A 576,716-nucleotide genomic window follows, 5' to 3' on the forward strand; every position below is an offset into this window, starting at 1 on the left:
GATTTACCCTAACTAGGGAACTTCCCTTTGAATAATAAATTGTCGGGGCACCTCGGTGACTCAGTGGCTGAGCATCTGCCTTTGGCTCAGGTTGTGATCTTGGGATGGAGTCCTGCATCGGGCCCCCCACAGGGAGCCTGCTTCTCTCTCTGCCTATGTGTCTGCCTCTCTCTCTCTCTCATGAATAAATAAATAAAAATCTTTATAAATAAATAAATATATATATAAATAAATAGTTGATAGGTGATGAGTGAAAATGACATGAAAGTATTTGAAAGCATGTGTTGTCCAGCAATCAGCTCTTTATTCATGTCATACTCACCTTACCTTGCCTAAGCTGCTAAGGGCATCTCTACTCCCTTTTGTAGATAGCTATTTTAACTTGTGCATGGTTGTTCTAGAAGCCAGGTGTGAAGTAAAAGTGAAAATGGCCCAGAGCAGCAGTGTAATGTGAGTGACAAATGATCCAAAGGTCTTGGCGACTTTGGTGCATTTCTCATGGCAGCATGTAGACCAATGGAGCTTCACATCCTCCGGGGCCTCGGGTTAACCTTTCTTCAGGGTTTGAAAGGATATTGGTAGTTCCCTAAAGGGTTCTAAATAAAATTCTTGGGAGAATCTCTGTTCCTGAGTAATTTAAATATTTGCATTAAAATGTTTATAATAAAAGCCTCATACTTCACCATCAGTTCCAATTAAATAAACTCTGGCAATTGGATATATATCATTTTTCATTTGGTTTTAATATGTACATATTTCCATGTAAATTCTCATCTTAATGCACACAACATATTTGCATGTACTATCACATGCCTGCATTATTGATAATGAGTGAGGGCTACTTCCATTAAAGGCAGATAGCAGTTGGGGGTTGATTTGAGACTTGCTTATTAGAAGATGTTATCACATCCTCTAGATTTCAATCCCTCTCCATTCGTCAGGTTCTGTCCCCTGAAGTATGATGATTCTGAAAATGTCTGAAATGATGTAAGTTCTGATTCTGTTGTCAGGGTTGCGAGAAGTACAACTCACTCTGATTTCTCTATTGCAGACATTTTGCTGGAAATGGCTCAAACTGTTTCTTTTCCATACTTGTCCTAACATTTAAAAACATATATATATATATATATATATATATATATATATATATATATATATGACACCAGAACACATTCGTATTGAAAGGCACAAAGTCATTTTCTTTTTTGTCTTGTTTGTTTCATTTTTATGGTTATTCTAGTTTACAAGCATTATTAGATCAGGAGCAAAGGTCTTTCTAAGTGTCTCTATAGTTCTTTAAGTCGTGGGCATTATTCTGACTATTCAGGGCATTTATTTTCATTCCCACTTCTGTCCTCTGGACCAGCATTATCTAAATTGGTAGCCAGTAGCCAACTAAGGCTATTGAGCACTTGAATGTGGTCAGTCCAGGCTGACATGTCCCGTGAATGTAAGATACTCACTGGATTTCAAAGTCTTAGTACAAAACAAATGAGAAAAGAATGTGAATTCTCTCTTTAATGATTTTCATATTGATTACATGTTGGAATGATAATATTTTGGATATACTGGGTGAAATAAAATATATTATTAGAATTGATTTTAACTGTTTCTTTTTGCTTTTCTAATGTGGCTACCAGAGACTTTTAAATTACATATGTGGCTTATGTCCTATCTCTAGTGAACAGCAATGCCTAGACACCTAATTTTCTCATCTATAAAATGGGGCTAATGATATTCATCCTCCAGAGTTAATGTGAAAATAAAAATGAGCTAATGAACATGAACTTACTGTAAACTATAGGAAGAGTCTAAAGTGCTAATGACTATGGTGGTGGTATTTTCAATCTCCAGTTCTACATTTCCAGATTTTTCTGGAAATTTTCAGCCAGGGGTCTTATCCAATCTTCCTCTAAAAACACTCGAGGACAACGAATGCAAGGCTTTTAATGTTTTTCATAAAGCATATGGCCTGAACATGAAGCTTACATTAGCAACAATGTCAACAAGGAGAATACTAATGGTGATTTAAAAACATAATAGTAATAGCAACGACACAGTGAATCTTTACTGAAAGCCTGGAGCTGGGTACTGTGTTAAGTATTTTTACCATGTTTATTCTAAATAATATGCTACATTTCTATTAATGTAGCTTATGAGCACATTGTTGACCTCTATTTTTCTTTCCATACACTTAATTGCTTCTCATAAGCTATGTATGCAGATAATGAATTGAAGGCGACAAAGTGTGGCAATCCAGTGGACAAAGGCAAAACGTGAGTCTACAATGTGCATGTGGGTTGCGTAAGATAGATACCACACCATACTGGGAATTTCTGTAATTAGAAGTGTTGAATCTTTCATTCAAGTTTTACCTGCTTAAACGTTGATTTTCATGAGCTAGCACCTCTGTGATCCCTCCATTCAATAGTCCTTCAAAATAACTGCTCATTCCGCAGCCTTGGACTCAAAACCCACCTTCACGTTGTCCTGGCACACCTCTCCAACCCAGGAGGCCTGCAAACACCCAGCACATTACCATCTTCTTGACTTTAGTTAGTTAGGTCTTTTGAAAAACCTGGAATGCCTTTCAACTTTCTTCACCCATGAAAATCCCACTGCAAGTCAAGCTCCACCTCTCTAAGAAATCTCGGCAAATCATCCCCACGGCCTCTACTCTTGCTTAATGGTCTGACTCATCACTTAGCTCTGATTTATACCATGATTTATGTGTTATCTCTCCTAGCAGGTATAGACACACATACACAGGAGACTCTGGTTTAATAGGGTCCTATGCGTTCATTCACAAATATTTATTGGGCACCTATCATGTACCAGGTGCTGATCTGGATGACCGAGACAACGAATAAATTTGATTGTGTGCCCCTCTCATCATATGTAAGTAATGCAATTTAAGTAAACTATTCCATAATATAAATAAGAAGAACTGAAACAAATGGAATACCCGAAGAGAAAACGCTAAGTACACTAAGGATTTGCAGGTTGCATCTCCTTTGAAAAACATTCGAGGAGTCTTCCCAATTAAAACTTGTGATGTAGGCTTCTGAAAAAGCAAGCAGTGCTTTAGGTGTGATCAATGTATCCCAAGTTACGGTTCTAATTTCAGAGTTTGACACACAGATCCTTGTCTTAAGATAGGAACATCTGTACTTCTCGGTCTTTGTCACACTTTGCCTTTGAACAAATTGTCCTAGACTTGAGCATGCATCAGAACCACCTGGAGGGCTTCAGGCGAACAGTTTGCCCGGAACACACCCCAAGAGTTTCTGACTCGGGACGTCGGGGCTAGAGCCTGAGGATTTGAAGGGTAACAAGTGCCATGTGAAGTTGGTACCTCTGCTCGAGACCCATCGGCTTAAGCTAATTAGAAACTTCACTACAATTTACCAAGAAGCTCACAGGACTTTATCCAACTCCCCTTCCCTGAGGCTCGGTTACCTCACATTAAAGCAGGCATCTTGAGGCTCACACCCCACAGGGCTATGACGAGAATTAATTGACACCATGTCCATGAAACTGCTTAATCTGAGGTTCACACTCAGGAAATGTGAGTTGAAGCTGCACATTTTCAATGTCACCATAAAATAGAGGCAAAGCATTTCTTCCACCAGATTCTCCCACTCATGCATTTCTAGCTAGCTATGAGGAACTCTGGTCTCTAAATTCAACTAATTCCACTGACAAAATGACAAAATAATAGGATCTCACAGTGGACAAAGACCTTAGAGATTTTCTGGAGCAAGCAGTTAAATGTTGTGAACCAGGTAAATTGTCAAAGCTTTTTTGTTTACTTTCTTGATTCAATAAAGCAATCAAAACAATTGAACTGGTTGCATGTATCATTCCTCAACTTGAATATCTGGTTTTTCCAAAATTGAATTATTTGACTGAAACAAGCCACATCCGGGCAAAAAGAAAAATAGAAATAAGATTCTCATTTTTTTCCTGTCAGGTCATGGGCCTAGCTTCCACGCGGACGCTCTGAGGCCCTGTGAAGTCCCGCTTCATGGAAGCCCTGATCCTCCTAACTCCAGCTTGTCCACGAACTCACTCTGGGCCTTCAGTCTGTGATGTTTTTCTGCCCCCTAGAAAGGATCAGGGGGCTGTTAATGCGAGGAATCAATGATCAAAAATTAATTTTAAAGCCCCTGGTAAGAGCACATTAACATAAACGGTGCAGCTTGCCTCGCAGAGTCAGAGCAGCATAGCCAAGATCTTTCAAAGGATTTGAGAACAAAATTTTGCAGATAGAATGTATCTTGAGAATAATGATGCATATCGCTAATAACCTAGTGCTAACTTAGAAGCCTAAATTGGAGACTTTGCAGAGGAATACACAGCCTCCATAATTTCCAGTTTGGTGTAATAATATGGAAATGGCTTTTGGTGCCAGGATTGGATCAGTCTAAATGAGCTGGAATTGATAGCTGCCTGTAATACGAGGGGCAGGAGAGAGTGATCACGTCTGTGTCCTTGCTGACTTATCTAGGGCTCTCCAGACGTGACAGTTTTAAGGAGTGAGCCCTTAAATATGTTATGGAAACGCACTACAATATCCTGCAGCACAGAGCAAGGTGCTTCTAAAATTGTCTCAACAAGAATGCAGGATGGGGGAGTCTCCTTTTTAGGGAGGGAAGGGGCTTTTGTTCCAATGAAAAGTAAAAGGCAATGGTAAGTACGGGGTGGAAAGAAGGTGATAGAGGTGGTCTGAGAGCACAGAGAATTAGCTGTCCCCTTGGGAGATCCCCAACCTCAGTCTGCTCTCTCCCCCTGGAGATGACAGTATTCCAGAAGGCAGGCACCTATGCGTTTCCTTTTGGGGGACAACAAAATGGACTCTCGAGGACAAGACAATAACACTCATGATTAACATGGTATAACAGCAAAATCAAAACTTCTGGTCAATGACTTAGGAAATAAAGGCTTCTTTAGTGGCTTTAGTGGCTTTACAGATACATCTGCACCTCAAGTGTTATGCAACGGGTAACAAGTCATCACTGCATCAGGAATTGTGGAACAGTGGCAAATTTAGAGTTGATGCGATCAAGCACCGCGAGGGCTTTGCAAGGCATGTAAGACTTCCTCTTACCTGGTGTCTGTGTCACATCAGCCTCATCTTCTGGCCAGCCTGTATTCCAACTGAGTACCAGTGGTGGCCACTCCCCAGACAACAGACTTGAATGTTCTGTGTGCCTTTGCATATGTTATCCCTTCTGCCTGGCGTGTGTGTGCTTCCCATGGTGTCCATCTGGTGAGCTCATCCCTTAAGACCTGGTCCAAGTGCCTTCTTGTGGATGCCCTGCTCCAGTTACTTCTCTTGCTGCATAATCAGCCCAAAACTTAGTGGAGTAGAGCAAGACAAGTGAGGACGGCTTGCCTCTTCTCCAAAATGTCTGGCATGTCACTTGGGGGTGATTCAAATGATGGAGGGCTGGCAACTAGCACTAGATGATCCACTCCCAAATGGCCTCTTCACTTTGATGTCTAGCATACTTTTTGGGGTTGTTGAAGGCTGAGCCTCAGCTGGGACCATCAAGCAGTCTGCTCATGGCCCCTCTGGCACAACAGCCATAGGGTAACCAAACATCCTATGTAAAGGTTTAGTATTCCAGCGAACAAGATGGAAGCCACAGGTCTTTTTTTATGACCTTTTATGACCTAACTTCAGAATACACATAGCATCACTTTTGTCACATTCTATCATTTAACACAGTTACAAGCTAGCCCAGATTCATGGGGAGAGGACACAGATTCTGTCTCACATTAGGAGAAGTGTCAAAGAATTTGGGACCTTGTTCCTTTTTTGACCCTTCCCAGACAGGGCAGTACTTTCTTCTTTGCCCACCGCTGCACCTTGAGGTCTCTAGGCTTCAGGCTTCAGGCTGTGCTGTGTGGCTGCCTAGCCCCACTGGCTTCCACACCAGGCCCGACCTCTTAGCGTCACTGTGTCCGTGAGGCTTAGCAACACTCGTGTAACACAGTAGATAGAAAGTGCTTACTGAGACCATCCTGAGCATTGCTCAGTGTGTTTTAAGTCCGCACTCTAAGCAGGAACTCCTCTCTCAAAGGATACGTAACCCTGCCCGTAGCATAGCCCCACTGCGCCCGGTGGGAGGGCGCTGCTTGTGGGCAGGGAGCGCAGTGCCTGAGAGAGTAGACTCAGGTCCCTCGGTGAGAGAGGTAGCCCATAACCTTCCCGCCGTGAGTGACCCAAGACAAATGCCAGCGGCGGCGAAGCCAACCAAAGGCTCCGGGCAAAGAGCAGACTTCCAAGTGCAGAGGCAGCAGTGGGCAGAGGTGACGTGGGCCCAGGGGAGAGGCTTTGTGCCGGCCGGGCACGTGGCACTCCCCCGTCAGCTGCAGTCATGCCTGGCTTCAGCACGAAGGAAGGGAAATAGGAGAAGCACTGTTCTAGAAGAGTAATCTCATCGGACAGGCCAGGAGGAGTGTGTCATTTCAGCAGCAGTATATTCCCATCTCTCATGGACTGAACTGGGCTTCCTCGAGATTCATATTTTGAAGCCCTAACCCCCAAATGACTGATTTGGGATATAAGGCTTTTAAAAGCTAAATGAGGTCATAAGGGTGGGGTCCTAATCCTATAGGATCAGTATCCTAATTCAGTTGGCCTGGTGTGTCCTTACAAGAAAGGGAAGTGACGCCAGGAATGCATGCACCCGGTCCTCACTGGCCCCGCCCCGTCCTCAATGGCCCCGCCCCACCCCGTCCTCACTGGCCCCGCCCCGCCCCGTCCTCACTGGCCCTGCCCCGCCACGTCCTCAGTGGCCCCACCACGTCCTCAGTGGCCCCACCAAGTCCTCACTGGCCCCACCACGTCCTCACAGGCCCCGCCCCACCCCGTCCTCACTGGCCCCGCCCCACCACGTCCTCAATGGTCCCGCCCCACCCCGTCCTCACAGGCCCCGCCCCACCCCGTCCTCACTGGCCCCGCCCCGCCCCGTCCTCACAGGCCCCGCCCCGCCCCGTCCTCACTGGCCCTGCCCCACCACGTCCTCAGTGGCCCCACCACGTCCTCAGTGGCCCCACCAAGTCCTCACTGGCCCCGCCCCGCCCCGTCCTCAATGGCCCCGCCCCACCCCGTCCTCACTGGCCCCGCCCCGCCCCGTCCTCACTGGCCCTGCCCCGCCACGTCCTCAGTGGCCCCACCACGTCCTCAGTGGCCCCACCAAGTCCTCACTGGCCCCACCACGTCCTCACAGGCCCCGCCCCGCCCCGTCCTCACAGGCCCCGCCCCACCCCGTCCTCACTGGCCCCGCCCCACCCCGCCCCGTCCTCACTGGCCCCGCCCCGCCCCGCCCCGTCCTCACTGGCCCCGCCCCGCCCCGTCCTCACTGGCCCTGCCCCACCACGTCCTCAGTGGCCCCACCATGTCCTCAACGGCCCCGCCCCACCCAGTCCTCCCCGGCCCCGCCCCACCCGCGCGGCGCTCAGGTCCCGTGCACTCCGCCTCGCCTCGGCCTCTGCACCTGCACCGCCCGCGGCCTGGAGTCTTCTTTCCCGGCTGCTCCGCACAGTGGCTCAGGACTGCGTCGAGGGCGACCTCAGGAGCCAGGCGCTCGTGTCCCCGCCCCATGTCCCCACCTCGTGTCCCGCCTCGTGTCCCTGCCCCCTATACCCACCTCGTGTCCCCGCCTCATGCCGCCGCCTCCTGTCCCTGCCCCGTGTCCCCGCCCCGTGACCCCATCTCGGGCCCCGCTGCCTCGTGTACCCGCCGACTCATGTCCCCGCCTCGTGTCCCCTCCTCGTGTTCCCGCCACCTCGTGCCCCGCCGCCTAGTGCTCCGCCGCCTCGTACCCCCGCTGCCTCCTGTCCCTGCCCCGTGTCCCTGCCTCATGTCCCCACCTCGTGTCCACCTCATGTCCCCCACTCGTGTCTCCACCTCGTGTCCGCGCCTTGTGTCCCCGCCATGCCTCATGCCCCCACCACCTCGTGTCCTGGCCTGTGTCCCCGCCCCGTGACCCCATCTCCTGTCCCCGCCCCGTGTCCCCACCACGTGTCCCCGCCGCTTCGTGTACCTGCCGCCTCGTGTCCCCGCTTCGTGTCTCAGCCTCCTGTCCCCTCCTCGTGTTCCCTCCGCCTCGTGTCCCCGCCTCATGACTCCGCCACCTCGTGTCCCTGCCCGGTATCCCCGCCACCCTGTAACCCGCTGCCTCGTGTCCCCGCCCCGTGCCCCCGCCGCCCCGTGTCCCCGCCGCCCCGTGCTCCCTCTACCTTGTGCCCCCGCCGCCCCGTGTCACCGCTGCGCCGTGCCCCCGCCACCTCGTGCCCCCGCCACCTCGTGTCCCCGCCACCTCGTGTCCCCGCCACCTCGTGTCCCCGCCCCGTGCCCCCGCCGCATCGTGCCCCCCCCGCCCCGTGCCCCCGCCGCCCCGTGCCCCCTCCGCCCCATGCCCCCGCCGCCCCATGCCCCCGCCGCCCCGTGCCCCTGCCCCGTGCCCCCGCCGCCCCGTGCCCCCGCCGCCCCGTGCCCCCACCACCACCTGGTGCCCCCGCCGCCCCCGCCCGTGGGCAGCCCCGCCCGCCTCCTCCGCCACGATGGGGCGTGTGCGCTGCAGCCTCGCGCGGGCCCAGGAGGCGGCGGGCGCACAGGGCACGCGGTGCACACGTGTGGCCTGGGGGCTCGGGGCGCGACGACAGGGCTGCCACCCGCGGACCCCGGGAGGCCCGGGCCACCTGCCGCCACCGCGGACGCGGCTGCTCTGGGTCCGTTCAGGTGCGAGGGCGGCGCGGCGGGTCCCAGCCTAACCCGGCTCGGGGATGGGCGCGGTCGGCGCGGCGGGCGCAGCTCGGAGCAGAACAAGGCCGCGCGCGCTCCGGCGGGCGGCTCAGCCCGGGTCCCCGCCGGCGACACGGCGCCCACCCGAGTCCGCAGCCACTGCGCTGTCCCCGCACCGCGGGCCTGCGGGGTCCCCGCCCCCGGGAGGGAGGAGCAGGTGCCCGGCGCGGGGTGTCGGGGTCCTCGCCTTCCCGCCCGGCCGCCTCGCGGGGGACTGGCCGCAGGTGGCCCCAGCCCACCTCTACCTGGGACCTAAGGAAGGTGGCGTCTCTGTCCCCGCTTGACGTAACTGTGGAGGGAATTATTGTTCGAGGCGGTGAGGAGACATTTGACATTTGACGTTTCCTGTCTTCGCAGGTCAGCGCCCCGTGGCCCAGGTGGCCGATGGCTCAGCAGGTCCCACGGCGGCCGGCAGGGCGCGGGTGATGGCTCTCAACAGGGACAAGGTGAGGCAGGAGGTGCTGCTTCGTGTTTGCAGACGCTCCTTTAAGCCCAGGCTCTCCAAGCACCGCATGAACATTAAGGGAAATTATTTCCCCCATTTTACATAAAGAGGAGAAACATTTGATTTCTTTAGTAATAGGCTCTTAGAACAGTTTCCAAATGTAATTACATTAGTTGGAAATGCCAATTGGCGCAATCAGATTATCAGCGCGTAACACGAGGCAAATAAAAGGAAACAATGCTTCCCAGGACACACCGGTCCAAGGAGTTTGCCCTCCCTGTAGCCGGGGCCAAGGCACTGCCTTGATGGGCGCGTCCTACTCACCACCTGGGGCCAAGCCTGAATGTGGCAACATTGTCGTCTGAACACACCCGAGCCCGGAGGCTCCCCCCTGGGCAAGAGGGACAGGCTGCCCCCTGCCCGGCAGCCCATGCTCGGAGTGATGTCATGAACAGATCAGATCCACTTCTAGTGAGCACTGGCCGCACAGCCGGCAGGGCGCTAGGTGCATTCACCACCCACCTTCTGTCCACCTGACAGTTCATCGCACCATTGAGGGAACCGTGGCTCAGAGAGGTGCTGGGAGCTCAGCCCTGGACTCCAGGCTTGGTGCTTTCCGTCACCCAGAGCGGCCATCCTCTCAGCCCCTGCAATTCCTCTCTCTCCCGTGCCCGTCCAGTTCCACGCACGCTCCCTGCCCAGCAGCCTGGCTGCGGGGGGGAAGGGGGCTCAGAGCCCAGTGGCCTGGGCTAGAAGCCCAGCTCCTCCGTTCATAAGCCGTGCAGTCTTGGACACCGACTCAGCCTTAGTGTGCCTCAGTGTTTTCACTGCTGAACGGGTTTAAAATTAGATCTACCTCACATTGTTGTTATAGGAGTTGAATGGATCGCTATATATTTTAAGCTCAGAACATAATAACCCTTAAATATTTGATATTATCATTATTCTTTCCACTACCACTTTACTTCTGCCAAATGTCTGTGTCCTTCCAAAATTTAAATGTCAACTTTGGGAGACAATTCACTCGGGAGGGTGGAGCCCTCGTGAATGGAATTTTAGGGACCTTATAAGAAAAAACACAAGAAAGATGATGTCTCTCTCTATCATGTGACAATACAGGAGGAAGGCCAGCCACCTACAAACCAAGGAGAGCTCTCGCCAGGAACCAAATCAGCCCGCACTTTGATCTTGGGCTTCCAGCCACCAGAACTGGGAGAAATAAATCTCTGCTGTTTGAATACAAAAACACTAATTGGAAAAGGTATGTGCACTCCTATGTTGATACCAGCATTATCTGCAGTAGCCAAATTATGGAAGCAACCCGTATGTCCATTGAGGGATGAATGCATAAAGAAAGATGTGGTGTATATGGTCGATAGAGTATTACTCAGCCATAAAAAAGAATGAAATCTTGCCATTTGCAACAACATGGGTGGGGCCAAGCATGCTAAGCGAGATAAATCACTCAGAGAAAGACCAATACCTGAGGTTTTACTCATAGGTGGAATTCAAGAAACAAAATAAATGAACAAAAGAAAAAGAGAGAGAGAGAGAGAAGGGCAACCCAAGAAACAGACTCTTAACTAGAGAGAACAAGCTGATGGTTTCCACAGGGGAGGTGGTGTGGTGAGGAAGTAGGTGAAGGGGATTAAGAAGAATGCACTCACCACAATGAGCACTGGGTGATTTGGGGGGAGTGTTGAATCACTACATTGTACACCTGCAACTAATACAAAGTGTATGTTAATAACTGGAAATACAATTCAAATTTTTTCTGCTGTCTGAGGCACCTAGCCTGTGCTATTTTGTTCAAGTAGCCCAAGGTAATTAAGGCAATTACTATTGCATTTCTTTAGTGGTGTCGTCTTCGCTCACTATTATGACCTCCACTTTCACATGGGCCCTCCTCAAGCTCTCTCTCTATTTGGTCCTCCCCTAGAGTGGCCAGAACCGATCTGATTGAAATGGGATCCGGCAGCCTGAACTGGAGCCTGCAGAAATGAAGTCCGGCAGGATGGCCCCAACATCATCTTCAGCACAAACGTCCAAAAAATATTCACCAAATTTGTCATATGGAGTTCTGAAGGATCAAAGCTGGCACTGAGAATCTTCTGTACCCGCCCCTGGGACCAGCTCACCCTACTCCCTGCTGCTGGCAGAAGGGGCGGCGGGGGCAGTGAAAGCTGAATAAAACGGATGCAGAATTCCAATTCTGCCTTTCAAACCAAATCCTTACAGATCCTTTTCTTAGTTATAAAATCCATGTGCCTTACTTCTTCCTCCTGTCCACTAGCAAAGCTGACTACTCGCTGTCCTCAGACCATATGTACCCTGTGCTTTCACTAAAGACCTACTAATTGAGCACTCTCTCTGTTCTACACCATTGCAGGAACTGCTAGGGACACAAAAATGAATACTTGGTCCTTGTGCACCAGGTCACAGAATAGCAGGAGGGATCAGCAGGGACCAACAGCAGTAAAGTGTGTCAGGAAAAGGCGGACAGGATCCGTGTATCTGGTTGGCAGTGTTCGTGTAGAGGGGACTTCTCACTGAAAATGCTGTCAGTGTTGAGTTATATTATTAATTGTTGAGTCACTTTTGTTTATTTTTTTAAAGATTTTATTTATTTATTTGAGAGAGAGAGGGCACACATGAGGTGAGGGGCAGAGGGAGAAGCAGACTCCCTGCCAAGCAGGGATCCCTATGTGGGGCTCGATCCCAGGACTCCAGGATCATGACCTGAGCTGAAGGCAGACACTTAACTGACTGAGCCACCCAGACACCCCTAAGTCACTTTTGTTTAATGAAAAAATCTGAAAGAGAATGGCAAGCACCTGGGTCAGATGCAGGAAGAAAAAGAGAATGGCACTGTGGCCACACCTGACCCTCCTTCAGTAGTCAGGACCAGTGGGGGCTCCATGGCAGGCCTGGGCACATTCTTCAATATTCTTTCAAAATTCTGTGACAAACTCAAAACCTGAGCAGGGCATGCATCATCAGCCCACTGGAAGCCCGTCTAAGCTTCCCCCATGGAGTAAGAAAAGCCAAGATCCGGAGCTTTCACATCCAGGTGGTGCTGTACCACCTCTAAGGAGTTGTGCGTCTTTGGGCCAGCGACACAAATTCTTTGAGCCTCAGTCTGTTCCTCTGAAAACTGAGATAACAATTCTTACCCCATGGAGCACTGTGACATTCATGTACGTAGAACGCATCTGCCATTATAGGAGGGCTATTAAATCAGGAAAACAGAATCAAACCAATGACCAGGAGAGGGTTTCTGACACGACCTTAATTTCCCAATTACAGGAAGAATTCAACATTCTAAATAAAGTCAGAAGCAATGACACCCAGGGTCCTTCCAAGCCTCCTCCTCTTTTTACCAAGACCTGTCTCTCCTTGATACAGCTGCCTACAGATAACACCCCACTCATTCTCTTCCAACCCTGGCCCACTCCTTGTCTCTGTGAGATGGGAAATTCTCTGAAGATAGAAACGCACTCTGTAAGTGCAGGTACACATTCTCATCCCCTTTGGCAACAAAAACTTGAGGGGAAAAAGAGTGTTTTCCAAGATGCAGTCATAAGACTATTGGGTAGGACCTTATAATCTCAGACCCAAGAGCAAAAAAAAAAAAAAAAAATAGCACAAAAAGGGAAATTTCGAACAATGTTACAGAACCACAGCAGTAAAGAAGCTGTTTCCTGAACAACATAATCGCTAAGCCACGTGACCCTTGCTGCCATGTGAAGAGCGAGAAATTCTCTAAATTAAATCAGTCAGAATGGCAAACCTGAGAGGCACCTCCAGACTGAACCTTCCGGCAGCAGGGCAGAGGGCCGGTCTGGGAAATCAAGGAGAATTGAAGTTCCCTTGAGAGAGCAGTTAAGAGCAGAATGGGTAGGTGTTTATAAGTTTTTGCCCAGGCTTCCCTTGCTGACAGACTGTTCCTTCTCGACTGAGTATTGCACTGGTGTTTTCTGTTTCAGCTTCTGTACCGTGGCCTTGCAAAGGCCATAATGGGATGACAGCATGTGTGGGTTCTCTGAACCTGCACCCAGAAGGTGCCTCCCAGCTACGCATGCCTGCTAGGATTAAACACAGTCTCAGAGCCTCCTGATGCTCTAACGCACTTCTTCTGAAATAGGGGAAATAGGGCATTTGAACTGAGCAGATCCGGGCCTGAGGTCTATCTAGGGATAAGAGTAGGGGACTACTCCCTGACCCTTTTTGTATCTGGCCAAGCTGGAGCTCAGATGCAATTCACAGAGGGTGCTAGGGGGCACCTTTCTCCAATCAGCCAGGAGGGTTTGGGGCTCAGATGCTACTAAGAAGTGGAATAAGGCAAAGTCCTCCATCCTTGTCCCTCCCCACCCCCATGTACCTATTTGAGTCTCTAGTTTTTTCAGAACGCTGACTTGGATCAAATTTCAAGAAAGGGCAGAAGGTGCCACAAGAGGAAAATAACTTTAGAGTCAATGCCACAGCCTAAGACACAGAGAAGAGGCTTGATTCCAACCCGGTCGTCCTCCGACATGGGAGTGCCTTGGGGAAACGGCTCTGGGTGCAGTCAAGCTGCCAGCAGGAACGGATGGCACCCTCAAAGGGGGAAATTAAGGAGAACTTAATGAAGGGACGATGTTTGAAGATGTGGAAAGAGTTAAGGGAAAAGGAATGGTAAAGTATCGGGCTGGGGAAGCAGCTCCTCTCCCCAGGCCTGACAGGTGAAGCGAGTGAGCCCTCCCGACAGCCGGAAGAGCCTGGCAGCGTTGGCAGAGGGAGGCGTGGACCTGAGCAGGGGAGCCAGACTCTGCCCATCTGCAACCTGTAAGGGACGGTCCTGGGGAATAAACCTGCTCTTCTTCTCTGTCCTCGAGTCTCCTGCCAGTGTCTCCCATTGGCCGAACCCAACAGGAATCAAGAGCGAAAGGAGCCTACTCGTGTGATCCCGGAAGGAATCATAAAGGATTACCCCAGGCACGAAGCAGGTGGAGTAGAATGGAGGGTGGCAGATGAGGAACATGCAGCATCATTTTTGTCTGTCCCCAAGATCCTGGCAGATTGGGGCAGTCAGAGAAGTTTCGCTCAGGCCAGCCCAAGTGATTTGATTAGGGACATCCCCAAGAGGCTCTCTGGTCCTGTTCCATTTTGGCAGCCTCCGGGAAGTTTGACAAGTTTCTGGTTCTACCATTAACAACTAGGACATTTTTTTAAAAGATTTTATTTATTCATTTGTTCATGAGACACACACAGAGAGAGAGAGAGAGGGAGAGGGAGAGAGAGAGAGACAGGCAGAGGGAGAAGCAGGCTCCATGCAGGGAGCCGATGCAGGGAGCCGATGCAGGACTCGATCCCGGGACCCCAGGATCACGCCCTGGGCTGAAGGCAGGTGCTAAACTGCTGAACCACCCAGGGATCCCCACAACTAGGACATTTTGCGACGTAGGAGCCAGCGCAGAGGAGGCAGTGACGCTATGGCATCAAGGCCACCAAGGCCAGCGGCACTGGATGACCCTGTTGAAGTGGCACTTCTGTAGGATGTTTGGAGGCCAGCAGCTCCCGAGGCTACCCTCAAAGGGCACATGCAAAATCCCGGTTCCACAAAGGACATCCTCAGGGCAATGACCGAGACTGACATGTGAGCACCCTGGGGGGACCGCAGACATTCTGGGGGCATGGGAATAGAGCTCAGCAAACTCCTCTGTGAAGGGCCAAGTTGGGAATATTTTTGGCTTTGTGGGCTAGAGGTTTTCTGTTACAGCCACTCGATTCTGTTGTTGCAGCAGCCGCAGACAAGTAAACAAATGGGCATGGCTGTGTTCCAGTAACATTCACACAGGTAGGTGGCAGACTGGATCTGACCTCTGGGCAGTAGTTTGCCAGCTGCTGGCTTAGAACACTGAGGTTTAGGGTACTTGTACAATTCTGCCCTCATTCGTACCCGCAAGATGGCAGGGTCGCGGTCATCGCTATTGCACGTACTGACGTTCCTGATTTACACTAGATGGTAAGGCATGTGAAAACAGGGGCCAAGCCTTATTGTCCTGGGCACCCTTAATCCTCAGAATTACAGGAATGAATGAATGAATGAATGAATGATGAGCGAATGACAGTCCACAGGAGGGTTACTATAATTTGTAGTATCATTTGCAGTTCCTACTAAGATAAACCTGCCCTGCTCATGTGCTTAAAAATATCAAATGATCAGAAGATATGTAGAGATAGAAAGTCTGGATGAGTCCTAAATTTCTTCTGATCATTTGATAGTGCATGAAAATGTGCACTAACTGGTGCTGCTTTATTCTAATGAAGGTAGAATAGATTAGCTCAAACAAACAATTGTTGACAGTAGCAAAGTAAACAGGTTCCTAATTAATGTGTTTGCTAATGAGACTCCCTGGTTGGGGGTTTAACCATACACGTGAATTTAGGTATTTATTCCTAACATAAGCTCAACTTATAGGGTTGGGTATTCAGGGCGTTATTTATCATACATGGCCTTCAAAACTCCAGGAAAAAAAAAAAACACCCGAGAACCTCACAATGCTATTTTATCATTTTGCAGGAGTTGCCTTTCTATCGTTCCTCCCTCCTACCCCCAGAGTATTTGTGATGCACCTGCTATCATTAGCACTCTCATGAAAGGTAACTGGATTTGGTCTTATTTTGCTTTGATTTTTTCTTGTCTATGTAAGTAGTCTCTACACCTAATATGGGGCTCGAACTCATGACCCTGGGACCAAGAGTCACATGCTCTTCCAGCTGAGCCAGCCGGGCACCCCTCATGAAAGATAACTTTGGAACTGCCTGTGAGACACTAGTCTTAGCACCCAAGAACTAATGCAGATCCAAAGATTCAAGGACCGTAAATGTCCATTTGCAGTGAGGCAGAGAGAGCTGGAGGAGAGAATACAAAACAGTTTGTGTAATACAACATTTGACCACCACCCCCTTTCCAAGTGAAAAGCAAAAGCAAGGGGAAAAGGTAGCTCTGCCTTCCATATAGTCTGATTTTTCTTTATAATGAATGGAATATAGCCAACAAAGAATGGGAAGAGTGGTTCTGCTTTTTCCTTAAGTAAACAGTAGTTTGAATCATTTGACCATAAAATCTTGAAATAAGGGAGTTCCTAGCTTTCCCCAGCAAACTTTTAGTGATGGTGGAGTTTTGGGGGCACAAGGACTCTAGCAAATGTGTTTCAGCTTGAGTGGCTGGGAATATCTATGAACAGGCATCAAAAAAGAGATATGACCTCCCTTTCTGGGTCGCTGAATTCATTCAATAAATATTTATTGAGCATTCACCAGTACCCAGCAGACATGAATCCAAATCTGGATGCTACTACTTCACCTGTCCTTTGTTGAGCCTCCATACAAACTATTTTACAAGCTTTTTAGAAGGTATATATTTGATACTTGCTGTATAGTCATCATGAAATCAGAAACAAAGTCCCTGGACACTGACACTCTTCTGTTTGTGTTTGTGCCATGTTTTGCCATGCCTCACCTCAACACAGCTAACCAAGAGAATGGAAAAAAAAAAAAAAACCCCACAAGATTTTGTAGTTTACTGACAGACAATGGATAAACAACTGTTCTTATTTTTTGGTGAAAGCAAAAAAAAAAAAAAATTGTTGAGTTTATTTCAAAGTTAAATGTGAATTTCATATTTTTATTTTTTAAAAGAGCAATTCTTAGTTCTTCATAAAATCTGTGCTCCAAGTATTCCTATTTTGATAAATTATAAAATGACTTCCTCTCCTCTGGCCTTTTCCTGCTGAGACCTGGCTCATCCCAGGTCTTGGCTTTCTGCCCTGGCAACCTCTGGCATATGTCTATTACTCAGAGCACCAAGTCGAGGTCAACAAGTTACTGCAAAAGACTAGGCAATGGAAAGAAATCTTTACTGCCTCTTAATAAGCATAGGCCTAAAAGCACAGTGATTGATTTCATACTGTGGGACAATTTCTTGTATGTCACCCTGTGTATGGGCACTACATAGAATAAATGAGCCAGACTATAGAAATGTTGTTTGCACGCAAGTATATTTAAACCTCTACCATACAAAAAGATGTAATCCTCATTCTTCCATCCAAGACATTCTGCTAAAACGAAATCTTGTGAACAGTAGGACAAGAATATAGATCCTAAAAAATACTGGAATTTTAGAATAAATAATTAGTGTAACTGAAGTGCATAGATTAAATCAGGCACTTTCATGATATTTCTGAATTTCCATTTACATTGAAAACTAATTATTTCTAAAAAAGCTGTAAATTAAAATAGCAGAAGATGTATCCAGCTATAGATCTTGAGCCACCAATGGACAGCATCACTGACACCACGAGCCAGTGAATTAAGAGCTCTGTGAGTAGGTAAAGGGCCTATTTTTAATTCAGATTGACACTATTCAAGATACAGGCATAACTGACATCTCTTCACTGATACTGCACTAAGATATATCACAGGATCTGGGAAAGTGTCTGATACTTACAAGCATTGAGTCAAACACGAGGGAAAAAACGCGTTCAACTGTCACAGATGTTCCCAGCAAAAGTGTGTAGGATGTTCAGTTGATGGAAAATTGGACATGAAGGGATTGCTTAATGAGTTAAATTATGTTCTTAAGAAAAAAAAAATACAAGCTAGCCAGGTTTCTGTGTGGTGTGATTCTTTGTTTTGGATTTGGTAATAGGAGATGAGACATCAATTTGAATCCTCATTCAGCTATTACATCTCATCCTTAAAAGAATCGTGTGGGACAGGAGAGATTTTTTTAGATCCTATTTTAAACTCTCTTTGGGGAAATGAGGCAGTGGGCTAAAGAAATGGATTTGACAAAAGTGTTGGAGAAGTAGAGAGCTCAAAATCTGATTCCGTGGTTTCCATGAAAGCATTCTAGTCTGAGCATGTGGTAGAAACAGAACTACTTCACGACCAGTCGTGATGTGGAGGAGGAAGAGCCACCTGCAAGATGGACACGAGCGACAGGCTGCACTGTGAACCCGGGCACTCCGCGCCGACGCCACCGGCCTTGCGGGTCTCTGAGGGGACCCCCCCAATCGGACTGCCAAATTCTCCGGTTTGCCCTGGGATATTATAGCAAATTATTTGTATGATTAATGAAAATAAAACACACCTCGTGGCAAAAAAAAAAAAAAAAAAAAAAAAAAAGAAACAGAACTACTGAATAACAGAGTCACACGGCCCAGAAATTGCTTGATACACTAAAACACAGACCAGTAGTTAGGTGATCACTCAAGGGGCAAAGATTGCAGAAGCAAACTCAGCACGTGGAATGTGATGTCTACTCACCAAAGAGAATTTCAAAACAGTGAATTAGCAACAGTAGCAGCTGAAAGAATATCAGTTGGATATCCCCTCCAGCCCCCTTACCTAGCTCTGTTATTTTACTGTTATTTTACAGATTAAGAGACCAAGGTCCAAAAAGGGAGATCAATTCTTTTGGTCATATTTTTTATTCATTCATTCATTCACTCACTCAAGAAGGGTCTAAGGAACACCTATGACGAGCCAGGTGCCATGCTAAATAGTAGGCAGAAATAAATTCCAGCTCTGTGGATCCTGCAGCTTATATAAATTTAAGAAAAGAATGTAAGGTTAGATAAAAAAATGAAGCTTATATAGAATAATAGAAAAACACAAATAAAAAAATGTTAAAGGCAACAATCATTACAAACGTTATGAAACCCAGAAAAATAGGGCAACATTTTTATTAACTACCTATCACACCTCTATACTTTCTTTTCTGAACACTTTTGGGTGCACATTCCTCCATCACCTTTTCAATGACAATGATCTTAAAATATCATTGTCTGTAGACAGAAAGGGAAAATACATTAGTCTTTTCTTCAGTATCATTGATCAAAATCTGTTTCTGATAATCAGCAATTTGACGTGGCTTTTTTTCTTTCAGCTTCACAACTAATTATAAACAATGTAATATAAAATTTCAGAATTGCCAGCAAATTTGGAAAAAGGTTCTCAAGGAGAAAATTTCTTTTGATTTGGTTCCAGCAACGAGAACCAAACCCTTATGATTTTATATAGCTGATGAATGGAAGACTTTTTCATAGACTAACTTCTAGTACCACATAGTTCAAACCTTGTTTCTCTTCTACTAACCCTATGCCTCCCCTGCTTGGAGCCATGAATGCACTCATTTCCAAGCACAACCTCTAGCCCTTCGTTGCTACATCCCAGCACCCGATCAGTTAGCACAGGAGGCAGTGGGGTTCTATCTGGAAGCTGTTCTTGGATCAGCAAGCAATAACTCAGCCATACAAAAAAAGTGAATGTGAGCCACATAATTATATCTTATTAAACAAAAATCATATATATATATGCAACTCCATCCTCTCTCAGCCGAATCCCAAAATCACTGCTGGCCACATCAACACAACTCAACATGAAGAGAGGGTACGACAGAGAAGTCAGGGGGAAAGACTTGCAAGTTTAACTGACTCTGGGTAACATATATTTTTTTAATTTAAATTCAATTAATTAACATATAATGTGTTATTCATTTCAGAGGGAGAGGTCAGTGATTCATCAGTCTTTTTTTTTTTTAAATCTTTTTTTTTTTAATTTTTATTTATTTATGATAGTCACACAGAGAGAGCGAGAGAGGCAGAGACACAGGCAGAGGGAGAAGCAGGCTCCATGCACCGGGAGCCCGATGTGGGATTCGATCCCGGGTCTCCAGGATCCCGCCCTGGGCCAAAGGCAGGTGCCAAACCGCTGCGCCACCCAGGGATCCCTGATTCATCAGTCTTATGTAACACCCAGTGCTCATTATGTCCCGTGCCCTCCTTAATGTCCATCATCCAGTTACCCCTTCCCCCAATCCCGCCACCCCCTCCAGCGACCCTCAGTTTGTTTCCTATGTTAAAGAGTCTCTTATGGTTTGTCTCCCTCTCTGATTTCATCTTGTTTTATTTTTTCCTCTCTTCCCTATGACCTCTGTTTCGTTTCTTAAATTCCACATATGTATGAGGTCATAGGATAATTGTCTTTCTCCGATTGACTCATTTCGCTTAACATAATATCCTCTAGTTCCATCTATGTCATTACAAGTGGCAAGATTTCATTTTTTGATGGCGGAGTAATATTCCATCATACATATATGCGGTTGAACTAGCTTACTTATGCACATGTTTACCAAAATTAAATGGTCATGTGAACTTTTGTAAAAGGACTCCCTCACTTCCTCCCCCCAAGTAAAGGCACAATGCAAACCAAGAACCAGAAGCCTAGATTATACTAGCTTTATGGTGAATGCATAAAGGGATTCGACAATGAAAATCGAGCAGCCTTTGGAAACCCATCCAGTGGCTTTCAGTCTAAATCAGTAAACCAGCAGTTACCATCCAGTGTGTTGTTTTCTGACATGGAGAATAAACATAAGGCCTACTTGTGAAAACGCAAAGAAGACATATCCCTCTCATTCCTCTCAGGGAATAAGAGAAACTGTGTTATAATTGAAAGTAGAACCTAGTCCCAGATTACTGTAGCCAGCAGTCTAGGACCAGATAAAAAATCCTTTCCAAAAACTGTATGTTATGCAGCTCAGCATTTTATTTCATGACCCAGATGAAGGCTAGTAACCAAGCTGACGGTGAAACTACTTGGTAAAGGAGTCTTGCTCGATTTTTAAGAAGTAATGAACTAGAAAGAGCAGCCCCCCAAATTATTTCTCATCTGCCAAGTAAATTTTCCAAGTATTATAAATTAAAGATGAGCCTCTTGTCCCTAAAACAACTTCGTACCCGCTGGAACCCTGTAAGCCTATCTGTAAGACACCTGTAATCACCTGTATTGATTGCTTACCATCACCAGGCCCTGGGCTAAGGGCCTTCCGTGGTGTGTGCATTTCATCCGCTTGACAGCTTTCGTGTTTGGGATCCTTCGTACCTGTCCAGGTAAGGAATCTGACACTTAAGGAGCTTAAATGCTTTGCCCAGGACACACAGATATGAAGTAGTGAGGTGATACTTGTAGCAAAGACTTTGACTCCCAGCTTTCTTTTTCCAAACTCCAGACCTTCTTGCTTCTGCTTTGGACTTACTACGCGTCGGGCAGGATTACCATCGTTTGAGATACAGAGGTGAAGTTAACACCGTTCCTGTCCTCGTAGAAGAAAGACAATAAGGAACAAGCAAACCCCAAGCCTCCTGTCAGGTCTCCTGGGTAAGTGTGGTCAGAAACTCTATTCATCCCCAGCTACCCCTCCCCCCGCCACCGCAAGCTCATGCAGCTCTGGCACCTGTGCTCCTTGTTCCTCAAATGTTCATACCTCAGGGCTTTTGCATTTTCTCCCAGTTCTCCATAAAATATATCCCTCACCTCACTGAGGTCTCTGCTCAGATATCTGCTTGACCAGATGGCACCCCCTTTCCATCCTCTTCCTCCTCTGTTTTATTTCTCTTCCTGTCACTTGGCACTACCTGTATGCATGAACACTCACGTACACAGACTCATTCATCTACCACTGACTCCCCAGTTAGAATTTCAACTTCATGTGACTGGGGCTTTGTTTTATGGTCTCCTTTATGTCCAGTGCATTGTAGGTGACCAGCAAATATTTGTGAATGAATGGATGTGTCTCTTGCGTGGCCTGGTATCACAAGTGGTCCACAAGATAGGCTGTCCCTGAAAAGCAAAAGCAAAATACAAGTCCCTATACACTTGTTTTGCCACGAAAGGTCTGGATCTATACTCTTGAGTTGTTAGGTTCCCAAAGAAGCCTCCTGCTTCTATAAGACAACATCCCTTTTCTTTGTCAGATAAACTCCTCTCTCTGTGAGAAGACCAGGTTTTAGACCAAAATTGGGATTCTGAACATTCAGTCCTCACACAGACTTTTTCATTCTCTGCCATGAGTCACATGTGTCTCCCCTTGTCTGCAGGTCTGACTCTTTAGATATACTTACTGTGTTTCTCTGGAAAGCTGTTTGTGATATTTAGAGCATAGCTTTATCTGCTTTGCTATGAGGTGATATAGATACGTGCTATGTAAAAATGGCTAAAGTCATTCACATATGCCTAGCAAGTAGGACCGTGGATTTACGTAGCTGAAAAGCTGACTCTGAGGCTATTGTTCTTTGGGCCCTATAATGACATCCTCCTGGTAGTATCTCTTTTATTCCAGTGAAGTCCTTAAATTCAATAATTTATCAGAGAAGTAATGACCTAGAAAGTCCCAGAGGTGAGGTGCTCTAGCTTTGGCAACTAGTAAGTTGCTTCTATTTCCCCAAACTTCCTAAGAACAGAATAGATTCAGAGGCTGGGGTGTATAGAGGTTTCATTGCAGCTCCATGCTCCAGGGTAGGCCCCACCCTGATCCCTGCAGCTAGAGTTGCCAAGAATTTGTGTCATTTCAAAACCAAAATGAAAACAAGAATCTTTACCTTTTAGAATGATGATATACTTCATAGGTACTGGATGCTCCTGAAATCTTTCTTTTTTTTTTTTTTTTTTTTAACAGAAAAGCTATCTTTTTTCTGTTTTTTTTTTTTTAATTTTTATTTATTTATGATAGTCACACAGAGAGAGAGAGAGAGGCAGACACACAGGCAGAGGGAGAAGCAGGCTCCATGCACCGGGAGCACGGTGTGGGATTCAATCCCGGGTCTCCAGGATCGCGCCCTGGGCCAAAGGCAGGCGCTAAACCACTGCGCCACCCAGGGATCCCTCCTGAAATCTTTCTTGATAAGATCTCATCTCTTGCCATTTGGTCCAATTCCAGATACACAGCATGATGGGAAAATGCATTCACACTCCAGAGACATAGATATTGACTTAAAGGCTTAATATCAGGTAAGTGTTGCCACGACCCGATGCCAACACAGAAGCCCCTCCATGCCCTGCCAGGCACTGCCTGTACGTGCCCCTTTTGAGCGTGCACCACAGCACCACATCTTGTCAAAATCATGGGACAGCCTTACCTGTGCTCACCCTATTCCCACGGCCAGGCAAGGACCTACATTCTCCCTAGCCAAACCCATTCTTGAGATAAATTCCCGGCATCTTCGGATGCTGCCTTATCCACCATCATCTCAAAATGTAGACATCAATTGGAATTGAATCTTCAGCAAGTTCTTTGAAGATCAGAAATTCTCTAAGCCCACTCCAAACCCTGGTCAGAGGATTTTTGCATCCAAAGGGCTGTAAATACTTCTTATTTATTGTGTCCACATAATAAATGTGTTAGTGTGGTGGGAGTATTGTAAGCAAAGGGTAGGGAGGTAGCAGGCGAGGTCAACACAGGTAGATAGGGGCCAGATCAAGACAACACTTATTGAGAAGGATTTGGGACCCCTGGAAAGTCTTCTTTCAACAGGTCACACTACTTGTTATTGACAAAGCTGGATTCAAATCCAGGCCTATCTGACCCCTGATGTTGCCCTGATCCCATTCATTACCATTATAAGTCAACTTTCTATAGAAATTTCCATTTTATATTTATATTTAACTTTTTTCTGGTCTAACTTCCCATATATTTTTTTAAAGATTTTATTCATTTATTCATGAGAGACACAGAGGCAGAGATACAGGCAGAGGGAGAAGCAGGCTCCCATTTGATCCCAGGACCCCAGGATCACAACCTAAGAGTAAGGCAGACGCTCAACCACTGAGCCACCTAGGTGCTCCTAACTTCCCATTTCTTAAATCCCTTTACTGGCAAATTTCTTAAAATACCCAATTTCTTAAAATACCCATCTATACCCATTGCTTCCCAATTCCCAGTGCCCCTCCCCCTTCTTTCTGTTTTGTAAAATCTGTTGTGCACTCTGAGCTCTTTCAGTAAAACCCTTCCTCACAGAGTTCCAGTGTGGCTACTGAGCCTCAGCTCTAATGGATTTTGTCAGTCCTTATTTCTCTCAATGTCTCCACAGCATTTAATACGTTTTCCTTCCAGAAAATCTCTTCTCCTTTAGCTTCTATGACAACAAAACAACTTCCTATACTCCTTTTACTGCTCACTCTTCCTTTCCTGTCCTCTACATACGTGATTGGGCTGCTGTCCTCAACCCTATTCTCTAGGTAGTCATTTTCTTCAGGTCGGCTTCACTCTAGAAGCATGCAATTCCTAAGCGCTAAACTCTGTCCTGAATTCATCAACTGTAATTGGCTCCTGGACTGAATTCTTCCTTTGTCCCTGATTCATTTCTCCTATTACGTTTATTTCTCTTTCTCCTTTTTTACTTCTTTCTTCTTTCTCTCTTTCTTTCTTTCTTTCTTCTTTCTTTCTTTCTTTCGGTAATAGTTTATTCACTAATTCAGAAATACTTCTCCATTTGTACTTTGGCAGTCATAACATTCCTTTAAAAATGTCTCTGCCTCTCCTTTATCTATTTTCTTTTTTTAAATTTAAATTCAGTTAATTAACTTACAGTATATTATTAGTTTCAGAGGGAGAGGTCAGTGATTCCTCAGTCGTATATAACACCCAGTGCTCATTACATCACGTGCCCTCCTTAATGCCCTCCCCCAGTTACCCCATCTGCCTCACAGCGACCCTCAGGCTGTTTCCTATGATTAAGAGTCTCTTAAGGGTTGTCTCCCTCTCTGATTTTATCTTGTTTTATTTTTCCCTCTCTTCCCCTATGATCCTGTTTTGTTTCTTACATTTCACATATGAGTGAGATGATATAATTTTCTTTCTCTGATTGACTTATTTATCTTAACATAATACCCTCTAGTTCCATCCATGTTGCAAATGGCAAGATTTCATATTTTTAATGGCCTATTGTGTGTGAATATATATTCTTTATCCATTCATCTGTCAAAGAATATCTAGCTGTTTCCATAGTTTGGTTATTGTGGACATTGCTGCTATAAACTTTCTTTTAAAGGTGACTTAATTCTTCTGCTACCTGAGGCTAGAAAACCTAGTCATCCTAGACCCTTCGCTCACCTCTCACAGCTTACACCTTTCAACAAATCATGTAGATTCTGTCAATGACAATATTTCTCCTACACACCACCTCTTCTATTCCACTGCCATATCCTCAACCTCACCCTCATTATCTCATACCTTGATTACTGAACATACATTTCTGCTTCTCTATAAATTGACATGAGAGTAGTCTTTCAGAAATTTAAGCTATGAACACATATGCCACTGACCTACTATTTAAAAAATTTCCAATAATTAGTCCTCGTGCTCTCATAATAAAATCTGTACTCTTAACTATGACTTGTGTATCAATCAGGACAGGCTAGGATTTGCTAAACCAGCTCTAATGTCTCCATACCTGAATGATGCGTTTCTTTTACTTTTCCTCTTTTATTTTCATTAAGGTAGAATAGAATTAACATATAACATATTAGTTTCAAGTATACAGCATAATGATTTGATATTTGTATACACTGTGAAATGATCACCACAAAGTCTAGTTACCAATCGTCACCATACAAAGTTACAAAAATTTTTTTTTCTTATGATGAGAACTTTTAGGACTAACTCTCTTGGCAACTTCTGAGTATGCTCTAAAATATTATTAACTATAGTCGTCATGCCATGCATTACATCCCCATGTCTCATTTATTTCCTAATTGTAAGTTTGTGCCTCTTGATCCCCTTCACCTTTTTTTCATCCAGGCACAAATCCCCTCCCCACTAGCAACCATCATTCTGTTCCTTGTATCTATGAATTTTGTTTTGCTGTGTTTTGTTTCAATTGTTTTTTTTTTTTTTTGGATTCTACATGTAAGTGAAATTATACACTATTTGTCTTACACAGTCTGACTTACTTCATTTAGCATAATTCTAAAGTTTCACCCATTTTGTCATAAATGGCAAGATTTCATTTTTTTAATGGCTGAGTAGTATTTTATCTATATGGCTGTATATAATGGATATATATATATATATATATATCTTCATTCATCCATCAATAGGACATGTAGGTTGTTTCCATATCTTAGCTATTGTAAATAATGCTGCAATCACATAGAAGTGCATATATCTTTTTGAATTAGTGTTTTCGTTTTCTGAATACCTAGTAGTAGGATTCCTTAATCAATCATATGGCAGTTCTACTTTTAATTTTTTGAGGAAACTCCATACTGTTTTCCACAGTGACTGCACCAATTAATATTCTCAAAACATTACCAGAAACAGTGCTAAGGACTCCCTTTTCTCTATGTCTTCACCAACATTTGTTATTTCTCATCTTTTTTATAATAACCATTCTAACAGGTGTGAGGTGATATCTCATTATAGTTTTGATTTACATTTTCCTGGTGATTAGTGAATTGAACATCTTTCATATACCTGTTGGCCATCTATATGTCTTCTTTGTGAAAATGTCAATTCAGAGCCTCTGCCCATATTTAATCAGATTATTTGTTTTACTATTGAGTTGTGAGTTGTATGAATTCTTTATATGTTTTAGATATTAACACCTTATCATATATATAATTTGCAAATATATTTTCCCATTCAATAGATTGCTTTTTAATTTTGTTGATGATTCCCTTTGCTGTGCAGAAGCTTTTTATTTTGATGTAGTCCCTTTTGTTAATTTTAGCTTTTGTTGTCTTTGCTTTTGTTGTCAAATCCACAAAATCACCGCCAAGATCAATGTCAAAGAGGTTACTACCTGTGTTTTCTTCTAGAAGTTTTATGGATTCAGGTATTACATTCAAGTCATTAATCCATTTTGAGTTAATTTTTTGTAAGATAGTGGTCTATTTCATTCTTTTGTATGTGACTGTCCAGTTTTCCTTACATCCCTGGAATAAATCTCCCACTCATGATGATGTAAGATCCTTGTAATGTAATGTTGAACTTGGCTTGTTCAAATTTTGTTGAGAATTTTTGCATCTTTATTAATCAGGGATACTGGCCTGCAATTCTGTGAGTGTGTGTCCTCGTCTTGTTTTGGTAGCAGGATAATGTTAGCCTCATAAAATAAGTTAGAGGTTTATTTCCCCTTCCCTTCAATTTTTTGTAAGAGTTTGAGAGGGATACATATTAAACCTTCTTTGAATGTTTGGCAGAATTCACCAACGAAGTTGTCTGGTCCTGGACTTTTGCTTGTTGGGAGATTTTTTATTACTGTTTCAATCTCCTTATTAGTAATTGGTCTATTCAGATTTATTATCTCTTCCTAATTCATTCTTGGAAGATTGCATGTTTCTAGGAATTTATCCATTTCTTCTAGGTGGCCGACTTTTTAGCATATAATTGTTCTTAATAGTCTCTTATGATCCTTTGTATTCCTGTGGTATCCATTGTAACTTCTCTTTCATTTCTGATTTAATTTATCTGAGCCTTCTTTTTTCTTGGTGAGTCTAGCTAAAAAGGCTTGTCAATTTTATCTTTCCAAAGAACCAGGTCTTAATTTCAGTTATCTTTTCTGTTATCTTTTTAGTCTCTATTTATTTCCTCTCTGACCTTTGTCCTTTCCTTCTCCTAATTTTGTGTTGTTTGTTCTACTGTCCCTAGTTCCTTTAGGTGTAAAGTTAGATTATTCAAGATTTTTCTTGTTTCTTGATGTAGACCTTTATCACTATGAACTTCCCTCTAAAAACTACTTTTGCCGCAGCCTATAGATTTTGGTATGTTGTAATTCCATTTCCATTTGTCTCAAGCCATTTTATTCCAACTTCAATTTCTTCATTGGACCATTCGTGGTTCAAGAGTATGTTGTTTAATCTCCACATATTTGTAATTTTTCCAGTTTTCTTCTCGTGATTTCTAGTTTCCAAGTATCGCGGTCAGAAAAGATGCTGAATGTGATGTCAGTCCTCTTAAATTCATTGAGACTTATTCTGCGGCTTAATATATGATCTATCTTATAGAATGTTCTATGTCCTCTTGAATATGTGTTCTTCCATTTTTGTTTTGTTTTGTTTTGTTTTTTTTTATTGGTGTTCAATTTACTAACATACAGAATAACACCCAGTGCCCGTCACCCATTCACTCCCACCCCCCGCCCTCCTCCCCTTCTACCACCCCTAGTTCGTTTCCCAGAGTTAGCAGTCTTTACGTTCTGTCTCCCTTTCTGATATTTCCCACACATTTCTTCTCCCTTCCCTTATATTCCCTTTCACTATTATTTATATTCCCCAAATGAATGAGAACATATAATGTTTGTCCTTCTCCGACTGACTTACTTCACTCAGCATAATACCCATTTTTGGATGGAATGTTCCATACATCTTTATTGACACCATATGACCTAGTGTGCCATTCAAGGCCAATATTTCCCTATTTATTTTTTGTCTGGATACTCTACCCATTGATATAAGTGGGGTATTAAAGTCCCCTACTATTATTGTATTTCTGTCATTTTCTCCCTTTAGGTTAGTTAATAATTGTTTTATATACTTAGGCGCTCCTATGTTAGGTGCACATATATTTACAAATGTTATATGTCTTGTTGGATTGACCTCTTTATATTATGTAATGCTTTTCTTTGTCTTTTATCACAGTCTTTGTTTTAAAGCCTACTTTATCTGGTACTTTGTCCAGCTTTCTTTCGGTTTCTATTTGAATAGAACATACTTTTCCATCCCTTCACTTTCAATCCATTGTGTCCTTACATCCAAAGTGAGTCTCTTGAAGGCAGTATATGGATGGGTCTCAGTTTTTTTAATACACTCATCCATTTTATGTCTTCTGATGGGAGAATATAGTCTATCTACATTTAAATTAATTATTGATAGGTATATGCTCAGTGTCATTTTGTGAATTGATTTCTGGTTGTTTTGTAGTTCCTCTCTGTTCCCTTCTTCTCTTGCTCCCTTCCCTTGTGTTTAGATTCCTATATTCCCTGAGAGCTACTCCATAACCTCTAGATGTATGACAAACCTGAAGCTCCAGGACAGGTTAATAGGCCTTTTTCACAAAAAGACTGAGCAGGTATTTCAGCCGGCTGTCTGTGCAGTGCTCTGGGGGGTGATGGTCTGCCAAGAACTGACTCTCCGATTGTTGTAGACTCAGGAATGCAAGTCCTCCCTGACCACTAAAATCAGGCAATCAAGGAGAGTCCCCCTGTACTCTGTACATGCCCACCTGCTTTAGCAGGGCAGTGGATGAGCACAGGAATCATGCACCCCTGCTGGTGTTAGCAGGGCAGTGGGACAACACATTTATTTCTCATTCACACAAAGTCTGATGGGTTCAAAGGAACCTGATATTACTCTTCAAGGACTCAGTCCTCCACATCATGGCTCAGTGTTACACTTCCATATCAACACATGTTTTATAATCTCATGACAACACAACCAGATAGAGAGTTGAATACCAGTAATTAAATGTCTCTTCCAAAACACATTCCATTAGACACAGGAAATCAGATAGCCATGCCTAATTTCAAGGGGTATAGAAGTATAGTCCTCTCATGTGCCCAGAAAAAGAAGGCAACAAGACTTCAGTGAACAGTAGAAAGATTTGCCACAGCTTGCATGTGTTTGAATGGTCTGTTCCCTGCTTCTCTAGCTAAGTTCATCTTTGGCTATTCTCATCCCCCTTTCACAATCTAAGTCCCAGCCTTCCTGAGATAATTCCAGTTTTCCCAAATACAGTATCACTTTCTTCCATATATTCTTGTTTAAATTCCCAGGATTCAGAGTTAAGGTCATCTATACAAAAAAACTTCCCTGACCCCCAAGGATATATTAGTTGTCCTGGTTATGTGTCCGCAATAGCCCCATTTGTTGTATTAACATAGATTTTTCATTTTGTCCTGAAATTAGTTTTTTTTTTTTTTCACTGTGATTTTACCCCAGAAAACTGAAATCTCTGAAAGTAAGTAGCGTATCTTCTTCATAGTGAGTTAGGGACAAACAGGGCTAGGCAGGGCTAGGTAGGGCTAGGTAGGGGGCCACGGAAGCAGGCTCACAAAAATCCCAAAAATTGGTGTAAGGAAACCAGAGACAAAGGAAAAGCCAGACCACCCTGCCCTAGGTGTGGGTGGGGAGGGTGTCTTTTTATGATAGTCATCTGTGATCAACAAAGAATAACCAGAACCCAAAGAAGAAGTAAGCCATTAAAGATGTTACCACTAGTCTTTACTAAGTGGTGATGTCAGCAGATAATGCTAAAAGTATTTAGGTTCTCTGATTAGGCTCTCAATAAAAGACCAACCTTACCAGCCCTCTGTGGCAACCATGCTGGGACCTCTCTCACTCCTGAGAGCTTTCTCTGGATCTTTACTTAATAAACTTCTATCCCGGGGATACCTAGGTGGCTCAGTGGTTTAATGCCTGCCTTCAGCCCAGGGCGTAATCCCACTCCGGGATCGAGTCCCGCATCGGGCTCCCTGCATGGAGCCTGCTTCTCCCTCTGCCTGTGTCTCTGCCTCTCTCTCTCTCGCTCTCTCTGTGTGTCTCTCATGAATAAATAAATAAAACCTTTAAAAATAAATAAATAAATAAACTTCCATCCCTTTACTCACTCTCCTATGTCCGTGAGATTCATTCTTCAACTTCTTGAGACAAGAACCAAACTCTCCCATATCAATAGGGACACCCACCTAATCGGTGCTCAGGAAAAATTGGTTCAATAAACAGCATCGTCTACCACATAAAGTCCAAGTTGTTTGGCTTAACCATAATCTGGTCCCTACAGTTTTGCAGCATTAGCTCCATTATGTGCCTTCATAAGCCATATTTTATCACACTAATTACTTACTTTTCCTATTACATGCCCCACATTTTCTCATCCTTGTGTCTTTGCTCATACTATTTCTTTATCCTGAAAGCTTTCCTGGCCACATTTTTGTATTTTCAGGTCCCACAGATATTTCAAAGACGAGTTCTAAAGACAATTCTCTTTCCAGTCTGAAATAATGTCTCCCTCTTCTGAATGCCCATCCAATTTTACCCATGGCCTATAATAGTACTTTATCAAACAAAGTGCTCAATAAAGGCTTGTGAGATGAATGTTGAATCTTTTACACATCCCCTCCCCTCTGCGGAAACAAGAAGTGGACATCAAAAATCTATGAAATATTCAACACCCTATCCAGTCCCTATTAACAAGCTGCTGGAACAATGACCCTGGAGTGCAGAAACATCTGTGCAACTTTAAATGACTTATCAACAATCAACATTTTGCCAAGGAAAACCAATAGGTATGTCTTATTTGTGGTTTTTCCTTATTCTTTCTTCCTGTTAGATTTATTAATGCCCATATCATCAGAGCTATAATAAGCCCTAAAATTAATGCCCAATGTCTTTTGTAGCTTAAGACTTAATTTATTGCCCAAGCCTTAGACTCTGGCAAAATTAGGTTTTGATACACGTACATTTCTGCTTACTCGGGACTTAGTAGGAAAGGACTCCACATTTTGAATGGCCTCATAAATATATATTGAATTTAATTTTCTAACATGCAAAACCCATTTTCCTGTTGTTTGAAGGGTTTTTTTCAGGCCGAGGGTAGATCAAGTTTCTATTAAGTATTTTTGTTGTGTGCCATTAATTAGTTCATAAATCACCATGTCTCAGAATTGCACAGATTACCCAAAAGCCAATACACTTAGCATCACAACATACAACAGCATTCTTCAATCTCACCTACATCTTGCAAAGGTTTTGTTCCAAGCAATTAAGATTGCCGGGGTCACTTGGACATTAATAAGAAATTAGTCATACTTCACCAGTTTTTACTGCATTTCTTTAAAAAAAAGTTACTGTATTTAATTTCACAATTACATAGTTTAAAAAAATATCAATGGAGAAAAAAGAGAAAATACTGGTGAACTAGAGGATTAAAAAGTTAACCTAAAGTCTCCCAAGATGCCCCCCTAGCCATAAACAACCACAGTTAATATGCATGTTTTTATTTCATTCCATCCCTAAACCTTTACTGATTTCTTAAAAACTTCTCATTTCTGGTCAAAATGCCTTATGTGCTTTATTGCCCACGTTTACTATTGGTCATGATGCATTTCTTTTCTTTTTGATGAGACTATGAAATTGTGAATTCTCTCAGTGGGACAACAGAGGGAAATAGTAGCAAGAAAGATAAGAGCTCTCTTACATGGGATACTCTCCCATTGCCTATGATTTCAGCTAAGTGATACATGGGTGTGGCTCCCTTACATCCCTCTTGGCGCAGCCACTCTGCCCTTGCCTGGGCACAGACAAGGAATATGCATGGATGCCATGCACCTCTACCTTTCCCAACTTCATGTTCTTCTAACTTTAGGAGGAGTAAATCAAATGAGGAAGCAAAGCCACTTACTGAAGGAAAATACAAAAGATTTAGATGTGACTTTGGCTGAAAGTAGAAGGGCCTGGAGACAGATTCATTTCTTTTTCTTCACCTCTAGCTCCCACACTCCAGAAGATTTAAATAGACCAAAATGATCATCACTGATAATGCTTCAGGACATGATCCAGGTACTGAATCTGGTCAACTACTCCAACTCCCACCTCACCCTGGAGTAGGATTGCACACACAGAATCTTTACATGGGACTGAAAAGCTCAATAATTCATCCCCTTTGTGCACCTGGGTGGCTCAGAAGGTTGGGTATCTGCCTTAGGCTCAGGTCATGGTCTCAGGAGTCCTGGGATCCAACCTCTATCCCATCGGGCTCCCTGCCCAGTGAGGAGCCTGCTTCTTCCTCTCTGTCTGCCTGCAGCAACTCCTGCTTGTGCGCTTGCACACACACACTCTCTCTCTCTCTCTCTGTCAAATAAATAAATAAAATATTTTTAAAAAATAATAATTCACCACTGATTTAATTGAAACATGGAAGATTAGGCCCATTTTCATTCCAGGACATCTCAAAAATATAGTCTCAAACTTCTGGATATCTGGACCTGCATCAGCCTCACTTTCTAATTATAGGGTAGATTTTAAAACTTACAATATTTATTCTTTTCTCAGAGATGGTAAGACTGATTTTTTTTTCTTCAATAATCCACTAAAATAGGTTCAAGTATTCTCATTAAGAATTAAAAGTAAAAGAAGGCAGGGGATCCCTGGGTGGCTCAGTGGTTTAATGCCGCCTTCAGCCCAGGGCATGATCCTGGAGACCCGGGATCGAGTCCCAGGTCGGGCTCCCTGCATGGAGCCTGCTTCTCCCTCTGCCTGTGTTTCTGCCTCTCCCTGTGTGTCTCATGAATAAATAAATAAAATCTTTTTTAAAAAATTAAATAAATAAAAGTAAAAGAAGGCAGAAAACACTAATATTTGAAAGGAAGATTTACCAAGGTATGAGCCAACAGAAACTTCATGAGACACACAAGGAGGGGAAGTAGAAGAGATAAAACTGCATCACTGCACAGAGGAAGGGAGAATGGAAAAGAACCGTGGTGGAACAGAGCAAGAGATGGAGGTATTCAGACATAACAGATACAGGCATCTACAGGCTGAACAAAACAAGGTGGCGCACCCCAGGAAGGGCAAACACGTGGATGATTAAAAGAGGAGAAAGAAGGTGAAGAAGAGGCAGAGTGAAGTGGGGAGGCCGAAGAGGAGGAAGTGAACACAAGAAGGAAGTAGATAGGGTGAGGTGAATCTCCCAGGCACCCTGAGTACTTCTGCTCGTGGAGCAAGGCACTCAGATGCTGCCTCTCACATTGTCCCCATGGCTCCTGTGACCTTCACTGAGGGGCTGCTTATTACATATTATTACATAAAAAAAAAAGACAAAATAAAAATAAATTTAGAAAAATAATTAAACTTCACTGAGAGAGAAAAACACTGGCCATGTCTTCAGGTCGACATGAAGTCCATTTTTCAATGTGGCCTGGAGCGAAGTGAATGAATGGCACAGACGCTATAATGTCTCCTTTTACATTTTTTCATATATTCAGCATCTTTTTCTTTTATAATTCTTACTCTCCAAGTAAAAAAATAATTTCCTGAGCCACAGAGGCCTTCTTAAGTGACAAAGGCATGTCCGACAAAAATAAACAAAAACTATGACCCGCGGAGGATCACAAACATTGATTCATCCATCCATCCACGCCACCATTCTCCTTTACCTGTTCGTTTATTGTCTGTTCATTATTTCTTTGTCAATTCCTATGTATTCTCTCTATTCCATAAAGCCACTGTTATTAGTCATGAATAGATCAATAAAATGAAGATTTTATCTTCAAGGAGTTTACTCCCTGTGATACAATCACCATTTCCATCCTGGCAAAAACACACAAGAAATTCCTTGTTTTTGTCTTAATCCTGGGTTTCCTAGGTTTGGATCCTAGTCTCCAAGACAAAAAAAACCCTCTTCAGAGCAATAGCCTAATCATGTTTATCAGTTTAAGGGGGAGAAAAACCTTCTATTTGTGTCATATCCCTCAGTATTCAACGGATTTTCTTTTAAGAGGAGAAATAAACCCTGTCCTGCTCCACTTGCTCCCCAGTGGCTCACGGATCACTTTCCTTCCTCTTCCCAGGTTGAGACTGGTCACATCCTCTCACCACGTGAGGGAAGCTGAATGGGGTTTAATCACTCTCACTAACATATGAATAATAGCCTAAGACTAGCTTTGCCGACAGTTGGCAGTTCCATGACCTCTGACCCCTAATCCAGTATTCTTTTCACCTGACACTTACCCACCTGTTGGTAGGACAAATACCGCGAAGACGTTGAAATGCCGAAGAAAAAGCCCATTTGGCTTTGAGCAGTTGGAAGCTGCTGCACCACAGGGATTTTTCTGACCCGCTTGGAGATGAGGACCCCGCTCAGCTCACACACACCCTGGTCTCTACAGCATACTGGGTCTTCTAATGCGGTAGCAGCGAGAGCTTTGCTTGGCTGGCCTCTCAGAAATCCTGTCGGGTGGAAAGCAGGCAGCCTCCCCTGAGGACCCCTGCCACTCCCTCCTTATGCCATCAGAATAAAGGCCAAAGTTCTCATAATGGGCCCGAGGCAAGATGCCATCAAGCTCCCCATCTGCCATTCAGCACCCTTACTCTGCTTTGCGGCCACCCAGGCCCCCTTGCTGACTCAGAACACGCCAGGCCTGCTCCTACCTCAGGCCTTCACTCTGCTGTTGCCTTGGCCCCGAACATCCTCTTCCCAGATACCCTCAAAGGCTTCAAGTCCTTGCTGTCGTAGCACCTTTCCATAAGGTGGTCCTGCCTCCCAAACTTAACCGGTCAACTACCTCCCCCTTGCCACACCCCTACTCTTTTTTTCTGTTTTTTGTTTTGTTTTGTTTTTTCAGAGCACTTATCATCTTCTAAAATATGTTTTATTCAATATAGTGATTTTTATCATCTGTTCCTGCCACCTTCGCCTATCTTATCCAAAGACCTATCTTGGGCAGCACATGGGAAATGTTTGTCAAGACTTTGTGGAATGAAGGAACGAACGCATCCCTAGACAGAAGTCGGGAGTTGATTAACATGGACGCAGAGTAGATATCATTCCTATACTGAACTTCATGGGAGGAATTAAATCTTTCAGACTGTTATCTTCTAGAACATTCGAGTTGCTTAAATATCTTCTGTTTTATTTTCTTTCCCTCATGGAAATAATCCCCAAAGGGATCCTGGGTTCCCTTACTCCCGCCCGGTCTCCTGGCGGAGCCGCTTCCCCCAGAGCTACCTGAGCTACCTGCATCCAGCAGTGAGGGCCTCACGGAGCTCCTTCCTGCCCTGCCCGACGCAACCCCCCATCTGAAGGCAGGCCACCTGGCAGCCGCCCCTCTGCACCCCCTCAAGGCTGCGGGCACCTGAGCTTGCCTTGCGGGCTGCGCATTGTCCGGTGTAGCCCACGTTCACACTTGGGTGCAGGTTCTCCTAACTGGCATCCATTCCTTCCGCTCAGCCTTGTCCCCCCATCCTGCCTCTGTCTTCTTTTTTCTCATAGAAACATTATTTATTTATAACATATCGTAACAGACAGCTGTACAGCCAAGAGGAAAGCGTACCTTTTCCTAACAATACCCACACAAGATCCGAAGGGTGATTTTCCCCCCCTTTTGCAAGATAAAGGCTAGGAAAGTGACAGAGGCTTAACAGGAGCCTGAGCTGACCATGGGCATGAAGATCTGGGGAGCCCCCATCAGGGCAGGTTGGCTAAACCATCCCCTCAGGAGTCTGCTCAGGGCGCATAGGCCCCCAGAAGCCCTCCCTGAGCCTTCTCCTCAGCTGACCCTGATGGATATTTGGAAGTGGAAAGCCCTGACCTCTCCCATTTGTTCCACTGGGCCATACACCACAGAATGCGTCCTGCAAGGAGAAGGAGCAAGGAGAGCTTTTAATTTTCCTTAATTTGTTGCGGTTTTCATTTCCATTTGAATGGTATGTGTCTGAAGACCTCTGTGCGGTGAAATGTCTTACCCTTGTCATCATTTCCTCTCTACAGCCTGCCTCCTGCCCATGAGCGACACCCCGGAGTCACTTCTGGCTGGAACCCATCCCTTCTTGAACTGCCTGGATGTCACTCCTAGTCCGCCTTGGTCGCATCATAACAAGTGTTACATGTGATCATTTTTAGGGTATGGAGCAAGTGCTTTCAGGACAGTGCTTGGCTAGGCGTACAATAAATAATTATTGACCAACTGCTTAACCACCTAAGTAGGACATTTGTAATCTTGCCATCATGCTGTACAATGTCTGGGAGGCCACACGAGCCATTCCCCAGAGAGAATCCACTCTTACTCTAGCTCATCACAAACATGCTTAGGCCAGAGCGTGGCACAAATCGTATCTGTGCTGCTCTCCTCGGGTCCAGAGGGTGGCCTGCCGCTCCTTCTCTCTCCTTTCTCCTTTAGGTCTCTCTGCCCCCCTCCCCCCAGGGTCCTGCCTCCACCTAGTTGTGGCTTCCATGGTACAAGTCTGAGGGACTCTGGGTAGATAATCACATTATTGACCATAAAGCGTCTGAAAGACAGACTCTCATCTGCTAACATGTCATCTCTCAAGCTTAATATTAGGCGTTAAAGACCTATCTCTGTCCCAGACATTGTGCTAAGCACCTTACATGTATTGTGTCATTTAAAGTTCATGAAACCTATGAATTAAATACCATCATTTTTCTGATGATGTCATAGACTAGGAAGGTGAGCCATGGAAAGCCAAACGGCTAAATAGTAGACAATTTGGAACCCAGACACAAGCTAATCCTAGAGCAGCGTGCAGGAGAATATCGAGCAGTGTAAAGGGATTAAAGGAGCCGAGACATGCAAAGCACATAAACCCCTGCCTGGCACGTGGGGAGACGCCATGCAAAGCCGTGCTTCCCTCCAGGGATGAGCATGGGATGGAACCAAGTGTGAGGAGGGAGAGAGGAGGCAAGTGTTGCCACACACTCATATTTGGAAAGTATATATAAAGAGCAAAGGTTAAAAAAAAAAAAAAGGTAGCATTGGGAAGCTTTCTTTCCCTTATCAAATATCTATAGAATGACTGGTTACTAAGGGCCAGGCCCTGTGCTAGGTGGAAAGACTCAACCTCATTGTTGCCTCAAAACAAAACAAAACCAAAAAACCAGAGGAAGAGACTTATAAATGGATAAAAGTGTTATAGGCCTTCTTAGAGCAAAACTAAGAGAGAAAAGGGAGCAGCTGTTTCCTGCGGGGTGGGGTTCGGGGTGGGGAGGATTTCTAGGAGCGTTATTGGCCAGAACGAGGACCTCCAATTTGTGATACAACTGCCATAACAACCAGGGGCCTTGGAATCAACATTTTCCTGAATTCCATCTGCTAAGCCTGGCAGCTTCCAGAAGCTGCTCACAGACGTCTGAAGGATATTTCTGGTCACATGCCCCCCTCATCAGTACAGTAGGAAGCAGACATTGTTCACTACCGTATGCTTAATGAAGTGTAGAGATTAAATCCAAACACACAGTCACATAAACTTGCTTTAGCTGCAATGACTAAATCACCTCTTTCCTTTGTTCCAGAAAGGTCATGTTTGCCCTAGATATAACGAAGGTGTTAGGCAGGGAACCTGGGTTTACACTCCAGTTTTGTTTGTTTTTATAGCCCTCAGATCCTAATAATTTTCTGCTACACCTGTATTACCACATTTCCCCGCTGTCATTACTCTAAGCTAAATTGCCTTTCTTCCCTGTCCAAATTTTATACTTAGAGTTAGAATAAACCCAGGAAAATGTAGAGTGGAAAGGATCCCGGGCCTGGAGTTTGCCAATTTGGTATCTAACTCCTACTCTTTCATTTACCAGCATCGCTGTAGCTCGGATTGCTCGCCTGTAAAATGGGTTCCATAACAGATACAGAGTGAGTTGCTACTCTGGAGCTTGGGGGGAAATAAGATGGACTTTTGAGAACTCAACCCATGGAATTCCACAGAATGAGTGCGACATGCCTCTGTGCGGTAGCAGCTAAAAGGTTCTCTGTGACTTGTAGCTTTAGAAACATCTCCAATTCCAATCATGTTGGTCTAACAGCAAACTCAGGGTGGGTAAACTTAAACATAATTAAGATTTAGTAGGGAAAAAGATCAATAATATTGAATCCTCCTTCAAGAAAGATTTTGTGAATTAAGAGAGAAGAATCTAAGATAGGCAGTGGGGTCAGTCTATCCAAATCCAGCTTACTGCCTGTTTTTGTGAATAAAGTTTTATTGGAACATTTGTTCACCTATTGTCTATGGCTGCGTGTTTGTGTGTGTGTGTGCCAAAATTACAAAATTGAGTAGTTATGACACAAGTCATATGGCCCTCACTACTTAAAATATGTATTATCCTATGCTTTACAGAAAAAGCTTGCTAATCCTTAATGTAGAAGATGAGCCTATGATTTCTCAGTCTTCGATGTCTTCTGACACAACTCCAAAATAAAATATATTCCCATTAGTCCCCACCTTGGGGCTGAGGGGCCCGGGTTCTTACCAGAGTCTCCGTGTGGGGGCTGTAATTAGTGTGACTATAGTGATGGAAACTCCAGGGTCTCCTTCCATCTCTTCGGACGAGATGCCTGAAGAGTCCAGCCCGAGAAGTTAATGCTCCTGATAGACCCAATCCCACCTTGCGGATGAATGCATCAAGCTACCAGAACTGAACACCCCTTAATACTCCAATATAGAATTCCCCTGTTCTACTCCACACCCTTCTAATAATTTGACTTCCGGTGCAGAATGTGCCCCAGAGAGCTGGTCAAGTTGACATTTGTCTGCTTGCCAGTTGCACTGCTATTACAGGTAACTAAAGTGGAGTTCTGACTTTTCTGGGTCTATCTCTGTGCACTTATGTGCCTCGGTCCCTGAGAGGCAGATATACCCTCAATGTACCAGCACATTCAGGGCGCTGAGCCTTCAAGGTCGTCGTGATAATGACATGAGTAAAGAACATGGACCCAACTGGGTAAAGCAAAGACCCACTCTGCTCCTTTGATTTCTAGGCATTGAATAAAAGTGGGGGGATGGGGACAGGGGTGGGACTGTTCTCTGGGGAAGAGGCTTTGCCATTGGCAGAAATACTGTCTGTCTGATTTGTTAACATTTTTTAATTTACTTATCAGCCAGTTTTAGTTCAAATTCTTGCTTAAGCGTCTCTTTACTCTACCATCCCCCTCAGCCCTCCCTGCCCCTGAGTGAAGCCCTAGCCCTGTCTGACGTGGACCTACAACCAACCACTGCCTGCCTCCAGGCTAGCCATACCAGAGGAAGCAGAGGAAAGTAGAGCGATCTACCCCAAGCACAATGTCAGCACATAGGTCTCATTAAAATGTTTTTATGTAGGGACACCTGGGTGGCTCAGTGGTTGAGCGACTGCTTTTGGCTCAGGTCGTGATCCTGGGAAGGAATCCTACATCGGGCTCCCCAAAGGGAGCCTGCTTCTCCCTCTGCCGGTGTCTCTGCCTCTCATTCTGTGTCTCTCATGAATAAATAAACACATTCAAAAAAATTAAAAATAAAATGTTTTCATGGAGTTTTCAAACTCCTCCATGCCCTGGCCCCACCCCCCTAGCCGCATTACCAGCCACACCAGCCATAATCCAGCTACACTTCGCCATAGACAGATCCTGCCACACAGCATTCCCTTTATGACCCGTTGGAGGCTACTGGTTGCTCCCCACAGCCTAGTCTTCCCCTATTCACCTTATTAAAACTATATTACCCTGCTGCTCCTCCCACCTACACCACCATTCCTCTGAAGCTAGATTTGGCCATGTGTCTGTTCTCAAAGCCAGTGGAATGTAGAAGGAAGAGAAGTGTGCAACTGCTGCCTCACTTGACTAAAATGAACTTGCTTACCCTGGACCTCTTCTCTCTTTCCTCCCTATGACTGGAACTGTTCCTGGCAGCAAGCCAGCTGATGCTCTGTCAATCCTGGGGGGCCCAAGTTGGAGGGACGTTAGTCCCTGAATGACCTGGCAGGGCAAAGCTGCCCTGTCCCACTGACTTCTCACCTTCAGACTGTTGGGTGAGAGACTTCAGTGACAGACTCCTTCCAAGACGCTATGTTGTAGAGCACTTTCATACAGCACTTAGCCTTGGCACTAACACGCTTGCCTTCATGTGTTCTAAGCCTTCAGGCTGCCCCATCTTGCTTACATGGTGAGCTCCAGCTCATCATTTTTGTGAACAGCCACGACATTCTCAGGAACAAGCAGAATTAATCCTTTCTAGCCCGTGCACTCCACGGGCGTCTACTTGGTCGCATCACTAACATCAGACCACTGTAATTTGATTTTTGGCTTGTCTGTTCCATGACCATACTTTTTTATTAGATAGGTGAGCACCATTTTTTAAAAAGATTTATTTATTTATCTTAGAGAGAGAGAGAGCATGAACGGGAGGGGCAGAGGCAGAGAGAATCTCAAGCTGACTCCATGCTGAGAGTAGAGCCTGACTCAGGGAGACCATGACCTGAGCAGAAACCAAGAACCGGACACTTAACTGACTGAGCCACCCAGGTGCCCTCAGGTGAGCACCATTTAAAATGTATCTTGGAATTCTCAGGCCACAGTTTAGCACATCATAGAAAGCAAATATCATTTCAAAGGTAAATGAATAATGGCTCATCTCCTTATCTTCTTGCTTAACAGTAAGTAGCATTTGATGGGTTAAGAAGCAGAAGCCTGAGAGAAAGGAAATAAATGAGGAGGATAGAAGCAAGGGTGAAGCATAGACCATGCCCTCAAGGTCTTCTGCATCCTCACCATTACCTGGCCGTCTGCAGGAACTCAATAACTGCATATTGATTGGACCCAACCTTTACTTGTCATGATTGCTTTCTTCGGATCCCAAGGAAGCTGCTACAGGTAGTCATTCAGGAGACTAAAAGGCACATGTCTAAGCATGTGCTTATTTTAAATTTAATATATTCCAGTTTATAAAGTGTCTCATGATTATATGAAAGTTATTAAAACCCATTTCTTCATTTTCTCAGATTTTTCAAACAGAAACTTTCAAAGGAGATCACTTCTCTAGCTAATCCTATTTCTTTCCTGTAGTCACCTCTGCCCATGGTACTCTGTAAATACAGCACATGTTGCTCATGGTAACACACACTAGAGAAAGATCTGGGAAACTCAATGGCCTTTAATTATTCAGGATTTAATCGTGCAAGCATGTACAATCAATATTTGTTCATCTTAATCTGATTACCAGCTCGTGGTGTTCAGCACCTCCATCAACAGGATAACGATATGACACATTTCATAGACTTTCCCTATACTCTTCCAACAAGCTTATTGGAAGGATATTAATCAGCTAATGAACTCATCAATGGCATTTTCAGGAGCCACGGCACCTTCCCGCACCTACATCCCACGACCATATTTGCCTGACATCTTGTGGCCACGAGGAACATGACAGTCTATAAAGCCAACATCTGTACACCGCGAGAACCACATCTTTGAATGCTAATGTCAGCATCACAGTTAGGGCAAATACAAAACTGCTTAGGAGATGTGTGACATGTAATTAGTTCATCTAATTAAAACGGAAACTAGCCTTTTCTTTTTATATTAAAAGGCAAGCTGGAACATGTGATTCAATTCTTCTAAGGAAAGGAACAGGGCCTCTATCCGCGCTGAACAACATCTGGCTTAGTGTCAACTACTGTGGCCACAGAACACTTCTCCTGTGAAGGATCCACCAAACCAGAATGTGGCTCACTGGCCTGAGCATAGAAAGAGGACCTGCGGTCAGCTCCTCTGGGAAAGAGGATTTCAAGCTGAGATTGCTGCAGCAAAGGGGGAAAAATCCTCTGGCTGCTAAAGAGAGGACTGATAAAAGGTTTCATTTTCAACACATATGGTATAGTGTTGTGGCTCACAAACTTTGTTTTTCAGCACCAGGAACATTTTGTTCAAAACCAAATTTAGTGTGGAATTCTATAAATATAAAACAGAAAACATTTTTAAAAGATGCTTTGATTGAAGCAGGTGATCTGAGCTCCCCTGGCTTTAGCTGCCCTTGTTCCCCTGAGATCCTGCCCCAAACCCAGAGCTTGGAGGAAACGGCTTGAAAACCATTAGAAAGATGGAAATTATTAGATTTGAAATCAGAACTCCTAGTTTTGTATTCCAACTCTCCCTCTTGCTAGCTGAGCATCATCTAATAAGCCATTAACCTTTCAAAACCTCAGGTTCTTCATCTATAAAATAGGGGAAATAATATTTATTCCACGGGGTTATTGGCAACATTAAAAGAGGCAGTAAAATGAAAGTGCTGTGTAATTGCTAGACAAATGATTGTGTTGTCATCATCAGACAGCTGTAATGGGTAGTCACGCAACCAAGAGGAACAAGCTCCAGACAATGCCTTGCATTGCCTTCTTGACCAGCTCCCAGGAAATCTGGAGGAATCCATTGGAAGCTTCATTTGACAAATATGACTCTGAGTAAGTTAGAAGAGTTAAGACGTAGTGGAAGGCTCTGAACACTAGAATATCGGGTCTTCAAAGTCAGTTCATTTTTGTCACCTTGCTTTCACAGCACTGGTACCCACTCCCACCTTATGAGATAACCACATCAGAAGATGTGCTTCTTAAAAGAAGGTACAGACACAGAGGCACAGAGAGGTTGTAGTTTGTCTCTGAGCACACAGCAAGCTCGTGACGGACCTAGAACTAGATTCCATTTGTCTCATCTCTCTGTGATCATCTACCTGCCTAGGACAGCCTGCCTTACATAGGACCCCAGTCTACGTCTGTGAAGGGAGGAAGGACAACCAGGGCTGCACTGAAGAAATCCAATGAAAATAACAGTAAGGCAATTCCAGAATCATTTCTGGAAGCTGGGAGGTGCCTGGGATCGGCAGGAAGAAAGGGAGCATTTGCTTCCCTTGGGGATGGAATATGTTCTCTCTGCTAGGAATAGAATCAGGAGATGTTTCTAGGTATTACCAACGGAGGAATAATCTGGACCAACCACAATAATCTTGATTGACCATCCCATGACTGGGTGGGTACCCAGAGCCCGAAGAGAGTGTGCTACTGAGTGAGGAGGTGAAGCCAGAGGCATCGCCGTGACAGCCAGCTGGATGTGATCCATGAGCTAGGATGCAGACAAACACAGAAGCCCTGGCTTATCCCACAGCACATGTTTAACTAGAATAACTTCTGAGGAAAAGACATATCATTTCCAGGGGAGAACTTCAAGAATGAGTTATGTGATGCATGATTCTGACCCAAAAAAGAGGATATAAGAAGGATCATATATCCTACCAAACCCTCTCCTTAGGCTGAAAATTATATGGTTGTATTGTATCATTAAAGATAATTCAAAAGAAAATGGATATTTAATTTAAAGACCCTTTCTGGCTATTATATAAACCACCAAAATCTGAACCACAGGCAATCTTGTCTATTAATGGCCCAGGCATTTGTGCTTTTTCTCTCATGCTCTTTAATATTTGCTGTTTCCTTTATTTGAACCAAAAGGAGAAAAAGCTCAGTTGCAGAAATAGAACATGTCACACTTGAATTCAGTAGAGTTTTTAAAAAAGAGAGTCTTCTGAGGCAAGATGATAAATGGCTAATAAGAAACAGGGGTGCCTGGGGGCCGGCAAGGAGGGGCTAGCCACGCTTGGGAGAATTCAGGATTCAGTGATAGGTAGCTGCTGTTTCTATCTTCAAAGAAAGAGCTATCGATTCACTTTTAAGGAAAACTAGTTGGATCCTGGGGACTGCTGTAGGTGGGGCAGCGGCTTCTCGAGCCCGCCACCCAGGGTGACCTTGGCATGGGGCCACAGAAAGAACAATGGAGAAGCAACGCTCTTAAATTAGTCACTGGGGCCGTTTGATTTGCTCCTGGGCCAGATGTTCCATCACTGATCCCTGCCTGGCCCATATGTCCTCCGCGAACGAGAGAGCGAGCCGGGCCAGCGGCCGCCACTTCAGAGACGGTCCCCCCCATGCGGGCCAAGGGAGGCCTTGGCAGGAACCTGCGCCTGGTTGGTTCCTCGCCGGTGCTCCTAGAGCTCGGGGGCGCTGTGCAGACAGCACACCTGGCCGCTCCCAGGGCCAGGCTGGACGTCTCGGTGGCCTTGACCCCACTGAGCCCTGGTGAGCTCCACAGAGCCCCTCAGCCATGTCCCTGGCCCTCTCCCTCTGCTCATTCCCTCCGTATGAAGCCTCCTGGGATTCAGCAAACAGCCACTGCCCCGTTCAAAGTGGGGCCCGACCTGGCCAGCAGGTTTCCCGTCCCCTCCGGCAACATGCATCTGCTGTGCACCGAGCTGAGGGGCCTCTGCCGTCCGAGGGAACGGTGGAGGCAGGATCACCATTTTAAGTGGCAGGTGGGGACGAAAGGCTTGAGGGCCTGTCCAGGGAGGGAACCGGCTAGTTGTGTCCTCTCGTATCTACAAGAACCGCACTGTGGGTGCGCACGGCCCGGGCATCGTCCCCGGCTTCTGGTGAGGCCTACAAGCGACGCACAATTCTTTCATCTGCTCACAATATCTCCTCCTTCTGGAAACTGCCTCCCCCTGCTTTGGGCTACCTTTCTCATGCTGGCCAGAGAATTCCTCTGAAATTTTCAGACCCAAACTGGGCGGAAGGTCAGTCCACGGCAGGCATGGGAGCCCCGGGATGCGAGGCTGGGCTGACAGCAGCTGTGGGCCAGGCGCCCCCCTTGGGGACCTGCTGCAGCTCCGGCCTCCCCTTTGGCTGTTGGATTCTTGCTCCCATTACGTAGCACGCTCCCATATTCTTCCGGTAAATTTTTGCCAATGCCATTTTGAGTTTCTGTCCTTGAATCTAAAAGAGCCCTGACTTCTGCCTTCAGCTCAGGGAGTGACCCCGGGGTCCTGGGACCAAGTCCCACGTCGGACTCCCCACAGGGAGCCTGCTTCTCCCTCTGCCTGTGTCTCTGCCTCTCTCTCTCTCTCTGTGTCTCTCATGACTAAATAAATAAAATCTTTAAAAAAAAAAAAAAGAGCCCTGACAAATAAATGAATCAAATCAAATGGAAGTAGGCAGCCCCCTGAAATCCCCGCATTTCTGAAAGCCACCTGTCTGATTAACCAATCTGCCCAAACTGCAATGCCTCGAATCCTCTATCGGCTGATCAACCTCATCGCACACCTGAGGCCTTCCCCCATGCTTTGGTCTTGCCATGGCTTCTCCAAGGCTGTTGCTTTAGCATTTTAGCTGCCATGTCAGTCAGACTCTTCTAAGTTGAACGTCAGCTTCCCGTGGATTTCATGTCTTGAGCGCCCAGGATCTTTCCAAGGGTAGAAGTTTTATATGCAAATAGATTGGGTTTCCCTTAAACACATGCCTCTTGCCGCCCTTCTGATTTGAGATCTCATACCCCTGCTTCTGCCTCTATCTTCTTGTCGTGTCCTGCTCCTGCCTTGTGCCCTGTCTTTGCCCATGCCCACAAAATGGCCATGACGAACTGGTCTAGATCCAGTTAAAGAATGTATCAGACCAACTTTAGTAATTTGACTGTTTAACAAATTTGTCTTCAAGTAGATTGTAAATAACTGACTTTCAACGACTTGACCAAGACCCCAAACGCTTCACCCAACAGGAATGGGTTGGATAAATGAAATCCAAGAAGAACTTGCAAAGTTTAGTCTTTATCACTGTTCCTCCTTTCCCCCTTGGTAAGTTAGCCCACTTACCCCACCAGTGGGTCTCCCCCACCCACAAGATGAATTCTAAGTCCCCGAAATGAAGCGTCGGTACTGTTATCCCTCTTGGGCTGCACCACACTAAGCTCTGGCTGGTTGTGTTACCCCCATCCTGATAGCCGAATACCTCCTTCACAGCACATCTATCACTTGCATTAACTAATTTTTAGTTACAGTTATTTGTTTATTGTGTCCTTTTTTCATGAAACTGTAAGTTCTAGACTGCAGGAACCACTTCAGTCTGGTGTCATCACTGTGTGCCAGGTGCCCAGCCAATCAGCAACGCCTTTTGGGACCCGTCTAATCTCTGGCCTCCCACAATGACTCTGCAGCAGCTTTACTTGAACCTTCTGAGTATTTGGCAGCCTGAGGACCAGGCCCCGGTCATCTGTGCCTTCTCTGGCCATGTGGCTGGGAAAGTCTGGTCCCACCTGCTGCACAAGCCCAGCCCAGCTTTCTGCTTTCAATTGACCTCAGGAACTATGTCCTTCTGGTCTCTGTGTCTGGATAAACCTTCGCCACCTCTGTGGTCTGCCCAGGAAAGGAAGATGAAACACCTGATGCTCATCCTTGGTCATGCTAGGAGAAGGGGGCTCAGTGGGATGCTGCAGAAAAAGCAGACATATTGGGACCACACAGAGCAGTGACTACGTGGTTGGCCACACAGGTATTATCCGTTCTTTGCCGTGTGATATGTTGTAAAGAAGAATTAACAATAATACACACTAATATGAGGAACAAGAAGCCACTCAGAATTTGAAAACAAAATTGAGATGAGTTCAAAGGTTGCAGTTCTGGGGATCCCTGGGTGGCGCAGCGGTTTGGCGCCTGCCTTTGGCCCAGGGCGCGATCCTGAAGACCCGGGATCGAATCCCACGTCGGGCTCCCGGTGCATGGAGCCTGCTTCTCCCTCTGCCTGTGTCTCTGCCTCTCTCTCTCTCTCTGTGACTATCATAAATAAATAAAAATTAAAAAAAAAAAAAAGGTTGCAGTTCTGACAGGCCAGTTGTAAGGACAGCTGAATTGGAAAGCTGTCAGCAGTGTCTCTCTGTCTGTCCCTCTCCTTCTCTGCCTCTCTCGTCCACGTTTTCCCACTTTAGCTGCACTTTCAACGGCACGCACCCATGGGTTTGGCTGTCTGAAAGGACAAACCCATCTTCTGAGTCCAAATGACCTTCTAACTTTTCTTCCCACAATTAAAAGGCTCAGCCTCGGTGTCTCATTCCAAGGCTTCAGAAGACTTTCCTGTTGTCTCAGTTTAGATAATAAGATTTGCCTGGAAACTAGAGCAGCCAAGTCCCGGCTTTGGATATGTGCGTGGAGGGATGGGGGTGGAGGAGAGAGAGGCAGATCCTGAAAAGGGCTGGGTGCTGGAGAGCTAGTAGGCACTGCCACCCCCCTGTGTGACAGTGGCTGTTGTGAAAATAAATACAGAAGCAAATAGAAAATGCCTGGCCCTGAGCAGGTGCTCATTGCCTTCTTCTCCCCTCTGCCCCATCGGCCGCACTGACCAACTAGCTACGGAGGATTCACATTTAGAGTCTCTATCTGAAGTCACACCCTCGGCCCCTAGGATTCCCTATCTTTCTCTTGCTTTCAAAAAAAAAAAAAAGTTCTGGAAAAATGTGAAATGTTTTTAATTACCGTTGGGTTCATAACTCGGTCCAAAGTCTCCCTGTACATAGCATACAGCTTTCCACTGGACCCGGTGGAAGCAGGTCTCCCAACACCCCCACTGGCCGCAGGGGCTCCAAGGAGCAAGCCTGCCTCCTAAGCAGAACCCTTGGGTGCCACGTGGCCCGCCCCCACGAGGCTGCTGCCCACCTGCTCAATCGGACCTGGGCCTCCAGAATTTAGGGCTGCCAAATTTAGCAAATAAAACCAACCAACCAACCAAACCAATCCCCCCCCCCAAAAAAAAAAAAACAAAAACAAAAACAAAAAAACCAGCACATCCTGTTAAATTTCAGAGAACAACACATACTTTTTTTAGCGTAGGACCGTCCCAAACATTCATTGTATACCTGGAATTTGAATTTAGCCGCCTCCTGTATGCTTATCTGGCAACATTCCTTGGCTTGTCTCATTCCCTGAAGGGGCTCGTTAACCACACAGGCCCCAAGCACACACGCCTCCAACCCCAGCGGCTCATGGGATTGCTCAGTAAAGTGAATCGTCTCCCCCCCCTCACCTGTCTGCCTCTTCAGGAGTCTCTAAGCACCGTCCTGCCCGTTCCTGTCTGACCAACTTCAGCCTCGGCTCGACACGCCTGCTCGTGTATGCTGGACGCGAGCCCAGCCCAGGCCCGAAGCAAGCCGAGGCCTCAGTTCCACACCTGCTCCGTCTGTAGCCAAAATGGGCACCGACTCTGCTCATGAACTAAAATGTAGGCATAAAAAGTGAGCCCCTCCAACTCTCCTCTTGGCCATTTTGTGGGCATGGGCATTTCCTCTAAAAGAGTGATCATCCCTCCAGCAAGCAAGGGCTCAGTCACCCTCATGCACTATCTCATTTCCCCCTCTTTTCTGGGCACCAGTGACATATTCCAGAAAGCCTCCCTGGCCCTCATTTCCTCCCTCTGCTGAACTCTTTGTACTGCCCTCTCAAGGTGGTGGTGGTGGTGTTTCAGCTCGTGTCCCAGCAGCTTTATATTCCAGAGGGTGTCACTGAGGGGAGAAGGAGGAGGAGCAGACTGTATGTGGAATTCTCCAGGTGGAGGACTGATTAGTCTCGGATGGTACCCCTGAGGAATGCCAAGGTGGGTAGTGTATCCGAAACCATTTCATTTGACTTGATGACTTCCAGAAGCCACAGATTTTCATCTGAGGCTAAAAGAGCTACAGCTCAAATTGTCAAAGATCCCAAAGCAACACCGAAGCAAGCCCCAGGCCTTATAACCTCAAGATTCTGAGGGGTAAAGGGTAAGAAGAGATCAGAAAACTCTGAGCCAGTGTGGCCTGCCAGCTGTCAGAGGGAAAGAAACACCTGCTCGAGCCACTCTTGAAGACCAAACAAAACATCTCTCAAATTAGAGAAAGGAAAACCCTTCTCATCACAAATAAAATGTTTGGCAATTGAATAAACTTGCATCAACTCATTTTGGTGGTGGTGACAAATACAAGCATCAAAAGAGTTTTTCAGAAAGCCCAAGAGAGAGCAGATGTTAATTAGAATAAAATTGTAGCCAGGCAGGCTGAATTTCGTTTTGTCCTGGTGTTGCATTGTTAGTTCTCCACATCCACCTAGACTGCTACCTGTGCGGAAAATAATCTGCGTAAATAAGTCGGTCTATAGAAGTCATGCTCCACGTGGGGTCCGGGGCCAAAAGTATCAGCGTGACATAGGAACTTGTTAGAAATGCAACTTCTTGGGTCCTACTGCAGGCCTCCCGAATCAGACTCTGGCACTGGAGCCCAGAACATCTGTTAACAAGCCCTGCGGGGGGTTCTGATGTACAGCAACTTCTCAGGCCCCCCGCATGGTCCTTGGGGATTACCCTGAAGGTCAGCCACTCTAAGGCTTTAGACAAGAGAAATGGCTACCTTTTTTTTTTTTTGTCTAATGTGTCAGGAGTCTAATGTGGTCCTAAAGGTCCTTAAAACTTTACTTGGCATCAACATGAATGTCAAATGTGGTGTTAATTCTGGGCACAGAGAGTTATTCATGTAGTTACCCACAAACCTCTCCAATAACAAAGGCACTGTTTCTTGTTCCTCACCCTTGTCTGGAGTTCTGAAGAGGAGGAACCAAGGAGGAAGTGAGAGTAGAAGAGGAAAGGGAGAGAGAGAGAGAGAGAGAGATCTAAATTTTTGCTGGTCAACATGGAGCAACAGTCCAAGAAAACAAGTCTCTCAGGGGTTGTAATATTGTCTTTTCCCCGACCCTCAAAACAACTGATGTATCAGTCACTTTACTTAAGAAAATCAAGAGAGAGACAGTGGAAGGACGGCCCTACCAGTCACACTGTGAGGGCAACAGAACTCCAGGCTCCTCTTGGGACTGACATTCACATAAATTTGATAAAATGCTTATACCTTCCATGCCATTTAATTTTTGCTTACACTTTTCACTACAATAGTCACTCTTTCACTCTTCATTTTAGAAAAAAAAAGATTTAAATTATGAATCTTTCAAAGACGTGGCATTTATGAAATGAGTCCTAATTGTTAGCAGCTGGGCTGCCCCTGCTCCCCAGGTGCGGGCTCCTAAAATGATGAGGAAAGCATTCGCAATTTCTTTCAGTTGGTGAAAGTCAAACATTCTTGAATGAGATTTCAGCTGGCATTCTAGAATGTCTAAATGTCTCAGTTCTCACCATAGAAGACTTGTGGCTTTGGTCTCTGCCTCAGTCCTGCTTGGAAACTAGGGGACTGCTTGTTGCCCCTGACTAGAATCCCATCTCAGTATACACAGCCTTAATCTCCATTATTTTTGCCTTGGTATATGGTTATAAATTAAAAATTCATATTTTTAAAAAATGTATTTAAATTTCAGTTAACATACAGTATAATATTAGTTGTAGGTGTGCAGTATAGTGACTCAACACTTCCATACACCGCTCAGTGCTCATCACAGCAAGTACTTTCCTCAATCCCCAATCACCTGTTTCACCCATCCCCAACCCACCTCCCCTCTGAAACCATCAGTGTGTCCTCTAGAATTGAGAGTCTCTGTCTTGGTTTCACTCTTGTTTTTCCCCTTTGCTCATGTGTCTTATTTCTTAAATTCCACATATGAGTGAAACCATATGGTATTTGTCTTTCTTTGACTGACTTATTTCGCTTAGCATTATACTACTGTCTAGCTCCATCTATGTGATTGCAAATGGCAAGATTCCATTCTTTTTGGTGGCTGAGTAATACTCAATTGGGTACATGTACCGCATCTTCCTTAGCCGTTCATCAGTGAGGGGACATCTGGGCTGTTTCCAGAATTGAGGTATTGTTGATAATGCTGCTATAAAGGTCAGGGTGCATGTATCGCTTTGAATGAGTATTTTTGTATTCTTTGGGCAATTGCTGGATCTTAGAGTAGCTCTATTTTTAACTTTTTGAGGGACGTCTATACTGTTTTCCAGAGGGGCTGCACCAGTTTGCATTCTTGCCAACAATGCATGAGGGTTCCCCTTTCTTCATATTCTCTCTATACCTGTTGTTTCTTGTTTTGTCGATTTTGGCCATTCTGACAGGTAGGAGGGGATACCTTATTGTAACTTTGATTTGTATTTCCCTTGTGATCAGTGATGTTGAGCATCTTTTTATGGGTCTGTTGGCCATCTGTATGTCTTCTTTGGAAAAATGTCTATTCATGTCTTCTGCTGATTTTTTAATTGTTTTATTCCTTTTTGGGGCATTGAGCCCATGTATTTTTAAACCTCTGGTAATTGTATTGATCTTAGGCATTCATTTTTGTTAGGGGCTAGACAATGAATGAATCATGTCATACTCTGCGGTCTTTGCATTAAAGTATGTTCGCAATGTCATTAATTTAAGAAATCAGTTACCAAATAGCAAACACACACATTGTACACACATGCACACACACACACACACACACACACACACACAGTGATTGGTAAGATTTGGGTTTTGTGAGACTGATGAGGTTTAAATCATTTGCTTTACATTTTGTGATCAGAAAAAAAAAGAAAATTTAATCTTAAAATAATAAACAAATAGTTTGACTTCAGAGTAAACCCCTAAAATGTATATTAATTACTGTGGTGGTCTTAGCATAGTACATAAATTTTTTGATACTCCCCTCTCCTTCTTCCTGAGCGTAAGCTGGACTTATTGTCTCTTTCAAAGGAGTACAGAAAGGAAAGAATAGTAACTTTACAATGGAAGGACCCGAAAGCTCCATCCTAACCAAGTCAAGATTAACATCACCAGCATAAGTCATGGTGACATTATGTTGATATCTTGATAAGAAGGGCACTACACCTCAGTGGCATTCTTCCCCAAAATTCATAACCCCAGTTTAATCATGAGAAAACATCAAACACAAATTGAAGAATATTCTACAAAACACCTGACCGATGTTCTTCAAAACTCAAGCCCTTCCTTGAAAAACAAGGAGAGACTGAGAAATTATCATAGTCGGGAAAAGACCAAGGAGGCCGGACAAGTGAATACGGAGTGGCATTCTGAATTGGATCCTGGAACAGAAAAAGGACATTAGTGGAAACTGTATTGAAATGTGAATAAAATCTGTACCAATGTGAATGTCTATGTGTTGAAAAATGTACCACAGCTTTTATACAATGCTAACATTCAAGGAAGGGTATGTGGCGCTCTTTCTACTATCTTTGTGATTCTTCTGTAACTCAAGTGATTTCAAAACAAAAAGTTAAAAACATAATAAGGCTATTGAACATTTATAACCACACAAAGCCATCTTCTTGCCAATTGTAAATCATACCCAGGCAGCTATTACACGATGGCATTGCTCTCAATCCTAACAGACACAAGAGCTCACAAAACTTCCCACGGGAACAGCACAGCCTAGGGACACGTGAGGTGGCCCCTGCCTGGGACAGAGAGCAGCTGGAAGGGGAAGTCACTGCCTCAGTGTCCTGCCTGGCTCCACTGTTAAGCTCTCCTCTCTCACCTGACCACCCCCAGTGGGATTTACTGCAACTTTCTTGTTGGCTGCCCTAGAGAGGAAAAGGAGCATCTGAATATTCAGGCATTTTATCTCTTCCAAGGGAACTAACCCAGCCAATCTCTTTAATTCCCCATTTGTCATAAACACAAGACAAGGACATTTTAAATCCGTTTTTGGTTGGTTTTGTTTTCTCCTCCCAGAATGAAAAGAGCTCTTTTACCTCTGAGGGTTTATGTTTCATTATTTCATTGGCATTGATTTCTTTGCCACAGAGCCCAGCTTATTTCAAAAGCGTGAAACCTGTCCTTACTATACATTGCCACTGGAGTTCATTTTCTATCCTAGTTCCCAGGCAGAGCTGCTTTTTTTTTTGAGAAACAAAGGATCCTGTCAGTACCACCATCTTGCTCACAGCCTATTTCAGGATAACACCTCCACGCAGGAGTTCTGCGTTCTGGCTCTGCTGTTGCGGGTACTGTCATCGAAGAGTCCCCTGTGGGCCAAGACCCTCACATCCCTGGTGGACTGCAAAGGGCATAATTGAATGAGAGAAGAACTGTAACCATGGGCATCCAGTATCTTCACAGCACTTCACCTCTGGAAATCGTTGGCATGTTGTCTACATGGTCATTTGCAAATATTCACTGTGGGGCTTTCGATGAAGAAGATAAGAAAACCAAATGAGAACTTGTCTCAGACGTTTGATCATTAATTCTTACTAGGTCCCTGAGGCAAATCAGGAACAGAGAAAAAGAAAGAGATCAATCATGTGTTAAGTTCCTCACTCTCCTGAGATTGGAAAACCATTGGGAAGAAGATCTGGACCTAAAGGATTGAATCCACAGGATCCCAGGGGAGACTCACACGTGCTCCAGGGAGTGGTGACTCCTTTTTTGTTGCAAAAACAAGGACATGCTCAGATGAGATTCCTGAGTGATTGTGGGGAGACCCAGGAGGCAAGATCCTTGTGGTTAAAACCCACCACTCCACATGCAACTACGGAATTCCATGTCCTCAACCCAGCAAGATATCTAGTGCCTAGGATCACCAAAGTTGGAAACCCTTTTGCCTCAAAGCCAAAACAAAACAAGGTCAAAACCATATTTATCTTGTTTAGCATGTTTAATTTACAGACAACACTTTAACAGATTTTTTAAAAATCACCATAATTCCATCTCTTGGTGAGTCAATTCTTTGTTTATTCAAGTGGCCTTCTGGTTGTCCATGTGTGATCATTTCCACAAAATTAGAATCATACCATAAATAGAATTGTGACAAAGCATTTTTCTCAGCTGCTATAATATATCCATGATGACTGGTTTTTTTTTATAACTATACAATATTCTGTTTTGTTGGTATACTATAATTTATTTAACTAGCTCCTTTGGTTGGATATGAACACATTTCTAATTTTTTGCTCTTATAAGCCATAATTCAATGCATATGGTATTTCTCTTTTTCTGGTTAATTTATTTGGAATGATTTCCCAGACGTTGAATTTGGAGGTTAAAGGATACATTTTAGCCTCCATTTTTACAACTCATAAAGCAATTTTCCAAAGCCATTGTCTACAATATGAGTCTTCACATAATTCTTAACTTCAAACAAGTTGAGAAACTAGAGATAAAAGTAGAATAGATAAGCAGCCTTGTTTCTGGGAAGCAGCAGACCCATATATCAAAACGTTAATTGGACATCCCTATTTGGATATTCCATAAGTATTTTAAGTTCTACCCTTGTCACGTTCTTCCCAACTCCCCAGACCTGCTCCTCTCCTCTGTGCCCTGAGTCAGTGGGAACATCACCATCCACCCCACTGCATCAACCAGAAGCCGAGGGACCATCCCGGATTCATTCTCTGCTCTCACCTCTCCCTCTGTCTAATCAATCACGAAGTGCTGCAGGTCCTGTTTCTCGGTGTCTGCACATTTCTCTAAACATCGCGGCTCCTGCCCTAGTCCAAGCACCTGTTGGCTTTCACCTGGGTGACAGCACCAGTCACCTAACTGGCCCCCATGCCTCTGGCCTTACACCTTTCTGATCAATCTTGCTGCACACAGATCGTTCTAAGGCATTCCATTCCCATGCTTAGAATCCTTAGTTTTCCTGTCTCCCTCTGGAGCATGTGAAATTTCTCATCGTGATTCACAGGATTATCTGGGATCTGATCTTTCTCAATCTCTCCGATTCTATTATGTGCCACTCCCCTCCCCATTTTCTCTGCACCAGCCATTCCTACCTAAGTTCCTAAAATGTTCCCTGCTCCCTCTTGCCTTCTGGCCTATGCCTGCGCCTTCCTCACTTTTACCCCCATCCCTGCCCACCCCCACTTCCATGTGTCCCCATCCTCCCCACCTTCTACAGGGTACCTGAATTGTCTGTTCCTCAGAAAGGGCTCTTGCATCACTCACTGCCACCATCTTGGACTATCATAGTGGAGCCACATGCCCTCTGTGGGTCCTCTCTGGTAACACTGGTCTCACTCATTCACTTATTAAACACCTACCCTCACCCCCAAATAATAAGCCCTATGAAGGCAAAGACTTTGTTCACCACTGTGTCCTCAGTGTCTAGCATGCATTAGAGATGTAATAGGTACTCGATATTTATTTGTTCAATGAATGAATAAATGAATGACCTAACTGTATTCTCAGGCCCTTTTTAAAGATGTTTTCTATAATATTAAGCAGGATATTCCAAGAATCCTACTCCCAAAGATCTTGCTGACGACTGACATGATTTTATACTAAATGTGCACAAAATTGCAAGAGGGCTATTTTCTTCCCCCAAGTGATAGATCGCTTGGTACCACAGCAGACCAGTGACTAGGGTTAAGACTAATCCTACATATTTTGTCCTCTTTCCTGCCTCTCACACTTGTCCTTTTGGAGAGGAGTGATAAAACAGATGGATTTAGTTTTTATGTCAGTCATCATCTGCCTAGTGGAAGTTTTTGTGTGAAAGAAAAGGATAGTATTAAATTGATTGATGGTTCATTTTTCCTATTTGTTCCTTGGTCATTGCGGTGACACCGAGAGGGCTCTCTAGTTAGAGGCGTGTGGAACAATGGCTGTGACAAAGGCTATTACGGACATGGAACTCATGGCTCGTAATTGATCCCTGGAAATGAGCATAGTCACCCATCATCACCAGTAAACTGGCGCACTGTAGTGCTCAGGAAAATCTAGCCTGCACGACCTCAGGAGCTACGAGACATTAACATTAGCATATGATCTCATGAGGAATATTTGCAATTGTATTTTTCTAACTTTTATTACAAATGGGCATGACAAGTCATTCCTAGTTATATTCATAATTCCACCCTTGAGTTTTCTTCATTTCTGGTCACATAAACCGGTCCTGTAAGAGACGCAGATGCGTGGTTTCCATGCACTGTCATGGTTGGATGGGGCACAGGTGTGGCATCCCATCAGCCCTCAGGTTTAAATCCTATTGTTCTTATCATTTCTCTTATTAAACATCCAAGGTTTTTGCCCTGGAAGGTGAGGCTCCAGGTGGGAAGAAATGTTTCCCCAAGTGGATCCAATATTGTCTGCCAGGGTTTACCTTCCCCCTGGGACTTGCTCACAGGACATTCCTCTGCCACCAGCCTGCCCCCAGAAATGGCTGCGCCCCCTTACATGCTCTGGCACAAGTGAGAACTAAATCTTCTGTCTTTGGCTACCCTCAGCACAGTGAAGCCTGGCTAGGCTTGCCAAAAAAAAAAAAAAAAAGAAAAAAAGAATCAAAATACAGAAAGGAGCATGAAAAAGGGATAAACACAAAGAAGGCAAGAATCACAAAGTACAGAGCCTGCCCTGGCCATCTAGCTCTGGTTGCTCAAGGGCCCTTCTCTTTCTACAGTTTTCTCCTGAAGATGTCATACTTTAAGCTGAAAAGGGGGTAATGTACCCGACTTCCTGGCTTCCCAACAATGGTGTCGCAAATCATAGGCAGGCCTCCATCCAGAGTGTACAGAAGCTGCCCCGTTGTTCATCCCATGCAGAGAAAACCAAAGCACCTCATCCTTCTCTGCAGGAAAAGGGAGCCTATGAATAAGGGCAACCTTGTGTTGGATTCTGTTTCTTAGGGTAAGGGGCAGGGGTAGACATTAGTGGGGAGGTTCCCATTAGTGGGGAAAGAGCAAGTTCATGAGAAATACACGATTACATGGGGGTCATTGGCAACCAGGTACCCCCTCTCCTGTTCTTCTCTTTTTCTCTCTCTCCCCCCACCCCACTTTCTCTCTCTCTCTCTCCCTGGTACTGCTAATGGGAATGGATACAGACACCAATGTGGCAGTTAGCTTACGCCATACCTACTGGACTGCTGCTGGTTTGCAACACACTCTAGACCCGCGCGGCCCCATGGAGCAGCCTGGGATGATGGGGATAGTCTGTATCTACCAGTGCTGCTCAACACAGGAGCTGCTAAGCACACGTGGCTACAGAGCACTTGAAATGTGGCTAAGTCACCTTGAAATGTGTGACTAAGAAAGTGAATTTTAATTTTATTTTATTTAAGTAAAGTTAAACAGGCACACATGGCTGGTGGCTACCATATGGGACAGTGTAGCTCAAGAGCTTAGTGTGGTAGGAACCCAGTGGAAACCAGGCCCAGCATCTCTGCCACAGAAGCCAAGTCCCACACCCACCAACCTGCTTGGCAAGCCATCAAACCCAACGAAAGACACCCTTCAGGAGTCCCAGTTTATATCATGAGACTTGCTTATGCTCAGTGATGCACTCTCACAAAGTCCTGTAATTTCTCCTTTGGGGTACTCTTTTGCAACCGTGATTTCGATATCACTTGTGCAGTTGACTCATTATTTATTTTATATAACAAACAAATATTTTTGAGCATCTACTCTGCATGTCCCAGGCACTGTTTCAGGCATTGGAAATAGACCTGTGAGCAAAACAGGAGAATTCCCTGCTCTTGCAAAGGAGCTTGCATCCTAGTTGGCAGAGTCAGACCCTAAACAAGAAATAAACATGCAACATAATAGGAAGTGATAAGAGCTCAGTAGGAAAAAATAAGGCAATGTCAGGGCCTGGAGGGTAGCAGAGATGCTATCTTAGATAGGCAAGCTGGGGAAAGGCTTCTACGAGAAAGCGGCCTTAGAGCAGAGACCTGAATGAAACCAGAAAAATGGGGCATGAGAAAATCAGTTGGGAGAGCATTCTAGACAGAGGTCTCAGCAAGCGCCAAGCACACTTGGCATTCATAAACAACCAGGGAGGGGCCAGAATGACTGGCATAGGGTAAACGGGGAAAGGGGTACGAGACAGAGTCTGAGGGCTTTGCTCTTTGCTTGTTTAGCTCCTCTGCCAAATCTAAAGACCGGAGTGAGGACAGAGGCCCTGCCTGCCCAATTCACTATTTAATGGGCTGCTTTCTGCTCCCCACACTTCTAACACGGAATGTGGGGGTTTCCACACCAAGCAGTTCTCCAATTCTCTGCAGACACTAACTGGAGATCCTACAAGTCAATTCAGTTCTGACACTAACTACCCGGAGCTAGTGCAGACCCCACAGGTCAAAGGCTCCGTCCCACAAGACCACCCCCCAGCCCTTTCAGCTGCCAATCCAAAGCAGGGGGTTATCAGGCTACCTGCAGCTTCTGTCGGACTCGGCTACAAATCAGGGTTCCCGTAACCCCTTCCTCAATTTTGATAATTTGCTTTAATAGCTCACAGATCGCAGAGGAACACATTGCCTATTATTATTTGATTATTACAGCAGACACAGATGGACAGCCAGATAAAGAAGCATATAGGGTGGGCACCTGGGGGGCTCAGTCAGCCAGGCATCTGCCTTCAGCTCAGATCATCATCCCGGGGTCCTGGGATCGAGCCCGCGTCAGGCTCCCTGCTCAGCCAGAGTCTGCTTCTCCCTCTGCCCACCCCCACTCATGCTCATGCTCTTGCTCTCTTGCTCTCAAATAAATAAACACAACCTTTTTTTTTTTTTTTTAAAAAGGTACCTAGGGTAAGGTCTGCAAGGAGTGCAGTTTGGGGTGTGTCACTCTACCGGCACACGGATATGTTCACCAACCCAGAGGCCCCACCAACCTTTCCACTTAGGGTTTTTATGGAAGTTCCGCAGCGTAAGGCATCATTGACTAAACCTCTGGCCATGGGTGATTAACAGAATTCCCCAGCTCCTCTCCCTTCTTGGAGGTCAGGGGATGAAACTAAAAATTCCAACCCTCTCATCATATCTGACAACCGTCCCCCCTGAAGCTCTCTAGGGGCTTCCAGGCACCAGTCAGCCCAGTAACATAAACCCAGGTATGGCTGAAAGGGTTGCATCATGGATAACAAAAGATGCCCCTATCACCTCTCTCATTCTAGAAATTCCAAGGGTTTTGTGAATTCTGTGCCAAGGACCACAACATCCCATCATTCTATTCTCATCACTTACCATTCAGGACGTGCTCAACAAACACCTGTGGGATCTGTGGGTTCGCAGGTGAGGGGAGGCTTGCAAGAAAGTCGCCTTTGCCGCTGGCCCAGCAGCTCCTGCCCTGAGTGGGTGGTGAGCGAGGGCCTCTGCAGGCCCCGGGGGAGGTGCCGGAGTGAGGTCACCGGCGTGGGTGCCCCTTGGCCGGCACCCCCAGACCCCCCTCCCTAACTGGCCCTGCAGCTAACTGCCAACTGGAACCGCCGCCGAGGGAGCGGGTGGGGGCACAGCGCAGGGAGGGGTCTCGGCGCAGGCGGCTGAGCTGCGGGGGGCGCTGGGCGCTGGGCGCTGGGGGGCGGGGGTGGGGGGTGCGGGGTGGGGGGTGAGGCCCGGGAGCCTGTCAGCGCGGAGCTTGCTCTTCATTTCTGGCGCGCGCGGGCAGGACGCCGGGTCCCCTCCTCCCGCCTCCCTCTCAGGCCTTCTTTCGGGCAACACGTGTCCCCAAGGTGCCTGGCTCTGGACGGCACGCGGCCAGGCCTCCGTGGGCGAGGCTCCGGGGGGCGAGGATGTCCTCTGGCTCGGGGCGACGTGGGGGCTCCCTTTCCTAGGAGCCTGAGGACAGTCCAGGACAGCGAGGGCCGCGCCGGCAGGTGCCCCCCGCCTCTCGCCCACACCCCGCCGGCGCCCCGGGCCCGCCAGCTCCAGCTCCCTTGCACCTGCTCCCAGGTGCCGAAACCCGGATGTAGGTGTAGACGCGGCACGTTTAGAGCCGGACAGGCCCGAGCGCGTCCTCACCCAGCCTGGAGGCCCAGGGTCCACCCGGTCACCGGCAGCGGCTGCGGGCTGCGGGCTGCGGCTGGGCCTCGGGTCCCCTCGCGGCCCCTGCCCCGGGCGGCCCCTTCCTGCCTGCTTGCCTGCTTGCTTTTTTTCTTCTTTCTTTTTCTTTCTTTCTTTCTTTCTTTCTTTCTTTCTTTCTTTCTTTCTCTCTCTTTCTTTCTTCTTCTTCTTCTTTTTTTTTTTTTTTTAGAGAGGGAGAGGGCAGGTAGGTGAAGGCAGAAAGAGAATCGCAGGCAGAGCCCACCCCGCACGGACGCCAAGGCGACCTTGACCCCGCAGCCCCGAGATCACGGCGGGGGACAGCGAAGGCTCCAGAAGCCTAAGGGCGCACCGGGTCCCGGGCACCCCCTGGGTGCTGGGTGCTGGGTGCTGGGCGCCTGGGGGCGGCGCCGGGCCGACAGGCGGGGGCTGGGACTCCGGGGAGACCCGGTGCCGAGGCCCTCACTGCCCAGCCGCAGCCCCCCGCCCCGGAGCACCTGGAGCACGGAGGGCACCTTCCCGAGGGGCCAAGGTGGACTTGAGACGCCGGAGCCCGGAAGGAGCCCTGGGGAAGAGCCGCCAGGACCTGGCTGCAGGCTGGGCCCTGGAGGAGTGGAGGGGGTGGAGAGCCCCCCGGGACCCGGGGGCGGGGGGGGGGGGCGGGCAGCGGCGAGCCTGGAGGGGGAGCTGCGCGTCACAGGCCCCCCGGGCGTCCCGCCGGGAGGTCTCCTTCTCAGGACTCCCAGGGAAAACCCAGAAAAGGGCAACGTTGGAAACACCCCCTGTTCCTAGGGGTCTGGCCCGCCTCAAGCCTGCAGCCGCCCCCAACTCACCCCATTTCTGCCCTCCACCTTGTGGCCCCTGCACTTGGCGCCTACAGCCCAATTCCTTAACACGCAGGACTTTGGGGCCCCAAAGGGAGGCTCGCCTTGCACTTCACCCGCGCTCCTGGGTCTCGCGGCGACGCGGCGAAGGCAAGAGCAGTACCCCAAGCCTGGGTGGACTAGATGGAGGGGTGCAGCTCTAGGAACAGAGCTCGGGGCCCCCCTGGAGCGGGCCCACAGCCGCAGGTGTGAAGAAGGAACGTGGTGGGAGGTACACCGCGCCTCTGGGTCCGCGCAGCCGTGGCCTTTCCTCAAACCCGACCTGGGCCGCCCTCCGCCCCCACCCTCCGAGATCCAGTCCCCCATGTTAAGCCCCACATGGTAAAGCATGAACTTGGGGAAGGAAAGGGTCCAAGGAGAAGCTGGGAGAGGAGAAAGACTCGGCCCCATTAGCACATCCAGGCCAGGGCCTCACCCCTCCTGGGATGAAGGGATGAAAGACAGGGACCTACAGGCAGGGAGGGGAAGCCAGCCCAAGGACCCCTCAGGGGAAATCAGAGCCAAGTCTTCTGTAACAGAATCCCCTGGGAAACACAACAAAATTAGTAACAGGAATGAGCCCTCCTTCAGAGGACAGAAGAATTGTTGGGTTGAAAATAACCGCAAGGTCATCTAATCCAGCTGCCACTGTTTGCCTGAGTTTCTCCAACATGTTTTGGGACCAGCAGTCATCCAGCCTCATTTCAGAGCTCAGTGTCCCCTGCGGCAGCCACCTCAGATGGGGAGCAGCACTTGCAATCCCCCCGGGGAGCCAGGGCTTCCCGGGACAGGTGCACAGTGGGCAGAGGGTAGTACATTGGGGCTTGTGTCCAGAACGTTCTTCTGTCAGGGAGGTGTGTTTATATGACTTTGATCTACAGCAGACTCTTGGTGAGATCAAGGTTTCTTCAGGCTGTTTATGGGGCTGTTTTAGTGATGCAGCCTTTAAACATTCCCCAGAGGAAGGCAATTCTTTGTTGGGTTTGGTTCTCATTCCTGCAAAAGAGAGGCTGCAGCCTTCGTAGCTCAGGGGGCGGAGGGGGGGGCGGTTTGCTGCCTCAAAGTCCCCTCATCAGGGTGCCCAGTGGCCTCACTTTTCAGTCCCCGTGTTACCCGATCCGCTGTAGCACTGGTCCCTGTGGACTCTCTCCTTGCTCTCCAAACCCTCCTCCTTTGGTCTTTGTAACACCCTTCCCAGTTTCATTCACCTTCTTTTCAACCTTCTTGGTTGGACATTCTTCTGCCTATGGCACGTCCTGACCATCAGCACAGGTGTTCCCTACAGCATGTCCCGACCTTGTCTCTCTACTCACTCTACATATTTTTTCTCTTGGTTCCAATCACCATGAATATATGGATAATTTATAAATATCCATCCTTGACCCACAGCTCTTTTCCCAGCTAGTAGGCTGTACTCCAGAGTCACAGACCCAACTATTTACGGATCCTCTTCTCTTGGTGTCTCATACACATCTTGACTGAACATGTTAATAAATGGAATTCATTATCCACTCCCCCGGCCCAGCTCCGTTCCTATATTCCCTACCTCTTGGCTACCTATCTCTAACCATCATTGCCCACAAACCCGAGTTATCACAGACTTCTCTATTTCCTTAATTCCAACTTCTATTTTGTGCACGCCACGAAGGAATGATGGAAGGTTTACAGAGAACGATTGCATCAAGGTTGGGTAAGATAGCCTCGTCTCCCAACCTTTAGAGATGTCAGGAGTGAGATTAAGAATAGAGTCTTCTGAGAAGGTCAGCAGACAGAGCTGTGCCCTCGTGGGAGGGACATGACTTCGATGCCCCGCCAGCCCCCCATCCATTGCCTCCTTCTGTATTTACCTCCTACTGACCCAGCTCAGATCCAGTGGGTCTCCTTTTCAACTACTCTCTTTCAAATAGTTGCAATCACTTATCCAGTCATCACCACACCTGGAAAATTCCAACTACCTGTCTTCTCCATGCCTGTAGCTGGCCCACCAGTTGCTGATGAAGGATGTTTTCCAACCAGGCACATTAGCACCACCATTCACTCCAAGTCATGCAGATCAGCCTTGTCCTCAGCACTGCCCTTACCATTGCTCTGTTTCTGTGGGGTGTTCGTTCTTGGCTCCACAGCGAACAAAGCCTCTCTCTGCAGGTTTCTTACACGAACATCAAGGTTTCTTTGGGTTGTTTATGGGGCTGCTTTAGTGAAGCAGCCTTTAAACATTCCCCAGGGGAAGGCAATTCTTTGTTGGGCTTGGTTCTCATTCCTATGAAAGAGCGGTTTTTAACGCTACCCTCACTCCCACCTTTACTTGCCAATCTACAGAGAAAGTAGAGACCATTGGACAGGAATGTTCTCGAAAAGTTGCCACAAATTGGCAAGCACTCTTTCTTTCTTTCTTTCTTTCTTCTCTCCTGCCAAAATGAAAGAGATGTGAGAGAGACGTCATTTTTTCCTGCCTAAAACCAATCACGAGTGTTCAGTCACTCAACGGCTAATTGCTGCGTGACCAGTGTGTGCCAGGGTTATGAAGGCAGCCACCACCTGTGATAAGGTGGTGTCCCAGGATTCTTCCTAAAAATGTTGACACCCTGTTAAATCTGACTCACGTGTCTTGGCCACTAGGGAGTCATCGGTACAAACCGGACACAACTTTCTATTCTCAGGGAGCTTTCATTTCAGTGGAGGAGACGAGAATAAACAAAATGCAGTAAACTGGTATGTCGCACACCATGTAGATGCCGCTCTGTTGGAGGCATTGAAAATTTGGATCTGGTATCCAGGGAAGGCCTCTCGGAAAGGTGACATTTAAGTGAAGGTCTGTCTAAGGTGGGGGAGAGGACCTTATGGGATCCCCAGGGGAAGAGCATCCCAGGCAGAGGGAACAGCAGCTTCAAAGCCCCAGAGACAGGAGCTGAGCTGACAAGTGTGGCCGGAAGGGAGGGAGTGGGAGAGGGGTGGGCGATGGGGCAGTCTACACTGGGCTTCATGAGTCAGGGTGCGGACCTTCCACGACTCCGTCAATGCCATGCGCTTTCGGGAGACAAGGGACACCATCTCAAGTTCCACCCTCTCAGGGATGTGGGATACTGTCTCCCCCTCTACCCTCTCCAGGTGACGCCTACTTCTTCTCTTGTCTCTTTCTGAAGGTGCCCAGTGAGAGCCTGTGAGCCCGGGGTGCAGGGTGGCGCCACCACGCTGAGCACATCGGGGTGCAGGGTGGCGAGGAACCTGCTCTCCCTCACCCGCAGCGCCATCCAGGTGAGCCCGGGTGGTACCTCCCCCGCTGCAGCTGGGCCCCCACCTCAGGTCACACCGAGGATTAAATACAAACTCCTGGGAATCCCCGGGTGGCCCAGCGGTTTGGGCCTGCCTTTGGCCCAGGGTGCGATCTTGGAGACCCGGGATCCAGTCCATGTCAGGCTCCCTGCAGGGAGCCTGCTTCTCCCTCTGCCTGTGTCTCTGCCCCTCCACCACCCGTGCCCTCTCTATCATGAATAAATAAATAAAATCTTTAAAAATAAATAAATAAATACATGCATACATACAAACTCTTGGGCACGGCTGGCAAGTCGCTGGGAGCAGCCTAAGGGCGGGCTCTCCAGCCCTCCCACTCGTGGCTCTGAGCCCTGCCCCCAGTCCCCGCGCTGAGCCCTCGCCCCCGTCCATCCCCCCAACACCCCCACCTCCCCACCCCCACCCACCGCGAGCTTGGCCCGGCAGGTCTCCTTGCCTTCAGAGCAGGGAGCGCACTTGGGGCCCAGCGCCCCCCCCCCCCGCTCCCCTCCACTCCCCTGCCCCCCCTCCTCTCCCCTGCCCCCGCTGCTCCCCCCCCCCTCGCCGCTCCCCTGCCCCCGCCCCCGCCCTCCGCTGCCCAAGCGCTCTCCATGGTGCTGCCGCACCGCCACCCGCAGGCGCAGCCCCTCTGCGCGACCTCTTGACCCTGGTGTTTGCCCAGCCAGGTGCTCCTCCGTACATTTCTCCCGCCCGCCTTCCTTGACGCAGCGTCCTCCCCCATCTCCATGGCACTCCATGGCAGCCTCTGCCCGGCGAAGCGCAATCACGTGGCATTCTGGCCCGGAGCTCCTTCCTTACTCATCTTAACTCTTTCCTTGTGATCCCACCTGCCCCAGCGTCTTGGGTCAGCACCTAACTATAAACTAGGGACCCCTTAATCCGCTGCTCCTGCTCACACTTGTTCCTAAGCAGGGATGTCACCACGGGGGTCGCATGTGTTCTATGTCAGAAGCGACTCACCATCTTTTCCCCATTCCCACTGACCGCTGGGCACCACCAACCCCATCCACTGCAGTGTGCTTCCGGAAATGGCAGAAGCGGGGGCTCACCGTTGACCCTTCTACTCCCTAACCACTCACATCCACCCAAGCCCTATTCAAACTGGTACTAGGCTCCTGCCCACCTACTGCTGACTATCCGGGTCTGTGGCCGTCACCTTCCACCTGTACTATGGCAATGACCTCTCACCGCGTCCCCCTGAATGCAGTTGACCTCTTCCAATCCACACCCACGCTGTCGCTAAAGAGGACTTTACAAAGCACACGTAGGACCATGTCACTCACCTGTTTAAAAGCCTTCAATGGCTTCTCCTGGCTGAGGTCACACCCCAAACCCAATAACTTGATTTCTGCCTCACAGTGTCATTTCTAAAACCATACTCTGCAGCCTCATTCAGCATTTTCCAGTTCTTCAAGTTCTTAAAATGCTTCCACTCTCGTTTTTGTGTCTAGTTGTTAAATGATCATTTTTCCTGCCTATTCGACTTTAAGGTCCATAAGGTCATGAATCATCATCTGTTTTGTTCACCTCTGTATGTCTAGCAATTAGCATAATGCCTGACACATATTTAGGAAATATATGATTCATTATTCAAAAAATATTTTTGGAGCACCTACTCTGTCAAGCTCTTGGTGCTGGTAATACAGAAATAATACTTTTTTAAAATGGGGACAAACTCCCTGCCCTTAAAAAATACATATTCTAGTAAAGGAAGACAGAAAAAATAAAATGAGAAAAATTTATAGTATATTTGATGGTGATAAATATCCTAAAAAAAAATTAAGTGGAAAATGGGAAGAAGGAGGGGAAGGGCAGAATAAGCTGGATATTTGTGGGAAGAATGCTTCCAAAAAGTGGAGAGCAGGGCCTAGATGGGTGTATGGGCCAGAGTTCATGGGCCAGAAAGGTGGCCAGTGTGCCTTGAGCACAATGAGCCAGGAAGAGCAATGAGCAATCACTGCAGACCCAGGGGGCTCCATCATGCAAAGCCTTGCAGGAGCTTTCACAATGTGTGCAATGGGAAGCCACTGGAGTGTTTCCAATGGAGAAGTGACATGTCGGGACATAGATTTTGGCAGTCTTACTCAAAGTCCTCTGCAGGGAATAGGTTAATAAAACTGGGGGCCTGAGTGCATGGTAGGAGGCACCTGCAATAATCCAGTTGCTAGCTAATGGCAGCTCCAACCAGGGTGATAACAAGAATTTGAATGGGATACATCCTTTGAAGGTACAGCTGAAAAGAAACAGCCAGACGAACTGGCTATTGCCTATGAGAGAAAAAGGAATCAAGAAGGATTCTAATGGTTTTTGGCTTGAGCAAATAGAAAGATGGAGGTGCCATGAACTGAGATGGGGAAGACTGTGGAAGGCACAGGCTTGAACATAGTAATTCTGAGCAGCCTACTAGATATGCAAGATGTTGCATGCTGATCAGAGTCGCATCTTTTAAATTAAAATATCATTTGTCAAAATGCCGGAGATCCTTTAGGATTAGCCTCATTCCTTTCAGGCCCAAGGCATTGGCCCTATCTCAAACTTTATAGATGTTGTAAAGTTGGATTAGGGGATACATTAGTTTGGTACTGTCTGTGGTGCCAGACTTCCAGAACTGCTGTTGTCTAGATATTTGCTTGAGCATCGTTTTAAAAATCTCATAAGCAAAACATTCCTGGTTGTGCAAAAGGCTTGGAGCTACTCTTCGTTCTAAAGCTTCCCAAACTCAAAGGTATTAGATGAGGTTTTCTTGGCCAAACCATATGCCAGGTCCTCTGATAAACCATCTGCTAGGAATCTGTCCTTTTCTAACACTGAGCCAAGCACTCCAGATGGGGCCATGAAAGGACTCCAGTCTGGATAAAGAAGGCAAAGGGATAACCATGGGCACATTTTCAAATCATTGCTCTGGGGCCACCAAGGACACCACTAGATAAAATGTCCTTTCAGGCCTCGTTACAGTAGGAAAATCATTACTGACTTAAGGATAGGATACCCAAACCCAGTGAGTCCCTAGGAGAACATTTGTGGGTAAATTAGGGACAGATGTTACCCCGTGAGTAAATTGAAAAAAAAAATCACAAAACCCCAAACCTGCTGTTGAAAGACAAAGTTTTACCTCAAATTTATAACATTAAAAGAGTGAGTGCATTTTCTTTTCTTAAAATAACTTGCTTGCTAAGGAAAAAGATGTGCAAATTTCTCAGACTCAAAAGTGCATCCAAGGAAAATAGCCAAGTTCTACAGACAGTCCATCATCTACCTACAGGTTCTGATGACAGACCCCGGGGTGATTAAAATTTTATTGTCTCCATTTGGAATGAGTGGTCCCCTCTTGAAGGACTCATAGAGCAAGGGCTCCAGGTAACATTCCCCCATGTTTGGGACTGACGGGTCCACCTAACAGCCACCCTGGTTTCACTGTGAATCAGCAGAGAAGACCAATCACCAAACCCTTCAGGGGAAAAGGCAGCAGCAGGAAATGTTGCCAGAGGTCTTCAAAGTGGGGCTTGGAAGACAATAGCATGCAGTTCAATGTAGAATCACTATAGGTCTACTGATTAAAAGTCCTTTCATGTAGAATACATAGATAAGTAATGTACTAGGTAAATAAGAATCGGAGTAATTTTATTGGTAAATTTATCAAATAATATGATACTCTTTTATCCATCTAAATCTTGGAAAACAATCAAAATAGTTGAAGTAGATTCATTTCTTCATCAATATCCAGGGTAGGGGTTCAAATGGTGGAGGTCCCTAGAGCGATGCATGAGAACCTCAGAGAGAAAACCCTTGTAGAAAACACACCTGCTTCCCCCAACCTGGAAATCGTGACCTGCTGCAGGGATAGGACCCATAACTCCATCCCCACACAGATACACGTGGAGCACATGGGTTCACCAGCTACACTGGAACAAACACATATTGGGAACGAGTACATTCTTACTCATTGTAAGGTACATTTGTAAACTTGTCTGTGATTATGGGTGGCAGACACTTGTCCTGAGAATCACCCTGAAACTGCTCCTGTGATACTGACATTCTAATGAGTTGTGTGGAAGCCCAACCAGAGAGACAACAGAACCTGAGGTTATAGAGGCTGAGGTCCTGGCTGGGCCACTTGCTAGTGGTGGGATCTTGAGCATGTAAGGAAAACTTTATATGCCTCCATATTTCATCTGTAAAGTGGGTCATAATAGTACAGCTATTGCAGGAAATTAAAGATGAAACGATTTAACTCGCATGAAACATTTCAACTGGTGCCTGGCACATAAGAAGTGCTATATAGTGTTTGCTATTCTATTATTATAAGCATTGTTGACATAGACACAGGTCCTATGGCCACTCTGCCAAAGAATTGGATTAAAAGGAGCTAAGCAAACAAGTTGCCCATAGTAACCCATAATTTTTAATGACTGCCACCCTTAGGGTGCCCGGGAAACCAGGACAGACAGGATGTCAGAACACAGGTCAGGTGTGTTTTAGACTCTGCTCTGGAGGGGGGAATTAACCGGAGAGCTTTCTGGCTAGAGGATAGGAAGCAGTTCAGATATTTTTTGTCTTTTACAGAAATTGGAATATAGCAGTATCATTTTCTCTTCCACCATCCCAATCCCACACCAAGAAAAAAAAAAAAAAGAAAAGAAAAGAAAAGAAAAGAAAAGAAAAGAAAAGAAAAGAAAAGAAAAGAAAAGAAAGATTTTTGGAATAGATGTGTAAAATCAGAGAAAAACATAAAATCCTCAGCTTTTTCCTAATCTGTTGATGTTCAGGACAAACACAACACATTTAAAAATTTTGCATTTTAATAATTTTAGTAGATCAAGTCACATAAAATTGCTGATATATTGGTCAAATAAAATAAACTATTGGCAATTTTCATAGGGGTCAATTTATAATATGCCCTGGACTTTGCTATTCTGTGCAATACACTTTGTTATTTTTTTTATGCTTTGTACTATAGGGCAAATTCATTAAAGGGCATGTTTAAAAAGATGTTTATGAAATAAAAACATCTCAGAGCTGACCTTTGGTTGCATAAAGATTGAGTTTACATAAAAACTTCCAATCATTCTGTCTCATTAATACATGGAGCTTCTAAAATTGGAAGGGACTTTAGCAAACACCTCTTCTAAACCATTCTTTCTTCTGGTGAAGAAACTGAGGTTTTGAGGGGTAAATGCATTTGGTGAAGGTCCCAATTAGAAAGTTATCAGGGCCAAGATCACCTCTCAGTTCCTGAGTTCCTGTTTGGTTTCTCTTGTGGGAAAATCAAATCTCTATTGTCTGGAAGTTTATCAGATGGGTGCAGGCTGTGTTCATGAAGAAGCCACATTCATGGTGTGGCCAATGTGGGTCTGAGCAGATCTGCTCTGATCTGAATGTCAAGACCCACTGCTCAGGTCCTTAGGGTGGCTCCTGGCCCTGGGTACAAGAAGGCTTGAAAAAAACAGACATCTGTACCCGAGAGTACTTGGCCACTCAGTTGAGCAACACCACGGTCACAGAAATAAATATTGAAAAAGAGGCTATAAGGGCATTTACCACATTTTCATGCAAGGTACCCAATGTTACCCCTTCTTTACAGGTAAGGAAACAGTTCAGAGTAGCTGGCAATTGCAAGCACTCACCTCTGTCCACATTATCACAGAAAATTAGGGCCCCCTTCTGCCAGTTTCTAAATCTCGTGGGAATATATTCAATTGCAAGACTTCTTGGGAGAAACCTGATTACAAGGAGTTTTGAACATGCAGTGTTTAGCCTTCCAGCCTCCCAAACTGAAAAAGCACAAAATACAGGTAAAGCCAAACCTAGGAGGACATACTATAGGAAATCCCTTGTGCTGGTTGGTTTGGGCCTTTCTCCGAACTAGTAACTATCATGCAAGAAACAGGCATGGCCTGATGGGCTTAACCAAACTGGGTTTATTTCTCGGGCTGAGGGTTTGGTCATCTCCTGAACTATATGGGCTGGATGCACAGGAGGTAGGATGAATTCCTTAACAAAATCTGAATATTATTAGGACAGGAAAAGGGAAGTGGGTGTGCTGGGCAATCAGCCAATGTATCCAGGGTACGGGAGCCCACATTTGGATATACAATAGTTTATCCAACAGATTCACTACTGTTGTACATACTTGTTCTTTGTTCTTGATTTTTCAGTCACGTAAGTTGTTCCTGTAACACGCACCTCTGTAACTCTCTCTTTGTATGCGTCTGTGATTGATTTCTTAGGACAAATTCCCAATGTTGAATTGCTCGGTCAAAATATACAAATGTTTGACTTGTCTTGATAAATTTTCTTCCAGAAAGTTTCTTTCCCACTAGTCAAAAACCCTCATGACCCTGGGAGTTGTATGCATGCATATGTGTGTGTTTAATTTTTGCAAATGTGGTAGGTAAGGATTTGTGCTTCTCATGTAATATTGCACAGTGGTGTGGAGGGGTATGTGAGGCCATGGAAAAATGCATCACATGGAACTTCTTGGAACTTCAATTCTTTCAGATTTGTAGAAACTATTATTTTTATGTTCAATGATATCATGACATACAGTGAAAAATCCATACAAATTTTATCCATAAGGCATGAATTTGCAAAGGAATTTCCTGTTTATAATGGGATGCATCCAACTTCTCCCTCGTCCCAAGCTTGTCCCAAATCCTAGAAATGCAAATTCACTTTCCTTTTTATTAAGAAACCTTGGTAGAAATTGCAAGAAATAATTGCTTTTTAAAAAATATTTTATTTATTCATGAGAGACACACAGAGAGAGGCAGAGACACAGGCAGAGGGAGAAGAAGGCTCCCTGTGGTGAGCCTGATGCGGGACTCTATCCCAGGACCCCGGGATCATGACCTGAGCCAAAGGCAGACACTCAACCACTGAGCCACCTGGGTGCCCCAAAACAATTGCTCTTTCCCAGGATTTTCCTTTATAATCATTCATCAGACAAAGCTGTGAGATGCAAGGAGATAATGAGAGCCTTGGATATAAATATCTTAGCAGAGGCATGAAGCAGGAGAAAGATCAAATGGACAAAAGATGTGAAAACCTGACGTAGGGGGACAGTAACCAAGTAGTTTCATCAAGGACAGAGAAATTACTCCAGAGCTTTAATGGCAGAGCCGCGGTCTACCATTTCCAGTGACAGCGCTCCCACCTCCTGCCGCAGGAAATCCCAGCCTGCGATAGTCAGCAGATGGGTAGGGACATGAGGCCTGGTTGCTGCAAGGCCCACCGTCACAGGGAAACCCTTGTTAATTTTCAGCACAAGCCAATCCAAAGACTTTTTGTGGTTATTGAATGCCATTTACCTGATTAAAATGGCTTGGTTGTGCTCATTAGAATCACTTGGTATTTGCAATGCAGTAACATTCAATTAAAACTCCGGTGGTGAATAAAGAAAAGGCAATAGTCAATTAAATTCTTTTACGAATACCAAAGGTCACTGTGAAGACAGCATGGATAAGTTTTGTGCTTAACTAAATTTTCTAATAATAATAAAATTACTATGTTTTCTTCTGGGCCATTCAAATGTAGGAGTCCCAAAACAGGCCAGTCGGTTTTGATGCACAGCACACAGCAGCTAAATTAAAAATCTATGCCCTCGTGGCTCTTCAAAATAGACAAAATCCAAAAGAGACTTCAAAACAAAACCACCGAGTAGTTTTCACTTGAATGAATACTTACGATCTTGCTAACCTTGATGGGCAACCCATAAGGAGCTTACTGGCCTCCCACCCATACTACCGAATGTAGAGTGCCCTTTCAGGCAATGTCCATGGCAGGAAATTATCCCCAGTAACATGTAACAGCATGATGGTTACATCTGGAATAGGAGGATTGGTTTTTCCCATATAAATATAGTTGCAATAGCCTGCGTGGACATTATCTGTTTGCCCGTAGATCTGCTCCTTATCCTGCCATATGCCGTAGGAGGCTGATCTTTATGGTCTGCACCAACCAGAGTCCCTTGACCTCTGGCTTATGCTTGAGTTTGGCCAGTGGGAGGCCTTGGCAAGGCTGGGTGGGTGGGAGACATTGAAACAAAGATATTTATTCCCCAGCCTCACTGTTGGGCTGAGGGTGAAGCGGTGACCAGTCCCAGCCTCCTCTAGTTCTCCAGGTTTTCAAAACCACTTGTTCCTCTGGCTCCTTTGGGTCTAGGCCCTGGTTCTCCACTGCTGCTAGGCCAGGGATGCTTCACTAAGCTTCACTGGTTTCCTTCTGACCCTGCCCTGGGAGCTGTAAATACTCTCTCCATTAAAGTCTCCATGGCTCATGTGACATGTGTTTCTTGCTGGGACTATGGCAAATGCAGCTCTTGTGGATTCTCTCAAACAGCATGAGATGTAATTCCAAAAAATACACAGAAAAAGCACTCAATTCTCCATAACCCACACTCCAAATAGAAATGAGCACTTGACCAGCCAATAATTTATTTGAGTTTTTGGAAATGTTTTCACTGTCTTTCAGAGATGGCTCCTTTTTATAAAATGTCATTTGGTTTATGATTTGGTGTCCTTTCCAGTTATACCCCAAAGGAACTGATAAGTAGCACTTGATACATAAGTTTACTCTCCTCTGAGGCCAAGGATATTGGTATTTTGTGGGGGAAGTACCTACTATTCAGGAAAAAAATAATACATCATTCAAGAACAAATAAGTCACTCTAACAATACACATCGCACATTTTATAAGGAACAGTTAGTGCCACTAGCAAGAATATTTGCTTTAGTTTTTGACTTTTCATAATAACTGTATTGGGTGGATTAAGAGAGCTCTCTGGCACTTTTCTCTATTGTCTGACAAAACATTAGATGTCTATCCTCCCAAGGCCTAGCAACTTAACATGAAAAGTCCAAAATTATATGGAGTTTCTCTAACAGAGAGTATATGCATTCCTCACTCTTCTCCTTGTAACCAGTCTCAAGAAAGCAAGCAAAATGCTTTCAGATCCTCCTCATATGAGAACAGCTATGGCTACTATGAGAACACAGGAATATTCAGGGCATCGGATGTTGGACAGAGTGAACATTTTTCATGGAGAATTTTGAACAGTCAGTGAGTGTCAGCCATGGAAATAGAGTGCTATGAGAGAAGGGATTTATCATAGGAACTAGATTTCATACAATAACAGAAGTAAAAGTCTGGCAAAGCTAACTGAAGGATAAGAAATCAATTACTAATTAACCCCCTTGAAGCACTGGTGGGAGTGGATAGGCAAGAGTTTGTAGGAATATCTGAGAAGCCAAGCCCATCCTGCTAGCCATTGAACCACCAGAAGGAAGCTTATAGAGATGTCTATGAGAATCTGTTGTCTCTGTGTAACTGCCACCTGTGTGGATCCACAGTCAAGCATCCAGTATAGATCTGGCACTACTGTTGGGCAATAGGGCCAGCCAACAGGAGGAAGAGCCACAATCTGATTGAAAGAGTCAGGAAAGCTGGAGCTTGCCAGGCTCCCTGTCCACGACCAATTATCTGACCTTGAAACCTTGTGTGTGTAATGGCCACTACTTCCTTTCCATCTTCCAGATTTCTTCTAAGTTTTTTGGTTGGCTCCCACCTGGAGCTGCAAGTAAGGGCATTCTGGGAAATGTATTTTCCAGATTAACCAAGTCAGCACATGATAATCCAGCAGCTCGTTCTTTGTCAACTTGGCATCAATACACTCCCCTTGAAGTAGACTTAATTTCTAAATAAAGATGATAATGAAATCATGCTTCTATCTAGCATGGTACATACTGAAAGAAGACACACAAAGTCTCCTATGTCCCTTTATTTCCCTCTTGACAACATTCATTCCTCTTCTAACCCAGTCACACTCCTACTTTGATAGCATGTAACTCAAATACGGAGATGTAAGGTTAATCTTTATGAACAAATCTTATGTTAGATAGTAGGAGAAGAGACAAAAATTTGGCAAAATACCTTCATTCTTCTTTTTCCTTCTGGCTGCCTCCTGCTTTCCTTCCTTCTTTCCTTCCTTATCTATCTATCTATCTATCTATCTATCTATCTATCTATCTATCCATCCATCCAAATGCATTTATATTAAAGAAAGGAGGAAAGATTTATCCTATCACATTCCTCCTTTCTGCAACTGGTCATGTGATTATAACTGTTATTCTAACTTTCTTCTTCCACTATTTATTTCATATTCCTTTTTTCCTCAGCTGGTCATAGTTTCTTATTGGGTGGAGGTCTCCAAATTTCATATGCAAAGGGTTTCAACATTAATGGCCTTTACTGGCCCGGTTTGTTATACCTTTCCATTAATTTTTATCACAAGTTATGAGAATACTATTAGGCACCCCCAGAGGAGCTCTGATCCTAGATATACACTTTCCTGACACGGTGTAATAGTGACTTAATTTCCCCTTGGTAGGTTCAGCTACCCCAGTAGAGTAACCTCCATTTTGGCCTGTTGGTTCTGTGTCTTGAAGAGCTCAAGGTGACCAGGCAGCAGTCTCCCTTTCCAACTTAATGGAGCTGTTGAATCCTCTAGGAGAAGTATTACTGCCTTGGGAACTAAAGATCCTAAAACAGTATAGCCTAAAACTACAGGGATGACAAGCAAAATTTTACTAAGGGGCACTAAGGAAAGAGCTGTGAAAGGACCCACTCACATATCTATCATTTGATTCTCAGACCTGAAGATCTTGGCTACAGGAAAAATAACAACCCATCTTGGTTCCTGATCCAGGGTATACACTATATCCTGGAGTACTGCGTACATATATTACCCCAGTGTTGCCAGCCAGCTGGAACCATGACTGAATCTTTAGTTTTGTCAGGTTAGCCGCTTCAGTGTTAGGGGAAATATAGTAATACTAATAAATTCTGGGAACACAAAACCATTGTTGCACTTAATTTGCTACCAAATGAATTTCCTCGTCAGCAGCAATAGACTATAGAATAATGAGCGATCCATAGATATAAATCGATAGATGATGATTTTGGCAGAAGCACTCTGGGCAAAGAAGGTTAATCCATGTCCAGAGTTAAGTGTTTATTCCAGGGAGAACAAAGCACTGCCCTTCCATGATGGAGGTGGTCCAAAGTAATCAGATGGCTGGCTGGTTCCCCTGGGGACTGGTGCCATAGTCAACACTTAGGCTGGTCCCTGCGGCTGGTAGGTTGAGCACTCAGCACAGACTATGGTCAGATTGGCCTTGAAGAGTGGAATTCCATGTGGCTGAGCCCTTGGATAATAATACCAACAACCAATAAAAAACCAACTAAATACCAAAGTTTAAGCAGATAGTTAGACCCATTATGACTGTTATTGGATAAGAGACTTATTACAGGATAAGATCTTACACAATTGCGGCAAATATTAGGGAAGTTACATCCAGAAAGGAGAGTTGGAGGAACCAACATGGCATCACTATCTAGCCCTCTTGAGGCACTTGTGCAAGGCAAACAAGTCCAGGCTTGCAGAGAATCTAAGAGACCCTACTGGGGCTACCAAAGGGAAGAGTTTGGATAGGCTTGTAGGAAGCTGTGGCCACTGTGTGGTTCCACCTCAATCGATCAGCGGCCAGACATTGGTTTTGAACCCAGGAGTCAGGTCTAGTAGCCAGAAAGGAGAGCTAGTGGAAGAATGGAGAAAAGAAATGATGAACAGAAGCTCCTGGGCACTTCTGAAACTATTCTTCTCTACAGATGTGACTGCAGGAGCTTCCAAGAGTAGAAACTCTTGTTTTACTTCGGCTTTTCAAATTTTGCACAAGTTCTTGTTTTGTGAACACTGCTCTGGAGACGTAAGGGCAACGGGATTCTGGGAAATGTAGTTCCATACTCCCCAAGCTGGCAGGGCACAATCCTTCCCAGCCCCAGAGAGCGCGAGCTCACCAGTCGTTCATTCATTCATCCATTCATTCACACAAGCAACAAAGACATGTGCCAGCTACATCCTAGGCACTTATCCTGCGGAGCTTAAAGCAGTCTTAATGGAACTTAAAGAATAGCGGGATGGTGAGACAGACCTAACCACATTCCAAACACTCAAATATCTACTTTATAAACATCACAGTATAGTAATGGAAAGAAGATGGGCCTGTGGGAGAAATGACAGAGGAAGAGCAATTCAGATTAGGTGGTCAGAGAATACTTTCCCGAGAAATGACATCTCAGCTGAGATCTGAAAAATGAGATGTGCAAGGATATGTTTTAGAGGAAAGAAAGACGAAGACACCTCCAAAAGTCTTGAAAGCAGCAGAGAGTGCTTGGTACCACCTCTTCCTCAACCTGCACTTCCATCTGGAATCTGCTCCAAACAATCTCATTTTACTCCTTCACTAAAACTCATCTTAGGATTAGCACCAGACCCCCAACTGCCAAGTCCAGCAATATATCTGCAGTCCTCATGTTACTCAATCTCTCACCATCACTGGTGCAGCTGATCCCCCCTTCCTTCTTGAAGTATTGTCTTTACCTGGCTTCCAGAACATCACTGTCCATCTCTACCTACTAGAACATGCTATGATCCATGACACAAGGGCTTTGGCTTCTTCACTGCTCTATCTCTAGTGGCAAGAACAACGTAGGTACACCGTAGGCACTAGTACCTCGTGAATGGATTCAAGTTTGGAAAGAAACAGCCAGTGAGGTAGGAAAGGAAAGAAGAAAGAATGGTATTCTAGAAGGTATGTAAAACAATTACCTCAAGAAGAAAGTTGTGGTCAGTAATTTAAATGCTGCTAAGAGTTGACTTTTGGATTTGGCATCGTGGAATTTTTTGGAGGAGGTTTTGGTGGAGTCTTGAGGTCAAAAGTGAGATTGAAGTAGATTCAAGAAAGACTAGAATACGAATGAATGTTAGTAACTTTAGCCAGCTGTTCCTCCACAGGAGGAACATCCTCTAGAGATCATAACATGGGCAGTAGCCAGAGAGGAATACGGGGGAAATAGAACTTTTCCTTTTTATTTTTAAAAGAAGGTTATTTTAATCCTGATGGGAAAGGTCTGGTAAAGAAATAAAGTCTGAATTTGCAGCATGGGAAGGGGATGATCACTGAAATGATGTTCTTGAGGACAGGAGAAGGAATGTGGTTCCATGCATCGGTGAATTGGTGGCTTTGGACAGGAGTATGGGCAGCTCATGTAACAAGAAGGAAGAATGTTGGTGCAAATGTACCTAGATTGGTAGGTGTGGTGGGGGAAAGTTTGTAGATGGTCTTCTGTGATTTATCTCCTTGCTGGAGTGTCCTCCACCCAAACTGCAAACCCTGGAGTGCCCCAGGCCTCAGTCATCGGCTCGCTTCTCCTACACTCATTTGCTAAAATGATCTCATTTGGTCCCATGATTTCAAATATGCTGCTCATGTGCAAATCCTGCCCCAACCTCTCCTCTAACTACAGAATCATACCCAATTGCCTACCTAACATTTGTGCCTACGTGGCTAAGAGGCATCTTAAGCTTAGTACACACCCAGACCCAGGTGATTTATTGCTCTTTTCCCAAATCAGCTGCTCACCCTTTACCATGCAAGTATAACACCACACACATGCTTAAACTCTATTTCAGCCCAAAATGTTGGCATCAGCCTTAATGATTCTCTTTTTCTCATCATTCCACATTCAAGCCATAGGCAAGGCTTCTAGAAAGAATAGAATCAGTGGTTTAGGAATAAATCTGAAACCCCAATAACTTCTCACACATCCTGTGATATCATTCCAGTATAAGCCACCATCGTTGCTTTTATGGTATCTCTGCTTCTACTCTTGTCTCCTTTTGGTAAAACTTCTACCAATAAGCCAGAATGATCCTTTGGGGGAAAAAAAAAATCTGATCATATTACTTCCCTGCTCAAAACTTTCTACTGGTTTTCCAAAAAATAAAATCTAAAATCCTTACCATTACCCACAAGGCCCTAGGTGATTTGGTCCAAGGTTAGTGAACTTATCACCTTCTAACTTTCCCTTGTACACTCTCCTCTAGAGATGCAGATCCACATGCTGTTCTTTGAAGTTCCATGCCAAGCCCACCCCACCCCATGACTCTGCCCTGGCCCTTCCCTCTGCCTACAGTGCATTACCCTGATATTTAGATGGCTCCTTCCCTCGTTTCTTCAGGTCTCTGTTCAAATATTCCCCAGATATGCCTTCCATGGCTGCCATGTCTTAAGTAGTACTTTCCTCTTACTATCTCCTTCCTCTGCTTTGATTTTCTTCATTGTATTTATCACTTCCTGGTATTATGTCATGTGTATTTGTCTACTGTCTGCCTGCCTGTTCCTGCCAATATAATGTAGGTTCTAGCAGAGTTGTCTGTTTTGTTCACCACATGTCTCCAGCATCCATGCACACAGATCTGCACTCAACACATGCCCTGAACAAAAGGGAGCTAGTGAAGAGTTTTCAAAAAGGAAACGATGGGGCACCTGGGTAGCTCTGCGGGTCAGTTGAGCATCACACTCTTGATTTCAGTTTCGTCGTGATCTTGGGATCATGGGATCATGGGATCAAGCCCCATGTCAGGCTCCACGCTCGGCGCAAAGTCGGCTTGCCCCTCTCCTCCGCCTCCACATCCCCACCCTCCACTGCTCTCACTCTCTCTCTAAAATAAACAAATTCTTAAAAGAAAAAGGAAATGAAACGATATAATCAAAAGATTGGGTGGGGGCAAGCAGGGATGACAGATGGAGGCTCTTAAAATTGTCTTGGTGAAATGAAGTTAGCATGGAATGAGGTGGAGGGAATGAAAATAAGAAGAAACGGACTCAAGTCTCCACCCTTTAAAGCCATCCATCCCAATTTTGTTTGTGCCTCAGCTTTCTGTCCCATTTACAGATCTGATTCCCTGGACAAATAGTCATTGACTGTCTTGATGCAGAGTGAATAGAACGGGAAGACCAGAAGGAGACACAACGATGATCAAATTTGATGCCTTCCTCATCTAGAGAAGGAAACTGAGCCTCAGAAAGATTAAAGGTTCCACTCAGACTTTCTTGGCTTATTAGTGGAAGGAGGCAAGAACTAAAACCTGCTTTGCCGTACCCTCACTCCTGGGCTCTTTCCACCCCCATCCCCACCCCATTAGTTGCATTACAGAATTATCTTGGAAAAAAATGTATGTAACTTTAACATCTTAAGAACTTTGAAAGTGCTAATTGTTTTAAAAATAACTTACACGATTACAAGTCCAAGGTGGACATTTTGCACAATTTTAATTTTATTTTGGGCCTGTGCTGAGAGGTCTCCGGAGAGCACACCAGATTGTCGTTCGGGTCTTTCTGCTCAGCGGCTTTGAATGGACGGTGCAGCAGCCAAAGCATTGCTCCAGGGGTGTTCATTTAGGGTTTATGCCTCTGCTCCTTCCTTTGTGCCTCTCTTACAGTGTCAGCTTTGAGGCAGGACCTTAAAAACATGGGGTTGTGTAATAAATCGTGTCGTACCAGTAGACCAGGCGGACTGAGTAAAGGTGAGGAAAACAATTTCTTTTACACTAATGTAGATTCATGTCATCACATATCATTAATGTAAATTCTCTCCTTCAAACCACCCAGGCAACAATATCTCATCATTAAGTATAATAAACACCAAGGGCATTTCCCACCTCTCTGCAAAACCGCGCCACACTTTTCCTCCCTTCTTCATATCATGCAGGTTTAATTTGCACAAAATTCAGGAGCGTTTCATTAACTCATTTAAATAGGTTGCTTGTTCCTAATGAGCTCATCGCACAAAAGTGCTTAGGAGCCTTCCTCTCCTGGAGAGAAGATGTGTGATCCCGACACGGAGGGTGAGAAAAAAGAAGGGGTGGGGGGGAGGTAATTCACTTGGGGCTGAACACTGAGAAGCTGAAAAATATATGGGTAAGAGTGGTATTGTCTCTATCGGCAACTACTTCAATTTCTACCAAAACCTGTCCTTCTTTTACCCCCACTAGGCTGAGCAGCACAGCGCCTGGTGCAGCCGGTGGAGCAGTGGGCGCCCACCTCTCTCTGGCACAGTCCCCTCCTCCCATGATGCACCTGCTCCCTACTAACCTCTGCTGAAGCTTTTATATTTTTTAGGAATCTCTCTAATATTCTGAGAATCTAAGAAAGAGATTCTGGGTTGAACTGCGCCTACCGCCCCCCGGAGTCACGTGCTGTGGTCCTAACCCCACTGCCACAAAATGTGACCTTACTTGTCGCAGATGTGATTAACTGAGATGAAGTCACCTTGGACAAGAGTGGGGCCCTAGCCCAATATGACTGCTATCTCTACAAAAAGGGGAAATTCGGACACACACAGGTGAAGATTAGCATTATCTGGCACAAACCAAGGAACTACCAGAAGCTCGGAGAGAAGAATCCCGGAACAGAGTCCTTCCTACCGCCTTCTGAATGGGTCTGGCCCTGCTGGTCCCTTGATCTTCAACTCGCGGCCTCCAGAACTTAGGACAGTAGATTGCTGTGGTCTAAGCCAGGGAGTTTCCGGTACTTCGTCACAGCAGCACTAGCAAGCTAGCATAGGAGCCACTTGGAGGAAATATGGCAAACAGGGTGGACTTCACAGGTTCGGCTCTACCTCAGTCCACAGCCTTGAGTGTTCGCTTTCTGAGATGGAAATGGGATCGTGTCATTCCCCTGCTCCAAGGCCTCCAGTGGCTTCCACTGCCCTCTCACCACCCTGCAGGACTTGCCCCATCTCCTCCTCTGACCTCATCTCCTGTCCCTCCTTCCTCGAAACTCTCTCCAACCACCCTTGCACCTTGCTGCTGTTCTCCGGCCACCAAGCACCCAGATACCCACATATTTTTATCCTCTCATTTATTTTTTTTTCTTTTTTTTTTCCTTTTTTTTCTTTTTTCCCCCCTCTCATTTAAATTTGGTTTTTACTCAAAATCATTACCTCGACCACCCTCATAGACTAAAACTCTCTTCACTTATTGTGCTTTCCACCCCTCAGTAACACTTATCATACTTTCCACCCCTCAGTAACACTTATCATACTTCATTCTATGTATCTGTTTATTGCTTGTCACCACCTGTGCGCAGGTTGGCTCCTCAAGTGTAAGAATTGTGTCAGGTTCATTGCTGTCTCCTGAAACACTAGAATGGTGAAGTCCGTCTGGGGAGCTCAATACATACCTGTTGAATGAATGAACAAATGATTTGCCAGACTCCTGGGGATTTTAGAATTCTAAATTTTCAACAGCTTCTTCCAAGGCATACCTAGCTGCTGCTTCCAGTTTTCCGTTTCTGTGAGATTGAGCCCATTTCTTATGCATCTGAAACCCCCCACCCCCCATCTCCTTTCCCTCTCAACACTTTGAGTCTCAGGAAGGGCATTTCCTAAACAAGAAAAGATAAGGACGATGAACTCTGAACTCGTCTAAGGAGACTTCACTCTGTTATGCACCCCTGTATTCTCTGCGGAACCTGAAATACAGTGAATATTGATTTTAAGAAATTATCATGAAATTGTTTTTTTATAAAGAACACAATTTGGGGCAGCCCTGGTGGCTCAGCAGTTTAGCGCCGCCTTCAGCCCAGGGCCGGATCCTGGAGATTCAGGATCGAGTCCCACGTCGGGCTCCCTGCATGGAGCCTGCTTCTCCCTCTGCCTGTGTCTCTGCCTCTCTCTCTCTCTCTCTCTGTGTCTCTCATGAATAAGTAAATAAAATCGTTAAATAAAAAACAAAACAAAAAAACTCCACAATTTTAGTCAATGTTCTCTACACTAACCCAGGCCCTTTAGACAAACTGTATACTTGGCTTAAATAATCTCTCAATTTACCCAACTCTGGTAAGCAGCGACTAGGATGGCCCCAATGATCCCTTCATCCTGGTATTTATGCCTTGTGCAATCCCCTCCCCTTGAGTGTAAACTGGATTTAGTAACTCACTTTTTTTTTAAGATTATTTATTTATTTATTTATTTATTTATTTATTATAAACATAGAGAGAGAGAGGCAGACACAGGCAGAGGGAGAGGCAGGCTCCATGCCAGGAGCCCAACACAGAACTCTATCCTGGGACCCCAGGATCACGCCCTGGGCCAAACGCAGGCACCAAACCGCTGAGCCACCCAGGGATCCCCTAGTAACTCAGTTCTAAAGAACAGAGTAGAACATAGTGATGGGCTGTTATTTCTGAGATTAAGTTGTAGAGAGATGAGTTTCACCTCAAGTGCTCTTGGTCTCCCACTTTTGGCTGGCTCATTCTGGGAGAAGCCAGCTGCCTGTTGTGAGGCAGCCATGTGGAGAGGCCCCCATGAGCCAGCTTAGAAGCAGATTCTACCCCAGTGGAACCATGAGATGACTGCAACTGGCACCTTGATAGAAGCCTCATGGGAGATCCTGAGCCAGAAATACCCGACGAATCTACGCTGCTTCCTGACCCACAGAAAACATAGGAAAATAAAGGTCTGTTGTCCTTGGCTGCTACTTGTTGGAATAGTTATGTAGCAGTAGGTAACTAATACCCCATGTACCATGTTCAATTTGGGCTCCTGACACATCATTCTTAGAGCATAACTAATGTGAGAAATTAACTCAAGATGCTTCTTCCAAAGGCCAATATACATACAAAAGAAGTTTGGTTTTTCATGTCTGAGTTAGCTTTTAAAATCTGTAACATTTATTTTTATATGTTACATTAAAAATTTAATTAAAAATGGTGGCCTAGATGCAAATTTACTGTCTTCTTTATGCATATTATTTCATTTACCCTCATAAAAAACCCTTTGAAATACGACGCTATCGTCACCCCATTCTTAATGATAGAGAAACAAGTAGCATAAGCTTCTTGCCCAACGTCAGGAGGCTACGACGTGGCAGAGCCAGATGGTCTGGTTCTAAGGCCTCAGGAGTCCCTATTGCTTCTTAGACAAAAAGGTTAAATACAACAGTGAAGCAGGGCGAGGTGTTAATAAGCAGCCTTGTTTCGAAGCCTCGCTCAGCCGGGCTAGAGCTCTCATGATTAAGACGGGATAGTCCCAGTGTTTGACGAAGTCTTAGAAGGGTTAAATGAGAAAAATTAGATCATATATGCTAAACGCCTAGGATACAGCCTACACATAGGAGTACAAATAGAATATCTAAATGGGAAAAGAAGACAGATCTTAAATTATCTCTGAAAACAAATCAAAACAACAACAAAAACCCTTTCCTTTCTGAGGAGAGACCATTCAAATCACTGGAAAACTCAAAAACATTCTCTGATCACTCTTGGGTCATTATCAGAGTGACACGTTTCAGGGGCACCTGGCTGGCTCAGCCGGCGGAGCACGCCAATCTTGATCTTGGGGTTGGGGGTTTGAACCTCACAGTGGGTGTATAGATTGTTTAAAAATAAAATCTTAAAAAAAAAAATTTTGACACATTTCAATCACGACCGTACACGCGGACAGCAGGAGTGCAAGGGTTGTGACCCCGCCACATTCCCACCTGACCTGGCATCTCAGCAGCTGCCCACAGCACAGAGAGGCTCCCTGGACGATTCCAGAAGACAGGCCCTAGCAATTGTAGAAATTGAAAACTCGGAGGCTCCCACGCAATGCTCTATCACAGATGAGAGTAAAGGGGGGTTACTTGCCTTGGGGCCAGGACACTCGGGGTGGAGTCTTGGCCGTGAGGCTCCGTCTGCGGCTTCCATCCGTCTGGCCCTGCCCGCCTCGGTCCCCTCGTGTCGGCCAGGCACAGAGCACAGGCCCGCGCACCTGCTCTCCAGCTGCTGCCCCAACCTGCCGGGCTCGGGTCCGTGAGGACCTGGCGGGCTGCACACGGAGGGAGGGCGCTGCTGGCGCGGAGGCTGGCGGGGGAGCCCCACGGACCGCGGCCACCGCGACCGACTGCTGCTCTGGCCCAGGCGCTGGGGCCGCTCCGGAGGGGGAGGTGGCGTCGTGTCACCGGCCTGGCAGGGCCCGTCGCGGCCACCGCGAGCGGCTGTGGTTTCTGAGGCTCGGGAGTCGGCATCCACACGGACGGAGCCCAACCACCAGAGTCGAAGCTCCAGGTGCGCTGCGCGACTGGGCCGCAGAGCCTGGAGACGGTGCCCAGGGGGCCCCACAGGCACCCACTCCCCGGGGAGGCCCTGGCACCCGGGTAAGGCCCACCCACGGAGCTGCCCCGGGCCACGTCCCGCCACCAAATGGTAATGCAATTCCTGGACAATACAACCGGATTTTTTTGACTTGCATGGTTAGTGTTGGTATATTTTAGAACCTGAACATTTTGATGAAGTCTTTGAATTTCTTTACTCTGAACCATGAAAAAAAACAACAACAACAACAATAGAGTTTCACACAACTATAAAGCTAAAATGGAACAGAATTCAACCGGTTAACCTTTTCATTTTCCGAGGCGGAGAGCTTGCGCGCCTTGCCCAGGCTGTGCCAGCAGATGACGGGTTGGCACATCAGTCATTCTGGAGTTCACTTTCCTCCGGCTCAGGGCTCAACACGGACCTGGGCTCTGTTAAAGCACAGGGCACGAGGAGGCTTCCATGGACGTTCTGCTTCTGCTCGGAGGCCTCTCAACATCTGCGTTACTAGCTGCATCGTGCCTAGAAACTCTGGAACTTTCGGACAGAACCAGAGTCTACAAGACTAAAATTTCTGTATGTCTTCTATCACTATTTCCCCACGCCTGCCTAATTGATGGCATCGAAGTAGGGACAGGATCCCTTTTTTCACCTTCTCTCTGGGACTTGTCCATTACTTACAACCAGTGCCTTCCAAAGTCTGCCAGATGCGAGTACAGAATGTTCCTAATCAGAGTCCACCCAATCCCAGAAGACTAGTTTCAGTGAAAAATGAAGTGACTAATGGACTGAATCTAAATGATTATGAGCTGGGTGAAAATTCCATTTTCCTAGTGAAAATAACGTGGAGCTGTTAAACTCAACTTGAGATTGTTTGTGAGTTTGCACATTACTATTCCTGAATGCACACCTATAATGTGAATGCTCAAAATTAAACCATGTCTAAGAAACAAATCATTAGCTCTAGTATTCAAAATAAGAGCTTCAAGTTTATAGTCTGATTCTGGAGTATTTTATAGCTCACAAAGGAAAGGAGAGCAACACTTCTTGAGCACCCACCATGTGCCAGGCTCCTTGCTGGGTGTCTTTTTCATGTTATGGTTTATCCTTCATACAGCCCCTCAGACACTTACAATTATCCCTTTATTATAGAAAATTGATTTCACGAAAGTCAATGGCAGAGCTGGGGTTTGAACCCAGATCTGATGGCTGCTAAAACTCACTCTTCCTGTGCCATCAAATGGCTGAATTTCCTTCCTAGAGGGACTAATTTAAGATCTGCGGAGTTCCACTCCTTAATGTAATACGAGCCTGAATTATGTTAAAGGAATTCAAAGATTAAAATGGCAACTACCCCAATTCACCAGCAAATCCATCTAACAACAGTGATGATGATGATGATGGTGATAATGATGACAAAAATGGTTCAGGATAAGTCAGGCACACTGTCACTGTATAGGGACAAACTCAGTTGGGTCTCACAACCATCCTAGGAAGCAGGGGCCTTTGTAATACTGATTGGCTGAGGCCTTGTGTAGCTTGGATGGGACGCGGACCCAGCTGTGCAGTCTGATGTCTGAGGCCAAGGTCTTACCACTCCTCTATACTGCTGTCCGACCCAGAGACTAATTATCCACATATTTTACTTCAATTACCAGATGGAAAACAAACTATATAGGAATGTTATAAAGCATATGTTTCCATGTTAACTAATAACAAAGCAGGAATCCTCAGTGGTGGTGAGGATAGTGATGATTTGATAGGAGGTCTAAAAGTCACATAAATGTTAAATGTCAAAGAGAAGGAATAAAACAGAGACCCCAAAGTCTTAGGCTCTTTGAGAAAAGGGAGTAGGACTGAATAACCCACTGCACCATCACAGGGGGATTTTGTACTTCTGAGCGCAGTCGTGCTGGTGACGTCACACAGAAACCACTACTGTGTACTCCTGTGGAATAAGGCTTTCCCAGCCCTTAGAGGCACCAGGCTCCCAACCCTCTCATGAGCTAGGCTCCCCCCACCACTGTGGCCAATCTTCAGGCCTGCTCTGCCAAAGGAAACTTGCCTCCTGGTCTTTCTGGTTTAGCAGTCATTTTCTGTCCAAGTTTTAATCAAGACAAAAAAAAGTTAAATCTCTGATACAGTCTCTCTAGGATGTTTGAGGTTTTCCTCTGCGAGGCAAGAGGCAAATATTCTTGAATTGTGTTCAATTGTTTGAACCACTATTTTGCATCAACCAGCTCCTTCTTGGCTATGTAGAAATACATCTAATCTCTCTTTTGCCGCAGCAAGTGTGGCACTACAAGGTGGTGGTGGCTATTCGTAGGCTCTGAAGCCAGACTGCCCATGTCAGAACCCCAGTCCTGGCACTTCCCCGCTGTCTGACCTGGGCTGAGCTGCAACCCAGATCACTGCATTATGGAGATAATACAGGGCTCTACCTTCTAGAGTGGTTTTAACTTAGTCCACAGGAAGCTTTTAGAACAGTGTGAGATGCACAGTAAACCTGTCAGTGGATATTATCGGCAACCACTGAGCATATCTTACAGGTCACCGTCCATAACTGAGGCAGCAATCCTGAGCTAAATCTAACTAAATCAGGGCTTCTGTTCCCATGTTTATTATGAGGTTGGTATATGTTAAATTATGGAAGTGTTCATAGAAAGACTCAACTCTCAAGAAATCAATTTAATGCAAGTAGTAACTATTTTATTGTATTGACATATTTACAAAATATTACAAAGTGAAATACACTCTAAATCACCGTATTACACAACGGCTGCATACAGGCAAGACAAAGCATATGGAAAAAAACATTTACTTCTGTCTTTGGTATTAGAAATCTACACAAATCCGCATTTAAAATTTCCAATACAAAGTATTAAACATAGACAAAGATGTAATCGGTAAGGTCATGAAAAGGGGCTCTAATGTCCTCTGCTAGGGAATCCCCAGGTCCATGAAATGCAACAAGAAGACCAAACACCATTTGTAAGGGAGGGGCTCTATTGGCTAAAATAACAATAAAAGAAACAATACAAGCTACAGTATTGTACACAGGAGTGTTCCGATTTGTGGGACGCGACTTTCTCCGTAATGACACTTGGCTGGCGGTAACAGACACAACATTCCCGAGACACAGAACTGCAGATAAGACTTCATAGGAAAGAATCCACTCCAAGAGTACACCTCGAGGGTACAACTTCACTGTACAGAACATTTTATAAAATTCATTTTTGTGATCATTTACACATATACAAAAACTTAACTGGTTTTAGCAAACAATAATTTTTCTAAAACACAATCACAGTTTACATAATTCTGAGGTAAAGGTCCTGAATCTATCTTTTGAGAAGTCCTAGCTCACGAGGGTCCCCGGAGAGGCAGGTGTCTACTGACCATCCAACTGTGGCCTGACAGTGGGTTGGGGAGACGGCAGGCACACCGCCTCACTTCAGAGATGATCTCAAATTTCAGAATCGAATGTTCCTAGTTTGGCTCTATTAAGTTAATGCTCCTAATGTTTTTGTTTTGTCATCTTCAAACATGAAACACTCTCTGAATCGTGTCAGAACAAGACTTCTGCTCTGGAGAAAATATTTCATCAGGAAAGGGCCAAGTTAGTGTCTTAACTTGACTGTCTTGACTGAGGACTCTGTATATATCCCAGGAAAAACATACTTAAAAAACTTCTCATATGAGAAGTGAAAGCTTGGTCAAATAAATGCACCCCACACCTATCTTCCTACCAGTTAGCAAGCACCCCAAAAGCGCCTACAGATGGCCTCCTGTCCCAGAAATGCATAAAGGACCCAGCCGTGCTTCCTTTACAAGATCCTCAGCCGAGTTATCTGTGCTACTGTAAATAGTCCAGGAAAATGTGAGATTCGGCAAATATGCAGCAGGGCTTTTTGGGGGTGGGGGCGGGAAGGCCTCTATGTTTAGAGATGTCGCTTCTAGAAGATGACTATCCATCGTAGCCCTTGATCTGCTTCTGTGAAAATGTCAGGTACCCAGGTTCCCTGAATGACCCAGGACACACCCAGCGCAGATTCCTTCACGAAGTACACATGTCCACAAGGCCTCTACGAAATCAGGAAGGCTGTGAAAATTTAATATGAAGACACTCGCTTTTATGTACTTTTTTTTTTTATAAAGAAGTCTGCAAATATAATCAGAACATCAAATGAATAATTAAAACCCCTCTGGGATAGATCCCTAATGAAGCAAACCTGAGCATTTGTCTCTTCTAGTTTATTGTGAGTAGCATCTACGGGCAGGCGCGTCTGCCAGCCAGTGAGTCACCCTGTGAGGCCACTGAGGACAAGCAGTGCTGGACCCTTCCCAGAAGCCGCCCACATGGCCAAACTCAAATTTTTCCTCATGCTGGGAAGAGCAAAATTAAATTTCTGCTTCTTTGTACCATCGAACATTCTGGCAAATGGCACGTGAGAAGAAAGGAAATCCGGGTTCAGCATTTAGCAAGGCAGGCTCCACAGGGTGCGGCCTCGCGCAGCATTGGCAGGACTGTCAGGTCGAGGCGCTTTCGGGGCGCCGGGCCACCTGCAGGCAAGCCGCCCGCTGCCCACGAGCCTGCAGACACCCACCGAGGCCGGGGGGCGCAGGTGCCTCGAGGGTTGGGGCGCCGGTCACTCGTCCTCCTCCACATACGTGGACGGAAACCAGCCCACCTGGAAGAGAAGAGCAGCCAGCCTAGCAACACACCTGGCCCCGCATCCCAAAGGGCCCCACGCCCCGAGCGCCTGGTTCTCTAGCAGCGGGCACGCTGCGGCCGCGGGGCGAGGCGCGAGGGCGACCCGGGCACCTGCCACGGCCACGGGACCCAGCGGAGCCTCCCCCCTCCTCTAACCTCGCGCACAGCCGCTGCTCAGGAAGCTACCGGGGCGCTACCCCGAACGCCCGCCTCTGCCACGGACCGGACACAGGGGGGCGGCCAATCCCCCCACCTGCGGCCGCTGCGCCCACGGATGCCCCAGGACACGGGGGTGAGGCCCGATCCTCCCACCTGCGGTGCTGCGCCCAGGACGCCCTGCAGTCGCCGCAGGTGCACTGAGGCCTCGGGAGCACAGAATGGGAAGGGCCCGCCGTCCTCTAACTGGCCCAGGTGAACTTCACTTATGCCCCGATCCGATTCTTCAACCTCCTTTTCTCAAGTGCCTGTTTTCAGCGAGGACGGCCGCTCCAGGGCCGGCTCCGTGGGGCGCAGGCTGGTCCCCAGGCCCACGGTGGGTGCCAGTGACTGCCCAGTCCCCCCGCCCCTCGGGTGCCGACTCACCCTGCCATTGACCTCTCCCCTCCACCAGCCGTTCGCACTCATCTTCGTGTAAATCTTCACCACGTCTCCCTTGAGCAAGGACAATTCTCGCATGTCTCTGGCACAGAAGTCATACCGAGCGATGGCGATGCCCAGCACTTTCGGACTTAGCACTGTGAAGGAAGGATGGGGGGTCAGAACTGCTCCTCCTTTAGCAACCATCAGCGCCTAATCTGATGAATGTTCTAGATGCTATCAAAACGCACAGCCATGATATTTCACTACAGACTAGTGATAATGGCAGAGGAGCTTGAAAGCAGCACAACTGCTGTTTCAATTCAATCGGGTATGGTCAGGTTCACTGCATAACATTTAAAGAGCCATTGTTCTGTTTCATTCTTCACAAGCACCTCAAAACAGGGACTAGTTTTCGTTAAAAAAAAAAAAAAGGAAAAAAGAAAAAAAAATTAGTATCTAAGTTACTATCCAAGGAGATAGAAGCTAAAATACCTAGCATTAATTTCCTATTGATATCTCCTCAATACTCCAATTCTAACAAGAACCTCTAAGGTAAGAGCTTTACATTTTGTACCTCATAATTTCTTCAACTAAGACTCAAAACAACCAAATGCTTTGCTCTGAAATTCTGCTATGGAATCCATGTCACTACTTCTAGTTAAATGGCTCTTCCTCCCCCCCAAAAAGGTTTTTTTTTTTTTAGTTAAAACTATTTGGGGACCAACTCAGTTGTTGTTTTACATAGAATTTCACTATGTGAAGCAGCTTAAATCAAGTTTCACTGGAAGGACACAAACACCATCAATTTGTTCTCTTTCTTTCAAATAAATACTGCAGGTATAGAAAACTCTGCTGAAGGAATGTACTCAAGAACAAGACGTCAGGGTGTTCGTTTTCTATATTCAAATTTGTTTAATGGGAAGAGAAGAGCTAAATTATTCCCCGTCCTAACTCGCCTGCCCCGAAAGAAAAAGTCTGTTCAAGCTGTACGTTTGTTCTTCTCTAGTGTTTTGTAACACATTTCATCCTAACTTCTCCACCTGTTGCTCCTTGGGGTTATAAAGTGTTTTCAATTATATGTGCAGTGATTCTGAGAATCACTCACCTGGGAATGGTGGGACTTTATAAACCTTAAATGGTAGCGGAACGTTAAGTTTAAGAAAAAGCATCAGACGGGAACTGCCATACATCTGTACTTGTGACAGTTCCCAGTGCCCAGGCGCCGTGGCTACGGCCGGCGTGACCCTGGAGGAGCCTGCCCACTTGGAGACACGGATCTCTAGCCTATTACTCAGGGCTCTGCAATGACAGAAATTTTTTTAGTCTCCAGGAGTCTATCGTAAGATAAGTGGATAGCAATGCTGTAGATTTCACAAGTGTAAAGGGAGTAAAAATAGGTCATTTTCTTTTACTGCTCGGACACAAACCACTTTAATAGTTTTCTTACTGAGAACCAACCCATTACTGGGGCGCTACTCTTAGCGTTGGTGCACATAAACACACTCCCGTGATGGAGAAACCAATCATCCACGTAACTGTGCGACCTTGCACAGGTCTCTTAACCCTTGAGGCCACACTTTTCTCACCTATAAAATGAAAGGTCTCTGCAGCTGACGCCTAAGGTCCTTCTAGTACTAAAGGTTATGATTTCACTGAGACTTACACGTTAATTTTTAAAAATCTGTAAGAAAACAAACTTGACCTAGCCATAACGTACTCCCCCTACATGTCACATAAACAGCCATTAAATTCTCAGGCTAATGACAGAAATAAAGAGCCAAATGCCTGTACATAAACTGATGGGCACAGTCATTCTGCCGAACAACGCGAACTTTACTCTCTGGAGACAGAGTTGGGGTTTGGGTTCTGTTTATTATCTCAATGGTACTATATGAACATTGACTTTCCTTAACTAAAATTTCTGATCCTCAGGAAAACTAATGGTCCTAATAAGTGGTTCATCCCCTACTTTCATACTTTCAGCCCTCAACCTTTCCAACCTTTCCCCAACAGATAAAATAAAAAATGTCTGACAGAAACACAGAACATGAGCACACACACAAAACCAGAGGAGTGAAATGACATGACAAACAATGGCTTTATGACAGAGAAGAGGAAACTACATAGTGGAAATGTGACTCTAGGGACTATTTGTGAGAAGATGCATCTATACGAGAAGCCATACATAAAAGTCAAAATATTTTATTTGCAAACAGAAGCAAGTTGAAAAGACATATAAAAGCAGTAAAGCAGTACCTGACCAGAAAGGAGTGGAAGAAGGGGGAACAAAGCTGTAGTCTGGAGGAGTTACAAAAGAAAACCCACAGAACAAAGAAGGGGCTTAGAGAAAGAAAGAAAAAGAGAGAAGCAAAAGAGCATTTAGGTAATGGCAAAAAATTATCTCAACACATCTATTTTGTTGTCTATAATCACAAGAAAACGGTCACATCAAAGTTGGAATATCAAGCTTGGCTTTCACCCACTTTTCTCCTATCACCATTTCTAAATATAGGACAAGCCAGAGTTTTACATTTTTATTGATGTAAGGTCTGAAATTTAGAGCCGTCTATCCCTCTCCAGGTGAACACAGCATACCCACTCCACGGTGCCATCTCTGAACCCCTTCCATCTGAGGATGGCCTTCTTTTCATGTGACGCACAATTCCCACTTTGTTACACCAGTGGAAAGGGGGAGCCTGTAAATTCTTAATGGAAAATATGCTTCACATCAAAACTGGTATTAAGAAGTAAGAGCCTAGAGAGTAGAGTTAACAAAAGCCCATAGGAAAGTCACTCACACATTTGTTAGGCACCACCCCCAACCAAGCATGCACATGCAAGCTTATTTCCACAAAGAAAATGTAAATCATTCCAAGTCTTAGCATATCTGGAAAAGTAAGTACATCCTCCAATTTTGAGAATGTATGGGAAAGTTCTATGCAAAAACTCGACCCTAAGAAATGTTTTACTTTTAAATAATAAAAGTGAACGGTTCTCAAGTGGTTCTGAAGTGTTAAATACCATGCTCCATGTTTTATATTCAGTATTTAATCATCACAACAATTCAAAGATGAGGCCACTAATACCGTTTCCCCTTGGTATCTTAGAACAGTCTAGATTTAAACATAAGGTAGCAGGATTTCTGGGTCTAGGCTCTTAACTGCTGCATTGCTGTGTCTACCACTCTGCTTCGGATGCCTTCCTAGGCAATTATCAAACTCTACCTGTAAATACCATAGTGCCACTGTAAAGGAAAAGAAAGTCATGGTTATAAAATTTCTCCTGATCTTTATTCTTCCCTTCATCCCTATAATAGGTTATTTGCCCCAAAGGCATACATTTCTGTCTTTCGCAGCTATTTAAGTTCTTGCCACTGGCATAGAAGCAAGGGTATTGTGAGGTAGCTGGCACAGGCATTTGCTTCTCTTTTTGGTTCTTTATTCTATCCTGCTGTGTAGAATGAGAAAGCTACTATTGGGTCCATGAGAAGAAAGGTCTCCTGCTTAAGGATGATAGCTCACAAGCTTGAGAGAAGCTGGCTTACCACAGACTTAATGGAAGAGATGACCTGACCTGCCCCACAACCAAGGACTGACCGCTTCTGGGTTTTTAGATGAAGAGAAATAAAGGTCTATCCTGTTTAAGCCAATGGTTTTTGGATTTCTGTTACTTGGACCTGGACCTAGTCTAAACTGCAACAAAAAATTTCTGTACAAGGATGATGTGAAAGTGAAAGTGAAAGTGGGCTAAACAAGCTGGAATGAGTCCATGTAATCTTGCAATATATTCTATCTCTTTCAGGCCACTGATCGATTTGAGAGCCACAGAATTCTCCTGAAGGTAATACTCTTGTCAGGAAGGGATTCTGGGATACCCATGAACAGCAGTAACTCATGAAGGGGATACACAAGCACCATGCAAGTAGATTTGGACAGTAGACTGGCCATGTGATTTGGGAGGTGATTCAGATGCTCTTGGAACCATGGGCTATGCTATGAATCCCTCATAAATGCATTGATGCATTCGTGATGCTTTCCTCAGGAATGGCCTTACATATTTACTTTTAATCTACCCTGAAGCATATCCTTGTTGATGATCAAGTTTCTTTCAAATCCATTGCATCTTCCAGATTACATTTTTTTAACTTTGAAATTCAGTGGTAGATGCCATTACAACTAATTTTACAATCTGCTCAATTCATTTATTGCCATTCAACATAACTGGTTTGTTTAAATTTCCTTGAGACCATGTTATACCCACTATTAGAGACAGGAGGGGATGCCATCTCTAATTTAATGAGGAAAAATGGCTCATACCTAACCGTATTATTGGCAGAATGTCTGGTGACAAGATTCCTACCCCATGTTCATGAGAACCTAAATTAGAATCCCCCAGTCTACACATTACTTCTGTCAAGTACTAGAATTTTCTCCTTAAACTGCTTTTTAAGTGTCCATCCTTGGTTATCTCTCTGGTACTATTTTATCCATAAAGCAATAAAAGAAGACGGTATTTCTTCAAAATTTCTAATGAAGGTAATTTAAACCAGCAGTCTGAAATATAACGAGATAAGTTAGCTCTAGAAGGAAGAAATAAGAAATCAATGAAGACACAATTAAATACAATTGAAATAATCTCAACTGGTAGATATTAGATCAGATAGCCTGTCTCTAATTTTAAAATATCTAACATTCCTGAAGTAATATGGATAATGCCTCACTATGCATAGTGAACCCGAATCTGTTTCAGATGCACAATGTGGGTGTGCTACTCTCTCTTATCTAACGCTAAAAGCTTTAGAAGCACTGGCATTCCTGTCAAGTAGCTACAATTAGAATCTTCTTCAATCTTATCTAAAATATTATCATCTTAGCTGAATGGTCGCTATTCCCCCATGGTTAGGCCTTGGCTCCTCTGCTGGCTTCCCTCGAGACTAATTTTGTTTTTCCCCCAATGAATGGAAAGATTCTAGGATATGTCCTGGGTCCTCACCTGGATTTCAGTCCGTGGTTGCAGATGTTTTATAGGACACTGCCATGAAGGACAACCATTATCCCTGATGCAAGCTGCCTCAAACCATCATCTTCCTCCCAGTAATCTAGCTCAACTTTCCACATTTTTGTCTTCTCAAGGACTTTTGTGTCCTTGGCAAACTAACCTTGCAAAAATCAGTATGCTTTTTGGTTCTTCCTATTCATTCTCTTCGTCCTCTGAAATATGAAGTTACTCCTTCCCTGAATTCTCAGTTCCACATCCCCACCCGGGTACTTACGCCATTTCTAAACTAAGACAACTGCCTCCTAATTGGTATTCTTGCTTTGAACTTTCTTTCCATTCTATTCTAAAAACTGCCTCCCAGCTACTCACAATAAACAGAGATTTCGTCATTCCTTCTCCCAGGTTATGAAATCCAAACTCTTGCCCTGAGTTCCGTGGCAATTCATCGTCTGGCTATTTCCTGCCTTTCTAACCAAATCTTCCATCATTTTGTCACATTGATTCTTTTCAGCCAGATCAGCTGGTGGGAATACCTGCCAAGGCCCTCAGCTTCGGTTCCAACTCAAAACTTCTGCTCCCTCTGGAATGCTGTTCCTCCACCTTGCCCCTCTGCTAACCTTAACCTTCTTGTCTCCAAAGCTCCCTGACCACCGAGCCAGACAACACTTGTCCCCCGCTTTCCTTGTTCTTTCTAGCCACCTGTAGGTACTTAGATCAGGGCACCCACTGGCTCTGCTGTTTAATTACTGCGTGTGCTCTTGTGTTGTAGCTCCAATTTATTGTTGATTCTGGAGAGCAGGGGCTAACCCTTAGACTGCTGCTGCACCCCCACAGGATCAGGCCCAGTGCTAAGCTACTGAAGCTACCAAATGGACAAGTATCTCAGCAGGGTATTTAATTTTGCAAGCTCCCTATGTCTCCTCCTCCTATGCATTTAGCTCATCTTCTGCACACTTAAGATTTCTGACAAAAGCCAGCGCAACACAAAGAATGTGAAGTATGTTCAAGGTTTTATTTCCCAGGATCCCTGAGAACCATAATCTATCAATGATATTCCTAAAATAACTGTAATTTTTTCCGAGATGCCGAACAGCTATTAGGTACCATGTGTCTCCCGGCATTAAGCATACTGTATGCCTGAAGAATCTTCTTAGGGGTAAAAGGTTAATCAGTTTCTCCTGCTACCCGGTGCATTGCTCTCAGCCAAATATTTTAAGGATTGGTAGGGACGCTTTCTAGTTTTCCACGCATTGCTGCATGACTTATTGTTGCTGTTCTTCCTTTATATTAATTTTTACTGCCTTTGGGTCCTTCATTCTCATAAACTGGCAAAATAGCATCTGAATGCCTGGCATTTATGGAGAAAAGAGTATAAAACAACATGTTTCCCTTGGAAAGTATGGATTTAAATCTAGATATAAATGATGTCAGAATAAGGTATTTAATAAAGGAAATTTTGCATAGTGGCTTAACCTGCAAAATATATTTACATCCTTACTGAGAACATATCCACCTACTTCTAGAGGCAGGTGCAAATACATGTTTTCTTCATCAAAATCCTACTATACCAAGATGCTGCTAATGTAAGAATTATTGGTAAGTGCTTGTCCTGGAACGGAATTAGAAATAGCCTAGTAACAGTGGCATTCAAATGAGAATGTCTGAGGTGAATGATTATCTCCCATTCCTTTCACTTCCTGGGCTAAAATTCACTTTGTCCCCTAATATTGTAGACTGTCTGTTAGTATATTCCATCATTTTGGGAAGCTTCTTGATAGAAAGAACTCTTTTATTCATATCTGTGTCCTCTGAGAATGGTAAGTCTATGTTAAGGCCCTTATTGCTGAAGTAATTATTTGCAAACTGCATGCTTTCATTAAGGGCCTAACTTTTCTCCTTCCTCAAACACTTTGAGCTCCTTACTAGCACAGATGGAGGAGAACCTTACTCAGAGAGACCAACACGTTCACTTAGGTGGTCTCTGCCTATGTTCACATGATACTTGGCACTCAACTGGGCTACCACTGTTGGGATATTAGGAAGTGAATGGTTCGTAGTTTAGTGACTTAATACTTCTCAGTAGGAACTATTAAGAAGTATTATTTATCAACTTTTCCAAGTTAAACAAACAAAACCTAAAGTACAGACATTCTCTAACTGAAACAGAAGTTACCTGTTAATAAATTTGGAGCAGAAGCTATCAGTGTAGCCATAATTCACTAGTGAACAGTATTCATTTCTGAGATTTAACTGAGAAAACTGCCACAGAACACAGAAGTATATCAATTAAGAAGAACACAGTGTTTACAGTAGAATAAAAAGGTAAAAAGGTGCTTGTGAATTGGTATTTAATGCCAATACTTTTGCTATCAAGGTTAACTAACTATCACTTTAAAGTTTTAGCTCTGCCTTGATTAGGCTATTCGATTTTTGTGAGCAAGTAAAAATCTACTCAATTTTCAATAATATTTGAAACTTATACATGGTAGAGAGCAAGCTCAATCAATACTCTTCCTTAAGGTACTGGTTATCAAATCACAAGGTATTTTTGAGCTGCCATTACATGTATAACTGAACATGACCCTAAGTATTTGCTAATTTTTCTCTGAGACAGACATTACCTGACACTCTGCTTTAAGTTATAACAACTACGTGTGTTCACACTCACTTATGTACCATAAGGTTGTTAGTAAAGATATCAGGCAATTGAGCCAATGGTACTACATTAATACGGTGTTCCCTGTGAGTTCGCTGCCCAGCAGTGGCCTCGAAGAGGAGAATGATGTTCCTATGTGGGACACTTTGATGAGCAATCCAGTAGATTCTTTTTACCAAGACTTTCTACAGATGGCCTAGCAGCAGAGAACATGCTGAGAATTTAATGAATGTTTAATTTAAATTTGTAATCCTTAACCTCATTTTATTTTAGAACTTAGCCATGTCTTAGGCATAATGTCAGAAATTTCTTCCTCCATTTCCCGCAAATGTTTAGTGTTTAGTGTATATTTTATATATTGTCACCAAAAAAGCTAAATAATTTAGATTGGTTTCATTTCATTGAATGCTGACATCTGGTAAATGGACCAATCTCCTTTAACCTGAAATTCAAAGTTGTAACAAGGAAAATTTATATCTAGAATTACTGGAAAAAACAAACAGCTACTTTGTATTCAACACTGCACAGTATAAGCAATATAAAGCCATTGACAAGAAAAAAAATGAGTGTAAGGCCTTTCCTATTGTTATGGAAAATTAGATCATTTGACATTTCTAGGAATTTCAGATTATTCAGACATCTATTTCATCAAGACATGAACTTAATTCTAAATCCTCACTCTTTAAAAATAATTGACAGATATTTATTAAGTAACTGCTTATGTGCCAAGTATTGTGCTAAGGGAATATTACAGATATAACAAGACAGAGCATTTGACATCAAAAGATCAGTGAAAAGACAGACATATACAGAAGTGATATAGAATGAAATTATTCATTTTGGATTGAGAACGCTATGACTAGACTTTAGGCCCCATCTGAGCCCCTCAAAAAATCTCCAATTTTCTACTTGCTCCGGTCAAAAGCCTTAGCCATTCTTGAATCTTCCCTTGCTATTCTGTTTCACATCTGATGTGAATATCCTGTTGGATCACTTTCAAAATACATTGCCTCTATGGCTACATGTTGTTCCAAGCTGTTATCACCTCTTAGCTGGGGCGCTGCATGAGCCTCCTCACTGGTCTTCCTGTTTCTACCTTGTCCTCTACTTCTCCCTGGTCTTTTTTCAACAAAGAAGCCAGAATAATCCTATTGATATATACATAAATCATGTCTTTTCTTTGCTTAAACCCATCAGTGGCTTCTCATTTTTTTCCAGAGTAAAGGCTGAAATCCTAAAAGGCACCACATGGTCTGGCCTCTCTTACTTCTCCTTCTGCTCTGGCCACATTGCATGGGTCAGAATATGCTCTACAGATTGACAGGGTGCTTAACTAAGCAAGTCTGTAATATCAGAAATGCCCTGTTACAGACTGAATGTTTGTGTTGCCCCAATCCCCAAATTCATATGTTGAAACCTAATGTCTACTGTGATGGTATCAGGAAGTGGGGCTTTTGGGCAGTGCTTAGGTCATGAGGCTAGAGCTCTCCTGAATGAGATTCATGTTCTTAGGAAAGAGGTCCCACCAAGTTCCCTCACCCCTTCCACCACATGACACGTGGTACCTTTTCTGAAATAGAAAAGCAGGCTCTCGGCAGATACTGAATCTGCTGACGCCTTGACCTTGGACTTCCCAGATTCCAGAACTGTGCGCAATACATTTCTGTTGCTCATAAGTCACTCAGGCTATGTTATTTTGTTATAGCAGTCCGAACAGACTAAGACATTGGTCATACACGTGGCCTACTAGAAAGGGGAGCTTCTGGAACCAGTGGCTGGTGTCAGCCTCTCCTACTGTTGAGAAAACTCAGAACTGCTGAACCAGCTTTCTGCTAAGCTACCAGAAGGAGGAAAAAATGAGCCCCTAGTTTTGTTCCTCACCCCCCTACCACCCCAGATAAAATAATAAACCATCTCTGGCACTCCTGAGTACCATCACCCTATTATATTATTTTTCCAGAGCACTCACCAACTTCTTATTTTTATCTATTATCTGTCTTCCCCACTAGCATGTAAGTTCCACAAAGGCAGAGATGTTTGTGTGGTTTTTTTTTTCAGTGCTGTGTATCTCCAGCAATTTGAACCATGCCCTCCCTGCAGTAGGCTTCCAATAATGAGCCACTGAATGAATGGATGTGGGTACCTATGGAGGGGGTTACTGGTAAGGAAAGAAGTTCTCAGATTCATCTAAATAGGAGAACAGTACCCTGTGAGGAGGAAGGAGAAAAGAAAGAGGGGAAATTAACTGGAGAAGACTGAACTTTGAATAGAAAGACTGAGCAAAATCTGAAACAGCAAGTCAGGCAATATAGGAATCTTTATGCTCAATTCTGAAAAATTTGAGGGCATCCCCATAGCAGGCTGGCCAGGATGGTAACAGATATGGCTGCTATGTATAGGAGGACAGATTGAATAATCTGAGGTAGTTTACGGAAAAGAAAAAGAAACACAATGTGGGGGGGGGGGTGGTGCGTGGAAGCACACCTAAAGAAATATAGTATATTTACTTTGAGTAGCTCTAATGAGACAAATTATTGTATGTAGGTACAGTAAGTCTCTAGAGTAAAGGAAGAAAAAAGTTTTTATCTTGTTCAAAAAGTAAACTGAGTGCTTTGTACTGTATTGGAAATGAAGTCACCTGAGTGTTAAGCAAAGCCTGAAGATGACCTCTCAGCAATGTCATGAAAGGTACTTGTTTGAAAAATTCTGGACCAGGTGAGGCACTGAGGTGCTTAGGTACAAGAATGCCCCCTGCATCCCTATCTATTGTTGAGACATTAAGCTAAATTGCATGCCACACTTAAGGGGTATGTGTGATACAATATGTGGTGCAAGCAGATGCTCAAAAACGTTGCATGCGTAAAGGAACGAATGAAAGGAAAACCTAGCCAGTTCTGTACTCAATTACTCATGCTATTAGGAGAGAAGAGAGTTGCAGAATGGAGACCTCCACCCTCATGCAGATTTGGAATTCAGTGGGGGAAGTTGATACTAGTGGCATGTATCAGGAAAAGAGAGCTCTCAGCATTGTTCCTCAAAGCTAGGAGCCTCATCCAAATTTCACGAAGGAAAAAAAGGAATTCTTCTCAATTTAGACCAACTTCTGTTTGTTTCATAGGAAAGAGAGACTAGAAAAACTAAAGCCTTGGCTCAGGGCTGTCATGTGAGGGTACTACAGTCAGTTAGGGAACAGTATACACATTGATCGAGACTCAGTTTTTAATTTAGAACATAAGGTCTATGGGAAAGGACAGTATGAAAAATGAAAAATATTAAAACATAAGGGCTGCTTTTTGAGCCTTTGAACATTAAAAAAGATGGCTTTGAATGAGGTTATCTGAATCTGTAGAAATTCCATCTGCAAGCTCTATTTCTGAAGGGACTCTGAGTACTGGTTACGAATTTTTTAAGCTATGAGGTTCAGGATAAAAATGCCTTATAGGAGCTAGTAGAACTCTTGAAGTAAGTAAATAAAAAAAGAAAGCCCAGCATGACCTGATCATGAAGATGTGCAACTGCAGTTGATCAGTTGCCCAAGAACAGTAAATTCTGTGGACCTCATAGACATGCTGAGGAAAAAGAATATAAAAATGTCAGCAATTTGTTTTAACTACCTTAGGCCACAGAAGAGTGTGGATACAGGGAGAGTATAGCTGAAGCACAGGAAATGGAAGTGTGAAACCAAAGTCTCACAGAGAAGGGCTTTATAAATACATTAGAATGTGTCAGAGAGGCTAATGTAACATTTCACGCTGGGTAACAGTACTGGAAGTGGTGGCAGGAGCAGCAGGAACAGTAAAACAGACAGCACTTCCCACATGCTAGACATTGTTCTAAGTACTTCACATACCCCGACTATTTTAAGGCTCATCAAACGAGCATTAAACATCATGAGCATGTGTTGCACCCAGAAGTAAACTCGGGGCAGTCTAGGAAAACTGGCACTTTCCTGTGTCATACAAGCAGCATGTGTGGCACATCTGTTTGGCCAAGGGAACGTTTCATGGCACTTCTTGTGGAGCCATTGGCTCAGAGAACCACTGGAGACATTAATCTAATGAATGTACGTAAAAGGGGTTTGAAAAACACAGTGTTCCATTAATCACCAAATTTTTAAATATCAGAATTATTAGGTTCTTATTATGTATCAGATTATTATATATGAAGTTTCAAGACATAAGTCTTGGAAACCCTCATTGGCTTAGAAGTGCTTTCTCTTAGGAACAAGTGCATTTTACTGCAGGAAGGTTAGGATTCATTTAAAACACTTCATTGCGTTAAGATAATGGCTTCCTTCTAACTTCCATCCACTGACTACCTATCTATCCTATTAATGCAAGTCCTCTTACCACTCTAACTTACAAACAATTTATAAACAACCAGTTATAAACAAAAAGGATGGAAAAATTTAGCCTCCCTTCTTTCTCTCCCGTTAGGCACCCCCTCTCCCTTCCAGGAGTCAGAAATCCATCTTTCAAGGCTCAGAACAGTCACATCCCACTCCTAGAAGGGGGAGAGGGCAGCCCCCAGATTCGTGACTTGGCCTCTGCCTCAGAAATAGAAGTTCATCCAAAGTGAACTTGCTCCCTATATAATTCGGTATTTGTGTCCATCTGTCGAGCTTAAAGGGGGGGGGGGCACGTGGATCTGTCAATCACTGCAGGGCCAACGCCTTAGATCAGAGTCATTTCCCTTCACCCCCACACCCCGCTGAGGCCAAGGGCCCTCTGGCAGGGCCCACATCAGTTCTACCTTTGGATGGTTCTACAAAAAAAAAAAAAAAGAAAGAAAGAAAAAAACGAGGGCACCCGAGGGCACGGGAAAAATTTAAATTTTTAAATTTAAAAATTTTAAATAGATACCATGAGCTTGTAATAGGTTGAATGGTAGACCTTGTTCCAAAAGAGGAGTCCACCTAGAATCTATGAATATGATCTTGCTGGGAAAACAGGTCTTTGCAGCTGTTAAGGATCTCAAGATGGTAGATGATGTCATTCCACATTCGGGGGCAGGGAGGGCTCTAACTGCACTAAAGTGGGCTCTGAATGCAATGACAAGTGTCTTTACAAGATTAAGGAAAGGGATAGGACACACAGAGGAGAAGGTACTGTGTATTTAAGGCAGAGATTGAAGTCATGTCTTTATAAACTTCAGGATGCCAGAAATTGCCAATGGCCACCCAGAAACTACAAAAAGGGCATGGAATGCATCCTCCCTCAGAGCCTCTACTAGAAACCAACACTGCCAATACTCTGATTTACAACTTCTAGCCTCCAGAACTGTGAGAGAGTAAATTTCTGTTGTTCTAAGCCACCCAGCTTATAGTAATTTTTATGACAGCCCAAAGAAACTACTACAATGGGTTTAAAACAAACATTTACATTATCAGAATAAAATGAAGTTACACCCAAATGCCAAGTGATCAAGGAAAAAATGACAAAAGACGAAGCATAAGCTAAGGGAATAAGAAAATAAGGGTCAGTGAAAATGGTTTGTTGACTTATAAGGGCAAGAAGGTAAAAACTAAATAAAGTGGATGTTTGAGATAATAAATTTATCCACTATTACAGTGTGATTAAACTAGTAAACAGTGGTTAAAGCATTGTCAGGCTGTTTCAGGAATTATCAGAAATATGAAAGCTGTATTATGCTATGTGGAGATAAATAAACGCAAATGATACAAATTCTCCAAGTTTCTAACACACTGCCTAACATGAAGCTCATGTCCCTGGTCAGATGGTTAGTAGAACAATGGGGACCCATGTGTGGAAGGAAAGAGGCCACATGGAGGAGAAGCCACTCTGTCTCTGGCTCTTTGTCCTGCAAGGTTATTTGTATGGTCCCAGGGACTAAACGAAGCCTTCGTTGATTTTTTGCAGAACCGCTATAGTATTTGTCATGACACCAAAAGGAGCATACTGATCTATATTTTATTTTCAAACTGTCCCATTTTCCCATGCTTTTTCAAATATCAACTACACATGGCCAACTACACATGGCACTTTCATACCTGCTATGTCTTCCATGGCGCTTATTTTCGGACTTCACTTATTTAGCCTTTTCTGAACACATGTTTCATGAAAGACACTGTGCAAAGGAAATGAGCAAAGGAATCTGGTTCCTAAGGCTTGAGGGAACATTATACCAGAAGAAATCACTAAACTTCTATAAAAATAATATTATATGCTCTATGTAAACTATGAAATGAAGGTGTTAATGATCCATAAAACTCTGTCTTCATCCCAGACCACTCTCTTTGGTGCCAACTGCCTACTGAGTTATTGAGTCTGCACAGGTACTAAAACTTTGTGCAAAACTGAATGTATTAACTTTTCCTCTATACCTGTTAAGATCGCTTCTGTTTCCTGGTCAGTCAATAGCTTCACCATTTGCCAGTCATCCAAGGCAAGTGCTTGTGTATCATGCTCGTACTCCTGCTACCTCGATTCCCCCTATCCAATCAATTCGACTTCCAGAAGATACTCAGATCTGCCATGATCCTGGCTCCACTCTGAACTCTTGGTCAAACCAGCATCATTCCTCCCTTGGACATCTGCAATAATAACTTCCTAACTTATTTCTGTTCCATCCATGCCTCCCTCCAGGCCACAATCACGGAGTAGACAGTGATCTTTAAAAACCGTGTAATCTAGTTTCCATAATTTTCTGCTTAATACATTCCCACTGTGGATACTAGAATGCGGTCCCTATGCTCCAAGCACGTGGACCTTCCAATTCCTTAAACATACCAGGTTATTTCCTGACTGAGGGCCTTCACACAAGCTACCTCTCCACTGTGGAGTTTCTCTACTTTCCACTATCTCACACCCTGACAATCCACACCACTCCTTTACATTTTACCTAGGTGTCACTTCTTCCGAATGTCCTTCCCTGACACTGCAAGTTACGTAGGCTCTCGTCATACCCTTTTCAAACTGTGCTTCTGCTTCACGGGACTTGTCAAAACTTGGGATTATTTATGCTGTCATTTTATGTTTGTCCCTGCCCACCAAACTGTCTGTCTTATTTACTATCTTAACTCTAGCATTTGGCACAGGGCCTGGCACAAGGCAACTGTTGTATGTTTGTTGAATAAAATAATGAATACATGAAAAAACAAATACCGTGAGGTCATCAGTAAGGAACAGATGGTTTCGAATATGACCCTACTCAGTACTCAACATACCCCCAAACCAGCGCACTGAGGTCCCCTCACACCTGTGGCAGGGGAGCAAACAGGATGCTGCCATTTTGTTTCCATCCCGTTGGATTTATATAGCTAACAGGATGGGATTATCTCCAAATTTTACTTCTGACATTGTAGCAAGAATAATACAAAGAGTTCCCATAAACTTTTCACTTCAGACTCCTCAAAGGCTAACAATTGACCATGTTTGTTTTACCAATCTCTATATTTTTCCTGAACCGTTTTAGGATATATTGCAGACACGTATCCTTTAAATACTTCAGTGTGTATCTTCTAAAACTAAAGACATTTTCTTCTTGCATACAGTCACAATACATTTATCAGCAAAAATTAATACTATTATTTAATCTAGAAACTTCAAAATTGGTCTCATGCATGTCCTGATCACAAAAATAAATAAATAAAAATTATTTTTCAGGCCCAAGATTCAATCCAGGACATGTTGCATTGTACTTGTCATGTTTCTTCAGTCTCCTTTTTAATCTGAAACAATTCCTCAGTCTTGGTCTTTCAGGACATTGACATTTTTGAAGCATACAGGCCAATTATTTGGTGGAATGTTCTTCAAATTGGGTTTGTCTGATGTTTCCTCATGATTAGGTTCAGATTATGCCTCATGGGGGCATGAATACCACCAAAGTGAGGCTGTGTCCTCCTTATAGCATCACATTAGGTACATATGATCTACTTGTTCTATTATTAGTGATGTTAACTTCAATAACTTGAATAAGGTGTCTGTTCTTCTTTATTAATGATCCTTGTGAGAAGATACTTTGAGATTATGTGACTATAATAATAACCAACGCTTTTTTTTTTTTTTTTTTTTTTAATCAGCCAACTCTACCCTATGGTCTACCTAATTCTCTGTAAGTAAGAACTTGTGAAAATGTTTAGAGTCCACTTCGGGTCATGAAATAGCTAAGCACGCAGCTTTCCCTCGTGTGAGGCCTATTAACATTCTACTTTACCCTTTTCCCTCATGCATACAAAGAAAGAAACCTACGATGCTATTTTTTAAAGAACATAAAAAATATCTAATCTCATTTGTCATTCATCAGATGAGAAAGCTGAATCCCAGACAGGCTAAGTGACTTGCCTAAGGTCAGACAGCTACTCAGTAGCAGACTTGAAAATAATTAAGTGCTCATTGTAGAGCAAGAAAGGCAAAGTCAGTTCAGCGCCCTTCAAATATATAAGGCCTACAGACACACCTGATGCAGTCTAAGGCAGATTGCTGGGCCAGTTTTGAGAAAGTAACGGGATTCTTACACAGATCCACAGGTCAGAGCAGAACATCTTCCACCACGGAGTCACTGCAGTTTCCCACAGAAGCCCATCAGCTCACTGCTAGGCCTGAGCTGTGTTTTTTTTTTTTTTTCTTCTTCTTCTTTTTTTTAATATTTTAAAATTTATTTGGCAGAGAGCGAGCGAGTGAGCACAAGTAGGGGGAGCAGGCAGGCAGAGGGGGAGGGAGAAGCAGGCTCTCCACTGAGCAGAGCCTGATATGAGACTGGACCCCAGGACCCTGAGATCATGACCTGAGCCAATTGCAGACGCTTAACCGTCTGAGCCACCAAGGCACCCCTGTGTTTTCTTTCGGTCTTTTTCTTCTCTCTTAGCAACACTCATAAGTCACTTCAGAGGCAAAAATAAAGTCTCGTAGCTCTGGGAAAGAGCATTGCCTACAATGGGATCCTAACCTAGAACTGGTATATGCTCCTTGCCCAATACGCTAGACTCCTGTTTAATTCTAACCATTATCTTTTTATGTGTTATTTTGCACTTGCATGACTTGCAGGCCTTGCAGACTTGCAGGTCGGCCATCATCTCATCATGTTTTACAAACTTGAAAAATAGTGGTAATTTACCCAAGAATATTCTAACCTAGACTAACATAGAAGCAAGCAGCCCCTTCTACAATGCACTGGAATTTTCTTTTCCAAGGTGACTACATTATCTAAGAAAAAACCCTAGTAGGTTTCAGCAGTTGAACTTCAATCTCAATCTCCACCCAGAATCCAGAGTGGACTTGGGCATTAGGGCATTAGCTTGCTTGCTCTGTTTCCTCCAAAACGTTTTAGAAGTAATGGAGATGTCAGTGCCCTGTCCAATCAAGTATCCTAAGTAATATTTCTTGGTAAAAATTACTTTTAGATAATATTTAGCAGCATACCTGAAACCATGAACAGAGGTAAGGACTATAAAGGCATCCTGCGCAATCCTCCTTACCACTTCTGAGAAGTACAATGTGCAGAAAAATAGAAGCAACGTTTTAATTATGGGTTAGTTAACTCTTAATCAGGATCTGGTATAAGATAAGGTATATTTGAAGAATCACTAAAGCAAAGATATTAATTTCTAGGAATTAAAATTAATAATTCAACTCAGAAATGTAGGAAAATGTTTGCTGTGTTAGGAGTTACTAGTAGTGGTGGTGGTAGTAGTAGCCACAGCAGTAGCAGTAGCATCAGTTGTAGCTGATATTTATTATCTACAATGTACCAGTGCTGTGCTGAATGCTTAAAGCTCCTCATTTAACCTTAAAAACCATCTTAGTGTTCTTATTTTATATAAAAGTCAGTACAAAGTACATGAAATACTGGGATAGCATTAAAAATTTGACCTAAGATTATAATCATGCTGCATGGCAATGACTGAATAATCTTGGGAGTCCAGATCATCACACAATTATTGCTGCCTGACATACTAACTCACTCCCTCATTTCTTTCTTGATACTTTATGAGATCTTCCATGATCCCCCTACATAAAAATAGCAAACTCTCATCCCACACCTGCTGAGTGGCCCCATTAAAATATAAGCTCTCTAAGGGCAGGGACTTGTCTTCTCAACTGCTATATCCCAGTCCCTACAGTGCCCTGTCTGCGTTGGTATTTAATGTATATCTGTTGAAGGAATGAATAATTGATAAATAAAATCAAACCCCAACACAGATTAATTTTAAATGACTGATTTGCTTTTACTTCTTGATTGTAAAAGGGTTCTGTGGCATGCTCACCAGAGTCTCTTAAAAAGACTGGGTGGGGATATTTGACCACATGATTCTGTTGAAAAATGCCCTGCAGCTCATACTGATGTTCAATTCAAAATCATTCCATCGCCTACACTTTTTGCTTAAAAAAAGGCAAAAGGCCTGTAACTCCATTCCTCATAGCTAAGTAAGTTTGAGCATTAAATATTAAGTTCAAAATGTGTTGAACATTAGAGACAAATTTTAGATTAGGCAACTCTGCTCATCGGTGGACAACATCCTCTGAACACCTCCATGTGCCAAGCATAGAGAAAGTGCTGGGAGTAACCATGCAGTGCGATATGATGGCTAATGACCTTCCACTAATATGGGACATCTGCTCTTGCTGATTGCCAACCTCTCCCACCTTGGCTTTCTAGAACTAAGTGAACTCAAACAAACAGGATTTTTAGTGTAACTGACCTCCTTGGCATCTTTTATCATCTCCTGCTGCTAGGAAGGCAAAGTAAAGGACAGTAGAAAATTATACTTTTCACTTGGGGAAAAAAGGTCGTAACTTTGGCAGACTTAAGAAATTCATAGGAAAGAAAAAAAAATATATTTGTAGGAAAATTGTTTTTCAAGGAAAAACTTCTGTTTTTAAATGAGGGAAAATTATGTTCTCAATGAGAATCTAAGATAATTGGGTACAACTGGGCTGAAAAGCAGAAAGATAACTTTTTTTTTTCCTTTTTAAAAGTAGGCCCAGCATAGAGCAGAATGCAGGGTCTGAACTCCCAACCCTGAGATCAAGACCTGAGCTGAAAAAAAAAAAAAAAAAAAACCTGAGCTGAGATCAAGAATTGGATGCTCAACCAACTGAGCCAGCCAAATGCCCCTAGAAAGATAACTTTTAATAGGTGTTAAAGTTTCAAAATAAAGTGTGCTCTGACTACTTTCATTACACAAGCTTAGTCATTTATTACTGATCCTTGTGAAGAAAACAGCTATTAAGTTATTCAAATAAAAAAATCTGTCAGTTGATGTGACAAATTACTTGTATATTTACTTATACACAAGAGTATGAAATTTTACTGATGTTGTTAGAGCCCTGAATGTTACCTGTTTCCCTTTCAGTTTCTGCTTTCAGGGGAAAAAAAAAAGTTAAAGTTATTTTACACAAAGCAAATTCTTTTTTCAAATACCCCTAGATATTCCTGTTTTGCTTAGACTAAAGATTCTAAGAGTAATAAAATTGTATTCATTTCTCCTCCGAAAGAATTTTACTTAAAAAAAATTGATATTAACATAAGGGAAGAAAATCACACTTTATTCATGGTGTTTTTCATCACAATGTTCTCTTTACTTGCCATCTCTACCTCCGGGAAGATTATATGATATTAAACAGTGATGAGAAAAAGTTTTGACTTGAACTCACACTCCAACTATCACATGCTTCTAGATGGTGTGCTAATCTTTTGTGATTAGCTGTGGCATGGTGCTCATTCTGCAGGAAGGTGACTGAGATATACTCGTAAACACTGGCCATCAGAGGAAACAGGCTTTAGCCATTTCAAAATTCTGAAACTAATCATTAAAATAGGATCATAGGCAGATTTGGGATACCAGGTGAGATGGGCTGGCTGCACACCAGCCTTGCTAAGATACCATTAACTCAAACAGCATTATGAGTACAAACAGGTATGAGTTAAAAAAGAGTTTGGCTACTATAAAAAAATCCATGAAAAGTACAAAACTTACATATTCACATACCCTTTACACTTCTGATGGATTTCTAAACACAAACACAACTTTTGATGAGGCACAAAGAACTATGTCTAGACACAGTCATAAACATTTCTGTTTGTCCATCTGATTTTGCTTAGCTCCACAAAAAGCCCTGGCTACACAGAGCAGCATATTAATGGGCTCTATTTCAAAATTTGGAATGAAGATGTTTCATGTTACTGTGCCTCCAACCCTTAAGTGGTAGCAAATTGCATTCTGAACTGCGGTACTCACAGCTGTTGCCTGCTCTATTACCCCTCTGCCCAGCTGAATGTTCGGGCTCCTTGTACGGAAACTGTAGGGTCGTATCCAAGGTTCTGAAACCTTCTTTCAGAGAATGATGCTTGTAGTACTCCACAAGTTCCTTTAGGATGAAAGAATTAAAGATTACTTTTGATAAGGATACTTTTATTCTCAAACACATGAACTCCTTGAACACATAATTATATACAAGGGGAGGATGTTGATATAATATGAAATTCTCCATAAGTATATGGACAGGTACATAAATGATAATCTCTGGATGTACCTGGCACCTAACAATCATCCTTGTGACTCGGGCTGGCCACTGATAATGTGAGTTACCTCCTACTGTTATTCACGGATAGAGAGCATCCTGTTAGTCTTCAGTCAGATGCAGCCAATGAAAAGAAACCATACTAAACTTTAATTGCAGATCAGTAATTATTGTTCTTATTTATGAAATACTTGCTTTTCTAAACAAAAATAAAGAGAACAGCTGTTTCCTGAATATATAGCAATTTCTCGTTTCCTGCATTTTCTTTCAACCTAACAGAAAAACAACCTTGATTCTAAAAGTTCTTTTTCATGGTGAACCAAAATTGATAAACCATAAATGCTACCTGACATTCTTTCTGGCTTACAGTGAAGTATTAGTGCCCCTCCATAGCTCTGCATAGCATCTGCTACTATACAGGTCAATAATGTAGTACTTTCCCTTCTCCCTTGTATCTAATTTGCCTTAAATGTATCCAAGCCTAATAGAATAACCATCTACCAGTCTTTCATGCTAAAATTTCAGGCAATTTCTCTTCAGATGTTGGTTTAATAGATTCTGCACAAATCTGAATCCTTCTATTTTAAGTAGAAAATAATAATTAATTCATAATGGAAAAATGCATATCATTATTGGATGAGTACTATAGGTATGATGTTTCTTAGAAATACCTGAAACGAAAGGCATTATCACTTTTAACCTATTTGGTACTTTTATTACTGTTTAAAACAAATAGTATAAAAGTAACTCATTTCTTCTAAAAAACCACACTGTCAACAACTCAGTGGTATTCAGTGGTTACGTTCAAAGTTTCCCAAACAAATCAACTGAGCCAAAAATCACCCGAAAGAAGCAAAAAGGAATTATCAATGATTTCTATTATTTATGATTTACATTATTTACAACTAAACTTGGATGAGTTGCAGAATGCATTGTGTGGGGAGTTCCAGGGGTCACAAAGATTATGAAGATAAAGCTATTGCCTTCTAGGACTGCTCACTCTTGAAGGGAAGTCAGGGGTTATGGGTGTTCAAAGGTGACTGAGAGAACTTCCTTTTGTGAGCCCCGTGGAGAGGATGAGGGAACAGTTCATAATGGCGGTAGCTTGTCTTAATTTGAAGAATAGGCAAAATTTCAGACGCCAGGAAGGAGGGAAGGATAGTCTTAAGTAGAGCAATCAAACTAGAAAGAGGGGACTGAGTAACGGCCATATTCATAAACAAAAAGCCAGCATGGTTTGGCTGACGCACTGGATGAAGCAAATGGAGATTCTTCAACTCCCATATCTGTAAAACAGGGATAATATATCATTTCACAGATGATAGTAAAGAATGTATTTAGAGTGCCTGGGACATGTGAATAATCATAATTATCACCAATCCCATGCGCCAGGACTATTACATGGCTTTGCACAATCTCCACACAATAAAAATAGGAGGCTTAGTCCTCACTGATATGCTAATCAACTTGTGCAAGGTTGAACAGCTGACGTCTGTCTCCAAGGCTTGTGCTCTTACATTGTACTATTAGCAAGTAATGTCTGGCAAATGTAAATACACAACAATGGAGGCAAAAGGGAAGGAGCATTTGCTAAGTTTCCACGATGCACCAAGAATTTTATTTTCCTAGATCTAAGATGCTACGGTTTTACATACTTTATAACTATCTCTCCCTATCTCTATTTCTTCTTTCTTTCTTTTTTGAGCCCAGATTATGGGGGTCTTTGATGAAGCAAAGGAATTTATAATCTGACCAACTTAAAAACAAAAGAAAAAGAATTAAAATATCATATAGAAGTTTCTATCCTCGAAATGGCTTCAATAAAAAGAATATGGCACTTGTATTATTGTGATTTTTAACATGGTTTGCAAAGGCAAGGCCTAGAATTAAATTCTACAGACTAATAAATTCTAGAGACTTATTTAATGCTTTAAAAAATAAAATTAAAAAATAAAAAGCAAAATTTTTTAAGGTCTCTGCAAGAACTGTACACATATATATGGTTGCTGATGCAAACGCAAATGATATCAAAGTGTTGTTCTTTTAGTCTTATTTAAACTAAGTAAAATGTGTTCTTTAGCAAAAATACAAAAACAAATCTGAAAGTAACTTATAAACCAGTAACTTTGAGCGTAAGTGTAATTTTGTTATAAATAGTATGAATTTTATGCATTATATTATAGATTAGTATGAATTAAGGTTTATGTGAAGTTGGCTAGAAACCAGAAAATTATCATACTGAAAAGGACTTGGTGATCATTTCATACCTACCCATCTCCAAATTTTATGGGAGAAAAAATGATTTTTCTAAGGCCTAAGGTCATGCAGCTTGGTAAGCTGCAAATACTCTTTTATCACTTCACTAAGCATGGAAGATATTTTAGTTCCATTTTTACAGTCTTATGAAGGTAAATCTTCCTTCATGTCTCTAACTGGGTAGAATTAAATTGTGCCACCATGGGTCTTTTCCAATTTATGCCTTTTCTGCTTTCTGTATTTTAGTCTAATCCACCCCTGCTTTAGCAGTCATTGACCTTCAGGTACTACAAGTAAATAAGAAGACTCTAAACAAAAGAAATCGCTAAGCTTTCCTTATCTCACACTGACACAGCAGTGTCAACAATTCAAGTCTCTCTGAAAAATAATGAGTGAGAGTCAGTCATTCCAATTACCAAGGAAACAGGCAATGGAGATGATTTATAAACAGCATTTGGACATGGATTGCCTGGCATACATGAAAATTAGAACAAAATTAATGCCTTGTAATCTGGATATAGAAATTCATTTAGAATTTGAATTTAATGACTAAGAAAAACAAAGATTTTGATTAGCTAAGCTATTGAAACCCAAGGGGAAAAGCTTAGGTCATAACCACCTAAGGTCAATCTTCTCTTTGAGAAACTGGCTAATTTAAAACAAGTTCTGGAGTTTGCTCCCATTTCACATGCTTTCAAAATTGAAATTTAATTCCAGGCCCTTATAATAAGTTTCATAGGAAGAAGCATATAATTTTACCACCCATAATGAGAGGACACAACTCAAATGCACAGACCATTAGGTACTTATATTGGAAACTGTGTTATTTGACACCAGCGTGATACAAGGTAACTCCTTGAAGTTGTAAAATCCTGATTTAAAGAAGCTCCTACATTGTCAGAGTGAAGTCAGAGGTGCCTATTAATTCTCTCTTCCCTTCCAAAGGGGCTGCTTACTAAAAGAGGAGCCACTCCTTCTGATCAAGTACCCAGGTGGCACTTCAGAGTTTAGGTTTAAAAGACAACACTACTGTGAAGTTCTTGCTACACATGGATTTACAAATTCGAAAGCTTCTTTAGAATAGTGGAGTCATTTTCAATTCTGCAAAAATATAATGGTTTCATATGGTAAGGACTCAATATCAATCTGTTCAACAAATGAACAGAAACAAAGAGGAGGGGCAGCTCCAGACTAGTTCCATGGTCTCTTTAGCAGTTTTTACAGTTATCTGTTAAAGCTGACAAAACTTTTTATCCAAGACAGAGTTATTTAGCTCCTTTTTTTCCACAATTATTGTATCATTTTGCTAATATTTTTTAGTTTCACTGTAGTTATGCTATTAATTCTAAATTCCCTCTGGGGCGCCTGCGTGGCTCAGAAGGCTGAGTGTGTGCCTTCGGCTCTGGTCATGATCCTGGGGTCCTGGGATGGAGACCCCATCAGGCTCCCTGCTCAGAGGGGAGCCTGCTTCTCCCTCTCCCTCTGCCCCTCCCCGGCTAGTGCTCTCTCTCTCTCTTAACGAATTAACAAAAAGAATCTTAAAAAGCATTCTGAATCTCTTCCATTTAACCTGCTGTGCTATGTGCTTCCTTACATAAGGTGCTTTTCTCCAGATATGAAGGGAAAAACATATGCCTGCATCTCTAGCAGTGGCATTTATGATATTTTATACATACGATACAAAAGGGGGAGCTTGTTTTAGCTCTGCGACAGTACTTTTAATTCCCTTTCGAGAACATCACTGCAGAAACTTTCACTGCTCTCTGTACACATTATTTAAGAATTCGGGGGCGGTGGGGGGGGGCTATGGCTTATGCTATAATCATAGCTTTATATGTAGATAGGAACTCGAGGACCTATATTCATTAATCCAGGTCGTAAAGTATTTACTGGCTTTTCACTTCTCAACTTAGCTTACTTTCTGGAGCTGAGCTAAGGGACACAAAGCTGAATTGATTGGCCCTTTCCAGTGACTATTCCTTTCATCCTCTTTGCTTGTCTCCTCGGATGGGAGTTCCTTTTGTTACTTTCAAAGTTGGCAAAGCTGGCAGTCATCTTTGGCCCTACAGCATTTTTTTTTTTAAGTCTCACATTCACTGTAATACCGTGGAACAGCCTCATTATCATCCATGGAGGTGAAAGCTCAAGCTGATATGTCTTGCAGCGATGGAGAGACCCCTTGTGCATGCTTTTATCAAGTCTCAGCTGGGGCTGTCATTCATTATTTGTGCATCCACTTGCCACCTCCCTCCTAGGTTTTCATTTTAGGAAAAACCTCCTCAGGTCCAGTTCTCTGTGCACAGCCTGCTTGTTCCAACAGAACGTAAGCCTCTTCCAGCAACATCCTGCCTAGATCCTGATTACTAATTTGACAGGGCTCACATTTTCTGGGACATGATTTTGCTGCCCATCCTAAACTCTTGAATTGGGAATGTGATATTTACGTTCAGAGAGGTTTTCTGACTTTCCTTTCAACTCAAGATGCTTATTTCTTTAAAACACTAATCCCTGTCTTGAAGCAGTTCTGAATTTTTAGATAAGGCTTTCAAGCTGGCCTATTTCGTAAGGCTCTCTTACATTCAGTTTTAACTTTAATGTTTAACATCTGCAAAGTGCTCTGAGATGTTTTCCAGAGGATGCAGTATGTATCATTTGATTGATGGCTCAATCAATGAGTGGTCCTTCCCAATGTTACTCAAAGTACTTAGAAGTATGCTTACAAATGTATCTTGTATCCTGTGTCCAAATTCTTCATTATCTCAAGAAACTCTCTAACTTGAGAAACAGACTTGAGACCACTTTTAAAGAAATATGAACTTTACTGTCAGCAATGCATACATAATGCCATATATGGCCTGTTTTTATGACATTCATAATACGATGAACTAATGAAGCTACTAAGTGGTAATTTTTTAATTGTAAGAATAAAATAATCTTGGTTTATTTGAAGCAACTTGGTAACAATGTACTATTTCAATTTAAATATAAAATTCTTATGAAATACCAACTATTTGGTAAAAACGTTACCCTGTTAATACTTAATTGTCCAAGGTAATGATGCAGAATCATACCACAGATGATTTAAAATAGCAGAAAATCCAAAAAGCTTTTCTGTTTGACTTTATATTGTATTTTGCATGAAATGAACCTAGTGAGAGGTATTTTACCAATTAGTTTTTCTGTTATTAAAAATACCTTCCTCTGTTGGAATGAGGAGTTAGAGGCAGAAGGAAGAAGGGAAAAGATGCATGTTAAAGATCTGCCCTGTCACTCAAACACAAGGCAAAACACAAATAACTGAGGGTTGACTAAATTTGCCTATTGTTCTAAGAATCATAAATAATGTGGAGTCTGAAGTATTATCTAAAACTTGCAAACTTAATTTACAGTGAAAAATAGGAGTAGGGCAATATAAAACTTAAATGGAATTCCTAGAATTATCAGGATTCTACTGCAAAATTACAGGATTCTCTTAAAAACAATTTTTCGATGCACAAAATTTCCAAGAAAACAATAGAATTAAACTGATCTTTCTAATAAGAGCAAAATAAGGACCACAGATTGAAAAGAACTAATCAATGCTTACCATTAAACTTTTAAATTTTCTATTTTCTGCAATGTGAAAAAAGCCATCTCTTGTTAAAATCTTGATGTGCTTTGCTTCATTATTGTACCTGTGGGCAACGAATAACGTATGAATATAAATGTGTTTTTAATCAGTAGAAATCAATAATTACCAGAGGGCATGCCCCAATAAAATTATAGGAATTAATTCCAAAGACAAAATATATACCTATGCCAATACACTGGTGACAGCTAATTAGCAAAATATATTTACTAGATTGGTTGAAGATACAACCAATATTTGAAGTGAGAAGGGGGGGTTAGATTTGACCAATCATTATGCCCAATTTATTGGGTAAGTTCAGTTTGAGAGTACAGAAAAACAAAATAAAATAAAACAAAATCTAGTAATATACATATTTAGAATTAACAAGGAGCATATACATATCAAATTACCAAAATACAATGTTATGAAAGAAATCTAATATGCCAATTAGCAGCCTATAACACTTAACACTGTTTTTCTAACAAATATTTTCAAGTATTAATGAACTGTCTGGATAGATGCATTATTTCTGCTGCAATTAGAACCTTGGTTTTTAACTTCAGTGTTATACATGTCAGATGGTCTATGCAATTATGAAAACAGGAAATCTATTTCTATAAAAGTACTTGTCCTACTTACTTAATGCTAATTGCATATTCTCCTGACTCTTTGGTCCTGTGCCTCACAAGGTAAGTACTATTTACCCTATTAATAAGTTCAGTCTCTGCCTGCAATCTTTCCATTGCTCCAGCATACCTGAAAGAAACAATGACATAGAAAATTTGGGTAATAAAAAAAAAAAAAAAAGAAAATTTGGGTAATACACCTGGAACACAACAGAAGCTAAAAATAAGTCTCTGTCAAGATTTTAATTTAGTGGCAGATTGAAGCTGTTTTTACTTCGATCCTAACTAATTACATGACTTCAAAAAATAATGCAGAAAAAAGTCCTGCTCTACTAAGCTAGCAACAGTGAAGTGAACAGTGCCTAACACTCAGTAAGCACCCAGTGAATATTTATCAAATAAATAAATGGGGCAAAGTGAGGAGTGAGCAGGCACTGGGTTAAGAGAGAAATCTACAGTGAGTTTAATAATAAAAAAGAAAAAGACTTGTAGGGAGGGACTATTGTGCACAGGACATACACACACACGTGTACACACACACCCTCTAAAATTTCACCTTTTCTATACATACTATGAAATGAAACCTACTTTGAGCATCTTTTTAAGATAATTCCAGTAACAATTTAAATTATTTTTAAATAATTATTTTGGGAGATACAGGATGAATTCTTACGATCCACAATTTTGTTAACCAATTTTCTTAAGAGCTTAGTAGTAGTTAAAATTTAATTTTAAAAGGTAGGTATTTTCAATAATAAAATTCAGTTCCTCCTAAACTATCTCCATCTTAAACATACCAAATTCCATAACAACAACAGCATTAATATGAGGCCCAACTCCAATGTTAAAATACTCTTTAGTGACCCTTTTCCATCATTTACAGGTTTTACATTTATTGGCAAAATATGATAGAGATTTTAGGCAATAAAAGTTAAAGGGAAAAATTTTATGTTTAGATTGGCTCTCTCAAAACATGAATTAATAGACCAGAAAATTCTCTAATTCACACATAGACTTAGGTAACTCCGTATGAATACCCCCACCTTTAATTTATAGTAAATGTTAGTTTAAAATACAAGTTTATTGAAGAAAGATATGAGAGATGTCCACCAAATATAGAAGGAGAGCTAAGGGCATTTTATGCAGATGGTACCTTGAGATAAAAGTACTTATGATAACCCATGAACTATTAGTACCTAGTATAATCACTCTTCCATCTTATCTCTCACTAGTTTCCAGCCTTCTTTCAGGTTCAGGAATTCACCAGCCTCTTTTTGATGTTAAGAATCTTCTCATAGATTCTTTTATTGCCTGGAAAACGCTCACCCAATCCTCACATTCCTTCTCATCACTCAAGCTTAGAGTGACCTTCTCTGACCATCCCAGCCAAACAATGTTGTCCTGTATCTCACACCTCACTCCATTATTCTTATTACAGTACCTTCATCTCTTTCATGGCACTTATCACAATTAATGTATAGCATATACATTTTTATCAAAGTAACACATGAACATAGTTTCTAAAAGTCAACTCCTACTGTAATAATGAAAAAGCAGCATTACCCCATCTAATCAGCTTTCTGTACCAAGTCCCATTTTAAGCATTTTATCTTTTTTATCTGTGCTTGCATATTTCTAAATAATATAATCAAACTACAATTTATTGATTTTAGGCATCAGGAAGGAAAATCATTTATTTTCTATTCATGCCCATTCCTTCATGGCTCATTCTTCTTTCCTTAACCTCTACAAAGCCAAGCTATCATCTGGCCTGGTTTTATCATGTTTTCATATTCAAAAAAGAACATCTGACATCCACAAAATAATTCAAGTTTTTGTTTGCTCAAGCCTGTCTTACAAATTCTCTCCAAATTCTCCAAGAGAATGATAAACCCCTCAATAATGTACTTTCTCAACACCATTTACTAAACCTGTCCATTTTGTTCTTTGGAGGCATTCATTTCTTCTGAGCCCTCTATCCTCCTGGTGTAGTCAATACTACTTGCTCTCTGAGCCTGATGAATTAATATAGTCCTGGGATATCCCTTTTTTTCTCATTTCCTGGATTCTGTATCTCCTTTGTTGGTTTATTAGCTCATCCTTCAGCTTCTAATAAATGGATACATGGGTTGTAATACTCAGTCTCACATCTAGAAAAATACTTTTATTTTACTTCATACTTAATTCAGAATTTGCCTGCGTATAGAATTCTAGGTGAGAAATTACTTTGCTTCTCAAATTTTGAAGCATTGCCCTATTGTCTTATCACTTGCAACTGAGTGCCATTCTGATTCTTTGTATGTGATCTGATTTCTTTTTCTCCCTGGAAGCTTTCAGACTGTTTTATCTATATTGTAAAATTTCATGAAAATGTGCCTTCCAGTTATATGCCATACGTTTCAGTTCCATATTGTCCTGGGCTCTCAGCAGCATCTTTGATTTAGAGCCATATATCCTTTGGTTCTAGGAAACTTTTGCCTTATTTCTTTGATAACTGCTACTCTGTTTTCTCTTTCTGGAACTCCCACTAAACAAATGCTGTACCTCCTGGATCAACTGTCTAATTTCCCTATCTCTTCTCCCATATTATCAAATTATTTCTTTGATTTTCTGGAGGATTTGCTCGACTTTGTTTTCCAACTCCACTACTTAGTACGTAATTTAGAAGAGCTCTTTCTTGTTTTCTGATTGTCCCTTTCATAAAATACCCAGCTCACTTCCATAGGTATATTGTCATATCTTAATTCTGAGAATATAAAGGCTTTAAAAATAAATCTTTCTTCTCCTTCTAATGTCTGTATTGTCCTCATTTGTTTTCCCCATTTATTCTGTTCTCTAGTTCACAGCTTTTCTCAAATGTCTGGTGGTTATTTGTTGTTTGTTTATATTTAGGAGAGAGGCATCTCTGCGGGGGTGGGGGCACCAAAGTAGACTCGATGGGTAGGAACATAATCATTTGGCAAGAACCTGATTCATGGGGCTGGATAATACCCAAATGTTAGGATTTTAGGTTGTTGTTTTTTCTTAAAAAAAAAAAAAAAAAAAAACTGAGTCTATTCAGTTCCTTGAGAGAAAAATCTTCCAGATTCCTGTCTGCATGCAATGAGAGGGTAGTCTGTGTGTATGAGACCCAGCTGTCACAGTATTGGAACTGAACTATACAAAGGGACAGGGGATCATCATCAGTCAGTATGCAGACTTTCCTTAATTTGACTACTCTGCAGTATAGCATCTTCCTCAATATCTGATGGGATTGCTCTTTCTCAGTGCAAGCCGCACATGGCTCAATTTTTCCACATAATATACCTTCTAACTCCAGTGTCTCCTGCTAAGGTAGGGGAAAGTAAATTGTCTGACTACTTGGAAAATGGGTTAGGAACCCTGGCATCTGCATCCCGTTCTTCATATGGTTTTCAGACAATTCCCCAGTTTTAGGCCCCATGCTTCATCCCTGCCTTCATGATACACACACTCTCAACCCTCCACACACCATCAGATTACACACAAAGAATCAGAAATCAGAATGGCCTCTTTCTGCCATCTTGGAAAGAGGACTCCTAAAGGGACAAATATGTCTGGAAGGCTGTGGTCCAAGGCCATCTTTTCTGTCTACAAGTAGGGTCTCCAGAACCAGAGGGAACACACAGCTCTCTTATAATTGAAGGTGTTTATGCTCAAGACGAAACTGAATTCTATCCAAGCAGAGATGTGCTTATGTACAAAGCCAAGAACAACACAGTGGTTCCTGGTGACAAACCGAACAAAACCAGAGTAATCTGGGGAAATGTAACTCATGCTCATGGAAACAGCGGCATGGTTTGTGCAAAATTCCAAAGCAATCTTCCTGCTAAAGCCATTGGCCATAGAATCTGTGTGATATTGTACCCTGAAAGGATTTAAACTTAATGAAAAGTAAATAAATAAAGGCGTGAATTTGTTCTTTGGAAAGAGAGAAAGGAAGAAGAAAGAAAGAAAGAAATCAGAATGGCATTGAGTTGGAAGTTAGAAGACAACAGAGCAATGCCTTAAAATCTAAGATGCAAAATAATTTCTTACCTAGAATTCTATACCCAGGCCAATGAAGATAATCATCTTGATTTTCTGTTTTATTTCATGGCCTACCCAAGAGGCAAAGTTTACCTTGCAAGAATAACTTGTTTTAAAATGGAGATGTAATGAACAGACAATGCAGTTAGTGGATAGGCAAATTCTCAATGACTTGAGAAACATGTCATCATTCAGCATCATTTTCTCTAAATAGTTCAGAATTTCCAAAACTGAAGTTTCCAGATTCTGACATACTTGACCATTTTGTTTCACAGAGAAAGCATTTCCCATGAAACTAAGTGTGAATAAATTGTTCAAGTTGCTTAAGAAAAAAAGTAACTTAACAATTTTACTATGAATTATCTTTATCTGTTCCCATATTCAAGGCTCTTCCCTGACCTGAACGCCTTGATTTTTTTTTTATCATGAGGAACAATACTATTCTAACTGGTCATATTTTAATTAGAATATCAGCAAGGGTGCATTTTAAAGTAGTATTAAAAAACTAATCTCCTGTGCCCTGAATGGTTCCCAGGTATTTTATTACTTTATTTCATAAAACCCACGTAGTTTGTGGCATTAGTATTTATCTCTAAAATCATTACCTTGTAACTATTATGCCTAGTTATGTAAAAAATAGTAAAAAGAATAGAAAAGGAAGCTAATCACCACACTCTCATGATTTTACAGTTCCTGATGTTGTTCACTTTGATTATTCATGCTATCAGCTCTATTCTCCAAATATAATTCCTGTCAGGATCATGGCTTTTTAATTCCATGTAGTTCTCTGACTTCAAATTTGTCTTAAATTAAGTAAAAATGTTACAAAGCTTCCCGGGTTCTATCACAAGCCTGCTACAATTTCTTCAGCAAGCTCAGGGAGGAGGTCGGAGAAAGCAGGTTAAATAGCTACAGAGGGCAGACGTGTGGCTGGGGATAGCAAGAGGACTGATGGGACAATCCCATACTTTGGACAATTTAGTCCTATAGCAATCAGGCATCTTCTATGCTTTGGTTATAGAATAGAAAATGATCAGAATATTTTAAAAATATCAGACAGTTCGGATGTTCTATCTACACCTGCAAACTGAACTAGTACTATACACTCTCAGAATCTTATTTATATACATATACTGATATCTAATTTGTATGCATATACTTCGTATCCAGAAAATAAAACAGATGCAGTAATTTTAAGAGAAGCTAAACATAAAATCCAGGGAAATAAATATAAATAAGTAAATAAGCCTGCGTTTTGTATTTTGAGAGGCAATATGGCAATGTACAGATGGCCTAACTTGGAATCCTAGCTCTACTGCTTACTACTTGTGTAACCTTAACCTTTGTTTCATCATCTGTAGTGATAATAACAACCTTCCTTATAGAGATGCTGGAAAACAAAAGAAAATAAAACATGTGAGGTACTAAACATATAGTTAAGTGCTTGGTATACACTAGTTATTATCATAGGATGATCATAACTATCCTTGATCCAAAATAGACTTTTTTCCGTTTGAACATATCACTTCTTCTTAAACTCATCAAGTCTAAAAAGTCATAATCACTATCCCCTTTGCTTCCTTGTTTCTATTAGTGATAATACTAGCCTCTTCTAAGTGGTAAGTGGGCTCCATGGAGACCCCAAACTTTAGACATGGATACATTCTGCTCCTTTCATATTACAATTTAGGATCTACTATCGTTTCTGGGCTTATTTTTAGTTTTAAACAATGGAATCATATATTTTTTTTCTCTGTTTCATGAAATCTACTCTTCCAAAATATAAGATACCGATTTACCTACATCCTATTCCTTTCTGTGGCTATTATAAGCTTTGAATTTAGAGTCAAATTTGTGCAAGCATACACACATGCATACACACACACCACTTTGATGAAGTTATGGAAAGGTCAGCAATATATAAATTCATTATGGTGTTTTGTTGTATCTGAAAACACCTTTAGCCAGGACAAATAGAAATGGACTGTAGTTTACTACCCTCACATTTAAGGCATCCTCGAGCTAAGGTTATGGTATTTCAACTTAGCTACATAAACATTTTTAATACTTACCAGGGTTGGCAAGAATAATCTACTGGCTTGGGCACCTAGGATATAAAAAGCCAAAAAATAGATTAAGTTTACTTAAGGGAAGCTTTTAGGAATCAATCATTAATTGAGTTTAGCTGACTCAGCTCTATAAAACCCTAAATAGTACAGTCCTGGAACTATCCATTGGCAATTTTATACAGAGTGAATCACAGTATATGTCAGATAAGTAGAAAATAATTCATTTCACTTTAATTCATTCTTTCATTCATTTTACCGCCACTGTACCTCCAAGTGGAGAGATAACAGGAAAAATATGAGTTGGAAGCTTTTGGGTTTTATTATCAAGGCAGTTTAATCCTATCATAGAAAATTAAAATGAAAATGTTAGGACAACCAACTAGACTCTGCTTTCCTAGAAAACAGGCAAAATAAACAATATATACTGGATATAGACTCTTAGTTTGTATCACAAATTCTAACCTCAAATTTTGAAATCTACCAACTGGCAAACCTTCTATTGATGGAAAGCCTTGGGAAATACTCATTTCCCCCTTTTCTCCTATGGAACTTTTGCACATGAGAAAAACGTTACACTTACTATGCAAAAAAAAGGCAGAAAAAGAAGAAAACTTCTAGCTGTTGATTATAACTAGAAAATGAACAAAGCCAAAGAAGGTATACTAATACTAATACTATACTATTATACTATACTAATACTCCAAGAATAACAAAACACATACTATTAGAAGAGAACAAAGTTTATAAATTCCTAAGGAAAGACAAGGAATATGGACAGTTTATTTCATATTTAGAAATTTTTCATGGATCACCTGAGTCTTGGATGCGTATATCCCATAGTATTCCTCGGCCTTTTCATATAAAGTGATTAAAAATATGGTTACCTTTAATTTGTAACACAGTTCTGATCGATGTAAAATTGTCTCAGCTTTGTCAGGTTTCATAATGGGTTGTTACTCTTTTGAACTTCCAGGTTAATGGTTAATAGTTATATATAATAAAATTATCTTTCTGGTCAGAGCATTTCCAAAGTTATCAGTATTTAAATATTTTTATTCTATGGAACACATGTTTAATTTCACCACCATGTAAAATCCTGATACACAGAAAATAACACTTCGAGTATATTACATCCATTCAAATCCTGAAAATATTTTTTACATCATTTTGTTCTCACAGTCATCAATCTTCAACAATTTCTCTTTAGAAGATACACATGCTTCTGAAATCTAATGGAAAAATATTCCTCCTTCCCTAACCTTTAAAAGCATGCTTATTCCTAAACCAATCTTTCTCCCTAGAGAGTGGAAACAAAAAAGCAAACACAAGAAAGGAAACAAAACCAACATAGAGGGGACAGAGAAGGGAAAAGAACTTCAACATATTCCATGGATTCCTTTGGCTAGGGAATGCTGCAGATTCACAAAAAAATGAAGAGTATATAACATTCTAAAGCAGAGCCAGTATCCCAGCCTGTTTCATCCTGATGTTCCTTTAGAGCTTTCTCGCTCTTAGGTGAGGGATATCTTTGGTGAGTGTGTTCTGACGGGTGAAGTTCTAGGACTATCTTCTCAGCACTGATCCCTATACTGAGGGTGGGATCCTATCTTTTTCCATCTGTCATGGGGCCCTCCCCACTTCTTTTTTTGGGCCCTTTTCTTATATAAGACAATAGATAATTTTCTTCTGTATAATTTCCTATCTTTGAATATATTCTCATCTTTGACCATTTTTCCCTAATGCCGTTTTCTACCTTCATCACAGGCTGTTTACATTGTTAAATTTTGGCTAGGGTCATACGGTTTTAAAAAATATCTGACTGGACATAAAGCATGTATGTAAAATAATACATATAAGATACATGCTTCCTGGGGCATCTGGGTGGGTGGTGGCTCAGTGGCTGAGTGTCTGCCTTTGGCTCAGGTCATAATCTTAGTTCCTGGGATCGAGTCCCACATCACGCTCTGCAAAGGGAGCCTGCTTCTGCTTCTCCCTCTGCCTATGTCTCTGTCTCTCTCTGTGTCTCTCATGAATAAATAAAATCGTTAAAAAAAAAAAAAAAGATATGTGCTTCTTCCTGAAGTGCATCTTATATGAGGTAGATGGGATAGTTAGAGGTGAACTTTCTGTGTTTGGCTAGGAATGTCATTACTTTATCCCTATGGAGGAAAGATAGATTCCTAAGTTGACTAATTTCCTTTCAAAACTTTGAACATATTCTTATTGCTTCAAATGTCAAAGTTTCACACTATAGAATCTCCATTTGGTTCTTTTTAGTAGTTGGTTCTATTTCTCTGTTGAGGTTTCCTGTGCATTTATTATGAACATACTTTCCTTTATGTCCTTGAGCACAGTTATCATAGCTACGTTAAAAACCTTTTCCTCCTAATTCTATAATTTGGGACATCTCACGGTTGTTCTCCTTTGACAGCTTTTTCTTTTGAGTATAATTTGTGTTTTTCTCTTTCTTTACATATTGAGTAGTTTGGGATAGTATCTTAGACAATTTGAATAATACGCCGTAGAAGCTCTGAATTCTGTGATGCTTCTACAAAGAGTGTGATTTTTCTTAAAGCAGGCAGTTAACTTGGTTGAACTCCAACTGCAAACTATCTCCCCTGTAGTGAGAGACAGATGAATTCTCAGTTTTGTTCTTTTAGCCTAAACTGAGCTACTTGGGAGTTGGCACTATGCAGCCAAACTGAGGCAAAGTTTATACACAGAACTTGAGGTTCCTCCCTCCCTGACACTTGCCTTTCTGAGATTTCCTGCCTCTCCTTCTACTTTGTGTTTCCTTCAAACTCTGCTTCTTCAAGCTAGTGATACTCTGCGGTTTCTATCTGAATTTTAGCTACCCTACATGGTGCAGCCCAGGATGCGGTCCTAAGCCAGCGACTAACCTAGCGCCACCCCTTCTCTTAGCTGGTGCTTTCATACCTCGCCCAGAATCTGTAATTGTTTTCTGTGGAGGCTTGATTCAATAGGGGCTACTTGACAATTACTGGAAATGAAAACTTTTGTTGCCTCCGTTACTCCTACTGTTAGCTATGAGTGAAATCATCAACGCTTTATAGGTAATCTGTATTCTTCTTAAAGTTGGTTTTAGTATTTTCTCCTTGTTTTTGATGTTCTGCCATTGAAATGAACTAAAATGTGTCTACGTGTTGATTAATTTTATATAGTCTTCTTGACTCTTGAGATTGGTTCTCCCAGAAGTTCTGGAAAATTCTTGGCCATTATTTATTTGAATATGGTCTTTTCACACTATCTCTATTTGCTCCTTAAATAACATGCATTTGAACTTTTATCACTCCATTCTCTGTTAGATTTCCATTTCTTAGACTCTCCAGATTAGTTACTGAGAAGTTTCTTCAGCTTTGTCTTCCAATTTTCTACCCAACTGTATCTAATATGTCAGGTAATGTTTCCATTAAAGTTTTCATTTCACTTACTCTGATTCTTTGTGAAATAGATGCAAGAAATTTGGACAGTGGTTTGTTCTGTTCTTAGACTTTTATTCTTTATTTCTTCAACCATATTAAATACAAAAATTTGACCTTGGCAACTGATAATTACACAATCTGCTGTCTTTGTGTATGTAATTATGAATTTTATTTTTTCTGAAGTTTGCTTAAGATGGTTTAATCATGAATTTGATGATCCCATACTGTGAACTTCTATTCCCTAGGACTTTAAGTCCATTAAGGACTTTGTGCAAAGAGGCTCCAATCCAGAGACAAACTGTATTTGTATTGTAAACACAATGTGGAATCATTATAAACGGTTTCTAGCTTAGACTTATTTCAGTCACAGAGTTGGTATGAACTCCAGCCCCACACCTGGGTGATTTTTGGATCTAAGGCTAGGAATTTTAGGGGAGACTGCTTTTTTTCTTCCTAACCCAGATCCAAGATGAAGATAGGCATATCTTCTTCTGTGGAATTGTTTTCTTCTTGTTCACCCACTGAGGACGCCTGAGTCACAGAGTTACCCAACTTTGCTCTGTGCTGTAGTTCCAGACTTTGTCTCCAGTTACCATACTACCAAAATGAAATGGTCTCATTTATATTCCTTCTGCATTTTCCTCAGTTCTAACTTTCTATCTGTGTATCTCAGAACTTTCAAAGAGACTGGCACAGCATATACTAAAGAATAATTTTTGAGCTCAGAATGGAATATTCTGCACAACTCATGGACCCCTGGTAAACAGTACACCCCAGGGGCAAGAGATACCATCTTCCAAACCCCTTCAACATATCCTCCCCTCCACTCTCTCCTACTTACCTTTATCTAGCTTATCCTAAACTAACAAATGCATCTATAATTTTAGTAAGTCACCACTAAAACTTTAATAACTATTTATGAACTTTGAGCTACAAAAGTCATTTTTAGTTAGTATTCCCACCCATAATTATGTGTTCCTCTATAATTCCTTAGAGCTTAAAATTCTGAACATACTTTTCCTTCTAGTAACTGAGTCACCAAATACCATTCAATAGAAGCTGATACAATTAGTACCTACTATTGTTAATTACTTAGGTTCGGCTAGGAACTTTCCTTGCTTCTTAACCCTTTAGTTCATTGATACAACAAAATGTATTAAATACCTGCTATGTGCCAGAATTTTCCTAAAAATAAAATTTCAAATGTTCATTTCATGCCATATTCAAGAGGCTGTAAAAAAGATAATAGAACTTTATACATAAAATGTTTGATATTCTTGATTTGATGTCTTTAGGTTCCCAAACAACCTAATGTTAGAATGTATAATCTCCTGCTTCCTGCCTACATATAAATATCGTTGCTTTAAGCATAGGAAGCCTGAATCTTGTTCATACAAATAAGAGAAAACTAACTAAAAACTCATTTTCCTTACATAATTAGAGTGGTATCAAAGTTCAACAATTTTCTAGGATTACTAGATAAAAACAGGTGATATTAGATCACAGAATGAACAGAATAGCAAATTCTTTTTTATTTGATTTGCTTTTGAAATTAACGAAGCTGCAATACATACAGTAAATTAATCTACAGACTACATTCTGAATCAAGGGTGGCTGACATTGCTATCAAAAAGAATGTCCAGGGCAACCCCAGTGGCGCAGCAGTTTGGCGCCACCTGTAGCGTGGGGTGTGATCCTGGAGACTCAGGAGTCCCACGTCAGGCTCCCTGCATAGAGCCTGCTTCTCCCTCTGCCTGTGTCTCTACCTCTCTCTCTCTCTCTCTCTCTCTCTCTGTCTCTCATGAATAAATAAAATCTTAAAAAAAAAAGAATGTCCAGTTTGTAAATCTAGGAAGGATTGAAATATAGCAATTAAGATAATATGAGGGCTTTTTTTTTAACCATCAACTCCATTATATTACTATAGGAATCTCATTTACTTTGAATCAAGAACTTCAAAAGTTTCATAGAAAAATCCACCCTAAACTCTAATTTATGATAAAATAATGTCACCTTAAACAGAAATTTATAAATTTAATATAACACCAAAAAGTACATCTTATGTTACACTCCTCCATAATATTTGAGTAAATGCTCATTCATTCTCCTTGTTTCTAGCTAATGTGTTTGATGTTTTCAGAAAATGCCATTATGACATTAAGTAAACAAAATGACAAATGAAAGCACAGAAAAATGTATTTAGAGATTTGATTGAAGAATCTGTGGACTTCATGCTATTATGCTTTCAAACACACTAGCTGAAGTGTAGTATCTCTCTATAACCCCAAATGACTAGGAATAGATGAGAGCCTACCATTCTCACCTCTATGGGAAAAGGGGAAAATGCATCTAATCTGTAGCTTTATTTTTTCTAACATCTTGTAGACCATTTTGTTAATTCTACTAAGTTCAATTTTCTCCTTGTATATATCATTTAAAAATATTTTCTGACAACGGAATCATGAGGGTTTTAGAATTTTAATAATATTGACCATATATTCAAACTTGAAATATAATCCCTCCAGAAAAAATTTAATAAAATTATGGACAAGACTATATCCTTTGTACATTCTTGCACAATTAATTAAAGCATCAAACCCAGAAAAAAATGTAAAGAAAATCCTCATACTTACACATGGGCAAGGTTTGACAGCATCACTTGGAAAAAATCCAACCTCTCCAGATGCTAAATTTCTACCCTAAATTAGGGGGAAAAAATAACAGATTTAAGAACCCATTTACTACAAATGATAATCTCGTAATGCTGTGTACATAGTGTCATTACTCAGAATCTTCAGAATAAGTTACGTTTTATCCAGTCCTAAACATGAAGTTATTTACTATGGCTCAGGAAAGAAAAGCAGAAGCAGAGAGGTTGTACAATTATTAAACTTTACATGTTGTTTGTTTCAGATGGTAATTATGAAATAAGAATTCAAGTTTGACTTTCTAAACTATGATTCAATCTTGTTAACTTTACATTCCTCAATCCAATATAGAGATAATCGCATATTTGATCTATTTTATATTCGCTAATACAAGAACATACACTGGTTTTGTGCAGGCTCACAATTAATTAGAAATGGGATTTAAATGGTTGCTATTGGTATCTTTAACAGAACTCTTAAGAACATTCCTCCAACAAGATAGGAGGCATTTCAAGACTTGTGGAAACATGATATGAAGTTTTAGGTGGTTTTCAGATTTAGGAGAAAGGATAGGATAGGTGACACTAGACAGTCAAGGTGTTGGAGGAAAGGACTGTAAGTTAAAATGACATTGTAAATGAGAAAAGAGGGAAGAAACAAGCAGAATAAGGAAAACTTAAGTGCCAAATAGACCAAAAAAAAAAAAAAAAAAAAAGCTTAAGAATTTATTCTTAAAAATCTTTGGTCAAATTCTCTTCTAAAAAACTTCATCAGGGAATGTAAATTGGTACAGCCACTGTGGAAAACAGTATTGAGTTTCCTCAAAAGATTAAAAAATACAAGTACCATATGATCCAGTTATTCCATTACTCATATTTACCCAAAGAAAACAAAAACACTACTTTGAAAAGACATATGCACTCCTGTGTTTACTGCAGCCTTATTTACCATAGCCAAGATACGAAAGCAAACCAATGTCTCTTGATAGATGAACAAAGAAGATGTGGTATATGCATACAATGAAATATTACTAAAGCATAAAAACTGGATGTGATCTTGCCATCTGTGACAACATGGGTGGGTCTGGAGGGTATTATGCTAAATGCAATGTCATACAGAGAAAGACAAATGCCATATGATTTCACTTATATGCAGAACCTAAAAAAAATGAATAAACAAAAAGCAGAACCCATAAATACAGAGAAGTGGTCATTTCCAGGGGAAAGAGGTTAGGGTTAGGGGCATGAGCAAAATGGGTGATGGTGAGTAGGAGAGAGAGGCTTCCAGTTATGGAATGAGTAAGTCACCAGAACAGAAGGTACAGCATAGGGAGTACAGTCAATGGTACTGTAACAGTGTTGTATGGTGGCAGATGGTAGCTACGCTTGTACACTTGCGGTGAGCACAGCAGAACATACAGACCTGTCAAAACACTATGTTGCACACCTGAAACAACGTAACATTCTGTTTTACTTCACACACACAAAATCAGATGACACTAAACCTACAATTGTTTCCCTTTTGCAGAAAGACCAACTATACTCAAACTGGAACTGGAGGGTATTATGCTGAGTAGAAGTAAGTCAATCGGAGAAGGACAAATATTATATGGTTTCACTTATATGGGGAATATAAAAAATAGGGAAAGAGATCATAGGGGAAAGAAGAGAAAATGAATGGAAAAAATCAGAAAGGGTGACAGAACATGAGAGACTCCTAACTCTGTGAAACAAACAAGTGGTAGTGGAAGGGGAGGTGGGCGGGGGGAATGGGGTGACAGGCACTGAGGGGGGCACTTGACGGGATGAGGACTGGGTGTTATACTAGACGTTGGCAAATCAAACTCAAAAAAAAAATACATTAAAAAAACCCACACTGCAACAATCACAACATGTAATTAAAAAGTTCTTGGGAGATTGTCTTCTTGCCCAAAAATTGGGCTTATTTTTATTTACTATTTAATAATTGCTTCTTCTCAGTAGTTGAGATGAGTAAATAGCATTATGACTGGATGTTACATGCTCAGTTATTTTTGACAAAGAAAAGTAACAAAAAACTATCAGCAAATATTTCCCTCTAGAAACAGTATCCTTTTGTGCCCAAGGCAAATTTCACAAAGTGAATTAAAGAATTAATTAAAGAAAAGGATGAAGAGGAGGAAGGAGAGAAAGAAAAAATGGGAAGGGGCAGCAGGGCAGTGGGAAAGAGGGAGGGGAAGTGTAGCAGGAAAGGGGGAAGGGCCAGAGGAAGGGAAATGACAGAAAAAAGAAGAGGAAGGGTGGGGTTCAATTAAATAACCAAGCAAAGAGAAGATGTTTGTTTGGGCAAGATTCTAAAACTATACTGTACTCACATATCAGAAAAAAGGTAAATGAACGAGTAGAATATGCATTCATTTATTCAACAAATACAGCATCTAATATTAATTTGGTTAGGCACTTAGGAAAATGCAAAAATTCATAAACCAGTTCCCGTTTCCCCCTATCTTTTTGGAGCAAAGACAGGTATGCACATAATTTTATACAAGATGGAAAAGACTAAATAAATACTGTTAGGTGCAGAGGAGAGGCTATGGAAATTGGAAGGGTGGTTTCAGTATTAGGGGTTTGCCTGAAAGCTACATGGAAAGGGGGGCACATGAATATAAAATGTGGGTTTGAACACACAGAGATGGAAATGGAGGGGAACATTCTGAAGACAAAATAAAGCATAAGAAAGGCATAGGGGCATGAAAGTGTAGGTTGTACATAGGAAACACAAGCAGAATCTAATAATGGCTTACACTTAGTGCACCCACCGCTCTGTGCATTTCATTATCCATACAGTGATCCTTTGCAGTACGCCCATCACAGTCCCCATTTTATAGGTGAGGAAGTTAAATGATCACGCCATGATCACAGAGCTAGCAATTGACAGAACCAGAGTTCAAATTCAGATGTTCCAACTTCAGAGCTTGGCACTGCCTTTCTACACAACATTAGACTCATAAGGAGGAAGGAGGGACATAGAGGTAAAAGGTGGCCCCTTTATCACTGGTGAGGGGATTTCAGTGAAGGGGGTATGTGCTTTAGAAGAAGTACACTGGCATCAGTGTGCAAGCTGGCTTGTAGGTGGGCAAGGCTTGGTAGGTGAGAGTATCATTAGAGAATTGTGTCATGGTAAGGGAGGAGGGGGGACCGATGTTGGGATGTTGGGAGACATTACGGCACTAGAGTCTAGGGGCTTGCCTGGGGAGTGGGTGAGGAAGAGAAGAGCATGGGAGTTGAAGAATAGGGGAAAGTCAAGGATGGGGGTGATCACATAGGCCATCCAAACACATAACCCAAATGCAGACAGCAATTATACAGAGGGGAAACTTCAAATCAATGGGACAAGGCGATCATAGAAGGAAATGTAGACAGAAAATGATAAAAGATAGAACTTACAGGAATAAGTCTAAGTAGGAGGCAGGAAGGAGGCACCAGGAGGAGAGTCAGAGACTAGAGGGTATTGAGAACACAGTGGTTATAAGGTAGGAATGCAGTGCTATTCTCATTCAACTGCATTGAGTGCTTTATGTCTTTTCAGCATGACACTGAGGTATAAGTAAATAGGTATGATATCTGGGGACTTTACACCTAGCCGGACCTTTCTGCAGAGACCAACTGCAAAGCTACTTGAGTACAACGTATATGGGTATGTGGGTGGGGACTGTACATGAAAGGAAGCTCAGAAGAGGAAGAGGTAAGGGTGATTGCTTTTAAAAACTAAGATAAGACCTCTGAGAGCACACTAAAGGAAGTCAGTCTATTTTGCAGGGGAGAGGCAACAAGTTGGAAAATTAAGAGCTGTTCTACGAATGGTGAACTGCCAATCCACATTCATCAGAAAAGAACAAATGGTCTTCATCTCTGGAAAGCAGAGTTCAAGAGAAGCAGTGGTGTTTCCTGGCAGCGCATGTTGGCCAACATAATAGCACCTGTTTCCCTAGAACAAAACCGACACGGGTCCCTCTTCTAGATTGATCCTTTCATTATTCGCCACCAGAGCGTGGTTCACACATTACTACCCCGTCATCTCTTCTGTAAATGCAAGTGCAGATTTAATCTCACTCTGTCCTGCGGCACCTCCACAGACTACTAGTAGCATGCTGCCACATGCAGGTCACTATTGCTCTAGATGGCCTTCTCCAGCACTAGGCCAAATTTTTAAAATCCGGAACAATGTCATTTTTTACAAGAGAATGCCAAATGCATAGGATTTAATGAATGTTTGTAATTTGGGGTACTTCTCAATCTCATAGTCACATGTCAGTGAGCAGCATGACCTTAAATTCCTCTTAATTGAAAAGAATAAAATATACCACCCTTTGTTTTCACACAGTCAAGCACTGAGAAAAGAATCGAACTGTTTCTATATAGGAGAATATTCTTACAGCGGCACTGCTTGGCCTATTGCTGACATTTTATAGAAGTAAGCAGTGCGCTGAAGAAGGTAATGCACAAAACAGGGAAAAGGACGTGGGAGGGCAGGCCGGGTGGCCCAGCGGTTTAGTGCCGCCTTCAGCCCAGGGCGTGATCCTGGAGTCCTGGGATCGAGTCCCACATCAGGCTCCCTGCATGGGGCCTGCCTCTCCCTCTGCCTGTGTCTCTACCTCTCTCTCTCTCTTTCTCTGTGTGTGTGTCTCTCATGAATAAATAAATGAAATCTTTAAAGAAAAAGAAAAGGAGGTGGGAACACAAAGAATGTGAGGTTAGAGACACATTAAGGAATTTTATAACTTCTGAAGGTGCACGGATGAGTCTACCTTCCCGGTTGTTTCTCCCTTATAGAACCAAGGGTTCTATCTTAACAGCATGAATGGGATCTGTAACTGTCTTAGACAGAAGAGGAAGAGGCATGGTTGTATGAGAAATGTCCTAAAGCTAGGGTAAACATTCAATTTTCTGTCCAAACCAGGATCTTTTCAGAGGAAAGGGTAGTGACTAATAATATGGCAGGACAAAAGGTATAAATTGGGGCTGTGGGAGGTAAACCAGGTCATATGGTTACTGTATCAAAAACCAGTCTGTTGGGACACCTGGGTGGCTCAGGGCGAGATCCTGGGGTCAAGTTCTCAGTCCCGCATCGGGCTCCCCTCCGGGAGCCTGCTTCTCCCTCTGCCTGTGTCTCTGCCTCTGTGTCTCTCGTGAATAAATAAAATCTTTAAAAACAAAACAAAAAAAAATCTTTTCTTTCTCACTACATTTCAAGAACACTATTGGGAGTTTTCTCAGGAGGGGGAAGTTTTCACTACAAACGTCATGCTGAATTGTTTTTTCCTTAATGAAATGCCTTAGCAGTGCAGGTTACATTTCTTTAATGGTCTTAGGCATCCCTTAGATGACAAAGAGGTGAGGGATAATCTAACATATCTTAAAGGATGAATAAAACTGCATTTCCTCACTTATTCCTATGAGATGTCAGTTTTTAGCTACGGGAGATAATATGTGCTGAATTCAATGATTTTCCACTTATTAAGGTAATAACCATCCTACAACATTTGGAAGATTAAAAAACAAAGTAATGTGTAGGAGGAGTGTCTTTGCTTCCCTGGTGGATGTGTGTGGGATGTACATTGATAATTCATTAATGCTAATGGGTGGAACAGCTGCCAATCCCCTATGCGTGGATGGAACAGCAGACTGTAGCTATGAAATAAACCATTTGCAAAGCCAATGATTCTGTGCACTTTATGTGATGATCTATCTATGAAATTTTTACTAACTTTGACGAGAGAGGCATGCAGCTGAATTTTCTTCTTTGCATTCCTGTGTGGGCATTGTATTCTGGGTCAGATAATCAATGTGTCATTCCTTGTAGGCCTCTTACAAATGCCAGAGATAGGAAATCTTTTAGTTATCCCCCGGCCTAATATTTGTTCTTGTGAGTCCCTTAACATCTTCAAGGTCAATCTGAAAACGTTCCTCTTTCATAGTTACATGTCATCTGATGTACCACACAGTACTATCTTTATATGCATTTATTCTGCAGGGCATTCTCTTTATTATGTGATGAGACTTTTGTAAATCTAACAGTACAGGTTGATTCATTCTTATGAAAATATTTTTTTTGGAAAGTATCTGAGTAAATAAGTTATGGGCTATATATGGTAAGAACAAATGTACCTTTATAATTTTCATTAAATAAAATCGAGCAGATACAAAGCAAAATAATATTAAATAATAATTCATAAAATAATGCCTTCTGTCCTGAAAAAAGTAAGTTGCTTCCTGGAGAAAAATCTATCAAACTAAAATTATTGATAACTTCACTGAAATTCTTGAACATCACAAATACAAATGCATACTCAGACACTTCCTTATTTCTGACTAGCCTTAGATTATAACTATTTTTCATTTTTCTCCAATAAAAATCCACAGTAAACCATAATGAATTAAAACAACATTAAATTTGCTGGTAGAAATGGTATTGACAATCTACCTATACAGAGAAAAACAATGCACGCTAGTATGGCAGAGCTAAAACTGCTTTTTTAAAACTCATAGACAAGGACGGCTTAAAATGACAGAGCATACCCTCCAAAAATCTTAATCATAAATTGCTTGGCTCCTGACTTTGCAAAAAAAAAAAAAATAAATAAAAATAAAAAGGAGAAGAATTGCTTTAAGAAGAATACAGTGTCTTTTCCCTGTGGCTCATTTATCCCCTTAATACCACCTGGATTGGAGCTTTAATGCACTCCTGCAATAGCACTGAACAATTTGAAACAGATGTGGAAAGCTGAATTTAAAAGGGGGAAGATTAATGGTTATTTATGAGGGATTGGAAATTTTCCCAAGTTACAATGCCCTAAACACTTTCAACGTATGCATGAAGGTGCTGTGGAGATTATTAAGCAATTCATCCCACATGGGGAATGGCCAGAGCACCTGTCACCTTACCCAGTCCTCTCTCATTGTCAGAAATGCACAGCCCGGGTATGTGGGGAAGACGACCTGCAGGGAAGCCATGAATTATGGGAATACAGGCAAATATACAAATTAGTTTATTGACCAGATGGATGAATGGATGATGGATAGCTTGCACCAAGCACTATTTTTAGAAGTATTCGGACAGGTGTGAGTAGATGCAATAGAACCAAAGGACAGGAAAAGGAGGGAAGACCAGGACAAAGACCCTGTCTGAAATCAACCTTTGGTAAGGAGCAGCTGCCACTATATTATAACCATTGTTATCAGTTAATTATACATCAGGGCTAGTTCTTGGAAAACACAGAAAATCGCTATGAGAGAAATCTATTTCTGGCTCTGCCATAAAACAAAAACAAAAACAAAAACAAAACAACAAAAACAAAAAAACCTGTGTAACCTTAGGCAAATTTCAATGGTAAAACAAATATGATGACAACATCTGCCAAACATGCCTTAAGGGGTAATAAAAGATTAAAGAATTAACATGTCTAAAAACATTTGATGATTGCTAAAAATAACTATTTTCTATTTTTTCCACAATACTGCTTTTTGATTCCTTCCAACCACTTTTATCACTTCTACTATTTTGTTGGCTATTCATGTATTATTAAAATAGAAATACCTAGCCCAGTCAATAATCTCACCATCCTCCTTATATTTAGACAAATTTGCTAAGCCACAAGAAACATACTCTCATATATAACTTTCACCTGAACAAGAAATAATACATTTATTTATTTATTTATAGATTTTTTTTAATTTATTCATGAGAGACACACACAGAGAGAGGCAGAGACACAGGCAGAGGGAGAAGCAGGCTCCATGCAAGGAGCCTAATGCGGGAATCGATCCCTGGATTCCAGGATCACGCCCTGAGCCAAAGGCAGACGCTCAACCGCTGAGCTACCCAGGCGTCCCGAAATACTATATTTAGATAGCATTTATCTCAAATATGTTAATGTTTTCTTGCAAGTACACATATTCTTTTGTCGCTAACTGCTTTGTATACAATGAGTAAGATGTGCATTTTTCAACCCATGAACAACTTGAAAATTTGTGAAGCATAACTGCATAGGATTATACTGAATGGTCATTACAATGAATTCCAAAATATTCATGCACATACACACAGAGAAGAATAAAACCACTTTTTTCATTTGCTAGTTAAAAGAGAATAGAATTTTTAACTTTTGTCCCATGCATAAACTCCTAGTTTTTCAAAAGCCTATATAAAATTCATATTCCTAACCTAGTTCATCTGTAGTTAAGTGGCTGTCATAGGCTTAGAATTCCAAACAACTTAAAAAAAACAAAACACACTTGTATCTTGGTCCAAGATCTGTGAAATTAAATTTAACTTTGATTTATAAGGGTTTATAACTGCAACAAGTTATCAAAACATATGACAAAAGCCTCAATTATAATTGATGGGTTTTCTGAATACACAAAAAATTGTTTGTTTACTACATCACTGAGATTTTGGCAGAAAGAAGTGTCAAAAACTAAAAAAAAAAAAATTAAAAATTGTGATGTACACTAAGAGAAAACCCACTAAAGAGCCATAAGCCATATTTCTATGCTTACTATGTGTGAGATGAATATAATAGCAGAATGAGATTTTTGCAGAACATTTTTCTTATTATCCAAAAAAATGTATTCTGTGGGGTTTCTGGATTTGTCTAGCAGGGAAGGGAGGAACAATCTAGTTTTGGGTGTCTTGAGGCTTTTCCACTAAGGTCTCACTAGGTAAGATATTGTACGTGATATAGTCCTGTATCAAAATTTTATAACTGTGTTTCTTGTGAAGTAAACAAGAGGATACTTTGGATGAAAGAAAAATTTAGCAAGCAAAAACCAATCTGAATGCAGGTAAATCTAATCCCAAGTGGTTACTTAATACAAAATCTGGAAAGAACAAGGATCTACTGCTCTTGGAAGAAATCCTCTTTGAGGAGAGGCCATATAACCCAAAAAGTAAACCAGCTTGACAAAGTTCCAAAATACAGATATTTGTTTTTCTAATCCTGGCAGGCATCTAATGGATGTTTTCTTACCCTTGGTGATTTTAATCTTATGTATCACAAAGGAGATATCCTGAGTAATAGCACCAAATACATCAAATGCTCGTGGCAGCATTATTTTTAAAGAATTCACTTTTCTACTAAGAACAAAATTAATGCTTTATTGAAAAGGATGCTGACTACTTGTTATGTATGAGGCATTATGCTATATACTTAGGAGATTAAGAATGACTAAACATGGTTATGATCTTCAAGGATCTCATTCAGATTATGTTGGTTCCTTAATTAGCTTTTGCTTTGGTTACTTTCATAGATTTTTGCAGAATTTTGGACTAAAGAAAAAAACTTAAGCGGTAATAATTTGATATGGATAGACAGGAGCCTGATGTTCTATTCCTACCCTTCTGATCCTTGAGTAAGTCATTTAACCTTTTATGGCTTCAATATTCTCACCAGTGAAATGATAGGATTTGGCCCCCAATTTTCTTTTTTGACCCAAGAATTTCTGAGGTCTCTTTTAACACCAGAGTTCTTTGCTTATAGTTCTCCAGTCAGTTATCACTACTGATCCACAAATTCTTAATTAGGGATATTATGTGTCAAGTAATTTACTCTGGTTGCACTTATTTATAGAAGATAAAGACATTTCAGGTCCTAAATGACTTTCAATTTACCTCGGTGTGAAGTCCTCTATTTTCCAGGGTACACAGATTGACTTGTTAGAAATTACATTCATTCATTCACTCTTCAGGAATTCTGGTTACCAAGAATAATTAAAATCCAATATACGTTATAATTTTATAAATTATTTGGATCAAAGTCTTGAGGGCCTATGCCTGTGCACACTCTACTGAAACCACTTGTGGTGTCAAACCAACAGTCCTATCAGATGTAATTGCAGATTGGTGGTCCACTGAAGGTATTCTGGATTGACACACATTTATAGTAACTACGGGAGAATGCAGCTTCTATGGTAATGAAACAACAGAAGACAATGTACCACACCAGAAGTCCTGAGAACTGTCCCCTTAATAATGTTGCTTTCTATTGGGAAATAGAACAGGGTGCTCCTTAGACAGCGGTGTCCTCCTCTAGGCACGTGATCACCTACATTTTGCCTTGTCCCAAACACAGGAAAAGCACAAGTGAAGAGCTGTTAACCAAAAATGCCCATCTTGAGAGTTAACAATTAGGACCTCACCGACTTTGTCAGGAGGCTTGCCAATTCCCACAATACAGTCTGTACACTTGGAAACATTCCTGCAAACTCAGTTTCTGATCTATTCAATCAAAGCCAGTTGGCAATCATCCAGGGAGAATGTTTCTTATGGGCCTTCACTAATGTCTATTATCGTCTATAATCATCTCTCCCGGGCCTTCCCTGTTCTATTATAGCCACGCTCTGCCGTTTCTTTTTCCCTGTAATTAGGCACCCTAATTTAACGCAATATTTTGAGGTAAACACCTGTCAAAATAAAGGTCTTATGATTGCATGACATACTACTTCCAAATAAGCTGTGCTACTTTCACATAGCTTTTTACCCCTGCACATCCACAATTTCAATTCTGCTGTGGCTGCTCCTGACTTTATAACAAGGGACAGGCAAGTGGTGAGAAGCAGTCAGACACAAAGCCAAGGTCAACTAAAGAACACCTTGAAACTATGCTCCAGCAATGCCTAAAAATGGTATCCCTGTGATGATAAAAACCAAGTTCAGGATTTCATAAGGAAATGCTCTGGGATAGGATTCTAGACGGGGAAAAACACAGTTCCCAGAGATTTTTATCCTATGGTTTATAATGCCAAAGCAATGAGCCTTTCAGTGTCAAGAATCAGTTTTCTTAACAAAAATTTGATTCTTTCAAAAACTTCTGGTTTGTGTTATTTGCCTCTGATTAGCCTGGCACCTGAATTTTAGATGAGGAGAAAAAAATAACATAGTTTCAGAAAATTCTATTGTAGCTAATATTCCTGTGTGGTCTAGAAGAAATTAGAAAAGTCTCTTAATGTAGAGCAAAGAAAAAGATTCCTTTGAAATGATTTGGCAGGGAGAGACGGCAGGAGAAAAGACCTGCAAAGTCTACTCCACTGTTCCTCCCTTCCCAGACCTCAGAGGTTTCTGGGCAGATCTTGTGTTACAGGAGAGACTGCTTAAGGCTTTCAACACAAAAGGTCAATAGTTCCTACAGTGGAGTCCACAAGCAAGCAAACCATTCGCTAAGCAAAGTTTGTTTTCTGCAAACCCCTGTCTCATTTTCCTTCCTATTCTTCACTCTGCTTGAGACATCTTAGGCCTTCCTCATTTAACTTGGCTCTGACAAAAGGGCTCATGATTTTACCCTGTTTATTTACATGAACTATTCCCTTCAGAATTTATCACTTGTGCTTTTATGTCTAATTAGAAGTAAAAAGTTTAATATCTGATTAAAGAAATTTCAAGAATTGGAATAGGAATTGGGAGGGCAGGGTGGTCTTCTATGAGCCTACATGTATTAGTGGGACTGTTCATATTAAACGTGGGTACGATGAAATTTTTAAAAACAATCATTTTCCCACTTCTGGAAAATGGAGCTTATCTTTCAGAATCATGAGCCATTATGCAGCAATATACTTGTCCTCCTTTTCAATTTTCTTTCAGGTTTACTTCCTATGATTTTTGTAATACCCTTGTCAGTCACTTAGGTATTAAAATCCCCATATCATAGATGAGGAAGTTGAGGACATAAGGTTAAATAGCTTTAAGACTATTCTGAGAGAATAAATTTAACTCTGACAAGATGAATGAATATTTTAATGGTCTTTAAGATAACACCATAAAGTATCATTTGAATTCATAAACAATGAATTTGAAAACTTGTAAATAACATATTACAGAAATAGCAGCTCTGAACAGAATTATTCATTCTATGCTAGGCTCTAGAGATAAAGAGATGTAAAGTATGGTTCTTATCTTGACTGCTCTACCTAAGCAGGGAGAAGAATGAACAGACCATGAGGATACACAAGTGTTATGATAGAAACTCTTCAGTTAAGAGAAGACATCAAATGAGGTTATCCCACCATCAAGGATTTAGCTAAGAGAACAGGAAGTAGAATGGAAAATTCAGACATAAGGTAAAATATGAATCAATAGCTAAAGGTATGAAAAAACATGTCCTCTATGAAAAAGCTTCTCCTCACATGAACCACTTTTTTTCTCCAGGTTAGAATGAAGAAATCTATTTAAAAAAATGTGCTGGGACCATCTGAATGGTCAATTATAAGCAGCAGAACTGTAATCAGTGTGCCAAAAATATATACTTTTATCCATAGTTGCCTCTGCTAAATATAGCAGGCATATGGGAAATAAAATTTCTTGACATGGTAAACTAAGACAAGGGTTCACCTATTGCGTGCAAACATTACAACTGTGCTTTAAGGCTAAGATGGTAGCAAAGGGAATTTTTTCAAAAATTTTTTTAAAAATTTAATTTAGTTAACATATAGAGTATTATTAGTTTCAAGGGTAGAATTTAATGATTCATCAGTTGCATATAACACCTAGTGCTCATTACATCAAGTGCCCTCCTTAATGCCCATCACTCAATTACATTATGCCCTACTCAGCTCCCCTCCAGTAACCCTCAGTTTGTTTCCTATAATTAAGGGTCTCTTATGGGAAGAATGAAACTGGACCATTGTCTATCACCATCCATAAAAATAGACTCAAAATAGATGAAATACCTAAATGTGAGATAGGAATCCTTCAAAATCCTAGAGGAGAACACAGGCAGTAAGCTATCTGACCTCAGCCACAGCGACTTCTTACTAGACAGGTCTCCAAAAGTAAGGGAAACAAAGGCAAAAATGAACTATTGGGACTTCATCAAGATAAAAAGCTTTTGTACAGCAAAAGAAACAGTCAACAAAACCAAAAGACAACCTACAGAATGGGAGAAGATATTTGCAAATGTCTTATCAGATATAGGGCTAGTATACAAAAATCTATAAAGAACTTATCAAACTCAACACGCAAAGAACAAGTAATCCAATCAAGAAATGGGCAGAAGACATAAACAGACATTTCTCCAAAGAAGACATACACATGGCCAACAGACCCATGAAAAAATGCTTCACATCACTTGGCATCAGGGAAATAGAAATCAAAACCACAATGAGATACTACCTCACACCAGTCAGAATGGTAAAATTATTAAGTCAGGAAACAACAGAATTTGGTGAGGATGCAGAGAAAGGAGAGCCTTCTTACACTGTTGGTGGGAATGCAAGCTCGTATAGCCACTCTGGAAAACAGTATGGAAGTTCCTCAAAAAGTTGAAAGTAGAGCTACCCTATAACCCAGCAATTGCACTACTGAATTTACTCCAAAGATACAAATGTAGTGATCTGAAGGGGCACCTGCACCCCAATGTTTATAGCAGCAATTTCCACAATTGCCAAACTATGGAAATAGCCCAGATGTCCATCAACAGATAAATGGATAAAGAAGAGGTGGTACATATGTATACACCACACACACACACACACACACACACACATGAAAATAGTGGAATACTACCCAGCCATCAAAAAAGAAATCTGGTCATTTGCAATGGTATGGGTAGAACTAGAGGATATTATGCTAAGCAAAATAAACCAATCAGAGAAAGACACTTATCCTATGATCTCACTTATATGTGGATTTTTTTTTATTTTTTAAAGATTATTTATTTATTCATAGAGACACACAGAGAGAGAGAGAGAGAGAGAGAGGCAGAGACACAGGCAGAGGAAGAAGCAGGCACCATGCAGAGAGCCTGATGTGGGACTCAATCCAGGGTCTCCAGGATCATGCCCTAGGCTGCAGGCCACACTAAACTGCTGCACCACAGGGGCTGCCCTTATATGTGGAATTTAAGAAAACAGACGATCATAGGGAAGAGAGGAAAAAAATAAAACAGGACAAAATCAGAGAGGGATACAAAACCATAAGAAATTCTTAATCATAGAAAATAAACTGAGGTTTGCTGGAAGGGAGATGGGTGGGGGGTGGGTAACTGGGTGACAGACATAAAGGAAGGCACATGATGTAATGAGCACTGGGTGTTATATAAGACTGATGAATCACTGACCTCTACCTCTGAAACCAATAATACACTGTATGTTAATTAACTGAATTTACATAAAAGTTTCATATGGTTTGCAAAGGGGAAGTTAACACCTTCTTGCACCTGGCCAAGTCAAGAGCCACCCCTCCCCTAGGCTCCTTGCCTCTGGGGGCATTGTGAATAGGAATGCCTTCCTCCAGAGAATCTGTCAAATTCTCTCCAAGCTCAACTTATTTTTTGACTTTTCAGTTTTTCCTTTAAGGCAGAGTTAAAAAAAAATTAAAGCAAAAACTTCTACATAAAGCAATGCAGTGTTTCCTGATTATTCTACAAAAGAACTAAACTGCCTTTTAAAACATGTTTTCTTTGGAGGTGTTAAAAATTATAAATGATTCTCCTAAAACAAAGGTAGGAGAGTCTAACGTATAGAACTAAGGCAGGAGATCAGAAGTCTGAAAAAAGAGTCTAATTTTAATTCTGCAAATGCCACCTTACATAGATGGATGATAAATCTGGCCCTTTAAAACCACAATTCTAATTTACCCTCTTTATGGAGATTTCTGTGAATTAATCAGAATGTGTGTAAAAACATTTTCACTCCTTAGAATAAAGATCATGTAGATGCATGATTTGTAAGTGTGAAGTATCACAACTATTTTCTAGGTTATTTAACTTTCATTGTGGATAAAAATATATATTTTTGGCACACTGATTACAGTTCCACTGCTTATAATTGCCTTTTGGTTCCAATTAGCTTACAGAATTCTCCCTGTGGAACATTTGGGGATTCATAAATGACAATGGAGCAAATAAAACCCCATGATATAGGACACAGGATCCTCATTGTTTCATAAGCTTTATTCTAAGAAAAAAAACACATAAAGCTCTCTACTGTAAAAAGAAAAAAAAAAAGACCCCATAGATGGCATGGTATAATTTTATATTTGCTTGATTCTTTCTCTTGCTCTCTCTCCCTCTCTGATAAGTATAATTTGTATCTCTTCTGGGTAAATAAAGTTTCTGATAGGAATAGTCTCTCTCAGCATGAAGAATGTTCTCCTTCATTACTAAGCCCTTATTATCACATACTGAAACAACTTTAAAGCAACAGGTTTATCATCAGTCCAATGACACGATCAGAATGGTTCCATATGTTACTCTCAGGAAAATCTATGCCTTACACCTGCATTAGGAAATGTACTCTAAATGGCCAATTTCCTCTTTTACATTCATTTCACTTGAAGACAATTTTATGGAACTTTCAAGGAAAGAGAAGACAACAGAGACGACAAGAAAAAGCTGCCAAAATGAATCCCTTCAATGCAAGGACTGAACAGAGAATATTTTTACAGCTCAATTGTCAACTCATTGTTTGAAAGAAGTTATAATGAAAATGCAGATACCCACTCACTTCGATAGCATTAGAAATTACTGTTGTTATAATAATAATACAGACTAGACTATAGTAGCTATTCATAGAAAGTTCCTGATAGAAAGTGGAGGATAATTTGTATTCTCTGGACACAGAGTATGTAGAAAACATGACAGTCTACAATAAAATCCAACTTTCTACACTAATGAATGAAGTGACTCACTTGAAAAAACAGAGGGGAAAACAGTTTAGTTTTAAAAGCATAATTTCTTGAAAATTTCCAAATAAGCCAAAGCACTTAACTAGTACAAAAATCATTTCTGAAATTCAAATGCAAAGCCACTGTGACATCACAATAATTAATCTATATTGTTATCCAATATAGATTAGCATTTAACTTTTACACATATTTGTAACAATATGATTATATAACACGATTAACTCAAAACTCAACATGGAAACCACTCATCCCCTATCCTGAGCATTGGTCATTCCTTAGGTCATTGAGACACAAGGTTAGAAACCAGCTGTCTTTTTTGTGATTGTCCCGGTACAAGACACAAAGTCAGACACAAAGTACTTGGACAGATGAATAATAGGTGTTACTATTTAATAAGCATTGGGGCCCTAGGCTTTTTCATATATCATTTATTTTATTCTGTATGCATTTTACAGATGATAAAACTGAGGCCTTTATAAAACATTTCACAGATGATAAAACAGAGTGATCTATGTAAGGTCATGATGCCAATAGATGGTAGAATCAGGAACTGATAGCAAAATGAGCTACAATTTCCTAAATAATAACACAGAAAAGAAAAACAATTTACTTTTCTGGTGCTAATTATGTGCAATCTCAAATGAGACCAAATCAATTGGGCAGGAACCAAAAAGGATGTGCCTAAAAACTATCTTCTCAGAACCAATTAGATACATACATACACACACGCACAAGAATATATGTGTGTGTATTTATAAGTGTGTGTGTTTGTGTGTGTGTATATTTATATATATATATCTCTCCCCAGTGCAGTCACACCCTTTAGGATGCAAATCATAAAGTACTTGTCTTCTTTGAATATGAATATCAACAAATGAATGTACATGGATCCACTGAACGCACACCTACAAACTCCTGTAACTTTAAAGGATCAAAACAGCAACATTCTTTACACATTTAGACTCAATACAGAGGAAAGATTTTTTTTTCAGAAATCTTTAAAACATGTCATCCTGAATCATGCCATTGAGTAAATATACAGAGCAAGTACACATTCAGACCAGTTTCCGACATATACCTTCCATACGTACAGTTTATAAAACAAAAGCAGATTTTATCATGATACCCATTGGAGAATTACAAGATGTGAACTACCTTTTGAATCAAAGAAAACATTTTTATCAAGTTCAGTATGAAGTTTATGGTGAGTATATTTTAATTGCACGTTAGTTCTTTGAAATATTCCATTTGGTAACTATCAGACACAAAGTATTGAGTTCATTGTAACACCTTATCTTGCAGCTACACTTAATAAGTTGGTTTGCTACAAATGACCAATGAGTAAGCTGGAAATAATGTCATAACTCCATGAAATCAATTGGATCACCCTAGTCAATGGCTTATATTACATTTATCTAGGGTTCTACTGAACCCAGACCAATTGTACCCTGATCTCTGGGAGTGGGGTTGTGTGTTGACATTATTGCAAGGCCCCCAGATAACTCAGAGTTATGAGCACAGCTCTGTTCCAGCCCCTGTCCTACTACAGATGAAGAAACTAAGCCACATATTGATTAAGTAACTTGACCCAAACCATACAGCTAGTAGGCTACAGACGCATGACTTGAATCAGGTTCTCTCATACTGCTACTGCTCCTTTCAATAAGGCTAGAATCTGATGCCTAAAAAAATCCTTTGACTGGCTAAGAAGTACCCATAAGATAATTCTGATACATGCTACATCCTAGTTGAAAACATTTGATGAACTTTAAATTATCTCTGAAAATTCAAACATATTGCTAGCTCCCAGGAAGCATGAATGGATCTCCTAAAGACAGGAGACAAAATGTCAAACCAATAATTGGAGTTGATAATTGAAATGTGAGTGGTGTCTGAGTAGTGGGTATAGAGCTGACACTCAATATATATTCGCTGATCTGAAATAAATGTGCTAATTGTTTTTTCTCTGTTCTAGATATTAGCCTTACTTGTTCCTATCAGCCATCATCCCCTCAACAGATATACACGTGCATTTTGTCATACAATAGTCTCATTTATCTTACAATTTTCCTGAGAATTTCCAAAGCCATTATAACATCATAGCAGAAAAGCTTCATGTTTCCAGGCTGTTGAGAGGAAATGACAAATAATAATGTCTTTCTTATCATCTAAAAAGAATTGGAGGCAATATAATTTAGTAAAAAGAACACTGAGCTTCCAGTTCTTCATGTAAAGAGCTTACAAGTCATCACTCTGCCTAACAAGTAAAACAATGAACAGATTGAAAAAAATCAACATCTCTTGGATCCATAAGAGAGGGGAGGACACAGGACAAACCTCAGCCCCCAGGATTAGACAGACTGGCAAATACAGGGAGTCACAGCTTACCAGAGCAGAGGCTCACCAGCAGAACTGCTGTGGGATCCAGTGTCAGTGCTGGGGTAGGAAAACCTCAACTTACATTGACAAATTGCTGAGGGTTCAGTGCTTACAACTCTGAGAGTTAAACACTCCAGGGGGAGCAGTCATAGGGGAACTCCACAATATTGTAAGACTATCCTTAGGAGCTGGGCCAGATTCATACAATAAATATGGAAGAAAAATCCCCAGCTCCTGACAGAGGGAGGGGAAAAGGCACTCTGCTCTTTTATTATTTTTTTAAGACTTGTTTGTTTATTTGAGGGCAGGATCGAGGGGCAGAGGGAGAGGAAGAAGGAAACCAGCATACTCCCTAATGAGCAGGGAGTCCCACACGTAGGGCTGGATCTCACAACCCTGAGATCATGCCCTGAGCTGAAATCAAGTCAGTTGCTCAACCCACGGAGCCACTCAGGTGTTCCCATTCTGCTCTTCTTAATAAGATATGCCCTCAGGAAAAACTAGTTAATGGAAGCCTGACCTGCTAGGGTATTATCAGAGTCTAACTTACCTGGGGAAAGGAAATACTCAACTCTAGCTCACTTTCCTCTTCTGGTCCCACCACTGCAGCAAGAAAACAAAACTGGCAAAAAGCACTTGTGAAGTTCATTGTCCAGAGGCATAGGCTCATTACTAGACTGAGACCTAATCATAGGGACCACAGAATGCTTCTCCTCTTCTGCATCTCACCATATCACTAAGCTCTCTATTCAGCAGCTCCTTTCACCCAGTACATCATGTCTGCCTATCAAGAAAAAAAAAAAAAAACTACAAGGAATACCCATAGGCAAAAAAACACAATTTGAAGAGACACAGAAAGAAAGCATCAGAAGCACATATGCAGGAATATTATAATTACCATACCAGTAATTTAAAACAAATGTAATTAATATGCTAAGGGCTCTAATGGAGAAAGTGGGCATCATCATGTAAGAATAGATGGGCAATGTGAGTAGAGAGGTATCAATTCTAACAGAGAACCAAAAATACTAGAGATAAAAAAAAAAACACTGTAACAGAAATGAAGAATGCTTCTTACAGTCTAATTAGTAGACTGGACATGGCCAAGAAAAGAGTCTCTGACCTTGAGATCATCTCAATAGTAACTGTCAAAGTGAAGAACTAAGAGGGGAAAAAAAAAAAAAAACCACAGAAATTCAAGACCTGGTGGAAAACTACACAAGATTAATATGCACCTAACAAGAATATCAGAAGAAGAAAGAGAATAAATACCCGAAGCAATAATGACCGAGATTTGCTCAAATTAATGCTAGACACTGAACCCAAGATTCAGGAAGCTCAGAGAAAAGAGAGCAAGATAAATACAAAAAACCCCACCTAAGTATATTCATTTCAAACTACAGAAACCCAAAGATAAAAAAAAAAAATCCTACAAGAAGCCAGTTAAACAATAACAAATGCACCTCACCTATAAAGGAACAAAGATGTATAGACTTTTCCTCAGAAACTATGCAAGCAAGAAGAGAGTGGAGTGAAATATTTATTTAAAGTGTTGAGAGGAAAAAGCTACCAACTTCAAATTCTCTGCCTAACAAAATTATTCAAAAGTGAAGAACAAATCAAGACCTCAGACAACAAAAATTACATGAATTTGTTGGCAAAGCAGATCTACCTTGCAAGAAACATTAAAGGACATCTTTAGAGAGAATGAAAATAATATTGGTCAGAAACCTGGATCTACTTGAAAAAAGGAAGAGTATCAAAGAAGAAATAAGTGAAGGTAAAATAAAAATTTTATTTTTATTCATAATTAATCTAACAGGGAACTGTTCAAAAGAATAACAGCAACAGTATATTCAATTATATATATGCTCATATCTATATATGCTTATATATATTATTTACATAATATGTACATAAATATATATGCTATGTATATTCATATATAAGTGACATGCATGAAGCGATGATACAAAGGACAGAGGAACTTGGACTATTCTGTTACCATAAGGCACACACATTACCGAGGAAGTGGTATAGTGTTATTTGAAGCTGGAGTTAGGTTAGTTGTAATTGTACACAGTAACCTCTAGGGAAACCGCTAATACTGGTTTAAGAAAAAAAAAAAAAGTACAACAGATATGCTAAAAAAAGAAAACAGAATCATATAAAATGATCAATTTAAACCACCAAAGGCAGAAAAAAGTGTGGAAGACAAAAAGAGACATAGATAACAAGGGCAACAAATAGAAAAAGGGTAATGAGTAAGGTTGGTGTTAATCCAGTATTTCAGTAACAACTTCAAATGTCAATGGTCTAAATGCACCAAAAGACAGAGATTGTGAATGAATCAAAAAAACAGGGCCCAGCCATAGGCTGTCTCCAAGAAATCCACATGCTTTGTGTTCTTCATCCTTCCTATGCACCCCTGCCGTTCTCTACAGCTTGGAGCCTCCTCTGTGTAACCTTCCTGCCCTATCTTCTTATTCCTATTTCCAGGCAGAATTGGAACCGAATTCCCCTTTATTATTCCTTTCTTGTGATAACAAGAATGACGACAATAACAACTAATGTTCCTTACACATTTTTTTTTATGTACAAGGTAGAGTTCTAGGCATGCTTTACATATATTAACACCTACAATACTAATGGAAAGTCTACAAAATGAATACTACTATTATCCCCATTTTATAGATGAGTGAACTGAGGCACTGTGACGTTAAATGCCTTGCCCAAAGTTGTGCAGCTAGTAACTTGGCAGAGCCAGAATCTGAACCCAGGAAATCTTGCCTGAATGCAAGTTCTTAAAAACTACACTTTACTGCTTTTCTTAAAGGCATGTTACGATTAAGCTGTGTTTATTCATAAATACCTCCATTCAGGCTCAGAAATGTGAATTCTGTGCGGTCAGAAGCAAGGGTAAGTGAATTCTGGAAGTGAAGAGATTAGTTAGGAAGTGATCTCAGATGCCATGTAACAGTTGCTTAAACTAGGCTGTGACAACAGAGACAGAGGAAGATATACACTGAGAGTGATTTAAAAGGTACAATGAGAAGCATTTGATGATAAAAGAGATGTGGAGAGAGATGAGAGAGGGGAAGGAGTGGAGAACATACAAAGATTGTAAACATTAATATAGGAGGGTGGTGAGGTAGATAGATGGTTATATCCTCAATAAATAAAGATACAGAACATTTGAACATTATCAACTACATTGACATAATTGGTATTTGTAGAATATCCTAACCTACCCACCACCCAAAAAAGCAAAAAAACAAAAACAAAAACAAAAGAAAACAACTCAAACCCATATTATTTTCAAGTGTACAAAGAACATCAATCAAGATATGCCATATTCTGGGCCATAAAATAATTCTTAATAAAGTTAAAATTATTCAAGTCATACAAACTATATTTTGTTATGATATGGAAATAAATTAAAAATTAAAAAAAGAAAAATATCTGGGAAATCCCTAAATATTTGGAAACTAAATAATGCACTTCTAAATAACCCATAAGAAAGTGAAAAAAAAAATACTAGAAAGTATTTCAAGACACACAAAAATGAAAATACAATCCATATCAAAAAATTTTTAGGAGGCAGCAAAAGTAGTACTTAGAAATTTATAGCACTAAATGCCTGAGAATTCTCAGACCAATGAGAACCTTAAGAAACTAGAAAAAGAACAAATTAAACCCCAAATAAGAAGGCAGTGATAAAGAACAGAGCAGAAATCAGTGATACATGAAAGAAAAAAATAGAACCAATGAAATAAAACCTCACATGAGATCAGTAAAATCCATAACCAACTAATTAGATTGATCAAGGAAAAAAAAAAAAAGCAAAGACAAATTACCTATATCAGAAACAAGAGATGACACTACTATAAAGTCTACTCCAAAATTATCAAAGTTCACTCAAAAAGAAATCGATAACCTGGACAGCCATACATACACTAAGGATACTGAACCTGTAATTAAAAGGAAAAAAATCTTCCTGCAAAGGATCTCCAAGCCTAGACAGATCCCCTAAACATTCTACAAAACACTTCAGGAAAAAATAATTCTGATTCTATAAAAACTTTCAGAAAAAGAAAGTTTCAGTTAAAAGAAACGAATAGTTCCCCATTCATTAAGTGTTAGACTATTACCAAACCTGGACAAAGACATAAAAAAAAAAAAAGACATTACAAGAAAATGAAACAACAATGTTTATTCATTGACAACATGATTGTCTATATTCTAAAAATCTGCTAGTATTGGGGTGCCTAGGTGACTCAGTTGGTTAAGTGTCCAACTCTTGATTTTGGCTCAGGTCATAATCTCAGAGTAGTGAGATCGAGCCCCGTGTCAGGCTCCGCCACTTGCATACCTTTTTCTCTAAAAAATAATTAGTTAAATTAGAATTATTCTAGCAGATTTTTAAAAGATTTAATTCCTATAAGTGAGTTTAACAAGGTTGCAGGATAAAAGATTAATTTATAAAAATCAATTATATTTCTTTTTTTCCCACAAATAAAAATCAATTATATTCCTATTTAGGAGCAATAAACAGAAATTGGTATTTTAAAACCACCACTTACAATATTATCAAATGAAATATGAAATATTTGAGGATACATTTGAGGATACATGACAAAAGATGTGTATGTCCTTCACTCTGACAACTATAAAACATTGCTGAGAAATTAAAAACCTAAATAAATGGAGAGATAAACCATGTTCAATGGTCAGTAGACTCAATACTGCTAAGATGTCAGTATTCTCATACCGATCTATAATCTAACACAATCTCAATAAAAATTGGTCAGACTAATAAGATGCTCCCAAAATTCACATGAAATGCAAAGCACCTAGAAGAGCCAAAACACCTGCGGAAAGAAAAAATTTGGAGGACCAACACTATGTATGTGATTGTAAGATACTATTTGCTTGCAATAATCAAAATAGTACTGTATTAAAGATGGAGAGAGATCAGTGGAACTGAACACAGAATCCAGAAATATACCAACACATACACACACAACTGATATTCCACAGAAGTGCAGAGGCAATCCAGTGGAGAAATGACGGTCTTTTCAACAAATGGTGCTAAAACACAAGGATATCTCTATGTGAAACAATGAACACCATACTTGAAAAAAATGAAAACATATTAAAAAATAACTCAAAATGGACTATAAACCTAAAGGTAAAGCCTAAAACCACAAAGACTTCTAGAAGAGAATGCAGGAAAATATCTTTGTATCCTTGGGGCGTAGGCAAATATTTCTGAAATATGATCATGTCCATATGCATGATCCTTAAAGTAACAAATTAACAAAATGGACTACATCAAAGTAAAAACTTCTGTTATATGTACAACATTATTAAGATAATAAAACGCCAGACAACAAGCTAGGAGAAAACAGAAATAATCTATTTATTTATTTTTCAATAAATTTATTTTTTATTGGTGTTCAATTTGCCAACATACAGAATAACACCCAGTGCTCATCCCGCAAGGGGGCACCTGGGTGGCTCAGTTAAGTGTCTGACTCTTGATTTTGCCTCAAGTCATGATCTCAGGGTCCTGAGATAGAACCCTGCGTCGGGCTCTGTGCACAGTGGAGTCTGCTTGGGATTCCTTCCCTTTCCTTCACCCTCTGGCCCTCCCCACTGTTCACATGTGTGCTCTTTCTCCCTCTAAAATAAATAAAGAAAAATCTTAAAAAGAATTTGTACCCAAAATATATAAGGAACTCTCAAAACTCAAAATAATAAGAAAACATACAGCCCATAAAAGAATTTTGACAAAATTTTTCAATAAGCACTTCATCAGTGAAGGTGTATGGACGGTAAATAAGCACATGGACAGATGCTCAGTATCATTAGTCATTAGAGAAATGCAAATCAAAACCACAATAAGGTACCATGGTACACTTGTTAGAATAGACAAAATTTAAAAGGTTGACCACACCCACTGTTGGTGAAGATATTATTGGAGCACTTCAGATTGTCAGATACGCCTGGTAGAAATTTAACAATAAAATGTTTTAGAAAAACAGTTTGGTAATCTCTCAAAAAGTTAAACGTATATCTACATATAATTCACCCATTCTCCTTTCAGTATTTACCTAAAAATGAAGCATATGTCCATGTAAAGACTTACATGTGAAAGTTCACAGAAGCTTCATCTTTAATAGTCCCAAACTGGTAATAACCTAAAAGTCCATCTAACAAGCTAAACGATAAATTGTGTCATACCCATACACGGAATAATAATAAGCAACAAAAAGAAAGAACTTTCTTTTAGCATAATGTCCTCCAAGTTCCTCTACACTTTTGCAAACGACAGGATTTCCTTCTTTTGGAAGTCTGAATACACACACACACACACACACACACACACACACACACACACTTTCTTTATCCATTAGTCCACTGAAGGACATTACATTACTTCTGTGCCTTGCTTATAGTTATGTGACGAATCTAAAAGAGTCAAAGTCAGAACTACAGAACAGAATTGTGGTTGCCAGGGGCTGGTGGAAGGGAGAAATGGGGCATATTAGTCCCAGGGTACAAAGCTCACATTGTGCAAGATGAGGAAGTCCTAGCCACCTACCGTACAGCACAGTCTGTATTTAATAATATTGTGTTATATATTTAAGAGCCTGCAAAGTGGCTAGATCTTAAATGTTATCACAAAAATAAGTAAGTAAGTAAGATGGGGGAAACTTTTGGAGATGAAAGGTTTATGGCATAAATTGTGGTGATGGCTTCAAGGATTTATACGTATCTCCAAGTCTGTCCAGCTGCATATGTTAAATGTATACAGCTTTTTGTGTGCCAATCACATAATCAGTAAAGTGGTTTTAAAAAAACAAGAACTATTTTACACAAAGCAACAAGATTTAGTCTCAAAATAACTATGTTAAGTAAAGAAGCCATGCAAAATCGCATATGTACTATATGATGAACTATATAAAATTCTGGACTGAAGAGTTCACAGAATTTCAGTCTGCCATCCTCTTCTGTTTTTGGAAAGGGTGAGGTCTGAGAGGGGTAATGTACTAAAAAGAAGAATAGTGAAGTTTGGAAAACTTCATTGGCCATGACACTGCCTATAGTGTTTGGAGATAAATGTTCAGTCTAGGGGCACTCATCTCTAAGAAGATGGCAGACCATAAATACTTCTAAGCAAACAAAATAACTATCATTTTATATGTGTACACAATGGATTATCATCCAATAGTTCTTCCCTGCTCTCTCCACCCCGAACCAAATTTCACTTATGTGCCAATCTTTCTGTTGAGCCTTTTCCATGTCCTTTTCCCTCAACACACAATAGATTTTTAACAAACTCTAACATTATGGGGAAATATTTCTAACATACACATGAAAATAAAGAATGCCTTAGTGAACAACAATGTCTACCATCCAGCTTTATCAAATCTTAACCCCATGCCGTATCGCTCACCGTTAACACAATCCTTAAACCAAATACAGGCTTACTGGACAAGAGAGACTTCATCACTAGCAAACATCAACACACTCACTCACTTTTCACATTTTGTACATCTCATGAATAATGCCCACAGCAGCTCTGAGAACTTCAGGTATTTCTGTGGGTAGGCACAAATCAAATATGGCCAGAAATGGCCGCTGGCAAGCTAATTAGGTAATTCCCCTGAATGAACTGTTAATATGTTAAAGCAATGCAAATTAGATCATACCCACAGGCGCTAGGTTTGGAAAAAATGCTTTGGCAAAGTATGAATTTTTAATAAAGATGGTAATTATGGTTCACAGCACCAATCCTATTCTTCTTTAGTGTTCTAATGTTCACTACCACTTTGGCATTGGTAAGTATGGGAAGGCTAATAAGAAATCTTTTCCCCCACCTCATTTAACCTTTCTGAAGATATGCAGTTTCTAAAGAAAGAGCTTTATTCTCCTAGCAGTAATAAGTCATTCATCAAATAAAAGAACAAACAAAACCACCATGATCTGGATAGTACCTGCCAAAACAGACTGTGTGCATCTCCTCTCAGAAGTTCAACTGTATCCCCTGCCTGGATATGTAATGCGGGTCCTTCGTGAAGACCTGGGGGCGGTGCTCCTGTATAGTTCTTAATGACCTGCATCTTTGGTAAACCTGGAAATAAGCACCACAACATTTAGAACTGAGAAAAGAATGATGTGTGAAGTCTGAATGTACTCTAAAATAAAAACAAGACCATTAATGTTAAAAAAAGTTTTAATAGCACCAAGGCCAAGTAAACATTTGAAGTAACCACAATGGAATGCTTTTCAACCTTATTATTTGAGAAGGTAATGGAATAAGACACACATTTATCCCCTGATCCCTTACATACTTTTCCTCTCCCTCACCATCAATCTCTTTTTAGATGAAAAAAATATTTCTTTCAGCTGATGCCCGCTTCATAAAAAACATATCACGTACAGTTTAATGGAAAAGAATCAATTTTCTCATCAACTCCATCCTTTCTGCCTATTACTTTCCTCTTGGGCATTGGCTGATTTCATCACTAAGGAGGCTCACCCTTTCTGTGTATGTATCACATTGCCCAGTATAAGGCTCATATCTTAAGGTTATCTTTGTAATTCAAAAGCAAACAGGTGATGGATGCGCCACTGCAATACTTAAGACATTTATATGGAGAAATTCTTCAGGCTCAAATTTAGGCTTACAAAACAGACCCAATAAAGGGAACATGTCTAAGCCAATACCATCACCAACACTTGAAATACAGATCCACCCTTTTTCTTTGTATTTTGTAGAATGTGCAATGAAGGCCTCAGTTCAATATTTAGTTTTTGAGAACAGCTTCAATTGCACCCATGCCTAACTACACCACTACTGAACAACCTGACAGTCACCTTTTTACACTCCTGTGAGAGAGCACTCATAAACATGGTATTCGGTGCACATTCAGGAACTCAAGCTATTGCTTATTACACTTCGAGACTTTTTATTCTAATAATTAACCACAGTGAAGCTGTAATTGGCTGGACCACAGAGTGGGAGCTGTGCCCCATAGAGTGGGAGCATGCATGATGGCCATTCAGTTCTAGATGTCCAAGTTACCTAGCAAACGTTGTCGAAGTTACACAGACCTCAATATTAACATGAAATGTGCCCACAAACAATTTAATAGAATCCTCATAATCCTTTTCCAACCACCACCCCAGATGGGAGAAATCAAGTGTAGCTATAAATTAAGCAGAACTGAAAAGCTTCAATCAACTCTTATCAACTTTCAATCAGAAGGCAGGAGGTCTGAGAACTGCTGGAATGGAATGGAATGAACTGGAGGAATGAGAACCCTCATTTACCTGCTATAACTGCTGAGGCATGTTACGAGTTGCTACATCTCCCCTTTGCTTCAGTTCTTGGGCCACAGAACCCCTGGAGGGATGACTTTCATCCCACATCTTTCATGGAGTGTTTCCCTACCAGGTGTTATAAGGTGGTGCCCTGACAGAAACAGCAGACTTTATTGTCTTTCCCAAAAACACTTGACAGAACTCTCCTCAGTCAAGTGTTTATCAGGCTTGCTCTTAACACACTACATATGCCTTGAGTACAGAAAGAGCTCATTTTATGCTTCCTATCAAGTTGCTGTTTATTAGAAATGAAACCTAAATATTTCCTGCACACAACTGATGTAGAAGTTCAAAAATTGGAAGAGGATGCACCTAACAGTTTTTTTTTTTTTTTTTAAGATTTTGTTTATTCATGAGAGACAGAGAGAGAGACATAGGCAGAGGGAGAAGAGCCTGATGCAGGACTTGATCCTAGGACACTGGGATCATGACTTGAGCCAAAGGCAGATGCTCAACCACTGAGCCACCCAGGCGCCCTGAAGCAGAATTTTTTAAGTAGAGTCTGGTCTGCATGATAATTATTCTGTGTTGGGGGGCCAGAGTTGTGGTTAGTCTCAGTTTTATTGAACATTTTTAGAGCAAGGAAAGCATTTCATTTAGGAGGGTCTCTTGATAATGTTGTTTTTATCTCAGTTTTAAAATAAAGGCTGAAGGCAAGAAACAAGAGTTTTTAAACCTGAAATAACTGATGTGGCCTTAAATACTGGGACCAGGGAAATGCTTGGAAGGACTCTGGCCTTCCTTGTAGTTGTCTCTGTGGCCAAGACCCACAAGGACAAAACAAAGTAGTGCCAGATGGAAACAACAGTTCTGTTATTGCCAGTATGACCAAGTTTAGCCCACTCTCAAGAAAAGATTGAAAATGCGTAAAGTATTTAGGGGAAAAAAATTTATGACATTTCACTGACTAAATATAAATTAGGGATTAACATGTGGCATGCCCAGGTGACAAAGAAGGCTGTGAAATGTAAAGCATGGAACAATGCTACCTTATTTATCTTTTCTGGTAGACTGGAATGCCCATTACACATAGCCTACTAAAATCATATTACATATTACATATACTGATACTCTGGTCAAGAAATGAGACCTCAGTAAGTATTAAAACTTACTTAAAACTAAACAGTCTTTGAAATGATAGACTTGGTTTTTATAATAGTCTTACTTATCGCTAATTTTTTTTCATTTACAGTATCTCATCTACTGTAACTTTCTTCTTGGTTATGAGTTTCATTTGGGAAGTTGATCTAGTAGCACACTAGCATAGGGTGTATTGCTGACCTCATTCCTAAAACAAGGTTGTGTGATCTTTGCCAAGAATTATGGTTGAGCCCAGGTAATAGCCAAAAGATATTGCTAGTAACTTGAATTCAGCCATAAGTGACTTTCAAAACGCAGCATTTATATTATATATATATATATATATATATATATATATATATATATATTTTTTTTTTTTTTTGTGGGATGAGTTAGGAGTTTATAATGGAATTTAGATTTTGTAGTCATTTGTTAGAATAATCTCTGGCTATTTTTTTCTGAGAGGTCAGCACTTCTCATTTCAGGACGATCTGTCATCTGGGCAACAGGGCTACAGAGATCAAAGAATAAAAGGGATAGAGCAAGGCCGCTGTGACATGATGAATTCTGACACCTTGCTCCTTGCCTCTCCTCTGATGCTTGCCTATAATAGGAGTTCTAGAATACTGGTGTTACGGATGGTTTATATCCCTTCCTTTTATAAAAAAAAAAAAAAAAAAAAAAAAAAAAGATGCAGTAACATTGCTAAGAAGGTGAACACAATCTCATTAATGAATAGATAAAAATGCAATTAAAATAAGAAGAGAGAGTGGGTTAAACTTCATGTCAGCACTCAACCATCAATATAATTGTTAACACAATCTATTGCCACAGCAGGCATCACACCTCATAAATGAGATCAAGAATGGAGAAGAAATTAGATTTACAGATACTCATATTTCAAATAGCCATTTAGTGTTGATTTAGTGCAGGTTTTCTTCTCTCCTTATGAAATATTCCTGACAGGCTTTAACCTCTCTTTAAAAATGTCCAGCACAGAACATTCACTACATGTCCTTATGACAACTCATTGCTGTATATAGTATATTAACAAGCTATATCTAAAATGTACTACAAAATCTCTGTGTAACTTCTGTCCATTGACCTGCCTCCTTCCATCTGGAGTTAGGCTGAAGGTGGCAAATCTCCCTTTTATTATGTTAGCCTTTCAACATTTGTTCAGGCTTAAAATCCCTAGTTACTCACATTTTCCTTTAGTTATACATACTTGAAGGAATTCTGAGATGCAAAACATTATAAATCTACAAAAGTAGATGATAGTTTCCCTCATTAACTCTGACCAATCAGAAATAAATAACCAAAAGTTATTCTGAAAGCTGATTTTAAAAATATAAATTCCATTATATTTATAAAATCACAACTCATCCCAGAAAGCTGCTTATTTCCTCTTGGGTAAACACAGACCCAAGAGTAGTTTAGTTTCTTTCTGCTCAGAACAGTATTTATAATGGGTAGATTGGTATAGTTACAGGGCTGCTCATAAAAGTCTGAAAATTTATCATGCAACTACCTTCAGATATTAAATGCAAAATAATCATATATAATTTCAACATACACAGTTAAGCAATGCAGGAAGTTCCCAAAACTTTATGTATTCAGTTATCTTTATCTAAAGAAATATAATTAAAATGGCTAAGACTAATTAGAGCTCCTGCCAAATGTTATTTTAGCTTGTTTTCATTCCTACAACAAATGCTTTGCTGTACAGCTAACTACATCCTTGATATGTAACTTCTGGACAGTTTTTCCCTTTACCTCTTGTTCACACTAGTCATCATACTTGGTCTTAAAATAAGACAAGGTCCCCAAATCATCGTATGCATGAAGAATTAACAAACGAAGAATCGGCAACATTAAAATTATGGTTATACTCCAGTAATAGACATTCAGTAATACTCCAGTTTAAAAAAACTGAAGCCAATGTAATTACGAAGCATGCTAGAATTTTCCAGAATACGTAAGTGAAAGGGGATCTGAAGCAGAACCTCCTTCCAAATTTGAAACCAATGCCGCTAAGAATGATACATGCCAAGAAATTTTTTTTTTAATTATTTTTTAGGGATGCCTGGGTGGCTCAATGGTTGAGCATCTGCCTTTGGCTCAGGTCATGATCCCAGGGTCCTGGGATCAAGTCCCACATCAGGGTCCCTGAGGGGAGCCTGCTTCTCCCTCTGCCTCTGTGTCTCTCATGAATAAATAAAATATTTTTTAAAATTATTTTTTAAAGTTAATTCTAAGCAGAATCCTATTTGAAAGTTTGTCAGATGTAAACTAACTCACTGACAATTCTCACATAAACCCTCAAACTTCAATGACCATCCTACTGCACCATTATCAACCACCTGGCTTTAAGAAGAGTGATGGTCACAATATAGATTAGTGTTTATACACAATGCTGGTATCACTGCCCTAATGTCATGGGCTTCCCTGGGGCAATAACTTAGAAAAGAGTGCTATGTACTAGATAAATGGGTGGTCAGTAATGTGCTGGCCTTTCACCTCTGAGGCCTAACTTAAAATTTAAATACAGCCACATTAAAAAATAATTAGTTCTACAAGATGTCAGAGAATGTAGCCCGTTTATCCCAGGGAGCTGATTACAAGCATTAACACATTCATTTATTCCTTCAATGTCGTGAGCGCTCCAGAAGTTCTGGGCTTAGTGGTCTGACAACAGACCAAGGACGTGCTTCCTGCCCTCAAAGAGCCTACAGTCTACTGAATGGGCAGGCGAACTCAAGTTTAATACAATCAGGCATGGGCTCTTGTCCAGTGGGAAAGTTTTCAAAATATGCCTATTGATAAATCTTTCAGGGAACGTTTTTTGTTACATCTTCAATAGAACCCTGAAATATATTTTTTATGTTTCTGTAAGTTTTCTAGGTGTGATTTCCAAATTGTAGCCAGGTTTGGGAATCCCACTTTGTGGTAGATGAGCAATTCACCATGACCAACAACCACGGGTGTCGAGCTAGCTTTTGAGAAAGCTACAGCAAAGCCAGTGTTGGCTGCACCTTGCCAGGTAATTCCTCTTTACGTTAATGTCTGGGCTCTTCCTGATCTAAGTTTACCATCTAATCATTGCATCTGAAGACCAGGCGGAGCAGAATGAGCAGCTGGCAAGTTTGGGAGATAGGATGCTGGGCTTCCCCTGCCCACCACATCTCCTAGGGCTCTTTCCAAGTAAGTGGTGGACTTGCAGTCACTTGGTCTTCACAGAGAAGGAAGAGGAGCCTCATAATGGAAACCATCTGTTCCAACAGAAACAGACAATTTGGTGGAAAACAAACTGGTCTAAGGAACTAATTGTTCACAAAGGGAACACTTTCCATCAATGATTTAAAAAATTTTCACCCAGAGAGGCTCTTTCCTTTTATAAACAATGGTGAGTCAGATGAAGGAAATAGCATTGCCACTGCTCATATGAAAACAAGAATGAGAGTTACGCTCCCCCAACTTTATAAACAGTCACTCTTTGGCACTATCTATAGGAGTATTAGTAAGTCAAGGGAGGAACATGTAACACCTTTTGTTAAGTTTCTCTCCATTTATTAAAAAGATTTTATAGGCTACCATATATAACCACTACAAAATGTCACATGTTATCTTAAAATCCATGCAGATATAAAATTCTGTTCCATCAAATATGTACATTTTAGTGAAAGGAAATGTTTCCCTAAAATCCCTAAATAAGATTACACTGCTACGAGAATGTGCCATGTATTTGTCAGATCCCTCAAAAATGACGACTGCCTACAGGTGTGAGGAGTCCAGTTGAAAAGCAGAGCCTGGGCTATCTGAACATCTTCTTTGAAAATAGAAAAAGAACACAATTACACAAAGAAAGAACATCACCACCTATTCCAACCACCTCATCTTCTACCTTATAAAACTAAGATTCAAAGTGGTAAATAAAAACATCTGAGGTCAAACAGCTGGCTAGAGAGAGAACTATAACTAGAACCCTAAACACCGATTGCTAGTTGAGTCCCCCTGGCAGCAGACTGGGCCATTCCCTGGAACCTGCAGGAACAGGACTGTGGCAGGGCAGAGGTCTCCTCTACGGACTGGTATTTTGGGGATCATGGGCATGATCCTGGATAGGCCCTGCTGGGCATCCAGCGTTCTCCCGGGGAGCAGAAAAGAGGAGACCAAGCTCCCCTTCAGGTAGTGAATAACTGTGAGCTCCCCAAGATTAGGTGGTTTCTAGTGGAGAGGTAAAAAGTCTTGCTGGTATATTCTAAGGACAGGGCCTCCTATCTCCTCAATGACAATGACAAAAGGCACTGTTCTCTCAGGTGTACATGCAGTTCCGGGGATCTATGGACAAGTAGCTACATGCAGTTCTTCCTTCAGAAAGTTTTAATCACTTAAACCACATCATTCTGCTATTATGACAACACCTGAGTGCATGAGGGAGGATGATTAAACCAAAAGTTGCCATAAATCTGAATATGTGAGGAGGCTTGAAAGAACACAGTCCAAAGGGGCAGTCCTCAGCGGAAGGTGAGAAATAGGACAGTCATATTTGCTTCTGCAGAACATGAAAGCAGGAGGCAGATCTATACATCGGCAGGGAACCATGGTTTCTGACTTCTGAGAAGAGGTGACTGGGATCACTAGTGTCCAGAACTGCTGGTCCTGAAAGAGTCCCAGAAAGCCTCCCATACTCCTCTCATTCATGGCAAGTACAGAGATCTGGAGTGATTACTGATAACATACCCTGGGCCATTTTCATACCCTTCTAGCAGAAACTCCTGGCCCCAAAGCAAAATGGCATGTTTTTTTCTTGAAACCACACTAACCCTTTAACAGTCCAGTCCTCAAGGATGATAAGGGATAAGATACAGTAAAAGCAAAAATATGATTAAGGGTTTTTTTTTTTTTTTTTTTTACAATCAATAACCTAGTTTTCATTCTTCATTCAATGAGCTCATTCATTTATTCAACAAATACTTACAAATCTTCCATGTGCAGGTACTGGCCTAGGTACTGGGAGTGTGGCTGTAAATAAGACAGACACGTTCCTCCCTCATAAAGTTTGTACTTTAGCAGAGACAACAGACAGCAAAACAAATGGACTGATGTGCTAATACCAGATGGACAAATTTATAAGGAATCATTTTTAAATAGGTACTAGATGAGAGAGTGACAAGGTTGTGTGTATGGCTCAAGGTGGGAGGTTTCTTTAGGAGAAGCAATCCTAAGACCCGAGGAGAAAGCAGTAATCATTTGGGAGGCGGAGGTGGGTATTTAACAGGCCAAAGCTGAACAAGAAACATGAAGACTGAAAGTGGAATGAGTTTGAAGTACCTGAAGGACAAAAAAATAGTGACACTGCATGAAAGCAATTAATGAAATTCAAAATTGATAGATGTAGTCTTCATGGTCTGCCTCTTTTCATATAAGTATCCTGTTGAATTTTTTGAGATTTATTGAATACACCAAAAGTGCTCATTGACATGCTCCATTTTCCTGGGATATTCTTGCTGCTGTACACCCAGCTCATGCCCCACCCAAGAGGGGAATACTCCTCTTGTTCTTTAAGGCTCAAATACCACTCCTGCCGAGAAACCTACAACCATTCTCTGAAGTGTGGGTTATAAACAGATGCTCCCTTAGATGTCCATGCTCGCTGCTCTGACATCGCTTATTGCATCAAAGTTATTTAGCTGATAGAAAGCATATATACTAGAGTAGCAGCATCTTTAATATGTATAGTTTTTGTAAAGTTTATGTATACTAGAGACTGTGACCACCTTGGTGGCAACAATTATGTTCTTTATCTCAATGAATTCTTTTGTAAAAAAAGAAAGAAAAATGGTTACATATTCATCTTTCCCAAGAGCCACCCTTTCAAACATGCATCACACACACTGGATCATACCTCCAAAATGGCTCTCTCATCAACCATTTCTTTTCATCTTTATTTCTACCTCTCAGTTCAAGCACTAGCTTTCAAATTGACCCAATCCACTCTTAAAATGCTCGATTATCCTTCACATAGCCACACGAATGACTTTTTAAAAATATAAATTACCTAATAGTATACCTATATTTAAAACTCTTCCCACCGCACTGAGAATTAAATCTGAGCTCCTGGACTAAGCCTACCAGACCATCTATTTCTTGGTCCCTGATAATGCTCCAATCATCTTGTTCCAATCTCACATCAGCACACTATTTTTCATCATAAAATAGTAGTTGCTTAAACACCCTGAGCAAGTGGACATATCCAAGGCAGTCTAAATTATACACCCTAATTTGTAATTCATGTAGTAATTTGTTTACCTTTTATGCCTCCTCTATATATTTGTACTGCCTAAGTCCACATAATAAACATTATCATAATCAAGTTTTGCTTTTAATAATAAAAAATATTCAGTTTTTGTTGGACAAACTACGACTTCATCACTAGTTTTGACTTCCTTTTAACTATATTCATTTGTACTTCTATCTATAACTATCAGTAGGCTACATATAATTGAAATTTTGCAGGAAATGAAATTTGTAATGTACAAAATTGTGAACTTATTTCTTAAAAGGCCTTAATAATGATTCTAAATAATTTATACTCATCCTAAATATTTTTTAAGTTATGTAACTTGCATCATTTTGAGAAAAAATACTTTTTTATTACTCTATGCTCAATTGTTTGACATAAAATAACACAAGTTCTAACACAGAAAATAGCATATACTTTCAAAAACAGTGTGTTCTAGTCTGATCCTTACATTCCCCTGCCCTTCTCTATTAATCTCTTTTGTCTCAACCTCCCTCCTTCCTCTGATACACCTGCTTGAGTGTGTGTGTGTGGGGTACACGTTTAGTTGTATTCCCAAAAGATTCAGATGTGTCCGGATATGGTTTATTGGTTTATAAGTTAAAATGAAGAGCATATGTAATTGGTATTACTGACTGGCCAAGTTTCAGAGAAAGCAAGTCTCTGGAGCATCATTTCAATATGACCTTTTTTTTTTTTTTTTTTTTTTTTTTTGAGGCCAGGGAGACCTTAGGTCAGAGACCAACAATCAACAAATCTACATAAAAATGCACATAGATCGCACAATCTCCTTACCCTTCTTATAAACATTCTTTTATAATAAACTTCTGAAATAGGACAACAGAAATGTAGAAGAGTCATATCCTCTTTATAAAATGGTACTATATGGAAATAATTAACTTGGAAGAATGCCCAATCTGCTAAGTCTTAATAAACTTGTACAGGTCCACTTTCAAACATGATCCACAGCCATCACAATAGCTGGCAGGTGGTTCTGAGGTTTAGTCTCTCTCCTGTTGTTTACCTTGATTTGTTTTTTCCTCCTTAAACTTTTGCTGAAATGAAAAAGTAATTCAAGTCAGATACCACTTAGTTATGATCCTATAAGTTTATATGTGACCAGACGGAGTATATAAAGGTATCAGTTTGAAATAAAATGAATGAATAACTATTACTTAAAACCAGTGACATTTCATAGGAGGAGGCTGGCTGTGTATCTTCATTTGAATGTAGTAAAATTTAAGTTTATATTCCTTTTCACTGGGGCCAAAGATCAACAACCAACATATTTCCGTTAGAATATACACACACTGAAAACACAATCCCCTTCTCAGGAACATTCCTTCCTAACACTATCTATGGTAAAGATGGGAATGACAACAGAAACCACTCTATGTTGTGTATTCTTTTGAAATAACAGTGTTCTGACAATGGAAACACTGCACACTAGCGTGACTAGTGACTCTATCAAAGAAAGCTCTTAGGATAATTTAGTCAAACATTTTCATTTACATATGAAACTATGTATATTTCCCACAAATCCACCACACCAAACTATCACCTAGTAAGGGTGTAATTCTGCATTGACGAGGAAAGATAAGGGATGGTTATGGAAAGGTTATACATGAGTGTGTCAGATCTTAATGATAAATCACTACCTTTCCCCATTGAAGCTGGGAAAATCAGATTCAAAATATTCCAATGGAAATGCTAGTAAACAACAGATCTTTCAAATTATTATAGGAAGTTAAGAGATTTCATTTCAAAACCTCTACAACCTTGGGATTATCATGCTGTGAGCATATATTTTATCTCCTTTCTATAAATTGATTGGGAATACTAAAAACCTAAGATATTGGCCTATAAGCTTTTGTCCTTTATCATCTTTAAGATATTAGGAAATGTAGGTAGAATATACTGACTCTAGGGATTGAGAGTGTGTGTGTGTGTGTGTGTGTGTGTGTGTGTGTGTGTATACTTTGCCCTTTCAAATATTCTTTTTTTTTTTTCTTTCTCCTATCAATTCAGAACTATTCTCTGCCTGGTTCTTCCCACTCCCATCGCACCCCCCGCCCCGTTCTTACTTTCCTTAAAGTTAGTCTCTTTTTGAATTTTTAGCTTCCTATCTTTTTTTTTTTTAACAAAAAGCTTCTTTCATCAACCTAAGGTATTAGAATTATGTTACGGTTTCAACTTGCTCAAGTTTAGCATAATAAGCTATTTAAATGGTTAGACATAGATTTGCTTCCAATCATTTGAAAAATAATAAAATGAAATGGAACCCACATCCTAAGGATATAATAAAAAATATAAGAGTAGTAATTATTAAAATGTAGAATGTGAACTACAAAGAAAACTACAAATGTTAAAATACTAATAAATTGTGCCAAGAAGTTATGAATCATGTAGAAGGCAGTCACACTGGTTAAAAAAGGATGATGCGCAGAAAACATACTAAAATAGAACTTTTAGTTCTACCTTCCTTCTCAATCTACCAGTGACAACACAAAGTTCACATGCAATTACAAGTTTACTAAAACACCTGAATATACACATATAATCTGCTAATAGGACACTTAATTCTAAAACCAAACCACTGATTTCTCACTAACTTTATACACCATGAAAAATGGCTGACCCTAAAAATGACCTCCTCCTGAGTTCTTGGGCAGAGTCTGATCATTTCACTTGTGTTTATCACTCCTTAAGACAAAATCCTCCAGACAATGAACAAAATTTCTCTTTCCTTGCCATTATCTCAGTGTTCATCTTGTCATAGAAGTGTGACATGTCCTCAGTTGAACCATAGGAACTGACTACTGTTGAGTGTTTTTGAGGTACAAAAGGCAATTTTCTGTGGGTGAACCTAATATGAGCCAAAATAATTTTTTCAAAATACATGCACTGAGTACCTAAAATTATAGAGCAAAGAGGTCTGATTGAGCTCAACTATGGCAAAAAGCAGGTATAAACCTATGAAGAAAAGAAATGTGTATATGGGCATTGGTTCTCTGGAGCAACATTAATCAGTAATTCTGTTCAATAAACTCAATAAACATTTATTGAGCTTCCATTTCCATCTCCCTGGGAGCTATAACTCTTTTGAAAAACCTAGTTATGGTATTTGCTTTCAGGTTCGAACAGTAAGGATATCCTAGTTTGCCCTTTGAAGCTAGGGAGTAGAATTTGTGACAAGAGAGTTCCTATTTTTTTCTGTAAAAATCTTTTATCTCTATGTAGAAAAATATATTTTATTCATTACAAAATCCCAAAGTAATTTTTTTTGTATTTAGAGTAGACACTATCTAAATCATTCATCTTTGTTTTATTGATTCCAAGCACAGTGCTTGGCATGTAGTTAAGTATGTGTATGTGTCTGTGTATAAACAAAATATATTTTGAAATATATATATTTGGAGTATATATAATTCCATATGTATGGAATATTATTGAGCCATCAAAAAATAGAAATCTGGCCATTTGCAACAATGTGGATGGAAGCAAAGTGTATTATGCTAAGTAAAATAAGTCAGTTGGAGAAAGACAAATACCATATGATCTCACTCATATGGAATTTAAGAAAGAAAATAGATGAACATATGGGAAAGGGCAGAAGAAAAAAAGAGAGGGAAACAAACCATAAACAATTCTTAAAGAATAAATTGAGGGTTGATGGAGAGAGGTAGATGGAGGATGGGCTACATACATGGGTGATGGGTATTAAAGAGGCACTTGTGAGGAGCACTGTATGTTGTATATAAGTGATGAGTCACTGAATTCTACTCCATAAATCAATATTATCCTGTAGGTTAGCTAAGAAAATTTAAATAAAAATAAATATGTGAAAAATAAATTGTTAATTATCTTCAAGGATTTAACAATTTATGATCTTTGTTCCTAAAAGCACTTTGATTTAACCACTAAGAAATACCTTATGGCAATAACTTCTGCTTTTTAGTCATCAAAGTTAATTAAACATCCAAGAGGTCATAGTAAACACAAAGTTAAAAAATCCAGTGTCCATGTAAGCAACAGAAATAGTACATTATAACAAATTCTAAGACTTCTGTAGGGGCTATTCCCTCAAACAGATAAACTCATAAACTACTTCTGGTATACCAGATATATCAAGCTTTCCATTGTCCTTCAAATTGCTTTCTCTTTTCCTGTCTGCTAAACAGAAAGATCCTTATAGAATGTACTTCTGTTTTAATAACATTTTACCAAGACCAAATATCATGATTTTTTCACAACACTGAGAAAATAAGTTTGAAAATGTTTTGAAATACTTTCCTATGAATACGTTATTCTGGAGTCTATGATGTTTAAAACATATTCATCTAGAAGTTTGGTTGGTTCCTTAACTTATTGTGCATTGTTTCATTTAGTCATGAAATATGAGAAGTATTAGGGATGCAATAATGAGTAAGAAATAAGGTCCCTTCCCATAAAGCACTCAGCATCTTGTAGGGACAGAGAAGGATGCATATACTTTTACATGGTTGGACGTTGCTGTGGTAGTGACAGACATGTTGCTTGGAAGTGCTCAGCAGAAGCACCTAAACCAGGAAGCTCAGAGAAGACTTCAGGGAGAAACAGACTCTCTAAACTTAAGCTGAAGTATAAGTAGGCTGATATAGGATGATATAGGATATAGGATGATATATAAATCTCTCCATATTTGAAAAGGCACAAATATTTGTGCTTGAATGTGCTTGTCCAGAGTTCTTCAGCAGGACTCTGCAATCCACCTAGATGAGTAAAGACAAATTGACTCAAACATAGGCAGAAGATGGTCTCACATGTTAGACCATGGAAATTAAGCTGATTAGTCAAGGGAGCAAACACAGGAGGGGACTGATGAATAAAAAGGTATCAGAGGGGTCAAGGAGCAGGAGGCTTCTAAGATTGGGGTGAGAGAATTAGATACTTGAATTTAATGTTTCAGAAATGGAATAATTCTGAGTGGGGATGTATGGCTGAAATGGAGAAGGAAGGAACAGAGGTCACTGGAGATGCAAAGTCAACGTCAGATGAATTGAGGCAGCTCAGGTTTGCTTGAGTCACCAACACTGTGAAGTCATCCAGGTTGAAGACAGTCATGTTCTTTTTGTGTGGGAGATTAAACTATGGAGAGGAGCCCACAAGACAACAAGCTTTGTGTCAAACAGGTTTAAGGCTGAACACTATTAACACTTCATTCCTATGTCTGGAAAATGGATATATTAACATGCTAGTAAGGTTTTTGTGAGATGATTATGTATGAAGCATTTAGCATGCTGACTGCCACATGATATAAGTCAATGGATGGATGGCCCTTAACTGGGTCTATGTAACCATTTTTCTGTAACAAATTATTTACATTACTAGTTTGCATAAGAAACTTAAGTCCAGTGTTCCTATGCCTCATAATGTTGCAAAAAATAAGAAAATATTTATATTTAGTATATCTGATAATCTCCGCACACAATACTTTCAATTTCAATGTAGTTACGAAAAAGTATAGTAATTAAAACTGTGTGGTATTAGAGTTGGGATAGAGAAATAGGCCAATGGAACAGATAAGAGAGCCTAGAACAAGTCACATATGCATTCATATGAAATGAAGATGCAATGTAAATAGCAAAACTGTAAAGCTTTTAGAAGACACTATATTTAACCATCCTTATGGTATTAAGTAGAGAAGGACTTCTTACACAAGAAACAAAAAGCACATAATAAAAATAGAGATCAATAAATTTGTCCCCATTAAAATTTAAAACTCTGAAAAGGAAACTATTAAAAAAGCAGATGCATACAATAGAGAGAACCAAAGGATCAGTAGCTCAAATATATAAAGGACTCCTAAAAATCAGAAGATATAAACAGCCCAATGGAAATGAATACGGATAGCTAAGTAAACAGAACAACTGGATGAATCTTAACAGATGTGAAAAGATGCTCATTGTCAGGTAGTTATTTTGGAGAGAGATATTAAAACAATGAAATGGCAATCTACACCCTCTATATTGGCAAAATACTGTAAATCAATAACAGTAAGCATTGGAAATAGGAGCTTTTTGAACAGGTCCTAACAACAAAATGTTACCATCTATTTACATGTTTCCTCAGATTGCATAAATCTTTCACCTTTGACTATTCTTAACAGTAAGCATATCTGCATCTATCATATGATTTCTGGTATGCTTGAAATGTTTTCCAGATGTATTTTTAAGTTTTATCTAAAGCTTCTTTATCTAACGATGTACTACTCTGAAGAGTTTTAAATGACTTTAATAAGTAGTTTATCCTGCATTATCATGAATGCTATAAGGAACACAGAATAAGCTGTATTTTCAGTGACTGTGAATTAGCAAACACAACTTGGTATGCACTGAAATAGTGCTGCTGCTGGTTTGAACCTTTATTTAGATCTTCATCATTTGATGATGTCTGGATTTGTTGAATGACAGGCAATGAATGCAAAAGTAAGTGCTGAGCTCTTTAACAAATGGGAGTTCCTATAATATAGGAATTAGTCTAGCTCCCTGTGCTGGCTGAAATGCCTTGTCTGCTGTGTCTCTGGCTAACCCGTGCCAGTCCTTCAATAATGCTCTCAGTAAGGGTCTCCAGAGAGAGGAAAACGAGTCCCCATCACTCCTGTGCACAAGCCTGACCTCAGCCTCAGCATAACCTATCATACACTTCTCAGGAAAGACCATCATTTCTATTCCTTGAATAAGTAAAGTAAGACTTCAGTTTATGAAACAAAACCATCTAACAAAGGTGAGGTCAATATGGTACAAAGGTGACATTTATGAGCAAAATCACATCTATAAAGTCATGGCCTAAAAATAAAAATCTTTTTTTTTTTTAAGCAGAATTTCAAATTTCATGACCTATGTCCTCTGTACTTTCCCTCTCTGGCTCTCTCAGGTAATAATGAGTGTTACAGAAGAGGGTGGCCAAGAAAGAATTGTTATACGCAGAAACTTAATCCTTCTTGACATTTTGTCCTGAGACTTGCCTCTAGGAATATATTCTCTTAGACACCGCAGTGGTTCATATAACCCTGAACATATTACTTTTGATCTCAGCATGACACTGCCATAGAGGTCATCTGAAGTTCCACACAGCTACAGGAGGCACAGCAAAACACATGATTCAATGCAAAGATTGTGACAGAATTTTTTTTGCGTTATTCATATAACACATCTTATGATGAAAGTGTAAGTATTAAGTATCAACATGAAAAAGCTAAAAATTAAGGCACAGTTTTTATACTTGTTATTCACTGATATTCTAGGAGCTTCACAGGTACTAATGAAAATGTACATCCAGCAATGTTAGTATTTATTAGTACTAGTTAGGTTTATTAGCACAACCACACCATAGAAATCGCTAACTGCTACTAGTACAGTCACACGGGAAACAGAACTAGAAAAGCTGAAGTTAGGATCCTAGTTTTCTTTTTGGCATAAAATTTATATGAGAATATAAGTGTTTCATTAAATGTCATTTTGCCTCAACTCTCCTACCGGGCAAAATACTTCCATATATCTTTTTAATGGAAAACATATTCCTCTTCAAATAAATGGCCCCAATAAAGTTACTAACATGTAAATACAGAAAATAACCATTATGAAACATATAGCTAGAGATTAAAAGCTTTGATTTGTTACTTCGCAAAGTTATACATAGGAAATAGGTTGGATGAATTCAAAGAAATTCACTTTTGTAAAGAAATGGCTAAAGAGGCTCCTATCAAAAAGAACCACTTACACTTCTAAGCATCCTACAGATTCCAGCTTTTCACAACACCCTTTAAAAAAACCCACAAAAAACAAAAAACCCAAACAGAACACCCCTTCCCCAAACCACCTGGGATTCAGAAGTTTCTTCTATCAGGAGTATTGACAATGCAGCTGCTTGAGGAAGCGCTTACATTTTTATGTAAATATAACTACATAGAAGTACATAGACACAAAAATATTTTGTTTTCACATAACATTCTGGGAATCTATAAATCTATCACAGTTTGATCATATTTGTTAAGGAAATCCTTACTAAGCAGCTATGGATCAGCTTCTATGGTTAGGTCTTAGGGACACAGGACTACCTGGTCTTTGTTTTCTGTTGAAGGGTTTCTTTTCACATATGAGTTTAAACATACAAAGAGTTTTCTGTAAAATTTATTGACCAATGAAGCCTCTAATGAGAAAAAACAAGAGTGGGGAGGGTTAACCAGACCTTTCTGATGGCCAGTCTTTACCATCTGAATGGACAAACAGCCAGAACACTAAATTTAAAAAGGAATACGTTGTTTTTCTTTTCCTGACCTCTACACAAAAGAAAGCTCCTAAAACATCCCTCTATAAGACGAAAAAACTCTCCTACAACTGAAGTTAAAATTCTTAGGCATCTACAAAGTATTCCAGTGGATAATCTAATTTATCATGAATTTCCCCCCTCCACGTTCTATCTTCCTGAGCTTGACTCTGTCTTGGTTTCAGGCAGGTCAAACTCTGCAATGCTTAGAAAGGGGAATTCCCTTCTTTGCAGCCCTTTTCCACAGAGCTATTCTTCACATCACAGCACCGATGGTGAACACCCCTTTCAAAGTGCTCAACTTGGAGATCCCTTTTTAACTGGGCTGAGTTGTAGAATTGTTATTTTCATGTTAATTATCACAGAAGGGAAGGCATTTTAAAGGTTAGCTCCCTTGGCTTTGAAACAAGGTAAACAGAAAAGAAATTAATTCATGTGTCAGTTTTTCTAGACATCTATCCAACTCTTCACAGAAAGACACAAAGACACATCAGGCCACCATGATGATGACCAGTGGCTTTACAGCGTCCCTTTCAAACACCAGGAAAGTTCTCACTTTACATCCTACCCCCCCCCCCACCCCATTATGAAACTCATCATTCTAGTGACAAAGCATAGGAGACCTAGGAGACCATTTATTTGTTGGTATGTTGAATTTCAGCTTGTTTGTTCATCTTTTTCTAAGATAACCATTTATCTCTGTATTTATTACTTAAAAAAAAATCTAAATTCTGACTTTGTGCTCAGAATGTAAGTAATAAACAAGTTAGGTGTGTCCTTGCCCTCACATAACTTGGAATCTGGCAGAGAAAAAGAAAATTATACAGGCAGTTATATAATAAAGTATTAGGAGTTTTACGGTAGAAAAACTACAAGTGCTATGAAATCACAAAGCAAGAAAACATCATCTCATCAATGGTTCAGACAAGAAAAATAGTACTACTAAAAAAAAGTTTGCTAACATGACTGTAGTTTCATGATGCGATGTGGATAAAATTTTTTTCTATAAGAAGTGGGACTTTATTTTTTTTTTTAAGAAGTGGGACTTTAAAGAGTACTCTTAGTAAATTTGTGGAATTTTAAGTAATAACAAAAAAGTTAATTTCAAAAACATAATTAGGATTATCTTTCAAACATTTGTTCCAATACAGTGTGTGATATGAAAAAAGTAAAAACAAAACAAAACAAAACAAGGAAAAAGTAAAAACAATCTAAATGAATAGCAATAGGAAATTGGTTAAATTAAATCTAGGATTTATCTTTATCACCGAATAACCAAGTTGAAATTTTAAAATATTGTTATAGAAGACTATTTAAAGATACAGAATTATATTCAAATAAGTTGGGGGGGGAGCATGTTACAAAATAGTATATACAATAAGACCTCATTTATGTTTAAAAAAAAGTACCCAGAGAAAAAAGTCTGTGAAGACACGTCTTGTTAACAGTAATTACATTAGGTTTGCAAAATTATGAGAACTTGTTGCTTATCTAAATGTTCTAAATTTTATATAGGTAGTAACACAGGTTTATTTTATAAGATTCTTTAATCAACGTTTTTGTTCTTGTTAAACAAAATCCTCATTAACACCCTGGTTGCCTACAAAATAAAGTCCCAAACTCCTTGTCCTGATCATAAACCCAAGCACAACTCAGTACTCCCCTACGTCACCAGCCCTCCAGGGTCGCCTCTAGTTGGTACTTTGTGTCTGACTTAGAATGAGCACCCCCACCACTCGGGTGAGCTTGGCAGGCAGATAGCAGTTGGTGCAAAGAAAAAGCTTCCTTCCTCTAGGAAGACCCTTTCTCATGCCAGGACCTGCAAGGCCCTGAAGAATGCTGCTTGGAGCTCCCTCTGCCAGTTCCCTTCACTGGGTATCACATGCTGCACCGCCCTTGCCATTCCCTATTATGCACCCAAAGTGCAGTCTACCTTCCACTGCTGAGTAGCCCATGTGCTCCCATAATGCAGGACTCTGCTATCCTACTAGGGTTTTTTTTTTTTTTTTTTTTAAGATTTTATTTATTAATTCATGAGAGACACAGAGAGAGAGGCAGAGACCCAGACAGAGGGAGAAGCAGGCTCCATGCAGGGAGCTGGATGTGGGACTCGATCCCAGAGTTGAAGGCAGACACTCAACTGCTGAGCTACCCAGGTGTCTGTCCCTGATCCTACCAGTTCTGAGAGCATTCTGTGATCACTCTGTCTTTCCTATGTGCCAACTCTAGAACCCTTTCCAACCTCCCCAGGCAGATATTCCCTCTTGTTCACTGTTGCCATTACTTTTTTTGTTTTTTTGTTTTTGTTTTTTGCCATTACCTTTTGAATTACTATTACAGAAATGACTGAATATAAATTGTGTATTATGTTTTCTCCCCACTTAAATATAAATTTCACAAAGTCAGAGACCACAAATTATTCCACTATCTAGTCTTAGTATGGTGAGTGGTACCTATCAGTCTTTCAATTAAATGCCTGTTGAATACATTAAAGTCTGTATGAATGTTCATCATTAAAAATAAATTTTAAAAATAATTAAATAAAAAAATTTAAGTATTTCTTGACTAATTCTGCTTGTACAACTGGGACCATTTTGTATGTACATATATATGTATTGCCAAATTCTCCATTTCAACTGAGGCATGGCTTTAGACTACAAAGCCTTAGAACACAGATCATGACAACTGTAGTCCTAGACTATACCTAACCTATGCTGGAACTCAGGAATAATCAATTTCTCCAACTGTATCTGCCAAGAAAAATAGAGTTGGCACTCCAGACTAGTTGGCAGTATTTTTCTCTCCTAAATGAATAGTAATCGGTTAGATTTTCAAGTCATTATATGCCTGTAAGCAAAAAATTAAACAGCTCTGAAAGCAAATGAAATTTTAATTAATAACATGAGTAACTACTTACATGGTATAGACCTGAAATTTTAAAGCCAGAGTACTGTATTTAAAGTGATTATATCATTTTAAAAAATGAATTGGTATGTTTCTTTCCAGCACTGAATTCACTTTATGAGATATCAACAAATTTATATTCCCATGAATTATCATTATGAATGCATCTAGTCCCTTCTTCAATTAAAATCATATTTTAAAACAATGATTTTTTTAAGTTATAGTTAAGGCTCAAAGTTTAGGGTATCTCAAAAATATGCACAGAAAAATAACTTCTCGATTCTTATTCTGCTCAATTTGGCTTTTTCCTTAAAGAATTTCTATAGGAAGAAAAAAGTATGTGCATGAAGTAGAGAAAGTGAGGTTGCTGTGGCCTAAGTTATCTCAGAGCTTTCTAGAGCCCAAAAGCTACTCAACGATCAATGTTTCAGAGGTCCAATAGTTATCTTTCCTACTTTAGTAAAAGCACTGAGAGTTGAACAGATTTATTCAAGGCCACTGGTCTTGGTTTCTTAAGTCCCAAATCCAACTAGACTGACAGGTTATATGACCAGGTTTTAGCAAGAATATTTACTAACCAAATGGAAGCTCTGTGATATACTATGCTTTAGAGAAAAATGCTAACAGAAGCATATTCTGTGTGTGCCTATAATGGGTAGAAAAAGACCTATTAGTTATATAAGTTATATAAGTAATGGGCAAGGAAATGGAGGTAAAAGTTTCAAACTCTAAACAACTACTGCTTAAAATACTGTCAGTTAAAAGCAGTTTCAGAATGGGGCAGATGTCAATCAGAAAGCAAGAATTCCCCAATACTGAGACTCTCACTATTTACAGCAATGATGTGCACATTGCTTCCTAGGCTACCAGGAAACTTCTTGCTGCAGTTTCCCTGGATTTTTCAATTATTGCTCTTTATAAACCTAATCACATTCTAAATATGCTGAGGAATTTGTGTTTTAAAGACATCTGTGGTAACTATTCTATGAACCAAGAAATACATTTGTAATTGAGATATACATTACTGCAGTTCATCCAGTTAGTTAGGATCCTTTGGAAACCCAATGCAAAGTTTATTCAATGACTTTAAAATATGCTATTTGTGAACATTCAAAATTCAATTTTAATATATGAACTTTTGTATTGTTCAACAGTCTTAGGTGAATCTGGGTTATCAAAAAACTTTTATAATAAAAAAGTTGAGAAATGCATTGTTTTAAATCAAGTCTTTCTGGTGGAAATAATTACTCTTACCAAAATAAACATGCATCATACTGCATTGAAAGGGCTTTGAAAAATATCTCTGGATATTTTGTTACCTTTCAAAGCTTAAACTCTCTAGATTTTTGAAATCCAGGTACATTTGTTTTTTTGTTTTTGTTTTTTTGAAATCTAGGTAAATTTGGATTGAAAAATAAGCAGAGTGAAAAAAAAAAAACAAAAAACATGACTGTATGAATTCCTCTTTCAGCCAAGATATTGAGGTTAGAGGAACGTGATGAGCAGAATCACATGCAACATGCTTCAAGATAATTGCCAATAAAGTGGTCAAAGCTTCAAAAAAATGCCAATTTACAAAATGAAGAGTTTGCTAGTATTTTACCTCTGCTGAAAAATTTGATTGTCTTGCCTTTCTGTACCAGCAAATTCCCCTCTATAATTCCAGCAAATGGTGTTACAGTCATATTCTACTGCCGCTATTATAGATCCTAAATGAAACTCCTATTGTTTCAATTTGGCTCTGAGTGGTTGATATTAGAGACAAATGATTTTCACTTGGAGACTCTTGCAAAACTATCAAAATATCACTTTAAAATTTTTTTTTTTAAATTTATTTGTGATAGGCACACAGTGAGAGAGAGAGAGGCAGAGACACAGGCAGAGGGAGAAGCAGGCTCCATGCACTGGGAGCCCGACGTGGGATTCGATCCAGGGTCTCCAGGATCGCGCCCTGGGCCAAAGGCAGGCGCCAAACCGCTGTGCCACCCAGGGATCCCAAAATATCACTTTATAAACATGTCTGTGTTCTATACGGCTGTGGGCTTAGAATATTTTATTCACTGTTCTTGTGGTCTGAAAAATAAATTAACAAAGTTAGTGTAGAATTACCAATATTCAAATATAACGCTTTTCATGGTTTATATACATTAGTTTGAAAAGCAAGCATTGAATAAAATTGGACAGCTGGCCTCAATAGCAAACCATCTTAACTTCCGTGTGTGTATGTGCACATAACATAAATATGTGCGCATATACATATTTTACATATGTATACATATATGTGTACATATGTATATATGTGTGTATACATATATAAAAGTATACATCGGCTTATCCTAGAAGTTAGGGAATTTGCACACCAGAAACCAATGTTCCCTCTGATAAAGTTGGACTTACAATTCAGTTCAATACATATTTACTGAGTACCTACTATGTTCCAACTACTATGGACATAGGTATGGAAAAGATGAGGTTCCAGCTGTTAACTAAGGATCTTGTGGAAATTTTTAGAAAGCAAACATGTATCCAGATCATTTCAAAAAACGAAAACAAAAAAATACTATGGCTTTGTTGTTTTGGGAGAGGAACTCATATAGCACACCACATATGAGGTGCTATAAGATCGGCTTCTTGGAAGAGGGAATTGAACTGAGTTTAGAGAGATTAATGATAGAAAGATGAATAGGAGTTAACCAGATAAAGAAGTAGGGTAAAGTTATTTTGGCCAGAGGCAAGAGCATGAGCCAAGGTACAGAGGCAAGAAAGAATTCAAGGCACGTGGAGAATTACCAGATCTCTGCTATGGCAGAAGAGAAGAATAGCAGGAACAAGTTTAGTATGAACAGATCTAGGGGGGCCTTATATATTTAATACCCTGTAGACTGGTTCTGATGATGGGCCGGAGTTTAAGCAGGGGAGGCCAGGCTCTTCTTTAGGTAAATAATTTTTCTGATAGTATGGAGGAGGCAAAGGAAGTTGGGATCAGAGGCAAGAGAAGCAGCGACCGTCATAATAGTCAATTAGTTGAATAATTTACTAAATACTCATGGGGTGTGTATGTGGGAAAGCTAGGGGATTGGGAGTGGTCCATACCAGGTCAGATAATAAGGAGTACATTGTCTGGGGAGTATTTTAAAACAATAATAAAATGGACTAGAAGTTGGTTTGATTTTTCTTATCACCATGGACCAACAATTCTAATGTCAGTGGTAAAATATTCCTCCCACCATTGCGTGAGCCACTTCCATTGCACCCATCCTCCTTGGTGCTTAACCACTAAACACTTTTGTGCAAGGGGTCCTGACCTGAAACTATCTGAGGACTCTAAAGATATTGACCACATGCCACCATTAAAGATGCTATGGGTCTAGCAGGGGAGGTAAGGCACAGACCTTTATAACAAGAGCTCACAAATACACTTTCTATAAATCTGTTCCTGGCCAGCCACATTATGAGATCAAGGGCAGGAGCTGAACTAATCTTATATACCCTGATTACACATGGCCATCGAGGGCAGAACCAGTCTTACAGGTCACTACTGGGACCCCTATATTCCAACCTAATCTAGATCCATGTCAAGTTTTGCTGCATATCTACCACATTCCTCCCTGCTGAAAACTCACAGAACCAAAAGTTCCTGGAAGCTTTTACTATCTGCTTTATACCCATGCTAGTGATGCATAAATACGAAAATAAAACGTAATAGATATTATCTCTAAATCAAAGTAGGGAAGGGAGGAGTATTTCTGAAGAAAGCTCCTAAGGTCATTCTATTTATACGTGGCACCACATGCCCTGCGAAAAACAGGCTTTTGTGCCAATGCTTTCTCCCCACACCATCCTCTTCCTTCCACCACCTCACCTTAACCCTTCCTCTGCATACTACAGAGAACAATCTTAGTATATTAAGAATACGCATTAAAAATAACTAAATGTAACCCACCAATTTTCAAGAGTAAAATAAAACTCATAAAGTTAAATGACTTACTAAAGTCACACAACTGGCTGCTGGCCATCAGGAATGCCAGAAAGTGTCTATTCTCAGGGGAGTAGAGAGAAGATTTAATGCCTTATTTCTCAAAAGCATAGACCCAACATGAGCTGAAGTAAGGCAGTGTCTAAAATTTGGAAAGTGGTGTGTGGGCCTCTAGGATTGTGATGGCCACATGTGAGGCTGGTAAAGTCCACCATGCCTGGATACATTCAAGATGCAGCACAGTGGTTGACCATGGCTCCTGACTTCTCAATTTTCTGTGCTTCGGTAGCAAGATCATTCACTGAAATACTCAGCGTAGGTGCTCCCCAGGATTTTCCTTGGCTCTCTCTTACAAGCAGGTAGCTGGGACTTTGTTTTATTGCCTTGGGGAACACTGCAGGGTAGAGACTCCAGGCTTTTAGAAATCACCAATTTTCCCTGGCTTCCAGGACACCTGATTTAGTGAAGAGAAGATGCCAGGTGGGTCCCAGAGGGGAGGGGAAAGAAGAGTCAACCTCTGACAAAAATCAGCTAGTAAAGAGCCCCATGTCCTCTGAAATAATCCAGCTATACATACCTGGCTTCTTACCCTAAAAATGGTGCACTAACTGCCCAGCACACTGTCAGCTCTCTTTAAATATTAAAATACGTGCTTTAAATATTACAATTACCTCTATGTAAAATACACTTCTACAATCACCTCAAAAGAATCAAAAAGATTTTACTTAAAGTAATACTAGCTAACACATAGCACTTATCACGTGCCAGGCTCTGCTCTAAGACTTTAATGTATATGGATTCCTTTAAGCTTCATGAGAATTCCATGAAGTAAGTCTTCATATAATCCTCATTTTAAAGAAGATAAAGTTAAAACACAGAAGGGTTGAGTGACCTGAGTAAGGTCAGAGAGCTGGCAAACAGTGGAATCTGTATTGAATTCCAGGCAGCCTCACTCTGGAATTCATGCACATTTTCACCAAAGCATTATAAGGAAGACAAGTGAGGGCTAGCAGCTTGTGCCGCTGCCTCTGCTGTAATGGGACAAGATGCTTAAAAGCAGAACAAACAAGAGCACAGCATTGCCACTGGCCTCAGGAGTCTAGAGGTTTCAGCTCTACAGGTTTCAGCTTGCCTGCCACACCTGCCTGGACCCAGGATCCTGAAGATGGTTGTGATAACAATAGCAATCATTTATTAAGTGCCCAGAAAGAGCCAGACACCATGCTAATCCTCTACAAATACATCATTTTCAGTTAATCTACAGCAGTTCTGGAAGGTAGATACCAATATTACCTCTATTCAACAGAAGGGAGACTGAGGCAAGAGAGGTGGGCGAGCTTCCGAACGGTGCAACTCCAAGTGGCAGAGTTACACAATGAGTCAGACAATGTCAACAACAATGCCTAATTTTTTAACCACTTATATCGTCTGGCCTCCCACACACTGCACTTAAGATTATGTCTGTTATGGGGCAACAAAGAAGGAAATAAAATCCAACAAGGTCTCCACGTCAGCCTGAAAGATAGATGCAATTTTCACATAAAATAGTGTCAAAAGATTTATTATAAGGAATACTACTACAATTGAGAATTGAGACCCTTGACTAATGGTAGTTTATGTTAGGATTATATCCACACAGACATGACCAACAAGATGGATTAACATAATCAACCTCTATAAATTATTTAAGATGCCAAAATCATGCTCAGGGATCCCTGGGTGGCGCAGCGGTTTAGTGTCTGCCTTTGGCCCAGGGTGTGATCCTGGAGTCCTGGGATCAAGTCCCCCGCCGGGCTCCCTGCACGGAGCCTGCTTCTCCCTTTGCCTGTGTCTCTGCCTCTCTCTGTGTCTCTCATGAATAAATAAATAAAATCCTTTAAAAAAATCATGCTCAAACCCTGTTTTCTACACAAATCCTAATAAAGATATTATAGAAAAAGACAGTATTTATAAAGAGTGAACAGAAGCAACATTTATTACATTTGTTTGGGGTCATTTCCTAATATTTTGCTATGATTTTATTACCTAATTATATTACAATCACAGCAAAGACATATTAACGAAAGATCTACAATCTAGGAAATGAGCTTCCTTTCTTTCCTGGAACTGCAGTGACCCAACGTGGGCAGGGACCTGAAGGGCCATCTCTGTGCCTCTCTGCCCCTCTCTACGCTTCTGAGGCCCTTCAGAAAAGCCCTCGTTGGGCTGTCCAAACACCTTGAGTAGTCCTCTCTCACCTGGGATGCAGACATTCATTCATGCAGTAGCAATTCTCCCCCAAGCCCCGGCTCTGAAGCCCTGACAACACGGTCACATTCCTCCCTCCTAAGATTAGTAATCAAGAATGCTTATCCTTCTTTATTCTGACCAGAATTATTTCCCTGTAGCCCACCTCAGTTCACTTCATCCCTCTCCTGGGCATCTGGCATGATCCATGCCTGAGACCACCCTGGCTACAACATAAATCTCTTGATAAAATACACTGGTTTAGTGAATAAACCCCCCACCCCCAGGCAAGACTCCTAAGTGATTTAAAGACATCTAATGCTTTTTACTAGTTATGGAAACATATATATACAATTTTTACTGTATTTTATACAAAATACGTAAAATTTTTATGTGAAATTGGACAACTTAACCTCTCAGGGCAGCTTCCTCATCTGTAAAACAAGCACAGTATCTCCTTCACATGTTTTGTTCTGAGAATTAAAAATAAAGTATACAAAAGTTCTGGTATATGAATAAATAACACTCTAACATTCATCCCATGGTTACTTCACCAACATGCTGATGAACCTATAAATCACATCGAAGAATTTAAAGTTGTAGCACACAATGAAACTTGTAGCATGATGGATAAGCAAACCATCACCTTTTCCCTCATTGTAGTGAGAGAAGGAAAAGCTTAGAGCAAGGTCCAGGGGTCTATGTGCAGATTGGAAAGGAATAAAGTAACAATTCTAGAAAAGATTTATTGTTTGGATGCCTCGCTGGCTCAGTGGTTGAGCATCTGCCTTTGGCTCAGGGTGTGATCCCAGTCTCAGGATTGAGTCCCACATCGGGCTCCCTGCATGGGGCCTGCTTCTCCCCGTCTGCGTCTCTGCCTATTTCTCTCATGAATAAATAAATATAATCTTTTTTTGTTTGTTTTTTGTTTTTAAGATTTTTTTTTTTTATTATTCATGAGAGACACAGAGCTAGAGAGAGAGGGGCAGAGACACAGGCAGAGGGAGAAGGAGGCCCCATGCAGGGAGCCCGATGTGGGACTCGATCCCGGGTCTCCAGGATCACACCCCGGGCTGCAGGCGGCACTAAACCGCTGCGCCACCAGGGCTGCCCATAATCTTTTTTTAAAGAAAAGATTTATTGCCAAAGAAATGTAAACAATTCAGTAGGAATTTCTAAGACTTAGTATTAACTTTGGGTGATATTTTTAAGTGAATCCTACAATGGGACTCGTACACAATACACTGAATTTAGCGGCCAGTGTCTTATTACAGAAGCATCCTGTAACAGTTAGTTCCCAAGCTCTTAGCAGAACACGTTTCTTTGAAATCTCAACTGTTTTGCAATAAGGGCGTGAGGCTCAAGATCTCTGATGAAGTCCATGCTGACTATGCAAGGAAAAGTCCCAACGGAGAAAGTCAAGAGCTGATAAGAAGGTCAAGAACAACACAGGAAAGAGACAGATGGGTTAGGCCAGTGTTCTTTAAAACTGAAGACAAAATAATTCTTGCCTACCCTTTAATTCTACTTCACCTTTACAGAAACCTCCTGCTGTTCTACTCTGTTCAACCTCTTCTTTCCCAACTGTTTTGACTTTAAAAATGAACCAAGCCTTGCTACATGTCCATATGATCTCCTCTTTATCCTCTACTGATTTAGGGAGGACAAAAGAAGTACCTGCTTTGTTGATGGACCCTACCTTAGCCTGTCTCCAGTGATCTTCCAAAGCCTCACAACTGCATCTTCAACAACAGCTTTAGAACTTTTTGTTCTTCTTTTGGTTTTTAATGATGCTTTTAACTGGGGCCAAAGAAATGAACAAGAAAGGGCATGTCTTCTAGTAAGGACAAGTAAAAAAATCAACACTTTTCCAAGGCACCTGAAAATTTCACCAGAGACCCTTTCTTATCACTAATACTTCATAGCCAACAGACTACATAAACAAAGCAGAACAAAGCTGAGAGAAGCCACCTTTTCTTGCACATCAGGATTTTTTTTCCTATTTATGATTGTTTGAATTTATGCATCTGTTTTCTCACATGCAGCCTATGATTCCTTTTTTTAAAATTTTTGATTAGCATTGCTTTCATCTATTGGCTTAAGTGTTGTAATATTCATGGATTTTTCTGATTTGTAGCTAATATTTTAAAATTTGGAGACAGGAAAACATATGTAAAGACACAGTTAAGTTATAAAAAAGGAGCAGTAAAATTTCCAGTAAATGGTAAATTTATAAAAAAAAAAACTATATAGAGCATGTAATAATTGCATGGCTGACCCTAAAATTCCATCAAAAACTACTAATCAAGCACATAACTCTTAACACTGTGAGGCTAAGATATATGGCAAGATATGAAGATTTCACAACTTGGCACTTATTTTTAATTTTTATTGTATTATATGGGTTTGTACATCATGACTAGGTTGTTTTCTATCTTGATCAGGCCACTATCTCTTTGGTGCTATAGGTAATCCTGTGCTGTAGGTAAGGTGACTATTTCCACTACAGATGAGAAAACTGAACCTATTAACTCGCCCAAAGATTTACACAGAAGTCTGGATTAAAAGCCGTGTTCTCAAACTTCTGGCCCCTTCCTACTAGTGAGAGTAAGAATTTCTGTCACTGCCACTTATTGGCCAATTACCCTGTGTCAAACACTGAGGCGCCAGAGTTTTACATGTTATGGTAACCACAAGACAGGAAGGTAAGAAAGCCAGCAATCTGCATCCAGATTTCCCTGATTCAGGGGTCTGAACTCAATCAATACCCTATATTGTTACATACCATGAATGCGCACTCTCAGAGCATGTTAAATTTACATAACATCATCATAAATTAAATAACAGCCAAATTAAAATCTTTTCAAATAAAGATAAAAAATAGGAAGATGAGGGGTTTTTTTTTTGCCTTTCAGAAATGTTATTGAAAAAAAATTGGCACGAGACAAGAAGTATGTTTGTTCTTGTGCTTCGATGATGATTAATGAACTCCTTTTTGGAGAGGGAAGATCTGCACTTGGCATTAATATCATAAACTTTTCTCATCCCAGTAGCTTCTCTTTAGGTGGGAAAAGTGGTTACATAAGGCAGTGATTAATGAGATGCCACAAATGTTGATTTAGTTCCAGATAGAGATTTTTTTTTCCTCTTTCTCAAATCTAAATGCTTCACCAAAATTAATTTTAAGTCACACTACAAATATGAGTAAAGTGCCGATTCAAGTTGAAAATATCTCATATGTTCAACGTGAGTCCATATGCTTTTTTCCAATTTCTTCCTGTTTTGCTAGAAAAAAACATCCTTGAACATTCTGAGATTCCAAGAAGGTGGTGCCATTTCATATTGTCAAAACCATTGGCCAGATTCTGTTCTTGGATACTGCTTGGATTTAAATGGAAGATATTTTAACTTTTTAAAAATGGGATCCCCAAAGCACAGCATTACATTTTTTAAACGGCAAGTTTCTTCCTTTAGGAGTTAAAAGCTATAATATCAACAATATAACAGGGGGTGGTAATGGAGAAATACATCAATATTTTTATTCTCATCCATTTAATCTGCCAATGTGCCCCAAACAAACTGCACTAAGAATTCTCCATCCCAAGAAGGAAAGTTCTGTCCTGACTTGAAGGCATCACATGATTCCTTTGGGCCATTTAAAAAGAGTAGGAAATTACAAGCAAAATTGTTGGTATCTGGACATCCAGATGCATGTTCCCTGAATAAATCATCAGAAGCAATATGCCAGGTAGGAAACCAAAGTCATTACTCTATTTGGTTACAGCTGGATTCTTCAAGAAAGACTATTTCTTAAACACCTAATGTTTTCATGTCAACATATAAAACTTTCTAAATTAGAGTTCTAAAATAGAGAATTTCCACATTGTTTTAAAATGAGGAATATTTACAGTATCTTTCAAATACAGTAGAAGTTGAATTTTTCATTACTTTAGGAAAAATTATGAAAACTAAAAGTCTTTTAAAATAATAAGCATAGTCTCAGGCCAAGGAGCAGCTGTGTAAGTTAATATGACAAGAGATCTGTAAAACTAAGAAGGACGTACATTTACAAGGGAAAAGAGGGCAATGTTAGGTGGCAGATACTCTGAACTCAAACAAAACACAAAATATTTTTTTCCTCCTGCTCCCAGAAAGGATGGGGTGAGGTCACCCGAGTTTGTCATAGTTTAAAAACAAAAAAGCCTGATTATCTCAGTATTACCTACTTGTATTTGTTTCACATACTATCTATCCCCTTACTATCTAGACAGAGAATGTACTGCGACATATTTTTCACAAGATAACTTATTATTTGAGCCAAACATCTATATGATAAAGCACAAAATGAAAAGTAAACAATGTAATATGGTTGCTAAGCAACATACAGAACAGGTAAATTTAAATTTTGTCTACTACTATAAATCCTTAAAATATTTTGATGTTCATTTTGGAACCGCCCACAGAACTTTCATCTGTTGCTTAAATAGGTTAAATGGCATGGGTTAAATGCTACATGAATTAAACAATAAGACTAGAAGTATTTAACAGAATTCAGAAGGGGAGAACATTCTCAGCACAAAAGCAGCAAAAATAAGTCCATAAGTATAAAAAAAAAGTCCGTTAAGTATCAATAATTTTAACCACATGGAAATGCAAAACTTTATATAGAAGCAAATAAACTGGAAAAATTTTTGGATAAATATAAGATTGATATCATTAATAAAGACAGATAGAGTCCTACAAATAATTTACAAAAGCAATAAACCCTAAATAGAAAAATGGATAAGGTATAAACAAATAATTCACAGAACAATACAGATAGCCAATAAACATTAAAAAGGATCTATATCACTAATAATGAAGTTCATACTAGGATATGAACTACTCTTATATAAATAGTAATATCCTATTCCTGCATAGAATAAGAGGTGGTCTTGTATGTCAGAAATGGTGGGGATATCATTCAACGTAAAATTTCTAAAAGACAATTTGGAAATATATATATTCTGGGTGCAATAATTCAGAAGTCTTGATCCAGAAGTTCTACTTTTATGACTCCATTCTTAAATAATAATCAGCCATATGAACAAATATATTCATGAAGATCTTCAAATAGTATTTATAATAATGAAATTAAAAAGACTATTGTCCAACAAGGAATAACTAAAACCACCTGATATTTTTTTAAGACTATGTAATGATTCATTATACCCATCACAGTACGGCTAGCACAATCTTTTAAACCAGTCTCAGAAGACTATATCCACTAGTTGAAAGGCTCACTCTGCTCATCGTACACAGCTCTCTCTCTCAAACCCAAGCCCTTCTATACTTTTTTCCAACCCAGTGCCTTTGCTGAAACTGTTGCTTCTTCCTGCAGCCTTCCTGTCTCCATTCATAGTCTGTCAATCCCCTATTCATAGCCTTTCAGTTTAGACATCATTTTTGGATGTCCACATATCTAAAATATGTGCCCCCTTAAGCATAGCCCCTGTATTACCCTGATCTCAAATCTTACCTTTGGCACCATGACACCTTTTTTTTTTGCTGCATTAGGGAAAACACCTCTTATTCATCCTTGTAAATTTAACATTGTGCCTGCATACTTATCAAGTGGTTGAATGAATAAGCGAATAAACAAATTTGCTCATGAGACAAAGTTAAGTGATAAAAGCAGAATATTGAATTGGAAATACAGGCCATTTATGGCCACAAAAAAAAAGTACTAGGAGAAAGGTACAACAAAATAACAACATAAAGGTGATTATCTGAGTGACAGAATTATAGGCAATTTGTCTAGGAAACTTTTCTATACTTCCTTATATTTTCTGAAATTTTGAGAACTAAGTCTTCAAAATGCAAAACTCTATGAAGATCAGTGTTCTTTTTTTAAAGTCATGCTGTCTCACCTTTAAACGCAGGAAAAAAATTAAAACATATGTAAAAACCAAGAAATATCATACATGACATGGAAAACACCTTGGCAACAAATGCCTATTGTATTTCTGTCATCAACTACAATTATCCAAAAGACAATACTCCAAAATAATGTAACGGCAGTTTTCCAGAAATGCATGATACTGAAAAGTTCTACATTCATTTAAATAATTAACTCCTTAAAATGGCTTTTTAAAAAAAGTCAACTGTGCTCAAGTTTAATATTGAGACTGCCAGAAATTATTCTTTCCATTTCAAAACTGTTAAGCAGAGTGAGTTCCACCCAGCATGTTTCAGTGCCAGTGTCTACAGTTGTTTGTTTCAGAACCTCTAATTAGCTGCCTTATCTTCTGCTAGAGATTCTTCTGGTGCTAAGTTTTAATCATCCAAATTAATTGAAATACTGTAGCAATTTCAGATTAACATTTTCAAAATTAACAATGCATAAAATAAAATCACCCATAAATCTGCTTTGTAACAGCAGTCACTAATGAACTCTGCAAAACAGACCCGATCACACTGCTAATTTTGCACTGTACTGTACAGCTGAACTCCAGGAAATAAGCTCTCCTCTGTGCAAAAGTTGGCATAAGTAGGGGACACAGAAGATCTCTACAAGAGCGAGGTCTCTGGAGCCAAACACTGCAATTAAGTCCTGGTACCAGCCAGGTGCTGTGTGACCTTGGGTGAATTACTTAAACCTCTCAGCTGAGGCTGCCACCACTGAGAAATGGTATCTCAGAGGTTGTGGCAGACAGAGTCTAAGATGGAACCCAATGATCCCTACTGAACCTGAATAATATCTCCTGGTGTTCACACACTTGTTAATCCCCCTCTGAATGTAGGCAGGACCTGTGATTTGCCTCTAGCCAATAAATAGGGGATGGGATGTTACTTCCATGATTGCTGTTATGGAAGATTGGAATGTCCATCTTGCTAGGAGACTCTATCGCCTTCTTGGTTTGCACATTTTGATGAAGTAAACAGCCATGATGGAGAGGTCCATGTGGCTAAGAACTGAGGACAGCCTCACATCTGGCCAAAAGTGAGCTAGGAATTTGAGGGCCTAACTCAATAGCCAAAAAGGAATGGAATCCTGCCAACAAGTATGTAAGCAAGCTGGGGAGTGGATCTTTTCCAATTGATCCTTCAGATGAGACACAGCACTAACATCCTGAGGTCTTGTGAGAAATCACGAAGCAGCGGACACAGCTAACTTATGCCCAGATTTCTGACTCACAGAAACCCTGATGAAATGAAGTGTGCTGTTTTAAGCTGCTTAAATTCATGGCAACTTGTTAGGCCTCAATGGAAATGCATACAGGAGTGTGTAAGTATTAGTAATAACCATCACCTCCATCATTTACAGATATGTACTAAGCCCCATTAATAAATGCTTTAAAAATAAAAAATAAATAAATGCTTTATCTAATAGTATCTTCACAGTGACAGTAGGAGGTCTGCTGCTAATGGCCCCACTTTAGATAGGATAAAACAGGTTGACTTGCTTAAGGTTGTATGACTAGTAAGTAGAGATGCAGGACACAGCCTACTGCAGGGCTCTGGGTCTAACCCAATGCATAGAGCTGCCTCTGATGACTAAAAACATTGCTGTGAGTGACCACCACAATAAAGCAAATATTGCAATAGAGTCCAATGAATTTCTGGCTTCCCAATGCATATAAAAGTTATGTTTATACTACACTGTGGAGTCTATTAAGTATGCAATAGCATATGTCTACACAAATCTACATATCTTAATTTTAAAATATTTTATTGCTAAAAAATGCTAACCATCATCTGAGCTCTCAGCAAATCATAATCTTTTTGCTGGTGGGGAGGGTCTTGCCTCAATGTTGATGGCTGCTCACTGTCAGGGTGGTAGCTGCTGAAGGGTGGAAGGGCTGTGGCAATTTCCTCAACTAAGACAACAATGCAGTTTGCCACATCAATTGATTCTTCCTTTCACAAACAATTTCTCTAGCTAGTGATGTTGTTTGATAGCATTTTACCTACAGCAACTTCTTTCAAAACTGGAGTCCGTCTTCTCAAACCCTTCTACTACTGCTTTATCAACTAAGTTTATGTGATATTCTAAATTCTTTGTTACCATTTCAACAGTCTTCATGTATCTTCACCAGGAATAGAGTAAATCTCAAGAAATCAGTTTCTTTAAGAAGCAACTCTTCATCTATTCATGTTTCACCGTGATTGCAGCGAATCAGTCCCATCTTTAGGCTCCTCTTCTAATTCTAGCTCTTTTGCTATTTCTACCATATCTGCAGTTACTTCCTCCACTGAAGTCTGGAATCCCTCAAAGTCAGCCATGAGGGCTTGATTAAACTCCTTCCAAACGTCTGTTGATATTTTGACCTCTTCCTATGACTCATGAAGGTTCTTAATAGCATCTAGAATGGTGATTCCTTTCCAGAAGGTTTTCAATTTACTTTGCCCAGATCCTTCAGAGGAATCACTATCACTATCCATGTACTTCTTAAATAGGCTTAAAACTCAAAAGGACTCCTTGATCTATGAACTACAGAATGGATGTTGTGTTGGCAGGCATGAAAACAACATTAATCTTGCTGCACATCTCCATTAGAACTCTTGGGTGATCAGGTGCACTATCAATGAGCAGTAATACGAAAGGGATACTTTTTTCTGAGCAGTAAGTCTCAACAGTTGGCTTAAAATACTCAGTAAACCATGTTGTAAAACAGATGTGCTATCATTCAGGCTTTGCTATTCTCCTATAGAGCACAGAGTTGATTTAGCCTAATTCCCAAGGGTTCTAGAATTTTTGGAACGGCAAATGAGCACTGGTTTCCATTTAAACTAATCAGCTGCCTTCTCTCCTAACAAATCAGCCTGTCCTTTCAAACTCTGAAGCGAGGCACTGACTTTTCCTCTCTAGTTATGAAGTCCTAGATGGCATCTTCTTCCAACAGAAGACTTTCTCCATCTACATTGAAAACTTGTCTATTGTATCCACTTTCATTAACTATCTTAGCTAGATCTTCTAGATAATTTGCTGCAGCTTCTACATCAGCACTTTCTACTTCACCTTTCACTTTAATATTATGGAAAGGACTTCTTTCCTTAAAACTTGTGAACTTCTGTTGGCTTCCAACTTTTCTTCCATAGCTTATTCAGCTCTCCTGGCCTTCAAAGAATTAGAGAGTTAGGGCCTTGTTCTGGATTAGGGAACATTGTGGCTGGTTTGATCTTCTAGCCAGACCACTAAAACTATCCATATCAGCAATAAGACCATTTCACAGTTTTATCTTTCAGGGGTTCACTGGAGTAGCACTTTTAATTTCCTAAAAGAACTTTTCCTTTGCATTCACAACTTGTCTAACTAGCACAAGAGGTCTACCTTTTGGCCTATCTGGGCTTTTGACACACCTTCCAATATTATCTTAATTAGTTCTAGCTTTTGATTTGAAGTGAGAGACATGCAAGTATTCCTTTCACTTGCACACTCAGAAGCCACCACAGGGTCATTAATTGGCCTAATTTCCATACTGTTGTGTCTCAGAGAAAAGGGACACCCAGGGAGAGGGGGAGGGAAGGAGGGAGAGAGAGAGATGGAGAAACAACTGGTCAGTGGAGCAGACAGAAACAGACACAACATTTATCAATTAAGCTTGCTGTCTTATAGGATCATGGTCTGTAGTACCCCAAAATAACTATAATAATGACATCAAAGATCATTGCTAACAGATCACCACCACAAATATAAGAATAATGGGAAAATTTTAAATATTTTAAGAATTACCAATATGTGTTCCAGAGACACAAAGTGAGCACATGCTGTTGTAAAAATTGTGTCGCTAGAATTGCTCAACACAGGGTTGCGACAAATGGTCGACTTATAAAAACCACTGTATCTGGGAAGACCAATAAAGCAAAGTGCAATAAAACAAGGTTTGCCTGGATACTAAGGCCTGCTCAAACTAACCTTCTATTCCTCTCCCCCATTCTTTGCAAACATAGCCCTTTTTTCTTTAATTTTTTTAATTTTTATTTATTTATGATAGTCACAGAGAGAGAGAGAGACAGGTAGAGACATAGGCAGAGGGAGAAGCAGGCTCCATGCCCCGGGAGCCCGACGTGGGATTCGATCCCGGGTCTCCAGGATCGCACCCTGGGCCAAAGGCAGGCGCCAAACGACTGCGCCACCCAGGGATCCCCCTTTTTTCTTATGAAAACAAATTTCATATGGAAATCATTTTTTCCTTTTACTTGTTTTCCTAATTTGAAATGGTTTTATGTCACTTGACAAAAGCATACTGAGTGCTAATGAACTGGGCTGACCCAAACCTAGTAAGACTGATAACTTTAAAACATCTACAGTTCAATGTAAATTTACTTTCACTGATGTGCTTCTCACATATTTTGTCTCCTTGTCCTGTGTCCTGTAGTCCATGTGAATTCTCCTTCATTTGCCTGGGTCAACTACACCATTTATAACCTACACCACACATTTTGGTGGTTCATCATACACTGCACAGTATTGCTGCTGGACATGTTATTTTTGCATGTCTAATCTCCCCAACAAAATTCCAAGTTTCTCAAGGAGTGGTGAGCTTCCATACATTTCTAGGATCTATATAGAAAAGAATGAATCTCAAAAAAATTACCTAGCTAACTAAAAAAATTAAGTAGCTAACATAAGCTCTTCTTTTCATTCAAATTAAAAATTTAAAAGTAAGCTTGATTTGAATATACTGAAAGATACAATTGCTAGTATGAGTCATTGCCAAATGAGTCATTTTGATAACAATTCCACAAAGTGACCTCCACTACTCTTTTTTTTTTTTTTTGAAATTTTATTTATTTATTCATGAGAGAGACACACACAGAGAGAGAGAGGGAGGCAGAGACACAGGCAGAGGGAGAAGCAGGCTTCCTGCAGGGAGGCCAATGTGGGACTCGATCCCGGGTCTCCAGGATCAGGCCCTGGGCTGAAGGCAGCACTAAATCTCTGAGCCACCCAGGTTGCCCCCACTACTCTAATTAACTTGTGAATCATTCTTCTTATTTTTATTTAGAATTACTATATACTATTTGTAGGCAATAGTTTTGACTCAACTGGTTCCTTTCATTTACCTTCAGACTAAAGCTCTGGAACATGGTCACTTGGTTGGTGGAGGACAATGACACCCCCCAAAAATTCTGAAGTTCTTTTGTGTACTTAGCCTTATATATCATACTCTTTTTCTTCTGAAATGTAATATTTAATTACCAGGGCCATAGATAGAGCAAAGGAAGCCCAGGCCATACTTGACTTGCCAAGTAAGGAGTGTTTTATTCAGTGATAAATGTTAAAGACGGCTCACCAGGTTTGAGAACTCCTTTTCAGAATATTTTTCTAAATATTTAATACATTACTTTCTAAAGATATTATTACTATAATAACAGAAATTTTAAGTTAGAAGTGCACAAATGATCCAGAGGTAGGTTCTAGATATAATATTCTAAGTGTTTTATTTCAGTAATCACATTATGGATACGGTTTCCCACCAAATGCATCCCTGTATAGATCTTCAAATATCTGCCTTGCCCTGGTTCCTATGCTGGAAGTACTGAGCAGTGGCAAAAAGTGGCTTAGCAAGGTGTGGACAAACCTGCCAGATGACAGCAATAGTGACCCTTTGTAAGCTTGGCAAGAGATTCTGAAGGAAAAAATAAATCTTCCCAAACCAAAAAAAGATGTGAGCACGGGACTATGATGTACATTTCAGAAATTTGTCATCAGTGTAAAGGGAATGAGAAAGGTAGTCCTGAAAATAACTACAAGGGGATCGATTGCCTTGGTGCTAAACTAGTCTTATCGTCTATAATTTAATAGAAGCTTGAGAACAAATCAACTATTTTAAAAACCAGAGCAGGCTCCTAGCACTCATTCTCAGCTAGGATTTCTCATTTCTGTGCAATGAATCTTAATCACTGGGTTCTATTGTCCCAGTTTTTTCAAGTTCGTTCTTTCAATGTGAAATATATTTTTACACATTTACAATTATGCTCCCAATATTTATATTAGTATTTATATTTGATGAGAAATTAGTTTTAGGGGTGACAGAAAAGACAGAAGTAGGTCTGACTGATTAATATGGAAATATCATAACCTATGGATACTTTATTATTTATTACAGACAAAAGCTCATTTACTAAGCTTTCAAGAATATACATTTGTCTTCCCCATAAAAAAGGGAAAAAATGTATTTAAAAAATTTATTTTTAGATCAGTGATTTTTAAAATACTGGGCTATTTTTCTCATCAATGTGTTGTATTTAGAAACTTAAAAATGTAAAATTTCTCTACTGAGCAAACTGACATTATGTTTAGAAGCAAATCTAAAAGAAATCAACAATTCTGTTCAGATTTGGAATGAATTCATCAATTGTTTGAAATTAAAACATTAGGGAAAACTGTATTAGATTGTGACACAATGCAATAAACCAGCATAACAAAATTTCTATTTACATAAATAAAAATATATACAGACAATCCAGCCTAAAAGCAGTATAAGCACACATGTGCTTCTCTCTTCCAATTCCATTTGCTTTTTTGCACGTACTACATAATCAGATTTTTTATGTTTATCAGACTATTCGCTGTGTTTATGACACTATGCCATAGCATAGTGAGTCAGTATATAAAATAGTAATATAATATTAAAATATTTTCATATGTATATCCATTACATGCATTTATGCAATTAAGACTTTGTGCCTGTGTCTACTCCTTCTTTAGGCAGAATATAAATTCCTTTTCAAAAAGGGCCATGTTTTATAATTAATGATATTGCTGGTGTTTATTGTGGTATACGAAGTTGGTAATGAAAGAAATCTTTCATTTCTTGAATTCCTTTCTTCATCCAAGAATAAATAGGAATGGCATTACACATCAATCCTATCCACCTGAAAGAGAAAGTGACCAGCTTTGAAGGTGTCTCTGCTAAGAAACTGTAAGCGAGTAAGAAAGACAATGTTTCCAAGCCACGTGTTTCTCTTTGTAATCAAAAGTTACAATAAGCATATGAAAAACAAGAGCTCTCAGAAAACTCTTTTATCATTTAACCATTATCTGTTCATTTACTATTCAAGGTTATCACGAATCACACGGGTAACTTAAGATCAGAAAGAAAATGAGCTACCTAAGTATTTGCCATCTACTCCATCTAATCTTTAGTCAGCACAGCACAGAACAACGGCCTGAATTTTTTAAAAGCTAGTGGCTGTGGACTTAAATGCAAGAGTTTATGAGGTACACAAATTTAAGACAAAAACACGGGCGTGATCAAAAGAATACATGTCCTGGTGTACAGATTTGCCACATGCAAACTAAAATAAATCTTTATATTTTATATGTAGAGGGAAGTTTTTAAAGCTCAGTATTAAAATTTAATTGGTAACTTTGACCTTGAGTGCCACTTCAGGTGATAAATATTACACCAGTTCTCAGATTTTCAGATTTATGATCTCATGTTCTTGAAAAAGGCCTAGCACCTCCATGTTCCTGAAATAATTGATCTGCCTCTTACAAGTGTTATTTTCCTGAAACCAACATCTGTCTTAGGAAGAAAAGTACAAACTGATGAAAGTACTCTGCTATATTTAAGATACCCAAAAGAGCTACCAGAATTTGCATCTAACACATTACTATATTTATAAAAGTAGTCAAGATCATAAATTGATAAATTTCTTAGCACACAATACACGACAAGAAAAAATAAACTGCAAAGCCATTTCTAAATATTTTCTATAAAGATTAACCACAATTATTAATAAAGACTGAATTTTTTTTTAATAGCATGGAGCTTGAACTTATGACCCTGAGATCAAGACCTGAGCTGAGGTCAAGAGCTAGATGCTTAAATTAAATGAGTGAGCCACCACCCAGGCACCCCAAGAGTGAATGTTTTAAATGTGCTAACAAGACACAATGCAAACCTACAGCTCACATGTTTTTCTTGTTTGAATAGAACCCCACAATATATGTTTTCAACTTGGGAGGCTTTGTTTCTTTAATGCAATCACAAATATTATTCTAATGTCACCAAAAAACACTTAACCCTACCACTGTCGATTGCTTCTCTTCTTAAAAATAGGCAAAACATCATGGAGACCTAAATTAGATAAGCAGGGAATAACTGCAAATCTGAAAACAACTATAATTATGTAATTTCTAGATTAAACGGAAAGTCAACATAAAATTCTGGGTCTGTTCACAAAGTCATACTGGCAAATATTATTGATTCTTCTACACATGACTAAATGTCCCCTATTAAGTTCAGTGCTCTACCATAAAATAATTATTAAAATAATTGCCAGTCCTTTGCATTCACTGCATACTTGATGTTGTTATAAGCGCTTTATACCTATTAACTCAAGTAATGCTCTCAACAACTTCGTAAGGTAGGTACTATTGTTAGTGTCCTTTTAATGAGGAAATTACAGCAAAAAGAGAGAAAGAAATTGCCACAGGTCAACGGCAAATAAGAACTTAAGTTGGATCCCCAGCCCAGGCAATGTGTCTCAGAGCCATGCGTCTTTCTTACCACTAGATTAATCAGTGCTCCATTACCACATCTACCACTTTGTCAGGAGGAGCAATTTAAAAAGCAAGAGAGCCAATGCATGCAGAAAATGCATACAGCTATTCATTAATTCCCTTACCAAGTACTTATTAGGCACCTACTACCCACAAAACTATGCATAAAGTTCCTTTCCAAAAAAAGTTTACAGTTAATCTTTTTTTTTTTTTTTTTCTACAAACCACCCTAAGTGAGACCCGAGGAAGCAGTGTGTTAGCACTTGGAGATATCAACTAAATTAGCTAGAAAAGATTAAAGAAATTTCCATGGTAAAAGCACTAACAGCAATAATGCCCCTTGGATGCAGTTTGTCCCTTGCTGAGGAAGCCTCAATTTTGCTGATTTCTTATTTAAGCATCTTGGAATGAATGTAAAAACTGTGAAAATATGCTAAGTGATAGTCACATCAGGACCAACTCAGCACAGGGCAGTGATCAAGCAAGGGTTAACTTTGAACAAAAAAGCTTTGCAATGTGCCAACTGAAAGAAGCAAAGATCCAAAAGACAACCAACTCTCAACACATAATTCAAGTCTAACATCAAAAGACACTGTCAGGGAGAAACAGTTGTTACCACATTAGCATCTACAACAGGCAAGATCATCAACTATTTGTTTTTGCTTTTTTTTTTTTTTTTTCACATGTGGAGAAGTGAGAAAACGCTCAGATATAACTACCATACCTAATGGAAGACTATATGATATACAATATTTATGTGTGTGTAGGGGTGTGTGTGTATGTTTTTCTCTTACAAACATAACATATAGGAACATGAAGTTCTAAAATCTTTGGACAATTAAGAATATCAGAACAGTTGTACCTATACAGAGCCATTAACTTGAGGATAAACTACCATATTACTGGTCCACTTTGTTATACTTACAATCTGTGAATTCACTACATCTCTCTTTAAATAATCTAAGGGCTCCTAAAAATTCTGGCTATAAAGCAAATTGTTACTTGTCAAATGTGTTCCTACTGACACACTATGGAAATGCATTTCCCCAGAAGAGAATGGATTAAATGAAAATGCCCATAAAAGAAAGAGAAAATACTTATTTGTAAAAGATCATTTTCTGAAATAAAAATACGACACACAAAATAAGAAAAAAAAGTATGCTGACAGTCATATACTCCCACTAAATAGAGGTCACTTCTAAATATTATTGCAGAATCCTCTGTAAAAGGTATTGTGTTGGGAAAGTTCGAACTATTAAAATAAACCAGAACCCCTATTTTTTTTAATGGGCTCAATTCTGTTCTGTAGTTAGAAGATTTAAACAGATCTCAGAACATAAGTGAGGCAATTTCTAGCCAGAGGCAACAAAGCTCCTATAAATCTTTTCAAACAGCTCATAAACTGGCATGGCTACCATGGGTGTGGTTTCAGTTAAAAGCTATAATGCTTTGAAAGCTCAATTTTACAACTAGGTGAACACTGTTTATGATGAGAAAAAAAACAAAACACATAATCCAGATTATTTTCCAGCAGGGTTACTTCATGCCTTACCTAATTTATTATCAAGTTCATATATTTGGAGTCCTTTAGCTATGTATACCCTTTACCCACAATATGACCATATACATAACAAATCTTTGATAATTAAACTGTGGAAGGCATTACTTAATGGATGAAAAATAATTATACTAAAATAATGACAGGGCAAATCTCATGATGTTAAATAGAAAATAACTGAATGCTCTCTGCAGACAAATAATTGGTCCCGAAGGAAGATACATGTTCACAAAGTCCTTAAATTCATTCTTCGAACTTTAAAATAGTACAGATAAAGGGTGAAGAAAACTATTTTCCCAAATGAGGAGGGTGTCAAGATTGTCTAGTTTATGAGCTCCCTCCACCTCCTTCGAAAAGTTAATTTTTAAGTACCAGCTTGTTGATTTTCTTTCCATATTTGGGAGCGAGAAGGTGGGGGAAGGATATATTAGCATTAACCCAGCAGCCTGCGGCTGTTTCAGTAAGAAAGTAACCAGTTCAACTGCTGGTTCTTGAAAGAGTGTGGTACTGGTGGTTACTCATCATGTGAGCCTGTCCCAGGAAGCATCGTCAGGTAAATGATTTACGCATTAGACCGGCGCCTCCTGGTCACACATCACATACCAAACTGCCAGGAACAAAGGCCAACAATCTGTCTGATTTCTAAAGCAAGTCCCATATACTTTCATAATCGCTTAACTGAAGTCACGATTATAAACATATAATCAGAAACACACCTGGATCCACCTGTCTGGGGTTTCTTCGGAGTCCATTGGTCCGTTTCTGTGCAGAGAGATAAAACAAAGCAAAACAAAGATTTCACATTATTAAATTGTATTAATATGTGATACTTTGGAAGGCCAATGTTCCATTTTCCATTTTAAAGTATGACTAAATTTGATCAAAAAATGTGGTTCTACAGTTTTTATAATTTAATTTTTCTGCTTCTCTAATAAGCCTTCCCCTTGTATTTGATGTTGATATTATATCATAGAAAAGAAACATCTTTTACCATCTCTGGATATTATGACTCAAAAAAAAAATTTTTTTTTGGAAGTTGTAATGACTATACGAATTATGAGAACAAAGCCGAAGTAGCTATTCTTGGTTAGAAAATGCTCCCAGCAAAGACATGTAATCTCCAAAACTCTAAGTCAGCTATTTCTGAGGGCTGACAGGTCAGACCCTGGAGAACCTCACAACGGAGATCTGAAGCTCTGACTTCACCAAACACTTAAATGAGAATAGTGTTTTAATTATGGTCACTTGCATCTCAGTTCTTGAAAAAAACAAAACAGGCATGCAGCTTGTGAACCATGAAAGTGAATTCTTATCACAGAAAAGAAAGCCTTAAGAAAAATTGTGCATTACAAAAACTACAAAATAAGATGCGAAACAAAAGAAATTTTAAATGTTTGAAAATGCATGATTATGTGTTCAATTTCACATGGAATTAAATTTGTTCCTACCTAATAACTATAGTAATCTCACTAATTAATAGGACTTGATTATCATGTTTTATTATACAACGGGATGAAATGCTGAGTCTATAACCACCATATAATTTAGATTTTTCACAAAAGCAATTTTCTCCCTATGTGTGTTGGGGTTTGTGCCCATGTGTGGAGGGGACTTGGGTTTCATTCAGAGAACATGTAGCTTTGTTAAGCACACATTAGCCACGTATTTTTCTTAGGGCTCTTCCTACTGTTTTCATTCACAAGTTAAATGGGTGAAATAGGGTCTGACAGCTTTCACAATGGCCTCGAAGCCCATCAGGCAGATGTTCAGGATTCTCAAGGTGAAAGCAACTAGAGAAATTTTTCAAGTTTTTGTTTTTAACCTAACTATTTTCAAAGTGGATTTGTAAAAACCAAAGATGACCATTAAAATCAGCATTAAACTATGTAGAGCAGGATGGATAGCTGTACTGGTAAAACTAGTATAAAGAGAGCCATTATAAAGTGAGAAGAAAATGTCACTCTGGGCTTCTTGACAGCCAAGGCACAAAAAGGGGAAGCATTACAGTCAAAGATTCATAGTTGATAATTTGGATAAAAGCTGCTTTCAGAGAAACTCTTTTTTCTATCTGAAATGTTACAATATCTTTAGAGCTCTCTATATAAAGGACAAAGAACACAATGGACAATATTTTCAACAGGAAAATAAATAATGATGAATATCATGTTGCTATTTACTTCCTACACATCCCTTCACCTTCTTTTTTTTTTTTTTTTTTTCCCTTCACCTTCTTAATGTACAGTAGAAGCTGTCTTTCTATGCTCTAACACCTTCTACAATCAAAATGCTTAGAGACAAGGAAGGAATTCAACCTTTGGGTCCTATTCCTAGAATCCCTAAACTAGTATCATTTAAAATTTATGGACTTAAAAATGTGAAAATGAGCACTTGAGTTCAAGACCAATGCTATACATTAGCTTGAAGTTAGGATTAAAATAGAGAACAATTTGCAAACACACAGATGGACCTAGAAAGTACAATACTAAGTGAAATAAGTCAGAGAAAGACAAATATCATATGATTTCACTCACATATGGAATTTTAAAAAATAAAAATGAAGAAAAAAAGAATACAAACAAAAAACAAAAAACAGACTCTTAAATATGGAGAACAAACTGGTGGTTTCCAGAGAGGAGCAGAGGATGGGGTGAGTGAAATAGGTGATGGGGATTAAAGAGTCTACTTGTCACTGTATTGTACACCTTAAATTAATATCACACTATATGAAAAAAATGGAGAACATGGTATAATTACTAAGAATATGGATTTTAGAATCAAACTGCCTTAGTTCAAATTCAGACCTTGTCACTTGGGACCTGCTATTTGATTGTGAATAAGTTAGTTAACATCTCTGCCTCAGTTTTCTCACCTATAAAATGGAGATAAGAACAGCACCACTTCACAGAGTTTATGATGAGAATTAAATGAATTATGTGAAATGACTGGAGCAGTTTCTATCATCCAGTAAGGATTACTGAGTGACAGCCTATTTTTTATTATTATTATCATCTTTATGGTATTTTAACTAATTAAATGCATACAAATTACAAATGATTTTTCTAAGCTATTGGCCTACTGCTTATGGTTTGGGTTTTTCCTCCTGAAAATCAGTGACCCTGAAAACAAACTTTTCTATAGGAGGAATGGGCAGTGGAATTATAATCTGTTGCATTGGAAAAAAAAAAATTAGCTATTTAGACCAAATGTCTCTGGAGATTTATTATACTTAAAAAGTATTTTACATTATAAGAAATTTTTAAAATGTTTAGCAGAGTATATTTAAAATTTTAAAATGCTAATTTCAATGGTCATTCTGTCATATTCCATCCAACTCACTCCCCTCCCCCACCCATATTGTCAAAAGCCTAGGACAGAGCTTTTGTCCCCAGCAGAAAGAGGAGAGCAATCCCTGGGAGCTGCCAGGTTCAGCCCCATGAGATCAGGAGAACTGATTTTCAGAACCTTCTCAATCTGCTCAGATCAACCTTGAAGGGGCAGGGAAGGGGACAACCAACTAACCTAATTTAAGAAGCGTTTGAGTTATTTCTTGCTTCATTACCTATTACTTTGTCTTTCTCTAAAGAAATACTTTTATCATCCAAGAATCTCTTCTTGCCTCTTGGAAGAACTTAATTTTAATTCTCTGTTGATTTCACCAACAAAAGCAGCAAAGGTTCATTTGCTATGGAACTGGCTTTGGTTCCTCTGTTATAAAGGTAGAAAACCTTTAAGGAATGGATTTAGAGTACATATGTGTTAAATAGATACATAATGATAACTTACTTCCTACAGCTAGAGGTACCTTCTGAAGGTCCACTCAGAATGGAACGTGGGATGAACATCCCAGGTGTGGTCATGAAGGCCTATAGATGTTGTGGCTATTAAAAACAATCTACCTTGAGAATGAAGTGTGAACTTAAAAATAAAAAAGTCACAATCATATATATATTGAAAAGGGAACAGGACAGGATTACAAACTGGTATATGGAGAAAAAGAGCATCTTCAAGAGGTGGGAAGAAGAGCAGATCACAGAGAAAATTGTTTACTTCTGGTAAAAGTCCTGAGCATCATACAAACATCTGCCTCAGAGAGTTAAAATGCCTTCCACACAGTCCTGGTGGGGAGGTATATAGTGAAATAATGCTTCTTAATGTTCTTTTGCTACATTTCTCCTTAAACCAAGCTAAGATTTCCAACTGGTTTGGGCAGCAACTATAATTATGCATCCAAAATAAAGATTATTAGCAAAATCACACTTTAAATAAAAATTGCACTTATTGTATTCAAAGCTAGGCAATTCACTCAACCACTGACACTGCATTAAAAAAAAGTCAACCTGAAAGTTAATTTACTTCATAATAGGCTTCCATGTAATTTTTTAAGAGGATAAAATGCCTGGAGAGAATATTTAGTATTGCGTGAAAATTATTCACCATGTCTTGTTAGTACACCTTCTGTAAATACACTCACATTAAAATAAAAACAAGTGAAATCATCTTCTTTGGAAAAAAATAATTCCTATTTTTTGTGAAGTCACACTTAGAAGTTCAGACCTCTAAAAGGAACACTGTGTCAAAAATCTAAGGATAGCATGAGGATGACAGAAAGCAAGCTGCTTTCCAAGATCTTCATAGGCATCCTTACAGTCCTTGTGAAAAACCTTACCTGTCAACTAAACACTAAAAGAAATTTTACATTAATTTATTTTAGCCCCAGAAGAACCTGAACTCCTTGCTCTAGATTCTAGATTTTAAAATACAGTTAGCTGATAACACCAAAGAGGTGCTTATGAGCATCTTCATATCACTATTGATACTCTGTGTGCAAATTACATGCTTACGCAAAAGAGAAGCAGAAATGATTACTTATTTGATGTCTTACTGTACTTTTCATTATTTTTACCGACTATATAAATGTCAGCCTATTAAAAAGTATTTCATTACTTTTAATGATCTATAATTATCAGTTAATATAATTTTGTATAATTTGTTGTCATTCTTTCACTCTGAAATTCTAAAGTTACGATACTTTTGGTTCACATAACCAATCACATACACATGCATTTTATATTTTACATGCATTTTATATTTTAATTTTCTCTGTGATATTATTTTTGGGGGGTCAGGTGAGAAACTTGCTACTTTTGGTTAAAGGCCAAGGCAATGGTTGTCTAAAATCTGTCAAATTTTTTATTCTTTCGTATTTCTTTAAAAATAGCTTATTCTGAGAGGTGACAAGGATCAGATGGTTCTAAGCCATTAGACCTTAGGCTGTGTTAAACCAAAAGAAAATGTCATCAGATCTTGCTTCGATCAATAAGATATGATACAAATCATGTTTGTGTTCAAATAGAAAACTACTAGAAATATGAATTCATATCCTTAGACAAGCAATGTTAGAACTTTTCAGGACTAGCAAATGTTGGGCAGCAATGCAACGTTTCATGACAAGGACAGGTCTACCAATTCCCTGGGATGAAGGCTACCTCCCTTTTGTACTAGCAGGACCATTCCAAAGGAATGAATATAGATGCATTAAGTTTTATAAACTCCAGGGGTTTGTGGAATTTTGCAGGAAACTAGGGGAAAATATCCCCAAACCAGTGCTGCACATTGTTACAATGCTTGAAATTTACCTGAATAAGTACCCAGCGTTCTGAAAGGCTCCGGTTCACACACATTGTTAAAAATTCACATTTTTCCTCTACCTAAGATCTTTAGACAGTGATTGAAAATTCCTCTGATTTAACCTGTGCATTCACAAGCACTTAGTTGTTCACTCTAGTTCTGTTTCTATCCATTTTAAGGGGCACATTTAACATGCTAAAAAGCTCCAGACCGCTTAAGTTAGCAAACAACCTGAAATGCAAAAGTTATGAAAAAAAAAATTAAATGTTAATCTTACCTCCGGTGGTTTGAGCGTCCCTTGTTCTGAAACAAATGTAAAAATTGGCATTGTCAGTGTAAAGTTATTTTGTTTGGTTAGCAACCTTAGCTTGTTCTCTGCAGCTTGGTAAAAACACTGCTGCTTTGTTTCCCTAACTGATACTTGTAATATATTTCCAGGGTCCCTCAGGCTGGGCTAGTAATTGTTTTGCAACCCAGGTTCTCTTGCCTTATTGGCTTGTCAGGAAAGTGACTCATAGTTCTAAATGACTTCTAGGTTATGCTTAACTTTTTCAATTGTTGATTAAGCAATGTCAATCCAACCACATAAAGCTCCTTAAAACAGAGGCTTGCACTAAATTTACATGGATGAGAGGAAGCTAGGTGGGAACCTGTCTTTCAACACACCGAGTTTTAAGAATCCAGACACATTAAGTTACAGAGGTATTTCGCCGACTACAGCAATTGCGAATTTAACGCTGTACAATATTGCATATGGATTTTTTTTTCATTAAGTGGCTATAACTATTGTTTTTAATTCAGGGGGAAATACAGTTTGATTTAAAGAGGGAAATAAAAAGTGACAGGATTCGATTCCAATGCTAATTTCCCTTTCAACCTTAGTTTCTCCATCTGTGAACAGAAACAACAATCTCTTTACCACATTTCAGTTCTTGAAAGTGACCAGCAGTGACAGAAGGGCCCTGAGACCTGCAGGTGACTACGGTGGCAGAAGGGGAAAGGGTCATTCTGAGAGTAAAGGCACACGCTGCACATGGGCACCTGTGGATGAGATCTCCTTTCCCCATTCCCAGAAGCCCCTGACGTGGTAACGCTTTTCCAGACTGTGAAGGAAAACACCTCAACCTTTTGAGCCTATGCCTATGGTTTTCCCATCCAAAATGACCCTCTCAAGAAGGATCTGAGAAAAGAAGACACTGAGGGAAATGTCAGGAAAGAACCAGCAGACCTAAACAAGAGCTTTGTAAACTTCTGTAAGAGGATCCAAGAAGTCCCACAACCAGAGTTCAAGGGGAAAATTCTGGCCAGAACACCTGACTGGCTTGACACAGATCGTTTTGCACAAGAAGCTGCCTGGGGCATGAACAGAAGGTTGTTTTGTTTTGTTTTATAAAGGACTACTCCTGATTAATGAAAATGGAAGACACATGACCAAAAAGTCACCTTTCCGGAGAAAAGTTAAGTCCGCATTCCTCTGGCAGTTTCAAATCCCATCACCCTCGCTTTCACGGAGGACTGCCTTCTCTGAAGGCATCTTTGCCAGGTCTGAGGCTGGCCAAGGAGTATTCCTTTGCCTTTACCAAGGAGTGTTCCTGGACAGCAAGCTATTTCACCTCTTTTCCTCCTCACTTAGAAATATGCAATGTTTCAGAAGCACGACGGCCCGAGAGGATCAGTGTTGTGGAGAGGGTCCAGGTCAGTACCATTTGGCTGAATGCTACGGCCAGACTTAGAACCCAGGTTAGGTGAGCTTAGTTTCCTAACAGGGCAGGTGTGATACCTGTTTCACTGGTTTGACCAGAAAGACCTATATTCCAGAATAGCCCTAAACTACTTTTTTTTCTCCTACTGGTGCATTAAAGAGTCTGAGCTAAGAATAGTAAACTGCAAGAAGCACCAAATGGGAGAAGAGTTTAAGTTTTCCATCCAAGGAGACTGAGGAAAGCTTGGACTACTAGATGTCCTCTAAAGTGGAAAAACCTCAGGTCTTTTGTGTTCAGCATTCATAAATGAATATGTAACTTAATTTCAATTTAAAGGCTATATGTTTTTTTCTGACCCTTTGCATAGAAGTGTGTTTGTGTCCTTACAAGTAGGTCTTTCATAGTATGCTTTAAATGTTTCATATCTTTTTACAAAACCTATGATCAGCCATGTGGCAGCAGCAGGTGACACACCATGCTCCACGAGGGTCATCTGGTTACTCAAGAAGTTCCCAGGGAAAAGATGGTATCACAGGTGGTCCTCTAACTGGCAGACACCTGCATCTCTTTACCCAGAAAATAAGATGTAGGAACAGAAGACGATCAATGACAGGCTCTTCCTATCTTTGTTGCATAGGGTTCAAATGAAAGTTAGCTGGCCCCCTGCACGAGTGAGCACCTATTACAGAAATAAAGAGAGTGAGAGGTCCCAGCGAGGCATATATGGGGCCAGTATAAAGCCAGAAGCAATCTAGCCTGGGCTGACCACCTCACCCAATCTCCCTCTTTCATTTGCCTCTTTCCTGTTGGCTCCAGCTTTTTCTCTTTAATGTCTCATCAAGCAAACCAGCTTTCTTCCTAATTCTGATTAGATATACTAAAAACTACACAAGCCCTCTTCAGTGTAACCCAAGTAGGAAAAATGGAAAAGGAGCTTTGTGCTGGACGCGACTTCAACTCTCAGGGCATTAGTCCTTACTTAGGGCTTACCTTTTCCTGTCTTCATGGCTATCATGTCCACCCGGTACCCTGTCACCCAGGAAAGAGGCACATTTCCTCCATGCACTTGGTGTGGAGAAGTTCGCACTCTGATCTTCTCATGCTGGGCCTAGCACCTGAAGAGTAGCTCTTGAAAGTCTCAGCTTTTATTTACTTCTACCTCATGGTAGGGTTCTGTAAATTTTATAAGATTAGGGTAAAACCCAAAGGACTGGAAATAACTCTTAGAATCTGTTCTAAGCTTAGCAGTTCTTATCCAGACTCTTCTGGTGATTACTTTTATACTTGGTCTAGCAGCCCTAGCATTGAACTGCGTGCCTCCTTTACAAACAAAATCTAAATTCTGATAACCATATTAATGCAACAGCTTGTTAACTGGTATTAAAATAACAGTGGTGGGAGAGAGGAAGACCACACTACCCACACTGCTTCATACATTTTCAAAGTAAAAGCTCATTCTGGCCAGAAAAATAGAATAAGAACTTCTTTCTATTAAAAAGTCTATGGAAAACTTGCTCTAATTTTGAAGTCTCCAACACCATCCTCAACCTCCTCTTGATACGGACCCAAAACTACTATGCAGCAGGTACTCGGGTCCCTAAAAAACACTTGGAGTGTCACAGTTCTGCATTAAGACTAAGTCATAAGGGCTGATGACATCAAATCTATTTTAGCTGAATTCTGACCCAACAGAAAGGTTGCTGCTTGAGATATGATGAAAAAGTCTTTCTTTCCATCTCTTTTTCTCCTGGGAACTTCCTTAGGAGAGTAATTCAATTCTTCAAGTTTCTAAAAGTTTTTAATCCTCAACTTGTCTTTACCCTGCAGCCTATTCTCAGACTCCTATTGATCAAACTATAAAATGTTCTTACCCTTTCAAGAGCCTTTCTAGATGGTGACTCACAGGCCCTCAAGGGGTTTATACCTCACATTCTTTCATCAAGTCCCAACTGGTTTGATGTAATTCAGAGAAGGGGTGTTACTACTGAGGTGCTTGGAGGCTTTGCAGAACTCTATCTTCAATGCCAGCATAGGGCTCAATGTGCATATTTGTGTAAAAGAAATGTTTTTCACCAAGGCTTTAGATTCACTTAATACAATTCATTTGTTTAAACAAAAAATTCAGTCCTATTATATTTGTTTTTCCAATACAAGTGGCTCTCAGTGAATACATTATTGCACAGTTTGCTTTGTCTCTTATCTGAAGTTCTATTTGTTAAGACTAAACAAATCAATGTCCAAGTAAGACTGTTGGTCTCAAAAGGGGCCACAGAAAAGTAATAACCAGTATAGCTTCTGAAGGGGCCTTGTTATCATGGCTAACATGCTAGTTTTGTGAGACATTAAAAGACAGCTGGACGATCAAATTTTGAAGTTACACAAATGTTATGTTCACCACTCAGACCTACAGCAATATTTTGGAAAAAAAAGAAAACTATAAATAACACTTAGAAAGAGGCTTTGATTTCAAGTCTTCTCAGGAGTTCTAATAGAAGTACAACTACATAATATTTTCCTGTTCACTTTAATAATCATTAATATATCATTAAACTGACCTAAATAGTTAAGTGGAAGGAATAATAAGTACCCTTGAGTATAAAATTTTCTTGGTAAGTTAAGAAAGAGAACTAATTGATGGGAAAGGCTTTAATATGAAGTAGAACCAAAGTCATTTTTTGATTATGAAATCAAGGATCAAGGCTTAGCTCATGTAAAAGTAACCTGATAAAATACCTACCGGCAGAAGACAGAAATAAAACAGTATTCTTTTATGATAAAATACTGCAATACTATTTATAAAAAAGCTATTTCTGATGCCAATTTGGGGTGCAGGGTCTAGGTAGCAATCCTGCAGGTTTAAACCATTAGGATACTGAGACACCTTGCTTCCAATTAGGAATGGCTATGGCAGCAGCAGGAGCAGCAGCTGGCCTAGATAAAAGAGCGATTAAACAGAGAAGCAAATGGGGACCTGCTTCGGTTAAATATTAGAGCAGCTGAGGCTTGCATTCCCACTAAAGGAAAAGATGCATTAAACCGAAGTTGTCTGCTCCAGCAATATTTGCCTTCCGGTGCTACTTTCTTTGTTTAAACTGAGAGGATGCAAAGCAAGCTATATTGATCAATGTCAGGATAAGAAGCGAACAACAGGGTTTCAGCAGGGGAAAAACACAAATGTCCCCCCAAAATTGGGGCTTCGGATTAGACTTTCACGGTGGTGTGCTGTGAGAAAGCCAAGCCACTCTAGAATTACATCAGCTTTGCAGTGACTTGTTGAGAGAGTCTTATATAATGGAGTTCATACCTATTCATTATTAGGGTTGGAAAGTTTGGCAGCACACTTCAGAGGCCATGTACGTGTTGATCATCGAGGTTGCCATGGTGAATGTGAGGGAGTCAACTCAAGTTCAGTGAAAATGAGAGAGTGAAATTGCCCGCTCTTTATATCCATGCAAATTCTCAAATGTTAAGACATAAACTAATCACCCAACCTTCAAATTTGTTTCTTAGTTGCATAGTTTGTTTTATAAATACAAAAACAAAACAAAAGTTAAAGCACCCTTTTTTCATACTTCAAATGCACTTGAGTTAATAATCTGTCATAGTCAAATATTAATATGAATGTATTACTTCCTTCATTCAGAAATGCACTGCATTTTGGCCAAGTAATTATTATTTCGAGGATGAATGAAGATTAGGTAAATTTAAAGGAGATAGAGCATGAAAAATAAAAGGCTTCTAAATTCAGGGAAGACAACATCCAAAGGCTTAACTTCCACAAAAAAAAAAAAAAAAAAAAAGCCAGAGAGCTATTTCACATGCTTATTGGTTAGCATCTAGCCACCTCCAACACTATTAAAGATTGTGTTTGGGCTAAGATATTCCTATTTTGGAAAAAGGGAGTAATGATTTGAGGGATGAATAAAAAGATGAGAAATATGTTCTCTATGTGGAGAAGCATACAGTCTCCCAGAAGCAATGAAGAATGGCAGAGAGAGCTGTGCCCACCAAACCATCCATGTACCCCACTACACTATCCACCTCCCCCCCTGTAATTAATTTGAGGCCATTTAAGTAGTTTTAACCAATACAGTGTGATTTAAAAAAAAAAAAAGTGTTATTCACTTCAGTCCAGAAGTTTTATTAGCAGCTATCCAGGAAGCTATGTGTTGAGTTTACAGAGTCACAAGATGGAACCAGCTTGGATCCCGAAGCCATTATTTAGAAGGGAGCTTCCTTGGAGGGCCATGGAACTCGCAGCCAGTAGTGCAAATGTGAAAAATAAATGGTTATGTATTAAAGCCAGTGGGATTTGAAGGGCTTTAGGGATGTTTTAGTTGCCTAACATTGTCAAATACATAAAACCTACACACAAACTAATTAGGAAACAATTTAATTCAGACTACTGTTGGGTGGCCAAAGTGAGGGAAAATGATTGGCAAAGAGCTTAGAAATGAAATAAAGCAAGAGTAGATCTTGGAACTGTTGGGAGAAAAGGGAGTGTATTTCAAGGAGAAGAAATAGTAAGAAGCAAGCAAGAATTCTAAAAATGGGACTGATTGGATTAGGGAGTGTATTTCCCTAGAAATTGAGGTATTTTTGTTACCAGGTGTTCTGTGAGCTAGTTCTTTTTCTTGATAACTTAATAACCTAACCTAGGCTCCTGGGATCAAGTCCCACAACAGGCTCGTTGCTGAGAGCCTGCTTCTCCCTCTGCCTGTGTCTCTGCCTCTCTCTCTCTTATGAATAAATAAATTCTTAAAAATATATAATATATATATATAATTTTATATACATATAAAATTAAAAAAAAAAAAAGGCTGATGGTTGATGCTCAGGGCAGGAGCCCTTCCTTGCATAAATACCAGAAAGGAATGCAAAGGGTGTGCCAAGTCTCCCATCTTTCATTCTTAAAGTACGAGGCAGGGCTTCAGGTAAGATTTTTATTTCACTTATCCTATATCTGGTCAGGCTCTGGTCTACAAGGGCAGAATCAAAACTGGTCCAATCTCCCACAGCCTCCTGCTTCTGGGTCTAACACTACAGTGATCCTCTGAGCCCAGGAACCCTGGTGCCGCACTTCTACTCATTAATCTGTCCATGTGTTTGTCAGTCCATCCACTCACTCATCCATCTACCATGGCTTCCCAGGGAACAGAGTATCAGTTAAGTATGGTTCTTATCAGTGAGAGGCTCCAGTTTAATCCAAGTTTGGACATTATTCTGTAAGGAATAGAAAGTACAGCAGCAGTAGACTCACATCATCAGAATTGATTTTCATAAAAATCATGTTGGAAATCATACAAGGAAGAGTATAATTAACAGCAGGAGTTAGGAAACTTTTGTTGTCACCCAAACAAGTGAAATCGAGATTTTAATTTTATTTTTTTAATCTACAGCAATACCGTATCAGTGGATTCTAGAGAGCCTTCAGAGGAGAACTAAGAAAACCAGGTAAGTGAATGACGATGAGAGGGGTGGGTAAATCAAGGCTGACACCCAGGTTCGGGTGAGTGTATGGATGTTGGACCTTTAAGATGGAGGAAGTTTGTGTTAGTGACTAATGAGGTTGGTTTTAGATATGTGAAATTTGAGGTCACTGCAGGACACCTGGGAAGGGATATGAGAGAAGAAGATAGACATTTTGAATCCAAAGTTCAAGAGAAAAGCCTTACGTGGAACTGGTGACTTATCTACCTGGGTGTAGGTTATAGTTAATGCCAGGGAGATTAATCAGGCATCCAAAGGATGGCATGGGGGCTATGGCAGGATGTTAAGGAGAGGGGCAAGGAGAGTGGTTAACAGTGCCGAATAAAAGAGAAAGGTCAAATTAGGTGAGGCCTGCAATGTGATGACCAGTGCATTTGACAATTAGAAGGTAGAATGGAAGATTCTCTCACCTTCATCTAGGCCTTGGGTTACTGTGTCATTTTGTTCAACTAGTCCCTCTTCTCTATCTGGACCAATGCTGAGTGATATTGGCATGCTCCACTTTCTGGAACTGCCTTCTACCCCAACTACCCAATGTTTATAGTGTAACCATTCCTACAAGACACAGCTTTCTGTACCACAAGTAAACTCCTGACTCACTCTGAGTTGATTGGAATCTCTTTTTGTCTCCTGAGAATATAGTTGGACTGTGTTAGGCAACAAAGCTATAAAGTTCTATAAAGTGGAGGTCAATCTCAAGTCACCTAGGATACAATTTTATGTGGGAACCTGGATTATGTAAGCATTTGAGTTTGCCTTAAATCAATACTATTCTCTTGCTTTGAATTTAGCTGATCCCACCCTCCAAGTCAAGTTTTCCTGAACTGATGGGACATTCTCAGCCAGAAAAAGGCCCACCCCAGGGAACTGTCTCCAGGCCCCGATATAGCTTTTTCTTCCTCCTTCCCTCCCCCTCCTCTACCTCCACATTTTCCCAAATGTCATACCAGTCATGGAAAACTACACTGCTGAACTAGTGCAAGCAGCTCTCACTGCATCCAGGTCCTGACCCTCAAACAGAGGACTGTGTACAACATAAGCCAGTGTCGGTTCTCTGCTGGCCGGGAAACACCCATCAAGGCTAGCTTGCCCACGTGCTCAAAATCCTGCCTCTCTTACCACACTCACGTCAGCCCTGCCAAGCTTAAACTCACACTTTACCCATAGCAGTGCGGGAACAGGTGAGTTCAAGGACTGGATGTCATAACTTCCAATGTTGAGTGGGCATGTGTTTAGGAGTGTGGGAGAGGACTGCTGACAGCGAGAAGTAGGCAAGGCCCCTTACTACTAAGGGCCACCCAGAAAATCCTAATCTGGAGGCAAAACAGGGAAGCCGCCTGGGCAGGTTCTTCCTACTTCATACCACTAATTAACAGACTATGTGCACTCAATGCCATCAGTCTTTTAAAATCTTGGGCAGGAAAGGGGAGAAAGGGAGAGAAATAGACATAGATATGTAAAATAGGAGGATGGAGGCCACCACCAGATGTAAGGCAGAGAATCAAGAGGGCAAGGGAACTATGTTCAAAACTCCAAGAAGTAAATCTAGCCAGAGGTTTAAAAATGTTCTTTCCTACTTAATAGTGAATTCTATAACAGTTTAGAGAATGAGGTTGCTTGTAATAAATGATATCTAAGTAAGTGTTATCTATAATCTGCAGGGCATAATAGCCTTATTTTTAGTTACTTTATTTTCATGCTTTTATGACTCAGTTTCTTCATCTTAAAATAAAAGGTCCTAGAACTGAAGGTGGGTGCCAAAATCTTCCAGCTCTCAGACATTCCACAGGAAAGGGCAGACATGGTCCCAGGGAGTCCTGAATTTCTCACGGCACTTCAAAGGACTGAAATCTAAACACATTTGGTAGTTACTAATTTAATTGAATTACATGTTTTTGCTAAAAAAAATAAAAATAAAAATAAGTAAGAATTAGAAAATCTCTTTCATTCTCAGAGAAAACCAAACTCATGATTTTACCACGGTTGTTTCTAAGGGTCAGGTACTCTGCGTTCAAGACATTTCCATAGATCCTCATAGCTACTTCACAGGACTGGGAGCAGAACTCAGAGGTTAAGAACAAATTCAGGAGTTGGACGGCCTGGATTTGCATCTTTGCTCTATTGATTAGGCAACTAAGGCAAGTTACTTAGTTCTCTGTGCCTTGGGTTCTTATATGTAAGATAAGAATGGCAGTAATTCCAACTATAAAGGATTTGCACAGGACTAAATGAGTTGATGGCAGAAATATACTTGGAATGGTACCTGGTACTTTGCATTTGTTTTAAGAAAATAAACATGTAAAGGCTACAGGCATTATTATTATCCTCTATTTTAGAAGGGGGAAAAAAAAAAACTAAGACTTAGGAAGTTTAAGTAACTGGTCCCAGTGTCACCCAGTGAGTAAGCTGTGGAGAGGGATTCAAACCAGACCAAGACTCCAGATCTTTCGGGCTTTACTGCCATCACACATAGTCTCCTGATCCAGAGTTACTCACTGAAGGCTGGAGCACAACGGAATGATGACTTGGGAATAGGTAATGCACCGCTTTTTTATCTGCCTGACCAGGAATTCCCAACTGTTTCCTATTGACTTTTTCAAGTAAAAGTTAAAAATTTAAAGTCCTTTCGCATCCTTCATTTTTATCACCTCAAAGTTTGGTGTTCACATTTCTTCTATCCACATTTGCTTCACATCATAAAAACAACAGCAAAGATACAGATTACACCCATCCCTTTAAAGAAACAAAAACCTATGCTTCTCATCACAGCACCATGGATTAAAGCACTGAATTTTTATTGTGCCCAGGCACTGTGCTAAGCATCAACATTATTTCATTTGATCCTCATGATAATCCTCTAATTTCCATTTTACAGAAGAATAAACAAAACCTCAGAATGCTTAAGTAACACCCCCAAGCTTGTGCAGCTAGCAAAGGGCAGAGTGAGATTTTCCACCATTTCTGCTTAACTCTCAACTACTCTCTTGGACTCTTCCAGTAGAACGCAAGAACCATGCCAACTATGAGATCACTTCACATTTCTCACAGACAAACTCCTAAGACAGGGCTGGGAGGGGGGGTAGTTAATAAAAAAAAAATGCCCTACCATGAACATATTAATTGTCCTCAAAGACATGAAAGGTTGGGCCAAATAAAGACAGAACAACAAAAATTTAAATGATAAACTGTATAACTGTATCAGGTGGACAACTGAAGAATAACAATAATAATAGATAACATTTCTTTTATATTTTACAACTTTGTAAACTGTCTCTGACCTTCAGAAACATTAATGGGTGCTAATCTTGTCTCCTTGTCTTAGCAGACTTTGCGTCAATTGTGTGAACAGTCTGTCTCCCATCAGAAAATGGGAACTGCTGCCCTGAGGACTGAACGAGTTTGTGCAGGAAGGGCCTGGCAGAGAGCCCAGTGCAGGTGCTCAACTAACCCAGGATCCTTCCAACTAACCCATTCCTGGCATGGGGAGCTCATGGCTCATGGGAACCTTAAAAACCATCTACTGAAGGAGCAGAGTGAGAGGAATGTGCTGTGATCCCAGTCCTCTACTGGGGTTCACACCTTTTCTACAATTGCCCATTTTCTGAACTCAGCTCTGAAATGAGCTATTATTCTGCTTCACTCTTCTTCATATTATCCAAAATAATTCAATGTCCACCTTTTCCTTTGGGAAAATCAAAGGTTGACATGGCTACCTTTTGAACTCAAGCTGTTAAAGATCCCTTTCTTCTGTTCAAAAAGTTTTACTGATTTTGAAAGGTCTTATTGATAAAACACAAGAGAAACTCAGGGGAAAAGGACAAAGAGAAAGAAGAAGAAAGAAAAAGAATAAAGAGGACAGAAAAGAAAGAGGAGGAAGAGAGCCCAAGAGGAGCAGAAAGAGGCAAAAGGCTATTGAATGCATAATTGCCAATAGTCTTAGCAACTGGCTCATGTAACAGTCATGGAGCATTATTTTTAAAAACCAAGGGGGAAAATATTTACATAAAATCCAAAGGATATATGCTCTCCGTTAAATGCTGTAAAATGACAATGTATTCAATTCATTAATTCATGAATTAGTCTGTGTGATGTTTACTTCTGGCATCATTAGCATTTCTGAGCTGAATATTTAAGAGAACAAGGGAGAAATTTAAGGACTTAAGATAGAAGTGAAAAATATTTTTTTCTATTTTTGTCCTTTCATTTGTGTGCTTTGGCTATGTTTGTACAGCATTAATGAGATTCGGGGGCTGGGCTGAATGAAATGAGTGGCACAAAACCTTCCAAACGCCCCTTGAAGGCCTCTGCCTCCCAGGTATGTGTAAAAGTCACAGGAATTTTGAACAATTTTTTAATTATCCTTATAAATGATAGTTTCAAAAGCAGAGATGTCATAATAAACACATATTGAGAGTAAATTAGACCTTAATTATGTTTATCAAGTTTTATATCCTAATTAAAAGCAGAATCACAATAAACATGACTTACCAGCAGAATTAACTCTGCCACAATTGTCTACTCTTCCCAAACATTCTTTGTGTGCTCTCGCGCCACACTTAAAACATAAATAGCCTTGATAAAATGTTCCTCTGAAAGGTAAAATTAGAGAGTGATTATGTTAAAAGGTGTTAAAATCTGCCTATATGGAATCACAAAAGAAAGAAAACAGGGGAACACAGTGCTCTGCAAAGTCTTTTAGCAGAGGGAGAGGGTTTCCTGGTTCCAAAGGAAGGATCCAGGCACAAGGCTGAGGAAAGGTCTGTGGACTCAAAACTGTCAAGGCCATCTCCCCACTTCCAAACATTTTGGCTGGGATATTAGAAAAGTAGGAAACATGGAGCAATTATACCAGCTCCTTTAAACTGAAACACGGGACCCTGCGAGCTTACCTCAAGAGCATCTGGCAGACTTTGCAGGATGTAACCCGATTGAAGGTGTGCATCTTGAACTCATGGAAATTGGAGTCTGCATAGTCTGGCCTTATGTTTGATCTATAAAAAGGGGAAAAAAAAGTAACTTCCTAAAGAAAGTTTCACAACCAAATAGCAGTTTAATCATCTAAAACCTAAATTCATCAACATCACATTGGGTAGAGATCTGATTCAAGCAAAAAGGCTATTAAATATGCAATGTTCTCTAAGCCAAAAGTAGGCTTTGCATTAAAATATATACCAAAATCTGGTTGTGTGCAAAGCAGCAACACATAAGGATTTAAGCAAACTAATCCTCCTCAGAATTGAGGATTCCCTGAGAACATTACAGAATGGCCACATAGGTCAACCTGCCAGGAAAAACACAAAAACCTGCTGGATATTCATGCTGTGTGATAGTTTCTCTAGCCGCCATCACTGAAATATAAACTAGATGGAGCGGACGGGAGGGAGGGGCAGAGAATGCTTCATTCCCACAGAAGCCATCTCTAAATAGGTATGTGGATGATGTCATGACCTATAAAAGTGAAAATAATTTTATAAAAAGTTTTGCAACAAAACATCGTCTGGTCAGTAAAAACTTCCTCCTTAACAATTTGCTTTCCTTGTAATCCAAATAAATTTTATATTTTACTTTTATAGTTTTTATATTTTATTTTTATTACCTGCATATGCAAAAGAAAACAAGCAAAATGCAAACGATCATCACTGACATAAGATTAAGCAAAAAATAACATAACCAAAGTGATTTTGTGCCAATATTATGATGACCACACAACTTTTGTTACTTTAACCTTCATGGCAATCCTGACTACTCAGCACTAAGAATATCACTAATTTACAAACAAGGAAATTGAGGCTAATACTAAAGTCTAAGGGAAATGGCAGAGTCAGGCACTCTAGTCCAGGTCTGTCCTCTCTGCGAGATGGAACTCAACAATATTCACCGTAATATAATAAGATTGTTGGAAATCATCAATTTAGCCATTTCTAGAAGATTTTTTATATTACTCATAATTTACCTATGTCACAGAAGAAAGCAGAAAAATTAGAAAAGAACGAAAAAAAAAACTGATATAAATCAGAGGTATATGGAGGAAGCTAAGATGATGCTCTTCAACACGCTACAAGCAATTTGAGAGAGTGTAGGAAAAGTTTGAGATACTGATGAGCTAGGATTTCCCCTTTTATAGAATACAGCAACTCTCAACCACACAGAGCCTTGGTGTAATGAAGCATAACACAGGCGGGCGACCAGGCATCAATCTCTGAGGTACCAGGAGAAGCCTTATGAAAAAACATTCGCAAAAGCAATTGGAGTAGCAGGCAGTGATGCAGAAGTGTCAGAGAGGTCAGCCTTCCAATCCATCTGCTGAATATGAGCGTGCTAAAAATGAAATCAAATATTAGTGCCATCTGGGATTTCTCTGCTCCATGCTTCTGGTGACCTCACTTTTTAGGAAAATGTTCTGCTGCATGCTGAAAAGCATGGCCACTTCCACAGCAGTATTTTTGTATTCCTGATTAAAAATTATAGTTCTTCATGAACAGAGAAGTAGAGAAAACATAAGGATCTAAAACAAAACTGTCTTCACAAGATTCTTGAGTCCATAAAGCCATGCACTGGAAAGAGCATCACACCCTACTTCCTTAGCCAGGAAGGCCTGCTTTTTTCTGAACATCAAGGTGATACAGTCACACATGGATTGTCAAATCACAGCTTCAGTCCTGGGAACTTGAAGAATTCATCAGCCTCGAGTTGTAGAATAGAAGTAGGTCTCCTTCAGAAATGTAAATGGGTCCCAAGCAAGTAAGAGTTTAATTAATTTTAGAAGCTTGTCTGGGACAGAGATAGAATACCTTTCTCTAAGGATCAACTTAGGTAATAGACAGCCAATCTTTTGACCATCTATTACCTTTCCCCAACTAATGAGGAATAAGCTGACTTTTAAAAAAAAGATTTTATTTATTTGACAGAGAGAGAGCACAAGCAGGGAGAGCAGCAGAGGGAGAGGGAGAAGCAGACTTCCTGCTGAGCAGGGAGCCCAATATGGGGCTCGACCCCAGGACCCTGGGATGGTGACCTGAGCCAAAGGCAGATGGCTAACCGGCTGAGCCACTAGGGTGCCCCTAAGCTGGATTTTCAGAAGACAAAAGCTGAGAGGAGAATCACTCGGAGGTTAAAAAAAAAAAGAAGAAGAAGAAGAAAAAGAAAAAAGAAAAAAAAAAGACATAATAAAGAAAAAAATCTGAAAATATTGTTAACACTGGTTGTCCTACATGAAATTAGGCTCCAAATGGTGAAGTAGAATGGTAGGGAAGAAATGTTGGAATTAAAAAAAAAACCTATAGCTGCATATTATTTTTTAAAATTAAACACTAAAAGATAAAAATCCTATGACTCTGGAACTGCTCCTGGAGCACTATAGAATACAAAAGCATAGTCAACTATACTTTTGGTAGGAATCTGAAATTAGACCACCCAGGCCTAAATCCTAACTTGCAAGTCACTAACAGCGTGACCCTTGATAAGTCAGTAAGTATAAGGACTACTCATAAAATCAAAATCATAAAGTTGCGTATTTTATGTAAAGTGCTTTTAGGACTTTGCCTGGCCCAGAGTTAGTGTTCAATAAGTATTGGCTACTATTAACAAATTCCTGATTCCAAATCCACAAAATAATGTAGTAGTGGGGGATCCCTGGGTGGCTCAGCGGTTTTAGTGCCTGCCTTTGGTGCAGGGCGCGATCCTGGAGTCCCGGGATCGAGTCCCACATCAGGCTCCCGGCAGGGAGCCTGCTTCTCCCTCTGCCTGTGTCTCTGCCTCTCTCTCTATCATGAATAAATAAATAAAGTCTTTAAAAATAATAATAATAATAATAATGTAGTAGGAAGAGTACTTTATGAGTTGTAAGAATCCCTTAGTAGTCCTGGGACATAGTCCCCGGAGGATTCCCATTCTCCTGAGAATTTCATGCAGGAAGGCTGTTATATGCTCAGTGTCCTCTAAGACCAGGAATCCATATATAATGAGTTAAGTACAATAAGAAATAGGGTTGCCCAGGAGAATACACATATGAAAAAGCCCAGAGAATCAGATAAAATCATATCAAGTGCCAAATGAAGAGAGATGTCAACACACATGGACTACAGCCTGTGAGGATGTAAAAACCGAAGACAATAAATTGGCTGGTTGGAAAGAGTTGGAAAGGTAAATTAGAATTAAAAAAATATGGAGAAATATCAGGATTATAGGTAGGTAACACAAGGACAAGAATGATCAAAAGTGGCATCTGTTTCATACTTTTAATGCACCAGGCACATAATAGGCTCTTCGTATTTTTTTCACATTTATTGTTCACAGCAAACCTAGAAGGCAGTCATTCATTCATTTCATATTAAGTACCTACCATATACATAGACCCTAAGGCCTGAACAGAAAGAAGGATCTCTCAGCCAGAGCTGAGGAGACAAAGTAAAGAGAAGAGATGTAAGAGATGATGAGGTAAGAGAGGTTGGCAGGGGCCAAGGAAAGAGGTGAGATCTTACACAGGGATTAATGTCACATTAGTTGACAAAAAAAAAAAAATCTCTGTGACCACTATAAAGAGCATTCCTTGCAGTGAAGCAAGAGTGAACACAGCAAGACCATATGGGGCTGGGTTATCTATAGATGAGAACTGAGGGTCAAATATAGGTTAGCTCACTTGCTCAGTCACGCAGCTCTACACAGAGGATTCCACCTAAGTAACCTGTTTTGATATATGACAGACAGTTTACTTGTGAGAACTTGAATGGAATCTTGCAGATTTCTCAGGAAAATGTTGCCTTTTCTTTTGCTTCATATGAGTCCATTAGTAATACAAATAATCAATCAAATATTTACAAGGCAAAGTATGTCAGCACTCTTACACCTCCTTTTAACTTTACACATACTCTAACTTCTTGCCTCTTCTCACGTGGTTTCATGGTTGGCACCAAACTGAGGACCATGTGCCTCCCTGTAGCCTGAGTCCCTTCTCCATTCTCCAGATCTGCATTTCCAGGGGCTCCAAAGGCACCTCAAATGCAGCACATACAAAACTCAACTCTACACCTTTCCTAACATACTGGATTCTGATTTTTTTTCTTTAAAGATTTTATCTGTTTATTCATGACAGACATAGAGAGAGAGGCAGAGACACAGGCAGAGGGAAAAGCAGGCTCCATGCCGGGAGCCCGACGTGGGACTTGATCCAGGGTCTCCAGGATCATGCCCTGGGCCAAAGGCAGGCGCTAAAGTGCTGAGCCACCCAGGGATCCCCCTGGATTCCGATTTTAATTCATGAACATACATTCACTCCATCTTCTAACCTGGGAACTTGAGAGTTGCAATGAATTTTTCCCTCTTCCTCATACCTTCTGCATGTTCATTCTCCGTCAACCCCTCCTCTGCTCCAATTTCTCCTTCCCTGAAACTATAATGAACTTCTGTTGATTCAACTTTAAAAATACCTCCTCAAAAATTCAGGTTCCATTCTCTCTTCATTACCTAAACCAAGCACTCAGAATCTCTCAGCTAAATTGTTACAATGACCTCCTTAATTTTTCCATTTTCTACTTTCTCTCCCTACTGAAGGCCACTTCCAGAGTATTCCCAGAATTACCTTGAAAAATAAGAATCGGTCACTCCCTCCGGTGAAGGCTTCTGCCGGTTTCTACTGCCTACAGGGATAAAGCTACAATGTGTAGCATGGCATACAACGTATTTTAAGTTCTAGGATGCCTCTTGCAGGCCTCTTCTTTCCCAAACCCTCATAAGCCACAGGTATACATTGTTGGTACACAGACCTTGTCACATTTCCTAAACACGTTCTTCTTGTCCGTAACTCTGCACTTTTATAGTCCATTCACTCAGTCTAAAATGTTTCCCTCAGCCTGCAGCTGCTAACTTGCCTGGTTACTCATTTTGGACCAGATAAAAATGTGACTCCTTTGATAAAATCCTCTGTGAGTCCACATGATAAAAGATAACGATTAGCATTTCATCTGGGTTCCCAAAGTACTTTTCCAGCCCTCTAGTACAGTACTACATTATGTTATAACCATTTATTACCTGCTTTTCACTACCAGAAAACTAGCTCCATGCTATTCATGTTTATATTGTCAGGACTTATTTCAGTGCCTTATATTTAATATATATCATTGTTGAATAAATAAAGGCCACTAGCTATATTTTAGGTATCCTCTACTTAGAATGAAAAGAGAAAAGGGAAAAAGTAGAAAATCCTCCACTGAGTTAAAGAAACAAAAGCTCACATCCAAGAAACACCTACACAAAACATAATTAAAGACAAAAGAAATAAAAAGATCATTGGAGCGAGTCAGGAGAACAAGCGGTGTTTGGTAGATGAAGGAAAAGGAGAAAGTGATGCCAGTTTGGGGGAAAAAGGAGATCGAAAGTTCTGAAATGAGTATCAAGTGTTCTCGAGAATGGTGGCTAAGGCAGGTTTACTACATCCGTGACACTGTCATGGTTAAATTTATGTGTCGACTTGACTGGCCATGGGATGCCCAGATTTTTGGTCAAACATACTTCTTGGTGTTTCTGTGAGGGCATATTCTGGATGAGATTAACATTTAAAGTGGGAGACTCCCATCTTCAGGATATTTGGTTATAGCATGCCTCTTTTTAAATGATTTTTAAATACATATAATAATTTATCACAATAAAGAACCAAAAAAGCATTGATTACCTCAACAGATGCCAAAAAAGACATTTAATAAAATGTAGCATGTGTTTCTGATGAAATTCTAAATAAACCAGATGTTGAGGGATATTTCCTTCACATATTAAAGAGTATCAAGCTAAAGACAGTAGAAAACATACTTAATTTTTTTTTAATTTTTTTAAAATATTTATTTATTTATGATAGTCACAGAGAGAGAGAGAGAGAGGCAGAGACATAGGCAGAGGGAGAAGCAGGCTCCATGCACCGGGAGCCCGACGTGGGATTCGATCCCAGGTCTCCAGGATCGCGCCCTGGGCCAAAGGCAGGCGCTAAACCGCTGCGCCACCCAGGGATCCCAAAACATACTTAATTTTAAACACTATCACTATCCTATTGAAGTTAAGCAAACTTTGCTTAAGTGAATTGTATTATTCAGCATTGCTCTGGAAGATCTGATCAATGTAATATGACAAAAATAAATGTATAATGGTATGTATATGATGACAATAAATAATATATATTACATATATTAAAAATAAATAAATATAGATATAATAAAAATAAATGTCAATAAATGAAAAAGACATAGTTGGGACAACTGGGAAAAACCCAAAGAAGAAATGCAAACTGATAAAACTAATAAGAAGAAAAGACATCAGGGGGTGTCTGGAAAAGCATTTCTCTAGGCTTCCAATGTTTTCCAACAGTGAAATGCAGGAACGTGTGGATAATGTTTTCAGCCAGCAAAATTCCTTGAGACTCAAAGTTCAAGGATTTTCACAGGTTGGTCACATAGGCATTCTCTGCCATCATAATCAGATCACTTTTCACAAATATTAAAAAATCCCAGAAGGAAAATAGATGCTCACTATAAACCATATGGTTAAAAAAAAAAAAAAAGTCTAGGTAGGCTGGCACAATGAAATTTGGTACCCTTGGCACACCAAATAACCTTACCGCATGGCATCACAGGGGCCATTTCAAAGCCTAAATTCCCAGATACCAGCAGAGACAACCCTCTAAGCAGACTCTTTTAAAGACATGGACCCAAACCTGCCAAGTTTACTCTTTCCCAGCATGAAACGTTCTAGATGAATAAAGTTTAAAAGTTAACTGAGGAAAATCAAAAATATTCAAGTAAATAAAAGCTACCTATCCAAACTGCTGAATAAGAAGCTTGCATATTTTATTGTAAGTATACAATCTCTCAGGTTAATTTATAAAGTTAAAACAATTCTTTCCCCCAAACCAACAAACACCAATATACCAATACACAAACATACACACACACACACACACACACACACACACATTTCTTTTTTTAACTTGAGAAATGACTATAAAATTCAACTGGGTGAATAAATGTATGAAGATAATCGGGAAAATTTTTTAAAGCTAAGACAAATTGTTACAGAGAGTGTGTAGAAGTCATCATTATCTGAGATACTAAAATGTTTTTTAAAGGTACATTATTAAATCTGTTGGGACTGACAATAAGATCAAAAATAGAGAAGATAAAGTCTTGCAGGGGACTAAGCATGTGCACAAATGCAGTATGTGATTTTTGTGACAGTTTGTTCACTTACTATTTATCTGCTCAAAAGATTAAAAACTTATTAAATACATACTATGTAGGCAGTGAGGTACAATGATGAGCAGATCAGGTAGTTTCTGTTGTTTGTGCTAATAGGAAATAAATATCTAAATAATTCCATAAACAACTATGAAATTACAAGTGTTTCAGATAGTGTTAGGAAAACTTACAACTTGGAATGTGACCTTGTAAACGGATTATCACAGAAGGCTTTCCTACAGAAACAATGTTCGCATTGAGATCTAAAGATAATCAGGAATTCAGCAGGTGAAAGGAAGAATGTTCCAGACAAAGAAAAAATAAATTCTAAATGCATTTCAGAAAATGCATTCCCAGCTTTTTGAAAAGGGTAATTTCACTACCATCACCTATTTTAAAGGATATAAAGTCTAGATAAAGATTGATATTATTTGACAATAAGTATTATATGCCTATGATTGCCATGAAAGCAGGCAGCAGTGAGGAATAAGATGGACAAAACTTCTGCTCTCGTGTAGCTTATTTCTACACTTCAACCTGAAATATGTTTTAAGAAAACAAAAACACTTAAGAAAATATTGATGACTATATAATCTTTAAATGTAAAAAATAAAGACAGCTGGATTTATTTTTAAAAACCCAAAATTTTTCTTTAATCAAAAGCAATAAAAAAGTAGGAAAAAAATCTGTAATATGTATGCTAAAGGATTAATGTTCCTTGCAATATATAAATACTCTTGAAAATCTGTAAGAAAAAAAACAAACACCCCAATTGAAAAATTAGCAAAGAATCAACAGGGCAATGTATTAAAAAAAGAAATCAATAAACACACAAAACATGCTTATTTAATTAAAAGAAATGCAAATTTAAATAAGGTATCATTTCACATATCAAACTGGTACAAACGAAAAAGATAAAACAGATAATACCCAATGTGGATGAAGTTACAGAAATAGCCAAAAACTAACCTTAAAGATTTATGATCCTTTGACATAAAACTCTACTTATTAAGGAAACAGAAATTATAACACATCTATGCAATGGAATACCATACAACAATTAGAAATGAAAAAGGGAACATACATATTAGCCCAGAAAGATATTTGCAATATATTATAGGAGAATAAACTGTTACTAAACTGCATCCATAACTGTGATTAACATAACACATAACTGCTTGCTAATATACATATGTGAAAATGAGAACAGGTAAAGGCATTATGCATGATTTTTTTAAATTTTAAAGTTATCTCTTTTCCAAAGTTTCTATAGTGACCATGCATTATTCAGTGTATTCCTTACATCTTCTCTTTCTTGAGATGAAAAGAACAGGAATAACCCCAAGAATATTTACAAGCAACTTGACTAAAGTACACATAATATGTCACTGAATAGGATCTGAGGCAAAGATTTATCACAAAGCCTCTGCTCTTAATCACTATGCTAAAAATATCACAAGGCAATTAAAAAGCGAAGACAAACAGAATTAAGTGTTTGCAACATATGTGAAAATATTCTTGGTATAAAAGCCATTACAAATCAGTGATAGTACAATGATAAATCTGACCCACAGAAAAGTTGGCAAAGGATATGACCAAGAAATTGGTAGAGAAAAACAACTGATTGAAAAGCCAGTGATAAACTATTCGGCATCATCAGTAAATGTAGAGATCAGATATTCATGCTCCAGAACGTCAAGGCGACAGCAAACACAATGTTTTGGAAATAGTCATTCCTGGACACTAATTGCTTTGTTCTTCCCTTCCCACCCCCACCCCCATCCTCCCTTAAGGATGTGATCTCTGTGAAACTGCATTTAGTCTAAGAACCAACAGAGCTCAGAATCTGTAAATATTTCCTTAAATGGAAGCACACAGATTGTTAGTGCTTCAAAATGGTAAGTCAGCCTCGAGTATAAAAGCAGAGGGCTACAGCAGGATTGAATTTTCTGAAACAGGCAAGATGTTGCCCTATGCAGACAGAGTGACTGGTAGGCCCAAGGAAAGCTAGCTGAGTTATGCTATATTTGTTCCTAATATCAGTAAGATCCTCTATCCTTGACTAAATAGGATTCTACACAAAATTCTCGAATGTGGGGGTGGGATATATTTCTTTTTCTTGCTAATATGTCACCCACTAGGAAAACTTGGCTTTCAAAAAAGTGAAAATTAGCACAATTTGTTTATAATAGTTAATAGCTGTAAATAAATTAAATGTCCAATGGATAAAAAACTGGACAAATATAATGTGGTACTTCCATATAATGGAAGAATCATCAGCCATTTAATCTTATTGAGGAAGAGGTTTTTCAAGAAAACAGAAGTTTAGGGACGCCTGGGTAGCTCAGTGGTTGAGTGTTTGCCTTTGTCTCAGGTTATGATCCTGGGGGCCTGGGATGGAGTCCTGCATGGGACTCCCCACAAGAAGCCTGCTTCTCCCTCTGTGTCTCTGCCTTTCTTTGTGACTCTCATGAATAAATAAAATCTTGAAAATCAAAACCAAATTAAAAAAAAGAAAATAGAAGTATGAAGTTTTACCATAAACAATATGTACACATATATGTGTGTGTGTGTGTGTGTCTGTTACTACAGGGGACGTAACACATATAGGAAAAGAGAAATTAGGACCATTAGAGAGTCTCACAGCATGTAATGTTCCCTCACTATACTTGTAATAATATCCTTTTTTAGATCTATTTGCATGCGCATTTTATTAATATTTCTTTCCCCCCAAAATACTATAAGCTCCATGAGGTCAGAGTTGTCTCAGATCGTATTTATCTCTGTATTCCTAGCATCACGCGTGGTGCCTAGCATAAACAGGCATTCAACAGATGTGCTGAAGTTTGAAAGGATGTGAAAAGGAGATTAAAGATGTAAGAGTAAGACGAGGGCAGCCCGGGTGGCTCAGCGGTTGAGCGTCTGCCTTTGGCCCGGGGCGTGATGCCGGGGACCAGGGATCGAGTCCCACCTCGGGCTCCCTGCATGGAGCCTGCTTCTCCCTCTGCCTGTGTCTCTGCCTTTCTATCTGCGTGTCTCTCATGAATAAATAAATAAAGTCTTAAAAAATAAAAAAGAGTAAGATGAAGATGTAGAAAATGCATCCCAAAGACAACTGATGGTTAGAGACTACAAACGTAGTACTAAGTTTCGCAGAAACCAAAGCAAAGAGGAAAATCGAGCTCCTAAAGAAAATCTTACGCTTTCCTGGCAGGAGAGAGTCCAGGAGGGCAGGGGAGAGGGGCGGGATGGAGGCGGGACCCGGAAGGCCAGCCGAGGTGGGGGGGGGGGGGGGGGGCGAGCCGTGGGAGCGCCAGCGGGGCTCGGCCGGGAGGGGATGGCGCGGGCGGCGGGAGCCCAGGCAGGCCCGGGCCGGGGGCCTTTCCCGGGGCGAGCTCCGGGCTCACCCCCGCCCTCGGGGCCGCGCGGAGGCCTCCGGGGAAGCAGAGATCATGCTGCCGGGCGCCGGGCAATTCTGCGGGACCGAAGGCGCCCGAGCCCCGCAGCAACCCCCGCCCCAGGAGCAGCGGGGAGGCCCCGCAAGGCCAAGGTCAGGGATCACCCAACACCGCAGAACCGCGGCGTTACGAAGAATACTTAGAGAATTCAGGTTTTTCCCCAAGACTTGCTTTTCAATTTTAATTTTCTCTTTCCTTTTGCAACCAATTTCTTATTTAATCAACTTTTTAAAAAATCTTTGATTTTCATTTTATAGGTGAATGCTATACATTCATGTATTTAATTTTATTTTTGTATATATGTAAGTTTTCCTTTCTTTACGATTTTGGGACGCAGTTCCTAAAATACCAAAATACAGCCAGAATCTAGTGTATGGCTCTGTCGTCTTCACCTGTCTAATCACATTTGCATTTTTCTTTTCTTCATTCTTTTTTGCTTTGTTAAAGTCTTTTTAAACTTTCATCTTTACAGTTACATTCGATCCTGTTAATGTATTTAATTTCATTTTTGCACGTATTTCTTTCTTTACAATTTTGAGGTGTTGTTTCTTCTAACAAACTGACCAAAATACACTCAGGATATAGTGTATTATTGCTCTTTTCTTTCTTATTTTTTTTTTGACTTTTAATTTTCATTTTTATAGTTACACTCTATCCTTTTATTGTATTTATTTTTTTGTTGTTCTTCATATATAATTTTTCTTTTGTTAAATTTTGGGATCTAGTTTTTTAACAAATAGACCGAAATACACACCAGATCCAGTGTATTACTCTACTCTGTTCACATGTCTGATTATATTCTTCTTTAAAATTTTTTTTCTGGTTTTGGGTCTTTTCTGATTTGTTTAGTGTATATTACTCTGGGGTACTTGTTGCCAATTTACTGTCTTTTCTCTCATTCATCTGTTCTTCTCTGGACAGAGTGACAAGATGGAAAAACTCACCTCAAAAAAGAGAACAAGAGGCAGTACTGACTGCCAGGGACCTAATCATTATGGACATAAGTAAGATGTCAGAACTAGAGTTTAGAAAAATGATTATAAAGATACTAGCTGGGCTTGAAAAAAGTATAGAAGACACTAGAGAATCCCTTTCTGGAGAAATAAAAGAACTAAAATCTAATCAATTTGGAATTTTAAAAAGGCTATTAATGAGATATAATCAAAAAAGGAAGCTCTAACTGCTAGGATAAATGAAGCAGAAGACAATTAGTGATATAAAAGACAAAATGATGAATAAAAAAGCTGAGAAAAAGAGAGATAAACAACTACTGGATCAAGAGGATAGAATTTGAGAGATAAGTGATACCATAAAGCCAAACAATATAGAATAATTGGGATCCCAGAAGAAGAGGAAAGAGAGACTGGAGGACAGAAGGTATATTGAAGCAAATTATAGCAGAGAACTTCCCTAATCTGGGGAAAGAAACAGGCATTCAAGTCCAGGAGGACAGAAAATCCTTCCTCAAAAATCAATAAAATGATACAGATCAACACCCTCACACATAATAGTGAAACTTTCAAATCTCAGAGACAAAGAGAAAATCCTGAAAGCAGCTTGGGACAAGAGGTCTGTAACCTACAAGGGTAGAAACATTGGATTTGCAGCAGACTTATCCACAGAGACCTGGCAGGCCAGAAAGGAATAGCATAATATATTCAGGGTGCTAAATGAGAAAAACATGCAGCCAAGAATACTTTATCCAATGAGAATGTCATTTAAAATAGAGAGATAAAAAGCTTCCAGGACAAATAGAAACTAAAAGAATTTGTGATCACCAAACTGCCCTACAAGAAATATTAAAAGGGATCCTTTACGTGAAGAGAGAGCCCAAAAGTAATATAGATCAGAAAAGAACAAAGACAATATACAGAAACAGTGTCTTTACAGGTAATACAATGATACTAAATTCATATCTCTCAATAGGTACTCTGAATATACATGAGCTAAATGCCCCAATCAAAAGACACAGGGTATGAGACTGGATAAAAAAAGCAAGCCCCATTGATATGGTACCTGCAAGAGACTCATGTTAGACCCAAAGATACCTCCAGATTTAAAATGAGGGCACAGAAAACCATTTATCATGCTAATGGCCATCAAAAGAAAGTTGAGGTGGTGATCCTTATATCAGATAAATTAGATTTTAAACCAAAGACTGTAATGAGAGATGAGGAAGGACACTATATCCTAATTAGAGTCTATCCAACAAGATCTAACAATTGTAAATATTTATGCCTCTAATATGGGAACAGCCAATTATATAAGCCAATTAATAACAAAATTAAAGAAACATATTTATATTAATACAAAAATAGTAGGGGACTTTAATACCCCATTCACTGCAATGGACAGATAATCTAAGCAGAAGATCAACAAGGAAACTAGGTCTCTGAATCACACACTGGACCAGATGGACTTCACAGATATATTCAGAACATTCCATCCTAAAGCAACAGAATACACATTCTTCTTGACTGTGTGAGGATCATTCTCCAGGACAGATCACATACTGGGTGACAAATCAGGTCTCAATCAGTACCAAAAGACTGAGATCATTCCTTGCATATTTTCAGACCACAATGCTTTGAAACTAGAATTCAAGCACAAGAGGAAATTTGGAAAGATCTCAAATACATGGAGGCTAAAGAGCATTCTACTAAAGAACGAATGGCCTAACCAGGAAATTAAAGAAGAATTTAAAAAATTCATGCAAACAAATGAAAATGAAAACACAAGTATTCAAAACCTTTGGGATGCAGCAAAGTCAGTCCTAAGAGACTGAAGAATATGATGAAGAATGAAGAAGCTGAGAAAAAGAGAGATAAAGAGAAGTATATAGCAATACAAGACTTTCTGAAGAAACAAAAAGGTCTCAAAAACACAACCTCATCTTACATCTAAAGGAGCTGAAGAATAGCAAATAAAGCCTAAACCTAGCATGGGAAAGAGAAATAATAAAGATTAGAGCAGAAATCAATGAAACAGAAACCCAAAAAACAGTAAAACAGATCAATGAAACTAAGAGCGGATTCCTTAAAAGAATTAATAAGATTGATAAAGCCCTGACCAGACTTATCTGAAAGGGAAGAGAAAGGACCTAAATAAATAAAATCATGAAGGAAAGAGAGATCATACCCAACACCGAAGAAATGTAAACAATTACAAGAACATATTATGAGCAACTATATGCCAACAGAGTAGGCAATCTGGAAGAAATGGATGCATTCCTAGAGATGTATAAACTACCAAAACTAAAACAGGAAGAAATAGAAAACCTGAACAGATCCATAACCAACACGGAAACTGCGGCAGTCATCAAAAATCTCCCAACAAACAAGAGCCCAGGGCCTGATGGCTTCCCAGGGGAATTCCACCAAATATTTAAACAATTAATGCCTATTCCTCTAAAGCTGTTTTAAAAAATATAAATGGAAGGAAAACTTCCAAACCCTTCCTATGAGGTCAGCATTACCTTGATCCCCAAACCAAAGACCCTACCAAAAAGGAGAATTACAGACCAATATCCCTGATGAACATGGATGCAAAAATCTCACCAAAACACTAGCAAAAAGGATCCAACACTAAAAGAATTATTCACCATGACCAAGTGGGCTGCAAGGGTGGTTCAACATTCGGAAATCAATCAATGTGATACATTACATTAATAAAAGAAAGGACAAGAACCATACAATCCTCTCAATAGATGCAGGAAAGCATTTGATAAAGTACAGCATCCTTTCTTGATTAAAACTCTTCATAGTGTAGGGATAGAGGGAACATACCTCAGTATCATAAAAGCCATTACAAAAAGCCCACAGCAAATATCATTCTCAATGGGGAAAAACTTAGAGCTTTTCCCCTAAGGTCAGGAACACGGAAGGGGTATGTCCACTGTCACAACTGCTGTTCAACATAGTACTAGAATTCCTAGCCTCAGCGATCAGACAACAACAACAAAAATAAAAGGCATTTGGATTGGCAAAGAAGAAGTCAAACTCTCTCTCTTTGCAAATGACATGATATTCAATATGGAAAACCAAAAGACTCCATCCCAAAATTGGGAGAACTCATACAGGAATTCAGCAAAATGGCAGGATATGAAATCAATGCACAGAAATCCGTGGCATTTCTATACACGAACAATGAGACAGAAGAAAGAGAACTTAAGGAGCCAATTCCATTTGCACCCCAAACCATAAGATACCTAGGAATAAACCTAACCAAAAAGGCAAAGCATCTGTACTCAGAAAACTATAGAACACTCCTGAAAGTAACTGAAGAAGACATAAAGAAATGGAAAAAATGTTCCATGCACTGCACCCATGGAACAAACAATAAGATACCTAGGAATAAACCTAACGAAAGAGGCAAAACATCTGTACTCAGAAAACTATAGAACACTCATGAAAGAAACTGAGGAAGACAAAAAGAAATAGAAAAAAATGTTCCAGGCTCATGGATTGGAAGAACAAATATTGTTAAAATGTCTATGCTATATAGAGCAATCTATACATTCAACTCAATCCCTATCAAATTACCATCAACTGGGGGCACCTGGGTGGCTCAATCGGTTAAGTATCTGCCTTCAGCTCAGGTCATGATCCCGTATCTGGCTTTCTGCTTAGCGGGGAACTTGGTTCTCCCTCTCCCTCTGCCTGCCATGTATTGTGTGTCAGATAAATAAATAAAATTTTTAAAAACAAAACAAAACACCATCATCTTATGTCGCAGAGTTGGAACAAACAATTCTAAAATTTGTATGGAACTGGAAAAAAAACCCAATAGCCGGAGGAATGTTGAAAAAGAAAACTAAAACTGGTAGCATCACAATTCTAGACTTCAAGCTCTATTACAAAGCTGTAATCATCAAGGCATTATGGTCCTGGCACAAAAAACAGACACATAGATCAATGGAACGGAATAGAGAACCCAGAAATGGGCCCTCAACTCTATGGTCAACTAATCTATGACAAAACAAGAAACAATATCCAATGGAAAAAAGACAGTCTCTTCAACAAATGGTGTTGGGAAAATTGGACAGCAACACACAGAAGAATGAAACTGGACCATTTCCTCACACCAAACACAAAAATAGACTCAAAATGAATGAAAGACCTAAATGTGAGACAAGAATGCATCAAAGTCCGAGAAGAGAACACAGGCAGCAACTTTGTGACCTCAGCCACAGCAACTTCTTACTAGACAGGTCTCCAAAGGCAAGGGAAACAAAAGCAAAAAATGAACTATTGGCACTTCATCAAGAAAAAAAGCTTTTGTACAGCAAAGGAAATAGTCAACAAAACCAAAAGACAACTGACAGAATAGAAGATACCTACAAATGCCATATCAGATAAAGGGTTAGTATCCAAAATCTATAAAGAACTTATCAAACTCAACACCCACAGAACAAATAATCCAATCAATAAATGGGAAGAAGACATGAACAAACATTTCTCTAAAGAAGACATACAAATGGCCAAGAGACACACACACACACGCTCCACATCACTGGGCATCAAGGAAATACAAATCAAAACCACAATCCGATACCACCTCATGCCAGTCAGAATGGCTAAAATTAACAACTCAGGAAACAAATGTTGGTGAGGATGTAGGAAAAGGAAAACTCTTGTACACTGTTGGGAGGAATGCAAGCCTGTATAGCCATTGTGGAAAACAGTATGGAGATTCCTCATAAAGTTGAAAGTAGAGGTACCTTATGACCCAGCAATTGCGAATACTGGGTATTTACTCCAAATATACAGACACAGTGATCTGAAGGGGCACCTGCACCCCAATACTTATGGCAGCAAGTCCACAATAGCCAAATTATGGAAAGAGCCCAGATGTTCACTGACGGATGACTGGAATAAAGAAGATGTGGTACATACATACAATGGAATACTACTCAGCCATCAAAAATGAAATCTTGCCATTTGCAACGATGTGGATAGAACTACAGGACATTATGCTAAGCGTAATAAGTCAATCAGCTAAAGACAATTATCGTATGATCTTACTCATGTGGAATTTAAGAAACAAAATAGAGGATCACAGAGGAATAGAGAAAAAAATAAAAAGACAAAATCAGAGAGGGAGACAAAACATAAGAGACTCTTATTAATCATAGGAAACAAACTGAGGGTCACTGGATGGGAGGGGGTAAGTGGGTGATGGACATTAAGGAGGGCATGTGATGTAATGAGCACTGGGTATTATATAAGACAGATGAATCACTAAACCCCACCTCTGAAACCAATAGTATATGTTAATTAATTGAATTTAAATAAATTTAAAAATATCTGGTTAAACTGGTAAAAAGTGAAAAAACAAAAACAAAAGAAGAACAACAAAACAACAAATTTTCCTGGCAATACTTTGTAAGAAAAATCACACTGACAGGTTTTTATAAAAGGGGTGTGATGTGTGATATGTAGCCAATGTCTTCAACAACATCCTCATAAATACAAATGTGCACCTGCCTATTCTACTTCTTGATATGAGCCCAGGACATCATTCTAAAGTACAATTCAGTGAAAGCAATTCTGCATGTGGGGGGAGGGGGCTAACAGTATCTATTCCATCCCCATATCATCACTTAAACCAGCCTTCATATGCCTAAAGTTAGATACCAAGCTTTAGCTAGCCAAGTATCTTTCAAATTTAAGAGATAATAATTTCAAATATATGTAAATTATTTATAGATAAGACAAACATCTGTGCCAAATCTTCCAAGTACTAGATGTATAGGTAGCAGTTCTTATAATTTAGAAGAAATTTCCAAAACAAAAAGTGATTATTATCTCAATTGATATTAGCTTATATAAATTCCTTTCTCCATGAAGACTAAGGATAGATCAGAAAAATACAAATTCTTCAGCTCAAAAGAGACCTAAAGCTGTATGAGTTAGAAACCCCATGTCCCTGGGGATCCCTGAGTGGCTCAGTGGTTTGGCACCTGCCTTTGGCCCAGAGAGAGATCCTGGAGTCCCAGGATCGAGTCCCACGTCGGGCTCCCGGCCAGGAACCTGCTTCTCCCTCCGCCTATGTCTCTGCCACTCTCTCTCTTTCTCTCTCTCTAGGTCTATCATGAATAAATAAAATCTTTAAAAAAAAAAAAAAAAAAAAAGAAAGAAACCCTATGTCCCAACTCAGTCCTCAATATGTAGGACAGATCACTGAGCAAAGCTGGAAAAGGGGTCTAATTTAGTAAAGTATTTTGTATACTCTGAGACTGACCAACTAAACATTCAAGAATATCAGAATAGCGTATCCAGGTTGTTTTTGTAATGTCTCATGTGCTTCTAAATTCTCCAGTTCTATGAAAACATTTAAGCCAAGTAGTCTTGGCCAAAAATCAAAATAAGATCTATTGTTTTATTACTCCAATGTAGGTTTTCCTGTAAGATACAACTTTAAGAGTTTCATTAAAAGGTTTTTCCTAAAAAAAAAAAAAAGAAAAAAGTTTTTCCTTTCTTTTGTTATCACAAAAAATTTCAGAATATCCTATCTTGTTAAATTAAATCCACCAAATTAGCTACAAAGAAACTTACTCACACAATTTTTCTGTAAACCATCCTAAATCCCTGTTTTTTCATAATTTGTTTCCTCAACGACCACAGCACATTCATTATGCTGCTGGTTATTGGAAAGGACAATGAAACGAACAACAAATAGGTCCTCCAAAATCCAAGTTAAAAAAATAGAGTTCAGAAGGGACACCTTCACCTATTCATAAGGATTCATAAAAGAAATGAAAACAGAAAAGAGATTTATAAATCACATCCAAATCTTATTTTTATATTCCAAATCACGTACAGTCTTTTATCTAAGGAAATGAATAAACAGTTTCAAAATACCAATAAAAATAAGGCAATTCTTGGCTCTGAAAAATAGTATTTTCTTATCTATTCTATATTGCACTTCTTTGTTTCATCGAACATTGACTTTAGACTAATTTTAAATATACATCCATCACTGAATTTCTGTGACATGTCAAGGAAATTATTGAATGAAATGTTAAGTCAGTTAAATCTGTAATACATTTAAACTGGAAAAAATGTCAGGCTACAAGTAATTTGGGTTTTTGTTACCAACTTGATGTGTGGTTTTTGGACATATATCTTTTTAGTCTCCTTACTAATCAAAGAATTACATCTGTCATCCCTACTAAAGAAGGTATGGTTCAGGAGTGGGAGAAGGAAGGAGGATCACCATTTTTGGGTACCTGTTGTTATCACTCAGATTTGTCTTGAAAATAAAAAGACGTATATGTATATCTTACTAAATTTTATTAAACAAAAAGCATTATACAAATGTTAGATAATAAATCTACTCTTATTATCATTGACATAAGTGACAAACATGTAGCGGAAAACCCAGAGGCCTCATTAAAGGTAGAACAAAATAATGACCTAGCCCTCACCATATCCTGAATCAATGAGAATAAATTTAATAAGCATATTAAAATTTGTTTGTTTAGTCATACATTCAACAAATTAATTGAGTACCTATTACATGCCAGTCACTTTCTAACACTGGGAATACAACAATGAATTTATCTACTCCGACAATCACAGATATCCAGTTAATTTAGATTATCCTGCTTTATTTCAATTCTTTCATTAAAATATATTGTTTATCCCCTTGATATTGAGTGAGTGAGAAAGGGAAAGAGAGACTCTCAACATTCAGGATTAAACAGCAAGACATGTCCCACTGTGTTAGCTATTCCACATAAGGCACAGGTTCTAGAAAATTTGGATTTTCTCATTCTCTGGTCCAATAAATCTGTACCCTAAACTCAAACACTGAAGATGACATGAATAAGGAATGCTGAGCTGGCACAGGGAATTTAAGTTCTTGTAGCTCATTTTAAATTGTGTCTGATAATATGAAGTTTGCTGCTGAATTAATGTGTTTTATAAGCATGTGGAGATGGAGATGATACTGCTACAAAGCAATATCAGGGAACAAAAGAAGAAATTTGAAAGATAATCTGACAAGCCTCATAAGGATTTCCTCTTCAAATTCTGTGGTGATTATATATGAAAAATCATTTTTTAATCAACATCTTATCCTTTGCATTTCAAGTCTGTTTTATGCTAAACTCCATGCAGAAGTATAAATTGAACAGGATTTCAATATAAATTTCACATGAATTGAAGCTAATATTTATCAAAACCAAAACCTACTCTCCAAAAAAAGCAAATACTTTAAAACATTAAATACACTTGTTAAAGGGAAAGGCATATTCGTTATTAACACTCCCATGACAAAACAAATAGTAAAGGTTTTTGAAGTGGTTTGGAATATTCTAGGGCCTGTGAAATTTATGCATCATGAAGATATCCATCTTCTACAAGATTGCCATAAAGTGAAAAGACCAGACTCACACATGGATAATTCGTGGAGGGAAGAACATGCACACAGCTTGGAGAATCGTGTGAAAGCAGTCCCAGAACAGCTTTGAGAGTAAAACACAATAACTGGAAATAAGAAGAAGGTGGCTACCCAGAGTCCCCATTCCAGAGCAGATACAACTGAAAACTTTTATTCAAGTAGGAGAGAAGCAATTAGTGTTCAAAGGAATGAGTGGCGGTAAAGCAAGGATTTGCTCAGGTGAACAGCCTGAGAGTTGATGCGCTGAATTCTAGAGTGGACAAGAGAACCTTCATGCTTAAAGACCAAATTTAGGCACTAAATTGAGGGGCACAAACTGAGGGGTTCATGCTTAAAGACCAAATTTAGGCACTAGAATCAGGGCACAAACAGGAAAGTAACCAAAGTTATATACATCTGGATTGAGGGGGGGGGGGTGTACATTCAGGAAAATAATTAAAGAAAGATGACTGACCCCAAGATATGGTATGGGCTGCTATGGTCTATCTGTCCTAGTATTAAAGAACTTCCTGGAGCAGGTCAGGGTCCGCTAAGGCTGACAAGAGAGCCACATGGCCAACAACCCTTGCCAGAGTCTGGGACCTCTGGGAAGTATTTAGCACTCAAGCTGGAAAGAATGGAAAAATAGCACTGAGAAGGCAAGGCCCTCCAGTACTGAGAACTAGTGTAGGATTAGCAGAAGTCAGAAAAGGGCTGGGTAGGTAAGGCAACCAGGGGCTTCGGAGGGCAGCCCATGCAGCTGACCCTCAAGGAGAGAAACGCGGTAGCAGCTGTGCTTTCTCCTCTCTGAGGGCAGATGGGAAGAAACACACACAGAGGCACCCCCCCACACACACACCAAGGAAAACACAGCATGGTCCCTCTTGGCATCAAAGCTTTGAGGAAAACCCTCAGGCCGCTTCTTCAGTCTATCCCCAAGCCTGTAGAAAACTGGATGATGCCTTGACATGGGACAGCACAAAGGAAGCAGGAGACCCAGCTAAACTTTCAGCTTCCTCCAGCCACAGAACAGCTGGGGGCTGCCTTTCAAGACTGTACGTCTCCAAATATTCGGGTGGTAGTAGTTCCCAAGTACTTTTAAAAAAATGAGTCCAAACCTGTGATTACTGGCCACATGTCCCAAAAAATAGACAGCAAAAGGGAGCCAGCCCTGTTTTCTGCAGAGCCACTTGTACCCAGGAGTTTTGGTTACGAAGAATTGCCTAAACAAAGCCTTGTCCTCCACCATGAAGTATTAGATTGATCCTCTATTCCTGCCATTCTGCTGAATGTTGGGTTTTTCCCCCCTTCAAAACTAATTACATTAGAGAAACTCAGAGTAAAATATTCTGCAAAGCACACTTTTTTCACTATCCTTGTCAATGAACCACAAATTGTCCTGTGATTTGGGATTCTCTGTCCTACAGTCTCTATCCATTCTGAAATAATTTAAACTCCCAAATGAGGCTCAAGGCATACATAATAGTGAAACCAAGTAGCTACTCCTCAAATAAAAATCAGAACAGTCTCATTGGCTTGAAATAGACACACGTGCCAGTCTACCTTGAAAAAAGAAAAACCCAACCACCCTCAAAAAATATCAAGACACTCTAGCAAATAGAGGCATGACAAAAAAACACCTGCATGCCCTCTGTGCTCTAAACAATGCTATAAAAGTACAATTAAATCCTGACATTGGAGATTGTTTTGTGAGAGAAAGGGGATCTGCTCGAGTCTACAGAGCCTTCCAAGCCCCAACACTAGGTGAGGTCAGTGGTGAACAGCAGCATGGGGTGCAGTATCTTCCTTCGAAGGTTCTCCAATGGGCCTTGCCTATCTTCCACCCACAAACATTCTGTGCCTAAATTACTGCCACAACCTGTGGACTCAGCCCCGGACTTATGCCTATGCCCTCAGGATTCTCCCTCCAGGCAGCCTGGCAGAGGTAAGCAACATCCTGTAGCAAAACTGCAGCCACCAACTAAGCTCACAGCAAGTTCTCCACCGTCTACAACCATCCTCCACATGCACCCCCTGATTCTTCCGTCAGCTTATACCTGCATTCTCCCTCTGGGCCCAACCTCTGCAGATTGCCAGGTCAGTTAAGATGGGTAACTTCCTTTTATTCCCAGAGATTAGCTGTTGGCCTCTTGCATGGAAGCCTGTGGATGGCTCCCAGCCACTGTACATCAACTCTGGCCACAACCCTGGGCCTGTATTCACCTGGGAGGATAAATTAAAACTGTCAGCATCAGCAGCTTCTCATTGTTTAGGATCTTTGGAGCACTAATACTTGCTTTACCTGTATTTTCTCATTTGCCATCACATGAACTCTATGAAATGAGCATTATCCTATTTGCATATTATGAAGCTGAGGCTCAGAGAGCTTAAGTAATATATTGAGGGTCACCTAACTAGAAAATTTAAGTATCGTGATTCAAATGTTATCTACTGATTTCCAAAATTAGTGCTTCTTTTATCTTATAGGACTCTAATAAAAAAGAGAAAATCTTTAGGGGTCTTGGTTTCTGGGAATTTTCATCTGACTCATGCCTGAGACAATGATCAGAAGAGCTGCCCCAGGCAACGAGAATGCTCCACAGCATGGCATGATCCTCAGCTTAGACTTGTGGTCACACCAACCCACTGAGCTCAGAGCCAACCATGGGATGTCCTCAATCTTACCATCCCTTCCTCTATCCCATGCCAATTCCCAGAACTCAGTATCCCCAGGGGTCTCAGGGTAGTTTAACTTGGAAGCTGAAACTACATTAGACCACAGGGCACACTGGAGTTTCATGGAAGAGATACCTAGTAGACCCAACTTTTCCTTGGGTGCACCTGTACAATTAAATACTATTGTCAGCCATATTCTACAGAGTGGCTTGTTCTTTGTTCCTTCACAACCCCCTAAACAATTAATAATTAAATCTCCTATTTTTCCTGTTTGTTAGTGGTACCCCCATATTTTGAATGCTGTAAAGAACAAAAACAGTATCAACATCCATCTGGTTGCAGCACTGAAGCGGAGTAGGGCCGGACTACAGATGCCATTTGTGCATGCTCTGGGAATCTGATCTTTCCTGTGCACTGGAAGTGACCACAAACAGCCTGTGTGCACAGAACCAGATTATGTCTGTGTGTTGGAAAGAAACTCTAGCAGCTGCATAGAAGAGTGGATGAAATCAGAGTCAGGGAGACCACTTCAGTGACTACTGCAACAGGCTAGAAAGAGGAGTCTGAGGGTCTAAACTAAGACAGGGACACTGGGAATGAAGAACATAGTCGAAATTAAAGATAAAGCCAACAAGAAAGAAGCATGCCAGTTTAGAGATAGACAATCTAGAAAGAGCACTCTTGTAAGTCAGCGAGGGGGCTTCCAGGCGGCCGTGCAGGCAACAGAAAAGCCAGTTAAGAGGCTAACAGGAGCCCAAAAATAAATGATGAAGCCTTCCCCGTATTTCCCTTCCTCTTGATTCCACGTGACTGGTGTCACACTTGCCAGGGCCTTCACCTCACAAATTGTCTCCTGAATCAAGGACTGCTAGTCCCTGCCCTGAGCCTTCCTTAAAGATAATGAAAGGTAAATGGAAACATATTACATAAAGTGAAGAAAAGGCAAGAAGGTACACTGGCATAGGTGCACAAGACACTCAGGGCTTACTGACTTCAGACCAGACTTTAACTGGTCATGCTGGGCTAATTTCAACGGCTAATCAGAGCCTGTTTCTTCCTGGACAACTGTTTGGCTATCACACAGGAATGTTTTCAGTCAATGATGATTTTCACTGACACACTATTCCTTTCCCCTTATGGAACCATGGAAGCCATGCTGTCCTGGGGAAATATATACTTTCTAACAGCAATTGATTAGATGAAGGCAAATACAAAACTCCCTTGAATTTAAGTTACTGCTGGACCAAAAAAAACCCCACAAAACTCTAATAAAAGATTTTAATATATGCTATCAATATCCCTATCTCAGAAATAAATGATGATATGTGACAGCCTACCTTCAGGGCTGTCGAAAAAAATCAATGATCTTTTTAAAATTTGAGCTCTGATATTTGCAAAGTGCTTTTGGTTCAGATGAGGAAAAGCACTAGAGGAGTACAAACAGATAAATAAATCAATCTATTAAAAAAAAAAAAAAGAAATTGCTCACAGAAGATAAACAAATCACTCCAAAGCAGAATTTTATTAAACTCTACTTAGGTCTGATCTTCACGCAAGCTACAATTCTCCCAGAAAGTCTCTCGGTGCTCTGGCTGCAAGCACTGTGTGGACAACTTTTTATGGAACAGTACTGACCACTAACGGCCAGTTAGCTCATTTTGGTTTTCCCAGTCATGTCTCAGAACTGTCTCTGAAGAAGTCATTGATTAAAGTAATCAATCAATTCTCTACGCAATAATGTTCTGGCTTCCTTTGCTTTTAATATCAAAAAGCCTTCCTCAGTGAAAACCAGTAGTAATCAAGTTTCCTGGATCACACACTATCTGTGCTTTTTGATCAAAAGTTCACAGATAATTTCTTTGGCTTTGCAAAATGATGTGTTCAACTGAATCAGCACAGACTATCAATCTTATTTCTTTATTAATTTTGAATGTAAGGAATGCCTTCATTTATAATTAAACTAAATTAATTTCGAGTATTACTTTATTGTCATTATATTTCCACAGAAGGAATAAGGCCTACTTATTGAATTTTCCTGATGGTTTACAGACTAGGTACACAGAATTTTAAGCATATCATCACCTTTAGGGCATGAAACATTCATCTTCCCAAAGGGTTTACGCTATCATCATCCCGTATGTACATCCACACACGTTCTTGTAAACACACATACACGCAGAGTAACAACTATCTAACGTATTTTGTGAACCAAAAGAGAACAAGCACAAGGAAAAAAAAATGTCATAACTTTTGGGTAGAAATAAAAGATGATGAGATTACAGTATTAATTTTGTACACACTTAGCTTCCATGCTTCCCTCATGCTCTTTTTCCATTCAACAAAGCTTCAACATATTCAAGACACAGGCTGCACAGAGTCAAACATAAAAGCAAAATTCCTAATACTGCAGGAAAACAATGGATCACAAATATTTTTAAAGCCCCTTATTAAGGTGAATGAAGTCCCAGAGAAAGAAAGAGGGACTCTTGCCTTGCCTGGGTCCCCTGATCATGTCGGTGGGGGGTTAGGGGGTGGGGAGGACCTGAGTCCTTCCTTAGCTTTTTTTCTCCTTGTCCAGCACTCTGTGAACTCCACCAAGTTGTCTTTTCATTTGTTCTCCTCTTCTGTTTTCAGGATGCTGAATATGATCTCCACTGTTAAAATCTCAGGATCTTTAAACCTTCATTATTATTCATCATTAGCATTATCCTCAGCTGCCTTACTTTTCCTCCAAATTATTAAAAATATCACTAAGGCATAAATTAATCATTAGGCATTTAACCTCTAAACACCTTTATGAAACCAGATTTGCTGGCAATTTTACATAAATGTGAATTCTTACTTTCCAAATAAATTCAAAAACCAACTGCAAACAGTCTACTAATAAACATTTAAAATTAATATTTGACTATTTCCCCAACCAGTCAGATATTCAGATTGTCAGCCTATCTAGTATATTCAAAATGGCCAGCTAGCCATATTTTAAATTAAACATAAGCCCACGGGATTTAGCTTTGTGCGCTTTGCACATTTAGACTTGTGTCAATATCAAGAGTCAATACAAACCTAATACTAAAACACTCAATCTCTTATGTTGAAATTTTATAAAACCAAGATTCTCTTAAAGCATCAATACCTTTTAGAGTCATTTTTAAACCCCAAAATAAACTCAATCTAAGGGGAGTTTCATTATAATTGAATATGGAATTGCAAGTCAGACTGGGCAACACATTAAACAATTAAACAAGCAAGAAGTTTAATTAAATTTCTAATTCACGTTGGATTTCACTCTACCCTACAATTATAAGGTTTCAAGCCAGTATCAAGAATTCAAGAGTGCCTTGCTGAAAACATATCTGCAATGTCAATAGTGAGCAATATATTAATGTCAAATAGATGGGGAATAATGGCTCCTATTGCCAAGATCCACTGGAACCTGGTTGCCTTTTTCTCCTCTACCCCAAGTCCACTAGTCCCTGGACAGGGTAGTGGCAGATTTTCATGACAAAGATAATGGAAAAAGAGGTAAACTGCTTCATTTTATGGAAAAAGAACCTGATAAAAAGTTGCTTTTGAAAGAAAGGGACTCACCAGGAATTGAAGAACCTGGAGTCTAGTTTCAATTCTACTTGCTACTCCTGTGTCTTTGGGAAAATTCCTTTGTAGACAAAGTTACCCTGGGTCCAACAGGATACAAAATCTGAGCTCATCTACCACAGAGGCATTTAAGGAAAAAAAACTCACTATCTGTTAATTCATCTATCTGTAAAAATGGCTGAGGCAAGAGAGGGTGGGTGTTGTTCCTGACCTCTGTGGTTCCAAAGTTAAGGCTCTTTATTACACTGCCCTGAAGTAAAACCTTCATGGGGAAAGCCTCGTGTCTATGGATACATATTGTACATAAATATGTATGTGCAGAATGAGTGTGTGTGTGTGTGTGTGTGTGTGTGTGTAGCACAAAATGTCCCCAAGAAGCTGTACTGAGGAAAAGGCTTAGCACAAACTACTTATCAACTTGCACATGTTTAATGCTCCAAGGAAAAAGAATGCTCAGCTACATAACCAGATAAAAGAAAAGAGTCTGCAAGACAAGAGACAATAATGCAAGCCCAGAGCTCAACATACAGAGTCAACACTGTCGCAAAGCATCATGGTAATCTTGAGGCTTCCTATCTTGAAGAATTCAGAAGAGTTCCTAATTCATTACTCCAAGTCTGTATGGTATGTAGACAATCCATTAGGTTGCTTTTATGGTGTTCCTTCTAGTAGATCAAAGCCCTCTAAAACAGTTCAGTTTTTTTCTCAACCTGAAAGATGTTTAGGTTGGAAATGATAATATGATAATTGGAAAATACAATTCAAACCCCTACCACAATTAAATAGGCCAGGAATAGTTTTGGCTTAGTAAACCACTTATAACCTCAGGTCTATTTTGTAATATATGAAGCACAATTTCCAAGCTATCTAGTTTTTAAAATGTACCAACAGCAACAGCTTTAATTTAAAATGCCAGTGTTCAATATGTCAAAGCTCAAATATTCTCTGAGAGGGAGCTTTAATGCATATATATTATTAATGCACTTTCAGAGAACAGATCCCTGAGTTGATTCTGACCAATGAGTCATTAGTCAAAGACTACATAAAGCAAATTTGGTATATGATAATATATGAGAGAATTTTGTTTCTGTTTGCTCTTGCTATCCAGGGGGAAAGAAACAAAGACAAGCACAGGAAATCTTCAGTCTCCACTAAGGAGATAAGATAATGGAGTGTAATGAAACAGCATTTTTATTCCTTACTAGCCATTTGGGCAAGAAACTCTTTGGAAATGAATGGGAAAAGCCTGGTCTTGTACCATGGTGGAATCTCTATGCCATCATGAGCTGTGTGGCCCAGGCAGGTACTTATATCTCTGGTCCTCAGCTTTCTTATTAGAGAGAGAGAGAGAGAGAGAGAGAGAGAGAGAAAGAGAGAGAGAGAGAGAGAATTGCCCCTGTCATTAGTTCCGTGAAGATTTAATAAGACAAATATTAAAAGCATAGCATTGTACTTGGAAGACAAAGTTAATGTCACTGAATATTAATTCTCTCATAGGATTGATGCCAGGAAAGATTGGAAGAATAATAAATTCTAAAGGGTTTTTGTTGTTTACTATAGCAAACTTCATAAAGACAGTAATATTTTTATGAATTTTTTAATTTATAAAGTCCATTAATTTAGGGGATTTGTGATTTTTGAGAAATTTTTTTCCTTTTCCTCAAAGGGCTAGCTGCTTTGTGCAAACTATGATATTGCAGATACAAAGATGCGGATAGGACTAAAACCACCAGCCACTGGAATATTCTAATAACTGCTAAGTCAGATAATCTGAGCTCTCAATCTCAATGTTTTCTAGGCAAAGATGTTTAGAAGAAAGTCTGCTATTCTAATAAGCAACAGACAGGCCAAACACATGCTTCTGATAACTGCTTCAAATTGGGCTCTCCCCAGTGAAAAGAGTCTATTCAACATTAGTCCAAAGTTCATCCTAAAGGAGAAAAATGAGTGTTCTCACACTGCATTCCTATCTCTAGTGACTTGTGTGATGTACATTCAGTGTTACCACAGTACAAACATATACATTTAAGAATCATCTTAATCCACACTGTTAACTAGCCAGAGCTTACTTAGTCTCAGACCCATAAGGCTCTTCCTCCCCATTGCCCTTACTTCTAAAAAGATAATTTAAACTCTGAGACTGAAATCATATTCTTTAGACAACTGGAAAAAAGAAAACACCATCAAATCAAATCAAAACTTTGCATAGATTATATTAAGCACAATTCTATAATGTGATCAAAAGTCTCTCTAATAATTAATTTATAAATTAAGACTTAACTTACTTTATTTTAAGGAAATTCTCTGAAGCCCTAGTCATCCTTACAAATTGTTAATAATAATGTATGTTATTATTTGATTCTGTAAAAAAATATCCAATTTTTACCCAACAGCATCACTACAAAATAAGTGGAAAGTATTTAGGTTCTAAATCATATTTTTCATTCAGTATGTGAATATACCATACAAAAATACCTCTTCTTATAAAACAAACTGAAGGAAACTTTCATCTTCGGAGAACAACAGTAGGTATTCTTGCTATAAGTGAGACAGCATGGGGCAAAGGAAAATGCTCTGGATTGAGATTCAAGATCAGTCTCTGCCACTTGTTAAGTTAAAAAAAAAAAGAAAGCACACACGAAACACTTAATCTCTCCTCTATTTTTTTTTCTTTCTTTTTCTTTTTTTTTTTTTTAAAGATAATACCCCCTGGCTACCTCACAGCACTCCTTAATAATCAAATGAAGTATTATCCAAAAATGCTTTGGAGACTATAAAGCACTATATAAGAGTAAGGCATTATCCCTGTATGCCACCAGACTCTAAATACTCTAAATGAAGGAATTAAAATCTGAAATCTTCCTTATAATACTCAGAATCAGAAAAAATGCCATGCATAATTCAATCAGAAGGCCCCAAATTGATTTCTAAATGCCTTTAAGATTAAAACTGCCTCATTTACTTTTTTTTGCAGGGATGACAGCAATTGGCATCACACCCTGCCCATAATACTGGACTGAAACTAAACATTCAATTTACCTATACCTTTATCTGATCCAAGTTACCATTCAACTAAACTAGGTAATGAAACCATCTTTCCAAATTAAGTTTCTTTTTATTTAAGGGAAAGAATGTTTAAAACACAAAGTTGGAGGAATAGCTACCTTCCAATATCTGAAGGGTTACCAGTAGAGGAAAGAAATATGTTCTACTTAGGCCCCAGAAATTACATTAGGAAATCACACTTACACAGACAGGTTTCATTCAATCCACTGTAAGGAAGAGTTATGGGAGAAAAAACACCTAGAACAAATTAATTTTTCTAAATTACTTATCTGTGTTCTATGGCATTTTCCCTAATTATACTTAAAGCAAAAAAAAAAAAACCCATATATGATTAACCTATAATAACTTTTTCTACATGAAAAACAAAAAATTCAGCTGCAAATATCTTTCTTAGATTGCCCAGAAGGTCACTAACTTTCAAATTTGCCTGGTAGCATCACATGCACTGGATTTTTCTACGCTGAAATTTCCCAATTCCATTCTCCTCACATCAAATCATGCGTGCTATAAGCCTTCATTTACCTTGCAATTTACCACTGCTTTGCATTGACATTATAATGCTGACTTGAAAATATGCCTTGTTAGAATGTAAACCCCATGAGAGAAGAGAATTGCCTTATTCATCATTATTTCCAGGCTGCCTAGACCAGTTCCTGGGAAGGAGGTAGGAGATGCTCATGAAATACATGAACAAACAAATACAGATACACAATATTTAGTCTCATTCAATCACTGTTTCAAGCTTGACTTTCCTCTCTCTCCAACTAGACAGCTATTGACTACTCTCTTGTGAAGAGGAAAAAACAGTTTCTCCCTTTGTTTCCACTGTAAAGACTGCCAATCTTCGATCTTAGTTTATTTTGTATTGTATGCCCAAAGTAATAACTCCTATGATCTAATAATTTCTTATCAAAAAATATTCTACAAGTAGTACATATGACATTAACTATCAGGTTTACACTTATAAATTAAGGCGTGCTCACTATTACAGAATTCACGGACCATGTCATTTTTTTAAGAGGAAACCATATATATAGTTGACACAATACAATGAACAGTTCCAAAACAAACATACTCTTTGTGTTATTTACATTACCCAGACAAGCTGGAGGCAGCACAGTGACTATCACTGTTAAGTTAAACAGCCCTCTATTATGCTGAGTGAAATAAGTCAATCGGAGAAGGACAAACATTATATGGTCTCATTCATTTGGGGAATATAAAAATCAGTGAAAAGGAATAAAGGGAAAGGAGAGAAAATGAGTGGGAAATATCAGAAAGGGAGACAGAACATGAGAGACTCCTAACTCTGGGAAATGAACTAGGTAGTAGAAGGGGAGGTGGGCGGGGGGTAGGGGTGACTGGGTGATGGGCACTGAGGGGGGCACTTGATGGGATGAGCACTGGGTGTTATGCTGTATGTTGGCAAATTGAACACCAATAAAAAATAAATTTATTTTAAAAAGTTAAACAGCCTCATTGCATTATTATTCATTTAAGAAGAAGAAAGAAAATAATAATAAATAAAAAAAAAAGAAGAAGAAAAGAAAAGCACAACAGATCAAAGGGTCTGTTACAAAAGCTCAGAGAAACCCAACACTAATTCAATTTAACAATGTTACTTGCATCTAGTTTTTACAGAATAATGCTTATTGGTTGATGGAAATTTTGGTATCTATCCATTCCTCTTCCTGCATAGGACTCCTCCTTTATAAGCATGCTCAGGAATGCCAGAAAAATGTCAAGTAAGTATTAAATATAACCAGAGAAAAAGGAGAGAGGTTGATCCCCACTAGGCAATAACAGAACAAGAATACTATTTAATATTTACTAATGCTTTGTCATGCATGAAATGCTTTTACATGTTTCTGGATCAAACAGGCTACTGAAAGACTCCATTTAATGACAGCTGTGGTTTTTCTGAGCACTGTCCCGTGTCCTACTTCCTTTTATTGCTGCCAGGAAGCTGCGGTTTAGTTCCCTACACTGACTTAACTGCCAATTTTGAAACGTTATAGATAATACATTAGATTCAGGGAGAGTTGAGCTGGCTTCAACTTGAGAGATTAATGTGAATAGGTCAGTACCATGAGATTCAGCACAGCCCAGGGCCAAGAGATCAAGTCTTGCATGGATCTCATATCCATAAACAAATTCTTCGTATTAAAAACTGGTAAAGAAAGCCTTTTAAGGAGAAAAAAGGTTGTTTTTAAAGAAAAACATTTCTCCAAAAACATAAAAATGCACGTGGGCAGACAGTACAGAGCTGCTTTGTGGACTGATATTTTGGTAATATGCCGTAAGGCTACCAGTTTCCAGTAGACATTGACACAGGCTTTGAACACCCAGAAAATGCTAGCAGGTGCTAGCAAAGTAAAAATGTCACTCCCACATAGGGCACATCCAAGAAGGCTCACCCTTGGGCCAACTCTTGATACCACCAGAGTCTTCCTTTGCTCCTTCTAATTTTCTTGGTGTGCTTGCCAGGGAGGAAATTTCAGAATAAATAACAGGCACAAATGTCATTACTGCTGGAAAGAAAATGCCCCAAGAGCACAAAGAGCCATCATGGACCACAAAGTCATCTTTGCTGATGTGGTTGACTATTAAGGAAAGAAAAGCTTACCCTGTTGTTGCTACTGGCCTGGATTCTTTGGGCCTCACAGTCCTTTCTAATAAACCACATAATAAAACTTAATGAAACCAGATCCCTGAATAGGTACAGTCTGGTCTTGGAGCAGATATTCTTGATACTCATTTGGACAGTACAAAATAATGTCAAATACAGATAATACATCCAGGGATTTTTGCTTTGGTTTTGGTGGAATGAAAACATTCTGTAGCTAAATCATCATGATGGCCTCAACAGGAATTAGTGCTACTAAGAAGAAAAAAAAAGTCACACGACTACAAAAGGCCACCGGGTGGCTCCATTATAGCAGAGACCATTTAGTGGTAACACATACTCACTACATTCCTTAGGCCTAAATCATCATCTTTGGGTTGTAACACATGGGCGCTAACTGCAGCTCATGAGCCAAATATGGCCCACCACCTGTTTTATTGGAACACACCATGCTTGTTCATTTATGTATTATCCACGGATGTGTTATTACTGCAACGATAGAATTGAGTAATTGTGACAGAGACCATATGGTCTACAAAGCCTAAAATATTTACTTTCTGGCCCCTTACAACAAAAGTATGTTTGGCCCCTGTTCTAAGAGATAAAATTCATAGTCTCAAAAGATATTTACTTATATATTTGAGAAGATCCAAGTAGACCTCCTAATGAAGAAAAGGAGCAAGAGAAGAAAAGATGAGAAGAAGAATACCACCATGTTCGTAGTAGTAGTAGTAGTAGTAGTAGTAGTAGTAGTAGTAGTAGTTGTTGTTTGGACCTGCTCTAAAATTTTCTGACTTAGTTTCATGTAGATGGAAGGGTCTCCATCTAGGCAAAAGTGTACACACAGTCTTTAAATGTGCACAATACAATGCCAAGTTAAATATTATAAATATGGATCACTCACTAACCAGTTGCAAAGAGCATCCTCACTTGCAACACTCAGCAGATTTCTTAATCTTGAACTGACATAACATAACACAGCTTTATTCCTCGAAATCCCAGAATGGCGAGGGTAGGCACGCTCCCTCTGGCCTGACTATTCAGGCCCCAGAGGAGAAGCAGTGATTCCAGGCCTACTGGTCCACTGTAGAGAGCAGCATATAGTGAGGAGGGTCCAACTGAGAAGGCCAAGGAGACCGTGAAATGGCAGAGGAAACAGGTGCATAGAAATGAGCCTCTCTTGTGCCACCTGCCAGTATCACAAAATCTAGGCCATGACTGCATTTCTTCTGGGTCAGGAGCTGGGATAGAGGGGAAATGTGAGGAAGTAGGTATGCTCTGAGTACCTCAGAACCGAACTGGAGTTTGGGCCAAATTCTTCCCACTTCTTCCAGAGGCAAGGAGGCCCAGATAGCATGTGAACTCCATATTGCTCTGCAGTTTCCAGCAAAACTAGAGATTAGGTCAGCATTATGTGAAAGAGTCTAGGTAATATGGAAATTACTCATATCCTGGTTGGTTCTAGAAGTTCCATCCAAGCACTGAGTCAGTCTGCCAGAAAGAAACATATATGGAAGGAAAAAAAGAAACAACCTAGAAGCATCAGGTTGGATGACTACAAAAATGCCTTTAAGAAACTAAGTTTTATTTTTGAAGGCTAATTTAAGAAAAAAATAATTATATGTAACATCAACTTCTAGAATCTCAAAAACTCTCATGCCGCTAGTAGAGAATATGTTTTTGAGTATCTCCTACCTAAGGACCCAAATTATAAAACGTTCTTATCATGCTAGAAAAAGTTTCTTTCCATCAAGGGCAGTTGTGATATTTTTGTCCAACAATAGAATTCCTTAACCCATCAAGTCTTTGGGGTTTTTTTTATTACCCTTATCAGAAAACTTGAATAAAATTTCAGATTTACATTAAAACTATGATTTTCCACTATGTGCCAGGAGCTGCGCAGGCTGTTCACATGCTCCTCATGCGTGTGAACAACACTGACAGGATGTGTATAATCTTGGCGTTTTTAGTCCAAGGGAGGAAGAGTCACAAAATGGATCCAATGGTGACCCCATCAACCGAAGGGCTAAGGCAGTTCATCCTTGGCAACTCAAAGGTACACATATAGAAACTGAAATAACCAAAAGGCAATTGCATTCTTTATTTAAGATTTCAAAGGACATAAAAGGGAATATAATTCAGAATCCACAGATATGTATTTCAAAAGGTGCTTCTCTCCTTTCCAAATTCTTCAAACCCCCATAGCTCCAGAGCCTCATTCATACCAAAAGCCCAAATTTCCTTTCCATTCCCAGAACCATGAAGCTTTTTTTCCTTTCTTCTAGCATTAACCATACAGTTCATATTAGCTTCTCTCTCAGTAAGCAAGAAGGAATCTCTATTCCTTAGGAGGAGAAAAAATAGGTGATAATGGGCAAGCACCTAACAGATTCTCTTTAACAAGCAGGGGGTGGAGGAGTGGAGGGAAGGCTATAAATACTACCCTTGGATAATTTTTGTCGGGCCATATAATTACAATTGTGAGAGTATACTGGGGAGGTAAGGTTACTGATTTAGCATAATGGTCAGGAAAGATCCCTCTTACGAAGTGACATTTAAAACCAAGATCAACAGGATACAGAACAGGAGGAAAGGCCATCCTGGGTAGGGAAGCCTCAAAGGTGGTTGCCTGAGGCCTGTGCATTCTCCAGGAACTGAAATCCACTCAATCTAACCACCGTAAAATGAGCACAGGTAAGACTGATAGGAGATTGGCCGGAAAGACAGGCAGGATAAAATCACGAAGGGCCTTTAGGTCCTGGCAAGAAACTGGAGATTATATCTATTGCAATAAATAGCCAATGAAGGGTTTGAAGGAGGCCAGGCCACAAATGGATCACCCTGGATGCTTCCTGAAGAGCAGACTGGTAAGGAGGGGGCAAGGAAGACAGAAGCTCAGTAGAGATGTGAAAGGCTTAAACCAGGGAGGTGAACATGAAGATCGCAACCAAGTGGTCAGATTCAATCTGCAGTGATTGGTGAGAAACTGACCACAGGCTGAGGGAGAAAGGCACTTCCTGGACTTCCATCTATTTACACTTCAGCAAATGGGATTGGGAGGAAGATATTATTCAGCTAGAAACACCCAAGAGTTCAGTCTTTAAATTCAATCCGTTATATATTAACTAAAAATTATTATATTTATAAATTACAGTATTTAAATTCAATTGCAATAGCTCCCTCATTGTTATATGCTCAGGGCTTCTAATAATATCTGGCAACAAGGCAAGTGCTCAGTAAGTACTTGGGAGAATGAATGTAATTTCCTCCAGTAATTATCTCTATGATATTCAAACTATCTGAGCAATATCTTTAAACAAATTTTATGTTTTTTAAATTGTTTGATAAAATATAATTTCATATTTAAAATGTGAAAAACATACTCATTGCTTTTATAATACAAACTACAGAAGGTAAATTTCAAGAAAGTATTCTTATCTAGTAGATCCTGAGTGTGAGGAAAAGGCTTTGAAACATTGTTCTGTTTGACCTCTGATGATTTAAATTTTTCTTTTTAATTCTGTGGCATGTGTGCTTTTTATGGTGAGTGACCTCAAATTCCTTCTGGAAGTAAATGGGGGGAATAAATTAGAAACACTGTGGCTCAGATCAAATGCAATTTGTGGAGTTTAATAGCTAGATTCCTGCCCCGGGCCCCACCCTAGCTAGAGAGCAGTCCTTTAGCAGTTCCAGGTTCATCCTAGGAAACAAAGTTCAGGGCCTGTCCTTCCAGATGTCCAACATGACAATGCCACCTGGTCCCAGAGTCCCTTCCTGGCTCTATAATTTCCACATCCCCTTCTCCTACTCTTCTCCCAACAACCACAGTCTTTGCATTTAACACTTAGCAACAAATTGTTAACTTAGCAATTAGCCCTAACTATCCTGGGCTAATCTTTGAGCACAGGTTAGTATCTCTCTGTTATTCTTCCTAAGAAAACCATGCAGCACTGTGCCATTATGGCACACAATGAAGGAAGCTTAGACAGTGGGAATAATGCTAATGCATCTTCCAAGAGACCTTCTTTATTCAAGGGATTTATATACATTGTTAAAATTTCAAGAACTGAGTCAAGTCAGTCAGATTAAATTCCAGCCAAGGGAACCTTTCAGTTGCCTTCAGTAAACACTACAGAGGCTGGTTCCGAAACTACCACTCTACCACTTTCTACCATTTGTAATGCTTCCCCTCACCATTTTACTTTTTCTTTCTTTAAAATGCCTTCCTAGTCTATTATTCAATCTATTTATTTCATATTTTACCCAACTTTGACTTATTTCTGGAACAGTTAAAGAAACTGCATGATCTTTAGGTTTTAGTTACAGTGAGGGGGATAGAGGGGACCAGAAAAAGAAAATCTGACTCTAGTCTTAAATAACAGGATTTGAGTCCAGTTGCTTATTTTAGCACCTTCATGGATAAAGAAATTGCTATGAACTGAGATCCTGAACTCTATTATAAATTATATAGCCATGAAGTTGTACAAATTTGCTAAAACAGTCCCATGATTGCTAGTTTCTGGAGCTACAAAATGGGTATAACAATGTTTATCAATTTAAATCAAACAGGAGAACTCATAAAAACAACACTGGATACAGGGGGTTGGGGGAAAACATATCCATAAGCTTCCTGACAATATTTTGAACATTGCTATAGGCACTCACACCCACATTCTCCTGTATCATTACAAAAACTAGCTAAAGCTAATAAAAATATTTGCCATCTTACTTCACAGAAAAATAAAACTAAATGGAATTGTGAGACAGTGACAAAAGCACTTTTGGAAATAAATTAAGAATAAGCAACGTGGAATGCCCGGGTGTCTCAGTGGTCAAGCGTCTGCCATCGGCCCAGGGCACAACCCTGGGGTCCTGGGATCGAGTCCTGCATCAGACTCCCTGTATAGGACCTGCTTCTCCCTCTGCCTATGTCTCTGCCTCTCTCTCTCTCTCTCACTCTCTGTCTCTCATGAATAAATAAATAAATTTTTTTAAAAAAAGAAGCAACATATATGCATTCATCTCTTAAAGATGTTAAATACATTCTTCACAGCGGAGTCCCCCAGAACTATGGTTCCCAGCCTTATTTGGTTCAGTAACCATTTCAACAACCTCAAGCAATCCATCCTGCTACCAATTCTCACAGGAGAAAAAGGAAAAAAAAAAAGTTGTTCTCCCTGCCCTATCCAAGTGGGTCACTGCTGCTTTTCTCTTTGTTCAGCCTTTCTAACAGAGGTTTGCCAAATTCTGACATGGTTCACTGCATATTTTAAATGCTGGAAGTGGTTATGGCCAAAGAAGGTCAGAGAACATGGCTACTGAGCAGGGGTGGGGATGTGCCCGGCAAAGACACAGGCTGAAATTTAGGTCACCTCTGGGGAGATGATACACATTTACTGGGTACTTACTGTTTATTGGTATTCATGCTTTTCTATGGTCTTTTTTAATGTTCTAAATTAAAAGCGGTATTTTAAACATCTTAAAGGTGATTTGCAAATTTTTTAAAATAAAAATGATCCAATCATCCTATAAACAGCAGAACTGCCATCTTCTGTAAATAGACCTGGCAAGCATTTCATCAGTCTTAAAATATCACCTCCCCTGATTTCCCACCACCCTCCCACCAATGCCTCCCTTTCTTTCTCTGAGTTCCTTAAAGCAACACTCCAGAACGCTCAAGAGGACCTGTGTGTCCCATGTTAGTGCTAAAGACACTGGCAGAAACCAGCGTGGGGAGGTACCCGAGGCTTACTGTTGTTCATGGGCTGTCAGGAATGCTGCTGGACTTCTTAGTTTTCTTTTATTCTCCCTGGCTTATAGAATAAGGGTACTAGAACTTTAGATAATGGATAAAATAGCAAAATTTGAACCACAGGTAACATCGTAAGCTTCAGAACTCACCTAGATTATCCTATTTTCCTGAACACAAGACAAGCAGGAGCTGTCTTACTAAGCAGGGCTTTCCTGCATAACAAGCCTCAAAAAAGAGGGGAGGAAATAAAATAATGGAATATTCTGATGCTTGAGTAAAATCCTGACTAATTTTACTTTGCCATAATTGGCATAATCCCTGCTTATAGAAGCCCTCAACTTCGACTTTGAGCAATTCTCAAAAAAGGTACTTCCACCCTCTCACCATCTGCATGGGCAGTCAATGGAATTCTGAAATACAAACAGCCACTTGGAGGTTTAATTATATTGGTGAGGTGCCTCGAAGATGCTCAAAGATTAAGAATCCCGGTTTCCCTATGCGTGGTACAGCCATCTTTCTTATGGTGAAACAATTTCAATCCACCCATACTCCCATAGGTATACAGCTATAAAGCAGTGACTAGTAGTTGTCTACAAGTGCAAATTTCTCCTTTCTTCCATAAGACAACTTTGATTCTCAGCCAAGCACTATCCTGCCTGGAATAAAGATTGTATTTGCTAGGTTCCCTGTGACAGATGTGGCCACATGACCAAGTTCCAGTCAGTATTATGTAACAGAAGTTTGTGGTGTTATCTGTCTGCAAAGGATGCTTAAAAGTGAGGGGTCACCTTCTGCTGCCTAGGATACGGAGTTTATAACGAGCTCCAGGGCTACCTTGGACAACAAAGTGACAAATCTTGAGTACAGAAGCCAAATGCTGATAATGGACAGCAAAGACCTGAGCCTGGGTCCCTGAGGATACCCAGTGAGCCACCAGGCTACCCCTCATCTACCTACCCCAGATTTTTTTTTAACACAAAAGAGATAAAAGCATCCATATTATTAAATCTCTGGTATCCAGTGTAAAGTGGTTTGATTTATGGCAACTGCACAAAATGTTAACTGACATGCTTAACATACAGTCTAAGGAGCCTGCATGCTCTGGATAAGAAATGTAACTTCCTTCCTCTGCAGAAATTTTTTCACTCACCTACAGATAATATAGCCAAAGAGAACCCATAAGAAAATACTAGCTTAACATCATTCCCACAAGAGCAAAGGCCTGAGATCAGCCCTGCCTTTGCCCACTGTCACCAACCCCTGGTAGACAAGCCTACCACTTGAAACCTCATTAAAACAGCACCCTAGGTTTATGATGTAGCCCACCACCCATAAGACACTGGGCCGATGCCACCAACTTCATCATTCAGGCCCCACCCAGGGGACCTGTAGTGTAGCTGTGGCATCAATGCACACATCTGCTAACCTCTTGTTTCACCATTGTGACCAATAATAATACATTATACGGGCTATAATGGTATACTGGGATGGTGCCTTCAGATTTTGCAAGTCCTCATGAGTACAAGAAGATCCTAAATATAAAACAATATTAGTAATAGTGCTAACAATAAATATCACCTATTGTTCAACACCATGTGACTGCTGGTGTACCACTTGGCGAGCACTCTGCCCGAAACATATTATCTGGAATTCAAAATATTATTATCCTTATTTTACAGAGGAGGAAACCAAGGCTCTGAGAGATAATGAATTTAGGTGAGACTATGCAGCCAACTCACGGCAGTGGTTCTTGCTGAATCCAGAATTGTCTAAGAGCTTAAAACTATTTTAGCAGCACAATCATTCCTCTTTAAATGTTAGATAAAATAATCTCAAGAAAATCTGTTTTTCTCACTTCAGAACTACACTAAAACATTCTAATCTTGCCCCCATTTTATATTAACATGAGCATTTCTTAAAACAAATCAAAAGAAGAAATGAAACAAACAAAAAGTCTGATAGAATTTGTCCACAAATGGTAAATAGTGCTAGAATACAAATGAAACAAATCACAAAAGTGTTGGTTGGGTTTTTTTTGTTTTTTGTTTTTTTTTTTTTTTGGTTTCTTTTTCTTCTGAATTTCACCTCTGCTAACAGTTTCAATTTCAGGGTGACCTCCATGTTTTCATAATAAGGGTCACTATGCACATTTTAATCCCAAAATATCAAAACATCAAAACTAAAACGAAACCCCTATAAGAACATGTTCTTGTGTACTTGTGTAATTACATCTCTTTATGCTATTCTCTTTGAAATAGGTCTGACTTATTTCTACATCTTTCTCGAGCTTCCACTTTAATAAAAGGAAAGAACACTGAAAGAAATCAAGCCCTTCAAACATTCACTGAATACATCAAGCATTTATCTAGGACCCAAACCATAAATGAGCTAAAAAAACAAATGAGGGGAGGAAACGCATCTTTCTATTAAGATCTGTATATGCATGAAGGTGTAGGCTTGTGAGCTATTTCTAATTCAACGAGCTACATAAAATACAGTAATTATATCAAAAGTTTATCATTAAGAATAGTGAATATTTTCACAGGCTGCAGAAAGCTAAAGAATTACAACATGCTCAGGAGGAGAAAGTCAAACAGAAGGTTAGAGCTCCCTCTGTCTTTTTCTTGAAGAAATTTGCCACGACCTCCCTCCCATGTTGCCTGGCCAAGGTCCCAGGCAGAGCCGCAGGCCCCCAGGCCCAGTGTCTCCCCGACTCCGCACATGCTGCGAGCACTGGGGCACATTTACTCAGAGTTCATTATTCGTAAGAGATTTCAGTAGTAGAAAAGAGCACTTTGAAAAGCAGGAATACTCACAAAGCCATTTCAAACTGTTCCAGCCATTTTTTCTTTAAGTCTTTTGTTTTGCAATAAAATTCCAACCCATTCTGTCCTTGGGTGTGGATGAGGTAGAAGCCGTAAGACCACTGCGGAAATTCAGTCTCGGGTTAGCAGGTCCCGTCAGTAACATCGTGCTTCCTAATTCCCTAACCCACCCCACAGGCACCCACAAACCACTCCTAACATCATCGGCATTCAAGCTACGATCAGATTTCTGTAGTCCACGTCGCATCTCTAGCAGCTCTGAGGCCACATGCATCATGCGAATGCCATGAAGGCACCGGAGATGATCACTGTCAGTGGTGGCCCTGTCCAATTATTTCTCACAGAGGCTTGTTCCTAACCAATTTCTAGAAAGACAAAACACCTGCATCGATAAGCCCTCTCACATTAATGCATGAGCATACTTTCCTTGAATATTCAAAGCTATGAGTAAAATATAGTAATTAATTTTCAAAAATTCACCTTTTTATTTTCTTTATCGGTCGTAGGATTGTTGGCTATTTTATACTGCTGAAGATCTATTATTTCCTTCATTTCATAGTTATCGCCTTTTCTTTTACATACAATCACTGCCAAATCAAATAAGAAGATATGCCTAAGAATGAGAGAGAGAGAGAGAAAGAGATTTAAAATGGTTTGGAAGCATGGATGTTAACTTTTCCTTGGTAAAATCTAATTAAACCGACCAAATATTTTTTTCTTGGAATGAAAAACAAAGGCAGTGTTGCACACAGAAAAGAATGAACTGTACATACCCTGGCGCTACCCTTTACTGAATGAATGGCCTTAGTCTACCTTAGTTTCATTAAAAAAATATGCAAAATTATAGTAAGAATATGCACAATACAGAGTTTCTGTAAGGAACAACTGAGATAAGCCACAAAGTGTCCATGAGCAATTATCTTTTTTTTTTTTTAGTTTAAAAGCCAAAACATTTACAGAATAGTAATGACAACAATAGCAGTTAACTTCTGATGTTTCTAGGAGTCGGCCAGAATGTGTTGAGAAGTGTCCATCCCTTTCATAAAGATGACTCACTTAATTTAAATCCTCAGGACCATCTGCTGAGGTATTATTTTCATCCTCATTTTATTGGGGAGGAAACTGAGGATTAAAAAAGTTAAGTAATTTGCTCAAGGCCATAGGGCTAGTGAGATGAAGAGCAGGATTCACACCCAGATCTAACTGGAACCTGCACTTTTACCCTCTATGTTGCTCCGCATGATTTTATGGACCACCTGAAATGCAAATTGAACAGCGTATGAGCAAAATGTAAACTAGAAAAATTTTGCTTATATTTATGGGTTACCTGTTAAAAACAATGTAACTGGAGAAAAACAAACCTTGTAATCCTATCGTTCAACACTAATATTTTTTATCTTTTCAAAAATTCTCAGTAATTAACATGTATGCATTTTAAAATAATGATAAAGACAATGATACATTCACACAGCTCTAGTCCTGGCATCATTTTCAAAGACTTCTTTCCTGGAGATGCTAAAAAGGATTTGGATCTCCTGGGAGCTACCTGTAGAGTCTGGGTATCAAGTTGGAAGCAAAAGCTGACACTGCCCCCTGCTGGCTCACTTTCTCGCTCCAAAGGTTCCAGAAAATGGCCAGTTTAATCAAATGAATCAGATTAGCAATCCTATGTATATAATTTGGGATACCAGGCTAAACTCACTAACCTGAACTTCCCTCAAGAAAATATCATGAAATTTTCCCCACTTAAGACTTCCTTCTTAGGACATCTCGTATTTTTTAGCTGTTTTCAAATGTATCCCAAAAAGAGAAATCTAAAACAATTGTGTTATCTATTACTTTATCTCTACTCTCATTTTAATGTGTCCCTTGGAGCCTCAGCTGACATTCTGTTTGTCATATCCCTTTAAGAACTTAGACAAATCAACAGATACCAGAACAGAGAAGAAAAGACCTAACATATCTATTGGAAAATTTTTAGAAAACCATAGGTTGGTGTGTCTCCTTATTTTTCATCCTCTGTTTCCCTCCTTTGTCCTAAGAGAATTGTTTTCTCAATCTTCTGATACCACTTATTCTGAAAATCAGTATTTGCTCCTCTTTTCTTACCTTTCCTGCTTCGTATGCTTGTCTAGAGTAGTTATTCGAATTTCACCATCTCCCTGAGGTCGTCCAAAAAGCAAAACTGGTTGGTTCTAAAATATAAAACTTACATGTGTCAGTTTTTTGTAATCATGTAAAAATAAATAAATATTAGCGAGGATATTTGCTAGGGACAGCTACCTTATTACACTACAGACTTTATCATTTTACATTTTTAGCACACATACCCTAAAAAGCTCAGGTCTACATGATACACTTTTGAAAACAGTCTGTCCTTGGACATCCTTGGGAGTATACTGAGAACATTAATTAATTTTACTTATAACCTGAAGCGGGAAGCTACCAAAAGCAAGAATTAACTGGAAGAATTCAAATCCCAACAGTTACAGCAACTAACACTTACTGATCACCCACCGTGTGCCAGACACATTAGTAGATATAGGGCAAAATAACCCCGGCCTAGTGGGGGAAAAATATTCACAGAAGTATATAATTATAAATGTGCAATAGCCATGAAGAAAGAGTACAGGAAACATGCATGTTTCCAGGCGCTTAATTTGGTCTAGGAAGTCAAGGATAGCTTCCTTGAGCTAAGATCTCAAGAATGAAAAGTATGACTTAATGGTTAAAAATAATGAACCATTTCCCCAGAGGCTGGCAATAAAAAAATAATAAGTATTTATGAACACCTACTGTACAAGGTGCTAATGGGAAAAAGAATTGACTGAAAATTATCATTAACATCTAGGAAATTATATTCTAATAAAGGAAACAGCTATGTAATTAACTGTACTGCATGAAAGTATAAAAATAGACATTCTCTATCAAGGTCCCCAAGATGTATTTTACAAAATAGAAAACTCCATCCTAAAATTCATAAGGAATCTCAAGGAACTCTTAATAGGTCAAACAACAGGCAAACAACTCGAAAAAGAACAAAGTTGGGGTCTTAGTCCTCCTGATTTCAATACTTATTACAGAACTATAGTCATTAAAACAGTGTGGCATTTGCATAAAGACAGACTTTTAGACCAATGGAACAGAACACCTGGAAATAGGTCCTCATATATATGGTCACAGGATTTTTGAAACTAGTACTAAGACCATTCAGGGGGATGGAACAGCCTTTTCAACAAATAATTCTGTGGAAACTGGATATGCACAGGCAAAAGAATGAAGTTGGAACCTTACCTTATGCAATATACCAAGCTGATTAAAGAGCTAAAAATATTAAACTCTTATATGAAAACACAAGGGAAAAGCTCTGTGACATTGGACTTAACAACGATTTCTTTTCTTAGATATAACATGAAAGCACTGTCAACAAAAGAACAGTAATTCGAAATTGATCAAAATTAAATCTTTTATGCAAAAGATACTATCAACAAAGTGAAAAGGCAACCTATAGAATGGCAGAGAACACTTTCAAACAAAACGTGTGATAAGAATTGGTATCCAGAATATAGAAAGAGCCCTAAAACTCAACAACAACAAAAGCAAGCAATCCTGATTCAAAAATAGGCAAAGGAATTGAATAGAGACTTCTCCAGAAAGATATACAAATGGCCAAAAAAGCATATGAAAAGATATTCAATATTCCTAATCATTAGGGAAAACCATAATAGACACTGCTTTGTACCCATTTGGATGGATATTTTTTTTTTAGAAAGAAGAAGAAAGAAAAGAAAAAGTGTTAGCGAGGATGTGGAGATACTAGAACTTCTGTGATTGCTGGTGGGAATGTGAAATGGAGCAGTCACTGTGGAAAACAATACAGCCAGTCCTCAAAAAATTAAACCTAGAATTACCATACAATCCAGCAATTCCATTTCTGGGTACATAACCAAAAGAAGTGAAAGCAGGGACTCAAGCATGTATTTGCAGACTCACATTCATAGCAGCATTATTCACAATAGCCAAAAGGGGGGAAGAAACCCAAGTGTCCATCAACAGATAGATAATCAAAATGTGTATATACAATCAACGTTAAATTTTAAAGCCTTAAAAAGGAAATTCTTTTAAAAAAAAAATGAAATACATGCTACAAGGATGTATACTGAAGACATTATGCTAAATAAAATATGCCAGTTACAAAAGGTCAAATATTACATGATTCCATTTATTTTTTTTAAGAGTTTATTTATTTATTCATGACAGACACGGGGGGGTGGGGGGGCAGAGACACAGGCAGAGGGAGAAGCAGGCTCCATGCAGGGAACCCAATGTGGGACTCGATCATGGTTCTCTAGGATCACACCCCGGGCCGAAGGCGGCACTAAACCACTGAGCCACCAGGGCTGCCCTACATGATTCCATTTATACAAGGTACCTAGAGAAGTTCACAAAGACACAAGTAAAATGGTGGTTGTCAGGGGCGGGGAGGAAGGGGGAATGGAGAGTAAGTGTTGAATGAGTAAAGCTTCATTTTTACAAGATAAAGACAGTTCTGGAGATGGACGGTGGTGTCAGCTGCCCAGCTACATGAATGGATTTAATGTCACAAAACTGTACATTTAAAACTGGCAAATGTCATATATAGTTTACCACACACACGCACACACCATGCTAAACAGCTATCCAGGTAATATGTTAAGGAATTATGAAGGGAAAGTAATAATGAGAGATCAGGGAAAGAATTATTTTAGTTGGACCTTGAAGGAATTTGCTAGAAAATAATGGGAAGACATTCTAGGCTTTGACAATTTATCATCAAAGGCAGAATGATAAAAATGTGTGGCAAATTAGAGACCTTACAACACAGCAGGAGACCTGCAAAGTCAAGTACATGGGCAGGTACTAGCTGGATGAGTTCAGGAAAGTAGCTTAAGTCCAAATCACCAAGGGCTTTAAATATCATGCTGAATCCCAAAGGCAACAGCAAATGTTGACAAGGTTGGAAAGAGAATGAATCGCAAAGTCCATTTGGAAATGCAACTTTGTGAAGGAATGACTGGAGGCTTCTGTGACTGGAAAGGCGGCAGATGGGGTCCTGGAAGGGGGATGTGACTGTACATGTGAAAAGAAACAGGCTCAAGATATTCCAGAGAAGGCAGCAATAAAATTGCTCGACCAAGAAAAGTATCTTTCCTTCAAACGGGCATCTCTATTTTCACTGCCCACAGCTCCATCCAGGCCTCCACCAACTTTCTTAAGACCACCACCTCAACAACTTGTTGACTAGCCTGCCTGCTAAAAGGGTTTTCTTGAAATGTAAATCAGAATGAAACTCTCCTACAGAAACCTTTACTGGCTTCCCACTGTAATCACAGTAAAAACCCCGGCTCAGTGCCCAGGCCTACAAGGCTGTGGGACATAGTCCTCCTGCCCTCCTCTCTCCCATCTCAGACCCATCAGTCTTCCCCTCACTCACCCAGCCACTCTTGCCTTTCAACCTTCTTGAACACCCCAGGTCCTTACCATCTCTGGACATTTCATTTGCTATGGCTTCTACCTGGAATTCCCTCCCCAGATCTCTGTACCACTGGCTGCTTCTTATGCTTCAGGTGCAAGAGGCAAATGACCCAGAAGGACTTTTTCTAATCATCCTATCTAAACTAGGACTCTCCTTATTGTCCTCTGTTGCCCCACCCTGTTCACAGCAGAAATCTCAGTACAGCATTTTTAAACTCTCTTTTCACTGCTTCCTCAACCATGAGACTACATTGTTCATAGTTACAGCCCCAGCCCCAAGCAAAATGTCTGGCACACAGTAGTCACCCAGTGAATATGTATAAAATTAATAGATTAACAGGAATGAGCCCAGAGTGTGTATATATATGGTAAGGGAAAGAAAAGAAAAGACATTCTGAACTCCAATGTCTAGAATCTGTACAGCCAGGGGAAGAGGCATAGTGTGATTAAGGAGAGAGAGATAAGCTGTGGTGGAAAGTCCTTGCACAATGTTACATGTATCGCAGGTGCCACGAGACACCTGCGTGGATGCTGCCAACCAAGAATCAGAAACAAACTTACAACAACAGAAACGTCAAGGTAAACGATCTTTTCTTCAAAAACAACTTGTAGAATGTCCTCTGATTTGTGGGTGAGGGAAGATGGAGAGAAAGATAATTACATACCAGATTTTCTATAGATAGCTGAAACTGTTTAATTTCACGAAGAGTCTCATTATCTCTTTTCACTTCATTCACATATTGTGCCAAGTCCTAAAGAATAAAGGGAAGGGTACAAAAAGAAGTCATAATAAGACTGGAGAAGAGACGAAAACTGAAAGAAAACACATCTTTAATTTCATTAGTAGTAAAAGTAATCACCCTAACTTTTCAATGACAATAAAATAAATGTCCAATCAATCAAAGCTGCAACTCAAAAGCCATTTTAAAATGTCTGGAGTACAGCTGGGAAGACTGAAGAGTTGTCATTTACCACACCTCTGAGAAGAACAAGGATAAAAAACAAAAACAAAATCTGCCACCATACACAACAACAAAAGGAAACTAGGTCAGGAGAATGTAAATTCCAGACACGTTAATAACTGACCTTGAGAGAATTACATTTTTACATGGGTGAGAATGAGGTCAATAATGCAATAATGAAGGATTAGCAGGGAGAAAAAAGTAACTAAAAGTTAGACAGTAAATCCAGCAGGACTGTTTTCTGCAACCAGTTAGTGTCTTGGTTCCTAAGAGCATTTGGTCAAGACAGCCAGTTCAATTTTAAAGACTTAATGAAGGAAAAGCAAAAGAGAGGAGAAAAACCTCAGAGCACCAAAATGAATTAAAAGCAGACAAACAATGCTGGACACGGTTCTCCACGTGCCTTCTTCACCTACTTTAAAATGTCTTTTCTCATATTTGAGGAAACATTAGCTAATCTCTCCATACTGTAAGTTGCTATTTTTATTATATGTGCTCTAGATTTTCCTGTTTTCTGGGTTTTCTTTTTTCTCTACCCTCTTAAATTCATCTGCAACAGCAGGAACAGAACCCTGACCAAAAGCAGTTCCTAACTTTGTTCTAAATGAAAGTCTGACTTTTCAGAGGGTGTATCTATAAATGACTTTTTTAAAAAATTGGGAACTTTGTATGACTTCTGAAAACAGTAACAAATAATTGTGTGATATTTCCTGCCAGGGTACTAAAATCAGCTCAACAGCAGAGCTAACGCTGAAACCACACAGGGACTCACTCAGAGAAGTCATTATTAGCACTGCTCTGAGTAGAGTCACATTGGCATTTTGTTTGGAGAACAAATATGTGCATGTGTTTTAAGGTAGGGGCACGTATTTCTAAGTCAATGTTCAGCACCACGTAGAGACTGAGGTTTTACAGATTCCCCAATATACTTAAAAGTCTGCCTTTATCTACATCTAGTTCTTGATTTTCAGATTTACCTACAATAGAAACCCAAACTGAAATCCACTTGTGGCATCCACAGATGTAAGCAGGGCAGATACCCTCTCTTGAGGAAAAGAAGTCCCATTGGTGTTCTGAAGTCACCAGCTGACCTGCTGCTTACACAAGCCAACAGTTTTCTACTAGTCACCACAAAAGGAATGTGAAATAAAACTATTAAATCATTCCCAGTGGTAATAAAAGTTGTCATACTTTCATAAATAGCAAAAGCTATCTTAATACACCTCATGGTTTTATGTATCTTTGTCTAACAATTGAATTCATGCAGGGATATCTATTTTCAGTTAAAAATATCCATTTCTCTGGGGCACCTGGGTGGCTCTGTCAGTTAAGCATCTGACTCTTGATTTCAGCTCAGGTTAGGATCTCAGGGTCATGAGGTCAAGCCCCGCATCAGGGTCCATTGGGCTTGGTGCTCAGCAGGGAGTTTAGTCTACTTGAAGATTTTCTCCCTCTGCCCTCCCCCGACTTGTGCACACTCTCTCTCTCTAAAATAAATACATAAATCTTTACAAAAAATATCCACCTCTTCCCACCAAATGCAAAACTATACTAATACTTAACATGCTATAACATATTAGCAAATCACACGTATTTATTAGCAATTTGTACTTTCTTGTTTTTAGGCAGGAATAAAAAATACAAAGAAGTTAATGACACATTTGCCTTACCTTCATTGCATCAAGAGCCAGTTTCAGATTTGCCTTCTCCATAGGATCAGTAGTATGTTTGACCAATTCCTATTTGGAAGACACAGTTCAGTAATACTTTCTTCAATTAAAACCAAAATATCAGAAAGAAAATATTTTTTAAAATAATGCATTTTTATCACTATTTATACCATAATGTAATAAATCTGGTACAACCTAACTAGGTTCTGTTTTCATTAAAAAAAAATCTCAAACTGGGCAGCTCAGGTAGCTCAGCGGTTTAGCGCCACCGCCTTTGGCCCAGGGTGTGATTCTGGAGACCCAGGATCGAGTCCCACGTCGGGCTCCCTGCATGGAGCCTGCTTCTCCCTCTGCCTGTGTCTCTGTCTCTCTCTGTGTGTCTCTCATGATTAAATAAATAAACCATTAAAATTTTTTTTGAAAGAATTCTATTCCCTGCCATTACACTGACATCCTTCTCAAAGGTCATGGAAGGGTCCCTTCATTGCCAACTGATTCTGATGGTTACTCCTCTCCCTTGGCTTCCGGGATATTAGAATCTTTTGTTTGTTGCTATTATCGTTGTTGGTTAATCCATCTTAAATTTCTGCCTATTCACCAGTCTTTCATACCTTCTTCTTTATCTGCAACTTGGAAAGTTACCATTCCCTAGATTTTCACCTTAGTCTTCTGTTACTCTTCCTAAACATACTCTACAAATTCTATCACAACCATTGCCATAATGTCAACACTCACCTAATAAGACAATCCCTCTCAAAGCAATGTGCTCAACCCAGAACTCACAGAGTCCCAGACTCTTCTGTCCAACTAAACAGTTCTACCTGGGTATCTATCTCACAAGCTCGTCTAACCCAACAATTCCAAACTTAAGGCACCTTCACCCACAACCCTACTCTTGTTCCTGTTTATGCTTTATTGAATGATGGCACCTCCATCAGTGGAGTCATTTAAGCCAAAACCTAAGAAGTGTCCCAGGTACCCCTCTCCCATACTATGTTCCGGTGATACTGACTTTGACCTTTCCCCTGGAAACCATCCTCACTGCCACTACACTGGTTCAAGCCCTTACGCTTTTTCAAATGGGTTATTATAAATGGGCCTTTGACCTGTAGCCTCTCTGGACTACACTCTATTCATTCTATTGACAGCAGAGCTGGGTTTCTAATATATAAATTGGATTCTGTCTCTACCCTATTTAGACTTTTGTGATGCCCACAAAAGCTTCAGGTTGTCATCCATACCTCTTAGATCCTCTGTGGTCTGAATTCTGCAAACCCATCCCAACTGTTCTCTCCACTCCACCCAAACAACCTATATCCCATCCACACTAAATTAACCACAATTCTCAAAATACATTCTACTGTCTGATCTCATTAGGCACACTGTTGGCTCTCCTTGATATACTTATGAAACTCTTACTGCTCCCTTCACAGCCAGTTCAAGAATCACTCAAAAATTTTTGCTGAGGTCCATATTAATAGTGTTTCTAGTTATAAAGAGGACCTATAGCCATTAGATTTTTAAGTATAATAAACTTGTCCAAGTGATATTCTTTTATTTCTATTTTTACTTTTCCTTTATTAAATAATGATATTAAATTATTCTCAGTTTCAAATCCGTCACCCTCAAATATTCTAATTTTATAAATCTGGGATTTCAAACCATAAAGCATTTCAAAAATTATTTCCCCATTAAAGTATAGCAGTAAGTAGGAAATGCTCAAATTCATTTATTCAACAAATGTCTAAACATTAGACAAATTCTACACTACGCTATCAAGATGGAAAAACATTTCTAGGGCAGCCCCGGTGGCTCAGTGGTTTAGTGCCACCTTCAGCCCAGGGCGTGATCCTGGAGACCCGGGATCAAGTCCCACGTCAGGCTTCCTGCATGAAGCCTGCTTCTCCCTCTGCCTGTGTCTCTGCCTCTCTCTCTCTCTCTCTCATGAATAAATAAATATCTTTTAAAAAACCACACATTTCTATAATTTTGTCTATATGTGGTGCCCCAAATAAAAACTTCCCTATTTTAAAACATCATAAAACTAAACATTCTTTAGAAATTTAAAATATAAAACACTCCAGGAGGAATTAAGAAAAAAGTCTGCTCAATTTCAAAAAGGTATAGCCATAATAATAATAATAATAATAATAATAATAATAATACAAAAAAACCCAAAAAGGTATAGCCATATTTTATGCTTTTATAAGTCTCTCTAGAACTTTATAAATGACCATAATAGATATTTCTTGAAAACTGCACCTTTTAAATTCTTCAATTGATATTTGACTATACCAAAGTTACAAAATAAATTATTATCTTATTTTGGACATGTTTTTGGTTTCATGATGTCCCAGAAACTGATTGCTTACGTCTTCCTTATTATTTTTTCATAAAATCCAATTTGATTAAGTTGCTTTGAGTTTAGGTCTCATAAATGTTTTAATGCATTTTAAAGAAATAATCAGGGTTTGAATTTTTCTGATTTCTCAGTAGAACAAAAATAGAGATGACTAATAATTTTGCAACTACAGTCCAAGGAATTTAATATACAAGATGTATAAAGCGCAGCAGACTCAAAATTGTATTTCACATACAGGTAGTAGATCTTTTTAAAATGACATTTCACAAGCATCAGCAGAGTTGACAGACTAATACTGTAAGACATTTCCTTGGAGCAGAACTAATGAGCCTCCTGGTACAGCCATCAAATTAAATTTATAAGACTCTCCACCCTCATTAGAGGACTAACTGTGGAAACCATAAGCTTTGTGGTTATAACAAGAATCACTTCAAAATAAATGTACTCTTATTATAATTTACTACAGCAGAAAGCAGCATGGAATGGGACAGAACTTAGTTTATGGTTATAAGGCAAAAAGTCCAAAACACTTGACCTGCCAAAAACCAGGGGTATTGTAGCTTTGAGATTCTAACAAATGATTCCCGCTAACCAAAGAAGACTTGGTCAGAGGCATCTTTTCATTCTGTCTTGTTTTTTTTAGATTTTTTTTGGAGCCAGTTCTGTTTGAAGGACACCAAAAGTGACTTTGTGCAAGATACAGAATCATCTTTGCTAAAAGGAAGAAAAAGATTCCAGCTGTTCCGTTAGTTCCCACTTAGCTATACTCATCATTGAAAATCTAAGGGGATAATGACCCCAGATATGGAGTATCTGGAGCATAATTGATGCTGCATGAATATTTTGTTAAATGAATAAGTGAAAAAATAAACAAACTGATGGTTTTAAGTTACATACCTGGAGGAGAAGGTGATACTTTAAAACACGCTGCATAGGAACCACAAGCAAATCTCGAAGAGTGAATTTTCCATTATTTGCTCTTTTGGAACATTCCTAATGAAATGTTTTTTAAAAACTTTTTTTAAAACTTTGTTAGTTTTATCAAAGGGAGTCATGAAGGAAACATTAAAAGATGTCGAGGCCATAAACAAAACTGTTATATAATAAACATCCTGTTATTTTTCTTCTTAATAATCCTTTCTGAAAATAAAAAGTATTTAATCAAAAACCAAAAAAACAAACTTTGTAGCATTTCAACTCTAAAATGAATCATTAAGTAGAACTACATTAGCATGAAATTTATTTTCTCTAATGGCCCTCTAGGATCTTCTTCTACTAACCCTTCTAGCTCTACCTTCTACTAGTTACCCATAGTAGATGGGCCAGGCATCAAGAAAAATGATACTCCTCAAACTGGCCATGTGCCTTCCCCACTGGCATGTCTTCGTTCATTCTGTTCTTTCCAACCATCATGTGCTTTGTCCATTTTCCAAAAAAAATCCATCCTTTTCAAAAACTATACATCAAGGCCTTTTGTGATAATCCCAATCAAAACTGTGTTTCCTCTCTGTGCCTTGTGTGCATTTTAACTGTTGTTGTATGCATATCTTCCCCAATATATCTTATATAGCTTTAAGAATCTAGTCTTGCTTAATAAGTATTTGTGAAACTGAATGAAATGGAATGATCAATTCTAAAAATTTGCTAAAGTATAAACCTACTATTGGATTCAAAGTTTCAAAAGCCTCATTAAAAAAAAAAAAACTCACATTCTCCTTCTTCAAAAGTTTATCTAAAAATAGTATTGACTTGCGTTCTTTTGACATTACCTAGGACTTTGAGGAAAGTACTTGGAAGTATCAAAGAATGAATTTAAATCAAGGCTTGACTGCGTGACCTTGAACAAGTTGCTTTTTCTGATTTTACTGTTTTGCACACATTTGTGATCAAATTTTAAAAAATAACAAAGTTCCATAAAATTGTTAGTTAGAAACTAAGTCCAAACCCTCAAACAACTGCACATCCCAGAACAAGGAATTTTCCAGTTCATAGAAAGAGTTGCATTCAAGAAAATATTGCTTTGTTCATAAGTTTGTTTCGTCTTTGCCTACACTTAGCTTTTTGGCACATGGAAAGATATATTATCAGGAGCTATAAAGTAAACTCCATTAGCTCTAATGACCATAGTGACTTAATGAGTATTTGATTACAGGTCTTAAGCAAGAACTGGGGACATCTGGACATGTTAGCTCATGTCTTGTCAATTGCTGCAGTTCACTAGGAAGAATAACTATTTCAACTGATCTCTTGCTTCTACAGATTGTAGAGAGTTCTGGATCATGGATCTCAAATAGGAGGTTAAGCTGTTAAGATTATTGTAATGAATGAGTCTCATCTCCCTAGCTGCATTTTAAGCTCCGTGGAACTGAGGTTATATCTTACACTTCATGTATATACATGCCATTTTAGCAGTGTTAGGGAGAGAAATGCTATACATTTAAAATTCACTTTGTCATGCTATAGAAGTCAGTTTAAAACTGCTGGGGAAATAATTAATTCTTTGAAGTTCTTCGAAGTTACAGTCTCAGGAAGCAAAAAAAAACTAACATTGCTGGCATTTCCTATAACAAGGGGCAGTCTGAGTCTGAGATGTAAAATGCTTATTAGTATTGAAAGTAAATAAAGGGTAGAAATGAGTCTTCCAAAACATCCAGTCACATGCTTAGCTGAACTCCAATTCTACCTGAGAAGAAACTAAACAGAATAGAGATGAGCCAGCTTACAGGACAAGATAAAGAGACTCTGTTACCTTTGCCCTATGTTATCTTGGTTCCAAAGTAGAGAAGAAAAAAGACAAAAATCAGTAAGAGCAAAAACAACCAAACAACTGAAGACATGAGGAGCCTGGGTGGCTTGGTCAGTTAAGCTTCAGATTCTGGATTTCGGCTCAAGTCATGATCTCAGGGTCATGGATCCTGCCTAAGATTCTCTCTCTCCCCATTCCCTCTGCTCCTCCTCCCATTCACGCGCACTGTCTCTCAAAAATAAAAAATAAGAAACTGAAGACATGAAGGGGGCAGACACATGGAGAATAGGGCAGCTTTCCCTTTATCATGCCAGGAGTTGCAGAGGACAGTCCCAGCAAAGAGTATCTGTTGAGGTGTTACAGTGTCTATCAAATACTTGCAGATCAGGGCCTTGGTCAAGAGTAGTGACTTTTCAGGCCAAAAAGGACAGCCAGCAGCTTCTTGCCCTGAGCCTTTCAAACTCAGCCTCAGGTTCCCTCTTTCCCTCAGATGGATAGTGATCGCACGAACTATGTTCCTAGAGTCCCAGAGTACGTCATAGGCAGGCCTTTGACAAGGACTCTGAAGGAAAGGAGAGGAACACCCAAACAATGCTGAGAATAAGGGAGATTTGATTGACAACATGCAGACTCCTATCCTGAGCCAGAGTTTCATATCTTTGTTTAAAAATAAAAACAAAAAAGACTGCTCTAATGGTAGCTCTGTTAGGAACTAGTTGTGTAAGTTGTACAGTTTTATCTTACCATCACAATTCAATTTGAGTCAAGGTAGCTTACAGCTTTATACTTCTGAGACTCTATTCTCCCAAGAGAAGCAGGAACCCTTTACACTAGCAGGGTTTGTGATGTTATTTCGTGGTGACTCAAGTCACCTGCAAACATTAAGTCTGCATCATCAGATCACTGTGAGAAGTAAGGGCGAAGGTCCGTGACAGAGAGCTAGCACAGTCACTCAATAGCCTACTAGATATGGAAACCTCCTAACCAATGGTTCCCTGTTGTGGGAGTTATGAAGTCATACCAAATATGCTAAAAACAATGAAAGAGTTCTAATTTGAAAATCATGTGCCTCATTTTTTCCCCTTTCATCACCTGATTTCACTGCTAAATTGGACAAAGACAGCAAAGGGGACACTAGAGAGTAAACTAAGCCAAACACAGCCATTTAAGAGTTGACTGTGTATCTCTACCCAATATTTAAGAAAATTCAAACATATGGATAATATATTTGGGATGATAATTCATATAACATAAATAAACTTTTACAAATGTTCTTTGAAAGTACAAACACTTCTTGTGAAAAAGAAGGAAAAAGGATATACATTTATAAAAAATTACACGATTTCCAGATTTATTTCCCATTGCTCCCACGTGTTCTGTTTATTCTGGTCTACTCTCATTTCTCAAACTTTCCCAACTCATCTGGTCAGTCATGCTTATCTGGGAGAATGCTCTCCATGGACTCTCCACTGTCAAGACTTACCCCATTCTTCCGTAAGCTAATTCAAATACTACCTCTTCAGAGAAACCTCCTGCATTCTACCTGTACTGAAGCGATCAATCTTACTCACGGAGCCTTACTACTGCTGATCACATACGACTTAATCATAGTTGTGCCTGTTTCATCTTCCCTCTTATGGGCAATATCCATCCATGCCCTTTTTATACGCCTGTTCGTAAACATTTAAATCTACATGTACGTTATCTTCCATATATCTTACTTATTATCTTGTGCCTCTTTCTACCTAGGTGACCTTGGGCAAATTACTCATAATCTCTCTGAACCTCATCCATAAGGGAAGAAAATTAACTGCGTATCTCTCACAGAGTCATAAGGATCTAACTAGATAATGCATGTAAAACATAGAGCCATAAGTCGTAGATTTTACTGTTATATTATCATTGTATTATTTCATAGAGTTAGCTATTAAAATATTTTATAAAGTTGATATAAAATTATATTTAGAATACATAGGGAAATTTATTATTGCACTGATCTTGAATTTTTATTTTTTATTCTTATTCTTTTTTTGGTTGAGTATGTTTCATTAGTTTCAGGTGTACAACTTAGTGATTTGACAAGTTTATACATGATGCTATGTTCACTGCAAGTATAGCTACCATCTGTCTCATTATATTGCTATTACAAAATCACTGACTGCATTCCTTATGCTGTGCTTTTATTTCCATGAATTATTTATTCCATAACTGGAAGCCTGTATCTCCCTCTCCCCTTCACCCATTTGCCCATCCCCCACCTCTTTCCCCTTGCTTTTAGGTGTATCTTTATTTCATAAACAAAAAATAAACAGGTACCTCTAATTTCAGTTTTACATCTTCTTTTGTCTTAGAAATGTTATCTAAACTAGATATGGCCGACTCCACTCCACTGCAGTACTGTCCATAAATAACCAACCTGAAAAGGAAAAAGAGAAATTTGTAGGACAAAAAAGCAAGAATAAAGTGGAAGGGGAAGAAGCATAATTCCCATCTATTTAAAACCATAGTTAGGGGGAATCAGAGCAAATCTCACTTGTCCTGTGTCTCTACCTGCCTATGTGACCCTTGGCAAACGACTTACAATCTCTCCGAGCCTCCGCTTTCTCATTTCTTCTAAACACATACCACATGTACAATCACAGAATAGGGGTCACTCATATTATGCTATTAAAGGGCTAATTTTTATTTCTAAGTTTTAATGGGATTGATGCCATGTATATTTTTAGAGCAGGTAAATTTTACAAACCGGCTTAATGACTTAATGTTGAGTACACATGAATATCACAAAACCAAAATTAAGAGTGTCTGTTCTATGTTCCTATTAAAGATCAACTTTTGACTGTTTATGCACACTCAGGAACAGTTTTACTTTATACTACAATTTTATTTAATCACTACTCATGACTCTACTCATTAACAAACCTCCTACTCTTTCCTGCTTTTTTAATTAAGGAAAACACATTATCTGAAAATTGGGAATGGATGAGAGGCCCGAATTGTGCTGGATGGAAGATAATTCGTACTGCATGGAGTCTGAGGCCACTTCAGGAAGGGTAGATCTGGAGTGATATAAATATTTTACAAAGAGGTTGGGTAATTTATTGTCCCCTTCAACTCTCCATTGAGGGCAAAAAAACTGCTAATGAGTTCATGTTTATCTAACTTGTTGATGCAAAGCAATTCATTAGCTAGTACTAAGTCAGTACTAGGAACTGCAGTGCTTGATTTAAAAAGAGAGAACGATATTTTAAGGGAAATTCCTCGGTACTTTAACTCACATGAGTTGTTCAGAAGATTTTTTTTTTCAGACTTAGAAAGGGAAACTGCCTCAAAGAGAGAATTATAAAATATGGGAGTGGGAACAAGCACTAGGCACCACCTAATCTACCCCTAACATTTAAAGATGAAGAAAAGGAGGCTGAGAGAATTAAAACGAATTCCTAAAAACTAACTACAGAACTCAGAGGTAAAGGGTCTGTAAAAGAACCTGAACCTTCTGACTTGGCCATGCAAAACTCTGGATCCTTTCTTTTTTCCTCCTTTTTCTTGACACACATAGAGAACTCAAACTATTGCCCATAAACAGCCCCATGTTCTAATTACTACTCAGGTGGTATCTTAATGGACAGTAGGAATAGCTGTTTATGAGCAATTTTAATGCTAACCCTCACTGTAATCACAAATTGATAGCCACAAAATTTGGAAGTTAGCAGGTACCTTTCCTTGTAGTTAATGAAAACTTGATACAAGTTCTGGTCATTTTTATTTACAATGGAATCATGAATTTCTTGCATTAGGTTCCGATGAACTTTTACAAGTTCCTTAGGAAAGAAAAGAAAAAAAGAAATCAAAGGAAATTAGAAATCAGGATCCTCCCCAGCAAAAAACCAACCACACCCCAAACCTAAAATCCCTATGATTTCCTAGACTTGTCATTCAAGGATATGCTGAATGCCCTCAACACATAAACCTGCTATTACAGATAAGCAGAGGAGGAAACAGAGGAGGGGGAAGGGAGGAGAGGGAGGGGAGAAAAAAGAGAAAGGAGAAAGGAGAGAAGGGGAGGGAATAGTAGAGAGAGACAGGCCAAGTACACAGAAAACAGCAGCTTCAGACTGGACTTGAATCGTCAGTGTCCTGTGGTGGGAGAAATTATCTCACTACTTATTAAAGGGTAATTTATTCCTTGTATAAAAATATGTACAGCTTCTTTTCATTATAATCACTTTAATTTTTTAAATAAAACTATCCAAGTGCTTAATGTTTTATTGATGGAATAAAGTAATGATTCATGTCCTTGGGACATAAAAATGTAGATTTGCACTCTGGTCAATTAGTGGCATCCTGGTGCTAAGCTAACAATAATCACACTAAATTACTTGAAACCAGACAACTAATGGCATAAATAAAGTGCAGATAAATTGTACTGGGCAGTTTACTAGAGCAACTCAGAAGTCAGAATTTCACCTTTTTCCTGATAAGCAAGTAATTTTCAGTAAGGCAGTAAATACATGTCAGAGCCAGGAAATGAGGAAATTCTAACTAAGGTGCCAACGCTCCCATTATCTTTTCCTTGTACCCTGGTGCAGATACTGACTTCACAGCATGCCCTTTCCTTAGCAGGGTGGAGAGGAACCAGGAATATGTTTACCCTGTCATTTTATTGAGGAGTAGGGAAAAGCTGTAAGATTAAGGACTGTCATATGGGTCCTATGTTACACTGTCCGTCTTATAGTGATTCAAGATCCTCCTCTTCCAACAGTGTGTGGTTTGCTTCACGCTAAATGTTGATCTGATAGTGTTACTTTTTTTCTTCCTGCTATGCTATGAACCAAAAAGAATATCTTCGTCTGGCCCAAATCAGGGACGAGGACAATAGCCAGCTAACTGACTGATACACATCAACGCTGAACATAACAGAACCAAAATAGTAGGGAACTTTCATGTAAAATGAGCAAGCTTGTGCACAAAAGCTATATATTAAAATCCAAACCAGTTTTAGGGATTTAGGAACTTGAATCTTGCCTAGTATGACCTCAGTTGGCACAGCATTTGGTTTGTTTCAATGCTTCTAGGTAACTATCCTTTAAGATTATAAGATAATCCTAAGGGGCTCTGAAATTCAAAATGCGTACATAAATGTGAAAAAAAAGCTCCTCACCTCTAACTGCTAAAACGGACTTTCAAATCCTGAAACAGTAGTGTATTTCAGAAATGGGAGTTAAGGTTAGTACAATTGGAAGCAGAAGCAGAAACCACCACAGAACAGAGGCCAGGGAAGTGGAGGAAACTGATGCCCTCAAGACAGTGCCTACAGGATGGGGTTGAAGGGCTGCAGTAGCAATAGATCAGGGAGTGGGGCCTAAGTGGGCTCCCACAAGACAAAGAGAGAGTGGTACCAGGGATTCTTTAACTCAGACTACCTCTTCCTGACAAGCAGTTAAGGATATACATGAATCTTATCCATGTGTGTTCAGCTTGCATTTTGATTGATTTTGGTTGAAGATAGGACATATCCTTTATTTCTACAAAATAAGGATATAAGAACTCAGGAGGCAAAAAATAGAGTTAAGATTCTTAAAGAATACAGGAAAATGTTAAAATAAAAATCTGGAACCCAATAAGATGGAGATTTTATAGAAGTATATCACAATTTTAGCTAGCATATTTTTACTTACAGGAATGTTGATGAATACGGAATCAAATTCTGCTGCTGTCAGAAATCTTTTCAGTGGTGCCATGAAATACTACAAGGATAGAACAGACAAGTAATGATTAAGCACGACTTATCCTGATAATAGTTTTTCATCAACAAAGAATATATATTAAAAGTATGTATTAAAAGTCAACTGTTTATCCATATGATGAATACCAAGAAAAAAGCAGAAACTATTTTCTCTATCTTAAAGATTTTATACCTGAATAGAGATGTAAAGACAAAGTTGAAGTATAGAATAAAAGGTTTTGGCAATAAATACCTGTGAAAGTAAGAAAAAAAGAACACTATTGCCTGAACTGGCAAAATATATATATATATATATATATATATATTTTTTTTTTTTTTTTTGTATTTTGGAGATACAGGACTAATACTAAATATCCCTCAAATGCCTTATGGAGATTCTAGATCCTGAGATCAATTATCTACTTGTGTAATTTATGATCATCCCCTTCAATCCTTGAGAATTTTAGTTCTTGGCTTGCCATATCTCTTTCTATTAACACTCCAATGTCCATTCCTGGCAATCTCAGTATTTGTGCAGATGATCCTTCCAATAGCCTGGCCTTTCAGTTTCTTGACTTCCAGTAGTCTTGTGTTCCATCCTAGCTCAGGTCCCTATTCTGGTGGTCATAACCCAAGACCTTCTCATTATCAACAACTGAAATCCTCTATAGAATTAATTTCAGCCGGGGATCCCTGGGTGGCGCAGCGGTTTAGCGCCTGCCTTTGGCCCAGGGCGTGATCCTGGAGTCCCGGGATTGAGTCCCACGTCGGGCTCCCGGCATGGAGCCTGCCTCTCCCTCCTCCTGTGTCCCTTCCTCCCTTCCTCCCTTCCTCCCTTCTTTCTTTCCTTTCTTTCCTTTCTTTCCTTTCTTTCCTTTCTTTCTTTCTTCTTTCTTCTTTCTTTCTTTCTTTCCTTCTTTCCTTCTTTCCTTCTTTCTTTCCTTCTTTCCTTCTTTCCTTCTTTCTTTCCTTCTTTCCTTCTTTCCTTCTTTCCTTCTTTCTTTCTTTCTTTCCTTCCTTCCTTCCTTTTCTTTCTTTCTTTCTTTCTTTCTTTCTTTCTTTCTTTCTCTCTCTCTCTCTCTCTCTCTCTCATAAATAAATAAATCTTAAAAAAAAAAAAGAATTAATTTCAGCCAATCAATTCTCTGACCACAACCTCCTACCTTTACAGCTCGTTCCTGCATGGAATTCTTCAACCTCAGTGGATCTGCTAATCCACTGAACATCCTGGGTCTCTCAAGTCCTCACTTCTGTCCCTACTCAGTTTACATTCAGTAAACCATCATCAGAATCTCTTCCTTGCATATACCCTTACCCTCTACTCTCCTCCTTCCACTCTGCTTTTCTGGAAGAAGAAAAACCCTAGTTAAATCTACAAGCCTGGTTGTACCCGTACCTAAGAAGTTAAACATGAACTAGATTGACAGTCTAATTTACAATTGAGCCTGTGATACTGCATGATCCTAATACATTTCCCTAGCCAATTTACTCCCACCCCTCTCCCAAACAACTTTTCCACACCTTCAGCTCTTTTCCTAAATGGTCAAAATTTTCTCCTGGTTCTCATTTTCCTGACCCCTAAATATGGAAGTTGCCAGAGGTGGCCTCAAGCCTCTCCTCTATCAGCATTCATTTCCTAGATGAATTCATTCAGTACTACGGCCTTAGATTCCACTGCATAATGATAACAGCCCAATATATTGGTCAGTTCAACTTTTCCCCTTATTGCCAGCCTCATATCTTTAACTCCTTCTTTAACACAGCCCCTTGGAAGCTAAGAGGTATTGCAAACTTAGTACATTACAACAGACTAGTGATTCCCAAAGCTGTCCTCATCTCAGTAATAATCTTCACCACTCATGCAGTTATTCATGCTATAAACCTAGCACTTTTGATTGCTCTCTTTCCCATATATCCTTCACCTAACTCATCTAATCCACTTGGCCCTACTTTCAACATTTATTCAGAATATGACCGTTTCTTAACAGCTCTACAAATACCACCATGTTCTATCAATCTATTTACTGCAATATCTTTCTAACTTTTCTCCCAAAAAGTCAGAACAAGCTGTGAAAAACTTACATTAGATCATGTCACTTCTTCTACTCACACATGCCAGCTTTGAGCTAGGTGTTCTCCATGTCCCCTACCTGATGTGGTGGCTCATCAGCTCTCTGCTCTCGCTGTTTCTACCACCTGGGCTACTGCTATTCCTTGAAACACACTGAACACGGTCTCATCCGAAGGCCTTTCTCCCAGAAACTGTCATCTCTGGGATGTTGGCATGACTTGCTCCCTTAATTCCCCCAGCTGCCTGCTTAAGTGTTATCTTATCACAGAGGCTGTCCATTATCACTTTACATAAAATACTATCCCATGTCCATCACTCTTTATCCTTTCCTTGATTTTTCTTAAAAAAATTTCTCACCACCTGGCACACTTATTTGCTTAAATTATAAACTATCCCATGAGAGAAACTATCATGAGAACCAGGGTTTTGCTGTCTTTCTTGCTATATCCTTAGGGTCTAACACAGTGCTATTTAGATGCTAAGAAACCAGCAGCTAGTTATGGAATGTATCAATCTGCTTTGAGATCTTTAAATCCAAAGTCCTACTGAAACTCAGAAAACACACACACAGTAGACACAGTAAGTTTAATATATTAACTATAAGATGAAGTACTTAGGCATCAAAAATAGTACCTGATAACTTACTTTTTCTATTGACTCCAATGTTTCTGTGTATTTTTCTTCTGTCTGCTTAATTTCTGCTAGGCAGCAACTTCGTATGTCATTTTCTGGACATTTCTGCAATTACAGTTATCAAAAAAATTATTTAAACATATGTTTTAATCTCTCTGGGAGTACATAGAAAGAGTTCAAAATCACTGATCTTAAGCTTTCCATTCTAATAAAATACATAACTAAAAGATATATTTATTGCATTACAAAATATCTGTTAAGATGTTGAACCATGTAAATGAGAAAGTTTTAAAAAATTAAAAATAAACGAGTATAGACATTCTATATTGAAAACATGTCTTTCCTTGTAAATGTCATTGAATCTAGAAACATCACATATGGTGTAATGTAGTTTTCTTAATGTACAGCATACTTTACAAGTGCTATAGAAATACCTGCAAAATAACAAAAGGATATTTGATAAATAGAAATATTAAGATACTTTTTTTTTTTTTTAAAGAATCAACATTTTGGTGTTTGGTTCTCCTACTAAGTGGAGGTAGTAGAGCCTAATATGAAGATCAAAGGTGTGAGGATACAAAGAACTGGGTTCAAGTACCAGTTTTTCTGTTATTAGCGTGTTATTGTGAACAAGTTACCTATTTTCTCTGTGTCTCAGTTTTCTCATCTACAAAAGAGAGAGAATCACAGTTCTAACCCCAAGGAACTGTAAATGAGGTAACCTGGTAAAGCACTTAGCCCCCTGAGGAGCACACAAGAAGGGCCTATGCATCTAAATTATCATTGCCTAACCATCCCATAGTCACAAGCCAACACTGTCAGTTGAATGGAGAGCTGCCCCTGGGAGATGCACTCAAGAATTTGCTGGTACCCAAAGCAGATGATAATTATAGGAGAAACAGATGATAATGTCACCTAAAAATACTCAGAATCCTGCCACAGGCAGCCTGTCAGCTCATACAGTGGGTTAGAGCGCATTCATTATGTTTCCCAAACAGACCAGGTAACTTGTTTCCATCCCACAGAAGCTACTGCTCTCTGTCTGGGGCACTGGACAACCCTCTAGCCTTTTATTAAAGGCAAGACTATAAAGAGAGCTGAGGAAATTCATTAAAGCACAGAAAAACCACCACTGAGCTGATGAAGAAAAAGCTTTTGTATAAAAAAAAAGATTCTAATTAATAAAAGCCTAAGCAACTCACCATTTTTTTTTCCAGATTACAGGTGAGAAAACAATTCAAAGTAATTCTTTCTCAATGTTTTAGATATTTTAATGGCAGATAAGACCTTTGTGGGCACATATTGACTATGGACGATATCGGAAACTAAGTTTATAAAACAATAAAAGTCCCAGAAGCCCTTTAGTGAAACAAAAGAAAAAATGCCTCTTCTTACACCCCTAACAAATATGAAGAAACATTCCCTAACATATATCTAATGCTACATCAAGTTTAAAGAAGCCTTAACTGCTTTGTTTAAAAAAGATTTCCTTTCATGATAATAAAATTTCATGATTCCCTGGAATAACGTTCTGTTGCTACTCTGCCACTATTTAGCTGGGTGACATATCATTTCACTCAGACTTGCATTCCTTACAAGTAAAATCCAAGGACAAGACCAGAGATTCCCTACAGTTGTTTTGAACTGTAAAATGTCATGTTTATGTATTTCCAAATGCAGTAAATCTTAATTATACAGTTGAAAACTAGCAAAAGTAAGAAGAAAAAAAAAACTTTGCAGTACAAGTTACATAAATAATCACATGAATCAGTCTTGCAAGGAATCAGTATCCTAATAAAACAACTCAAAGTAACTTAAAACATAAGGCAAGTGAGAGCCTACAGGTTGATGTGCTTCCTCTGCTTTCATCAAGTCCTCGTAGACTTCTCCACCTTCGTCCTCCCCATAAACACAGTCGTAGAGACCTTCTTCATCATCCACGTGCGTTTCACTAAAACAAAGGGTATGATACTTCGGTCATTTTCTATTATGCAGTAAATGCAATAGCTACAGCCTAGTAGGAAATCCAGAGAGGAAATAAAACGGGATTCACAGAAAGAGCAAAAGGTTTTACAGTTCTTTCCCTCCTAACCAGAACAATGCCCAAAAACGGAATCCACCAATGACGGCAGTGACAACATGCCCTGGTATTTCCTATGTACATGCACACAGATGATCACTCGGCACACATGATCTCATGTGGTTGGCTCATGCCCAGTATTCACTGTGTTATCAAGCAGGCATTATTATTTAATCCATTGTAGAGATAAAGTAGTTGAAGAGAACTAAAGGTTATTTATTCGACTTGCCTGTGAAAACACAGCTAGTCCATGGCAGACCTGGATTTAAAACTGAGTCTGTCTTATGTTCTAAATGTTTTAATCACTCTATCCTACTGCCCTCATTTTTCCTATGGTAAGGCCTGGGATTGATCATTTAGATTAATGGGTATAAAGTGGGAAAGACGGGAGAGCTGAGGAGGATCTCAGAGTTTATAAATGGTCTTTTAAAAGCATCAATTTCTGCAGGGTTATTACTGCCAATACCTAACACAGTGGTTTTCCAACCATGCTCCTTCCAGCCCACTCAGAGGGTCTCCACAGGTTCCCCTGTTCAGCCAGATTCTACCATGATCTGTTTTGTCTGGATTCTGCTTAAAGAAACGATCCCAAGCCCACAAGGCATTTTTAAATACCATTTGTAATCTGCTGGCCTCCTGACAGATGAAAACCATCTCTATTTTTAAAGTTCCCATGAGCACTTAACCAGTAACTGATGGATATATCTTCCCTAAACCCTTTGTAGGACATCAAAAACCCATTCAGTCAAAATAGAAATAGCTTATTCCACCTATCACATGTTCTGTTACTACTCCTTAAGTTCTTCCTTTTAGCTCAAGATTTCTATAAATAGCCTCTATTACTAATAATCCAAAAGAATCAATATTTAAAAATTTAGACACATTAGAAAGAAGCATTAACATTTTTCAGAAAAGGAATTCAACTCCTTCAGTACTACCAGCTCTTATCATCTTTTCTGGCCCTATGCATATAGAACATTATAAATTGATATGCACAAAACTAGAACACTGTAACTGTAAATGTCACTCTACAACTAGGGTCCTCTGTCTAGGTTTGTCATGAAGGATTATTTGGAAGCATTTGATAGGAATGAACTGTTTCAAAAACCCAGAAGAAAGAAAGGTGCCTTAAGGGAAAGTGACCTGCTGGTAACAAACCCTGCTTTGAGGAAAAACTCTGCTTTGAGAAAAATTTGTTCTAGAGTTAGCTGTCCATCCACTCACGCAACAGACATTTACCAAGAATCTACAGAAGTCCAGACTCTTTGGTGCTAAGAATGCTTGGATCAAGAAGATCCAAGGACTCACCCAGTCTAGTGTAGAAAACAGAGCAGATGAATGCAGAATGTAGAAGCCAGGGAAAGAGTAACTCTGACTAAGGAAGTCAGGGAAGGCTTCACAACAGATATTACATCTGAACTGGATCTTGAATTTATTTATCACCTTATTCAATAGATGTTTGCTAAATAAATACCACTATGTTCTAGGAGATATGGTTGCAGACTTGGCAGACAGAGTTGCTGCTGTCAGAGGTGAGGTACTCAGTGGAAAAAAGGGGAAAGAACATTCCAAACAAAAGACATCGACACGTGCAAAGGCAGAAGGTGTGAAAAGCCCAGCAATGTCAAGAGTGGTGTCCCATTCAGGCAACTCAATTGTGAGCCCCAGAGGGAAGAGCTAAAAATCAGCCTGTGAAAGGCGGTATACCCTGTAAGCTCAACCTCATGTGGGCATGTGGGATGCAAGAGGTTTTTATATAAGGGTAGAGTGGAGGCAACAAGAAGACATAAGTCCAGAAATGAAACCCTGTGGGTAAGAAATACTGACAGCCATAACTAAAGACAAATGAGGAGAGAAACAAAGAGACTTCAGAGACTGTGTCCGGTGCAGTCAACCAGACTTGGTGACCAATCAGAATTAGAGAGAGAGGGGAAAGGAGTGAAAGAAGCCACTCAGCTTCCTACTTTGTAAAACCAGGCAGATGGCAAGTCATTAGGCAATTCCAGAATTTCCATACTGAGGGGTTTAAGGAGGCAATCCAACTAGAGGACGGGAGTTGAACCAGTCTGAACACTTTCTAGAACCCATCAAAGGATAGGAAGATTTGATGAGTCCATGAGGGAGCAGAGTTAAGAAATTATGCCAGAACAGGCTCTGGAGCAGAGGGGATCCCATTCAATAAGAAGTTAGGCTGTGAAATCCATTTCTCTGCTACTCCTCTCTGCCAGCTCCATGGTCTCTGACCACCACCTCCACCTCTGGAAAAACATCTTGCTGAAGTGTTGCTTTTGACTATTTCCCATAAGAGTAGAGGTACATTCTGTATGAATACATACAGATTTTTCTTTTAGCATTGTAGGAGATAGTGCACCTAAAGTACAAGCAACAAGATCAAAAATAAACAAGGTGGACTACATCAAACTAGAAAGTTCCTGACAGCAAAAGAAACCATCAACAAAGGGAAAAGACAACCTATGTATGGAATGGGGGAAAAAAATGTTTACAAACCATCTATTTGATAAGGTGTTAGTATCCAAAATATTTGAAGAACTGATACAACTCATACAAAAACAACAAAATAACTCAATTAAAAAATAGGCAAAGAACCTAAATAGACATTTCTCCAAAGAATATATAGAACAGGACAACAGGTATGTGAAAAGACACTCAACATCACTAATCATTATGAAAACGCAACTTAAAACTCACGAGAAAAAAAAAAAAAAAACTCACGAGATATCACCCCATGCCTGTTAGAATGCCCACCATCAAAAGACAAGAGATAAATCTTAGCAAAGATGTGGAGAAAAGGGACCCCTTGTGCATTGTTGGTGGGACTGTATATGGGTGTAGTCACTGTGGAAAACAATATGGAAGTTCCTCAAAAAATTAAAAATAGAAATACCGTATGATCCAGGAATTACAGTTCTCGGAATATATCCAAAGGAAACAAAAACACTAACTCAAAGTGAGATCTGCACCATCATGTTCAGAATAGCATGACCAAAACATGAACACAACCTAAGTGACCACTGACGGATGAATGGATAAAGAAATTGTGATATGTATATACACACAATGGAATATGATTCAGTATTTCTACCATCTGCAATAACATCGATGGACCATGAGGGCATTATGCTGAGTGGAAATAAGACCAAGAAAGACAAACACTGTGTGATCTCACTTACATGTGGAATCTAAAAACAAAAAATAGGAGCACCTGGGTGGCTCAGTCGGTTAGGCATCTACCTTCAGCTCAGATCATGATCTCCAGGTCCTGGGAGCCCCATGTCAGGTTTCCCCCTCAGTGGGGAGCCTGCTTCTCCTTCTCCCTCTGCCTCTGCTTCTACCTCTGCCCCTCCCCCTGTTTGTGCTCTCTCACTCTGCCAAATAAATAAAATCTTACCAAAAAAAGGCAAAGCCCAGAAAACCTCATAGTAAAAGAGATCAGACTTGATATCAGAGATGGGGGATGGATAAGTGGGGGAAGGTCGTTAAAAGGTACAAACTTCTAGCAGTCAGGTAGATAAGGACTAGGGATCGAATGTATGACACAATGACTACAGCTAACACTGTGCACGGTATACAGAAAGTTGTTACAACAGTAAATCTTAAGAGTTCTCATTACAAGGAGAATTTCTTAAAATCTCTTTTTCTTTAATTGTATCTAGACAGAAGGAATAGAGGTTAGCTGACCCTACTGTGGTAATCATTTCATAATATATACAAATAATACCATTAGGCTGTATTCCTTAAACTTACTCAAGGATGTATGTCAATTATTTCTCAATAAGCTGGAAAAATGTCTTTAAAAAAGAATTGTAGGAGTGACACACATGCCTGTGTGTACGCAAGGATGAACACCCACACCCAAGATTGGGCTAAAATGCTTTGGTTTTGTTATTCAATCCCATACAAAGGAAGATTTTCTTGCTAAAAGTTTGATCAAGAATTTTTTTTTAAGATTTCATTTATTTATTTGACAGAGAGAGAGAGAGCACAAGCAGGGGGAGTGGCAGAGGGAGAGGGAGAAGTAGGCTCCCTGTTGAGCAGGAAGCCCAATGTGGGGCCCGATCCCAGGACCTGATCATGACCTGAGCTGAAGGTAGACACTTAACCAACTGAGCCACCCAGCACCCTACTCAAGAATTCCTGATCCACATAAAATGAAGTGGGGGCGGGGACTGGGGGAGAAGGGAAGGATGACTGATTCTTCACATGGTCAACAAACCAACAATAATCTATATTACTTTTTCTGTGTCCAGCTCATCTATATATGGGCATGACTGCACCCTGATCATAAATGTAGAAAAAGCAGACACTGTGCGGCCTAACCATCTCACATCCTTTGTTGCATCCTGTGTCTGTTTCTCTCCACATGAGAATGGAATGATCCCCTCTGCAGTAGGGAGCAGGCCAGTGTTGGTTCTAGGGGCTTCCTTCGGGGTGGTTTCACCCCCAAAAGTCCGAGTTAAGGATATGAGCCCAGAGATCATAACAAAGCTAAGACTGAAAATCCAGGTGTCATAGCAAACTCAGAAGCAAGCACTTGCAGAAATAACACCGTGTTTGGACCTTCCACCACCAGATGGAGACTTGAAACAGTCTGCATCTCCCAGAGCATGAGCAGGTGTCTCAGAGCAACTGACTCAGGAGCCCAGATTTCTCCAAATTTAGCAAGGGTTGCATTCTCACAGGATTTATCCTGACATCGACACAACATGATGAGGGCAAGCTATGAAACTTAGTAGGTGTAAACAATTGGTGGGGCTTAAAAAAAGAACGTAATAGCTCTAGAAATAATATACTCTTCTTAAGATTTTATTTTACTTACTTGAGAGAAAGAAAGTGAGTCTGAGTCAGGAGAAGGAACAAAGGGAGAGGGAGAGAGAAAGAATCTCAAACAGACTCTGTGCTGAGCATGGAGCCCAATGCAGGGCTTGATCTCACAACCCTGAGATCATGACCTGAGCTGAAATCAAGAGTCAGATGCTTGACCAACTGAACCACTCAGGCACCCCTAGAAATAATATATTCTTCTTAATATTTCAAAGGATTTGGTTATGTTACCAGTAACCTTACAGTCACTTTATGAAGACTGTAGCCAATTCAGTGAGATGATCAGTATGAATCTTGCTCGAAATCAGGTTTTAAGAACAGCTAAGAAACTGTCCTTCATCAACATTTAAAACATAAGACTTTGAGACCCATCCAAGTGCCACTTATTCTGGGATGGGCTGCTGGCCATCCTGCCAGCATTCTCCTCTGCTCTTCTACTGAAGTTCTTAGAGGGGCAATTTAGCCTGCTTCCAGGGGTCGAAACAGTGAGGAAGAGCCTCAGCTCTGGAGTAAGAACTGCATTCAAATCTATAGACTAAAATTTACTAGCTATATGACCTACAACAAGTTTCTTAGCTTTCCACGAGTCAGTTTTCTCCTTCATAAATTGGGATAATAGGAACAACCTCATCATGTTGTGATTAAGACACAAGGCAATGTGTTGAACATAGCACACAAACAGGCACTCAGTGAGCTCGTACGAATGATTAGACAGCTCAGGCCTGAAGCATAAGGCTGGCAAACAGGAGATGCTTAATGCAATTTTGCTTAATCATTCAGAAAACAAATATTTACCAAGGGCCTAGCATACACCAAATGCTATGTAAAGTTCTAGGAACAAGGTGAAGTTCCCTGGCCTCACAAAGCTGACCTTCTAAAGAGGAAATAGGGAAAAAAGGAAACAAACAAAGACTGTCTCAGGCAGTAGTGAGTGCCATAAAGCCACAGAGCAAGGTAAGGGGCCGGCAGCAATTTCAGATTAGTCAGGAAGGCCCGTCCACGGAGGGGCGTCAGAGGAAATGTTGGAACGGTGAGTGACCAGCCGTAAGGGCAGGAGGAGCAAATGCAAAGGTCCTACAGCAAGAACGAGCTTAGAGTGCTGGTGTATTAGGATGGATGAACAGATGAATTTCCACAGAACCTGAATCTCTTTTGGAGCATGATCTATTTCTTATTATAATTCTTTGCAAACATGCCTGATCTTTTTCATCAGTTCCTTAAGGGGTGGGGATCATTTTTTTTTTATATTTCTTTGTAATCTGCACAAGTCACTCAATCAGCAGAAAATAATCAGGTTCCCTGGCCTCACAAAGCTGACCTTCTAAAGAGGAAATAGGGAAAAAAGGAAACAAACAAAGACTGTCTCAGGCAGTAGTGAGTGCCATAAAGCCACAGAGCAAGGTAAGGGGCCGGCAGCAATTTCAGATTAGTCAGGAAGGCCCGTCCACGGAGGGGCGTCAGAGGAAATGTTGGAACGGTGAGTGACCAGCCGTAAGGGCAGGAGGAGCAAATGCAAAGGTCCTACAGCAAGAACGAGCTTAGAGTGCTGGTGTATTAGGATGGATGAACAGATGAATTTCCACAGAACCTGAATCTCTTTTGGAGCATGATCTATTTCTTATTATAATTCTTTGCAAACATGCCTGATCTTTTTCATCAGTTCCTTAAGGGGTGGGGATCATTTTTTTTTATATTTCTTTGTAATCTGCACAAGTCACTCAATCAGCAGAAAATAATCAGGTGCAAGGGCCTTTTGCCTCTCCTGACTCTTAAATAATAAAGCCCAAAAGGATTCTCTGTGCAAAACAAACAGCATCTAATGAAACTCCCAGAAGAACTCTAGCCCACACTCATCTCGTCTTTCCTTGAACTTTACAGACCATGCACTGCCCTGCCCTCAACTCCAGTAGCAGCTCTGCTTTCTTTGTCACTGGTTCCTTAACTGTCTAATTCTAATTTCACCCTCCACCTCTAGTATGTCTCTGAGAAACTCCCAATTTTTCCTTCATTGCCGTCTGTTTCCTCACTCGCCACAGGGAGTGGCATGGTGTGGGGCACGCAATAGGAACTAAAGTCAGATGAAGTACATTTTCTTGTGAAGCTTTCCATCACTAGTTTCAGGTGAATTCTTACACGTCTTAATCATTAAGCCACTTTTCTGCTTCAGAAAGCTATTTTAACATCCATGGTTAAAATCCATAAAGGATGCAAACATTGGCAGTGGTTTAATTTTGCTGAAGATGCCCAACGTACTCTATTAAATCAGGAAGGCCTTTGTAGATGTCTTCATCACTAACGCTCTCTTCTGTGGGGAAGGGCCTAGAAGAGAGAAAGGAAAAAAAAAAAAAAGATGAATAAGCAACCATTAGGCTAGGCATTTAGCTCTCACTAAATGCATAAGGTCAGCTGCTGGCACAGTGATTAGAGCAGTCATCATGTTTAACACAACGTCCCGGGCTTCTCCCAAAGTGCCCATCCTGTGGCCGTGAATGGGATCGCCCAGGGACACTGGCACCTGCTACTGCAAATTATGGGTAGCATTACCGGTGGTTGCTGCAGTCGCCAGAGCAGCTGTGGACATGCTAATATGCTCATCTGGCCACACACGGCTCACCTGCAGGCTCACCATGCAGCAGCCACTGTAGCTCCCAGTCCAGGAAACAGGCAGCCACCCAAGTGTCCCTGCCTTCAGCACTGTCTCTCTCCACTTATGGAAGCTGATCTGACAAAGAGTTTGGTAACAATCATCCTTGCATGACTCAGCCCACTAAATATAGATAAAAAATTATTTGAAGACCAAAATATCCATGCCCTTTATATACGATTATTGATTCTGGCAGACTTTTCTACTCGGACTTCAAAATATTTAAGGTGTAGTTTTTATTTTCATATATTAGACAAATGAGTGAACCCAGACCTTAGGGAGGGTAGGATGTTTTCTTTGTTCCCAATTAAAAGAAAAGCACTTTAATTGATCCCCTTTTCCTAGCCTTTGGCTTTTTTGCCTAATGTACTATGCACTCTTTTCATAATCCCAACATAATTCCCTAAATGCATATCTAACACAACCATAATTATACTATTGTGCCAGAAATTTTACTTTCTTTATATGCAGCCAGTGTCATGTTTCATAAAAATAAGAAGATCTATCAAAATAATAAATGAGCACTAAGTAATTGCTAAATAATTATATTCAATATATTGAAAAGCAGATTTTCGTATTTATGGATTAACTGAATACTTAAGACATTTAAGGAATTTACATTTTTCAAATAAATTAAAATGCATGAGAAATGCTGAAGTTTCAAAGTCTTTTTTTCCTTAAATTCAGGCACATTTGATTATACTCTTATACCAATGCAATCCATTATACAAAAATTTGAAAATACAGATAATAATTATTAAAAAGGAAAACTTTCTAATGTATATCCTTTCAGAATCAAAAATACATAAATACATAAAAATAGAATCCAGCTATTTCAAAATTTGTGGTTTACATGTAATGGCATAAAATATATACTAATATGGAAAGATGAATCATGTAGAGCAAATTATAAGGTGCTGGACACATATCCAGCCTTGAGATTACTTCTGTAGAAAGCTGCCAAATTCATAGCCCATTTCCAAGAACTGATCTGCAGGGTATCCTCCCTGGGGTCACTGTGCTGTATATCCAGGAATGGGCTGCCTGGACACAGCCAATCAGCTCTGTAACATGTGCTTATGTCTTCTCCCTTAAAATCTGAATGTAAGCTGGACACAGAAAAATGGAAGCAACAGAGGGAGAGACATGGCATCACAGAACTCCTAACGGCTGGAGATTGAAGTATGGAGCCCTGAAGAAACCAGACAAACAACGAAATCCATTCAATTTCCAGGCAGCCTAGCTGTATGGCTACTGAAACTGTTGCTCTGTTTTTCTAATGTTACTAAAATACAAACTTCTGAGTAGGTAGTATGTTAAAGAGAAAAAGCCCAACAAAACATACGTGTCTACATTTATTTCCGTGCTTACTGACTGCATAATACTCCACAGCATGGAGATGTCATAATTAACTTACTCGATTTACTTCCAAGTTTACTTCCAAGTCATAATTACTTACTCAATTTACTTCATTTAGTACTAATCCTTCAACACACAGCCTTGTATACATTTTATACTTGCTTGATTACTTTTTAAACTCCTAAAGTTGTGAGGTATTGTTATGGACTATAGGAAATAAATGTACAACAGCTTTTCAAGTATTTACTTGAGCATCTGTGGTTTTGTGATGAATCATATGTAATGAAATAAAATGTTGGAGGAAGTTAAGAAAACAAAGTACCCCATCAGTAAGTTAGTGCTGAACTGAGAATGATGTTTAGCCAATGTATCTTATTCAACTCTACAAATAAGGTTCTTATTTGCTCTATTAATTTCTAATGCGTATTAGGCACTTATACATCAGCCACTGTACATGCATGAATGAGACACGGTCCCTGCACGCAAAGTGTTTTTACTAACAGTAACCATTCAATAAGTAACCATTACATTGAAGGAATGGAACACATGAACCACAGAGAAATGAGCTTACCTGATTCCTGTGGCCAACGCTATCGGTGTGCGAGAAAGTCGTGACAGGGTTTCTATAACCTGAGAAAAAAGAAAAAGTGTTAATTGGACATGTGTTTAAGATAAGAATGTTTTTTGAAAATAGTTTTATAACCTAAGAGAAAAATGGCAGCAGAAACCTAAATTTGAGGACACCAACACAAAATACAGAAAAGGAAGAGCTGTTTCTGAGATTTATAACCACCTGGATTATTTATAATCATGTCCCTTTGTTAATTTTGTAACTCCACACAGATTACTAAACATCAGTTTTGCAGTTTCCTTATCACCAAAGCAAAGAGTTATGGTAATTCTAGAGGTCTTGTATCTCCACTTCTACAGAATCTGAAAGGTCTTGTAAAGCTGCACTATCCAAAACAGAAGCCACTGGCCACAGGAGCCTATTTAAATTTAAATTAATTAAAATTAAAATAACAAAAAATTAAGTTTCTTAGTTGTCAAGCCACATTTCAAAAGCTCAGTAGCCATATGTGGCTGGTGGCTACTGTACTGTACTACGCAGACATCAGACATTTCCACCATCACAGAGAGTCCTACTGGGTAGCACTGCTATATAGCTAAGTGGTTTAGAATGTGGGCTCTTTAGCCAGACCACAGTTCAAATCCTGGCTTTACCTTTCATTAGCCATATAACCTGAAGCAAATTGCTTAAGTTCCCTGGGCTTCGGTTTTCTTATCTGGATACTGCCTATAATCATAGGTAGCTTATTAATCATCTCAATGATTAAAATTAAAAATATAATACACGTATTTAAGTATTACTTATTTAAATGATAGCTATTCTTTATTGCCAACTTTAAGAAAATTACATTATAATTCTGAGTATTTGCAGAAAAAGAACTTCCTTAACCCTTGCTTACCTGTACATAACTTAAAGATTACTTATGAAGACTTCAGTACCTAAGCCCTGCTATAGTTTTAGCTTTTAAACCTAAGGATTTTACCCTCCCTTACCACTTTTATTTTTATTTATCTTTAAAGATTTTATTTGTTTATTCATGAGAGACACAGAGAGAAGCAGAGACAGGAAGAAGGAGAAATAGGCTCCCTGTGGGAAGCCCTATTAGGAACTCGACCCCAGGACCCCGGGATCACGACCTGAGCCAAAGGCAGATACTCAACCACTGAGCTACCCAGGCACCCCGGTTCCTTACCACTTTGGACCTAAGTTCATCTCTCTCAAAGACTCAGTGAGGAACCCTAAAAACTAAAATGTACTTTTCTTATGAAGCCTGTTTCTCCGGTAACCGATTTGATTTGTCCTAACTCTCAAAACTAAACAAAACTTAAAGAGGTTTTTCTATAAGGCCTATTCAGAACAAGGGGGGAAAAAATACAAAAATCTCCCTCTGAGCTGAGATGAACTGAAGAATTCAGTTCAAACACAGAAACATAATAGCGAGGTCTTCAGCACTCCACAGAAGTCTCATACAAGTATTAGCCTCATACCTATCTCTTGCCTACTTCAGGAGATAGTATTATTGCTTAAGTTATAAATGTACAGCTCTGGAGTAAGGATATGTGGTTAAGCTTTGGCTCATCAGATTTCAGCTAAGCTCACTTTTACTAGCCTCTATAAAATGTGGATAACAAAAACTACCAGCCTCATGGAGTTACTGCAAAAATTAAATGAGATAATGCTTAACTCAATAAATGTAAACTTTCATTATATAAAATTATCATTATATACAAATAAAATTTAATTGAAAGACTGCACAATTTCTTCCTGGTTTAACCTTGTGGAACATTTGAACTGAAAGCAAGACACAACCACCTAGATAAAACTAGATATCAATTAATTCCCCATACTAAAAATAAAAGTATCTTCAGTGAGTCTGTAAATTTAGAAGATCATGAATGAATAAATAAGTTTATCAATATAAATTGATTCAAAATAAAAATAACTATTTACTAAAATTCCAAAATTATGTATTACTGAGAGAAATGTCCAGCTTTTGGAAGATTCTGGAATAATCTGTGTAGTACTTAGACTCATGAATTAAAGATACTGTGCATTTCAGCATTAGCCTTATCCGGATGGGCACTGCGTTAAAGCTGTGGGGGGAAATCTGATTCTATTTTGCCCAATGGTCCCAGCATTACTCAGAAGAAAAACAGCAGTAACATTAGTATGATGTAATTTACTACTATGCTGTATTTTACATTTTAACAGAAATATGGTTTATTCTTGGGTATATTATCTATAATAACTAGGATATATATAAAGGTAAGAATGTATTTTGCATTCCTTTTCCCAGCAACAATCAGAACTATTCACTCACTACCCATTCCCATTCAAGACTGCAGTTTGGTTTTTTTTTTGGTATAATAAATTATCCACCAGAGGGAGCTAGAAGATAGTATATTATCACTTTGGTCCTACATTAAATGTGTCTTATGAAGTACAAACATTTCTGAAATTCAACAAGATGAAACCAATTCCTATTATTTATTTAAAACCATTACTTATTACCATTCAGTAATAGAAAAATAATGAAGGTTCAGATTCAGTGGATGAAAAGGATGGAAGAATAATGTGTAGCATGTCTTAAAGTGACTCTCTCAGGACAATCTCTCAATTTTGTGTCTATCCAATTGTACATCCATTAACTCTAAGTTTAGCCAAAGCAAATAAGACTGTTTAGTCAATGTAGTGTTTTTAGAACAGTGTGTATTCTATAAAGGTGGAGCATATCCGGATTTGGAATAGACAAATACACAAATTAATGCCAGATTCTCCAGACATGAGAGACATGCATTCAAGAATATTTACAAAAGAAAATATCCCCAAGGACAGTAAAAGACTATTTTCCCTGAAATGTATTAATTTCTAAATTGTTATGTCAACATAATTTGAAATTACAGACATGAACTCTTACAAAGAGGTAACTAACTATTCAGGCAGGACATTTGCAAGTTAGCAGGCCAACAACCAACTACTAAATCCATATTACAGATATTTTACCTACATCTACCCCTTGTTTAATAAAGAAGAGTGGCATTTGTAAAAAAAGGAAAATATTTCCAGATAATATAAATGACAGTTATTTTGGAAGGAAAGTGTTAAGAGGTAAGTAGGGCTGGGTACACTTGCTTTAGAAGGGGGGATTAGATCCCAGGATCTATGGAGGATCATTGACAGAGTTTTAAAAGGAACATACCCAGATCAAAAGTATGTTTTTAGAAGATCATTCAGCACAGTGAAGGATAGATGGGAGTAGAGGGCATGGGGTATAGACAAGGGGCCAGACAAGAAAACCAAGGGGTTTTCTGAATCTTCCAGTTGAGAAATGAGAAGTCTATGCCAGCAGCAGCAGAGATAGAGGAGAAGTGGAATTGTGAGAAGTACTTAGGCACAGTGGCTGATGCGCCGTAGAGGCAAAGAGAAGAACCCAGGATGACCAGTGCAAACCTTTAAATAAAGCATGGAGGTGGCCAGCTCCAATGCCACCTACTGGGATGCTCCTGAGCAGGATGCTCTCTTTCTCTCTCTGTCCCTCTGCGTGGCTGACCATGTACAATCTGAATTCTGACAGGCCATTCCCTCCACCAGAGCCTTCTCTGACATCTCCCACTCCAGTCTAGGTCCTTTGTGTTCCTGTTAGGACATAACTCTGCCCTAGTACCCATCAACTTATTTAAAAATTTATTTGCTGTTTAAAATATCTGAAAAGGACTCATGTTTATTTTGTTAAATTAAAATAACATAGTAATAATACACAAAAGTTGTCCCCACCATACACACACCTTCTGCCTAATGGAGATCCGAGCTAAAAATCTGGTGTGACTCTTGCATACATTTGTTCACTTTTCTTCATGATTGTTATTTTAGGTAACATGTTCCTATCATACAGATTTTTCTAAAACGTGAGTCTGTCACCTAACAATATATCCCAGACAGTTGTTGTCAACACATTCAGATCTATTTAATTTACCTTAATGTTGTACAACATTTCAGTGTATGCAAATAACATAATGATTTAACTATTCTCCAGCCAATGAGCTTTTTCAACATTTTGCTACGAGAACAATGATGAAAATTACCATCTTTGCCAATTATCTTTTCAACTGTATCTAGGTTATTTCTATAGAAAAGATTCTCAGATGGGATGAAGAGGTCCAAAGTATGACCACTGCTCTTTGAAACTTTTTACAAATTTATACTCCCCTAAGGAGTGTATTAAGAATATAACAAGGCATTCTACTGATCTATTTACTGTCTTTCCCATCCAACAATGAGGAACACCTTAACATTAAGTAACTCCAACTGTTTCTCTCCACTGTTCTTTCTTACCACCTAGCTCACAGGCAGAGTCATAACAACCACTTAACACAAAAATATTTGTTGCTCCAATGAATAATACTTACCGTTCAAAACTGTTGTGAGGACTGGGGATAGTATGTGTAAAGATATGTAAAGAGCTTAGCCTGGCACAAGCAGGGAATGAATGAATAATTGAAGTAGACCATTATGAAAATTAAATATTAAATATGAGAAAGAATTACCTATCTCCTCAAATCTAGAAACACTATACATAGTGACAATACCCCCTATCAAATTTTCCCCCAATGGTGGTTACAATTTAGTTTGAGCTCTTTATTTTATTTTCACCATCCCCATTAGTCGGTTGAAAAGCCAAAAAGAGAAAAAAAAATTTCCAAAAAGAGAACTCTACTCTAATAAAGCTACCCACGTTAACCATTCTCTTCATGGAATCTTCTAGAAAATTCCTACTTTCTGCATATCCAGCATTCGTGCTGTTGATAATGTAATTTGTAATTAAAACAAGTCATCCATGCAGAAGCAGTATGTTACAGCTACTTCTAAGTTCCTGAGTAAAGGAAGCCATGGCCATAGACAGTAACAGCAGAGAACCATAGGGATCAGCACACAGGTCTGCCAAAAAGTGCTAATTAATTGTGGATTTATCTCCTTGAGTTCTCTATCGTGAAGATTTACCTCTCAGTCCTCTCGCTGATCCAATGGAAAGGCTATCATTAAGATTCATGAACAGGGAGCTGAATTCAGTAGAAGTTCCTTGAGAAGTGACCCTTACAGGGAGGTGGGCTCTGCAAGGCAATCTGGGGGCTGTAGGCTTGAATCCTAAGTGCAAGAGAAGCTTAGTAGTTCATACTGTGGTGCTGCAATGCTTTCTTGAAGTTAGCATCCAGCAGCTGAAGATAAGGCAGGGATGCCACATCATGGCTCTTGCAGGCTCAGAGCAAGTGCCCTGCGTGGTCATGGAGGAACAACCATGGCCCCAAGGACATAACTCCGATGTGGCCTGGGAGTGACGGACTGAGTAATTCAGACAGAAGCACAAGGTTCTGGACTCCATCAGGTGCAACCCAGAGGCATCCCAGAAGACCTGGTATTACCCAGGCGCCCCAGACACTAGACTCCCTGGTGAAGAAGCCTAATTCTAAACTCAAACAGATGGTGATTATCAGACTAACAATATATTTTACCTGAAGTCTCCTAGGAAATCAACAGAATTCGTTATCTTAATTTTCTTTGCAGTTTTAATTTCACACAGTAAATTACCCCATTAAGATATACTTCAGCTTAGTGTCATTTCTAGCAGCACATTTGAGATCTTTCCTAAAACACCTGGTTGTTGCTTTGAATACCGTTCATTGCTAGAAAATGTCCCTAGCACCTCCCCTATGGGCAAAGCAAAGGAGTATAGCCAGATAAAATGCACTAAACAAGATTTCTGTATCAAGATTATGAACCATGAGAAATGAACTCGCATTGTTCAAAAGAGTAGAGTAATTACAGAGGTTAAATGGGTCTAAATTATGTATAATTTGTGCAGGCCTTGATAATGATTATAAAAGCAAGAATTATTCTATACTTATTGTTTCAAAACTTCAAAAGTAAAAGCTCTAAAGAAAAAAAAAAGAACCTTCCCTTAGGAAAATCTTATACTGGACTAGTTAGGAGCATAAGCTTAAGACTCAGATTTTCTGGGTTCAAATCTCAGCTCCACCTCTCATTAGCTGGGTAACCACAGGAGTTAAGGAGATGGTCTATGCTTTAGGTCCTTTACCTATTTATCTTTATCTATAAAATGCATATAAAAGAATGTCCCATCTCTCTAGTGCTAATTCCTAATGCCATTGCAGTCACCATCCTTGTTGAAAAAGTAAGATTTGGTCTTTGCAAATCACTTCAGGAAATAAAATGTGAGAGGTCTACCTCAAGTTAGCACCAGATATAAAACAAAGCTTTCCAATGACTGTGCATACATCTATTAAGTTAGGTTGTACCTCTGTTTAAGCACATGATGGCCAGTGTTTGCTGATACTCATCAACAGTTGCTAAGCTTATCTAATTATAGGATTATGTTAAAGAAAATGAAGATTGTGAATGGTAAACATTTTTCCTTATTTATTCATTCTCTGCTTTTCCTGTAGGTAATTTTCCATGTAAATATTCAAAAACCAAAACAAAAACTCCTGTCATACGGAAGTATTCCTTTTTTTTTTTTTTTTTTGGAAGTATTCCTAAAAGTCCAAAACAATCACACTTGACCTTGCTAAAGCAAATTAAAAAAAAAAAAAAAAATTCCCATGCCTGGTCAACTCCTGAAGATAACACATAATAAGAACCACAATCTATACAGTTCACACAGAATTTTAAAAACTCTAAGAAATGACAGCACAAAGGAATGGGCTCAGAGAAGCTTTAGCATATGTTTCCCTACAATCTCTATCACTTCCATAGCTGTCTTGAATAAATATAAAAATCTACATAAATTAACTGTCATATAATAGCAATTTCAAGACAAATCCTTTAGCTAAACCTCACACGCAGCCATAAGGCTACCTTGGTCCATATATAGAAATTTTAAAGCCACCACATTTTATTCAGTGGTTCTTGATTATTTTAAGGCCACAGTTCCCTTTTGAAGGTTTGTTGAAAGTCCTAGGCCTTTTCCGAAGGAAAAGAGAGGACCTTTATGTATATAGATTAATACACACATATGTAAGTATACACAATTCTGCATTTCATCTCAAGAAATCCAGGGACCTCTTGAAGACCATTCATGGATTTCCTAGATTCCTGTTCAATCGCCTTTGTCTATAAGGAAGCCCAAGGTCCAGCAAAATTAACTAGCTTGCTCAAGGTCAAAAAACCAATTGCAGAATTGGTGTCATAACCTAGGTCCTCTCTCTTCTGTACAGACTATTACACTTTCTGTGTATAAATAAATCTCCTGCATTTACTTGGTGAGCACCCACTGAACACTACTATGGGCTAGATATACCTGATATACCCCATGTGTCAAAGGTAAAACAAAATGGAGATTACATATGTCCGCCTCTCAAAAAACCCACTACTCCTGGCAAAGACCATACAGGTCGTAAGCAAAAACACAGACCTGGAAATACAAAGAACACCCGCAGCCCAGAGGAGAGAGCTAGGCCAGCTGTCCCCCTCAGCCGGAAGCATAGACATGGCTCAAAAGACTTTTAGAAAAGGGGGCCCTGGATACATCTTGAAAGGCAATCAGGAATTTCCCAGACTCTTTGTCTCCAGGTTAATAGAGGTCTGATGGATGAGAATTACCACCCTCTGACCCACTCCCTCCATCATCACCTACTCCAATGAGAACACTTTCCTATTCTGAGCAGATTCACCTGTACCTTACTGTCTGAGCAGCTTTTTGTAGTTGCCATTTCCTGAATAATATTTTTCTTACAATGGGTATTTTGCAGGTTCCAAGAGATTTGTCATCAGGCAAATTTTTTCTAAAGCAAAGAGACCTACCACGGTCTCATGATGCATTTCCACACCACCATCATCTTGCTGTGTCTATACTCTGCCTCTCAGACTCCAAACAGAACACCCTTCCAACCTGCTTTTCCTCCTTTTGCCCAGTGAGCCTACAATCTCAGTCCTCTCCCTTTTCTGGCTAGACACTGGGAAAAGTTTCTAGATTTGCACGTCTCCTTCACACCATAGATCTAAATCCTATCACCTCATCCTTTTACATATCTCTTAGATCAAACTCCTTCTTTCTTCCAGGTCTCTAGCTAGCCCAAGCTTTCTTGATGTCTTACTTTGATTACCAGAACAGCCTTCTAATCTGCCTCCACATCTCTGGCCCTTCAAACTCATCTTCTACTTGGCTATCATAGAAGTGTATGACAATTCACAACTGTCAAGTCCACCACACCACTACCACCTCTGTGTTCACCTTAAAATTCTTAAATGTTACCCCACATGAAGAGATGAAGTTATCAGCATGCTCAGGAGTCTTCAGTAGATCTGATCCACTCCCTGTCTCCTTTCAGCCTCACTGGACTCCCCACACCTCCCATCTCCAGCCCTGTCCAACCACTTGGCCTGTTGTGCTCAAGAGAGATTCCAGAACCATTCATGTAAACCCTACTGGAGCATAAAATCCATGTTACTGCAATTCACAGATGGTGTCAAAATTAAAATATTTATACTAGAGAGCAGAGGAAAAAAAAAGACAAACTGGCACCAGCATTGTTCATTTCCTCACACCAAGGAAAAGGGGTTGTAACTTTTCTTAGTCTAAAACCATCTCCTAGGTCCAAATACCAGAGATGAAGCTTGTGGTTCATCAGTGCAGAGGTAGCTGTCCAGAAGCACAACATTTAGTTAGAAATCAGAACGTACATACATATTTACTGCTTCTCCAAAATGTACACTGCTGTATCGTGGTGTGTTGAACTTAATAGGCAATTAATAAAGAATTCAACTGTTTATACACAACTGTAAAAGAAATGCTTTCATTTTGAAAATGTGACCATATTTGCAAATTATTCCCTGCCTTTATGCAGAGTAGAGATATAATCTACAAAGACTATGTGGCCATTCTCGTGTTCACTACCAAGCATGGGACTTTCACTGTGGGCGCTGCGGGGAAACACTGATTATTCCCTGTCCCATCACAGTAAGGACTCTGGCCGAGCAGCAGTGTCTTGCCAGCTCACTGGGAGCCCTTGGTGCATTTACAGAACTCCTTTAAACAGACACATCCTATGTGTTAGCATGAGGCCAGAGGAGAGATTGTTTATGTGATCTGAAACACACAGGGAACCTATGTGACTTAAGGGACTTGAAAAATAGAATGAATTTTCAAAGCTGCCCACAAATCATACCCCTGGGTCAAAGTCAACACATTTTCCACACTCGACACACTTCTAAAGTCATGCAACTCTCCTGCAAACATCTCCACTGCCCAAATGCTGTCCACATGGCTATTACCACGTTAAAGGATGAAATCGCAGAGTCCAGGAATAAAAAGGCAAGGCAGGAATGACAGGATTTGACCGTGGAGAAGAACACCTCCCTTGTGCCAACCTGGAAATGCTCTGTTTTCAGTCCCAGCCCCAACCGCTCATGAAGAATAATGAAGCATCTTCAAGTTAGTCTCATACTTCAAATCACCTAAGAGAAATTACACGTTTGCCTACAAGACTGGGAGAATAACATGACACTCCTTATATATCTCTTTGTTCTGACTGGTTTGGTAACACCGATCACTTCATACTTCTTGAAAGTTCAATGTGCTTTAACAATTAAAAAGCAGGTATACAAATTTTTCATTATGTAAGAAATTGTTTCTAGACCAGCACTGGCTGACAGAAACGTTTGTGAACCCCATATATAACTTGAAAATTCTAAGAAGCCACATTAGAAAACAAAAAGAAACAGGTGAAATTAATTTTGATCACACATTTAATTCATTATATCTATAATTTACTATTTCACTATGTAATCAAAATACAAATCAAAACATTTTATAATTTTTAATACAGAATCTTCAAAATCTGGTGTGTACTTTATACTTCCAGCTCACCTAATGGCCATTTCAAATGCTCAACAGCCACCAGTGGTTAAGGGTTACCATAGTGGACAGCACAACTCCAGACAGAAGCCTTCAGAGCACTCAGGGTGGAAAAGGAAACAGATCCATCGCGAAGGCAAGATTATACCAAACCCCTCATTTTACAGATGTAGGTGGTGGTTTAAGAGTCACATGACACCAAAGGACCTCACAACTTGATGTGGCCAAAGAACTAGTGCCTATACTTCTAGATGCCCATTGGCCCTTTCTAACGGAAACAGTGGAAGTTAAAAAAAAAACCCTGAAAAGGGAGTTGAGAGCCCTTGTGGAGAGGAAGAAACCACCCACAGACAGGCCTTTTCTACTTCACACATCCCACTGTCTATCCATGTCAATTATTTGACTGTTCTGTCAACATGATGGCCACCCATGAGGACATTCATCACCTATCACATGCTGGGGTTGGCCCTGAGGACTCTCAGTGGATGAGTATGAAACAGGGTTGAAGAGGCAAGCTGGAGGCAGACAGCTTCAAGTGCCTGGCTAGGGAGTCTGCCTTTATTATTTATATGGGTAGCCAGCAAAGATTTTTAAGCTGGAGGATGAACTGTCAAGAAGCAGTATGTTAAGAATACTAATCTGATGGCTACACAAAATAGCTCAGAGGAAGAAGCCTAAACCTAGGAAGTTCTTTTAGCAATAGCCTAGCTGTGAACTGATTTTAGGGGGAACAAAGGATACAACAAGCATTATGAAGAAGAGATCAGCCCACCTAGAACACTACTGGATACACCAAATCCCAGAGGCACAAGTTTAGCTTGAGCAAACTTTAGGAAATATGATCTGACCCTAGTTCATTACCGTGTAGACTATGGACTATGGACTAGAGAGAGAATCAAATCCAGGCAACATTACAAATTTGATTCTGTCCCAGTGGGGACCAACGTTAGCTCTGACAATGGTGGAACCCACTGACCCAGAACTGTCAGGAACTTGAAATCCATGTGACTGGGAGAAGTTACCTGAGGGCTGCCAACATGAAACTGTGTTAGGCTAGATCCACAAATCCAAAACTGGCCCACAAGTAGTCCGGTTTCCTGTCGAGTGACGTGCAACTATTTGTGGTGTGTGCACGTGTACACTGTACCACGCACGGACCAACACTACTAAAATAAAGTTGTTACAGAAATACATTTGATTCACATTTTTCCTTCATCTTGCTTTTCAGCTTTTGCTGAAGATCATGCACAATCACGATAACATTAAGTTTTCCTTCTCAATTACATTGAGTTTAATCAGCTTTTTCAAATTCACTTGCATTATGATTTAAGAAAGAAGCTGAATATCAACTTTTATTTTTATTATTTAATTTCACTTTGAGGTCTCTTCTCTTTCATTCCAAGTGTTTATTAATTTTTTTTCTTTAGGAATGACTTTAGTTGAATTCCTTAAATAGTTATTTTTGAAGCAGTGTAACTATCTGTTGCTTTAGATCTCTGTAACCAGTGGCCTTTAAATCTTGAAAGGGATTTGACCTTAAGAGTTCTGGAAGACTTCTTTCTCTGGAACTTGGATATTCTGCAAGAAATAAGGAGTACTTTTTGTTCATTAGTTCCTCTGAATGCATGTGGTTAATCCAAGATAATCTGAATTTCCTCTAGGGTCTAGTATTTATCAAGAACTGACACAGAGAATAAGCAAAGGCTGTAGAAATGGAGATTAGCCCAGAAGGGCAAAATGACCGCAGTGAGTGTGCGGGGCCACACTCTGATGGTCCTGGTCCCAAGTTTTTCTTTGATATACTTTATTGTTTCAGACTTTGTCTCAGGTTAACTTCCGATGAAGTATTTCATCTAGATGAATGGGTACAGTTTACTTATATGGCAAAAAGAGAGGGGGAAAAAAAGTCACCAAAGTTCAAAATTCTTCATCAGAGATTTTTGGGGAACCACCAGCTCTCTCTTCAGAAGATGCTTCTCAGATACTCTTTCTAGCCAATCTTTGAAAACACACTTAGACACTGAAGGCACCAGATGCAGCACATTGCCTAGCAGCCAGAGGATGCTTGGTTTCATGTGCAAAGTCAATCTGCCTCCTGGCAGTCTCCAGGAAAGAAGCAGAACTCCTGAATGAGAAAATATTTGTATACAGATAAAATTACCAAGATAACTCATGTCTAAATAACTTAGTCAATGATGGCCTTTAAACCCTTGTCATGATGGCATCCTTCATGACCCACCGTGCTACATCAAAATCCCTACGGCACATTAAGTACTAAAATTCCTTAGAGAGAATCAGGCCAGATCTACTTTAATATTGGTTTCTGTGCAATGGCAGATCTAATAATATCTCTGTTTGATACTGTTTTCTTTTTATTATCTTCCTTCCTAAGCAACCCCTTTAAAATAAATACCCTGTCAAAATAGAACATATATAAGAGCTTTTAAAATCTAGATGATCTTTTAAGGTTCTCTTCCCCAGACAATCCTTGATAGCAACCTGAATAAAGAGAATAAAACCTTACACTGGCAGCTGAGACTCAAACATCTATATCCTGTTATAAAAATGTGCCTAAGTCATGAGTCTTTCACTGCTGTAGATAGAGAGTGAACCTGAGCTGGCAAACAGCCCTGCACACAGTCAAACATTCAGAGCTTCAGGATTTGTCTGAAGGGACATCTTTAACCGGATGTTTCAAAGCAGTGATTCTAATAAGGCTGGGTTGCAAAAGCTATGCTTATTAGGAAGTAATGAACTGAAAAAACCCTCCTCACTGCATTGCATCCGAGGTCCCTATACTGATCTTCACCTCATCCCTAACTCCCATGCCATCTGATCCCAAAGCTAAGTTGTAGATGAGGTCAAAGTTCAAGAATGGGATAACTAACTTGATTTTTTTAAAAAAAGCAAAACATAAAAGCTTAACATTATTTTTTTTCAGGCCACATCAAAAAGTCCTTGGCATCAAATGGTACAAAGTGGCTCGTACAAGATGGCCTTGCCAACAGCGCTGCCTGAGAAAGTAATGTCACCAGCACGGGACTACACAGAGCCTATGATTCTAGCTCCAGCTGTGACTTGCCATGAGAGCATGACAGACTGCGGTTTCTCGGGGCCCCGGGCTCTCATCTCCAAAATGAGGGGCTAGCTGGATCTTTAACCTCAACTCTATTCAACTAAGCTGCCACACCTCCAACTCCTAACAATGAGCCAAGAGTGGCACAATCTTGCCTATTATTTTTTTAGGGACCAGCTCTCTTAGAAACAAGACATTAGGGCAGCCCCAGTGGCTCAGTGGTTTAGCGCCCCCTGCAGCCCGGGGTGTGATCCTGGAGACCCTGGATCGAGTCCCATGTCGGCCTCCCTGAATGGAGCCTGCTTCTCTCTCTGCCTGTGTCTCTGCCTCTCTCTCTCTCTCTCTCTCTCTCTCTCTCGCTGTGTCTCTCATGAATAAATAAATAAAATCTTTAAAAAAAAAAAAAAAGAAACAAGACATTACACCAGTGTACTGGGCTGCCCATACATCTTCTATTAGTTGATACAAATGACTCCATGGAAAGTCTCTATTCTTTTTCTACTAAAACATAAATATTAGATTCTCTCAATATATAATGGATACAATTTTTTTGATCCTTGACTCCTTTACAAAGATATGTATCTGTGTGGGGTCTAAATAAGCATCAAAGACTTATAAGAGTGCATATATTATCTATAAGGTATATGTAAAAAAAAAAAAAAAAGAAACGCCGCACAAATTCCTGGGAATCATGGCAGAGTCAGGTTTTACAATAGTCTGACAAGTGTAACTCAAAAAATGAACGTGTATTGTTGTTTGTTTAAAAAAACACAAGTATATTTATACAAATTTAGCATGAGAGCTTTTTTCATAAGTGTATACTGATTATAATTTTTGCCACCACTACTTTTTTTAGCTTCTCCTCCTCAAAATATTAAATAGTTTAATTTAATCAAGTCTATCTGTTTTTTGGTTACAATGAGTAGATTAACTTTAAAAGTAAAAAAAATAGGGGCACCTGGGTGGGACAGTCAGGTAGGCAACTCTTGATTTCGCTTGGGTCACGATCTCAGGGTCATGAGTCAAGCCCTCATCAGCCTCCATGCTTGGCATGAAGTCTGCTTGAGATTCTCTCTCCCTCTCCCTCTCCCTCTGCCCCTCCCGTTCATGCTCTCTCTCTCTCTAAAATAAATAAATAAATCTTTTTTTTAAAAAAAAGGTAAAAAAAAAAAATATATATATATATAGTATGACTTCAAGGTGGGATAATAAAAGTTCTAAGATTATAAAAATGTACAAGTACTAATTTTAAAATTAGCAACCATTTTTCAGAGCTACCTTGAGTCAGGAACTCTGTAAGAACCTGTGAAGTAGGAATTAGGCCAATTTCACAAAGGAGGAAACAATTTTGGAGGAAGTACGTAAGCAGTCTGACAGTTGGGGGATTCACATTCACCCGTTTTAGCTTTCTTTTAACATCAGTTTGCCTTTTGGTAATACTTAATCTTGGAGAAGTTACCCTTTTGTTACTTGTCACACCATCCTTCACGTAAATATTTATTGAGCATCTGCATATGCTATAAATTCCACTCAGTGTTGGAGATAAAAAGAACTGTAACATGTTCAAGGAGTTCCTGATACCATGGAAAACAGAAAGACATGTCAATAAACCATTGCAATCAAATGGGAGGTGCTAGGAACAGGTATTCATAGGGCTTATGTGAACAACCATATGAATGATATTTAAGATAGAAAAACACACAGAGGGCAGCCCAGGTGGTTCAGCAGTTTAGCGCCGCCTTCAGCCCAGGGTGTGATCCTGGAGACCCAGGATCGAGTCCCACGTTGGGTTCCCCACATGGAGCCTGCTTCTCCCTCTGCCTGTCTCTGCCTCTCTCTCTCCTCTCTGTGTTTCTCATGAATAAATAAATAAAATCTTAAAAAAAAAAAAAAAAGAAAAGAAAAAGGAACACACAGAAAAAAAGCATAGCGCTTAGGATAAATGACATTACACTTCAGTAACATCACTGCTTCTGAGTTGGGGTAAACAGTGGAGAATGAGAGAAGAGAAATACCATGTTTTAAAAAATACTAAATCCTTGCTTTTATATGGAGCAGCAGTCCTCAGACTTTGTCTTGCACCAATATTAACCTGGCTGGACTTATTCTAACACAGATTGTGGGGCTTCACCTCCAGACTTTCCATATAGTAGGCCTACTGTAGAGCCTGAGAATTTGCATTTCTAACAAGTTCTCAGATGCCATTGATGCTACTGGTCTGGGGACCACAGTTTGAGAACCACTGATGGATAAGTCACAGGCTGACTTCATGCAAGAGCACAGTTTAACAATGTATTAACCGTTAGCTTTCTCTCAAATATTAATCTAGACAATTCTTGATTTAAAAAAAAATAGAAAGTAACTACAATCAAGTCTATCTGATATAAATAGTCTTGTGTAAAGAACACAAGCCAACAAAGGAAAATTCTAAGTAACCTGAACGTACAATTCAGTTCATGCACTCTGGGGAGCATTTATTCCAATTTCACCTTCTAAAAGCCAGGTTGCCTGAGAAGCTCGCTTGTTGTCCCGCTTGTTGCTCTGTACAGAGGAAGAGGCCTGTGTAGAAATAGGAAGGGGTGCCCTCAGACCTGGCTACTGAACCAATGCAGCCCCCTGCCCACGTGCTTTCCCTCCCAACCCCCAGCCCGACAGCTGCCTATGCACCAACAAACAGGATACTCAAGCACCTACACTGCACTCAATAACAAGTGGTTGTTGAGGAAGCAAAACTTCTATGGAATTTCACTTTTGTTTTGATTTATTTCTATACTGACTGAAGTTTTCCTAATAAGTGTACGTAAACTTTTACTCAGAAAAGGAACTCCTCAATGCAAAGGTGCTTTCAGAATTGTACAACCATCAGAAATGGTTTTCAAAGGTTTTTTTTAACGAAATATTATCAGAAACCCAAAACTTAAGACTGATAAAGCAGAGCTAATCAGATAAAGGTAGTATCTTTTGTGGAGGTGAGATACCCAAAAATTTGAGCAACAGAAACCTGTTTCTTGAGATAATTATAGTACTTTGAGTGAATGTTTTTCATTTAGCTATGTAAGTTCTAGCTTTTACCTTGTTACATCATATCCTATTTGTACCTCATATAATTTATTGGCATATGTCGAAAAATCAATTGTGAGATATTTCCTGATTCAAAATCAGTTTCCTTATTTCCCTTTTTTTGGTGTTCACTCATCAAAAAAAGAAAGATGTCAACTCCTCTCAGATTGAAAAAAAAATCTAGAAATGCAGCAACACAAATATAACTTCCAGTGTTCTCCCTTTAATTTTTTCATATACAAATTTGTTAGAATGGTAAGTGAACTAAATGTAAACCAAATCACTCCTCCCCTCCAAAAAAAAAGAAGTGGAGAAAGTTGTATGGCATAAATACAGAATAATATGTAAATTAATAACCTAACTTACTTTCCACCAATAATGACTCCTTACTATTTTCAGCCCTTAAGGGTAGGAACATATTTTGGAATATTTGGCACATTTTTCCTTCCTGTGAAAATACTACTTCTAATTTGAATCCTCTATAATAAAGCATGGCAAACAGTCGTAACCACCCACTGTATTTTTTTCCCCAAATGAGGCATCAGTCATTCTAACACTGCAGAGCAAACCTGACATAACCACAAACCTAATACACAGTGAATTTTATTCTCTGGTGCTCATAATCATCACCCAAAAAAGAACTACTTTAAAGCCACTGAAACTCTTGGTTTCTCAAGTAAAAATGATCACTTCAAATCAGAGTACTTTTGCAAGAAAGATTGTTTCAGCCCAAATGCTAATGCTTTCTTCTTGCTCGTTTTTCAAATATTTTATTTCAAATAGATATTTGAAAGGGGAAGACTAGAAACTGAAGCAACTTTCTTTCCATTGCAGTTAGACTCAATGCTTAGAACTCTTCTGCTTATCTTTTTATGTAGTGGAGGCTTTATTAATCCCTTGATTTATCTTCTGCTCTTATATTGAAACAAGGCTTTTAGAGAGACTTGTAGGAGATTGGATTATGTAGCACCTATTTGACACTGTCTAACTCCATCTAACACCCCTGATTCTGCTCCTCCGAGGGACAGACCAGAAGGGAAGACAGGGTAATGACACTCCAGGGCCCCTGGATATGACCTTGTAACATTGAGCTTATAGTAAAATCTTTGTAAAGAGCACCCCCTTGCATTCCATGGTACACAGCTGTAATGACAGTCCCACTACTCACTTTTTACACTCCTAACACCGAAAGCCTAAGCTCTGTGAACACCTAAAACCAAAAAGATACTAGCAATTCATGTAAATCCTTGGCCTTTTGATTTCACCTTGAGAAGGCATTGAATAAAACTTAACTTTAAAGAAATGTTTCTTTAAAAGCAATGGAAAATGTTTGCTGGACTTTCCTTTTCTTGTAATGAATGTGGCAACATCTTTCAGAGTCCAGGATCAGCAGGAACAGAAATTGAGCAAATATTACTGTTCCCCCTAAAGAAACTTGCACATGTATAAATAAGAACTATAGGGATTTAAAAATTTACAGAAATCTAGTGCTCAGGTTATCAGTTAAGATAGAATTTTGGTTATTTTCACATACTTGAATGATGATGATTGATTTCAGAATCAAAATGACTGTTTAGAAAAATGCTTTCAACATACCTATTTAATTGAGTCTCAAAATAGAGATTTTACACAATGTCCTAGGAGGCTTAGCTGACATAGGAGTTCTTAAAGTTTTAATACTAAAATGTCCATCTTTAGTAAAAATATGGAACACATATGGGCTAAGTAACACTAGTGCTTAGAAACTGCTCACAAACAAGGGCCATTGCTGAACACACGAATCACAAATATGAATGAAGCAAACACTCACGCTTAAGAAGAAAGTGCTTCTAATGAAAAATGATTTCTTAGAAAAGATAAAAGCAGTCAATGCACATAAAAAGCAAATTCCAAACAGCCACGTCCTTTTCTAAATTGCTTTTATAACCCTAAGCACTATTTTCTTACAATATAGTATTTTTACTAGCATATATTTTTACCATGACTGGAAAAAGGAAATTATACTAAGTGTAAAAACTAAGAAATAGTCTGTCATTTCAATTAGTTTGAGATCACTTTCAGCCCCTGCTCTCAGACCCTACCACAGTCAAGGGTACTTCATGATCCAAATCCCCATTAATGATCAGCTGTCCCTACAACTCATCCTCAGTCTCCACATAGTATGATATAAAGCACAAGAAACTTGAGATCTGTTCCAATCCCAGACATTACTTCGACGACCCAGAGCACAGACTTTTTTCATATCCAATGACTTTTTAGGGCTACACAGTGTTCTACAGTATAAGAGGTTATAATATATTTAATCAATAACCCATTGTTGGACACATGAGGTTCCCCCCTCAACTTGTCACAATTATAAACAATGATGAGAATACTTTTTCATCTAAATATTTGTCCATCTGTCTAAATATTTCCTGATAACAATTCCTAGGAGGAAAGTTTCTGGGCCAAAGGGTATGAACATTTTTAAAGCTCTTAATGTACACTGCAAACCATGGAGGATTTATTTTTTTATGACTTCCCTCCAAATAAGCTTTTCCAAACTGCTCACAAGGCTGAATGAAACCTGCCCAAAGGGAAGAGGACTGTTGTATTATCAAATTGTGCCTCTGATCCTAAGAAGCATTCCGAGGTGCTCTGCTGATGTTTTCCCCCTTAGTGCGATTTTTGTGTTATTCTTGGAAACTGAAAAATGAGCAAAACTATAAAGTTCCTTTCTTAGAACTATTTCTTGAAGGTTTCCTTTGTCCACTGTCATTTCAGCAACACTTTGGGGTGGAGTCACGACTATAATTAGACACAACCTGGGAGTCTAGGAAATCAACATTACCCAACTTCCAGTGAAAAGAAGAACATGGGATGAATAAAATATTTAGCACATTGAATAAGGGAGATTACATTTCTAGAAAAAAAGAAGTGTACTGCTGTGTCAGCAATAAGTTTGTAGTCCCTGGACAGTACACTCAACATAGCACGGACATCATCTGGATTCTTGGAACCCTTAAATACATCTCTAATTTAGAGTCAAGTCAAATCACAAATATTTTATGAGCATTTTCAGTGTGCAAGACTCCATTCTAAATACTATGAAGAAAACAAAAAAAATCATAACCCAAGGAGCTTTTAAGTTATGGGAAAAGACCATAAAAATACATTCAAAATGCATTAAAAGAGGGGATAAGATATTTAAGCCACATTCCAAAACAAGAACATTAAGGTCACTTGGCAAAGGCCCTAACTCATGCAATAATGCAGATTACAACTGTTTTTGTCGACAAATTCCATTTTATCCTATAACTTAGGATACCAAATTTGCACTCAACTTTCCATTCTTTCGCAAAGAACTCAAACATTATGAAATTGAGAAAGCTAGGAAAACACTTACAAAACACCTTTTTATTTTTATACATTAGAGCGAAGAAAATTATTTGTAAAGTGTTCAGTGACTTGAATTTCCTAGAAAAGCATTGCTAGAAAGCTTCTAGAAATATGCTATGGCAAAAAAAAAAAAAAAAGAAATCTGCTATGGCATAATTTGTTATTACTAGAAAATAACATGCAGTAAAAACAACATATTGTCCATTATAAAATGTTTCTAAAAGCTTCTGTTTATAAAAACCTTATTCTCTGAAATAATCTCCCCTCTTTTAACAAATATATTGCCATCCAGGAAAAAGTTGATAGAATTTTGGGGATGAAATCCATTGATTGTGCAAACTCTAGAGACTCTTGGATGGCAACCTGGTCCGTAATGCTCAACCCCAAACCTAAGCTCCAGCTTTGGGAGGCTGGGAACAGTCACAAGAGAGTGTAGATAGCACTCTGGCCCTGCCTGCTCTTCTGGGTAAGTTCCCGCCCCTCCATCCATGTGCTTCCTAGACCTTCAGAGCCACAGAAGACTGCTAAGTGAGACCAGAAGAGAAGTACAAAGAAAGGGGGACAAGAGCTGTAGGTTTTCTTCTCAGAGCCAGAAGATAATGAAGGTCTTGCACAGAAAACTGAGCAAGTCAGACTTTCCAGCCACACATTCAGTGCCACATCCTCTATTTTCATCTATGACTAAAGAAATGATGATCACTTTTTATATTAGTATAAAGTAAGGAACTTTTACTATTTCATGGAAATTCTGTAATTTCATAAAATGACAATCTCATACGAATATTGTTCTAATCCTTATATTTATATACAAGACTAAAATATGTTTTCTTATGATTTGGGCTTTTTCACTGAGTAAATCTATGGGCTATTTCTTTCCCCTGCTCTGTGCTTCAATTGAACAATCTTATCTTTTTATCCAAACATAATCACCAAATAGGTAATCATGCTACAGTGAGGCTTCCAAACACATTTTTTCCATTCATCCGGATGTCCTGAGATCATCCCATTAGGAACAGTAAGAAGACAGAGGAAAATGGGTCAAAAACAGGAACATCAAGCAAGAGGACCAGATATCAGGGAAGAAAAATGGACAGCAAGGGACAGGCAGCATGGAGAACCACCAAGAAAAAGAAAATTAAAACAAAAAGGGAAACAGGTAAAAGGTCAAAAAGTAATTTAAAAAAAAAAAAAAAGGGAAAAAAGAGATTCAAAAACAGTATTCCCAAAAAAGTCTTTTGCATCTCAGGAACGTGTTCCACTTCTAAAGGTCCTTTCCTTGCCCACAATGTGTTCTGAATTACCAGACAATTTTCTTCTAAGATAGATACTGAATGCTACACAGAGAAGATGAAATAAAATTGGCAAGGCTTGTCTTTCTTCTCCTTTTTAAAGTTCTTTCCACACTGAGGAAACAAGGTCTTAACATTCTCAAGCTGTTTAGAAGATGAACAAGTATTTGGAAGAGAGCACCATATCAAGTGATGCCCCGAGACTCATTCTATGCCTTATACTCACAGAAGATGTGGACAAAGTCACAATGAGCCTGACAACCAGACCTGCACAGGATATGATACTGAGTATGATTAGTGACCTGCACATATGAAGAAATAGGCTGACATTTAATAACAGGATGACATTTTGGGAAAGCCTCATGTAGATAAGCAAACTAGAAAAAAATTTGGCCGGACATAAACCTAAAACAAGAGAGTATTGGCTAAACATGATCAGATTTGTGAAAAATTAATGACTACCTCATCCTACATCAAATAACTTCTAGGTTCCTAAAAAAAATTTTAAGGGTGCGTGGGTGGCTCAGTCGGTTAAATGTCCAACTCTTGATTTTGGCTCAGGTCACAATCTCAGGGTCATGAGATCAAGCCCCACATCAAGCCCTGTATTCAGTGGAGAGTCTGCTTGAGAGTCTCCCTCCGTCTCCTCTGCCTCTCCTCCCCACAAACACACACCCGCATGTACTCACTTGCTCTCTCTCTCTTGAAAATCAACAAATCTTAACATTTTTTTCAAAAATTTTTATCATAAGATAAAATATATGACTGGGAGAAATCATAATGGAACATTTCAAGAGACTGGAATCCATAAAAATGCAAAACTACTATCTAGCAAAATAATCACAAATGAACTCAAACAGGTAAGACAGAGTTAATGCTTTCAATACCCAGACAACTTTTACAAATCAATAACTATTAACAACCACAAAGCAAAATAGAAAAGGAAAAATTTAAGGAAAAGAAATGTGAATGGTTGTTAACCATAGAATGTTAACATTCTATAAATCAGGGCTCCTCTAAAAAACAGGTGCCTTTTGACTTCTAAAAGATTTCTACGTAATACAAGCTGAAATTTTTGTTTTAACATTGTTCAAGTTGCAACAGGAAGTCATAAGCTCGCATTATTTTCTATGAGCAGACAAATCAACCAGCTATGCTTCAAATCAAAATGCTTGCCATCAAAAAAGTCATTATTATCTCCTCCTATGGGAGCAAACCCACAATTAATAATGGCCAGTACAAAATTATGCAATTCACCTATTCTCGGAATATTAACTTTAAAAAGAAATATTTAAATAATATCATTAACAAAAGTTTAGAGGGAGGCACAGCTCTACAAGTTCTGGTTTGCAGAAAGTTACTTAACACAAAGGTTGAATACATTAAATCATAATACTGTCAGATGCATCTGGCAAAGATGACACTGCTGTGCACAGTAACAATCTTAATGTGGAGATGCCTCAGAGAAATACATGAAGTGGGAAATCCTAAAATAGACATAAGGACAAATCTCAAGGAAGATAACCTGTCAATTCCTGTGTGTATTATATGTACATCTCTGTCTGTTACCTAAAATACCCTGATAACTGTTGTGCTTTCTCCTTATAATTTCTTACACTAATTTCCAAAGAATAGTGAAAATTAATTGAATGCAATTAATCTGTTCAATACCAGATGCAAAAAACTATGGTTCAGGTCATGTATACAGGACTATTTTTAATGTACTTAGCATTAATTCTATATGGAAAATAATGTGCATAAAGCTCAGAAGCCCAAATAGTGATTGATCCAAAATGTTAAATTAGGTTCCTTTCTTCCAATGTCATTAAAACATTTAATGCTAATCATCAATCAAGAACCAATCTTATGGTTTTGGGGTTTAAGATTTCATTTGTTTATTCATGAGACAGAGAGAGAGAGGCAGAGACACAGGTAGAAGGAAAAGCAAGCTCCCTGCGAGGATCCTGATGCCAAACTTGATCCCAGGGCCCTGGGATCACAACCTGAGCTGAAAGCAGATGTTCAACCACTGAGCCATCTAGGTGTCCCCTCTTATGGGTTTAATACTAAGAATAGGATAAACATATGTCATGGTTCTTCCCTTAAGGACTTGGGGGAGGAGAGGAAATGATTTAATTAAAACATCTGATGAAATTTAAAAGTACCACTAAATAATAAGCTATGAAGTATAGGTTATAAATACTTAAGTATCGGGATCCCTGGGTGGCGCAGCGGTTTGGCGCCTGCCTTTGGCCCAGGGCGCGATCCTGGAGACCCGGGATCGAATCCCACGTCAGGCTCCTGGTGCATGGGGCCTGCTTCTCCCTCTGCATATGTCTCTGCCTCTCTCTCTCTCTCTCTCTCTGTGACTATCATAAATAAATAAATTAAATAAATAAATAAATACTTAAGTATCAAAGAAAGAAAATTTAGGAAGGAAGTCTGGACTGCTGTGGGGACTTCATGGAAAAGGAGAAAGAAACTATGCTTAAGAAAAGGTAGAATTTTTTAAAAAGACAAAAAAAAAAAAAGAAAAGTAGAATTTTGAAAGAACGGGGATCACATCCTAGACAGGAGACAGTATAGGCAAAAAATCCTCATCCTTGATACTGTCATCAGCCATTAAAGAGATCCAAATCAGATAAAGTCCAAATTGGCATATCATTTAATAAAGGTGACTGACTCCTGAATCAGCCAGTAACAATAATTAACCATAATAACAAACCATAATAATTTAAAGCAAACAAGAAGCATGATGAAGACAACACATATGGAAAAGTATTCTGGCAACAACTTGAAGAATGGATCCAAGAGAAGAAGCTGGTGTTGCAGAGACCAGGAAAAGAGATTAATGTGAAAATCTAATGTCAAGGCCTTGAAGACCGAGACTGGGGTTACGGCCCTCATAACAAAGAGGAAGTGGCAGACCAACCTTGATTTATAAGCATCAGTAGAATTTGGTGATAATTGATTCCAGACGATGAATGAGAGAAAATGCCAAAGTTTCTAGCCCAAGGGAATGAAAATACCATTGCAGTTTTCTTATTCTAAAAATGAGAAAACTCTTCCTTTAAGACAAAGTATAATCTCAACATTAATGAATGCTGTAGGTTCTCATTCTCTTTGGCTACTGTTTATCTGAATTACCTATGACTGGAGAATATCTACTTTAGGAGAAAGAACCACCCCCCACTCTAAAAATAAAAATGTCCAATACTCACATCTCAGCCTCCACTATAGCTACGGCCTGAGCTCCTGACCTACTTTCTGCCAATCAGATGTACTAGCCCCAAACGTTGACTTGAAAGTTAGAAAAATGAAAAGGCAAGGCATGTAGACATACTATCATGGCAAGTGGTGGCAGTATCTAAATCAGCATTCCAGCAGCAGTGGTTGGAGTCCAGGACAATTGTCAAGTGGCAAGAACAGTGCCCCTGGCAGCTTTCATCACCAGACAAGTTCTATGGTATGATTTTGGGCACTGATCCTAGCTGCCTGGTTTCAAGGCCCTCCCAGAGATTCTGTGAGCCACTCCATGTGCTTTAACTAATTTCTCTTTCTATTTAAATCAGAAACTGTTTCTCTGACATATAATTAAAAATCCAGATTGACAAGAGATACTAATTGAAAACAGCTTGTGTTGCACCCAGGTGGCGCATTTGCTTAAGCATCTGACTCTTGATTTTGGCTCAGGTCATGATCTCAGGGTCATGAGATCAAGCCCTGGGTTGGGCTCTATGCTTAGCAGGGTATCTGCTCAAGATTCTTTCCCTCTGCCCCTCCCTTCTGTTCTTGCTTTCTCTCTCTCTCTCTCTCTCAAATAAACAAATCTTTTAAAAAGAAAATTAAAGAAAAAAAAAGAACTTGTGAAACAGCAGTGGAGTGCGCTTCTTTTAAGAATATGGGGTATTTGCGGTGTGCCTGGGTGGCTCAGTCAGTTAAGCGTCTGACTTGATTTCAGCTCAGGTCATGATCTCAGAGTCATGAGATCAAGCCACACGTCATTCCCCATGCTGGGCATGGAACCTCCTTAATTCTCTCTCTCTCTCTCTCTCTCTCTCTCTCTCTCTCGGAGGAGGGAGAAGGACGAGGAGGAGGAGGAGGAGGAGGAGGAGGAGGAGGGAGAGGAGGAGGGGAGAGATATTTGGAATGAAATTCAGGTACTGTCAATAATCAGGGCACTATTTGTTAAGACACAGGTTGCTTAAGAGCAATAGCTCCAAAGGCCTGGTCTCGTCCATAGCGGCACATACGCACTATTTCATTGTCTAACAGAGAGACTCTGATTTACAAAAAAGAACATGGGTTTTGGACTCTGATGAGCCTATGCGTGAATAATGCCTTGGAAATTAGGTGCTTGAATGACTTTGGGTAAGTAACTTTACTTCTCTGATCTATTTTCTCATCTATAAAGTTGAAATCACCATGTCAATTCTCAAAGTGGTTGTTGGGATTAAGTGAGAGAGCTGATCCCAAAGCCCTTATCTAGTGCTCAGTATATAGGTGTGCTCAACTAAATAACTGCCAATTTCTTAATTGAGTTGTGCCAGCCACAGGCAGTCTTTCACAGCTTCACAATCCTGTCCTAATTCGGCTAATACAATCCCATCTTTGCCCCGATTCTGCAAACCTCCAGGCATCATAAAATCAGTCACTTAGAAACCTCAGTGTCAAATGGGCCTGCCTGTAGGTGCTCATTGGTATTTAGGCTTAATGTTTTTTCCTTTGACTCATTTACTTTTGCCTGCTTTGAGTCATAAGAAACTCAACCTGCCAGCTCAACTTTTTAAAGTAATATGGTCTCATTGTAGAGAATTTGGGAAGTATAGAAAGTGTACCAAAGATGAAATATCATGAAACTCTCAGAGCTGGAAGAAATCTAAAAGAATGTCTATTCTAACCCTCTTATTTTCAAAATGAACAAGCTGGAGCATAAAACAGTCTGACAATGGCTCCAAATGAACACAGATCATCATTTCATCTGTCAACAAACTTATATTGAGCATTTGTAGGGAGCAGCATCACGAAACACAGTCAGAGCCCAATCTTTAGCAGGGTCTCCTGTCGTAGTGCCACACACTCTGCTACACATCCAGAGGCTGAAGTTACCCTCCTCCTATCAAAGCCCCACCGCAATATCCCTTTATTAACAGCTGTTAAATCCTGAAGACCAAGTAGGATTTCCATGGGCAGAGAAGGGCATTTGGTATAGAGCCAGCAGCACAACTAGAAGAGTGAGGCTGGCAGTGCAGAGCAGGTCTGGGGAACAGTAAACCATCAGCCACATTAAGGCACACATGGCAGAAAAGAGAAGACATGAAACTGACCAAGCTGGTCATGGACATATGAGAAGACCCTTCAGGCTGTGGTAGAGGTAGGCCTCTTCCTCTGCAGCAGGAAGAGCAATCAAAGGCTCATGAAGAGCAGAGACGAGGCAGGAACAGACTTTAGTTTTGTAATTACTCCAGGTAAGAGGGGAGGTGAGGTAAGAAACCGCTGCAATGGCCCAGATCACAAGAGGGGACACACTTCCACAGGCAGAAGCTGAGGAGGCCAGAGGAGCACTTCTCAATGGCTGGAGAACATAAGAAGGCACTGACCACAGGACAGGACAATCACCTTCAGAGCTACCAGAGATCTGTAGCTAGGACAGGGCCAACAGCTGAAAGGAGAGGGAACAAAAATTTTTTTAATTTAAAAATTCACATATTGGCAAATGACTTTCAGAAAAAAAAAAAAAAATGCAACTTAATGCTCTGAGCCCATTCTCTGGACTCAACTGCACAATTCCATCCGGAAACTAAAGACTTAGGAGACCAGATCCTCAAGGGCCACCTCCATAAGCTCTAGACACCATTCACACACAGGCAATTAATTCAGAAAGGATAGGAGGGAGCACATATGTCATGAAAAGGCACAGAGGGACTCCTGATCAGGCCAACTGCTCTGATCAGGTTCCCACCTGGGCCAAGTTGTAGGAATGAGGAGAGCAGGAGAGGCTTATATGGACCTTGTGATAAAAGGAACCCTCACCCAGAGTTGATATGAATGCCACAATGGTTTAGCAGATTACAGACATACCCCAAGGCAAGCCCGCCCCCCCCTCAGAGAAAACACATCCACCTCCCTGTTTAATCTCATGGTCTCCACACGCCCAACACCAATCAATCAGGATCCATCTGGAACAAGGCTGCATTCTCTCAGATGTATTCTCCTCAATTAAGTTTAGTGGAAATGCACCCGGAGCATTTTTTACCATAAAATGCTGACCATGCTTTCAGTAATAACTGGTCAGGAATCACACAGATTCAAGTTTATTTGCTTCCTTTGAAGGAAGGAAGGAAGGAAGACCAAAAAAAAAAAAAATTATATATTCTATACTGGCATTATCTAGAACCATTAAAACAATACGCTAGAACTATAAATACCAACAGAATTCATCTCAAAAAAAAATTTTAAAGCATAAGCTAAACTGTGTCATTTATGTAAATAATGTATGTACCTAAAACATACACAGTATAACATTTATGAATTCATACATAAGCAACTAAAGTATAAAACAATACCACATAGGTGAAGGCTGAGGGTACTTTGCAAGGACTCAGGCCTCCCAGAAGTGTCCTCCAGTCTCCCTCCTGACCCTCACCCTTAAACTTTTATTCTCATCAGGGAAAGCATTACAAAGGAGTTACTGCATCGGCCTCCACTCAAGTGTCTGACTTCCCTGAGAAGTTTGGTTCTTTCAGTCAAAATATACATGGAGGTTTGTTCAATTACATTTTATGACCCCTCCCCAAAAAAATTATGACCCCAGAATTGTTAAAGAAAGATTTAAAAAAAAAAAAAAAAAGAAAAGAAAGAAATTAAGAAAGAAAGATTTTTTTTTTCCTGTTTGTTATCTTAAATATTTAGTCATCTGTTTTTAACTCAAGTTTGGGGAACAAAATAGGCTACGAACTTTCCCAAGCCTTTGATACCAGTCTCCACTGAACTAGCAAAACATACTTCAAAGAAACTATTTTGTGCTTAACAATTTAACATTCTAGCTTTTTCCTTTAAATTGTATTACTATCAACTTCCTACAAACAGACTATTTCTTCTCTTCATATCACAAAGACTGAACATACACATGCATAAATATTCAACTCGAGAGAGAAAAAGAATAAAAGTCAGAGGTAGTGTCCAAGAGTTAGCTTAATACATAACATTTATAGGAAAAAGAACAAAAATGATATGAAATAAATATCACAAAATGTTAATACCTCCTAAATTTTGGTGATGAGAATATGGATGCCTCATATTATACTTTTCAGAGTAGTGGAAATATCTTTTTTAAGTTTTAAGTGGAAAAACATGAGGGTGGGGGAATTTGTTACATGGCTTTCTGTAGTGCCTTAAAAAAAAAAAAATATATATATATACACACACACACACACACACACATACACTGCCCCAAGTACTTCCTCTAAACTGTTTTATCAGCATGAAGTGTGATGATTGCAGGATTAAACTCTATGACAACAGTGATAACAACAACTGCCTTGTCCTTTTCTCAAGTCTGGGGATGCCAGACAAAAATATCTGACCCTCACTACTCTGATAACCAATTTTTAAAAATCTTTCCAATCCAATATACTTAAGAGAGGAAACAGTGGTCTGGTTTCTTTTAAATTGACAATGAGGGGCAAGTATTCCTTAATACCTACACAACAGAAAGAAAACAATGTCAATTTCCTAATGACTTAGATGACTAAAGGCATAAAAAGACAGAAAAAAAAAAAGGCAGTTAGTACAAATCCAGTGGGTTATATAAGTCATGTGTTGGAGGCATCTCTTTAACTCATGGAGTAGTCTCTGAAGAAATACAATAAAAAGAAATCATCTACTTTAGATTTACTACGGATGAAAATCTAATAAAAAGCATTACTAATCTTAGCATTCAAGTTTCCTGAAGTAATCATTTCTGTTATTATGCACTTAGAAGACAAAATTCTGAAGACAAAGTGCTTTCAGACACCTAAGAAGAAAGATAAATGTCATCACATGTATATTCACTGATTTGTCACTCATCGAGTGTCAGGAAGTGTGTGATAGGCACTAAAATATAATGAAGAATAAGAAGACAATGTCACATCCTCATGAAGCCAACATGAGAAAGAAAAATAATAAACAAAAATATGAAACAATTATAGGTAGTACTGAATGCTACAAGAAACTGTTCTTGGTGCTGGGTCCATGAAAGTTGGAAAACCCATCTCAGACAGATGAGGTCTTCCAAGGAGGTGACACTTGAACTGTGACAAGAAGCTGCAAAGAGAAAGGACCAGACATGGAAGGACTGGAGAGAATGTTCCAGAAAGAGGATTAGCAAGTACAAAGACCCAGAGTTAGAAGAGTGACTGGTGTGTTCTAGAAGACAGCAGACAGATAGCCTATGTGTCCACAGAGTAGATGAGAGGAAATAACATGAAGCTGGAGGGTTATATAGGAGCCACATCATTCATGGGGAAGCTACTGAAAAGCTTCCAGCTGGAGAGAAAACAGCCTAAGGTGTACTTTTAGAAGAGCATGCTGCCTGCTTAATGATGGACTGAAGGAAGGCACAAGCAGAAGTGGGGAAACTAAAGTTAGGGGGCGGGAAGCCTGAGTGGCTCAGCGGTTGAGCATCTGCCTTTGGCTCAGGTCATGATCCCAGGGTCACGAAGCAAGGAGCCTGCTTCTCGCTCAGCCTGTGTCTCTGCTTCTCTCTCTCTCTCTCTCTCTCTGAGTAAATAAGTAAAATCTTTAAAAAATAAAATAAAGTTAGGGGATGTGTTAATAGTGCAGGCAAAAAATATATGATGTTGGCTTGGACTTAGGTGGTAGTAGTAAGAGATTCATTCCTTCTATAGTAAATATTTTTTGAACACCTACTGTGTACCAAGCACTATTCTAGATGGTGGGGATATACTAAGAATGAGGTTAACAAGTCCCAAAGCTCTCATTGAGGTGACATTTTCAAAGGAGGAAACAAAAAAATAAGTAAATAAACCATAAAACTTTAGATGTTATGATGCAAAAAAAGTGGATGTGATAGCAAGAACTGTGGGAATGGGGATTCATGGGAACTATTTAGCCTGGGAAGTCAAGAAAGATAATCTTTTATCTGAGATCCAATTGATGAGAAAGTGTCCACAAGTACAAAAAAGATGGCGAAAGACGAAATAAATTCAAGATGAATCTTGGAGATAAAGAAGCCCAACTTGCTTATATGAGTGGTGAGAGAAATAACTTTAGAAACTACATATAAAGGTGCCATTTTCTAAAATGAAAGACTGGGGGGAAGTATCCACAGAAACTTTGGAATTAAGTGTACCATTTTGGACATACTAACTTTGAGATCCTATGAGACATACACTGAATGTAAATCTGGAGCTTAGAGAAGTAGCATAGGCTGGAGATTAAACCCCAAAGACTCTGTATGGAGATAGGTGAAGCCATGGGTGTGGAGGAAACTATGCACGTGGGCTGTGTAGCATGTATAACATGAGAAAAGAACTGGAATTAGAATAAAGTCTGAGAAACTCCGAATTTTAGAGATAAGAAGAGAAGCCAAGAATAAAAGCAAAAGAATGACCAGGGAGGTAGAAGGAAAGCCAAGAAAGTATCTCTCATGGACCATATTTATGGTCCCCTTGCATGAAACTCAGATTTTGAAGCCCAAAGCACCAAGGTGGCTGGATAACTATCTGAAGATGGGGCTTCTAAGGAAGTAACTCAAGTCAAATAAAGTCCAAGGGTGAGGTTCTGATAGAATAGGATCAGTGTCCTTATAAGAAGAGACACCACAGAGCCCTCACTCCCTCTCCATTGTTTTTATAAATAAAATTATACTGGAACAAAGACATGCTCATCCAGTGTATATTGCCTATGGCAGCTTTTCTACTACAATGATAGATTTGAGTAATTGTAACAGAGACTAGATGGCCTTTAAAAAGCCTAAAATATTTACTACCTTATCCTTCACAAAAAGTTTGCTGACCTTTGATCTAGGTAATTTGCAAAAGGGCTGGGCCACCGCATACAAACAGGTCAGTGTGGAATGGCTGTGTAGTGAATAGCATCAAGCTTATCACCAATAATGGGTGGTTACTGCATATTTATGTGATTTTTCTGTAGGTTTTAAGGTTTCTAAAATAAAATGATAGAAGTGGAAGAAAACAATAACAAGACAGTTAAAAAGAAAAATGAGAATCCATATAATTACCCTTGACCAAATACTGTGATTAATTTCAAAGACAGTACCCTAATAGAAAAGCCAATTACTCCTTAATAGACTAAAGAGGAAGGGATGTAGGAAGACTCCTAACAGAGAAAAATCTAGTACTTTTTCATACCCTATGAATAATTAAACTACTCTCCTATAGAAATCTTCCCATTCTGTCAAATTGGTCTACTGTTTTATCCACAACACTTTAATCTTTTCTACCTCAGTGCCTTTGCCCAAACAGAATTCTATTATTTTCCACCAAAATAAAAAGATTTTCCACAAAACGTCTGCCAGTCTAAATCTCAGACTCCTTTCAAAGCTCACTTAAAAGTCATCTGCTATCTGATCCTCTTTCCCCATCTTCTTGGCACAAGGCTGACCTTTCCCTGCCAGGACTTAGGTGTCCTAAGAAAGGCAGAGATAACCTATCAAACGTTGCTTTACATGCTGTAAATTATATCCATACCTACACAACCAGATTATAATAGAGAAGCTGTAGGACAGGAATTTTATTTTCTGCCCTCCAGCAACCACCACAGATGAGAATGCATTTAATCCTCATGATTAAATGTGGAATTGCTGGTACCGACTTCTCTAGTTGTAAATGTTTCCTTTGTTGTTGTCCTACGATTAGTAGGCTTAAGAAATTTCATTGTGTGAAATGTTTATTTTCATTTTTTTAAGGATTTTATTTATTTATTTGACAGAGAAGAGAGAGTAGAGGGAGAGCATACACGAGCAGGACAGGGGAAAGGCAGAGGGAGAGGAAGAAGCAGACTCCCCACTGAGAAGGGAGCCCCACATGAGGCTCAATCCCAGAACTTCGGAATCACAACCCGAGCGGAAGACAGACGCTTAACCGACTGAGCCACCCAGGTGACCCTGTATATTTTCAAATGTAATCATAATGTACATGTTTAAGGCTGAATATTTGCTTCTCTTTCCCACTGCTTAATAGCCTTAGAGAATCATCAACCCTTCTGAGTTTTACTTTAAACCAAGATGGTGAGAATATGAGCCTTTCTGCCTAAACAGTTCACCGTGGGGCTCAATACAATCATCTCAGAGCAAGTGTCCAGAAAAACTGAAAATGCCATACAAGTTATAAGGTCATTTTTCCACTCCAGTGTACCGCAACTCTGCAAACAACCCACTGATTGATGTTATGTGAATGTTTCTCGGTAAGAATCTCATTCCAATTGTAGTGAGGAATTGAGGGCTTTTCTGGGCACTTAAGCTTTATGATGCTCAACAGACAGGTCAACTGATCGTTACAGCCAAAGTGCTCTCACTAACGGCCTTGTTACAGAGGCTATGAAGGTGAAGCTTCTGAGATCGTGTTGCATTAATCAAATTGATTTTCCTGATATGATCTGAAACCAGTATTAATATAAAAAAGGAAACAAATGGACAATAAAGGGCATGATGCCATCTTGGATCAATGTATTTTTTTAAAGCAGATAAAAACAGTATCTGAGGACTAAATATTATCACTTAGTTTTTGCGTTAAAAATGTTAAAGTTTTCATTGTAACTACCATTTGTTCTACACTAAAGACCTAAAACTTCATACTACATCTCATATATAATCTTTCAAATATTTATCTTCTCTCCAATATTTTAATACAATTAGATTTTGTTTTATCTAGTTTTTTTCTACAAATCATCCATGATGACTTGACATTCAGTCAAGGTTTCTCTAAACAAAATAAAATTTGTTCTAAGCCAGACAGATAAAATGAACTGTGTACTCTATGTATGAATGGAAAGAAAAGCCCTATTTGACATTCCCTCATCTTGGCTTATTTCAAAGCTCTCTATTTCCCGACATATGAGTTTATAGAACTAACCCACAAATGAAGTTTGCACTCCCTATACTTCATATTTCCAAACTATCATCATGCTGATCAGGGTCTATCCACCCATCTAGATCCCATGAAGAAATGAGAGTAGCAAGAAGCTCATTAAGTTGTATTTATAACCAGCTAAAAATATCTACCCAAGAAGTTATTAGAGAGCTGACTGATATCTGGAGAGAAATCTCTAGGACGTAGATTAGCATTGCCCCAGTTGCCCAAATAAGTCATGATCAAAGAACTCCTCTTACTTGATCAAGGGCATGGCCACAGAATCCTTTCTTTCGACAGTGTTCCAGAGTTATTAACAACAGATCATAGGGCAGCCCTGGTGGCGCAGTGGCCTGGGGTGTGATCCTGGGGACCTAGGATTGAGTCCTATGTCGGGCTCCCTGCATGGAGCCTGCTTCTCCCTCTGCCTATGTCTCTGCCTCTCTCTAATAAATAAATAAAACATTAAAAAAAAAACAGATCATATTCAGCAGAGGAGATGAAACATATTTAAAGTCCCTGGGTTAGGTTTCCTGAGGAAAATGCCCTTGTCCTTATCAAATCTTACATTTTTTATCACAGATTTTGAGACACTCTTAATTATTTCTGTCAGTGACTAAAATTAAAAAAAAAAAATCCTAAGGACCTAGCAAGAAGTCAAAATCAAAATGTATTTAAAGAAAGCTAAGGGCACCTAGGTGGCTCAGCAGTTGAGTATCTGCCTTTGACTCAGGTGGTGATCCCAGGGTCCTGGGATCAAGTCCCACATCAGGCTCCCTGCATGGAGCTTGCTTCTTCCTCTCTGCCTATGTCTCTGCTCCTCTCTGTCTCTCGTGAATAAATAAATAAAATCTTTAAAAAACAGAAAAAGCTAAAAAAAAAAAAAAAACAGAAAAAGCTAATAGTTTTTGTTTTTTTAATATCCTGGACTTATTTGTTCATGGCCTCTCCTTGTTCTAAACTAACTGAAGACTCTAGACAGATTTACAAGGGCCGCTATCAACTGTATATTGGCTCACAGATTATCTGGGATATGGGAGTTAAGCCAAGACTAGATTGGACACACCTCCAGACAGGCAGTCACAAACTGCTGAGTACTCAGGGCAGAGCTCTAGATACTCCTGAATCAAAATGGTGTTGGTGCATTGGGAGAACTGAACAGCGCAGCAAGATTCATCGTCATTTAGTTTCTTTCTGGATCATCTGGTGCTTGGCATCTGGTCCACAAGCACCTGTGAGTGGCTCCCATTTGCCCTTTGTTACATTTTGCAGAAAAAGAGCAAAGTGGTTCTGCTCTTCAGGAGTATATGATTTGGTGATATATTAAGCACTTATAATCTGAGAAAAGAGCTAAACAGTAAGGCAGAAGGCCTAATTTCTGGACTTGGTTTCATCCCTAACTTGGTGAGTTTATTAGTTTTCTATGACTGTTCTAACAAATTACCAAAAACTTAGTGGCTTAAAACAAGACATGTATTATCTTACATTACTGCAGGTCAGAAACACAACATGGATCTCACTGGACTAACATGAAGATGTCAACAGGGCTGTGGTCCTTTCTAGAGTCCACTATCTTGTCCTCTCCCACTTCTAGAGGCTGCTCACGTTCCATAACTCAAGGCTCTCTTCCTTCATCTTCAAAACCAGCAATATTGCATTTATTTCCCTGACCCAGATGGGAAAGATTCTCTGCTTTTAAGGACCTATGTGATCATACTGGGCCAAAGTAGATAATCCTAAATAATCTTCCCCATTTCAAGGTCCTTAATCACATCTGCAAAATCCCTTTGCCATGTATGGTAACATATTCACAGTTTCCAGGAATTAGGATATGGACATTGGGAGACCATTACTCTGCCTACCACCATGAGCAACCTTGAAAACAAGTTTACCTCTCTGTGATACATCTGAAAAATGAAAGGCCTGGACTACATCAGTTTTCAAAGCTCCCTTCAGCCCTATTTTACACAGGTGTGTGTACACATTAAGAATTCTAACAGGCAGCTCCTCAGAACACAAATTATAGATGCTAGACACCAGCAGGCACATTCTGCTCTCTCTTCTAGCCCAGATCCATCTGCCATGATGAGCCAATTACACACAGAAATGTTAGTAAAACAGACTAAATGATTTGTGAAAAGAATTACAATAGGACGATTATAAATCTACGGCTAGTCTCCAGAGCAAATGGAAGGGGGTGACCATGCTACTTACTACAGCACTATTTTGTTTTAAATCTGGGTTGACTCCTTATGTGATACTGTCAAAGTCAAACCATTGTCCCTCAACCATCTGTTCCCATTATTTACATAAGCTTTTATGTGGTCTCCTCTTCTAGCTGCATTGTTAGCAAGCCCCATAAAAACACAAAGTCACTACCATGCTCTACATTAAAGTGTATGAGAATTAATTCTGAACATAAAATCTAGGAGTAAGGCTTATTTATACCAGTTCATTTTTACCACATGCATAAAATACACCATTAACAGTATTTTAGTTTCTTGGTGGGCATTTCCTTTATATCAACCACAGTCCTGTACAGTATTTCCTGTAAAATAACCACATCATTTTTTTTTTCTCAAAGTAAGGACATCTGGCAGCCAAAGTTGCAAGGAACCTACCCAAGTTTACTCTATTTACGTTAGCCCAAAACATCAACCCAAAACATTGACAGCACACATAAGAACAAAATTTTAAATATTAAAATCTTGATTTTGGGGGGGGGGGGTCACCAGGGTAGCTCAGCCAGTTATGCATCTGACTTGATTGTGACTCAGCTCAGGACCTCAGGGTTGGGAGGACAAGTTGAGAGAACAAGCCAACACAAGGACATGGGGAGTCTGCTTGAGATTCCCTCTCCCTTTCCTCTCTCCTTCTGCCCATGCCCCCCTCATGCATGCACAAGTATTCTTTCTCTCTCAAATAAAATTTTTTTAAAATCTTAAAAAAAAAATTTCATAGGGCCTAAGTATGACTTACAATTTTTTTTTATAATATAGTTATGAAACACATTTAATGTAGAAATAGATCATGGTCTTTCTCTGTATCCGTTTTTTTTTTTTTTTTTTTTTTTTTTAATTCATGACAGACAGAGAGAGAGAGAGGCAGAGACACAGGCAGAGGGAGAGAAGTAGGCTCCATGCAGGGTGCTCAACGTGGGACTTGATTCTGGGTCTCCAAGATGACACCCCGGGCCAAAGGCAGCGCCAAACCGCTGGGCCACCAGGGCTACCATCTGTATCTTTTAATCAGAACAAATGAGAGGACTTTTTACACCATCTTACTGAATGAGATTCAGGCATCAGAGTTAAGAGATCTGCTACTTTACATATTATATACGTTTTATTTCATTTAAAGAACTAAAACTTTTTTTTTTTTTTTTTTTTTTTAATTTTTATTTATTTGTGATAGTCACACAGAGAGAGAGAGAGAGAATGAGGCAGAGACACAGGCAGAGGGAGAAGCAGGCTCCATGCACCGGGAGCCCGATGTGGGATTCGATCCCGGGTCTCCAGGATCGCGCCCTGGGCCAAAGGCAGGCGCCAAACCGCTGCGCCACCCAGGGATCCCCCAAAGAACTAAAACTTGTGAAATTTAAAACTTTAGCATTCCCTGTTAATGGAGCAAGACTGCTTGTGACTCCTTCACCAATGTAGCAAAAACTACTTGTAACACTTTCACCAAAGATTATACCCCCCTTCACTGTGTATATAGCTTCAAGAGGAATGATCCTAGAACATACAGGGATGGGAATGTACAGCCAGGAAAAACCAGACAGCCCTATTTAAGTATATAACTCTATTTATTCAAAATAAATACTGGGCATGTTAAAAGCAGGCTCCTCATGACCTCACACCTGTTCTTATATAGACTCATTTTTAAGGTAGCTGAAATAATTGTGAAGATTAAGGATATACAATACATATATACATACATTCATTTATTTTACAGAGAGTGAGTACACACAGGGCAAAGGGGCCAAGGGGAGGTGGGGGGGATCCTAAGCAGATTCCACACCCAAAGTGAGCCCAAATTGGGGCTTGATCTCAAGGCTCTAAAATCATGACCTGAGTCCAACTTTAACCAACTGAGCCACCAGGCACCCCCACATACACTTTTTAATTTAAGTTTTGAGTATCAAGCAGAAATTAGCCACTCAGATAATCTGTGATAGATTTGGGGGGAAAGGAGAAAGAAAGGAAGTAAAAGCTGTACCAAATATCAAGAGAGGTAAGGCATGAGTACTAAAATGATAAAGGTAAGAGAATATTTAGGAAGAGTTAAAAGAGTGGCTTTCTGGAGTGCCTAGGTGGCTCAGTGGGTTAAGAAGCTAACTCTTGTTTCTAGCTCAGGTCAGGATCATAGGCTTCTGGGACTGAGCTCTAGCTCTGGCTCTGTATTTAGGGAGGAGTTGGCTCTCTCTCCCTCTGCCCCTCCCCCTGTGCATGGTCCCTGTCTGTCTCTGATAAATAATTTCAAAAAAAAAAAAAAAAGAAAACGAAGAGGGGCTTTCTTTCATTAGTAAGATGGAGAAAACATCTAGAATTTAAGAGAACAATTGATTAGAGGCTTGCAGGGATTATGGTTTGTAGAAGGTATATCAATTATTTTCAGCACCAACAAGAAAGGGTTTTTTGACTATATAATCACTAAAAATAACAGTCTTGATAAGAGAGCCTCATGTGATGTCTAACTAAAAATTAACACTAAAGGGACCTTTTCCAAATCTAAAATTTTATGAGTCTATTGAAGACTTGCTTTAAAAGAATCAGCTCAACTCCTGATTACATATGCTTAACAAACTCAATGGAACACACACACACGAGACACCTTTCATTCTGTTAGGTGAGCCAGCAGCTTCCAAGAGCTGAGTTTAACACTGTCACTGCTAGATGATGGGTGCCTGAGTACCTGCTGTACTAGTCCATACTGTGTGCTTGGAATGTTCCACTACTATAAGGTTTTTAGACAACTGATAGGACTATGAACACTAATGAGAAATGTATAAAATTTTTTTAGCTTTTATACAATCACAGGGAAAAACCATAAAGATAAAAGAATTATGGGCACCAAGCATTAACATTTATGTGAGAGGGCCTACTGTGCAGGTAAAAATGCAAAACAAAACAGACAAAGAAACCCAGCCACGTGTAACAGCGTTTTCTGGTTTGTTAAAATAAATACAGCTTTTGGAGTTTTTATAATAGTACGGGGGATCTACGAAATTTAGTATTCACTAAATAAGGAATATATTACATGTACCTAGTACATACCAGATGAAGGGGAAGAACTCAAAAACAGAAGTTAGACCAATCCTTTCTGAAATAAAATATTACTATGCATTTACCCAAATCTCTTGTTCTACAAACCTTCACTTATAACTAAGATTAGAGGGGAAATTTTTAAATTTAATACTTCCTACCAATATTCTAGATGTAAGTATTTCAAAAGCTCACATTCTTTTACAAAAATAAACTAAGCTCTGAATATTCAGGAATCAATTCCAGAATATGTTTATTATTTGTGGTCACTGCTCATTTTACTCGTGGGCCAACCTTCTGCAGCCCCATTAAGACAAAGTGAAATTTAAATCATCCCACTGTCCTTGCCTTATTTTAAAGCTACAAAGGTCTGGTGAGCCAATCAGAGGACAATGATGGCTTAAAAAAAAAGGAGTGGAATTATCAGAGGATTTCTAATTAACCCTTCCACTTCAGCTCTTCCCTGACTACTCTGGATAAAAAGCATTGGCTATCAAAATGCTATTTACAGCAATTTTATTCATAGTATCCACTCCTCAGGTTCATTCCACACATGACACTATATCAGATTTCAACACACCATAATGAACTTTTTGTTCTTTTTACAAAAGTACAAAGTCCATGCATTTCTAGTATGGAGATTTAGAAATGACAGGGAAGCATAAAGAAGAAAAATTCAAAACTCTTATAATCCCATGACCCAGGGGTTATAACTATAGTCAATATTTTGGTGCAAATTCTTGTCTTTTCACTATGCATTTGTATGTGGGCATGTATAAACCCATTCTATATTTAAAATTGGCATCCTCATGTACATACTCAAAATAGGCAGCTCTTAAAGGTAAAGAACAGCATGACACACCTGGGAATAAGACAAACACCACACACACTTAAAGTAAGTATCCTTAGTGTACAATACCTCTGATGTTTTCATCAAAAACAATTTATGTTTCATAAATTAACCCCTTTCAAAAATGGCTCCTGTACTTTTAAACCCTTGGGTCCTTATAGTCCTCTAAAGCAGCTAGTTTGAAAGTGTCCTACTGCAGAAAATCAGTAAGAACACAGTTCTATCAAATTAGTCTAACTGACATTTATAGACTACTCCATTCAACAAAAGCAAAACATGCTTCTTCTCAAATCATCTGGAATATTCATCATGATAGACCACATTTGAGGCCTACTAAATTTTAAAGAATTAGAAAGCATAGAAATTATATTCCCAGACATAATGGAATCAAACTAGAGATTAACAACAAAGATATCTGGGGCGAAAAAAAACTAGATATCTGAAAATGAGACTTAGAAGTACATGTTTCAAGTAAAACTTAAAATATTTTAACTACATGTAAATGGAATTACAGCTTATCAAAATATGTGGGATGCAACAAAAGGGGAATAACGTATAGCACTGAATGCATACATTAGGAAAGAAAGACCAAAAATCAACAACCTAAGCTTCCACCTTAGGAAACTAAGGAAAGGCTTCAATTTAAGCCTGAAGTCATCAGAAGAACAGACAATAATAAAAATAACAGAAATCAATGAAATTGAAAATAGAAAATCAATTTTTAAGAAATCAATAAAACTAAAAGCTGGCTCTTTGAAAAGGTAAAATTCATAAACCTCTAGCTATGCCAAGCAAGGAAAAAGAGAACAGCAATTACCACCCTCAGAAATGAAGGAGGGGCCATTACTACTGATGCCATGGACACTAAAAGAATAATAAAGGAATATCATGAACAGTGCTATGCCCACATATTTGATAACTTAGATGAAATGGACCAATCCTTGAAAGACACAAATGACAAAATGCACTCAAGGAGAAATAGACAATAGTCCTCTTTCAGCTAAATAAACTGAATTAATAATTAATAATCTCTCAAAAAGAAAACACTAGGCCCAGATGATTTCACCGAGTTCTACCAAGCATTTAAAGAATATTATAATACCAATTCTCCAATATCTTACAGATTACAGAAGCAGAGAAGACACTAGCTAGAGTGCCCTATTGACAGTTATAAATGTTTTACTGTTAGGGAAGTAATTGTGACTGCTTTAAATTCAATCCATGAAGAGTTGCTGAATGCAGAAGGCATTTTGGCCACTTTTTGCTTCCTATGGAACAATATGTATATTTTAAGGAAGTTGTACAAAAACCTTTTTTTTATATTGGTGCCACTTAAAGATATAAGGTACTTTGGGAATAGGTTATCAAAGGCTGTTAACACGGTCTTCTTTTTTCTACAATTTCTGCACTATCAGTATATACAGCAGCCATGCATCTTAAATTATATCATTCACACTATCAGGAAGTACATAGAAGGTTCTAAGATACAGCAGTAATACAATAAACTTCTTGCCCTAACAGAGCTCAAAACTGTGTGTGTGTGTGTGTGTGTGTGTGTGTGTGTGTGTGTGTGTGTGTTTGGTGGGAGGAAGGTTGGTAGAGGAAGAAAATAAACCATTTTTCCAAGTATATAGATCTGATGTTACAGGAATTACGGAGAAAACTAAAGCTATGTAAAGGACACAGACTGTCAAAGGGGTTGGGGGAAATGGTAGAGGATGCTATTTTGTTTCAAATGTACAGGAAAGGCATGTACAATGAACACATTAGAACAGAGAAGTGAAAGAAGCCAGGGAAAACCCTCTGCCACTACATCGCTATTGTGGTGAAATTATTTCAAAGTTAAAAGAAAATTACCATTAATACTTGGCTATAGGCCAAGTGAGGCTCCATTTTAAAATAGGTGTCATTAACACATAAAAGCATTAAACAGGACATGCTTCACCTAGGCCAAAAAGTAAAAATGTATTACCACATAAACACATTTTATATTTCAAATGTTATTTTTCATTCATTATACTAAAATGAGCAAATGATTATCCTTTTCTCTAGATCTGCACTGTCCCATAGTACTAAATATTCAAAATGAAGCTAGGCTGAATTGGAATATGCTGTAAGAATACTGAAGAGTAAGGGAGAAATGCATGTAAAATAACTCATGAATACTTTCTACATTGATCACCTGTTGAAATGATAGTACTTTAGAGGAACTGCATTAAATAAAATGTATTATTAAAACTAATTTCACATATTTACCCTCTTAATGTGGGACCTAGAAAAATTTACATTTAGCAGTACATATCTGGCTTGCATTTGTGGCTCTTATTTCCGTTGCACAGCACTATTCTAGACAGTTTCATTACTTATTAATCAATTTTCCCATACTGCTGTTGCTCACACAGCAAATCACTTTAAGACAAATATGAATTTAACAAAAATAAGATAATCAGAGAGGGGGCATCTGTCTGGCTCAGTGAGAAGAGCATGTGACTTGATCTCAGAGTTATGAGTTCAAGCCCCATGTAGGGTACAGGGATTACATAAATAAATAAAAATAAAACCTAAGAAAATCAAAGACAATACTGAAACACAATTTCCAGAAATTTTTATTAATGTCTATATTGTCCCCCTAATACTTCTCTCTTCCTCTGAGGACAGAATCCTTCTTTCAGACACTGCTATAAACATTTAGTTGCAGAGGAAGCTACCAAACTCTAAGAGTCCACTACAATGGACTTAGCTGAGGGGCAGATGAAGGGAATGGGGGGACGGAACAGCTGAACAAAAGCACACTATACTGTTGGCCATAGTTACTGGTAGAAGGGTGGGAGTGGGGCAAAGAGATGACCAAGGCTAGGGCAAAACACTCTCTCCAACTGATCTGTAGTCTTTCTTCATCATTTTGTTTCAGGTGTTTTTTTTGTTTTTTAGTTTTATTTATTTGAGTGAAAGAGTATGAGCACACAGAGGAAGACAGGGAGAGAGAGAAGCAAACTCCCCACTGAGCAGGGAGCCCAACATGCGACTCCATCCCAGGAACCCAGAATTATGACCTGAGCAGAAGGCAGACACTTAACTGACTGAACCACCCAGGCACCCCTCAAGTGTGTCTCTTTATACAGTGTACAGTCAAGTCTTTCCTTGAGAGTCAAACTTTTTAAGGATTTTTATCCACCAAATGGACTTTCTCTATGGCAGTATTTTCACATCCATTGTGGGTTCCTCTTCTCTCTTGCATTTTTTTTTTTTAATCTTTTTGAAACATTCTTGCTCATGGTGAAGATTTGAGGCAAAAGTATGAGAGACAGCTCAAGGAGACTGGCTTTTTTATTTTTTACTTACAAGTTAACTTGAAATTTGATCCTCATTATCAATTTTTTTTTATTGGTCTATATTGTTTGGGGGATATATTGGGAGAGAGCACAGATTTAGGCAGCAGGTACTATCTATCCGGAAGTCTTCCCCACTGATTTTTTTTAAATACCTGCAGCTGTGAAGTTGAGAAATATTAAGATTTACTGGTGGCTATCTACCATGTTTTCTACCATGCTGAGGATACAGTCTACAGTGAGAGCTGAAGCAAGCATACGGAGACAAAGAAATTAATGACAGTGAGGGAAATAATGGTATTTGAATTCCTGGTTCCAAATGTTCCTGAAGCCCACCTCTGTTCCGTACTTATCAACAGTTTGGGGTGTTGAGATTTATGATAGGATGCATGACTCAACAAATTCTCCACATTATGCCCATTGTAGGGCCTAAGGCTCTGGAGTGAGGCTACTTGGATTCAAATCCTGGCTCTAACACGTGCCATTCTAAGTAGGCTGCCTATACATACTCCTTGTGCCTCAGTTTCTCATATATAACATTGGGACAATTAAAGTACCTATATAATACGCTATTACTAGAATTTGACTAGATAATATATGTGAAGCCCTTAACACAATACTAATGCATATAGCTAATGCTTAATTAGTGTTAGCTCTTAATAGTACTAGTGGTAACTCAAATTGGATTTCTATTATTTACAGTTCTGAGTCCTCACTAACCCAATATAGATCTAAATTACTATCTCTTAGAGTTACTACTTGGTATGGGGGATGGATCAATTCATGTACGGTTCAATTAATTAGCAATTTGCCAGAAGAATGAGGAAGCATATTCAAATCTCTACATTAGCAAGCAGATGCAGAGAGGACTGGAATCTAGAAAGCCAAACACCAGCCCATGCTATCTGCACCAAGTTTCTTCACCCACTACCTCCCTCTCCACAGTGCTATGCTGAACTGACAAACTCAGACACTGGAATACACCCTGTTGGATGAGACATGTGTCTCATGAGTTGTGGCAGATCATCCTAGAGTGAGCCATACCCCTACAGAGGGTAAAGGTTGAAAAAAGAATGTTCCTACCTGAAGGAGAAAGAACTTCAACAAAGGAACAGGTCAGGAACTGAGGAGTATCTGTGATGGATCTGTGATGGCACTATCTTACAAGAGGGTTTAAGCTTCATTCAAGTTTTCCATTTTTTTAAATTTATAGAACTATCAGATTACTCAAAACCATTTTTAAGGTTTTTCTTCCTGTTATTCCTTATTGGTATCTACAAACATCTAACAAAGTCTATCACACACATATTTCCTTTTGGATTGGTGCATGGTAGGAAACCAAGGTAAATATGCCCTTGGCATTACCCTGCACAGCAATGGGACTTAGAGAAGAGTTCGCCTACACTCTAGGTGGTGACCAGCAGCAAAAGCAGAAAAGGCCCAAGGTGCAGCTGGAAACAAGGTAGAGACAGGATACAGTGCAGAGAAGCATGCACCACATGGAAACAATCTTCTTCATTCCCAAAGTTAGAGAAAGAGGAGTAGGGAGAGGAGGTAAAGGAAGGTGGCTAACTTTGGCTTACATGGCTTACATGGGTTTCCAATCATTAGTATCATCTGGCCTTGTACAGCTATTTTCTAAAATAATCACTCTCATATCTATTCAGTTTTCATTCAATTGTAACATCTAGCCCACTTTAACTAGAAAACACTAAGGGAGGATACAGGGGGCAAATTTCAGGTCTAAAGAGGGAATTTTTATTTTAGTTTTAAATGCTCTTGTCAATTAAGTTGGAAAACGATTTAGTCACAGGCACGTAAGAATTTTTCATCTTTATTTGCAAGAGAAAAAAATTATCACAACACATCTATACTTGCTCTTACGAGTTCTTTTCAAAACACAGGAAGTCAAAGGGAAATAGAAGTACTCCCATGGGATGCTGTCCCTAAAGGGAACTGGCTCTGAAAAATAATCCTCCCAAATCAGGATGTTGCTGGAAGTCAACAGATAATAGATCAGTCTTTTTTTTTTTTTAATGTATCTAATGTCACCATTAGGCAACATCAGCTAAATGTGTTTCACCAAATCATGAATCTATACCCACTTACAAAATGTGTAATCAAATAAATACAGTGCTTTTTACCATAATATTTTGAGAAATAAGAAAATTGCTTCCATTTTACTCACTTGCTGATTCTGATAAAGAACTTTCCAAAATTCAGATTTTATTAGATAGAATGAAATGGAAATATGATTTTCAATTACACTACAATGATTTTTTTTTTCTTTTTAAAGATTAACTTTAACTCTCAACAAGGTGGAACGGATTGCTGGAAAGGCCAGGACTGAAAGGCACAAATGAATTATACTTCCAACCAGGGATTTAGTACTAAGCAATTAATGCTAGAGGAAGGACTGCCAGATATTTGCAATTTTATTAACATGGAATTGAGATTGCACCCATAGCTTTAATACAAATTTTGACAGGAGTATATAGGAATATACTATATTATATTCTCTTCCCTTGTGAAGATAATAAAATTTCAAATTTCTTGCCTCTTTTGTTTTCTTGTTCCTAAGAATATACAACCTTCGAAAAAAGCAGAATTCACACGTGATCCTGGAGACCCAGGATTGAGTCCCATGTCAGGCTCCCTGCATGGAGCCTGCTTCTCCCTCTGCCTGTGTCTCTGCCTCTCTCTTCTCTCCTCTCTGTGTATTCTCGTGGATAAATAAATAAAATCTTAAAAAAAAAAAAAAGTGAATTCACAAGTATTTTCATAGAAGACAATTTAAAACCTTTCGTGTTTTTTAAATGAAATTTCTTTTCAATTAAAAATGACATATTCATTATGTACAATTTGTAAAATACAGGAAAAAAATTAAAATCATCTGTAAACTAACCACTTAAAAATAGACATAGTTAACATTTTGGTAAACTTTCATCCAGGTTTATATATATATTCCTAGTAAAACTGGGATCACAGTCTACATGCTGTTTTTATAACCTACTTTTATTTTATTGTGAGGGTTTTTTTTTTAAAAAAATACCACTGTTACTCTACCAAAATATTTAAATGGCTGCAAAGTACTCTACTGTATTACTGAAACTCACTTGACCAAATCTCTATTGAGTGGCTATTTGTATTGCTTCCATTTTTTATCACAAATGATTAAATTAACATTTTTTAACACAAATGATTAAGTTAAATGGTAAGTGCCTCTATCAACTAATATCTAAGTATGTGAGAATTTCTGAGTATTTCCCTATATAAATTCTTAAAAGTATAACTACTAGGTCAAAGACCACTCTGAAGTTTTGGAGATACTATGACAAATCCTGACCAAAATAATTTCTCAGAAACTATTCTGAGTGATAGAGCAATAACATTTTGACTGCGGACCAAGATGGTAATATAGGATACTCCTGAATTTCCCTCTTCCCATGATGCACCAAAAATATAGCTATACACGGAGCGATGCCCTCAGAGAAACCCAGAAGAGTTCAGTAACTCCTATACTTCAAGTGACTGAGAAAATACTCAAACAGAAACAGGTGGGAAAGGCTGGTACACATGCTCACCATAGATCCTACTCTTGGCACAGCACTGTACAACTGGGAGGGAAGGCCAAATCCTAGCTTCTCCCTGAGAGTGAAGAATTTGGACCATACATCTAGCACCCCAGTTTTTAAGGATCATACCCAAGGGATGAACCCCAAATAACCTAGTTCTGAAAGCTAACAGGGCTTGTGTCCCACAGGACTACAGCAAGCAAAATAGTAGTTGTTAATGGGTGTACACGCATTTATTTGCCTTGGGCCAGGACAGAGGAAGGCAAAAATGCCCATCTCTATCTTTGGCTGAAAGGGGTCTATCTGACCACTTTATAAGCCAGCCTGAGAGTCTAACTTCTAATTAGCAACGACCTAAGCTCCAAATGCAATTCTCTTCAGAGCACAGAAGAGATAGTCAGCATTGCCCCCCCCCCGTCTCTCTCCAGCTCACTCCAACAATAAAAACAAGTCACAGGTATCTCCCTGGAAGGATCTCATCCATACATCAACCACCCCAACTTTTATGGCTGCCACCCAAAACACAAGCCCCCAAATAACCTGGCTCTGAGAGCCAACAGGGCTTGCATTCCCACAGGACTTTAGCTAACAAAGAAGCCATTTTTAAAACAGCAGGCAGAGCACCACCATCCATGGCTATACATGCTGGCTTAGCACAGAGGCAGGCAAAAATGCCTATCTCCCAGCTTCTCCCTAGAAGGGGTTTGACTGCATACCTTTCCAGCTGCAGCTTGACAGTACAGCTTCTAATCAGCTTGCATCTAGATTCTGACTATGATCATGTCCTTTGGCACAATGACAGATCTTCCAACACCTTCAACTATACAGAACCAATAAAAACAAAGACAGTAACTTAGTCTCACAAAGGATTGGAAGGCAACCGGGAGCTTGGGCTAAAGTTCATTGATGAAGTATGTCTCCTATAGAAGACCACTCTGTCAAGACTGGGAGAGATAGCTATTTTATCTAACATGTAGAAGCCAACACAGGGAGTCAAGGAAAATGAAGAAACATAGAAATGTGTTCCAAACAAAAGAACAAGATAAATCTCAAGAAACCAATCCTAATAAAAAAAAGAGGTTAAGTGTTTTATCTGGTGGCAAAATTCAAAACAATAGTCATAAAGATGTGCACAGAGGTAAGGAGAACAATGAATGAATAAAGTGAGAATTTCAACAGAGACAGAAAATATTAAGAAGTACCAAACAGGGGCACCCAAGTGGCTCAGTGGCTGAGCATCTGCCTTTGGCTCAGGTCATGATCCCGGGGTCCTGGGATGGAGTCCAGAATCAGGCTCCCTGCAGAGACCCTGCTTCTCCCTTTGCTTGTGTCTCTGCCTCTCTCTGTCTCTAATGAGCAAATAAAGTCTTAAAAAAAAAAAAAAAAAAAAAAAAGAAAGTAGTACCAAACAGGAATCATAAAGTCAAAGAACATAGTAACTGCACTGAAAAATACACTAGAGAGATTCAATAGCAGACTAGATGAGACAGAAAAGAAGATCAGTGAATTCAAAGAGAGGGCAACGGAACTCATACAAGTAAAACAGCAAAAAGAAAAAAGAATGAAAACCAATGTAGTTTAAAAGGGACTTAGGAGAAAAATCAAGTGGATCAACATTCCCATTACAGGGATCCCAGAAGAAGATAGGCCAGAAGAAGATAGAGAAAAGGGGGCAGAAAACATTTGACAAAATGATGGCTGAAAACTTCCCTAACCCAGGGAAGGAAACCCAGAGAGTTCAAAGAGGATGAACTCAAAGAAACCCACAGCAAGATACTTTATGATTAAAGTATCCAAAGATAAAGATAAAGAGAGAAATATAACAACAAGTGGAAAGCAACTTGTTATACACAAAGGAACCACTATAAAACTAGGAGGAGATTTATCAGCAGAAACATTGGAGCCCAGACAGTAGTGACAGAATATATTCAAAGTTCTGGAAGAAAAAAATTGCCAGCCAAGAATACCCTCCCAGGCAAAGATGTCCTTCAGAACTGAGAAAGAAATAAAGAGATTCCCAGGCAAACAAAAGCTAAGGAGTTCAGCAACAGACCAGCCTTAAAAGAAACTTTAAAGGGAATTCTTCAAATGAAAACAAAAAGATGCTAATAAGTAACATGAGAACATATGAAAGTATAAAACTTGCTGGCAAATATTTAATTAAATTCATAATACCATAATATTCTAGTAGTGGGGAAAAAATCACATAACTCCAGTACAGGATAAAAAGACAGTATTAAAATTAACCACAACTGCAATAATTTTTAATGGATACACAATATAAAATATATGAACAGTAAAATCAGAAACATATAATGTGGGGGAGGGAGTATAAAAATGTAATGCTTTAGCATACGTTCAAAGCTGAAGTTGTTATTAGCTGAAAATAAATGATTATAAGATATTTTATGTAAACCTCATGGTAACCACAAAGCAAAATCTGTAATAGTTATACAGAAATAAGGGAATCAAAGTAATCGGACAAAATACATAGAGGGATAAAAGCATACCACTAGAGCAAATCATCAAATCACAAGACAGCAACAGAGCAAAAAAAGAACAAAGAAACTACAACCAACCAGAAAATAATGAACAAAATGGCAATAGCAAGTCCTTATGTATCAATAATTACTTTACATGTAAAAGGGTAAAATCTCCAGTCAAAAGACACAGATATGGCTGAACGGATGAAAAGCAAGAGTCAACTATCAACTACATGCTGCCTACAAGAGACTCACTTCAGTTTTAAGGACACATATAGCCTGAATGTGAAGGAATGGAAAAAGATATTCTGTGCAAATGGAAAAACAAAAGAAAGCAGGGGTGGGTATATTTGTATCATACAAAACAGATTTCAAGCCAAAACTGTAACAAGAGACAAACAAGCCCATTATATAATGATAAAGGATTTGATTCATCAAAAAATATGTGTGTATAACAATTGTAAACATTTACGCAACATTGGAGCACCTAACTATATAAAGCAAATAGCAGCAGAGACCCTGAAGATCTGAAGGTAGAAATAGAAGCAAGACAGTAATGGTAGAAGACTTTAATACATCACTTTCAATAAGAAATATATCTTCCAGACACAAAAATCAACAAAGCAACATTGGATGTAAACTACATGTTAGACCAGATGGACTTAACAAGTATATACAGAACATTCCATCCAACAGCAGAATTCATGTTTTTTTTTTCAAACACACATGGAACATTCTCCAGAACAGAGCATATGTTAGGCCAAAAAACACATCTTAATAAATTCAAGAAGACTGAAATAATTATCAACCATCTTTTCTGATCACAATGGTATAGAAACTTGAAGTTAATTAGTAAAGTAAAACTGGAAAATTTGCAGATATGTGGAGATTAAACAACACACTCTTGAACAACCTATGGATCAAAAAAACAAAACATTACCTTGAGACAAATGAAACTAGAAACATGACTTACTAAAACTTATAAAATGCAGCAAAAGCAATTCTAAGAGGAAAGTTTATAGTGATAAATACCTACATTAGAGAAACGAAGGATCTCAAATAAACAATCTAATGTTACACCTCAAAGAAAAAAAAAAAACTAAGCCCATATAAACGAAGGAAATATATAGGCTAGAAAGACAATAGAAAAGATGAAACTAAGAGCTGTTTTTTTAAAAAGACAAATACCCACCATTTGTTTCAACGTGGACAGAACTGGAGGGTATTATGCTGAATGAAGCAAGTCAATTGGAGAAGAACAAACATTATATGGTCTCATTCACATTTGGGAAATATAAAAAATAGTGAAAGGGAATAAAGGGGAAAGGAGAAAAAATGAGTGGGAAATATCAGAAAGGGAGACAGATCATGAGAGACTCCTAACTCTGGGAAATGAACAAGGGGTGGTGGAAGGGGAGGTGGGCGGGGGGTGGGGTGACTGGGTGACAGGCACTGAGGGGGGCACTTGATGGGATGAGCAATGGGTGTTATTCTGTATGTTGGCAAATTGAACATTAATTAATTAATTAATTAATTAAAGACAAGAAACACAAATCTTTCAACTCCCTCATAAAATAGAAATTAAAAACATTCAATGGATGCAATGGTAACTTATTCATGGGTTAAATTCCTATGTGTTTAATAGCTATGCTCATATTCAGAGGAGGTTGTGACAGTGTTATGGTCATTGTGTATTTTTTTATTTTTTGAGAGAGACAGAGAGAGAGAGAAAGCATGTGCACACAAGTGGGGGAAGGGCAGAGGGAGAGGACAAGCAGATTCCCCACCGAGTGGAGAATCCGATGCAGGGCTTAATCCCAGGACCCTGAGATCATGACCTGAGCCAAAATCAGATGCTTAACTGAGCCATCCAGGGCCCCCACACTGTGTTTTTCTATCCAAACTAGGTCACTAAGAATGAAAGGGCACCATTAATAATTGCACTCAGTCAACAGACATAAACTAAGACATAACTCCACTGAAGACAAACATGACTATATCGTCTCCCTATCATCATGTCAGTGAAGATCTTTACCTATACATCTTTTAGCAAATGGCTTCAAAAATAATTCCCTATTTCCATGAATTTTATAATCCTATCACTGCATTGCTAGAATCAATTATCTTCAATAAATTCATTCTCACTGTCTTCACTTATTCATCTGCCATTCACTTTTCATCTTCCTACAGTTTGGTCTCCCATCACTTTCACTGTACCAAAACTATTCCAACAGTGGTCTAGTTACTACTAAATCTAAGGACATTTCTCTTCAGTTTTTCAGCTCAACCACTTTTGCAACATGTGATTATAGTGACCTCTATGTCCACCTTGAAAGTATCCTCTCCCTGCCATATTTAATCATGAATATTGATGTAAGTGTCTCATCTCTTGGGTGTAAGAGGGCAAAAAAGATTGAGAACTACTGAAAAATGATGTGAAAAAGTAACACTAACTTCTGTACCAAACCAACCCCCATATTCCAGTGTTTAATACGCTAAGAGTTTATTTTTGTTCATGTAATAATCCAACAATGTGTTTTTGGTCAACAGGCAACTTTTCCCTCCACAGTGATTCAGGAACCCAGGATCCATCCATTCTGTGGCTTCCTCATCCTCTAAGAACTCAAGGACTTTTGTATTCAGTTGGTAGATGGGAAAAACAAACACACAAACATGGAATGGAGGATAATAGCTGGAAGGTTTCTAATGGGTCAGGCCTGAAAATGCTACACATTACTTCTACACAAACGTGGTCTGATGGGTTCATCCAAGTACAAGGGAGACTGGAGAATGCAATTGAGTATGTGCCCCAAGGAAGAAATAGGTTTGGTATATTAGCATGATAGCATCATCACAAATAAGGCTTTACATGATCTACAGTATTTAAACTCCAATTATATGGTAAAGACCTTAAGAGCAGAAGCAGGGATTGTGCTACCGCCAGAACCTACGCCAAATCTTTGTGTTTCAACCATTACTGATTGTCTTGCTATAACTGGTAGGTGACCCACTCTAAATCTAATAAGAGGGATGGAGGAACCTAATGAAATGAAATTCATCCTAATGACAACGTCATCAGGATAAAAAGAAAAGAGGACTAAAAAGTGAGACCCCAAACCCACAGGGAGGAAGTCTCACAATAGCATGGTGTGCTCACTCTTATTCCTTTGTTTTTACCCGAGCAGTATGTGGGGAGCCCCAGTGGGGCAGGCTGTAAGATAGGAAGAAAGTACTGAGAGAGCAGAGAAGGCAGTCTCCTTGTTCTGTCCAGAACACGGTGGCTCTGCTGCCCTGGGGTTTTCAGATGGCCAGCTGGTCTTCAAAGGCTTCTCTACCATGGTGGTAACCCAACCATCTTTCCTGAGAGGGGAACCCACAAAGCAATGGAAGAGCCTGAAGTCTTCTGAAGCATCAGTGTATCCCATGCACACGCTTAAGCAAGCTCACAGATGACATGGACAATAATAGGTAGAGCAGGTAAGACGATGATGGGTAACCCCATGGTAACCAATAGAATTACTCAAGAGCTGACATGATACCAGACTCTCAGAAAGAACAAGAGGAGGACAGGTGAAAGTACTGGTGAGAGCCATAGATGTACGGTTATGATTTATGTTACTCCATGAACACATCTCGATACTGCTGGTCCTGGAAACCATGCGTTATATATTTATAATACTTGGAAGAGCTGAGAACTGTTAGGAATTGCATTACTCTGGGAATTTTTATCAGTTTTTTTGGCTTGAACCAAGATCAAGAAAGGAATATAGTAGATAACAAATTTCTATCCACCATACTGATCTGCTGATTGAAAGATGTATGAAACTTCAAATGGCACTTTCCCTCCCTTAGGACAGGCATCCTAAGAACCAAAATGATTCTTTTCATAGTTAATTTAAAACTGTCTATCAAGCTTATAACTAACAGACAAGACTTTGATTTGTTCTCATTTTATTCTCTTGTTAACTAATTTGTATCTCAAGAGTTGACTGAAACTTAATAAAGATAATAAGAATTTTAATTATCACTGTAAAAATCTAATGATTCAGCAATTTCTAACTATAAGGGTAAAAATGCAAGCTTTTTTCAAAAATACATATTCTGAAGACATGCAAAAACATTATAATCAGCCACAATAATGGACACAAATTCTTACTCATTCTGGTAATCAACAGTCTCAGATTATCATTTCTAAAAATCTCATGCAAAAGGGTCAGAACCACCAACTCAAATACTCAATAATCTGAACAAGGTTAGTCTAGCTGAACAACTATTAGTCTAGAGAACTATCAATTTCAAATTCTCCACATGATCAAGTGAAATAGAATTAAATGAATATCTTTAAGCTTGTCGTTTTTTAGGGTTTATTTGTTTTAATACCACCCTTTGAGGCAGAATAAGGTTTGGTACTTGCAAAATGATAATGTGCTATTAAAAAGAATGTCAGATACGGTCCTCCTTGATTGTTAATCTTCATGAACATGGGGAGCAGCAAAAAATGTTTTCCAAAGTTCTTACCCTCAATTCCTATCTTAGAATGTTTCCTTTTCAGATAAAAAAAAAATCTAGAAAAAAATTCTGTATTTGACACCATGAGTCACTATCCTTGAGGGAATTAAAATTTGGTAAGTAATATAATGATATTACACAATAATCTAAAACATCTTCATTTATCGACACAGAAATACAATTTCACCAAGAATCAGGTAGATGAATATGACTTTATGTTAATTAACACACAACCTACTAAAAACAAGTCCAATTCAAGATAATTTGAATTTCCAAATAAACAGTCAACATTAAATTTTTGTTTACTGGCAAAGAGGTAATTTAACAAGTGAGATATCAAGCAATCTGAAGAACTCCATGACGCAAAACTAGATCTCCTGACTAATTCCAAGAACTTTTTTCTATTACAGAAACAGAAGCAATACTGTTATTGTTTCCAAGTTCCCTTTTATGGAAAGGAAAAAACATACTCATTTGGTTCTAGTTTTTTAAAAAAAAAATAGTCATGCAGAAAACATCAACTCTATCATCTACACTGACAGCTCTTTTCATTTTAAAACAATCATCACCTTTGTAAGCTATCTCGAACCAAAATACTAGGTTAAACCATGTGAAACTTCAATTTCTGTGCAATATTAGAAATTTCATACAGCTCAGCATATATGGGTGTATATAAATTCTAAATGGGTCATAAATTATAATAGGGCCACTGATTATTATGGAGTAATCAGTAGTAGACATTTTAGGTCTTTTATGTTCTCAAACTTCTATTATTTGGTCCCCAGGTAAATTAAATTTATACCTTTGACCTCAATTTGATGCAAATTCTGCAATTCAAACTGTAGTGAAAAAAGAGGAACAATATGCAAATATATGAAAAGAACAGCCTCTGTTCAATACATATCTAAACATATATTTATCAGTTAATATTTTTCTAGCACACACTCATGTGTCAAGCACTATGCTAATGGTCTCCCATACAACATTATCTGTTTTAATCTCTCAGAAACTACAAAATAGGTAAAATAATTTGATTTATAGTGAGGAAACCCATTATTTCTCTCCTTAAATCCATTTTCTTTGTTAATTAGTTGGTATCATTGCTAAAATCCTGACTGCCTTCATATTTTAAATATACTACATGCCTATGTTCACTTAGATCAAACTTTAAAAGTTAATAAACTTGCACAGATATAAATATAAGCACTAAAGAAAAGCTATCTATGAAAATAAAGACTGCCTTGGTATTATTAAATTACTAATGTGTTACTTTCATTCTTTTCAGCCAAAAGAAAATCTCATTTAGTATGTGCTATTAAATTAGTATCATTTCTATTGTCTTACTATGCTTATTAGTAATCCTAATACGGATTCTGAGTTTTGCTGAATCTTTCAAAAGTCCAGTAACACTTTCTATGAGTGAATAGTGCAGGTTTAGGAACAGAAGATATTAAGTGTGGAAGAGATTCTATTTCTGTACATTTTCAATTGCTGTTTCATTAAAATAAACTTTCTTGTGGGCATTTGTATGGTTTTTTTGTTTGTTTTTTGGGTTTTGTTTTGTTTTGTTTTTTGTCAAACATGGGCATTGGCTTTTTTCTATAAAAAAACTAAAAGCTTTTTTTGTGAAATATTCAGAATGACTACACAATGAAAGCGGGAAATGATTGACTGACCCTAATTCTGGTCTCAGAAAAAGAATGGTCAACTTCACCAAGAGGTCATGCTAAACTTCCTACTAGGGGAATAAAGAATGCTTTCTAATCAGATTCCTTCTAAATCAGCGGGTACTAGAGAGAAAAAGTGTGGAAGAAAATTGTATGAGTTACGTAGGAAATTTTTCATAGAAAAGAGAAGGATATAACTATTACATTATTGACCTGACCCAAAATAGGGGCAGGTTTTTATTTAACTAATACTACATAATAACAACAGAGATGGAGAAAAGGTTATCCTGAACAAGCTACAACCATTCTGGTTTTAAAACGAAGAATACGCTTATAAAATTCTATGATTTTTGAATTGGGGGAGTTCTTGTCAATGTGGTAACTCACTCTTACTATTAAAGATATAATAACAATTTAAAGGGGGAAAGCCACCCAATTATCAGAAAATGTTTTGTTTGCGTTCCCTTTCTTTGCTACTAAGAGGATAAGATTTAAACAGCATCTTTATTTTAAGATTGACCTCTGGTGGGACTGAAATATAGGATCTTTCTAAAAGACTATTTGTTTTCTCCTAATCTATTCCCCCAAAACTATTGCTTTTAAAATTTTAGCCATTATCTTTGCTAAAATAAAAAATCTTAAAAAATTAAATATAATATGCAAGGGAAAAAAATCAGTGAAACCTCTAGATCAGAATATCCTAGAAATGGGAGTCATATCTAATAATAGGAAAATGACATCTAATCTTTAAATGGTCCTAAAATTACAGGGTTCTTTTAGAGAGAACTAGATCAGAATATTGACATTTTTGACAAAGTCTAAAAAGCTTAAATTTTTTTTTTTTTGAGCCACATGAAAATCTTAGTACTCAAGCACTCATGCTCTCTCTCTCAAGGATTCTTGAGAGTTCCTTGATGAAAGGGATTTATTCTATAAATAAAAATATAAATAAATCATACATATAAATAAAATAAATATATTTATTTACGGTTATATTCGTTGTATTTAAACTCTGTATGAAAACATACTGAATAATTCTGGGTGGTTGCTTCAGAACCTAGTACATAATAGTCCTAAAGTACTTATAAGTTGTTAAACATTGTAAGATGAGTTCTATCTGATTCTTAAAAGAAAACTTTACTGAGCCCCTCCTAAGTGCCCTAGATTATGTCAATCATACATTTTTTTCTTTAAAGTGCTCTGGAAATGAAAGCTTTATTCTAATTTTAAACAAAGAAGGTTAAATACAATGAAAACCCATCAGAAATTATTATCTTAAGTATGCTATCAGAAAATTAAATACACAACAAAATGTGAAAAAAAAATTGAAGAAACACCAACTAAATTTATGCGACACAACCAAATACCACGACTCTAAACACTGAGTCAATCCTGATTCAAAGAAATCAGCTATAAAAAATATTTTAGGGATATTAGGTGAAATTTGAGTAAGGTCTAGATACTAAATATTAGGAGAATATTTCTCATTTTGTTATATGTGGTAAAGATATGGCTATAGAGGAAACTAGCCTTATTTTGGGAGCTATAAAACTTGAAATATTTAGGAAACAAAAGTCATGATACTTACCTATAATTTACTTTGAAATGGTTCACCAAAAATAGCAGTATAGGTTTCCCCCACTATCAAAAAGTAAAGTGCTCCTATGAAATCTTTTACAAGCTGAAATGGCACAGAGTGAAGCAACAATTTCCATTTCCTAAAAGCAAAAATCTTCTTTGGCTATTTTTCAGGTAACTGAAAACAGGTACTCATTTGGGTTCTTTCATGAAAGCACAGCGGCCTAAAGAGACTTTTGGACAGGAGGGGAAACTTATACATTACACAGAATAATAGTACATAAAACAAATATGATCGATTTCAACAATTTCTGAATAGGGGATATAGGAGTATTCACTGTGGTAGTCTTTCTACATTTCTGTATGTTTTAGTATTTCTAGAAGAACTGGGTTGGGTTTTTGTTTTGTTTTTTAATTCTTGGGCTTTTTTTCTACCCCCCCCCCCCCCCCCGCAAAATTCCACTGGGCACAAAGACTAGTTCCAAAGCTCACTTTCTGAATTAATGTATTTTTTTTTCTTGACTTCAGAACAACTGAGAAAGAAATGTAATCCTTGTACTGGCTGCTATAATGATAGTGTCCCTTCCTCTAAATTGTTTCCAATCTCTTTTTTAATTTTAAATGTTTTAATCTTTAACTGCTCTGTTTTTTATGTGTTGTCATGATACGACATCTCAAATTATTCTTCATAGTAGGCAGGTTACAAAAAAAGAGGAAACGACCAAGGATATTAGGTCTATTTCCTTTTAAGAAGACTTTGAAGAGCATGACAACAATCTTCGTGTATTTAAAGGATTGTCCTACAGAAGATTTATAAATTCCATGCTGTTCCAGGATCAATGAGTAGAAAATTCAGGAAGACAGATTATGATTTATCATTAGTGATGATTTGCTAAATAATCCATTATCCATAATTGGAATAGTTGCTGTTTAGAAATTTCTGTGCCTTCACTGGGAATCTTTCAAATACTATAGAAGAGAGTCTAGTTATGAGCCCAAAACAGTGTGGTAAAAATTACATATATGTTTGCTTATTTATCTACCATCTACCTACACGTCTATTTACTTATGAAAGTCTTGGAGGACAATCCACTGACCAAACACAAGTTACAACAAATGTGAAAACTCTCAGTAATTTTTTCTGGGGGGGAAAACCAATGCTAATGAATGTCATCACCCTTTTACTATATTTTATAGTAATTTTACTATAATGCCATGAAATTTTACATTAAGGGATCCTTAAGAAATTGTACTATATTATTCGGAAATCAGTAAATTCATTTGTTCTGCTGCTTCCTCCCAGAAACCTAATAGGCTATTACAAAAACATCAGCAGTGATTGTTGCTAACACAATGTTAAACACTACAGACATAAGGAAAGACAGAGTTAATTCCACCCTAATCTGGCCTTCTATGCATCTTCTTTATTACTTTATGCAATCCACAGCCAATGCAATCAGTCTTTAAACCTTGACCTAGACTGACCAATAAAAATGGTATACTACATGTCCTCCCATGTCATAACACCATTCTAGATGATCATTTTATCTAAAATGAAGTATGAGGAGGCTACTACTTTAAAAAGGCAGCTTAAAGAGTAGAAATAATCTAAAAGGTCCTGCCCACCCAGAAGCAGAAAGCATCAATACAATATAGGCAGGGAGTAGCAAGGTAAAGCCTACACCAGGATCACCAAGCACATTTAGTGTGAAATTGCTCATGTGCAATTTCCAAGGGGGAATATTCATGGAAGATGTAAACACCATTCACATTATTTCCAACCTAATGATTTTTGTCAATTCTGTGCCTGGCTTGTCCTGACACTATTAGTTCTCAGACATGCTGTTAGAGCAGAACTTTTTATATCCAAAGGGCACTATAACTGGCATTGAGGGAAATCAGAGAAAGGACCATAATCAACTAATATTTCTCTGATACAGTCCCCCAAAGACACGGGTGCTGTAGGTGGAAATTAAGCAACTCAGAAACTAAACTCTATCCAGAGGAAGCTCACACGGATGGACTCCACACAGCTGCGTGACTACCAGGTATTGTTTCCCGTAGTTGTTTGGTGTTCCTAACACTCCTGGTGCACACTTCCTCTGCGAATCCTGTGCAGATGAGAGCATTCATCGAGTTCTGTCCCCATACCACTCCCCGGAGCATGGAATGTGAATGCCAGCACTCCTTTATTGCTACCGATGTGCGTAAATCATTTAAAAAAAAAAAAAAAAAAAAAAAAACAGAATAAATATGGAAAATACCATTCTCCTTTTCTAGGGGATCCTGTTGATAGGAAATACACAGGCACAGGCACAAGAGTTAAAGGATGAAAGGCCAAGTGTTTTACATCATTGCTGCTTATACAGAAAAGTAAACTGGTTAGGATATCTTATACTGGAGTTAACCAATTCTCCTTATGGATCATATTGACAATAGCAATTTATTGAAAGCAAATTAGACTCCATGAACTCCACATGTATCTTGAATAAACTACACCTTACTTTCAAGGTAATATGACAGGGTTAAGGAGATTAAGGATCCTTGAACATACAGTTGAGATGGGATATGGCCCAAAAGCTAATCTGTGAATAAGAATGTGTGTACTCATCAGCATATATTTGCCACAGCTTTGGAACAGACAAAAATTCCTAGAAAGTTTCCTATTATAAAATTTTAAATGTCAGTTTTTTTAAAGAAAATTAAACCCCAAAAAGTTTTTAAGTGTTCTACTAGAGAACAAATTTCCACTAGATAAGCAGCAGCAAGTGGAAAAAACAAAAACAAAAGCAAAAGCAAAAATACAGAGAAAATGAAGAATGTCAAATATAGTAAAAGTGTTTGCAAAATAATAAACAGAAAGAGAGTGTAAATACCGTTAGAATTCTTTTATTAAAACAAACACTGGGGGCAGCCCGGGTGGCTCAGCGGTTTAGCACCGCCTTCAGCCCAGGGTGTGATCCTGGAGATCCTGGATCGGGTCCCACGTCTGGCTCCCTGCATGGAGCCTGCTTCTCCCTCTGCCTGTGTCTCTGCCTCTTTCTCTCTCTCTCTCTCTCTTTCTCTCTGTGTGTCTCTCATGAATAAATAAAATCTTTTTGGGGATCCCTGGGTGGCTCAGCGGTTTGGCGCCTGCCTTTGGCCCAGGGTGTGATCCTGGAGTCCCCGGATCGAGTCCCACATCGGGCTCCCGGCCTGGAGCCTGCTTCTCCCTCTCCCCCTGCCTGTGTCTCTGCCTCTCTCTCTCTGTCTCTATCATGAATAACTAAATAAATCTTTAAAAAATTATGTTTTTAAAAATAAATAAAATAAAACAAACACCGTACATGGTACGCGCTGCCACTCCGTCTTCCCCTTGCAGTGAACTCTACTTCCCTTCCAGTCACTCAGGAGCAGCTCAGGAGGCCACGTTCTCTCCTCCCTCTGCTCAGCCTTTCACCGGCCACAGCAATTCCTAAATGCTGAAAAGCCCTCACACTCTAGGCCCCTCTTGCTGTTGCTCTGGGAAGGTCTGCACAGTTCTCAACCACACTGCTTTTTAGTTTTACCCGCCCTTCCAACTGCTGGCATCGCAGCAGTCCTGTACAGTGTCTCCCTGTGACAGCGCTTAGGCCAGGTGTACAAGGGGTCATCTCAGGTCTGCCTGTTAAGAAACATTCTCTGGCCCTACCTCAGAATCACTGCAGGCCGCCTGGTGGCTCAGCAGCTGAGCGTCTGGCTTCGGCTCGGCGTGACGCCGGGTCCCGGGATCAAGTCCCACATCGGGCTCCCTGCGGGGACCCTGCTTCTCCCTCCTCCCGTGTCTCTGCCTCTCTCTGGGTGCCTCTCATGAATAAATAAAATCTTAAAAAAAAAAAAAAAAAAAAGATTCAGTGCAGACCCTGCAACACCCCAGGGCCCACACACCCTGGCCCCAGTCTCTGCTGGTCCTCAAGGTCCTGGCTGCTCATCCTAGTTGCATCTTACAGACAAGCTATGAGGACTCTCTGCACGACCCCAAACACTCCACATGGACCCCCTCTTCTGCATCTTCATAATGACTTTCCCTCTACCTAGAAGGTGCTTGCCCGCCTCTGTTTGGAAGCAGTGTAGTAAGATCATTAAGAACATGACCTTGGGACTTAGGCAGACATTGTCTCAGATCCATGCTGCATCGCCTACACGCTAGATTTGTTTTGGTAACTCTGGGCTTCAGTTTCTTCAGCCATAAAATGAAGACAAATATTAACATTATAGGGTTGCTGTGAGCATAAAGTAAAATAGTAACAATGACATGGTCTTGGTAAGTTCCTAACAATAGCCAACAGCAGCACCCCAGCCTGTTTTTCTGTCTAGATCAAGTATAAACTCTGAGGCACCTTCCTTCACCACATTTAAAAATAGCTGATCCCTTTCTCTTGCACGGCATCTTTTCATTTGTCAATTACTGCACTTAGCATGCTATACTGTCATGATTTCATTACTTATATTTTCTGCACTATGGTGTATTCCTTAAAGAGAATAAATGCACCTCCAGTTTTGAAAGCCTTTTTAAAAAGAGTTTATATGGAGGCACCTGGATGGCTCAGCAGTTGAGCATCTGCCTTTGGCTCAGGACATGATCCCAGAGTCCGAGATCAAGTCTCGCATCAGGCTCCTTGCAGGGAGCCTGCTTCTCTCTCTCTCTGCCTTTGCCTCCTCTCTCTGTCTCGCTCTCATGAATAAATAAATAAAATCTTTTAAAAGAAAAAAGTTTATATGTAAACGGTATTAACCAAATATATAATGCAGCTCAGATAAGTCATCAGGTAATAGTAAATATAGTATGCAGCTATGTGGTACTTAAAATATATGCATGCAAGTTAAAACCATAAATTACATTTATGGGTATACTTATAAACAAAAGATGCAATAATTAAATTATTACAGAGATGTCTATATTTCGCATAGGTATCTTGGTATATCTGTAAACCTGTATCTGTGTGCTTATTTACATGTATGTTAAGAATACAAAATATTACAAAAATACTACTCAGAAGATTCCATGTTGATCTCTGGAGGTACCCCTGACACAGCAAGGAGAAGCTCAGTTTCAGGTCTCAAACCAGATTTCTATTTCTGGAATTACCAACGTTCTCATAAGTATACCAAGTAAACATGCAAAATCAAAACAACACTCTTCAAAATACTTTCATCTCTTCATGATGCCTTTATATGTGTATCTAGGTGTATACGTACAGTGAAGTCTTTATAAAATTCTCAAATTTTTAAAGGAATGTCAATATTACTGAAAATAGAATGGACCTGGGCTATAAAAGCCTAAGCCTAGGTATTTTTAGAGAGGATTACAGAACTAAGAATTATCAAAACATTACTTTGTAAGATACAATGTCTGCTTTTTACATTTACCGGTAAGTGGCAATTTAGAATCAGATGAAATTTCAGAGTTGATGAAACGGACTCCAAGCTAAAGGACTCTCCCCAGGGGTTCTGCTGGAAGAAGTGGGACTAGAATCTAGTTAAACCTTGCTTTCTAACTTAGCTAAAGCTTAATTTTTACTAGGTATGCAGTAGTACTAATATCTGCCTCCCACTGGTCTCCAGCATTTTAAACAGATTTTCTGCAGCACCTTGTCTAAAGTGGCCTCCTTCAGTAGCTCATCATTCTACTCTATTTCCTCAATGGTACTTATCAGTGGTTGTAATCATCTTGCTTATTTATGCCTTACTTGCTTTGTTTCCTGAACTCAAATAGCAACTTGAGGGCAGAAGATGGCCTGTCCACTTGGCAGCGGCTGGCAGAAGCAGCACGTGAACACTTGCGGAATGAAGGAACGATGGGTGAAGAGCTCAGGAGACGTTACCACGGAGCCCGTGCCCCACGCTGTGCCAACTGCGCAGATCACCATAGAATCAGACACGCAAAAAAAAAAAAAAAAAGAATCAGACACGCACTGCTCATCACAGCTCTGTGAGGCTCGGGTCACCACCAGGGCCACTGTATAGATCAAAACACAGAGGCCCTGAGCAGCTGGGTGACTTTCCCACATTGGTAGCTGGTGATGGGAGATCTCAAAGTCTCAGAAAGAGCTGAGGAAGAGAGTGGATTTACTGTGTCAAGGTCAAATTTATGCAGGACAGAGGAAGGGGACAAAATTCCAGGGAGAACTGAGGAAACAGGCACACACTGGCAAAGTCAGGCCCCAGGGTGGCGGGGGGGGGGGGGGGGGGAGGGAGGATTCAATACATCTAAGAATCAACTACATCCAGAGTTCTGGATAAATCACACTTTCTCAGATTTCAAGCAGTATATTTATGTGTGTGATCTTAACATAAGTCACTGAAGACAAGGGATATGGGATCTGGGGAGGAAAGAACACTCCAGGCAAAGGAAACAGTATTAATAAATATTAATCTGGAGAGTGATGACGGCTTTAGTACTTTCGTGGGACTAAAGCAAGGAGGGTGATGGAAGTAGAAAAACAAGGAATACAGTTAGAAAGGCAGACAAGGCATCTGGATCACAAGCAACTGACTTGTAAAAGGGTTTAGACTTTATTCTCTTATAAGCAACAGAGATGTACTGTCCAGTTTTAAACCTATGAATAACATGATCTGTTTTGCATTTTTTTTCTCAGTTTTGCATTTTTTAAGATTACTCTGAAAACTAGTTTAGAGTGATTCAAACCTGAAGGCGGGGAGCTACTTAGAAGACTACTGCAATAACCCCAGCGACAAGGGCCTTAAGTGAGGCATTTTTAACTGTTTAGTTCATGGCAGCATGAGCAAAGCAATAGCTTTGCCCAAAAAGAAATTGGTTGGAAAAGACTTTTAAAAACTAGTTCAATTTTATACATAGGGAATTTGAAGTTATCATGTGATATGGAAATAGTTACTTATACACAAGTTTTCTAAATCCTGGATTTAAGCAAAAGTTTAACTGTTTTCCTCATTTGCAAGAGTCTTCAGTGCCTTTACTTTGCCATATCCCATAAAGAGAGGACATAATATTCAGTTTAACAAACTTATTTGGACAAGAATATTTTTCTTAGGCTATCTTAATATTTTTCAAGACAATGAGGGTCCTTGGGAAATGCTAGACTATAAGTTTTCAACTAAACTAAGGTTAGAGAAGAGTGAAGAGTTTTTTAAACTGGCTCAAAAACAATCAAAAAGCAGACACCCCCCCCCCCAAAAAAAATGCACTTTAATAATCACTAAGGTGTAAAGAATGATCCTGCATGGCTCAGGTACTAGAGTTCTGTGAGGGGTACTAAATATGGTGAAATCTCCTTAGTATTAAGTACCCTTTGAAATATCCTAACAAAGAGTGAAAGAGATGTAGAGCTTGCTAGGAAACTCAGCTCTGTCCAAAAACAAAAAAGAATACTGTTAATAGTGTAGAAATTGTATTAATAGCCAACCAGACATACATACACATTAGGGAAGGCCAGAAACAGTTCCCCCCTTCTAAGTTTAAGGAGACACAAATGGAGGCCTTGGAACAAGCTTTCTTTGTTCAGGAAGGAATCCCTGGAGAACCCTCCCTTAGTTATGTAAATACAAGCACACCACCAACTGCTCAAGGGAGAGAAAGTAAAGAAAGCCTTTGTGGGCTGAGAGAGGTTCACTCCTCACAGAAGCCCTGGTAGGCTAGCCTGCTCTAAGTTGGAAGTTGGCTGATGTTGCAGGAGTCCAGGGCCTTCTGGAAGGAGAGACCCCAGAGATCCCAAATACTGCTCTATGAATTTAAGTTGGTACCCCTGTAGTAGCTGTATAAGGAGGCTCTGACTCAAGCTTGCTGGCTGGCAAGGATACCGTGAGCTCCTGAACAGAATTCACTGCTAAGCCCAGGAAATGTGGCCTGACCAGGTTCAATGCAGAAACTAAAATCTGTGGGAGTAGAAGGAAGCTGGTTTGGGTAGTGTGGGGCTGAGCAACACTGGAACTACAAAAGCATGCCAGCATCAGAGAATAAGAGCTATTGAAGAAACCTTGAGGGGACCAGTCTTTAATAGAACCATGCTAGTAGACCATTACTGGAAGCTGAGCTCCTTGTGGTGTTTTGAAGCAAGACAGACTTAGGGCCCTGTGATTGCAAAAGCAAAAGCCCCAAAGACTCTTGAATAATTTGGGATGAGAAACACTCTGAGAAATGTCAAACTTCTCAGGAGCAGGAGTTCAAAAAATAATTGTAAAGAAAGAGAGTATGTTTATGAGCCAAGACAATTCATCCTAGTTGCATAGATATGAGAAAAATTTCTAGTTGCTGATCAATGCACATGCACTAGCCAATATGAACCTTTTAAACCATACCAACGTGATGTCTCTGAACATCAGATGTCTCTGAACCTTAGTGAAGCTCACAGGTTTTGGGGCAGGAAGGTTGTCCCATGACCAGGAAAGCCAGATAAAGTTCCAAGGAGATGCACAGGTAGTAGAGAACCAATCACAGGTTCTCAAGTATTGTTTTGTCGGAATATATGTCGTGCTTCAAAGGGCAAGCTCGCCAGTACCCACAAGAACTAGAAGTAGGAATGAGAATGTGGAAATTAACCAGCATCCAGGTGTGAATGCTAAGAGGCAAGCCTGAGCTGATAGCACAGGCTGGGCAAAAAGAGGTCCTTGTCTCTTTATACATGCACCCTGAGGTGTACAAGTTAGGCTGGGAAGGGTGAAAAAGTGAAAACACACAAACTATAGGACACATCCAAGCAAATACTCTCATAAGATGTATTATAGGGCATTACAGATGTGCCAGAAATTTGAGCTCACAATGTCACGGCAGCTTGATAGTAGCAGGTTTCTGCTAATAAATGGGGGGGAGGGGGCACTAATGCCTCTTAATGGAGATGGTATAGACGGTTGTAAACTTCCATTAAGAGACAATTTTCAAGCCTTTTTCTACATTAAGTTAACTGTATATCCCTTGGTTTTCTCAGCAAGTTCAAATTCTTTTTAAAAGACAATTTATTTTAAGGTGAAGAACCAAACCATCTCCTATCCTGAATCTGATGTAGCTACTAATAAATTGGGGTGGGGGGGACACAACATTTATTGAGTGTTAAGGCATCAAGTACCTTCAGGAAATATTTCACTGTGGATTCCTCAACTAATCTCTATGCACCAAAAAAAAAAAAAAAAAGTTAAACATATTCTTACCACAAAAAACTAGGAAAATATAAGTTATAAATAACCATATGTGTCCATATATGCATACATATGTATTATAATTTTATTAACACTTTGAGCCAGAAAGTATCAAACCAAATAAGCTTTAAAAAAAAATATCACTAGAATTCTCTTTTTGACCTTACACATACCCACACATTCAGAACCCTGATCAATCTGTACCTACCCAAACTATTAGCTCCATACTGGATCTACTGGTCTATTCAATCATTTACTGAGCAGTATGCCAGGCATTTTACATAAATTAACCCTGTTTTCACAATAATTCTGTATGACAGAAATTACCATCCCATATATAAATGAGGAGCCTGAGGCTTAGAGGAGTGGAGTGAGAACACGGAGGTCACACAGATTCCTGCAGTGTTTTCTGACTTCTTGGGACCATTTTGTCCAAATCAAATGAACATTTCCAAGCCTTGTTCATCTCCAGGTGAATGTGTTGGAGGCCTCTTTCAGTCCTTTTTTATTTACCCTGTGGTTTTAAGGTCATCTTCAAATCTTTCTGAATGGCTCAAATACAGAGATACAAATGGGGTCCTCAGGAGGAAGTGAGCTCCCAGTCTGCAGAGGCATGCATGCCCATTTGCTTGATCCTGTAAAGCACAAACTGGAGAGGGATGTCTGATGACTTAGAGTCTCTCATATCTGAAGGTCTATGATACTGCTTGGATCAATGGTAAAAAATAGAAAGCATTTACCACAAAGCTGGGACTATACTTCTACTTAATTATGTACATGCTGCAAAACAGAGATGTTCCAGGACTCAGTCTTCATACCTCCTTTTCTACAGATGATAAAAAAGAGGCTACCAAATGGTCTCCAAGTTGAGAAGAATAGCTGTCTATACAACTGAAATTACCTGACTGACAAAAGCAAATGAATCACTTAGTTCTCTTAACCAAAAGTTAGAGAAATCTAAGGAAACCTAGTTGAAGAAAAAAGAATATATTGGCTCATGTCATGGAAAAGTCCAAAGATCTATGGATTTGGCTTTGGGCACCGCTTTATTCCAGTCACAGAGGATGCCACTAGGATCCTCCTCAGCTGTTTCCTCTATTCTGGGTCTGTTCTAAAACTCCATGTGGTACCCAGATGGCTGTGGCTCTTCCAGGCCTCATAGCAGGAGATCACAAGACAACTACCCCTGAAAATGTCTCAACACGTCATCTTGGTCCCAACTGAGTGACTTTCCCCATCCCTAAACCCTTCCCTGTGGCCAAGGAGCTGAAGTATTCTAAATGATTAAACCATATAAAATACATGACTGGAAAAGGGAGCTTTCTCAAAAAAGATCTAAGCCCACAAAGGATATCAGCTATTCGGAATAAAATAGATTAACCCTATGCCACATCAGAAAGAACCAAATTTATTTCCTCATCTCACCCTTGCAAAATCATTACTTCTTCCACTCAATTCAAAATTCAACCCCTAGGTTTATGGCTGAATTGGAAATCGATTAACACTAGTAATGATAGTTGTAATAATAGTAGTAATAAGAGTAAAAACTAGTATTTATCAAATACACATTTTAAATCTAGATACTCTGTTAAGCACTTTACATACATTATTTCTCTATCATCAATTTATATATGAGGAACTGAAGCTCAACAAGATTAAGAAACTTGCCCAAGATCACTACTTGTAAGGAGTAGAACCAGAATTCAAACCAAGATCCAACTCAGAAACCGTATTCTTAACCCAAACACCAAATTCTTCTCTCTCGATAATGTTTTTACTATATCCCTGACCCACCTCTAAGCCAATGCTCTACCTTTTGACAGTGCCTGTCCTGAACCTTAGCTCATTGCTACTCTATTACTACTAAAATCAGCTTGAACTACCCTTAGTTAGGGGAGATTCTCTTTGATTCAAGATAACATATCACCTTACACTTGAAAGGTGCTTAACAATGCTTCAAACAACAGATGTGGGGTCTGTTGGTAGCGAGAAGCAGGCCCTTACACCACCCAGAGCAACAAAAGGAAGGAGCTGACTTCATCACTCATCTGGACAACAGCAGCAACGGGATTTCTATTACTCACTAGAAATGGCCTCATTAAAGAAAAATCCCATGTGCTTCCGCATTGTAAATGTGCCAACAGACAGCTCAGTAAGAAACATTTCTAAACAGCAAAATCGTTAGTCAGAACATGACAATCTGAACAGAGGAATACAAAAGCACCAATATGCAACATGGAAGTGAGGAAATTTACAGATCCTGTTGCAAAGTAAAAAGTATTATAATTAATAATTGCTATTTTTCTAGGGGAAGAAGTTGTTTATTACACTTCTTAAGCAAAGAAGTCAATTAAGACAACTTTGCTTTTTTTGTCATTATATAATCAGAAAAAGATTGATTTGGGGGCAGGAAGGGGCAGAGGGGGAGGGGGAGAGAGAGAGAATCTTAAGCATGCTCCACACCCAGCACAGAGCCCAACATGACTCTGAGATCATGCCTTGAGCAGCAATCAAGTGTCAGAAACCTAACCAACTGAGCCACCCCAAGATGGATCTTTTTTAAAACAAAGTAAACTTACTAAAAACCCATTCTCATCCCTATAGGATTTGAAAAACAAAATCAAATTACAGAAAATGTTCAGAACTATTCTACCTTTTTTTTTTTTGACACACCAGTCTGAATTGAAGTGACTATTCTCTTAACACTAGGTAAAAAGCTCAATACTAGGAATTAAAAGTAATGCTGAAAGGCAAAATTATCATAAGCCCCTCTAGAGTGCCCACAACAATCTATGTGCTCTTCACGATCTCAAAAATTAAAACTTTCATTCATTTGTGTTAACACATGTGGTATGCTAAATCCTCTCTTTCTAAAGAATACTTAGATGTCGAGTCACAAATCATTTATACTTTTTAATTTCATAAATTCCTTTGGTTTTCCCCAATTTCCAAAAGAAAACCTATCCATATCAAAGCCTATGATTCAGGGTAGATTTCCAGAACCCAGAACCAAAGGAGAACATAGACAAAGATCAGGGAACAGCCAACACCACAATGGGGAAGTGGGGGGGAAGGGTAGCTCAAAACTGACTATGAACACAGATGAGAATCCGTGAAACATTTGTTCAGGTAGACTTTTTAATTTCAACCATTATTATACTTTCCTCTCTTTCTTAAAAAAACAAAAAAACAAAAAAAAAAACAATTAGATGTCAAGTCACAGATTACTTATGCTTTATTAATTTCACATATTCCTTTGGTTTTCTCCATGAGTTCATCCTTCTCCCTGAGCACTCACACAGTAGCAAGACCCAAATGTAGACAGCAGACAAGAAAAACAAAAGGCTGGGAAGTCAGAGGTCAGATCCAGATCCTGCTTTGTCTCCAAACAAGGATGCCCTAAGATCACTGCTAAACCTCCCCATCTCTTAATTTCCTCATCTGAGAAAGGGGAAGACTTGCTTGTTTCCTTCACAAAACTATCATGAAAATCAAACAAGGTCAGTGATATGAAGCACTCTCAAAACTTCAAAATGCTATAAAAACATTAGACATGGTTATTAAATTAATATATTCCTAGGCAAAAAGGTGCTAAATATATATGAATCCTAGATTCATTGTTTGCATGAATTAAGGCAAATGAAGGAGCATATAGTTATAGATCTTGTTTTTATGCTAATTGAAAATTTAATTAAATCCCAAGGAATGAAGAGAAATAAAATAACCTGTGTAAATCTCGTTAAAATTTATAGTCACAATACCAGGAAAGATTTGGTCTCTACATCAACACACTATTCACATTTTTTTAATGTAAAAATTCAAAACCGCATGAGTTATCCAAGTTCTGTCACTTACAATCCAGGATCTGTAAATAGGGATGATAATGATACCTACATGGTGGGCCTGACATGAAGACTGAGTCAGTATGTGCAAAGCACTGGAACCCGCTATGTGAACGTTTGCACCATGGTAGCAGTGAAAATCAGCCAGATCCTGATTCAAACAATTGCTCCAATCTCTACCAGATGTGTGGTTTGAATAGTATTAACATCTCAGAGGGCCATTGTGAGGATTAATGATATAGATACATGCATACATACATAGACACATAGATACATAGACAGATATACATAGACATAGAGATACAGATAGAGTGAGACATTAAAAACATACCAATTATCAAAAAGGTTTCAGTGAGTGTTGGGATTGATGGTTTGTTTAGAGTAATGTTTAATCATAGTAATACTGGTAAGTTACACAACAGCATCCTAAATTCTTTAACTTTCAGTGGTTTAGTCAGGTCAGATAGAGTTTTGGGAAAGATACTGCACCAATCGGGGCAGTAACAAAAAAATGTACGTGATTTTAAAGCGCTGAGTATAGGATCAAGTTCTCAATGACATCCCCAAGTTTAACTCTGTTTCAGACTTATCACCGCCAAAGTATTTTAAGTGGACAAAAACACATTTACCCTTGAGAAGCATACAGTTTACTTCTTCACATTCAACTCTATTATCTAAACTCCTACAAAGCTTCCGTTGTATAAGTGTGCAGTGGTTTTACACCAGAACAAGGCCATGTGTTTCCAAAAGAATTAGAGAACTTCCCAGTCTTTATCAACACCATTTCTTGTAAATCTGAATGAAAAATTAAGAGCTTATTGAAGAGCTCTTAAAAAGTCTAGAATTTTTTTCATTTTTCATTTCCTTAATTCATTTTCATTTTCCATTTCCCCAAAAGAGAGTGGGGAAAAAAAGACTTTTTAAAAATAGGCAAAGGAGTCAAAGAATAAGGGAAACATCTTTTTAAGCTGTTAAGATTTTTTTTTTAGGGCTAATAATTTAGAGGACTATCCACCTTACCTGGAATTCTAGTTGATTCCTCTTCATCTTCACAGCCTCGCTTCATGGCCATAGAGATATGTGCTACCAACTTGCCCACCAGGAGGCTTGGTTTTCAGTTGTTTTTATTTGTTAACCATGTTCTCCCCTATCACCTTCATGGACCTCAAAACAGTTAAACCACAGCTTGCTGGAGGTAAAGGGAATCTTAGAAACCACGGTCTTATACCTACTTCCTTTTGTATAGGCTTCCAAACTGACAGTCTGATGAATGAGAAGACTGGTGACTTCCAGCAGATGACAAAGTGACTTTGGGTCAAGAAGCCAAGGCTTCTCTCTTCCTGGGCAGGGTGGTTTTACCCATACTTGCATCAAATTTCAGCATCAAATTTCTTATATGTCTGTTTCAAGTTTGTGCAATTTATCCCCATTTTCAAGCAAACCAATCCATTCACTTGATTTTCACTTTACAACCAAAATAGTACATCTTAGAAATCAAATGAAATACCACTCTCAAACAGCCTTTTGATGATATACTAGCACCTGAATTACAAGAGTAAGGGCAAACTTCTCAGTATCATTTAGTTTTTTTCCCTAATTCTTATGTGCTTATTTTCATAATGCAATTATGTCAGCAGGGGCCAAAATCAGGTCACCTTAATTACCTCTTTTACAACTTCTTACATGCAAAAAGCTTGTTTATACCCAATCACTTCAAAATAAATGACCACAACTCTCAGAAGAGTAATTTCTTTCACCTATTTCACACAAGTGTTTGGTGTACATACAAGTAATAACAGCAAATATTAGAACAATTTACATGTGGCAAGTATCACTGAAGTCCAACAACCTAACATGTATCTACTGAAATCCAATCAATAGGAATTTCTCAACAACCTCAAACATCTCGGATTCATGTCCTCCCCATCACCTACCCAAGTGTCAAAGTAGAGAGAAGGGCAGTAGAATATTCTCAACTTCCAAAAATTAGGTACCTTACAGATATATAAAAGACTAAAAGGGAAGAAATACTGGTCCTACTATCTATAGAATGGAAAACAGTAATCCTAATCTCTGAGGTAGCCTACAGGAAAAGTTACTTCTGGGAAAAAAAAAAAATAAAGACCCTCCTTATACTGCTTTATATAAAAAATAATTCTAGATCTGGGGCAATGCAGTGTGGCTCAGTCGGTTAAGCATCCAACTCTTGATTTCAGCTCAGGTCATGATCTCATGGGTGGTGAGATCAAGCCCTACATTGGAGAGCAGGGAGTTTGCTTAAAGATTCTCTCCCTCTGCCCCTTCCCTCACTCACTCATGCTTGCGTGCCCTCTCTCTCAAATAAATAAATCTTTAAAAATGATAATAATTCTAATCCCATCTGGATGACAATGTTGTTACTTCCTTTTTCACTAAGTCACCTACATGTGAAATTCAACTACATAATGCAGATACCCAGACCACTTAAATCACATGTTCTACTTCAAATAGTATTTGATAAAATGTTCCTCACTAAAAGAAAATACATAGCAAATGAAATGTAATTACCTTTCCAAAGTCACGAACATCAAATAGGTCAAATGCTTCGAAGAGTTCGCTCTTTCTCATTCCAAAGGTCTCGCAACAGGCTGTAAGGAATGTCCTTATGTTCTTCAAACAGAGAAACTGAAAAATGAAAAATAGCTATTAGTCTATAGAGAATCATTCTGAATGCTCTATATCCTCTGTCCACCCAGAATGCTATAAAAAATGACAACTTTTGAGGTGCTTTTCAATTGCAGTATTTACTGAGTACCCACTTAGGCACAGGTAACACATCTATGAAGAAGGTACGCAAAATTTTTGCTCTCGTGAAACTTATATTCTAAGAAGGGAAGACAGATAAGAAAAAATCTGAGAAATAATAAAAAAAAAAACAGTAAGTATTTTATTTTCATGTGGAGGTAAATGCAATGGAAAAAAAAAAAAAAAACCAGGAGAAGGGATCAGAAGCACTGGTGGGAGGGCACTTAAATGGATGGTTAGAAAAACTGTCAGTGGGAAGAGAGCAGATAAACAGAGATTTGAAGGTAGTGTTGGACCAAGCCATGCAGAAATACAGGACACAGCATTACAACTTAGAGTAGCATCCCATGGCACAGCCCTGAGGCAGAAGTATCTGAGGTCTGTGTAATGAAGGGGCAAATGAGGCTGCAGTAGAGTGAGTGAGTGAGTGACAGGGAGAAAGGTAGGAGATGAGCTAGAAAGGTAATGGGGTCAGGACACCTGGGTGGCTCAGCGGTTGAGCATCTGCCTTTGGCCCAGGATGTGATCCCGGAGTCTTGGGATCAAGTCCCACATCAGGCTCCCTGCATGGAGCCTGCTTCTCCCTCTGCCTGTGTCTCTGCCTCTCTGTGTGTCGAGGAGAGGAGAGGAGAGGAAAAGAGGGGAGGGGAAGGGAGGGGAGGAAAGGTAGGTAATGGGGTCAGATGACAAAGGACTTTGTTGGCCTTACTTTTATTCTGACCAAGACAAAGTCATTGGTGGCCTTGGGGCAGGGGAGGGATATGATCTGATATGTTATAGGGGTCTTTTAGGATTGAAAGGGGCTGGAGCAAAGATGGAGACAGAAAAAGCAAATAGGAGGATACAAGGCAATCGTGGGAAGACCAGGTGTTATATCTGGACAATGTTAAATTTGAGATACTCGGGATCCCTGAGTGGCGCAGCGGTTTGGCGCCTGACTTTGGCCCAGGGCGTGATCCTGGAGACCCAGGGTCGAGTCCCGCGTCGGGCTCCCTGCATGGAGCCTGCTTCTCCCTCTGCCTGTGTCTCTGCCTCTCTCTCTCTCTGTGTGTGACTATCATAAATAAATAAAAATTAAAAAAAAAATTTTGAGATACTCATTAGTCATCCAAAAGGATGTGGGGCAGCAGGCAACTAGATACATGAGTCTGGAGTCCAGGGTACAGGGGTGTACTCCAGACATAAATTTGGGAGTCTTTAGAGTATACAGAATATTTTTATCCATGATATGGCCTGAGAGAACTTTGGGAGGAAACAAAGAAGAGGAAATAGCCTGGGACTGAGTAATCTTAGGAGATCAGGAAGAGAGCCTACCACGAGGCTGAGCACAAGTGACTGGTGAGGAAGGGGAACAACCAGGAGAACAGGCTTTCCCTGAAGTCAAGAAAAGAAAGTGTTTCTAGAAAGAAGGAACAATAAACTCTGTTAGCTGCTACTGATAGGTAAGAGCTGACCAAGCACAGTCTGTGGAAGCCGGCAGTGTGAAGATCATGGGTACACCCTGATAAAAGCAGGTGGAGTGAGGTGCTTGGAGCAGGTTCAACAGACCAATGGAAGAGAGGAAGTGAAGAGAGAACACAGGATACCAACTCTCAAGGAGTTTGCTGCAAAAGGAACAGAGGATTGAGGAGGTAGTCGGAGAGAAAGAGAAGTCAAGGAAGGGCTTTTTTTAAAACAACGGAAGCCGCTACAACATGTTTTTATTTTGATGGGAATCACTCAGTAGAGAGGAGAAAGTTGGTCATCCAAGAGAGAAGGCGAGTCAGCCGAATGAGGTCCTTGAGTAAGCAAAGAGGTGGGGGTGGAGGCTCTCAGTTCAAGTGGAAAAGTCTAACTTGGACAGGAGCATGCTCAGTTCATCAACAAAAACAGGAGGAACAAGAGGGAAGGCAGATCTATTGACAATTCTTAAAAACAAAATTTACTTTCAGTATCCAAAAGACTCAGATCCACCTAAGCAAGATACACGCATACCCTGAAAGTGAATGACTTCTTTTTGAAAATAGGAGCTGCGATGGCACACATAAGACTATTATCCTCCAATGAAGGAGAAGCCCATCAGCTAATTGGAGCATTCTTTTCTTAAGCACTGTCAATGTTTTATTTTGTTGTTGTTGTTTTTCATATTGTCGTTGTTGTTTAATTTATAGAGAGCGCATTTTACTTCCTCGGTATTTGAAACATTCATTTTTTTCACAGGCTTAACTCAGATGCAGTTTGACTCTTTACAGGAATCCTTCTCAGAGGCTTAAATATTTCAGGAGGGGTTAAAACCACACGGGAAGGATCATAAACCCTTTGAAGCACAAAGGCAAAAGCCAATCAGCACATGGAGTTACTACTTGCACTTTAAAAAATTCATAAGAGACCTTTACAACACAGAATCACTCTACATGTAGCTCTTTCACATAGGATTGCTTATTTACAGATTAAAAGCCTTGCATTCTGCCAAGATAGACAATAATTACTGTCTTGGGGATTATGCAACTGCTCTCTTGCAATATTTTTTACATAATTAAGTGCCCAACTCATAGTTCACCAAGGAGAAGCATAATTGCACATGCCACCCTCTGAAGATTTCTCACCAAACTCAGATTTCACCCTGTGTAGGAAAAACTACAGTACTTTCCACTCAACTGCTTTAGTAACTCAGAAAAACAAGTACTATTTCTGAAAGTTAAAAAAAAAAAAAAAGAAATGTAGTCATTACTGCATACATACAGAGATTTAAAAGCAGGTCTTCCCCTTACTTCTGGAACCAACTTTAATCTTATTTGCCCCTTAACTAGTTCAATTCTGCTGAATTCCACATATATTTATTGGATTTGGAAAAGGTCACTGGTAAGCTGTCACTTTTCCAGGCAATCTGCAAATTTGGTCTTCCTTTTAGGTATTTCTTCAGTCAGTTTGAATGCTTACAATATTCCAGACACTGGAAATGCTAAAAATGAGTAACACAAGTTTCTGCCTCCAAGCTTGTCTATTTAGTCTTATCTGGAGATTTTCACAGTCATCCAAAGTTTGGCTAACTAACAACACTAGGATCACACTTCACTTGATGTTCATGGGGGCTCAGCTCTATGCACACACGGGAACAAAGTTGAGGGAAGGAGGAAGCGGGCCCGAATACCACTGCAGAAGCCCTGGACAGAGCGACCACTGATAGCCTGCCCACCACTCCCAAGACTTAAGGCTTTGTTTTCATCATGCTGAACTTGTTCTTTTTCCAGTTTATTTTGTAAAATTTCAAACCAAAAGAAAAATTGAAGAATACAACGAACATTCCATCTACTCAACAACTGTAACATACTGCCATACACACACACACACACACACACACACACACACACACGCATTTTTTAAAGACTTATTTATTTTAGAGAGCGAGCCGCGGGAGCGGGGGAGGGGAAGAGAAGACAGAGAAGGTCTTAAGCAGCCCCTGCACTGAGCACAGAGCCCGACTCAGGGCTCAATCTCAAGACCCATGAGATCATGGCCTGAGCCAAAATCAAGAGTTGGACACTTAACCAACTGGGCCACCCAGGGGCCCTATATATGTGCATTTAGGTGCCAACTATTTATGAAATGTATTTTGCCAAAGTATTTGGAAGTTACACACATCACGACACTCCATTCCTAAGTAACTCAAAAAGCATTTCCTAGGAATAAAGATAATTTCCTACATACAATACCATTATCACACTGAAGAAAATGAACAATTCTAAGTTATCTAATGTCTATTCAATATTCCTCAATTGCCCTGTCTCTTATGTCCCTGACAGTGTAGGATCCAATGAAATTTTACCCATGGCATTTGGTTGCTTTATTTTTGCAGTATCTTTTAGCTGAGAAATCCTGCTGCTTTTTATTTTTAAGACATTGACTTTCTGAAGAGTCCAAATTGTCTCATAGAAGGTCACACATTTTGCATTTGTCTTACTATTTCTTCATGATATCATTAAACTTGTTCCTCCATCACTTGTATTTCCAATGAACCAGAGGCTAAGTCTGAATACAAATTACAGGAGATAACTTTAGGAGTTTTTACAATTTAGGATTCAAATTTTAAGAAGCAGAATTTTAAATAACTTCAGGATTTTTTTAAATATTAAATGTATCTACATAAGACCAAATTTAAAGACATAAAAATCTAAATGCCATTTTCTCATTTAACAAATATTACTGAGGTGCAGATTATACATTAGGCATCATAAAATGTACCTCCAATTGGGTACTACTGCTTTTATTAATTTATTAAACACATGTTAATGGAATGAAACTGAAGAGAACTAGGTAGCTTAAAAAAAACAAGCCAGAAGCAGCAAGTATGACCCAAGCTGCCTTCAGAAGACTCATCCTAGTCAGAGCATCCAGACAGACGAAGGCACAACGGCCCACTACGTGGTAACTGCCATAAGGAAAGCAGCTGAGGGTTCTCTGAGAGTCCTGCATCAGAGGTATCAGAGACAGTGTTAGAGAGGGAGGAGTGGGATGAGGGACAGAGGAGATGAGTGAGAGTCAGCCACAAAACCAGAAGAGCGGCTGACATTCAGGGATGAGAAAGGAGTCGCCAGACCTGGGGTTCAAGGGCCACCAGTAACCGGTGCAGCGTGTGTAGGAGCTCAAGACATGGCCCTGGAAGGCAGCAGGGGGAGTGAGCTTGGACAAGGGAGTCGGGGCCTACAGGGCTTGCCAAAGGGATGCGGGCTTTACTCTGGGAGATTCGAGGGTTTTAAACAAGAGAATAGAACATTCAGCTTGGGACGCCCAGGTGGCTCAGTGGTTGGGCGCCTGCCTCCAGCTCAGGGAGTGATCCCAGGATCCGGGATCGAGTCCCACATTGGGCTCCCTGCAGGGAGCCTGCTTCTCCCATGCCTGTGTCTCTGCCTCTCTCAGTCTGTGTCTCTCAAGAATAAATAAATAAATCTTAAAAAAAAAAAAAAAAACACTCAGCTTGCATTTCATCAGTATTATAATTGAGTGTTTGCTATGTACCCAACTTTATGCTAATGTTTGTCCTTTTTTTAATTTTTTTTTATTCATTCATGAGAGACAGAGAGAGAGAGACAGAGAGAGAGACAGAGAGAGAGAGAGAGGGGCAGAGAGAGAAGCAGGCTCCATGCAGGGATCCTGACATGGGACTCGATCCAGGGTCTCCAGGATCACACCCCAGGCTGCAGGCGGCGCTAAACCGCTGCGCCACTGGGGCTGCCCTGTTTATGTCCTTTAACCCTCATGATAACTCAATCCGGAAAGTTTTCTTTTTTTTTTTTTTAATATATAGGGAGTTTACTCAAGGTTATATAACAGCATTTTCGAAAGTAAAAGAATCATGATTCAAATCCAGACATTCTTGAGGCACCTGGGTGGTCAGTGTTGAGCGTCTGCCTTTGGCTCAGGTCATGATTCTGGGGTCCTAGGATTGAATCCTGCATGGAAGTCCCCACATGGAGCCTGCTTCTCCCTCTGCCTGTGTCTCTGCCTCTCTGTCTCTCTCATGAATAAATAAAATCTTAAGAAATAATAATAATCCAGACACTCTTGCCACAGAGCCCACATCCTCAACTACTGTGTTATACTAGTTCCCTTTTGCAGCAGTGTGCAGATTAAACATTTTCTTTTCTCTTTATTAGGGAGATGATATGGGTGAGGTGGGCCAGACAGGACAGTTAGGGTGCTACCATATTAATTTAACAAAAAGATTATGGTGATTGGACCAGGATGGTAGAAGGAGGAATTGAAATAACTATGAAATAATATGGAAAGGAAATACCCAGTAATGGACTGAATATACGTGGGGTGGGTGGAGTGATAGAGGAAAGAGAACTAGGAATTATGTCCATAGCTCTGTTTTGAGCACTACACATAACAGTAGAAGCACCCACTGAAAATGGTAGCGTAGCAGATGGGGGACAGGGCGTATGAAAGGAACCACAGATGGAGACCATTAACTCTTGTCTCCACATCTGGAAAGATCCAGTAATGACAGAGTCTAGGCAGCATTTCAAGTGTATCCAGTGATAAGTGACATTCTAACAGCACAGCCACCAGTCTTCAACCACCACACTCACCCTCTCTGCCCCTGCAGAAACACGTGAGCAGTTTGCTTATTTATCACAAGTTGAAGAATCAAAATTCTTCTATTCTATTTTCTGAGTGCAGAAAAGCACTCAATAGATGCAGATAACATTCAAAGAAATGTTAACACCATCAAGGTCTAAGACAACCTAAAATTACACAGAGCTCTCCAGATTACATAACGTCTCCTAACCAGATACCTATCACAACAGACCAGGCTTTTCAAGGTGCAGCCTTCCCCATGACCTCTTCAGTGCTATCAATAGTGATGTTCTAGAATGGAACATTTAAAGGTCTGACTGCAAAAGTTCCCTATATAGCTCTGAGACAATCCTTCTCTTCCCTCTACTCCTTTTACAAGGTGTGCAGCTGCCTTCTTTACATGCCTTAAGAACCATTTTGACTTTCTCAGTGATATGAATACAAGGCAGGATCGTTTCCCTTTTTTATTTGAAAAAAATAAGCATCTACTTCTCTAAAGTTGTTAGCAAAAAATGGACTAGTTGTGTTAACTGACGCTACAAAACAGGAAAAACCTCCACAGCTTGTTGTGAAATAAGCTATTTCAATCCCAACTGAGAAATGGTATCTCGTGGGAAGGTTGGGGATTTCTAACACAGCTTCACAGCGACATATAGTCGCTGACTTAACTGCAATTTTCACAAGGACCACCAACAGTCAAGTTGTCTGATGAAGACAGAAGTTCTCGGCATCCCACTTCTTTCTTTTTTTTTCAATTTATTAGAGAGAGAGAATGATGGGGGAAGGAGTAGCGGGAGAGAGAGAAGCAGACTCCCTGCTGAGTGTGGAGCTGATGCGGGGCTCTATCCCAGGCCCTGAGATCATGACCTGAGCTGAAGGCAGACGCTTAACCAACTGAGCCACCCAGGCACCACTCAGGGTCTCATCTCTTGATGGAAGGCTCATTTGAAGGGGAGACTGAATTTGAGAGTTTGACATAATTTGAACTATGAGTGGCTGTTAATGAGCTGATTGACAGTTGTTAAAAGGCACAGAAGAGATCATGATGAAGCCTATTTGCAGACATTAGCTGAGCCTCAACTTGGACTTCAAACTGTCATCCTGACTCCTCCTCTATCCCTTTTCAAAGGGAACTAGAAGGCATGGAAGGAAAATACTAGTAAGTCAAGTGTCTCTCTTATTGGGGTTTCTTTTTCTATCCTTTTAGCCATATCTTCTCTCTTCTACTACATCTGCCTTTTAAAATTAAGAGTTAAATTCTACATCCTTTGCAAAGAAGAGGGAAAAATAATAATTTTTATTTGTACAGGGACTTTGTCCTTTTCCCCGTGAGACAGTGGATTCCAACAGAAGGGCCATCATCACCACTGCTCTATTAAGAAATCCTATCTGTAGATGCCTTCTGAATAATTATAAAATAATGATGCTGCACTTAGCATCAGTTCAAGAGACTGCACAGTATCTTCAAATAATTTTCTTATTGATCCTATTATTATAAATAAATGAAGACTCTAAAGAACATGCAGGGAAGAAGTCCAGAAAGGGAGGGGAGTTATTTTCTTAGCTCCAATTTTGTTCTCAATTCACTAAACCAAAACTCCTCTATTTTCAATAAACTAAAAGCCATGCTGATTGCTGTCCAGGCTGCAAAACATTTTTAAAGGTCAAAAAAAAAGTTTTAATCAAACATATAGTTACTTAACACTCAAAGTTGCAGGTTTTTTTTTTTTAATTTTCTTCAATGATTGAAACTTTTATAGGTTTTAAGTAACTTTATGAACTGTGATCAAGCTCCAAAATGTAGGCCTGTAAGAACACATGCATCCTGTATACTCTATAGCACTCTGGTCACACCTGTGGTAATAACCATCTTGACTATAATGTATCTGTTCTCCCACTACTGCCACATGAAAAAACATTTGAAAGTAGAGACTACATTTATTTCAACTATGCATCCACATAGCTTTTATAACAGACAAGTGGTTTTAATAAATAATGAATGATTGATGCAGTTTATGTGTTTAAAAAAAATAGCAACCATTCCTTGGTAGCTAAGGAACTCATTTTACATTAAATTGGCATCATATTCTCTTATTTATATATTAGTGTATCAATAGATATTCTTTATTAAATTACCCAAGAACTTCTTTAGAATTTGGAGATGTTAATAATTATAAGTAAAATAAAGATTTTAATTTGGAGATGTTAATAATTATAAGTAAAATAAAGATTTTAAGTTATTAAGCAGTTATGATCTTAAGCATCATTTCTAGTCTGGGTTGCCAGCCTCTGGTGTATATTCAATGGCAGTCTGCTAACAGATTTTCAGGATTCCTAGCCAGCTGTCACCATAATACAGACAAGCCCTCTGCTGCTTTCAACAGCCCTTGCCCTCATAAGAAGGAGCACTGTACCACTCTCCCTTAGCAAGAACTCAGACTTTAGTTACAAAGGTTATCTGGTTATCTGTCAACCCCAGCATTAGCTCTCAGACAGAAAAAGTTAACAGCCATTCAATTCTCCTTATGGGTTTCTAGTCTGTTCACTGAAAAACAGAATGCTTGGGAAGCGCAGAGGTCATAATTAGCCTAAAACACCTATTTTACTAAGCCCATTAACCTGATAATGAAAGTAATACATACCATTGCCTTTAATGACAAAAGAGCAACTCAACCATACTGTTATCTAGAATACAGCTAGGTCAAAGCACACTAAAAATGGCCCAGTCGACATTCTAGAGATTTTCTTGCAGGGTCCCCATTATAGGTATACAAAAAAAAAAAAAAAAGGCATTTCTTTTTGCAAGACCATTAAGAGACGGAAGAATGTAGTAGCTCAAAGTCAGGATTTTTATACTAGTGGGAATAATAAGCAACAGTAACAGTGACAGTAACAATCAGAGTAAGATGGAAGCAGTAGTAGTAACAGTTCAACAACATCAGTGATAATAATTCTAGGAGACTGGAAGTAGTTGCAGTAGGCAGTGTGGCAGCAATGATGTTATCAGCTGCTCAAGCAGTCAATCGGAGATGAAAACCAGAGTCCCCTGGACCCTTATCTAGGTGAGAAATGGACTGTCCAAGGTACAGCATCCTTGGAACAGCACACAGGCCAAGAAAGCCATGCCCTATAAAACAGGAAATTAGAATCCTGTGACCCTGATACCACAGAAGAAGGGGAGCTGTGGTAATTTTGAATGTTGTCTCTAATGAAGAATCAAGAAAAAGCTTAAGGACACAAATCTGTATTGCTTTTAGCAATGAGCCTACAAATCCATTAATCCAGATGGGAATGAAACTTGTATTCCAGGTCTGATCTAAAAGGAAAAGAGCTGTTTACAAATGAAAAGAGGTCTGACAGCAAGTAACTCCACCTCATGCACTTCCTTCCCCTAAAAATAGCCACCTGAGAAAGCAGCCCCAGAGGTCTTCACATGTCCCTAAGGAGCCTTCCCCTTCTCTAACCTTTGCTGCTTAGCCCCCTATGTCCAGGATTCTACTCCTTCCACCTCACTCTGTGGTACAGCCAGAGCAAAATTTGAGTAAGCAGGAGATCCAAAAGGGAAGGAAAAAACAGAGGGGTAAGTAAAGCCTAAATCTCTCCCTCCTCATTTAATCTCCCCTTGAGGCTATAGAGTAAGGACTATTATAATTCCCAATTACAGATGAGCCAACTGAGCAGTTTAGATAAGTGGCCCTAGGTCACATGGCCAGTAAGCCATACAACAAGGTTTCAAACCTTGCCTCCAAAGTCCAAAGTCCACACCTTTCACAACTAGGCCTTTCTATCTCCTACTTGGCAGATACTGCCCCAAGTATGGAACCTGGGGGTCAAGGTCCTGCCCTCCAAGGGATGAGAGAAGAGATACAAAGGGGCAGGGAGCATTTCCATTCCAGTGTATTAAGTAGAGAAGCAAGTACAGGGTTTAGTGGGAGCACAAAGGAAGAACTCCCATCTGATGAAGGGGCGGGGGGGGGGGGGGGGGGGGGGAGTCATCAGATTCACTTCTCCAAGATAGTGCCTGAAATGAGTGTCCAAAAATGAAAAAAAGGTCAAGATAAATGCTTTGGTGAGAAGCAAAGGCCTAGGTTTTTGGAGGAAATGCAGTAGTTCACATGGCCTTCACAGCCAGTGCAGAGAAGAGAGCATAAGAGATCAATGGCTAGGGATCCCTGGGTGGCGCAGCGGTTTGGCGCCTGCCTTTGGCCCAGGGCGCGATCCTGGAGACCCGGGATCGAATCCCACGTCGGGCTCCCGGTGCATGGAGCCTGCTTCTCCCTCTGCCTGTGTCTCTGCCTCTCTCTATCTGTGTGTGACTATCATAAATAAATAAAAAAAAATTAAAAAAAAAAAAAAAAAGAGATCAATGGCTAGAAAGACAGGCCAGATCCCAAATGGAACTCAGGATTCACTTCTCTGAGGGGACATGCAATGCATTATAATAATGCTTAGGACTCTACAAACAATAGCAAATGATAAACATGTATGTCTCACATATGACACTAAGCACTTTCCATGGAATATCACAATAAATACATACAACAACCCTATGAGGAAGGCACTTTTATTCTACTCTATCCACAAGGAATGGAGACACAGTAACCAAACCAAGGTCAAGCATAGAGCCAAATCCTCCCCCTGCCAGCACTCTTCCCTGCCATGCCATGCTGCATCCATGAGCATGGAAGTAGTGAGGGGAGGCAATGATGGGCCCTACAGCAGTGGTAGGACCAGACTTTAGGTACCTGCCGGCATAAACAAACTTGGGGTTTGCCCCAAGGAAAGCAACTACAAATGAAAGGTAACACATTTCCTCAAGTAATTTCAACTTCAGAAAGAAGATGCATTTAAAAGAGGAGGAGGAGGGGGAGGAGGAGAAAAAGGAAAGGAAAGGAAAGGGAAAGGGAAAGGAAAAGGAAAGGAGAAAAGAAGGAAGAAGAAGAAAAATGCATTTTAGAGAAAACTCTTCTAAAAATAACCAACAACAACAAAATGTTTCAATTTCCATTCAGATCAGCAAAATACTTAGCTCTAGACCATACAACCTACCTTCCCCCTCTTTCTTTGTTTACCAACAAAAGAGAACATCCCTTAATCTCTTAATACCTTCCACTAGGCTTCTTCTACACATAATCACATACATTTTACATAGCTTTTTTTTTTTTTAATTTTTATTTATTTATGATAGTTACACAGAGAGAGAGAGAGAGAGAGAGAGAGGCGCAGAGACATAGGCAGAGGGAGAAGCAGGCTCCATGCACCGGGAGCCCGACATGGGATTCGATCCTGGGTCTCCAGGATCGCGCCCTGAGCCAAAGGCAGGCGCCAAACCGCTGCGCCACCCAGGGATCCCCATTTTACATAGCTTTGAACAAATTTGGAATGACTAACTTTGGAACAAAATTACTCTCCTATAGATTAAATAGTTTTTTGTGCCAAATTACATTCTATTTTCCGTCCACATTTCTAACCGAATTATTTTATCTGCACCCACATTCCTCCCAAGTTAGTATCACCCCAAATTGTATGTAAACTATACTTGCTTTTGATTTTACTACCTGAGAGACTTCTTTATGACTTATGCTCCAGGTTTGAGTTATGCCCACTATTTCACAAGTTATTTTATTAAAATAAGTTGTAGTTTTTCCAAATTAAATATGAGTACCCAGGATCTGCACTAAAAACAGTTAATACAAAATCTGAACTAAAAACCAGATTTACATCTGACCTATATTAAATATGTATCATACATATTTTCCATGTTTATATATATATATGCATACCCTTTTTTAATACCACTACTTCAATATAATATTTCCTTCTAAAAATATTAACCAAGTAGAAACTTAACCAAGCAGAAATACATCTTGAGCACAGAAAATGCTCCTTGTTTTTTCCTCCCACTCTTAGCCTTCCAATAAACTCTGCTATCTTTATATCTAGGAGATCTGTACTCTGTTAAGAAAACCTGCTAAACCAGGGGTGACTGGGTAGCTTAGTTGGTTAAATGTCCAATTCTTGATTTCAGTTCTGCACATGGATCTCAAGGTAGTAAGATCGAGCCTCATGTCAGGCTCCACACTGGATGGGAAGCTTGCTTACCATCCTCTCTTCCTCTGTGTTCTCTCTAAAATAATAATAATATCCGTTTAAAAAATATATATATATATAGAGAGAGAGAGATAAATATATAAAACCCTGCTAATCAATCACCAATACCTCTCACCACATTGCCACATTGTCACCACACTGGTCTTTTAACGGCAAGAGAAAAAAGAAATTTTTTAAAAAAGGATGTACCAACCCAAGTTCTGTTAATATCCACAGATACCTTGAGTCTTCTCTTTTAGTCAAATCTCCCAGTGACCTCAATTCCAATGAATTAAATGCTTCCTCCTTTTAAAAATGTTTGAGTGTAGTTGACACACAATGTTACATTTGTTTCACTTGTACAACACAGTGATTCAACTTCTCTCTTTGCTAAGCTATGTTCATAAGCATACCTACCATCTGTCACCATACAACACTGTAATAACATTCATTGATCGTATTCCCTATGCTCTACATTTTAATCCTGTAACTTATTCATTCCATAACTGGAAGCCTGTATCTCTCACTTTCCTTCACCCATTTTGTCCATCCCCACCCCCGCTGGCAACCATCAGTTTGTTCTCTGTATTTTTAAGTCCAATTCTGCTTTTTGTTTATTTGTTTAGTTTTTAGATTCCACATGAGTGAAATCATATAATATTCGTCTTTCTCATTTTGACTTATTTCACTTAGCATAATATCCTCTAGATCCATCCATGCTGTTGCAAATGGCAAGATTTCATCCTTTATACCTGAGTGATATTCCATTGTATATTTATTTGTGTATACACCAAACTTCTATATCCATCCATCAATGGACACTTAGTTTGCTTCCATATCTTAGCTATTGTAAATAATGTATACATAGGGGTCCATATATCTTTTCAAATTAGTGTTCTCCTTTTACAAGTAGTAGAATTACTGGATCATATGGTATTTCTATTTTTAATGTTTTGAGAAACTGCCATAGTATTTTCCACAGTGGCAGCACCAATTTACATTCCCAAAAATGCACAAGAGTTCCTTTTTCTTCCACATCACCACCAACACTTGTTTCTTGTCTTTTGATACTAGCCATTCTGACTGGAGTGAGGTGATATGTCATTATGGTTTTGATTTGCATTTCCCTGATGGTTAGTGATGTTGAGCATCCTTTCATGTGTTTGTTGGCCATCTGTAGGTCTTCTCTGCAAAACTACTGAAGACAGGTCTTCAGCCCATTTTTTTAATTGGATTTCTTATGGGTTTTTGGTGTTGGGTTGTGTGAGTTCCTTATATATTTTGGATATTAATCCCTCATTGGATATATCATTTGCTAATATAGTCTTCCTATTCAGTATGTTGATGGTTTCCTTTGCTGTGCAGAAGCTTTTTATTTGGATGTAATCCCAATAGTTTAATTTTGTTTCTCTCGCCTTAGTGAGAGAATGTAACAATGTAAAAATGTTGTTACAACCAATGTCAAACTTACTGCCTATGTTTTCTTCTAGGATTTTTACATTTTTAGGTCTTACACATTTAGGTCTTTAATTCATTTTGTTTATTTTTGTATATGGTGTAAAAGGGGTGCAGATTCATTCTTTTTTCATGTAGGTGTCCAGTTTCCACAGCACCATTTGTTGAAGATACTCTTTTTCCCAATAGATACTCTTGCCTTCTTTGTCATAGATTTATTGATCATATAAGTATGGGTTTATTTCCGGGTTAATTCTATTCCATTGATCTCTGGGTCTATTATTGTGCCAATATTATACTGTTTGATTACTATAGCTTTGTAGCCTATTTTGAAATCTGGAATTGTGATACTTCCAATGTTTGTTTTTCTCTCTCAGAATTACTTTGGCTATTAGGGGTCTTTATGGTTCCATAGAAATCTTAGTATTATCTGTTCTAGTTCTGCAAAAAAAAAAAAAAAAAAAATGCTATTTGTATTTTGACAGGGATAAAGAAAAATAAAATAGGCAACCCCTAAATCTAATACCTTTATTCCTGCAGTCTCCAAATCCGTACCCATCTCAACCATTTTTCCAAAATCTGAATGAATACACTTTTAGGTCATAAAATTTCTTGAACAGATTATAGTAGATCATTCTAGAACTCACTATACTAGGTCATTCTAAAACTATCTTGTTGCTAGGTATATAATTATAGGCTATTTCTTTAGCAATAGTTATCTATCGCCTCTATAGACCTATAAGGTAGTGGAGGGTTTTATGAGGGTTTTTAACTTTATCTAATACTGATCCAATACTGTGTTATGTGATTTTTTAATCTAATTTGCAAATGTGGTTCCCATCTACCTAGAATGGCATTTCTGTAGGAAGATCACTGTCCTGATTTATCATGGATGCTCTTTAAAGCTCTTTGTCCTACTGCAATTATTGGTAGTATCCCTTTCAGGGAGAAAAAAAGTTCTTATGCAATAGATTACACAGTTATTCTTCCTTTTCCCTGTCTTTAGAATATTCCTCATCCTTCACAACACCAGATCAAATAACACTTCTCTGTTTAGCTTTCTTTGACAACTCTGGATAAGGTTGGTCATTCTTTTTCAGATGTAAAATGTACCAAATTGTACAGAAGCAACATTTTTTATTGTTATATTTCCTGAACATAGCCTAACACAAGGCAAATTCAATATACATATATAACTACAAACATGTATAAATGTATACATACATACATACACACATATTATACATACCGGATATACAGGAGAATAACCAGGAAGAACCAACCTGGATGCAAGTCCTGACTCTGCCATCAAGAATTGTGTGGCTATAAGGAAGTCAATGTAGTGGTTAAGAATGGATCCAGGGGTCACATAGGCTTGCACTCAAATCATCCACCTGCTGGTTAAGTAAAATTAGGAAGTTTATTTGACTTCTAAGCCCTAAACCATAAAATGTAGATAATTCTATCTTCTTCCGTAGAATAGTATTCAATCTAGTGAAATTATCTATGTGAAGCATAATTTTAGCACAAAGTGTTCACTAAATCTGACTTACTGCTATTAATTGGCAAGTGATATACCAATGAAATAAAATATATTCCTAATTTTATATGATGAATAGGTCATAATGGAATACCACTGTTGCTGAAAGTCATTATCAAGCAATCATTTAACTCATGTGAGTACTGGTTTCTCCATTTTAGAATAGGGATAATCAATCATATTTCCTTAACAGGTTTGTTATATTAGATGAGAAATTCAAGTTTCATTATCCATTTAATTCACTAATCATTGGCTGACTGCTTAGTAAGTGCTAGGCACCTTGCTAATAAGCACAGGCTGATTCCAAAGATACAAGGATAGATGCCAAAGATACAGGACAAGATAAACTCCTTCTGTCAGGAAGTTCATAGTCCAAGAATTAGCTTATAGCCTTAAGGACTTGTAGACACTCAATGATCATTACTATTCTCTTCACTCCTGTAAACTTTTTCTTTGATTTTTCTTGTTCTTTCCAATTTTATCTTACTATCCAAATGTAGGCTATTTTTAAGATTTTTTATTTATTTATTTATTCATGAGAAACACAGAGAAGGGTGGGCAGAGACACAGGCAAAAGGAAAAGCAGGCTCCATGCAGGGAGCCCGATGTGGGACTGGATCCCGGGTCTCCAGGATCACGCCCCGGGCACTAAACTGCTGAGCCACCCGGGCTGCCCTAGAAAAATATTTGAAGTGATTTTCTGTTAATACTTCACTAGACTGAATATAAAGTATTCCACTCTTTTTAAAGTTTGACTTTTATAAGTTTAGGAAATTATACTCTCAAGACTGCTCACCTCCAACTTTATAATAAAAATGACAGGGTAAAACAGTTTGCTTATAAGGAATCTACTTTTGCAGAATCCATGCGTTCTTTTGAGCGAGGTTATCTGGAACCTATTCTTAAAAGATCAAGCACCAAGTATGGCATTGTTCTTACTCATCACATCCAACTTTTTTCTAAGTAGGCTGCTACATTTATTAATATCCCCACAAGATCACAATATAATAAAACCTCTATATGATGAATGTCAAAGCCGCCTCCATGCAAGAACAGCACATCATGACAAAAAAAAAAAAAAGTCTCCTGACAAGTCAAAGTAAGCAGCACCAAAGCCAGTTAGGATGCATGCAGAATATGGATTTGGGCTGCAACAATCTAATGGCTGCTAATACCTCTCTTCAAAAGCACTATTATAGTCAAATTATTTTCCATAATGGACCATAAATGGACATTTCTCAGCATTTTATGCTAGAATATTCACTCATACCCACAATGCAAGTAATGGCTTATTAAATGCTTACTCCTTTAAATTTTCACACATAGATAACTCAAGGGAAAAAAAAAATCTCAGTTCTCACTGCACAGAGTGAATTTGAAAAACTAGATAAAAATGCAATTTTAAGTACTCAGGAAAATGTAAGGGAAAAAACAGGAATTTAAGAAGGCACTAATTTATTGTTAGGGGGAAAAAAATCTATCATAAGACATTTTTCTTAACTGCAGAAAGGTTCAGTAGAGCTTCTTAGACATCCCAATTAAAATGAGTCAAAATCCCATTAATAAGAAAAGTGATACAATCTCATTACACAAGAAATTCCATTATGATGAAATTAAATGGAAAAATAAAATTATTCCTAAATCTTGCCAGGCTACGCACAAAACATGAGGTTGAGGGGACAGAGAGATTGAGGGGAAGAGGGGGTAAAAATCTGTTTTTATTATTTTCTATGTAATTAAAACTTAAAGACAATAAATGCTTCTGTAGGAAGTCATTTTTTTTTTTATGTCACATGTCAAATACTAGTGTTTTACCAGGAAACTATGGACAGTGGCTGAAAGACATCTCAAGTTTCAAATAATTTGCTCACAATTTAATGCGATTATCAGATGCATTTTCTCAAATATTTTCTCCATAGAGGTACCCACAATGGCAAAAGAAAATAAAGTCCTATTTTTGGTGTCCTGGTTGCTTGAAGCTGCCCAGTCCACCACACGCTTAGAATTTGTCATATGTAAGCTTTGCCTTCTAACCCATGAGATATTATGCTTAATATAAAACGTATGGGGACGCCTGGGTGGTTCAGTGGTTGAGCTTTTGCCTTTGGCTCAGAACATGATCCTGGATTTCCAGGATCGAGTCCCATATTGGGTTCCCTGTGTGGAGCCCGCTTCTCCCTCTGCCTGTGTCTCTGCCTCTCTCTCTCTCTCTCTCTATGAATAAATAAAATCTTTAAAAAAAAGGTGTGGTAAATTATTTACCAATGATTCAAGCCCTTCTCCTGTACACGACCCAAACCTCCCATAAAGTCAGCTATCACCAGTCCAAGTGCCTACTATGAGGAGCTGGGAGGGCAAAGAAAAACTAAGAGGAAGGGACCAACTGCCTCAGCCAGTTTGAGATGTGGAGAACAAAAGAATTGGGGAAGCAGGAGCAGGAACTGGGGGCCACCATGAGTTTGAGAACATAAGCCTCAAGGCTTCAGAGACTTCTTACAGAAGCATTGGGCTCTCACCTACAGGATGAAACAAAGGAGCTAAAGCCAACCTGACTTCCTCAAAGATGAAGAAAACCACCAGGAACATTTGAATTTTACTTATTATTGTACTTATAGAAGTGTTCCTTCACACCACCTGTCATCTGCATGAAAATAAAGCAAAAATTTGAATAACAAAAATGAGCAGAACATTTATACAGGTCTTGCTCTGTGCTAGGCACTATTCTAAGCATAAGTGTGGGCGCAAGCGCACATACCCACACACACTCACACTCACAAAATTCCTTGAAGAAACTATCTCCACTTTACAGAGGAGGAAACAGGCAGGGAAAAGGTAAACTCTTGCCGGCCCTCATACAGCCAGTAAGTGGAGGAGCAGGAATTCAAACTGAAGCCTATGCTTCATACTCACTATTCTACCCACCACAGTATGGCTTTTAGGTCTTCCAATGCTGGAGACAAGGAAATTTTTGGGTGACTGGCTCCTTCACGGATTTCTGTACACTTTTGAAAGATTTATAATAAAAAAATCTTTTATTTTATATTTAAATTTTATTAGTAATCTCACCTTGATCATGTCCATCCTCCTTCCTCAAAAATCCATTACATATAGATTTTTGGATACTTTTGCACACCCCGTTACATTTTACATCCAGTCAACATAAATCACACAGAAATACCAAAAGGTCTTATTGTTATTGTGTACATGAAGCTCATAGGAATTTACCCATGAAGCAATTAGAAATTCTAATTTTAGAAATCTATGTTCTTCATCTACAAGTATGAAAAATAAAACTTTTAACTTTCACAAAATAAACATGTAAAAAATAATAATATAAGAAAATATTTGTCACCAACTCCATGAAAAAATAGCAAGTTTCCACCAAGCCCAGTGGCCTTCTGAGTGAAGCATGGTTTTTCTATACTGCATACCAAGCCTAGTAGACTAGAACCTCTACAAGTACACAGTATACATTAGTTTACCTTAACATAAAAGTCACTTTTCCAAAATAAAGCTTTCCACCTCTAGAGTCCCTAGAGGACAACAAGAAACAGCAGATTCCTGGATTATGTTTTATTGCACATAACTACATTTCATAGCACTGGGAGTTTTGTTGGTATTTAAAATGCATCTCCTGTAAAATACATCTACAGAAAACATATCTTCCATAAAATATATCAAGTAAAATGTGCACACAATAGATTATATAGATGAATATAAATAACCAAATGTTACATTTGGATGTGTCCTATAATGAGGAAACACTCATAAAACATGTTTTAAACTATTCTATATTGTGTAGGTCAATTTTTAAAGCCTTTTTAAGTAAGAGAAGATTCTTCATCCTAACAAAATTAATGAATCGACATTTCCAGTCTGAGAAAGGGACACACTCGGGCCATCCACAAACACCCTCTGAGTCCTGAGAATGCAAAGATGAACTAGACACAATGTCAACCCTCAAGGAGCTTATTATCCATCAGGAAAGCAAACACAAATAGGAGTTCAAGAAGATAGTTCAAGTAAATGATGGAGATGATGGAAATGTGTATATGGTTCTCTGAGGGCACAAATAATAGAATAGCTGTTCTACCTAGAAGGGCGGCGTCAGAAAATTTTCCTATAGAACTTTTTCCAGTGTAATTATTTCCTATGACTGAATTATGCAAGCATCTACTTCTTTCACAAAGCACTCGGGAGCACAGGGTAGGGTGTCCAGGGTCCAGTCACACATATTTATACAGAGCCTGCAGGTGCACTGGCAGAGGGAGGTAGTCATCGAGCTGGACCATCCACTCCCTATCATTTCTGAGCACTTATTAAATTTGGTGCAAGGTACCAGAAGACAGGGCTCTCTCCTTAGGGACCGCAGAGCCCGCTGGAGGAGACAGGGATAAATCATTCCAGTACAATTTGGTAAGTGCGGTCATAGGGGTGTGTTCACACTATGGGAGACAGCAGGTGACAGTTCATGAAAATGGGAAAACTCAGGGAGGGCCTGACAAATAAGCAGCCGTGTGAGCTTGAAGGAGAGAGTTGGCTCAGTGAACGTTCTCAGGCAGCAGGATGTATCAGAGCTGAATGAGATCCTCTGTGCTATTACTTAATGGAACTGTTAGGATCATTCTATGAAACAGGTATTGTTCCCATCTTCTACATAGGTACATGTGGTTAGACAGGTGAAATAATGTGTCCAAAGCCAAACTAGTAACAGGTGCAGCTGAATTTTGAACATAGGTCAAAAGTCTTATTTGGCTCCTTTGGCTCTTTCCAGAATAGGTAAGCAGAAAACATGAAGGCTTACTCTGATCTGTATCTTGACTGGCTGAAACCTGATCTCTTCAGGAATCTTTGATCTTTCAACAGTTCTTTCTCCATAAAATTTCTATTTCTTCAGTATATTCATACATTTGCAGCATGCTTGTTATACATCAAACAGGCATCTGTAACTCACTAAAGTGATCTCAAATTCTTCTACTTTTCAACAAACCCAAACCTGCATTAGACACATTGCAAAGTAAAACTTGACACTTGGTATTTTCAGTATTTTGAAAGAAACATTTATAGATAGATCATCCATTTGTACGTAGCATACAAACTCAAATACTTGGCAACCCACTAAAAATTAACAGGGTATGTGAAAACATGGTTACTAGGTAGGAGTTGGCTGTATGCCCCCGCTACTGTATACAAATTTGGTATTTTCTCTACATTCTTCTGGAAAATGTCTGTGTTAATGTTTGGAAGCCATCAATGCAGTGTCTCAAAGTTGTTTTTAAGCCTTCATTATTAATATATAGAGATGAGAAATTTTCTTTCCAACATATACGTGAAATGTCACATCCTACAAGTCTAGATATTGAAGGAGCCATACTCTATCAAATCTATATCCAATGTGTTCTCAGGGGAAGTCTCTAAAATGTGAGAGAATGATGAAAGTTGATGAGCGCAGTCTTGTTAAAGAATGACCACTGCCTCTCAACCACAAATGAAGCTGCTAAAATAAGCACTGTATTTTTTTTTTTTGAAATGGCCCTATGAATGCTCTTCTGCAATAGCTAGCTTCACCATGCCATGGTTAGCAGAGGTTATAATAAATACCGCATCACGGACTATGTGACCTCTGTGAACTTACCGGACTTGTATCTGGCACACAACTATTTACACATTGCTGTTATGTGATTAAATTCTCAGGAAAATAGTATATACTCAGTCTTCTATTAATGAATATTTCTTTGCCTCATATGTTTTATGTAAATACAGTTTTTATAAAGCCATCTGCTTTAGAGCAGTGACTGGTAATAACTGTGTCACTGCACTTCCAAATAAAATCAAACAAGTGGCAATAAATTATATGATGCTGTACTTAGTAACGATTACTAAACTGTTAATGTAAGTCAGGCCATGATGGGGATTAATATGGCTATAAAAGCTATTAACAGGACAAGGGAAAGATAATTTACATTGGCTGGGCACCCAGGCATTGTATCTGACAATTTACCTATATTACACAGCACTAGGAGGGAACTAATTTCTAGTCTTTCTCCCATGATCTACTTAGTATAAGATGATTGATTTGGATCCCAAGTTATGCATCAAGGTGACCTACAACACCACAGCAAACTCACACAGACACTGTAAGAAATTTTAAATTTTCAAAAAAAAAAAAATAGAATCACAGGAATATTCACATCTGTGAGGCATTGCATGAACTACTGGCCTAAATTAGTATGCAGTTTCAACATCATGCCACATTCCTTTCAAAGACATATTTTTGTGAAACTGGGTATTGGTATTCGGTCATTGCTGTGATCAAAAAATAAATACATCAATCAATATGGAATAGAAAATTAATGGTGGTGTGTAATCTTGTTCAAAGATCTGAGAAGTTTTATAGTGCCCATCAGGCATAGACATTTCCATAAATAACTGTGGGTATTAAGAAAGAAAAATAAAATTTTCCTTTCAATTTACAAGTATTCTTTTTTGAAATAACTATTAAGTTGTCTATAGCTAACTACTTTTAAAAAATGCTGAGGTTTTTTGTTGTTATGTTGGCTGAGGGGTAAAGTGGAAAAAAATCACAGACATTCACTATGCCATAAACTGAGGCTGAGAACTTCTGTTGTAGATAAATTCTAATCCTCCATGCCAAAGTACAGGAAGCTGACCTGTAGGTCTCTAAAGGTTTTACCCAGTTTTCTGAGCTAAGTTTCTAAAATTATTAATAAAAAGGCCATCTATGATTGAATGTACAAAATCATTTTACATAATCAGTATAGAAGATGGAAATATAATTGTCACCATATACTTCCCACTCTGCTCACCTTCCATTCCATGTCATTTGTCTAAATATGATTGTATGATGTTTACTTCCCATTCAGGAAGAAGAAATTACATCTATTTTTGGTATATCCCCTCTCCTGCCCTTTCACTACTGCCACACACAGAAGTGCCACTTAGATACTCTTCCACAGGGGTTTTTTGATGAATTTCCTCTCTAATATGACTTAATATCTATGTAGACAGTTACAATTTTTCTCTTGTAGTCTACACATTTTAGAGTAACATGAGGTCCTATATGTTCAAACCTTCAAGAAATGTTTAGGATTATACCAGGCTTATGAAATCATACAAAGTATAATATCATCTTCCATAAAATTATAAGTCTTATATACAGAAGGCCAGTAAAATGCCAATGAAGTTAAAATTTTAAAAAACAAAAAATTCCACCCACTGCCTGGGTGGCTCATTGGTTGAGTGTCTACCTTCAGCTCAGGGCGTGATCCTGGAGTCCTGGGATTCAGTCCCGCATCAGGCTGTGGGGAGCCTGCTTCTCCCTCAATCTATGTCCCTGCCTCTCTGTGTCTCTCATGAATAAATAAGTAAAATCTTAAAAAAAAAATTACTGACATTTGTGGAATCTCCTGAAATAAGGCAACATGCTTATATACCTAGATATACTAATGTTCGCCACACCAGAGAACTTATTAATAATTTTTTAGCCACAGATACTGATATTATTACATTAAGGGGTAAATTTCAATGGCTAACATTACTGGGTTATTAAGCCAATTCTTTTAAGATTTATTTCTTTATTTTAGAGAGAGAGAATGTGTGTGTACAAGCAGGGGGAAAGGCAGAGGGAGAGGGAGAGAAATTTTAAGCAGGCTCCAAACCGAGGGGAGCCCAACGTGGGGCTCGATCTCATGACCCTGTGATCATGACCTGAGCCAAAATCAAGAGTCAGATGCTCAACCGAGTCACCTAGGCGCCACCCCTTCTTTATTTTTTAAGGATTTACTTATTATTGAGCCAAGTCTTAGGTGAAAACTGCAAAAGGAGAATTTTAATGAGATCATCTAGCAGTATGAAATTGTTTTTAACTCACTAGGCAGAGCTTGAGGTACAGATCTCCCTTTCTCCTCAACCAGGTAGGGGAAACACAAAAAGGGAAAAAATAAATCAAAGTTAAGGCATGGAAATTTGCTGTTGAGAAAAAAAAGAGGCAGCAGAATATCTAGTTTTTAAAAATATCTCAACAGTTGGTCCATAAGAAAAAGCACATTAAACCCTTCCAAGGAAAACCAGCATCTCCAAAAGGATTCCAACAGCAAGAAACATCTGCAGCTGTAATACGGGTTTAACCAAATCATCTTTGAAGTAATGAACAAACAAAGGCCGTGGGAAAAAAAGTAAGTATCATAGTTGCTGGAGGTATAACACTCCCAAAGACTCCGGAATCACCCAAGTGACAGCCAAGGAAGAAGAAACAGCAGTTGAGGATGAGGGCTCTGCAGGCAGACAGACCCTGGTTTGACCTCCAGCTTTATTATTTTTAAGCTATTAGATGCCAGGCAAATACCAAAATCTCTCTAACCTCAAATAGAAGTAACAATGCCAGTCTCATAGGTAGCATGAAGACTACTGAGGGCAGTCACCTAAAATACTATAGAAGCTAATACTGAGTAGCTTCACCGTCACCTCATAACTTCAACTAAAAACAGACAAAGCTGATTCCACTGCTCTTTGTTCAAAAACTCTACCAAAAATTCCTATCTTAACTTCCCCTAGCCATCTCAAACTAAGCATGGCTAAAACAAAACTCATATTTCCTGAGAATCAGCACCTCCGTTTGTGTAAGAAAAAAAAAATGCCTCTTCCCCCTTTATGACCTTGAAATCATTCTTGTCACACTCAAGCCATCTCCAGATGTTATCAACCTTTTCAACCGTCTCATGTTATTCCTCCACTTTCTCTTCTTCCCTCATCACCCTGTAAGCTGGGTACTCTAATATTTCCATTATTAGGTGAACTGAGAAGGAGCCAAAAGCAAAGGTTAGCTTTACCAGAACCCATAGATCACATGGTTCTCCTGTCATACATCACTTTCCTCTTCTACATAAAAAAAATGAGTTCCAACAAGACCTTGTAGAGTTGTCTCTGCTCAGAGCCACTGAGTAGACACTGCTCACACGGCCCCTTCATATGAACCAGAAGAGGCACCCTTTCTTCCCCAAGATACTTTATTTCCATTTCCCAGAAAATCAAGCTAAGGTGCTAATTTTGTTAAAGGACATATTGCTACTATATGTAGAGATGTGAATCTAAATAAATACACATGTAAAATGTGATTAAATGATATCCAACAGGTAGGGTGCCCACTGAACGATCTACAAGTGGTGTCTTCATGTTCTCAGTTCTTTTCCTGCACCAACCACCCTCCCCCCCGTGCCATCCACACTATCCAACAAACAAAATCAATCACCAATAACCTCCCATGTGTCAAAAGTGATGGCTGAATTTTTATTACTTTTCTTATTTGATTTTGTACTAGGATCACTATGTGTTTCCACGGTCTTCAGGACACTTTCTCTGGGATTTCTTCCTACTCTGACTACTGTGTGACAGTGTGTCCTACTGCCTGTTGCCCTTCTCATTTTGTAAATCTCATTCCTCAGGGTTCCATCCATAGCCCTCCATTTTATCAGACATTCACTCTCAGTTAGGACTTCAACTGCTCCAAAATAAGCCCAGATATCTCATCTGTAGTTCCTACTGACACCACCCCTATAAGTTCCCTCTAATATATCCTAAACTGAAATCCACATTGAAAAAAATACAGTAGCTCCCATCATCACACACACACATACATACACACACACACAAAGAGAGAGAGAAAGAGAAAGAAAGAAAGAATGAACAAGAACAAGAGAGCTTCTCATAATCTTAGGTAATGGAGTCACCATTCTTGAAATTTCCTACAATAGAAAACCTTGTTCTTGCACTTATCTTTCATTTAAAAAAATACCTGAGTGTCTACTGTGTACCAAAGTGATGGGCTAAGCACTCAGGATATATACCAATATACCAAGAAGAAAAATTTCTCTGCCATCATTAAACTTCAAGTGGGAGGAGGAGAATAATAAACTTATTAAGTATAACAATTATTTATTACATTTAACTTTTTTTATTTTAAAGAAAGGCAACCTGCCACATGCAGCACCTCATCTGGATGTGTCTAGAGTCTTGGAAGCTTGACTAACCTTCATTCTCCTACAAATGGCCCTTGAGAGGAAAGAAAGCACAGCTACTCCTATACCCTTGACCAAAGAATGGTCCTCCTCTATCAGGGAAAGTGGTCCTCTTCAACAGAGCTTGCAGCTTCAGGAGGGATGCACATGGAGTGCTGAGGGCGAAAGGGGACATGCACCTAGTCAGCCAAATCAACCTCGACAATCAATGGGGGTGACAGATGTCACAGCCAGATTGCTCTCACATACTTGTTATATTCAACATTTACAAATCAATGTTGTATCATGATAATATGAGGGGCAGGTAAAGGAAATTTTTACTTTAAATTGGGTGGACAGGGTAAGCATTATCATCAAGGTGCTATTTGAGTAAAGGCTTGAAATAGGTGAAGGAGTTAACCACATGGATATCTATGGAGCAAATATTCAAGGTGGAGGAAACAGCCAGTACAAAGGCCCTAAGAATCTACCTCCTATATTCAAGGAACATCAAGAAACTAAAGCAGTTCAAGTATAGGCTACTATCTACCTGAAAATTGTCATAAACATACAAATTTGTGGTATCTGTGATGACATCTTGAATGAGATCCTTGAAATGTAATGAGTGCCCTTATACATTACACAATCTGATAGGTCAGCCTTACTTTCTCTCTACTGGTCTTAGGTCAACCCTCACTTCACATACCATTTCACAATGAAGCATTCCTACCCAAATCACAGCCATCATCAAATTCTCTCAAATTCTAGTTTGTATCTAGTTAACCACTGGTATATGCTACCATATATTTATATGCAGTATTTTTCCTTCTAGGTAGAAGTCTTTGGTTTATCTCTGACTAGACTCTTAAAAAAAAAAAAAAAAATCACTCTAGAGCAACAATTCTTCCCCCATTACCAACTAAAGTGATTAGATAAAACAGGCCCATAACAACTGTTTCATTGCAAAGAAGTTTGTTGAGAATAGTTTTTATAAAGCTTTACACTGACACCCAGATTGCAATCCACTGAGCCAATATACTCACCACAGTGACAGAGGAAATAATTTAAAAGGCATATTTATAAAGCACATTGATTTTTCAGTTCATTCAATTTTATTGATTTTATGAAATATTCATATTTCATTCCCAATAAACTTTTGCCACTAGTTTAATACTGCTTTCCAAGACACAAAATCTCTAATACTAGTAAAATTAAGCCATTTCTTTAAAATAGAAAAAAGAGAGAAAAATAAAGTATTCCCTTCCTGTAAGGAAATGTTAAGAATAAATATAATAATAAACTAATATATTCAAAGTCAAGCACGGCTCCCATGTAAACACTGGATAAAAGCTGGTGGAGAGCGAGTTTCTTAAATCACAAGTGAAGACAACGGAGTCACAAGAATGCTGAGATTACCAAAGCATTGTTCCTTTAGCATAAAAGGAAATCACCTAGGTCAGACATTGCTCATCGTTTTCTGATTACTTGAGGTCTTAGCAAAAATGATGAAGTGATTTCCTAGCAGATCCACTGATGATCCCCCAGAAAAACCGGAAAGGAGATCTTCAGCAACCCTTCCCATCACAGCCACTTTCAGAAAACACCCAGGGCTTGTAGTTGTGGCTTGAAGCCACAACCAAGTGAAGGCTTCTTAATCACAGAGAGCCCCTCCCTCCAGGACTCTCCTTTCTTGCTGCTGGAAATGGCCAGCAAAACATTGTCATAAGTCAAAGTTAGGTTTTCAACTAGGAAGTCTTGTCTAGGATGACTGAAGCCATGTCTAAATACTTAGCGCCTGGCTTCGGACCCTGAATAAAGGTTTTGTTTGCCTTTAATGACCCCAAAAGAAAACAGAATAGCAGATAGATGGAAAGATCCAAGGATGTTATGTGGTGTATACAGCCAATGGGAACTGCTTAAAAGCGTTTGTTACATTCTGGAGGAGAGCCTCGGTGATTATTATAGTACGATTATTGTAATCAGAATTTAAAACTGTTATTTAGGGATCCCCGGGTGGCTCAGTGGTTGAGTGTCTGCCTTCGGCCCAGGGTGTGATCCCAGAGTCCTGGGATCGAGTCCCACGTCAGGCTTCCTGCAGGGAGCCTGCTTCTCCCTCTGCCTGTGTCTCTGTCTCTCTTTCTCTCTCTGTGTCTCTCATGAATAAATAAAAATCTTTAAAAAAGACTTATTTAAATGACAAATATCCTACATATCACTTTAACAAAACACGGGAAATACACATCTAAGGTCCCTTATTTGTGCAAAATCCGATATCTATCAAAACCCACATAATAAGCTAGAGACTCCATTCCCAATAAACAAAACTTTAAAAAATAATTTAAAAATAAAGGCAAAAAATTAAAAAGATAAAAAATTTAAAAATAAAAATAAAGTCAATTATCACCAATGCCTTCTACCTCTGGGTAGGTCTATTCAAAACTAACAGCTGCTTATTTTATGGCTAATATAATTTAAACAAAATACTACATGAAATATCTGAGTTGACTCCTAACAGTCAACTTTACCCATTTCCTATTTTAAAGCCTAAGTCAATTTAGCGGCAGTTAAAATTTTATTTTTCTTATTCTATTGCTAGGACTAGAGAAACACTGTTAGTTTTTGTACTGGAATTAAGCTTTACTGTTCAGGGATATTATGGGATTTCTTTCCTCACCTAAAATATCTTCCCCTTGACAGCTTATACATTCCTTTTTCCTTTTCTAGCACCCAAATTAGCAAATAGCAGGCTGTGATGGTATGAACACACACACACACACACACACACACACACACACAAACACCTCTTCAGGACTGCATCATTTCACCAAAAGTGTGAGGTATAAACGTCAGTGTAGTTCTCAGGGAACCAAGAAAATTCACTGTTAGAAGACAGACAGTGGCATTCTTTCTATATAATTAACATTTGTAAAACACTTCTGTGAATTCCAACTTCAAATGTAATTCATAAAAAGGAAAGCTATCATTATCACCCAAACAACTAGAGATTCCCACGCTAGACCTGTTCTCTCGGAGTCTCAGTCCAGCCCAATCCCTCTAGGGCAGCAAGAGGACAAAACTGGACCCACTTCCTTGGTCCAGCACAATGCGGGGTATAGAATGCATCTCAATAAAGCAGTGAGTATCACAACAGGTCAGAAATCACACCTCTACCTACTTAGTTGGCCTCTGTTGAGAGCTCACCATGTGCTTTGTGTTGAATTACCTAAATAAATATTCATAGAACTATGAGGAAGATCGTATTTTTCTCATTTTTCAGATAAAGGAACTAAGCAACTGGCCCAAGATCATGCAGCTTTAAGAATAACGCAGAGATCTGAAACTTCTCTGATTGGCAGTTTCATTTTCATTGCTGCTTGAAATATATTAACAAGACTAAAAAAAATTGTAGAGCATAATCTTTAACTTCACAGCACTCTTCAACTTAATTTTGCTCTTAATCACCATATTCCACTCCTTATCTTTGCCCTTGAAATACTCATAGGGTTATGCTGTTAGGAACCACAGACATATGCCCAGGGCCAATGAGATGTGCAGGGGCCTATAAACAATAGCAGGCCTGGGAGGCTGGTGGGGGGAGGGGGGGAGAAGTGTCTCAATTATTAAAAGAAAATCTCCAAATTCAAGTTAATAAATGTTTACCTTAAAGGTCATAAATGTTATAGGATAAAATGAAGATTACTTAAATTAGCATTCATGAAAGTTTAATTATATTTGAAAACATTTCTAAGTTAAACTCTTATTCTAACAGGATCCTCAAATATATATAATAATCGTAGAGAATTATAGCCAATCGTAACTTAAGTATGTTACCTACAGCCAAATCTGAAAGCAAATTATGTTTAAAATCCTCCTTTTATACTTTTATAACAAATCATATCTACTGTGATACATGTATTACTCTGGAAGCTCCATTTCCCAGATTCCTTGTCAGGAGGTTTTGTAGCTTAGGCTCTGTTGATAAAGAGATTCTCCTGTGAAAGTTAAAAGGGTGGATTTAAGGGCAGCCAGGGTGGCTCAGCAGTTTAGCGATGCCTTCAGCCCAGGGCCTGATCCTGGAGACCCAGGATCAAGTCCCGTGTCGGGCTCCCTGCATGGAGCCTGCTTCTCCCTCTGCCTGTGTCTCTGCCTCTCTCTCTTTCTCTCTCTCTCTCTCTGTGCCTCTCATGAATAAATAAATAAAATCTTAAAAAAAAAAAAAAAAGGCTGGATTTAAGAAGCCATAAACTCCTACAACAGGAAGCAGGTAGAAGTAGAGGCACGTGTTAGACTGACACGTGTGTAGCTTCTAGATAAAGCTCTTAGCTAGCAGTCATCCACTTTGGAGCTGCAGGTGGCTGAGCCATAGGTGGCTGCTTCCTGTGATTCCAGCAATTCTCAAATTCCTCAAATTAGTATCAGTTATTTCCAATATTTACTCCCTATAAAATCCCTACATTAAACCTCCCCCTGCTAAAACACTTACAGTGGTTTCTGTTTTCCCATTTATGCAAAAAAGGAAACAATGATCTCTAGTAGGTAAGATTATAAATGACCTTTTTATCCTTGTTTGTATTTTCTGGCTTTTTAACGAACATGTGCTGCCTTTGTTAATGTATTCTAACTGGGAGACTCCCTGCCACCCACCTAAAAAAATACTCTGAAATTATGTAGTATAAGGAGGAACTTCCCTACATACCTCAGCAAAATAACAAATACTTGCTATACACAAGTATGACAACTGATATTTGTAAAACTACTCCAGTCATTTTTAAAGTTTAAATTATGTACTATACACCCTGTTTAAAAAAGATCAGGATAAGCTTTCACAAATTGATACTGCTACTAAGGGCTAAAAGAAAAATCATCATTTGCTACCAAAACAATTACTTTTCAGCATAATTCATATATTGCAGTTATTTTTAGTAACTTTTCCCCCAGCAACACCTTTAGAATTTTGTATTCAGAGTTGTTGTATTATCCTGTTCATTTTAACTTCCAAGACTTAGCCAAAAGAGCCTGTCCAAGGACATTTAACAAATAGAAAACTATCGTTCAGATGGTTAAAAACACAAAATGAGTATTTGAGTAATGCTTCACATCCTCTTTCAGCTACTTCAAAGGCAGGTGTCACGTAAATAAAACATTATTATAAGAGCATTTACACCAACAAACTTTGTAATAGCAATTGGTTCATAACTCCACTAAAAGACTTTAAGGACAAGAGAAGTTAAATAATGGTAAGCAGAGACTGGAAAAAAATTGGTCATGATTTTTTAAGCCTTAATATTTCCATTATTAAAGATAAATTACATAATCTGTTGGACCCATATTAACTCAGTTGGGACGAATTAGTGGCAAATTCCATATCCACAACATATAGTAAAGTATGGAAATTCATTGAAGTTTTTATTTAAAATGTGGAAAATTTCCTGAAAAGTCATGGTGTAATCTCACTTTTCTTGCTGCTTTAAACAGATTATCAAAACTATACAATTGGAGAACAGAGTTTTAGTTTCACAGAACTCTTCTAGGTGGTTTGCAAACATTCCTTTCAAAGTCATAGTTCAGTAGGTATACCCAGCCCCGTTGTCAAGTATAGACATTGTCTGATTATGATATCTTCTTTATGGGAAGGTGAGCAAATCTTTATGATCAGTGGAAAAATATATATAAAGTAGTCCATAACAGTCTTTCAAAAATCAAACTTGATCAGCTTCACATTCTGAATCAATTGAGGATTACTTGACCCATGAAACTAAGAACTGGCAGGAATTAATCAAGGCCGAATTAATTAAATCCACAATTATTATTATTGATGACATTTATTGAGCAATTACTATGTGTAGGCACTATGCTAAGCACATTACTCAGATTATGTAATACTCACAACTCCATGATGAAAGCATGCTCATCCTCATTTCACAGATGAGGAAAAGGGCTTGCAGAGGTTTAATAGAATGCCCAAGATTACATAGCCATTGAGTGATATTAGTGGAATTTATAGCCAGGCCTATCTAACTCCCAAGCCTTACCTACACACCCAATCTAAATCTTTCCATATACAGTTAAGAAAAAAAGAAGCAAAAATAAATATCCTCCCTGCGTCATTAGTTATTAAAACACTTAAAGGAACATACATCACAAGCTGAGGACAGCAACCATACATTTCACAGTAAGAAGGAGGCTTTCACACCATTGGTCAGAATTTAGTAAATCAATCTACATAGAATATTATATGCTATGTGTTTTCTCTAAGATACATGATTAAAAGCCCCAGATTAGTACTGTGGTGCTGTGGTGACATCTGACAGCAAGCAAAAGCAGAAAGACAATAACTGAAGGTCACAGTACTGCCCTAGATTCCGGGAAAAAAAGTCACACTTAAGTCAATGTATTATCTTTAATCACAGTAAATTTAAACATATGCAATACTAATAATATAAGGTTTGTATCTCAAGTTCGACAGTTTTAACATCTCAGCTTTTCAAGGATAGGGCTTGAGTACTATGAAATTGTTAGGCAGAATCAGATGATTCAACACCACCAAATAGATTGTTCAACTGCTTTTTGTCCTGAAAATAAAGTAGATAGATGCTCTTCTCCCCAATTCTCTAACACAACAGTAGCACATACAAGTAGAATTCATCAGAATCCATTGCAGTTAAAGGCTTTTAACAGATTTTTCTCATTATAAAAGGAATTATGAGCTAAGCATATACAAATTTGAAAATAAAAGGTATAGAAGAATAAAAATTACCTGTAGTCCTATTAACACTAACATCTGTATCTGTGTATTTCTTAGTTTATCTTTCCTAGGAGCTATATATAACACATAAGCTTAATGTAAGTAACTTGCAGACAAAGAAATAAGTTCAATCCAGGGTGACAAAAAATACAAGATTACAGTGGATCACCTAGGTAGCAATTTCTAATGTAATAAAAATGCTACGCCTCCCAGGAACACTACTCCAGGCAAACAGATTCTGAACATACTATAGCAGCGGCATTAACCTCTCTGATAACTGCTTAAATAATTTTAAATCGTCAAAATGGTTTCAGTAAATCGAATGTGAACCCAATAATCTTAGGGTATGCTCAGTTTCCTCATTATAGTTTGAAGAAAAGATGCTCTATCTATTACAAGAATCTGGGAACAACAGGCCACCACTGAGATAGCTGCTAGAGCAAGAAAAGTGACCCTATTAATACCCAGGTGAGAATTAGCTGTCAGCAGACTGGCTATGTGAGAATGAAACAGGTGCCATTATAAATGGTCAACCAACTGAAATCTAATATCAAGGAAGGAATAAAATCTTTTATCAGCCTGAGTTTCAACACTCTCTTACCCACAAATTTAGCATGTATAACTGGACAAGTCCTTTAGATTCCTCTGTTCTTCAATTATATTATCTAGAAACAAATGCTCTAAATTTACCACAAATAGCACTAATTTAGACAAACACATATGCTAAGAGATCTCAAGTGTCACAAGACAGTAATAGAATGAGGCAGCAGGACAGGGACTCAACTTAGGACTTTGTAAGAAGGTAACTGCTAAGTACTTTGTTTTGTTTTCATTGTTTTCCAATGAAGAGTGAAAGCTTTGTGAAATATGTGCAACATACTAAAAATATACCTAAAACTCTCATTTTCTAAAAAAAGCAAGTGTTTCCCAAAAATCATGTGATAGAAATAACCTCAAGGACACACTGATGTTTCAAAAGAGACTCAATTAAAAAAATAAATAAAACTATTGCTTTTTTTGTTTTCTGATTCTTGGCAAACAATCTGAGGTTTTAAAAATACATAAGACAATACCGCCAAGGGCAGACAGTGACCAATATTTAATAATTCATATCACTCAAAAATTTTCTTCCAACATACCAGGAACTCAAGGGCTTACCCCTCTGATTTTTCAATATCTTGAACAATAAATTCCCAAGAACATTAAGAGGCACATGTAGAGAACAAACAGGACATCAGGACTCTGTTCTCTCTACAGTTTGTGCCAGCACGCCAATCAGGAAATGCTCCTGCCTAAGTTTCCCAGCCAGTCTTTCTGAACGTTCCACTTCCGTCACCTTCTCCCTGTCTGGTCTCTCACATCGCTAACATTACGCACCATAGACTTATGATCTATTTTTCTTATTTTGTTAAAATTTTACTTTTTTCTAAAATACCCACTACCTCCTCCAGGGCGAGGACTAGATATCTGGGATCCACATTTGAACAGACAGGATCCCTCCCTGAGTGCCAGGTACATGCTAGGAAAGTGCAAACTTGGTTAACCCCCAGGAACTTAGTCTATCAAACTTTTTTTTTTTCAAGATTTTTTCTTTATTTATTCATGAGAGACACAGAGAGAGAGAGAGACAGACAGAGGCAGAGACACAGGCAGAGGGAGAAGCAGGCTCCATGCAGGGAGCCCGACGTGGGACTCGGATCCCAGGACCCAAGATCACGCCCCAGGCCAAAGGCAGACCCTCAACCGCTGAGCTACCCAGAAGTCCCTTTTTTTTTTTAAAGATATTTTTTTATTCAAACTCTTTTGTGAAAAGATGGTCTTGACTACCTGTCTCTGGTTGACATGAAAAACCTCAGCCTCACTTTCCGAAGCACCAAAACCACTTGATTCTAAGTATAATGCTGCTGTACCAAGTAAGTTTTTCTTGCTTATTTTTCCCTGAGGCTAAAATGAAGAGTGCAATCTCTTATTTTACCACTAAGCTAAGCTATTATAAAATCTTGTCTCATCGGTTTTTTTAAACACTGTAGATTATATCCCATCAAGAACACAAACATAAGACTTTCTTCTGTCAAAGTCATAACCGTCTACAGAAATCCATACCTCTTTTCAACGTTTTTCGGTTTTAATAATTTTTTAAATGCTTCTGACATCTGATTGTGCAAATCAACAGCAAAGGAAATGTTTAAGATGCTAATGTTCCCCTAGAGAAATCTCAGAAGACCTCAGACATACAATGCTGATCTAGAAAATGTACTCAGCTTCATTGTGAACTGCCCAGTTTCATGGTCCTTTGGCATTTCCTTGTGTCCAGAGTAGAAAAATTTAAATTTCACTGTTACTCACAGAGACAATAAAAGTCTTAAATGCTATAAATTATAGTCAATTAACTAGAGAAATGTTTTCCTATTCTGCAGCAAGAACTTAATTCACAAGGGAAGAAGAAGAAGGGAAAAGAAAAGGGACAGAGACACAGACAACCAACAGAGAGAAAGAAAATGCATTTGACCTTAAAGGTATTCATAAATTTCCAAGAACAGATTCCAAAGATGAGGAGGGCTTTTTGCCATTCAAGTACTACATGAGTGCACTAAAGGATGTCTCGTTCTCAGAATAAAATATGTGAATTTTCTAGTCCAATTTTATCAACACAGTTATCCACCAACCTATACACAGTAACCCCCAACCATAGCAGAACAGAATTAAGGAAGTACTAACAAGAAGCTTATAATCATCACAACTAGCTTTTTCTAATTTTTTAAGATTCCAGATTGTTTTACACATCTTATCTATAAATGTCTATTTATACACATATACAAAGAGAATAATGCTTTAGAGGAGGAGGAGAATGAAGAAGGAAAAACAAAGAATAGCCAGCTAGCTAATTGGTAATGAAATTCTAGCAGTAGGAGAAAAACTTAATTAAACCAGCAGAGCTAGGCAGATCAAAAGTGCATGCTTAAAAAGATTCGAAGGGCAGCTGACACCAGAATCTCAATTTTATCTTGCAACAGTGGCACCCAATAAACATTCTGGACCCTGCTCTCTGGAGCTTGCGGCCTGGTCACTCCTGTCCCTCCTATGTGCACTGGAGTCACACAAGCTGGCTTTGTGTCCCAGCTCCAGCCATCTGCTACATAGGCAAGTTATTTGAGTTCTAAAAGCTATCACCCCACCAATGAGGATTAAATGACCTCTCTCTCATAAAATTACTATGAGGATTAAATGAGCTAATAATGACCATGAAATGCTTTGTAACTTTTTACACACAATGCAAATAGGAGGTGTCCTTGTCTCAACAGAAAAGAAAGTCTCCTCCAGCCACCTTTCTCCAGTTTGCCATAATGTTTGCAAAGTACTGAGGTTTTCAGATATAATTACAAAGTATAAACATCATAATTAAAGTTACTTCAACTAACATTTGAGTGCTCACTTAGTAGCACCTCTTATGTCCAGCACTTTACTAGATACTGTGAGAGACAAAAGAAAAACAGGATTTGCTCCTTGGGCTCCAAAAATAAAAACCTCACTAAGGAAACAAAACCAGTACATATGAATAACAGCAAGGCATAGAGGCCACTCTCACAGGGAGGATTTTAAAAACTTAAAGGGTTTTTAATTGTAATTGACAAAAAGTTTACGTAACACATTTTAGCTGGGAGATGGAGCCTAAACAGTAAAAAGGTAGGAAGGCATCTGGGGGGTCTGATTGGTGTTAAAAGTGATGGTGTTAAGAGTGAGTGGTAAAAAAGGTAGAAATTCAAAATTAAAATAAAATTAAAATAAAATTAAAAAAAATAAAAAATAAAAAAGGTAGAAATTCTCCGACTACGGGGGACCCAAATAACAATAAAAGATTTTTAAACTCAATCCAGTAGGCCTTAAATGAAGGCTAGTTCATTTAAAGGCTAGTTCTATTCTGAAAGCCACACAAAAATATCACCATTCAAAAATGTTGCCAGTAATAGGAGAGTCTCAAAGGAAAAAAGGCAGAGACCAATTGGAAAAGGCTTAATGAAATGCAAAACCTCAATCAGCAGCAGGCTTATTTCCAGATCTTAATTCCTTGCCCCATTTTTTAATGCAAACCCAAAAAAACACATGAGTCAGAAGAATCTGATGTAATTTCTGATAAACCAGGGTGGATGTAAGGTATCAATGTCACTGCCACATGGTTCACCAGGCTGGAGGCAGCACAGATCAAAGGAGAAAAACCTGAAGATCGGAGGCAGGTTCCAACCCTATGTGAACCTGATGTTACTGGATCTGCTTCCCACTTCACTCATTTACAAAGGAAACAGGACATCGTAGGGTTACTTTGAGGTTTAAGTTAAAAAAAAAAAATCTGGAAACTTGAGGCAATATGCAAATGTTAATTAAGCAGGGATTAAACTAAGCAAGCACATTTTGCTAGTGGATGAGCATCCTGAGGACAAGGGCTGTGTGTTGCTCTCCAGTGCAAACCCAGAGCCTAGCTTAGTTCCTAACACCTACAGGAATGCAATGAGCGTCAAGCTTAATGCAATGTACTTTTGGTGAGCATCCACTGTGTTCTATTCCCTGCCCTCATGGAGCTCATGGTTTAGAGGCAAGAGAGATACTAAACAAGTAATTACAACTGCAAGAAGAATCACAAAACAAAGCTATAGAAGTCTACCTAGATCAGGGAGGGGATTATTTAACCTGGTCTACAAGGTCAGAGGAGACCTTCGGAACCAAGCAAATAATAGTCATCAACTGTTTCTATAATTTCTCTGAGCAACAAAAGCTATAAAAATTGAACTGCCTGTTGATTTAAATTTTTTTTCAGGGGCACCTGGGTGGCTCAGTGGTTGAGCATCTGCCTTTGGCTGAGGTCGTGATCCCAGGGTCCTGGGATGGAGTCCCACATCGGGCTCCCCACAGGGAGCCTGTTTCTCCCTCTGCCTATGTCTCTGCCTCTCTGTGTCCCTCATGAATAAATCAAAAATTTTTTTCAAATATTGGTTCAGATATCACATTAAAAAGGGGGGGCGGGGAGCCTGGGTGACTCAGCAGTTTGGCACCTGCCTTTAGCTCAGGGCGTGATCCTGGAGACCAGGGATCAAGTCCCATGTCAGGCTCCCTGCAAGGAGCCTGCTTCTTCCTCTGCCTGTGTCTCTGCCTCTGTGTGTGTGTGTGTGTGTGTGTGTGTGTGTGTGTGTGTCTCATGGATAAGTAAATAAGAATCTTTAAAAAAAAATAAAATAAAATTTAAAAAAATAAAAGGTGGGTGGGGAAGGAAGAGGGCATAGGGTTTGCACAGAAAAGTTAAAAGAAGAAAAAGTCTCCCATTTAAGCTCACGTGACATCAAATGTGTCCTACATGCCACAGGTAGAAGTATGGCATCTACCCACAATCAACTTTTTACCAGGAAAAACTTAATTACTACAAGCAATCTGCCTGTGTAGTTACAGATTTTCCTTAAAAAAGAACAGGTACCTAAAAAAAGATGTATAAATCTCTTATTTCAAATATAAGTAATACTCAGATTTTAAAGCTGTATCTTAAAAATTCAAGTCATCAATATAACTTTCCAAAAATCAACCAGTATTTATTGAGTTCCTCCTCTGTGTTAAACATCAGATAAGACATTAAAGAAAATATTAAAAGCTTTAAAAATATCCTACTATTGGAGCACCTAGGTAGTTCAGTAGGTTAAGCATCTAACTCTTGATTTTGGCTCAGGTCAGGATCTCAGGGTCATGGGACACAGCCCTCTGTCAGACTCCATGCCTTAGCAGAGAGTCTGCTTGAGAATCTCCTCTCCCTTCTTTCCCCCTCCCCCATGTGTACTCTTAATAAATAAATCTTTAAAAAACAAGTAAAATAGGGGTGCCATCCCCAGATCCTGGGATTGAGTCCCACATCAGACTCCTTACCAGGAGCCTGCCTTCTCCCTCTGCCTATGTCTCTGGCTCTCTGTGTGTCTCTCATTAATAAATAAATTTTAAAAAAATAAATAACAAAATAAAATATTTATCAAGAAATCTACAATTCACCTAGAAAAAATACTATAGGAATTCAATAACTGAATGCAAACTACATAAAGATGTCACAAGACATAATTCTCTGTCAAATCTGATATAAAACTAAGGGCCATGGAAGAGGAGATCTTTGTGCTTTTTGTTCACTGATCTATCCAGGTGCCTAGTGTCTGTCTCAGCAAGCAGAGAGTGATAAAAGAAATTCATGGATTAAACAGAGAGAACAATGTCATAAGAGGGAATTCAGCAAAAATTACATGAAGAATCAGAGGCTTTTTTTTTTTTTTTTTTTTTTTTGAATCAGAGGCCTTAAAGGATGGTTAGGAAAAACTAGAACAGGGAAGAGAGAAGAGTATGAGGCACTAAAGACAGGTGGAGAAGACAAAGTTTGAAGGTAGTGAATGGAAATTCAGCACAATAGTCTAGGCCAGCAATGTTGGTCAAGACCAGATTGTCCAAAAACTTAAAATGTCAAACTGAAGTGTACAAATTTGACAACGCTGACTACAGAAAGTCATCCCGGCTTCTTGAGAGGACAGCATGATCCAAATCTGCCTTTTGGTGCAGTCGTGCATGGACTAGAATGGAAAGCACTACTGCTGCACCCGTGCAAGAAATGAGAGCCTGTGACTAGGGCAGGGGCAGCCTCACTAGAAATAATGGGATAACACAAAAATACTAACACATTTTCTCATGACTCACTGGAAATCACAATTGTAGGCAATTTACTGAGTTTTTGCTGTGTGCCAGATTCCACATTCGGCACTTGTATGCAAATTTTGACATAATCTTCAACCCCAAGGTGACAGGAATTTTATGATTAGGAAACTAAGATTGCCCAAACTGACAGAGTATGATGGCAGTAGGATTGTTACTCAGATCTCCTAACTTTTAGCTTAGTATCATTTCCACTATGACATGCTGCTTTGCTCCTACTAAATATTTTATAGCTCGATAAAACCAGTTTAAGTACCTCTCTTCAAGAAACTGCCTTTTATAATATTAGTTAAATAATTCATGTAAAATATTCATTTGTTCTTATGGCTAAATATTTTTCTGATAGCAAAAAACAAATGTTATTTTGTGAATATACATAGCTGAAAAATGTTTTTAAACATCTCAGCTACAAGATGGAATAATGCTCTTTTTATTTCAGTTCTGCCTCTTTTCTCAGTTGACAATACGTTGCATAAAGACAGCGATACTAATGAGCTCTCAAGTCTCTTCCAAAACTAAAATTTTACCACTTAAATGAACGGAGTTATGTAATCCAAGCTTTAACTTTCTTCAAATGATGGAATTCAGAGTTCTCTCCTTACATTTTGACAACATAGCAAGTCTTTGTAATTCCTTATAATTGAGCAAAAGGTAAGAAGGAACGGAAAAATTCTATTCAGTTAACAGTATAGAATATCTTTTAAAACACCAGTATATTGGAAAAGTATATTAATTTTGTGACAGAATCCTGGTTATAATCTCTGTTTAAAAATATATACATATATATGAATAAAAAATAAATATTTTTTAAAATAAAGATTTCTAATAAAAATACCTATATACTATTTTCTAAGCCCTAAGAAAGTTTATATAAAATGTGAATTTATTAAAGTTTAAATTTTACATTTATTTGTAAATATCTTTTTACAAAAAGGATATTGTAAAAGGTGAAATAAAATGGATGCACTTATGTCAAAGTATTTTAAATTTTTTTTTATTTATTTATGATAGTCACAGAGAGAGAGAGAGAGAGAGAGAGAGAGGCAGAGACATAGGCAGAGGGAGAAGCAGGCTCTATGCAGGGAGCCTGACGTGGGATTCGATCCCAGGTCTCCAGGATTGCGCCCTGGGCCAAAGGCAGGCGCTAAACCGCTGCGCCACCCAGGGATCTCAGTATTTTAAAATGGAGCCGGTGACCATTAGGATGTGGGCCTTATGCAAGTCCTCCACCCGGTGTAATTGTGAACTTTTGAACTGGGTCAAACTACCAATATAGCAAGAATTCCACCAGTAGCTGCAATCTGCTACAGTAACAGATGTTTCTTATGACAGCCTTAGCAACCAATTATGTGTAGCCAAAATTAGTTTTCTGCTGTCAACACTAAACAAAATTCATTGTAAATAATGTATACAAGTATTCCTTTTTGCCTTTAAGTATTCCACCCTTGTGACACACTGGACACAATTTGAATTGCTGTACTCCCCAAAATGCACCAAATCTGTCCCCCAAAGGGCATTTCTGAGAACTCAAATAAATGCTCTTCTAAAAAAAAAAAAGAAAAAGAAGAAGAAGAAAAAAAAAGAAAGAAAAAAAAGGGAAACTAAGATTGAAAAAAAATAAATTAACTACCAAGAGTCTAGCCATGATCGCTCAGATTACTGATCTGACCACTAGTAAGTTATAAGGGGTATCAGAGATTTTAAAAGTTGCTAGATAATTTTAAATCTAATTAGACTAGGAGAAAGAGGATACCATCTATAAAGACAGAACACAAGAAAGACACTGAAACATGTTAAATCAGGTGGACCTAACAGACATTTACAGAATACTCCATCCAAAAGCAGTGGTATAATCTCAATAGATGCAGAAAAAGCATTTGACAATATACAATATCCATTCCTGATTAAAAAAAAAAAAAACTCTCAACAAAGTGGATTTAGAGGAACATTCCTCAACATGATAAAAGCCAAATATAAAAAACTCACGTCACACTCAGTGGTGAAAACTAAAAGCTTTTCTCTTAAGACCAAGAACAAGAGAAGAATGTCTACTCTCACCACATTAACTCAACACAGTACTGGAAATACTAGCCATAGTGATCAGACAAGAGAAAGAAATAAAAGACATCCAAATTGGTAAGGAAGAAGTAAAACTGTCACTATTTACAGATGACATGATAGTGCATTAAAAAAAAAAAAAAAAAAAAAAAACTAAAGACTCCACCAAAAAGCTTTTAAATTCAGTAATGTTGCAGGATACAAAATCAATACACAAAAAGGAAATTATTTTTATATATTAATAATGAAGTAGCAGAAATAGAAATTAAGAAAATAAACCCATTTATAGTTGCATCAAAAAGAGTAAAATATCCAGGAATAAATTTAACCAAGAAGATAAAGACACTAAACCGTAATACACTGATGAAAGAAATAGAAGAAAGCACAAATGGAAGGATCTTCCATGCTTGTAGATTGAAGAATATTGTTAGAATGTCATTAACACTGAGAGCAATTTACAGATCCAATGCAATCACTATCAAAATCCCAATGGTATTTTTCACAGAAATAGAACAAAGAAGCCTTAAACTTGTATAGAACCACAGAAGACTCCTAATAGCTAAAGAAATCTGAGAAAGAACAAAGCTGGAGACATCACAATTCGCGATTTCAAACTTTATTACTAAGCCATAATAATCAACAGTATGGTATTGGCATAAAAAAAGATATATAGAGCGCCCAGAAATAAACTCATGCATATAAAGTCAATTTAGGACAAAGGGGCCAAGGATATACAATGGAGAAAGGACAGTCTCCTCAACAAATGGTTCCAGGAAAACTGGACATCCACATGTGAAAGAATGAAACTGGACCACTATCTTATACCAACACAAAAATTAACTCAAAATGGATTAAAGATTTAAATGTAAGACCTGAAACCATAAAATGCCTAGAAGAAAACACAGGTGGTAAGCCCCTTAAACATCAGTCTTGGGGATGAATTCTTAGATTTGACATCAAAAGCCAAGACAACGAAAGCAAAAATAAGTGGGACTACATCAACTAAAAAGCCTATATATTCTACACAGCAAAGGAAACCACCAACAAAATGAAAAGGCAACCTATGAAATGGAAAAAAAATACTTGCAATTATATACCTGATAAGGGGTTAATATCTAAACGGTACAAAGAACCCACAGAATTCAATAGAATGCAAACAAAACAAATCATCCAACTTAAGAATGGGCATAAAAACTAAATGGACATTTTTCCAAAGATGATATACAAATGCCAACAGGTACATTAAAAAGTGCTCAACATCACTAATCAGGAAAACACAAACCAAAACCACAGTAAGAGCTCACCTCACACTTGTTAGGATGGATGGCTATTATCAAATGAGGAGAGATAACAAGTACCAGGTGAGGACGTGGAGAAAAAGAGAACCCTCGGGTACTGCAGGAATTAAGTTGGTGCTGCCACTATGCATTGAGAATGGGTGAAATGGTTGAAGATAGGCAAAACAGAGGGTACAAACTTCTAGTTATACGATAAATAAACCCTGGCGATATAATGTACAGCATGGTGACTATAGTTAACAATACTGTATATTTGAAAGTTGCTAAGAGGGTAGATCTTAATGATTTTTTCTTGTGATGAGAACTTTTAACTATGTTTGTGGATGGATCTTAACTTATTGTGGTAATCATTTCATAATACATACATCAAATTATTATGGCATACACCTAAAACTAATAAAATGTTATACATCAATTATATTTATTAGAATTCTTAAAATTGAGATAATACTCACCAGAATGAACAACAACAAAGAATGAACAAACAAAAGAACAAATGACACAGAGTCTCAGACATGTTATGTTTGGGGTTACAGAACAGACAAAGAGAATTGTCCAGGAGGCAGTCAGAAATAAAGTTCAAGATCAAAGGCAGAATATGTATTAGGACTAGGATGTATACATCCAAGTATTAACTGAAAGGAGGTAATAAGACAACATTCAATTATATAATCAAATATTTGGGAACCACCTTTCCTATGCCAAGCACAAGGATAACTTGGGGGAGGAAAATAAAGTTTCTGCTCTGGTGTAGCATACAGACTGGCTTAAAGGAAGGGTGTTAAAGAGACCTCCAACATACAGGGATGGGAAAGAACAGGAAGAGGGGGACACCAGACTGGAAACTAAAATAGTACAGAGTGAGATGAAAAACCCAGAACGGTGGGATCCCTGGGTGGCTCAGTGGTTGAGCATCTGCCTTCAGCCCAGAGCATGATCCTGGAGACCCGGGATCAAGTCCCACATCAGGCTCCTGGCATGGAGCCTGCTTCTCCCTCTGCCTGTGTCTCTGCCTCTCTCTGGGTCTCTCATGAATAAATAAATAAAATCTTAAAAAAAAAAAAAAAAAAAAAAACTCAGAACACCAGGATTTCAATAAAGCAATAGAAATAGAAGCCAGAATACGAGTAGCAATGATTTTAATAACAGCAGATTGGGTAAATTGCACTATGGAGCTTAGGCTTCTTTACAAATCTGAGTAGACATAGACAAATCCTCTCTGTGAATACTATATGATGTTTCAAAAATGTAAACCTAGCTTGTTAACCGGGGTTAATATAAGGATGCTGAGAATAAAAGATATATAATGCAGAAGAAACAAAGTATAATTTGGCACATCCTATTTCAAAAGTACTTTCTAGGTGTATCTGAGTTAAAATAACAGGATATTTTGATACGAAAAAAAGCTATGCCATGAAAACAACCATAAAATAAAAGGTAGTTTTGAGACATATTTAAGAAATGCATTTATAGTTACATGTACCAAATGAATAGCATTATCAAACACACACCTCAAATTATTGATATCTATTAATAACCTGGATACAGCTTATCATGGTTACTCTCCCGTGTATACTTTAGTTGTAATTCACAAAAATAAACCATTAGTCACCAGTTGTAAGTTTATACTTAAAAAAACTAAAAACAAAGCAGTCTTGAAATGTATTTTTGTCCTAAAAATATAACTTACATCTACCTTTAGACAATATATTAAAGTTTTATTGAACAATAATGTATTTTTATAGAGAAAACTTAATACAACTATTGCTTAAATCAAATTTACCATGAATTTGTTATTGCACTGCTCAATTTAAACAGGTGATTTCATTCCTAGGAAAGAAACATAAAACCCATCAAAATCTAGACTAATTCTATTATTACATGGCTCCAGTGAAACTATTTTAATGAAATTTCCATGTAGAAGATCAGTTCTAAGAGTTTATCTTTTACCTTTTTATCTTAATATCAATTGGGAAGTTGTCTACAACCCTAGGTAAATCAGACATCTTGAAGTACAAAAAGCCTAAGGAATAATCTTTTCTAACTCCATCATGTTAAAGTGAGAAACCAATTGTAGGGGAAGTTAAATACTTCCCAACTGACAGACCTGGGTTTTGGAGATGGATAGAGGGATATAAACCTTTTGCACATATTTCCTTTAAATATTATAAAATACTTTGTAAGCTTTATATCACAGTTACACATATAAACATAAATACTAACATGTTTATACAAAGACACATCAAATTTTTTTTCCATAAATCTTCTACAACTTAACATTTAAACCATCTTATAAAACCACAGTAAACCACATATTACCTTAACAAAAACAGAAAATTAAGAAGAGGAGAATCAATGTCCCAGAAACAGAACTCAGAAAACTTAAGTATTTGATATATAAAATGGAAAAGAAAATCAGTAAGGGAAGAAATCATCACTGTTTGCCATCAGTTGAGATGACTTTTTTAATTCCTGGAAATCACTTGAAAAAAGCAGGGAGTGGGAGGGATCAGTGATAATCTTTCCTTTAATAATATCTGGTCTTCTCTCCATTTATCTCCGTATTACAGAAGCAGTTGCAATGTCTGTAGTCTGTATTTAAACCAGACAGGAAACAGCCATGCTTTCTTTGCAGAACACTTTATGTGAAAACTTCTTCAAGATCTGTAACTTGGGGAGACGGGAAGGTAGCACCATGCTCTGAACTAGTAGGCTCACTGTAAAGCATGTGATAAAAGAACAGTACTGGTACAATGTTACCATTTAAGGCGTTTATATCCAATAATGGTTCACATTTACCAACTGAAAAGCTAAATAAAAAGCACAAAAGTTCACTACTACTACTACTACAAACAACTGGGGTACCAGTATGAGCCATACGCTACCAAAACTTTGACACAAATACTAGGCACAAAACTCTTCTCCATTAAATGAGTAAAAAAGATTTTAAAAACAAAATACCTGGGAGAAATGTCAAGTATAAATTACAAATTAACCTGACTTGATACCATTTAAAGGTATTAAGCATGTCCACCAACTACTGTCTTGAAGGGAGAGACAGGGCATTTGGTCATCTAAAAAGCTATGATGATCTTTAAAAATGTCTCTCTGGATAATCTACTTTTAAATCAGAGAAATTCTACCCAACTAAAGTTTGAACTCACCAAACTACTTCTCTTTAATAAAGTAGTTCCCCACCCACCCCTTATGTTTTACTACAAAATTACTTTAGATTTAAAAAATCATGAAAAATTACATAAAGTGAACGTAAACACAAACATTTCCCTCCCCTCTAGTCAGAAGAAATCCTCCCTTCACTGAAATTTCCAGCAAATCTTACAGTGATGATCCCAATGTTCCCTTATGATTTGTGTGCATGCACACACCCACGTCATCTACCTTCCAGCTTTTAAGTTAGCTGAGGACAGACAAGAGCCTCATTTACATTTTCTTCACAAAATAGTTCATATTGTATTATGTACGTATGAACAAAATGCTTGTATTTTAATATTGTAATTTGTACAGATACCATCATAAAACTTTCAACTGCCTCCCACCCCTACTGCAATTCACCTTCATACTTCTCCTTAAGTGATTATTCTAGAAGAAAACTCCAATTATATTACTCTGCCGCTTAAACTCCTTCCATGACAACCTACTTCCCAAAACATCAAGTTTGTAGACATGTCCTATGTGTCTATTACAATCCCATCTGCCACAGAGAAGTCCCACATCCTAGCTTTAAGAACCATGCATCATCCCTCTGTGCCCATGCTCTCTTGCTCTGGCCCACCAGGCATATTCTTACTAATCAACACTCACTTCCAATCTTCAAACTTCATCATGCACCTCCCTTAAACACACCATAATACTTTGCTTATGCCTATCCTATAGCACTTCTCATATTGAAGGACAGGGAATTTAGGAAGGGTAAATAGGACTTCTCCCCCTCCCCTAAGTTGTAAGAGGGCCATAAGTGATTAAAAATAAAAATAAAAATTAGAGACCACCTGCAAGAATATTTGTCTAAAAAACTAAATCCCAGAACTATACATAAGACCTAGCACCTAGAAGGTGGTAGAGAAGTTCATTCTACTCAAACATAAGCTCTGACAACTGAGCCATTATATCTTCTCATTGCTTTTGGGATGGAGCCCTGTGCTCACCAAGGAGTCTACTTTAAGAGTCTCTCTTTCTACCCCTCCCCTAACTTATGTGTGCACATGCTCTCTAAAATAAATCAATCTTTTTTTTAAAAAGGGTTGTCAGAAATTGTATCATAACCCATACTTATATATATGTAACTGTCCAAAAAAATTACTCTATAGAGTAGAAATTAATGTATTTTTTCCTCTCAAAATCAAAAAGAAAAAAAAAAAAAAGGTATTTATCCAGGCAGTAGGACATCAAGGAATATTTTGAGGGACATTTTACCAAACTAAATTAAAAACTGAAGATGTATTATCTAAAAGAAATCACAATATGTTAAGTGCACTCTGAGATTTATGTTGGGTCTTTCATTTTCTAAAGGTTTATGTGGATATATACCTATACAAGTTATACTGTATGAAATTACAAATTAGCATATTTTATATAGACATATTACATATTATATATTAGCCTAATTTTTGTTCTTCCATGATGGCCTAGAAGATAGTGATTTTCTATCTTTGATTGTGTCAAAGTGTCACTATCAACTTTGATTTTAAAAAATATTAAGAAAAAATGTTTATCATTCTTACTCTAGGACTTAATACCCATACCTACATAACAAATGAATATTTAAAAAGTCTAACCACATAAAGAATTTTGGCAATTACTAATGATATCCAATCAACGTGATAACCAATTTTACCTTCCAGTCAATATTATAACAAAAACTATTAACCTACAAATTTTTTTTAAAAATGCTTTCTGATTTTCTGGGTGGCTAATAGGCCCCTTAATGGCATAAAAGCTGCCATGTCAGCAAAAAGGAAATACTCTCCTCCCTATCTCTCAACTTTTGCCAACTTCCCAGCAAATCACCAAAAATATCTATGATATTTGAAGCTCTCATCATACACTAAAAATTTAAGAAGCTGTAAAAAAGCTACATATATAACTATATTCATTTCATTGACAGCAGCTATAAATAGAGCTTTCATACCTATTCAGAAAGTTGAGGCTATAGTGAAATTGCTTATCCTGTTTCTTTATAGATTCTAAGGTGGGGGTGGGGGGATGGGCTAGGACCTATCTTATAAATATCAAATAACATTGAAGAATGCAAAGAAATAAAGGAGAGTAACTGGAGAGACTGGCAAATGTGAGGCAGGATAATAATTCAGTATAGCTATGGAACAAAGCCATTCCAAATTCTATACCCAACAGAAATGTGTACATATGTCCACCAAAATACACATACAGGATGTTCAAAGCACCACGATAACAACAAAATCTGGAAAAAGTAGGAGTAAATTGTAATAAATTCATCAGATGAAAAAACAGCACTGCAAGAAACAATGTGGATAAACCTCAAAACAATATTGGGCAAAAGATGCCAGACACAAGAGTACATTATGTGTGGTTCCATTTATTTAAAGTTCAAAGTGACAAGAAACACTTATCTGTAAGGCTAAAGATCAAGATGGGAGTGCCTCTGCGGAATGGAAAGGGACAAAAGTGGAATTCTGGGGTGCTGGTAATAGTCTATGCTAATTACCTAAGGAAGTAAGTTTGTGACAATTCAGTGAGCTATATAGATTCACAGGTACAGAAAAGTATGCAAGTATTATACTTTAATAATTAAACATTGAGGTCAACACCCACATCCATAACAGCACTATTCACAATGGCCAAAAGGTAGAAACAATTCAGATGCCCACACCCTGTTTTCCTGTTTCAATGACCATGTCAACTGGTCTGTTTCCTCTACCTGCCATTATTTCATGTGCTGGTGACAACTTTAACTCATCATAACAGCTAACAAAAGGCATGCCAATTGTAGTACTAGACATGCCATCAAGTGCCAAAATGGATATTCAGGTGTAACTTCTGGGGAGTTCAAGGTGAATGACCCTGTAGAGCAGACAGGAGACGTAGAAGACGAGACTGATTTGCTGAGCTGTACGGCAGGCAGAGGTGCTGGCAGGAGTCCTCTCCTGGGAGCAAGGCAGGGAGGGAAACTTGCGTGGACAAAACCTTTAAAAAGTATGCAGAGTCCTATCAGATTTGAGGTGATTTAAAAGGAACAAAACTGCAACTATGAAGTAGGGTATGGGTAACCCAGCTCTGCAGGGACTACACCATGAAGCCCTTGTCAAGTATTCTACGTAGGGCTGAATAAAAAGGGCCCCAAGACACCCACATCCTAATTCTTAGAACCTGTGAATATAACTGTAAAGGGAAAAGATTCTGCAGACGAGATCAAAGGATCTTGTGATGGTCAGATCACCCTGGATTACCTGGGTGGGTCCTCAATGCAATCACAATTGTCCCTACAGAATGAGAGGCAGAGTGATATCTGAACACAGAAGAGGTGTGAAGACCAAGTGGAGACCAAAGTGAAATGCTGTGAAAATGATGCTGAAGGTGGCCAGGAAATGGTCTCTGCTCTCAGGCCTCCAGAAGGAACTAGCCCTGCTAATAACACCTTGTCTTTAAGCCCAGTGAAATGGATTTTTGACTTCCAGACTCCAGAACTCTAAGGTAACTTGGGTTATTCAGAGCCACAAAGTTGGTAGTCATTTGTTAAAGCAGCAAAAGGAAACAAATTCCTACACTGGTGTTGAGGAACACATCCCCACACTGAATAGAATTTGCCTGTGTGGAAAAATTTATAAGAAAATAATAAAAAGTTTGAATATATCAATAACCTCTTACTATTTTGAGGTTTAGATGAAAATAGCTTTTTTCAGGATTGTTTAGTTTGGAGGAAGTGAGGGGGAGATGTTATTGGTTGTCTTGCTTATTTATAGTACTCCTATTTGAGAAGTTGCATTTTGTTGGTGGCAGCACGGTGGTGGTTTTTCACTAAAAAAGAACATCTCTGTCCAGAAATTACTTGTATTCCTCTGCCTTCATTGGCAAATGATATCTTGGCCCCACTGTTCTTTAAAATCTGCTCATTTCAAATTATAGAGACAAGTGTCCTCACTTCCAAGTTTAGAGATTAGTAAAAGGAGGGGGGGAAAGTTAAGGCTCTCCTTGTTTCTTGTAACTGCATTTGCAAATGTTTTAAAGTTTAATTGAAACAAAATTTGAATGTCAGTACCCGAAAAATACGGAGAAAAAAATAAAGAATACAATCTCTAGATAAAGCAATGTTCCTGCAATCATAAGTAAGAGCAATGTATATGTTCCATTTTCTTCATTGGCCTTCCTGAGAAGCTTGACTCAAAGTGATCAGTTTAAAATAGAAGAATAATTCTATTCTCAGGACTCAGGCAGTCTCAGGACTGCCTTGAGTGAAGAATGAATACAATCAATGTGATTCATCATATCAGCAAGAGAAAAACCAAGAACCATATGATCCTCTCATTAGATGTAGAGAAAGCATTTGACAAAATACAGCATCCATTCCCGATCAAAACTCTGAAGAGTGTAGGGATAGAGGGAACATTCCTCAACATCTTAAAAGCCATCTACGAAAAGCCCACAGCAAATATCATTCTCAATGGGGAAGCACTGGGAGCCTTTCCCCTAAGATCAGGAACAAGACAGGGATGTCCACTCTCACCACTGCTATTCAACATAGTACTAGAAGTCCTAGCCTCAGCAATCAGACAACAAAAAGACATTAAAGGCATTCAAATTGGCAAAGAAGAAATCAAATTCTCCCTCTTCGCCAATGACATGATACTCTACATAGAAAACCCAAGACTCCACCCCAAGATTGCTAGAACTCATATAGCAATTTGGCAGTGTGGCAGGATACAAAATCAATGCCCAGAAGTCAGTGGCATTTCTATACACTAACAATGAGACTGAAGAAAGAGAAATTAAGGAGTCAATCCCATTTACAACTGCACCCAAAAGCATAAGATACCTAGAAATAAACCTAACTAAAGAGGTAAAGGATCTATACCCTAAAAACTATAGAACACTTCTGAAAGAAACTGAGGAAGACACAAAGAGATGGAAAAATATTCCATGCTCATGGATTGGCAGAATTAATATTGTGAAAATGTCAATGTTACCCAGGGCAATTTACATGCTTAAGGCAATCCCTATCAAAATACCATGGACTTTCTTCAGAGAGTTAGAACAAATTATTTTAAGATTTGTGCAGAATCAGAAAAGACCCCGAATAGCCAGGGGAATTTTAAAAAAGAAAACCATATCTGGGGGCATCACAATGCCAGATTTCAGGTTGTACTACAAAGCTGTGGTCATCAAGACAGTGTGGTACTGGCACAAAAACAGACACATAGATCAATGGAACAGAATAGAGAATCCAGAAACGGACCCTCAACTTTACGGCCAACTAATATTCGATAAAGGAGAAAAGACTAAAGACTATCCACTGGAAGAAAGACAGTCTCTCTTCAATAAATGGTGCTGGGAAAATTGGACATCCACATGCAGAAGAATGAAACTAGACCACTCTCTTGCACCATACACAAAGATAAACTCAAAATGGATGAAAGATCTAAATGTGAGACAAGATTCCATCAAAATCCTAGAGGAGAACACAGGCAACACCCTTTTTGAACCCGGCCACAGTAACTTCTTGCAAGATACATCCACGAAGGCAAAAGAAACAAAAGCAAAAATGAACTATTAGGACTTCATCAAGATAAGGAGCTTTTGCACAGCAAAGTTACAGTCAACAAAACTAGAAGACAACCTACAGAATGGGAGAAGATATTTGCAAATGACGTATCAGATAAAGGGCTAGTTTCCAAGATCTACAAAGAACTTCTTAAACTCAACACCAAAGAAACAAACAATCCAATCGTGAAATGGGTGAAAGACATGAACAGAAATCTCACAGAGGAAGACATAGACGTGGCCAACACGCACATGAGAAAATGCTCTGCATCACTTGCCATCAGGGAAATACAAATCAAAACCACAATGAGATCCCACCTCACACCAGTGAGAATGGGGAAAATTAACAAGGCAGGAAACCACAAATGTTGGAGAGGATGCGGAGAAAAGGCAACCCTCTTACACTGTTGGTGGGAATGTGAACTGGTGCAGCCACTCTGGAAAACTGTGTAGAGGTTCCTCAAAGAGTTAAAAATAGACCTGCCCTACAACCCAGCAACTGCACTGCTGGGGATTTACCCCAAAGATGCAGATGCAATGAAACGCCGGGACACCTGCACCCCGATGTTTATAGCAGCGATGGCCACAATAGCCAAACTGTGGAAGGAGCCTCGGTGTCCATCGAAAGATGAATGGATAAAGAAGATGTGGTTTATGTATACAATGGAATATTCCTCAGCCATTAGAAATGACAAATACCCACCATTTGCTTCAACGTGGATGGAACTGGAGGGTATTATGCTGAGTAAAATAAGTCAATCAGAGAAGGGCAAACATTGTATGTTCTCATTCATTTGGGGAATATAAATAATAGTGAAAGGGAATAGAAGGGAAGGGAGAAGAAATGGGTAGGAAATATCAGAAAGGGAGACAGAACATGAAGACTCCTAACTCTGGGAAACGAACTAGGGGTGATGGAAGGGGAGGAGGGCGGGGGGTGGGGGTGAATGGGTGATGGGCACTGAGGGGGGCACTTGACGGGATGAGCACTGGGTGTTTTTCTGTATGTTGGCAAATTGAACACCAATAAAAAATAAATTTATTATTAAAAAAGAGAATGAATACAAAATGATTTTTGACATTATCCTTATGAATTTGCTTGAAAGTCTCTATTTCTTAATTCCAATTCAAGAAATTTAGCCTTATTCAACTAAATGTGGAAGAGCCTTATGTGCTTATCTTGGGACTATAATAGCTCTATGCTTTATTTAATTTTTAAAATACTGATATCCTTTTAAAAGTAGTAAGAACAGACTGTCTGAAGTTATTTTATGAAATGGCTAGATAGAAGTATCACAAAACTCCAGACTTTCCTGGATGTCCTACCTCTAGGATGAGAAAAAGATATACCTCCATTTAGCTTGAAATCATACATTCTTTAGCTGCTAAGAAAGAATCCTGAAAAACGTGGATCTGGACCACAACTCTTAGAACAGCAAAATGCTGTTCTTCCTCCTATAAAAAAACACAAAACTAAACAGATTCTGTGTGCATCTTTCACACATGGGATTATATTTTGAGGCATGTATGTAGAATTATCTGGCTGAGCCATCTTTCATATGTGAAATTATTTTTGAGCCATTACTACCGATCAGATCATTTCAGGCAAAGATGTGTCCCCAGGAGAAATAACTCCTAATTCAAGCATAGTTTTAACCAAAAACCATAGCTCAGTTAAAAACTGTACCAATTTTATACATCAAAGAAGTCTTAAGAAAATCTGTGTCCCTAAAACAAATTATGATGAAAACTTAACGACGTCAATTTTAATTACATGTTTTTAATATTTCCAAATATCACATTCAGAAAATTTCTGACTGAATACATACTCTCTGGGGGATATTTAGTAAGTCACTGGGTGGCTATTAAGAGAAAAGCATATGCTGAGCAAAATATAGCTGTGCACCAAGGCAAATGAGAAAAAGCACTACAAGAAAGACATTCAAAACAGAAACAAAAATGAAAACTAACTACAAGGAGGAGCACCTGAGTGTCTCTGTCAGTTAAGCATCTGCCTTCCCCTCATCATGATCTCGGGCCCCTGAGATTGAGCCCCCGTGTCAGGGCTCCCAGCTCAACAGGGAGTCTACTTCTCTCTCCCTATGTCTCTCCTCTCATGCATTCCCTTTCAAATAAAATCTTAAAAAATAAACTACAAGAATATCTATAACTCTGAATAGACTATAGGAGGGCAAAAAATCTCCCAAGACAGTTTGTCTAAGAACCCATCACACACTAGTAAGAATTTCCTCTGTCACTTTCCTCCATACAATATATTCACTTCTCATGGATTAAACTAATTGATAAAGACAGGTTATGGTTAGCAAATATTTGCATCAGCCAATTTGCTATTGAGAATGTTGGTAGGACTATACTTCCAAAATAAATTCCTAAGTTTTCTCCTTAGGCAATAACAGCTGCACAACTCCAGCTCCCTACAGTTTTTAAAGTAATTAAGTCAAACATGATTTAATTCCATTCAATTCAATATATACTAAGCTCCTCCTAAGGAAAAAAAAAATAGAAAAACAGAATTTACACTTCAAGCAGCAACTAAAACACAGAATGATGAGGTTTATAAAAGGGACAAACCCATAACTCTACAGGAATCAAGAGGGGTACAGCAGCATCATCCACTGGGTAGAGACCACACACAGCACAGTCTCTCCTGTAAATCAGGGGCAGCAAAATAGTCTAGGAGAGGCAAAAGAGAGAAGAGTCTGACCAATACACAAAGTTGGTCCTCAGCCTGGAAATCAGGAATAAGTTTCCTCATAACAACACGAGCAAGCATCTCACTCATGCATTCATTCATTCACTGCAATTACAGAAAGAAGAAACCATCAGTCTGCCCTGAAGAAGTTCACAGTCCAGCTACAGAGAGACAGGGTCGGTAGGGTGTGGGGGACCTGCTGTGTGACAAAGGAGGGATGCTCTGAGAGCATCCATTACACAACAGCCATCAACCAAGGCCATCACTGGTGCTGAGTTCTGAAGAGCCATTCGTTGGGAGTTAACCAACGAATCTGGATGGGAAGGTGCTCCTGTTACAAGGAACAGCACACACAATGATAAGGAGATGAAAGAAGACACAGCCTATTCAAGCCATAAGCTAATGGAAGAGAGGAAAGTGATGAAGCCAATAATGTGGACAGGGCTTTGATGAGTTGAATATGTTGGATTCTAGCCTGAGGATACTGAAATAATCCACTCAAGAAACACCAAAACAACAACAACAAGGTTTTAGGAAAAAATTCGTTCCATGTGGAGGCAGGAGCACCATGTGAAAATTGAAAAAAAAAAAAAGGGGGCTCAGAACTATAGCAACAGCAGAGAAGTAGTGACAGCAAGAAAGTAAAAGTATCCAAATGCCTGGTGTTGCTAAATTGGAAGATGCAAATAAAGGAGAGTTTTGTTTTTTAAACATATGACAGATGAGGGCACATTTACACCCTTTTCAAGTAGAATCCTAGGATGGGAGGGTTGGTGAATTAGTGAAGGACATGATTAAAGTTCCTAGATTTAAAGAGTAACTTCTAAAATGTGATTTGCTAAAGTATTCTGAAAGTATACCACAAAAAAAAAAAAAACCTGGAAAATAACTTGAATAATCAACTAATGCCTTAATCCAACTTCCATTACAATCACTAACTAGAAAACCTCTAAGACTTAAATGTGAAAAAAACTCTACTTAATCAATGAAAAATTATCTATTTAATGTATGAGTAGGCTGCACATAGGATTAGAATTAGAATAGGATTAGATTAGACCTAAAAAAAAGTGAATCAGATTCCTGGCCTGATTTTTAGACTACAAACAAGAGTTCTAAATTCTAACACTAACAAATTTTTCTTACAGAATTTTTAAAAAGAGGACCATGTGAAAATATCAATTAATAAAAAAATTTAAGAACAGGCCCCTCTAGAGAAGCAGCAATGACATTACACAAATCACTATCCTTTCATTAGCTTGACTTTGCAACTTGTGCTTTTAGTTGTTTCATTCATTTGAATAATTTTAAGGAAACCTAAGCTGGCCAAGTGAGTCACGAATGAGTCACAGCTCACCTCTGAAGTAGTCACAAGCCTGACTGTGACTTACTGCACTAAGCCTGAATTTCAAGTTGGAAAAGAATGATGGGTGAAAGAAAGCCAAGGACTGCCAAGGATGCCAAAGAAATCACTGGGAAAATAAGGACGTCTTAAGAACAGACTCCCCTGCACTTCTTTTCCAGGTTGGAATTTATGGCTTACACGTCATCCATACCACAGAAAAGATAACCCACATCACACACCACTCCTTCCCCTGCTGATCTTGTGACTTCATATACAAGAACTAAAAAGGACACTGAGAATGCCTCCTTTAGACTGCCTTCTTCATGCTACCAATCAGATTTCCAAACACTGTGCACAATGGGAGGACCACAGTGGTTACTCAGATTGCCACACCTCACAAACAAATGGGTAAAGGCCAAGCAAGGGAGACAGAGTCTACACACAACCACCATCACCACCTTGGGGAGGAAAGGTCCATCATTCATACTATAACTGTGTTCTTAACACACATATAATCCACGCAAATAACAGTATTTGCGGATTTGAAAAACATATCACAAAATATGAGATTACTTACCCAAAAAAACACCACTGCCCTTGAGATGTTACTGATAGAGGCAGGAATGAAACCAGCACACGACTTACTGGATCCTTCCATGATAACTGGGGAAGGCATGCCCCCAGGCCTTTGCATGAGTGCAGCTAGTTACTGCAGCAGTTAGTTATAACCATCAGCACAAAGGTTTTTCTGCAAACCAAACTTCAAGACGGAAAAAACTGTCCCCTTCAGAAAGAGGCTTGTGGTTAGGACAGGGAAGGAACAGGAGAAAGAAAAGAGGAAGCAGGCATGGAGGGAAGAGCAATCCCTGTACTTCAAGTGGTGAGTTCCAGCCCGGGGATGCGCCCAGGCCAGAAATGGCTGCTCTTTTCTTCCATGTTTCCTGTTTAGATAAACCCAGAGCATTTGTGTATGATTATCTCATAGCACTGAGACCATGAGGTGCTCAAATATCTCAAATATCTCAGGCGTCCCATAGCAGGGAAGTAGCTTTGATGACCTCAAGAGTGCCCAACATATTGGGTATTCAATCAGAGAATCTACTCCCCTTGGGGCATCTGACACTGATTCAGCTTCATGTCCCTTCTTCTTGATTTGCCCCCATTTCTGAAGAGCCAAAGTCACTGGCCCCACACATATCAAACTGAAAAGAAAAGTCAATCCTCAGGCCTTGGAGCAGCTACCCCAAGCAAAAGTGTTTCCAGAACTTGGCATAATCAAGACTCACTTACATGCTTCTAAAGACACTGGCAGAAACTCCAGGGCATCCGAAAAATGGGAGGGTCAACAAAAAAAGGCCACAACCTTTTGCCAGGATGCCCATAATTGTACCACTTGATAGATAAATGGATTTTAAAAATGTGGTGTGTATACAATGGATTAGCATTGAAAAAGGAAATGTTAAAACACGGATGGATTTTAAGGATACTATGCTAAGTGAAATCAGCCCGTCACAAAAGTACAAACATTGTACGATTCTACTTACATGAGGGACCCAGAATAGTCAAATTCAGAAAGGCAGAAAATAAATGGGAGTTGCCAAGGACTGGGGCAGGGGCCAGGGGTGTGGGGGGGCTTGTTGTGTAACGGGTACAGAGGAGTTTCAATTGGGGAAGAAGAAAAAGTTCTGAGGATGGATGGTGGTTATGGTTGCACAACAATGTGAAGGTCTTTAATGCCACAGAACTGTACAGTTAAAGGATTAAAATGGTAAGTTTGAGGTTATGTATCTTTTGCCACAATTTCAGTAAATAAATAAAAACCCTCAGCTTGGGTACACCTCCAAGCAGGTTAATTTTGGCCCTATGCGCTTGCACACTAGATGGACAATCCAATTATGCATAGTGTCTTCTCTCTCAAAGAGCGGCACTGAGGTTATCACTGCCTTCTTCCAAATTTATCACTTTGCAAGGGTAGCAGCCCCAGTCCCCTCAGGCCGTAACTACAGGCTCTTTCTTTCCACACTTGCATATTCAAAACTTCTGATCTTCCAGTTCCCCTCTGAGGCCCATGTTCCTGGCACTCGGGTGCTGAACATGTACGGTGCCTGGTAAAGTCAACAGCACCTCCACAAGCTTTCATAATCAGGAGTGCTTAGTCTGGCGCCATAGCATATGTTGCAACCACCATTTCTGTGTGATTGCTGTGGGCTACGAGGACTATCTTCTAAGGAAGATTATCCTTTAGTCCTCACATTTGTTCTATCTGAACAAGTGATTCCAGATCTGTTCCCCATTCTTTCTAAAACCCATGCCCCTGGTGGCCTGTGAGGACCTACACTTTGCATGGACATCTCCAGACACAGAATCCCTGTATGCTTTTATGACCAGGTCCTCAGTACCTTACTTTTACCAGGAGTAGGACTTAACCCCTCACATTAAATTTTTCTGTGCCAATCCAATTTTCTTTTTAGAAAGACTCAGAGGGTCCTCTTCTCTTCGACCTTTGAATGATCATAGTTGCAGGGGGGAAATGAACAACTAGCTTCCCAAGTTAGATAACCCCAGGTAGGACATGACTCCCACTGGGCTACATCTAACCTAGAATGTGCCTCCTTTCCCAGGCCTTCCCTTGCAAGTCCAGCTGCATGAAGAACCTGGGCATGAGCTTTCAGGGTACAGGTGATACCTGTTTGTCTAATGACAGCAACTTGTCACCTTGAAATTCAGTAAACTCATCAGTATTCTATGCTTCTATCTCAGGGCTTTCCCTCTTAAATGCAAATTCTCTGTTACTGGTTGGTACTACTATCCCAGGGCCACCACCACAAGCCCAGTGGTACAGGAAAACACTTTATACTAAAAGAAGGTGCCTTCTCGAGGCACACGTTAACAATGGCCAGGCTCCACAGCGAAAAGAAAGTCCACTGCATTTCAATCTCTACTGGCAAAAATCCTTATGCAGTACACAGGATGCAAGTTTCCAAGATGTTCCTACTTCAAATTCTAGCTGAATCTTTAAAGGGGCACTTTGCAATTTCCTGGATTTTTTTGTGAAAAACTTCCAGATCCTTTGCTGTATTTCTATAAGCCCTTTACCCTTTCTAAGTAGTACTACAAGAATGAATCTCCTTTTCCTTTCATATCTCACATATCTGAACCTTTCTCTTGGCTTAGTCTTTTCAGTCTGCCACTGCTCTTTTCAGAAGACCAATATTTCTCCAAACCACTCTAGTTCCGTCTTGATTTCCTTTAAAAAAAAAAATTTTTTTAACAACAAAAACAACACCTGGGGGCACCTGGGTGGCTGGCTCAATGGGTTAAGTGTCTGCCTTCAGCTCAGGTCCTGATCTCAAGGGAGCTAGCTGTATGAAGCCCTTCATGGGGCCTCCCTGCTCAGCAGGAAGCCTACTTCTCCCTCTCCCTCTGCCTCTGCCTCCAGCCTCTCCCCTGGCTCAGGCTCCAACTCACTTTCTCAAATAAATAAAATCCAAAAAGAAAAAAAATTAAAAATTAAAAAAAAAAAAAACCTGATCTCTAGAATCTGAGCATTTGCAGACACAGGCCTTAAAATCATCTTCTTCATGTTTGGGTTCACATTTCACAGACTCATTTGTCTATCTAAACCCAAGAACTTCTTAAATAAAGAGGCTCTCATTCCTTGTTTATTTTTTCATAATAAAATCTACCACTCTTCTATACATGAAGCCACAGTTCTAGGATGGCCTGAACTTAGAGAAATCAACAGATCCAGAGCAAATATAACTCCTGTTTCAGTGCAGAGGAGCTTCTGATGGGAGTATTAAAGTAATGCTTCTATGCCCTGAGGCAGTAAGTAGCTCTGTTCCTTCATCTGCTTGACTTTGAGACAGTCTCTCTGCAGAGAGGGTGCTTTCTTGGTCTGCGTATGATTGGTGGTCTATAAAGATCTTAGATAAACTACACAATTACATAAGATTCATCCCTCCAGGGCCTTCCTTTGGCCTGGAATAAAATTAACTGAATGTGGTAAAGCCAATTTATCACTTCCTACCTTGTCCTCATTTACACAATTTAAAGGAGGAACCTCACACAACAGCATTCTTGAAACATGGTCACTTTTGCAGTACAAAGTTCTGGCCAGGAATTTTGGCTAAAATACACAAAAGCAGAAAATGCTAGTCTACCCCAAATGACTAAAAAGATCAACACCTTCCTCAGCCTCACCTAAAGCACCAATCCAAGCAGAACCCACAAAATACAAAGTTTAAGTGCCTCAGGCCACCCACAAAACCCAGCTAGGATCAGTGCACCCTGCACTTGCTAAGGCCTGAGTGCCCATCACAAACAACTGTGCCTGGTTAATCCACCTGCCTATGGACTAGACCACAATAAGCTTCCTGGTCCCTAAAGGTCAAAGTAGTAAATGCTCTTCTTCCTACTGAGTGAGAAACCCAATGAGCAACAGATACAGAAATCAGATGAAGACGTGAACTTTTCATTGAAAAACACCAATATATACCGGAAAAGGTGGCTTACAGATGACAACTCTCCTTTGTTCCCCTACACATTTCCGTTTCCTGCCCCATCTCCTGTAGTGGGGTTGGAGTTGGGGGGGGATTGTAGGCCTCCCCCTTGAAGGCAGAACCTGCTCTGCTTAACCTACCTAAGTTGGTAGGTTAAGCAGAGAATCCACCAGACAACAACCACGCTCTCTGCAAGTAAGTAGGGGCTCAGAGAAAACACCCAGAAGAAGCTGAGTCATATACTCAGGTATTACTCTAATCCTTCAACAAAAGTTCGTCCATAGGGAAACATGAAGTATGAGGAAAGAGTTTGTCCTCCAAAATGTATTGCTCTTATAATGTCAGCTCATTAGATCTTCAGTGCCTAATAAGAGCTTTGAATACAGCAGGAGTTCAACAACTGTTTGGATAGTGAGTGGAAAAAAAGAACTCACCTCGAATGAATAAAACACAGTTTTGAACTTGCGGAGGCTAACAATGTAATACAAAATAGGTTACATGTCTGGGAAATGCAAACCAAAATGGCTGGAGTTCTCAAGTGCCAGGAAACGTATTGGGCATAATCTAATCTTTTAGGAATGCTCATCTTCATCATTAAGTACTACTGCAATTTGGGTTACGAGGATTCTCTGCCCAGCCTTCTGGATGGTTCAGGTAATGTTATTATAGGTCTTGGATGAAGGGTGTTGGCAAAGATGAAAGACTACTTGATGCTAAACTATGCTTGCTGTAAGTATTTGCCCTCTTCTCTTCAGACTTGCCCTCATTAATATAGAAGATTATATAAGAAAAAAGTAGGCAAGATCTTACAAAAAAAAAAAAAAGAGAGAGAGAGAGACAGGATCTAAATTATAAAACATTTAGGTTTTTAAAAAATCCTTGGAAAACACTTTGATTTTGATATTTAATTTCAAAGTAATTTGAAGTCACAAAGGCTTTTAACAAACTATACCTAAAATTCTTTCCTATGTTAATTGCTAATAAGTTATTCTGTACCTATTATTAAGTTACTATTATATTTATTTATACATTCCCAAAAATTTATTGAGCACTATGTGCTGGGCATTGTGCCCATCCCCAGGAATTCAGCAGTGGATAAATCTATGTGGTCTCTGCCATCATGAGACTTAGGTGTAGCATGAATATCAATTTCTGAAACAAATACCTCTAAGGATGCTAAGCCATAATAAATGGAGAATTTGAAAACCAAGAAACAGGCAAAACAGCAAGTTCCAAGTCTAGAGGGAAAAGATAGGGTGACAAATTCTGGGAATAGAAAAATATCCAACATGGCTGCAGCAGAATGAGCAAGAGAGAAGAGCTTTGAAGCTGGAGAGGACAGTAAGGTCAGATCTCAAAGGGCCTTCTTTACCCTCAGAGATAAGGAAGCACTCTAAAAGTTACAAAAGAGTTCACATGATGGGAATGGGTGTGTGTATGTTAAGATTACTGAAAACGCAATTGGGAGAATGCAGTGGCAAAAAAGTAGAATATACACAATTAGGAGGCAGTGGGCCAAGTGATGGAGGTTGGGGAGCACAGATGGATTCAAGAAAGACAGTGAAGGCTGAGCAGTAAATACTTGGCACCAACTAAGTACTTGGCAGACACTGTGAGGTGGCTACTTACATCCCAATTTACAGATGAGAAAACAGATTTAATGAGGTTAATTTGCTCAAAGTCATTCAGCAAATAAATAAGAATCAAACCTAAATGATACCAAAGTCTTTGTATTTGACCAAAACTTTAGAAATTTGCTCTTGTGACAATTAGAAATACTTTTCTGCAAACCATCGGCCAGCATATTAACAAGAGCTGCAAAATGTTTATGACCTTTGACCTAGAAGATTCACTTTGAAAATAAAGTTGAAAGCCATAACCCAAAGATGGGGAATAATACATACAAGGACATTTACTGTCAAGCTATCTATAAAAGAACTGGAAGTAATCCAAGTGACTCTATAAACAGGGAGCATATCAAGGGGACTATTCATTATTTTCACAGCTGCATACTATTCCATTATCATTGCCAACATGATCCTGAGAAAATTACTGAATCTTTCCTAAAATTCAGCTATAATAATTATGCTTAGTGAATCTCTCAACTCTCTATGGAAACAAGCATTACTAATACTAACCATAATCATATTTAGTGAAAGGACTTATTGCCACTTGCTGATTAAGAGTTCACAATGTACAAACCTGAGAGGCAGGAACTCATCATACTTTATGTCATCCAATCCTCATGAGAACCTAAAGTATAGACAGTGTTATTCTCTGGAGGCCACTAAGGTAACAGAGAGAAGTGAAAGAGTCTGCCCTAGATCATACAGCTTATTAGTAGTACACCCTAAATTTTAACTGTAAAGCCCACGTTCTTTTCAGTATGCAAAGCCAACCCCTGGTTATCAAGGAGAAAATGAAGGTTCAGAGAAACTGAGCTAACAGAGCCTCAGAGATCACAAAGCTAATTAGTGATATAGCCACGATTTGAATGCAAATCTCCCAATTCCTGGTAGATTGTTTTCTCTTTTACTATATCACAGTTGTCAACAGGTAAATATAACTATGGAAACTAAATCACTTTTAAAGTCATAATAGTCAGGGCACCTGGGTGACTTAGTGGTTAAGCATCTGCCTTCAGCTCAGGGCGTGATCCCTGGGTCCTGGGATCGAGTCCGACGCTGGGCTCTCCACAGGGAGCCTGCTTCTCCCTCTGCCTGTGTCTCTGTCTGTCTGATGAATCAATAAAAATAAAATCTTTTTTTTAAATAAATTTTTATTTATGATAGTCACACAGAGAGCGAGAGAGAGAGAGGCAGAGACACAGGCAGAGGGAGAAGCAGGCTCCATGCACCAGGAGCCCGACGTGGGATTCGATCCCGGGTCTCCAGGATCGCGCCCTGGGCCAAAGGCAGGCACCAAACCGCTGCGCCACCCAGGGATCCCAAAAATAAAATCTTTAAAAAGAATAAAGTCATCATATTCTAAGGCCTTTAGATTCTATTACGCTAAATAAAACATCAGCAGAAAGAATACAACAGAAGAGAAAATTTGCCAAAACAGAATGTTATCATTCCCAAAGGACTGTGGGAAAAGCCCTATACCATGCAAAGATTAGATGAGGCGGGAGAAGGAAAGGGTCCCAAATTATCACGAAGTACCTACCATATGCCCGGGGCTATGCTAGACATTTAGCCTGAGTTCACTTGCTCTCCACAACACTATGCAGGAAGAACTATCCCTATTTCACAAGCAAGGAAACTAAGATGCTGAGAGACTAAGGGATTTGCCTGCAGTTGCTCATCTAGTGGGATGGGATTTGAACACAGGCCTGTCTGATGCTAAAGTCCATGTTCTTTCAATATACCATGCTGCCTGTTGTTACAAGAAAACTGGCAAGGTATGAATTGTATATACATTCATACATATACATATATACATACATCACACACGCACATATGTATGTATTTTGCATCCTGTGATTAAGATGAGGGACACAAAATCTGGCATTCTTCTATTCTTTAAGAATACAGTATAATACATATATAAAATATGTGTTTATCAACAGTTATTAGCAGGGCTTCTGATTAACAGCAGGCTATTAGTGGTTAAGTTTTTGGGAAGTCACAAATCGTACACAGATTTTCAAATGCACAGCAAGTCAGTATACCTAAGCCCCATGTTGTTAAGAGTCAACTGTAATCATTTTTTCAATGTTTTGTCCATTGTCCCCAGACTTTGAGCTTCAAATTCTGACACTTTGTATCCTATTCCCACAGATTCCCTGATACTACTGTATCCAAGGGATGGATGGATAGAGCCAAGGTAGACAGGAAAGGATGGAGAGTTGAAGGCAAGAGAGCAAGGCCTCTATAAGAAGTACTTCACAGGAAAAATTCTGAACTCAATCATTTTCCAATTTTCCCTAAAAATTTTTTTAAAGATTTTATTTATTCATGAGACAGCGAGAGAGAGAGAGAGAGGCAGAGACACAGGCAGAGGGAGAAGCAGGCTCCACACAGGGAGCCCGACGTGGGACTCGATCCTGGATCTCCAGGATCATGCCCTGGGCTGAAGGAGGCGCTAAACCGTGGAGCCACCTGGGCTGCCCAATTTTCCCCAAATTTTAAGGACTAATAGGATTTAACTTCTCTTGAGGACTTGAGTCTTAAGTATTCTGTTGTGAGAAAAGTAATGCACGCTTACTCAGGAAACCAAGTAACCTTGGGCAAATCACTGCATGTATCAGAGAGCTCAGGCTGCCCACTTTTAAAACCAAGGAGCTGAGCTACAGTTACCTCTAAGGACTTTTCCAGCTCCATAACTGTATGACTCTTTGAACGATACAATCAGTAGCTATACTGGTCCATTTAAACAGGACCTATTCTTCCCCAGAGCCTAGTGTAGTATGTTGATTAGTTCGGCAGCATTCTCCATAATTCAAGATTAATTTTTTTTTGAGTTTTTGAGTCCATGGTTTAATAGGGTTGTTTAACTATTGTCAATTTCACTTCCAGCTGTCCCTCTTTCTCATCTTAACTTGCAATTTGTCATCTCCCTGGATTTAAAAAATAGGCTTAAGGGAAAGGATTGGCACATTTACTGAGTACCTACTAAGTGCCAAATATCAAATATGCATTACTGCAATTAATTTCATCCCTTCAACATTACATATAGGTATTTTATAAATGTGGAAACCCAAGAGCAGAATGCCCAAGGTACCCAAGATTATTAAGTGCCATAGCGAGGATCCAAAGCCAGGTTAATATATTCAAGGCCCAGGTGCTTTCAACTATACAATGCTGCCTCATGAGTTTATGGGAAAAGTCCTTAAGTCAGAATCTAAGAACTCTCTAATGGTTAGTGTAAAAGAAGTTTAGCTTATTGCATTTACATGGAATATAGAAAATTATTTTCTCTCTTCTATAAAGAGATGATGCTATTATTAAATGTATTTTTTCATTTAGCTTTATTTTATATAAAGCCCAGCAAGGCTTTAGGTAATTCCCAAAAAGGTAAGCTTACCGAATAGCTTAGGGCTAGCTAGATAGGTGAGAAATTAATTTATATGCATCACTGAAAACTGGTGAACCATTTATTAAACATGGAAAAAATTACATCCTTTACCAAGTTTCTAATTACTCTTCTCTTTGCTAAGGTCATTAAATCAGACTGAGATCTGATCAGGTCTCAATCAGAAAGACTGAGAATTCAATAAGGATTTAACTATCAGAGCCACCACATAAACCCTCCTAAGAGTCCAACTTCACATTTTAGAACTTACAGAAATGAAACTGATGTTAACGGCAATTATGACACATTCTCTCCTTAAATGGGGTCTCTGGAAGCACCCAGATCTTTCATGTGAGCGCTCATTCTGAACTCCAAAGATTCCCTGCTTCCTCCTCATGAGGATAAATGCGACATTCTACTGAATCCCCAAGTACAGTTTATGGGAAAACACAAGGCTCTATTTTCAAGTACTCTCATCATAAATAATATCAAGCACTTCTTGTGTGGCTGACTGTGGCCTAAGCTTACTAACTTTCTTTAGCCAACAAATGCTCTCTCATATTTGAAGGTCAAATGCCAGGGAATTTAATAACTTTCTGCTAAATCTACATTTTGGAGTATCAGTGTGACAGAACTATCCTTTCTCTGTCAAGCACTGCACACACGATTAAGGAAAGTTGTCTTACCTGAATGATAACATTACCCACACCCGCCGCCCTCCACCCCCCAAAAAAAGCTTGTAAAAAACAGATGCTCCAAGCTGGCTGCAAAAGGGGCAGGCAGCCTGTTGCCACAGGGAACTGAAAAGGGGGACTTTCTGGTTTCTGGTTCACTGGTGGACGTTCACTCAAGCACACCCCTGGGCTCTGGAGGCCACAAACCAAAAAGAATACCTCTAGTGTATAGTGTCCAACTTCTCAGAATCAAAGTTTTCATAACACTTGGTTCTCTCTGGGCTTCTAATTTATTAAATATTCTCTTCAAGACCCAAAGCTCTCCAAGAAAGCAACAAAAACATGTGCATATTGATGCACACTTGTAAAGTCTGGGACAGTTGCTATTTCTAGAAACAGTAACAGTGGTCACCACCATGGGGGGTAGATGGGACAGATTAAGGGCAAGACTCAGGAGGATGGGGTAGTAATGATAAAATCTAAGTGAACTTGCAAGGACGGCAGCAAAGCTGGGGACTCTGTCTGGGATTTACAGAGCTGGAGTCTGACTCGGGGAATAAGATGCCAAGAGGGTGACAGGAGGCACTGCAAAGAGGTGATGAACACAGTGGCCAGCTAAAGTGAAGCTGGGCAGTAAAAGCAGGCTGGTGAGTGAGCTTCTCCAACAGCTCTCTTCAGCTCAGAAGCAAGAGTGGGAAAGCCTGTGGAGGATGGTACTGTAGGGCAGGGGTGGCCGGCCCATCCAATGTCACAGCAGGTGAAGGAACTGGGGATGAATGTAGAAAATCTGACCACATATCCGAGCAGGACTCAGGAGTATGCAGCCAAGAACAAACAGACCAAGGAAAGGAGAAGTATCAGTCAACAAGTAGCACAAGGAAGACCATGAATGGTTAGGTAGGTGGGAGGGAGTGAGAGGTGGCAAGTCAGGAGGTTAGAGGCAGAAAGAGAACAGGCCTTAGACACTGTTACGTTACATCCCCGTTATGTAGTCTGACTCTCTATATGGTCTCTGCTCCCACAATGGTTAAGATCCTCAAAAGAATAGTCCATCATCGGATATCACAGACCACTCACCAAAGTCATGTAACTTAACATCTTCGTGCCAAATGCCATGGCCATATTCCAATATTAATGTCAGGGAGAGTATTTCATCACTGCTCAGAATAACTGTCCTGTTGGGGACATCACTGAGATCTGAATGTCTTTGCACATTCTTCATCTCACACACACTCTCTCTCCCCACCCAGTTTCTTTCTCAAGCCTTCTTCCTCTCCTGTAACCACTCATGCCTCTATCCTCTTCCTGGTGTCATCTCGCTCACCCAGCTATGTGCACTTTTGCACCTGCCTCGTAGCATCCAATGACTTACTTCCGTTCTGCATTTTGCAAAAAAAAAAAAAAAAAAAACCTGACTCGGGCTAAATCTGCTTTCTTCCTGCCCCATAAATGCAGAAAGTTCCTATAATTTATCTTTAGGACTCCAGTGCCCTGCACATAGAAGATTCTAGACAGATATCTATGGAAAGGACAGAAATACCTTGACCCATGCACATGTCATACACTGCAAGTCAGCAAAATTACCAATGCATCCAAAAATGCATTACCCGGGACCAAGCATTTGCCATGCTCATTCACTCTAACTGTAGTCTCCCTCCCCATCCTCTGGTTTTATAAAAGCATTTCTGAAGCAAAATCCAGGCTGTGTAGACTAAAAGCCACACTGGGTCAGGGACTGAGTTTTATTTACCTTTGAATCCTCAGTATCTACTGTAAAACCTAATATATAGTAGACAAATTGATGACTTAATGAACTCATATGCACAAATTCTTGTAAAAATAGAATGAAATAGAAAGTGGAGCTGCTAAGAAATTAACAAAAAGCAAATAATCCATGAACTAGATCATCAGAGTCTAAAATAAATGTAAACCGATTTCATTAGTTTAGGCATTTCTATTTGAAATACAGTAAATTTCAGTACAAGGAATTACAAAGTCATTCTGTACTTGCAGGGCAGGCCTGGCTTTTCCCAAACATATTCCCAGTAATTTCCTCACACAATTCACCATCCAAGCACTCAGCTTGGTAGCAGGAATGGGAAACTTCACAGCATTTGGAATTAGGACAACTGGATTCAAGTCCTGTCTTCACCACTTCCTGTCTGTGTGACCTTGAACAAAGTCCTTTAGCCAGTGCACACCTCCATTTCCTTCTCTGTAGAGCAGTGATAAGATCTTGTTCTTCCTGGCTCTTAGACTCATGAGGATCAAGGATGTGGGAGAAGAGGAAGGAAATAAAATCTTGCTGAGTACCTACTATGCCCCAAGCATTTTACAAATATTATTTAATTCTCACCACAATCCTGCAAAGTAGGTATTACAATTTTTTGCCTATGCAGAAATTGAGACGCAACAAGTAATTTTCCCCAAAGTCATCAAGTTCGCCAGAGCTGGGATTCAAATATATCTGACTCGTCCCAAAGCCCTCTTCATGCAACCATAATGCCTCCTTAATGAGCTGTAAATATGCGTAAAAAATTTTAGCTGCTATTCAGCATATTACTGGTATGTCAGTATTTGCTATTATTGCTATAAGCATGGAAGGCAGAGACAAAAGCAGGTATTTGGTAAGGCCTCATGTTAGAGACACAGCTGAGCTTCTCTGGTCCCCTGACTCCTGGCCTGAAGCCTTTTCATTAAACCATATTGCCCCATGCTCCCAGGAAAAGGCTGACATTAGTGGGCACAGAGGCATGATGCTGTTTATTCAAGCCAGCTGTTACTGATCTATTTTAAGGCAAGCACTTTAAAAAATCATGGAAGGTGAGTATCAAGTGTTTCATTGACTATTCCATATTAATTGACCCTTTAGAGAACTCCCATGTGAGCAGCATATCCTGCTGGCTTCCTGTTAAGCAAGCAACTCAAAGGCTGAGTACAATTCTTGCAACACAAATTTTGAAAGCATGTTCAGATAGCAGCACAAAATTCTAAAATAATTTTCTATGAATACCAAAAGTATCTACTACTTTCCTATTCATGGTTCTGTCCACTAAATACTTAAGATTGGAGAAAGGCAAAATGCCAACTTGTGACTGGCCTTCCCACAATGCAGGATCTATATTAACAGGGTTGCGTGAAGATATATATCAGGCTAAATAACAGCTAATAATAGGTGTCCATGCATTTACAAGAAGAATGGTTATAATAAAGGGAAAAAAAAGATAACCATTTGAAAGCCTGCTATTTAAAACAATGACGTTTCCCCTGCCTGGGGAAATGTAGGCACTCCTGAGTTCACTCAGGAACAGAGCACAGAACCTGTGCGCAGGACCACATGTAACGAGGCACAGCATTAAAAGGCCAAAAAGGATGAGCTACACTCATTCTCCTGCTCTCTCATTAACTCTCCTCATTTTTCTACCCAATTTTATTTCCTTTCACCATCATATACCTGTCAGAAGTCTATCTCCTATTGTACACTGCATAAAATGATGTGTGTATAAAATCATCCAGTTGATACATTCAATACCCTGAAACCAAAATTATTACTCAGTGACTAGGATGGAGGTGCTATTGTAAATAACCACAAAACCAACCTGAGAACATTCTTCTAAGCAAAGACTGCAAGAGAACAATAGAAGGGGGGTGTGGATTCACTACAATTCACATTCAGATGTTCCAATAGTCTTGCTGAAGGAAGTCAGGTGGCTTTATACAGAATTCTAATTCTGATCTTGGCTCCACCCTGAACCACTTGCTAGTACAAGTTACTACACTCCTCTTAGCCTTGGAGAGCAGCTATCACATGCTGGTAACAGTGATGGTTTCATTGTAGTGTGACAAGGAGATAATTCATGCAAAACGTTAACACTCTGCCTTGTAGGTTTCCGCAGAAGTAGTAGTAATCATCATAGTTTAAAAAAAAAAAAAAAGAATCAACATTTGTGAATTTGTTATGCTCCTGTCACAGAGCTAATTCATTTGGTCCTCACAGCCACCCTAGGGGGGTAGGTTCTTTTATTATGCCTATTTTAGATATGAGGAAGAACAACATACAGTTCTAGACACTTTCTGAAAGTCATTCAGGTGGCTGACTGGTAAAGTAATATTATCTATTATTAGTAATGGCACCCAATGAACAGATGTTTTTGAATTTTAATGACAGAGTGCCAAGTACATCTTATTAAAATTTATAGGTATGTTCGAAAAAGTGGTTAAAAAAGTTATCATTTCTCATCCATCCATGAATTTAGTTTATGGCTATTTACATGTATTATGTATGAGTCTTGGCATCAATTTCTGGAGCTGTGTAAATGAACAAGCCCATGGCAGCCTCACGCAGGTCACAGCCTGGAATGCACACAAAGTATTGCAAAAACAGTGCAAGGAGGGTCACGCTCCACCTATACACACTATACAGTGTGGCACAAAGCAGTAAGTTATCAGCCAGGGTGACTCTTGAACTACATGTTCAATCACACATGTAAGGGCATTTCAAGCAGAGACACGGGCACATGCAGTAAGACAGGACATTTAACAGCACAGCTCATCTGAGAAGCCACAAAAAGCACAGGAAGCAAAGTGGAAGAAAACTTTGAGAGGTGGAGCAGACACCTCTAGCAGACTAGACAACAGGTCCTTGCAGGCTTACTAAGGAATCTGGATTTTAGCCCCTTGTCCACCAGGAACCTCCAGTTTTGAGGAATTACCTGACTCCAGTTACCTGACTGCTTCCCCAGCAGTTCAGAGAAACCCTAGGAATCCTCAGTCACTCTCCACCACACCCAATGTTCAAGCAAGCCTTTGTGACTCTACTGTGAAAATATATTCTGAATCAAATGAGGGTACTGACAGCATTTGCGCAAACGGTAAGCTCCAGAAGAGAACAGGTGACACAGGAAAGCATGGGGTAGAGTGACAATGGAACTGGCCTTCGCTAGGAGCACTGATAATCCACCCAATGAACAGGAGAGAAAGCATCATCTATGGGCACGGATGCAAGAAGGTGAGAATCTGAGGAAGTTTTCTGACAGTATGTTTTCTCAGTAGAATAGGAAGCAAGGCTACCAGATGAGAGGGAAGAATGGAGACAAAGGTGAAGGAGACTCAACAAGAAAAAGTACCAGGGAGGTGGGAGGATGGGCAAAATGGGTGAAATGCAATGGGAGATGCAAGCCGGCCTTATGAAAGAAGTCGCAGGGATGAGATGAAAGATACAGCATAGGGAACATAAGCAACGGTATTGTAATAATGTTGTACAGTGACAGATCCTAGCTGTACTTGTGAGCATAGCATGTGATGTGTAGACTTGGCGATTACTAAGTCACACATCTGAAACTAACGTAACATTGTGTGTCAACTACACTTAAAAAAAAGAAGGGAGACGACTGGGTGGCTCAGCAGTTGGGTGTCTGCCTTTGGCTCAGGGTATGATCCCGGTTGGGGATCAAGTCCCACATCGGGATCCCGACAAGGAGCCTGCTCCTCCCTCTGCCTGTGTCTCTGCCTCTCTATCTTTCATGAATAAATAATCTTTTAAAATAAAAAAAATTAAAACAAGGTACAAGTAGTCATCAGGGAGAGTCAAAGTAAATGGTCTAGGGCAGTTCTGTAACTTTTTGGTCTCAGGGTCTTATTATACTCTTAAAATAATTATTAGGGGATGGGGTGCCTGGGTGGCTCAGTGGTTGAGCATCTGTCTGTCTTTGGCTCAGGTCATGATCCCAGAGTTCCATGACTTGAGTCGCACATTGGGCTCTCCTGCAGGGAGCCTGCTTCTCCCTCTGCCTGTGTCTCTGCCTCTCTCTCAAATAAATCTCAATAATATAATAATTATTGGGGAAACAATAATCACTGAGAACCCCCAGTAGCTTCTGTTTATGGGGATTATATCTATCAACATTTAATATACTAGTATTCTCAACTGAGAAACTATTAAAATATCTACAAGCACATAATCCGTGGTCCATCACAGCAAAGACATGAGCAGTGTCATGCAGGCTTTGGAGATTTCACTATACACCATGAGAATACTGAAGAAGGGATCCCTGGGTGGCGCAGCAGTTTAGCGCCCGCCTTTGGCCCAGGGCGCGATCCTGGAGACCCGGGATCGAATCCCACATCGGGCTCCCGGTGCATGGAGCCTGCTTCTCCCTCTGCCTATGTCTCTGCCTCTCTCTCTCTCTGTGTGTGACTATCATAAATAAATTTTAAAAATTAAAAAAAAGAATACTGAAGAAAAGGCAAATAATGTCTTAATTATAAAAAAGAGTTTTGACCTATGGAACTCCTAAAGGTATCTATCTATGGTAGATATACTATAGGAGTTAGATATACCTCCTAAAGGTTCACATACTTTGAGAACCTCTGGTCTAGAGAAATGCAATCAGTGTGGGTGTGGGTGCCCCACTGAGGTTAAGGATCATAAATTTAAAGTGAGAACAGTCTGAATGTCCTAGGTTTTCCTCCAACAGATCCAACAGCTAAGATGCAGGCAGGAGTAAGTGGAGTAGGACTTAACCAGGGCTGCACTTTACTCAAATAAGTACCACAAATCAAGAGAAGCCAGAATTATAATGCCTGCAGTATTTAAGCCAAGGAGGAAGGAAATAAAGACATGAAGATGGTGAAGAGGTGACAGGATCAAGAGTTCAAAAGATTGTTGGATTTTAGGAGTTTGAGTAAGCCAGAAAGAAACAGTAGTAAGAGAACAGGATGCTTGACACAGGGAATACAGAAAGTAACTCACAGTAGCTTCAAACTTCACAGCCAAACTGAATGTGCTGTTTCCCTCTGAATCTGCACGTCCTCTATCCGCCCCCTCACAAGTCCCCCATTACCCAAGCCTGAAACACAGGCTCATTCTAGATACTGCTAACTCTCACTGCGTGGGAAAGGCCCCAAAGCCTTGTCCATCCCAACTCTCCAGCAAGTCCAACTTTCTGTCCTTCTCTACCCTGTGTGTCCCACCCTTTCTCTGGCATGGCAGTCACCGGCCACCTCCTCCCCTGGCTAAACTGCAGGAGCAGCCTTGCTCAGGCCCAGGTGAGCCCATCACGCTCATCCTTCCCCCTGCTGGGGGTGAGCTTTGCAGTGAATTCGGATCCTGTGATGGTCACCGCTGGAATCCGTGAAATGGTTGCACCAACAGAGACCGAGACGCCACCAGGCAGGTGTAGGCTATCAGTATGAATCTGGGCTCCACCGAGGTATGAAAAGTAGGTAACGTTACAGTGAGCTGAAAGGACGCGGGAAAGGGAATACGAACAAAGACAATGAAGGAGGCGATACAAGTTTCTATGGGATGTTTAAAGAAAAACCAGCGAAGAAACAGGAGAGGATAGTAAAAGTAATGAGAGAATGAGGAATGTGCGGTGCGGTAGGAACCAAGGGAGGGTTTCAGAAGGAACAGAAGAGGCCCTGTCAAATACCATAGAGAGTTTAAGAAAAATAATTGGGAAAGAGTCTATTGTATGTGAAAACCAGGAAATTGGTATCCCTACTGAAAGGTGTCTGCATTACAAACGTGATACATTTATCCCCCACCCACAAAACAGAAACAACCCACCCATACTTTCCCACTTTGCTCACCCTGGCAGCCATGGGATCCTACCTCACCAATGACCTCTCAGCACTTTATCCTTTATCCCAGGCTCCGGTTCCCAGAGAGCCCAGGGTAAGTCATCAAGAATGCCTACAGGACAAGTGCTCAAGATGCCTTAACAGGACTTAACTACTTTATATGAAAAGATCAATTGGTATCAAGTTTAACATTATGCTGACAGATTATTCAAGAGAATAATCTTACAAATGGCAAAGAGGTTCCTGATTCCTGAGAAGACTAATAAGGACATTATCTTGAACTGATTCACTAAAGCTGTAACTGTGCACACCACTCTTTTTGGACAATGACTGCCTTTTTTGCCTCCTCAGAATAACCCAGTCATCTTCACACAGCACCCCCGTGTTTGGGGGGCAAGGAGTGTAGACGTATTGGAATGCCCACCCTAATGCTAAAACTAATACAATCTTAGCTTTTAAAAAAACGGACAGTTATATATAGCAAAAATAAAGGGGTATTTTTGTTCTTTTGTTTTTTCCTTTTTGAAAAAGTAGTAACAGCATCAAAATCCAACTGCACGTTAGAGCTTGGAAGGAAATCCTGAGGACAATAGTGGTGTACTCTTTTAGAAATGCTGCATCACCTACACTTGATGCTCAGAGTAAAAAACAGAAATCAATGACTGAGAGGAAATGGCATAAAGAGGAGCAATCTGAGGGAGAAGTTTTAGGAACACATGAAATTTTATATTTTCTTATATATTTATTTTTTCTACATATACATTTTATCATATAGCAGTCTTGTATATGTATCTAAAACTAAAAGAGCTTTCAGTAAGTATAAAATTAAAATTCTATTGGACAAGAAAATAATTATCGAGATCTCTTGTCTTTTCCAATAGCCACCATCACAGACACCATACTCCCAGAGACGGGTCTATACTTGTATAGCTGTCTGCATTGATCCTCTCCTAGCTGCTCTTCTCCAGTGGGGTATTTACCCACCACACACCAAATTTGCTTCTGTCAAATCACCAAGCAATTTCATTTTTGACAGTCCATCCTCGTTTTACTTGACCCATCAGCAGAGTGAGCAGACATCCCAAATGCTATCTCCCAGAAAAACTTTATTCACTTGGTCTCCTGAAACCACACTCTGCTGATTTCACCTCCTGCCTCATGGCCATTCCCTCTCAGCTCCTTTATAGGTTCTCATCCTTCTACCCTTGACACATGGGCAAGGCCAGTGGCTCACTCCTTTGACCTTTTTTCTACACTTCTCCCTAGGTGAGATCACCCGGACTCATGATTTTAAATACCACTTCTACACTGATGACTCCAAAATTCACACCTACAACCCACCTTCTCCACTGCCTGCTCAGCATCTCCACCGAGACGTCTACAGGGCATTTCAAACATAGCTGGTTTCACACCTCCCCGCTCTCTTCGGACATCCACCAAAAGCTATCCTTGCTCCAGTCTTCCCCATCTCGGTAAGGGCAACTCCATCTTTCCAACTTCCCAGGCCAAAATTTTGGAGTCATTCTTGGCTCTTCTTCTCATACACCTATGTGGTCTCCAACATGAAGAAGTCCTGCTGACTCTTTCTTCAAAACATACGCAGAACTGAACTATTTCTCACCATCTGCTCTGCTATCACTCTGGTCAGATCTTGCCTTCATCTCTTGCTGGAGGGACTGTATTAGCCTGACTGCTTCCATTCTTGCTGTTCTATAATCTACTCTCAGCACACAGCCAGAGTGACCCTTTTGAAAGGTCAGGAGCCCTCCCATTTCACTCAGAGTGAAAAATCAAAGTCTTTACAAGGACACATTAGCCTTAAAAATCTGGCTCCCATATTCTGACTTCACCATGGCCACTCCTTCCTACACTCACTCTCCTCCAGCCACAGTGGCCTTGCTATATTCCTCCAGTGTACACAGCATGTAATTGACCTCAAGACCTATGCCCTTGGTATTCCCTCTGCCAGCGAAAATCTTTCAAACATCCATATTCCTGCATTCCCTTACTCTCTTCATGTCCCTACTCAATTGTCACCACCTCAGAGAAGCCCTTCCTGACTACCTTCTATGAAACAATCACATTTTGCTCTAGTCCCTTACGGGGTTGAAGTCTCCTCATAGGACATGCTATATAGTCATTTATTTCTCTGTTGTCCATCTCCCCCACTAAGGTATAAATCCTTTTAGGGCAGGAATTTTGTGGCCTTTGTGTATTGCTCCAAGCCAGTATCTGTAACAGTGCCTGACACATAGAACCAAGTATTTGTTGAAAGCCTGAATAATTCATTTTAAGACAATTCAAAGTTTACTTATACCATACACAGTAGTAAGTAAAGTCATCAAATGTATTACTCTCATCCTAAAACAAATTTTCCATTACAAAATAGTTAACATTAAAATAATCTCATTGATAGACCTATGGTTGGTTATATGCATTCAGAGACCTTAACCACTAAAAACAACATCAAGGCTATAACCTACGCCCTTTCACAATGCACTCCTGATACAACTCTCACAGATAAACAGTTCTGGGAGATAAGCGCCTGTGTGCTTTTTATCCTACCTAACAACCTTTTGGATGAAAAATAAATCCAATATATACAGATGCCAAGTTTCTTGGATTTCCATGAATCATCTAGACTTATTCTTTATAAAAGGAACATGTTAAATGGGTGACTAAATATTGATGAATGTCTACCTCTAATTCATTTTACTGTATTTTAAAGATTTTATTTATTTATTCATAAGAGACACACAGAAAGAGAGAGAGAGGCAGAGACCCAGGCAAAGGGAGAAGCAGGCTCCATGCAGGGAGCCCGATGTGGGACTCCATCCCGGGACTCCAGGATTACGCCCTGGGCTGAAAGCAGAGGCTTAACTGCTGAGCCACCCAGGCATCCCCCTCTAATTCATTTTAAATGAAATCTAAATCAGGGCCTTTAAAGTAGTACTTCAAAAAAAAAAAAAAAAAAAAAAAAGATTTATTTGAGAGAGAGCATGGGGAGAGGGGTGGTAAGGTGTGGAGGAACAGAGGAAGAGAGAAAAGCAGACTCCCCACTGAGCAGGGAGCCTCAATAAAGAATAAAGTCTGCTAGCAATGTAAGAACAAGTTAGGGGCAGATGGGGCTAGGCAGGAAAAGATAAGGGAAAGGCCCCAGAGTCAGGCTCCTGCCCAGCCCAACAAAACAGGTAAGACAGTAAAAACAGAAAAAATAAACCTGGCTCCCTAGCTCCAAAATGTCAGGGAGTATCCCACTTTAATGGCTACTAAGTAGAAACTCACCAGACTACAAAGACACAGGTCATTAAGTCCCTGCTCAAACCACAGAGGCACAAGAATGCCACCGGCTACCTGACTAGACTCACAGAAATCCTAGATGTAGAGAAATGTCATGGAGAAGATATTAACCAGAGGGAAGGGAACACCTTGTTGGGCTCATGACATTTGCAAGAACAGCTTGTTTGTTATTATGATAATTAGGAGTCCATCTTATTTGTTCTAGCTATAGACAAGATATTGACAAATCCACCCTGATATTGACAAGAAGTTTACCAAGTTCCCGGTCTGTTTCCTACAAAAGACAAGCCCTCAATGGCAACCCTGTCAGGACCCCTCTCACTTTTGAGAGCTTTCTCTGTATCTCTGTTTAGTAAACTTCTACCGCTTTGCCAACTCTGCTGGGAGATTCATTCTTTAACTCTGAGACATGAACCAAGCTCTCCCAACTCTCTGGTATCCGGGGAAGCAGGTCAGGATTTCACTACGTTACTAGGTGATTCACTATACAATATGAATATCACTGATGGGGTTAGGAGTCTTATAAAACCAACCAGAAGCAGCTAGAAAGATGGGAGTAGAAATATCATCCCAAAGGGGTTTACATATTTTGCAGTTATTTTAAAATTTTGATTGTAACCTATTAATATGACAGTAGGAAAAAAAAACATTTTAAATAATTTTACTAATACTGAACACCTATTAAGTGCTTGACACTGTAGGCCTGCTAAATAGGTCACCTTGTTTAATGAAACCATTAGTAAGTGTCATTTAAGGATTTAATGACAATCTATAATACAAACTCCTCTATCCAGCAGCTGTTCGGCTGCCTTCCCTCTCTGCAATGTGGTCCAGGACCAAGAAGGAAGCAGAGACAGACATCACCATATCCAACTACTAGCCTTCAGGGGTTCACTTTTGAGAGGAGCCCTCCCTCACAGGACATTACAGAGAAAATTGCAATGAATTTGAAACTAGAAAGCTCAGGACTGGACAGATTAATTCAAACGCAAAATAGCCTAAGGAAAGTCATTCAGCTGTTTACCTCTTTATAATCTGATGGCTTCTCTGATAGCACAGTATAATAATTCCTTTAGGGCTAGGATCCTGATGTGTTCATTGTGGGACCCCCAGTAGGGAATCGGATTCTTAGAGCACATATGTGCTCAATTTCCATTAATGATGCTTATAATGATGCTCCTCAGTGATCAAAAAGATTAAGTTACATTGACTATCTTCTACAAAGGGCAAAAACCCGTTTGAAAAGATTTTCATCCATTGTTAACATCCAAACAAAGGTTAGAAGATTAAAAGCGAGAGATCCTCAGCTGTCCAGAGAAATTGATTATTGAGAACAACTTATTGAACAAGCTTTGAGGGTTCCAGGAAACTGAAGTTTCAGGAAGAGCACACAATACTGTATTCCCTGCTGCTGGACCAAGGCATCCTGACCCGCACTGTCTCCTGAGACCATAGGCCAGGTGGAAAATGGTGATCTGTAAAAACTGGACAACCAACTGCAGCTCCCTATAGAACGTTGCTCAGAATAGCAACTTCTAGGTCAGTGGAAAGGTCTGTTAGACTCCTTCACGGGATATCCAGAATCGAGACAACTCTGAAGGGGTCCACAGATTTAGCAATCATCACCCGGGATTATGGGAAAGTCTGAAATAATTTATCGCCCTTCTAAATTCATGTGGTTCTCACCACTTACAAGCCTGCTCTGTCTTGGGGACTGCTAACCAGCTGACTGAAGGCAGACAGGACAAGCAAGGGACGCAGAATGTGGGGTGCACAGGGATTCTGGTGAAATGCTGACATCAAGAAGAGAAGATGAATGTGCGTGCTCCAACTTTAAATGCATCATTATTAAACTCTATGAAGTCAGTTCCATTGTAAAAGGCAGTGCTCTAGTTGCCGGTAGCTGAGGCCCTATCACTCAGGATTAGTGATACTAACGTGTGTCTTGGAGGGGCTCCTCCCCCCTCTTAAGTTGAGGACGGTTTTCTATAGGACAGAGAGAAAACAAAGGTGCTGAATGGGGTTTAGGATCTTTCTGCACGGAACCTTTCTGACAGAAGCACGAAAGTACTGCGCCTCGGAGCTGGGACTTTGGAGTTGCCTCCAGATGCGCACGGCCCCCAGAGTCCGAGTTGGTTCGGTCTGTGAAACCCCTGGAGGAGGCCCCTGGGCGCTAGGCTGCACCGGGCCACCTGGGCGAGCACCGGGTGAAGGAAGCACAATCTCTAGCGAAACTTCTCGTTTCCCGTCGCCGCTGGGGAGGCCGGGCGCGCCACAAACAGCGGCTGCCAGCTGGCCGCCGGCTCCGCGGGCTTCCCGGGACCGCCCGCCGCCCCCAGCGCCGCCGCCGCACGCGTAACGGTCCCGGAACGCCCTGCGCTTCCTACGCTCGCCCTCGGGTCGTGGTTCCTCTTTCAAGAAGACACGGGGACGGGCCGCAAAGCAAAGAGCAGACTAAACGCAGTCACCCCCATCGTCTCAGTGTCTCCCTCAGCAGCGGTGACAGAAAGGCCGGAGCAAACTCCTTTTGTTGCGCGACTCCCGAGCGCACCGAGGAGGGGACGGGCACCCGGCGAGGGTCGCCGCCGCCGCCGCCCGGGAGGCCCGCAGGAGGGGCCCCGCGCCGCCCGCACCCACCCGGCGTCGGCCAGGGCCCCGCGCCGCAGCCCGTCGGGCCGAGGTCCCCGGAGAAGGCGGCCCCGGCCCCGCACCCAGATGTGTGCATTTACACAAAGAAATTAGCCGGCTGGGGGGGGCTGCCGGCGGGGGGGCCCGGCTGGTGGGGGGGGCCCGGCTCGGGGGCGGGGGGGCTGCCGGCGGGGGAGGTCCCGGCTGGGGGGGCTGCCGGCTGGGGGGTCCCGGCTGGGGGGGTCCCGGCGCGGGGGCGGGGGGGGCTGCCGGCGGGGAGGTCCCGGCTGCGGGGGTCTGCCGGCGGGGGAGGTCCCGGCAGGGGGGGCTGCAGGCTGGGGGGTCCCGGCTGGGGGGGGTCCCGGCGCGGGGGCGGGGGGGCTGCCGGCGGGGAGGTCCCGGCTGGGGGGGCGCTGCCGGCTGGGGGGTCCCGGCTGGGGGGGTCCCGGCTCGGGGGCGGGGGGGCTGCCGGCGGGGAGGTCCCGGCTGGGGGGGCTGCCGGCTGGGGGATCCCGGCTGGGGGGGGTCCCGGCGCGGGGGCGGGGGGGCTGCCGGCGGGGGAGGTCCCGGCTGCGGGGGTCTGCCGGCTGGGGGGGTCCGGCTGGGGGACGGCTGCCGGCGGGGCCGGGCGCGGGCCTCCCTACCTGGGACATCTGCGGCCTCAGGTTGATCTCCTTCAGGTTGATGGCGTGCGCCCGCAGGTTGTTGAGGAGCTGGCACAGCAGGACCCCGTCGCGGAGGGTCTGCGCCAGGTCGAACACCTGCGCCGAGTCCCAGGTCACGCGGTGGTTGGCGGGCAGCACCTTGCAGTGGATGAGCCACTGCGCGCACTGCTTCCACGGCTCCATGCCCGACGGCTCCGGGACGCGGCCCGGCCGGGGCAGGCGGCGACGCTGCGGCCGCGCTTCCTCCGCGCCCCGCCGACGCCGGCGGCCGGCCCCCGCCCGGAGGGGGGCGCGGGGGCGCGGGGGCGGCCGGCTCGGGGGCTGCGCGCGGGGCTCGGCTCGGGTCCCCGCCCGGCTGCTCCGCCGCCCGGCCGCCGCTGCAGCGAGTCCCGCGCGCTCTCCGTGCGCCCCGGCCGGCTCGGCGGCGGCGGCGGCGGCGGCGCACAGGCTTCCGACTCGCGAGCCCGGCGCCCGGCGACTGAGCATGCCCAGCGCGCCGGCCGGCCCGCCGCCGGCCGCCAGTCCCCGGGGGCGCCTGGGGTCGGGGCGGGGGGGAGGGGGGACCCGGTGCCCCCGCCCACCTCGAGCCCGCAGGTTGGAGGAGCGCCCCCGTGCACACGCGCGGAGACACACGCGGACGCACGCGCACACACAGGCGGGCACACGCGCGGAGACACGCACACACGCGCGGGCGCACGCGGGCACACACAGACACGCACACACGCGCGGGCGCACGCGGGCACACACAGACACGCACACACGCGCGCGGGCACACACACGCGCACACACGCGCGCGCCCGGAGGTCTTCCGTCGGGACGGCCGCCGGGTTGGGGAGCGGGGAGGGGGGCTGAGCACCGCAACCCTGCGGACTTCGCGCCGGACCCCCGCCTCGAGGGCGACGGCCGTTCTATTAAAGGGTCCGAGGGCAGCGAAAGACGGTCGGGGCCCCAGGACTCCCCAGGAAGTGATACAAGGGCCCAGGGCACCTCGAGGACGCAGCGCTTGAAGTTCCACGGATCGGCGCCCCCACCCCTACCCGGCCTGGCCTCTAAACCCTCTTCCTGCGGAGAAGTCCCCGGTCTCCGAGTTAGTTGCTGGGAAGGGTGTTTGGACACCGGGAAAGTGTGCGGAGACGCCTGCGCCCCACCCCGCGCCCCGCCGCGCCCCCGCGCCCGCTCTGCCCCCGCGCCCCGCGCCCGCTCTGCCCCCGGCCCCGCGGGCGGCGGCAGACAGCGGCCCGCGGGGCGCCCGGAGCGCAGGCAGCCGACCGCGCATGCGCCGAGGCCGGCCGGCCGAGCGCGGTGCGGGGCCCCGGGACCCCGGAGCTGACCCGGAGGCGCAGGCACGTCCCCTCCGTCCTTGGGCTCCCGGGTGCCCCGTTTTACTCCCACTGCCCCTCAAAACCAGAAACCATGTTTAAGCTGTTGATGGCAAGAGCCTAGCACGTTGAACTCGCCCTGTTCTGTACATGTGATCGTGGCTCACCCTTTCCAGATGTAGTATTTTAAATCTTGAAAATAAAGACAAAAAATGAAATGGGATTTTAGATTTTTCTTAGTGTAGGGCACTTCGGTAGCTCAAATTTTCTATTATGAACCCATCTGATTTCGTTCGAAGGTGAAAAAAAATTTTAAGTATATCTGATCTGTTAAGGACAGGGATTGTGTCCTTTTCCATTAGCCTGTGAAAATCGTAGCACCCTGTGTAACGGGTGTTAAACAATAAATCAGCTGGAGGATTTCCTTTCCTCACATGCATCCTTCCCCAGCAATTTCCCCTTGTGTTCAATCCAGATTACATCAATGGCACCATGTTTCCTAAACTACAATTTTGGCAAATAAATCATACTAAACTACATATTTTTAGAAACGAAATAAAACACATCTAAATCACCATGTAATACATGATCCTGCATAAAGAGAAATTGGAAAAGAAGTTGCATTTAAAAAAGCCCTAGAAGCATAAATTCCATTTATGTAACATTAGATCACCCTTGGTATTTGAAGGACATGTCCAAAACCCAGATAACATACACTATATCAAGAGGCAGAGCTGGACTTAGAGCTTGAGTGTGGCTGGCTAGGTTCTACTAAAATGACCTTAAGAAAATTACCTCTAGAAAATGCCTCTAACCCTTCATTTCCATATATGAAAAATGGGAAAAATAATCCCTCATAGATAGTGTTGTCAGGATCAGATAATACAATACCTTGCTCTTCAGAACGCAGTTTATAGGTCTGCAGCACCACCCGAGAGCTTGGTGGAAATGGAGACTCTCAGGCTCTACCTCCAGACTGAATGAATCCGAGCCTACCTTTTAACAAGATCCCCAGATGACACGTATTTATGCTAAAGTCCGAGAAGCACTGATATGATGCATAAAACATGTGGTACCGACCACTTAGTAAGACGTCCATAAATATGAACCAATAGCTTTTAGTTCACAAAAATACAGCAATGACCAAATTGTATTTAATTTTTTTTACAATTCATATATAATGTAATATATATACTATTACTTCAAAACATAATGCTCCTCAAATGCAGTGAACCAGAGAGTGGAGAGAAGGGCAAGAGGAAGAGCTATGGAAGGGCCTAGAAGAGAAAGTAGGTGAGAAGTTCAGGGATCTTCAAGTAAACAAGGAGCTAGTGGCAATATGCGAGTCATGTGGAACTCATTAAAGGGTCAGAAATTGGAGAATAATGAAAACAGGCTTTTTTCGACCTGTCAGCCAAAGTCCTTTTCTTTTAAAATCTTACTACCTCATGACAATGACCAGAGGGGGGATAAGGACTAAATTCTGTTCAGTAGCAACTCCTTGCTAGTGCTCGGCCCACGTTCCCATGAAGGCCAGTTTTGCACATGGGCCTTGGGAATTAGGATTCAATGGACCCACTGCCCTGAGACCTGCATTAACTCCTGAGGCACACCCACATTCACCCAATGCCAAGCCTTCCACTGGACACTGGACAAACACTGCAAATGATGTGCCCTTCCCTAACAGATGAAGAAAGAGTAAAGGCAGTGAGCACCCTCTTCTTCTGGGTTATGAAGCTCTCACAACAGGGTGAGTGTGATTGGCCTCCAATCTGTGCTGTTTGTATTCAAAGCTACTCCCCATTATAATAATTACTTGAGCGAGTTTAATTACTGCTTTAAATCTCTCCCCGCTAGACTGAAACACCTTGAAGGCAAGGATGGTAGCTTATTCATCTTCAAGTTCCCAGAACCAACCTTGATGATTGGGACACCGTAAGCATTTAATGAATATTACTTGTGAGTAAGGAATGAACAAATGAGCTATGTTGCCTCTTTCTACTTTCTCTGCCCTCTCTTCCTGGCAGTAAAAACATCAGGAAGCGTTCAAGGCGTCACTGTCAGGCCACATGAGGAGAAGGCCCTTCCTGTGTATTGTGAGCCCTTCTGGGCCCTGCTGCATATCAGGCACCCTGTCTTCTCTCTTGCATTGCTCTGGGGTTTGGAGCTTCACCTCAGCCCTATGTAGTATGAAAATGGGAAACAGCATGGGTGGATTCTGAGCTTCAGGAAACAGGAAAGACAGGACAGCAGTAGATAATGGGTATCACACACTAGGTCTCTTTCCACATTCTGAATTACATCATAATCAGAAAGTAAGGATTCAAGAATTCACTAGGCTATGCATCAGTCCTAACGTACCAAAGGACTGTACAAGAGATAAAAGCCACATAAATTCATTTGTTGCTGTCATCTGTGCTATCACTCAATCCTCACCAATTTTTTTTCTTTTTATTATGTCAACTGTTTACAAAAGCACCAATATCTGTCTACCACCAAGAAATTCAGAAAACAAAAAAATTCCTTATTCTATATTTTTTTATGTCACAGAATTAAATCATCGATGCTATGAAGCATATCAAAGATAGATCTATTCATGAAAGCATTAAAAATGCAAAAACATAAATATTGTGGACCGCAAACTCAAATCCAGGCTCTCTGTTAGGTTAATTTTCTTCAACTACAATCAAATGTAGTTTGGTTTCACAACCATTAGGGACACAGGCTTTAAGTTTTTAGTAATTTGATACCATTTTTATTTTTATTTTTTTTTTAATTTATTTATGATAGTCACACACAGAGAGAGAGAGAGAGAAGCAGAGACACAGGCAGAGGGAGAAGCAGGCTCCATGCACCGGGAGCCTGATGTGGGATTCGATCCCGGGTCTCCAGGATCGCGCCCTGGGCCAAAGGCAGGCGCCAAACCACTGCACCACCCAGGGATCCCTTGATACCATTTTTAAAATAAATACCAGAGAACCATGCAAAGATAGGTTAGAGTGAGATTTCTATAGGAGTCATTCTTTCAATAAATGTGAATGTATTTTTTCAAATTAGTGTGAATTTGAATACTTTTAGGTATAACTGAGCAGGATCTCATTAGGATCACAGGATTTCCTTTTTTCTTCTGACATGTTTAAGCCCCGATAAAAAATAATAACAAGGACAATGATGATGATAATGGCCCTCATACAAATTATCACTCAGCATCTAACAAAAGAAATTTACTTGAGATAATTTATCACACAAACAGCCTCCATAGTAGCAGCCTGAAAGGAGCATAAAAACATGACCCTAGGGATGCCTGGGTGGCTCAGTGGTTTAGCGCCTGCCTTTGACTCAGGGTGGGATGCTAGAGCCTCAGGATGGAGTCCTGCATCAGGCTCCCTGTGTGGAGCCTGCTTCTCCCTCTGCCTGTGTCCCTGCCTCTCTCTGTGTGTCTCTAATGAATAAATAAATAAAATCTTAAAAAAAAAGAACATGACCCAAAGTCATGTTGGATGGACTAATAAATTACTAATTAGCTAACTAATCCAAATAAATGAAAATTATAAGTGTTCCTGCTCTTTCCATTGCGGATGCACACACACACACACACACACACACACACACACACACAATGAAGCTGCAAAGATTTAATTCACCAAATTAACCGCACCTCAGCTGAATCTGCTCAGTCTGGTTCACATTAAACATACTGCAACCCTCAAGCCCTGGTTAGACATTAGTCTGCTGTCAAATATTAGCAGTAATTCATGTACACATTATGTTTTAAATATGACTGAGAAGGCTGGACTTGCAGAGAAAAGCTAAATGACTATGTATTCCTGTAAGCAACTAAGGGCCTTGATCTAATTTGTGGAACATTTCCATTTTTATTTGCATGTTGATAAAAATAAACTGTCAGAGAATTCTTCATACTGAGATGGTGAATATTAATATCCAATGTGGGAAGTTTGTGGTGTCCCCATTTCTACAAAATCTTATGCATATCACAATCATTATACTGAGTTCCTTGTAGAATTATTATCTCCTGAAGTGTCTAATACCACAATTACCGCCACCTTCCCTGAATTTCCTCCCTGCCCATCCTATGAGCTCCTTGGGAACAGGGACTATATCTAATTCACATCATATCTCCAATGCCTAGCACCTAGTAGGGGATAGATAGATGGACGAATGGGTGGATGGATGGGTGGATGGGCAGTTAGATGGATAAATGAAGTGAACAGGATATGAATCACATGATGACAGTAATTCTGAGAGGAGAACAGCAAGGCTAAAGTTCCATTTATCCCAGATTTATTCCACCAACAATATCCTTGAGAAAATAAAGCAATACTGCTAGACTAATTGGCTTTACCCATGTGAAGAGACTACAAGAAAGCATCCCTGTTCCCCCATCCCAAAACAAACAAAAAATCTACTTTGTTTATTTTTGTTTGAATGTCTTTTAACAATTAAAACCTATTATTACACAATTAGGAACTACCTGAGAGAGCTAACATATTTAGTTATGCCTAAGATCGGATCACAACTACTATTCATTGAGTTCTTATGGGCACTGACAGCTAGCTATTGAACTACATGCTTTCCATGCTTTGCTTTATTTGATTTTCATAATCTCTCTAAGGTAGATGCTATTATTTTCCATATTTTATAGATGAGGAAACCAAGACTCAGAATGCTCAGCTCTCTTGCCTAAATTCAAGTAGCCCTAAGTGGCAGAACCAGCCCAAAACACTGATGCCAAGATCCACACATATCATGATGATGACATTCTGCTGCCCTGGAAATGGAAAATACAGAGAGATTCCCGAGAGCAGACTCCAAAAAGATGGCTTTATACACAGCCAAGTTTGAATGCTCCACACCTATGCAAACTCAGTCATAAAGTACAGTTTCAGTATTTACATAAATGAAATTCCCCACTATTGTTATTCAAATATCAGGAAAAGAATCAAAATATGTTTGGTAAAATAATGCTGTTTTAATCTTTTATTTGTATTTTTAAAATATTACAACTTTAAATGTTTTTTAAAATTTCTTAAGTATTCCATTTATTCTTTTCGGATGTTAGACTTTTGCTTTATTGTGTTGTCCTATGTAATGCTCCCGAGTGACGTGGGGTTTGAAGTACTGTGCTTTAAAAAACTTGTGGGTATCTATTTTGATCATCAGATTCATTATGACAACGCAGGAGTGATTTAACAAAAAGGCTCGCCAGCTTTTTGGGGAATTCACATGAGAATGCTAAAAAGCACCAAAATGGAAATCTAATGTGCCTTATTAATCTCACACATGTGCACCCAGACAGACATTCTCACATTTATATATTTTTGCAGACTGTTTATGCTCTATTTTGCAATCTTGGCATTAGGTTACCTGTAAAACTATAAACTGGTTTTTATTGCACACACAAACACAAAGGGAGACTCACTGGCAACAGGAAAAGAACATCATGTATCTGGCCAGAATGAAAACATAATAACCATTTCTGTTTCTAACTATTTGGTTTGTTGCTGGCTACAACTTTTAAGTTGTTCTTACAGAAATATCCTAGATTTAGGAAATAACTCATGTACTCTTCCTCTTTATTTTCTCTCCTCTCTGACATTTCTCAGGAACTAAAATTTAGGGCTGTTTAGATCAGAATATAGCCGTAGGGTATAAGAAGGAAAGGGGTAAGTCTAAGGAGGCCTGCTCTGAGAAAACAATAATTCAGATTATTTTAAAGAGAGAAGAATATGAAATGGTAGACCTGAAAAAAAAAATAGGATAATTATTCTTACATGTTTTGACTGTCAGTATATACTGGAAGAACAATCATTCCAAAAAATGAAAAATTATCGTCCATTACCAAAAAGAACTGACGATATATAAAACATGATTCACTGACCTTATTTAACAAATATTTAGCACTTTCTAAGTGTAAAACAGTCTTCTAAAGTTTATGTGGAGTCACAGAGTAAAAGTAGAAGAGAGTTGCATACTAAATCTCTGCAAAAATTTACTTACCATGGTAAGACAAGGATATGAAAAATGGCACAAAGATCCCAAATGTTTCTATGTGGTGGTGTTTTTATATTTAATGCTAACTGCTTCCAAGAGTTGACACTAGAGTCAACTTACAAACAGGTACAAAGGTGGAAAGATCGCTAGATGGACACGACTCAGAAGGCCTTTTTCTCTTGAGGTCTGCCCTGGGCCTAGAAGAGCAGCCAGCAAAATGAAGTCTATTCTCTTCTAGAATCCTGATATCTCCACATTCATGTCCCCTTCCTTCCCTCCACTTAATCACTGTGAGAGCCAGGGACAGGAATCACTTCCACAGTGTCCCCAGGCCCCCCCGAAAGTGAACACTGATGCAACTTAATAAAGCAAAAAGAGTTGAAGGCATTAATTAGAACCTCCAGAATGTTGACCGTCCTAAGGGAGGTGATTCACAGTGAAACCCCCGCCCTCCCAGTTTCCGCAAGAATCTCCCAAGCAGCCGTGCTTCTGCGCTGAGTGGTTCAGCTTTCTCACAAAACAATGGCAGAGGAGCTGCCCCAGGCCACTGGGGAAGACAGGTGATCGATACTAGCACCAGGGCCCTGGGCTCCCAGCCTGTCGCCATCACACTCTTGGGGAATTGGATTACTTAAATCAAAGCGAATGAGATTTGGCTGCTGGCTGTCTATCAGTGCCTTTCATTTTGATGTGTCTTATTTGAAAGTTCCAGGGAGGATGTGGCCACTGCCTGAAATCTCTCTTTACAGAGCCTTGCTGGGGGTACCTGGGTGGCTCAGTGGTTGAACGTCTGCCTTTGGCTCAGGTCGTGACCCTGGGGTCCTGGGATCGAGTCCTGCATCAGGCTCCCTGCATGGAGCCTGCCTCTCCCTCTGCCTATGTGTCTGCCTCTCTTTGTGTGTCTCTTATTAATAAATAATAAATAAATAAATAAATAAATAAATAAATAAATCTTTAAAAAAAGAAAGAAGCTTGCTGTTATCTGTGTGTAGATGGTAAAAAACTGTGGCCCCATACCTCCATGGAAGCTACCAGTTTAATTTTTAGTAATGAAAAGGAGGCAGATGTTGCCAACCCAAAACCAGAGGGTCTCTGGCACCAGAATGAGGATCATCAAGAAGGTCACTTTTGCATTTGGTTTGGACATTCTGTACCAGATCTCTGCCTAATAATTGCTTTTCTCATGCTTATTACATCTCTCACATTCAGAGAGTACAAGCTCAACTGTTCCTTAATAATGTCTTGTGGAGTGTATATGAAGGTGGCCATAGTTTCATTATAGATTTAAAAGTATTCCTCATGTCTATGTCTTCCTCTGTGAGATTTCTGTTCATGTCTTTTGCCCATTTCATGATTGGATTGTTTGTTTCTTTGGTGTTGAGTTTAATAAGTTCTTTATAGATCTTGGAAACTAGCCCTTTATCTGATATGTCATTTGCAAATATCTTCTCCCATTCTGTAGGTTGTCTTTGAGTTTTGTTGACTGTATCCTTTGCTGTGCAAAAGCTTCTTATCTTGATGAAGTCCCAATAGTTCATTTTTGCTTTTGTTTCTTTTGCCTTCGTGGATGTATCTTGCAAGAAGTTACTATGGCCGAGTTCAAAAAGGGTGTTGCCTGTGTTCTTCTCTAGGATTTTGATGGAATCTTGTCATGGCCAACATGCATATGAGAAAATGTTCTGCATCACTTGCCATCAGGGAAATACAAATCAAAACCACAATGAGATACCACCTCACACCAGTGAGAATGGGGCAAATTAACAAGGCAGGAAACAACAAATGTTGGAGAGGATGCGGAGAAAAGGGAACCCTCTTACACTGTTGGTGGGAATGTGAACTGGTGCAGCCACTCTGGAAAACTGTGTGGAGGTTCCTCAAACAGTTAAAAATAGACCTGCCCTACGAGCCAGCAATTGCACTGTTGGGGATTTACCCCACAGATACAAATGCAATGAAACGCCGGGACACCTGCACCCCGATGTTTATAGCAGCAATGGCCACGATAGCCAAACTGTGGAAGGAGCCTCGGTGTCCAACGAAAGATGAATGGATAAAGAAGATGTGGTTTATGTATACAATGGAATATTCCTCAGCCATTAGAAATGACAAATACCCACCATTTGCTTCAACGTGGATGGAACTGGAGGGTATTATGCTGAGTGAAGTAAGTCAGTCGGAGAAGGACAAGCATTATATGTTCTCATTCATTTGGGGCATATAAATAATAGTGAAAGGGAATAGAAGGGAAGGGAGAAGAAATGTGTGGGAAATATCAGAAAGGGAGACAGAACGTAAAGACTGCTAACTCTGGGAAACGAACTAGGGGTGGTAGAAGGGGAGGAGGGCGGGGGGTGGGAGTGAATGGGTGACGGGCACTGGGTGTTATTCTGTATGTTAGTAAATTGAACACCAATAAAAAATAAATTAAAAAAATAAAAATAAATTAAAAATAAATAAATAAATAAATAAATAAATAAATAAAGGAAAAAAAAAATAAAAGTATTCCTCAACTCTAAAGAACCAGAAAATTGTATTAGTGAAGAAATTCTCATATATCTTTTAGATAATAATCTAATTATTTTTGAAGTTGGCTTTAACTACCCTTTTCCACTTCTTTGCATTTAAAGGTATAGATAATATTTCACTGTATGGGGAAACTGATACAAACGAGATATAGGTTTAAAGATATTCTCTATTTCTAATCTGCCTTTCCCTCCAGATTTTCTAGCCAAAACTTCTCCTCAATGTTCTCATGCTCTGCAGATAAACTGGGGGAAATCCAAGCCTTGAATTTCACTTTTCAAAGGATCTTTCAAGAATGAGCTAAGCAATGGTCCATTTGCAGCAGGATTAAAAACCAAATTGCCATCTCATTCCAGTTCCACACTGTGGCAAATGAAAGCAGCTGTTCCATAAGTGTTGCCAGTGGACTCAGTTCCTACAACAGCCATGCAAGCCTCACTATGCTCCATGGCCACAAAATATGGCTCTAACCTAAAGCCAGATCCATAGCTAATGTATATGATGAATGGGTAGGGGGGTTCAGCAAGGCTGGAGCACATCCCTTTGCCCACATTAGACTCCTGCAAGCCCAGGTAAAGGGCTGCCTCCTCAGGAAGACCTTCCCTGATAATGAGTGATAACCTCATCCTTGCCTGACCACTGCCACTCAAGCCATCCCCACCAGTATGATTTCTACCCATCTTATGGTTGTTTTCGTTGGTCTTAGAAATCCTTAAGGAAACCGTGTCTGGTTCATCTAGAAATTCCCAAAAGCTCACTGAATACTTATTGACAAATGAGTAGACATGCTATCTCTAGTCCTTATTTTTTAAGATTTTATTTATTTGAGAGAGAAAGAGAGAATGAGTGGGGGCAGGGAGGAATAAAAGGGAGTGGGAGGAGAAGACTGCCCACTAAGCAAGAAGCCTGGAGGGCTCAATTATAAGACCCTGGGATCATGACCTGAGCTGAAGGCAGATGCTTAACCAACTGAGCCAGCCAGGAGCCCCTGCTATCTCTAGTCTTAAGCCAAATAAGGTTTTCATATTACTTCCAGAATTCTTGTGCAAGTAAAGAATAGTATTTAACTTTCTATTGCCTAAATTTACCTTACTTTGAAAGTTTTCTCTAAATTTTTTGAGAAGAATGTAAGCAGCAGCCTAGAAAGGGTGAATAAAAAGTGTGGGAGTAGGGGGGTAATAGTAGCTGGAGACAGGGGACTGATATAACTTAGAAATAGTATGATCCATCCAATTTAAAAACAAAATCATTCCTGGGACACCTGGGTGGCTCAGTCCATTAAGCATCGGAGTCTTAATTTCAGCTCAGGTCATGATCTCAGGGTCGTGGCATCAAGCCCTATGCTGGGCTCTGCGCTGAGTATGGAGCCTAGATTTCTCTCTCTCTCTTCCTCTGCCCCTCCTCTGCTTGCATGCACTCACTCACTCTCTCTTCTCTTTAAAAGAAAAAAAAAAAGTCATTCCAAAAATGCTATAAAAGATAAAGTATCTAGTGTAATTGTAGTGTTAAATGCTATTAGTATTTAGTATTAATAAGTAATTACCATGAGCAAATAAAAATGTGACTTAAAATATGTTTAATAGAAGTCTCAGAATTCTTTTTCAATAATCCTAAATCATACTTCACTTATAGGTGTAGAGTCTGTTTATTTTTCAGAGGGATTTTCTCCATAATGTCTGAACTATACATGATTTGTGTGAGAGAGATAAGTCCTTCCAGCTGTTGAAAATCAGCTTAGTCACCAGCCTAGTGAGACCATCCATGAAATGCCCTGCTTATTGGCAATTTGTTATCTCTGAACTCTTCAAATTAAATACGGTTGCATTTCACTCGGAGAAAGGGTCAGATCACTTAGCAGAGCACGAGAAAGAGAGGATGTGTCAGGACTACTCTTAATCACATTCTTTCACTTCTTTTAAATTCTTTTTCATTCTTGGCTTTGGTTGTCTAAATCCATCTTTCAGGTTATAAGTGGTCATTGACCGTTTATGAGAGCAGGGTCCTTCCTAAAAGGTCCAGGATTATGTTATTTTAAGCATGTATTGGGTTTCATATTACAAGCCAGGAACCGAACGTTAGCTTTCACTCAGCTTGTTTTACTTATGGTAGACCCATGACGTAGATACTGTGCCCCAATTATATGGGTTAGGAAAAAAGGTTCAGAGAGGTAAAGCAATGTATATGACAGCAAGACTATAAAAAAAAAAAAGATCCCTAAACCTTACTTCAAACCACAAAATCAAAATTTATGGGGGATATAAAAATTTCTGCATTTTTCATTAGTGCTCCAAGATGATGATGATGATTGACTTTATTATGAAAAAATGTCAAACCTATACAAAAGTAGAGAGGATAGTTATTAAACCCCTCATACTCATCACCAATCTCAACAGTTATCAACCAAAGGATTGGGTATCTTTTCAATTGTTCAGACTTTGTCCTGCGATGCTGTAATTTCTATGTCCCTTGAATGAAAGACCCAGGTGATTCTTTAAAATAATAAAATTTCAAAATTAGTGGAGTTTTGTGACTTTCTCATGCCACTTGGCTGTGGAGCAGCAGAGCTCAGAAGCAAATCCAAAATATGTAACTCCAGGTAAAGGTTTCTTTCCGTTAAACCACAGCTGTATTCATCAAGTCCATCAATAGTTATTGAGTCCCTTTATATTTATATAGCACCAGACTGAGACAAGAACATGTATAAAGAAGCAAATAATGTATAATGGAGATGGTGAAATAGTTAAGTCATATTGTGAAATGACCTGTGAGCAAGGACCAAAAAGAATTATGTAGATAATAAAGACATTAATATGTTGGAAATGGGAGATCAAAGAAAAATGAAATCGTTTTAGAAGTCTTTATAAAAGAGGTAGGATTTGACCTGGGCCTGAAGCAAGAAGGGCTTTCCAAGTGGAGAATAACATGGGTAAAAACAGAAATCAGAACAAACAAAGCTTCGTTGGAGGGCTAGGGAATAAGCAGCAGACTGGCTGGACCAGGTGGATGGTATCAGGAGGCAACACTGGATTGTTTTAAGGGGCCAGATCATGGGGGCTCTCAAAGGCGAGATAGAATAAGGGTACAGAGAAGCCACTGGGAGTTTTTGAAGAGGAGAGGAATATGGTCGAAGTAGGAACTTGGGATGAAAACTCTGACAACTGTACGTCTGAAAAAGTTAGTTTTTGGAGGCGAGATGACCAATTAAGAGGTTACTGCACTGAATGAGCAGAAGATGAAAAGGACCAAGACTGAGAAAGGTAAAGCAATGTATATAACATTTTACAGAACTGACTGGACTTGGTGGGGACAACAGGCAGACATAAGTTAATAATGACTCTCCCAGTGGCCTCTGGGTGGCTCAGTCAGTTGAGTGTCCAACTCTTGATTAAAGCTCAGGTTGTGATCACAGGGTCGTGAGATTGAGCCCTGCACTGGGCTCCACACTTAGCAGGAATTCTGCTTGAGATTCTCTCCATCCCTCTCCTTCTGTCCCTACCCACTGTGTTTGTACACTAGTTCTCTCTCTCTCACTCACTTTCAAATAATAAATAAATCTTAAAAAAAAAAAAAAAAAAGACTCTGAGGCTTCGTAACTGGGTAATTAGAAGAGTTGAAGAATACCAAAATGAGTTTTCCTGGAGACTGTGGAAGCTGTGAGATTTGTGTTTGAGGAGAATCAGGGTAGGAACACAGGGGCCAAGAGCCATCAGCTTAGAGAACAGTTGAGAGAGAGGTAAATACACGGTCAAGGGTAAGACTCATTGGACACTAATTACAGCCTGTCACTCTGTTACCAGAACGCAGGTCAGTGCCCACCAGAGGACTGGTTCAATGCTCGTCCCTGTGAGAATGCCCTTTATAACACTGTCCCCAGGGTGGAGATAGAAACCCCTGCTCTAAGCACTTCTAAGTGACTTCCAGGTAGTCATTTAGGGCCAGCCCTGAATCAATATCTGATTTACAGAGCACAAAAATGTCTCATTCAATTTGGACCTTAGAGGGGGGGAAAAAAATCTAGTGAAAAATTATTGAAGCAACTCAACAACAAAGCATACATGCGTCATAAAATATTCATTAAGGCCCATTCCATATATCTCCTACAGGTGTAGTTTTGCTGAACTGTAAGCCCTCCTTCCTCAGGGATTAGGAAATCCACTGTGAAGTAGCTACAGGCCCATCTCAATTCTGTTTTAGGGGTTATTTTCCTTATCTAGGTCCATGTGTTCCCTTCTAGGGCTCCAAATTGGTCTGTGATAATTAACTCATTTATTAAACAAATATTTATTGATCATCTAATTTTTCTAATGCTAGAGACTCAGTAATAAATACGACAGATAAAAAGCTTTACCTTGTCAGAATCTGCACTCTCCCTCTGACTTTGCTCAATGACTAATGATTTATAAAAATGTGCATCCAAAATAAAGTATGCTATTCTTAGCTGTATAAATTATATTTGCTATTCTCACTTTTTGGCCATGTGCACGTTTGAACTCTGTCCTCTCCAAATTATACTTCTCCTCTACCTGCTTAGGACAGCATCAGACCTAATGATTTATTAAAGAAAAAAAAAAAGATTGTATTTATTTATTTGAGAGAGAAAGAGAGCATGTGCAAGTGGGGAGTGGGGACAGAGGGAGAGGGAGAAGCAGACTTCTCACTGAGCAGGGAGCCCAATGTGGAGCTTGATCCCAGGACCCCAGGACCGTGACCCAAGCTGAAGGCAGATGCTTAACTGACTGAACCACCCATGTGCCCCAGATCTAATGATTTCTAGAGGCATCAGAAACTAGTAGTTTAATTAAAACTGCTACGGGTCAGTGGCATGACACCCCCAGTCCCCTGAGCAGCCTCTCTTTCTGTTAATACCAGTGACATCAACTACCCCCTGACCCCTCAATACTATTACACCTCACTGTTCTCTTGCTCCTTCCCCTATTCCTATGACTCCCAGGATTGTCTCATACTGCCACTTTCTAGAACAAATAGTCTCTAAGGCCTTCATTAGAACACTACTAGAGAGTAACATCCACCACCAATAAAGTCTTCTGCATTCCATGCCTATTTTCACCTCTTCAAACCCTTCTTGTATTCTGAGCCCATAGGAGAAAATTTAAAATCAAAGCTGCTGACCACCAACAGCACGTAATTTACTACTTTCTTTCCTCTAATACATGAGTTGCACTCTCAAAAATCAAGAAAGGAGAGAATTTCAATGACTCAAAGAACTCACCTCTACTTTGGCAGGGCTCTCCAGTGCCATCTCACAATTTCCCACCCATGCACTAAAAACTACAGCAAACTGGGGCCCCTAGGTGGTTCAGTCGGTTAAGCATCCAACTCTTGGTTTCGGCTCAGGTCATGATCTCAGGAATGAGACTGAGCTCCCCTGAGGGCTCTGAGCTCAGTGAGGAGTCACTTGAGATTCTCTCTTCCTCTCCCTCTGCACCCCCCCCCCAATTCATTCTCTCTCTCTCTCTCTCAAATAAATAAATCTTAAAGAAAAAAAAGCTACAGCAAACCATTCAATAAGCTCTTTTTTAAAAACCAAGGAAGTAGTGTTACTTCTACTCAATTGGATTCTGTTTAGCCAGGAAAATAAACTATTACCAAAAAAGTGTGGTACTTAAAAGGCTGTGTAGGGGGATCCCTGGGTGGCGCAGCGGTTTGGCGCCTGCCTTTGGCCCAGGGCGCGATCCTGGAGACCCGGGATCGAATCCCACATCGGGCTCCCGGTGCATGGAGCCTGCTTCTCCCTCTGCCTGTGTCTCTGCCTCTCTGTGTGTGTGTGTGTGTGTGTGTGTGTGTGTGTGTGTGTGACTATCATAAATTTAAAAAAAAAAAAATTAAAAAGGCTGTGTAGGGGCGCCTGGGTGGCTCAGCTGGTTAAGGGTCTGCTTTCAGCTCAGGTCATGATCCCAGGGTCCTGGGACAGAGCCTGTCCTGGGCTCCCCGCTCAGTGGGGAATCTGCTTCTCCTTCTCCCTCTGTCCCACCCTCTCTGCTAGTGTTCTCTATCTCTCTCAAATAAATAAAATATTTTTTTAAAAAGGGCCATCTACTTACCCTGCTAATATTTTCAAAAAAGAATGTTTCACTTTAGTGAGGATACATTTTTTAACCTTACACTTTTAGGAACAAGCATTTCTACTTTTTCCTAATCATGTACGAGCTAAAATTTTTGCCACTCATTTAGGGAAGCTTCCATGCTTCAGCTATATAGATATCTTTTCTTTTCTTCTAACCAGAACTGATTTAAAAATCATAGAGTCTTTCTCTATGATTAATTTCTTTCTAATTAATAATCAAACCAATCCTAAAAAATATTTCTGAAAAAAATATTATTTTACGAGGCAAAAATAATAGGGCTAAAATCCAAGTCAAATAATTCTCAAAGAATGATTTTGAAAGGAACAATATTTCCTTTGAAGAAACACCTGTGGAAAGTGAATGTTTGCTTCAAAGACCCGAAGGGAAAAGGACTGTCCTCAAACATTAGGTTTAATATTGGAAATAAATGTTGTTCTAGATTTGAGACTTTGTTCTTTTTTGATTTTTGAGGAAGTTCAGAAGCTTAATTTATTATTAAAAATTTATATGGCAATTGTTACTATCTTATTTCATTTGCTGTTTTTTTCTCATCTTTCTTAAATTTTGTATGATCAAAAAATTATTTTTCTGCTATTAAAAACTCTTTTAAAGGGATATTATCAACTACAAGAAGAGAATATCAAATGGTAAATTTCATGCCAGTATGGAAAGGAGTTTTCTCAGTGGTCAAGAAAAGTAACATACAATGGGTGACGGGCACTGGGGGTTATTCTGTATGTTAGTAAATTAAACACCAATAAAAAATAAATTAAAAAAAAAAAAGAAAAGTAACATACTTTAAAAAGTAAAATTGATTTTATTGTTCCTGTGGCTTTACAACAGTTAGACTCTCATCATGAACACGTTTTATATTAGAATTTATAAAGTTCACAGCATGAGATAAAATGTTGTTTTCCCATAGAGAAAAACCAGTGCCCAAGTTCCCACCAACACATGCCAAAAGGAAACTTTCATGGCACCATGGAATGCTTTATCTTGATTTATTTTAGACAAAGAACTTGTAACTTCAATTAAGTAAGGAATAAATATTCAATTATGAAGTGTTTTAAACCCTGAGGCTTCGATGTAGAAGAAAAGTCATAAATTAATCTTGTAGAACCATTGCTGTCCTCTGACTCCACCTAATTATCTCAGAAGATAAAATGTATCACAAATTCAACAGAGGATTATACAGAATTATCAGGATATACAGAAAATCACTCATTAACAGACTCTGCAAATGAAAGTGAATTTGATGGAGTTTCTAAGTGAATAATTATCTCATCAAAGCTTAGTCAAATTGCATGCATCATATCTAAAGTTCTGAATCTCTAAAATGAAAACACTCTCACTTAAAAATAAACTATAGTCTGTATTTATCCAAATCTGCTTACTTCTGAGAACAAACTTTAACACTGTTGACACTTCTTTTTTACATTCAAAGAAATTGTCAAGTGCAAAGTCAGTATCTGCATTCTACTCCTGCCTCTCCCATCAAAAAATGATCTGGTAAAAAAAAAAAAAAAAAAGAATCTGTTAAGTTTTCCCTAAGATGGTTCCTCTTCTCAATTTCCCACTTTAGTCAAATAGCTGGCCATGACTACAGCAAGTACCAACCATCCTGAATGTCTCGGCCTCACACACCACCCATCCACATGGCATCCACTTGCAATAATGTTTTAAGTTCCAGAGAGCATCTACTAAGCCATAGAAGACCAGCATCTGGGTAATACACTTAAACCACAAGAAAACCAGGGTTCTAGTCCTGATTGCCCACATCTGCCCATGCGTCCTAGGCCAATCTCTTGGGCCTTAGTTTTTCTTGACTAACTGGTTAAGTGAGTTGGACTAGATTTTTTTCTAAAACCTTTCAACACAAAATTCTGGTTCTAAAGGTACCCACACTCTTTCCCAGTCTATCACACTCAAAACCATGAAAGATTTGACTATATTGTTTTCATCTAAACACTTTTTGTTTGTTTTGTTTTTTATCTTACTTGCACCTGAGAGACTATAATATCACACATTCTGAGAAATAATTTGGCTCCAAATTGTCAATCCAGTCTTATTTTCTACTTCTCCAAAACAACAGAGACCATTAGCTCAGGTCACCCCCAACCTTTTATTTGCTATGGTCCCCTGTCTTGAAACTACTCCATTCCCACTCCTACCCTAGCCTATCAAATAAATATCTACATATTTTCCAAGTTATTTATTCAAGTATTCAAGACCTAGTGGCTTTAACTACTGTGAGATTGAATAGCACAGTGGTTACAAGGACTTTCAGCAAACTGAAGTCAGATTGTGTAGGTTCAACTCCTAGGTCTGTCACTTGCTAATTTTGTATCTTTGGATGTAACCTCTCTGTACTTTGGTCTGTGGAGTGGAGATAAATTAGTGTCTACTGGATTGAGTTGCTATGAGGTTAATACATTAATGTGTGTAAAATACCTGGACCAGTGCCTGGCACACAGTAAACCCCCTAAGAATGTTAGCAATCACTACTGTGTGAGCTCCCTGCAGCATGCTTGGTCAGTAACACATATTTGGGAATATATATTTGAACTGTCCTCTGCTGCTTAATTCTCTTTCTCTTGACTACTTACAAAGAGAAGGGGAGAGCAAAAGTGATGTCATTCTTATTTCCACTCTCTCCATGGGGACAAGTACTGTTCACACCCCCAGTATCCATACCCAGAGAGAGAAGGATAAAACTACAGAGGAAAACCATGATGATTAGTGGTTGAAAGTGGAGACTGCAAGGAAACACTAAAGACCAAGGACTAGTAATCTCAAAAAAGAAAAATTAAAGGTTATTTAAATAAAGGTCTTTAGAATACAAAGAGCCTTTGAAACCCCACTGGGAAGTGTTTACTGTCCATTTTCAGCCACCATATCTTTCCTCCTTCCCTTCCCTCCCCCTGACTGCTTTTGTGCCATTTCTCTCTGTGTTCCTCTTACCTGGCTTCCCTCAACCATGTGCCAGATACCCATATGCATTATGTTCACTCCTAGTCTGGGAGGTGGATTTTATTAAGCTTTTCAGTAAAGCTTTTGACAACTAAAAAAAAAACTGTCTGTAGTCACACAATCAAGCCAGTAAGTAGCAGAACCAGAATTCAAACCTAGGTCTGCCTGATTCCAAAACCCAAGATCAGCCCATGACACATGCCATGACCCCATTTCTCCTTATAAGTCCTGCTACCTTTAGCTTCTAGTTTTCCTAACTCCTCCAGCCTGCATAGTAATAGGAACATAAAATATACTCACCAAGAGCTTTTTGCTTCAAAAGAAAGTACTGAGAGTTTTAAATACTGCAATATTCAGGAAGTTGAGAAACCTTTTTTTTTTTAATGATCAACATTAATAAATCAACTAACTAATTAACTAGTTAATTGGCTCTCCCATGTGTCAGCCAGATTGAGATTGAGGGTCTCTCTAAGAGGAGAGCATCTGGCTCAATAATTTTTTAGGTATTCTTTGGAACCAAAGCTTTTACGTTCATTAAAAAATCCTAGTTGCAGAAAATTCTTTAGCCAATAAAATTCAATGGCTGAAGATGTCACCAAGTTATAAAATCACTTGAACTCTATTAGGAGTTGATAGAATTAGTAAAGAAATTTAAAATCTAAGCATTTCATCCTCAACAACAACAACACAAAACTGATGAACAATCTGTTTATGATAACTACTCATGCAAAGGTTAGTGAGTCTATGAACTATAGAACAGTCTCAGCAAATCAAATATTTATAACCTTTGTTCAAGTTTCAGGAAAATCTGTGTGACAATTACAAAAAAGAATGCCAATCTGAATATGCTCCAACATTTAAATGACTACAAAATAAATTAAATATATTGGAAAACTTGATGCTCTTTTATGATATGTGAAATTCTGAGTCCTTTAACTTCTTTATATTTAAAAGAAGATGACAAAAACCCCAACACAGGAGGTCCAGATAAAGCGAAAAGGTTCCTTGATTGCATCAATGTGTATTGACTTGATCCTTTGACCTTCTGTAAAATTGAAATTAAAATTAAATTAAATTTTAATTAAATTAAAATTGAAATGTATGTTTACATACACTATGTAAACTCAGCAGAAACCTTCCAGGCCCTACAGATATGGCCCTGTAAAAAAATCTCCTTGAGTGGAACATAGCACAAAACATAACCATTTTATTGCTATATAATCCACAGGGAAAAACAACAACAACAATGTCTTTTACTACCTTGGCTTTTGAGTATTTTCCTCCTGTATAATTATTTTAATTTTATTTTACAAAAGCTATATGATCAATAAACAGGAGTTCAAAAGATATTAAATATAAAATAATCAGGAATTCCATTCAAAGACTTTTAACATTTTAGTGTCCCTTTCCATTTTTTCTTATGATAAATATTTTTAAAAGTAAAAGTACCATTTTACTCTGCACACTATTATGTAACTTATTTTTTCACTTAGTACTTTATTAAAGGTTTCTCATATTTATATAACCTATAATTTATATAAGTATTCATTTTGTAGACTCTCTTGATTCATTTAATAGAATATTTACCAATGATTATACTTTGTATTTTTAATGTATCTTATATGTGAGGGTCTTAATAAATTATTTAAAAATACAATTAGCTTAGCAGCATCAAGATTCTCTGATTATTTATAAATACCCCATCTTGCTTTCACATCCAGGAGTCTCCTCCTTTAAGCAAATCCACATATCACAAGATGGGAAAAAATTATTATAGTCTAAACAACTAGAAGGAAAATACATTTTAAGTACAGCAGGCCAGCCTGGGGCAAATGTACACATGGAAGCCATGTGTACATATGGCTAAATATATCTAAATATTTAAAAGTTATAAATCAAACTAACAAACTGTTAAATAAAATATCCTCTCCACGTCCACCTTGATAAATGGCCTTTGTTGATGATCTGGGAGTCTAGGTTAGAATTAAGAACTGTCAGGCAACTTGGAGTTCCTCAACAAAATGTGAAGGCCCAAGGAGATCCAGGCTGGCCACTGTCTGTGGCCTATCGACTATGTCCGCTGGTCCTTCTCCTCACACCCCTGGCTCTGTCCCACCCCACAGGAGCCTCATTCACACACATGTGAACACCTCAGTTCTGCCCTCAAGCCTGCCCACAACACCTGGCCCTTGACCAGCCATCAGTCCTGGCAGTGAGCATATCAGCAGCACATCAGCTGTCAAGAAGACAGAAGAGGTGAGTCAAAGAGCCCTGTGCAGAGGAAGTTCTGGTAGGAAATTTGGAAATCCTAGGTACCTGATGCACACTGTAAAAAAAAAAAAAAAAAAAGGATGTGGGTTCCCCATAGACACATTCCCTGGCATTATGACTTCTTGATGTATATGCTGATATGGAGTGCAGCTGTAGAAGGGCCAAGAGGGCCTGCTATAACACAGGGCCTAAGGTGAAAACCTCTTCTGGGTAGTACCCATCTTTTTGAGAAGATTTCTTGATAAGCCCATCTGAAATAGAAGACAAGATCCTGAAGGACAATGTCTGGGGAGAAAAGAATAAAAGAGGGAGAACGATTAAAAGTCTGAGGGCAGAGCCAATGGAATTAGATGATAAATCACAAAACCTGTTACTCCTAAAATACTTGTTGGAAATGAGAGTTTTTGCACCACAAAGGAAACCCATGAAAGAGTTCGAATCTATTTGGTTTAGGGTTATATCAGATTGACTTAGAATTGGTCAAGAGGAAATAAGCTCTTTGGAACTTTGAAGCATCCTAAGGAAATCTTTGGAATCTCAAAGACCATGAAATAGCAGCCTGGAGGAGGGAGAGTGTTGAACTGATATTATCTGACTTAATGAGGGATAGAGACATGCCAGTAGACATCTTTGTAACATCTGTCTGAAAATCTGCCTTTGAATAAAGAATGAATGCCTTTTTACTTTGCAAATATAATCATTCTGTGATTATTTTTAAATGGGATGGTTTGGTGCTTTTAAAGTGATTACATTTTAAAATGAGGATGGCATTAGGTTATATGTAGAAATGTCAGAATCAGAGAGAAATGACTCTGAATTCCTTTGTGCTGTACTAAATCCCAAACTCACTCCTCCTCTTCTCCTTTTAGAGTACTAAAATTTTGCCAGCTGAAGCTAATGTTTTCCAGAAAACTTCAAGGAGCAGTTTTCAAGATTTAAGTCTAAGATAAAAGCCATCTGCATTTTCACACAATGGGCTATATCGAACAAGTTTTTAGGGGCACTCTTTCCTTTCATAGAGCAGAGTCGTAAAACAAAGTGAAAAGTTAGGTCAAGTGGGAAGCACAACACATTGTTCACTTTCTTTAATAGTACATTGTGATTGTAGCCATTATGGATACGAGTTTTAGAACACCAATGGCTGGGATTTCTTTCCATTAGTTCCTCAGCCTACAACCACAGCACCTATGAAAGAGCTCTTAATAAATACTACCTATTACCAAAAGAAAAAAAAATACAGGAAACATCAAATTCTTTAGAGTAAGGCATCTCAATTCAAATACTGTTACTAGTAGCTTTAAGTTCTGGTAATTACTTTGGATCTTTCATGATCTCTAGAAATTTATGTTGACTGTATTTTGCCTAAACTACTTTCCCGTTATGATCATTCAGATTTACTAAACATGCACTATTTGCCAAGGCTCATTGTCCAGTGGAGGAGACAACCCAAAGGATGATTATGAACAACGGAGTGCCGGGGGTAGAGGTAGACTCAGATTGCTACCAAGGCACAGAAGGAGGGAGCAATCAGCTGCCTGCACAGAAGTGGGTGATGGAATGGTGGTGGTTGTGAGTGAAGAGGTGGGAAAAGAAGGCGTGCACTTGGTGGGAAAGTAGATGAATGGGCTTTATAAGAATAAAACAGCATGTACAAAAACTCAGAGGCCTACGAATACACAAAAAAGTCAGAGGCCAGTAAGTTTGGTGGATGGGCAGACATATGTGTGAAGTGTGAGGAAAGGATCAGGTAGGTGAAGCTAATGGCTGGAAATGAGGGCAGAAGACAGGGCCAGATTCTAAAAAGGTCTGCAGAGGAATCTGTATGGAGCTTCCCAAGAAGCCTGTCTTCAAAGCCCATGCCTGACAGGTAAAACCACCTTAGAATAAGATTCTTTTTTTTTTTTTTTTTTTTTTTTTTAGAATAAGAATCTTTTGACATCTTGCTAATGAGACTTCTTAGGAGAATTCAAAGTTTATGCTGAATTCTATTTTCTACTGAACTGTGTCAGAATGTGTTGCCAGCCGACTGCAGAATGTATATGCTGCCCTGGCTTCTCAGAGAAAGAAAGCTGAACGCACCAACTGTTAAAAAGACCTTTGTATGGCTAACCTGGGAACACGGGGGCCCTCATGATAACAGAAATGGGGAGGCCCATGCCCAAGATCTTGGGAGAGACTCCAGAAACTGCAGTCCTTTGGTGGATTGTTTTTGGTTTTGTTTTTTGGTTTTGTTTGGTTTTGGTTTTTAAGCATAAGGCCATACTTGCCCAAGGCAAAATTACTAATGCAAACAGTAAGCCTGTGCGTGGGCACTCATGAGAGATGGAGAGGTTCAACCTTAGGCATGTCTGTCTAAACATCTTAAAGCTGTCTAAACTAACAGGATACAGAAAACTTCTGTGTGCAGCCTTGGAGTGCACAGGTTCTTACACGTTCCTGTTCGGTTATGCTCATAAATGTCACAGTGCAGCTCCACCAGCAATATTAAACTTTGAGTTAAACGAATTTATTGGCAACTTTTATTTTTAGAGAGAATTGTTTATTTTTGCTACCCAAAAAGTTGAAACCCTAGGTTACAAAGAAAACAAAGAAACTAAAGCTAAGAAAAGTTTTCATGGTAATGTATAGAGATCAAGGTATCTTCACCTGCCTTCAGTGAACATTTGTTATTTGTGCCTGGGAGGCATTCACTTCCCCTTCATCCAGGAATCCTTTAGGGTAGGTTATATTTCCCATAGCGTGTGGTCTTGGTGAGTGGTCAACAAAGATGTCCTGCCAAGGGTACATGGGTTAAGCTAGATCAGTCTCCTTCCTGAAAATTAAATATCTAGGAAGACAGAAGAGCAGGAATGGTTGGTGTTCTTGCCCTCCTTTTCCCTTTCTACTCTTTCTCCCTCTCTGGAATTTTTATGGTATTAAGTTAGCCAGGCTTAGTTTCTTTGCTCACAACCAAACATTCCTAAATAATACATTGCAGTTCACTCATCTCTGTAATTTTGTGACTCTGGTTTAATAGTCAGAAGGGCAACCACAAAGGAAAGATAAATGAAGGGGACTTGGACAGAGATACCAAGTTTATAGCTTTATGCAAAGCTCATTAGAATTTCCAAGTTGCTTCAAAATGGTGTAGGGGGAGGAGGAGGCAGATGGTAAGGATTGGGTGTGCAATGGAAAGTTCTGCAAGGATGTGCTAACAGAGGCTCTCTTGAGTGCTAATCCAGGTTGTGAGAAGCATTTTGGGCAAACCAGGACAGCCCTATGAGTGAGGGCAGTACCAAGGACCAGCTGAGTCACCGCTGAGACCAAGGTAAGGGCAGCAACAACAAGGTGGAGTCCAGTCACCAAAGAGGCATTCTGGAATTATTCAGGGCAATACTGGACACGTGAGGCAGAGCCCCCTGGACAACCAGCCACAGCAAGAGGGGAGGCATGGCAGTATTTGTTGCAGCAAGTGGCAGCAGCTGAGGGCTACTTGCTCAGCCATGGCTGGAACCTTCCTGTCATTTCTGACATGGTATCTCTACTGGCAATTTTCCCAGAGAATGGAAGACTTGTAGGGGGAATGCAGGTGTCTTGGGGGCTCTTCTGCATCACCCTGTTGCCCTCCAGTGGCTAGGAGAGACTCCAACTTCTGGACTCTTCTGGTTTCTCTACAACCCACCTATTCAGGTTTACAAAGAGCAGGATTTCCCTGTACCTCGCATTCCAGATTCTTTATCTGCAAAGGGAAGTAATACAGCACAATGGGCCTGGAGTTTAAACCCTGCCTCCCCTGTCACCAGTGTAAAGTCCAGGGGAGCACAGTAGGTATCTCCTAGGGACGTTGTGAAAATAAACGAGATAGCGCATATCAAGCATTTAGCATAGAAACCCACACACAGTAACTGCTTGAAAATGTTAGAGAAAGTGCCAGCAGAGATGCTCACTGATGTGACTCAGAGCAACTCCAGTCCTTTCATTTTTACATTCAAAGTCTTATATTCAAAGTTCTGCATGAGAGAAAAGTCTGCGGCTGTGTTCTGCATGCCCTGCGACAGTCAAGTGGTCCTAGAAGACTTCTACTGCAGGTGGAAGGGTCAGGAGGTGGTTTGGCTCTCCCTTCAAGAAGGGGGAAGGGGAGCATCTGGCAGCAAAGTCCCTTGAGGCCAAGTGGCAGCTGATTCACACAAATGGTATTTGGATCCAGGCGAGGGGAATAAGAGAGGAGCCTGCCCCTGCCTCCCGGAAACTGACTCCTCTCCCATCATCTCAGCTGCCATCTTTCATCACCCAGGCCTCCCCCAGATGTGGCAGCCAGCTTGCTCGCACAGAATCCCCTCCCACACCAGCAACATGTTGAGACTTTGCTGCCTGCCCAGCACTCTTAGGGGCTGGTCTCTGGTCCCTTGTAGAAGAGACAGAGAATTATAGAAAAAAGGGGATGGGGAAGAGGACTAATAATTGTTTTGTTTTTTCATGCATCTAGAGAAAAAAAAATACACTTCACATGTAGGCTGTTTGAATATCGTGGCAAAAAAAAAAATGCCCTTGTTCAGCAGACACTAGGACCCATATTCACAGAGAAAAATCAAAGGCTGGGACAGCTAGTGCAGGAAGGCAAAATCCTGCCACTTATACAACTGGTCCCAGTGAGTTGCAGCTGGAGCAGTGTTTGGCTCCAGCATTAATAAGACAATGATGTTTAGCTGGACACAGCGGGAATTAATTGGTTTCATTCAAAGTCTCAGGGTAACCACAGGGGAAAAAATTAATTTTCATTTAGGTATTTTCACTACATTTTTCAAAATACAGAAACTTTCAAAGGTTTTTTCTATGTTCATGTGTAATTGTTTTTATATTAGTAAAATCCCACTTGGAAATGGTTCTGCGGTCATATTGCCCTTTTGGAAGTGGTCCATGGCAAATTGGTAGTGCTAAATTCCCACCTCACTCTACAAAGTTTTCTGGAGGAACTAAATTCTGGAGGAATTCTGGAGGAATTAAGCACTCATTTCCAGTGGCTTCATACTTGGACTCCAATAGCCATGTTCACATTTGGTACATGGAAAAGAAAATAAATGCTATTATTTACTAAGAGTCCCGGATCCTATGCCAAGCATTTAGAGGCATTGCCTAATTTTGCAGATTACAAATGTGAAGCTCAGAGAGGTGACATCAGAGAGCTGGGATTCAAACCTGCCCTAGTTCCTGCAACTGTGATGTGACCTTGATAGAAGGTCATGTTCCACAGCCCCAGTCTCTATCTTACTATCTCCATGTCCAGAGTACCCAGCTTAGGCTCTCAATACGTGTTTACTTTTAGTCATGGGTTTGACCTCCTTAGGTAGGATGCACCTGAACTTAGCTCCCCCTACGGTATTCCATCTCAAGCCAACCAAAGTAAAGCACTCAGCATCTACAGTTCTTTCTAGAATTCTAAGAGTAAGATTAGAGTATAAAATGAGAATTCTATAAAAGCGTAAAATGAACTCAGTGTATTGGTTACTGAGAAAAGGAACAAAACTTCTTGTGAATTCACACTGCTACTTGGTTGTCATAGGTTTCTTCACAGCTTTCAGTGTTCTGAAACTCGAGGAGGGAAAAGGATGAAGGAAGGGAAATACATTGAATTACTAAGGATGAGGAGAACCAAATGGAAAGCTGTTTGGTCCATGTGGTTGGCTGGCTGTGAGTGGTGGGACTCAGGTGCCAGACATCCAGGTATCCGTCCATTTCATTGCACATTCTCCTTCCAGCTGCCAACACAGGTATCAGAGATTCTTCTCACCTCATCCCTGCCCACACCTCATGGCAATCCTACTGCGAGGATGAAAATATTGTTATCCCCATTTTACAGATGAAATAACTGATTTAAAGAAGTCGAGTAATTTGTCCAAGATCACGGGGCCATTGAGTAGAGGAGCTGGGTTACAACCGGTTCCCTCTGAGCTCTTAGACTATTAACTCAATTTCTTAGACTATTAACTCAATTTCAAATAAAACCTTATCAAAGTTACCCTTCAGGAACCTTCCTGAGATGGGTAATGATTACAGAGATTGCAATTCTGATCCAAATCAAACCTAGGCTGAAGGAGACAAAGCAAGGGCCAAAAACAATGATTCATTGCCTACCTTGCGAAAGATGATGGTAATTCTAGGTCAAAGTCTAATGAACGGATGTCTGCATAGCAATTAGCACTGCCAGGCACCCCGGCTGGCAGTCTTGGCAGAGCGGCCATGGATTGTCATAGAAACTCGACTTCTCTCTCCCAAAGAGGAATCCACTTGGCTGATCCAGGCCAGAACAGGCTGATGCCGAGGACTGTCCTTCTTCCCCAAGCTGGAATTCTACTCCTTTAACATCTCTGCAGAGAGAAGCAACTCAAGAAGGGAGGATCAAAGCAAGATGGGATAGCTGTGCTGATTAGTAAAAATATACATCACCTTTTTATTTCAGCCAGTTACTTGGAAACTTTGGATAATTCACATATGCCCTTAAGGACAGCTTCTCAAAAATGACTTAAAAGGGGCATCTGGGTGGCTCAGTCTATTAAGCATCTGACTCTTGATTTTGGCTCAGGTTGTGATCTCAGGATCATGAGATTGAGCCCCACATTGGGCTCCAAGGTAGCACAGAGTCTGCTTAAGACTCTCTCTTCCTCTCCCTCTGTCCCTCCATTCCTCTACATAAGGTCTCTGTCTCTCTAAAAAAAAAAATCCCGAAAAAAAAATTACTTAAAATTTAAGTAGAATCAACTTGTTCAATATCTCTCCTTCCGAAAGATACATCATTTGTTGTCAAGAATGGCAACATTAATGGAACCGAGGAAGATATCCCATTAATATTTTGTCTTTTCTATACAAATGTCCAAGTCTTCCTAATCCTTTAAAAAATTATCAAACAATATTAATCTAATTAGCACTGTAGTTGAGTCATCAATTATATATAAAATCAATGTATATATATATATATTTTTTTAACCATTATTTAACAGTATATGGCATTACATTACAAATCTACCTTCTATTTCACTGGGAAGACAGAGGGTGGAGGATTTAGGGAAGGAACTAAAATTTACAGAATGCCTAGTATGAGCTGAACATTTTATTTAATCTGCATGACAACTCTATGGGATATGTATTATCTCCATCTTACAAAAAATAAAATGAGATTCAAAAAAGTTAAGTAACTAGTCCTACATCTCACAGACAGTATAGAGCTGAGATACAAAGCCAAGGCTGTCTGACTCCAAAAACCTCTGCTCTTTCTACCAAATTTCACATATATTTATTTTACTTCATGTGCATCTATTCCTGGGATTACTTTGCAATATGCAAATTATAGAAAAATTCCAAGATTTAAACTAGTCAGAATCCACTTAATTAGAATTTTGAATTAAATGATTCCTCCTCTCCCATCCCCCAACTCTCTGCTACCACCATATTCTCAATGTGTGGGAATAACAAATGGTGACAAAACAACTATGGTTGTTTTTAATCCTTAAGGTGTTCTATAAACTTAGATTAAAATTTAGCTCATCTTCCTAAACCAATTCCATTACACTGTTGGGCAGGAATTGCTAATATGAGCCCAAGGCATTATGAGATTCTAAACCTAAACTATTGAAGGAAGATTCAGTACAGTTCAGAATATACTACTAGGCAGGGAATGGACTGATGAATTTCCCAAAGATTTTTGGTGGCAAGCTGAAGGATAATTTAGGGAGGATAAGGGGCTATCTAGAAAACTCTATTACATAGTTCCTTGACTGTGTCAGTCTCTGTAATTAAATGCATTTTAAAAGAAACTCTTATTTCCTTACAAAGGCCCAGATTTTGCCATGAAGATGAGCACAAGTGCCATGAGCAATGAAGCAAATTGCCTGGATTTGAATCCCAGCTTCATCGCTACTCAGTCTCCAGGCCACTGGCAAGGTCTTAACTCTTTGGATATGAGATTACCTGTCAATGAAATAATGGTTAGAATGAGTTAGAATAATGAAATAATGAGTGAGAATAAGATAATCTCTAAGTCCCCATCTACAGGTATGCATTCATACCGGTATTTTTAAAGACACAATGTTCCAGTATTCGAGGATACCATCTTGACATTATCACTAACATCTACATCACACATTTGTATTTTAAGCACCTACCATTTTAGGCATAGTGAATTCAAAGAAATGACTCAGTCCTGTCCAAGGAAGGAAGGAAGGGAAAACATGACACATATACAACTGCAGAAGGTAGCCCAAGGCAGGCACCAATGATTGGTGTGTGCAGAAAGCTCTACAGGATTTCCCAAGAATTATTTAAGTTTTTGTTCATTATTTCAGTAGTTAATGCTGAGACAAAGGTGATGACCTATGGAGCAGGTCATCCTTAGCCTCCACATTGGATGTGAGACTATACTTGATGTTTCCTCTGCATTTTCCCCTCATTATGAAAGGCACATATATCCAGATAGGTAACTACACACAATCATAAGTAAATGGCTATATGCACATAGAGAGTCTACAAGGGAAATGTAAATAATTATGTACTGAACATCCATACACATTTGCCTTCAATTCAGTGGTTACAGTAAATGCCTGCTATCTGTTTGGTGCAGGGTGGGCTACTGAGGACCCTGTTCCTAGGATCTCACCATTTACTCCACTAATTTGGGAAGACAGAAATATAAACAATTCCAGTAGGTGCAGGAACAAGAGTTCTAACAATAATGCTCTGGAAAAGGAGAAACACTGTTGCCTGAACAATCTGGAAAGGCTTCTCAGAAAAGATAGGACTTTATCTGGAGCACTCAAGAAGGAGGAGGACTTTGACAGAGTGGTGTGTATGCAAGTACGTACACAGGATAAGAAGACAAGGAAGACCTAGCCTTTCAGGTTGCAGCAATATATCCCAGACTGTGCCAAGATTGCTGTGGGCCAGAATAAGTAAATCCATATGACTGCAGCAGCAGGGACTTGAGGAATTTAGTGAAAGTCAAGGTTAGAAATAAAAACCAAACCCACAGGGCTTCCCTCAATATTAGGTAGCAATGAAGAGCATGGGATCTAAACCCAGACTTAAAAAAAATAAAATAAAATAAAATAAAATAAAATAAAATAAAATAAAATAAACCCAGACTTTCTGATTGTGAATCCTTACTCCATTTGATCCTGGGCAAGTTACTCAACCTCTCTGTTCTAAGTATTAAATGAGTTAATGTGTGGAAGTGCTTGGCACTTGGAAAGGGTCATAGAAATATTTGCTATTCAATATACAATGGGGAGCCATGAAAGATAATGAAATTAATGTGTGAACTGGTCTATTTATACAGTTATCCTTACCATGAAGTGACTATACGGAGGAATTGAGAACGGAGTTTATGGTTATAATTATACTACGATGTTTAGAGCAATATGTATTTAATCCATACAACTATTTAATGAGTCTCTCAGCCTTGGCAGCTCTCAGCTTGTCCAGATTCCAAAGGCATACCATAGAGGATGGTTCACATTCTCAGGAACTCTTGGGATTTGGAAGGGGCATTTCTTTTCATTATAACAGTTAGGATAGGTACATGCCTTAAAACTAAATGATTGTCCTATTTCTTATTAACTCTTCTGTTATTTTTATTAGATTTGCTTAGAAAACATCAGTGTATTGGAAAATAAAGATTATGGCTCATAAAAAAAGAAAAGAAGATGTTTAGGCAGATTGGCACACATGATTCTTTTAAGAGATGCCAAGGGCATTTTCTTCTTAGGAGAACCAGGAGCAACAGGTTTAAGGATGTTCTAGAGATTGTGTATATAATTATAAAGACACTCTTCATCCCTCTGTTCTATTATTCAAAGGTGACCAAACTTAAGAAGAAAGGACATTGTCACAAACAGCAAGAAAAGAGAAGTTAAAATTGTCTCGGAAGGCTCCAAATATGTAATTTTCTTTCCTTTGAAGAATAGTAAATATAGATATTATAATTCATAAGGGTTATTGCTTTAGAAAATTCTGAATCAAAATCCCACTATTCTCACCATCTCATTTTCAGCAAGAATTGAATTTCTGGATTATGTAAGTGTTAACTATAAACTCTGCTCAAAGTTCTGCAGGTTGGTAAGAAATAAGTAGGGCAGCATTTCTATTCCATGTGCTGAAGGAGGCCTGGAAGACGAAGCAAAAAATCCATCACACTCCAGGAACTGCAGCAAGGCAGTATGACCTAGTTGTAGGCCCAGACACCTGGCATTCTATTCCAGTCTTGCTACTATTTGGGCCACATCATTTACTAACTTCCCTGGCCCTGGTTTTCTCTCTCTGTTGAAATATATATTTAATGCAGGGGATTTACTATTGTGGTTATGCTCTTGTTGCTTTGGAAACCCCAATTAAACTAGTCAGGTTGGTTCTCTCTCTCTATTTCACTCTTTAGTTCCCGTTTTGCTTTATAAAGGCTCAGGCTAGGAAGATGTTAGATTTCACATATACATTTGCAAATATGTGGGTATAAATTTATGATGAAAGTGTACCATATATAATGATCATATTTATCATTACCACATCCTATGTATATCATATATATAATCATTTTTTAGATGGTTAGGAACCATGCTTCCTCTATGTAATGTTATCATCTAAATGCTGAGAAAAGATCATTTTACACCATGGGGATATTGATGGGATGATAGGATCCAGGTCTTTTCATCTCTTGGGTTACCGTCCAAAAAATTCCATTGATGCAGATTAAGGGAGTTCTACTCCACAAAAGTCCACCAAAGGAGCTATGTACTTCCCTTGTGTTTCCTGAGCGTCCCCTGCTCCATGAGCTCTTCACCAGCAGTGGTTCTCCAAGAGTAGCCTCTGGACCAACAGCATGACCTGAGAACTTGCTAGAAACACAAATTCTCATACCTACTTCCAGATCCACTGAGTCAGAAACTCTAGGGATGAGGCCCAGAAACCTGTATTTTCACAAGTCCATCAGCTGATTCTTATGTTTGCCAAAGTTGAGAACCTCTGGCCGTAGTATCAAAATGCACAACTAACCATTTAGGGAATACAAGAGCAGGGGAATAATAATCTGGTGGTACAAATCATTTACCAAGTAGATTATTACAGTGCATCCTCTTCAAATGTTATTGTGGTGTCCTCCACTTAAAACCAAAAATTTAATATGATTTTGTTCACAGTTTTATTTCATTTCTTAAATCAAGAAACATTTATTGAGTTCAACATAGACCAAGTATTGGGGGGATAGAAATGAAAAAGACACAGTCCCTGTCCTTAGCAACTTACATTCTCCTCTAGTAATCCAGAAGAAGTGGAGAGGAGAAGAACATAACCAATACTTATTAAACCCTCACTATTTGTTTTTTGCAAGTGTGATATTATTTAGCAAGGCAGTTCTATAAGGTTTCTGCTATCATTACAGGAAAGGAAATAATCTTGGTGAGGTTTAAAAACTTGCCCAAGGTTAGAACATTTTTTTCTTCCAGCTTTTTATTTTTTAAATATTCAACTCTACAGAAAAGTTGAAAGAATACTACAATTAGAGACCACCTAGATTCACCAGTTGTTAATATTTCACCTCTAAATACATCATCATGTACCTACTTAGGCATCCTCTTATATACCCACCACAATTATCAGAGCCAAGAAATGTATTATTGTTACACTAATATATCTCATAATTTACATTTGGCTCAAAATATCCTAGATAAGCTGGGTTTCCCCCCCAAAATTATGTTCCTATCAAGGATTATGCATTGTTTTTGATTATCATGTTACTTTTATTTCCATTTCCTTTAATCTAGAATAGTCCCTTTGCTTTCTCTTTCTTAATTTTTCATGCCATTGACTATTTTTAACTGAAGTATAGTTGACACACAATGGCACATTAGTTTCAGGTGTACAACAGTGATTCATCATCTCCATACATTATGCTATGCTCACCACAAACGTAGCTACCACCTGTCACCACACAACCTTTACACTACCATTGACTACATTCCCTATGCTGTACCTTTAATCCCCATGACTTATGCATTCTGTGACGGGAAGGTCCCACTCCCCTTCACCCATTTTGCCCACTCCACCCACCCCTGGCAACCGTCAGTTTGTTCTTTATATTCATGAGTCTGTGTCTGATTTTTGTTTGTTTATTCATTCATTTTGTTTTTTAGATTCCACATATAAGTGAAATCCTATGATATTTGTCTCTCTCTTTCTGTCTCATTTCACTTAACATAATACCCTTTAGGTCCATCCAAGTTGTTGCAAATAGCAAAATATCATCCTTTTTATGGCAGAGTAATGTTCTTGTGTGTGTATGTGTGTCACATCTTCTTTATCCATTTATGTGTCGATTGACATTTTAGTTGCTTCCATATCTTGGCTATTATAAATAATGCTGCAATAAACATAAAGGTCCACATATCTTTCTGAAATAGTGTTTTCCTTTCCTTTGGGTAAATACCCAGTAGTGGAATTTCTGGATCATATGATATTTCTATTTTTAATTTTTTGAGGAACCTCCATACTGTTTCCCATAGAGGCTGTGTCAATTTACATTGCCACCAATAGTACACGAGGGTTCCTTTTTCTCCAGATGCTTGCCAACACTTGTTGTTTCTTGTATTTTTGATACTAGCCATTTTGGTGTGAGGTGATATCTCGTGGTAGTTTTGATTTGCATTTCCCTGACAATCAGTGATGGTGAGCATCTTTTCATGTGTCTATCGGCCATCTACACATTTTCTTCGGAAAAGAGGACATTGACATGTTTGAAGAAGCCAGGGAAGTTGTTTAGGAGAATGTGCTGCGTTTTGGATCTGGCTGATTATTTCTTTATTTCGGCAAGAAGTTTATGTAGATAGTGTGTATTTCATTTTGTATCAAATCAGGTACCTAATATCAGTTTAGCCCAATACCAAACATACTAATTTTGATCCTGTGGTTCAAGTGGTGCCCACGCCTCTATTGCAAAAGTACCTTTCCCTTTTATAATATTTAAGTAATCTACAGGATAATGTTTCCAAATACTTTATTCTGTTCTTCAGAAACCTTTTATCCAATGATATTCAGTACCCATTGATAATACTTACCTGAATAATTTATTATATGTTGGCTGCCAAACAGAGATTTTTCTAGTTCTATCATTTCTTCTAAATTTATGAGATGTCATTCTTTTAAGAAAAGAGCTTTCTCTTTCCAGCTCTCACTTCCTCTTCACATGGATTTGTTGATTCCTTTTTTTGTGTGTGTGTGTGAAATCAATATGTTATAATCCAGTACCATCAGTTTTTTAGTGCTCAACTGTTTCCCAGACTGGACTTCCCAAAGGGACTCCAAGGCAGGTCCTTAGCCTTTGGCTGTGTCTTCATGATTCCTTGAGCCCTTCCCTGCTTTCTGTCAAAGTAACTGATTCCAGGAGCATCTTTCCATGTCCCACACCTGGAATCAACCATTCCTCCAAGAAATGCTGTCCCCCTTTAGTAGGCAAGGGTCTTTAGAAATCAATACCTGGTTGTCATAGCTGGAATTTATTTATTTATTTATTTATTTATTTATTTATTTATTTATTTTAAAGATTTTATTTATATATTCGTGAGAGACACACACACACTGAGAGAGGTGGAGACACAGGCAGAGGGAGAAGCAGGCCTGGTGTGGGACTCGATCCTGGGATCCCAGGATCACGCCCTGAGCCAAAGGCAGGTGCTAAACCACTGAGCCACCCAGGGATCTCTCATAGCTGGAATTTTAAACCAGACCATGGAATGCCAAAGCTTGGGCTCTAAATACTCTGTGACTATAGTTATGTATGATATTCTCTAATGAGTGAGGTACACAAAAGATGCATTGGGAATATAAAGGAGAATGGGGGTGAAAGGGAGGGTTGGGAAGAGAAGGTTTGCCTTGTTAACCCACCTTCACTGTTATTTCCATGCTGATGCCAGAACTGTGTCATTTAACCACCTACTCGTGGTGGAAGGCAGGTCTCTCTTATTTGGGTCTCAAGTCTACCCCGAGATTTGGTTTTCCTCTATTTCACCCTGGTACCCCCCTGCTCCTAAAAAAAAAAAAAAAAAAAACTCTGGAAGAGCTTCTCTTTCCTGGGCATTCAGAAATGTCTGAGAGAAGCCACTCTTCTCTCCCTCATTCCATTCCTGCTCCTTCCTTGACACAGATTCACTCATTCTTCTGGACTTCATTGTTCCTTCCAAGCACATAAATTTGTTTTCTAAGTAATTCTCTTTCTCCAGAGTCATGATTTGGGAGCTTCTAATTACCTTCCCTCCTGATAATAGACCTCTGCAGACATCACTGTCTAACACAAGAGTTAGTACAGAATTTTAGCATGCTTAAGACCCGATTCTATATTCTCACTACCTTGCCTTAGACATATAAACTATATATATTTTTTAGGAGGACAATTTTTATCACCCTGGCTAAATTTATATTTGCATAGTGAGGGAGTATAGGAGAAAGTGGGCAGGTTTCCTTAAAAGGGGCAGCAAAAACAAGCCAGCTGAGAGCTCACCTAGACTGCATAACTGAAAATATATGGCCTTGGTGGGTTTGGGCACTTCTAGATGGACTCCCTCCCCAGGCATCTTTTGTTTGTGCTGCCTTACACTCCTTAATTACTATGACTGCTGTTGCTGCTGCTACCATTAATGAATTAATAACACCATCTTGGGCTCATCAGCCATCTCAAATTTCTATCCATTTTGGCCCATAGGAGAGACAGCCAGCCTGTGACACGGCAGTTGAATAGTAATTAAGTGATCTTTCAGTGGCACAAAGGAAAGAATCAAGGGCCTATTTAAAACCATTCCTTTAGATCTATTTCAGATAGAAATCAATAAAGCATCCTTGCTTAGGATCACAATTGGCCTGGAAAACAGATCCACAACTTAGAACCCTGGCCTGCACTGCAGACCAGATCTCTCTCTGTCTGCTGACAAACTCCGAGAGCCAGGGTAACCCATTACTCACTCCTAACCTGTTTTTTTGCTGTTGCTTGACCACAAGCCAAGCAAAACGAACATTCATGTGGTGGACTTGGCAGCCACCCCACTCCAGACTATGCTTTTCCACAGGCTGAGAGAGGCTTTGAAGCAGGCCTCCCCTCCGCTTTGCCCCAAGCTGGGGAATCACCCTTGGAGGAGCAGAGATCAGCCAACACTGAGTCACACTGGTCTTCAGGTCAGGCGACATTCAGGAAGGGCCTGGTCTATTGGCCTCATGACTCGGCCTACTCCTGAAGACACAGCCAAAATGGGTCAGACATCCTGCAAGAGCCTTTCTGCTGCATCTCTATCATAAAGGGCAGCATTTTATACTCACACTTTAACATAAGAATGTCCATTCTTTTGCCTGTATGTATTAAGTCAGAAAAGTGCCCCAGTGCAAAGGTTTAGAAATGTTTTGCAAACTCACACTCAGTTTACCTATATTTAATTACAGGATATGGACTCAGATATGGTCATGTTTCCATTCACAGAGCACTGGAGTGAATGGATGGATAAATGAACAGATGAAGTTGGAATACCAAATGAGGGAATAGAATTAATGAATGAAAACAGAACGAATGTGCAGAAATCTGGATTTGGTGCCTGGCTCTGTCGCTTCTTGGCCTTTCATTTAACTACTTGGATATCAACAGCCCCATCTAAAAAATAAAAGGTTTGGGGAAATAATTACTCGTATCTCTTCCAGCTATAAATGGTTTATTATTTCGGTCACGTGCACACAGGGGTCAATATACAGGAATCAAACCAGTTTATAAGTCATAGCCATTAGTAACAAACGGCCTCCAAATAAGCCAGAATCCAAAAGCATCCCCAAATTGAATTACACTGCATGGTTAACAAATTGTGAGTTTGAATTTTGATGCTGTCACAGAGTCAAGTAATTCCATCTCTCTGATACATGTCATCACCTGTAAATTCTAGACAAATTTACTCCTGAAGTATTTAGAAAATAGCAAAAAATATATACTACTTACCCCAGGCTATTGTCCCAAGATGGACACAGATGAGCTCTTCAACTGGCTCTTGTTTGAAGACTTCTAATGCTGGAGGAAATAATGAGTTTGAGTCACACTAAAGGTCTTCCATTTAAGGAACAATTAAGGGAGTCCTTCATAAAGTGCTAGTATGCCACAGTTAGCATGAATGCTTACAATTACCTGGATTGTGGTCTCTCTACTGCTATTATAGAAATGTCACTACTTCTGGCTCTCCTTTAACCTCTATCCTCGTGCTCTGTTAATAAAAATCACTCTAGGAGTTGACATTTCAAAGAAGTTGAAAATAAGTAAAATAAGAACATCTTCAGGGTTCCAAAAAAGATCACCCATCTATAAAATGGATCACACTCTCCCCCTTCTGCCAAGTGATTTCTCCTTCTTACAAGCTGTCTTACATGTAATTAAAGAATGAGGTCAAAATGGCCAACGGCATCAAATGTACAAACTTTCTTGGCACATCCAGTTCCAATGGAAATCCAGGCAGTTATTGGGACAGATTAAGGAATGGAATTTATCATGTCTCCAGGATCAAATACCTCCAGCACTTATTGCTGTAGTAAGAATATTTTAGCAAATGATCAATTAATAAACTTTACCTCCCCTGAAATGTTTCACTTCATCCTTCCAGTTTTGACATTAAGTCCTAAAAGTCCTGGGGCAGAATAAAGCAAGCATACTAAAGGAATTTATACAGCCTCTCTTATGTCCTCACAAGGCTATAGTCATCATCAGAAGAGGTTTTAAATTTCTTTAAGATATCAAGAACCAAACCTGAAAGACCTAGATCACACAACTTCTCCAAGCCTGTATAGGATTCTTCTCCACCAAAGCTTAGCCACAAAGCTGCAGTTGGACCAAAGAAGGCCATGGAGTAGAGGGGAAAAAAAGAGAAATCCAGGGTGCCTGGGTGGCTTAGCGGTTGAGTGTCTGCCTCTGGCTCAGGTCATGATCACCGGTCCAGGGATCGAGTCCCACATCGGGCTCCCTGGATGTAGCCTGCTTCTCCCTCTGCCTGGGTCTCTGCCTCTCTCTCTATGTCTCTCATGAATAAATAAATTAAAGCTTTGGAAAAAAAAGAGAGAGAGAGAGAAATCCCTCCTCTTTGGTGGCCAAGGAATTGTGGCTGGATGAAAGAAGGCAGTTGGAGAGAGGAGATTTGGACAGTGTGGAAAAAATAATAAAACATACATTCATTGGTTGATTCTGTGTTAAAATGACAAGACTGCAGTTCAGGTAAGAGTGGTACATAAAGAGAAAATGTAGGAGGGAAGAATCCTTTCGTCACATGCACTGTATGTTCTCAAGGAAGTTGCTAGTTGTATTTTCAGAAGATAAGAAGTAGGATGCTCTACAACACTTAACGCCCCGTGCCTATGGGAGCGGAGACACAAAGAGCTCTGTTCAGACACCAGGCAGATGGGGAAACAATGCGAATCTGAACAAACCATGACCTGTTATGTTTATGGAGAAGCAAGAAGCCTCTGGAGATAATCAACTTTTAAGCACAAAGCTTTTGTTTAATCCTCCAGGGATGAACCTTCCATTGCAAAGCACAGGATAATCACAAAGCTTGTCAAACATATTGGGCATAGATGCACATTATAGGAAACAGAAGCTACTCATTTAAAGTGTAAATGTAATCGCCAGCTTGTGTCAAGTGACACACCACCATGTAAACTGTGTAGATTCTTTTGTAAATGAGAGAGCATTTCCCCCTGCAGATTGAAGGAAACAAATGTTCCTTCTAGACATTTCCGACCTTAATACATTGTGAAGCTCTGTTCTCCTTTAGTGGTTTGCATATAGAATGAGCCACGGAGGACAGGAGGCCAGATGGAAGATATGGAAAAAACTCAGAAGTTGTACCTCAAGAGCTGGGGTGAGGCCAAGTAGCTGGAATGGTCCTTCAAGCCCTGAGAGAGATGAGCAGGAACACCTGTGAGTTTACTGACATCACACATCTGCACCAGGTGCCAGGAGGAGACCAATGTGGCCCAACTCCAGCGTACCCGAGTTATCCTCTCTGCCACCTTAAGTTAACACAAACCACCCCTTGCCTGCAAAAATACTCAAGAGCCATGTATTCTTCCACTGTCTGCCTTCGAAGATGATGTAGAGGTGAAAATATGACTGAGTAAGCACTTATTCCAAAGAGGAAGACTAAAAATTACCCAAAGGGCTGCTTAAATTATTAATTCAGGCTAATTTTTTTTCAGGCTAAATTTAAAATGATTGAGGACTAAAAGTTAATTCAGTTTTTTTTCCCTGCTGCATAGTGAATGGGGATCACCAGGAAGTCTAGATCAGTTAGAGACAAAAGAAAGAAAATATATTTACTTTGCAGTTGTTGAATGAGTGAATTTGCAATTTTACTACGTTGTCTATGAAAGAAGAGATGCAATGACAACTCTAATCTGAGGGGCCCCCATGAAATCTTTATCAACTTGCTACTTATCCTAGCCTGAAAAAAAAATAATCCTCCAAACCTTTCAGGAAGTAACAAAGGTAGATGCCTTAAGTCCAGGTAGGGGTATCGAAAACGAACCTTGGAGGGTGGGGAATAAGCCCAATTAGTGAATCTGAAATTAACTCAGGAGAATTGTTATCCAGCTAGTCTCTGTGAGTCATGCCCTGGAGGAATAAAATAAAGGGAGCAATGAATCATTGAGCACTTACTATGCACCAAATGCTATCCCACAGAACATTCTTTGATGATAGGAATGACCTATATTCACATTCCCCAGTATGTTAGTCACAGCCACATGTGGCTGTTGAGCCCTTGAAATGTGGCTAGCATAACTAAGGAAATACATTTTAAATTTTAACTAATTTAAATAGCCACATGTAGCTAGTTGCTAGTGCTATTGTATTGGACAATGAAGGCTTATATAAATGTTAAGGTATTTGAGACTCTAAAGCTTTGCGGATATTCAAGTCAAGGGAATATATTGGCCACAATCTCTGGGATTCAAAAACAAAGCATAAACTAAATCAGAAATACTGCCCACTTCCCAATTTTCATAAAGCTAGCTCTGCCCTAAAGTACCAACACCTTTGGTTTGAGAAATAATTATTTAGGGCAATTGTAGGTATCACATTCTGTCACTGAATTTGGTTTGAACAGAAATGGGCTAAAGTTCTTCTCCTGAAATTGCTTGAAAATGCTTAGGGCAGTAAAATACTACAAGTAGCAAATAGATGTTTTTGATTCTGAATTTCAAATAGTTTCTCCCTTCTTTATTCCTAGTTTATTTTTTCTTACTCCTTTGCTTTCATTTTTCAGAAACTAATTAGAAATAAAATAAGAGGGATCCCTGGGTGGCGCAGCGGTTTGGCGCCTGCCTTTGGCCCAGGGCGCGATCCTGGAGACCCGGGATCGAATCCCACATCAGGCTCCCAGTGCATGGAGCCTGCTTCTCCCTCTGCCTGTGTCTCTGCCTCTCTCTCTCTCTCTCTCTCTGTGACTATCATAAATAAATAAAAAAAAAAATTAAAAAAAAAGAAATAAAATAAGAAATGCTAAGCATATAATGGTTATTATGCAGCTTCTATGTAACTCAAATGATGAAGAGGCATTTTGAATATCACCTACTTAGCCATAGTGCTCCTCTATTCTAAAGATTATATTTTACAGTCTTGGTGACTCTGAAGCTTTACAGTTCAGGTCTAGATTTTGGTAAATAAAATATGCAGTATGAGAATGTTAGCATCACGTGCGACAGGCTAAGATATGAGGAGGGAAATATTCAACAGGCAGGCTGGCATATTTTTTCCCTACATATTTAAATTGAGAACCAAAAATTGAAGTAAAAAGACAAAATAGGAATAAATGCATTTTAGAGGCAATAGTGTGTGTACTACCCTGAATATAATATTGACCATTCAATTAAAAGTCAAAGGATTTTTATTGATGAGCAAGAGGAATTGGGAAAACATATAAAGCATACATATAAAATGAATTTGTAGCCCAGTTGGGTGAAGGCTTCAATTAGACAGAAGCACCATAATGTGGCATTTGATGTTTACTCTATTTGTCAGGTTTCTGGAAAACTTCTTTAAGTGTAGATGGAGAATTTATTCTAAATAATAGTAAAAAAAAAAAAAAAGAAAAGAAAGGAAGGAAGAAAGAAAGAAAAAGAAAGAAAGAAAGAAAGAAAGGAAGGAAGGAAGAAAGAAAAAGAGCATGTGAAATCCATTTCTTACCATCTGGAGAACTTGGCCCAGTACAGATTCTAGTGTTTCAAATAGGATCATCAGCATATCCTAGACAGCAATATATGAAGAATCTTAGCAAAGATGGGGACTTTTCATTGTCTTAAGCAACAGAATCACAGGCTCCATCCATCTGTGAATTGCTTCTATTCTCCATTGCAGGCAATTGCAGCTCACGCAACCACATTTGCTCAAGATCCATCATTCAATGTGTCATTCCCAATTTTCATGACATACCCTTCATCAGGTCTCCATCAAAATGATTCAGGCAGGAGGTGATTTAAAATGGTTCATGTGGTAGAAAATTTCATGGGTTTTGAAGCCTGAGACATAGGGGAAAAACACATATACACATACACATACACATACATTTTACAAAGTATTTTCTTACACATTTTACAAAGGAAATCTAGTAGCCAATTCTTTATTTTTAATGCTCATAATACCATGGTGTTCTCAACATGTTCATGCTGCCCTAAAATTCCAGAATAATACAAGTAAAAGTTTGCTTCAAATTCTTTTCAAAAATGTAAAAGTTCAAAGTACCTACCAACATTGATCTATTTGGTTACTCCTTAGATATTCCATTTAAAGAGTGTAAACAGAGACTGGATAAAAGACAGATGGAGGACGTAAAGGGAACCCAACTGCCACATCCATGGCCCCTAACAGTGTGCATGTTCTCTTCTATTTACTTTGATCCATAGCCTATGTTTCCAGCCTAGAGACTTAAATGAAACTCTGATAGCAGGGTTGGTAGATACATTTAAAAAGGTAACTCTTTGGAGAAAACAGTGGATAAAACACCTCTAGATGATTTGATTATGAATAAAGAAATAAAACACATGGATTTAATGATAGATTTAAAAGACATTTTAAAGAAATCACGAGTAAGTATTACATAAAACGCTATACTAAAATTTTTTTTAAGATCTTATTTTCAAGTAATCTCTACATTCAACGTGGGGCTCAAACTTACAGCTCTGAAATCAAGAGTTGCATGTTCCTCTGACAGAGCCATCTGGGTGCCCCAAAACTTTTAAAAACCTTAATAAAATGGATGATTTCCTGGAAAAATTGAAATAAAAATGGACCCAAATTTATGAATCTAAAGAATAGATCCCCTACAAAAAGTTCTTGACTCTTAGTCAATGAGAAATAAAGAGAAAGTGTTCAAGATTTATCTTTTAAACAGGCTCAAGGACCATATCAATGAGTTAATAATTATATTTATTAGCTCTAATTATTAGGCACTTACTATCTGCTTGAGATTGCATTGCATTAAGTGATTTACATGCCTTATCTCTTTAATCTTCAAACAACCTCATAATAGGAGTTATTATTTTTCAAGTTCTATAAGATAAAACCCTGAGGCCTAGAGAGAGCTCATAAAGTTATATATGTCTCAACCTGGATTCAAACACAAGTTACAAAGAATGCCTTAATAGATAAATTATTTTACAACATGGAAATCTACCTAACTCACTGGATCAAATACAAATGCCCAAAAAGAATAGCTTGTTTCTGGAGTCCTCAAGTAGGCTGGCCTGAAGCCTGAGTCAGTGGGTGGGCAGGCTTGTTTTCTGGGTGAACAGGGGCCAGCCTGGGGCCTGGGTCAATGGAGATTATCATATAAGCCTGGGGCTGCAGGGAGACTAACTTCACACTGAAGTAGGCATTGAGTCTGAATTTATAAGGGCCAGCCTGGAGCCTGGGTCCGTAGGAATGGGCCTGGTCCTGAGTCCACAGGGGTAACCTGACACCACTGAGGTCCATTGGGGAGGGCTTGATGCCTGGGTCCATAGGGATAGGCCTACTGCCAGGGATCAGTTTTGGGACTAGAATCTGGGTTTACAAGGGTATGCCTAGAATCTGGGTCCAGGAGGCTGCGCATGTACATGCCTTGGTTTGTAGGGGGACCTGGTCCTGGACCTACAGCTTTGGACCATGAGGACTGGCCTAACACTGGTACACCTGGAGCCTTGGCCATGTGGATAGGCCTAGAGCCTGAGGCTACAAGGCCAGGCTTTACCAAAGCAGAACTGTTGCCTTTGGCTGCAGGGTCAGCCTGATGCAGGTACAGGCCAGGAGCTCATATCTACAGAGGCTGGCCTGGAGCCTGAGTCCACATGGACTAACCTAGTGCTGGCAGCAAATACTTGCTATCGGCTGGAGGCTCAGCAGAGATGGTCTACCGGAACGGCCTGGGCTCCTCACAGCGTGGCAGCTGGTTTCCAAGAAGGATCATCTGAAGAATGAGTATTCCAAGAGACTAAGGCAAAAGCTACAGGCTTCTCTGGCCAAGCCTTAGGAGTATCACTTCTAACACATTTTACTGGTTCCAAGCTAATCACGAAGGCCAGCCTCGATTGAAGGGGAGGGGAATTAAACTCACCTCTAGACAGGAGTAGCAAAGAATTTGTGGCTGTCTTTAACTTATACAGTCTTTTAACATAACAATTTATTTCCTTAAACAAATAGCTAATATCATACTTAGTGTAGAAACAATGTAGCCATTCCTATCGAAAATCAGGAGCAAAAGTAAGAATGTTATTACTATTTTAAGAAATTGCTCTGCAAATGATTTCTAGAGCAATGAGAAATATAATGGAAATGAGAGACATGAAAAGAGAGAGATGGAATTTATCTTTATTCACTAATGGTACACATTTTATACTTAGAAATCTTAGGAAAATCAATCAAAAATTAAATGAGAGAGTTCATTAAAGTATCTGATTGAAATAAAACGGTACTAAGATCAAAGGTTTCCTTATGTACTAGAAATCACTGATTGTTAGATATAATGGACAAAAAGATTCCAGCTCACAACAGAAACAACAAAAAATTTAGCTAAAATAATATTAAAATAAAATATATACCAAATATCAAGGAAACTCTCAATATGTATTAAAAAAGACTTGACATAGAAAAACATATGATGTTTTTATTAGGGGACATATGATGTCCCCCCCTAATTCAGTAGAGACTTAAAAGACATTAATTAATTGCAAAGTGTGATCTTTATTTGAATTTGAATACAAACAACAAAGTAAAAGTAACTAATTAAAACATTTATTATATTTAAGAATTTTTTAAAAGATTTATTTATTTATTTATTCATGATAGAGAGAGAGAGAGAGAGGCAGAGACACAGGCAGAGGGAGAAGCAGGTTCCATGCCGGGAGTCCGACGTGGGACTCGATCCCAAAACGCCCAGATCCGCCCTGGGCCAAAGGCAGGCGCCAAACCGCAGAGCCACCCAGGGATCCCTATTTAAGAAGTTTGAACCCTTACTCCATACTGATATTTAGTAAGGGTTTTAAACCTTACTCCATATTAATATTTAAAAATTATTATAAATTTTTAGATTTGATAAAAATATTGTGATTGTATTTTTTATTATATTTTACATTTTTATATTTTATATTTTATATTTTTTATTATATTGTTTGTCTTTTAGTGATACATACTGATAAATTTACAAATAAAACTGTATGATGGTAGATATACACATAATTGCCAGGAGTTGACAGTTATTGAAGCTAGGCAATGGGTACGGGTAGATTTGCATAACCCTATATGTATAGGTTCATATTTGCCATAATAAGAAGTTTCCTTTAAACTACTATGAAGCAATAATAACTATAAATGCTAAGCCCTTGGCATAAGTAAAGATAGAAGAATCAATGAAACAGAGAAAAATAGCTTAGAAACAGATCCAAGTATATATGCTGTATGTAAAAGATAAATTAATGATCAATTCTGAAAAATGAATTATGTAGTGTACTTGTTGGGAAAATTGACTGACCTTTTATCCAGAAAAAAGTCAACTTAGATCTATCATTCACTAAAAATTAGGTATAAGTGGATTAAATAACTAGGAAATCCAAATGACAGTTTATCTGATATCTGATAAGGAATGACTATCCATGTAAAAAAGCAATAAAAGAAATCATAAAAGAAAGCGAAAGATTTGAACATGCAAAAATTTAAAATGTCAGTATATCAAAGATTATTGTAACATGTCCATAATACACCCAACAAACTGAAAAGAAATGTATGGCAAATTGGCAGCTAAAGGGAAAATCTTTTTTTTTTTAAGTTTTATTTAAATTCCAATTAGCTAATATACAGTGTAATATTAATTTCAGGTATACAATATACTGATTCAACAATTTCATACATCACCAGGTGCTCATCACAAAAACATACTCTTTAATCCCCATCACCTATTTCACCCACCTGCCCACTGACCTCCCCTCTGGTAAACCACCAGTGTGTTCTCTATGGTTAAGGATTTGTTCCATGATTTACTTCTCTCTCTCTCTCTTCTTTTCCCTTTGCTCATTTGTTTTGTTTCTTAAATTCCACATATGAGTGAAATTATATATTTGTCTTTCTCTGACTGACATTTCACTTAGCATAATATCTCTAGCACCATCTATGTCGTTGCAAATGGCAAGATTTCATTCCTTTTTTTATGGCTGAGTGATATTCCAGTGTATGTGTTTGTGTGTGTGTGTGTGTGTGTGTGTGTGTGTGTGTGTGTACACATCTTCTCTACCCATTCACCTATGGATAAAGAACACTTGGGCTGTTTGCATAATTCGGCTATCATAGATGATTCTACTACATATCAGTTCCATGTATCCCTTTGACTTAGTATTTTTGTATTCTCTGGACAAATACCAAGAAGTGCAATTGCTGGATCATAGAGTAGTTCTATTTTTAACTTTTTGAGAAACCTCTTTCCATTTTCCAGAGTGGTTGCACCAATCTGCATTCCCACCAATAGTGCAAGAGGGTAAGGGAAAATATTGCTAATATATTACATACTTCATCCAAATTTAAAATGAAAACATAAAAGCATTATATTAGGTGAACAAAGTATAGACAATTCATGAAAAAGAAATTTTAAATGTCTACTGAATAAATTTTTAAAAATAAATCTCACAATGTAATCAAAGAAGTAAAAAAATTAAAACATTAAAAATCGTTTTAATTTGTCAAATTATCAAAATAATACTAATCTTGATAAGACTATGATGAAAGAAATTTCATACACTGAGAATGGAAGTCTGTGTAATTTATCCAAAAGCCATTTGGCAATATAGTATGCAGTGTCTTCAAAATGTTTCTACATTTTAATCCAATAATTCCAAACCTGAGTTTGTCATAAACAAATAATTTGAAGTGCAGACAGAACTTTATGTATAAGAATAATACACACAGAGGGGGAGGGGCAGGATGGCTGAAGAGTAGGGTCCCCAAATCAACTGTCTCCACCAAATTACCTAGAAAACCTTCAAATTATCCTGAAAATCTACGAATTCGGCCTGAGATTTACAGAGAGACCAGCTGGAACGCTACAGTGAGAAGAGTTCGCGCTTCTATCAAGGTAGGAAGACGGGGGGGAAGAAATAAAGAAACAAAGGCCTCCAGGGGGGAGGGGCCCCGCGAGGAGCCGGGCTGAGGCCGGGGCGAGTGTCCCCAGGACAGGAGAGCCCCGTCCCGGAGGAGCAGGAGCTGCACCGACCTTCCCGGGCGGAAAGGGGCTCGCAGGGAGTTGGAGCAGGACCCAGGAGGGCGGGGATGCCCTCGGGCTGCCTGGGACAGTAACAGACACCTGCACCCCGGGAGAGTGCGCCGAGCTCCCTAAGGGCTGCAGCGCGCACGGCGGGACCCGGAGCAGCTCGGGGGGCTCGGGCGGAGGAAGAGGCTCCGTGCGGAGGGGGCTGCGCGGTTCCAGCAGCAGCTCGGAGGGGCTCGGGCGGCGGCTCCGTGGAGGGGGCTGTGGGCCGGGAGCACAGGACGCTGGGACACAGCCCAGGATCCGGCCTCCCCCGGGACAGGCAGAGGCCGGGAGGGCCCAGGACAGCGAGGACGCTCCTGCCGCAGCTGAGCAGATCAGCGGCCCCGCCCGGAGCCTCCAGGCCCTGCAGACCGAGAGCTCCGGAGTCACTGCGGGGGCTGAATCCAGGTTTCCAGAGCTGGCCCCGCCACTGGGGCTATTCCTCCTGGGGCCTCACGGGGTAAACAACCCCCACTGAGCCCTGCACCAGGCAGGGGCACAGCAGCTCCCCCAAATGCTAACACCTGAAAATCAGCACAACAGGCCCCTCCCCCAGAAGACCAACTAGACGGACAATTTCCAGGGGAAGCCAAGGGACTTAAAGTACACAGAATCAGAAGATACTCCACCGTGGGTTTTTTGTTTTTTGTTTTGTTTTGTTTTGTTTTGCTTTTTGATTTGTTTCCTTCCCCCACCCCCTTTTTTTCCTTTCTTTTTCTTCTCTTTTTTCTTCCTTTTTTTTTTCTCTTTCTCTTTTCTTTCCTTCTTTCTCTCCTCTCTTTTTCTCCTTTTCCCAATACAACTTGCTTTTGGCCACTCTGCACTGAACAAAATGACTAGAAGGAAAACCTCACCTCAAAAGAAAGAATCAGAAACAGTCCTCTCTCCCACAGAGTTACAAAATCTGGATTACAATTCAATGTCAGAAAGCCAATTCAGAAGCACTGTTATACAGCTACTGGTAGCTCTAGAAAAAAGCATAAAGGACTCAAGAGACTTCATGACTGCAGAATTTAGAGCTAATCAGGCAGAAATTAAAAATCAATTGAATGAGATGCAATCCAAACTAGAAGTCCTAACGACGAGGGTTAACGAGGTGGAAGAACGAGTGAGTGACATAGAAGACAAGTTGATAGCAAAGAGGGAAACAGGAAAAAAGAGACAATTAAAAGACCATGAAGATAGATTAAGGGAAATATACGACAGCCTGAGGAAGAAAAACCTACGTTTAATTGGTGTTCCCGAGGGCGCCGAAAGGGACAGAGGGCCAGAATATGTATTTGAACAAATTCTAGCTGAAAACTTTCCTAATCTGGGAAGGGAAACAGGTATTCAGATCCAGGAAATAGAGAGATCCCCCCCTAAAATCAATAAAAACCGTTCAACACCTCGACATTTAATAGTGAAGCTTGCAAATTCCAAAGATAAAGAGAAGATCCTTAAAGCAGCAAGAGACAAGAAATCCCTGACTTTTATGGGGAGGAGTATTAGGGTAACAGCAGACCTCTCCACAGAGACCTGGCAGGCCAGAAAGGGCTGGCAGGATATATTCAGGGTCCTAAATGAGAAGAACATGCAACCAAGAATACTTTATCCAGCAAGGCTCTCATTCAGAATGGAAGGAGAGATAAAGAGCTTCCAAGACAGGCAGGAACTGAAAGAATATGTGACCTCCAAACCAGCTCTGCAAGAAATTTTAAGGGGGACTCTTAAAATTCCCCTTTAAGAAGAAGTTCAGTGGAACAATCCACAAAAACAAGGACTGAATAGATATCATGATGACACTAAACTCATATCTCTCAATAGTAACTCTGAACATGAACGGGCTTAATGACCTCATCAAAAGGCGCAGGGTTTCCGACTGGATAAAAAAGCAGGACCCATCTATTTGCTGTCTACAAGAGACTCATTTTAGACAGAAGGACACCTATAGCCTGAAAATAAAAGGTTGGAGAACCATTTACCATTCGAATGGTCCTCAAAAGAAAGCAGGGGTAGCCATCCTTATATCAGATAAACTAAAATTTACCCCGAAGACTGTAGTGAGAGATGAAGAGGGACACTATCTCATACTTAAAGGATCTATCCAACAAGAGGACTTAACAATCCTCAATATATATGCCCCGAATGTGGGAGCTGCCAAATATATAAATCAATTATTAACCAAAGTGAAGAAATACTTAGATAATAATACACTTATACTTGGTGACTTCAATCTAGCTCTTTCTATACTTGATAGGTCTTCTAAGCACAACATCTCCAAAGAAACGAGAGCTTTAAATGATACACTGGACCAGATGGATTTCACAGATATCTACAGAACTTTACATCCAAACTCAACTGAATACACATTCTTCTCAAGTGCACATGGAACTTTCTCCAGAATAGACCACATACTGGGTCACAAATCGGGTCTGAACCGATACCAAAAGATTGGGATCGTCCCCTGCATATTCTCAGACCATAATGCCTTGAAATTAGAACTAAATCACAACAAGAAGTTTGGAAGGACCTCAAACACGTGGAGGTTAAGGACCATCCTGCTAAAACATGAAAGGGTCAACCAGGAAATTAAGGAAGAATTAAAAAGATTCATGGAAACTAATGAGAATGAAGATACAACCGTTCAAAATCTTTGGGATGCAGCAAAAGCAGTCCTAAGGGGGAAATACATCGCAATACAAGCATCCATTCAAAAACTGGAAAGAACTCAAATACAAAAGCTAACCTTACACATAAAGGAGCTAGAGAAAAAACAGCAGATAGATCCTACACCCAGGAGAAGACGAGAGTTAATAAAGATTCGAGCAGAACTCAACGAAATCGAGACCAGACGAACTGTGGAACAGATCAACAGAACCAGGAGTTGGTTCTTTGAAAGAATTAATAAGATAGATAAACCATTAGCCAGCCTTATTAAAAAGAAGAGAGAGAAGACTCAAATTAATAAAATCATGAATGAGAAAGGAGAGATCACTACCAACACCAAGGAAATACAAACGATTTTAAAAACATATTATGAAAAAAAAAAATAAAATAAATAAATAAATAAAAATAAAAAAAATAAAAACATATTATGAACAGCTATATGCCAATAAATTAGGCAATCTAAAAGAAATGGACGCATTCCTGGAAAGCCACAAACTACCAAAACTGGAACAGGAAGAAATAGAAAACCTGAACAGGCCAATAACCAGGGAGGAAATTGAAGCAGTCATCAAAAACCTCCCAAGACACAAGAGTCCAGGGCCAGATGGCTTCCCAGGGGAATTCTATCAAACGTTTAAAGAAGAAATCATACCTATTCTCCTAAAGCCGTTTGGAAAGATAGAAAGAGATGGAGTACTTCCAAATTCGTTCTATGAGGCCAGCATCACCTTAATTCCAAAACCAGACAAAGACCCCACCAAAAAGGAGAATTACAGACCAATATCCCTGATGAACATGGATGCAAAAATTCTCAACAAGATACTGGCCAATAGGATCCAATAGTACATTAAGAAAATTATTCACCATGACCAAGTAGGATTTATCCCCGGGACACAAGGCTGGTTCAACACCCGTAAAACAATCAATGTGATTCATCATATCAGCAAGAGAAAAACCAAGAACCATATGATCCTCTCATTAGATGCAGAGAAAGCATTTGACAAAATACAGCATCTATTTCTGATCAAAACTCTTCAGAGTGTAGGGATAGAGGGAACATTCCTCAACATCTTAAAAGCCATCTATGAAAAGCCCATAGCAAATATCATTCCCAATGGGGAAGCACTGGGAGCCTTTCCCCTAAGATCAGGAACAAGACAGGGATGTCCACTCTCACCACTGCTATTCAACATAGTACTGGAAGTCGTAGCCTCAGCAATCAGACAACAAAAAGACATTAAAGGCATTCAAATTGGCAAAGAAGAAGTCAAACTCTCCCTCTTCGCCGATGACATGATACTCTACATAGAAAACCCAAAAGTCTCCACCCCAAGATTGCTAGAACTCATACAGCAATTCGGTAGCGTGGCAGGATACAAAATCAATGCCCAGAAATCAGTGGCATTTCTATACACTAACAATGAGACTGAAGAAAGAGAAATTAAGGAGTCAATCCCATTTACAATTGCACCGAAAAGCATAAGATACCTAGGAATAAACCTAACCAAAGATGTAAAGGATCTATACCCTCAAAACTATAGAACACTTCTGAAAGAAATTGAGGAAGACACAAAGAGATGGAAAAATATTCCATGCTCATGGATTGGCAGAATTAATATTGTGAAAATGCAATGTTACCCAGGGCAATTTACACGTTTAATGCAATCCCTATCAAAATACCATGGACTTTCTTCAGAGAGTTAGAACAAATTATTTTAAGATTTGTGCGGAATCAGAAAAGACCCCGAATAGCCAGGGGAATTTTATTTTATTTATTTTTTTATTTTTTTATTTTTTTATTTTTTTATTTTTAGAGAGAAAGAGAGAGAGAGAGAGAGAGAGAGAGAGGCAGAGACACAGGCAGAGGGAGAAGCAGGCTCCATGCACCGGGAGCCCGACGTGGGATTCGATCCCGGGTCTACCAGGATCGCGCCCTGGGCCAAAGGCAGCCGCCAAACCGGCCAGGGGAATTTTAAAAAAGAAAACCATATCTGGGGGCATCACAATGCCAGATTTCAGGTTGTACTACAAAGCTGTGGTCATCAAGACAGTGTGGTACTGGCACAAAACAGACACATAGATCAATGGAACAGAATAGAGAACCCAGAAGTGGACCCTCAACTTTATGGTCAACTAATATTCGATAAAGGAGGAAAGACTCTCCATTGGAAGAAAGACAGTCTCTTCAATAAATGGTGCTGGGAAAACTGGACATCCACATGCAGAAGAATGAAACTAGACCACTCTCTTGCACCACACACAAAGATAAACTCAAAATGGATGAAAGATCTAAATGTGAGACAAGATTCCATCAAAATCCTAGAGGAGAACACAGGCAACACCCTTTTTGAACTCGGCCACATTAACTTCTTGCAAGATACATCCATGAAGGCAAAAGAAACAAAAGCAAAAATGAACTATTGGGACTTCATCAAGATAAGAAGCTTTTGCACAGCAAAGGATACAGTCAACAAAACTAAAAGACAACCTACAGAATGGGAGAAGATATTTGCAAATGACGTATCAGATAAAGGGCTAGTTTCCAAGATCTGTAAAGAACTTCTTAAACTCAACACCAAAGAAACAAACAATCCAATTGTGAAATGGGAGAAAGACATGAACAGAAATCTCACAGAGGAAGACATAGACATGGCCAACACGCACATGAGAAAATGCTCTGCATCACTTGCCATCAGGGAAATACAAATCAAAACCACAATGAGATCCCACCTCACACCAGTGAGAATGGGGAAAATTAACAAGGCAGGAAACCACAAATGTTGGAGAGGATGCGGAGAAAAGGCAACCCTCTTACACTGTTGGTGGGAATGTGAACTGGTGCAGCCACTCTGGAAAACTGTGTGGAGGTTCCTCAAAGAGTTAAAAATAGACCTGCCCTACGACCCAGCAATTGCACTGTTGGGGATTTACCCCAAAGATACAGATGCAATGAAACGCCGGGACACCTGCACCCCGATGTTTATAGCAGCAATGGCCACAATAGCCAAACTGTGGAAGGAGCCTTGGTGTCCATCGAAAGATGAATGGATAAAGAAGATGTGGTTTATGTATACAATGGAATATTCCTCAGCCATTAGAAATGACAAATACCCACCATTTGCTTCAATGTGGATGGAACTGGAGGGTATTATGCTGAGTGAAGTAAGTCAGTCGGAGAAGGACAAACATTATATGTTCTCATTCATTTGGGGAATATAAATAATAGTGAAAGGGAATATAAGAGAAGGGAGAAGAAATGTGTGGGAAATATCAGAAAGGGAGACAGAACGTAAAGACTGCTAACTCTGGGAAACGAACTAGGGGTGGTAGAAGGGGAGGAGGGCGGGGGGTGGGAGTGAATGGGTGACGGGCACTGGGGGTTATTCTGTATGTTGGTAAATTGAACACCAATAAAAAATAAATTAAAAAAAAAGAATAATACACACATTATTATTTATGATATACATCGATATGATGTGGCTATTAAAAATTATGTTCCGGGAAATATTTACCAACACCAAAAAACTTCACATCATTAAGCTCATGTTCACACTGTAATGTTCATACTATAAACATACAGAAAAAGACTAGAAAGAAATCACCTGAATATTCATAGATAAAAATCAATGAAATAAATTTAAATTTTATGAATAATGTTTAATAAAATGAAAAAAGACTCATAATATGTAAGGTTTTAAAATGGAGTATAAGATACATCAAATAGGGCAGCCCCGGTAGCTCAGCAGTTTAGTGCCGCCTTCAGCCCAGGGCCTGATCCCGGAGACCCGGATCGAGTCCCATGTCAGGCTCCCTGCATGGAGCCTGCTTCTCCCTCTGCCTGTGTCTCTGCACCGCCCCCCTCTGTCTCTCATGAATGAGTAAATGAAATCTTTAAAAGAAGGAAAGAAGAAAGAAAGAAAGAAAGAAAGAAAGAAAGAAAGAAAGAAAGAAAGAAAGAAAGAAAGAAAGAAAGAAAGAAGAAAGAGAAAGAAAGAAAGAAGAAAGAAAGGAAGAAAGGAAGAGAGAAAGAAAGAAAGAAAGAAAGAAAGAAAGAAAGAAAGAAAGAAAAGAAAGAAAGAAGAAAGAGAAAGAAAGAAAGAAAGAAGAAAGAAGAAAAGAAGAAAGAAAGAAAGAAAGAAAGAAAGAAAGAAAGAAAGAAAGAAAGAAAGAAAGAAAGAAAGAAAGAAAGAAAGAAAGAAAAGAAAATCCATCAAATACATGCACAGAGAGATGGTAATCAAATTCCAGTCTCTAGCTAGATGCAGATCAAGCAACAATCCAAACAGCTTGGGATTCCAAGTAGCCAAGAAAAAGGCTGAAGGGGACCCAGTTACCATGTTAGGAACAGGTGAGGAGTTCAAAATATTAAAGATAGAGGTGGGACCACACTGCTTTCGAACTGCCTGACGCCACAGCAAAGGGCACAGCAAAGGGCTAGCGGCTCCCAATATATGATTTCCTGTAAGGGCAAGAATCAGGGTCTGTGTGGGCCTAAGTCTGAATCCGCAGCTGTCTGTAGAATGAGAGAATGAGAGAACCGATACTGGATAAGACACACACAAAAAAGAGGTGGTTTAATATTGCAGGTGGTCTCTGACAGATATAGAAAGCAAGCTTTAAATAAAAGGCTGACACTTTCTACTGAGAAAAGAGAGAATTATTGATACCAAACAGTTCAACAAGCCTTATAGTGCAGCCAAGTAACTCAGCGCAGCTCAGGATCAGAATGAATCAGGCCAGGTGAGCCATAAAATAAACAAATAGCCTGCATTAGACTCACAGAACTGGCTCTGTGAGGCTCCAGGCTCAAAGATGTCTTGGTGAACGTGGAGTGTGCTGACGGAGGGGCTATGGACTGGCTGCTTTTTTAATCAACAGAATAATTTTTTAATGCTCTTTGAATGCCTAGTGAGCATGACAGCCACAGGTCCCTCAGTCCTATCATCTAACAGGTAGGAAAAATCCAATTATTTTTCCTGCTGAATTACCCTGCATAAGATTACAACAGTTTACTTTGGAGTCCATCAGAAAGAAATGAGTTTACCTGTTTTGCTTGACCTTTTGAATGAAAAATGGAAATGAAAATTTCTGTAAGTAAAGAATTGCTGTTTAATGCTTTCTTCATCCCCATAGTATAGAGACAGAAGTAATTTTTTTTCTACCACATTTAAGTCTGTTCTATACCATAGTCTTATAAAATGTATCCTTGACATACTACACATCCAGGGCGTGGAGGAGGAGGTGGGCAGACTGTTTACCTTGTGAACTTGTTAAGAGGCTTTTGGTATAATACTCCGGGGGGATGATCTCTGCACCCACTGTATATAGTTGATCATGTCAGATAGTGGTTTACCTTTTACAGGACCATTTATATCATTCCTCTCTCCCCCTTATGGAATGACTTTTAACATTTCTTACGTACGGAAACTAATAGGCATCCTTGGTAAAACACCAGAAAATGCCTTGCTTTGCTTTTCCAGATCTACAAGTGGTTCCAAACCAAGACAGCAGACATCTTGGGGTTGGCTTACCCCAGGGGATGCTACAACCACCTCCTCCACCCAGAAACTTGTTTTTAGAAGTAAGCAAGTGGCTTTAACCTTATAGATGATTGACTCAGAAATACAGAATATATGGTTACACCTACTATAACCTGTCTGGTTAAGACCTGTCCGGGCAATGGAGAAAAATGTAGTAACAGAAAGCTTCAAAGTAAAATTACCCCCTAGCACTTACTAAGAGCTCATTGTACAGAGACCAGAGTAGAAGAGGCCCCATATAGCCACATAATCTTACCTTCTGTGCCCAAGATGGAGCTGAAATTAAATAAATGTAGGCATTCAACATTTAATAGGGAGTTCTGCCAAAAATTGAAATCAGGCCACCCAAAAACCTGCCATGAAGGGAATATTTCTTTAATGAAAAGGCCTAGGGTTCCATAACACCTAAAATTGGATCTTTGGTCTTCTGTGAAATATCAGCCACTCCCCTGAAAGGTGCATTCATAATGAGCCAACCGTCTTCTCTGCGTGGATTTATCAGCACCTGCATAAGAATCTGAATCATGAAAAAAAAAAAAAAAAGAATCTGAATCATGTACCCTAATTATGATGAATGTAATAGCTCTATCTTATCTACTAACCCAACATAATATCCATGACGTTTCTAGAAAGAAGGAAGTTTTATGTTTTCCCTGATCAATGAAAATACATAGGTAACTGCAAAAATCCCAGAAGTATTGTCTTCTAACCTAAAATTTCTACCTTCTCCTTGTTAATCACTAATTCACAATACATAATTCTGAGTTAAGAAGTATAAAGCACTAGTCTTATATTGCTTTACATTCACAATACTCACAGGAAAAAGGAAGTAGTGATTTTCCATCTTTTCAAGTCATTTTCTAAAATTGCCTCATTCACTCACTCGAGTATCTGTTAGGCCAGGCACTGTCCTAGTTAGCTGGCACAAAGCAGTGAACAGAACGGACACAAATCCTGGCCCTCATGGAGCTCATATTCAGCAGGGGTTAGGGTAGGTGTGGTTTATTCAACACATTGCAATGTATACCTTTTCCAGAATGCATTCACTACTCAAAGTACAAGCCAAAAATACAAAATTATCATTTCTAGAATTATAAGGGATCTGAATGTTTGCTAGACCCTTCCAATGCAGAACCAGAATTGTGGAAACAAATGGCACAAATGCTCTCAACTTAGGCATCCTTTTAACATTATATAAAATGAGTTCTTTTAACATGGATGTTTATTTCCCAGAGTTCCTCCTGGGAAAGTGGAAGCCCATACTGGATCTGAAACACCAGAATTTCTGAGTCAAAAACCAGGTACATTTCAGGGCACATAGGCGGCTCAGTCGGTTAAGTGTCTGACTCTTGACTTCAGTTCAGGTCATGATCTCAGGGTTGTGAGATCAAGCCCAGTGTTGGCCATGGAGCCCTGAGCCCTGCTCCAGGCAGGCCATGGATCACCCTTAAGATTCCCTCTCTTCCTCTCCTGCCCTCCTCACCCCCCTTGTGCTCTCAATCTCTCTCAAAAATTTTTAGTTTTTTAAAGAAAAAAGAAAAGGTACACTTTCAGGTTTCTAGCACACAGTACAAAATGTCCCTTTAGACCTTTATAAACTCTGAGCCAATTTACCCTTCTAACAGAAGCACAAGAATACCCGTTTCAACAATAGATGTGCATTCGCCAGTCCTGGATGTTTTTCACTGGATCTTTCTCATTATGATAGATGAAAATAGTATGACATGGTTCTTACAGTTTGCATATAGCATGGACAGTTGTAGATAGACATAGCTGCTGGAGAATCAGACAAATGAGTGAGCTTTGAAAATTTCAATGTGATTTTTTTCCTCTCCATAGTCTTGAGTTTTATAAGCTTTGTGTCTGTCTGAGAACATGGGGCTCCTTTGATGAGCTATCTCTGGTTCATAATATAAAGAACCCCTAAACATGCCAGGCACTTGATGCTTGAGTTCCCAAACATCTACATCTCGCTCCATTTGCCCTCTGGCCCACCTTGGCAAGTAAATTCATCGAGACTCATTTGGTTGTAAGTGATAGAAACTAGACTCTAAGTTATGCAAAGAAAAAGAAGACACATTGGCTCAAGTAACTGAGAAGTCAAGAGATAGCTCTAGCATGGATTGATTCAGAAGCTCAAAATCGATTCATCCTCTCTCTCTCTCTCTTCTCTCTCTCTCTCTCTGTTCTTCCCCTCCATCCTCCCACTTTTTCTCCGCTTGTCTCTGCTCTTCTTTATTCTTATGGTTCTCCTAGCAGCCTTCCCTGCCAGCTCCCAGAGAGATAGTCCAAAAAGAATGAGGGCCTGATTTAGGTGTATGGCTATTCCTAGATCAACAAATTTGCCCAAACTGAGCCATCTGCCCACTCCTGTGGACTTTGACTAGAAAGGTATGAGGTAGCTATATGGAATTTAAGAAACAAAACAGGACCACAGGGGAAGGGAGGGAAAAATAAAACAAGATGAACTCAGAGAGGGAGACAAACCATAAGACACTCTTAACCATAGGAAACAAACTGAGGGTCGCTGGCGAGAAGGGGGTGGGGGAATGGAGTAACTGGGTCATGGACATTTAGGAAGGTGTGGGACATAGTGAGCACTGGGTGTTATAGAAGACTGAGGAGTCACTGACCTCTACGCTTGAAATTAATAATATACTATATGTTAATTATTTGAATTTAAATTTTAAAAAATAATAATAAAAAAGAAAGATATGAGGCAGGGAAGAGATGTGCTCTGATGATAGCTTTACTCAGGCGATGTGGCGTGGAGGAGGAGGTCACCAAAGGAAGCAGACAGGAAAGCTCATTAGGCGGACAAACTACAGTTACCACACTCTGCTACAGTTACCAGCTTCATCTTCACGTCGTGCCGTGTGGGTCACGGTTCCGTAAACCACACACCATGCCACCCTAGGTCCCCTCGCCTTGGATCCTTGCTTTCTGCCTGGTCATACTTTGTGTGTACCACTCTGCTTGGGCTGTCCATGGAGACCAACCATCAGTTGACCCCTTCCAGATCAACTGCGCCAGCTTGCTGACTGAGGCTTATAAATTCTGTCCTTTTCACCCCAGTCAAATCAGCAAAGTAGAGTAAGAGATATAATCCTGATGAAGCAGCAGTTTCTCAGGCTTCTACATACCCATTCTTCATCAAACGTCTGTAGGCATTTTGAGGCAGCAAAGTCAGGGAATGCCAGGTGGGGGAGGACTGGGTTTGTTTAGGGCTGTAAGGTGGCTAATTAAGCTGTGGGGTATAGGGGTATAGATGGGATAAAGATAAGAAGGAAGATGGAGAGAAATCAGTGGGAGAGGCACTTCCCTGATGGTAGGTAGCTCCACTTGCCTTTTCCCCAAAGATCCACCCCAGCACGAGCCCTGAACACTCTTCCCTATGCTCCCCAAATTGAACCCTCCCTCCAAATTGCTTCTCTGCTTTTAGTGCCACCCCTCAGAAATAATCCTTCTCTAGAACTCCAGTATGACCACCTCTTGAACAGGTCATGAAGCAGGTTTCCATCTCCTTTATTACAACAAACAGATTTGACTGGTTCTTGAAAAGAGCTCATCATTTAGCAGAATGTTTATTACCATTTTAGTATTTACTGCATTCGTTTGATTTCATTTACTCTTGTGTCTCTTTTTTCTCCATTGTTTTATCTTTAAAACATTTTTTATTTCAATGGTTAACACACGGTGTTATATTAGTTTCAGGTGTACAATATAGTGATTCAACAATTCCATGTCCAGTGCTCATCACAAGTGCCCTCCTTACTCAACCCATCTCCCCTTAGTAATCATGTTTGTTCTCTATAGTTATGAGTCTGTTTCTCGGTTTTTCTATCTCCCTCTCTCTTTTTTCTCCTTTTGGTCATTGGTTTTGTTTCTTAAATTTCAAATGTGAGTGAAATCATATGGTATTTGTCTTTTTTCTGGCTGATTTATTTCACTTAGCATAATACTCTCTGGCTCCATCCAGGTCATTGCAAACGGCAAGATTTCGTTCTTTTTATGACTGAATAATATTCTATCATATGTATAGACCACATCTTCTTTATTTACTGATCAATTGATGGACATTTGGGCTGCTTCCATATCTTTGGCCCTTGTAGATAACACTGCTATCAACAGGAGGGGGCATGCTCCTGCATTATTTTTTTTCCTTTTTCTTTTAAGTAGGCTCCACACCCAGCATGGAGCCCAATGCAGGCCTTGAGCCCAGGACCCCGAGATTAAGACCTGAACTTGAGATCATGACCTGAGCTGAGATCAAAGGTCGGATGCTTAACTGACTGGGCCACCCAGGCACCCCTATTTCTATCCTTTTAAATGAGGAACAAGAAAGAGGCATAGCATGTATTAAGGCCATACCCTGACGGAGGGAAGCTGAATGACCCTTCTCTGGTTTCCTCTTTTATAGCCACACCTCCCTGCACCCATCTGACACTTCCAACCAGTCTCTGAAGTGAGACTTTCAGTACTGTTCAGTCGGTCAGTTAGTCACTCAACAAGTGCTATATATCTACCAAGTGCCAGGGCTGGGGTTTCAGATGTAAGCTTAGCTCACACTTATGAGGCATTCCCATTTCAGTCACTTTGACCTTAAAGACTCATCTCGGGAGAGAATCAATGATCATATGATTTGTAATCTTACAAATGTGGGAACTGAGATACAGAGAGGTTAAATAAGTTGTCTACATTAACAAACTAGTAGAATATTTAGGCATTTTTCCAAACCCCCTGCTCTTTCTCTCCACTTACCAGTGCAATCTCTTTAAATATGCAAGTTCACTGGGGACGGGTTGTATTTGGCAGGCGCTAAGATTTTAATTCCATGTTTTTCTTTTTTTATTTTATTTTATTTATTTATTTATGATAGTCACATTGAGAGAGAGAGAGAGAGGCAGAGACACAGGCAGAGGGAGAAGCAGGCTCCATGCACCGGGAGCCCAACGTGGGATTCGATCCCGGGTCTCCAGGATTGCGCCTTGGGCCAAAGGCAGGCGCTAAACCGCTGCGCCACCCAGGGATCCCCATGTTTCTTTCTTTCCAGGTTTTCTGTCTGTGATTCTGACACTGGAGGAGGCAGTCTTCCGGGCTGGGGATAACAGAGCAGCTCTCAAATCCCCACTAGGTTTTATCTAGAAATAAAAACAATCCATATCGATTTTCTAGTATTACCTGTTAAATAACACATTGATATGTATGAGTCAAAGATTTAAGTAACACATTGATAAGTGTGAGTCAGAGAAACAATTTAAAGCAATAAAAAAACTTAGATAAGGTCAATAGAAGGAGCACTGCAATAGGAATTAATGGATCTAAGCGTAGTTCTTAATTCTATCATTGCTGTGTTGGGCAATTTATTTCCACCTCTTGAGGCCTCTGTTGCAAAAAAAAAAAGAGACTTTTAATTAGATTCTCTCTAATACCCCTTCCAGCTCTAAAATTCTATGATCTTGATATACACCTTTATGAAATGTAATTTATCTTTCATTTCCCTTTTTTTCCTCTAAGGAGAGACTTCCAACTTTTTCTCACTTAAAGTACCCGGGACACTGGAAAGCCCCAGAGTTTAAGGAACCATTTCCTCCCACTGGAACTCTGTCAGGTACAGGTTTTAAATGCCCCTGGAGGGATCCCTGGGTGGCGCGGCGGTTTGGCGCCTGCCTTTGGCCCAGGGCGCGATCCTGGAGACCCGGGATCGAATCCCACATCGGGCTCCCGGTGCATGGAGCCTACTTCTCCCTCTGCCTGTGTCTCTGCCTCTCTCTCTCTCTCTCTCTCTCAATCTCTGTGACTATCATAAAAAAAAAAAAAAAAATTCTTAAAAAAAAAAAATGCCCCTGGAAAGATCCTCATCCGCAAGGCGATTCCTTGTTCCATTGTCATGTACATACGGAAGTGTTCTCATCCCAGCAGCAGCCTGCTTCCCTAAAAACATCAGGCAGTAAGATATGGAAGCAACCTCAACATCCATAGATAGATGAATGGGTGAAGAAGATATGGCATATATACAATGGACTATATTCAGCCATAAAAAAGAATATCTTGCCATTTGTGACAACACGAATGGACCCAGAGGGTATTGTGCTAAGTGAAATTAGTCAGACAGAGAAAGACAAATACCATATGATTTAACTTATATGTGGGATCTAAAAAAAAGAAGAAAGGAAGGAAGGAAGGAAGGAAGGAAGGAAGGAAGGAAGGAAGGAAGGAAGAAGAAGAAGAAGAAGAAGAAGAAGAAGAAGAAGAAGAAGAAAAGAAGAAAGAGAAAGAAAGAAAGAAAGAAAGAAAGAAAGAAAGAGAAAGAAAGAAGAAAGAAAGAAAGAAAGAAAGAAAGAAAGAAAGAAAGAAAGAAAGAAAGAAAGAAAAGCAGAATCAGAGCTATAAATACAGAGAACAAACTGATGGTTGCCAGAGAGACAGAGGGTGGGGGGAGGAGCAAAATAGATAAAGCAGATTAAGAGGTACAAACTTCCAGTAATAAAATAAATAAGTTACAAAGATGAAAAGAGACAGCTTAGGGAATACAGTCAGCGGTACTATAATAGCATTGTATGGTGACAGATGGCAGCTACATTTATTATGGTACACACTGAGTATGTATAAAATTGTCAAATCAGTATGTTGTATACCTGAAACTAATATAACATTGTATATATTTTTTTAAAAAGTCAGGCAGATCAGGGGCTCTGAATCATACGCACTCTGCTATTCTCACAGCTGTGAGATTAATGTGTAGTGTAAGAAGTGGGCTCTCCGCTCTGTCTCTCCTCCTCTTCCTGGGGAGATTGTGGGGAGATTAGAGAGACCACTGATGAAGTGTGTGGGGACTCTACATGCTCAACAAGTAGGAGTTTTTCCTTTCCTGACAAAGGGGACCTAATCTTTGGGCTTAGGGTTCTCCCTTTGATTCAGTCTATCCTAATGACAGTATAATCGAATCAAAAGTTTTTTAAAGGCTTTTAAGCCACTCATTTTCTTTTTTTCCAAACCCAAGAATTTCTGTCTCTGTGGGTTGGGATATACCACCTTCCCTGCACATGGGGGTGTTCACCAACCTGGAAGCTCTTAGAACCCTGTACTTTTGGGATTTTTATGGAGGTTTCATCATGTATGCATGATTGATTATTCATTCTATTTCTAGCCCCTTCCTCTCTCTGAAGGATGGGGATGAGGCTGAAAGTTCCAAGTTTCTAATTATGGCTTAGTCTTTCTAGTGAACAACTCCCATCCAAGAGGCCACCATGAAGAGTCACCTCATTAGAATGAAAGATATTCCCATCACCCAAGAAATCCCTAGGGATTTAGGATTTCTGTAATAGACATTCCCATCACTTAGGAAATTGTGATGTTGTATCAGGAACTGGGGTCAATGACCAAATATTAGTAGGATCTGGGGGCAGAGACAAATATATATATTTCTTATTATTTCACACTATAGTATTCATCAAATAAGCAACTTTTAAAACTGAATTAGAAAGCAATCTTAATGGGCAACCCTGGTGGCTTAGCACTGCCTTCCGTCCAGGGCGTGATCCTGGAGTCCTGGGATCAAGTCCCACATTGGGCTCCCTACGTGGAGCTTGCTTGTCCCTTTGCCTATGTCTCTGTGTCTCTCCTGAATGAATAAATAAAATCTTTAAATAAATAAATAAATAAATGAGTTACCTTTAAAAAAAAAAAAAGAAAGTAATCTTAAGTTGTTTTAAGATAAAAAATACAAATATCCATTCTAAAACGGTAATCTCTTATGTATTTCCTTTACTTCCATGTGTTTTTTAATAGAAGTATGGTTGACGCACAATGTTCCATTAGTTTCAGGTGTACAATATAGTGTTCAAGACAACATTATTACCAAACCATTGAATATATACCCTATGCTGTGTCTTACATTCCTGTGACTTATTCATTCCAAAACTGGAAGTCTGTACCCCCTACTTTCCTTCATTCACTTTACCCATCCTTCCCCTCCACTCCCCTCTGGAAACCATCAGATTGTTCTCTGTATTTATGGCTCTGTTTCTACTTGTTTTGTTTATTTGCTCATTTTTGTTTGTTTGTTTTTTAGATTCTACATATAAGTGAAATCATAAAGCAGTTTTCTTTCTCTGTCTGACTCATTTTATCTAGCATTATACACTCTAGGTCCATTTACATTGTTACAAATGGGAAGAGCTGGATCCCTGGGTGGCGCAGCGGTTTAGCGCCTGCCTTTGGCCCAGGGCGTGATCCTGGAGACCCGGGATCGAATCCCATGTCGGGCTCCCGGTGCATGGAGCCTGCTTCTCCCTCTGCCTGTGTCTCTGCCTCTCTCTCTCTCTCTCTCTGTGTGACTATCATAAATAAATAAAAATTAAAAAAAAAAACAAATGGGAAGAGCTTGTTCTTTTTTTATGGCTGAGTAATATTACACTGAATATTTATACCTTTTCTTTTTAACTCATTCATCTGTCAATGGACACTTAGGCTGCTTCCATATCTTGGCTATTACAAATAACGTAATAAACATAAAGGTGCATATATTTCTTGAATTAGGGTTTGGGTTTTCTCTGGATAAATATCTAGTAGATAAGCCTCTCATTTTCTTCTGACATTTTTATACAAACTAGCATTATACTTTAAATATAATATATAGCAGTTAAATTAGCCCAGACTTGACCAGTTATCTCAAAACGTGAGCACACTTAGGTTAAACAAATGTACACTCAACTGGCAAAAGAAAGCCACCATTTGCAAAACAAATATCTTGATGTCCTTTAACTTGAAAGGACAGAAAACGAACTGTTTTTAGGAGTAAAAAGAACTGAGATGTAAGAGATGGTTTATCTAGGGTCACAGGAGTCACCTTCAGAGCTCTGAATCAGACCTCCATATTCATATCTGCTGCTGCCTTTGCCCAAATCCATCAGTTTCTCATCTAGCAAATAACTTTCTTTTTTTGCAAATAACTTTCATATGACCTCAGAGCTCCAAAATTTGGGCACATAAACCCTCACTTCAACATATCAAAATGGATGGATCTCATAGACAGTCCCCTCAGGACCCTGCCCTCAACCTGGGAAAATGGACTAATCTGAAAAATCGAGCATGAGGCCACAATAGTGCTAAGGGCTTTTCTTCCCCTCCAGTATTTGAGTGCACTTCAGTTTGGTCAACTCAGGGCCCTTCTACATTCAATTGCTTCTATCTGGAATAATTCCCATTCCCCCAGCCTGGACACTTCACTTTATCCTCTAGATCTCCTTTAGATGTCATTACCTTCTGGAAGTCTACCCAGACTCCTCAAGTCTGGGTCAGATCCTGAGTGATCCCCTAATGTACTGGTTTAAATCTTTTATAGCATTACACAGTATTCCCTATTGTACCTGCCTTTTACCTGTCCAGATTAACGCTGTCTAATGAAAGATTCTTCAATGATGGAAATCTTTTAAACTGCACTGTCCAACACAGTAGCTGCCAGCCACATATGGCTATTGGAACACCTGAAATGTGGCTAGTATGGCTGAGTAAAAAAAGTTTAACTTATTTAAATTTACTTAGTTACATGTATAATACCATGCATGGGTTAGTGGCTGCCATACTGGACTACATAGGTTTAGACCTTATGTTTCTTAATTATAAGGGCTATGTTTTGTTTGCCTTTAAACAAAAGGCAATCACTAGGTACTGGGTAAATATTTGTAGAATGAATGAATTTAGAAAAAAAAAAACCTCTGCATTTGATTTCATTTTTTATTTTTATTATTATTATTATTATTATTTTGTCTCACCAAAAGAGCTTTCATAGTGGGACCTCTAAGGCCAGGTAGAAAGAAAAGTGATGCCTTGACTAACAAGGAGGAAGCTCTTTTTTCCTTTTAAAAGATTTTATTTATTTGAGAGACAGAGAGACCAGGAGTATGGGATAGGGGGAGAAGAAGAGGGAGAAACAGACTCCCCACTGAGCAGGGAGCCTGATGCAGGGCTCAATTCTAGGATCCCAGGATCATGATCTGAACCAAAGGCAGCCACTTAACCGACTGAGCCCCCAGGCACCCCAAGGAGGAAGATATTAAAGGGCAAATGAGATTGTCACCCAGGGGCACCGCTAGGCAAAATTCTGAAGAATGAAGGTGCCATTGGTGCCTCCCTCTTCCTCTTTCAGGACCCTTTACCCTTCTGGCAAGGTGTCTCACCTTGAGCCCTTGGTCTCCCAAGGCCAGTCCACTGCCTCCTGCCTCCCCAAGGCCTTACTCAGATACATCTCAGTGTCAGGGAGACTATTTGGTTGCAACAAGCAGACACTAACTCTGGCTTGTGTAGTCAAAAACAAAGAAAAAACAACTAGAAGAAAATGGGTTAATTCATGTAACTGAAGGAGAATTGGAGTTTTGGGCTTCAGACTGCGTAGAAACTAGAGCAACTCTGGGAATCTGAGTGGTGGGATATAATGGAGGATGCTGTTCTTGGGATGATGGGATCCAACTGTTTCTTTGCATCTCTCCCGGGATTCAAATCTAGGAGTATATATTGGACAGGGAAGTATAGACACCTTCGCTGAGGTTGTCAGACATAAATCCAAAGAGAGTCAGGGGTTCCCACTAAGAAAAATCAGAGTGCTCAAACTAGAATAGATACTGGCAGGCAAAAATAATAGATATCCATGGTGACTTCCATTGTGATTAGTGCTCCATAACAATGTGCTTCCAGATTTTTCCTTTTCTGTTTCATCTTCATCTCACCCTCCAGCCTGGCCCACCCAAAAGGAAGACCCAAACATCCAGTATCTCAATTCCCCTTAGTTCATGGAAAACTTGCTGTTCAATTCTTTGACAAACTTGTTTTTTTTTTCTCCTAGAATACTTAGGGTTAAAAATTAAACTAATTTAAAAATTAAATTAGTCAATGGTATTGTAATAGCATCGTATGGTGACAGATGGTAGCTATACGTATGGTGAGCATAGCATAACCTTTAGAGAAGTTGAATCACTATGTTGTACACCTGAAACTAATACAAATGTGTGACAATTATACCCAAATAAAAAAATGTTTAAGGATCATTTTCCCCCAAATATTTATTTATTTTAGAGAGAGAACATGCAAGGAGGGTGAGCAGTAGAAGGAGAAAGAATCATAACATAATCCACACTAAGTGCAGAACCTGATGTGGGGCTTGAACAACCACGACCCTGAGATCATGACCTGAGCCTTAAGTCAGGTGCTTAATTGAATGCTCCTCCCAGGCGCCCCTCAAATAAGAAGTTTTAAAAAGATTAATTAGCATTCTACCCACACTAACATTACTATCATTTCTGAAAATGATCCTCCTTAAAACTCAAAGAGTGATGGAAGAGTATCAGCCACTGTGCAGAGCAAGGTGAGTAAAGATATGCAGATAGACGGGCTCTCAGACCTTTCCTTCAAGTCAAGTACTTGGCCTACAAAGAGATTTCATCCCATTTCTTAGCTTCTTCATCTCCTTACTCTAAGGAGGAAAAAAAATTATATGCAACTACTTCATAAGGATAATAGCTACAAATACCAACTACAATGTTTGCTACAGCACATAGTCAATAAATACAAGGTTCTACACTTGCACCTAAATATTGGTAATCCAGTGGTGAGAATGGTTGGTCAGCTTAGGTGTCCATCACCAGCAGAGAGGGCTGAGAAGATTTAAGAAAAAAATCCAAGTAGAGAGTGACATATGAGAAACCAGAACAACTCTGGCCAAGTCCCTGGTCTCTGTTTTATCAGGCAGAAATACTCTACACATCTTTTGAGGTCTGGAGCCCTTAAAGTTGAGAAATGCCCAAAATAAACAGCACCTGCAGCCAAAAAAGATCATCCTTACAAAGGCATCCACCCAGGTTTCTGCTGAAAGTTGGGAGTCCATTCCCAGTAGAAAACAGTTCTCCATGCTATGACCAAGGTGATGGCTAATAATTAACAACCAGCTTCTTTTTTTTTTTCCAGTTCAGCTTCTGACCTTACCATCCTCACTAGGGAATAGAGGAGCAGCAGGAAAGGAAATGCTAGCAGAAGCCAATGATAAAAACGCACCAGGCCATCAGATTTCCTTACACATTCCCTGAAGATAATCATAACCCAGTTGCTTGATCTCTGGCTGGGTGGCTGGCCTATCTCTCCTACCCACAATTGTTCCAGCTGTCAATTATGGCCAGTGACTCACCACTGCAGAGAGATAAGCATCCTGCTACAGAGACAAACCCAAGTGCCATCCTGGGAATGCTTATCATTTTTTTCTCACACCACAAATGTTCCACTCAGCTTTTTTCCATCTGGCATTTCAGCACCTGAAAAGTTTCAAACTTGGAGTGCAATCCACATCAAGCTTCTGAGAGCTTTGAATCTCTCTGGAGGCTTCTGATTTTTATAGTGCTACAGGAAAATCACCATGAAGACCAGTGATCACTACACCATAGCCAACAATGTCTGCTATGGTGGGGATGCACACAGTGGTATCCAGCATTATAATGTAGTAAGGAGAGATGAAGAAAATTAATAAAACTACCTAGCAAATGAGTATTAAATGAACAATAGATATCTCATATGCTATAGAAACTTAAACAACAGGCAGGCAACAAAAGGAGTAAGAATATGACATACATTGAAACATACTTTGGCATGGGTGACCTAAAAAAAAATCACAATGAGTGAAAGAAGCCAGCCACAAAGAATCACACATTGGATGGTTTCATTTATATGAAATGTCCAGAAAAGCAAATCCATAGAAACAGAAACTAATTAGTGGTTTCTGGGGCCTGAGGAGAAAGGGGAAATGGAGACTGATTGCTAATGGGTATGGGTCTCTCTCAGGAGGAAAGGAAAGTATTCTAAAATTAGATTGTAGTGATGGTTGTGATTATACTAAAAAACATCAACTTGTACATTTTGTTTTATTTTTTTAAAAACTTATTTATTTATTCACTTATTTGAGAGAGAGAGAGAGAGAGAGAGATAGCATGAATGCCGAGAGGGGCAGAGGGAGGGAATCTCAAGCAGACTCTCTAAGTGCAGAGCCAGACTCGGGGCTCAACGTCAGGACCCTGAGGTCATGACCTGAGCTGAAATCAAGTCAGATTCTCTTCCTATTGAGCCACCCAGGCATCCCAACTTGTACACTTTAAATGGATGAATGATATGATGTGTGAAATACCTATCAACAAAGCAGTCTAAAAATATATTCTGGGAAGTTTTTAAAAAGTAAATAAACATTTGCTAATTCCAGTTGTTTTGTACTATTTGTTCATTATCCTAAAAATCAAACTGCTGGGAAAAGTCAAATAATCACAATTTTATTTTATATTCTCTTAAGCAATATAAAATATTCCCAAGGAAGGGTCTTGAGGGCGGCCCACCATCTTTGAGCACCCCATAACAGCTGTCAGTGCTGTAAGCTGCCCCTTCCCACCCATAAAACTCATTTTCTTCATTTTCTCACCAACTTATCCAAGAAATTAAGTGCTTGTAAAGCATTAGGTCCTGAGGAGATAGTGTTGAATGAGAGATAAAGTCCCTGGCCAAGCTGAGCCTTAATTTCAGTAAAAGAGAGGTGAACAGAAGCAAAAAGCATGTCAAACAGTCCCTCAGAATCTGAGGTGTGGCCAGCAGTGTCCTGAGCATATCAGGAAAGATTTTAGCATGAAGATATTCGGTAAGCCCATGAGTTGGGTTTTGGTCATCCACTGTTGTCTTCTGCTACAGATTGAATGTTTATGGTCCCCACCCTCCACCCCCTGCCGCCCATGCCAAATCCATGTTGAAACCCTAATTCTCAATCTGGTCATATCTGGAGATTGGGCCTTTGGGGAGTAACGAGATCTGGAGGATGGAGCCCTCATGAATGAAAATAGTGTCTTTGTAAGAAGAGACACAAGAGAGAGCTTGCTTTCTCTTTCTCTGCTCTCTGCCATGTGAGAACACAGCAAGAAGATGGCCATCTACAAGCCAGGAAGACAGTCCTCAGCAGAACTTGACCATGCTGGCACCCTGATCTTGGACTTCTGGATTCCAGAACTGTGAGAAATGAATTTCTGTTGTTTAAGCCACTCAGTCTATGGTAATTGTGTTGTAGCAGCCCACGAAGACCAAGGCATCCTCCCTGTGTAATGAGGAGCTCAGGTATTCCAGGGACCAAGCAGAGTTGAGAGAAGAAATGGGTGTATAGGTGCAGTGCAGAAGCCCAGGGGAAGCATGTAGGAGTCAAAAAAGGGGTCCATGAGCCTCCTTGAGAATTGGAACCAGGGCTTTCAAACTGAGTGAAAATGAATCAAGGTAGTGAGAGGGAGGAAAGCCAAAATAACTAAATCTCCCCAGTAGTCCTGTTAAACCCATAACAGTCTTACCCACGGAATCACTTTCCTCATCAGTAAAATAGGTGTAATGATAGCCCCTTGGGAACACCTTGTTGGGAAGAGTCAATGACATCAAGCACATGTAGATATCTATCAGAATTACATGCAGAAAACATGTTTAAAAAATTCAATACATTTTAGGTTTTTTATTTAAAATATTTTATTATGTGTTCTATATTAATTATAAGGTATTATTTAATTACATAAGAATGAAGCCAATAGCTTCAACTTTTTTCTCCCAAAAATGTACGAGTAGACTGCCACTTCTTACTTTCATTCCTCATCTCCTGGTAAATATGTCATTCAATTGCTTTTCAAAGTATTGCTTATCATCTCTGTATATTTACTGATGTGTAAGTATGCTGTCACAGTAGTGTGCTAGATAGACTGTTATAGGGGCCATGATATCAGAGTATGATAAACTATCTACTAAGTAGAAGAAACTGAATAAAGCAAAGACAGATCTCTGACTTATCTTGATAGGATTTCACAGCCCTGAGAGAACAATGAAGACCATGGGGGAATTCAGGGGTCTTTCAAAGACCTCAGGCATTGTTCTAGGCTGAGGGTAAATCCTGCCCTTTCAAAGAGTAAAGAAGGAGTAGGGGATGCTATTTTGGATAGGTGGTCAGGGAAAGGTCTGAGATGGCAATATTTGAGTTGAGATCTGAATGCTAGGAGGTATTTTGGTTATCAGGGGAAAGCTTCCAGGCACAGGGAATGCAGGTGTAAAGACCTGAGGCCAACATGAACTTGGGTGGTGGGGGACAGCAGAAGTGCCCACAGGGCTGGAGCACAGTGTGGTGACAAAAGAGATTAGAGAAGCAGCCAGAGGTCAGAATTTAAATGCCCAGGGTCAGTTCACTGCGGAAAACCTGACTTTAAGGGTAGGTAGAGTTGTGGATAGGTTGGTAGAGTGCTAGTGGAAATACACAGAAAATTGGCCTGGGGAAAGTGAAAAGGAGCAAAGTGAAATAGGACTGCAGGGGAAAAGAGGTGAGAAAGAGTGTAATCTCCTCCTCCTCAGATGGCAATCTCCTGGCCCGATTTTTCTCTCTCTCCAGAGGTCTATAACTTCACCTTGTTGATCATTTAGCCTGGATCTTGAAACATGTACATTTATTTCTCTTTAACTATGAAGACCCTTGAATTTGAAGGGAACCTTAAGCTACATAAATATACTTTCCTCTTAACTTGATAGAGTCTTTGGCTCAGGCTCAGCTCTAGGGGAACCCAAGTAAAGACCACATGAAAAGTGCTCTGCACAGTGCCTGGCACATGGTAAATCCGATATAAGAGCTAGCTATTATTTTTACAAAGGAGTAACTATGATAATGGGCCATGAAACTTCAGATGGGTTAGGTGAGAAGTGAAGAAATGATAGAGATGCTAGAAAGTAAAAACATTATTGGGCCAGTGGATTGGAGGTTGCATAAGGTGATGGGCTGGGGCATGAGTAGGGGTAACAGAGCAAGTGAGCTGAAAGGAGGTGGTCAGAGAGTGAGACTCCTGAAATCAAAATTTCATGGTAGTATAGTTATTGATGGTAACATAATCTAGAATATGACCACGGAAATGGATGGCTGAGGTGAGACAGAGAAAAAAATTAGAGGCAAGGAGGTCAGGGGCTGAGAGGCCAGGGTATCTTATGTACATACGAATTAGTCAGCTATTATGGCAACTGTGTCATATAATAAACCATCCCAAAACTCGATGATGTGTACCACTACTGAATATTTAGTGTCATGTTCACAGGTCTGCGAAAACAGTTGGCTAATGTAAGCTGGGCCTGGCTGGGTAGTGTGTTGGGTTTGGTTCAGGTCTGCTGCAAAGGGACTAGCAACTTGGGGTATGTTCATCTCATGCAGCCCACCATGGTGAGAGCCCAGCCAAAGCCCAGCCAAAGCCATATGCACCATGTCCTCTCACATTACACTGGTGGAGACAAGTCATGTGGTGCCAAAACACCCAGCTCAATAGTTTAGGGAAAAGGGTGGATGTTTGCCGGATGATCGATGTTGCAGTCACCAAGGATGATGACATGAGTCATTCTGAGGAGGAGGACAGTAAACTAGGATTAAGGTCATCCAAGCTTGCATTGAATAAGAGGACTCGTAAGAATAATTGAGCACAATTTCCCTTCCCCCACAGCCCATTTGAACACATTTCGTGGACCTGGATTGTTCCTTACCTCTTTATGAAATCTTAGGCACATATTTTTCAGTTATCATTTGATAATATTAAGCCCTCTATTTGCTTTTAATTGGAGAAAGTCTGATTTTCAGTCATCAATAGGTCCAATTCTGTGTAATAACCAAAACTTCAGATTTCATTCAAAATCCAAGTTTCCTTCCTTCTGATTTAGACCTGTGGAGGGTGGGAAGTCTGAGGTGAGAAAAGGGAGGTGGGGTTGGCTCCCTTAGTTCTCTGCCTCCCTCTTTTCTCACGTGAATGCTCCGGGCTGGTCCAGGACTGATGTCTGCGAGGACTCTGTCCAGGGGAGAGGACAGAGATGTGCAGGCAAGCAAGGCCTCATGTGACAGACGCTGAGGAGAGCGGCATTGGCTTCCTCTGACAGTGATGGGTGTTTAGAGCCGACTGGCATTGACAGGTGCTCAAAGTTGCCTCTTTCTGGGACACTCCAGTGGTTTCTTCAGAGACATCTCCTCCTCCTCTTATTTCCTGCAATTTCTCACTCTCAGTTCCTTTGGAAAGCTGTTCCTCTTTCAGCACTTGCTTATGAGACCCCTCAAACCTCTAATTTTACTTCACACAGAGTCTCTCTTGGGGTCCCATTGCCTTGCACAGCTAGGCTTCTTGGTCACAGGTACAGCATCAACTCGGTACCCCCAGGGGCTCCAGGGGACAGAGGTCAAGTTCTCTGAGTGATTTCCTTGGCGCTTTTCTTCCCAGGCTTAAAGAGAAGGGACTCATGCCCGCCCCTCCTCCATGGGGAAGCTTGAGACTTCATAGCCACTGTCAGTTCTCTCCAAAGAATTTCTGCCAGTAGTCTCCCACTCCTTTCTTGGAGCTGGATGGTCATCTGACAGTTGCAAACCTGGGTCTCAGCCCTTCTTTATATATCCTGCTTGGGTGACCCTATTCTGTTTGGGGAGCAATGGCATCCACTGTCTTGGGGCCACAGTATAAACTGAGGCAAAAGAGACTCATTTTAATGTCTTGCTCCTCGTGAACACAGGAGAGTGACAAGTCACAAAGGAGTGCAGAGTGGCAGCATGGGTGGAGGTAAGATTTTCCCTCTGCAAAAGCAGTTCTCCAAAAGAGAACTCATTTCCCCCTTGGGAATCCTTTTCCTAGATTCCTAGTTGTTGGATTTCTGCAGGAGGGATGAGAACAGAGCTACGTGAAGTTACAATTGAACCGCCTGGATCAGATCACGTAGGAGGCCATACTATTGTTTCCTAGTGGAAGATTTACCAAAGCGGTTGGGGGCATGGATGCAACTGAAGTCAAGTCAAGACATGGTCACATTTATATTTTCAAGTGATTTTCCTGGCTCAAGTGTGGTAGGATTGGGGAATTACCAAGAGGTAGAGAACCGGACTTCATCATTCCATGTGCTTCGAGAACATAAACATAATGATATTTATAAAGTAACTATGAAAGAAGACAGAGCCGTGGGATACTCGAATTTTCAATCATTCAGATTACATTTGCAAAAGAGGGTATGATGTCCGGTTTGTCTTTGAACCTTAGTGCCTGGTACAGTGCCTGACCCACGGTGGCAACTCAAGGATGTCTGCGCAATTGAATTGAATCGAACACATGGGATGATCAGCAAACCACAAAAAAGTAAGAGCTCAAGGTGGGATTTCTTAAAATCCTGCTCTGATGAATCGCTCTGTTTGCTCTTTTCTGACCGTGAGACCTATTTTTGCAGTTTCTCCCTTTGCCTTGGCTGCCGGGGAGCTTAGAGTCAACTAACCATCTTAGCCCCCAAGTCCAGTACGTTTGCTTCCTTCTCTCTTTGAAGGGTCTCAATAGTTCTATCTTATGAGCTCTGTAATGTTGCTTTATACAATCTTGGAAAGAAGGCAGGACACAGATTAAGTCCTAGGCCTGTGTTCTTTGCTGGAGAATGAGGGTGAGCATCGAGGTCTGACTGATGGCCGATTCCTGGGATTGAGGTGGCCGCTTTAAGACAAAGGCAGGGCGACAGGAGACAGAGGTTGTCTTATTTCTGGGAGACCTATCTGGTGCTCTGCTGCAGATCTGTCCCTTCCTACCTCAACCCTGGGGCATCCTGAGAGATGAATAAATGCTTCTCCTCTTAGGGAAACTTGGAGGCAGAAGAACGACAGGAAGACAAATAGAACGTGGGCCAATGCGCAGCGGCCAGTGTGAGGCCTGGCTGCCCTGGGACAGAAGAGAGGTGGGGGTGGGGGGCAGGGAGAAAAGGACCTGCAGTAGCAGCACAGCCCTGGGCCCTTGATGGGATGGGAGGGGACAAAACAGGAAAGAAGGAAGATGGGAGAAGGTGGAGGGGAAAAGATGAGGGAGAAGGTGGAGGGGAGAAGATGAATGGCCACTTACCGAGCACTATTAATTCCTGGAATGAATGCCTCCTTTGTGCCAGGAACTAAGGCTACTATGATAAATAAGACAAAGAATTTTCTGCTTGCAGGCAGTTTACATTCTAGCTGGGGAGGGGGTGGGGGTGCTGTGCAGAAACTCTGAACAAGTTGTTTCAGATTAGAGACCTGATCTAACTCAGTGAGTGAAAAAGAGATGAGTAGGTAGGACCAAAGAAGGAGGAGGAATCCGGTGGAGGCAGAGCTGGAGACCGCGCCCCACGGAGCACAGGGGGTGCCCCGGAGTGAGGAGGACCGGCAGGGGGGCGGGGGGTGGGGAGGCAGGGGCCGCCCAGGGCCCGGAGGTCAGGGTGAGGGTGTCGACAATACACCAGAAGCCATGGGAGGCCATCAAAGGGTTTGAGCGAGTAATAACCTGGTCACATTTCTGTGTCAGAGGATCACTCCAGGCCTGGGGTGGAGGATGAACTGAAGTGGGTGGGCATGGAGGCAGGGAGACCGAGCTTCTCAGGCCCATCAGGCTTAGTGGGTGGATGAGGGTGGGGGCAGCGGGGCTGGAGGGAATGGTCAGATTCAAGGTAGGCTGGGGAAGGATGGACTACTGATTGTGGGGGGGGGAGGGGGGGTGTAGGAGAGGGATGAGGCAAGGAGTCTCAGGTTTCTAGTTGAAGCCTGGGGCAAAGAAGGGTGAGGTCACTTTCTTAGGGAAATCTGGAAGAGAAAGTGAGGAGAGAGGGAAGGGTCATGAGCTGTTTCATACAAGCTGAGTCTGAGGATCCTGTGAAACAGTCAAGTGGACACAGAACATAAAATTGGATGTATGGGGGTGCCTGGGTGGCTCAGTCAGTTAAGTGTCCAAATCTTGATTTCAACTCAAGTCATGATCTCAGTGTCGTGAGATCAAGCCCTGCATTGGAATTTTATCTCTCCCTCTCCCTCTGCCCCCCTCCCCTCCTAGCTCATGAACTCCCCCCTCACCAAAAAAAAAAAAAAAAAGTTTGTATCTCAAAGGAGATTCTGGGCTTGAGATACAGTAGTTTGGGGAATTGTTGGACCATAGAAAATAAATGAAAGATTTAGGATTGAATAAATTCACGTAGGGAGTGTCCTTGAAAAGGGTCTAGAACAAAACCCTGAGAGTCTCTGACTTTTAGTGGTCAGGGGAAGGTGGACAATGGATACTGAAAAATAGTTGCCAGAAAGTTTTCAGCTGATGTTTGATCAGGAAACCAGGCGTTACTTTAGATAAGTAGGAAGGTATAGATACAGGAAGTTATCCTGTAACCTCAAAACCTCTCAGAACTTACAGCAAGCAGGAAACGCTGCTCTCAAGTTCACTGCTGTCAGAAAACTAGGAAGTTGCAAGAAATTGCAAAAACTCTTGAGGTGATGCCATTTACCTGCTGCACGGAGGTGCTAATTCTCAAGAGAATGTTGGAGGCTGCTATAAAACCCCCACCTGCCTTCCATTGTTGGAGGAAAAATATCTCCTGTTTCTCCTCTGCCTCCGAAATCCTGCACAGATGATTGAGTAGGTCCCATTGGTGGGACGGAAGGCACAACGCTGCTGGCAAGGGATGCCGGGCCGAGCTGCCCAGACTTAGAGTCCCTTATGACCCAGGGAGAGCATAAAATGGAGTGGGAGTGGGGTGGGATGCTCAACGCCAAACAAAAATCAAAACAAGGGCAAACACAGCAGCAGGGAGACCAACAAAAATAGCAGTAAAAGTAACAGAATCCAGCCGAGGTAGGAAAGGATAGTGTCTTCAAAGCTCCAGAAAGAGTGTTTCAAAGAGTGAACTTTGCTCCTCTGGCCTTTCCAAATGTTCCCTAAGTATCCAGTCTCCTGCCTTCAACTCCTTACTCTTTGAAACATCCAGAGCGATTTCTATTTTCCTGACAAAAACTCCCTCTCGGACAACTGCATCTCTTTTGCTGTTCTCCCTCCTCTCCACATAACATGGTTGTTACTGTTTTGCAGAAGAAGAAAGGAAGGAGGAGAGAAATGAAATAATTTGCCCAGGATTAGAAAGCTAGTCCTAGCAAAGTCGACATTTTAATCCAGACTAATCTCAATTCAAATCCCATGCTCTTGCTATCATAGAAATCTTTTGTACACAGAGTGTGGAAAATAAAGACTATGAGAGAGAGAGAGAGAGAGAGATGGGGAAGGAGGGAGGAGAGAGGAGGGGGGAGGAAGGGGAGAGAGGGGGACGGAGGAGGAGGGAGAGGAGGAATGGGTATAAAAGAAAAGAGGAAGAGACAACAGCATCAAGAAAAGAGAAGGGGGGATCCCTGGGTGGCTCAGTGGTTTAGCATCTGCCTTCTGCCCAGGGTGTGATCCTGGGGTCCCAGGATCAAGTCCTGCGTCGGGCTCCCTGCATGGAGCCTGCTTCCTCTGCCTGGGTCTCGGCCTCTCTCTCTCTCTCTCTGTGTCTCTCATGAATAAATAAATAAAATCTTTAAAAAAAAAAGGGGGGGGGAGGAAGAAGGAAAGATCGAAGTCCTTTCTGTTCTTTCCCCATCCCAAACTTGCTTCTTGTTTCTGTTCTCATTCAACAGCCCCAGGATCACCCTGCATTCCCATTCCAAGCCCACCCCCCCACCCCCCCACCCCACCCCCCACCCCAACCCCTGCACAGCCCCAACCCTGCCCTCCTTTCCTTCCTGCCCTCACTTCAGGTCTTCCTCACTTCTCCTCTGAGTGACTGCCGCTTCTCTCCGTTGCAGCCTTGCCCCTGGCCCCCACCCAGTTCATCCTCCGCATCTGGCCAGAGTGATCTCCCAAAGCAGAAAGTTGACCTCATCTATTATCCTCCAAAAGGGTCTCATCATCTTTTGTAAGAAGTTAAAATTTCTTGGCGTGGCCCGTCTTGTCGTCTTGTCCGGGCCTGCCTCTCCGTCTTCGCAGCTTCCGTTCCCCACCCCCTACCCCAGGGGCCACCGACACCAGCTCACTCACACTATTCATGCCCCAGTCGTTATTCCTTGGACTCCAAACATCTGCGATCCCGTTCCCTCTGCCTGGAATGTCCTTGCCTTGCCCCTGCCGGTCTGACTGTTACTCCTGCTTCCTTCAGGGCTTTGCTCAGGAGGCTTTTGCTGACTTCTAGAGCTGTGCTGGCTGTGTCTCCCCTCTCCCACTGGCACCTTCTCACCTCTGCTAGAGCCCTCACCACGCTCCATGGTAACTACTGGGTAGCTTTTCTGTTTTTCCACCAAACTGTCAGCTCTTTAAGGCAAGGAATCCTCTCTTTCCCAGCAATAGATATTTTCTATCTCTTTGATATTTCATTAGCGGCTGATTGGGTGGGTGAATGAATGAAGCTGTCTGTAAGGATGGTGCAAGGGGGAAAGGGTATCTGTTGCCACAGTGACCCATTGAGGTGAATAAAAATACCCTCATGAGGAGATGGTCAATTCAGTGGGTGAAATCAATGAGGATAATGTGGCATATAAAAAAGAAGTTGACCAAAGGCCAAGAGGCCAAAGAATTAGACTAAAACTCAGACTTATTATTCTTGGCCATCGATCAGCTGCTGACTCCCAAGTAAGGAGGAACTGGTGAAAGCTCAGCTTACATTCTTGCACCCTGTTTATGGTAACATAAGAATATAATGAGCTGCATATGTTTGTTTTGATTGCTTAGTAAATCTGTTTATGATTTTGTTCATGTTGTATAAATTGAATTATTGTGAAGTGATCCAATTTGTCAAAATGCTAAAGTTTAAATCCCTAACTAGGTATTGAAATTAGAAACCACTGACTCCAGATGCATCCTATCAACCCTCTAGTGGGTACATCATAGGCCAGCATAGACTGTTCTAAAGGCAGCTCCTTGCACACCACCTGGTGATTAGAGGAGCAGGTAGGGAGGAGGTAACAACATTTGTATCTGAAAAATAATAGCAGCATTTATTGAGGACTTTCTAGATGCCAGTGGGCTAAATCCTTTCTATTCATCATCTCACTAAAGCTTCATACTGATTATATGGCATTTGTGTTACTACACCCCTTTACTGAGGGAGAAAGAGAGGCTTTGAGGGGTTAAGCAAACTTCCTAAAGTCGGGGAGACACGTGGCAGAGCTATGATTCCCGTCTGACTCCTACTGCTGTGCTTTCCACCATTCACTGGCTGCACTTGCCTGCCTTTGAAATGACTCCGTCAGGGGTCTCTACAAGGGGCAGCAGAGCTGTTTGACTACGAGAAAAAGAAAGCATGATACAGCGACGTTCCAAGGTCTCATTGACTACTACCATAGGAGAGTCATCTAATGAGAACAGGATTTTGTTTGGCCCAGCAAACTGAAATTCATTCTTCAACATTTAGCTCAGGGCCGTCCACCACGGGTAGGGCCTTCCTCAGTCCTCTTACATAAAGCTGACTGCTCCCTCCTCTGTTCATACTTCTACATATCTCTAAAAGGAGGCTTTTTAAAAAAATCTTCTGTTGGTAGGGTCTGTATGCCTACTCCTTAATGAAACTTGAGCTTCTGGAAGAAAGGAATGGTGCTTCATTCATCTCCTATCCCCAGCTTCTGTCACGATGCCCAGTACATGCAAACCTAGCAAATGTTTGTAGAATGATTAAATGAGTGAGTTATATAAACAATGAAGGCTGTAGCACGATCTGAGATAAGGGGGAAAAATGAGAATGAGCATCTGCCAGCTTGTGCACACAGGATGTGACCTAGACTTCCTCTGCTTGAAAAGTAATGCTCATACTCTGAGTTGTTGCAGGAACAAAAGAAAGAGAATGGAAGAGACATCGGAAGGCAGAAGCAGGAGTGTTCCCGTTCCTGGGGCTCTCCACCGGGGGCTCCTGGCTGGGGTTAGATTAGCACCTTCCAGCTCGGAGACACTGTTGCTACACAGAGGGGCTGGTAGGCACCTTCTAGTTACAAAACACAACAGATAGATTCTGATAACAGGCCTTTAAGCAAAACCACACACACATACTCACTCATAAAATCCAAAACAAAAAGCACAACTCAAGTTGCAAGCTAATTCATTATTTCCATGTTTGCTGCTCTGTCTGTAAATACCTCATAGACAGACGACGTAGTAGGCTTGGAGTCGACTATCTTTTCAGAACCGTACATCATGCCAACTTGGAAAACTCCCAGTCACCCAAAGTGACAAAAACTCTTAAATTAGTCAGGACCTAATTTTAAAAGACAAGGAAACGCTTTCTGGACCCCATGCCTCATGGGTGTGTACTAGAAAAGCCCTTCTGTCATAGTACTTGGCACAGAGACTTGCACTTAAACTGTTTAATGTTACAACTACAATCGTCAGCCATAGACTAAACTCTGGAGAGGAAGATGAATGTTCACTACCTGCTGTCGGCTCTGGCACTAAGAGCTGGCACTGAGTCCCCTTCCCACAAGAAGTGGGAATAAAAACAAACCACTCAGACACTTTTGGCCTTTATGTGGACTTATGAGCATAATCTTTTTTTTTCTCTCTCTCTCTCTGTCTCACACACACACGCACGCACGCACACACACATATACTCCACATCATGATACCTAAGTAGAAGAGGTTCACATTAAGGAAAAGGAGTCTTGAAAGTCTGATCCAAGCAGAGAAGAAGGCCATCCCCGTCTCTAGGACTCTATACCCAATGTAATGTTTATTTCATGTGCTTTTGCCAGCACTCGCTTTCATCCAGCAAGAAGTACAAATATACACAACACCACGACAGTGCTATTTGTGAAGTCCTTCCCTTCCAGCTGAAAAGGAAATAGGATCCAGTTTTTTCTCAAATAAGTGAAATCATCTGGTTATCGCCACATGTAATTGTTCAGTCTTTTAAGGTCTTTGCCGTGCTGATGAAGAAAAAATATCATTTTCTCAGTAAAGGCTAGTGTCTGGCACAGAGCAAACATTCGGTAAATGTTCATGAATGAATGAATAAACAAACAGATGAGAGGGAATAGTCAACTATAAAGAGAAAGATGACAGATCTCATTAAAATGCAGTCATGTTATTATGGTCTTTTGTCGGCTGGAACACAGACAAGGGAGCCACTTGTACAGGATAATAATTATAGACCTGCCACAAGTTTTCAAGGTTTCATGGAAAATATTATCTGGCTCTACCAAGACTTTCTATAATGTGGGCAAAGTATTTATCTCTTTTTTTTTTTTTTTTTCTGACAAGGATGTTATAATTCATCATGTAAGTTGGTGTTTTTTTTTTTTAATTTTAATCTGTAGCTTAAAACTTTCACAGCAAAAAATCTAGCTCACAGGCAATAGCAATCCTAGTGGGGCCCTTTATATATTGGACATCAGTTCAAAAACCCCACTGTGGGTCAGGTCTCCACAGGTCGCCAGGACCTCCTTGGAGTCAGTAAGAAAATCTAGCTCAGTTCAGAACCTCAAGGACTCCCCCCAAAAGTCCAACAAATCTCAGAAATGACCATCCTGGGGCCAGGAAGGCCAACCTTCCATGATCTACCTTGCAAGGGCCATGAGAGCTTTCCCAACTTTAATGACCGTTATCTGGGATTGTCTGAGAATCTCATTACAATGCAGATTTGGATTTCATAGGTCCAGGATAGGGCCTGAGATCTCCCTTTGCTAATAAACTCCCAGGTGATGGTGATGCCACTAGTCCACAGATGGGCTATTATATCAAGAGCCTTCAGTTTTCTCATCCAAAAGTAGAAAGATATTAATGCCCAACTTTCGAAGTTGTTTGAAGATTCAGTGAAACAATGAAGTATCCCTGGCATGGGACCCATTCCTATAGTTCACATTTATTTTTTTCAACTATTGAATATAGAAATTCAAAAGAAGTAAGTCGTAAAGCTAAGCTACTCAGAGAAAGTTCTTGGAGGAAGCAGGATTGTATCTGAGTCTTAAAAGTATATAAGGATCAGAGTATAATTATCACCCTCTTCACCTAATTCTGAACCCCTGTTAAGCCTCAATTTAGATGTCATGATCTTAGGAAAAGCTTCCCTCCACAGGCCAAGCTAGCCCCTATACTGTACATTATTACAATATTTGGTACCTGCCATAGGTAATTAGCCTCCCACACTAGTCACTAAAGCCCATAATGTTGGCACAGTCTCTGCTTTGCTCATGGTTGTATCCCTCAACCTAGCACAGTGTCTAAGTGTATACTAGTCATTCTGTTCATCTTGTTTGCATAATTTAATGAAATGAATTCAGAACTCAAGTGGTCAGGTATCAAAATATATTTGTTTTTTTTTTTGTTTTTTTTTTTATTTTTTATTTTTATTTTTTATTTTTAATGTTTATTTATTTATGATAGTCACAGAGAGAGAAACAGAGAGAGGCAGAGACACAGGCAGAGGGAGAAGCAGGCTCCATGCACCGGAAGCCCGATGTGGGATTTGATCCCGGGTCTCCAGGATCGCGCCCTGGGCCAAAGGCAGGCGCCAAACCCCTGCGCCACCCAGGGATCCCTCAAAATATATTTGAAATGAGATAGAATTTCTAAAAATTATGCATGAGATGTCAGAATTTCCACTCAACAACAAGAATTACAGAGGGTCAACAGTCCTTTTGGCCTTGCCAGAGATAGAAGAACACAGGCATGAGGAAGTCACAGGCTCACTCTTAGGCTAGCGGGATGATTAATCCACAGCCACAGTGGGATAAGCATTATTATTGAGGTGTATATGAGGTATTGCTGGAGCACAGAAAAAGCAGCAATTTCTTTGTCAGGGAAGGAGTGGGAAGGAGAGCAGGCTGAGCTGCAGAGAAGAGGACAGTTGAGCTGATTTTGAAGAATGAGCAGGAGTTAGCTTAATTAACATCTAAATGGAAGAGCATTTATTTCATCCTGAGGAGGTCCCATCAGGAGTACAAATTCTGAAGCGCAGCCCTGCCATTTTACTATTTGCAAAATTAGGCAAATTATTTATCCTCTTTGGGCCTCAGTTTCCACATCTGAAAAGGGGATTAATAATAGAATATACTTCACCAGATCTTTCATTTGGATTAAGTAAATTACTCTATGTCAAGTGCTTAGGGCAGTGCCTGGCACCTGGGAAGGGTTGTAGAAGAGTTGGTTGTTGCTGCTGCTCTTGCTGTTGTAGTTCCATTTAGCTGTAACTAAAAATGATTTTCACCTGTGAACCAAAGTTTGGCTTTATACCCATAATGGGTTCAAGTCCATTGTGTGCCTGGGCACAGCAGTCAAAAACGACCTCCTCTAAAGAGAAGGGAGTACAGCCAAAGGGAGTCCGAGATAGGCGGATGTGGTATCAGCTGACTACAGTAATCCAGATGAACAGTGGTGTCTTCTCACACACCCGACACAGAGCAATCCGCCCATGCCAGGGTGTTAGGGTGTTACAGGGAGAGAGCGAGGCTAGTGCCACTTAGGAGAAGAGAGGCCCGAAATCCGTCCTGTTCATTTAAGTGCATGTGCCAGTCAAGTGAGGAGTCCTTTAAGAATGGCTTCTCCCAATGGCTATTTTTTCCCTCACAATCTTTAAGGCAGGAAGATGGCTTAACACGTCAAAGAGACATCATTCATTCTGTATGCGTTTTCTGAAGCAATCTTCTTTATCAATACTTCATGAAACAGACTCCCTAGAATGAGCAAGCAGACTGAAGGTCAAGAGAGGGTTATTTGCCGCAGACACTGGAAGGCTCGACTAAACCCCACTGATGTCACATTCAGAGGCTGTCTACAATTGAGACAAAGGATACTACATCCTAAAGCAGAGGTTTAAGCAAAGAATTCTAGAGATATCTATTTTAGAAACAAACAGAAAGCCCTGCAGTGTCTTACATTTATTACACGATCCAGTTCCCCACTCCACACAGTGGTGTTCCTCTTATTACTCAGCTCTTGGTTTTTCTTATCTCCACTCAATTAATTGTCAAATGATTCTTAGTCATAAGACAATTTTGTCACATGATAAGATGATCTGTGATTGCTACAAATTTCCTCCCTCCAGCCCCAAATTTCACCAATAAGACAAAATAATTTTGGTGAAAATCTCAGAATTCAGGACAACTTCAATCTCAGCTACAGTTCTGGTTTCTGAGTCTTCTCTGGAATAAAAACAATAGAAGGTCCATTAGAAATAAACTGGAGGATGGTCAGTTATCCATTCCAGCCTTTCCCAAGGCATCACCATGAACTTCCAAGAGCAAGGAGCCATGTCCAATTAAATGCTTAGCACCATGCCTCATGCATACTTCTATTTTTGATATTGTTTGATGATGATTGCAACCTTGATTCAGATTTTTTTTTAGAAAATCTTTATTGTATTTCAAATGCCTAAATAAATACCTCTAGTTTTAATTTGGCTTTATTAATAAATTAGGCCTGCTCTTTCTAGGTCCTCTCCAGGGAAAGCCTTCCCCAAAGCAGTAATTCCCAAAATGTGATTTTGGACTTCGCAACATCAGCATTACCTGGGAACTTGTTAGATATGCAAATTCTCCAACACCATCCAGCCCTATTAAATCTGAAATTCTGAAGGTAGATTCCAGCGATCCATCTTTTAACAAGCCCTCTGGATAATTCCGGTACATATCACTAGTTGAGAACCACCACACTACATGTATAAAAATTACTTTTCCAAACAAGTTATAGTGAGTCCCATAAGGTTAATACCAATATACTCATTTTGTTGACTCTTCCTCTATATATCAAATTACTTGCTTAAAATCCTCTGGTACCTACATGATAAAACACATATTCCTTAGCTTGACCTACAAAGATCTTAATGAGTCTTTCCTACCCTATCCAGCCTCACCTCCCTACCACATACATCATGCCTCAGACCCACTGTGCACATTCTTCACTCCATGTGATACATACTCTGGGGCCTCTCCCTAGAACACTCTTCCCCTCTCCTTTGCTTAGCAGACCCCTCTCCTCCTCAAAGACAAAGCTGTGATATCACCCCTTCCCCAACTCCCCCAAGCAGAATTAGATGCTGTATCCTCATTGTTTCCATGTCTACTTGTTCATATATCTCTACAGTTATATATTAAATAATCTTGTAATTTATCTTCTCATGGCCATAGCCCCAGAGATAAACAATAAGCAATTTAAGAGCAAAGGCTGTATCTTCTTGGTCTTTGTAGTCCCAGAGCTAAGTTCAATGCCTGACTCTATCACATGTTCAACATGTTTGTTGAATAAATGCTCGATGCCACAGTCACAGAAAGAAAATCGAAACATTTATATATTCTGTACTAAGGCAAATACAACTAAGGTCAAGAAAAGAATTAAATTCATCTGGGGCTAAAAGGCTGTATGAATAGAGATCTAACAGTAGAAAAGCAAGTGCTTCCAAATCAGAAAACATGGGTTTTGGTTCCATCCATTAGAGTTGTTTAACCTTGAGGAAATGAATCCCTGAGTCTCACTTTCCTCCCGTGTAGAATGGGGGTGGATAATACCTGCCCTGTTTGCCTTACTGGTTGTTGTGATGACGTGAGTTACCGAAAGATATTACTAATGTCCATATGGGATTTGATCTTATTATTAAACGTTGCATTAACTGAAACATTAAAGCACATTAAAGCATGAAGACTTCAGAGCATTCACTAAACATGAGGCGCTGTGATAAGAGGAAGGAGGAAAGGAAAAAAGAAGTTCACCAGTTGAAAAACACCCCTTTGAACTTAACCTAGCAGAGTGTCTCAACCCAGGAAAACTTCCTGCAAATATTTGCTCTACAGAGTAATCGTGGCTTTTGTTGTTGTTGCCTTTTTCTCTCTATGCTTCCACCCTTCAAATATCCTCGACTTCTGGTTTCTGAAAGTGAAAGCATCAAGAGCAGCATATACTTGCGGTCTCCCCCACCTCTCTTTCACATTCTATTCCCATTTTCCACCTCTAGGAGGGCAGGGGCAGTCTGCCAATTACGTTTCTTGTCATTCTCCCAAGAGCCTTCACGGTACACAATTATGCCAAGCTTCAGACTGCCTACAGTCAAGTAGTCAGGCTATCTGACTGTTTTCAGCTCCACGCTTTTTGGCTGATATAAGGAATCTGGTGGTACAGGGAAGGGCCTTAAATTCCCAGCCTGCTCGCCAAATCCGGCTAATGCTTAAATCAAGAGTAAAGGAATTTGAAATGGAGTCTGGCTTTGGAAATTCTGTTTAAGGGATGTCAGCAGTTTATAAAATTTAGTCATGTTTTAGATTAAGTTTACTGGGTTTCATCTGTGTGTGTGTGCTAATCTATAATCTCCTTTCATTGGCAATTTGTTCATTCTATTTTGATAGCCCTGCTCAGACTCCATTAATCATATGTCATGATGACTTTCCTACCTTTCAATGTTTAAGATGCTTGGAGGAAAGTCCATCTTCCCAGACACTTATGTGCTACATTGTAAGCTATTTTTGCTATGAAGAGTGTTGTAAGATCAAATATGAGCTTAACTGTGCTGACAATGAACACAGATGTGGGCCAGGCAGGCTTGACCTCTTGCAATAAGGATGGTGAGCAAACAGCCTAAGCAAAATTGAGAGGAAATGAAGCAAAAAGAGGAAACAAAAAGGTGAGAAAATAGAAGAGTTGGGGGCAGGCAGGCAATTTATGAGGCCACCACAAAAGGAATGTGTTAAGTGACCAAAGCAAGACCGCTAGAGAGGGCTCATGCGCATTAGAGAACACAGTGGGCTCTTCTCTAAAGTGAGAGGTGTGTGCTGAATGAAGAAAGAGAACAACTTGTTCTGAGAAATTTCTAGACTGACGGAGTCCAGGAAATTTACTAAAGTTTCAATAGCCATGAGGCCGATTTCAACCTGGAACCAAACTGCAGACCCAAGATTCCTACAAAACTTATGCTTCTTCCTTGATGAGAATGGATTAAAACAGCTTAGGGAAGGGATAGGAATAGGGAGAAATAGCAGTCTTGGAAGAGTCAGCATATTAATTTATGCTACCTAAAATAAATACTGATATACTATAATTATATCCCCATATGTAGTTTCTCCCATGAGCTCTCTCCAACCTGCTAGTGTTTTGATCCTCTAATAGACTGATGATGGCTGTGGTCTGCCACAGAGGACATTGGAGGGGATGGGGATTTCTAACACTAAAACGAGGGGAATCCCTCTTTCCACTGTGTGATGATGGCAAAGATGTATATAAATACAATTTGTCAACTGGTGTCCCCCTAATAAATATACAAGATTGATTCAATTCCTTGTTCCACTAATCGGGACATTTCCATGCCTCTGTAACATTTCTGAATTGCTTGTAGTCACCTCCAGCTCTGAGTTCCCACTGGCACCGAAATGTTTCAACGATCATCATAGGGCATTTCACCTGTGTGGTCCTAATTCCTCCTCATACGGACCCAGATATTGAATCCAACTCCTTTGCTTAATTTTCAACACTCCCAATCAACAAATCAACAAAACAAAACCATCAGGGAGATATTTGTGAGAATAGAAGACTTTGTCAAAGCTTGGGGCAATGCCAGGATATATACAACAGATAGGCAACTTAAAATTCCCTGATTGATATCTCTATTCCTAGAAGTCTCTTTGACCCTTCTCAGAATGGACTCCAATCTTCCACCATATTGCTTCATCCTTATCTCTGTTGTCTCTCAATCCCACACTCCAAAAAGGTCAAATATCTCTTTTTTTACTCTAGTTCTTACCAATCCATTTTATTATGGGCACATCTACTACAAGCAGCAAAGTGTTGCCTTGTGATAGGGAGAATTAGATCTCATATGTAAGCTACTCTATATTCCCAGTGAAAATGTCATTTCAAGGTTCATTGAAGAACTATTTGTTTAGTGCCTCCTGTGTGCCACAAGTTTCAATGCATAAAGTTGTTCATATGACATCTCTAACAATGCAAAACTGGAGAAACTTAAATTCCGACCAGAAAGGAATGGGTAAATTCACTATGATTCAGTCACTCAATGAAGTAGTATATTCAGTAGGGATCACAAAATATAAATCACTTTTCGACTCAAATGTGCAAAAAGCTGTAATCGTAATTCATTAAACCTCTAATTCCTCTGGTTTTACTCCACTGATTAGTGAGGGGAAGATTTGGCAGATCTGATTTAAAGTTTAGTCTGCTTTGATAATTTAGGTGGTATTCAGGCTCCCTGGATAAAAAGATTAAATCTCTCACAGCTCTCTGCTTCCCTTGCTTCTCTCATTAAGATAGCATCTGGCTATATCGGGGCATCTTATGTGTCCTTTTGGGGGCAAAAATGAAGGGGTGCCCTCTAGCACAGTGCCCTTTCCTCTTCTGGATCTCTGGAGGCGTGTCAAGGATGCTCTGTGACTTGCCAACATTCATTGATGGAGACTGCTGCTAGTTCAGCTCAACCTCATTTGCTTTGCCAAGCCCCAATGTGCACCTTGGCTGCTTAGGGCCTTGGTTTGGCTTTGACGGCTGAACACCCCCAAGCAGCTGCCCTAGTCCTCGTCCAGCCTCTGGCCTACAGTCCATGCCCAGGTGCTGCTCCTGGGTTATCCTGTTCACCACAACAAACCACACAGGCTCCCTGGCTTTCAAGTCAGTATGGATACCTCTGGGAATAGAGGGGTGTTCCAGAAAGTGACACCAGACCATTTTCTGGTGCCGTATGACCATCAGCCCTTCTTAATTTTCTTCTACCTGGTGATGCACAGAAGTCTCCTCCCAAAATCTTAAACATAAGTGACAAGGGGTGGGAGTGGGGGAGTAGGTAGGTTTCTTGGAGCTTTGTTTCTCCCTCCAGTTATAGAATGCACGGTAAACTAAAACCTCCACTTAATTCTTTCACTTTCCTCCCTTCCCCTCTCCTCTCTGTCCCACCTGCGTCTGGGGCAGAAAGAGAGCAAACTTTTATTTTGCTTCCTTTGTCTTAAACTTAGCCCTGCATATACTGCACAGCAAGCTTCATGCTTTGCTGTTGAGGCCCAAATGAGCATCTCCACACCCCAGGAGAACTCTACGGGTCTGGGTCATTCAGGCTTGATTGTAATGTGCAGGAGAGGGCTTTGGCCAAAGGAATAGTAAATCCTTTTTCCCGCAGCTTAATCCTATTTGCATGTCAAAGGCTAAGTATTACCTCAGCCTTCCTCCGGACATTACTTCCACACCAAGGAGGAGGTACCTTGGTCAATGGGAGAAGATGAAAGTCAAGTACTCAGGAAGACAGAAAAGAATATGAATACTTCCCCTTTCTGATATTTCCCACTCATTTTACATGAAAGACTCCTAACTCTGGGAAAGAACTAGGGGTAGTGGAAGGGGAAGTGGGCAGGGGGTGGGGGTGACTGGGTGACGGGCACTGAGGGGGGCACTTGATGGGATGAGCACAGGGTGTTATTCTATATGTTGGCAAATTAAACACCAATAAAAAATAAATTTATAAAAAAAAAGAATATGAATACTTAAACATGTATCTTCATTATAGAGTAACCATTTCAAATTATGCTTATAAAGTTCTTAACAAACTAAAAAAAAAAAAAACTTAATAAAAATGTATGTGTGAGGGGCAGCCCCGATGGCCCAGCAGTATGGAGCCACCTTTGGCCCCGGGGTGTGATCCTGGAGACCCAGGATCCAGTCCCACATCGGGCTCCCTGTATGGGTCCTGCTTCTCCCTCTGCCTGCGTCTCTGCCTCTCTCTCTGTGTCTGTCATGAATAAATAAATAAAATCTTTTAAAAAATGTTTATGTGAGTATGCTATCATAAAGAAAGCAGGATAGAAATTTATGGGGAAAATAAAATCACAACTATACTAAAATGTATAGAGAGGAAAGATTGACAGGAAAGGTACCAAAATGTTACCAGTGGTAGTACATCTACAAATATAGGTGTACGAAAAATATATAGTATAGATATATAGTATACAAAATACTCCTTAGCTATTAAATATAATTAAGCAATGATACAGAAACATTTTCAAAATATAATCTTTAGAACAGTGTACAGAGCGTGCTGCACACACGCATACTTGTTTAGGTATATCTCTTTCTGGAGAAATACATAAGAAACTGTTGATAGTGGTTGTCCCGGGGGGAAAGGTCCCTAAAGAAGCAGAGGACAGAGGTGGCAGGCAGGATTGCTTGTTATATTTGAATTACTTAAGATTTCTTATATTAAATGTAGTGATTCAAAGGAGCACCTGCACTCCAATGTTTATAGCAGCGATGTCCACAATAGCCAATCTATGGAAAGAGTCCACATGTCCATCAACAAATGAATGGAAAAAGAAGAGGCGATATTTATATACAATGGACTACTATTCAGCCATCAAAAAATATGAAATCTTGCCATTTGCAACAATATGTATGGAACCAGAGGATATTACACTAAGTGAAATAAGTCAATGAGAGAAAGACAGTTATCATATGATCTCACCCATATGTGGTATTTAAAAAACAAAACAGAGGATTATAGGAGAAGAGAGGAAAAAATAAAACAAGATGAAGATGAAATCAGAAAGGGAGACAAACCATAAGACATGCAGGAAACAAACTGAAGGTTGCTGGAGGGGTGGCGGGATGGGGTAATTGGGTGATGGGCATTAAGGAGGGCACCGGAGGTAACGAGCACTGGGTGTTACATAAGACCGATGAACACTGACCTCTACCTCTGAAACCAATAATGCATTATATGTTAGTTAACTGAATTTTAATAAATTTTTTTTTAAAAGTTGCTTCAAGAAGAAATTGGGTGAAGGGTACAAAGGAACTCTGTATTACCTTTGCAACTTCCTATAAATCTATCATTCCAAAATAATTTTTTAAGTTAAAAAAAAGATGTGCTTGTATTATCTATTTTAAAAAAGAATGATTTAACTATATTTTTAAAAATCCTATCTGTCCATATGAACCTCCTAGTTTGCTCCATCTTTTTGGAACATTTAAAAATAATTTTGACTATCCTATCACTCAATTCTATTTAAGTTACTTCTATGAAAAGAGTGTCAATTTACATAGAACTCTATATTTAGAGAATGTTGAATGTTCAGTCTCCCAATACAAAAAAAAACCAACTTTTTTTTAGACTTTTAAATTATCTTTGCATATTTTCATTCACCTATCCTCTTAGTAAGCTAAAACGTTCTCAACCGGGGCAAAACAAAGTCACCTGGAAGGCCTGAAAAACAGAAACCGAGCAGAAGAGGACTCTGCAGGGCATGAAGTCCCAACCTCAACCTGCGGTCGTCCGTGCTCTATACACGTACCACAGAAGCTCATTGTCCCCTGAGAAGCCCCGCGTGTCGGGGTCAGCTCCGGCTACCTACGGCCGTGGAGGGGCGGAAACCGTAGGGCCCGCTGACCTCCTTTCTCTACCTGGACTATCCCCGCTAATGCCCCCTAGTTCCCCAGCCTCGCCCCGGGGGTCTGCTCCTGGTGCACCTGGTGCTTCGCAGGGGAGCCGGCGCAGGCCCGTCCGCGTCCTCACCGCCCGCAGCTCCCCTCGCGCCGCGCAGGCCCCGGCCGCCGCTCAGCAGGTGGGGACCGCGCCGCGCCCTCGGCGACCGGAGACCCCCGGGGCCCGCCCGCCCCAAGCCGGGGGCGCGTGCCCGCCTGCGCCCGGGATGAGCGGGATGGAGACGCAGTGTGGCCACCCGCCAGCTACACGGATCCGGAACCAGCCGGGCTGGGACTCACCGCTTCACCTGGAGCGGGTGGGAGCACGCGGCTGCCTCGGGCCTGTGGGACGGGAAACATCCCGGAGCGCGGCCGCGCCGTGGAGGAGGCAACGGGAGCCGCTCGGGCCTGGCGCCGACGAAGCCTCCGCGCGCAGCTTGTCCCGAAGACCGTCCTCTGGGCGCCGAGCACTTGCGGTCCCTGAGCCCCGAAGCCCAGCGCTCTGTGCCCAGAGCGGACCCCGGGGTGCCTAGGACCCCTGCCCTCGGCTCCCGCCCGGCCGCGGAGCCGGCGTATCCACCACCAAGCTCGCGACCCGCCCATGCAGCGCGCGCTCTCCCTGGGAGCCCCCGCCCCCGCCCCCACCCCCACGCCGCGGTGCCCTCCTGTGAGGCCGAGACCCCCCCTGCTCACCCAATCCAGGCTTCACCCGGGCTCCCATCTAGGCCATGCCGCTCCCCGCCAACGGGTCTCCCCTCGTCTTCTCTCCACCCTCTCCAACCTTTTCTCCATACAGTTGCCAGAGGGTTCTGCTGAACCATAAAGCTGCTGTGACACAGATGCACGCACTGTCCAAAATACTTCAGTGTCTCCCCACTGGCTTTTGCATAAGAACTAAAATCCTGCCAAGGTCTTGCATGGTCTGGCCCCACCCGCCTCCCCAGTCTCATCTTGTACTGCTTTCATTTTGCTCTTTGGGCTTCCTTCATGTCCTTGGACAACATATGCCATCCTACCCCAGGGCCTTTGTATTTGCTGTTCCCCCAATCACTGTGCATGTCATTTTTTAAAAAAGATTTTGCTTATTTATTCATGAAAGACAGAAAGAGAGAGAGAGAGAGAGAGAGAGGCAGAGACACAGGCTGAGGGAGAAGCAGGCTCCATGCACCGGGAGCCCGACGTGGGATTCGATGCCGGGTCTCCAGGATCGCGCCCTGGGCCAAAGGCAGTCGCCAAACCGCTGTACCACCCAGGGATCCCTGTATTTCATTTTTTTAAAAATTTATTTATGATGGTCACAGAGAGAGAGAGAGAGAGAGAGGCAGAGACACAGGCAGAGGGAGAAGCAGGCTCCATGCACCGGGAGCCCGATGTGGGATTCGATCCCGGGTCTCCAGGATCGCGCCCTGGGCCAAAGGCAGGCGCCAAACCGCTGCGCCACCCAGGGATCCCCTGTATTTCATTTTTTATTAACTCCTGCCCATCCTTCAGATTAAGCCCAGATACTTTCCTGAACCCTTGGTTTCTTTTTCATATATTCTTAACCATGTACCTTTCAAGCCATGCTTATATCTAGATGTACATTAGTGTTTTTATTTGAATAATATCTATCTTCATAATAAACTATTAGGACAATCACCAGCCCATGGGAGGTGCTCATTAAGTGTTTTTAGAATTAACCCATAGAAGACTTACATTTATTTAGTGATTCTACCCCATATATTACCCCCACTTAACCCTCATGCAGACCTTTGAAGTCAAGTATGATTGTCTCATTTTAACAGATGAAATCCCTGAAGCTGAAAGACTAGATGATTTGTTCAAGATCATACAGAAAGTAAATGGAAGAGCTTCAGACTTTTCAGAAAAAAAAGCCTCTTCCTACAAATACTTTGACAGCTTGTCTTAAATAGTCCTTTTTCATAGAACAGAACCTTTGGTTAGGGAGCTATTCATGTCTGCACTGAGATGCTGGACTGGTCTCAACCAGAGGTTCCATGTAGCTCAAATCCCTGCCATCTCTCTGGCAGCTCCACCTTGTTGCACATCCTGGCCCAGGGAACGAAGGAGAGAGAGAGCTCCTGCCAAATGGAAGGCAGGGCCTCTGCTAATTCTCACATCATTGCCCAGGGAAAGAAGTTCCCCACATGCCCCTCCAGCCCAATCTCCAGCCTCTAGAGACTGGAAAAGGAAAGGAAACGGGATCTCCCCTAGAGCTTCTGGAAAGAAGGCAGCCCTGCCAACTCCTTGATTTTAGTCCACTAAGACTTATTTCAGACTTCTGACCTCCAGAACTGTGAGATTCTAAACTTTTGTATTGTTTATGTCCCAAGTTTGTGGTAACTTCTTACAGAGGCAATGCACGTGGTGTATCCCTTCTTCCCACACTGCAGTCTCTCCACTAGCTGAACCCAACTGGGAGCCAAGTGACAGAGAAGCCAGGGAAACAGGCTGCAAGAGAAGGACAAGGAGAGGATCTGGGGGGAGCGGGCCGAGGACCACTGCAATCACCTTACAGCCTCTTTGGGAAGCAGGAGCTTCGCTGCACATCTGAAACTCATTCTTCCAAGTCCTATGGGTATAAATCATCTGGTCGAGCTTGCTCTAATATAAGTGGGGAAAAGACTGACTGGCATACTGAAACCTGTGCAGGGATGGAGGCATATATATCACAAAAACAAGGCTTATTCTCTCCTGACCCGTTCAATCATCATTAATCGTTGGAACCAAGGAATAACATTTGGTCAAGGAGGAAATTTCACGAGATGGTCTGGTAATTTTATGGACTCCTTTTGATTTTTCCTATTTTACTGGCATGTAAATCAAAACATGACATCACCTTATCTTTCTCAACTGCACTGATAACAGACTGCAATCTATAAAATGACAGTATTCCATAAAAACCAAGCCCTAGCTGGGTTATCATGTGTGCAGGTTGCTGCCCGCTGCCCCTGTCCCTGAGTCAGTCCCCAGTGTGACTTGGCAGCCCATCTCCATCAGCTCTGTGGTTGAAAAAAAAAATGGGTCATTGCACTGTGACAAAAGAACATTCACTGAAAATACAGCAATTAAGAAAAGTTTGAGCTCTAACGGTCTCAAATGCCCAAAGGAAGCTTGTACTTGCCGTGTGTGGGTGCCAGAAGCAGACAGACTGACAAAGCAACACAAGCTCCACCAGCAGCCCACCAGGGACACGTTTAAGAATCTAATCAGACAGAAGGAAGTGGCTGAAAGCCACTGATGGAGGGGACATGAGGCCTTAGAAAAAGGCTGTTTTCTACATTACTAGCATTTAATTGAAACATTCTGGAACAGCCAGTCCCAGGACCTAAAAATAGGGCATCACAACCAAAGACTCGGTAGTAAAGTTTTCACTTATGAAATCCTATTTTAGCCTAAGCGATATGGAAAGACTAGAACTCACAGGATGTCAAGCAAAGTGGCTCTCACACCAGCCCGCAGAACGGAAGACGTTCGTGAGAGAATCTAGGGAAAACCAGACAGCACTTGGAGCTCCGTGATGGGTACACGAGTGTTCACCATGTCCCTCTGTGCTCAGTCTTTACGAGAGTTTTTAAATTTTCCACAAACAGAGGGGAAAAGGCAGTTTTGATTTCATTGGATGCAGGAGATTTTTCATAGTTACTTTTCCTTCACAAGGCTCATTTCATAAATATTCTCACCAGGTTTCACCACCCGCCGAGCCGGGGCCGAGCTGCCAGGCCCATGGGGAGCAGAGGCCTGCTCTGGCCCAGGGCCTGGGCATCCAGGGGCAGCAGGCTCGAGGGGTGAAAGAAGCCGGGCAGCCCCTCCCCGACAGGCCCGGGGAGCCCCGCTCACCTGCACCCCGAGGGACCCCCAAACACTAGCTCGAGTTCAGCTTCCAAAGCATTTACTGAGCACTCGTCATGAGCCAGCTCTGGGTGCTGAGCTCAGAGCAGAATGAGAGCCTCCATCTGCAACAGCAGTCGCTTCATTGTCTTGAAAAGTTGAAGAACGTTGACTGAATTGTCTGCAAAGACACTCACCTTAGCAGCTTTCACTTTAATCAAGAAAAATCTGAGAACACAAGTTCTCCAAATGCTGCTGCTCAGCACCAGCTCCACCTACGAGCCGAGCAGGTGAGTTGAAGATAGACTAGGAGCCTCTCTTGTCAGCATCGCTTTTCAAACAGCAAGGCAAAACTTGGCTTCTCTAGAAAGTCCCAAGATGGGCAAGATGTACATCACGGAGGGGCTGACTGTACATAGCAATAAAGTGGAGCGCGGTAAGAAGGAGACCCGTGCCAATCCCATTTTGGAACAAATGTCTGAAAAATCACCAGGGTCATTAGCTCTGGTCCTGCTTGGCTCTGTCAGGGTAGGGAATGGGAAATGGAGCAGTGAGGAAATAAGCCAGGAGTGATAATGGGCAGTGCAGGGCCTTATCCATCTAAAGCAACGTTCCCTTCCCCCTTTTTTCCTTCTTAACAGCTGGCCCAGCGGACCTAAACTTAGCAAGGGCGAGGTGTAGGAAACTAGATAGTGCATTCTGCAGTTGGATAGGAAATACTGGGCTCAATGTGTTTAAGGTTAAGATTAATTCCTCACTTCCTCTGAATCTATTTTAGAAACAGAGCAAAGGATGGCATATGCTTTCTTCTAACAAAATGACAGATGATCAAAGGATAAACATGATCCGTATGTCAAACCCTCCTACTGACGTGGCCCTTTGCCTACAGAATTAAAAAAAAAAAAAAAAAAGTATTTTATCATTGTGGTTAAAATGTGGTTGCCTGGGTTTATTCAGAAAATTCAGTATGGCAACAGCCAGAAAAATAGTGACTCGTGATTGGCTGGACTGACACAAGACTGTAGAACAAAGGAAAAATCTAGTGGTATTGTTCTTAAACATCATCTTCGCAGCAATAAACAAAGACCACAAGGCCTCTCTCTCTCTCAAGTCTGAGACTTGGTGTCTGAAAGAAGAAATCTGCCCACTGTCGAGGTAGAGAATAATTTTTTCTGATTTGCTGTAACAATCCTAATTAATGTTGGCTTGTTATTGTTCCCTGTGTTCTGTAAATAAGAGCCCTCTTTCTGCATAGCCACTCATTAGGGCTGAGTTAATTGAATTTCAGAAGGAAGGGATGGCTGCCTCAGGAAGCAAAGGACTGAAGGCTCTGAAAGAGCAGTGTTTTACAAGTGACACACAAGTCACACTATGTCAGAAACATGCAGAGGGAGAATGAGCGCAGACCCCCTCCCCTCCCCTTTTCTCTGCAGAGTGGTTTATATGGGAGATTTTCAGTCTCCCTTTGCCTTGTTCCTCAGAGTTTGTCATTTCTTATGTCCCTTGAGCATGGCCCGCTGTGAACTTTTCAAGATCCCATATATCTGGGAGAAATGCCATTTAATCCATGATTCTTATTTTATTTTATTTTATATTCATTCAATTAATTAACATATAGTGTATAATTAGTTTCAGAGGTGGAGTTCAATGCATAAATAACACCCAGTGATCATAATATCACTTGCCCTCCTTAGTGCCCATCACCTAGTTTTCTCATCCTGCCACCCACCTCAATAACCCTCAGTTTGTTTTCTACGATTAAGAGTGTCTTATGGTTTGTCTCCCTCTCTGATTTTGTCTTGTTTTATTTATCCCTCCCTTTCTCTATGCTCCTCTGTTTTTTCTCTTAAATTCCACATATGAGTGAGATCATATAATTGTCTTTCTCTGATGGACTTATTTTGTTTAGCATAATCTCCTCTAGTGCTTTCCATATTGTTGCAAATGGCAAGAGTTTTTTGATGGCTGAGTAATATTCCATTGTGTGTATATATGTAACGCTTCTTCTTTATCTATTTCCGTTGATGGACATCTGGGATCTTTCCATAATTTTGGCAATTATGGACATTGCTATAAACATTGGGGTGCAGGTGCCCCTTCAGATCACTACATTTGTGTCTTTGGGATAAATACCTAGTAGTACAATTGCTGGGTCATAGGGTAGCTCTATTTTTAACTTTTTGAGGAACCTCCATACTGTTTTCCAAAATATCTATAACAGCTTGCATTCTCACAAGCAGTGTAAGAAGGTTCCCCTTTCTCCGTTTCCTGACCAACATTTGTTATATCCTGACTTGTTAATTTTAGCCATTCTGACTGGCCTGAGGTGGTATCTCATTGTGATTTTGATTTCTATTTCCCCGATGCCAAGTGACGTTGAGCATTTTTCCATGTGTCTGTTGGCCATGTGTGTGTCTTCTTTGGAGAAATGTCTGTTCATATCTCCTGCCCATTTTTTGAGTGGATTATTTGTCCTTTGGGTGTTCAGCTTGATAAGTTCTTTATAGATTTTGGATACTAACCCTTTATCTGATAAAACATCTGCAAATATCTTCTCCCATTCTGTAGTTGTCTTTTGCTTTTGTTGACTGTTTCCCTTGCTGTGCAAAAGCTTTTTATCTTGATGAAGTCCCAATAGTTCATTTTTGTCTTTGTTTCCCTTGCCTTTAGAGAAGTTTAAAGGCAAGAAGTTGCTGTGGCTGAGGTCAAAGAGGTTGCTGCCTGTGTTCTCTTCTAGGATTTGATGGATTCCTGTCTCACATTTAAGTCTTTCATCTATTTTGAGCTTATTTTGGTGTACGCTATAAGAAAATGGTCCAATTTCAGTCTTCTGGATGTGGCTGTCTAATGTTCCCAACACGATTTGTTAAAGAGACTGTCTTTTTTCCTCTGGATGTTCTCTCCTGCTTTGTCGAAAATTAGTTGACGATAGAATTGAGGGTCCATTTCTGGGTTCTCTATTCTGTTCCTTGATCTATGTGTCTTTTTTTGTGCCAGGACCACACTGTCTTGATGATCACAGCTTTGTAATACAACCTGAAGTCTGGAATTGTGATGCCAACAGCTTTGGTTTTCTTTTTCAACTTTCCTTTGATTATTCGGGTGTTTTCTGGTTCCATAAAAATTTTAGGATTATTTCTTCCAGCTCTGTGAAAAATGTTGATGGTAGTTTGGTAGAGATTGCATTGGATATATAGATTGCTCCGGGTAGCACAGATATTTTAACAATATTTGTTCTTCCAACCATGATCCTTTTAGTATAAAGAAAAATCAGAAATTGGCCAGCGCTGAGATTCTATTGATTCCAAGTTCCATCTTTAATGCTCCAACTAAAATGCTTTTTCAATCAAGGCACTTTTTAACTGTAGGTAGGACCTGATCTTTCTTAGAATAGGGTGTAATTACAAAGATTGTTCATTCCATCTTTCATTCACTTATTGTACAAATAGTTTTTGAGCTCCTAGCATGTGTTGGGCTCAGCTCTGGATCCTGGGAGTTAGTACTGAACAAGACACAAAAGGTGCCTGCTGTCAGGAAGATTATATCCCAGTGCAGGAAGATAGACAGTAAGCATGAAATAAAATAAATGTTCAGAAGGATGGTGCCACAAAGAAAATGGGGCAAGATGATGCAATTATAACTGTCAGGTGAGTCACTGAAATTGGGGGTCAGGGAAGACTGTCTTGAGGAGGAGCCATCTGACTGAGGTACAAGGCAAGAACAAGCACAGGAAGGTCAAGGAGCAGCAGATAGGCCATTGGGACTGGAACACAGGAAGGCGGTGAAGGGGGGGCTGCCCATGGAGGAAGCAATGCCAAATCCAGCCGGGCCTTCTTTCCAGACCAGGGTGAGGAGTTTAAACAGGAGAGTGACACATCAGGTTTGAATTTTTAATTTTCTGGCTGCTTTGTGGAGAATCTATTGGAGAAAGAGGAAGAATAGAGGGAATGAGACCAGTTAGGAAGCTACCTGAAAAATAATATAAAGATAGTAATATAAGAACAACAAGTAGCATGTATTGAGCACATGTCAGGCATTTTGCTCAGCCCTTTGTATGAGCTACCTCATTTATTTCTCCTGAAACTCCAATGAGAAGTTAAGAGACATTAAGTAACTTGTCCAAAATCATCAGTGGTGGATCTGGATTCAAATCCAGGCAATCTGATTCTCACTTTTGCCTGCTTTGGAACTTCAGCAATGAACACTATATGAACCCTGAAAAAAATCCATTTAAGACAACCATACTTATTCCCTTTCTTATATCTGATGAAATCTTGATATTAGAAATTATCTGCTCTGATATTCTGGTTTAACTATTGTTTTATTGTCTGTCTTTGTGGATATGTGTATAATTAAATAATTTGCACACTTTTCCTGCCTAGGGACAGCTTTAGCTTTGAGTATTTCCTCAAGTGACTTGATTTGAACCTCTGATGGAACAGACGATCACAGCTGGAATGTCAGCCTTCTGTAGCCCAAGCACTCATTTGCTTAACAGTCTCTAGCTAAGTAGTACCAAGACCACAGTGCCCACTTTGGGGTGTACCCCAGGTATTCCTGGGGCTCTCTAAGGACAGAACACATTCCATAATCCCTGTAGGCACTCACTGGTCATGTTTCCTAGACATGTGCACTCCAAAAGGTGACTGCTATTCTCAGCTCTCTTGCTGCTCTCTCCCTTGCCTTGCCTACACCCGTTCCCCTCCACAGCCATCAGGACCTCAACATCATCTAGGGCGCCTAGCTCCAACACTCCAGGGGGCGGAGAGGGGTCCCTCTCACAAAGAGGAGACCCAGAGTCTCATCACCTGGAAGACAATCTCCATAAAGATAGTAGTTATCCAATTTAGAAATACTTACCATCTGAGTCTGAAGCATTTGTCTTTGGTTTACGGTACTAACTTCTGGGTTTTCCCAAGAATAATTACTGAACATTTACTCTAAGATTATGTGACAATTGTGTGACAGAAAATAAGTAGATGGGTTCCTCTGTCACTGACCTGCTCCTTCTATAGCCAGAAAATGCTGGCATCTTTAAATGTGGCCCTCTCTTCAAAAAGCACTTCCAGCTCCCTCTTAGGCAAGCATTCTACCTCATTTACAATAGAAAAATGCAAAAATCCTGCCCAGTTAGCAAAGACTGCAAAATAAATTAGGGTATATACCCTTATAAGAAAATATTAGTCCATCACTTAAAAATTGTCACAGGAGAATATATAATGACACAGTGAGATGTTTATGACATGCTGGAAAGTGGAAAAAGCAAGTTACGAAAAAGCAATATATACCTTCATGTATGTGTGACTCCTGGTCACTTATTATTTTATGATCTGCATTTTCTAATATAATGAAAATGCTTTACTTTATTATAGTTTTTTTTTTAATCAAGACTTTTTTTTTATTCATAAAAAAAAAAAAAAAAAAGCCTTAGCCAGAGCATCGAAATCACCAAGGAACTGAAGGAAGACTAGCAGGCCCGAGTCTGATATCCATAAAGGACTTGGCATGCTTAGGTCAGTGTCAGTCAATAGAAATATAATGACAGAAGACACAAATAGAGGCCATTTAGGTCATTTAAAATTTTTCAGTAGTCATATCTGTGAAACAAAAGGCAACAAGTAAAATTATCTTTAATATTTATTTTACCCAATATATCCAAAGTAGTCTCATGTTTCAACATGTAACCAATATAAATACATTGAGACATATTATATTTTCTTTTCCTAAGACCTGGAGAATGTTCACACTTACAGCACATTTTAAGCATTTTGGCACATGTGGCCAGTGAAGATAGGGGAGTGTGATGGGAGTGTAAGAGCCTCAGAGAAAGTCGGGGTTTCCCAAGCAAGTACCAGAGAAAAGACATGAAGTAGCAGATGGGGCTGAGAGGATGCTCCTGTTGCCTTCCAACTCTTTGGTCCTTGGGGCTGGGGAGAAAAAGCAAGTTCTCTTTGCAACCCCTGCCCTTGGGGGAGAGCTGGGTTTGGGTGAAGGTGAAGAAGCAGAGGGAACATTCTATGACAAACAAGTGTGGGGGTGTACAGCTGAATGGGGATTGCAGAGGACACATTGGGAAGACTGGCAGAAAACACAGCAGTGGGAGGATGAGTCAAGGGCTAAAATGCACAAAACAACCCAGGAATGAGCACATGCAAGCATGTCCAGGAGGGCTTACATTTTGGATGTTGGCCAGGTCTCAGATGAGAAGCAGGAAGCTAACAGAGCTTGTGGTTCCAAACAGAACTTTGGCCAGTGGGTCTTGCCCTGCCCTGTTGCCGGAGGGCTCGAGACTTGTGGAAGCCCCCATAGCCTCTGCGGTTCTGTTGCTTACCTGCCACATGATGCCAACATTGAGGTGACACATATAATTTATACCCTTGAGATAGTCAAATGTCCCAAAGAGCTCTGTATATAAAATCTAAAAATCTCAAAGTTGAGCTTTTAGGGCTAATCCCTCTCAAAGCATTTCATGTCTTCCTCCTCTCTGTATAGGCCTATATGGATCAATAATTTCACCACAGAACAGGAACCTAAACTTAATTTGGAAGGTATCACCAACTACACAGGATAACCGAGAGCAACGGCATAAAATGGAGTCAAACATTTTTTTTTTTTTGCTTTTCTAAAATATAGATCCACATAATTGCCACCTACATTACCAATTTTCTCAATTAATTCAGGAACTCACATAGTAACTTAAGGGAATCCTAGCACATATCAAGTTCTCAACACATATTTGAAAAAGGAATAAAGTGAACTTACATATGTTCTATGTCTGACTGCATCAAATGACTACGTTGGTGTTATTACAGGCTACTGCCATTTTATTCAGGCATGTTATAGAAAAAAAAGTCCAAGTCAAGTAAACAGCACTTTTATATTTGTTAACAAACTCCAGCAGAGAACAATGTTCATTGTATGGTTCAATTTTTCTTAAAAGATCCCCCAGAGAATTGTTCAGAAATTGACCCCCAAAATCTAGAACTTTCTGGCAGAACTAGTATTCTTCCTTTGTGATCAGAAAAACCTCCAAGTGAAGGACTTAGTTTAATGTTTAAGTGAATTACTGCACAGTGGAAGGTGCACATGACTCTCACTGCAGAGGACTGACCACGAGACCCAGTTTGCCAGGCACCAGCCCAGCAACCAGCTTTCTTGTCTGCAGACTAGCTGTGTCATCTCCCCCTTACAAAGTTTTGAAGCTTAAATGAGGTAACATATGTTCTATTCCAGCCATTTATCCACCCAGATTATACCTCAGAACCAAATTCTGCAGCCCTACTCCAGATCTACTGAACCAAAACCCAAGGGGTGTGGCTTAGGCATGTGGGCTATTCATATATTTTCCTAAAACAACCACCAGAAAACAAAACAAAATAAAACAAAAAAACAAAAAACAAAAAAAAAACAACCACCAGGATTTTGTGTGTGCCCAGGAAGGGGGACCACCTAGAAGCCTTTTAATACACATTTGATAGCCAAATCCCCACAGCAAAATTAATAATGGCTGCGCTTTGGCTCTCCTCAGGACTTCTAGGGAAAATGATGTCTTCTATTTCAATCTCCCTCTTGGGTAAGCAACGGTCTTCAAAGCTGTAGCCCAGCAAAGGTGTTAGGACCAAGCCGCCACTGCTAAGTATCATTGCTACAAGGACTCCCTGATGGCCCCTATCCTCCTCCCCATGCAGTGTAAACTAGGTGCCCCTTCTAAGTGCTCACCTGCACCTCGTGCCCGGTTCTGTCCTCATGCTCCTCAAACCTCACATTCTCTGTCCCTACACCTCCCTTCCCAGACGGTGAGCTCCTTCAGCGAGGAGTGTGTCCTAACTCACCTTAGAATCCCTAGCACATGTATTACAGGTGTTCAGCATATGATAAAGGGGCATCCTCCTCCTTCTATCTTTTCATTTCTGATCATCTTGTCTTAGATTACTGGTTATACTCTTCCTAATTTTCTGGGGTAGAGGTAGGGGATGCTCCAAAATAGAGGATGAAGTCATTTTGCTGAGAATCTTGGGAAATGGTAATTAGGAAGAGAGCCAAAGGAGGGAAGGAAACTAACATGCACTGAGTGTGTGCTACATGCTAAGAAACACAGTAGGAAGTCTTACTAGTGTTTCTCGTGTATTTCTTCCGGCACTTCAGTCCTAAAAGCTTGTGCTCTCATTAAAGCACTCACACATTAACCCACACAATGACTTCAAGTCAAAAACTTGACCAAACTTGAGCAAATTACATGAGCAAATCAATTACATGTTACAGGGATACCAAAATAGGTTTTTAAAATAGAATGACACTCATGCTGCTGATCCCTAATCCCAAGAAAGCAAATTGAACATCAGAAGTCAAGAGCCCATTATTTGTATCTGGATCATCCACCCCTGGGCAATAGGTCAGAGAATTGAGATAATTATATGCTTTCTGGTTAATTATCTGAGATGAAACATCCTACAGATATGTAAAATGTGTAATATGTCAGTGGATCTTGCATTTTGGTGCGTAAGAATCAGTTACAATTTTTTCTGCTACTCAACAAGAGTCAAGCAGAACATATATCAGGATATAGAGGACTAGAGAATCCCATACTCTGCTTGCAGCCCTTCTCCTACTACCATTAGTTTCAGCCTCCCTCTCAACCTCCATCTGGGCCTCTACCCATTCATTGTTTCAGTGTGGGTCCTTGTCCCTTGTTGTTTTGTTTGTTTTTGATTTTGTTTTTGAGGGAGAAAGAGCACATGTGCTTAAGGGTGGGGTAGAGCCAGAGGAAGAAGGGGAGAGAGAATCCTAAGCATGATCCATATCCAGCACGGAACCCAGCACAGGGCTCAAGCTCACAAAATCATGACCTGAGCTGAAATCAAGAGCTGGACACTTAACCAACTGAACCACCCAGGCGCCCTTCCTTGTCCCTTGCTCTTACATCACACCATCTATAGGCTCAGTCTCACCTCTATCCAGAGTCCTTGAAAATTAAGGGTAGTGGGCCAAAAGCATGAAGAGAGGAGCACCCTAGCACCCCTATGTATACACATGTGAACAAAATACTTTCTATACCTTCCCTTTCAATTAGATCTTCTGTCAAATTTTTGGCCAGAGCAGTTGAGGCAGACATTACTGACTGCCCTCTCAGTGTATTCAGACCACCTTCTCCTTTGCTAACAGGCTATTCATGAAGCCATGGACTCAGTGATGTAACACAGTACTAGCCTGTAAGAGAATGTCTGCTGGAGGCTTCAAGGAAAGATTTCCTCCATAAGAGAAAGAGGATAAGTGAGATGAAGTATCCTCTCTGCCTTTGGACATTGTTGTGTGAGGACACTATGCTTATAGCTGCTGTAGCTATTTTGTTCCCAGGAGGGGAAAGCCAAGAAATCTGAAAGAAGCTGACCTGGAGCCCAATTAACCAATTCTACTACTATGTGAGAAATTAATTCTCTATTGGTTAAGTCACTTTTAGTAGGGTATTTGCCAAAAGCACCCTCATCTGTTCAATGGAACAGCTGAGAACATCTAGTCCGTTATTCATACTTAGGGCCTGGATAGAGGACAAGACAGGAAGCAACAGGAATGCATCTCTACTTCTGGCATTTCATGTTTCACAGAAGGTTTAAGAGTTGTTTGAGGAAGAAAACCATCCTTAGACCAGGTCCCTCAAGTGAGCTTGTGGAAATTGCCACAACAAATCCTGAGGTTTTATTAAAGATGTATATTAACCATGATCAGCTTCTGTCTGGCAACCTCAGCATCTGGGAACCCTGTGCGATATGGGGAGAAAAAGATGCACGTGTGACTTACAACACATTTTTCAGTTGGGAACAAATTCTGTCCCACAAGCACCAATTATATTTGGTTTTTTTTTTAATTTTTATTTATTTATGATAGTCACACACAGAGAGAGAAAGAGAGAGAGAGGCAGAGACACAGGCAGAGGGAGAAGCAGGCTCCATGCACCGGGAGCCTGACGTGGGATTCGATCCCGGGTCTCCAGGATCGCGCCCTGGGCCAAAGGCAGGCGCTAAACCGCTGCACCACCCAGGGATCCCTATATTTGAAGCTAGATTTGAGACTCCAGAGTCCTATGATTTTAAAGTCGGAAAAAAAGTTGGAGATCATTTATATCAAACACTTTATTTTACAGTTGAGAAAACAAATTGCCTGACCTATTTCCTAGCAACAATTACTGAGATTAAAACTAACAAAATTCTCACTTTTGAGGATGAGGGAGAATTTCTTCAATAACTCCCAGACCATCTATTTCAAACAAGACAGCTTATTTCCACTAGGGGCTTGGCATGGAGGATTCTCTTTTAAAGCATCTGTTGAATAGCCTGAAATAACGAACTCATGCAAAGGGATAATAATCTGGCTACTGTATGCTCTCAAGATGTCATGTGATGGGGACCCCTGGGTGGCTCAGTGGTGCCTGCCTTGGGCCCAGGGTGTGGCCCCGGGGTCCTGGGATCGAGTCCCGGGTCAGTCTCCCTGCATGGAGCCTGCTTCTCCCTCTGCCTGTGTCTCTGCCTCTCTCTCTCTCTCTCTCTCTCTCTCTTTTTCTCTGTGTCTCTCATGAATAAATGAATAAAATCTTAAAAAAAAAAAGATGTCATGTGACATGTTTGTGAATGAGTGTGTCAGGATAGATTTATTCCTTCAAATGATTAAACCAGGATGAGTAAACTAAATTTGCATTTGTGCATAGTTTACTCCTTCCTTTCCTTCTAGTATTTTACAAACATGTGAGTGTATGTTTGTTAACCATACATAGAATGTTGTCTTTCTATATCTATTTTACCAAATAACTTATACCTCCACTCACAGGGGAGGCTTTGTGCCCTTCTCCTCTCTAATTCCAAAATGAAATGATCTTGTCTTAAGTCATACTCAGTTGCCCTTCTCACCCTGGGAAACTATTAAGAGAACAGCTCCACTCCCAACTCTGTTTCCTGCCTCCTCCCTGTGTGGCCAATGATTTAAGCAATCATGCCTGAGTACTGAAGCCCAGGAAAACCCTGGACCCAAGCTTGGAGAAACTTCTTAGTTGATGAACATATTGATGTGCTGGGAGGCTCATATACTAGGATTCCATGAGGAAAAGACACAAAGGAGCTCTGCAGTCCCTTCCCCATACCTCACCGTGTGTATCTTCCACTTGGCCATTTCTGAACTTCATCCTTTATAATGGAACTATAATGGTATATGTACTCACTCTTAGTGAGTTTGGTGAGCTATCCTAGCAAGTTATTGAACCTGAGGTGGTCATATGAACCCCAGTGGTTATGGCTTCTCTTCAGAAGCAGGGGTGGCCTCTGGGATTCGTGGCTGGTGTCTGAAGGGGGGTAGTCCTGTGGAAGATTGAGCCTTTAAACCTGTGGGGTCTGGTGCTAACTCTGGGTGGTTAGTGTCAGAATTAAATTGAAGGACACCCAGTGGGTATCAGAGAATTGAAGTCAGGATAATAGAGAACTGTGTCATTTAAACTCTTTTCCCAATTTTTTTTCATTTTTTCTATTGTTCTAAGTGTACAGTGTTCCCTTCTTAGAAGGAACATTCCTCTGAAATTGTTTAAGGTTCTTCAGACGTACAAAGTGAAGCTGAGTTCACGTTAAATGCAGCTGACTAGATGATTTTTGTGGTTTCATATGAGACCAAGTATTGAAAATAAAATATCAATTCTGGATTATTTTGAAAATTCAAACACTAATAGTTTTTTTAAAAAACGCTAATAGTTTAATATGAATAGAAATAATATTTACTATTATATTAAAATTTGCTTATGATATAGTGGAATGGTCTTATGACATGGAAGTCTCAGGTATACATTTCACACACTCTACAGCCTTCTTATGATATTGCCTAAAGTTTCATGATAGTACTTGTATCATTTTTTTTTTCTAGATTTGGCTTCCGATCAACATGGTGGGAAACAATAGATTCTAACTTTAATGTTTATTGTTTTATTTTGAACAATAAAGTAAGAATGCTTAAAAACAGAAAAGGGATGGTTTTAGACTAATTAAAGGCAGAAATTATGCTAAAAAGAATTACTAGAGACAACAAAAGATCTAGATTACTTTGTAAAGTATGTGAGATAACAATACTATTAAAAACTTCCTTCTAATCATTGGTTAAACAGAAGTTTAAAGTCTTGAGATGGAAAGAGGGAATAGAGTTTGAGAATGACTTCGATGAAGCATAGAAAAGGACTTACGTTTAGAAAGATAAACCACTTTTTTTGAATAATGAACATGACAGTCTCACCCAGGCATGGGGTGAAGTTCTCTGTGAACCTTCACGTCAGCCAAAAGTAGAGAAAAACAGGAAGAGAAAAGGAGAATACTAACCGGTTGTACCTCCCAAACACTTTTTTTCTTTTTTTTTTTTTATAGTCACAGAGAGAGAGAGAGGCAGAGACACGGGCAGAGGGAGAAGCAGGCACCATGCACCTGGAGCCTGACATGGGACTCGATTTCGGGTCTCCAGGATCACACCCTGGGCCAAAGGCAGGCGCTAAACCGCTGCGCCACCCAGGGATCCCCCAAACACTTTTTATAAGTAAAACGCTTTGCTCATCCCAACAACCCAAAATGCAAATAAAAGCAACAAAGTCCCTAACTTTAAGATTTTTGCTGAACTTAAATTTTCAAGTGAAAGCTGTGTGAGTTTGAGAGATAATTTGTTGCTATACAAAATGGGAGAATTAAAATAAAATTTCCAATGCTTTCCTTCCTTGAAAGCTATACTTTTGTTATTTTTAAGGTTGACACTGATAGTTCTAATATTTGCCAAGAATTCCTAGAGATAGCAAGAAGAGCACTTATGATTCCCTTAGCAGAAGCGAGAGCAAAACAATTGCATAAGTGGATTTTAAGTAAAATTATGTCCAAATTCTTTTCTTCTGGGAAAGAAAGCAGCCAAAATTTGGTGTGGATGTGGCACAAATGTGAAATAATAAAAAGCATCAAGATCCAAGTCATTACTCCTTTAGTCTCCTAGCCTGCAAACATAGCTAAAGCAAGCTGGAATGGGATTTTACCCCAAATAAAATGAGAATTAAGTGTTTACTTTCTAGGAAACTAGTTAAGAAATTAAGAGGAATGTGGAGGCTATGGCTACTAAAATAAAATTTATTTGAAATCAATCATGTGTTTAAAAGATAACAGCAATTGTTTACAAATGTTCTTTTTTTAATAAATTAATTTTTTATTGGTGTTCAATTTACCAACATACAGTGCTCATCCCGTCAAGTGTCCCCCTCAGTGCCCGTCACCCACTCGCCCCCACCCCCCGCCCTCCTCCCCTTCCACCACCCCTAGTTCGTTTCCCAGAGTTAGGAGTCTTTATGTTCTGTCTCCCTTTCTGATATTTCCCACACATTTCATCTCCCTTCCCTTATATTCCCTTTCACTGTTATTTATATTCCCCAAATGAATGAGAACATATAATGTTTGTCCTTCTCCGATTGACTTACTTCACTCAGCATAATACCCTCCAGTTCCATCCACGTTGAAGCAAATGGTGGGTATTTGTCATTTCTAATGGCTGAGGAATATTCCATTGTATACATAAACCACATCTTCTTTATCCGTTCATCTTTCGATGGACATCGAGGCTCCTTCCACAGTTCGGCTATTGTGGACATTGCTACTATAAACATCGGGGTGCAGGTGTCCCGGCGTTTCATTGCATCTGCATCTTTGGGGTAAATCCCCAACAGTGCAATTGCTGGGTCGTAGGGCAGGTCTATTTTTAACTCTTTGAGGAACCTCCACACAGTTTTCCAGAGTGGCTGCGCCAGTTCACATTCCCACCAACAGTGTAAGAGGGTTCCCTTTTCTCCGCATCCTCTCCAACATTTGTGGTTTCCTGCCTTGTTAATTTTCCCCATTCTCACTGGTGTGAGGTGGGATCTCATTGTGGTTTTGATTTGTATTTCCCTGATGGCAAGTGATGCAGAGCATTTTCTCATGTGCATGTTGGCCATGTCTATGTCTTCCTCTGTTTACAGATGTTCTAGTGAATAAGAAGGCCGCAGTCTATAGTGACCTGAAGCACATCAGATATTTAAAACTGGGAAAACCTTCAGTATAACAAGATGTCTTCCAACTCCTTTAATGGCATTGAATAAAAATCAATTATTTGTAATTTACCTTAAAATGAGTTGGGCCCCCAAAATCAGGTATGTATGCCTATGTTGCTCAATCTAGATTGTGGCTAAATGAGTAGTCACTGAATAATTCATTCTACTTTTCTGTGTTGAAATTTTTTTTATGATAAAAAGTCTCAATATCAGTTAATCAAACAAGAAGAATTTGAAAAAAAAAAACTGTACAACAGCTAAATAAGTCAAATATCCCATTAGCTGGTACCAAAAAGAACCAGATCATTAAGACTCTTCCGAAAACTTGCTTAAAAGGCACTAATGAAGACTGCTTTCTATCTTAGGCTAATTATAAGAGCCTACATATTTTTTTCTTCCAAGATTTTATTTAAATTCAAGTTAGGTAACATATAGTGTAAAATTAGTTTCAGGAGTAGAGTTTAGTAATTAATCACTTACATATAACACTCGGTGCTCATCATAACAAGTGCCCTCCTTAACGTCCATCACCCACATAGCCCATCCCCCACCCACCTCCCCTCCAACAACCCTTTGTTTGTTCTCTATAGTTAAGTCTCTTATGGTTCACCTCCCTCTCTGTTTTTATCTTATTGCATTTTTCCTTCCCTTCCTCTATGTTCATCGGTTTTATTTCTTAAATTCTACATATGTGTGAAAACATATGGTATTTGTCTTTTTTGGACTGACTTAGTTCACTTTGCATAATACATTTTAGTTCCATCCATGTCATTGGAGGTGGCAAGATTTCATTATTTTTGATGGTTGAGTAATATTCCATTATATGTGCATACGCCACCTCTTCTTTACCCATTCATCTGTTGATGGACATCTGGGCTCTTTCCATATTTTGGCTGTTGTGGACATTGCTGCTATAAACATTGCAAACGACAAGAAGAGCTTACATATTTTTATTACATGTTGAGAACTAGGAAATGAGAAAAGTAAATAAATTTTCACTGTAGTCAATTAAACATAAAGGTGTTTGGGTGTTTGTGTTTACCCCAAAAATACATACAGCATTTGTCAATGAAGAGAATGAAATTCTAAGACAAATAGGTATGTGCCCAACTCTGCAGGTGATATATGTCCCCAAAGGATTTATACCTGGGCAAGAAAATAAGACTTATACACAAAATAATTAGAAATTATATAAAATATAGAGCCAAATTAAAAACAATTTTGGATTAAAATGTATTACAGGTACACCGATATAGGGTCTATATGGTAGATAGAATAACAGTCTCCAAAAGACATCCATCCGTGTCCTAATCTCTGAGAATATGTTACCTTCCATGGCAAAAGATAATTTGTAAGTGCAATTAAATTAAGGATGTTGAGATGGAGAGGTTACCTAAGATTATTCTGATGGGATTGCTGCAATAACAAAAATCCTTTTATGAGGGCAGCAGGAGAGTCAGGGATGTGACAAAAGAAGCAGAGGTTAGCACAATATGGGACAACAAGCCAAAGAATGTAGGCAGCTTCTAGAAACTAGAAAAGGCAAAGAAACAGATTCTTTCCTGGAATCTCTATTAGGAACACAACCTTGCTCACTCTTTTTAGATTTCTAACTTCCAGATTTCTGTTGTTTTAAGCCGCCTAGGTTTGTGGCAATTTGTTTAGCAGCCACAGAAAACTAATACATCATATTATAAATGAGATGGCTGTGGCAGTCAGGAAGGAGAGAGATTAAGATTTATTAAATAGAGAGGGCTTCATGGGGGAGATGAGATACGTGAAAGGCTGTGAAGACTATGTTGGGGATTGTCTTTGTTTGCATGTAACAGAAAGCTATCATAATGTTGTAAACAAATACAGCCATTTATCTTTTCATACCACAAGCTAGAATGGTAAGTGATTCTATGATGTCAAGTCTCGGGCTCCTTTTAACTTTTGGTTCCTCCATCCCTAGCATGTGGCTTTCAGCTTTATGGTTGCTTCATAGCCACAAGGTGGTTGCTCCTTCTCCAGCCTAACATCTTCAGCCCAGATAGGAAGAAGAAAGCAAAATGAAGAAAAAGTGGTACCTACATCAGGAAAGCAAAAGTTTCCTGACAACCTCTGGCAGATAAATTCAAGCTGTGACATATAACCTTTCCTAGACCCCCAAAAAGCTCGCAAAATATAAATGCCTCAAACAAAACTTGGATTCCGTTGGTAATGAAAAAGAAGAGAATGTACATTAGGTGGGCAACTAGTAGTATCTGAAACCAAGGACTTACAAGTTTTGAATAGCTGCAGAAACCAAGATGGCATTCTAAATAAGACAGAGCATCATGAACTCAGGTGGAAGTAAACTTGGAAGGGAGGAAGAAAGAAGATCATCGTCACCTCCAATATGTGATTCTCCTTCCTATTGTGGCACTGATGCCTATCAACTTCCTGTAACTACCTTACTCTTTATGGTATTGTCAATAAGACAGTACCTCACTTTCTACTTCCCCAACCTGTTAAAACTCCCTAAGCTAGAGAAACTTCCTGGATCCTCTTCCCTCTTCCAGGTCACATTCTTCCCCAAAAGTGAGGGTATGCTGATATGGGCAGGTGAAGAGTCAAGATATGTATTGGGCAAGCATTTCAGGAGCATGGTCAGAGTATGATATATGTCCCCAGAGGATTTATACCTGGGCAAGAAAATAAGACACAAAATAATTAGAAATTATATAAAATATAGAGCTAAATTAAATACAAATTTGGATTAAAATGTATTACAGGTACACAGATATAGGGCCTATATGGTAGATAGAATAACAGTCCCCAAAAGACATCCGTGTCTTAATCTCTGAGAATATGTTACCCCCTCCAGCTCCCAACATTCCCCTCTGTCTCTTGTTCTCTCCCTCTTTCCTGATTCTAGTTTAAGGAAGTATTTTTTTTCCCTGGTGATTTCCCTTAGGGATAACTGGAACAGATAGCTTTAACCAGATATGTTTTAAGTCAATAGGAACTCCCTTGCCTTTCCTCCATCTGCTTGTTAAGACGATGTCAGAAGAGATAGGTAAAGAACTCATGCATTGGAGTTTGCCATCTCCTGCTGCCGGGAACCCCTTGGCCACCGTGCGAATAGCCCAGGCCACATTCTGGAGGAAGAGAGACAATGTAGGAAGGGGCACAAGCTACCTGCCCCCACCCTGGCCAAATCCCCTGACATGTGAGCAAGGCCAGTCTAGACAATCCCCTCCAGCGGAGCCAGCCTAGACCAAAAGAACTGCCCAGCCATCCCACAGAACCCCGAGGAATAACAAACGTTTGTGGCTTTAAGCCACTAAGTCTTGGAATTGTTTGTTATGTGGCAAAAACTAACTGATATACTGCTTCTCCTTGCATTCAACTTTCCCCACTAGCATAATAGTAAGATGCTTAGAGCTGAGGAAGGGTTGGTGTGGCCACAGAGGGAGAGAGCCCAGGGGGGCTGCTCATAGACCGTGGACATCTGCAAAGGGGCTTCTGCACAGTCTGTTCTTCCTCTAGAAAGCAGTTTGCAGTTTGAGTCTGAAGCTCAGAACATTAAAGAGGGTCACTTCCCAGCCTTGTACGAGGGATTTGGATTAAGGAAGAGGACTGTAGCATCAAAGCATTTAGGTATTTGGATCCCAGACCAAGATTAATGGGAGATAAGATTAGGTAAGTAAAGGGTGCCTGGGTGGCTCCGTCAATTAAGCGTCTGACTCTTGATTTCGGCTCAGGACATGATCTCAGGGTTGTGAGATGGAGCCCCATGTCAGGCTCTGTGCTGGGCATGGGACCTGCTTAAGATTCTTTCTTTCCCTCTGCCCACCCCCCAACTCCTGTTTCTCTCCCTCTTGAAAAACAAAAACAAAAACAAAGACAAAACAGAAATGAACCCCAAACCAAACAAACAAAAAACAGATTAGATAAGTAAAATGGATCCAAATTACAGAGAAATTATGAAGAACTGGGATGAGGAAAGACAGGAAAAGGACATGATGGACATAGGATTTTAAGAAGATACATCTATTGGGGCTCTATAGGGTATATTGTCAGAAATAGAAACCGAAAACAAGGAAGCCACAATGATGTTGTCACTATGATTCAGGCATGAAAGGGAAACATAAAAGGTCACCAGAAAATCGCTTTAAATCAAAATGGAGAACTCTCAACAAATATTTTATAGAACTATATAAATTAAACAAAGCAGAGACTGGCTACTATTTACCAATTCTGTTTCTCTTTCTTCCTGGGCCCATAGCTAGTCTACATTTCCCAGACTCCCTTGCAGTTAAGTACAGCCGTGTGACTGTGTTCTCACTACTGTCCATACCATGAGGGCAAAAGTAATGTAATCCACTTCCAGGTCTAACCTGTAAAAACTTCCTGTGGGATTCTCTGCCTTCTCTCTGTCTCTCCTTATCTACTGGCTGAATGGACAGGATTCCAAGAATATAGAAAAGAGAAGAGCTGCAAGATGAAGGAGACTAGGTCTGCAAACAACCACATGGAAGGCTACCCACTAAGCAGAAACATCTGCTTTGAACTCTGTGAGAGCAAGAATTAAAGCTTTATTATATTAAGCCACTGAGATTTGGTGGTTTGCTGACATAACAGCTAGCATTTCTTACCCTACATAATACAGCTATTAACTTCAAACCTAATGATTTATAATATTTTAACAACAAAAAAAAAGTGGAGGGAAGGGTGCTATATTTCAAAGCCCAGGGAATAGAGAACAGGCCAACTTAACAGGAAATTTTAATGGAGTACAGTAAACACAATCTGAGACTTGTAAAGATGAAACTTAGAACCCAATATTGGAAGGGCTTATCTCATTAATAAAAAGCAGATACGCAAGAAAGGAGGCAGAGAAATGGCAACACTCCAGAGTAAATCACTCCAGAGTAAAGCCCTGTCTGGGAATCCAGTATTCTGATAATACATGCAAATCAGAAAGTATTTAGTTGGGGATAAAAAGAGAAAGAAGACTAATTAAATGGCTATTGGCATGCTCCATAGAGTACCAAGCTAGACGAGAGTCACTGCTTTCCTAATAGAGATTAAAAATTCAGGATAGAGTACAATTATGCTAATGACATCAACAGTTTCTAAAAGTCCCCTTCTGCTGAAAATTAAGTATCAAACTCAGTCTTTACTTGCCCTCCCTGTAATTTCATCTCTTGGAAAACACAGGAAGCCACAAAGGGAACTCATGTTCCAACCTTAATTCTGAGAAATAAGGGAAATATGGTTGGTGATTGAATATAACAGGAAGTAGCCATGTCACTTGGAGTTTTTAAGAGAGAAGGAAAAGAAAGTTGCAAAATGTTGGACATAAACTTGAGGAAATAGGATATTTGATTATTTTAGAGAAAAGATAGACATAACCAGCAGTCCAGAAGAGGAATTTGGCACAAGAATGTTCTGATATTTTCAAAGTATGAAATTCTAGGTATATAGTCCTGAAAAATCCTGTCCTTGTTAAGAGAAAAGTGGAGAGACATTTAAAGAAATCAGTGAGATTGCATAAAAGCTTTCTGATTAACTCAGATTTAAAGCTATACATTGGGGAGAGGTAGGAATGGGTAGACATATAGACATAAAACCTGAATAAATAGCTACATGTATAGACTTTGTGAGGGTAGAAATGATACCTGTTATCCTTAATTCTGTAAAAATTATATCAGAAAATCTAAAAACTTCCATAAGTATACCTTATGACTAAAACCTCCATAAGACACATACTAAAAATGTGTCTTAAAGCTTTTGTCCAGAAATTAAAATATTATAAATCATTAAGTTTGAAGTTATATAGCTGTATTATATAGGGTAAGAAATGCTAGCTGTTATTTCAAACAAACCACCAAATCTCAGTGGCTTAATATAATAAAGTTTAAGTAATATAATGTAATCTCGGTAGATGATAGAAGACATCTCGACTTTTGCTCCTATATTTTCCATCAAAAAGAATGATCTTCAAATATTTAAATTGGAATAAGCAAGTTAAATATTGTAATAAAGGGGAATGATTCTTAAAGTAAATGAGAAGATAGTAGGAAGTCATCCAGATGCTTTTCAATATGTTTAATTCAAAAACAGTTTGAGAGGACAGACTGGGCATATGTTTGGCTTCCTCTCCACAAGGTCCCATTGAAATAGAATAAAAATAATACATATATAAACTAAGTAAATGTCTGAATTCTTAGTTATAGACTCAACATGGTATCTTCTTCAAAGAAAAAATTCTGACATGTATGTAAGACAGTGAGGAGTACATTCTTAATTAGCAGCAAACATCTATAATGTCCTCTTCTTCTCTCACTTCTCTATCTTCTCCATCTAAGCAGCATCTATCCCTACAACTCTCAATGTGCCATCTCTCTCTCTCCCCTCTCTCTTTTTCTCCACGTGTGTGTGTGTGTGTGTGTGTGTGTGTGTGTGTGTCAACTTGCCCAAATACCTACTCCCTCAGGTTCTTGTCTTTCCTCCCCTTCCTCATCCCTGCTGTAATATCTCACTACTCTGCAGCTGAAATGTCTGTGTTTTCCTGTGAACTGCATCAGGTAGCTTCAGAATTTCTGGAAGACCTAGTGTCTCCACTTTTCTGCTCAAAGAAGGAAATGTGTGAAGTTCCCTGGGAAATATAATTTTCTCACACTAACACATTTTCAAATCTTTATGTAGAATTTGTGATGAATAAAATCCTTGTTACCCCAAAAGACTAAATCTATAGATGTGATGAAGACAAGGTGGCATTAGACAAGTGTTTTTGACAGTTTTTGATGGAAAGTGAGTTGAATCACACCGACAGCCAGAGTTGGAATAAAATTAATGAACAAGCAAACCAAAACCCCAGAAGCCTAGAATACCAGAGGCAGCAGACTTATCCTTCTTTACAGAACCAAGAGAGGTCCAACTCAAGGATGGCAAGTAGAGAATACAGCATTAAATCTAGGGTAGCAATCAGGTAAGAAGACAATGAGATGCACTACTGCTCCTGTCAGGTAAAAGCAAACTGCTCTGCTGGTCTTTGCTACTCAGTTTAGAGGAATAAAGTATTTTCCAGATCAATAGCTGCATATCAGAAGTGAGAAGGTGTGTTGGTTGATTTCAGCAAAAAGAAAATATTAGGAACAATAGGTGCAATTCAACTTACCACTTGATTAAATTTATGATATTCTACTCTCATCATCCAGGACCCATCTGTCTTCTGCACAGACCAAACAGACAAGATGAATGAAGAAGATTACTTCATCATCCATGCATCTTTCAAGTCCTTGATGGTAGCATTAATTTCTGCAGTTCCCCTAGAGACTTAGTATTGTTTTGGGTTTACGAATTTGTCCTTTCTACTGGAATAAATCTTAAACTACACACCAAAGTGAATATTTTGCTATTCACTTACATGAATAGCAAGAGTCACTATATCACTCTTAATATGTCTATTCCAACTATACATTCAGGTCCTGAAGAAATAACCACAAACAGATCTGTGGATCCATTGGGCCCACTGTGACTGAGATTTGGGGCAAAACTCCATTTAACACCTGCACTGGTCAGGATTGTCTATGTTATGCAGCAATGACAAATAGCCCCAAATATTGGTGCCTTACAAAAACAATGCATAATTTCTTATTCATATTACATGTCATCATTGATTGGGTATGGGTGTATCCTACTCTGTCTTCATTCCAGGACTCAGGCTAATAGCTGCTGCTGCTATCTGGAGCATTACCTATTTTAGGATTAAGGAAAAGAAACATGACAAAACATTTTAAAAATGTGTCTTAAAGCTTTTGTCCAGAAGTGACATATGTCCCTCATGCCTTCTTTCACAGGTCAAAGCAAATCACTCAGCCAAACATGGGATAATTAATCCTGCCATCTTAAATATACTTCAGAGAGAGAAAATGGAGAATTTGGAAAATAGTAATAAAATACACTATATCATCTGACCTGTATGGACTTCCACCCTGACTGATGGATCACAATGGCATTTTGGAACCCTAGGAAGTAGTATCAGCTTAGAGGCAGTGGACGATAATCCCAGAAAAGTCTGGGAATTTTTCAGTAAAAGACATATATTATATAGTTACAGAAAGGACCATAGGAGTTGTCCTCCAGGAGACAGATCTTCCCTTCTAATCAATGGGTTTCAGATTCGAGAATGAGCTTGGGTCTAGAATAGCAAATAACATTAGCTCTCCATTTTAAACCTTTACTTATAGACCTAGAACTTTTACATTTTACAGATGAAGCAAAATCTTGTCACATAAAAGTCAAGTTGCCCATCTATATCAGTCTTAGGGATCAATTTTTCATGTCTTCATGATCACTTAGCCATCTTTTAAAATGTGTATAGATTAAACCATTCTAATTATCACTATTCAGTCTCAGTCTCACCTTGTCACTATCTGCTGCCACTCTGTCACTGAGATCCATCATCCACAATGAAATCAAAGAACCTATTTCTATGGCACCATCTTCAGCTGTCACCTCCAGTCTTCAAGGACAGACACTAAAGTGCTTTCAAAGAACACTGGTGCTCCTCTAATGTCTTTCCTCAAGTTTGATATAGGTAAAATCCTCTGAGAGGATGGTATTAATTTATTAGGGTTGTTATAACAAAATGCCACAGATGGGGTGACTTAACCAACAGAAATTTATTTTCTCACAGGTCTGGAAGCTAGAAGTCCAAGATCAACGTGTCAGCGGGTTTGGTTTCTTGCATCCCTGGTGTCTCTTCCTCTTCCTAGAGGAATACCAGTCACATTGGGGTAGAGCCCCACCCTTAAGACCTCATTTAACCTTAACTGCTTCTTTAAAGGCCCTGTCTCCAAACACAGTCACATTGGAAGTTGTGGCTTTAACACATGAATGGGAAGAAGGGCACAATTCAGTCCATAACACACTCTTTCCTAATATGTCCTACCTTCCTTCACATATTAGAGTTCTTGAGATAGCAAATTCACTTGTTTTACAATTATTCAGTGTGCAAGATCAAACCTTTGGTCTGGCTTTTTGTTGCATTGCTCCTATAATTCTAAAAGATAAGATTTTATTTGGGGGCAGTCACCAGAAGTACTCTGGTGTTCTGAGACTATCTTAAGTAGACATGTTACAACCCTGGGGTTATCATTTCTTTCTATAATCTTTACAGTGCGCGTAGAAATATCCAACCTACTAGTTCCTTCATCCTCACTCAAACAACATCCAAATACTGCAGCAACTACTTGGTCTCCTAAAACTGTACCTTTAAAGGTATTTTAAAGGTACTTAAAGGTATTAATACCAGGCACTTCACCCTATGCAAGTACAGGTCATAATTTATGCAACTATTTTGTTAATCATAATTACTACCAAGTAGATCATCACTACTTCAATTCTTAGCAACTCCAAGTAACAAAGCTTAAATTCCTTTTTTTAAAAATGATTTTATTTTTAAGCAATTTCTGTACCCAGTGTGGGGCTTGAACTCAGAAACGGTCCTGAGACCAAGAGTCATATGCTCCACTGCTGAGCCATCCAGGGATCCCCTAAATTCCTCTTTTGAAGGTATTTTTCTCGAAGCCCCTCTTAGGAAGTGTTCAATCAGAAAAAAAAAAAATCTATCATAGGCAGTCTAAACAGGAAATGATCTAATATAGTCATCTCACATTGTTGAAAGGGCTAAAGGATGAGAGGGAGCTACAGAGAATCAGGAAACCACATAAATCTGCTGGTAAAAATACAACTTCTAGGTCTAATAGCAAAACGTAAGAAAGCCACCGCAGAAATTCGTGTTAAACTGTCACCATTTCTGATGGGAGAAGAATAAACCCTGTCTTGCTTCCTCCTTCGGAATTTCATGAGTACCTTTAATTGCTGGCAAAGAATTCTGGGAAATGTCATTTCCAGGCTTCCAGCCTCTGTCATGCAAGGGAATACCATAAAAGTTACTGAAAGCCAGTAGATATACCTAGCACACATTTCTTCCCAGAAGCTTTTGAAGGATATGCTCCATAAAAATGAAAAGTAACCAAAAAGAAGGAAATCATGAGATCCCAAAGACAGAATTCAGAACAGAAGAGAGGCAAAAGAATTTTTCAGGAAGATTGGAACAAGAAGTCCTAGGATGACAGCTGTGTTAATTGCCTATAGAGCAGTCTATCCAGATTGGAACAAGAGGATATAGGATTTTAAGAAAGGACTCCAAGGAAAACAAATGAAACTGATCAAATAGTTTGACTATATTCAGAGGATTTTTACAGTACTGTTGGAGAGATAAGGAAGGATTAGGTCTAGGTCTAGGTACATAAAAATCTAAACAAATTAACAAAGCAAGGCAATAATTAACTCCAAGAACAATTTTAGAAATATATTATTTGTTTTAACAAATAATGTTTATAGCCATAACACTATAAACACTAAATATTAGTTTAATCAAAATTGTATTATAATTATGTTGAATGGAGGGGAAAGAAGGAAGGTCAAAGTGGTTGTGTAAAAAGTCAAATTCTTACCTTCTGTGATAGGAAGCACAGGTTGGTTCTAAAATAAATAAATCTATAAATAGTAATGTGATCATCTTAATTTTCAAGTTAGAGGTAACTATTAGAAGAAATAGCTGAAAGAGCTAAAAGTGGTTAATTTAGGAAGTGATTAGTGTAAATGGAGAGGGACAGAAAATGGGTCTGCCATTTTTTGTTAGGAACCTTGTAAAATTATTTGACTATTAAAACTATATACATGCATTAGTTGGTTATAAAATACCATTAGTCGGGAGGCCTGGGTGGCTCAGCGGTTGAGCATCTGCCTTCCGCCCAGGGTGTGATCCTGGAGTCCTGGGATCGAGTCTCACATCAGGCTCCCCGCACAATGGTTCTCCCTCTGCCTGTGTCTCTGCCTCTCTCTCTGTGTCTCTCATGAGTAAATAAAATCTAATAAAAATAAAATAAAGTAAAATAAAATACCATAAGTCTTCTTAAAAGACCGAATGGAACTTAAAGAAATGGAGCACAAGTGGTAGGTAGGCTTGTGCTTCTCCAACTATCTACACACAAATGACCTGGGCCCCTTGCTTCAGATCTGGGTGGGATCTAAGAGTCCACATTCCTTCCAAACTCCTGGTCCTTGGACCTTACTTTGAGTAACAAAATTGTATACCATTCTTCACCTTAGGGAAAGCAGGAGAGAGAGAAATAATTAGGATACTAAGGATACCTTTTAGCTGTGAGAGGTCCTAATATACCCCTGTTACTTTCTCCCCACTCTACCTTTACCACCTGAAAATCTGATTCTTTAAGACCTACTTCACATATCATCTTCTCTATGAAACTTCCCTGATCTTTTATCCCCTCCCAGACTCAAGCAAAATTAATTACTTCCCAGTGTAGGGACTTCCGGAAAAATCTACACCCATAGGAGCATTTGTCTCATTGTATCACTATAATTGGTATCTTGTCATTCTTCTCCCACTACTGTGTGGGAAGGAAATCATGATTTCCCTGCCTAAATCTGTGTAACCCTGAATTCAGGGTATTTATAAATATCAAAGTTTGGTATTAGAAATATCAAAGTTTGCTTAGAAGGAACAAATCACAATAGATGAAGAGAGCAACAAATCATAGTCACTAGAAATGTTTGGAAGACTGGTGCATGCACATTGGCAACATCATAGAAGAGATTTTTTTATTCCATGGGAGGAGGAGGATCCTATAAATCCCCTCTAGGACTCCATAATTCTATGCCTTCGGTATTATGAAATAATAATAATATGAATATATGAAATAATATTTCCAAAGGAGATATGTTATCATACTTTCAATAATTTATTTGGCAGAATATTTTAAGCTTTTAACATATCTGGTTACAGCTGATGACCTAAGTAATAGGAAAAAATATCCTCTCATATGGTAGAAATCGACAACACAAAGGTTTAGCCGTCAAGGTCACTTTGGTAAGATTCAGATCCCAAAAACAACACTGACCTCAACTTGGCAGCTTCTGCAACCTAAATTATAGGACTAAAAAGAAAGTCAACACTCACTCTAATTAGAGTGATAACCAGCTGTTAGCAATGAGCAAATGGCCTGGAGAGGGTCTCCTGCCAGCGCAACTTTTAAATAGCAGGAAGTTCATTAAAATGATTAGGAAAGAGCAGTAAGAGACTGACACATTGTTCCAGCTAGTCCTGGGAGGTGGGAAGTACAGGCCCCTGCTGGACCTATCATTCCAGATCCTGGATTTAAGGCTACAGGTGTCTACTGATACAGGATCATCTAATTATCAGAATTAGAAAAAAATTAACAAAAATAAAGTGTCACAAAATAACAGCTGATGGCCTGTCATCTGCAAAAATTTAGGTTTGAATTTACACCCCAAGGTCTAGAAGGGAATTTACAGATAAGTTGCTAGTTAGGGTTCTCATACGTGGATGCATGTGAGAATCACCGGGATGCTTCAAAAAAATTACTGATGCTCAAACACACAACTGGAGATTCTAATTTATTTGGTCCTCACTGGGGCCTAGTCTCAGGGTCATTAATTTACTCAAGATCACCCAGTTTTGTGACACCAGGTGGCTCAGGGGTTGAGCGTGCGTCTGCCTTTGGCTCAGGGCATGATCCCAGGTCTGGTGATCAAGTCCCACATCGGGCTCCCTGCATGGAGTCTGCTTCTCCCTCTGCCTGTGTCTCTGCCTCTCTCTCTGTGTCTCTCGTGAATAAATAAATTAATTATTTTTTTAAATCACCCAGTTTCTAGTTAGTTGCAGACTATAGATGATCATTGTTGGTACCCAGGTCTGCAGATGCTTTCTCCTACCCAGCTTCTGTTGTAACTGTCCCCTGATAGGCCACAGATGCAATGGATAAACAGCCTCACTCAACATTACTAGAACATCTTTCATTGAGATCAAAAGCAAACTCAAAACCATGTGTGGCTCAGTCCAACCAGAGAGACTATGTCAAAAGAGCTTGTTTCTATAGGTAGAACATTGTCCATTCCTCTTTACTCCTATCACAAGCCAATCTTGCAGAAGCCAGGAAGTTCTGAGTAAGATCTGGGTAAAGAAATAATAATTCTAAAATTCCCAATTGGCCTGCTTCATCCTGTAACCAAACAACTGTTGTCTGTTTGCTGAGCATGTGTGCCCCCGCCCCCCCACACACACACAGACTGTAACTCACCATCAGCTATAGCCAAACAGTTCTCTCATGCCTCTAAAATGCCTTTTTTAGCACGGATGTATTGGCACATTCCTCCAAAATACCAGTACTTAATTCCATCTAACCCTGATAATACCTTGACATCCATATTCTAGATAAAGAAATCTAGTTGGCCAATAATATTTAAATATATTCCAAATGGGCAAAAGCACCTCATGGGAACTGACTCATCATGTCACCATTACTGTGCCATGGAACCTGTGCTCCCTCTCCAGATGGTGGTACCACGCCCTGCCCTGCACTCATGGCCTGAGGACTCCCAGACTGTCGGCTGGATCACCCCAGGGCGCACCTCAGTTCCTTCCCATTCCTCAGGGATCACCGCTCCTTGTTAACAGATGTTTCAACGTCTTGAAATTTCTTATTTCCTATATTTTGTTCCATATTTTTTGTTGTTTCAGAAAAGGGTTAAATATAGTCCCTTTCATTTTAACTTGACCCTAAAGCAAGAGCCTTGGATGCAATTTTACTTTTAAAAAAGCAAACATTAAATGTATCATGCTTAGAATTTGATGAAGAGTAAATAAAATTGCTTTGTAATTGTCCTCACTAGATTCACAGGGGAAATGATTCAGAGGCTGTTTTTTTCACCTTCCATAGATGTTCTGACGGCCAGATTTTCTCAGCTGTATGGTGGGTCAACTGTAAGACACATCATTAATTTAAAAGTAATTTTAGAGGGTTTGGTGAGAAACACCACATTGAATGTATACACCAACTGTAAGGCATTATCTTTTTTTCAGAAATATTAAGGTGTGGGAAAGTATTCATCTTAAAATTGAGGAAATATGGTGATTTCCTTTTAATCTTGAATTTTGGTTACTTATTACAGTCCTTCGTTCATTGCAAATACACCTCTGGAAGGCTGCAGCACTACTGACAGAGTAAATCGACAGGACAGGACTCTGGAATCCCAAACATTCTAAATGGTGACTAGATGGTATGAGTGTTTCAGTCATATTGTGGGTAAAAGAATCTGTTGTGGGCCTTCCTAAGATCCTTTTTTTTTTTTTTTTTTTTTTTTAGATTTTATTTATTTATTAATGAGAGATACAGAGAGAGAGGCAGAGACCCAGGCAGAGGGAGAAGCAGGCTCCAGGCAGGTAGCCCGACGTGGGACTCAATCCCAGATCTCCAGGATCAGGCCCTGGGCTGAAGGCAGCGCTAAACCTCTGGGCCACTGGGGCGTCCCCCTTCCTACGATCCTAATCAGCATATGTAACATTGTTGAGTGGAAAAGTAGTTTCTGGGCAGAGACAACCACGTTCTTCCCCCATCCTCACGAACTCTCTTGCTTGCTTAGATGGCAGGAAGGAACTAGTGGTAGTAAGAGCATTTCTCCCCCACCTCCTGGATTAGTGGTTCTCAAACTTCAGTGCAGGTCAGAATTATCTGGAAGGCATGTTATCACAACACATTGTTGGATCCTACTCTAGAATTTTAGACATGGCAAGTCTGAGGTGGGGCCCCAATACTTGCATTTCTAGCAAGTTCCCAGGTGATGCTGATGCAAGTGGTCCTGGGAACACCCTTTAAGAGTTAATGCTTTGGAGCTCTGCAAGAGGAAGAGAACCCACTGTCTTAAGGAATACTCTTACCTTTTCTAGATTTAGTAACAGGCACAGGTTGAGCTTCGTACATAAGGGCATTTGTAAGTCAGATGTTGCCACTTTGGGTCCCATCCTTAGGGACCCGAGATTGTTTGTCCTACAATTTTGTCACATTTTACCTATTTTACTTTTTAAGGAAAGAAAAAGAATCAATTTAAGTGCCATTTTCCATTACAATAACGCAGGGGAAAATATACAAGGCTGTCTTTACCCAAGAGAAGATGCCAAGCCATTATTCCTTCTAAACTCTTCCAGTTTTGTTATCCTGTAATTCAATAATCAACAGCCAGTAGTGAACATGGAAATTGTCAACCCTCGGAAGTCAGCGGTATCTTTATTACATACTGCTGATGACAATTTGAATGCAAATCTCACATGGTAACAAATAGTCCCACCAGCTGTCCCTAACCCCTAAATTGTTGGAGGCTCAAAACCTTCATGTCTCTCTCCATCTCCGCTCTGTGGAGCTGTCATCTGCTTCGCCTTCCAGCATCAGACAGCTTCTTGCACCTGATGAACCCAGCTGAGGAGACAGATGTTTGTTTGTTTTTTATTTTTTATTTATTTATTTTTTTTTTTTTAAAGCAAGATTCACTAAGATCTTATGTTTGCTTTTTAGCATGTTAAAAAATATACGCTGGGCAACCTGGGTGGCTCAGCGGTTTAGTGCCACCTTCAGCCCAGGTCGTGATCCTGGAGACCCGGGATCGAGGCCCACGTCGGGCTCCCTACATGGAGCCTGCTTCTCTCTTTGCCTGCTTCTCCCTCTGCCTGTGTCTCTGCCTCTCTCTCTCTGTCTCTCATGAATAAATAAATAAATCTTTAAAAAAATAAAAAATATATGCTGACCCAATAAAAGGCCTGGAATTCAAGCCTTCTCCTGGCTTTGGAGCATTTTGATGATAAGTAGTTTTCATACTTTGATGTGTATCAGAATCACCAGGGGAGGGGGAGCTGGGAATGTGTATTTTTAAAATTGGTAGTTTTATTAATAGACTTCATTTCTTTAGAACAGTTTTAGATTTACAGAAAATGAAGGCAGTAATACAGGGAGATATCTGTGCTCCCCTTTACACACTTTCCCCTATTAACATCTTATATTACTATGGTGTATTTGTTACTATGAAGGAACCAATACTGATACATTATTATTAACTAAGACTGCAAAGTTTATTTAGATTAGTTTTTACCTAATGCTCTACTTCTGTTCCAGGCCATATTATAATACGGTTGTCATGTATCCTCAAGCTCCTCTTAGCTATGACAGTTTCTGAGACTTGTTTTTGATGCCCTTGGCAGTTTAAAAAAGTATCGGTCAGCTCTTTTATAGGAAGGCCCTGTACTGGAATTTGTCCAATGTGGATAATGAGTTTTGGGGAGGAGAATCACAAAGGTAAATGCCCATTTTCATCGCGGCATGCCAAGGGTATATACTATCAACATGATTTATGACTGTTGTTGACCTTGATCATCTGGCTTAAATAGTGTTTGTCAGGTTTCTCTACTATAGTTACTCCTCCCCTTTGAAAGGAAGTCACTATGTGGAGCCCACAAGTGAGGAGGGGGACGGTATGCTCCTCATCCTTTAGGATGGAGGATCCACATAATTAATTTGAAGTTTTTCTGAATGGAAGATTTGTCTCTTCTCCCCAATTCATTAATTGCTCAATAATTTATTTATATCAGTATGTACTCGTGGATATTTATCTTATACTTTGGGTTATAATCCAAAGCTACTGTATTTTGTTGCTCGAAACATCCTGGCTTTGGCCATTGGGAGCTCTTTCAGTTGGCCCCTGTGCATCTTTGACATACTCCTGTGTGTGTGTATACGTATCCATCAATAATGCTACGTTAACCATCTGTATCAATAGTGCCATGAGATTCTACTGAAGCCCCCAAATCTAATCCATGACCATGTGGGTCACTCTCTCCCTTCTCAGAGAATTCCCACACCAACAGTCAGAAACTTGGAGCTACCAGCCATCATTCATTTCCTGTATTGGTCCATCCCAGCACACATGTGCATATATGGCAGTATCAGAATTGTCAATGCTTGCCTCTGTCAGAAACAACTCTCTAACCAGAGCCCAGTACTTACGTGCACTCTCTTTTTGCCTTTGGTCTCACAGACTCCACTTGCTTCCGAAGCTACAAGGCCTCACTCCAGGGAGGGTGTTGTATGCATCTGTAACGCACTTAGATTGTCTTGTCGTGGCTGGCCTTCTTTCCTGGGACCTCTTAACCTCCTACGTGAATTTTTTTAAACTTGCATACGTTAGGGTTCACTCTTGTGTTGTAAAGCTCTCACAGGCCTTCACAAATGCATAATAGCATGTAAAAATCATTACAGAATCCTATGGGCCGTTTTTACCACCCTAAAAATGCCCTGTGCTCAGCCATCCTTTTCCATGTCCCCAAGGCCCTGGCAACCACTGACTTAGCCTGGCTTCTGTCACTTAGCAATGTGCGTTAGAGGTTCTCCAATGTCTTTTCATGGCTTGACAGCTCATTTATTTTTTTACTGCCAAATAATATTCCATTGTATGGATGTACCATAGTTTGTTAATCCATCCACTTAAAAAATACCTTGGCTGATTCTAGTTTGGGGTGATTGTAATTCAGGCTGCTATAAACATTTGTGCACAGGGGCACCTGGGTGGCTCAGTGGTTGAGCATCTGCCTTCAGCTCAGGTTGTGACCCCAGAGTCCTGGGATCAAGTCTCACATCAGGGTCCCTGCAGGGAGCCTGCTTCTCCCTCTGCCTGTGTCTCTACCTCTCTCTCTCTGTCTCTCATGAATAAATCGATAAAATCTTTTAAGAAAATTTGTGTGCAGGTTTTCATGTGGACATAAGTTTTCAACTCCATTGAGTAGATACCTCCTCAGTTAAGTTGAAGAGTGTGCTTGCCGAATCATATGGTAAGACTATTTTTAGCCTTGGAAGGAACTCTTAAACTGTCTTCCAAAGTGGCATTTTTGCATTCCTGCCAGGATGAATGAGAGTCCCTGTTGCTCCGCATCCTCACAGCATTTGGTGTTGTTGAGCTTTTTTAAGTCTGACAATTCTAATAGGTATGTGGTGATATCTCATTGTTGTTTTAATTTGCAGTTCTTTAATGATAAGTGACATTGGGCATCTTTCACTTGGTTCTTTGCCATCTGTATGTCTTTTTTGGTAGTGTCTGGGAATGTGTATTTTTTAACAAGCCTAAGTGGTTCTGATGAACACTACGTTCGAGGGCCATCACTCCATACCCATCATTTGCCACTCTCATCTCTACTTCACTGCTTGTCCCTCATTACGTCATCCTTGACAACAGGGAAATTTTCCCTTTTATCTGATTTCACAGCTAAACATTTTTTGTCTTTGAAAATTTACCACTTGCCTGTTTATTAACAGTCTAAATAGAAGAATGATCAGCTCCTGAAATCCTGAGATGGAAGTAAACATGAGGATGCCTATGCCTGAGGATGGGCTTTTCATGTATACTTGTAGCTTAGAGACACACTAGTTTCTATAGTTTGATGAATCTGTACCCAGAGAAGTGTGATTCCATGGACCCTGGTAACCTGGCCCACCTGCCCAGGATCTCCCTAGGTGCACATTTCTGGTGCCATAGCTTTCAGTTCACAATTCAGGACATGTGGTTTTTCTGCAAATATATAACTTTTTAATAAAATAGAGCCTACATGTCCATTTGTGAACAGCATGACATGCAATTTAGAATAAGGCTTAAAACTTAAGTAAGAACAAATAGCTTCGCACACTATAGACATCAATTGTTAAACAATGGCCACTGAACCTAACACTGTATTTTTTATTTTAAGAAGAACTTCCTACTTTCTCTTATGCTTTGATGTCTATAAAGTCAAGACCTGTGTGACTCAAACTTTCTGGGGATTCATCGTTTCATACACTGTTCTCAGGAGCTTCAGAGGGTATTATGGTCTTCTAGAGGAGAGGCTTTCACTTCCTTAATTTTTCTTTTTTAATAAATTTTATGTATTTATTTAAGAGAGAGCAAGAACACAAGGAAGATAGCGGGCCAGCAGAGGGAGAAGCAGACTCTTCACTGAGCAAGGAGCCTGACTCAAGGGCGGGGAGGTGGCTTGCTTCCTGCACTGTACCGACTGAGCCACCCAGGTGTCTCCCTCCTGACCTCTTCTAATCAACAGCAGGCTGTCCTTATATCTGGGTGGATATAAGGATCCACCCAGATCCTCCCAAAAGGGATTAGTAATTTGCCTTATGGGTTCTATTTATTCTCTTTAAAAGGTGAGATCACAACAAAATAATAGTCATCACCTGGTTACCCTTATGCATGCCTAAACATTGGCCAGTATCCCCAACCGCCTTCTCTTTGCACCCCCAGAAAGGGCGGGTCTGCATTCTTGAAGACCAAGTTCCTACTCTCAGTTACTACCCCCATGTCTTGCAGTTCTGGGCAGCTATGAATGTTTTTATATCTAATTCTTTAAAATTATCTGCTAGTTAGCCCTATCACCTCCTCCTAAAGCCACCTCTTTTGACCTCTTATTCCTTAAAACCTTTTTTTTAATCTCTCAAAAAACATTTTTTTTAGATCTTTCTAAAATTTTTAACATGTCAGAGTAGAGCCATTTTTAAAGGGTTATAGTGTAATTTCTTACACTATAAGAAGATAAAGTGGAAAACAAGGTCATATCTACTACCTTTCCCTGAGGACCACAATCTACTTTCTTTCTGTATTGTCATCGGCTTTGGTTTATGTGGAAATCCATCTGTGCTGAGACTATATTATGTCTTTGCTCTGTATTCAGACCGGGCTCATTGTTACAGATGTATACCTGTCAAATTATGGCAATCGGTTATTCTTGGCTGCAACGCTGACTTCAGCTGTAACCTTTCTCAAGTCGCATAGATTTCTCTGTTTTTCAAGTTTCTCCTCCTGTAAAAATACTGACCTACTTAAATAGAAACACCCTGAGGCTTAACCAATAGATTGTTCTGAAAATGTCAGGGTCTATAAATATTGTTATTAATGTGTTAAGCTATATATATATATATATATATACATATATATATATATATATATATCCTTATATTTTTAATTTCAAAAAAACCTGTCAGCTCAATGTTGTTACCTATATTTCCCAAGTATAATGCTAGATTAAAAAAAAAAAAAAAAAACTACTCACATTTTGCTTTTCCTGGGACAATGGCCAATACATGCCAAGGATTTTATTAGTTGCCTTTTTCTTTTTCTTTCTTTCTTTTTTTTAAGATTTTATTTATTTATTCATCAGAGACACAGAGAGGGAGGCAGAGACACAGGCAGAGGGAGAAGCAGGCTCCCTGCGGGGAACCTGATGCGGGACTCGATCCCAAGAGACCCGGATGACTCCCTGAGCCAAAGGCAAACTCAACCACTGCACTGGGTGCGGTGGTTCCCCGTGTGCAGCCAGGGTAAGAGCCAGCGAGGCGATCGGGTCCTTCCTCAGCCGCCCCCTCCGGGGACCCCCCCCCCCCCGGGCGGCCCGCGTTCCTCCGGCCGTGCTCCACGGAGCCCTCCACGTGCCTGGCGCCGTAAGCGGGCAAGCCCAGGGCCGCGGAGCCCCACGCCCTGCGGGGCGCTGAGCAGGCCCCCTCCCCCCGCTGCTCGGCGGCCCCGCGCTCAGGCGGCCCCCCCGCCCCCCGCCCCCCACACCTGCCTGAGGCACGGCAGGCGCTGGCCACTGGGCTTCCAGCTGTGGCCCTGGACTCCCTGATCCCACCCGGGGACTCCGCCTTGCACCCCCGTGGCCCCCTCCGAGGTCCCCATGCAGACCCCGTCGTCACTCGGAAAAACTCCCTCGGTGACTTGAGCCCCGCCGTCTCATTCTGACCCTTCTCTACTCAGTTCTCATACTGTTTAACTCCTATCCCAAATGTCTCTTTTCTTGCACAGCCAAGATTTTGAAGAACGCAGTTTGCACTCATCAGCATCCAGCTTCCCACCCTCCGGCTACTCCCAATCCCCTCACCTGGCTTCTCAGGCCAAGGGTCACGGAAACTGCTCTTCCTAGGGACACTGCGAAGTGGTCATTCTCTTGAATGCTTCACAGCAGACAGCGCTTCTCTTGAAACCATTTCTTTCCTCAGTTTCTAGAACCACACTCTCCTGGCTTACCTGTTACTTCAGTGACCACTGTCTTAAGTGTCCTTTCAGACTCCTCTTCCCCTGTCAGACTTTTATTAAACATTACTGGTCCCTAAGGCTCCAGTCCTGTCTCCTAATAACCTTTGAACTCATTTAAGCATGCCCGTTGCCTCAGCTACTGCTCTTACACAGATGCCTCCCAAAACTAAATCCCCAGCCTAGACCCCGGAAGTGAGTTTCAGTTCCACTACATATCTCTGAAAGAACATCACACAGTCTCTTCAAATTCTGTTATATTCAAAGCAAAACTCATTATCTTCTCCTTACCCTTATAGGATCCTAAGGCCAAAAGGAACAGCAGAGGCTGTCGGGTTGAACCTCCAATCCCACAGCTTCGAGAGTCTCTACAAATACAGGCATTACTGCACAAGAGCTACCTGGTGGTTCATTCAAGTCCATATCATCCTGGGAAGAGCCCTTTTGGAAAGTACACCTAAAATGGTCCCCTCCCAGATTCCCTAGAGTATGACACCAAATTCACTGAGTTGCAAAGGGCAAAAAAAAAATATGAAGTCCTGCTAATTGTACCTTTCTCTCTCAATTCCACCCTCAGGCAATCACCAAGTCCTATTAATTCTGCCTCTCAAAGTTCTCTTAATATTCATCCTCTCCAGTTGTTTCATTTAAAAATATATATTTAGAATCTATTATGATCCAGGTATTGTTCTAGACTCTTAGGACATAGTGATAAACAAGAAAGTCACAGCCTTGCCCTCACCATCTTCAGGCTCAGTATCAATCAGGGCTCAGTCAGAGAAGAGAACCATTCAGAGTGAAGACACCTATTCTAGGGATTTGACAGCATGTAATTTTTGGGATCCAGTTAAAGAGTTTATGTACAGCTGTGGCTTCTTCATTCGGTGCTGGCCTGAAGTCAGCAGGGCAGGCAGCTAGTAGGGAAAGGCAGACAGGAAGTGGGGGAGAGCAGGGACAAACTGGAACCCGCAAGGGTAGGTTGGAGCCCTAGAGGACAAGATGAAATTCTCCTCATCTCCCAGTACCTCCAAGTTTTCACCCTTTATCCGGACTCTAAACCACAGTTGGCCCAGAGGCAGAGGAGCTGAAAGAGAAGATCAACAAGAGTTGGACTAGATGCAGGCCCAGCTGCTGCCTAGAGCCAAGAATGTGAACCAGCAGATTCCCGACCACATGTGAGCTGCAACAATGCCCAATCCTACATCCGCTTCCCATGTAAACGTTGTTGCTACTCCTCTCTTCCCTTTCAAGTCTTGGGAAATTTCTTTTGAGGACAGTTCTAACTGACAACCACACAGGGAAGGGAAGTTTAATTCTAGTTTAGCTTGTTTGACCCAGTACAAAGCCAATGCATCATAATTGAGTGACTCTACCCACCCCTGCCCTCGTGTATCCCCCTCTAATCCATCCTTCACGGTGTCCTCAGGAGATGGTTCCCTTATGTGACTCTGACGACGTTGCTGCCCCAACTTGCAGCATCCCCATTCACATTTCCCACTACGTTTCCATCAGCAACAGCACAAAATCTAAACTCCTTTGCATAATGTATTAATTGGGATTAGGTATGTTTGCAAGAGACAGAAAACTCAATGTAACAGTTGTTTAAACAAAATAGAAATGTGCTTCTCTCTCATGTGGTATCCAGCGTAGATGGTCTGGAGCTGTAAGATTACCCATGGCATCAACGACTCAGGCTTTCTATCTTGTTCTGTACTATTGGCATTATTTGCTTTCCAGAATTTATTTATTTATTTATTTATTTATTTATTTATTTATTCATTCATTCATTCATTCATTCATGACACACACACACACACACACACAGAAACACAGACACAGGCAGAGGGAGAAGCAGGCTCCATGCAGGGAGACCAATGTGGGACTCCATCCCGGGACTCTAGGATCACAACCTGGGCTGAAGGCAGGCACTAAACTGCTGAGCCACCCAGGGATCCTCTGCTTTCCAGAATTTAGATGGAGGAAGGGGCAAAGACAAAACAAACAAAAAGCATGTTCTCCTGCTCACTGTCTTTAAGGACCTAAGGGCAGACTCCCTAAACCTACCATGTGATATTCTATTTATAGAACTTAGTCACCAGGCCACACCTAGCTTCAAGGAAGTTTGGGAAATGTAGTCTTCAATCTGAGCTGCTATGTGTCCAGCTAGTATGTCTATCACTAATTGAAGAAGGGAGGAAACAAAGACTGGGGCACAATTAATACTCTCTCCCACATGTGACATATGAGACCCTTCATCACCTGTCCCCGACTACTCCTCTGTCCTCATTTCCTGCCCATCCATCCTTTATATTTTAATACCAAGACTGGAATACTAGATGTTTTACCCAACACCTCATGAACTATTAAAATTTCATGACTTTGCACGTGCTGTTCCTTTGCCTGGAATTTCCTCATCCACTCACCTGCTGAGCAAACACCTATTTATCCTCCAAGAGAAACTCATTGGCTCTTTGTCCAAAGTGTTCCTTCCACACCTTCGGCCCTTTGAAAAATATCCATGAAATAGTTATAGCATCATATGATAACTACTTATTGCCATATTTGCCTCTCTTCTGAGTTCCTTAAGTGTGGGTGGTGTCTTTTCAGCCCTGAATCTCAACATTTGGCCAGGTGTCCAGCGCATAATGCATAGGAAATGTCTGCAGACAGAAGACTTGAAGAATACAAAGGGACTGGCATTTTATTCTGTCCATATGCTGTATTTCTATTAACGCAGTCTACAGTTGCTGGGGTAGCAGCCAGCCACAAGCTTCTCTGGTGGTGGAATTGCCGCTTTGCTTCTACTGTTTACTAAGGAGAGATCAAGGCAAAGCTTCCTGACAGAAAATGAGCTTGCCTGAGGAAAGAAGCAATTGCTTCTTTATCTCTTAAACACAGTTTTGAGAGCAAGCACAGATGGTTCCCTAACGCTCCCTGTGCCTTCAGAGAAAAAAAACAAAAACAAAAATGTCACAAGTCTAGAGCCAACATGCTACAGGGTATATAAGGAGGTTAGAAGAGGGTCCCAGGAGACAAACTAATAGTCAAAATGACAAACATCACTCATTATTAGGACATAGTATTCTTCTTAATGCTATAATCTGATGGGGGAGATAGCCAGCCCCATCCCCACCAGGAAATACTTACTGACCTCCCTAGGCATCTCCCCAAGAACAGGGAAGCCTTTGAGATGCAACTTTGTCCCCACCCTCACCCCCACCATATCTGCTGTTCTTTTGGAAGGATATAAATGCTTTTCTTTTGACACACAAATCCTCAGAGCATTAGGGAAAACCCTTCCTGGCAATTATTAGTATTACAGCTGTCATTATGTATTGCTGAAAAGCAAATATTAAAGATATATTCAATAAAAGATATTTTAAGAGAGAGCAGTTAACTGTACTATCTAGTTTGTCATTTGGGGACTCGGAAATAGCTGTTGTATGTGAACAATTCTAAGCTTTGATTGCATTCTCCTATGGACCATTTAAAAGAAAAGCCCTAAGAGAAGGTCTCCTGAATTATTTTCTGTGACTATTGGCAGACAGACCTTTGCAAAGCCCCATACGCTGCTGGTGTTCAAATATACTGGAGTGCCCTTTTACCCAGCAAATTCCATTTCTAGGAAATCATCCCAAGGAAATAACCAGTGATGTACACAAAGATGTTTGTAAAAGGATATTTATCTCATCGCTATTCAAGATAATGAAAAAACTGGAAATATATGTCTAAAGTCGTTGTAGCAAGATGTTCATGAAGTTAAGTAAGAACGTGAAGGTCATAAAAGAATATTCAGTGTGATCCAAATTTTATTTTAAAATCCAAATTATTATATCATATATTATAAGATACTTTGGCTGAACAGGCGCCAGCCCAGACTCAGAACAATGGCAGATTTGCATAATGCCCCTCTGAATATATCCATTTGTGTTAAAGCTTAAGAATTACTGACAGTCTGACCACAATATTTATGTATCCAAAAATTAATAGAGGGAGTAAACATTTCTGGAAGACCTCAAATCCTTCCCTTTGAGATTCAAAGTTTTTGTAAATTGTCTGATGGGTTAGAAATGAGAGGGTCTGAGTTTGAACTTTAAGGAACAATAGTGAGAATCCTAAAAGGAACTTACCATGTAGGTGGGAGGAATCAAGAACAGAGAACTGGTCTTGGCACCAGGGGCTAAGGGTCAGTATAGCCTCTGTCTCAGAACTCCCCTCAACTAGCTACACGGGAGGTAGCTTTAGCGCTTGAGGTCCAGGCATATTTCTGTGGGGCACAAAAGGTGAGGCAGAGAGAAGATGAGTAGTTCCTCACCCAAGGAAGTACCACTGCAGTCATCTCCCAGGGGTGGGTGGATAACAGAGGTGGGTAAATGGGGCCAGCAGGAGTGGGGGTCCAGCTAGCCAGACCCATAAAGGTCAACCAAGATCTCCATAAAGCTGGCAATGACCACACAGTCACTCTGTAGGAGTAAGAGCTATAGAAAAAAAGATGCCTTAGGGCATAAACAACCTTGCCTAGAGGGTCCCTTCCATCACCAGCTGATTCTCATTTAATTGAGCCTATAATAGAAACTTTCCCTGTGAGAATGAAATTTGGATTTCTCTATTAGTCAAAACCAACATATCTGTCCTGCTGGATGTGGACTCTCTGGAGAACCAGCCCCATGACCAACAGTAGACTCAATGTTGGATCTAAGTTCCTATACTACCTGTACGTAGTAGAAAGATCAAGACAAATTTTTGGAACAAATTAGCCCCTATGGTAATTCCAGAAAAACCAGGGAAGAAAAAGGCTAGGACACGCTGGCCAATGGGATCTGGGAGTCATTACCGCTTGAGGTGTCAATGTGAGGATGACTGTGGGAAAAGGGGACAGGACACTGCCCAGAATGATAATGGATCTTTGCCCAGTATACACTTACCCCATAGACTATCTAGAACAAGAATTATATGATATTGGGAACAACTGTATGTACTTTTAAGCGTGCAGGAAAGACTCTTAGAGGTGACTGGTGGACCCCAACGAAAATGAAATTAAAGGAATATTACCAGCTTTTCAAAGGTTTATTTATAAGAGGTTCAAGAAAAACAAAGGGGGTACCAGGATGGCTCAGTTGGTTAAGCATTTTCCTCAGCTCAGGTCATAGTCTCAGGGCCTGGGATTGAGCCCCATGTCGGGCTCCACACTCAGCAGGAAGTCTGCTTTTCCCTATCCCTTTATCCCTTCCCCTGCTTGTGCTCTCTTTCTCCAATAAATAAATAAATAAATAAATAAATAAATAAATAAATAAATAAAAAATAAATAAATAACTTTAAAAAAGAAGAAGAAAGAAAAGAAAAACAGGGAAGAAAGTTAGTTTTATTAGAAAAATAGAGGTAAGTAGGTACTCTAGAGGGCTCAATTGCAACAAATGACCACAATTTTGAAATCATCCTGATGACCACCTAAGGCCCTTCTGTTACAAGCATTGTATGGATTGGGACTCCATACCCAAGTCCAATTGCCTCTCTCTACTTCAACTATATGAGGTGGGATCTCCTGAAGAAGGGGTGGGGATTAAGGAGATATGGTTACATTCTTAGTTTGGGGATGGGATGGTTCACCAACAGAGTATAACCCTAGATTATCTGAAGTTCTTGCCCAATACTATAGGGAAAGGCTGGGGAGCTTCTGGATATTCTTCTGATCCTTGTCTTGAGTGCAGATTCTGCCAAAAGATAGAAACTACTTTACTTTACTTCTCCTAAAACTGTCACAACTGAGTCACCTTGTTTAAGTCTTGAAAACTTTTGATTTAAAGACTCTTTAGCTCCAAGATCATGGAAGAAACAACAGGAGGAAGATACAAATAAGGAGTAAGATTATGTCTTTCCTGAGCGTAATAGAACCTGTTTTCAGAGTAACAGCATAAAATAGAGAGAAGATATAAGAACCTTGACCCTGAAAATAACACCATAAAAAGAGTGCTCTGCCTTTAGTTAACATCTGGTTAGAGCTAGCAATCAATGACATCATCCCAAGGGTGGTCATACTTTATTATTTAAATGAGAATAACTTGAACATGAAAGGGGACCCTATTAATGTTTATACCCAAATGATGGGCATAAAACCAGGGCTGTCTTAGACCAACCAGAATATACGGTCATCTAATTGTTTTTAAGGCTTATTGTCCATATATTTCTATTGGGTTATTACAGAAAATCAAGGCAAAACTTGGAGATAAATAGGAACTACTGCATTCTGAATAGATGCACCAAAGGAGATCTGTGTACCAAACTCACAAGGCCAGGATACTCTAGACAAAATGTTAGGAAGCCAGTTGTTTTCAAAAATTGTTTGAAGAAGTATCATCAAACACATAAGACTAACCAGGATAAAGAAAAGATAGTATTCTTCTATCCCATAAGAGTCCAATATAAAATGATGACCCAAGGGATCTTGGAATAACTGCTATTTTCTAGAAACTGATGGTAAAGTGATTAATGACATAAATTATATGAAATTTTGCTTATATGACCTAACATTATTTGACAAGACCTTGGACGATCATGAACATGATGACTCTCCATCTGGAAGACACAGGCTTACAGTTACACCTTGACAGATACGCACCCTGCTAGTATAGAATTACCTCAGTGATGAAAATATCTCTGCCATCACTGTCAGCCTAAGTCTATCAATGACAGAAAAGCAAAAGCCTTTTTCAAGTTCAAAGGCCTGAGTCAAAGCGATTAGGTCAGAACTGTGGCACTATTGTTGAAAGGTGGGCAAAAGGGACAGACCGAGGAATTTCTAGAAGCCTACCACCCCAGTCCTCCTGGAAGAAGCACTGTGGGGAAATATTTGTAAGCATGCATTCAAGGCTGCAGCCAGCTTCTAAATCTGAATTCCTCTTTTATTTTACACCCTCGTTACTACATCTGAGGCTTAGGAGCTGTGTTTCATCCAGATAATTCAAAGGAAAAGAAGCCCAAGGTTTCTGTCAACAAATCTTTCCAAGACTGAAACTCAATATGTTCATCACAGATTAACCTTCCTGCTGCTAAAACGCAAGTACAACTGAGAGCCAGGAATGTGTTGATGGAATGCTTCTCTGGACATGGAACGATAATAATCTCCTAATATAAGAAGCTATTCCTAGTGTCAAACTACATATTACTGCAACATAGCCGAACACACCTCAGGTGAAAGGTGAAAAAGCTGTTTTCATAAACATAAAGTCGAGTCTGAAAATTTGCTTTCAGACTCAGCTAAGAATGTCTGATGCCACAGTCAGGGAAGGGATTCTCTCCACTTCACGTTAGACTAGATGGACTGTTGCCTCTGGAGGACATGTGAGGGGCCTCAGCACAACAACGCATGGGCAAGGGAAGCGGACCGTAGTGGGAGGCCGCACCTGCCCAAGGCTTGCTGCTCACCTGAAGCCCAGGCAGCAGACGGCACCCTGGGAAGCTAGAGCCAGGGCAGAAGAAAAACATGGCCTAGGGAATTTTATAGACTAACGGTTGTCCTCCCAAAATTCATAGGTTGAATGAATCCAATCTCCAATGGATGGTATTCATGGTTGGGCCTTTGGGAGGTGATTAAGTCAGGAGGGTAGATCCTCATGAGTGGGATTGGTGCCTGTATTAAAGAGATCCCAAGGGTGCCTGGGTGGCTCAGTCGGTTAAGTGTCTGACTCTTGATCTCAGCTTAGGTCTTGATCTCAGGGTTAGGAGTTCAAGCCCTGCCTTGGGCTCCACATGCAGTGGAGAGAGACAGAGACCCTAGAGAGCTCCCTTGTCACTACTGCTATATGAAGACACTGCAAAAAGACAACTATCTATGACCCAGAAACGGGGTGCTCAGCAGACACCAAATCATCCAGCACCTTGATCTTAGACTTCCCAGCCTCCAGAATTGTGAGAAACAGAATTTCTGTTTATAAGCCACCCAGGCTGGGGTGACTTGTAGCAATTCAGACTAAGACAGGGGGCATGGCTGCTGAGCTTGATGGCTTCCCAAACACCTAGGAGATGTCCCAAGGGCTCCAAAAGCAGATGTAACCTTCTTTCAAGCAATGAAAATTCTGAAAGAGCAAGAGGGGTAAGTTTTTTAATTTTTTTAATTTTTTTTTTTTTTTTTTTTTTTTGCGGGGGACTAAGTTTTTAAATGTTGTGCTGATGTAGCTTGCTAAATGCAGTTTCCATAAATAAGGCACTCTGCTTTCTTTTTTTTCTCCAACTTGTGTGATTTTATGAATAATGTTTTTAGTTACAGTTAGATTCAAAAGAATTCTGTTTTGATTATGGTACTTGTTATTTT

At 40.0% G+C, this 576,716-nt stretch overlaps 2 protein-coding genes, 3 long non-coding RNA genes and 1 pseudogene across 8 annotated transcripts; 4 read left to right on the top strand and 2 right to left on the bottom strand.

Moving 5' to 3' along the window:
- Window positions 1-1,175: 1,175 nt before the first annotated feature.
- On the bottom strand, window positions 1,176-38,606 carry LOC144319168 (uncharacterized). The gene is made up of 4 exons (XM_077906998.1): window positions 38,420-38,606; window positions 34,819-35,033; window positions 21,111-21,194; window positions 1,176-4,106 (listed from the first exon to the last, which is right to left on the bottom strand). The coding sequence occupies exons 1-4, from the start codon at window positions 38,604-38,606 to the stop codon at window positions 4,026-4,028; spliced, it is 567 nt and encodes a 188-aa protein (XP_077763124.1). The 3' UTR covers window positions 1,176-4,025.
- On the top strand, window positions 9,104-11,482 carry LOC144318078 (uncharacterized). Its single transcript, XR_013383933.1, has 3 exons — window positions 9,104-9,264; window positions 10,383-10,524; window positions 11,203-11,482. It is a non-coding gene; the product is annotated as an uncharacterized LOC144318078 (long non-coding RNA).
- A 1,678-nt stretch (window positions 38,607-40,284) lies between the features above and the next one.
- Window positions 40,285-43,913, top strand: LOC144318581 (uncharacterized). The gene is made up of 3 exons (XR_013384635.1): window positions 40,285-41,099; window positions 41,222-43,023; window positions 43,118-43,913. It is a non-coding gene; the product is annotated as an uncharacterized LOC144318581 (long non-coding RNA).
- A 42,989-nt stretch (window positions 43,914-86,902) lies between these two features.
- VAV3 (vav guanine nucleotide exchange factor 3) lies at window positions 86,903-439,401 on the bottom strand. 4 transcript variants are annotated; one of them, XM_077905668.1, is made up of 28 exons: window positions 439,137-439,401; window positions 359,761-359,877; window positions 288,225-288,283; window positions 285,904-285,969; window positions 278,571-278,679; window positions 276,741-276,833; window positions 273,978-274,046; window positions 272,017-272,120; window positions 270,616-270,715; window positions 266,451-266,546; window positions 263,192-263,260; window positions 261,225-261,311; window positions 257,155-257,240; window positions 255,526-255,658; window positions 255,037-255,146; window positions 214,336-214,437; window positions 213,935-214,035; window positions 202,531-202,556; window positions 197,342-197,387; window positions 154,384-154,520; window positions 128,333-128,398; window positions 122,260-122,294; window positions 116,154-116,270; window positions 115,491-115,578; window positions 109,366-109,495; window positions 89,516-89,667; window positions 88,827-88,910; window positions 86,903-88,321 (listed from the first exon to the last, which is right to left on the bottom strand). In XM_077905668.1, exons 1-27 carry the CDS (start codon window positions 439,338-439,340, stop codon window positions 88,869-88,871), a joined length of 2,544 nt encoding a protein of 847 aa, XP_077761794.1. In that variant the 5' UTR covers window positions 439,341-439,401; the 3' UTR covers window positions 86,903-88,321; window positions 88,827-88,868. The 4 variants fall into 4 exon arrangements, with proteins under 4 accessions (XP_077761794.1, XP_077761795.1, XP_077761793.1 ...); XM_077905669.1 differs by lacking the exon at window positions 88,827-88,910; XM_077905667.1 differs by having other exon boundaries at window positions 86,903-88,910.
- Window positions 119,712-120,040, top strand: LOC144318583 (large ribosomal subunit protein eL33 pseudogene; annotated as a pseudogene).
- A 95,010-nt stretch (window positions 439,402-534,411) lies between the features above and the next one.
- LOC144318584 (uncharacterized) lies at window positions 534,412-555,884 on the top strand. The gene is made up of 4 exons (XR_013384637.1): window positions 534,412-534,516; window positions 547,367-547,537; window positions 554,629-554,715; window positions 555,271-555,884. It is a non-coding gene; the product is annotated as an uncharacterized LOC144318584 (long non-coding RNA).
- Window positions 555,885-576,716: the final 20,832 nt, after the last annotated feature.

Source organism: Canis aureus, chromosome 8, assembly GCF_053574225.1.
Source record: "Canis aureus isolate CA01 chromosome 8, VMU_Caureus_v.1.0, whole genome shotgun sequence".
Lineage (NCBI taxonomy): Eukaryota > Metazoa > Chordata > Mammalia > Carnivora > Canidae > Canis > Canis aureus.

Bases quoted from the DNA above. Each gene is read 5' to 3' on its own strand.
- LOC144319168 (XM_077906998.1), bottom strand. From the start codon at position 38,606: ATGATTGGAATTGGAGATGTTTCTAAAGCTACAAGTCACAGAGAACCT. The intron at 35,034-38,419 runs GCGAGCAATCCG...TCCACCCGACAG, and splicing joins TTATGGAACCCATTTTACAG to GATTTCTGAGAGGCCAGCCA. The intron at 21,195-34,818 runs GTGGGTAAGTGT...TTACCTGGACAG, and splicing joins GGTATTTGTCCTACCAACAG to GTACGAAGGATCCCAAACAC.
- VAV3 (XM_077905668.1), bottom strand. From the start codon at position 439,340: ATGGAGCCGTGGAAGCAGTGCGCGCAGTGGCTCATCCACTGCAAGGTG. The intron at 257,241-261,224 runs GTATGTAATTAT...TTTATATTTTAG, and splicing joins AGCTATCTATAGAAAATCTG to AACCAACCAGTTTTGCTTTT. The intron at 115,579-116,153 runs GTAAGTAGGACA...CGTTGCCCACAG, and splicing joins GAATATGCAATTAGCATTAA to GTACAATAATGAAGCAAAGC.